General features: G+C 45.5%; 8 protein-coding genes, 4 long non-coding RNA genes, 5 other non-coding genes and 6 pseudogenes across 69 annotated transcripts, besides 25 other annotated features; 14 read left to right on the plus strand and 9 right to left on the minus strand.

The window, feature by feature from the left end:
• On the minus strand, positions 1,307-195,866 carry PARN (poly(A)-specific ribonuclease). 13 transcript variants are annotated; one of them, XR_007064884.1, is made up of 24 exons: positions 195,796-195,866; positions 195,203-195,280; positions 193,778-193,857; positions 192,875-192,942; positions 192,712-192,793; positions 183,196-183,256; positions 176,250-176,415; positions 174,664-174,729; positions 173,887-173,925; positions 172,090-172,132; positions 169,752-169,832; positions 165,510-165,566; positions 158,907-158,984; positions 151,924-151,967; positions 150,355-150,397; positions 149,953-150,028; positions 147,787-147,897; positions 146,480-146,549; positions 121,260-121,315; positions 119,671-119,757; positions 117,627-117,701; positions 48,244-48,433; positions 12,494-27,440; positions 1,307-2,378 (listed from the first exon to the last, which is right to left on the minus strand). XR_007064884.1 is itself a non-coding variant. In NM_001134477.3 (24 exons), exons 4-24 carry the CDS (start codon positions 192,934-192,936, stop codon positions 2,323-2,325), a joined length of 1,737 nt encoding a protein of 578 aa, NP_001127949.1. In that variant the 5' UTR covers positions 192,937-192,942; positions 193,778-193,857; positions 195,203-195,280; positions 195,796-195,866; the 3' UTR covers positions 1,307-2,322. The 13 variants fall into 13 exon arrangements, 9 of the variants coding, with proteins under 9 accessions (NP_001127949.1, NP_002573.1, NP_001229921.1 ...); XR_007064882.1 differs by having other exon boundaries at positions 12,494-26,876; positions 195,713-195,866; XR_007064881.1 differs by having other exon boundaries at positions 195,713-195,866.
• Positions 11,239-11,739: an enhancer, noted in NCBI's record as "H3K4me1 hESC enhancer chr16:14539490-14539990 (GRCh37/hg19 assembly coordinates)". NCBI's record gives its function as "activates a minimal SCP1, AML or CMV promoter by ChIP-STARR-seq in primed H9 embryonic stem cells {active_cell/tissue: H9 hESC(primed)}" and the evidence as "EXISTENCE:reporter gene assay evidence [ECO:0000049][PMID:30033119]".
• Positions 24,258-24,552: a silencer, noted in NCBI's record as "tiled region #750; K562 Repressive non-DNase unmatched - State 15:Elon". NCBI's record gives its function as "represses a minimal TATA promoter and a strong SV40 promoter by Sharpr-MPRA in K562 cells {active_cell/tissue: K562}" and the evidence as "EXISTENCE:reporter gene assay evidence [ECO:0000049][PMID:27701403]".
• Positions 51,274-52,209: an enhancer, noted in NCBI's record as "H3K27ac-H3K4me1 hESC enhancer chr16:14579525-14580460 (GRCh37/hg19 assembly coordinates)". NCBI's record gives its function as "activates a minimal SCP1, AML or CMV promoter by ChIP-STARR-seq in primed H9 embryonic stem cells {active_cell/tissue: H9 hESC(primed)}" and the evidence as "EXISTENCE:reporter gene assay evidence [ECO:0000049][PMID:30033119]".
• On the plus strand, positions 52,608-54,648 carry LOC105371094 (uncharacterized). Its single transcript, XR_933105.3, has 2 exons — positions 52,608-52,844; positions 53,749-54,648. It is a non-coding gene; the product is annotated as an uncharacterized LOC105371094 (long non-coding RNA).
• Positions 61,249-61,771: an enhancer, noted in NCBI's record as "H3K27ac-H3K4me1 hESC enhancer chr16:14589500-14590022 (GRCh37/hg19 assembly coordinates)". NCBI's record gives its function as "activates a minimal SCP1, AML or CMV promoter by ChIP-STARR-seq in primed H9 embryonic stem cells {active_cell/tissue: H9 hESC(primed)}" and the evidence as "EXISTENCE:reporter gene assay evidence [ECO:0000049][PMID:30033119]".
• Positions 61,772-62,294: an enhancer, noted in NCBI's record as "H3K27ac-H3K4me1 hESC enhancer chr16:14590023-14590545 (GRCh37/hg19 assembly coordinates)". NCBI's record gives its function as "activates a minimal SCP1, AML or CMV promoter by ChIP-STARR-seq in primed H9 embryonic stem cells {active_cell/tissue: H9 hESC(primed)}" and the evidence as "EXISTENCE:reporter gene assay evidence [ECO:0000049][PMID:30033119]".
• Positions 63,700-63,844: an enhancer, noted in NCBI's record as "145 bp enhancer 233 fragment used in the MPRA reporter construct; PK_construct_3132". NCBI's record gives its function as "activates an SV40 promoter by MPRA in HepG2 cells {active_cell/tissue: HepG2}" and the evidence as "EXISTENCE:reporter gene assay evidence [ECO:0000049][PMID:23512712]".
• Positions 63,767-63,777: a transcriptional cis regulatory region, noted in NCBI's record as "NFE2L2 motif; enhancer activity is reduced when this motif is scrambled". NCBI's record gives its function as "necessary for full MPRA enhancer 233 activity {active_cell/tissue: HepG2}" and the evidence as "EXISTENCE:site-directed mutagenesis evidence [ECO:0005528][PMID:23512712]".
• Positions 67,158-67,452: an enhancer, noted in NCBI's record as "tiled region #14533; HepG2 Activating DNase unmatched - State 5:Enh, and K562 Activating DNase unmatched - State 5:Enh". NCBI's record gives its function as "activates a minimal TATA promoter and a strong SV40 promoter by Sharpr-MPRA in HepG2 and K562 cells {active_cell/tissue: HepG2 | K562}" and the evidence as "EXISTENCE:reporter gene assay evidence [ECO:0000049][PMID:27701403]".
• Positions 67,158-67,472: a biological region, named in NCBI's record as "Sharpr-MPRA regulatory regions 10217 and 14533".
• Positions 67,178-67,472: an enhancer, noted in NCBI's record as "tiled region #10217; HepG2 Activating DNase matched - State 5:Enh, and K562 Activating DNase unmatched - State 5:Enh". NCBI's record gives its function as "activates a minimal TATA promoter and a strong SV40 promoter by Sharpr-MPRA in HepG2 and K562 cells {active_cell/tissue: HepG2 | K562}" and the evidence as "EXISTENCE:reporter gene assay evidence [ECO:0000049][PMID:27701403]".
• Positions 88,259-88,996: an enhancer, noted in NCBI's record as "OCT4-NANOG-H3K27ac hESC enhancer chr16:14616510-14617247 (GRCh37/hg19 assembly coordinates)". NCBI's record gives its function as "activates a minimal SCP1, AML or CMV promoter by ChIP-STARR-seq in naive H9 embryonic stem cells {active_cell/tissue: H9 hESC(naive)}" and the evidence as "EXISTENCE:reporter gene assay evidence [ECO:0000049][PMID:30033119]".
• On the minus strand, positions 96,183-116,634 carry LOC107984865 (uncharacterized). Its single transcript, XR_001752089.3, has 2 exons — positions 96,660-116,634; positions 96,183-96,523 (listed from the first exon to the last, which is right to left on the minus strand). It is a non-coding gene; the product is annotated as an uncharacterized LOC107984865 (long non-coding RNA).
• Positions 97,783-98,532: an enhancer, noted in NCBI's record as "NANOG-H3K27ac-H3K4me1 hESC enhancer chr16:14626034-14626783 (GRCh37/hg19 assembly coordinates)". NCBI's record gives its function as "activates a minimal SCP1, AML or CMV promoter by ChIP-STARR-seq in naive H9 embryonic stem cells {active_cell/tissue: H9 hESC(naive)}" and the evidence as "EXISTENCE:reporter gene assay evidence [ECO:0000049][PMID:30033119]".
• Positions 167,429-167,700, minus strand: RN7SL274P (RNA, 7SL, cytoplasmic 274, pseudogene; annotated as a pseudogene).
• Positions 194,834-195,357: an enhancer, noted in NCBI's record as "NANOG-H3K27ac-H3K4me1 hESC enhancer chr16:14723085-14723608 (GRCh37/hg19 assembly coordinates)". NCBI's record gives its function as "activates a minimal SCP1, AML or CMV promoter by ChIP-STARR-seq in naive H9 embryonic stem cells {active_cell/tissue: H9 hESC(naive)}" and the evidence as "EXISTENCE:reporter gene assay evidence [ECO:0000049][PMID:30033119]".
• Positions 195,358-195,879: an enhancer, noted in NCBI's record as "NANOG-H3K27ac-H3K4me1 hESC enhancer chr16:14723609-14724130 (GRCh37/hg19 assembly coordinates)". NCBI's record gives its function as "activates a minimal SCP1, AML or CMV promoter by ChIP-STARR-seq in naive H9 embryonic stem cells {active_cell/tissue: H9 hESC(naive)}" and the evidence as "EXISTENCE:reporter gene assay evidence [ECO:0000049][PMID:30033119]".
• Positions 195,880-196,402: an enhancer, noted in NCBI's record as "NANOG-H3K27ac-H3K4me1 hESC enhancer chr16:14724131-14724653 (GRCh37/hg19 assembly coordinates)". NCBI's record gives its function as "activates a minimal SCP1, AML or CMV promoter by ChIP-STARR-seq in primed H9 embryonic stem cells {active_cell/tissue: H9 hESC(primed)}" and the evidence as "EXISTENCE:reporter gene assay evidence [ECO:0000049][PMID:30033119]".
• Positions 198,002-198,569: an enhancer, noted in NCBI's record as "NANOG-H3K27ac-H3K4me1 hESC enhancer chr16:14726253-14726820 (GRCh37/hg19 assembly coordinates)". NCBI's record gives its function as "activates a minimal SCP1, AML or CMV promoter by ChIP-STARR-seq in naive H9 embryonic stem cells {active_cell/tissue: H9 hESC(naive)}" and the evidence as "EXISTENCE:reporter gene assay evidence [ECO:0000049][PMID:30033119]".
• On the plus strand, positions 198,557-234,842 carry BFAR (bifunctional apoptosis regulator). 3 transcript variants are annotated; one of them, NM_016561.3, is made up of 8 exons: positions 198,557-198,624; positions 209,880-210,215; positions 213,994-214,198; positions 215,410-215,579; positions 220,672-220,816; positions 227,498-227,671; positions 230,475-230,677; positions 233,241-234,842. In NM_016561.3, the coding sequence occupies exons 2-8, from the start codon at positions 209,953-209,955 to the stop codon at positions 233,431-233,433; spliced, it is 1,353 nt and encodes a 450-aa protein (NP_057645.1). In that variant the 5' UTR covers positions 198,557-198,624; positions 209,880-209,952; the 3' UTR covers positions 233,434-234,842. The 3 variants fall into 3 exon arrangements, with proteins under 3 accessions (NP_057645.1, XP_005255407.1, NP_001317429.1); XM_005255350.3 differs by lacking the exon at positions 213,994-214,198; NM_001330500.2 differs by lacking the exons at positions 213,994-214,198; positions 215,410-215,579.
• Positions 198,570-199,139: an enhancer, noted in NCBI's record as "NANOG-H3K27ac-H3K4me1 hESC enhancer chr16:14726821-14727390 (GRCh37/hg19 assembly coordinates)". NCBI's record gives its function as "activates a minimal SCP1, AML or CMV promoter by ChIP-STARR-seq in naive and primed H9 embryonic stem cells {active_cell/tissue: H9 hESC(naive and primed)}" and the evidence as "EXISTENCE:reporter gene assay evidence [ECO:0000049][PMID:30033119]".
• Positions 201,795-202,648: an enhancer, noted in NCBI's record as "NANOG-H3K27ac hESC enhancer chr16:14730046-14730899 (GRCh37/hg19 assembly coordinates)". NCBI's record gives its function as "activates a minimal SCP1, AML or CMV promoter by ChIP-STARR-seq in naive H9 embryonic stem cells {active_cell/tissue: H9 hESC(naive)}" and the evidence as "EXISTENCE:reporter gene assay evidence [ECO:0000049][PMID:30033119]".
• RNU7-125P (RNA, U7 small nuclear 125 pseudogene) lies at positions 209,394-209,455 on the plus strand (annotated as a pseudogene).
• Positions 234,843-238,153: 3,311 nt separating the features above from the next.
• Positions 238,154-267,456, minus strand: PLA2G10 (phospholipase A2 group X). Of its 7 annotated transcripts, none has more exons than NR_133651.1 (5): positions 259,739-260,179; positions 256,101-256,251; positions 253,771-253,877; positions 244,251-244,366; positions 238,154-238,355 (listed from the first exon to the last, which is right to left on the minus strand). NR_133651.1 is itself a non-coding variant. In XM_047434757.1 (5 exons), the coding sequence occupies exons 2-5, from the start codon at positions 259,833-259,835 to the stop codon at positions 238,213-238,215; spliced, it is 498 nt and encodes a 165-aa protein (XP_047290713.1). In that variant the 5' UTR covers positions 259,836-261,571; positions 267,376-267,456; the 3' UTR covers positions 238,154-238,212. The 7 variants fall into 7 exon arrangements, 6 of the variants coding, with proteins under 6 accessions (XP_047290713.1, NP_003552.1, XP_011520999.1 ...); XM_047434757.1 differs by lacking the exon at positions 244,251-244,366 and adding an exon at positions 267,376-267,456 and having other exon boundaries at positions 259,739-261,571; XM_011522697.3 differs by lacking the exon at positions 238,154-238,355 and adding an exon at positions 267,376-267,456 and having other exon boundaries at positions 244,305-244,348; positions 259,739-261,571.
• Positions 253,123-253,623: an enhancer, noted in NCBI's record as "H3K27ac hESC enhancer chr16:14781374-14781874 (GRCh37/hg19 assembly coordinates)". NCBI's record gives its function as "activates a minimal SCP1, AML or CMV promoter by ChIP-STARR-seq in primed H9 embryonic stem cells {active_cell/tissue: H9 hESC(primed)}" and the evidence as "EXISTENCE:reporter gene assay evidence [ECO:0000049][PMID:30033119]".
• A 1,560-nt stretch (positions 267,457-269,016) lies between the features above and the next one.
• Positions 269,017-291,948, plus strand: NPIPA3 (nuclear pore complex interacting protein family member A3). Of its 13 annotated transcripts, NM_001277323.2 has the most exons (12): positions 269,017-269,617; positions 271,321-271,414; positions 274,173-274,270; positions 274,512-274,669; positions 277,226-277,357; positions 281,674-281,802; positions 285,433-285,532; positions 285,696-285,840; positions 288,798-288,905; positions 289,924-289,984; positions 290,094-290,129; positions 291,489-291,944. In NM_001277323.2, exons 5-12 carry the CDS (start codon positions 277,295-277,297, stop codon positions 291,897-291,899), a joined length of 1,053 nt encoding a protein of 350 aa, NP_001264252.1. In that variant the 5' UTR covers positions 269,017-269,617; positions 271,321-271,414; positions 274,173-274,270; positions 274,512-274,669; positions 277,226-277,294; the 3' UTR covers positions 291,900-291,944. The 13 variants fall into 13 exon arrangements, with proteins under 13 accessions (NP_001264252.1, NP_001382416.1, XP_011520878.2 ...); NM_001395487.1 differs by lacking the exons at positions 271,321-271,414; positions 274,173-274,270; positions 277,226-277,357 and adding an exon at positions 274,271-274,349 and having other exon boundaries at positions 269,017-269,487; positions 291,489-291,948; XM_011522576.3 differs by lacking the exons at positions 269,017-269,617; positions 271,321-271,414; positions 274,173-274,270; positions 277,226-277,357 and adding exons at positions 274,271-274,349; positions 277,416-277,502 and having other exon boundaries at positions 291,489-291,948.
• LOC100652777 (group 10 secretory phospholipase A2) lies at positions 274,664-308,101 on the minus strand. 2 transcript variants are annotated; one of them, XM_047435004.1, is made up of 5 exons: positions 307,478-308,101; positions 298,857-300,689; positions 295,218-295,368; positions 292,888-292,994; positions 274,664-275,249 (listed from the first exon to the last, which is right to left on the minus strand). In XM_047435004.1, the coding sequence occupies exons 2-5, from the start codon at positions 298,951-298,953 to the stop codon at positions 275,035-275,037; spliced, it is 570 nt and encodes a 189-aa protein (XP_047290960.1). In that variant the 5' UTR covers positions 298,954-300,689; positions 307,478-308,101; the 3' UTR covers positions 274,664-275,034. The 2 variants fall into 2 exon arrangements, with proteins under 2 accessions (XP_047290960.1, XP_011521092.1); XM_011522790.4 differs by lacking the exon at positions 307,478-308,101 and adding an exon at positions 306,494-306,574 and having other exon boundaries at positions 274,668-274,905.
• Positions 308,102-308,138: 37 nt separating this feature from the next.
• On the plus strand, positions 308,139-331,068 carry NPIPA2 (nuclear pore complex interacting protein family member A2). 18 transcript variants are annotated; one of them, NM_001277324.3, is made up of 12 exons: positions 308,139-308,739; positions 310,443-310,536; positions 313,295-313,392; positions 313,634-313,791; positions 316,350-316,481; positions 320,798-320,926; positions 324,553-324,652; positions 324,816-324,960; positions 327,918-328,025; positions 329,044-329,104; positions 329,214-329,249; positions 330,609-331,068. In NM_001277324.3, the coding sequence occupies exons 5-12, from the start codon at positions 316,419-316,421 to the stop codon at positions 331,017-331,019; spliced, it is 1,053 nt and encodes a 350-aa protein (NP_001264253.1). In that variant the 5' UTR covers positions 308,139-308,739; positions 310,443-310,536; positions 313,295-313,392; positions 313,634-313,791; positions 316,350-316,418; the 3' UTR covers positions 331,020-331,068. The 18 variants fall into 18 exon arrangements, with proteins under 18 accessions (NP_001264253.1, NP_001382415.1, NP_001382414.1 ...); XM_006720917.5 differs by lacking the exons at positions 308,139-308,739; positions 310,443-310,536; positions 316,350-316,481 and adding exons at positions 316,540-316,626; positions 329,746-329,815 and having other exon boundaries at positions 313,347-313,481; XM_011522594.4 differs by lacking the exons at positions 308,139-308,739; positions 310,443-310,536; positions 316,350-316,481; positions 330,609-331,068 and adding exons at positions 316,540-316,626; positions 329,746-329,815; positions 330,428-330,446 and having other exon boundaries at positions 313,347-313,481.
• On the minus strand, positions 332,008-335,681 carry PLA2G10EP (phospholipase A2 group XE, pseudogene; annotated as a pseudogene).
• Positions 332,207-332,707: an enhancer, noted in NCBI's record as "H3K27ac hESC enhancer chr16:14860458-14860958 (GRCh37/hg19 assembly coordinates)". NCBI's record gives its function as "activates a minimal SCP1, AML or CMV promoter by ChIP-STARR-seq in primed H9 embryonic stem cells {active_cell/tissue: H9 hESC(primed)}" and the evidence as "EXISTENCE:reporter gene assay evidence [ECO:0000049][PMID:30033119]".
• Positions 388,033-390,308, minus strand: ABCC6P2 (ATP binding cassette subfamily C member 6 pseudogene 2; annotated as a pseudogene). Its single transcript, NR_023387.2, has 2 exons — positions 390,240-390,308; positions 388,033-388,674 (listed from the first exon to the last, which is right to left on the minus strand). The product of NR_023387.2 is annotated as an ATP binding cassette subfamily C member 6 pseudogene 2 (transcript).
• Positions 390,590-391,318: an enhancer, noted in NCBI's record as "H3K4me1 hESC enhancer chr16:14918841-14919569 (GRCh37/hg19 assembly coordinates)". NCBI's record gives its function as "activates a minimal SCP1, AML or CMV promoter by ChIP-STARR-seq in naive H9 embryonic stem cells {active_cell/tissue: H9 hESC(naive)}" and the evidence as "EXISTENCE:reporter gene assay evidence [ECO:0000049][PMID:30033119]".
• On the plus strand, positions 399,327-461,763 carry NOMO1 (NODAL modulator 1). Its single transcript, NM_014287.4, has 31 exons — positions 399,327-399,622; positions 404,013-404,102; positions 406,968-407,013; positions 410,280-410,380; positions 412,183-412,289; positions 414,505-414,577; positions 418,036-418,188; positions 419,073-419,210; positions 419,543-419,632; positions 422,823-422,928; positions 423,111-423,261; positions 428,619-428,793; positions 430,191-430,332; positions 430,630-430,761; positions 432,161-432,297; positions 434,154-434,241; positions 437,227-437,290; positions 437,840-437,935; positions 440,642-440,860; positions 440,946-441,028; positions 441,965-442,124; positions 442,270-442,396; positions 444,327-444,440; positions 445,621-445,748; positions 447,150-447,291; positions 448,200-448,283; positions 449,978-450,088; positions 452,367-452,468; positions 454,702-454,821; positions 460,604-460,696; positions 461,120-461,763. The coding sequence occupies exons 1-31, from the start codon at positions 399,458-399,460 to the stop codon at positions 461,249-461,251; spliced, it is 3,669 nt and encodes a 1,222-aa protein (NP_055102.3). The 5' UTR covers positions 399,327-399,457; the 3' UTR covers positions 461,252-461,763.
• Positions 461,764-462,916: 1,153 nt separating this feature from the next.
• Positions 462,917-483,023, minus strand: LOC101927469 (uncharacterized). The gene is made up of 4 exons (XR_933116.3): positions 478,916-483,023; positions 470,766-470,985; positions 469,924-470,003; positions 462,917-463,211 (listed from the first exon to the last, which is right to left on the minus strand). It is a non-coding gene; the product is annotated as an uncharacterized LOC101927469 (long non-coding RNA).
• MIR3179-1 (microRNA 3179-1) lies at positions 467,114-467,197 on the plus strand. Its single transcript, NR_036140.1, has one exon. It is a non-coding gene; the product is annotated as a microRNA 3179-1 (primary transcript).
• Positions 473,323-473,387, plus strand: MIR3670-1 (microRNA 3670-1). The gene has a single exon (NR_037442.1). It is a non-coding gene; the product is annotated as a microRNA 3670-1 (primary transcript).
• On the plus strand, positions 476,826-476,919 carry MIR3180-1 (microRNA 3180-1). Its single transcript, NR_036141.1, has one exon. It is a non-coding gene; the product is annotated as a microRNA 3180-1 (primary transcript).
• PKD1P3-NPIPA1 (PKD1P3-NPIPA1 readthrough) lies at positions 477,368-517,666 on the plus strand (annotated as a pseudogene). The gene is made up of 39 exons (NR_146231.1): positions 477,368-477,513; positions 483,146-483,217; positions 483,339-483,410; positions 483,679-483,848; positions 484,061-484,732; positions 484,851-485,034; positions 485,469-485,689; positions 485,878-485,993; positions 486,404-486,530; positions 486,886-487,133; positions 487,607-488,362; positions 489,261-489,392; positions 489,583-489,758; positions 490,111-490,244; positions 491,339-491,482; positions 491,610-491,889; positions 491,983-492,196; positions 492,263-492,422; positions 492,813-492,965; positions 493,987-494,131; positions 494,857-495,027; positions 495,126-495,319; positions 495,772-495,928; positions 496,109-496,361; positions 496,486-496,681; positions 498,177-498,347; positions 498,434-498,577; positions 498,672-498,882; positions 498,973-499,099; positions 500,766-501,003; positions 503,171-503,256; positions 507,418-507,546; positions 511,180-511,279; positions 511,443-511,587; positions 514,536-514,643; positions 515,656-515,716; positions 515,826-515,861; positions 516,358-516,427; positions 517,221-517,666. The product of NR_146231.1 is annotated as a PKD1P3-NPIPA1 readthrough (transcript).
• Positions 479,008-479,795: an enhancer, noted in NCBI's record as "H3K27ac-H3K4me1 hESC enhancer chr16:15007259-15008046 (GRCh37/hg19 assembly coordinates)". NCBI's record gives its function as "activates a minimal SCP1, AML or CMV promoter by ChIP-STARR-seq in primed H9 embryonic stem cells {active_cell/tissue: H9 hESC(primed)}" and the evidence as "EXISTENCE:reporter gene assay evidence [ECO:0000049][PMID:30033119]".
• Positions 483,140-501,314, plus strand: PKD1P3 (polycystin 1, transient receptor potential channel interacting pseudogene 3; annotated as a pseudogene).
• Positions 491,356-492,889, minus strand: LOC100288162 (uncharacterized). The gene is made up of 3 exons (NR_103772.1): positions 492,654-492,889; positions 491,627-492,433; positions 491,356-491,388 (listed from the first exon to the last, which is right to left on the minus strand). It is a non-coding gene; the product is annotated as an uncharacterized LOC100288162 (long non-coding RNA).
• On the plus strand, positions 491,543-491,609 carry MIR6511A1 (microRNA 6511a-1). Its single transcript, NR_106766.1, has one exon. It is a non-coding gene; the product is annotated as a microRNA 6511a-1 (primary transcript).
• Positions 495,514-496,327: an enhancer, noted in NCBI's record as "H3K27ac-H3K4me1 hESC enhancer chr16:15023765-15024578 (GRCh37/hg19 assembly coordinates)". NCBI's record gives its function as "activates a minimal SCP1, AML or CMV promoter by ChIP-STARR-seq in naive H9 embryonic stem cells {active_cell/tissue: H9 hESC(naive)}" and the evidence as "EXISTENCE:reporter gene assay evidence [ECO:0000049][PMID:30033119]".
• MIR6770-1 (microRNA 6770-1) lies at positions 496,426-496,485 on the plus strand. The gene has a single exon (NR_106828.1). It is a non-coding gene; the product is annotated as a microRNA 6770-1 (primary transcript).
• On the plus strand, positions 503,049-517,662 carry NPIPA1 (nuclear pore complex interacting protein family member A1). Its single transcript, NM_006985.4, has 8 exons — positions 503,049-503,111; positions 507,418-507,546; positions 511,180-511,279; positions 511,443-511,587; positions 514,536-514,643; positions 515,656-515,716; positions 515,826-515,861; positions 517,221-517,662. The coding sequence occupies exons 1-8, from the start codon at positions 503,049-503,051 to the stop codon at positions 517,629-517,631; spliced, it is 1,053 nt and encodes a 350-aa protein (NP_008916.2). The 3' UTR covers positions 517,632-517,662.
• Positions 512,970-513,471: an enhancer, noted in NCBI's record as "H3K4me1 hESC enhancer chr16:15041221-15041722 (GRCh37/hg19 assembly coordinates)". NCBI's record gives its function as "activates a minimal SCP1, AML or CMV promoter by ChIP-STARR-seq in primed H9 embryonic stem cells {active_cell/tissue: H9 hESC(primed)}" and the evidence as "EXISTENCE:reporter gene assay evidence [ECO:0000049][PMID:30033119]".
• Positions 513,472-513,971: an enhancer, noted in NCBI's record as "H3K4me1 hESC enhancer chr16:15041723-15042222 (GRCh37/hg19 assembly coordinates)". NCBI's record gives its function as "activates a minimal SCP1, AML or CMV promoter by ChIP-STARR-seq in primed H9 embryonic stem cells {active_cell/tissue: H9 hESC(primed)}" and the evidence as "EXISTENCE:reporter gene assay evidence [ECO:0000049][PMID:30033119]".
• Positions 517,667-536,357: the final 18,691 nt, after the last annotated feature.

Here is a 536,357-nt window from a genome sequence, read left to right on the forward strand (position 1 = left end):
TGGCAGGATTGCAGGCATGAGCCACAGCTCACCTGTTTTAAGTCATTTGATGCAGCAGAGAAAATAAAGGTCTGGGCATGTATGAAAGCTCCTCTGGGTGTTTAATTCTAAGTCAAATTCCAGTGACTATGTCTGCTCCCACTGATAGAAGCGAATGCAGTAAGCATTTCAGATCAAAAGCATAATCTTTAAATATAACTACAGTTTACTGTGTACTTGCGCGTGCTGGGCATTGTACGTAATTTCATTTAATCCTCACAACTACCCTGTGAAGTTGTTTATTTTCCTTTTGTTTTTGAGACAGATTCTTGCTCTGTTGCCCAGGCTGGAGTACAGCAGCACAATCTCAGCTCACTGCAACCTCCACCTCCTGGGTTCAAGCGATTCTCCTGCGGTCCCGGGTAGCTGGGACCACAGGCATGCGCCACCACGCCTGGCTAATTTTTGTATTTTTTGTAGAGATGGGGTCTCCCTGTGTTGCCCAGGCTGGTCTCGAACTCCTGGGTTCATGTGATCCTCCTGTCTTGGCCTCCCGATGTGTTGGGATTATAGACGTGAGACACTGCGCTGGGCCCCCTCTTTTTCTTTCAAAATCAAGGGTCAGACTCTCCTCATTTCTCCGTGAGTGCTGCTGACTCGGCAGTCCGGCAGCCCTCTCTACACATTCCTGCATACACCCTCCTTTACTGTCTGTCTCCATCCTACCTTCACACTTTCCACTGAGCCGTGTGTGCTGACTACTCTAGGAGGGGTGGGCAGTCCTTCCTGCCAAGCCTGGGTTTCTAACTTTGTGGCTACAAAACTCCAGGGAGTTTTGTAGGAAGGGAGAGGAGCAGGAAGGGGGAAGAGAAGTTAACATGCTTTAAAAAAAAAAAAAAAAAAAATTTTTTTTTTTTTTTTTTTAAAGACAGGGTCTCACTGCGTTGTCCATGCTGGTCTTGAACTCCTGGGCTCAAGTGATCCTCCCGTCTCAGCTTACAGGTGTGACAGAGGCTCTTGATTAGGGAAACTGTCTTACAAATCGGAATCTGCATAACACCCTGGGATTCCAGTGTGAGTGCTAAGGGTCCTCATTCCTCCCACCCTCCTACAAGGCCACTTACCACCAGGGCTCAGCTCGGTACTGAGGAGCCGATCCATCGTGGCAGGTATAGCAGTTAGGGGTAAAAAGAAGAAGAAAAAAATCCATGAACATCAGCCTTAGTGGCTTAGCAGATTTTTTTAGGAGTGTGAAATTTATCTGTGTATTACTAGAGAGCGAAAACATCATTCACTTATTAAAAAAAAAGAGAGGAGAAAACCAGAGTCCTATGAAAATGTTTTTAATTTTCATCTTTTGGAAATACATTTTTCATTTTTATTTCCACCATACAAAAATGTGAAATATCTAACAATGATCTATCTGAAGCGGGTGGAGCAAAGCAGCGCCATGAGCGTTTGTCGTTGCTGTGATCTGTTTCAACGGAGAATGGGCTGGGACATGTTGTAGATTTGCACGATTTCACACACACACACACACACACACACACACACACACACACACACACACAGACACGTACGCACACACGCTGCCGTACCCCGAGACCGCCATCCAAACAAACGAACAGAGACTCTGGAAAGTGAACACAGCGCCACGCATAAGAACAGAAGTTAACCTTTTTACTCGTACATCCCCCATGAGAAACTCACGTCTTAGGAGAAAGGAACTCTACATAAATATGCCCAAAGGCCAGGGCATACGGCAAGCCCTCTCATGGGTGGGCATGAGTGGACATCTTCCTGAAGGAAGGACAAGCTTGAGAGCGTCATGTTTTCAGGCAGCTATGGTGGGAAGCAGGGAGGCACAACCGATTTTTCCACTGGGAGACTAACCGAGGGCTGCAACTGCCTCAAAATCTCAGTGCGAGAAGATGCACAGGCAGGACAGTACACCCCCAAATTCATGATCACAGCAGCTGGAATGTCAGCTCTTTTTGCAGATTTCACAGCCGACACTCCCCATCAGGCAGGTTCTTAAGCACACTGGGTCATGACAGGAAAGGCCTCACAAGAGCAACACGGAATTCACTGGTTAAGCACGTACACATTCATGACAGCCTACAACCGTGATGAGTGTCAATGTCAACAGGCAGTTAGATTAAAAAGGGGAAAAAACCACAGCCACAAAAATAAAACCTGTTTTCTCCCCCCCAGGAGACAACTTGGTTTCCAACCCCTCCCATACCACATTTGATTAAGTTAAATACAGTGCGGCTTCCAAATGTGCCAGCCGGCTCTTGCTCACAGCGACAGCACCAGCGGTTTGCTGCCCTCAGGTCTTGGTTACCATGTGTCAGGAACTTCAAAGAGTGTGGCAGGGCTGTTCTTCGAGATGCTTCCTGGTGGGAAAGAACAAAACAATATGAACAGCAGGACCAGGACGGCACCTTGAGGAGAGCATGACATGACCAGCAGACAGACAGAGGGCCTGTGACGGCTGCAGACGGGGCCAGCGTCTGGCTAAACAGCTGCGCTGGAAAGAGTCCACAGACAGGTCTTGTCTAGGGAGGGCAGTGCCCAGCATGGGAAAGTGAAACCACAGAAACATCATGGGGGCGCGGAGGAAGCACCTCCCTGCCTCCAGCATCTATCTATTTATTTCACAGGAGTTAAACTGTAGCCATGCACAGTATTCCTCACTGAACACCATGCTGGATTCTTTGTTGGCAATACAGCGGGCATTTAATTCATATAATCTTCATTAAAAGCCCACCAAGGTGGTAACACTACCCCATTTTACAGATGCAAGAACAGATTGAGAGAAGTGGGGTAATATGACCAGATGTACAGAGCTAGCAAGTGGCTGAGATGGGGTCTGAATCCTCCCACAGCACCAACATCCCTGCCAAAGTCCCTGGAAACTGAGTTTCTCTGTGCTGTGCTGTGGCTCTGCCTAGGTGAGAAATCTCAGGTGGGCAGCTGAAGGGCAGAGGGAAGCCAACCAGTGGGGGTTCCAATATCTCAACAGGGGCAAAAGAAGGTTGCAGCTTTTTCCAGCTTCGGTGAAGCTGGCTGGGGTCCTCTTCTTGGATTGAAAAGATCTCTTCAGTGACAAAGTTTCACCCCAATGTCAGAAGCCCTTCTTTTTTATTCATGCCACTTTCTACAATACGAGCAGCTGCGGCCAGCAACTGAGCTGGGACTGGACTTCAACGAATGTGAGGGAAGTCAGGAAAGAGCATGTTCATAATGGAAAGTGTGGCCCGACCAGGCGTCAGCTGCACAAGTGGTGCCATGCATTAAGTCATAAAGTAGGGCTGACGGGGGAAACTGGCAGTCTCTCTTCTAGCTGCTAACACCAAGATTTTAGAAAGGGAGAGAAGTCTTTGATGATACCTCCAATGGGAAATAACTTTTAAATACAGAGGGGGTGCAGTGTCTTACAAACTAGGGAATCATATCACTGAGTTCACAGTGGTTATCATCAGTAACAGGGATGCTTAAAAATAACGAGGTCTGAACACAAGAAAAAACATGAAGAGAATTTCAGCTAACATGAGAATTTCTACTTCTGATCATTTACTGTGATAAGATCCAGGGAGTTAGGGTGAGGAGACCGGGAAAGGGTAACCGGACTCTTTCTGCCCTGGGTCTCATCGCTCTGAACAGGCACGTTCTGGGACACCCAGTAAAGATGGCGAGACCACTCTGGAGAAGTGAAGATGGGCAGGAGATGATCCACTGAAAAGGACTCATGGGGTCCAGTGAAGTACTGCAAGGGGCCTGTGATAACCTGCAGCTAGCCTGGCCTTCCCAGTCCCACAATGATACAATAAACACCTAACTGTATGAAAAGAAACATCCATTAAGGGCACTTTTATAATTCACATATGAAAGAAATATTGCAGTAGCCAATTAGCCATTCTAAAGGTAAAAGCTACAATGCCAAATGTGGGGAACTGAAGTAAATTAAATCCAGCTCAGAGGAAAAAGGAAGATAAATTGCTAAAAGCAACTGCACTGCAATACTTGTAATCTGCACCTGCCAATCTGCACCTGCCATTAGTTGGGGGGGGGGGTGTGTGAGTGCACAGTGAGCCACCAGACACACAGGAAGTGGTTCCATGAAGAGCTAACAGGAAATAATGGAATAAGCAAAAAGTTCTGGAGTAAGGCAAGTCAAGTTGGACCATTTTACTAGCTGGATGACCTTGAACAGGTCTCACTGCTTCGTCTAAGATGGACCCAGTACTATTTTATGCTGTATAGGACTTCTGTGATACAGCAAAGTTGCTGGGTAAGTTTTTAATGAACGCTAGGTCTCTTCCCCTAATCAATAAGCTGATCCAACATGGAACATGGCTGTTCCCCAGAAAGCCAACAGTCTATAATCAAAAAGATGCTAGTTTTCACTGTCTACCTGTACAGCTGCTGAGCGAGAATGATGTGTACAAAGGGGCCAGAACTGTAGGAGCCATCTACAGGAGACCCGGACCAGAGGGGAAATGAAGGCCACTAACAGCGTTCTTTCCAGCACCTTCCAGAAAGGGAGAGCTGTAGATCAACAAACGGCCAGTCTCAAAACTGGCAGATAAGAAGGTATGGTTTTTAAAAAGCAGCAGCTATGGTCAGTTTTCCACAGAACTCATTTTCACAGCCCTGTTTTACTGGAGTGTAAGGAATCATTTAGGAACAACTTTTCTTTTTAAACAGATACTTGGCTGTGTGTGGTGGCTCATGCCTGTAATCCCAGTACTTTAGGAGGCTGATGAGGGAAGGCTTGAGCCCAGGAGTTTGGGACCAGCCTGGGCAACACAGGGAGACCCTGCCTCTACAAAAAATTTACAAATTTGCCAGGTGTGGTGGCACACACCTGTGGTCCCAGCTACCTAGGAGGCTGAGGTGGGAGGATCACTTGAGCCCAGGATATCAAGGCTGCAGTGAGCTGTGATAGTGCTACTGCATTCCAGCCTGGGTGGGTGACAGAGTGAAACTGTCGCACAAAAAAAAAAAAAAAAATAGAGGGAGGGAGGGAAGGAAAGAAGACAGGGAGGGAGGGAGGGAGGAAGGGAGGGAGGGAGATACTTAAAAACACCTGCCTTTTGCTACAGTGGACCTTAATCCATAGCTTGCATTATATACAAAGATTAACTTGAATTGTACATTTTAATTGTAAAACCTAAAACTGTAAAACTTCTGGAAGAAAACATAGAAGAAAATATTTGCAACTTAGAGTTATGCAAAGATTTTTTAGATATGACACCAAAGGCAAAATCCAAGGGGAAAAATCTGATAAACTGGACTTCATCAAAATTTAAAACTACTACTCTTGAAAAGACACTGTTAAAATAATGAAAAGAGGCTGGCTGTGGTGGCTCACGCCTGTAATCCCAGCACTTTGGGAGGCTGAGGCCGGTGGATCACGAGGTCAGGGGTTCGAGACCACCCTGGCCAACATGGTAAAACCCATCTCTACTAAAAAAGTACAAAAATTAGCTGGGCGTGGTGGCAGGCGCCTGTAATCCCAGCTACTCAGGAGGCTGAGGCAGGAGAATAGCCTGAACCCGAGAGGCGGAGGTTGCAGTGAGCCGAAATCGTGCCACTGCACTCCAGTCTGGGCGACAAAGCAAGACTGTCTCGAAAACAACAACAACAACAACAACAACAAACCACCACCACCAACAACAACAAAATGAAAAGAAAAACCAACCTAGAAGAATATATTTGTAAAATGCTTAAAAGGACTTGTATCCAGAATCTATAAAGAACTCTCAAAATGCAGTCAGAAAATAAACAACCCTAGAACAAAGGGAAAAAATGAAAAGATATTTCACCAAATAAGAAATCTGGATGGCAAAAAATCACAGGAAAAGATGCTTATTAGTCATTAGGGAAATAAAAACCAAAGCCACAATGAGATACCACTACATACCCATTAGAACTGCTGAACAAACAAGCAAAAGGGGTGTGTATCAATATCAAGTACTGGTGAGGGCGCAGAGTGAGCTGAAGCCTTGTATACTGCTGGGGGAAATCCAAAATGGTGACGCCACTTTGGAAAAGAGTGTATCAATTTCTTATGAAGTTAAATATACAGTTACCATATGACCCAGCAACCCCACTCCTAGATATTTACCCAAAGAAAATGAAAACTTAATTCATACAAAAAACCTGTACACAAATATTTATAGCAGCTTGATTCTTGATTGACAAAAACTGGCAACAACCTAAATGTCCTTCCCCTGGGTGATGGATAAATAGTGATACCTGTATACAGTGGAATACCACTTAGCAGTAAAACGGAGTGTACTGAGGATACACGCACCACCACAAATCACAAATGCATCATGCTAAATGAAAGAAGTTAAATGAAAGGCTCAAAAGGCTAACTATCGCATGATTCCAGGTATATGACATTCTGGAAAAGACAAAATCGCAGGGACAGAAAGAAGACCAATGGCTGCTGGGATCTGTGTGGGGGTTGGGGGAAGGATCAACTCCAAACGGGCATGAGGGAAATTTCTGGAGTGATGGAGTTGTATATCGTGATCATAGTGGTGGTTATATGACTGTACACAGATGTCAAAGCTCATCAAATTGTATACCTGAAAGTGATGACTTTCATTGGGTACAATTATATCTTATTGAAGCTGACCTGGCGCAAGATATTAAAAACAATGTTTTAAAAGAAAACCAACAAAATTTTAATATGAAATACTATGCTTATAGTTAAGATTATTTGGCCAAGAGTTTCTAAAAGGGGAAAAGGCAGGATACAAGCTGCATACAGGGTATGAGGTTGGCCGCAGAGCAACAATGCTTGTTACCACAGCATCAAGTTGGGGGCTGGGGGCTTAATTGTCTTCTATTTTTCTGCATTTTCCAAATTCTCATGCTGAGTACATTATTTTTATTAACCAAAAAAACAAAAAATTAAAAGACGGGGAACACAAAAGGTGAATATTTCTGCTTTTCTCCCCTTTACCTAACTGGAGTTGAAATGGAGAAACTTGAAGGGGTAAGGCATTGCTTTTTCCAGGTGAATCCCAAACGGATTCTAAGAAGCTGCACAGGACACTGGAAGCTTCCCATTGTATCCTCTTCCACAGAGTGGACATCCGTACACAGGAAGGTCCTTTGGGAAGCTGCACTCAAGTTTCTAACTAGGAAACGCTGAAGGGGGTACGCCCTGGGGCCGGTTTCCCACACTAAGAAGGTGAGCCCCCTCCCTGCAAGGCTGATGACATCTTGGAGTTGCCAGGAGGAACAGGGAGGGCACAAATGCGCACTGAGTGCCCTGCCTCTGCCTCACTGCACAGCAGCCCACACCTCCTTCGCCACGTTCACTGCAAACCACACTTGAACATAGTAATTAAAAGGCTCCTTGGGAGGCCGCTCGGCTGCCTCAGCCTGGTCTCTCAGGTGACCGACAGCAGCAGCTGTAGATCTTGTTTCTGACTTTAAGGAGACCAGTAACAGCATGAGGAGACTGCTGCTCTAATTAGGTTCTAAATTTTTATACTGTAACCCTTAGGGTTTCAGCTTGAAAAGTTCAGCAGGTTAGTCAAGACTCCAATAAAACTCCAGGTTCTTTGGCAAACACTTAAAAGGCCTAACATGTTGTTTTAAATGTTAGGGGAAAAAAGACTTTGAACAATGTCTCTATTTACAGGACAAAAAATAACCGGGAATAGTCAATGTATCTCCTTTGGGCATGCCTCTGTAAACACCATCTAACTAAGGTGCTGATGGAACCTGCTGCTAGGGACCAGCCAGCAGTATTTTCACAATGGTCAGCCCAGGCAGCATCAGACCATCCATGCGGCCCTGAGATTCTCCAGAGAAGTGAGGGGGTGGGCAATTTCTCCAGGTCCCAGGAACACATCAACAAGAACAAGTATGTGACAGAAATCCTTCAATTAAACATGACCTGGGAAAACAGCCACACTTCCTGAAGACATTTTATTCCAGCATTAATGGCATGCAGAGTAGTTTTCCTTTGCGTACCGAGTATGTACCTAGAACTGCTTGGATGGAAAGTGGCTGGCACTACCAATCAACAGTCATATCAACAAAAAAGGAGGGGACTTATGCTGTACATTCACCTCCTGAAAATAGGATTGAAACAACCATACTTACAAGAAAAATATTTGCTGAGTACATAGTATACACATAAACTAGAAGCCCTGAAGGAGACTGGTTACTTGGCTTTCCCTCCCTCCCTCCCTCCTCTCTCTTTCTTTGTTTCTTTCTTGAGACGGAGTCTTGGAGTCTTGCTCTGTCACCCAAGCTGGAGTGCAGTGGCACCATCTGGGCTCACTGCAACCTCAGCCTCCTGGGCTTAAGCGAGTCTCCTGCCTCAGCCTCCCAAGTAGCTGGGAGCACCACCATTCCCAGCTAATTTTTGTATTTTTAGTAGAGACAGGGTTTCGCCATGTTGGCCAGGCTGGTCTCGAACTCCTGACCCAAGGTGGTGGACTAACAGGCGTGAGCCACCATGCCCAGCCCGCTTGGATTTCTATCCAGTGACTTTATCACATGAAAGTCTAGATTGGTAATTGTTTCTGATCTAGAACAGCTGCAAGAAACATTCACCTTTGTAATGAATCCTTCATTTCCTCTAAAGTCTGGATGAGTTTCCCCAGCCTCCCACATGTCAGTTAGATACTTTTAAGTCTGCAACTCTAAGCCTCAGTTTCCTCTGTACAACTGGGAAAGAGTATCTGCACCTTACTGCATGTTTAAAAGGTCTAGACAAGACAATAAAGGATGTTCCTAGCACTCTGTCTAATAGTATAAACCCAATAAATAGTCCTTTCTTCCACTATTTTTGTCATTTTGTTATCTGGGATTGGGTCTAGTACTTAATTCTTAGTGTATCTTCGATATCAAAATGTATACTATGAGTTCATGTGCTTGGGTAAAGAGAAAAAATTAAAAGAAAAAGAACAGATATAAAGAGATTACTTTTTTTTTTTTTTTTTGAGACAGAGTTTCGCTCTTGTAACTCAGGCTGGAGTGCAATGGCATGATCTCAGCTCACTGCAACCTCTGCCTCCCTGGTTCAAGCGATTCTCCTGCCTCAGCCTCCCAAGTAGCTGGGATTACAGGTGTGCACCACCATGCCAGGCTAATTTTTGTATTTTTAGTAGACGGGGTTTCGCCATGTTGGCCAGGCTGGTCTTGAACTCTTGACCTCAGGTGATCTGCCCACCTCGCCCTCCAGAAGTGCTGGGATTATAGGCATGAGCCACTGTACCCGGTAAGATTAAATTTTAAAAAATTTGTTTTGTGTGGTATTTGTTGAGCATCAGTTGTTCTGGGATTGCTACAACATAGGATATTCCAGCGTCCTAATTTTTGCTACTTCCTCCTTGGAGAACAGAAAATACCCACAGGTAGTGCCCTTTTATGTCTTTCATGCCCTCACTGCCAGTGCTGGGCCCCCAAGCCCCTGAGGATCTGTTGAGTACCTGCTGAGATGCTTTTCTGAGTACTGGAGCTCACACCCAACGCCTCAGCACCGTTTTGGGTTGGACAGACTTTGTCGCGCCGTGCCTAGCACTCTAATACAGTTCCCGCCACCACCCGAACCAGACCTTCGCGGCTCCTGGCACACTCTAAATACTTCTGAGAGTTTAATGCAGACCCTCAACAGGGCTTGAACTTTGTACTCTCACTCATTATGGGACCTTATTAAAGTAAATGAGCAAGCCAAATTGGCTGATTCCACAGGTTCTGCACCTGATATCCTGACCTATATCCTGCTGATACTAATAGGATTAAACACTGAAAACAAACCAGGTGGAAAGGATCCATTAAGTTTCCACCTGGCACCGTCAGGGGTCTTGCTCGATGAATGGTGCTCCAGAAGAAAGCTCGATTCACTCAAGTTCTCTGATTCAATTAAAAGTTGTCAAGATGTCTCTTTCTCTTTTTTTTTTGGCAGCACTGACAAAGAAGTACAAAATCTACAATTTTTTTTTTAGCTCAAATCTTGTGGCAGTGACAGCTTTACTGTCAATGGGAGGAAAAAAACCCTTATTTTAATTACAGTATTATAAATTCAAAACCCTAAATAACTTATAGAAAGTTTTCACTTAAAATGATGAAAGCTATAAAAGGAACTAATCTATTAATGCAGTCTATTATTAGTTATTTTAATTTTAATATTTTTCAGATTATGCTGATATAGAGGGGAAAAACGAAAAGCTTGTCCCTGAGGAGTAATAAACTAAAAAAATCCAGAAGAGACAGCTATGAAGGACAGGAATACAAGTGGGGAAACCCCCCTGCCCCTCTAAATCCTGCTCAGTACGATCTCTAGAAATCATGCTGACATTCATTATTTTAACATTTGTTGAGCACACGAAACATGACAGTGGTAATAAAGGTATGAAATTTGAAGACTAAGGATGCTACAGATTTAAAACTTCTCCAATACTTTTTCTTCTTTCTTTTCTTGAGACAAGGTCTCACTGTGTCCCCCAGGTTGGAGTGCACTGATGCGATCATAGCTCACTGCAGTCAAAACTCCTGGGCTCAAGCGATCCTCCCGATTCAGCCTCCTGAGTACCTGGGACTACATGCCCGTGCAGCTAATATTTAAATTTTTTTTTTTTTTTTTTTTTTTTTGTAGAGAAAAGGTGTCACTATATTGCCCAGGCTGGTCTCAAACTCCCGGGCTCAGGTCATCCTCCTGCTTCAGCTTCCCAGAGTGGTGGGATTATAGTTGTGAGCTACCATGCCTGGCCCCCTCCAATAGTTAAGTCAGGGAAAGGACAGGAGGTAAGTAAAGAGAGACACCCAGAGTCAAGAGACAGCTAAAACATCCAATCCAGGCTTCAAACACAAGTTTAAGTTTTCTGTTGAAATTCAGCTTCAGCATAATGTACAAAAAGCATATGTGACATTTTTGCTACTTGTCTGATTTCATTAATATCCATGAGATTCAGAAAACTCCCCACAGTCAGATCGGGCCACATGCAAAAGGGGATTAATTAAAACAGTGCATTCATAGCTTGGGTATGAATCAAGTTCCACCACTTGACTACTACTTTCCTTTGATTTGATTGTTAGTTCTGCTAACCGTGACAACTGTCACGATGTGAGACAAAGGAGAATGATTATAATTGTGTCTGGGTCAGTGTCTCTCAACACATAACCTTGGTTAAAAGCACTCACTTTCTTTTGTGTGTGTGTATGTAAGACAGGGTGTCACTCTGTTGCCCAGGATGGAGTGCAGTGGCGCAATCTTGGCTCACTGTAGCCTTGACCTCCCTGGGCTGAGGCAGTCCCCCTACTTCAGTCTCCTTAGTAGCTGGGACTACCGGCATGCGCCACCACACCTGGCTAATTTTTTGTATTTTTAGTAGAGACGTGGTTTTGCCATGTTGGCCATGCTGGTCTTGAACTCCTGACCTCAAGTGATCCACCCGTCTTGGCCTCCCAAAGTGCTCGGATTACAGGCGTGAGCCACCGAGCCTGGCCTCACCAGCTTTCTTGTAGGACAGACTTAATGGCTCTGGGACTTTGGGCAACTCACATAACCCTTTGGGCCTCCGTTTTCTTAACTGTAAAATGGATAATGATGACTGTCTCAAGGATTTAAATGAAAGAATTTCAGTTACACATTAAGCACTGTCCTGGCTCCAGTAATAAGCACTCAATAAGCAGTGGCTATGATTACTGTCACTGTGACTGCTGCCTTGCTGGACCGCCCCCTGCAGCAGGGAATGGCCTTTTCCATGTGCTGACTGACAAGATGCCCTTCTGGCCTCTTGCTGTGGCCCTGTGTGGCATGTGTGCATGAAGGGCTGAGTGAGGCACATCTGCGGGGTGGAGAGGACATGGGATTCAGCTCAGGCAGACCTGGGTCTGCCTTTCGGCTGTGCTTCTTAAGCGCAGCATGGCCCCGCACACTTAGCCTCGCTGAGCCCAGGCATCTGCTTCATCAAATAAGGATGATGATTCCCACCTCAGGGCTACGGTGAAAATTAAATGAAATAAGGAGAGAAATGGCTCCTACTACAGCGTCTAGCATGTAGTAGGCTCTCAACAGGTGCTAATTTCCTGTTTCCTTTGCTTCTTATATAATTCTGCTTCGGAGAGAAATCCAGGTTGCCTGGGGGTTTTGCTGGAAACAGTGAAAACGCTGCTACTGAAAATAACATGTAGGAGGGGCCTCTGCGCACATTTAAATGCACATTTTAAATATTGAGGCTGCTTTAAACACATCAGCAAAACCTCTACACCATGGAGGAGAGAGAGATTACCAAAATAGACTAGCCATCTTTAACAAGGAGACCCCCCAGGCCTTATGCTACCCGAGCCAGAGCTTTTTAGGATTCCTCAAATTAAATTAAATTGATCCTAAAAATATCTGCTTTGGTGGAAGACTACATGGGCTTTGCCACCAAGTGAAGCCTTGCTATAATTTCTCCCCCAAAATAGGAGTTTCTAGAGCATTTAAATAGTCCACGGCCCCAGAACTTCGGCAAGATCCAATACAAACCTGCTGGAGAAAGCTCCTTCTTCATTCTTTTTAATTTCTTGGCCTTTTTCCTTCCCTCTGAGAGGGGCTCTGCACAGGAATCGGTCTGCTCAAGCTCAGTGTCGGAAATCTCCCCTGACACTCCGTCCTCCAGGCCAGCTTCCTCTTGACTAGGACTCAAATTTCTCTTTCCTACTGTGCTGGGAGCTGTAAAACTGAAATGCAAAAAGTGGAACAACATAAAAGGTGCTGAGAGTTACAGGAAGACTAGTCTATAAAAATATTTTAATACTCTTAATTCTATTAACACTCAGCCAGCCATCAACAACATGGGCAGCTGCTGCCTGTGTGTAAAAATTAAAGACCTTATTATGAACTGAAGTCTGAAAGTTTACCTATAACAAGCTTATTCAGAAAAAAGTCCTAAATTATGCTTGTAAATAGATATACACAAATTTAAGCTGATCCGAGTGCTCAAGAACAAATCCGTAAAGTAGCCTCTATTTTGATAAAACTATTGTAACAGAATAGTAGAATAGAATAGTAGAGATAATATAATGAAATAATAGTTTTGGTTACATTAAATCAGAAGATAGCATTATTCTCTTCATGACTGCCTAATGCATAAAGAGCAGAACTGAAGAATTCTTCAATCAGTCTGCTATCCCACTGCTTAAAACTTGGACATAGCTACAGAGCATACCCCACCTTCATGTAATCTTCTTCCTTTCCAAAAAGATGACTTGTTAAATGTATAATTAAATGTTTCATTTTGAAAGCTTTATAGGCTTTGACATATTGAATTAAATCAGATTATGTGTCCTGATTTTTCCTTACGAAAATGTTCCCTTAAATATAACTAGATAAAAACAGCGTCCACATAGCCAGTGAGTCCTTTCTCCTCTAAATGGGTCTTAGAGATTTTTTTATTATAGCCCCCAAGTTATGAAAGCCTCAAATAAATTCAAGGCATTCTATTTAGGAGAGGCCATTCAAGCACATGGGGAGGGTGGGAAGTGAGAGATAAAATGATCTTACCAGCTTTTCCTAGGAGGTGGGTACTTTTAAATTTTATCTATCTATCTATCTATCTATCTATCTATCTATCTATCTATCTATCTAATCTAATTATTTTTGAGACACAGTCTTGCTCTGTCACCTAGGCTGGAGTGCAGTGGAGTGATCTCGGCTCACTGTAGCCTCCGCCTCCCGGATTCAAGTGACTCTCCTGCTTCAGCCTCCCAACTAGCTGGGATTACAGGCACCCGCCACCATGTCTGGCTAATTTTTTTTTTTCCCTGAGACAGAGTCTCGCTCTGTCCCCCAGGCTGGAGTGCAGTGGCACAATCTCAGCTCACTGCAACCTCCGCCTCCCGGGTTCAAGCGATTCTCCTGCCTCAGCCTCCTGAGTAGCTAGGATTACAGGCATGCACCACGAAGTCTGGCTGATTTTTGTATTTTTAGTAGAGATGGGGTTTCACCATGTTGGCCAGGCTGGTCTCGAACTCCTGACCTCGTGATCCGCCCAACTTGGCCTCCCAAAGTGCTGGGATTACAGGCTTGAGTTACCACGCCCGGCCTCTGCTAATTTTTGTATTTTTAGTAGAGGTGAGGTTTCACCATGTTGGCCAAGCTGGTCTGGAACAATGGACCTCAAGTGATCTGCCCACCTCGGCCTCCCAAAGTGCTGGGATTACAGGCGTGAGCCACCATGCCCAGCCAGGAAGTGAATAGTTTAAAATGTTCCACATAAAAAACTCTGGCTACCTAAATATTCAAGTTCCTCCACATTACTCCTGCACTCAACATCTTCCCTGAATCTGCCAAGTGCACTTGATAGGACACTCAGGGGACAGAGGAGAAGAACACACTGCCTTCCTGGTGGTTCTCTAAGGCATGGGAAGCAGAAGAGGCTGGAGCACTCTTCCTCCTATGACTGGCTGGCTAGCCTTTCATTTGTCCTCTTTTTCATTTCTATTATAGACAGCTTTCTGAAACATCTAATTGAGGGACTATAAGGGAGGATATTAATGGTAATGTTTCGGCAGTGGGGGGTGGCTGTTAAAAATGTATGCTGAAGTTTCCTGTTTAAAAACTGGTAATACCTTTAAGAAGATTTTTTAAAGACTAGAAAAAGTTCGGCTGATTTCAGAAAATTTAGAAAATTCAGGAAGTACAAGAAGATAATAAGGGTTCTTCTATCACGAAAGGGGAAGAGGCCTAAAAATTCCTTCGCATTGTAAATTCAGGAACCTGGTAGCCTCTGAGACATACATAAATGTTTAATGAAAACTCAGCTAGAACCACGGGCATTAAAAATACTCTGTGAAATACAAAGTCTAGAAATAGCCCCAACTGTACCTAGAAATCTACTGTATGATAACAGTGGTATCTCTAAATACTGAGGCATATATGGACTTTAAAATAATGGTGTTGGGACAAGCAGAAAAGGATAAAATTAGAACCATTCCTCACACCATATAAAAGAATAAATGCCTAATGGATTAGATATCTAAATGCAAAAAAGGCAACTTTACAGGTACTAAAACAAAACGCGGGTGAATGCCTCCAAAATCCAGGTGTAGAAAAAGGTTTTCTTGCCATGTCTCACAATCCAGACATAATAAAGGATTTATGAATGTGACCTCATAGATGTAAACATCTTTTGCAGGGCAATAAATAACGTGAGCCAAGACAAATGACAAACCACGAGGAAATATCTGCAACATGTATCACAGATAAAGGGTTAATGTCTCTAATAAATTATAACTCAAACTTGAAGAGAAAAAGAAAGACCAAAAGTCCTATAGAAAACTAAAAAAGGTATGAATAAACAGCTCATTACACACACTCCTTAAACACATGAAAAAATGTTCAACTCCATTCATAATGCAAAATAAAACAACACTGAAATATCACTTCTCACCCACTAGGTTTTTAGACTGGCAAAAACCTTCAAAAGCTTGATAATATACTCCATTAGTAGACTGGGGAAATGGGTCCTTTCTCACATTACTGGTATGAATGCAAAATCGCATGACTTATTCTTATGGAGGGAATGTGGCAATATCTAACAAAACTGCATACACTTCCAGGAATTTAGAAGATATACCTCCTACAATGCAAAAATATGCATGTACAAGTTATTCATTACAGCATTATTTGGAATTGCAAAATACTGCAAAGTACCTAAATGTCTAAGCATAAAAAACTGGTTGAATACGCAACAGTACATACAATCAATGAACTACTAAGCAGTTACCAAAAAGAATGAAGATCTCAAAGAACCGAAAATGATTATGGAAAGATTTCCAGTAAAATATGTGCAAAAAGCAAAGTGCAAAAGAACAACTTATGAAGCTGGTATGCCCAATCTTGAGTAGGGTGTGGGAGAGAATTGCAAACAAATCCTGAACCCCTTAGTAGGCTTGCTTCTGTAGTAGAATGAGTGAAGCAATTCTGAAAACACTTAGCTGCATGATAGCACTGGGTAAATCAGTAAATGTGCTGATGTTTCTGGCAGACAGACATAAAAATATTAGAATAAGGGAAGATAAGGAAGAACCCTCTGAGGATAGACTGAAATTGGAGATACGGGTTTAGGCTTGTGATTTCTAAAATAAGTATGAGTATATGTGTTCATATTTATGTATACACACACACACACACATATATATATACGTATATTTATGCAGGGATAGATAATTGTATCTATCCAGGCACAAAATTCCCAGCTCTGTCTACAGAAAGGACGTAGAAGCAGAGACACCAGAGTAGCAATGAGCATATCTATTGTCCAGATCTTAGTTTCTAATACCCTACTAAAAGGAACCAGGGTTCCTCAAATAAGTGGATGATTCCAGGCTCAAGGGAGATAAATTATAAAATGAGTCTAAAATATTTTGCAATACCAAGAAGTAAAAAACTTTTAGGCATGTCACAGGGAAATAGGAACTAGCTTGAAAGGACTCCCACTGGGAAAATCTGGGACAATGTGTGCCCTCTAATTTATTAGGGGGCAGTAATAAATTCTGAATCATTGAAAAAAAAAATAGCAATCCATGAGTCTACATCAATACGTAAGACAAGGAAAGGAAAGGAAAGAAAAACTCCGACTCTCCACTATAAACCTAAATTTAAACTGCTTGGCACAGCATCCAGGATCCTCTATCATCTGGGTCCCAATCTGCTTTCCTGGCCTATCTTTCACTAGGCAGCCAAGCTGCAGAGACTATATAGGTTTACCTAATGAAGTTCATCGTCCGTACTCTCCCACATGCCCGTCATCCCACCAGAAGTTTACTGGCCCAAATACATCCCACACTGCCCATTTCAATGTTACCGTTCATGCTAAGACCCTACTGCCCATCTCCTCCTGCTCAACATCACTCTCCTCCGGGAATGTTCCCAATCCCTGTTTACTGTTCTTTCCTTTCCATGCTTCCCATAAACTCTGCTTTTCTGTCTCATGAGGACTTTAACTCGTTCATCTTATTTTTTATAATAAACTGAAACTAGGAGCAGTGCATCAACAGGAGAATGGATAAACTGGGCTATATTCATACAACGAAATATAATTCAGCAATTAAAAAATGAATTACTGTTACCTCCAACAACACGGATGAATCTCAAACATTCTAAGTGAATGAAGCCTTCACAGGAAAGGGTGGGTATTTTATAAACCCATTTACATGAAATTCCAGAAAAGGCTAAACTAATCTTCAGAGAAAAAAATTCAGAAGAATGGTGGGTATGGGAGGGTAGGTAGGGATTGACTGGTAGAAAATGAGGGAATTTTCTGGGGTAACGTTAATTCCCTGTGTCTTTATAGGAGTATAGTTTTGTCAAAACTTCTATCTTGGCCAGGTGTGGTGGTTCACACTTGTAATCTCAACACTTAGGGAGGCCAAGGCAGGAGGATTGCTTGAGCCCAGGAGTTCAAGAACAGCCTGGGCAATGTGGAGAAACCCCGTCTCTAAAAAAAAAAAAAAAAAAAAAAATACAAAAAAAAAAAAAAAAAAAAAAATACAAAAAATTAGCCAGGCACAGTGGTGGCATGCCTGTAGTCCCAGCTATTTGGGAGGCTGAGGTGGGAGGATTGCTTGAGTCTGGGAGTTTGAGGTTTCAGTGAGCCATGACCAGCCCACTGCACTCCAGCCTGGGTGACAGAGTGAGACCCTGTCTCAAACAACAACAACAATAACAACAACCACTTCATATCTCAACATCATGTGGCTATTCTACGGACATGGAGATTGACTAATTTTAGCATTAACTTCAAGCAATGATTTTGAAGGCACTTACTAGAATACATTGGTTGTATCCTAACCACAGATTATGGTATTTTTGGCCAACAAGACCCATGCATTTGTAATGCTCCTCTCCATAAACAACTGACTGCTATGCAACAGGGACTCTGCCAGATGTGCTTCTGCAGGGTTCTTGTTTCTATGGAACATTTAAGTTTACAAAGCATTTTCCTGAACAGTTTCTCAATTAATTTACAACTTTATTTATTTATTTAGAGACGGAGTCTTGCTCCGTTGCTCAGGCTGGAGTGTAGTGATGTGATCTTGGTACACTGTAACCTCCATCTCCATGGTTCAAGTGATTCTCATGCCTCAGCCTCCCAGCTAATTTTTGTATCTTTAGTAGAAACAGGGTTTCACCATGTTGGCCAGGCTGGTCTTGAAATCCTGACCTCAGGAGATCTGCCTGCCTCGGCCTCCCAAAGTGCTGGGATTACAGGCGTGAGCCACCGCACCCACCCTACAGCATATTTCTTAATTGCTAATCTGTATTTCTGCTCTCAAGTAAGTCTTTTGCTTCCTAGGAGAGGCTAATGGTTATTGGGCATCCTGCCTGAGAAAGCTCTCAGATATATGTGGAATTAGTTTATTTCATATAATGTTTCTGTATCTATATGTATGTAAGACCTGCCATCCTCTAATAAAAATAAAAGCTGTGATTATATCCCATATAACTTAACTACGGCAGTTTTAAATAAAAGTTTTAATTATACATTAAAAACCAGATATATGTAACACTGCCTTTACAAATGTGATTCTTTATATATTTGGAAGGTACTGCTGTGCATGTGTGTGTATGTGCATGCGTGTGTGTAGCACTCTCAATACCTGCATGTTGATGAGGCATTCTTTTATTAACTGATTTTAAAAGTCAAAAGGTAAAATGAGAGGCAAAACAATCTCCCATTTGTATGACCTCATTTTGCATACAGATTTATAATGTACAAAGTGAGCTAGTTTATAATGAATAAGAAGTGGACATTTAAATCCACTGTAAGAAGTGGTGATTAATTAAAAAATAAAATGTCACAGACACAACTTGGTATGTTAAAATTGAACATTAAACTTTGATTAGTGTTTTGTTAAAAGCTAAGTCGCTGTCAACTATCCATCAAATTCCACAAGGGTGAACATCTCCAGTACTTTTTCCTTTTAGTAGAAAGAAATGTTTGCTTATAGAAAGGCCGTATTTTCAAACCCCTACAAATACCTTTTTCCATGAAGCAATAACAAAAATCTAGCTGCTACATGAACATATTCCCCATTTTAAATTAGGGTATTATTTACATGCAATGGAATTCACTTATTTTAAATGTACAGTTTGGTTAACTTTGGGAATTGCTTATAACCATGTAACTATTACTACAATTGAGATATAGAACAATACCCTCTCCCTAAAAAGATTCCTCGTGTCACTCTGCACTCAATCCACATTGTCACAGCAACTATTAATCTGCTTATAGTCCTATTTATATAGTTTTGCCTTTTCCAGAAGTTCATGTGAATGAAATCATACAATATTTAGTCTTTTGTTTGACTCTTTTCACTTAGCATAATACTTTGAGAGTCAGTCACATGGCTGTTAGTATTAGTACTTTATTTCATAGTATGGCTGGATCACAATTTATTCATTTACCAGTTGATGGACATTTGGGCTGCTTCCAACTATTTGTCATTACAAATAATGCTGGTATAAACATCTGGGTAAAAGCTAGCTTTTATTATTAAAAACATAAGTTTTTATTTTTCAAATATAAATACCTAGAAGGATTTCTGGGTGATATATAAAAATACATTTGCAATTTATGTTTAACTTTACAGGAAACTGCCAAACTATTTATTGGCCATTTGTATATCTTTTTTGAAGAATCTGTTGAAATGTTTTGACCTCATCCCCCTTTTCAAAAAACTGGGTTGTTTTCTGAATTGCCGAGTATATATTATAAGAGTACATATGATCATGATACAACTATTTTGTATGTAGATACAACTACATTATTAGATACGCAGTTTGAAAATTTTTGGCCCGGCATGATGGCTCATGCCTGTAATCCTAGCACTTTGGGAGGCCAAGGTGGGCGGATCGCTTGAGCTCAGGAGTTCAAGACCAGCCTGGGCAACATGGTGAATCCCCACCTCTAAAAGAAAAAAAGGAAAAGAAATTTTTTTCCACAGTGTGTGCCTTCTCTTCACAGTTTCTTAATAGTATCTTTTGAAGAAAAGAATATTTAATTTTGACTAAGTCCAATTTATCAACATTTTTCTTTTATGGCTCATGCTTTTGTTGTCATATCTAAGAAATCTCTGCCTAATGCAAGATACTAAGATCTCCTTTCATTTTTTTCTTCTACCAGTGGTTATCATTTTAGTTCTTCCATTTAGTTCTATGAGTCGCTTCAAGTTCATTTTAAATGTGGTGTAACATAAGAACAGAAATGTGGTTTCTGGCATAGTTACCCAGTTGTTTCAGTACTGTATGTAGACAAAGCCTTCCTTCGCCTACTGGATTACCAGCACCTGTGTCAGGAATTTTTGTTTTTTCCAAATTCTCAACAGTCATTAGCTTCAAGATTCAGAAATGAGAAATTCAGAATTCCCAAATCATAAAATATTCTGCATTTTTCATAGCATTGTGTTACATGTTGTTGAATAATGAGTTATAAATAGCAAATCACTTTTATGTGATACACTTATACTGAAAGCTTCAGGGGTCAGTTCTATAAAGTAAGATATAATAATATATGCACAGGTTATTATTATGAATGAATACACTGTGAGAAAAGCACGTATTTCAATAACACATAAAAATAACCTCTACCTGATATAGACGTTTGTTAACAGAAAACATTAAAAACACAGTAGCACCAAATGAATGCCAAATATCATTTAAAAATTGAAAGATGCCACAAATATTTAAAAGTTATTCTTAAATGATACTTTAAAACACACAAGTATTAACTAATATTTGTTTTGTGAAAAATATTCCAAATGTAGAAAAGCTTCTTTCATTTTATGCTGAACATTGGTCAAGAGTTGGTCAAACTCTTCAGAGTGGTGTCCAAAGCCAACTGCAGTTAGGATTTAGACTATATACGGCTTCATATAAGCCCAATTCCTTTCCTAGTGTTGAAAATATTTTGTCTGCTTGCCTTGATTTTGCTCTTAAAATTGATACTGCTTTTCCTAATTCAAATTTTATATCAGCTGATTTCACATTAAGAGTATTCCACAATCATATTCACACATCTTCTCTTTACATTTCTCCTGTAAAAGTATTTACAAAGAACCGTAGCCTACATTAAATATTCAAACACTGGAAAACACCAGTGAACATTATTGGATTCTATGAAGATAATGTAACATTTGGCTATCCTAGCAAGGTTAACAGCACTACACAGGAATCACGCTTCAAAGCTACCAACTTAAGGGCTGCTGCCAAAACTTACATCTTCCAACAAGACTTGGAGGATTTTGTAAAGTATACTCATGTGCAAAACTCAATAGATTTTTATTGAGAAGAATGACTCACTATTAATAGCAGGCAGGGCCATAAACATACACTTGCAATATGGTGACAGTGACAAGCAAGAATGACGTGATTGGAATGTGACCCCTTCTCTCCTACATGTTGCTGTCCTGGTTCTGAAATGACGACCTTAATCTCTGACTCCATGTGTCGCTGACTGTGCTCTTGCCTTTGACCTGATGCTGGATAATTCCTTTAAACTAGTAATGCCCATGTTGGCTGTTAAAATTTTAGTTCTCGCAGAATATTTCCTTTTCCTGATTTCTTGACTCATTTTTCTCACAATTTGGAATAAGAGACAAATGTCTCTAAATGCCAAGAAGGAATTCCTGCATGGAAAAACTATGGGAAATCAACTGATCACACATATGTGGTTGTATTCTTGGACTCTCTATTCTATTTTGTTTCACTATCTGTCTTTCCTTACCCAGCCCCACACTGTACTACTACAGTTTTACAGTAAGTTTTCTTTTTTTTTTTTTTAAACTGATGGGGTCTGGCTCTCTCACCTGGGCTAGAGAGCAGTGGTGCAATCACAGCTCACCGCAGCCTCAACCTCCCAGGTTCAAGCGATCCTCCTACCTCTACCTCCTGAGTAGCTGGGACTACAGGCATGCACTACCACACCTGACTAATTTTTAATTTTTTTGTAAGGATGGGGGTGTCTTGCTATGTTGCCTCAGGCTGGTTTTGAACTTCTGGGCTCAACTGATCCTCCCTCCTTGGTCCCCCAAAGTGCCGGTATTATAGGCGTGAACCATCATGCCTGGCCTACAGTAAGTCTTAAAGACAGGTAGAGCAAGTCCTTTAGTTGGCTGGAACGTTCATGCGCTGTATAAAATAACAGTACCCTTTCATTTTAAAGAGCTGCTGTTTGCAACATTCTCATATTTGGTAACTGTATATGACCCTTTTAAGCTGGACACATGTACACTCCCATTTTGCAGACAAGAAACCTCATCTTCAGGGTAAATGACCTCCCCCAGGTACTGCAGCTGGGCAGGTGGCTCTGAGATTGCACTCCAAGTTCAATGTTCTTGGCACTGCTTTATAAACTCCCATCTTCCTAGGGCCAGCTCTCCTCACTGTGCCGGTCTCAACAGAAAAGAGACCCCCGCACCATCCCCACGGAGGAGCCGAAACAGCCACTTACCTTGTCACATTCATTCCTCTGCCCTGTTTTATTTTCCTCCTCCTACTCGCCTCTGCCTTGCCTCTTATTTATGTCCTTACTTATCTATTCTCTCTCTCTGTCACTAGAATGTACGTTCCATGAGAGCAGGCTCTTACACTGCTTGTGCTCTCCGTACCTGGCACAGGGCCTGGCATAGAGTAAGTCCTTGGCCAAGGTTTGCTGAATGGATAAAATAAATGAAATAAGTGAAAGCTACCTCCCTAAAAGCAATAATGCAAGTGACAAACAACAAATTGCTTATTTTATCCTGAATTAGAAATAATATGAACATAGTTTACATTCCAGTGTATGGGCAGCTTCTCCTGCTAGGCTGAATGAAAGCACATTCCCTACTAGATGTAGCTAAGGGATTGAGGGAAGGTCCCACTGTGCAAACTACCTCACACAGCAAAATGAACTGGAGAGATCCGGTAAGTGGGAGCTAGAAATGCCTTTTTATTGTGTTCACAAACTTTCATGGTGAATTCGAATTCCATGAGCATGACTGTTTCTGTGTTTGGGGCTCAATTTAGGTGGGAGAGGGGAGGATGTTGGACAACCTATGCTCAGTTCAGAAGCCAAACCCTCGGAGATCACTGATAAACCAGGATTCTTATTTCTAATAAAGAATTTGAGTCTTGGGGCCAGGCGCAGTGGCTCACACCTGTAATCCCTGCACTTTGGGAGGCCGAGGTGGGCAGATCACTTGAGGTGGAGTTCGAGACCAGCCTGGCCAACATGGTGAAACCTCGTCTCTACTAAACATACAAAAAACAGCCGGGCATCATGGTGTATGCCTGTAATCCCAGCTACTCGGAAGGCTGAGGCAGGAGAACTGCTCGAACCTGGGAGGCGGAGGTTGCAGTGAGCCAATATCGCACCATTGTACTCCAGCCTGGGGGACACAGTGAGACTCTGTCTCAAAAAAAAAAAAAAAAAAAAAAAAAAAAGAGTCTGTAAACAAACTTAACATTAAATAAGGTCTGAATGGTAGCTGTCTGGTAATAAGGACATCTCTTGTGGAATAGGGGTGTGTGTGTGGGGGTGTGTGTGTGGGTGTGTGTGTGTGTGTGAGAGAGAGAGACAGAGAAAACATGAATGCATTGTGTATCTGCTCCATCCTAGACATAAAGCTTACTTGTGAATACGAGGCTTAAGAAAAAAATTAGTTCAACATTACAAAGAATCAATAGCATTCAATAAGAAATACTTTTCACAAGAAACTATTTTGAATATTTCAAACAATCCCCTATTGTCAACTCACTTTAACACAGAAAAGATTGATGCAAACATGAAAGATACTACATTAATAATAATTTCTAAATGTAAAATATATTATCAATATACAATTAGTTGGACCTGAATTTAGAACATCTGAAATTTTCAGAGGCTAGGATCAAATTTACTTTTGTACTAAAATTTACCTTTTGACTTCAATCAAAGGACTTACTAATCAAATTAGTAACATAATCAAGGCTATAAGAAAAACAAAACATCATCCCTGCAAACCAAAAGGCCAACTATTTCAGAAAATAAACTACTTTTTAAAAATTTCCAGGAAGTTAAACATGAGCGATTGAACACACTATTTATCTGCAGAGAGAAGATAACACCTATGGAGGAAAAGAGAACAGGAGAGGCAGCATCAGAGAATGGGGTATCAGCTCACCTTGCAGGCACTCTCTTTGTAGAGGAAAAGCAGGGAGAAGAGTGGCAAAGAGCTCTGCATAGAGGCAGAAACAGAAATCTGAGTGCTCTACAAAAGGCAGATTCACCCAATTAAGCCATGCAAAATCTCAGCACAACCAGGCCCTAGATTCCTAAAACGAGCAGGTGATGAGGACTGGAGCCATGTCAGGAGGGAGCAAGGCTGTAATAGGATCCCCTACCCCAGGGAAGCCAGGGCACTGGTATCACCCCAGGCCAGTAGGAGCTAGATAGGAGGTTTATACTCTGGAGAAAGCGATCTCCGCAGGCTCAGCGGCACCAGGTACAATGGTGAAGAGTGACAGTGAGGCGAAATGAGCTGACGAAATGGGGTAGCCATCCCCCACATACCGAGGAGTGAGGCTGTCCAGCTCCCTTCTGCCAATCTGTACCCAGAGCACAGCAGTTAGGTTTGTATCCCCCAAGCTGAAAATCAGAGCATCAATCTCTAAAAAAAACTGAAACCTTACAGCTAATTCATATTTAACGTTGAAAGATTGAAAGCTTTCCTCCTAAGATCAGGAATAAGATAAAGATGTCAGCTCTCACAACTTCTATTCAACAATGTACTAGAGGTCCTAGCCAGAGAAATAAAGGCAAGAGAAAGAAAATGTGTATGGGAAAATTTGTACTGGGGAGATAAATGCAAATGTCTTTATTTGTAGATAGAATTTCTCAAACGAAAAATATCCAATACTCTACAATAAATTATTAGAACTGATAAGTGAGTAAGTAAGGTTGGTTTAAGAATACAAGGTCAAAATTAAAAAGCTATTATATTTCTTTATATTAGCAATAAATGACTGGAAGTGGAACTTTAAAAATATATGACTTACAATAGATCAAAAGGTAAAATACTAAGGGACAACTCCAGTATAGCATATGCAAAATTTGCATGCTGAAAACTATAATACACTGATGAGAGAAATCAAAGAAAGCCCAAGTAAGTGAAAAGATACACTACATTCATGGGTTGGAAGACTCAATGTAGTTAAGATGTTAATTCTCCTCAAAATGGTTTACAGGTTCAACACAATTCCAATCAAAGAGCTAGCAGACTTTTTGTAGAAACTGACAAACTGACTAAAACTTTTGTGGAAAAGTGAATAGAATAAACTTTTATATAGAAAAGACAAGATTAAAGGTACAATATTTGATTTCAAGGCTCACTACAAAGCTACAGTAATCAAGACAGTATGGTATTGGTGAAAGAACAGACATATAGATCAATGGAATAGAATAGTGTCCAGAAATAGACCCATACGTATATGACCAAATGATTTTTGACTAAGGAGTTGTAATTCAGTAATTTACTTTTCATAAAATAGTGCTGGAATAATTGCATATCTATATGCAAAAAATAAACTCATACCCATGCCTCATAACCGTATATAAAAATTAACTTGAAATAGATCATATATCTAATATAAAACTGAGAATAATTAAAAACTGCTAAAAAACATGAGAAAATCTCTGTGACCTTATCTAGGCAGAGTTCTCATGTAGATATAAGAAGCGTAAGCCATAAAGGAACTGAATCAGCCTCAGAGAAAAGACATATTAATTATAAAGCCAATTTTTCACCTCAACATCCTACACAGAAAGACCATCAATAAGATTTGCCTCCACACCCAGAGCTTCTTATCAATTTTTAGTTCATTCTTAAAAAATAATGGATGGCCAAGAACAGCCAAATATTTAAAGAAAGCTTCCAACATGACAGACAAAAACCAAAACAGACCAATATACAGACAGAAATAAAGGAACTCTGAGGAAACAAGCACAGAGTAGGGAGCTGAAGGAAACTTTACAAACTACAGCCAGTCCTTGCTTTGCACGTAGTACAGGATCATAAAAACATCTGGACAACGGAAGGGTGAGTATTCTACACTCGTACTCCTTTGTAAGTTTGAATCATCTTCCAAAGGGTTGTCCTTTGCACTCTAAAGGTGTTCTACACTCACCTTGAAATCAAAGAAAAATGGATTTTTCTGTGACCTTTAGAAACTTTCGTCAAAACATTATTAAGTCTCTGACTCTGGGTTAAAAATAGAGAAACAAACAAACATACAAAAGGTAAAGCCACAACATTTAGTACACTGCAATTTAAAGCATCAGAAACCACTGAGAATTAAAGTGTTTTATTTCTTTGTATAAAACTTATGTCTATATAATGATATAGATCAATGACTAAATAACAAATAAGAGACAAATCTCTTGTTCAGAATAATTACAGACACTCCTCCCCCAAGGAGGTGGAACATAACTCCCCACCACTTAGACTTGGGCTGTGTACAGTGACTTCCTTTCAAACAGCAGAGTGTGGAAAGAGAGAGAACAGTAACTTCATGTGGAGAGATCTGGCAAACACCACCTCAACCCAGGTGATGAAGGTTAACATCCCAAGTGAGAAATCACATTGACAGCATGTTCCCTTGATATGAAGTGATGAGGATGGCACTTCATCACGGGTCTTCCATCCAAAACCCATAACCTTAGTCTAACCACTAGAAAAATATCAGACAAACTCAAGTTGGAGGACATTCCATAGATTAGCTGGCCAATTTCATCCTGAAACTGTCAAGGTAATCAAAAACAAGGAGAGTCAGAGAAACCATCGTGGTCTAAAGAAGCCTATGGAGATATGATGGCCAAATATAATATGGTATCCTAGATGAGATCCTGAAACTGAAACAGAAAAAGGACATTAGGTAAAAACCGAGGAAATGTGAATAAAGTATGAGCTTTTGTTAAAAACAAAAAAACTTATTCAGGGTAGTTTAAACAGTGTGTGCCTTCTTCTTGCCATGTAACTTATGATATGCAGTGAGTGTTTCTTCTATGCCTGGGTGAACTGTTGTACTCCTTTGTAAGTGTGAATCAGCTTCCAGTGGGTTATCCTTTGCGCTTTCAATGTAGTGAAATATCTCTGAGAGCTCCTTTAATGTGAAAGTTTGTGCTGGCGTTACTTCTTCTGGGACATCTTCATCCTTTTTGTCACAACCACTTTCCTCATTTATGCTGATAAGTTGCCTTCGTTAAGTTCCTCTGGCTGCAGATTTACAGTAACTCAAATGGCAGCAGTGTCAACATTCCCGTGGTCAGCTAATTCTTCTTTATAATTCTACTTGTTTTGATTTGAATTTCACTTCCAACATTATCACTTATTGGTTCCTTATGACACTTTCATCTTGGTTGATCAATTCTCTCTTTTGATTATCCATTTGAAAAGAATGTTGCCTGGGTTTATCACTGAGAAACAAGGAGACAACATAATGACATGTTTTGCTGTCTGAGTGAATAGAATAATGAATGTGCAGACACACAGACTCTGAAAGAAGTGACCTGATTGGTGACAGATTAGGATGTGCATCTGTTTTCTACACAGGGATGAGTGGACTGAAGAGCTAGTAGTGAAGTTTATACTTTATTCAATTACTCACAGTTAACACATCGTAGTCACTGAAATTGGAATCATATTATTGGGGGACTGGTGTTATTTAACTAACCTGGTGACTGAAATCCATGCATATCAGAACCATGCACAGAGAATTACTTGAAAAATTAATGTCCTTATAGACATAAAAGATAATTCTACATCCAACAAGGAAGAGCTGTATGCATTCTTTCAAAGGAATATTGTGAAGACAAGAATTCTTAGAAATTAAAATAGGAGTTGAAAGAAAAAAAAATCCAATGAAAGTATTGAAGGGGGAAAGTCAGAGAAATGTCCAAGAAATGAACAAATAGATGAAAGACAATAGAAGGGAACAAACAAAGACAAAAACATTAGAGGATAAATCCAGGAAACCGACATTTAACCACGGGAGTTCCAGAAAGAAAGAAGAGAGAAATGAAAGAAAAAAACTGTCAAGGAAATAAAACAATATATTTCCCACAAAATAAAAGACACAAGTCACAAATCACAAGTCTTCAGTCTGTAACAGCCCACAGGGAGTACCCAGCATAACACTTCCAAGGCCCATTACTGTGGAATTTCAAAACACTGGGAGAGAAAAAAGAATATTCTCGAAAATTCCAGAAAGGCCCAGATTGAGAGACAGAGAGAGAAGAAGAAGAAGAAGAAGAAAAGAAAAAAGAGGCTCTATAAAAAGGATCTTGAATAAAACTGACATTAGATTTCTGGATAGCATGTTTGAATGCAAAGACACAAAAGACACTGGAGCAACTTCCATTCCAGCCAAGATGGAATAACATAGACTGATTTACCTACCCAGCCAAAACAACCAAAAGAATCAGACAAAATACATGAAACAATGGTTCTGAAGGCACTGGACATTGGGCAAGGAAGCACAGTGATCCCTGAGAGACAGGAAACTAACGAGGTGAACCCAGTGACTGCCCCAGTTTACTGGTTAGAGAACCCTGGGTATCTGCACAGGAATTCCTCGATGATTCAGCAGAGGACTGATCAGCACATAATGGGTGAGCAATTCCCCAGGGCTGGGGAAAGAACCATCCAAAAGGATTCAAGGGAACAATATATGGTGCTCACACAGGGCTGAGAACAACGCCTGTTCCCACCAGCTAACTTGGGAAAACACATACATCACAGCACTGGGGAGACTAGTTTGGAAGGTCTTAGGCAATGAACACTGCTCCAGACCCAGCAAACTACAAAAGTAAGACCTGAAAAAATCAAACTGATTCCAAATATCTCAACGACATACTGGAAACAAAGCTCAAGAACATTTATAGGAATACAAAAATATCTAGTACACCACAAGGTAAAATTTATAATATATGGTAAAATTTATAATATAAAGACTACCAGGTTTCCTTCCTGTAGGAGATAGCTTAAAAAAGAAAAAAGTAAAATAACAAAGACTATCAGGTATGCAAAAAGGCAGAAAAACACAACCCACAATAACAGTAATCAATGAACTGAAAGTGATGTGGAACTGATACACATGTTAGAATTAACAGAGTAGGACACTGAAGGGTATTTATAACTGCACTCCATATGTTGAAAATGATAAGCTACAAACCAAACAGAACTTCTAGAAATGAAAATTACAATGTCTGAGATAAAGACCCAGCAATAGTAACTATCCAAAATAAAACACAGAGAAAAAGAATTTTAAAAATTAAAGAGAGCATCTGTGACCTAGAGGACAACTTCAAGCACCTCAATATACATGAGTAATTGGAGTCCCTAAAAGACAAAATGAGAGCGGGAAAAAGAAAAAAAATCTTTCAAAATAATGGTTGAAAAAAGTCCAAACTTTTTTTTTTGGGGGGGGGGGGACGACAAGGTCTCACTCTGTCACCCAGGCTGGAGTGCTGTGACACAATCACAGCTCACTGCAGCCTTGACCTCCCTAGGCTCAAGTGATCCTCCCACTTCAGCCACCCTAGTAACTGGGACTACTGGCATGTGCCACCACGTCCAGCTAATTTTTTTGTGTGTGTATTTTTTTGAAGAGACAGGGTTTTGCCATATTGCCCAGGCAGGTCGTGAACTCTTAGGTTCAAGAGATCCACCTGCCCCGGCCTCCCAAAGTGCTAGGATTACAGGCATGAGCCACTGCACCCAGCCCAACATGTCCAAACTTGATGAAAGCTATAAATCCAGAAATCCAAGAAGCTCAGTAAATCCCAAGCTGATTAGAAACTTGAAGAAAACATTACCAGGGCACATCATAACCAAATTACTCAAAACTCATGATAAAGAAGAACTTGTAAAAAGTAGCCACAGAGAAAGTTGTATTACATACAGAGAAAAAATATGGGGATGACAACAGATTTCTGTCGAGAAATAATGCAAGTGAGAAGAAAGTGGAGCAGTATCTTAAAATGAATGAAAGAAAAAAACTCTGTCCATTTAGAATTCTATACCCAGCAAAAATATCTTTCAAAAATGAAGGTGAGGCCAGGTGTGGTGGCTCACGCCTGTAATCCCAGCATTTTGGGAGGCTGAAGCAGGCAGATCACCTGAGGTAAGGAGTTCAAGACCAGACTGGCCAACATGGCAAAACCCCATCTCTACTAAAATATACAAAAATTAGCCAGGCGTGGTGGCGCACACCTGTAATCCCAGCTACTGAGAGGCTGAGGCAAGGGAATTGCTTGAACCCAGGAGGCAGAGGTTGCAGTGAGCTGAGGTTGCGCCACTGCACTCCAGCCTGGGCAACAGAGGAAGATTCTGTTTGGAAAAATAAAAGTAAAAAAAAAAAGGTGAAATAAAGACATTTTTATACATACAAAAGAACTTGGGAGGCTGAGGCAGGACCACTTGAGCCCAGGAATTGGAGACCAGTCTGGGCAACATAGTGATACCTCATCTCTAAAGAAATGAAACAAACAAAAAAGCTGAAAGAGTTCATCACCAGCAGGTCTTTGCCATAAGACATGGTTGACTCCTTCAGGCAAAAGGGAAATGATAACAGATGGAAATATGTATAGAACTACACAAAGGAATGAGGAAATACTTACATGGGTAAATAGATAAGATTTCTTTTCCTTTTCTTTTTTTTAAATGAGATAGGATCTTGCTCTCTGTTACGTAGGCTGGAGTGCAGTGGTGTGAACACAGCTCACTGCAGCTTCAACCTCCTGGGCTCAAGGGATCCTCCTGCCTCAGCTTCCCGAGTAGCTGGGACTACAGGCATGTGACACTAAGCTCGGGTGCCACCAAGCTCGGCTAATTTTTTGGCTTTTTGTAGAGACAGAGTCTTTCCACATTGCCCAGGCTGGTCTCGAACTCTGGGCTCAAGTGATCCTCCCAATGTGGTCTCCCAAAGTGCTGGGATTACAGGCGTGAGCCAATGCACCCAGCGTAAGATTTCTTATTACTTAATTCTTTTAGAAAATCACCGACTAAATAAGAAATATAACAATGTTGCATGCTGTTAATAACATATAAATGTTATTAACACTAATAGCACAAAGGTTGGGAGCTGGGAAATTTAAGTATATTACTGTAAGATTCTTATGCTATATGTGAATTGGTATAACTTGAAGGAAGACTATGATAGGTTAAAAGAAAATATTATATATCCTAATTCAATCCCAACCAAAATTTTACCAGATGCTTTTATGTAAATTTATAAGCTGATACTGAAGTTCATAGGGAAATACAAAGGATCTAGAATAGCCAAAACAATTATGAAAAAGAAGACCAAAGAGAACAAAGTTGGAGGAAGGCTGAGGGTGGGGAAAGGAAGCAACCTGGAGTGGGTGAGAGCAACAGAGCTGAATCCTTACCTATCCTATTTGTAAGTCAAAAGATAAACAGAAAAATCAAGAAGTATGGATGGAGCTAAAGGCCATTATCCTTAGCAAACTCACACAGAAACAGAAAATCAAATACTGCATGTTCTCACTTATAAGTAGGCACTTTGTTCCTCCAAAATGGACACAAAGCGGAGAATGACAGGCACTAGGGCCTACTTAAGGGTGGAGGGTGGGAGGAGGATCAGAAAAAAGTAACTATTGCGTACCAGGCTTAGTACCTGGGTGACGAAATAATCTGTACAACAAACTTCTGTGATACAAATTTACCTATATAACAAATCTGCACATGTACTCCAGAACCTAAAATAAAAGTTAAAAAAAATGAAGAAGTAGCAGTAAGTACATTATTTGAGAAAATAAATATCAAAAGAAAGAATTGAAAGTGGTTGTCTCTGAGGGACAGGATGAGGGTAGCAGAGGACTGCCATTTTTTATTATAAACTTTTTTTGTACTATTTGGCTTTTAAAGACAATGTTCATAGCTTTCATTGAAAATATTTTTTTTTAAATGTCAAGGGCTTCACAAAGATTCACTCAATATGTGAAAAATCACTACTGCGATGTTAAGTCATGACTTGTCTTTAAAGGGTATACAGAACTCAGCTCTGTTACGATTTGGCTTTATGACCTTGAATATGACAGCTTCTCTGAGCCTCCAGTCCTCTTTTGTAAATTTGTAACGTGACAGAGGATGGACCAGATCACTTCCAAGTTCCTTCTGGCTCCACAAGTCCATGTTTATCAGGTAACATTTTTGCTTACACAGTTACAGATACCACCCACCCATTCCTTAAAAGAATACATTACATTTCTTCAAAAATGTCCTCCCATCTATCCTCACCTCCATCCATCTGAGTTACTGTGGTATTACTACATTCCACAATCATTAACATTTGCAGATAGAAATGACACAAAAGAAAACATTCAAAGCCAGTTACCTAAACAACAAACTTTATATCTTAACCCTGTATGTTTCTGAAGATGTTCCATCTCTTTGGAAACTGTCATTTTTGGTTCCTTCCGGCTTTCCTATAAACCCACTAACACTAATTTGAGAAGAAAAGAAAATCCCCTAATGGCATCTGGGCAGGGTCAAATTTGGAAGTATACTACTCCTTCACAAACAGTGACCAAAAAAAAGAGGTAGGTGCCTGGAAGGATCCACCTACTCCTCTCTCCTCTCCGCTTGTGCACCCCGCTTTTCCTGATGCCCCTGCAGGCAAATGACCAGAAATAAGAGGAAGCCATCAACCATGTGGAGAAGTCTATTCTAAATTCTCACAGTTTCATTATGTCATTAACTTAGCAATCCTAAATGGACATTCATGTCAGATTTTTAGGCAAATTCCAAATGAAGGCATCATTAGCACTAACAATTTAATGTGATGAAGGAACAGGGTATGATGGCATTACCAGAAGGAGAAGAAATGGGGGGCCCACCTGATAGGCTGCTCATCACATGGAGAATGTCATTTCAGCCCCCCTCAGAACAAGGAATCACCTACCAAAAGCTGTAACATCAAGAAACACAATGCTTCTTGCCCCTTGATTTAGTTTGTGAAGACTCTTCCGGGGTTAATTTGCAATTATAGCAAACTAGAAACTAATCTGCCAAGAATTCGGAGTCATTAATTTACGAAGATGAACCAATGTACCACATGGTCATTCACAAGAATTCCCCAATTCTCTTTATCAAATAGATGACACCTAATGTAATACTCAGAAAACAGTGGTGTGAATACTGATTTCTGCAGCATTGCATGATATTGATTACCTTTTAAATTATTTTCCCTTAAAAAATGGCATGAAAAGTCTTCAGACCTAATATTCCAAGGCATGTACATACTCCTACCTTCAGGTGGCTCTTTCAGTCTGAACAAAAGGTAAGGCAATACAAATAAGGTAGATTATGGTGCAATTATCAAAAGAATGTCATTCCTCTCTGCCTTACTGTAAGCAAAGCAATTGAAAACATTCCTAACACGACTTTATACTGTTAAAAGAAAGAAAACAGTCTGCATGGCCTTCTGAGCAGGACAGTGAGTGGGAAGACATGTTCCAAGTGTGGTACAGGATCTCCTGCTCATTCATTTATTTAAACGTTTTTCCAAGTGGCCACAAGGTATTACTTGCTAGGTGCGGGAACACTAAGAAGAATACGTGACAATCCCTGACTTTTTCTTTTCACTTCTTACAAGAGTCCCAAAGGCAAAGAATTCCCAAGGACTCTGGGTGGCACAGAAGGCATCTCACAAGGCACTTCTAGTCGAAGGGAAGGATCATAAATGGATATCTTAGGAGGGAGCAGGCATTTTGTAAAGAGCATGAATGGGATTTGGGAAGAGAGAGAGGAGGGCTTGAATTTATTGATTGGTTTTGTGACTCTGAGCAAGTTCCTCAATTAAAAAATGGGTTACTGTGAAGATTAAGAAACAAAACAAAATAGAAAAGTGTGTGTTATGGTGCCTGGCACATGAGAGACTCTGTAAATGCCAGTGCCTTCTCTGTCACCTCCCTTTCCTATGGTGGGAAAGGTGGACAGTCGGTCCATGTTTTTAGAGAAGACACTGATGTGGGTCTTCAGAGAGAAGACCAATGAAAAACATCAGAAAAAGAGGAGGGAAAGAGAAGGAAGAGCAGTAAGGAGGCACAAGGAGCAAGAATAGCTTGTATAGGATGGTCCCCAGTGTTGGGCAGCAAGGAGGAAAGTGTTCCAGCAGCCTTGCTGATGGGCAGGTAAGCCATCAGCCACATGGGCATTAGCTAATTATTCTGTTCGGAACCTGTGGATCACTGAGAACCACCTCAACTGCCCTACTCTATTGGAAATGTACACAAGTTTCTAGTTTCACAGTTCTACTCCTCCCCAACATTTTATTATGAAAACTTCAAATATATAGAAAGTTTAAAGAACTATACAGTACAGGCACAGTGATGTGTGACTGCAATCCTAGCTGCTTGGGAGGCTGAGGTGGGAGGATCGCTTGAGCCCAGGAATAGGAGACCAGCTGGGGCAACACAGCAAGATCCCATTACTAAATAGATAGATAGATAGATAGATAGATAGATAGATAGATAGATAGATAAAATAAAATAAAGATAAAACATTTGAAACACTAAAACAAACAAACAAAGAAATAAAAAAAACACACATAAAAAAACGACCTAAAAAAACGGGTCTGGTACAGTGGCTCACACCTGTAATCCCAGCACTTTGGGAGGTCGAGGTGGGTGGGTCATCTGAGGTTAGGAATTCAAGACCAGCCTGGCCAACATGGTGAAACTCGGTCTCTACTAAAAATACAAAATTAGCCAGGTGTGGTGGCACATGCCTATAATCCTAGCTACTTGGGAGGCTGAGGCAGGAGAATCGCTTGAACCCGGGAGGCGGAGGTTGCCATGAGCCAAGATCGCACCAGGAGGCAGAGGTTGCAGCGAGCCAAGATCGCACCACTGCACTCCAGCCTGGGCAACAAAAGCAAAACTCCATCAAAACAAACAAAACTATAGTAAACACCCATATACCCATCACAGATTTGAGTCCTTTTGCATTTGGGAAAAAGAGGCACAAAAGGGAGATTCTAGAAAATTCTCATTTTGCAAACCTTTGGCTTCTGCACTATCAGCAAGCTGAATGAAATGAAAAATCTTTGCTTCAGAGATTCTTGAATGGCCAAAAAGGAGGCCCCTCAGATCTGGAGATCGTATTTAAACATGGAACCACCTATCAGTACAAGGACAAACTTGGCTTTGGGCCACAGCAGTCATTTTTCATTCATCCACCAACCTCCCCTAAATAAACACAAACATGCTGCAGTTTCTGCTGGCTTATGATGTACTAGCAGAATTTTTAAAAAGCATAAAGTGTCAAAAAAAAAAAAAAGAACTACGAGGAAAATGTTAAGGATTTCTACATCTGGCAATTAAAATACAGGATTTATACATTTTATGCTTTATTTCCGCTAACACCACTATAAATTATACAGGACTAATCCTAAATGCACATGATATGGGCAACTCAAACAGAAAATCTGTTTTGCATTTAGGTAACAGACATGGAAAAAATAGTATTTCACTTTCCTAACATCTAAGTATGCTGAGGGCAATTTGTTTCAATTATTAGCACCTTATACTATCACAAAAAATTATACTATTACATGAAGATAAGTACTCAATAATATAACACATTGTTAGAAACATAGATGATAATGAGACTTTTAATTATGGTTATAACATGAAGGTATAGAAAGAAAACAATTTTCAAATATTACTGCTATTATGAAACATGAAAGCGTTCTAACACAACAAAGGTCATATAAGTATAAGGTGATGTTAAACTTAGCTTCATGTTATTTAAAATAAAATCCTGAGATGACACAGTGCTTTAATGTGTGAGGTGAAAGCAGGCTTTCAGTGCTGAGTTCCAAATTTCTGCATACAGGAGCCTTTAAATGGAAATACTGAATTTTATTGGAGACACTGAGAAACCTTTCTATGTTTTCAAATTTAAAGAAAGCTAAGTCATTGCTAAAATCTCCTAAACTTTAATGAAATAATTACAAATTTAAAAAAACTATAGAAATCTTAGAGTTTGGATGATTATTATTATTATTATTATTATTATTATTATTATTTGAGACAGGGTCTCACTCAGTCACCCTCGGCCAGAGTGCAGTGGTACAATCTCAGCTCACTGCAGCCTCGACTTCCTCAGCTCAAGTAATCCTCCCACCTCAGCCTCCCGCCACAGCTGGGACTACAGGGGCACACCAACACACCCGGCTAACTTTTGTAATTTTTGTAGAGACAGGGTTTCGCCATGTTGTCCAGGCTGCTCTTGAACTCCTGAGCCCAAGTGATCTGCCCATCTCAGCATTCCAAAGGGCTGGGATTATAGGCATGAGGCATCTGGCCTGGCTGAGTTTGAATTATTTTTAAAAAATACATATAGATATTTTCTTTGCTCTGTTGCCCAGGGTCTTGCTCTGTTGCCATGGCATAATCACGGCTCATCACTGCCTCAAACTCCTTAGCACAAGCAATCCTCCCACCTCAGCCTCCTGAGTAGCTAGGTTTACAGGCATGAGCCACCATGCCTAATTTTTTGATTTTTGTTGTTGTTGTTGTTAGAGATGGGATCTTGCTATGTTGCCCAGGCTGGTCTTTAAGCTGTCCTTAAGCAATCCTCCCATCTCATCCTCCCAAAGGGCTAGGATTACAGGTATGAGCTACCATGCCCAGCTGATACAGGTAATTTTTAATAAACACAATTGTTCTGCTTCCCCAGCTGTGCTTTTGTCAAAGTCTGTAGAGTTGACACTTCACACTCTCACTCGATTAAAGCAGACCTTCATCTAAAAATCAATCCATCCATTTGCCAGATGTGTTACAGCCCATACAACAGGTGAGACGAGAAAGGCCAGATCTAAAAGGCATTTTAATAAATAAAGCATAAAATAGAAAAGCAGTAACTGAAAATTATGAACTCAAATGTGATAACTCATATTATATGATAATTCACTCATGAATTATCAATAATTCATAATTCTCTATTTACATTTTTTAAGTATTCTAGGTTTCACATCAGCATTCTCTCCATTCTCAACCATCAAAAGAAAGGTTTCATGTAAAATTCTACTATTAAAATAGTATTCCAAGTTGTCTGAATCCCTTTAAAATTTTTTTAAATTGCGGTAAAGTACACATAAAATTTAGTGTCTTAACCATTTTAAACGTACAGTTCTGCAGCATTAAGTCCACTCACACTGCTGGGCAACCAATCTCCTGTAGTACTGAATCACATTAAACAACTCCCCATTCCCACCTCTCCTCAGGTGGGGGCAATCACCGCTCTACTTTCTGTCTCTATGAATCTGACTTACTCTAAGAACCTCATATAAGTGAAATCATCTGGTGTTTTGTCTTTTTGTGATGGGCTTATTTCATTTTGCATAATGTCCTCAAGGTGCTTTTATAGCTAAGGAGCAGAATTTACACCTATATCTTTATCTTAACCAAATTACATTTTTACAATTTGCTTGAAGCAAATTGAAGCATGTATTAGAATCTCCTTCCTTTTTAAGGCTGATTAATATTCCACTGTAAGCATATGCCACATTTTGCTTATCCAAATTGTCCACATCTCTTTATGTGATGCTACTCTCAGGAATCTTGTTGAACTATCCCCTCTCAAAGAAAGCAACCGTGTCCTGACCTACTGGTCCAAGAGATGTCAAAGGAAGGAGACAAACTACATTCATTCGTCTTTCCTGGATACCCAACCAGACAGATATGCCAGAGGGGACATCTGTTAGAGGTGTACCACATCTTTATTAAAAACCAAGTTTTATGTCTTTGTGTACATTACATGGTAAAATCAATTTTCCTGGTTAATCATTCTATTTTATTAGTAACTGCACACTTTAAAATTCTGCATTTTACATTAACGAGACTCTAGTTTTATGCTGAATATTTACTTGAATATTTTAAAATACTCTTTTGAGAACAGGCTGATCCTTTCTTACAAGTGTGCAGCTGGTAAGGTGCAAAGTAGCTGAATTCAGAGGGAGGAATGAGTGGGGGTGGTGGAAATTCTTCCTTACTTATTAAAGTAAATAATTTAGAACAGGTGTTAAAGGTCTCTACCACTTTTCCAGTCTGAAATTAGCATAGCCCTTTAAAAGCCAACTAGACCTAGCCAAAACTGGCAAAGAGGAGGGAAAGGTGGTGGCGGGTTAGCAGGAAAAGCTCTCGATTTGCTGCTAGAACATGAAGGCACAAAAAACATGGCACCTGCCAAAAGCAAATCAATGATTCTAGTAATAAGAGCAATGTATTTAAAGTTCTGAGAGAAAACAGTTTTGGGATCTAGAATTCTACATCCAGCAACATTATACATGCAAAACAATATAACATTTAAGAAAATTACTTCCCTCAAAAAAGTCCACACAAAAACCGCTGGGATGGCTGAAAGTTTCTTCTGGGCAGCAAAGTTTTAATGACATAGGAATACACTTTCTTCTCAATGTCCCATTTATGCAACTTTTTTTCTCTACAGAGGATAACATTTATACAACCATAATATTATACACGCTGCATCCTGATTGTCATCTCTTGGGATCAACTTATAAAGAGGGCACAAAAGTATAGATACAAAAAGTAGTAAATATTATAAATAATAACTAATCAAAGTGAGAAGAGGGCAGAAAGAGACGGAAGGCAGAATATACATACTAAATTCCAAATCTTTTATAGTAGTAATCAGGATACATTGTTCAAAGTTGGTAAGTCAAGAAATGGAGGTATTTAAAGGAATAACAGAAACCACCAAAAGAATATAACAGGAGCTGCCACTGGGAAGAGAAGCTGCGAGTGAGGAATGAAGATTTTCCTCCTTCATTTTACACTCTAGTGTACTACACGAATTTTTAAAAATTATGTGCATTTATCATTTCAGTGGTTTCAAAGGTGTCATGGGAAACATTTTCTCTGCTAAAATATACTTAACTTATAAGATCTACATTGAATTTGCCAACATTTACTCTGCCCAAATATAAGAGAGATTTTGCTGTGGCGGCTAGACTAGGTAAATCTACAGTCCTTTCCAAAAGCTAAGGCTCTATCCCAAGGGATAAGCAAATTGTAAAAATATAATTTGGTTAAGATAAAGATAGAGATGTAAATTCTGCTCCTTAGCTATAGAACCTAGAGCAAACAAGAGCTAAACAACAGGAAATTTCCCCAGAAAAAGCAAGACTAGGGACAGAAGAGGCAGTTAGAGCAGAACGGAGGTGTCCCAAGAGGCCCAGGGCAAGAGAGAAGCACCAAGGAAGAGTCAACACAGAGCTTCCTGGACTGCGTGAGACAGCCAGCTGCCATAAGGGTCAAAGGGGCCACTGCTTGCGCTGTAGACACACATTTTGAAATAGCAGTGGACAGTTGTGGGTCTCAAGGTGAGAGGCACCCACTCAAAGTGATGAATGTCTAAGCACAGGGCCAAGACAAAGACGGCAAAACGGGCTGAGTACACATTCTTCTGCCACAGTGCTAGTAGTTTCCAACCATTTTGTTGAAACCATGAGAAGGACCTTCTAAAAACTTCTAGTATATAGCTGGTAGGTGGAAATTTAGAGGGCGGCCTCCACTAAAAGGGCCAATGATTCTTTTTTTTCTTTTCTGAGTCTCATTTTGTCACCCAGGCTGGAGTGCAGTGGTGGGATCATGGCTCACTGGAGCCTCGACTTTCTGAGCTCAAGCCATTGTACCACCTCAACCTCCTGAGTATCTGGGACTATAGGCATGGGCCACCATGCCTGGCTAATTTTTGTTTGTTTGTTTGTTTGTTTTTTGGAGATGGGGTCTTGTCATGTTGCCCAGGCTGGTCTCGAGCTTCTGAACTCAAGCAATCCTCCAGCCTTGACCTCCCAAAGTGCTGGGGTTACAGGCATGCGCCACTGTGCTCAGCCAATGATCTTTTTATTTGACATGTCTTTATTATTGTAGCGTCATAAAGAGCTTTCATAGGTTCACCTGTGACACTGATTTACTGTATGTTCCTAAACTAAAAATTCCACTATAAGGATTTTCAAAACTCTAATCTTCAGGTTTAGAAGAGACTGCCATTTGCTATTTGAGAGAATCAAAGGGTCTCACGAGTTTTTATCAATTTCCATGTCATGCCCTACACACTGTGCACAATATAAAAGCATTTGGAATTTAAGAGCCAGAAGGGACGTCAGCATTCTTTCCACCAAAATGCCTCATTTAAGATGAGAAAACAGAGGCACACGCTGGGCTCTTGATGGGTATTTACTGAAGGGAAGAGAGAATGAAGAGTCTTTTCCGAGGTGCTAGGTGGTGGCAGAGCCTAAGCTGGAACCCTTGGCTTCTGGCTGCCTGATAAGTCAGTTCTCTGTCCACTCTGCCCTATGGCTTCTGTTGTCTCTAAGGATTTTTCAGTAGGAAGACAGAAAACACTTGCTCCACAAGCCCATTTATGAATAAATGTGTAAGCACTTTGACAAGGCAATGGGTCCTGGAATATGATCTGGTGAATTAGAATTCTCCTTCCTAAAGGGCTTTTTCCTCACCTTCTAATGTAATACATATATTCAGTTACTTTCAGAAACCACTAGCTGCAGGTGAAAACCATGTGGAATCCAAAAACCACAGCTTTGATATATGCATTAGCATTTCCTACCTAGCAGGAATTCGGAGAGCTACTCAATTTTCAAGGAAGGCTGAAATTTAGTCTCATAGAAAGGAAAGGCTAGAGGGAAGAGACTGGCCAATGGGATTTTCCCATCAGTTGAGATAAACCAAAGAGCAAGTAACCAAAGGGCATGACTGATTAAAATCTCTATCAGCACAAAGTGGCTTTAGAAAATCATTCCCTTTAATTAGAGAACATTACAGTATTAATAAAATGGGAATAGTAATAGCACCTATCTTTCAGGAAAGTTGCGAGTGTTGGTGTTGGCTTATGGGGACTGAGTACCTATTAGTGAGATCTTACATGTTTCAGCATCCACTGTAGAGGAGTATTCTCCAAACACTATGCTACCCTGTATTTCTTCAGATCCCACACCACCAAACCAAATCTTCCTCCCTCTCAAAGCAAACTATGTTCAGTCCAGTTTCTCCAGAACCCAAGCCCTCTCTTTTTTCCGGTTAACTATAAAATGCTTGAATATTCTGGACACTGAATCTATTACAGGAAAGAAAAGAAGCACACTGCTACAATACCAGTGTAAACAGCAAAAGAAATGGATGCTCATCTCTAGCAGCACTGCTAATAGCCACGTGTAGAAGCTCGACTGCTCTGACCAGCTCTGCCAAGGGCTCAGAGTCAATTCTCTAAAGCAAATAGAAGTGAGTCACAGAGCAGTGCCTGTCTTCCTCTCGACCATAGTGCCGCCCTCCAAATCTTAATCGTACCTTTCTAATTATGGATGCCTGAATTTTTACATTTATATCTATGCCATTTCCCCCATACTTTAATCCCTTATTTTATTTAAGAGACTAATAACAGTTTAAAGAAAAAGAAAGAAAATGAATAAAAGCACTAATGTATCCATGGGGTTTACACAATATGTAGAAGTAAAATATAAGACAAAAGATCGCAAAGGATTGGGGAAGGGAGTAATTGGAAATATACTGTTAAGAGTCTCACAATGTTCATGAAGTAGTACATTTTTTACTTGAAGACAGTCAAAAACAAAAAGAAAATAAAAATAAAAGACAGACTGATACTTGAAAGATGCATATTATAATCTTAGAGTAGTGCTTGGCCAATAGAAATATAATGTGAACCAGATATATAATTAAAAATGTTCAAATATCTACCATTTAAAAAGGAAAAAGAAGTCAAATTAATTTAATATTTTTAACCTCATATATCAAAAATATTATCAACATATAATCTGCAGGTAAACAATGACTAATGTAGTTTACATTCTTCAAAATCTGGTGTGTAGTTATATTCACAACCCATCTCATTTTGGACTAGCAACATTTCAAGCACTCAATAGCCATGTGGTTAATGGCTACCATCTTGGACAGTATAATTCCAGAGCAAGGGTCAACTTTTCTCTAAAGGGCCACAGAGTAAACATTTTGAGTTCTGGGGGCCATAAGGTCTCTGTCATAACTACCCACCTTTGCCATGGTAACTCAAAAGTAGCCACAGGCAATATGTAAATGAATGGGGGGCTGGGCACAGTGGCTCGTGCCTGTAAGCCCAGCACTTTGAGAGGCGGAGGTGGGAGGATCACTTGAAGCAAAGAGTTCAAGACCAGCCTGGGTAACATAGCGAGACCCCATCTCTATTAAAAAATTATTTAAATAAAACAAAATTAAAAAATAAATGAATGGGCAAGGCTGTGTTCCAACAGAACTTCATAAAAACATGTGAGCCACGTGGGCCGGATTTGGTTTGAGAGCTGTAGTTTACCAACCACCAATCTGGAACAACGACTTTAAAAAACAACACAAAGAGGTATAAGCAAAAAGTCAATAGAGAAGATAAAACAGGATGATAAAATATCAGCAAATACTAAATAATACATAATTCAACCAAAAGGCAGTAGAATAAGAGGAACAGAGGGACACAGAACAAACAGGACAAACAGGAAACAAACCACAAGATGGGAGGCAGACCTGTCCTCAACATTAATTCAATATAAATGGCAGAGATTGCCAGAAGCAAGAGCCAGCTATATGCTATTTATAAGAAACATACTTTCATTGTAAAGACAAACCAGTTACCAGTAAAAGACTGAACAAAAATATACGATGCAAACGCTAAGTATAAGAAAATAGGCAAGGTGTGGTGGCTCATACCTGTAATCCCAGCACTTTGGGAGGTCAAGGCAGGTGGATCATTTGAGGTCAGGAGTTCGAGACCAGCCTGGCCAACAGAGCGAAACCTGGTCTCTACTAAAAATGCAAAAATTTAGCTGAGTGTGATGGCACATGCCTATAATCCCAGCTACTCGGGAGCCTGAGGCAGGAGAATCTCCTGAACCAGGGAGTTGGAGGTTACAGTGAGCCAAGATTGCACCACTGCACTCCAGCCTGGCAACAGAGCGAGAGTTCGTCTCAAAAAAAAAAAAAACATAACCCTGATACCAAAACTCGACAAAGACTGAAAATTACAGGCTGGGCGCGATGGCTCACAGCTGTAATCCCAGCACTTTGGGAGGCCAAGGCGGGTGGATCACGAGGTCAGGAGTTCGAGACCATCCTGGCCAACATGGTGAAACCTCATCTCTACTAAAAATCGAAAAAAAATTAGCTGGGTATGGTGGTGCATGCCTGTAATCCCAGCTACTCGGGAGGCTGAGGCAGGAAAATTGCTTGAACCAGGGAGTTGGAGGTTGCAGTGAGCCGAGATTGCGCCACTGCACTCCAGCCTGGCAACACAGCGAGACTCCGTCGGAAAGGGAAAAGGGAAAAGGGAAAAGGGGGAAGGGAAGGGAAGAGAAGGGAAAGGAAGGGAAGGGAAGGGAAGAAAATTACAGTCTAATATTCCTCATGAACAGAGATGCAAAAAATATTTAACACAATATCAGCAACCAAATCCAACAACATATTAAAAGGATAATACTTCATAGCCAAGTGGGATTTCTTTTAGGCATACAAATCTGATTAAACATTCAAGTATCAATTAGTATAAATCAAAATATTAACAAAATAAAGGATGGCCAGGTGCACAGCTCCCACGTGTAATCCCAGCACTTTGGGAGGTGGGAGGATCTCTTGAGGTCAAAGGTTCAAGACCAGCCTGAGTAACATAGTGAGACTCTTGTCTCTACAAAAATAAAAAAATTAGCCAAGTGTGGTGGTGCACACCTATAGTCCCAGCTACTCAGGAGGCTGAGGTGGGATGATCCCTTGAGCCCAGGAGTTCAAGGCTGCCGTGAGCTATGATTATGCCACAGCACTCTAGCCTGGGCAACAGACCCTGTCTCAGAAATATTAAAAATAAATAAATAAAAGACAAAACCCATAAGACAAGTTTTAAAGACACAGAAAGAGCACCTGAAAAGACTTAATATCCATTTGTGATGTTGAATGATTTCTTAACGTACTAGAAATGGAAAGGAACTTCCTAAACCTGAAAAATAATGTATATGAACAACCTAAAATCTTACTTAATGGGGAAACATTGAACTTCTCCTCCCTAATACTGGAAACAAGGCAGGGATATCCACTCTCTCTATTTCTACTTAACCACTGACTAGCTAAAGGTGCTAGTCAGTGCAATAAGGCAAGAAAAATAAATAAAAGACATAAAGACTGGAAAAGATGTAAAACTTGTTAACAGCATACAACATAATTGTGCACATAGAAAACCTTATGGAATATTTTAAAAAATCCTATCAGAACAAATAAGTGAATTTAAAAAGGTTGCAAAATATGAAGTCAATATATAACAATGAATTATATTTCTTTTTTTTGAGATGAAGTCTCGCTCTTGTCCCCCAGGCTGAAGTGCAATGGCGTGATCTCGGCTCACTGCAACCTCCGCCTCCCGGGTTCAAGTGATTCTCCTGCCCTCAGCCTCCTGAGTAGGCTTATAGGCACCTGCCACCACGGCCAGCTAATTCTCATATTTTAAGTAGAGACAGTGTTTGGCCAGGCTGGTCTTGAACTCCTGACCTCAGGTCATCTGCCCGCCTTGGCCTCCTAAAGTGCTGGGATTATAGGCGGGAGCCACTATGCCCGGCAACAATGAATTGTATTTCTATACAAAAGGAGCAAACGGTTTGAAAATGACATTTAAGAAACAATTCCAGGCCAGGCCTGGTGGCTCATACCTATAATACTAACACTTTAGGAGGCCAAGGTAGGAGGTTGACTTGAACCCAGGAGTTCGAGACCAGCTTGGGCAACACAGTAAAACCTTGTCTCTACAAAAAAATTTTTAAAAATTAGCCGGGAGTGATTGCAAGTGGCTGTAGTCCCAGCTATTTGGGTGGCTGAGGCAGGAGACTCCTAGGGCCCAAGAGGTCAAGGCTGCAGTGAGCTGTGATCATGCTACTGTACTCTACCCTGGATGACAGAGTGAGACCCCCATCTCTATTAAAAAAAAAAAACTTAGGAAGAAAACTAACATAAAATATACAAGATCGCCACAGTAAAAACTAAAAAATAGGCTTACTGAAGAAACTGGCAAGATTATTCTAAAATTTATATAGAATGCAAAAGATCTAGAATGGCCAAAGAAATCTGAAAAAGAACAATGTTAGAGGGTATATGCTTTCTGGTTTTAAGACACTATAAACCAACAGTAATAAGATAGTGTGGTACTGGCATAAGGAAAAACATAACTGACTGGAAGTGAAGAGAGCAGAAACAGACCTAGACATACACGATCAGTTGATTCTTGACAAAGGTAGTGAGTCAAACCAATGAAGGAAGAAAACTCTTTTAAACAAATTGTTAAAATGTTGTTGGAAGAATCAGATAGTCATATGGAAAAAAATAAACCCTGATTTCCATATCTTACTCCACATACACAATTAATTTGAAATGGGTCATGACCTAAATGTAAAAGTTAAAATTACAAACCTTCTACCAAAAAAAAAAAAAAAAGAGACAATCACTGCAACCTTAGGGTAGACAAAGATTTTGGGGGAGGAGGGGATTCACTAACAATAAACGGGAAAAAACTTAATAAACAAGACTTTATGAAAATTAAAAGTATTTGGCTGGGTCTGGTGGCTCACATCTGTAATCCAAGCACTTTGGGAGGCCGAGGCTGCCGGATCACTTGAGGCCAGGAGTTCGAGGCCAGCCTGGGCAACATGGCGAAACCCTGTCTCTACTAAAAAAACAAAAATTACGCGGGCGTGGTGGCGCACATCTGTAATCTACTCAGGAAGTTGAGGCACGAGAATCACTTGAACCTGAGAGGCAGAGGTTGCAGTGAGCTGAGATTGCACCACTGTACTCCAGCCTAGACAACAAAGCAAGACTCTGTCTCAAAAGAAAAGAAGAACAAATCAAAAATATATGCTCATTTACAAACATCACAAAGAAATGAATAGGTAAACCACAGAATTGAAAAAATACACGTGCAGCAAAAATATCTGACAAAGGCTATGTATCCAGACTACATACAAGAACTATAAGTGAATAGCGAAAAGACAAACAACCCAATTTTAAAAGGGGCAAGAGACTTAAAAAGCCACCTCATTGGTCAACAAGAACATTAAATGGTCGTCAATATCATTAGTCATGAGAGAAATGCAAATTAAAACCACAATGCAATACTGTCTCATTCCATCTAAGATGACTAAAGTTAAAAGATTGACAGTCAGGTGCAGTGGCTCACGCCTGTAATCCCAACACTTTGGGAGGCCGAGGCAGGCGGATCACTTGAGGTCAGGAGTTCAAGACCAGCCTGGCCAAAGTGGCAAAACATCGTCTCTACTAAAAATACAAAAATTAACCGGGTGTGGTGGTGCACATCTGTAGTCGCAGCTTCTCGGGAAGCGGAGGCCCGTGAATCACTTAATCCCAGGAGAGAGGCTGCAGTGAGCCAAGATCGCACCACTGCACTCCAGCCTGGGAAAAAGAGCAAGACCTGCCTCAAAAAATAAATAAATAAATAAATAAATAAATAAATAACATAAAAGATTGACGGCATGAAATGCTGACAAGGATGTGGAGCAACTGAAACTCACACAATAAAATGGCATATCAAACTTGTACTATAAAATGCTATATCCACTTTGAAGAGCTGTTGCTTTGTTCTTATAAAGTTTAACACAAACTTATCCTAAAAATCAATAATTCTACTCCTACATATGCAGACAAAAAAATTATCTTACTGAAACATTCACAGCAGCCTTACTGATAATAGCTCCAAACTAGAAACAATTCAAATGTCCAACATCAAGAGAATGGGGGTAAAATAAATGCTGCATATTTACATAATTAAATACTCAACGATTAAAAAACTGCTGAGATGCAATAGCAAGGATGAATTTTAAAAATATATTAAGCAAAAAAGTTAAACACAATGCCAAACAACTCTATTTTTTATAAATTCCAAGAATAGGTGAAACTAATCTTAGAGTGGTAAAAATTTAAAAATGGTTGCTTAGGGTCATGGGAATTGTAGTGGGAATTTGGGATTGTTTGAAAACAGACACAAGGAAATTCAAGGGAAATAGAAATGTTCTATATCTTGCTTTGGTTGGAGATTATATGAGTGTATCCAACTGTTAAAACTCTTTGAACTAAACATTTATGATCTCTGCATTTTATTTTATTTTAATCATACCTCAATTTTTTTAATCTCTAAAAAACCATTTTTAAAGTACAGAGGGCAATCTGAAATATTAACAGTGATTGCTTCTGGGTGTTGGGATTATGGCTAATTTTTTTCTCTTGTTAATTCACATTGTTCTAAACTTCACAATTTTCTATAATGAACATATGTATGTACACATTTTTCCCATTTTCTATACCTGTGTTTTGTAGTTTCACAAAGATACCAAATGTTGCCAGCATTTATCTTCTGCAGGGAGGATTATGGGTGATAAAAGGAAGTGTGAGTCAAGCATTCTTTCTACAGTAGGCACCTGGTTCAGTATCTACAGGACCTGAAAGCTCAGGAGATCAGGCAGAGGCAGCAGTACTGAGAAGAGCAAGGGATCAGACACACACAAGTTCACTTCTAATCCTGGTTCTTGCACAGAACTGGTGAACAAGACACAAAGCCTCCATCTCCTCAACCCTAAAATGGGAGTAAGACATATCCTGGGCCAGGCACAGTGGTTCACACCTGTAATTCCAGCACTTTGGGAGGCCAAGGCAAGAGCATCACTTGCATCCAGGAATTTGAGACCAGCATGGGCAATAGAGCGAGACCTCATCTCTACAAAAAATCAAAATTAGCCAGGTGTGGTGGTGCGTACCTGTAGTGCCAGCTACTCAGGTTGAGGTTGGAGGATCACTTGAGCCCAGGAGGTCGAAGCTGCAGCAAGCTGTGATTGTGCCACTGCACTCCAGCCTGGGCAACAGAATGAGACCCTGTCTCAAAAAAAAAAAAAATTCCTGTCTACCTCAAAGAGGTTTTGTGAGGGTTAACCAAAATGGCTATGGTCTATAAAGCAGTCTCTAAAATACAGGAAATTCAGGTCATAGTCACTTCTGATATGATGTGAAAAGTTGAAAGGCCATCTTTCCCAAAAGTCAGATTTAGTACTTACAAACCTATGAGAAGCAACAAGAAAAGCCATTGCTAGAACTCTGGCCTTTTAAATTAACAGCTGAGAGCTCTTACCTATTGTTGCGGTAATAGTGATTCTGCAGGGTGTAGGGTATGCACTGGGGGTTTAACCGTTTGCTGTCAGCCTCCTTCCAGCTATCTTCAGTCCACTTTCTTTTGATCTGCTTCTCTTCCTGTTTTCTCCCCATATATTCAGCATAGGTTTGGATCCGATAGCTTTCTGCATATTTGCTGGTATTGACAGCTACAAGGAAAAGAAAAAAAAATAAAATGCTTACAAAAGTCTGGCCTAGCCCCAAAGATGACACTTTTGAAATGTGGCCTAAGGTGGTCAAAGGAGCCCCATCAGGCCTGAGGTCTGACCCTTGGCTCTGCCACCTGGAAGACAAATGACCTTGGGTACACCTGCAAACTCTCCAAGTCTGAGTTTTCTCACCTGGAAAAAAAAGCCATTGCTCCCCAATCTCATTTTCAGTGTGAAAGTACTTTGTAAACTGTAAAGAACCGGTAATGATATAAGTAAAATATTAATTTTCAAAATATTTGCAGCCAACATTACTATTTGGATATTATTCATTTTCAGAGTAACAAAATGAAAATAAACAAAACCACTAAGGGAAAACTATAAACCCTCACTATTTTCCTAAAATAAAATGACAACAAAAAGCAATATTGCCAGTGGTGGCGATTACTGTGTCACACACTGAAGATCTCCGGTATGTCTGTGTGCAGTGTTTTACATGCATTATATCTAATCTTCATAGTACGCTTGCAAGAGAGGAAATGTTTTTACTGGTGAGAAAGCAGGATCACAGAGGTCAGGGTTTTGCTGCAGACCATCCCTGGGTGAATGGCAGGGATAAGATGCAAAACCAGGTTCCTCAAACCCTAATACCAGGGTCCTTCTTATTACTCTGCATCTATTGGAGGTGCTTTATTATTTTCATTTTATTAATTTTTTTAAATGATCAGGCTTTATTACCTGTTCTGTTACAATGAGTTTTAAACAAATTTGTACACCCACATGTCATCCATCACGCAAATTAAGATAAAGAACATCCCCCTCACCCTCATGCCTGTTTTTAGACAGACTCCCACCCCTCCTTCACTGGACGAAGGCGCCTCAGATGTGTAGTACAATTATGGCATTATCTTCCTCAACTTGAAAACTTTGCTGTCACCACTGCTATCATCAGGGCTTAATTTTGCCTTCTCTTGAGCTACCTATAACTGGAATTACACTACATATGCATTTTTTTGTATTTATCTTATTTCAATAGTTTTGGGGGAACAGGTGGTGTTTGGTTGCATGGAAAAGTTCTTCAGTGACGATTTCTGAGTTTTGGTGCATCCATCAGCTGAGCAGTGTACACTGCACCCAGTGTGCAGTCTTTTATCCCTCACCCCCTCCTGTCCTTCCCCTGGAGTCCCAAAGTCCATTACATCATTCTTATGCCTTTGCTTCCTCATAACTTAGCTCCTATGCACTCTGCAAATTTAAGACAGCTGCACAATACTTAGGACATGCCTCTGCTCCTTCTGCCTTAAAGACTGCTAATTCTCCGTAATGCGCCTCTGGCTGGCAGCAGTACTTGAACACTGGGGCTTAATCCCCCCTTGGTGTTAATGCTTCAGACTAAGGCCAGGTCAGTTGTGTTCTGATCCCATGCTGCCCCCTCTTCTGAGGCTGCTGTGGATGGATCACGATGGCGGCATGGGAGTGAGGATCAATGGTGGCCTCTTGGTGCCCATTTGCTACTTCTGGCTTCCAGTTTAGGCATATGCGTTCCTAGCCCACTATCACTGCCAACAACTATTACCCACACTGGCAGTGAGACCATCAGAGCCTGGCCACGCTGTTCAGGGCAGTCTTTGTACCTGGTAGCTGCAAAGCGCCATGATGTCAGAAACAGAATCTGTCTACTTGCACCTAGAAAACCCCTGGATATGGAATAGTTCTCAATAAAAATGATGTGACTGAATGCAGAGCAGAATGCAGTGCTGGTGACGAGCATGCAGGCTGTGGGCACGTCGGCACTGGACAAGGGACTCCAGTTTACCAGGGACCTTAAAACAGAGGGAAAGACAACTGTATGAGAGGCAGATGTCCCACATCCGGCACCTGACACATTTTAATCTTCAACTAGGCCAGACTTCACTAAAACTTAGTGCAACAAAGGTTTCCGGAATGTCATGCCCTAAATATTTAGTCATCTAAAAAACAGAACAAAACAGGAAAAAACTCTACTTCTTCAGAAAACACAAATTTTTACTAAGAAGTTTGTGTACTTTTAAAATATTCACTCAAGAGTTAAAGAGAAAAAGAAAAAAAAAACCCTCAAAGTATTAGGGAGGCAGGGCACAGTGGCTCACACTTGTAATCCCAGCACTTTGGGAGGCCAAGGCGGGAGGATAACTTGAGCCTATGTAGTTGAAGACCAACCTGGGCAACACTGTGAGACCCCCGTCTCTAAAAAGAAAGTGCTAGAGAATGTTCATATTATACAATGTCTCCCAAAGAAGTGGAGTGGGTTACTGAAATGTGAGCTGAAAACAGCACACTCTGCCTCACTCAGGAGATAAGCGGTGAAAGCAGGCAGTTCTGGAGATGTGCTATTGAGTAAAGTTACTCATATCAGAGAGCCACAGAAATAGGATCCTTTCCTGAAAATCTTATTCCTTGGAACAGTTATTTTTCTTACTTTGAATGTGTCATATTTCTGTTATTTTTCACTCATTTACCCAGCCTCCCAACAATTCATATCCAATAACCATTGTCCACCCATTCTTCCATGTGGTAACTGCTTACTGAGTGTTTTTGTCCCAGGAACTATGTCAGGTATTTGGTAAATCAAGACACAATCTCCACCCTCTCTTAAAGGTCACCCTGTCACATACCAGATTTATGTAGTGGTGATTTCGCTGTAAGCTTGTCACTCCCTAAGCTTGTGACAGATTAAAATATGTTCATCTATCAATGTGGACATATGAGAACCCATTGGTTCTACCATCATTATTCTGTACCAATTGTTAACCAATGAGCATTCTCCTGGATTTTCTTCTATTTCAATTCTTTTTTTTTTTTAAGAAAGTTCTTTATTTTTATTAATATATTTATTTATTTGAGACAGTCTTGCTCTGCCGCCTACGCTGGAGTATAGTGGCGCCATCTAGGCTCATTGCAACCTCCGCCTCCCGGGTTCAAGTGATTCTCGTGCCTCAGCCTCCTGAATAGCTTAAACTATAGGCGTGCGCCACGACGCCTGGCTAATTTTTGTAATTTTCACAGAGACAGGGTTTCACCGTGTTGGCCAGGCTGGTCTCGAACTCCTGAGCTCAAGTGATTCGCCTGCCTCGGCCTCTCAAAGTGCTGGGATTATGGGCGTGAGCCACCGTGCCTGGCCTGGCTATTGCGTTCTTTAATCTAAAAGGTTTATTTTGATTTGCAAGCACACCCAAAAGGGATGACATCTGCAATAATCCCTCTGTTGCCAGGTGTGGTCGCTCATGCCTACAGTCCCAGCACTCTGGGAGGCCAAGGCAGGAGGACTGCTTGAGCCCAGGGGTTCGAGACCAGCCTGGACAATGGGGCAAAACCCCATTCTCCACACACACACAAAAAAAACCACAAAAATTAGCCAGATGTGGTGGCTTCAGACTATAGTCTCAGTTATTAGGGAGGCTGAGGTGAGAGGATTGACTGAGCCCAGGAAGTCAAGTCTGCAGTGAGCCACGATTGCACCATTGTACTCACTCCAGCTTGGGCAACACAGCAAGACCCTATCTCGAAAAAAATCCTTCTCTCAAGTTTAATTTGGATTACCAAGTAGGAGAGGAGGCTTGGGTCAATATTCCCCATGAAAGCAAAGGTGATGACAGGGTCACAGGCGAGCTGAGTTAATCTATTTAATGATATCTGATAGTTTTCAATAATTCAGCTCCCAGCTGATAGACAAATGTTACAAACAACTCCCTAACCATGGCGAGGGGATTTATCTGAGCACATTTGGAATTTAGGATCACTTAAAAGGGGAAATAAATAACAGTCCGCTTTTCACTGCTGGCCTCCACGTGGCAATAATTTACCAGCATTCCTTGAGTCCCAGCAGCTTTGCAGCTCTCGGCCTTTAATCTAGAAGCCAAGCTCTGGCTCAAAGCCACGCCTCTAATGGATGAATCAGCAAAATGAATTGGCTGTCAACTGTGTCCTCCAGCTATTCCAGCTCGCCTGTCAGAAGCAGCATGTAGCAGGCTGCTGGGTAAAACTAACCTTTTCCAAATTTGTCAGGGAAATGATTCAAGGCAATCTATCGGTCTTGCCACTTTGTGAAAGCCACTGGGGAACCAAATGTGCTAAGAGTCCTCCCTGTTTCCCTGGAGGTGAGTGGGAGCAGTTCCCTCACATAAGAGTCTCAAACACTCCGGCTTCACTGTGCCCAAGAACAGCACGGTCCGGGGTGGTCCAGTCTGATCCCAACCGGCCCACCCGGGGCATCCGGTGGAAGTCTTCGCCGGAGGATCCGAAGGCAGCATCAACGCGGTTGTCTCTTGACACTGCACACAGCATAGCATTTAATCTTCGGATGTTCTAGTCACCACACAAATAAAGAGACTGAGCATCGGAGAAACTAAACAGCTTGCCTGAGGTCTTGTAGGTAAGCAACAAAGCTGGCTTGAAACCAGGATGTGGCATTTATATATACATTTTAACAATGTTAATACTGCCACATGCCTGCTGTGTATTTATATGCATTTTGTTTATGTAGGTTGACAATTAGCTTATAAAATGCTTCCTGTATTAAGGAATTACTTAAAATGTTTAGACTTTATTGTTTTTTAAAGAACTTTCCACTACTGTCAAGCAAAGACTTTCCAACTAAGTTGATGCATTATGTTTATGAAGAGGAAGACAACATAAGATGTAGATTCCTTCCTAAATTGACTTATAGATTTACTGCAACTCCAGCAAAAATATTCCAACATTTTATTTTATTTTTTAAACAACTTCTGTGGAACAGGGCTAACTCATAGGCAGTGTGCCCAGAGTTGGCCTCCAACATTTTAATTAAATATTGAAAAAAATTAAAAGTAAGAAAAAAAAATCTCGGTAGAAAACAACAGTGGTTGTGAGAGCCTGGGGCTGGTGCTGGGGCTGGAACGGGAGAGGAAGTTGACTACAAAGAAGGGGAGGGCATTTTGAAGGTGACAGAACTATTTTATATCCTGATTGCAGTGCTGATTACATTACTGCATGCATTTGCTGAGGCACAGAACTGTACACCAAAGACGGTCACTTTATTATACATCAATTAAACCTCAGTTATTCTGGGAAACCTGAAAGATGAATTCTAAAATTAGAATAAAAGGGCCAACAATAGCTGGGACATTTCTAAAAAAGAATGGGAAGGGGGACTTGCTTTACTAGGTAAAAAAGCTTATTGTAAAGCTATAGGAATTGAGACAGTGGAGTAATGGTGCTGAGATAAACTGACCAATGGTACAGAATTCTAAGAGCCTAGAAAAACACGTATATATCTGTGAAACTTTGATTTTTGACAGAACTGCCTGGAAAAGGAAAAGCTGGAAAAATTGTTTATCCATGGGGGGGAAAAAAAAAGAAATTGGATTCTTAGTCACACCATGCCGAAAAATTCACTCCAGATGGATGAAGAGCTGAAATGTCAAAAGCAAACTCTGAGAATTTGAAAAGGAAATATAAGTGAGTATCTTTCTGAGCTTGAAGTAGGGAAGAATTTACAAAGATAGAAAAAAGGACAGGCATAAAAGAAAAGATCAATAAGTTTGGCTACATTAATATTAAAGCCTTTGTCCATCAGAAGACACTTTAAAGAGAAGAAAGACAATCTATAAACTGGAAGAAGATATCTGTAAGACATTCAACTGACAGGATTAGCACTAGAATATATAAAAATAGCCACAAACTAGTGAGGAAACAACTGCAGAAAAGTGGGCACAAGGCATGAGAAGCACGGTCACCGCACAGAAGGGAGGTGTGTGAGGCCAGTGGACATATGCAGAGATGCTCGGCCACAGACAAAGGCAAATCATGACTATGATGAGACATGATTCTATACCTACTGCGTTGGCAAAAATTATAAAAAACATTGATAATACAACTATTGGGAAGGTGTGGAGCAACAGGATCCCCAGTGGTTGTACGACCATTTTGGAAAACAAGTTAGTGTTCTCACTTAAAGATGATCATTCTCACTTCCTATGACCCTGCAATTTCACTCACGAATAATAAGAGATCAATACAATAGTTTCCAAAAAAAAAAAACTGTTCATAATAGCTAAAAAGAAAGAGAAAGAGGGCTCCAAATCCTTATCCTTGGGTAAATGGACAAATCTGCAGTATATTCACAAAATGGAATATTGTCTAAGAGAAAATATGAGTGAACTACAGCTACGCAGAATAAAATGGATGAATCTCAGTGATGTAACGGTGAATGATAAATGCAATCCCCCTCACGCCCCGCAACACACATACATACACACATGGCGGGGGTGTGTATGAGAGGGAGAACAAAAAATAGCAAGAAGATGATCAGCACAAACTTCAGTAGAATAGCTGGTACTGGAAGGGAATCAGGAGAACTAGAGAGGAGAAGAGCAATAGGTAGATGTAATTTATTAGTAATGTTTTAATTCTTTGGTTGAGTGGTGGTTTCACAGATGTGCATTACATTTTAAACAAACAAAATTTCTAGCACGCCTGTAATCCCAGCTACTCGGGAGGCTGAGGCAGGAGAATCGCTTGAACATGTGAGGCAGAGGTTGCAGTGAGCCGAGATCGTGCCACTGCACTCCAGCCTGGCGACAGAGAGAGACTCAAAAAAAAAAAAAAAAAAAAAAAAATTCTAGCTTTTCCATTGTTTTACCCTGTCCAACTACTAAAGGCCATTTCCAATACAATCTGCTTAAGTGAGAAGGTCTCTTTAAGATTAGCTCAAACTTACTCCTGTTTCAATGTCTTCGGTCACATGGAAGTGGAGCCCCTGAGTGGGACACATGTGGTGTAAATGCGTACTGCAACTCAGATGCCAGACTTCAGCCTTGCTCGGTGGCTAAGGGCATTTTTGCAGTCTGCTTCTTAGAGGGTTGAAACCAGTTTATTGTAGCAACTGTTTGTGGGTGGGGAGAGTGTACTAGGAAACTGCTGAAGCAGTTACACACCATTAGTCCTGCATTTTTTGCCATGGCCACTCTCAGCAAACATCAAGTTCTCAATGTCTAAGGGAATTGCCTATATTCGTATTAACCCAATGGTTACAACAAAGAGGGCTGGACATGGTGGCTCATGCCTATAATCCCAGCACTTTGGGAGGCCAAGGCTGGCGGATCACTTGAGTCCAGCAGTTCAAGACCAGCCTGGGTAACATGGTGAAACCCTGTCTCTACTTAAATACGAAGATTAGCCAGGCATGCCTGTAGTCCCAGATACTTGGAGGGGTGAGGCTGGAGGATTGTTTGAGCCCGGGATGTGGAGGTTGCAGTGAACTGAGATCGTGCCATTGCACTCCAGCCAAGTTGACAAAGTGAGACCCTGTCTCAAATAAATAAATAAATAAATAAAAATAAAACAAAGAAAGAGAACTATTTATTGGCTATTTCCTCTGTTAGCACAGAAAATCCTGTCAGCATTATCCTGGCTTTATAGATAAGGACACTGAGACTCATAAAAAGGGACTGGCCCAAGGTCCCAAAGATTACATGTGTAGGCTGGGACCCCAACCAAAGCCTACATTCTTTCCACGACACCACATGCACTGGAAGGCACCCGGTTTGTGTCATGCAGAGTTAACACAGGCATACATCTGTCTGCAAGGAAGCAGTGTGTCCATCTCTCCACCCAACAGCCTTGTGCAAACGCTGGAAGGAGTCCCTGTGTGATAACCTGGTGTGTTACTCCACAATCAGAAGTGATGTGTGCCAAGAGTGGCCTCTGCCTACTTCACAGGCCCAAATCCTACTCCTCTAATGCCAGTGTGTGCCTTAATGTCAAAGACGCCCTCTCTGACACCCTTTAAGATGGCCTCTCCTTATTCCCCTCAGAGCACCCACCAGCGTGAGGCCCTAAATCACCACATTGTCATTCAGGATTGTCACCCCAAGCCTGGATGACACTAAAGGTTGCTTTGTGTTTGTTTGCTTATTTAAATATGAATATATTAAATACAAAAGTTTTTTCATATTCCATAAAGTTTGATCAAGTTTAAATTTACAACAGATGGACAGCCTCTCCAATTTACCAGATAAGAGAATGGAGGGTTTTATCAGATTTTGCAAAAGGGCAAGCTTTAAAAATCTTTAAAGAAAGATATTAAAAATCAAGGAAAACAGAAACACCCAACCCTAATGGTCATTATGAACATTTTCCTGTGTTCAGAAAAATGATCTCAGATGTATTTCCCCTTAACCCATCTAAGGAACTAGGCAGATACTAAGTTGGAAACAGGAATCAGTGATCTAACAGAAACATGGTAAAATGAAGGTATTTCCAACATGCCCAAAGAAGTAAAAATGGGGAGGCAAGCCCAGAAAATGACAGCCTTCCTTTCCACCCTCTCTAGTCCATCCTTACCCTGCTGACATGATCCATTCTATTCTGTTAAACCCTTCGGCATCCAAGATAAAGTGCAAACTTGCTGGTACACCCAACTGGTGTACCAGCAAGTTTGCCTCAATAATAACCCAGCTCTGTCCAGCCCTCTCATCTCAATTCTGTTTTCCCACATTTAGCTGTTGTCTTCTGAACAGGACCAGGTGCTCTCTGAGGGAAGGGATTATACATTATTCATTTCTGTAGCACCTAGGGTTTATCATAGTAGTTTTCCAGGAATTCAACATATGATCATAGGAAGAAACAAAACTTCAGGCCAGGCATAGTGGCTCATGCCTGTAAGCCCTGCACCTTGAGAGGCCCAGGTGGGAGGATCGCTTAAGCCCAGGAATTTGAGACCAGCCTGGACAACATAGTGTGACCCCCATCTCTACAACATAAAACATAAAAATAAATTAGCTGGGTGTGGTGGTGCACACCTATAGTCCCAGCTACTCAGAAGGCTGAAGTGGGAGGATCACTTGAGCCAGCAAGGTTGAGGCTGCAGTAAGCCAAGACTGCACCACTATATTCCAGCCTGCGCAAGAGAGTAAGACCCTATCTCAAAAAAAAAGGAAAATAAATAAGTAAACAAATAAATGAATGAATGAATAAAAAACAGCTTTTATGTCTGCTGGCAGCCTGTCTCCACTCAAGAGAAAAAACAAGCCAGAATGAGGATACAAACTTATACATTTTTCAGTTAAAAATCCCATGTTGAAGCCTGGTATGTGAAAAAAGTGCCTGGACTGGAAACTGGAGGCCCTGGCTCTGGCTCGAACGGGTAGTTTTGCCTGGGCAGGAAACAGGCCACCGTCACTGATAGCAGAGGCTAACCCACCTGCCTGCTCACACCCTTGGGAGCCAGAGCTTGGGATTCCTTGTCCTTCATGCTTCCTTTCATATCGTGGGTGTTTCTCCAACAAAGGCTAATTATGTTTTTTAAAAAGTCCTGAGGCTGAAAGAGTAGAAACTAGGGCAGTGAAAGAGATCTGAGCCCCGTAAAGGGGACAGACAAAACTAGGGAAGATAGTGGAGGACGGCATTCCTTCCTCTCTGCTTTCTCAGGGCCTCCATGGCAGCGCCTGACCCATGAGATGCACTCAGGAAAGGAAAGGAAATGAATCAAGGAAAGGAAGCAGGCTCAGAGGGCTATGCTTACAGAGACACAGAGTGCAGAGGAACCTGGGAGAGCCGTGAGGTGTTTACAGACAGCTTCCACAGATCCCACCGCCTGGACCCTCACCATGGTGAGGGCAGGTGCTGTTATCAGTGCTTCACTGACGAGGCAGAGAGAAAGTTCCATCGGCACCCAACTAGGATGTAGCAGAACAGGGCAGAGTGTGATCTTGGTTCTGTTACCTAGAGCAAGTCAGGCCCTCTACTCTGCTACCTCCCCATCCTTCCCCTCAATTAAATATGGACAGGCATGCACACTGGCCACTGTTCCCATGTGTCACTTCACTTTACAGTTCTCCAATTGAGGCCACGGAAGCAGCAAAGAAAACAGTCTTTACAAACTAGACATGAAAATAATGGTGATGTTTAATTATTTAAAACCTACCCAAACGGAAGCCACAAAGTCAAATGGGAAAACCACAGGCTCTGAGGCCACACAGGCCTGGGTTAGAATCCTGCCCAAACCTTAAGTTGTGTGGGGTGAGTTACCTGCCTCCCTGGACTTCTCTTTCCTTATCCATAAAACAGACATCTCCACCTACCTTACAAAGCTTTTATCACAGGGCCTGAGACACAGTGGGTGCTTAATTAACAAGGTTACTGCTGTTAAATCACAAATATATAATTCAGACAAAAAGAACTTTGCCAAAGCCAATATAAGACATTCCATTGCTCTGCATATTCTCAAACAACAATAAAAAAAAAGAAACCATTATTTAAAAGTCTGAACTATAAATTTCAAAATTTTCCGAGACCAAAATTAGTTAATTGATTTTCTCCCAACTCTCCTGAAACCACCTGTTAAAACATTCATCTCATTCATTCATTTATTATTTATTTATTTTTGAGACAGGGTCTCTCGCTCTGTTCCCCAGGCTGGAGTGCAGTGGTGCAATCACGGCTCACTGTAGCCTCGAGTTTCTGGGCTCAAGCAATCCTCCCACCTCAGCCTCCTGAGTAGCTGGGACTACAGGTGCATGCTACAACACCTGGCTGATTTTTGTATTTTCTGTAAAGACAAGGTTTTGCCATGTTGTCCAGGCTGTTCTCAAACTCCTGGGCACAAGCGATCCACCCATGTTGGCCTCTCAAAGGGCTGAAATTACAGGCATGAACCACTGTGCCCAGCCATCTCATTCAATAAACACTGGCACTGGGTACTGGGATGCAGCAGTGGGAAGCAGAGATTCCCTGATCCTAAGAAGCCTGCAATCTGAAGGAAGAGTAAAGGAGGCGAAAAGACTGGTAGAGCAACACCAAGTAGGCAGGTATCTAGGTGGGAAATGATAATCTCAACATGAGCAGGGGCAGCAGCAAAGGCGACAATAAATACAAGCTATTAACAGGCTGACTGAGAGGTGGAAGAGCTACTGCTTAGGCTGTAAGTTCCTATGGCCCAAGCCAATTGCCTCAGCATTGAATGAATGATGTCACTAAGGAACCCTGCTTTGATTAGCCAGCCTGGTGTTTTTCTTTTTCTTCTTCATGGTTTCAGGCTGAAAAGTCAGTCAAAAATTATTAAAGCCACCATTTACTAAGTACTTACTATAATGCTTGTAAAGAACTATGCTAACTACTTTCCAAACAAATACAGTTGACCCTCGAACAATCTGTGTTTGAACTGCATGGGTCCGCCTATATGCAGATTATTTTTCAACCCAACACATCTTGAAAACACAGTCTCTGAGGGATTTGAAACCTGCCTACACGGAGGGCCTCTCATACCCACACGTTCTGCAGGACTGACTGGGGGACCTGAGTACGTGAGAATTTTGGTATACTCAGGGGTCCTGGAACCAGTCTCTCATGGACATTAATGAACGCCTGTATATTTCAATCTCACTTGTTCATTTATTCATCTATCCATTCATTCATGAACAAACTATCTTCTAAAACTAGGCAACTGAGGCTGAGAGTGAAATCAGAGAGACAAAGCCCAGTACTCAAGGAGAGAAAGAGAGCACAGACCATCACCCACGGGCTGAGGGTTAGAAAAGGAGCTTGCTCTGGAGTTTCCCATGGGGAAATGACCACACCTGGGGCTCAGAAAAATTTCCCTAAGGAAAAGACACTCAGGTCTTTCTTGAGACTTGAGGGTTGGGAGAGCAGGTAGTGTAGAAATTCTGGAGGTGGGGAACTGTGATCCAGGCAGAAGGAATATGATGAGGTGACTCATCTGAGAGAGGAACACAGTCTAGACTAAGGATGAATGACCGTAATAGTGAATCCTAAGGAGGAAGCAGGAGAAGGGCCGGCGGTGCAGCCGGAACGATGCGCAGAGGAGCGCCACACTGAGGAGTTCAGTCAGGAGGGCCTTGTGGTCAGATCTCCTCCTCCTGACAAAGATTCCGGGAGATCAGCAGGACGCCAGGGTAATAAATATGGAGAGAAAGGGCGGTGGCTTGTTAGGATGGAAGAGGTGGGGACACAGAGAAACTACACAGTTCTCCGAGTCCTAGCCTGGGCAGTGCAGGGTTGTGCCATCTGGGACCAGGGAACAAGATAGTGGGAACACAGGAATGGGGTAGATGGTGGCTTTGAAGTACCTGGGAAACATCGGTGGAAATGTGGGATGGGCAGAGAGAATACATTTGGGAATCACTGGCATGAAGGTGGTGTGAGCCCTGAGAAAGAATGGAATTGCTGAGGAGAAGGTGCAGAGTAAACACAGAAGCCTCCAGACTGAACTTAGGAGCACCGGCCTTTAATCCTCGTATGGATGGGGAGGGCAGTCATGAAAGCCTGGGAAGCTGTGGCCTGAAAAGGAGAAGGGCAAACCTAGGGATTTAAGAAAACATTGCTTCAAGGAGGAAGAAGAGGCCAGGCATGGTGGCTCATGCCCGTAGTCGCCAGCACTTTGGGAGGACAAGGCGAGAGGATCACTCGAGTTCACGGGTTTGAGGCCAGCCTAGGCAACACATACCCCTCAATGTCCACTAAAAAAAAAAATTAGCTAGGCATGGTGGTGCGCACCTGTAGTCCCAGCTACTCAGGAGGATCGTGAGCCCAGGAGTTTGAGGCTGTAGTGAGCTATGACCACACCACTGCATTCCACATTCCAGCCTGGACCACAGAACAAGACTCTGTCTCCAAAAAACAGAGGTCAGAGTACTGAGCACTCAGGCAAGGTGAGAAGACTGCCTGGTGGGTGTGGCAAAGGGGTCAGAGGGTCTTCAGTAAGAACAGGCTCTGTGGTGTGGGGACCACAGCGAGAGGAGAGTGAGCGAGGAACCACGGTAAGGGTGGTGACTGCAGACGCCTCGAATTCCGAAAAGGAAGGAAAGATTTGGGAGAAGAGGCGAGCTGGGGTTGTGGGAGTTCTTTTGAACAGGTGGAAGGAATTCTGCCCATGGGTGGGCATGGATAAAATGTAGCACAAGGCCCCTGAGAAGGGACTTGGAGCACATGGTGGGGACACATGTCTGACAGAGGCACAGAAGGAGGGAGGTGTGTGCGCGGACAGCTTTGTGAATCTGGGGGCAGGAAGTCGCACCTGGAAGTTCACTGTTTCCTCTGAAGAGGGGTCGAGGTCAGGGGAGGGGAGGGATCTTCCCAAAAGCACCAGGGCTGGAACCTGGGAAGACAGGAAGAGCAGAAGAGGCCATGGAGCTGGTACCTGATAAGGTCCCTGCCAGAGATGTGACCTTCCAACTAGTGCTAACAATCTGCCCAATGCTCTTTTCCTCCTCAAAACCACCCCACAAAGTGGGTAACAATTCTCCTTCCATGGCCAGGCAAACAGGGGCCGAGAGAGGTTGAGTGGCCTGCTGAAGATGGCGATTCTGACAGCAGGGCTGGGGTGTGAAGCCCGAGCTCCCTGACCCTGACGCATGCTTCTGATGACAACTTTAACCTGCCCCTCAAAGCAGTCAACAAAGCCTCTGCGCTCACACCCAGCCCAACACAAAAAAGGGCTTTCCCAAGTGCTGACACAGCAGCTTAAAAAGTGGGTAGTGAAGTGCAGAAGGTAAGAAGGAATTTATGATGGCATCAAGTAGAAGCAGATGGGAGTTTGGCAAAAAGTTTAGAACTATTACTTAAAGAAAAAAAAAGAAGAAACCCTTCTTTTTTTAAAAGATGAAACACAACTTAAAATAGACTTGGGAAGCAATTCCATACTTAACAGTCTTGAGGAAGTTGACAGACAGCTGAAAGACCTAAGCAATTTACAACATTCTTCACACTTCATGGCAGAAAATTAAGATTGATGTCTCAACTACACAAGAATAATTTAAGGTAAAATCAAAGATCTGCTAGATCATGTGAAATGGCAGATCCTAAACGTCAAGAACTCTGAATAAATTCCACTCCAGGGAAGACTAAATAGTACACGGCTTAGTTAATACTATATCTTTAAGGTCTGCTTATTACATATTACAAAGAAGTACAAACAGATACCAATCATGGTTTATAGGGAGGTTACTAAGCACCAGGTTCTCTACTATCTCTAATCCTAATACATTATTCTATATCCTAAAACATTAATCTATTTTCTTCCATCTTTAATCCTACCCCTGTAAAGCAGTCTTATTTTGAATACGACAGAACAGTGCCTGAGACATGTTAAAATAACTTGCCTGATGTCACCGTGCTGGACTGCCGTGCACAGCCAGTATTTAACCCGTTGTTGACGCCCCTTCCCCTGCCTGAGGGATTCCCAATTTAATGCCAGCATACAGCCTGCAATAGGTTTTAAATTGCAACAGTATCACTAAACAATACCTACTTTTACTACATGAAACCCACTCTCATACGTCCTTTTCTTCGACTTTCTCCCCTCTTTTTTTTAAATGCTGGTATCTACCAGCATTGATTTCCTGACCCACTAAACAAGCCCTGCCTGACCTGAACTCTATAACACAACACAGCTCATTGACACCCACCATTCAAAACAGCATTTCTATGTGACAATGTGCTTTGTGTTCTAAAAGGTTAATCAACAAAAGAACGTTTAGGACACAATCTCTTCACAGCCTGCGTGTAACTGAAGCACTGGCTGGAGGTAGTGGCTGCATCTACAGATTCAAGTTGGGTCCTTTCACCTGGACTAGTTCTCAGGAACTTCAGATGCCAGGTACAAATATATACCTAATAGGCACACACACCACCTGCATCAAGACAACACTTTTGGACCTAGCTAACTTTGGCAACTTGTTGGGCTGTTTATGAAGTATTAAATCTGCCACAACATTAGTGATACGGTGATAAAGCACAGTGCTCCATGTTTCTTCTACTTCCCATAGCCACATACGCAAACAGCCTGACAGAGCAGCACATATTTTAAGGCTTACAGGTTTCAGTGGTTGAAAAGCTTAGTCTGTTTGTGTATAAGCTAATATAGGAGCTGCTGGGCTGCACTATTTACACTTTCATTAAGGGCTGCACTATTTACACTTTCATTAACTGTGTCTCTGTGGATGTTTTGAAGTGGTTTTCATCTGATAAAAGAATTTACTGGCCGGGTGCGGTGGCTCACACCTGTAACCCCAGTACTTTGGGAGGCCAAGGCAGGTGGATCACAAGGACATGAGAGCAAGAGACCATCCTGGCCAACATGATGAAACCCTGTTTCTACTAAAAATACAGAAATGAGCTGGGTGTGGTGGCATGTGCCTGTAATCCCAGCTACTCAGAAGGCTGAGGCAGGAGAATGGCTTGAACCAGGGAGTCGGAGGTTGCAGTGAGCCAAGATGGTGCCACTGCACTCCAGCCTGGCAATAGAGAGAGACTCCATCTCAAAAAAAAAAAAAAAAAAAAAGAATTTACTTATACCTCATGACTCAGCTTATTCATTAACCCAGTGAAACCCCGGAGGAGAGGAGGGGAACTGGAGAGAGAAAGAGAATGATGGGCAGCCAGGCAGAGCTGAGCTAGCTCACCTGCGAGGTGAGTCATGGCCCCTGGGAGGGAGGGTGTCTGTCACCAAAAGCAGCCTCTCCCAACCTATTAGAGAGTCACAGAAATTCCGTATCAATAGTAAATGGGACAATTTTGTCTCTGGTTCCCTTTAACCGTCCCTTGCCATGCTCCTAGCATTGGAAGCACTCAGCACTTTCCTGATGGTGCCAGGATGCTGCGCTATGAACATGAGTCCTCTTCCTAGGCCTGCCTCTCACCTCTTCCCACCTGCTAGCCCTGCAATCCACCTACAGATGCAGAGCAGCTCCAGGACACATCATACACGATCTGTCACCACCAAGAAGGTTTGAAAAAATGCCAACACCACCTCCTTGAACACCAGGCCAGCTCCTCCGTGCCTTCATGGAGCCCTGTGCCTGTGCTTCCCATCCTCTGTGGAGAGAGAACAGTTTATTTTAAAGGAAGGGAATGAAATCCTCTCTCCAGACTATGGGTTGCCTTGGGACGATGAAATTTACTTGTTGTAACTGGCAATATTTGACTTCGAAAAAGAGTTACACTTCTCCAAAAGGGAAATGGATAAAGAATGAGGATGTTATTTTTATTTTCCACATCAATTTTACGCTTTGCCTTGATGAGATGATGTGCTCAATGACTAATTTATTTCATTGGTGAGTTCTGTCTAGACCCTACACGCTGAAACCCTGAAGGTCACCAAATGTCCCCAAATGGTGGCGCAAATCTGAGTAAGAATTGTTTTGATTTTGAAGTCCCATCCTGCCTGGGCATTTAACACAATGATTCTACACTTGTATTGTTGTTTCTGCTTTTAAATGACCACATCACTTCCTTGTGGATTTGGGATCTTAGGAGGACTATTCCAGCTCTTTATTTTCTTTTTCCTTAAGTAAGCTGCTTCCCTGTTACGGGGGCTGTTGCTGCTGACACCAGACCTAAAGACAGCATTCAGGTCTGAACTGGAGCAGGTTAGGCTGCTAGGAGAGGAAGCATGCTGAGTGACATTACTCTTGAGTCTAACACAGGTAATACAGGGGGATGGGAGAAGGAGAAAGTAGGGAGAGGGAGAGAGCGGGACAGAGAGAGGAAGTGGAAGGAGACAGTGAGCCTGCAGGGGAATCAGGGAGAGCGAACTTTTCCCATTTGCTGAGGAACTGCTTTTATTAATAGAAGGTGGCAACTCCCAAAATTCAAAGAAGTAACAAGTTCTTCACCACTCCTGGACATTAAAAGGATCTGTGAAATTCTTTGCCAGCAGGAGAATACGATTTTTAAAAAAGTGATATTGACATTGTTCAGCTTTCCAGACTCAAGTCATTAAATCTCTAAATTGTTCTAAATATTCATTTTGCTTTCTACATTCTAAAAGTGTAGAGCTTTTTTGTCTATTTAAACATTCATTGTAAAAACCAACTGGTTAGATAAAAAAGTCAAGCCAAAAGAGAGAAATGTAAAAAACTAAAACAAGCCAGGTGCAGTGGCACGTGCCTGTAATCCCAGCTACTCAGGAGGAGGAGGCAGGAGGATCACTTGAGCCCAGGAGTTCAAGTCCAGCCTGGGAAACAAAGGGAACCCTGTCTCCAAAAAATGTTTTAAATAAAAACAATATTAATACAATGGCAAGTGTGATATTATCACATGCCAAAGTATTTTTGAATATTTTATAACATTGTATTTTAAAATTCTCAATGACCTGAGAGTTTCCTACAATGTCAAAATACTCAACACAAATTAGGAAACTGAAAAACAACTTCTGAAAGTCAGGTATACAGAGAGAAGAACACAGAATGCTTTTTTTCATTCTTTGTTTTTTGAGACAGTCTCACTCTGTCACTCAGGCTGGAGTGTAGTAGCACAACCACGGTTCACTGCAGCCTCAACTTCCCAGGCTCAAGCAATCCTCCCACCTCAGCCTCTCAAGGAACTGGGACTACAGGAGCTTGCCACCATGTCCGGGTAATTTAAAAATTTTTTTTGTAGAGGTGGGATCTTGCTACATTGCCAGGGCTGGTCTTGAACTCCTGGGCTTAAGGAATTCTCCTGCCTCAGCCTCCCAAAGTGCTGGGATTACAGGCATGAGCTGCTGTGCCCAGGCTAGAATGGTTTCTGTAAACTTTATCTTTTACTTTTTTTGTTTTGTTTTGTTTTTTTAAGACAGGGTCTCACTATGTTACCCAGGCTGGAGTGCAGTGGCTATTCACAGGTGTGACCATAGCTCACTGGAGCCTCAAACTCCTGGACTCAAGCAACCCTCCCGAGCAGCCAGGGCTATAGGCACGTGCCACCAAGCCTGCCTACACTTGTGGATTTTATAAAGTACTCTCTACATTTCTTTCCCTAGAAAAAAATATTACCACCCTTTAGATTCTAATTCTAAAGTGCTACATCTAATACCTCTAACATAAGTAAAGTCTCATTTTAAAGCATGTCCAATGAATAAATTTGCTTCTACTGCCTTTGCATATGCTAAGATTTTGATGGAGGAAAAAAAAAGTACCTGAAAGCAGCTTTCATGGAACCCAGCTATAAAGCTCCACAAACCCCATTTTTCCAGTGAGCTCACAGATAGTACCCTGTGCCCTATGTCAGCTTAGGGCAGCAGTTAGAGGCCTTTACCAACAGAAAAGAAAAAGCCTAGCTTGCTTCTAAGGCTACATACATCCAGATCTGTTCCACCAAAATCAAATCTGTGGCAAGGAGGTCCATGGCTACAGATTCTTCTGCTATGAGGCACCCAGGGAAATAGTCCAGAGGTCTGAATTGCAAACAAAATAATTTTAACTAATATAAAAAAGACCATCTGTTCAGTAACTAATTCCCTTGAGGACATGATATGGAAGTCAACTATCCAGCTTCCACCTTTACATAGTATATAAATGAGAAGAGAAAAGCGAGCAGGTTGGGTGCAGTGGCTCACGTCTGTATCTTAACACTTTTGGATTATTTGAGCCTGCCCAGGAGTTAGAGACCAGCCTGGGCAAAACAGTAAAACCCCATCTTTACAAAAAAAAACAAAAAACAAACAAAAAAACAATAATAATAATAATAATAATAATAATAATTAGTCTGGAGTGGTGGTGTGCGCCTATAGTCCCAGCTACTTGGGACGCTGAGGTGGGAGGATCACTTGATTGCGCCACTGCACTCCAGCCTGGGACAAAGCAAGACTGTCCAAAAAAAAAAAAAAAAAAAAAAAAACAGAAAGAAAAAGAGAATGAATGTTAAAATGTAGGCAGAGGCATGAAAAATAGAAAAGAAAGTCAGCTTGCAGAGCCAAGTTTATATCTTACCCCACCCTGATGTGGTTGGCCAACAGCTGATAGAGGGCTTTTCGGTAAAGTAGGTAGAAACAAACCCCACCAACCCTCAGGTTACCAGGCAATGTGCCACCATGTTATTAAAGCCATCATGGTGAGAGTTCCTGGGCAGGCAGCCCGCTGGAATGCTGAGTCATCTGTTCCCCCGCTCACAGCTGGCCCTCCTCCCCAGCACATGCTCTGCCCACAAGCACACTCTTTGGGGAATGCATTAGGAAGCAGCTACCTGAATGTATCCTGAAAATCACAGACAAGGCACTAAACACACACCCATTGGAGCCTGTTCTGTCACAACTCAAGCCAGAGTGCAGGCATAAATCACTGCCGTTTCTGGAAAGAGCACAGGCACACCTTGCACTCAGCTCTCTAGAGGCCTTAGCTAAATGCTGTTTAGATTATTTTTAAAAAATGTGGTTTTGACTGGTTCAGGATTTAAAAGAGTTAACAAACATCATATGAGCAGAAGGCACAATGGAATGAGTGTGTACACTCTGGGGTAGACAGCTCTACTACTGGAAGGCCACATGCCTCTCTGGGCAACTGTTTTCTTATCTTTGAACTGAGATGCTTTCCACAGTTGGCTTCAGGGAAAGCATCTAAGACTGGAGTCACAACAGAGTATTCACGCATGGGGCAAGGGGTGGGGACGCTAAAGCTGAACTTTGCCTTTAGTTAAAATTACCCTTGAAACTTCTTTCTTCACACTGGAGAACATGCGTCTCTCAGTGAAGCCAACACAGCTGGTTTTTCCTCCAGGGTCAGAACACACTACTGTTTCTCCTCTAGGACATCAGAGGAAGACGATGGCTTGCATGTGAGCACCATGTTATTAAACACACATGTACACACATGTGTGAACACACATGGTTTATAACCAGCAGGAAGCTTGCTACAAGAAGAGTGTGAAAGTTGATATTCACAAGGAAGGGGCAGAATCTACATCTCCCATTTCATCTCCAACTCACTGGGATAAGGATAAATACTTTTGCTGAGTGAAGTGACAAGCAAAACCAGTCTCACACCCTAAAAAATAATTAGCCACATCAAGTACATTTGAATTCACACAAGTTTCAAAATGTTATGATGTAACTCTACTTGGTACCTAGCAAATATACGATCTAAGCCTCTGTGCCTGTCCTCTGGTCACATGTACCCAAGCTAGTTCTCTGAAGACAAGGAAGGTGTTTTAGCTATTCTATACCTCCAGTGATATTTCTTCAGGAGAGAACAGCTAATACAGCTACTTCTCTCTGCTTCCGAACAGCCCTGGGCTTGCAATTACTACAAGCCACTGAAGAACCACGGCTTAACTTCTTAGGGCATGGATTTTACCAGAGATCAGGGAGGAAAAATTAAATAATTAATCTGGCAATTTAAAACAAATTAATATTAAAGTAAAATGGACATATTGCAGAATAGCATTTTTTTAAATTGTGAGAATGGTTTAAATAAAACATAAGACGGTAGAGATATTTCACCTTCTGCCCCCCTCACCCCGCTGCGCCCCTGAGTGCTCCTATCCACGCTGCTTTGGTGTTGTTTGAGAAGAACCTCCCCCCACAGAGGCACTGATACTAGCTGAATGGATTCTCCTTTCTGGGGAATGAGAACACCAGAAAGGAAAAGAGACTTCCACCTTCTCTTCTTGGCAGCAAGGAGGTGAATGTAATGTCCACATGAGGGTAGTTTATACATGTCAATTTGTATTCTAGGTGCACAAACAACACTCAGAGAGCTGTAAGGAGTTCTCTGTGGTTAGAAGCAATTCTGAAAAGAGCTGACTCATATGAGAAAAGCGTAATGCAGTATCTATTTCTTTTAGCAAAGGTGATAGAAACGCACGTATCATGAATATGTCATGCAAGGAAAGATGAGGGCAGCCTAAGCTGAGAAGGTGTTCAAATAAATTTCCTGTTTGAAAGGGATTATGATACTGCTCTTTTCCCTACCTACCTGTGGACACAACAGAAAGGTGGGAATCCTGTCCTATAAATTCAGGTTCTGGCCCTCATTTGCCCTACAAGTATTTCTTAGCCAAGGTGAAGTGGTCACCCGTGCATCTACCAAAATGGTCTGGACCACTGACTGGGCAGGTTTTGAGAAGCACGGTCACCTGCCTCAGGGTGGTAGCTATCATTTCCTGAGATTATATCACAGGTAGTACACGCTGCCAATGCTGTAGGCTCTGTTACCCTCACTTTATACAGAAAACTGAAGACCCTGTTGAATGGCTTGTCCATAGTCTTGCAGCTGGTATAAGGAGAACTGGAATACAAATTCAAGATGTTTCAATCATACAATGCTGCAAGGAGCTGATGTCAAGGAAGATACAAAGTAATGACCACCTACTCTGCTAGCAGATGGTGGTAAATTGTTCTTAGAAGCAGTGAACCAAGGGCATGATATCAACAGTCCTTGTGTGTGCCTTCTTCAGCAGAGAGGTCTACTGACTGTCAGTGAGTGTTCTGTCTAAACGAGAAGGGGCTTAGAGAGGATCATATCCTTTGACCTAGTAATTCCTCTTTTAGGAAATCATCCTATGAAAACAATCTGAAATGAGGACTAATTTTTAATGCACAAGGATACGTAAATTTTTAAATTAAAAATGTCTTCAAAACACAAACAAATGTTTAATAGTAGGAGAATAGTTAAATAATTATGCTATTCATATTCATTAAAAATTATGTGAGGTTGAGGGAGGCCGGCACGGTGGCTCACACCTGTAATCCCAGCACTTTTGGCGACCGAGGTGGGTGAATCACGAGGTCAGGAGTTGGAGATCAGCCTGGCCAACATGGTGAAACCCTGTCTCTAATAAAAATACAAAAAATTATCCGGGCATGGTGGCATGAGCCTGTAATCCCAGCTACTCGGGAGGCTGAGGCAGGAAAATAGCTTGAACCCAGGAGGCGGAGGTTGCAGTGAGCAGAGATTGCGCCATTGCACTCCAGCCTGGGTGACAGAGCAAGACTCCGTCTCAAAAAATAAATAAATAAAATAAATAAAAATTACGTGAGGGAGAAAGTAGGGAGAGGGGAGAAAAAATACGCTTTCAAAGCAATAATAACCAAACAAAATATAATCAATAAATTCTCTGGCTAGCTATTTGGGAAAAAGTAACATGAATGCCTCTCTCATAGGTTATACCATTGACTCAATCAACAAATATTTGCTGATCACCTATTTTAAGCATTGAGAAAAACTTAGAATAAAAAAATCTTTGCCCTCCTAAGACAATTCGTTAAGCAGTACAGTTTCATATGGGTATTTTCCTATATGTATGTTAAGCCTCCATTTAAAAGTTAAAATAAAAAGCCTGACTTCATGGATCTTACATTCTAGTGGTGAGATATAGACACTAAACAAAAAAGTAAAATATACAGTGTACGTGCAGTGCTATGGAGAAAACAAAAAGCAGGCAGTACTGAGATGTGGGTTGTGATTTTAAATTAAGTGGTCAGGGAAAGTCTTACTGATAAAGTTACCACATAACAATGCAAGATGCCAAATTTCAGATAAATTACATATCACTGTTTAGTATATCATACAATATTTGGCACACAGCTATTTTAAGTGAAATCTGGCAATCTTACTTACTGAAAGGCAAGTGAACAAACCTCATTCCTAATAAATTAAATGTTAATGCTTCTGAATAGGACACTAAAGCCAGAAACTATAAAAGAATAAACTGACAGATATACTATGGAAAATGTAAAGCTTTGGTTCGGCAACATAGGCTAGATTAAGAATAGCTGGGCACAGTGGCGCACGCCTGTAGTCCCAGCTCCTCCAGAGGCTGAGGTGGGAGGACCTCGAGCCCAGGAGTTAAAGGCTGAAGCTGGAGGGTGCTATAATCACACCTGTGAATACTGGGTAACAAAGCAAGATCTCGTCTCTTAAAACACACACACACACACACACACATACACACACAAAACTGTACAACAAATTGGGACAAGTATTTGCAAAATACAAAACTCAGGATTAATCTAAGCATCATTTTCTCCTATAAAATGAGGGGAGGGGGAAGATACCTGTGGTTCATACAATTATAAGGATTTCAGAACCATGTCTTGTACCTAATAACCAATGGTTCATTAAATGTAATAAATAATAATCATGATGTAGGTGTACTTATAAATCAGCAAGAAAAGCACACAATTCACAAAATAATATCAACCAATTAAACTTCTGAAAATAATTCTAGTGTCAGCTTTGGCAACATGTGAACTAAAATTTGAATGACATCCTTGCACAAAGAGGTCACAAAATTTTAAAAGCAATCCATTTTTTAAAAAAATCATCAATGGACATTAATGCTGCTGGATGAAAGATTACTGAGGAACAGGGTTTCACAGTCTCAAAGTATTACTCACAGAGTACTTATTTATTACAAAGCAGGAAGGCTACAATGGAAAAATCTGTGACCACTATTTACCTAAATGATGTCAAACCAGACATCAGCAATAAGGGAACAAACTGATACCATGTGCCTCTCAGTGTGATGCACTGAAAAGAGCACATCAACTACGTGGTACTCCCGCCAGAAACATTTAATCTGAATCTTATCATGAGACAATCAGAAACATACACATTGAAGGACACTGTAAAACAACTGATCTGAACTCCTCAGAAAAATGTCAATCTTGTGAAAATAAGAAACAGGCTGGGGAACTATTCCAGATTAAAGGAGACTAAAGACTAAAGAGCCATGATGACTAAAAGTAACACAAGACTTTGACTGGAGCTTGGATCCAAAAATAAAAATAGAAAAACTGTAAGGGACATTATTAGGACATTTGGGGAAATTTGATTACAGCATGGACATTAGATCATATCAAAATCATATCAGTGTTAAATTTCCTGAGTGTGATAAATATATTAGGGCAATATTTTTAAAAAGCCTGTGTTCTTAAGAGAAATACACTAAAATACTTCTAAGCAAACTGTTATGTCTCTGACTCTCAAGTAGTTTAGCAATAAAAAACAAATACATGTATACATGTTCACATATGTACATATTATGCTTGTGTATATATGTGTGTGTCTGCAGAGAGGGAGACAGAGCAAATATGATAGAATGTTGCCAACTTGTCTATAGGTTTGAAATTTTTCAGAATCAAAAGTGAAGCTGAATGCAGTGGCACGAGCCTTTAGTTCCAGCTACTTGAGAGGCTGAGGCAGGAGGACTGCCTGAGCCCAGGAGTTCAAGTCCAGCTTGGCCAATATAGTGAGATCTCACTGCCTTTAAAAAAAGAAAAAGAGTGGGAGAAAATATTAATAAAAAATAAAATGCATGAGGTCTAACTCCAAAAACAAACAAAAAAGGAAAGAAAATGCATTCTCTCTCAGTAGTAATCAAAGAAATGCCAGTAAGAATGGTTTTGAAAAAGACTTAATGTTGGAGAAGCGTAACTAATATAACCTTTTTTAGAGGGTGATCTGACAATCTATAAGAAATTCTGGGCCAGGCGTGGTGGCTCATGCCTATAATCCCAGCACTTTGGGAGGCCGAGGCAGGCGGATCACCTAAGGTCAGGAGTTCGAGACCAGCCTGACCAACATGGAGAAACCCCATCTCTACTAAAAATACAAAATTAGCTGGGCGTGGTGGTGCATGCCTGTAATCCCAGCTACTCGGGAGGCTGAGGCAGGAGAATCACTTGAACCTGGGAGGTGGAGGTTGCGGTGAGCTGAGATGGTGCCACTGCACTCCAGCATGGGCAACAAGAGGGAAATTCGGTCTCAAAAAAAAAAAAGAAGAAATTCTGATTCTGAAACTTTGTTGAAACCAGCTCTCTGACTCTATCATGTAATCAACAGAGGCCAAGTGAAGGCCAGGCGTGGTGGCTCACACCTGTAATCCCAGCATTTTGGGAGGCCAAGGTGGGTGCATAGCTTGGGCCCAGGAGTATGAGACCGACCTGGCCAACATGGCAAAACCGTCTCTATTAAAAATACAAAAAAGGCATGGTGGTGTGTGTCTGTAGTCCCAGCTACTCGGGAGGCTGAGGCGCAAGAATCACTTGAACCTGGGAGGCAGAGATTGCAGTGAGCCAAGATTGCACCACTGCACTCCAGCCTGGGTGACAGGGGGAAAAAAAAAAGAGGCCAAGTGAAATTCTAGAGACTTTTAATTTCCCATTTGCAGCTCTTTCTTTCATACGAAATTCCTACGCCCAAAGAGGTTTGAGAGTAATAAAAATTGTAGTAAAAATACAAAATAAATGAAAGATCCTATAATAAGAATACTATTGAGTAAATAAATTATGGCATATCAACTTGATGGCTTATCTAATGCAGTCAGTTAAAATTTAAAATGATTTCACAGAGTTTAAACAACCTGAGAACATTTCTCAACTGTTAATGAGAAAAGCAAATCTTCAAGTCCATCTATAGTATGATTACACCTACATAAAATAATGAAAATGATACTGTAAGAAAATATGCCAGAATGTTATCATAATTATTTCTGGGTGATTATGTTTCATTATTGTGTGTTTTCCAAATTTTCTGTCATAAATATGTACCTGTTTTATTTTTATAAATACTTTTTATCCTAAAGTGGCAGGTCAATAGACAAATAACATAGGCAGGCAGGCAGGCAGGCAGATAGATAGATAGATAGATACATGGATAGATACATAGATAAGACAGACAAATAGGCAGGCTGGGCATGGTGCCTCACATCTGTAATCCCAGCACTTTGAGATGCCAAGGTAGGGGGATTGCTTGAGGCCAGGAATTGAAGACCAGCCTGGGCAGTAGAGTGAGACCCCCTCATCTCTACACCATAAAAAATAATAGTAGCAAAATAAATTTTTTAAAAAATAAATAAAAATAAAAGATAAAACGTGTAGCATTCCTGGACTCAGAACATAATATAAGATTTTTGTTATTATAGTGACCTGATTTAGAGGATCTAAAAAGTGAGTGTGGGGAAATGCAGGCTCACATTCCCATAGTGAGACACTCTGTAATAACCAGAGAGAATTTATAAAAACGAAACTTTAAAATAACTATAGGCTTAAGGCTAACAGATATATCAAAAATATAGAAATCCCTATAATTTCTGAATGTATGCAAATCAACATTGTAGGCTGACAATTTCCAACATTTGATAGAATTTTAAAATTATTCAATGTTGTATGTGGAAACTTGAAAAAAAAAAAAGATAATTTAAAAATTATTCTCAGGGGGCGGGGCATGGTGGCTAACGCCTATAATCCCAGCACTTTGAGAGGCTGATGTGGGAGGATCACTTGAGGCCAGGAGTTCAAGACTAGCCTGGGCAACACAGCAAGACCCAGTCTCTTAATTTAAAATATATATATATATATAATTCAAAGTAAGTGGTTCTGAGAATAATAAAATTATCCTGAGAATCCAGAAGGTAAAAAAATTTTTTAAAAGGTAAAATTTCCAAAGAAGCAATTAAATTATAAATAAATAAAATTATTCTGAAATAATTAAAATAACTCAGGTGACGTCACCCACTGAGACTGACTCTTAAGAAAGACGCCCCTTTGCAATGAGAAAGGTATCTCTCTCCTACAAGGTTACAGTAGGTAAGATGTTTTTGGCTTATGGTAAACAGCTTGTTTGAGAAGTTGCCTAAGAAAAGTATAAACCCCGTGTCAGCTGTTTGTTAGACTTACTCATCAGCCCCTGATGTGGCATCCAGACACCACCTACCCACCCATAGATAATCTCTTGGCAACATCACCACTAAGCTGGCCCTGCTGGCTCACAGAAAGAACAAACAGCGCACTTAGGAGCTACTGAGCTGGAGGTGAAGAGAAGGGAAAGAAATGGGGCTTTATTTAACAAGTGTGACTTACTGCATGATTATTTAGTGATTTTTTCTTTGGCTAACAGTTTATTTTAAATTTTTATTGAAATGGTAAAGCAGTTTAATAACTAATCCTTTTTCATGTGAAAGGACCTTTGGAAGATGCAAATTTTAAGCCCTAAACCCCATCCATCACATAAGATAGATAACAAATTATGAAGATCAATTCTCATCAACATTCAAAGTCTACCCACCAATATTAAACTCTAACAGTTGGTCAAATCCACCAATTTCTAAGAGCACTTGAAAGATACTTTTATTTACATATTAACTGCACTAAACAAGTACTGGGGCAAAGTGTAAAACTTGCTTCATATAATCAGTACATCCTCAACCCCTGGAAAGCTTTCCATGTTTTTCTATTCTTCAAGGAATACATCTTTGGCACTGAATTTCTTTTAGTAGAAAAGGAAGATAATGGGTAAGTGTCCTTGTTATTGCTTTGGATCCCTCAGAAATGGGTTTCGCAACTCACCAGAGTTGGAAAACAAAAATGTGAGGGCCTGGTTGATTCTAACATACTCCTAACAATTATCTTTCGGTGGAGAGGACTAAATCCTCACCCAGAGCAAACAAACAAAAACACCCCAACAGAACAATGGCAAAAACAACTGGTAGGATGTTCCCGTTGAGAAGGATTCCCGGATCACCTAAAGATTCCTCCTGTCCTCTACTGGGTGTTGCTGCCAGGGCATTTCAGGCATCTTTGCAGCCCGAGACTCTCCTCAAAGGAAAGAACAGCAAAGGCTGGGGGAATATGTTCATTTGTGAAGAAAAGGAAAATGTCAGGGTCGTTTTCAAAGCATGGGGTGATTAGTTTTGCCAAAAAATAAGTCAACAAAAACTGCAGAAAAACTGAGTAAAGCTACATATTCTCCTAACTGTAAACTGCCATCAAGGTGGCTCTTTTAATCATTACATATAAAATATCCAATGTACCCAGTACTGTTATTTTTCTATCATTTTGGCGAATTCTAGTGGGAAAAAAATGAAGAATGGGGAAGCTATAAACTTAGGAATAATTAAGTGCCTACACTGAACCACAAATTATATAGGACTTTGTAAAAATTTGTTTAATCCACAAGTATGGAAGAAAAATTAATCTTTATGATTTAAAAAAGAAAAAAACTCAGAGACTCAAAGAGAAAGAAAATAATTACTTAGTTAAAACAACAAATAAGGAAACCCAAACTTTTAGCTGGACTTAGTTTCTTAATCTACCCTTCTGCTTTTTTGAAGTCCATGCCAGAGAAGTGTGTTTTGAGCCTAGATCTCCATGCTCCAGTCCTCGGCTGCCAACAGCATGAGGCCCAGGACAGAAGTCCTGCCACCCCCATCTATGTGACATGGTGTTTTGACTTTGCCATGCAGGCAATGCTTATCACCTAGCCAAACTTACTCTTCTGTTACGCTAAACCAGGAGGGGGAAAGACAAGGCAAAGGAAGAAAAGACATCTATAAAAACAGCAGAAAATGTTTCTGAGGCAATTTTTCTTTTCAGAAAAAAACTGAGCCACAGAGGAAAAAATATTCACCAATGTCAAAAGTTCTGAATGCCACCCAACTATAGGATTGCTCAATCAAGGTAGTTTCTGGATCATTTCTCCTTTTAAAGAGCCCCATGAATACACAAAATCAGATCAAAAGTTCTTATTCTTCCACTATCACATCTATGAAATTATTTCCTTTAAATTATACATTAGTCTTCCCTTGTTAAAAAAATGTAAGAAATAAAAATTAAAAACTCACTGCTAGCTTAAAGCCTTAAGCACTAGCTTGTTTACCTCCATGAGTTGACACAGGGTGATGAGTCCAAGGTCTCATTATCTTTTAAAGGTCAAGGATGAGATAGCTTGGCTTGTTCGATGAACACAAGGCTATACCCTCAACACCCTGCTCAGAAATGAATGCCACTGTTTGTTCACAAAGGACAGGGAAAGAGCGTCTAGACAGATTAACACAAATCCATTCCCACTGCTGAGAAACCCCAAACCACATCCTATTTGATGGCTCATTAAAAAAAAAAAATTACTTGGGAAGTGTTCAGGCAGCAGATAAATTCCTACACTAGTCAGAAAGAACAGCTAATCAACAATACATCACACATAATATAAGCTTGACTCAATGAGCTCAAATCATGACAAAAATATGAGACTGAGACATACGGTTCTTCTCTGCCTCCTAAATTATTGGGTGTAGCAGTTTCAAGCAGAGATCCATGTATACCCGAAAGGTTAAATGCATCCACTATGTTATGGTATGTTATGTTATGTTATGTTATATTTTAGACACAGGGTCTCACCATCTCACCCAGTCTGGAGTAGAGTGGCACGATCTTCACTTACTGCAGCCTCGAACTCCTGGCCTCAAGCAATCCTCCTGCCTCAGCCTCCCAAGTAGCTGGGACTATGGGTGTGTGCCACCATGCTCAGCTAATTTTTAAAATTTCTTTGTAGAGATGAAGGTCTTTCTGTGTTACCTACGCTGGTCTTGAACTGTCCTCAGTCTCAGCCTCCCAAAGCACTGGGATTATAGGTGTGAGTCACCAGGCCTGGACATTAAATACATCTATAACCTACTTCACAAGTAATTCTGAAAAGTCTCTAGGGTCTAAAAATAAAGTGATTTTTTTCCTTCCTTCTGGAAGACATAAGTTAAAAAGGCATTGTGTACAAAAGTCAGTATGACAAAGAATTTAATCTTCCACTGTGTAGCTAAGAATTACCATTTAGTTGAGAACTCCTTGACTTGTCATGACTGTGCTAAGTGTTGTATTAATAATCGTCCTGGCCGGGCGTGGTAGTTCACGCCTGTAATCCCAACATTTTGGGAGGCTGAGGCAGGCAGATTGCTTGAGGTCAGGAGTTTGAGACCAGCCTAGTGAACATGCTGAAACCCTGTCTCTACTAAAAATACAAAAAATTAGCTGGGTGTGGTGGTGCACGCCTGTAGTCCCGAGGCTGAGGCACGAGAATTGTTTGAGCCTGGGACGTGGAGGTTGCAGTGAGCCAAGATCACACCACTGCACTTCAGCCTGGGCAACAGAGTGAGACTCTCTCAAAAAAAGAAAAAAATCATCTCACCCAACCTGATCCATCCTGTGAGGTCTGCTCTAAAGACACCTGGGGGAATGGTGTGTCTATGAGGAGGAGGCTCACTGTCTTGCTCCAGATGTGCATGCAAAGTATTACTTCAGCTTCGTTTTACTCAGGAGGACACCTGGGCTCAGAAACCTTTGATAAGAAATCAAGGGTGGGACCCCAGAAATCCAAGTGGGACCTTATGGGACTCCAAAAATGGAGTTCTTTCCACTCTGCCTTATTGCCTCTGATATGTTTATCCATACGTTTCTACAGAATTTGACCGTTCAGGTAAAATCAGCAATAAAAGCAAGCACTCTTCTTGCACATTTTTAAGCGGTTTTTGTTGTGGTTTTTATTTTTTAATCTTACAGCTCAAATAAATGTTTCTCTACCAGAAGCACTTAAGAAATATTATCATTATTTTTGAGATGGAGTCTCGCTCTGTCACCCAAACTGGAGTGCAGTGGCGTGATCTTGGCTCACTGTTGCAACCTTTACCTCCAGGATTCAAGCGATTCTCGTACCTCAGCCTCCTGAGTAGCTGGGATTACAGGTGCGTGCCACCACACCTGACTAGTTTTTGTATTTTTAGTAGAGACGGGGTTTCACCATGTTGGCCAGGCTGGTCTCCAACTCCTGACCTCAAGTGATCTGCCCGCCTCGGCCTCCCAAAGTGCTGGGATTACAGGCATGAGCCACTGCGCCTGGCCAAAAATATTTTCAAAACTTCAGCAAATAAAGTATAATTATCAAAAACAAAATCATTAACGTAATATAAACTGCTCATATATAATACAAACATGAACTATTTACTATATATATTCATTTTACCTGAGCTATGCTTTGTTCTCTCAAACCATTTTGAAGCCATGGCCCATGGATTCTACCAGTAATGATTAGCGTTTCGTGCTGGGAGTCCTATAAAATCCTGTCTTCATTACACATAATGTACCATACTTTATGAGTTCTGGCCCAACAGGTTACCTTATGGCTAAGAACTGGAGCTACTTTTTAGATAGTTCACTAAGAGCAAAATCTGTAACTGGGCCAGAAGGCTCTGCACATGGCCTACCTGTCTTCCAGCTTCCTGCTCCCTCCCCTGCCCGCACAATACTGCTTGGCACTGGCCTTCTGCCACTCCTGGAACCTGTCGGCCCTTCTCCCTGTTGTGGCTGAGCCTTTAGAAAAGGCGCTTCATCATCGTGGAGCATTCCTGCCACTGTCACAAAGCTCTCACTGACCATTCTTTCACTTCTTGGAGCAAAACTCTCTTTCTTAGAGAAGCCTCCCTGACTGCCGCAGACGAGGTCCGTTTACCCTGTTCTGCCCTCTCAAAGCACTTTCTACCCTTTACTGGACTAATTTCTGTCTCTCCCACTAGACTGCAAACTCCATGAGGGCAGGGCATCTGTTTTGTTCACCACAGTATCCTCAGTACCAGGTCAGTGCCCGGCACACATGCATTAATTCAACAAACATTTGAGCACTAGTGCACATAAGGGATTGTTGTAGGCACAGGGGACATATCATGAACCTCAGATTCTAGTCAAGGAAACAAGACAATGGTGGGGGTATGGACAAAAGGAAACAATCAGTGCTTCAGAAAACCAGATAGCAAGGAAGGGGGGATATAAGAGTCACTTTATTTATTTAATTTAATGTAATGTCATTAATTAATTTATTTTTTTGAGATGGAGTTTTGCTCTGTCACCCAGGCTGGAGTGCAGAGGCACAATCTCGGCTCACTGCAACCTCTGCCTCCCAGGTTCACACCATTCTCCTGCCTCAGCCTCCTGAGTAGCTGGGACTACAGGTGCCCACCACCATGCCTGGCTAGTTTTTTTTGTATTTTTAGTAGAGACAGGGTTTCACCGTGTTAGCCAGGATGATCTCGATCTCCTGACCTCATGATCCACCCGCCTCAGCCTCCCAAAGTGCTGGGATTACAGGCATGAGCCACCACGCCTGGCCAAGAGTCACTTTAAATGCAGTTGAAGGCACAACATCATTAAGAAATTCTGAACAATCATTTGATGGAGGTGAGGTGAGGGAGACTGAATCACTAAATATCTGAGGAAAGATATTTCCTCAGAAATATGCCATACTTGTAATATAAAATACCATACTTAAAATATGCCATATTTTATGAGTTCTGGCCCAAAAGGTTACCTTATGGCTATGAACTGGAGTAACTTTTTAGATAGTTCACTAAGAGCAAAATCTGTAATTCGGCCAGAAGGCCCTGTAGCACGTGGCCAGCTTGTCTTCCAGCTTCCCAAGGGAGAAGGGAGGAAGCAGTGAGTGAAAAGGCCACCTGAGGACCTGTGGAGTATGGTCTGGAATAAGCAAGCATATAGCAGACACTCCATGGCATAAATAAGGCTGCACGGGGAAGCTACGTTAAATCAAGCTGTTAATTATCACAGATGCCAAGGTGAAGCTAAGTTTCCATCATGTAACTTCTCTGTGGGGAGTAACACAGTATGTGGCCCAAAGAACAAACATCTTTACGAATCAACACTTGCCTGTTCCTTATTGTTCCCTCAACCAAACTTGCCGTTGTCACTGTGTCACTGTGCTGGTTACTCATTTCTTCACCAAATTCCAGAACATATACTTGTTTTTGTCTCTTACTGATCAGCCTTTGAGATGGGATCTTGCTATATTGCCCAGGCTGGACTTGAACTCCTGGGCTCCACAATCCTCCTGCCTCAATCTCCTGAGTAGCTGGGACTATAAGCTTGTGCCACCACTCCTGGCTGCTAACTTTTTTTAAACAGATGTCCCGAATATAAACATGAATTCCACCTCAGGTAGCAAATTCTACAGTATATTTTGTTGCAGTTTTACTGGTTTCACTGGCCTAACAACTGACCTTAAACATATGTAGATGGAAATATTTTATTGTCAATTTAATGTTTCCTCAGAGATTTTAGCAGTAAAAAGAAAGGAAAACAGCCACTAGAGGTAAGTGAAGAGGACTGCATTTAAATCCCATAAAGCAGTGGCAGAAAAAATTCTCCCTACGGCCAATGAATGCATGACAGAAGGACACGCCTAAAAAAGAGATGAAAAGCTGTACCTAATATTTTGAAATCAACTAAAAGATTTAAGATAATAATATATGAAAGAACATTAAGGCTAGGCATGGTGGCTTGTACCCATAATCCTAGCTACTCGAGAGGCTGAGGCAGGGGGATTATTTGAGCCCAGGGATTCAAGGCCAGCCTGGGCAATACAGCAAGACCCTGTGTCTTAATTTTTTTTTTTTTTAAATTAGCCAGGCATACTGGCGCACATCTGTAGTCCTAGCTACTCAGGAGGCTGAAGCAGGAGGATTGCTTGAGGCCAGGAGATTGAGGCTGCAGTGAGCTATGATAGCACCAATGCACTCCAGCCTAGGTTAACAGATAGATACTCGACTAAAAATAAATAAGTAAATTGATAGATAGACAGACAAACAGAATGAACATTAAATCAGAATTAGGAAATCTCAGAAATGAGGTCACAGTACTCAAGAAAACATTAACACTCAAAAAAAATTAGATATAAAAAGGAAAATTGTTTTATGAGGGCCAAATTAGAAAAAATACAAGAATAAAAAAACACAACTTGCCTTAAGAGAAACAGATAATTAAAAGATAAAAAATTTTAAAACCAAAAAAGAATTAAATTAGATAATTAGAAATTAAATAAATTAAAAATGACTTGAAAGAAAGTGACACAGATGATGGGCAAAGATCCAAATAGCTATAATAGAAGTTTTCATAGACAAAAACAAAAGCAAGGGAACAGAACAACGCTGAAAATTACAACTCAAGAAAACTTTGCTCAGATAACCAAAAAAGGCTCAATATTGCATGCTGAAAGGCTATACCGCATACATCTGCGAAAACGGATCCAAAACAACTAGTCAAAATATACATTTCAGTAAAACTAGGAGACTTAAAAAAAAATTCAGCGCATCTGGTCAAAAAGAGTAAGTCAAGAAAAAAAAGTCAGATTGCCATCACACTTTGAGAGAAGCATTTCAAGCCAAAATAAAATGGAACATATTTAAGATTCTCAAAGAAAGAACATTTGAATCAAGGGTTCTTTCATATATAATTTTACACCTAGCTGAGCCTACTTTCAAGTACAAAGGCTTCTGACAAACTAACATTCAAGAACTCAGGGAGCACTTTTCCCATGACTCTTCCAAAAAAATGTAGTAGATGACCAAACTCATGGAACAAACATCATCGTAGGAACTGAGAGTGAGAATTAAATGTACACTTACCTGTAAAACAGAGACTAAATGATGGTTATAAGCGTTAGCATAGAGTATACAATGGCTATTTGCTCTGACAATGTAAATATGGTATAATTATTTTAAAAAGAAAAGGACAGAATGAAGAGGGCACACAAGAAGGTAGAATAAGAGTGCTGACTTCCTTACAGCTAATAAAGGGTATTTTTCTAAATCAGACACAGAAGAGGGAAGGCAGGGAAAATAAGAGATTATAGCTAATTTCAATATTGGTCATAGTAGGGTACCAATAGACAATGACTAAAAAGAGACAAGACTGAAGTACTGTATAACGTTATTTGTGGCAGACTGTAAAATGGCAAAAAAAATCCTTCCTTTTTATGCATGCCCCTTGCAATGTGACTTTTCTGCTCCTGCCATCAAGAGGTGCGGTGTATTTACTGCTCCCCTTGAATTTAAGATTGGCATGAGACCTGCTTTGGCTGAAGGTATATTAACAAGCATAATGCAAACTGAGGCTTGCAGGGTAGCTTGTGCTGTCTTGCTGCTGGGAACCCTTTGGTCACCATGTGGACAAGCTGGACTAGCCATCTACAGGATGAGGGGCCACATGGGGAGAGGCTCCCACTGTCCCAGTAATCCCAGCTGAGACACCAGAAGTGTGACTGACGTCATCCAATCCCAGCCAGTCTGGCCTAGACCAGAACTGCCTAGGCAACCTATGGAATTATGGGAAACAGGTAAGTATTGTTTTAAACCATTATGTGTTCAAAAAATGAGGTTTAGAACGAGGAGGACATCTGAAAAATAGAATATGCTTGACGACTGCCTTATAAGTGAAGAGCCCATATGCTTATATGCTAAAAAACAGAATATGCCTGAAGATTGCCTTATAAGTCAACAGAAAATAAAAGGTTATTTTTTCTTTTTTTGAGACAGAGTTTTGCTCTTGTTGCCCAGGCTAGAGTGCAGTGGCAAAATCTTGGCTCATTGCAACCTCTACCTCCCAGGTTCAAGTGACTCTCGTACCTTGGCTTCCTGAGTAGCTGGGATTACAGGTGTGCGCCACCACACCCAGCTAATTTTTTTGTATTTTTCATAGTGATGGGGTTGGCCAGGCTGGTCTCAAACTCCTGGCCTCAAGTGATCCACTTCGGCCTCCCAAAGTGCTGAGATTACAGGCATGAGCCACCATGCCTGGCCAAAAGGATATATTTTCAAACCAGATGTTGAGGGGGTGTTATCTAATTTCAATATTCCTATTAGAAAAATAATCGATAATGAAAAACATGGGGAGTGGCTATGGTATTACATAATGGCATATGTAGCCCTTAGAACAAAAATTTAATTTGCTCTTTTTTAAAAAACCCTCAAAAATAATAAAAATAATACAAATTAAAAGAGATAGAGAATAAATAAAACAGACCACAGAGAAAGACTACTTCATATACCCAGGAGGTCGAGGCTGCAGTGAGCTGAGATCACACCACTACACTCCAGCCTAGGCAACAGAGTAAGACCCTGTCTCAAAAAAAAAAAAAAAAAAAAAAAAAGACTACTCATATTAAAGAATTGCATACATACATATGTAATATGAAACAATGACAGAGCCAAGGCCAAACATATTGGCTATACCAATACATTTAAATGGGCTTAATTTATGTGTTAAAATTTAAAAAAAAAAATTCAGATTGGCTAGCAAAGCAAAATCCCACACTATGCCATATTACTACTGTCGTACTACTATGCAGTAATCTCCTGAATGGCTTGTAAAATAAAAAAAGCAAAGTAGAAAAAAGTAAATATAGCAGATTACAATTTACCTAAGAAACAGAAGAATATAAATATGTATACTTATGTTTTTATGTTAAGAAAAACAATGGAAGGATGAAGCAAAACAAAAATTACTTTTAAATAGTTACTCATTAAGGTGGGGAGAGAACAGGATGGAGGAGACAGGAATTAAAATCTAGACTTTTTTCAATATAGTACACCTTGTCTTTTAAATTTGACTTTGGAACTACGACAATATTTTAAATAATTACAGAACAGTTATATTTTTAAAAGTGATCTCTAAGAAATGAAAATAAAAGAAAACAAATGAACCCAATGTCTCCAACTGGGGGCATAAGCTCACAGACAGGGAATGTTCCAGAAGCTATCAGACTGTGCACCCCTAGAGATACACTAAGGTGGAAAGAACTGCAAAAGACAAATCTTAAGCCATCCTCGATTATTAAATCGGTGGCGAATGCACTGGTTTTGTTATTCTGAGGCTGTGGGGTGTGTACCATGGGATAAAGCAACTGAATGATTATATGATATTCTATTTCTACCATCTCCAGTGTCATTGAGAACCAGGATTCTTGCTATGAGAGAAAGAACGTATATATTTAGGACAAAAAAGATTAAGTAGAAAACCTATAGTCCTGATGTTGTATCAGAAATATCAGTTTGAACTCATGATGTATTTTCATCTGAAAGAAAAGAGAGGGGCATGGAGGGGAGGGGAGAGGAGAGAGGAAGGGAGGGGAGGGGAGGGAAGGGAAGGGGAGGGGAGGGGACGTGAGTGGAGGGTGGAGGGGAGGGGAGGGGAGGGGAGGAAGAACATTTTCTGAGCTCTGTCTGTTGTAAAGCTCAGAAACAATAACCAACCCAGTACAATGAGCACTCTAGCACCCAGAATGAGGTCTCGAAATGCCATTTTCCTTGAAAGGAACCAGAGCTCTTTGTAGAAGTGCTGATTCCAGGTCTGGGGAAGTGAATGTACAAGATGAGCCTGGAACATCTTGTCATCTCAGAGGGCCAGTCAAAAGAATTCATCGGCCAACCTCAAGAGGTTCTGATTTGCAACACTGGGAGAACTGGAGCATTAGTAAGGGTCAAAACTGTGACTGACTAAATCATATTATAGATTTCTCTATGTCATTATGTCCATAAGTCCATGATGATACTAAAACAAACTAACTGGCCACTACTGTCCATTTTTAGGCAAGAATCAAACATAAATTCTGCTTTTCCTATACCAATTGCCAACCACATAGCAGACAAGTAAAAGTTTCTCTTTATAGATATATTCCAACTAATAAAAGAAAAAGGCATGCTAGAATTACAGTATCACCATATTGCAGTCTCTAATGAAATAATGGATCTAGGTTAAGCATTAACACAGCCAATAAATCACACACAAAAAGAGAGATACTAGATACTAGATGTGCTTCCTGATGGAAGAACACATCACCACCTGTGAAGCAGTCTTGCAGCCTCAAAACATCAGTTCTTATTCTGATCAAGCTTCTAGCTTTAACAACAAGCTTATATGAAAAAGGAGGACAAAAGAATATATAAAACAACATGAGAGGTGGGGAGTGGATACAATCAGTAAAGTTCAGACTGTAAGAAATGCTACAGGACGAATAACCTTGCTTCTTCAACAAACGAGGGGGTGAGGGCAGAAGAGAGACACACTGATAGATTAAGAGACACCACAGACATTTCAACAACCACCATGTGTGGCCCTTATATGAATCTTGACTTCAGTGGAAAAAGATAAACTCATGACATTTGTGAGATAACTTGAAATTTTAACAGTCTATCAATAGTTTATCATTTTAAGATATTAATGATTTATTTTTTAGGAGCAATACTAATATTGTACCTATGTTTAAAAAAATAATCTGTGGGCCAGGCATGGTGGCTCATGCCTGTAATCTCAGCACTTTGGGAGGCCAAGGTGGACTGTTTGAGCTTAGGAGTAACATATCGAAACCCCGTCTCTACCAAAAATTAGCCAGGTACAGGGACATGCACCTGTAGTCCCAACTACTAGGGAGGCTGAGGCAGGAGAACAGCTTGAGCCTGGGAGGTGGAGGTTGCAGCGAGTGGAGATCGCACCACTGCACTCCAGACTGGGTGATGGGAGTGAAACCCTGTCTCAAAAAAAAAAAAATCTGTTTTTAAGAGACACACTGGAATATTTCCCAGTGAATACAATATGGATCTAAAATATGCTTCAAAATAAAAAGTGAGAGAGCAGGTGTTCGTAGAGATGAAACAGGACTGGCCACGATTAAGTGGCTGAAGGGGTTGGGGGTGAGTACAGACTTGTCACTATATTCTTCTTTATAGTGTGTGTGTCTTGGACATTTTTTTCCACAATAAAAAGTTCAACCAAACAAACAACATGAGTGCAACAGGTTCTCCCTCAGAGCATGGAGGAGACTGGCCACTGCCACAATCATGGTGTTGGCCTCTCTGGTTACACAATGCTTTATCCTTTAATTCTCTAGTCTAGTTTCTCCAAATAGCTTCAGTAAGGTAAAAGATTTTTATCAGAACATCATTTTCACTTTCACTGCTTTTCAGCTCTATCAAGGGCTTCTGTAATGTACACTTTGGCAAACCTAAACATTCCCTTTTCTTTTTCATAAGAAAAACAAAGCAAAATAGAGTACTTGACAGACAACAGAGAATTTCCCCTTCTTTTCCCTTTAGAATAATGAAGATGAGGCTCCAAACTCAACCTCTTGCAGCCGTTCTCTGAAAGTAAACCAGGGTTGCCAAAAAGTTCTATGGCCTGCAGGTCCCTGCGTCACCCCATCCTCCAGCCCGGCAAATCTCTGACATGTGGTAAAGCCTGTGCAAAGTCACATGTCAGGAAATAAACACACAGAGCCACTCCACTGAACATCAGTTCACAGCCACAGGAACGCTTTTGCTTTCCATTTGGAATATTTGTTAAATATATGTAACGGGCCGGGCACGGTGGCTCACGCCTGTAATCCCAGCACTTTGGGAGGCTGCGGCGGGCGGATCACCTGAGGTTGGGAGTTTGAGACCAGCCTGACCAACATGAAGAAATCCCATCTCTACTAAAAATACAGAATTAGCAGGGTGTAGTGGTACATGCCTGTAATCCCAGCTACACGGGAGGGAGGCTGAGGCAGGAGAATTGCTTGAACCCGAGAAGTGGTGGTTGTGGTAAACCAAGATTGCGCCATTGCACTCCAGCCTGGGCAACAAGAGCCAAACTCCATCTCAAAAAAAAAAAAATACACGTAACCACCACCTATTGACGTTTCAGTCAACAGTGGACCCCCTTATACATGGTGGTCCCATAAGATTATGATACTGTATCTTTTCTATGTTTAGATATACAAATACCATTGTATTACAACTGCCTACTGTATTCAGTACAGTAACATGCTGTACAGGTGTGCAGCCTAGAAGCAACAGGCTACTCCTTGTAGTCTAGGACTGCAGTAGGCTGTACCATATAGGTTTAAGTACACAACGATGTTCACACAACGAAAATGCCTAACAACACATTTCTCAGAAGGTGGCCCCTGTTACTAAGCTTATGACTGTATTACTAAGGAGCTAAGTCAAAGGTAAAAATAGTCCAGCAGGTAAAAACAAGAAAAGCTCAAACACCAATACTACAGAGAGATCTTTAGCCACAAACATCATTTGCACATCAAGAACCAAACAGAATTGGGGTGCAGGTGAGGAGGTGGGCTGAGCTAAGGTAGAGCCTCTTCCCACTAGGAATGTAAAGGAGTATTAAAGGATAATTAGAACTTTTTTTCCTAAATGCACAAATCTCAGGTGTCAGAAATAAGAGAGAAAAGAGCTGGGCATGGTGGTATACACCTGAAATCTAGCTACCTGGGAGGTTGACGCAGGAGAATGGCTTGAGTCCTGGAGTTTAAGGTCAGCATGGGCAGCACAGTGAGACTTGGTCTCTTAATAAGAGGGAAGCAGGAAGGGGAGAAATAAGAGAAAATGTAAAGCCAGGGCTTAAGAGAAAGAGTGGGCTGGGGCAGCCCTGGTGGAAAAAAGGGGAAAACAAGACCAGGTACAGGGGACAATATCCAGAAGTCACAAAGACCCAGACATGGCCTCAGACCTGTGTGGCACAGGAAGCTGGAACAAGGTCCCTGCATCAAGATGGGCACACAGAAAGGCTGCCCCCTCCAAGTGAAGAAGGCAAGAACAACAACCAGCCCAGAGAAATGGCAACCAAAGCTCCCTGTCCATGGCCTGGGGTGGGGAGAGAAAGGTCTGTAAAGAGAAATCTCATCTCAAGCCTGCTCCACAAGTGGGTGCTAAGAAAAAGGAACAAAGAAAACACCTGGTAATACTAAAGATAAGTGGACCCAATTCACCATTTAAAAGACAGATTCTCAGACTAAAGAAAAGCAAATTTACATATAGATGCTCTTCACAAAAGACACATAAAAACCTACTCACAAAGCAACTCAGAAAGAAATTCAGAAGTAAAAGGATGAAAAAGATGTATCAGGCAAATACTTAACAAAAAAGGAAAACCTTGACATAAAGTTATCGGACAAAAATGAGTTCAGGACAAAAAAACCCCAAACAACAAACCACTAATTAGAAAAACAGCATTAAACTATGCAAAGAAAAACTGACAGAATTATAAAGAAAAACTAACAAGTACACACACACACACACACACACACACACACACAAACTATACATATACATATATATATCCCCCAATTATAAACTCGTGTCAAGCAAACAAAAATAATTAGTAAATATACAGAAGATTGGGACGTTTCTGACAAACCCTACACTTAACAGTTAGAAAATGTACTTTCAAACAAACGTGGCACATTTACAAAACCTGACTAGGCCATAAAGCAAGACTCAACAGATAGCACACACTGTCTTAACCACATTCTCTAACACAATGCAATACAATCAGAAAATACAGTCAGGACAGGATGCAAATTAGAGCAATCTCTGCTTTCTGCCCCATTTCTCCGAACACAGTCAGAGAAGTCTATCCTCCTGCTGACCTAAAATTAATACTGTACATACGTAGAGATCAGATACAGAAAAGTCTAAAGACTTATACAGAATATGAAATGATTATTACATTTAATGTCAAAGACAGAACAGCTAACCAAAGGAAAACAAAACCTGCCTGCCTCTTTGAGCCTCCCAGAAATGACAGAAGGATTAGGGACATAAAGGGCTCAGTCATTCAGAGGACAGGGAGGTCCTTAAACAACCTAAGTATAGTCACTTGTTGCCTAATGAAGGGGTATGTTCTGAGGAATGCATTGCTGTGTGAACACCATAGGGAGCACTTATACTAGATGGTGTAGCCTACTACACGCCTGGGCTATACAGTATAGCCTATTGATCCTAGGCTACAAACCTGCACAGCATGGTACTGAATACGGTAGGCAACTGTAACACAATGGTTAAGTATTTGTTTACCTAAACACAGAAAAGGTATAGTAAAAATATGGTATTACAATCTTATGGGGCCACTGTAGTATACGCAGTCCATAGTTGACTGAAATGTCATTATGTAGCATATGACTGTAGTTGATTCTAACCTGTGATGTATTAAAATTCTCACTTTTCTTACCCTAAGACACTTAAAATATTTCATGGAGTGTTGTTTCCCCAAGACAGCTACCTGGTTATGACTTCTTTATTTTGTTTGTTTTTTCTTATTAGTAAGCTCTCGAAGAACAGCCAAAGTGTGAAGGCAAACCAGTATGCCATCATACCCTTGGTCCATCACGGCGGTTTAGATCATCAAGATTCATTACCAGGTACACCTTCCTGTCCAAACATGAATTATGAAAAAGATCTTTACTCCTAGGGGCAGCTGTTCACTGCTGCTGCTAAACTGCAGCATTAAGAGTGTTCGATTTATCAAGATAAGAAGACAAAGATCAAGCTTGAACATAATCACTTTTCAAACTGCTTGCAAGCATTCGAAGTGGGGAAAGACAAGGAGGGGAAAAGCTCCTTTAACTAAAATTAGAAACCTACTGATAATTTAAAGGAAACTCTTTACATTTACTTAAAATATGTTACTGAAGATATTTTATCTCCACTAGAATATAATTTCCCAAACATTATTCAATTAAAATATCTCAGAAACAATATGAAAACTGAGTAATCAACTGCCTGTAAAAATTTCTCCAAGTAGTTAACATCAGCAAAATACAGCCATCAGTGCCACTCGGATCCTGCTTCATGGTTTCTATGTGTCTTTCCTTGTTCAGATCCACTAAATCTTTCTATTACCAGGCAACACAGAATATCATACATATAAAATGAAACTCTTATTTCCTTTGTATATCAAGATGAATCTCTCTTTTAAATATTATAGTCCAACCCAGCATATCTAATAGGGAGGAATGGGGATATAATTTCATGAGAAAAGAGAAGGATTTAAACAATGACAGATTTTAAAACAGTCTATAACAGAAACAACTACTACTACTACGAAATATGAGGAGTGTTAAATTTCCTTGTTTCAGTTTGTCTGAAGTTATCCAGAATACTTACAGATAATCTTGCAATGGAATTTCAGTATGAAGATCTCTAAGAAAAAGATCCGGATTAAGTTCTTAAGCTAGTAAATGCGCCTCTCTACAGATGAGGAAGTAAATGCATCAAAGGATAAAGGCTGTTCCCCAAGAAATGAAACAGATGACTCCCTCCCACCTGAAAGATAAGGATGTCTCTGGAAAACTCAGGATGCCTAGTTTGAAGTTGTCCAAGACTCATCAGTTTCCAGCACTTAATACTGATGTGGTATTTTGTAACCCTCAATGCAGCGGTCACAGAAGGGACAACCCTTCTATGATGGCAAGGCAGGGAACCCAATTATTCCCAGACCAAGGTGGGGTGCACAAACATTCCATTCAAATGAAGGTCAGCACAGCAAGCAAACAGGGACCATGAATCAAGCTTCCAGGAGATGAGGGAAGGCAATGGCATGGAGGCTGTGTGCTCTGCTGGGACACAGGACCCTTCCCTCAGCCTGTCCCTCCTGTTCATGGCACCCTCTCTTCATTATCACCTACCTGCAAAGGGGCCCTGCAAGCCTATGACAGAGCCGCTCAGTGAATCCAGAGATTCAGTTCACTCAACAGACCTAAAAAGCAACACTCTCCTTAATTGTAGGCTCCACCAGGAAAAGACTATACTGTTATTTGCACAGAGGTGAAAAGAAAGATTGCCTAATAGGAAGGACACTGAGTGTTCTCACCATGATTTCAACCAAATTTTCTTTTTCTTTTCTTTGAGATGGAGCCCAAACTGTAGTGTACAGTGGTGCGATCCTGGCTCACTGCAACCTCCACCTCCCGGGTTCAAGCAATCCTCCAACCTCAGCCTCCCGAGTAGCTAGGATTACAGGTGTGCACCACCAGGCCCGGCTAATTTTTTTTGTATTTTAGAGGCGGGGTTTCACCATGTTGGCCAGGCTGGTCTCAAACTCCTGACCTTAAGTGATTCGCCCACCTCAGCCTCCCAAAGTGCTGGGATTACAGGCATGAGCCACCACCTATAACCAAATTTTCTACATGTTACTTTTCCCAAGAACTTGCCAAAAGAATTAAATAAATCATCCACTGTTTTTTTTTTTTTTTGAGACGGAGTCTTGCTCTGTCACCCAGGCTGTAGGGCAGTGGTGCGATCTCGGCTCACTGCAAGCTCCGCCTCCCGGGTTCACGCCATTCTCCTGCCTCAGCTTCCCAAGTAGCTGGGACTACAGGTGCCTGCCACCACGCCTGGCTAATTTTTTTGTATTTTTAGTACAGATGGGGTTTCACCATGTTAGCCAGGATGGTCTCAACCTCCTGACCTCGTGATCCACCCACCTCAGCCTCCCAAAGTGCTGGGATTACAGGCATGAGCCACCGTGCCCGGCCTCATCCACTGTTTTTACTCAGCTCCCATCTCAGGCCGCTTCCTTCTAAAGGGGCCAAGATGCAAGTTAATAAGCAGCTGAAATGAACAGGCTGGCAAAGTAAACCATACATCCCTGGTTTTCCCAAACCTCATCACACAAAGGAAAAGTCAAGGGTGTAATCCACAATAAGGAGATTCATCTGCAGAAAATAAACTATCAAGAAAAGAAAAAAGCAACATCATCTTCAATTAAAGTCAAATTCAACAGTTGTAGCCATCCTATGTCTCCATTTGCCTAACTATCCAGTACTTGGAGCCGTCCACGGTCACTGTGCCAGGGTTAAAGTTGGGCCAGGAGTGGCCGGGCCTCCCTGCAGCCAGCCCATTTTTGTGGCATTTCTCTTGTCAGGCAAGAACCAGAATGACTCTCCTGAAGCTCTGAGGTGAGTACCTCTCCTTTAAAAGCAAATAAAAAGTAGACAGCCCAGAAATCCTCTTCCTAATGGCTTTGGGTCAAACACCCTGGTGAAGAAAGGAAGGCAGAGAACAACAAACACTCCAGTCTTGCAGCTATATTCTATAAAGTCTCCATTGTTAAATAAAATGTATAGAGGTCAATGGTTTGGACTGAGCTCCTGCACTAGGCCCAACAGACCTAACTGAAATGGAGTCACTCTTAAAGTTCCATGTCACCAAGCTGAAACTAATTTCTCTATATGACCTTGTGGGGAATCCAAATGAGAGTAAACAGCTGAATCTCCAAACAAGCCAGTTTTACCTGACGACATGATAAATTGAGTTCCCTCTGCTTTAACCTTTACAAGGAAAGCAACTATGAAATGACCAATCTGCTTTTTGTTTTCTGTTTCTGCTTTCTTCAACCCTTCTCTATCTATAAAACCAACCTCCTCTGCCCAGCTCATTGGAACGCTCATTCTATTTTATGGAATGAGTTGTTGTCCCATTCCAGAACTGCAAATAAAGCCAATCAAGATTTTTAAACAAAATCTGTCATAATTTTTTTCTTTTTGACGTCATGAAAGCTGAATTAGCAAATGCTGAGTCATTGTTTCTAGGGAAATACAAGATTAGGGTCCTACAAACCTCTGATCACATGTTCATCAACCGATCAATATATTATCTTGTTTTATGTGTGTTTCTGTTTAAAGACATCTTAGTTAATATACTGTTGATTCATTAACACTGAACTCATGGCCAAGAGCACTTTAACTCATGTGTGAACAAAGCTCATCTAACACGTGTTTTCTCTGTAAGGCACCTCACATCCTTCTTGCATTCAGGAACACTGGGTATCCCTCTAACACTATGCTTTGGGGTCATTTTCAACAGCAAAATCACTAATAAAAAGGACAAAAATTCAAAACAAAAAACTGGCACTAAAAGCCTGTGAAAAGGAGCCGTGTTTACAGCCCAAGAGCAGAAACTGGAAGGCAGAGTGCAGTCTCCTTCAGCTTTGGCTGGAAGCACATGTTGGGCAATACAAAATTTTCCCAACCTGCATATCCCTGGGGATGACCACAAAAGCACGTGAAAACTGAATTGTGGGTTACAAAAAATTGAATATCTGAATTCACAAATACAGAATCTGTGAATAATGAGGACTGACTGTATTTTTAAAACCATGCCCAAACCAGCTGCTCAAACTGAGTGTCAGAATAAATCCATAGCCCTAATGAGTACAACTTCACCTTACAGCAAACTTCTCCTGTGCCTGTGGAATTCTCACATTCCTTATGAACCTACTCAAAAGTTAACCTCTGTAACAGAAAGCTGCTCTAGTAACTACTGAAGTGGGACCCCCACAAGAGGCTCCAAAGGAGACCCCTGACTGCACTGATAAGAGATTAATTAGAACGGCAACCCAACTGTAGGAAGCCATGGGAAAGAAAAGGAAAGACAACTAAAAATCATTCTGGCAGCAGGTTTTGTCTCTTGTTTAAAAGGTACAGACAGGTGAAGACCTGCAAGTCACTTAGGGCAACAAACATGGCCCTACCTGAGGGACATGCTGTCATTTTGCAAGCCGATCATACAAACACCAAGAGCTTCACACTCACACAGTCTCCATGATGCAGCAATACATCTTTTTTACAAACTTGACTCTGTGATATTTTATTGTCTGGATTTCTGAATAGACTGATGTGGGGGGGAAAGTGGACATTTACCGAGCAGCTAATGCCAGGCACTATGTCGAGAACTTTACCTTCATAACCTCACTGAATTCTCCCCAGCCTGGTAAAATGAATTTTCTCTTCTCCACTTTAACCTCTGGAGCTAAGGACTCAGGTTACATCAAACACCACCGATTTTATTTCCTTCAAGCGGCTAAAATAACTCGAGAGATTGTTTGGATATTTCAACTAGTTGAGTATTCAATTAATCACTTTAATTACTAATGATTACTTTATAAGTATTTCTTATAAACTGGATTCATGAGTTTTCCTCTAGGTAGAGATCTTTCCCTGCAAGAAACGAGAGAAAAAACATTTTCTCTTTACAGAAACTTCTCTCATCTCTAGTCATAATTCTTTAACTGTTTCATGGAAGACTGGACACAGATCAAGCAGCACTCAGCAGACATCTTCGCCCTGACTCCTATAAAAGTGTCACTTCACCGTGAGTGCAAAGGTGGCCCTGAGCGAGTGCCTAACCAAGGCCCCTCTGCCAGGCTTCTCCAGCTCCGGACTCTAAAGGCTTCCCCACAACTACAGGAGAGGTACGCTGTCGAATCCGAATGCTAAGTCTGTCCACATTACTTAGCATGAATAAGCATTTCAATGTTTTACTTGGCGTTGGAAAGGTAGATTGGTTGCCAGCACGACAGCACCACCTTCTGGTTGGTGAAAAGGAATTAAGATACAAAGTCACATCTGGAGCATTTCAAGTTTTGTAAGCCAGATGGATGGCAAAGTTGAAAATCTAGTTTCCATAAAATCCGAACAATGTCAGTAGCAATTAAACACCCTCACAGATCAGTAATGGAATAGTAACTGTAGGTCACTACTGGCTACTGCTCCACTTCTGGGCACACTGCAGCCACTTCCAGCCTCTCAGCCCTGACATTGAAGCCCACTGCGCCCTATGAAAGAAATTCCTTATCATGTCATCAGAGTCACATCCATCCCCCTGGCTGTGCAAAAAGGTTCTCTGCTGTTCACAAAGTCCAAATTTGATGGCCAGCAATAAAGTATCAGACACTGGCCCAACAACCACTCCCACTGGTACTCGTTGGCAGGTAGGGAGTATCGTCCTCTGATGGTTCTAACGAGGACTATCATCCTCTTATGGAGCCCATGAGGACTCGGCATCCCCTTCCTGTTCCCCTCAAGCATGGGACTCCTTGGTAGACTGTGCTGGAGAAGGATCTTGAGTGTGAGGTCCAAATGGGGCTTCCTCCTATAGGTGATACCATCCCTACAGAAATCCAGAAATCCAGACCACGAGACCCCATCATGACAGCTGCAAGAGGCCTCTGAACTCTAAACGATTCCTTAATCTCAGCTTCCAAGAGACCCCAGCAGCTGGTTTCCAGGCCTGCCTTCTTCAATGCAGTGGCCCCATCCACTTGTCAAATGGCCCTTGGGTGTCAGACTCTTCCTGATTCTGCTCATCAGGTAAGCTATTCATCCTGCTCCCTCAAGGAGAGCCAAGCAAGGTGGACAGAGAGAGGACTGTGCTTTAATCACGACATCCTTCTCTTGGTGAGCAGCACAGAAGTCTCCTCCAGACCTGTGGAGACCACAGGGTGAAGGAATGAGCATTTCTTCCTGAAGCTGTCCACAGGAATCCCAAGCCCCAGGCTACTCTAGAGAGAGGCAGCACCTGAGGAGGGAGAGCTCTGCCAGTTACCTCTGCTTCCCCCCAGCCCACCAACACCCGCCACAGTGCTTTGCACACCTGGAAAAGAGTAATTCTTCTTTAAATGAGGACTTTAATCTGTGTTTCTCCTGAAGTGCCTGAGTTCAAACTCTGTTTACCATAACCCTCAACAAGAAATCCATGTGCATTATAACCCAGTACACACACATACATCTGTACGTACAGAACCCTGAAAAAAAGGTTACATTAAAAAAAAAAAACTATATTATATAAGACACACTGACATTTTCTAACTTCTTCCATTTTATTAAAAATGCTGGTCACCATTCATTCAAATGACTTCACAACCCAGTGAGGGAGTGCAACCCTCACTGGGTGAACACTGTCGTAAACTTCCGCCTTCGTTCATCACTCTGTTGGGTGCCATGCTCCTCTCTCTTCTCGGCTATCCCAGAATTGGCCCCTTCCCAAGGACTGTACCAGGGCATCTCCTCAAAGCCCTCTCCAGCTCTGTGCCAGCACCATTCCAAATGCCAAGGATGTAGAATAATGACTAAGATGTAGCCCCCATGCAGAGAAGCCAAGTCTACTGGGTGGGACAGACTGACATTGCCTCTTCCTCTGAAGACAAAAACACTTGTTATCTGTATTCATTCATTCATGCATGCATTCATTCATTCATCCATCCATCCATCCATCCATCCATCCATCCCCCACCTTGACTCACTCCCACATCATTGTGGAAACAACAGCTTACATTTGTCAAAAGGCAGGCCAGGCGTGGTGTCTCATGCCTGTAATCCCAGCACTTTGGGAGGCTGAAGCAGGCAGATCACTTGGAGTTTGAGAACAGCCTGTCCAACAGAGTGAAACCCCATCTATATCAAAAAATACAAAAATTAGCCAGGCGTTGTGGTTAGTGCCTGTAGTCCTAGCTACTCAGCAGGCTGAGGCAGGAGAATTGCTAGAACCCAGAACGCAGAGGTTGCAGGGAGGCAGAGGTTGCAGTGAGGTGAGATCACACCACCGCACTCCAGCCTGAGTGACAGCACAAGACTCCATCTCAAAAAAAAAAAACAGATGAATCCATCTAATAGGGTTTCCTTTTTCACAATCTGTTTGTCAAGGGATAATTTTCATGAACTCTAAATTAGGAACTAAAGTGCACTGTCACTGATTCTTGGAAGCCAATGGCCCATTTATTACCCTATGTAGCATTTATAGATGTGGCAGGTTCCCAGATAAATTCAATTTGGCCTCAGCCTCTTAGAAAAGGCTGTGAACTAGAGTACATGCAAAGACTAACCTTCTACCATGCTTAAAAATACATAGAAACTGTTTGGGTACGTCCGTCAATTTCATCTACTTTTGACTTTGTGCTACCATGCCATCCTACACACATGGGAAAGAGTGCCATGAGGGTGCCCCCCCAGACAACAACCATGCTTTCCAAGGGCAGCTCTATTTGGTTGACCAACTTCGTACTCAATACTTGGAAATTCTTTCAAAAGCCCCAGACTTCTCAATGAAAACTGGTTAGATGTAATATTTTATTTTAAAACTTGTATTCAACCTGGCCAAGATAGCAAGATCCCATTTCTTTAAAAAAAAAAAAAAAAAGGCAGGCATGGTTGCATGCACCTATAGTCCCAGCTACTTGGAAGGCTAAGGCAGGAGGATCGCTTCAGCCCAGGAGTTCGAGGCTGCAGTGAGCTATGATCGCACTGCTGTACTCCAGCTTGACCCTGTCAGAGTGAGATCCTGTCTTAAAAAATTAAATTAAATTAAAATATAAAACTTGCTTTAACCAAGAATAAATAAATCCCCCCAACCAACATGACAGCAAAGTTTATACAAGGCACAAGATTCAAACTCTGATTTTTTTTTTTTTTTTTTTTAATTGTTCATTCTTGGGTGTTTCTCGCAGAGGGGGATTTGGCAGGGTCATAGGACAATAGTGAAGGGAAGGTCAGCAGATAAACAAGTGAACGAAGTTCTCTGGTTTTCCTAGGCAGAGGACCCTGCGGCCTTCCGCAGTGTTTGTGTCCCTGGGTACTTGAGATTAGGGAGTGGTGATGACTCTTAAGGAGCATGCTGCCTTCAAGCATCTGTTTAACAAAGCACATCTTGCACCGCCCTTAATCCATTTAACCCTGAGTGGACACAGCACATGTTTCAGAGAGCACAGGGTTGGGGGCAAGGTCACAGATAAACAGGATAAGAATTTTTCTTAGTACAGAGCAAAACGAAAAGTCTCCCATGTCTACCTCTCTCCACACAGACACGGCAACCATCCGATTTCTCAATCCTTTCCCCACCTTTCCCCCCTTTCTACTCCACAAAACCGCCATTGTCATCATGGCCCGTTCTCAATGAGCTGCTGGGCACACCTCCCAGACGGGGGGGCGACCGGGCAGAGGCGCCCCTCACCTCCCGGGAGGGGCGGCTGGCCGGGTGGGGGGCTGACCCCCCCACCTCCCTCCTGGACGGGGCGGCTGGCCGGGCGGGGGGCTGACCCCCCCACCTCCCTCCCGGACGGGGTGGCTGGCCGGGCGGGGGGCTGACCCCCCCACCTCCCTCCCGGACAGGGCAGCTGGCCGGGAGAGGGGCTCCTCACTTTCCAGACTGGGCAGCCAGGCAGAGGGGCTCCTCACGTCCCAGACGATGGGCGGCCAGGCAGAGACGTTCCTCACTTCCCAGAAGGGGTGGCGGCTGGGCAGAGGCTGCAATCTCAGCACTTTGGGAGGCCAAGGCAGGCGGCTGGGAGGTGGAGGTTGTAGCGAGCCGAGATCACGCCACTGCACTCCAGCCTGGGCACCATTGAGCACTGAGTGAACCAGACTCCGTCTGCAACCCCGGCACCTCAGGAGGCCGAGGCTGGCGGATCACTCGCGGTTAGGAGCTGGAGACCAGCCCGGCCAACACAGCGAAACCCCGTCTCCACCAAAAAAATATGAAAACCAGTCAGGCGTGGCGGCGCGCGCCTGCAATCGCAAGTACTCGGCAGGCCGAGGCAGGAGAATCAGGCAGGGAGGTTGCAGTGAGCCGAGATGGCAGCAGTACAGTCCAGCTTCGGCTTGGCATCAGAGGGAGACCGTGGAAAGAGAGGGAGACCGTGGGGAGACGGAGAGGGAGAGGGAGAGGGAGAGGGAGAGGGAGAGGGAGAGGGAGAGGGAGAGGGAGAGGGAGAGGGAGAGGTTCCAAACTCTGATTTTTAACAAATCAAGTAAAATCCATGTTTCCACGTTCTAGCTCCCCGCTGCCCCACAGCTGCTCCACTCCACGTGCCCTCTGTTTCAGTCATGCCAAAGGATGTGCTGGTCCCACAATCCACCACAGGTTTCTCAGCCTTCCTCTACTAGGCAACTCCAACTTATGACCGGAGGGTGAGCACAGGCATCACCATCGCCTCCTCGGAAGCCTTCCCTGGTGACCCTCTTCTGCATCTTCCTGCCAGTTTGAGCCAGTTCACTCTCCCCAGGATCTTCCCTTTATCACAACACTCAGTAGCCACTGATGCACTGGTTGTCTACACACCTGCCTGCACCACAAGACACTGATTCCTTGAATGGAAAGCCAATTATTTCATCTTCCACATCTAAATTCAGTCCCTCAGTCCTTCAACAGTACAAAGGCAAATATTGGCCAAGCGTGGTGGCTCACGCCTGTAATCCCAGCACTTTGGGAGGCTGAGGCAGGCAAACTGCTTGTGTCCAGGTGTTTGAGACCAGCCTGGACAACATGGTGAAACCCCATCTCTCCTAAAAATACAAAAAATTAGGCATGGTGGCATGCTCCTGTAGTCCCAGCTACTCAGAAGGCTGAGGTGGGAGGGTAATCTGAGCCCGGGAGGTCAAGGCTGCTGTGAACCAAGATCGCGCCACTGCACTCCAGCCTGGGCAACTGGAGTAAGACCCTGTCTCAGAAAAAAAAAAAAAAAAAAGGCAATACTTAAAGAATAATACTGCAGGTTTCAAATGAAAGCCATTGTTTCAAAAATCTTGCAAAATACCTTCCTAATTATTCTGTTGTTACTATAAAGAACACAGGGCATATAAACATATGGTATCTAGACTATACAAAGATAAATCAGTAAGAAATAAGAGGCTTACCCTCCATCTTAAAATATAATCACAGAAGTGCATACCTAAATGTGAACTTCAATATGCACTAAAAGCGATTCAAACTTATTTGGGGCATTAATAGACAATTATTTAAATTAGTGATATTCTATAATGAGTTCATTTCCCCCCCTACATAATATGCTACGATCATTTGTTTCTCTTCCCTCTAAATTATTACATAATATTAAAAAAAGACTGATGGGAAAAATCTCATTTTCAGTTTATTTTATATGACAGTGTCTTTCTGTGTTCCTTTACATAGGAGGAGTAGCAGCTGCTCCTTGGCCTCTGATGCAATTTGAAAACAAGTTTCTGTGAAGTTCCCCACATCGCTCCACTTCACAAGCGGAAAGGATGAAAGGCATTCCTACTATTAATAGCTGGACTGCATAATGTAAAGTTTCATTTCTAAATTTTTTTTTTTTTTTTTGGAGACAGAATTTCACTCTTGTTGCCCAGGCTGGAGTGCAATGGCGCCATCTCGGCTCACCACAACCTCCACCTCCCGGGTCCAAGCGATTCTCCTGCCTCAGCCTCCCAAGTAGCTGGAATTACAGGCATGTGCCACCATGCCCGGCTAATTTTGTATTTTTAGTAGAGACAGGGTTTCTCCATGTTGGTCAGGCTGGTCTCGAACTCCCGACCTCAGGTGATCCGCTCGCCTCGGCCTCCCAAAGTGCTGGGATTCCAGGCGTGAGCCATCGCACCCTGGCTAAATAACTATTTTAAGTCATGTTTACTTTTTATAATCTTATCACCTGAAAGTACTCACTAACCTAGATGTTAGTGAGTACTAGATGAGATGTGGGTAAACCCCTGGTCTGAGGTGCTCAGGTCACCACTGCCATCAATTTTAAGTTACCTAACACTCCAGTGGTCTAGCATTTGCTAGTGTTTTTGCTAAACAAAATGAAGTAACATTCACTCTGGTATTAAAGTGATGTTTGGGCTTCTTTCCAGGATATATAAATTACATCTTTTCTAAGAAAAGACAAGTTGTACAAATACTCAACAGTGGAAATATTATCAATAAACATCACAAATCAAAAATGTTTAATAGATTCTTTTTCAGAATAGCAGATTTAAACCAAAAAGTTGATGGAAAATTCAGAGAAACTAATGCTATACATTTCATGATTAGAAAAAACAATGCCATAAAATAATTACAGTCAGCAACAAAAACAGGGCTACAGTTAGTTCCCCCTTATCTATGATTTTGCTTTCCAAAGTTTGTTTCCTACAGTAGAGTATGATAAGATATTTTGAGAAAAACAGAGCACATACACATAGCTTTTATTAAGAATATTGTTATAAATGTTCTGTTTCATTGTCGGTTATTATTGTTAATCTCTTCCTGTGCCTAATTTATAAATTTAACTTTATCATAGGTATGTATGTATAGGAAAAACAGAGTACATACAGGCTTTCATACCATCTCCAGCTTCAGGCATCTACTTGGAGTCTCGGAATGTATCCTCCATGGATAAGGAGGGACTACTGTACTCTGCTAGCCATATTAAGAGTTTTAAAAGCAAGATGTTTCCCTTTGCTGTGTTCCTTTACTTATTTAAAAAATAAAAAAGCATATAATGCTTTTTTAGTCTTAAATTTAAAAATTGTATTACACATTATTCACTATGGAAAAATCAGAAAATAGAAGAAAACATAAGAACATAAAATCCATCTATAGTTCCATCACCCTGAAAGATTTATTGGTAACATTTTTAGTTACAAAATAATATTATATTCTGGATTAGCCATTTATATAACAAAGTCCTCCAAATACATTTCACTTATATTTTAAATTTGCTAAAATCAGATTTCATTTTTTAAAACTGTGAGGTTGTAGGGAACAGGAATCATGTACGAGAAAACAATGTCAACATGTAAAGACTAGCACAGCTAATATTAATCAACTATTTCATTATATCTACTGACAAAAACAACGACAAAACATTAAAAGCCTCAGAAATAAGGATCCTTATATTTAGTTTCTCAGTGGCCGAAGAGCAAACTGGCAGATTAATTTCACTGCTTTGCGTTTCCTATTATCACCAGAGTCCTAAAGTATTTCCAGAGAGTGAATTATGACTATGGCACTAAATAAGGCACAGTGGTACCTGCTTTCTAAAGTGTGCTGTGCGATCTTGATCCTGCAGATGTATCGTACACTTAAATACTATATACACAATTGAAAGGTAAATCTCAAATATTAATCTGCAATTATCTTTGTTAATAAAGAGAGGGGTATTAAACAACTTTTTCCTTTTCTATGTAGTTTTAAATTTTTCTAATAAAAATAAGTGGTATGTGAAACGCTTGTGACATGATTAATTAAAAAAGCAGATCCAAAAATGCATTTCAAGTCTCAGCCCAATTAGTATTAAAAATGTTAAACATAAGACTCAAAACTATAAAACTACTAGAAGAAAACATTAGACAAATGCTAAAAGACATTGGTCCAGACAAAGATTTTACAGCTAAGACTTCGAAGCACAGGCAACAATAAAATAACAGAAAAATGAGACTATATTAAACTGAAATGCTTCTGCACAGCAAAAGAAACAATCAACAGAATGAAAAACAACCCGATGAATGGGAGAAAATATTTGCAAACTATCCAAAAAGGGACTAATATTCAGAATATACAAGAACTCAGACAATTCAATGGCAAAGAACCCACATGATCCAATTAAAAAGTAGGCAAAGAAACAGAAAAGGCATTTCTCAAAAGAAGACATACAAATGGCAACAAACATAAGAAAATGTTCAACATCACTAAATCAACAGGGAAATGTGAATCAAAACAACAGTAAGATACCATCTCAACCCAGTCAGAATGACTACTATAAAAAAGACAAAAAAATAACACAGACTGGCGATGATGTAGAGAAATGGGAACTCTTACACACTGTTGGTGGGATGGAAAATTAGGATGGCTACTATGAAAGACAGCGTGGAAGTTCCTCAAAAAATTAGAAACAGAACTACCATACAATTCAGCAATCCCACTAGTGGAAATTTATCTGAAGGAAACAAAGTCAAAGGCATACGCTGCACCCCCATGTTTACTGCAGCACTATTCACAATAGCTAAGATAAGGAATCAACCTAAATGTTCATCAAAAGATGAGTGGATAAAGAAAATGTGGTATATATCACAATGTAATACCATTTAGCCAAAAAAAAGAATGAAATTCTGTCATTTATGGCAACACAGATGAGCCTAGAAGACATTAGCTTAAGCAAAATACGGCAGGCATAGAAAGGCAAATGCATGTTCTGATTCGTATGTGGGAGCCGAAAAGCTTTGAGCTCAAGTAGAGAGTATAATTGGGAGTATTAAAGGCGCGGAAGGGTAGAGGGAAGAGGAGGATAGAGAGACGCTGGTTAATGCCTACAAAATTACAGTGAGATAAGAGGAATGTGTTCTGATGTTCTGGCAGCACTGGAAGGTGAATGTGGTAAATGTGGTTAAATAATAATTTATTATATATTTTCAAAAAGCTAGAAGAGAGAAGTTTGAATGTTCACAACACAAAACTATAATACATCTTTGACATGATGGATATGCTAATGATTTGATCATTACATACTGTATACATATATTGAAATGTGACTCTGAATCCCATAAATATGTACGTACAATGATCATGTGTCAACTAAAATTAAAGGGGAAATAATATGAAAATACTTATCTAGGCAGAGTAAAGAAACAGGAAATACCAAAATTTTACTTCATTACTAGGTTGTAAGATCATGGCTGAATTGTTTTCCTTGTATTTTCAAATATTTTTCACTTTTTTTTTTTTTTTTTTTGAGACAGTTTCATTCTGTCGTCCAGGCTGGAGTGCAGGGGCATGATCTTGGCTCACTACAACCTTTGCCCCACGGGTTCAAGCAACTCTCCTGCCTCAGCCTCCCAAGTAACTGGGACTACAGGTGCAACGCCACCATGCCCAGCTAATTTTTGTACTGTTAGTAGAGACAGGGTTTTGCCATGTTGACCAGGCTGGTCTCAAACTCCTGGCATCAAGTGATAACGCCTGCCTCAGCCTCCCAAAGTGCTGGGATTACAGGTGTCAGCCACCACGCCTGGCCTTTTTTTCACATTTTCAATGAGATTGATGTACTTCAAATTTTTGAAGGGGGTGAGAGAGCACAATGAAAGCAATTTTTCACAAATGACATTGCAATTAAATTAGAGAGATTTATTCAATACTCTGAAACCGCATCATAAAGCAAACATTCTTAGGTCCAGCTAACATAGGCCCTAAAACCGAAGTCGCCAATCTGTACTGATCTATGTTCCCTGGCATGTTAGGAACCAGGCTGCACAGCAGGAGATGAGCAGCAGGTGAGCTAGCAAAGCTTCATCTGTTTTTACAGCCACTCCCCATCGCTCGCATTACCACCTAAGCTCCACGTCCTGTCAGATCAGTGGCAGCATTAGATTCCCGTAAGAACATGAGCCCTATTGTAAATTGCACATATGAGGAATCTAGGTTGTGCACTCCCAGAATCTAATGTCTGATGATCTGTCACTGTCTCCCATCACCCCCAGATGGGACTGTCTAGTTGCAGGAAAACAAGGTCAGGGCTCCCAATGATTCTACATTATGGTGAGTTGTATAATTATTTCATTATTACAATGTAATAATAACCGAAATAAAACACACAATAAATGTAATGTGCTTGAATCATCCCAAAACCATTCCCTACCCCTGCTCCCACCTAGCTCTGTGGAAAAACTGTCTTTCACAAAACCAGTCCCTGGTGCCAAAGACTGCTGCCCTAAAACATAAAAATCAAGTGCCAGTAATATGGATAAGAAACAATGTAACAGAATATGAAACTTCGGTCTCCAGAGCACAAGTGCTCCCCTTCTCCTGGCTGCATTCTAACTGCCACAGGACACAACAGCCGCTTTAATGCTGTATCAAGGACTTGGGAATCCTTCTCTGGCACTCAGAAAGCTTTTTGCTCTATTCTCATACCAGTTAATGCCCTAAAGAATGCTAATTAGGGAGAGTCCAAGTTATTGTCACGCTCTTAAATCTGTCTGATGAACATTTCGTAGCAGAGATACATAAGACGGCTAATTCTCCAAATTGAACACATTAGGGATATCAGAAAACAATAAGATTCTCAGTCAGTATTATTAAACATTTCCATGGTGCTTTTGATGACTTAAGTGATTTAGAGAAAAACAAGTCAGTTGCTTTTACAAGTTTTCTAATCAGAAGGTATCCATCCATACAAAACATACATTCACATGTCTTACTAATAATGATTCTCCTATAGCAGACTGAGGTATTTTATAAGCCACTGTTGTAAAAATCTTGCCTGTTAAAAAGAAATACTGTCAGCCCTCCATATCTGTGGGTTTCCCATCTGTGGATTTAACCGACTCAGATGGAAAATATTTGGGGGAAAAAATTGCGTCTGTACTGAACACACAGACTTTTTTCTTGTCATTTTTCCTAAACAATATACAATATAACAACTACTTACATAGCATTTGCATTGTTAGGCATGTAAGTAATCTAGTGATGTTTTTAAGTATACAGGAGGATATGTACAGGTTATATGCAAAAATTATAGCATTTTATATCAAGGCCTTGAACATGCCTGGATTTTGAAGTCTGCATGGAGTCCTGGAACCAATCCCCCATGGATACCAAGGGACAACTGAACATGCTTTCCAGGATCCTGTACTTACAGCATAAAAATCATATATCCTCCTCCAAAATAAGCTTAACAGAAATCTTATTTTTAAAAGTCATGCCATAGTTTGACTCATTTATCTATTGCCACATTTAGAATTCAAGATCACTACTGTAAACGAATTCTACATACAGTTTAAGATTAGGAAAATTAACATTCATGTGAAAAATATTCATTTTTTGGTTTTTATTGAATATTTTGTGCATTTCCTCTGTGACAAGAATAAATAAACAGTAACACACTGGCCAACTACAAAAGGCACCAAAGGTAGAAGCAAAGACACTACTATGTCTGGACAGCGTATCAAATATATATCAATATATTGTATTTCAGATATAATACATATATATATCTGAAAGGAAATGAACTTGAGTCACTTTTAATCAGTTAAAGGCATGCTTTTTGATGCATTTACATTAGATTTTCTGAAAATGTTATTAAAGTAGTTTAAGCATGGTATGTGATATGGAAGGAAGGTCTGGATCACAAAATAGGTGCCAGCCAGGCACGGTGGCTCACAGCTGTAATACCAAGATTTTAGGAGGCTGAGGCAGGCAGATTGCTGGAGGCTGAGGCAGGCAGGTGGCTTGAGCCCAGGAATTGAAGACCAGCCTGGGCAACATGGCAAATCCTTATCTCTAAATGAAATAAAAAATTAGCTGGGCATGGTGGTGTACATCTGTAGTCCCAGCTACTCAGGAGGCTGAGGCAGGAGGACTGCTTGAGCCCAGGAGGTAGAGGCTGCAGTGAGCTGTGAACGCGCCACTGCACTCCAGCCCGGGCCACAGGACAAGACTCCGTCTTGAAAAAACAAACAAAAAAATAGATGCCATAAGGGTTACAACTAAAAAGCACAGATTTCGGCCAAACACAGTGGCTCATGCCTGTAATCCTAGCACTTTGGGAGGCTGCGGCAAGTGGATCGCTTGATCTCAGGGGTTTGAGACCAGCCTGGACATCATGGCGAAACATCTTTTTTTTTTTTTTTTTTTAAAGCACAGGTTTTGAATGCTACATGCAGGGTATGTCATGAAACTAAATAACTTTTTAAAAAATCAAAGGTAAGGAAGTCCTTATGGAAGAAGCTTAGGGGCAAACAGGGGCAATAGAGAGTGAGGAAGGAATTCTGGAAAACAGGAAGTTAGAGAAGAAGAAGAAACTCATATTGGTATATAGACCCAGCCCAAGTCTCTGGTTGACCCTAAACCATGCATGTGGCAAACTGGGAGCAATCTAAGCTAAGTTCTGAGCCACAACCCACCACAGCCATGAAAAAGTTTGTAGTTTGAGTCTAACAAAGTTAATTATCTGCTGAAATTATTTTTCATTTTTATTTATTTATTTTTTGAGATGGAGTCTCGCTCTGTCACCCAGGCTGGAGTGCAGTGGTGTGATCTCGGCTCACTGCAACCTCTGCCTCCTGGGTTCAAGTGATTCTCCTGCCTTAGCCACCTGAGTAGCTGGGATTACAGGTACATGCTACCATGTCCAGATAATTTTTCTATTTTTTAGTAGAGACGGGATTCTACCATGCTGGCCAGGCTGGTCTCAAACTCCTGACCTCAAGTGATCCACCCACCTCAGCCTCCCAAAGTGCTGGAATTACAGGCGTGAGCCACTGCACCAGGCCAATTACCTGCTGAAATTAAAATACAAATATCAACATTCTTCTAAGGAATGTAACTAAATCCAGAGTCTCCACAAGAGAACATTCACAATGTCCAGGAAACCAATGAAATTACTCAATCCCAAATTACTCAATATACAAAGAACCAGGAAAACATGACCCATTCTCAAGGGAAACCATCCCAACAACAGGTATCAACAACCCTCAGATGATGCAGATGTTGGAATTATTAGAGAATGATTTTTTTTTGAGACAGGGTCTTGCACTGTCACCCAGGCTGGAGTGCAGTGGCGTGATATTGGTTCAATGCAACCTTGACCTCCTGAGCTCAGGGGATCCTCTCACCTCAGCCTCCTAAGTAGCTGGGACTACAGGTACATGCCACCATGCCTGACTAATTTTGTTTATTTTTAGTAGAGACAGGGTCTCACTATGTTGCCCAGGCTGGTCTCAAACTCCTACGCTCCAGTAATCTTCCCTCCTTTGCCTCTACAAGTACTATGATTACAGTCATGAGCCAACACACCTGGGCTTTTTTTTTTTTCTTCTTTTTTTAACTTTTTTAAGAGACAGGGTCTCGCTGTATCTCTCAGGCTGGAGTGGAGTGGTACAGTTACAGCTCATTACAGCCTCAAACTGGGCTCAAGCAATCCTTCCACCATAGCCTCCCTAGTAGCTGGGAATAAAAATGTGCACCACCACAGCCAGTAGACAAGGACTTTAAACAACCTATTATAACTATGTTCAATGAGGTAAAGAAATAAAGACTAAGTGGCCAGGAACTCAAAAAAATTAAAAAAAAAAAGAAAAGAAAACAGAAACATAGGCTCCAAATGAAATAAAAGAAACTCTCTACAGAGAAACAGAAAAAATAAACTGAATGAAAATACATAACTAAAGTATACAATATATGCAATAAAAATTCACTGGATGGGCTTAATAGCAGAAAAATGATGTCAGAGGAAAGAGTCAGTGATCCTGTGGATAGACAGAAAATATATAACCTGAAGAAGACAAAGAAACGAACACAGAAAAAAGGAACAGAGCATTAGGAAATACCAAAACATCAAAAGATCTCCTACATGTGGGTACCTGGAGTCTCAGAGGAGAAGAAAGAGAATATGGAACACAAAGATTATTTGAATAATGTCTAAAAACTTCCCAAATCCTGTGAAAACTATGAATTTATAGACTCAATAAGTTCAGCCAACCCCAACAGGACAATTGCAAAGAAAGCTACGCCTACGTGCATTATATTCAAACTGCTAAAACCAATCGTAAATAGAAAATGTTGAAAATAACCAGAGAAAATTAACACATTATATACAGGAAAATGACAATTCAAATGACACAAACATCTCATCTTAAACCATGGAGGCCAGAAGACAGTGGAACTACAGCTTTAAAACACTGAAAGAAAAACCCAGAATTCTATATCCAGTGAAAATATCCTGTGTGAATAAAGGCAAAATAAAGACATTTTCAGATAAAGAAAAAATTAGAGAATCAGCTGCCAACCAAACCATCAATACAAGAAATACTAAAGTAAATTCACAAAGCTGAAGGAAAAGGATACCAAAAAAGAAACCTGGATCTTCAGGCATGAATGAGGAACACTGAAAATGGTAAATATCTGACTAAATATTTTCTTCTCCTTATTTCTTAAAATACATAGAGAGTTTAAAGTAAAATTGTAACACCACTTTCTGGGATTTATAATGAATGCAGATGTAATACATATGCCCAATTAAAGCCTAAAAGACTACAAGGAATGGTTGTAAATGAACCTATATGATTGTAAGGTCTCTACATTCTATGTGAAATGGTATAATATGAACTCTGAGAAGACTGTTAAAAGTTATGGATAGATATTTAAATTTGTAAAGCAACCACTAAAAATAATGCAAAAAGATAAAACAAAAAAGCCAGCAGAGAAATTAAAACAGAATTCTTTTTAAAAATTCAAATAATCCAAAAGAAGGCAGAAAAGGGGGTATACAAAAGAACAAAACACAGAGAAAGCAAACAAAAAGCAAATTTTAAAATGACAGACCTAACCATATCAATAAGGACATTAAATTGGACTAAATACTCCAATTAAATTTCAGAGTCAACAGAAGAAATAAAAAAGCAAAACCCGGCTGGGCACGGTGGCTCACGCCTGTAATCCCAGCACTTTGGGAGGCCAACGCGGGAAGATCACCTGAGGTCGGGAGTTCAAGACCAGCCTGACCAAGATGGAGAAACCGTCTCTACTAAAAATACAAAATTAGCCAGGCATGGGGGTGCATGCCTGTAATCCCAGCTACTTGGGAGGCAGAGGCAGGAGAATCGCTTGAACCCGGGAGGTGGAGGTTGCGGTGAGCCAAGATCATGCCATTGCACTCTAGCCTGGGTGACAGAGCAAGACTCCATCTCAAAAAAAAGAAAACCAAAACCAAGCTATACACTGTCTACAAGAGACTCACTTTGTGTATACACAGATAGGTCTAGAATAAATAGAAGGAAAAGACCAGTTTGGCTGGGTGTGGCGGCTCACATCTGTAATCTCAGCACTTTCGGAGGTCAATGCAGGTGGGTCACTTGAGGCAAGGAGATCGAGATCAGCCTGGGCAACATGGCAAAACCCTGTCTCTACTAAAAATACAAAAATTAGTTGGGCATGGTGGCACACACCTGTAATCTCAGCTACTCAGGAGGCTGAGGCAGGAGAATCACTTAAAGCCAGGAGGTGGAGGTTGCAGTAAGCTGAGACCGCACCACTGCACTCCTGCCTGGGCAACAGAATGAGACTCTGTATCAAAAAGAAAAATAATAATAAAAGAATATACCAGGCAAATATAAAAAACATAAGGAGGATGAAGTGATTATAATATCAGATAAGGTAGACTTAAAAATAATAGTATTACAAAAGATAAAGGAGAACATTTTATAAAGAGGCCAGTTTATCAGAAAGACAAAACAATCATAAATACGTATGCCCCTAATAATACAGCCACAAAATACATGACATGAAAATTGACAAGATTAAAAGGGTAAACAGACAATTCTACAATCACAGGCGATTTTAACCCTTCTCAAAAACTGATATAACAACTAAATCTAAAAAAGTCAGTGAAGATATAGAATAAGACTGGGCACAGTGGCTCATGCCTGTAATCCCGGCACTTTGGGAGGCTGAGGTGGGAGGATTGCTTGAGCTCAACAGTTCAAGGTCAGCCTGCGTAACATGGTGAAACTCCATCTCTACCAAAAAATACAAAAATTAGCCAGGCATCCTAGCGTGTGTCTGCAGTCCCAGCTACTCAGGAAGCTGAAGTGGGAGGATGGCTTGAGCCCAGGAGGTGGAGGTTACAGTGAGCCGAGATCATACTCTGGCCTGGGTGACAGAGCCAGACTCTGTCTCAAAGAAAAACATCAAAAAAAGGATGCAGGATATATGAATAAGACTAACCAATATTGATGTTCTTTTTAAGTGCACACAGTATGTTCAAAAACATAGACCTTATGCTTGACTATAAAGGAAATTCTGGTAAATTTAAGAGGACTGAAATCCTATTGAAATCTTTAGTCACAACAGAATGAAATTATAAATTAGTAACAAGAAATCTAACGAAATCCTAAGCATTTGGAAATGAAACAACACATTTCTAAATAATCCAGGATCAAAGAAGAAATCACAAAACTTTTCCAACTTAATGATATTTAAAACATACGTATAAATAAACAGTTAACATACAACTAACGCAGTACTTAGAGGATAATTTATAGCTTTAAATGCTTCTGTTAGAAAAGGAAAATGGTTCAAGTCAATGACTTGCAGAGTCTTAGCTATGTACACATAGCTAGCTGACCATAAGGCCTGTGCGCCCACAGAGGACAGAGGTCCAGACAAAAGTAAACATTGGGGCAGACTTGTAAGCTGCCGGAATGTTGAGTCTGTTCCCTAACTTAGCTGGCAAAGGGTTAAAGCTTTACCAGCTCAAGGTGTTTCAGCACCACCTCTTACCAATCACTGGCTAATCAGTAAGATATTAATATGTTGACCTACCAACAACCTCGAGGACGCCAGGCTTAAATTTTTTAAAAAGAATTTAGAAAAAAGAAGAAAAGAAGAACCAATCACATACGGTTCTAGCTCAAGAAACTGAGAAAAGAAGAGCAAAGTAAACCCAAGCAAGTAAAAGGAGAAAAAAAACAGAAACCAACAAAATAGACAATATCAAACAATACAGAGAAACGAACACAGCCAAAAGCGTTCTTGAGAGAGATCAACAAAATGGTAACAGCTGACTGGAATGAACAAGGAAAAATGAGACACAAATGAGTAATATCACGAATAAAAACCAGTTATCACTACAGATTCTGCAAACATCAAAAGGATAATAAAAAGCACAGGTAAAGTTCAAAGTTATAAGCAGCCTTTTAGCAAATTCAGGGCTGAACAATCATCCTGAAAGAGTTGTCTCTACAATTCTAATATTTATCTGTTCAGCATAATCAAAAGCTGTGCTTTTTAAAAACACAATTTAACATAAGCACACTCAATAATTTAGACTGAGGCAAAGCCAAGTGTCTTCCCTCATCCCAAAAATCATCCTGAAAAAGCTTCTAAGGCAGGGTATCAGGAATTCATACAACTATCTGAATTTGGGCTTTTATTTTATTTATAATTACTGGGTAACTTTTTATGACCCAAAATAACTGTTGAGTTCCTGCCTCTTCTAAAGTGTCTTTATCAATTTCTGCTTTTAAAAAGTTTCTTACAGTATCTACTGTGTGTGTTCCAATCTCCAGCTTTCAAAATATGTGAAAAAGCTCTTTTTCTAAAGCCATTTCTATAAAAATTATATTCAGAGACACAATGTCCTACGATGCATTTAAAGACACTCAAAACAATGTCTAAATATTGAGAGTATGGCTAGAAAGTTCTACTACATTTGAAATATTGTTGAGCTCTTCCCCATTTAATAAAACTACATTAGAAATATAAAAATCCAAAATATAAACAAGCTATTCAGATTTGCCCATTAAAGATGAATTCCTGGCCAGGGACAGTGGCTTACGCTGTAATGCCAGCACTTTGGGAGGTGAGCAGATCACGAGGTCAGGAGTTCGAGACCAGCCTGACCAACATGGTGAACCCTCGTCTCTACTAAAAATACAAAAATTAGCCAGGTGTGGTGGCGTGCACCTGTAATCCCAGCTACTCAGGAGGCTGAGGCAGGAGAATTGCTTGAACCTAGGAGGCAGAAGTTGCAGTGAGCCAAGATCGCACAACGGCACTTCAGCCTGGGCAACAGAGAGAGACCCTGTCTCAAAAAAAAAAAAAAGAAAAAAAAAGATTTCCTGCTTGACTACTTTGAGAAAAATTCTCAAATGGTGAAGGTAAGTGGTCTTTCCATGGCACCAAGTCCCACACTGGCCATGTACTGCTTCATCTGAAGAGCCAGAGGGGGAATAATGCTAAATGCACAGCTTGTATGGGTTACCACGTATCCAAACACCCCAAAGCCAGCAGGGAACCGCTTCCCAGCAGCAGCAAATGAAAAGCAACAGAAACCGAATGGCACTCAGTAGACGGGTTTTAGTAGTTAGTATAAAAAGGGTTCCTATAAAAGAGAACTTTCATATTCAAAATGTCGAAAATAGCCAGGCACAGTGGCTCACACTTGTAATCCCAGCACTTTGGGAACCCAAGGAGAGAGGACGGCTTGAGGCCAAGAGTTCAAGACCAGCCGAGCAACATGGCAAGGCCCCATCTCTACAAGAAAATTTTGAAAAAATTAGCAGGGTGTGGTGAGTGCACACCTATAGTCCTGGCTACTCAAGAGGCTGAGGCAAGAGGACTGCTTGAGCCCAGGAGTTCGAGGCTGCAGTGAGTTATAATCATGCCACCACACTCCAGCTTGGGCAACAGAGTGAAACCCAGTCTCCCAAAAAAAGTCAAAAATGGCTTTAAAAATCTTGATTAAAATTAGTAATACTCAAAGAAAAAAAAAAGTGTCAGTTAAAAAGCAACTCCTTAAATGTAAATCAGAAATAGTTTGTAACAGAGCCAAAGAAGCCATTATAAGCTGCTATATAAATAGGCATTTAATGATTTTCTCAATGTTACATTATTGACCTAAGAGGCGCTCTGTTTCCACTGAAATGAATAAGTAATTTGTTTAAGATAACATTAATAGGGGCCGGGCGCGGTGGCTCATGCTTGTAATCCCAGCACTTTGGAAGGCCGAAGAGTGCAGATCACAAGGTCAGGCATTCGAGACCATCCTGTCTAACACGGTGAAACCCTGTCCCTACTAAAAATACAAAACAAAAATTAGCCGGGAGTGGAGGCACGCACCTGTAGTCCCAGCTACTCGGGAGGCTGAGGCAGGAGACTCGCTTGAACCTGGGAGGTGGAGGTTGCAGTGAGCCGAGATCGCACCACTGCACTCCAGCCTGGGTGACAGAGCAAGACTCCGTCTCAAAAAAAAAAAAAAATTAATAGGATTTGCAGCACATCAGATACCCTGGGTCCTTCTTATCATTAGAATCACCATTATAAAGAACAAATTTCACACCGTCTTTCAGTGAAACATCTGCATAATTTTAGAAATCACAGCTAAAGAGCAGAGACATTAGTTACATCCATCACATGCAAAAAGGCATTTCCAAGTCACAATACTATGAATATCATTTATGCAATTCAATAAATATTCAACATTTACTTACTAATGTCAGACACTACCACTTTACGCACTAAAAACGCAATGGTGACTGAGACATGGTCCCTACTCTCAAAGAGTTTACAGTCTATCTGTGAAAACAATATAATAAGGTATACAAGATGCTATGAAAGCACAGAGAATGAGGTTCAATACCCTACAAAGAGAGCCAGAGAAAACATCAGAGGCCGGGTGCAGTGGCTCATGCCTATAATCCCAGAACTTTGGGAGGCTGAGATAGGCGGATCACTTGAGGCCAGGGGTTCGAAATCGGCCTGGCCAACATAGCAAAACCCTGTCTCTACAAAAAATACAAAAATTAGCCAGTGTGGTGGTGCATGCTTGTAATCTCAGCTATTTGGGAGGCTGAGTCACAAGAATTGCCTGAACCCAGGAGGTGGAGGCTGCAGTGAGTCGAGTTTGTGCCACCCCACTCTCGCCTGGGCAAAAGAAATGACCCTGTCTCAGAAAAGGAAGAGGGGAGGGAAGAAGAGGGGAAGGGAGAGGGGGGAAGGTGGGGAGGGGAGGGGAAGGAAACATTGGAGAAACTGATGTTGAAGCTGAGATAAGGCAGGAAGGAGGGCATAGTCAGGTTCTGGTGGGAGGTGATGACTGCATAAAAGATGGCTTCTTCTGGCAAAGGAAATGTTGTCAGAGGCACAGCATGCTCAAATTGCCAAGTATTTTGTTAAGAGTTGTCTTTTGCATAAGAAAAGAGACTATACCGGAAAATTAAACTTTACTAGCAAAGCTGCATATATCAAGAGAACAGTGATCTACTTAACCTAGGAGGAAAAAAGGTAAAATATCACAATTTCATCTTGGCCTATTCCCCATATTCCCTATTCAAACACACATTTATTTCCTCATGCTGCAGTGTGTGTCAGGTATGAGAGAGGACTCAGGGCCAAACAAGAGGGACCCAACACTGCCCTCAGGAAACCAATGCAATGAGCAATCAGACAATAGAGTGCTTCTATGGCTACACATGATTCTGAAATGTAGCTCCCTGATTAGAGTTACCACGGAATAAAATACTTAGCTTAAAAGCTACTGTTTTAAGAATTGTCCAGTAGTAAAGAAGAGAGCAACTGTTATTTGACATCAGATATGGTGGTATAACAGGAATTTTAAAAGAAACTTTGACATCCCATACACACAAGCAAGGAATCATGCTTGTATTTTCAAATAAATGCTACTAACTCATGTTTTACAGATTTCAAAGCACTCTTACACACTGTTCACAGCAAGGGAGGCCAAGCAGCTATTTTAATAATTACCTACCACGGGTCAAGCACTGATTGTGTAGTATGGGGCTCTTTGCTGGCAACTTAATATCCATGATCTCATTTCATCCTCACAACAATCATGCCAAGTAACTATTATCTCCCTCTTAAACAAACACGGAACCTGTGGCTCGGAAGGTTTACATAACCTGCCCAAAGACACATGGCTGACAAGTGGTGGAGCCAAAGTTAGTCCCCGTGTCAGTCTGTGAAAACTCCTTTTATCGGGCTGCACAGCTTCAATGTCACCGAGTGTGGCTAGCAAAGGAGCTGAAGAGTGTACAGTGAGCAGAGGAAGCTGAATTAGACTGCAGGTCAGGACTTTGAACTCAGTCTTCTTGCAGCCACACTGAAGCCTCACTGTAACTGTAACCTCAAGGTCCCCACCCCCACCTAAAGTTATCTTGAGCTTTCTAATAATTCAATCCCTCTGGATTCTCTCTAAACCATCTTTCTAAGGATAGTGGGGAAATGGATCACAGAAAAAATCTCTATGCAAAAATTAAAATATTTAACAAGCAACATCAATCACACCCTGCATCCACCACTATCCCTGGTGTCTGATGCTCCTGAGTACATTCCACCCTGAAATCTGCTATTAAAGAACCACAGTAAAAGCTCAAAGCCATGCCAAGGTTCATTTACTTAATCTCATGGAATCCTTACAATAACACTAAAGTCCATACTATTATGCGCAGTTTACAGAGATAAGCAGAAGTTCATCAAGGTTAAATAAGGCACCCAAAGTCACACAACTGTTAAGTGATGCTGCAGTATGATTCCAAAAGCCTAAGCTTTTCCCCTCTACAGCATGGCCTGGATTCCTGCAACAGTCAGATAATGAAAGAAAAATGCCAAAATACTGTGATCTGAATTTGTATATTTGCAGAAATTTTCATATATAATTACTCACCAGTTCTACTATCAGAATTATAGTTTTACTGTGCGGCATTTTGTTAAAGTAAAAAACAAACACATCACTTAAAAATTTCACATCTTTTACATTATCAAAGCAACATGGTGCTTGAAATTTACTTGAATATACAGCTTAACAATACATATTTTCACCAATATTTTATTCAAAAACTTCCCATCTTAAGAAAACAAAACGTTTAATTGATGGTTAATATCAAAATATCAAAATTATTTAGGATCCTACAAGAGACGGGGTGCTCCATCTTTTTAGAATCCCCTCCTTTTTTTTTCAAGACAGGGTCTCACTCTGTCGCCCAGGCCAGAGTGCAGTGGGTGCGGATGTTGGCTCACTGCAACCTCTGCCTCCCGGGTTCAAGCAATTCTCCTGCCTCAGCCATCACGCCCAGCTAAATTTTGCATATTTAGTAGAGATAGGGTTTCACCTTATTGGCCAGGCTCGTCTCGAACTCCTGACCTCAGATGATCCGCCTGCCTCGGCCTCCCTAAGTGCTGGGATTACAAGCGTGAGCCACCATGCCCAGCCTAGAACCATATTTTAAAAGCAAATAAAATATTCAGTTTATTTGTTTGTAAAACAAGGCTGGGCATTGTGGCTCATGCCTGTAATCCCAGCACTCTGAAAGGCCGAGGCAGGCAGATCACCTGAGGTCAGGAGTTTGAGACCAAACCGGCCAACATCGTGAAACCCCATCTCTACTAAAAATACAAAAATTAGCCGGGTATCATGTTGCGCGCCTGTAATCCCAGCTACTCAGGAGGCTGAGACAGGAGAAGTGCTTGAACCCGAGAACCAGAGGTTGCAGTGAGCCGACATTGCGCCACTGCACTCCAGCCTAGGCGACAGAGCGAGACTATGTCTCAAAACAACAACAACAATGACAACAACAAAAACAACAAGTATTTGATACAAGTTTAATGGAGTGAATAAATCTCAAATATGTATCAACAAATGGGGGGAAAGTACAGAGATGAACAGGTCAATGTAAGTATTAATTTATTACAGGTACTTCTCATTCTCAAAGTAAATCTGCAACTCACTTCAGAAAAAGTGCAATGAGAAAGGAACAGAATGGAGGTAAATGAAAAAATATACTATGTAGCATACCTAATGAATCAAAAGAGATTTGTCTTATTTTCTCATCTATACATGATACTTACTAATTATTTCATTTATTTCAGAGACAATCTCAAAAACAAACGAGGCAGCAATGAGTGTAAGCTGACTGAGCCCATAGCTTTTAAATTAAGGGGGCAGTGGGAGGGCAACCTCTCACTGTATTTAATACACAAAACAGAAATCCAAAACACTTACCAATCTTTACTTGCTCGGGCTGGCTAAGGGAAACAAATGCTGATGTGTCATCAATCCAGGATATCTGAATGTTACCTGCAATCGCAAATTAAAAGTAAAGTGAACATTTGACCATGTGGAGAGCTATTAGATTTAATGCGCGTATCTTACATATTTCAGTATAGTCTATCTTTAAAGAGAGAGAAGGTGCTTATTTAAAATGTGATCAAAATCTCAGCCCTACAGAGAGTTAGCCTGTTCAAAGGCTACCACAGCAGTTATTTACGTTAAAACTTCAAGAGAAGAGACAAACCAGGGGGAAAAGACGCTATTAGAAATTTAACACAATAGAAAGATCCTTCCAGATTAAACCCTGGGGCTTGTCATCATTCAGTGCAATACTAGGATTAGGGACTTATTTTCCTATCAAGACCACTAACAAAAATCAGAGACCACATAGGTTCAAAAACACAACTATTTCTTTTTTTTATTTTTGAGACAGAGTCTCACTCTGTTGCCCAAGCTGGAGTGCAGTGGCACAATCTCAGCTCACTGCAACCTCTGCCTCCTGGGTCAAGCAATCCTCCCACCTCAGTGTCCCAAGTAGCTGGGACTACAGGCACACACCACCATGCTTACACATAATCTTATTGAAAATAGTGTTAGAGGCCGGGCGCGGTGGCTCACGCCTATAATCCCAGCACTTTGGGAGGCCGAGGTGGGAGGATCACCTGAGGTCAGGAGTTTGAGACCAGCCTGACCAACATGGAGAAACCCCAACTCTGCTAAAAATACAAAATTAGCTGGGCATGGTGGCGCATGCCTGTAATCCCAGCTACTCGCGAGGCTGAGGCAGGAGAATGGCTTGAACCTGGGAGGCGGAGGTTGAGGTGAGCCGAGATCGCGCCATTGCACTCCAGCCTGGGCAACAAGAACGAAACTCTGTCTCAAAAAAATAATAATAATAATAATAGTGTTAGTACTTAAAGTAACTTTATATGCCTTAACGTTCGTTCTGACTTATTTTAAATATTTACATGCAGAAATGGTGTACTGTATTATCAGTGCAGGAGGCACTGCTGTGAAAGTCTACTATTCTAAAATATCAATTTAAAAAAAAAGATAAGAAAAAAATAGATCAGGCTCAGTGGCTCATGCCTGTAATCCCAGCACTTTGAGAGTCCGAGGCGGGAGGATCACTTGAGCCCAGGAGTTCGAGGCCAGCCTGGGCTACACAGGAAGACCCTATTTCTATTTAAAAAAAAAAAAAAAAAAAAAAGAAAGAAAATGAAAAATGGTGTTAAGTTACATGGAAAGCCTACTTCGTATCTGCTTTTTACTCTAAACGTTAAAATACAAGCACTTTAACTTCTTTTAATAAACTCCTCAAATATTTTTTAAATGGCTACATACTAGAAGATACATAAACATTTACTAAACTTTCTTACTACTGGACATTTAGGTTTTGTGGCCTTCACTTTATCCAAGAATTTCCAAAGAGAATAGCTTAAATGCTTCGTTTGTTAAAATAAGAGGCATTGCTGTGGGTTTACAATCAGAATGGTCTTCATAAACACTTATCAGGAGACTGCTCAAACGAACCTAATCACATGACCTGGTAAAAAAGGAAAGAGAAGGACTGCCCTACCTCATACACGTATCACAAATCCTGATCTACCCAAACATCTGTCACTTTGATTAATCTAAAGCAGAGAAGACCTCCCCTGCCATTATGAAACACACAAACCCTGTGAGTTTAATCTTAAAAATTATTTATGCTTAGCCACAGCTTATTTTCCCTGGTCAGTAGTAAGGACAGTCCTCATCACGGTGTTTTGCTTTCCATGAATTAATAGCTCTGTATTGTGAGGTGCTATTAAAAGTTTCTCAGATGATATTAGCACAAAGATAACAGTATCCTAAACCAGAAAATTCAAAGAGTGAAATTAAAACCTTGAATATTAACATTCTTTTATACGCAGGCCAAAACTATCTTTCTACTTCTGACCACCTATACCAAATGAATAGCAAAACCCTAAAAAGTACATCTGAACTTGCGACTTACCAAAGGCACTGAAAAGCTGGTAAAGGTCGCTGGTTTTCCATTCTTTGGGGAATGTCACATGGAGAACATGATCACGTTTAGGCTGCACTACAAGACAAATTTATGATGAAATATTGATGGGTGAAAAGTGATCAAGTAAACCAGTGACTCTTTGATGAAACTAAGTCTGAGCTAATTTGGAGAACTGTTATGAATTCCTCATGATTACCAAACAACTCCTAAAAGTATGCCTAGGATTGGTGGGATTCTGCCATGGTAATCTAGACCTCAGGTTCTGATACTTTACAGAACCCACAACAACTTGAACCCAATGCAAAGGCATCTTCTCTTCTCATGAAGTTCCTGTGCAAATTATTTGTTTATTTTTTAATTTTTTTTTTTTTTGAGACAGGGTTTTGCCTTGTCATCCAGGCTAGAGTACAGTGGCACAATAATAGCTCACTGCAGCCTCAAACTCCTGGGTTCAAGCGATCCTCCCACCTCAACCTCCTGAGCAGCTGAGGCTACAGGTGCATGCCACCGTGCCTGGCTAATTTTTTTATTTTTTAATTTTATTTTTGTAGAGATGGGGGTCTCGCTATGCTGCCCACGCTGGTCTTGAATTCCTGGCCTCAAGTGATCCTCCCACCTCGGTCTCCAAAAGTGCTGGAATTACAAGCATGAACCACCACACCCAACTGTGCAAATTATTTAGAAGAAAAAAAAAACGCTGCTCTGTTCATGAAGTTTCACTTCACTAAACATTTAACTTTCCCATTTTAATATACTTAGTTAAAAAAAAAAGCACTGTCCAAATTAAATGGACTAATTGTTAAGTAAGGCAATCCCGAGTCATAATCTTGCTTTCTAATCCCAAACCTAGAACTTATTTGTGCAGCTCTAAGCAAGAGATCTAACCACTCTAACCACTCTGGACTATAAACTGGGAATGGCAATATTTAGCATACAGAATTCTTGTGAGAATGACAGACCAAAATATCAGTCTAATGTGGAGGGCAACACAACAGTATGTCCTCAAACTATCATTGCAACAATTATTGTCACCAAGTATAGTTCACCCACTTCCACCTGCCAGTGACATGCATTAAGGTAAAAAAGAGCAGTGAAATAGCAGAAAAAAAGCAGAGGAGAAGAAAAAGCAACCACCTCCCATAGACCTTCCACGTTTTTTAAATAAAACAAAACAAAACAAAACAGAAATCAACCTACTAAATTCAAATATACACATACTCAAGTAACTGGAAAACAGAAATTTTACCAAGATAACTGACAGCTAGCATATCTTAAAAATCTATTATAAATACTTATAGAAAATGATGAAATCAGAATTCTGAGTGAAAATGAAATATATAGAGAAGATACATGCTTCTAAAATTCATTTCATGCATAAACTGGAAAACATAAATGAAGAAATGACTAATGAATGCCCAAGAGTCCCATTAACTTAAGCATACTATTCATATCAACCACAAAATCACAGCCCAATTTTGAGTGAAAAAAGCTTTTTCTTTAGTAATATTTTCCTGTTATCCCTTCCAGACCACACACTTAAATGCACAGATGCAATAAGAAAATAAAAATTTACTTACAGTCTGGTCCTTCCAAGTTTAGATAGGGGATATCCATGACCCTCATAAGAAATAACCTACAAGAAGAAAAGACAAACAAGTAATGGGCAATTTCCTTTAAAAGACAGGCATTTTGCATTTTTAAGGTTGAATTAGAAAAAAAAAATTTTAATAGGCATTTATTATATCTTTTGTAGAAGATCCTTGATATCACTCTATTTGTAAAATTATTTCTATTATTTATTTTTTTTTAGATGGAGTTTCACTCTGCCGCCCAGGCTGGCATGCAGTGGTGTGATCTTGGCTCACTGCAACCTCTACCTCCCCAGTTAAGTGGTTCTTCTGCCTCAGCCTCCTGAGTAGCTCTAATTTTTGTATTTTTAGTACAAACGGGGTTTCACCATGTTGGCCAGGCTGGTCTTGAACTCCTGGCCTCAAGTGATCTACCTGCCTCTGCCTCCCAAAGTGCTGGCATTACAGGCGTGAGCCACCACATCTGGCTTTATAATTATTATTATTACTATTATTATTATTATTATCATTTTGAGACGGAGTCTTATTCTGTCGCCAGGCTGGAGTGCAGCGGCACAATCTCGGCTCACTGCAACCTCTGCCTCCCAGGTTCCAGCGATTCACCCGCCTCAGCCTCCCGAGTTGCTGGGACTACAGGCGTATGCCACCAAGCCCAGCTAATTTTTTGTATTTTTAGTACAGATGGGGTTTCCCGATGTTGACCAGGCTAGTCTCTAACTCCTGACCTCAAGTGATCCACCTGCCTCAGCCTCCCAAAGTGTTGCAATTACAGGCGTGAGCCACTGCACCAGCCATGTAAAATCATTTCTAAAGCTCTGAAATTCATTTCAGAGATTTTTCTCCTGGGCCAAATATTTATCACAAATAGAAAAAACAAACAAGCAACAAACTGGCATCCTCAACAGTTCCTGGCACTCAGTAGCTGCTCAATAAATATTAGCTAAATGAACAAAATTAATCATCAAAGAGTCAAGGGAAAGTCCTCCACAGAGCTGTCGTGTTAGTCCAAGTAAACAGAAAGAAAATAAATATTACCCATCTTACCAATCTATGAACAAGTGTTCCTAAAAATTCTAAGTGTAACCCTTACAATGGGCATTTGTGAGCTGAGAATGACAACACAGGTTTCTTTTTTTTTAATGAAATGCAAAGTCACTGGATAAATGCTAATCTCTCTGGGAGTCTGAAATAAGTGACTGTCTCAAAAGCCCACATCATTATTATCATTTAAAACACACTAAAAGCACCAAACAAAACAATCCTTGGTAAAGAAAACTATCACACTAATATAAATCATAGCAGTCATTTTATGTTTATCTTCCAAAATGGGTACAAAGGCACTTATAAAAGAGTGCTTGTAAATTACAACTCTCTGTCATGCCATTCAATTTTCTTTTATTTGCAAGATTATGGACAAAATATCATGCATTCTGTTGTGTGTAAGATTATTTTAATGAGTTTTACTTAGATAACAATATATTATGCATTTCTGGTAGAGACAACATTATACAGCAAATTAAAAAGGCAATCTATCTGCCCAAGAAGCAATTAGTTTGGCTTCACGGACCCACAGTTAAGGAACATTATTACCAGGCATTCAAAAGCCAAGCAGGGCCAGGCGCGGTGGCTCACACCTGTAATCCCAGCACTTTGGGAGGCTGAGGGTGGATCACCTGAGGTCAGAAGTTCAAGACCAGCCTGGCCAACATGGTGAAATCCCGTCTCTACTAAAAATACAAAAATTCGCTGGGCATGGTAGCAGGCACCTGTAATCCCAGCTACTCGGGAGGCTAAGGCAGGAGAATCGCTTGAACCATGGAGGCGGAGGTTGCAGTGAACCGAGATAGCAACACTGCACTCTAGCCTGGGCGACAAGAGCAAAACTCTGCCTCAAAAAAAAAAAAAAAAAAAAGCCAAGCAGGGCAAAAGCTAGTTTACAAATGGAACCATCAGCATGAACAATACTGTTCTGTTAATGTCAGAAAAAACGAAGTCATAGTACTCTGTGGTTTGAGAATTTGTTGTCTGGCCTACAATTTAATAAACCAAATTCTATGGCTAAGAAACCAAATTTATTTTTAGTTCACTAATTTAGGCTCAAGTGTACTATTCTGGTTTTGTAAGCTGTTTTAACCAATTTAATCAATACTCCCTGCAATGCCAGAAGACAAGAAGATACATAAAGCACCTAGCATGGTGGGTTCTCAGTGAGGGCAGCTATCATGTTTTCTTAAATATTATTTTCCAGCATAAACGATACACACTGGAACTATCATTATTTTCGCCTACCAGAACCTAATAATAACAAAAGTTATTCCTAGGTTAGTGAGCTAGTTAGTTAGATAAGTTAACTAACCTAGGAATAACTCTTGTTATTGTTAGTCATGCTTCATATAATTTTCAGTTCTCCGTTTAGTAAATTTAGAAATAGTCTCCAATTCTAAACACCAAATTTTTTAAAAAATTAATTTTAAAAGTTAATGAAGGCTGGGCACACTGGCTCACGCCTGTAATCCCAGCACTTTACGAGACCAAGGCAGGCAGATCACCTGAGGTCAGGAGTTTGAGACCAGCCTGGCCAACACGGTGAAACCCTGTCTCTACTAAAAATACAAAAAATTAGTGAGTTTGAGACCAGCCTGGCCAACACGGTGAAACCCTGTCTCTACTAAAAATACAAAAAATTAGTGGGTATGGTGGCGAGCACCTGTAATCCCAGCTACTTGGGAGGCCGAGACAGGAGAATCACTTGAACCCAGGAGGCAGAAGTTGCAGTGAGTCGAGATTGCGCCATTGGACTCCAGCCTGGCAACAGAGCGAGACTCTGTCTCAAAAAAAAAAAAGTTAATGAAACGTATCAAGCACCATAAAAATAACTGAGAAGAACAAAAGTTGAATCAACAAAATGTTCACTGCTATACCATCAAATATGCCAATAATCAAAATCAACCTCAAGATTTGATAATACATGGAGGTCAGTAAATTATAGTTCAAAATTTCAATATAATATTAAGCAACCAAAATAACTACGAAAATGTCAAAACATGGATAACTTATAATTCTAAGTTTTAAAAAGGCACAAAATTTTATACTATGATTTTACCTTTATAAAATATTTATATCATTAAGCCAAGAATAAAAAATACCCTCCCCTCTCCCACCAACAGCTTTGGGAAACTTTGAGCTTTGTTTCTCAAAATTCCTTTTACGATCATTTTTTAAACTTTAAAGGCTACCAGAACTGAGAAGCCCAGGGAAAATAACTAGAGACTTTCTTAGAAAAAGCCAACCGAAAATGCCATCTGAATTAATCTTTCGTATACTGTGCACTACCTCACCTGGCTGGGAGGGAGAAAAATATAAATATAAAAATATAAATATAAAACCACAAACTCGAATTTGCAATTCTTGTATTTCTGTTTACAATTCTGTTATATTGCTAAAGTCATGGGACCTCAACAACAAATTTAGGAAACTCAGTGTTGTAAAAATACCAGGAAGGATTATACTAACAAAGAAAAAGAAGGCTCTCCCAATTTCTCTTACCATTTAGATGTTGTTGTTTTTTTTTTATTTCTTTATTTTATTTTTTTCCATTTAGATGTTTTGAAAAAATTTTTTTGAAAAATATTTTTTGTCAATATATAAGCTATGTGTTCTCTAATATTTCACCTGAATTTTCAATATTATCTCTGATTAAAGTAAGCAAAAATTTATTCTCAGCTAAAACACTCAAAAGATTTGTTTTTTTTTTTTAATTTTTATGAGTATACAGTAGATGTATATATTTGTAGGGTACGTGAGATGTTTGGATAGAGGCATGCAATGTGAAATAAGCACATCATGGAGAATGCAGTGTCCATCCCCTCAAGCATTTATCCTTTCAGTTACAAACAATCCAACGACACTCTATTTAAAAATGTGCAATTAAGTTATTACCAAATATAGTCACCCTGTTGTGCTATCAAATAGGTCTTATTCATTCTATTTTTTGTACCCATAAAAGCTATTTTTTAATGTAGTCAATCCTACACTATCTTGTTTGTTTACTCCACATTACCTTACACAGAAACCCCTTTCAAATGAATTATTAATAGCACTTCTCACTCTTTCCCTATACCTTCACCTTCACATCTGGGGTTTAGAGGGAACTGAATAGCTCCAAAACCCGGAAGAACACGAAAACCAACTCTGTGTGACTTGGCAGACTGCGGCTCTGGAGAGCGCCACGCAATTGTGAAACTGACTCTAAAACTGTGGCTGAGTGTCTGCGGAACTGAACCAAAGTAAACTCTCCCAACGGCCTCCCACCGTCCTTATGCCATGCTGTTTGGAAGCCACTGCTCTGGTAACATCTCTGCCCTTCTGAAGTAAAATTAAAACATTTCAATATAGGCATGCCTCATCCCAGCTGGCTGTCAAATGGCCTGCACTGACTCCCTGGAATGATTTGATAAAATACTTCACATATGCCTCATCCAACTTGACAGTTTTCATCCTAGCATATGAGGAAATGCACTAGGCAAGCAGAAATGCTGATAAAGACATGAAAGGATGTTCCATCACTGTGAACTGTATTGAAGAACAATCTCTCCCAGAAGGACTTTCATCTGCAGATATCAAAAAGACACTCAGACTAACACTTGCACGAAACGTTCTTTCTATTTTAGCAAAGATCCGAGAGGGTGTAACACGGTAAAGACCCTCAAGACTGCGTGCGGGTATCTTGCCACATTTCTGAAAGCTTTCTGATGAAATATTATTTCCCCACTTATTCTCTAAAGGACTGACATTAACTTTATCAAACACTAAAATTAAAATTCCCATTAAATACAATGGCTAATTTTACAAAAGAATTCTATCCTAAGAAACAGTGTAACTCAAGTTCACATTCTAGATGTCATAGAGCAAGTTTTAACCTTTGTGGAATCTGTCATTTTTTAAATGTTGTATGAGTATATCACTGGCAGTGCTTGTTATCCTGGCTTTCAAACAAGTCTGGAAAGACTCCAGGGTAAAGCACAGCATACCAGGATCTTTTGCTCAATACACTGGGTCACTTCCACTCAGTCTCTTCACAGGCTACACAGCATACGCTACACAATACCTTTAGCTCCAAAGAGCCACCACCTCATCTCCATTACCCATGTGCTGGGTGGCACTCACAAAAAGCCACCCTCCAAACTTTTTTGTGAAACAGGCGGTATAGGCCGGGCGCGGTGGCTCACGCCTATAATCCCAGCAATCTGGGAGGCCGAGGCAGGTAGATCACCTGAGGTCAAGAGTTCCAGACCAGCCTAGCCAATGTGGTGAAACCTCGTCTCTATTTAAAAATACAAAAATTAGCTGGGTATGGTGGCGGGTGCCTGTAATCCCAGCTACTTAGGAGGCTGAGGCAGGAGAATCGCTTGAACCCAGGAGGCGAAGGCTGCAGTGAGCCGAGATTGCACTGCTGCACTCCAGCCTAAGTGATAAGAGCAAAACTCCGTCTCAAAAAAAAAAAAAAAAAAGAAAAGGGCGGGATGACACTGTGTCCCAGGCTGCCTAAGAAGGCTCATTAGTTACTGAAGAATTTCATTTCAGATATATAACTCTAGAATATAGAACCTTGAACCGTTAGCAAAATGTGCTTCCCCGCCAACTGGATCAGCATCACCTGGGAACTTGTTAGAGATGCAAATTCCCAAGCGCCATCCAAGACTCCTGACTCAGAAACTCTGGACTGAGAATCACCGAGTTAACAGGAAAACAGTATATTCAATGTGGTGTTGTTAATTACCACTAAAGATGATGCAGCAATCAGCTGGATAATGACTTGTGCCAACTTCTCCAAAAGATATTAGTCTTAATGATTTGTTTATATTAAATCATTCTGTGGCTCATCCCTGTTAATCCCACTGCTTCGGGAGGCAGAAGTGGGAGAATTACTTGAGGCCTGGAGTTTGAGATCAGTCTGAGCAACATGGTGAGACTCCTGTCTTTACAAAAAGTAAATTAGCCGGGCAAGGTGGCTCGTGCCTGTAGTCCCAGCTACTCAGGAGGCTAAGGCAGCAGGATTGTTTGACTCCATGAATTTGAGGCTGCAATGAGCTATAACATGCCACTGCACTCCAGTCTGGGCAACAGAGAAAGACCCTGTCTACACAATAAATAAACAATTAAATGAACAAACCATAAATAAAATACGTAGAAAAACACAAAACTGGCCAGCCACAGTGGCTTACGCCTGTAATCCCAGCACTCTGGGAGGCTGAGGCAGGTGGATCACTGGAGGTCAAGAGTTCCAGACTGGCCTTGCCAATATGGCAAAACCCCATCTCTACTAAAAATACAAAAATTAGCCAGGGGTGGTGGCGCACGCCTGTAATCCCAGCTACTCGGGAGGCTGAGGCAGGAGAATCGCTTAAACCTGGGAGGCAGAGGTTGCACCATTACACTCCAGCCTGGGGAACAGAGTGAGACTCCATCGCAAAAAAAGAAAAGAAAAGTACAAAACTTTGACACATAAAATTTTAAAAAAGAAAAAAACTGCCAAGCATAGTGGCTCATGCCCGTAATCCCAGCACCTGGGGAGGCCAAGGCAGGCAGATCAGAGTTTGAAACCAGCCTGGGCAACATGACTGCTACAAAGAAATACAGAAAATTAGCCAGGTGTGGTGGCACATGCCTGTAGTCCGAGCTACTTGGGAGGCTAAGGCAGGAGGAGCCCCTGAGCCTGAGAGGTGGAGGTTGCAGTGAGCCTGGGGGTCAGAGCGGGACTCTGTCTCGAAAAAAAAAAAAAAAAAAACTATGAATAAAAAAAAGAAAAACATAAAACTATTAAATACCAAGGACTACCTCAAAATCCAGAAGGCAGTAACATAAGCCTTCTACCACTCCTTGAAACCAGGAGGCCAAACTGTAGCATGCAACTAGGTTCTCTGCAAGAGATAAATTGGGTGAAATTACTGCTGACAGCTACCACTCTTGTTTTTAAGTAGATTTAAAAAAAAAAAAAAAATTACTCAAACTACTCTCTTGGCAACTCATTAGCAAAAGTCTAACCTGTTTCTGTGAATTGGCCACAAATTAAGCTTTAGCCACTAATGCAGCACTAAAGATTAGCAAACACTTGAGGGAGTAACACACACAATACAAAAGAATCAGACACCTCTAACATTAGCAAAATCCTCCACCCTTACCACAAAGCTTCAGACACAGATTATGTTAAGTACAAGCACAGATCAAAGGTTATTCTATGATGACACAATGGCTTGCCTTGGACTGTGGCTTATCTAAGCCATTCCCTAGTAGTCCGGTGAATATTAAGTGGGTTGCAAAACAATGCTGCTATTAACCCATTTCACGCAGCTATGCTCAAGAAAACGAAGTATGATATTCAAAAATGCATGCAAGCAGTCCTAAAGGTGATTCAGGAATACTTTGGATGGAGACTCAAACCTCTGAGAACTGAAAAGATCATTATAGTTCTTTCAAATTCTACATTACCAAATCTATCTACAAAATCACAGATTTGATTCACAAAGGAAAGGAAATACTTAGTTTTGCTCCTGAGGCAGCAGGCTTTCCAGTCCTAAAACTGATGGCAGAGGAGGAGCGTGAATCAGACAGGCGGCCACTTTAAGAAGCAGTTAGCAAAAAATGGTCACGCCTAGTGTTGGAGCCAGTGCAGTGCAAGGCAAGCATGTACTGACAAGAGCTCCAGCCACGAAGGAAGGTTGTGAGTGTACCATGACAGATCTGGCTGGCAGGCCACTGAAGGCTGTCTACATGATGCTGACCACGAGTTTTAATGTGTTTGAAAATTCCTTTGTGTGTGTGTGTGTGTGTGTGTGTGTGTGTGTGTGTGTGTGTGTGTATATAATTCTTTTAAGTTCTGGGATACATGTGCAGGACACGCAGGTTAAATATGTATCTTTTAAATTGAGACAGGGTCTATGTTGCCCAAGCAAGACTCAAACTCAGTCTCAAGTGATCCTCCCACCTCAGCCTCATAAATGGCTGGAATGACAGGTGCACACCACCGCACCTGGCTTTTTTTTTTTTTTTAGTTATACAATTATATAACTAGTATAATCTCAATCAGCAAATGAGGAACACTGATCTCAATTAGTAAATGAAATAGACACAGAACACAAACTAGCAGGAAATTCTCTAAGAGGACAGCTTTTTTTCTTCTGGGCTGAGGAATTATGAGTGGGATTTTTGTGTTTTAAAAAGAAAAAAAAATTAAGGACAAAAATTCCTAACTAAAGTAACATTTATCATGGCCTGTTCAGCCTCAGTTGATCCTCTCCTGTCTGGAAGTTATCGGTCCCCCTGTACTGAGAATGGGAGGCAGATTCTTCCAAGTTTAGCCACTTGCCCTTGGCCACCATGGAGGCCGACCCTAAGCTTCCCACTACCCGCCCTACACACGCAGGCCCTGTTCTCTCTCTCCCACGTGGCTTTTAACCTGAGCTGTCTCCATAGCCTCCCTGTGAAATGGTAAGCCTAGAGTACCAGCGGGAGCAGCTAGGGACAAGGGTTTTCATCCTAAACCACTAGTCAAAGCCCTTGTGTATATAAGAGAAGCAAGTGTAAGCAAGTGCTCAGGATACAACATCCCAGAAACATTTTTTTATAATACTCAAAGGGCTGATTAACTTATAGCTTCACGTGATGGCGTGGAGCCCTGATACAAAAAATGAGGTTGCTGTCTGAGGAAGAGCTTTGGGTAGAGCGAATTTTCAAGGCAACAGGAACAACACGCAGTGAAGAGAGCCATGTGGCCGGAGATCAAAAGGACAACCTTCCCACGACTGTAGTGCAAAGCAAGCTGCTACCTGGGCATGGGGCTTGCCAGGCACACCTGCTCCCACACACCGTGATCACCATCAGGAAAACGAGTGAATCAGCATCTCAGGGTGAGGCGAGGCCTCAGAGGTGTAGGGACACAGAGGTTTAGTTTGCATAATGACACACACACAGGCCTGGATGATCTAGACAGACTTCTAATGTCATGACATGTGTTAATAAAGAAGAACAGAGTTTATTCTGGTCTCTCTTCCTAGCAAAAGGAAAAACCTCAAGCCCCCAAACTCTTTATCCTTCCTCCTAAGAACTCAGTATTTTCACTCCCCGAGTGAAAAATTTGCATTCGTGTCCATCTGCTTTCTGCTTCTCTCAAGACTACACTTCCGATTTCTCAAAAAAGAGATTTCCAAGTAAAATTGTACCCCTCTCCTACCACTACAGACTGGGATACAGAAATGTTGAATACAATCTCATCTCAACCCAATTTGAGCACAGAATTAATCTGCGGCTCACCCCAAGTCCCAAGCCTTCTAAAGAGAAATTGAAACCTTAACCGACCAGCAGCTCTACTGTACTTGCAAACGGTCTTGGTATTTCCTTCAGGGCAGAGCAGTAAAAGCACTTCATAAGAACCCTGTATGCAAGGCTCATCATTATACATATTTATGTGCTATAAAAAACTAATTTTATCATCCAGGGTAGGAAGCATGCAGACATCTCTCACAAAATAAGCTCATTTATTTTGCTCACTAAGGCTCCTGTGTAAAATAAGGGTAACCACTGGCTAGATGGGAGTGACTGTGGCATCAGTTATTTTAATTTCACTCAGGTGGGGGGAATACAGTTTTCAATCTAGCCACTTGCTGTTTTGACAAATAGAGCGTTACTCAACATTTGTCCTGAAGCCAACTCATATCCTTTCTTAAATACATACACTAGAAACAAAGGCAAAAAAAAAAAAACAAAGGAAGAAAAAAACAAAACCAGCAGCTCATTTCAACAGTCTCCAAATGAAGCATATCAAATTACATCAACTAAAAACATTAAATTAAACATTATACAAAGGCAATGCCTGCAGGGCCTGTAAAACAACATACTGTAAAGTGTCAGAGGAAACAAGCCCCACACAATCCAACAGTCTAAGTCAACATCTTTTACAGTCTGTGCTCAGGCCAAACATTGAGAGAAACGGAAATCTTCTTTCAAAGACACTAACACTGTCTCTTAAAAAGATATGCCACCAACTACAGCATTGTCCCTTATAGACACTGTGTGCTATGGAAGAAGAATCCCTTCTTAGTGGAGCACAGGCTTGATTATCCCTGACTCTGCCACTCCTGGGGCCCTAGGCAGATGTCTCGGCTTTAAAATGGGCACATTTTCCCCTATCTATGAGGGCTGCCTTTAGAAAAAACAGTCAATGCAGGTGACATACTGTGCATAGTGGAAGGTGTTCAATCGATAAGCTATTTGATAGGTAGCCCAAATTTCTTAGAGTATACTGCTAATCCTTGAACACTGCAAATTAAATGCTAAATAGTCTTGGAAATAACTATTACCCACTTGCTCCAAGCCAGGACCAATGCAAGGCTGGAAATAGCTAAGAATGCTGACTTTACTACTAACCTGCCTACAGTGGGCTGAATGGTGGCCTCCAAAAAGATATGTCCACTTTCTACTCCCTGGAACCTCTGAGTGCTACCTTAGTTGGAAAAGGAATCTTAGTAGATGTTATTATATTAACATCTACTAAAATGATAATATCTGGGATTGATGATATTATCTGGGATTATACAAGTGGGGCCTCACTGCCATCATATGTGTCCTCATAAGAGAGAGGCAGAGACAGAGAGGACACACACACAGAGGAGGAGGAGGCAATGTGACCATGGGGACAGAGACTGGAGTGATGTGGCCCTAAGCAGAGGGATGCCAAGGAACGCCTGCAGCCACTGGAAGCCAGAGGAGACAAGGACAGATTCTTCCCCAGAGCCTCTGGAGGGAGCTCAGCAATGCTGATGACTTGATTTGAAACTTCTGGCCTCCAGAACCATGAGAGATGTATTCACCTAAAACACTTGGTATTTTAAGCCACCAAGCTTGCAGTAACTTGTCACAGCAGCCACAGAACACTAATCCAATACCCTACAGAACACTAATCCAATACCCTACTACAGAGGAGGCAAGTTGCTTAAATATACATCCAAGGGTTGACTGATTTCCTTTTACCTCAACAAGTTATTTTAAATTATAATAATAAACAAGCTATTAAGCCAGAGAGAAATGTACTTTAAAGTAACTAGAGCAAACACAAGACTAGAACAGCTCAGCACGTGGACTGCCCCTGCAGTGCTGCAGGGCTAGCATACCAAGTACAGGTTGCTGGGTGGGTGGCCTGTAAGGTTTCTTTAAAAAGCAGTTTTTTGATGCTGCCACAGAAGTGGCAATCAAGATCACAAGGCAGAAATTAAATAAGGCAGTATCAACTTGAGGCAAGCAGTCCCTTCCCTGAAGTAGCACTTGTTTCCAGTCTTAAAAAACCAGACTCAAGGCTTCACAGTAATTTAATGTGCCCTGTCTTTTGACTTTGTGAAAATCAGTGAGTGCATTAAACTTTGAGGGTAATCAAACCAAGCCAATTCATGGAGATTCTTTTTATCATGGTAACTTGGGGAGCCAAAAACGAAATAAACAAGACTTTGAGGAAAAATAAATGGCTTTGGTTAAAGTATGTGAGGAAGAAAAAATGCATCTTGTATATTAGGGGAAAATATATTTTGTGAACTAGGGAAAAACTGGCTTCAAGCCTTCTGGAATCTGGGAGGCTGGCTTGAAGCATCTGCAGTGCTAAAATTTCACTCCTCCATGGCACCTGACTCCAAAATTTACACAATCCAGAAGAGGTTGAAAATGGAGACTATTTTTTAAAGACGTATTTCCTGGGCTCTTTATGATTAAAGGGTAATATCAACAATCATACCACTGTCCACATGCAGCCAGTTTATGATAAGCTGTGCTGCCTAGTCCAGGTTCATACCCATTTTTGGTAAAAGCTGCAGGGCACAGGATATCATCTTTTAAAAGATTTGTTACTCCCTCATGCAAGCACATTAATATAAAATTAAAGGATAACTACTACCAAGTTCTTGGGAAAGCCAGCCAATAAGAAAGAAGGGGCCCATGATCACCACTGCTATAAGTGGCCTCCTTCCTGCCTTCCCTGACCTCGGTTCTGGCATCACCAGGTGCTTCTGGGAAAGGGATGAGAAGGGATGTGCCCGGCACAGGCAGACAATGGAGGAGGCTGTGTTCTCGACCCTAATGCCTCACAAATCACACAGCCTCACCAGCGTCAGAAGGCTCAACACAAATTAGTGCAAATAACACACAGGGTAGGTATTTTCTTTTCACTTACAACCCAACTTTGCAGCAAGACCTTTAAAATTAAGATGCAAAGACAGTTATAAAGTGTTTTCTTAAGAAGATATCTAAATTGCCATTCTCAATTAAAAAGTTTTTGTTGGCATCACGTATGTGGGCCACTTTGCTTCTATCAACACAGAGAGACTGTCACCCAAGGGTCCTCAGCACAGAACACACCGCCTGCTGTGTTTCTTTCATAAAATGAAGACCTACCCAGCACTGTGGGAGGCCGAGACGGGAGAATCTTTTGGGTCCAGAAGTTCAAGACCAGTCTGGGTGACAGGGCGCGACCTCATCTCTATGAAAAACTTTATTTTTTTTATTTTTACCTTTTTTTTTTTTTTTTGAGACGGAGTCTCGCCCTGTTGCCCAGGCTGCGGTGCAGTGGCACGATCTCGGCTCACCGCAGCCTCTGCCTCCCGGGTTCAAGCGATTCTTCCGCTTCAGCCTCCCGAGTAGCTGGGACTACAGGTACCCGCCACCATGCCCAGCTAATTTTTTTGTATTTTTAGTAGAGACAGGGTTTCACCACATTGGCCAGGCTGGTATGAAAAACTTAAAAAAAAAAAAAAATAGCTGGGTGTGGTAGCATGCATCTGTACTCCCTGCTACTTGGAGGGTGGAGCAGGAGGATCCCTTGGGCCCAGAATGCAATGAGCCATGTCTGCTCCACTGCACTCCAGCCTGAGTGACAGAGCCAGACCCTGTCTCAAAAAAAATAATTTAAAAAAATGCCGGGCGCTGGCAGGGCACGGTGGCCCACGTCTGTAATCCCAGCACTTTGGGAGGCTGAGGCGGGCGGAGATCAAGACTATCCTGTCCAACATGGTGAAACCCTGTCTCTACTAAAAATACAAAAAGTTAGCAGGGCATGGTGGCACGCGCCTGTAGTCCCAGCTACTCAGGAGGCTGAGAAAGGGGAATCGCTTGAACCTGGGAGGCAGAGGTTGCAGTGAGCCGAGATCACGCCATTGCACTCTAGCCTGGCAACAGAGCAAGACTCCATCTCAAAAAAAATTAAATTAAATTAAATTTTTTAAAAAAAGTGCGGGGACAGTGGCTCATGTCTGAAAACCCAACACTTTGAGAGGCTGAGGTGGGCGGATCACTTGAGGCCAAGAGTTCGAGACCAGCCTGGCCAACATGGTTAAACCCCGTCTCTACTAAAAATACAAAAATTTGCCGGGTATGGTGGCTTGAGCCTGTAATCCCAGCTACTCAGGAGGCTGAGGCATGAGAATTGCTAGAGCCTCGGAGGTGAAGGTTGCAGTGAGACGAGATCACGCCACTGCACTCCAGCCTGGGCGATGGAGGAGACTTCTCAAAAAATATATACAAATTTAAAAAAAAAAAAGAATTTAAAAAAACGAAATGAAATGAGAAACAAGATTTCCATTATTTTCTTCAAGTTCACTACAGTGTAAGTCACAGTAACAACCACCCTTTCTGCACACCTTCTACATGCCACACCCAACACCAAACAGCCTTATCAGCGCTGCTGCCCAACCAGGTGGAGATTATGATCTACAGTTGAAAGACTAGAAACCTAGCTTTGGCAAGACAAATCTCCCGTCTGGTGGCATCAATCCAACCGACCCACCCTGAAGCCTCAGCTATTTCCCTTATGCTCCTGCTGCCTTATGCATAAGCCACCCTAGCTGAGATGTTGCACAGATACACATCTATGTATCTTAAAGTTTATGTGCCCAAGGTGTGATCTAAACATAAGGCAGTAATACAATTACAAAAGAAAAATGCTCCAGGTGATGCAAAATATCATTGTTTTAATAAATTAAAATGTCAGTGAAGCAATGAGTTGCTCAAAAAGAACAGTTCACAAAAGGATACATTCATAGACAGATTAGAGGTAACCAGGAGCTGAGGGGAGGCAGAAGATAGGGAGTTACTGGCTTGCTGGTTACAGAGTTTCTGTTTGGGGTGACGAAAAAGTTCTGGAAACAGTGGCTATGGTTGTATAATATTGTGAATGTAATTAATGCCATCAAACTGTACATTTTAAATGGTTAAATAGCAAAAGTTGTATATTTTACCAAATTAAAAAAAATTAATAACGTAATATGCCAAAAACCACTGAACTATACACTTTAAATGAGTGAACTATATGGTATGTGAATTTATATCTCAATAAAGTGGTTTTGAAATAGGAAAGAGGAGGCCGGGTGCGGTGGCTCACGCCTGTAATCCCAGCACTTTGACAGGCCAAGGCGAGCAGATCACGAGGTCAGGAGTTCAAGACCAGCCTGGCCAACATGGTGAAACCCTGACTCTACTAAAAATACAAAAATTAGCAGGGTGCAGTGGCACGTGCCTGTAATCCCAACTACTCAGGAGGCTGGGGCAGGAGAATTGCTTGAATCTGGGAGGTGGTATCACACCACTGCGCTCCAGCCTAGGTGGCAGAGCGAGACTCTGTCTCAAAAAAAAAAAAAAAAAAAAAAAAAAAGAAAAGAAAAAGGAAAGAGGGCCGGGCCCTGTGGCTCATGCCTGCTGTAATCCCACCACTTTGGGAGACCGAGGCGGCGGATCATGAGGTCAAGAGTTCGAGACCAGCCTGCCCAACACAGTGAAACCCTGTCTCTACTAAAAGTACAAAAATTAGCCAGACACGGTGGCGCATGCTTGTAGTCTCAGCTACTCAAGAGGCTGAGGTAGGAGGATCCCTTGAACCTGGGAGGCGGAGGTTGCAGTGAACAAAGATCATGCCACTGCACTCCAGCCTGGGCGACAGAGTGAGACTCCATCTCAAAAAAAAAAAAAGAGAAAAGAAAAAGAAAAAAGAAAAAGGAAAGAGGCTGGGCACCGTGGCTCATGCCTGTAATCCCAGAACTTTGGGAGGCTGAGGTTGGAGGATCGCTTGAGCCCAGGAGGTCAAGACCAGCGAGGGCAACGTAATGAGGCCCCCACCTCTACAAAAAAAAAAAAAAAAAAAAAAATTAGCCAGGCATGGTGGCATGCGCCTTTGGTAGCTACTTGGGAGGCTGAGGCAGAAGGATCATTTATGCCCAGAAGGTTGAGGGTGCAGTGAGCCATGATCGTGCCTCTGCACTCCAGCCTGGATGACAGAGCAAGACCCTGTCTCAAGGGAAAGAAAAAGAAAAGAATTAAAGTTAAAATTTAAAAAAGGAAAGAAACAGCTTCTAATAGTTCACTTAGAAGATATATTTCTTTACTTCCTTTTCCCAATAAAAGTCTAAAACTCCAGGCGCGGTGGCTCATGCCTGTAATTCCAACACTTTGGGAGGCTAGGGTGGGTGGTTCACTTGAGGTCAGGAGTTCAAGACCAGCCTAGCCAACTTGGTGAAAGCCCATCTCTACCAAAAATACAAAAATTAGCTAGGAGTGGTGGCGGGCACCTGTAATCCCAGCTATCAGGAGGCGGAGGCAGAGATTGCAGTGAGCCAAGATTGCACCACTGCACTCCAGCCTGGGCTAACAGAGCAAGATTCCAACTCAAAAAAAAAAAAAAAGTCTAAAACTGAAAACACAATACAGAACTAAGAGTAAGAACTAACCATATGATTCAAAGGGGAGAAACAAAAAACAGTAACATATTCAATCTTCTCCCTGCATATTATTTAGTTACATGTAGGTTTTTTGCGGGAGGTCTCCTCTGCTTTCTGGTCAAGGCTCAATAATTCAAAACAAAGTCCTGTTTACTGGATGTACACAGTGCATCATACAACATCTTCTATGCAAACCAACAGCCCTCCTTCTGTCCCCCACATCTAGTCAGAGAAGTGTCTCAAACTATGTCACCACAGCAGTGACAGCAGTGAGAAGTTAACTGAGGCCTATGATGTACCAGCCACTATGCATTTTACACACACTCTCTCATTTCATCCTCACAACAACCCTATCAAACAGGTTCTAATATTCTCAATTTAAAAACGAGGAAGCTGAGGTACAGGGAGGGTGAGTAACTTGCCCAAGATCACACAGGTAATAAGGAGCAGAGCCGGGATTCAACTGTACTATACTACGCTCCACAAGATCCTGAAGTAAAGCAATCCTACTGGAGAAATCAATCAAACGGCTTTTTAAATATTTAAATTCAAATGGAAATGAATCCTATGGAGTGTTGTGACACTGACAGCTATATGCTTACCAACAATAAAGCTATGTTAAAACTCATGTTTATGTTGGGAAGCTGGAAGTCCCATGGAGGAGGGAGGTGGAATTACTGTAAGACTCAATTTAATACACTGCTCCTCTGTATGAGGGAGGGACAGGCTGGACAGCAGAAGGTTAAGCGAGGGCTTCCCTGCAGGTGATCAGGCAGCACCCTCCAGGGAGACAAGCTTGACACACGGGGTCCCTTAACAACCCACTGCGACCCTGCACGCCATGCTGCTGGGCACGAACGGCAGTTGTGCTAGTAAGCAGCAAATAAAGCCTTGTTCTGTCCGTTACTGGCGAGAGGGCTGGGAAGAAATCTTTTCTTTTTTTTTTTGGTCACCCAAAATAAGTTGACACTGGGAAGAAATCTTTAATTCTTCAGTTTAAAATCTCTCTGATGTTAAATGTCAAGCACATGCATATTACAAGAAAAACCCAATTTGCTAACAGCATGCAATTGCTTTCTATGGAGAAAAAGGGAAAACACTGGTGTGCTTTTATTTCAGGCACCACAGGTTCCTTCCTCTCCCATCTGTACATACAGCTGTTATGTATACCTATTCAACCCTCCATACACTGCTGCGTTATATTCATTTCAAAAACAAAACTTTAAAAAATGCTCCAAACCAAAGCCATCATGCTTCTATTACGTACCAATGTGACACAATCATCATCTGATTTTTCATAAGCAAACACTAATGGGTAGGTACTAGCAGAAGTAGACACTTCACATTTGTTGCTACTGCACTCCAATTTTATGTCCACAAGCTAACATAGTTTCTTTTTCATTAAACTAAAACATAAAACACATTCTGCTACCACCTCTACCTTTACTGAATCTCCTAGCATGTTAGATCTTTTTGTATTTTTTCTTTTTTTTTTTTTGAGACAGGGTCTTACTCTGTCACCAAAGCTGGAGTGCAGTGCTGCAACCATGGCTCACTGCAGCCTCAACCTCCTGGGCTCAAGCAATCCTCCTGCCTCAGCCTCCTGAGTAGCTGGGACTACAGGCATGTGCCACCATTCCCAGCTAATTTTTTTTTAAGAGATGGAGTCTCGCTATGTTCCCCTGCCTGGTTTCAACTCCTGGCCTCAAGCAATCCACCTCCCTGGCCTCCCAAAGTGCTAGGATTATAGGCATGAGCCACCATGCCCAACCTTATTTATTTATTTTTAATTAACAACTAAAAATTGTATATATTGATATGTACAACATGTTTTGAAATATGTATACACTGTAAGATGGCTAAATTAGACTAACATATCCATTACCTAACATACTCACTTTTTGCAGTGAAAACACTTAAAACCTACTCTTCTGGTAATCTTCAAGTTTACAATACACTGTTAGTAACTACAGTCACCATGCTGTATAACATATCTCTTGAATTTATTCCTACTAACTGAAATTTTGTGTCCTTTGACCAATATCTCCCCAATCCTCCCCGCACCCCTTATATTTCAAGAAACGGAAAAGAATATATGCTGGGCACTTATTAAGTTCTAGGAACTATCAAAGTCCTTTCAAATCTCATACAATCCTTATAACCTCGACGGAAGATGATACGCTTTGGCTATGTCCCCATCCAAATCTTATCTTGAATTGTAACTCTCACAATTCCTACATGTTGTGGGAGGAACGTGATGGAAGGTGATTGAATTATGGGGGCGGATCTTTCCTGTACTGTTATTTTGATAGTGAGTGAGTCTCACGAGATCTGGTGTTTTAAAAACGGGAGGTTCCCTGCACAAGCTCTCTTGTCTGCTGCCATGTGAGATGTGCCTTTTACCTTCTATCATGATTGTGAGGCCTCCCCAGCCACATGGAACTGTAAGTCCAATAAACCTCTTTCTTTTGTAAATTGCCCAGTCTCAGGTATGTCTTTATCAGCAGCATGAAAATAGACTAATACAGTAAATTGGTACTGGGGCGGGAGAGGGGGCTGCTGAAAAGCTATCAAAAAATGTGAAAGTGACTTTGAAACTGGGTAACAGGCAGAGGCCGGAACAGTTTGGAGGGCTCAGAAGAAGACAGAAAAATGTGGGAAAGTTTGGAACTCCCTAGAGACTTGTTGAATGGTTTTGACCAAAATGCTGGTAATGATATGGATAATGAAATCAAGGCTGAGATGGTCTCAGATGGAGATGAGAAACTTTTTGGGAACTGGAGCAAAGGTGACCCTTGTTATGTTTTAGCAGACACTGGCAGCATTTTGCCCTTGCCATAGAGATTTGTAGAACTTTGAGCTTGAGAGAAATAATTTAGGGTATCTGGCAGAAGAAATTTCTAAGCAGCAAAGCATTCAAGAGGTGACCTGAGTGCTGTTAAAGGCATTCAGTTTTATGAGGGAAGTAGAGCACAAAAGTTTGGAAAATTTGAAACCTGACAATGTGATAGACAAGAAAATCCTGGCCGGGCATGGTGGCTCATGCCTGTAATCCCAGCACTTTGGGAAGCCAAGGTGGGCAGATCATGAGGTCAGGAGTTCGAGACAAGCCTGACCAACATGGTGAAATCCCACCTCTACTAAAAATACAAAAATTAGCTGGGCGTGGTGGCGCACACCTGTAATCCCAGCTACTCAGGAGGCTGAGGCAGGAGAATCACTTGAACCCATGAGGCAGAGGTTGCAGTGAGCCGAGATTGTGCCACTGCACTCCAGCCTGGGCAAGAGAGTGAGACCCCATCTCAAAAAAAAAGAAAAGAAAATCCCATTTTCTGAGGAGAAATTAAGCTGGCTGCAGAAATTTGCGTAAGTAATGAGGAGCCAAAGACAATGGGGAAAATGTCTCCAGGGCGTGTCAGAGGTCTTCAAGGCAGGCCCTCCCATCACAGGCCCAGAAGTTTAGGAGGAAAAAATGGTTTCACAGGCCAGGCCCAGGAGCCCTGCATCCCAGCTGCTCCAGCCATGACTAAAAGTGGCCAAGGTACAGATCAGGCTGTTGCTTCAGAGGGTGGAAGCCCTAGGCCTTGGCAACTTCCATGCAGCATTGAGCCTGTGGGCACACAGAAGTCAAGAATTGAGGTTTGGGGACCTCTACCTAGATTTCAGAAGATGTATGGACATGCCTGGATGCCCAGGAAGAAGTCTGCTGCAGGGGTGGGGCCCTCATGGAGAACTTCTGCTAGGGCAGTGCAGAAGGGAAATGTGGGGTCAGAACCCCCACACAGAGTCCCTACTGGGGCACCACCTAGTGGAGCTGTGAGAAGAGGGCCACTGTCCTTCAGACAGCAGAATGGCAGATCCACCAACAGCTTGCACCATGCATCTGGAAAAGCCACAGACACTCAATGCCAGCACATGAAAGGAGCCAGGAGGGAGGTTGTAACCCTGCAAAGCCACAGGAGCAGAGCTGCCCAAGACCATGGGAACTCGCCTCCTGCATCAGCGTAATCTGAACGTGAGACATGGAGTCAAAGGAGATCATTTTGGAGCTTTAAGATTTGACTGCCCTGCTGGATTTCAGACTTGCATAACTTGCCCAAAATCACACAGGTAATAAGAGCCTGTAGCCAATTACTCCCATTTGGAATGGCTGTATTTATCCATAGCCTGTACCCCCATTGTATCTAGGAAGTAACTAACTTGCTTGTGATTTTACAGGCTCATAGGCGGAAGGGAGACTTGCCTTGATTCAAATGAGAGTTTGGACTGTGGACTTTTAAGTTAATGCTGAAATAAGACTTTGGGGGACTGTTGGGAAGGCATGACTGGTTTTGAATTCTGAGGACATGAGATGTGGGAGGGGCCAAGGGTGGAATTATATGGTTTGGCTGTGTCCCCACCCAAATCTCATCTTGAATTTTAACTCCCACAATTCCCACATATCGTAGGAGGAACCCGGTGGGAGGTGATACAATTATGGGGCAGGTCTTTCCTGCACTGTTCTCGTGATAGTGAATGAATCTCACAAGATCTGATGGTTTTAAAAATGGGAGTGTCCCTGCACAAGCTCTCTTCTCATCTGCTGCCATGTGAGATGTGGCTTTCACCTTCTGCCATGACTGTGAGGCCTCCCCAGCCACGTGAAACTACAAGTCCAATAAACCTCTTTATTTTGTAAATTGCCCTGTCTTAGTTGTGTCTTTATTAGCAGCATGAAAATGGACCAATACAGAAGGTGAATCATTTTATCCCCATTTTACAGAGGAGAAAACATTTGTCCAAGAGCATATCATTCCTTGTCTCATCGGTAGCTCAGAAAGACCATAAAGCAGTGTCATTCCAGGAAGGCCTAGATTTCCAGCGGAACCCTGTTCAGATTCAAAACAAGGAAGCAGTCCTGTAGAGTAAACTGCAGGCATCTAGCTCATCTTTTCACATTCCAGTGCTTACTGAAGATAGCCAAAAAAGAGACCTGCTTATTCTTCCTCTTTCTAAGAACTGAGGTAAACAGAAAACAACCTTCCCGAAAACCTTCATAAAAGGGTCAAGGTGTCTTGACAATACCGAAGACAGTTAACAAAACATAAGGCAAACGTCTGATTTTGTGCTTTCTGTTGTACAATAAAAAGCAAAAGCAGAGAGCATTTTTAGCTCTTAGATTTTAGATCTGGATTTGACCAAAGGATCTTAACATTAAGTTTGGTTTTCAATGCATTGATTAAAACTGACCAAAGCTATAAAAGCAGGTAAATCATTTGCTGAGGAGACAGCCTCCAATATAAACAGAGTGCATTCCACACAGGCTGTCATTAGCAGTGGCGTGATCCTGATTTCCATGGCTCAATTCTCTCATGACTTTCCTCCTGATTCCAAAAAAGCAAGGAGGACTATGGGAGGTGCCCAGGCCATGAAAAAGACAAAATGGCACCATGCAAAACCCTTATGGGACATTCTTCTAGACCAGTATGGCTTAAAAAAACACCTCATATCACATTCAGTCTTTGCATACTGCTTAAACAACAGTGGTCTCAGGATTTCCTCAATAGTTGACTTGATAAAGCTTCCCAAAATGGCATAACTGATGCTACTAAATGCTAATTTAGAATAATGCAGACGTAAGTGAAGTTTATTTCCCTTCGAGGTTTACTTTTTAAATGTTAAGTCTGGTGAGAGCAAAATAAAATATTGTTTGCATATGTGGGCAGTTTAATGTCCACCCAAATTTATGTTAGGAGTATGCATGTTTGGTAAAGGTTACATTTAGAAAAGACTGGTGTCAAAATAAATTAATCTTCAGAAAATCTTGCATATTTTTCTAAAATCATCAGCTTGAGATAATGTTGGGGGCAACTACCAAATGTTTTTCTACAAGGGTAACCATGAAAAATGACAAAAATCAAGGTTTAATATCCTAAATCACCTGCAAGTAAGTAAAAACAAGGTCAGTATTAACATAGAAAGAGATGTCAAAAGAAGCAATTGTTTTTCCTTCTTTTTTCTTTTTGGTCTCCTCTTCCCAGACTCAAGTGATCCTCCTGCCTCAGCCTCCCGAGTAGCTGGGACTACAGGTGTCTGCCCCTACACCCACCTAATTTTTGTATTTTTTGTATAGACTGGGTTTTGCCACATTGTCCAGGCTGCTCTCAAACTCCTGGGCTCAAGCAACCCTCCTTCCTCACCTTCACAAAGTGGTGGGATTACAGGCATGAGCCACGGCACCTGGTCCAGAAAACCCACTTTACTTACTTACTTACTTACATTTATTTATTTATTTTTGAGATAGAGTCTCACTCTTGTTGCCCAGGCTGGAATGCAGTGGCGCAATCTCGGCTCACTGCAACCTCTGCCTCCTGGGTTCAAGCAATTCTCCTGCCTCAGCCCCCCCAGTAGCTGGGATTACAGGCACCCATCAACACGCTCAGCTACTTTTTGTATTTGTAGTAGAGACAGGGTTTCGCCATGTTGGCCAGGCTGGTCTTGAACTCCTGACCTCAGGTGATCCGCCCGCCTCAGCCTCCCAAAGTGCTGGGATTACAGACATAGGCCAACGCATCTGGCCATAAAACCCACTTTCTAAGGGGGTTAAGAATGAATGCCTATACTTAACCAAGTTATTCCAATAAATAATAATAAAAACAGGCCATGCATGGTGGCTCACGCCTGTAATCCCAACACTTTGGGAGGCCAAGGCAGGTGGATCACCTGAGGTCAGGAGTTTGAGACCAGCCTGGCCAACATGGTGAAACCCTGTCTCTACTAAAAATACAAAAATTAGCAGGGCGTGGTGGTACGAGCCTGTAGTCCCAGCTACTCAGGAGGCTGAGGCAGGAGAATCACTTGAACCTAGGAGGTGGAGGTTGCAGTGAGCTGAGATCACGCCACTGCACTCCAGCCTAAGTGACAGAGTGAGACTCTGTCTCACCAAAAAAAAAAAAAAAAAAAAAGAGGAATAAAAACAGTTCTTGGCTAGGCGCGGTGACTAACGTCTGTAACTCCAGCACTCTGGGAGGCCGAGGCGGGTGGATCACCTGAGGTCAGGAGTTCGAGACCAGCCTGACCAACATGGAGAAACCCCATCTCTACTAAAAATACAAAAAAATGGCCGGGCATGGTGGCACTTGCCTGTAATCCCAGCTACTTGGGAGGCTGAGACAGGAGAATCACTTGAACCCGAGAGGCAGAGGTTGCGGTGAGCCGAGATCACGCCATTGCACTCCAGCCTGGGCAACAAGAGTGAAACAACATCTCAAAAAAAAAAGAAAGAAAAAAAACACAGTTCTTATTTTGTATTTCAAATCTTGCAGGAATATTTTTCCTTTAATGATGAAGAAAATATTCTTCCTTTACAGATTGGAAAAAAATAGACCAAAAAAATAATCACAGAAGGATTCCCAAATCCCACCTCCTATTCAACTACTCTTGGTATGCATCTAGGTTTTACAAAAAAATTCTGAATGGACAGATGTCCCAATTCAAAATAAGCCTACACATTTACTGTCTAGTTCTTTTCAATAATAGTCCTGCACAGTATTAGCAATATTAGATTGATCTAGAAATACAGAAAGTCTCAGCTAGCTTTTTTTTCTTTTTTTTTTTGAGAGGGAGTCTCACTCTGTTGCCCAGGCTGGAGTGCAGTGGTGTGATCTTGGCTCACTGCAGCTTCCGCCTCCTGGTTTCAAGCGATTCTCCTGCCTTAGCCTCCCGAGTAGCTGGGAATACAGGCTAATTTTTGTACTTTTAGTACAGACCGGTTTTCACCATGCTGGCCAGGCTGGTCTCGAACTCCTGACCTCGAGTGATCTGCCCGCCTTGTTCTCCCAAAGTGCTGGGATTACAGGCGTAAGCCACTATACCCAGCCCAGCTAAGCTTTTTAATCAAAGTTTATTTTGATTGCTCTGCATGTTGGTCACATACATGACTGATAAACTAGATGCAGCCCACATCTAACCCAGTTTGCATCCAACATCTGATTTTATAAGGAGCTGACTTTAGTGGAGAAGCAGGATTACTGTTTTAATATTTACAGCGTGTAAATATTTACAAATGACTACTCAAGAGACTGAGGTGGAAGGGTCACTTGAGCTCAGGAGGTGGAGGCTGCAGTGAGCCAAGATCATGCCACTGCACTCCAGCATGGAAAAAAGAGCAAGACCGTGACTCAAAAAAATAATAATAATAATACAAATGAGTCAACATCTCTCAGTTGAAAAATACTGCAGAACAATGAATTTAACATCAAGTACATAAAAATGTAAGGGAACAATCATAATTGGACCTATATTTAGCTGGCCACGGTGGTTCACACCTGTAATCCCAGCACTTTGGGAGGCTGAGGTGGGCAGATAACCTGAGGTCAGGGAGTTCGAGAGAAGCCTATTCAGCATGGTGAAACACCATCTCTACTAAAAATATAAAGATTAGCCAGGTGTGGTGGTACATGCCTGTAGTTCCAGCTACTCCATAGGCTGCAGCAGGAGGACTGCTTGAACCCAGGAGGCAGACATTGCCGTGAGCTGAGATTGTGCCACTGCACTCCACATTGCAGCCTGGGTGACAGAGTGAGACACCATCTCAAAAAAAAAAAAAAAGAACTATATTTAACATCAATCACCTGTGGGTTCCATGGTCTACAGCAAAGGCTACATTTCCAAAGACAAACACTGCCCCAAAAAATAAAAGAGCTAAGAAAATCATGTTTTCTACAGGCGCCCGCCACCGTGCCGGCTAATTTTTTGTATTTTTAGTAGAGATGGGGTTTCACCGTGTTAGCCAGGATGGTCTCAATCTCCTGACTTCATGATCCGCCTGCCTCAGTCTCCCAAAGTTGGGGGATTACAGGCGTGAGCCACCGCGCCTGGCCAGGAAATTTTCTTTTGTTTTTTTTGTTTTTTTTTTTCAGACAGAGTTTTGCTGTGTTGCCCAGGCTGCAGTGCAGTGGTGCAATCTCAGCTCACTGCAACCTCTGCCACCTGGGTTGAAGCAATTCTCCCACTACAGCCTCCCGAGTAGCTGGGATTACAGGCACATGCCACCACGCCTGGCTAATTTTTGTATTTTTAATAGAGACGAGTTTCATCATGTTGGCCAGGCTGGCCTCGAACTCCTGACCTCAAGCACTCTGCCCACCTCAGCCTCCCAAAGTGCTGGGATTACAGGTGTGAGCCACCACACCCGGCCCCTCATAGGAAATTTAAATGCCAGAACTACCAGTTCTTTTTCTTGGAAGAGATCTACTATACTACGTCTAGCAATGTTTTCTTTTTTTTTTTTAAGCCTATATTTTTAATACATTTGTTCCCCAAAAGGTCACTTTCTACTTTCAAAAAACATGTGAGTCACTCGAGATGAAAAACAGCTTATCTAAAAATGTGTTATAGCTCCCAATAACTCCAAACTGACATCCCAAGATATGAGGCTGTTCCACAGTGAGAGAACTTGGAAACTGGAACTCTCTGATTACTTACTTGTTAAAAAAAGGTTCAATGAGTTTTGATCTGGCAGACACATGAATTTTTGGAGGGCTGAGAAAAGAACCTAATGAAGAAAAGAAGAGAGGTATTATTATTCATAGTCACATAGACCAAGCCTGAAAGTTCAGACCAAAACAGATTTAAATTAACAGCATGGTTCAACAAGTGTGAAAGGTATTCTTTTTTTTTTGAGTCAGAGTTTCACTCTTGTTGCCCAGGCTGGAGTGCAATGGCGCAATCTCGGTTCACTGAAACTTCCACCTCCCAGATTCAAGTGATTGTCCTGCCTCAGCCTCCCGAGGACCAGGGATTACAGACATGTGCCACCATGCCCAGCTAATTTTGTATTTTTAGTGGAGACAGGGTTTTTCCATGTTGGTCAGGCTGGTCTCAAACTCCTAACCTCAGGTGATCCACCCACCTCAGCCTCCTAAAGTGCTGGGATTACAGGAGTAAGCCACTGCGCCCGGCCTGTGAAAGGTATTCTTACGCACCAAGTACCATACCACAGCAAGTGTCAGTGGTTTTTCTTGCAGATTTCCTCCTCCCCTCATCTCCTCCCACTCCTACCTCAAAACCCTCCCACTTTTAATTGGGTGAGTGGATCCCAAGGAAATGGTAGTGCTATAGGTTCAATGTTTGTGTCCCCCTAAAATTCATATGTTGAAGCCTCCCCAGTACGATGGTATTTGGAAGTGAGACCTTTGGGAGGTAATTAAGTCACGAGGGAATTAGTGCCCTTATAAGAAGGGTCAGGAGGCTGGGTGCGGTGGCTCAAGCCTGTAATTCCAGCACTTTGGGAGGCTGAGGTAGGAGGATCACTTGAGCCCAGAAATTCTAGATCAGCCTGGTTAACACAGCAAGACCCTGTCTCTATAAAAAAATTAAAAAGTTAGCCAGGCACAGTGATGCACACCAGTAGTCCCAGCTACTTGGGAGGCTGAGCCCAGGAGTTCAGCGTTGCAGTAAGCTATGATTGAACCACTGTACTTCCAGCCTGGGTGACAGAGTGAGACCCTGACTCTTAAAAAAGAGGCGGCACAGCTTCTGCTCTCTCTGCTCTCCACCACGTAAGGACAGGAGAAGGCAGCCATCTGCAAACCAGGAAGTGGGCTCTCACCAGATACTAGGTCTGCTGGCAACTGGGTCTTGGACTTTCCAGCCTCCTGAACATGAGAAATAAATGTCTGTTGTTTAAGCCCCACACTCGACAGTAATTTATTACAGCAGCCTAAGCCAGGAGACAGGTAAGATCCACCCTAGATCACTGCGTGTTTGACTGAAAGACATGTAATGCGTACCTAGGTAATTGGCCATGGAGATGAAGCACAGCCCTGTGATGTAGGCATCGTAGCCTGCCTCGTGGAGTTGTTCAGAGGCTGTGTCATAACTTGGAAAACCTTCGGCACTTTCTAAGAAAAAAAAGGAAAAAGTTTTCCTCAAAACAAAGACTAGTAAGCACATTGCCCTACCAATCAAAATTGCATTAGCATATGCTAGAGAAATACCCTAAATAGGCAGAAAAAAGCTATCTATTCCTTAATTCTCTCTATATAAGACCTTAAAATACAAGATAACAGAGTCACTGAAAAGGAGGGCTTTGGTCTAGGATACAGAAATGCCTCAGTTAGATTACAAAGGACTCAGCCGTGGGCTTTCTCGTCCCACACTGGTGGGTGCTATTTATGATCATCCATAACTCACTCTAGGACAATGATTCCTCTTCTGCTTGCTTTCTAAGGCCATGAAAAGGATATTCTTCCCTTATACAAGATGGTCACATCAGGCCACAATAGATGATCCAGAGTAAAGATTAAGAGCATGGGCTCTGGAGTCACACTGAGTTCGAATCTCTGCTCCACCACTTATTTGCGGTATGACCTTGGGCAAGTCACTTCATCCCTAAGGTTCCAGTTTTGTAAAACAGAGATGATAATCAAACCTTCTTCAAAAGGTTATTGTTAGGATCAGATAAGATAATATAAGTTAAACTCTTACCTAGTGCTTGGTACATAGTAAGTGCTCAAAAACTGTTATCTATCAATACCTGAGGCAACCCTCCCCCAAAAAAAGAGAAGACTGCAATTCACTATCAACAGCTCCAACTCACTACTGTCCTCTACTATGTTCCCAAGCTTAGAGATCGAAAGGTGACAGCACAACCAACTCCAAAAATAAATCGAACTTGCTATAATGCTGGCCTTGGATCATGGAACCACTTTACAGCAAAGACCGCTTTATATACAATATGGTTCTTTTGTGACATTGATAAATACAGATGTGACCAGATAAACTATAAGAGGAATGACCTGCTTTAGACTGAATTCTCTACCAGATACCACTATTTTATATGGAAATAATAACATAAAACTATAACTCATAAATAATTATATCCTAGAACCATTCTGGAAATGAATGTCAGGAAGGTTACTATAACACAGAATCAAAAGCATAAATGGAAATTAACAATGAAAAGGCTGTAACTGTTTTTATGTCAATACAATGCTCTTTAAGCAAGAATTCTTTAACTCCATATTAAATATTAGACTTGATGCCTTTAAAAAAAAGCCTTTTAACATGGTAGCCACCTAAGTAATATCTTCCACTCCATCATCAACTGAGACACATTCTTTCCAAAATCAATTATTTCCATTATATTGTTATAGAAAAGGTCCACGTTTTCTCCCCCAATGGCCCCACCACCACTTTTCTTAATTCCTTTCTTGGACTATTACCCAGAAAGGGGCAAATAACTGTAATCTTGGCTGCTTTAATACTTTGCATTATCAATTTCTAAACCATTAGTCCTATTATCCATGTCTTTAGAAGTTTTCAGGCTACAACTAATGGCTCGCTAATCACCGTATCAGCAGCACAATCAGGTTAACAGGGACCAAGGAAGTAGCACCTGGTAGGCTCTCCACATACCTTGGTGGTGGCCCGAGGTGGCAAAACACCTCCATCTCATCTCCCTACTTCTGGTTTTCCTCAGTGCTGCTGTTTCTACTCTCTAAACCAGCTGAAAAGGAGGCAGGGTGGGGACTTGCCTTAATCTCACCTGTAAATCCAGTTCTCGGGCTTTTCTGAGATGGAAAATATATTTTTTACTCTACCCCTGGTGATTAATCACTAGCTCTTTGTCTCTGCTTCAATAATGTATGAAAGAATAAAAGGGCACATCAAGTTTTAGGAGAATTCCATATTATTAGAAAATAGAAGCCTTGAAGCTTTAATTGCTAAAATTCTCAATGAATGGCTACCCAACTCCATTAACATAAAATATATGTAGAATTAAAAGACCATCTTTATTCAAAAAACAATAATTCAACACACGGTACGTGCAAGTGAATTCAGCCAAAATCTATAAATGAACAATACGGTCTCCAGAGCCATTCTGCTTTTCTTCTACAATATACATCAATAATTATTACAAAGAGTTTGGAGGGTTTCCGGTTTAATATTCTTACCAACTTTAGGAGGGTTGAAAGGTGTCTCTTTTAACCGCTTTTCCAATTCCGCAAGGGATGTGTTGTTAATGATATCCTGCAAACCACGAAGCAAAGAATTATGAGATTTCATCATCTCAGAACAATATATTAAAGAGATTCACTGACCCCCCCAAAAAAAAGACAGCATCTAGTACTGTCTCCTTGTGTTCTTTAAAGAAACACAGAAGTCTTCGTTTTTTTCAATGTGAAAGAGAAGCAGCTAGTTTAATTTTTATAATATACAAAGTATAACCAAATGAATAAAGATCTTTACAGATGCATTAAATACCTCCAAACCTTTTGCCAGAAGGCTATATTGTTCTGGCATTCATTTCACTCAGTAATATGCAGTCGCTTTATAAAGTAGCAAATGAATAATACCTTAAAAGGTTGTGTGCTGGCCATCAATTTAGTATCCAAGAGTCTAAAAAGAATTTTTAACAAGGTAAACAAAATGTATATCAATGTTTAAAATGTCTTTTACTCAAATATGTAAGCTACTTAAAATACTTCATACATAAAAAACATAATTAAAACATAAAATGTTTAATACAGAAAATACTTAAACACAGACAAAGTAATTAAACACATTGGCCATTTTGAACCCAGCACCAGCATCCCTGCTACGTTGGAGTAGGTACTCAGTCCCATCATCAGCGACTTCATTGAGCAACTGCAGGAGAGTCCACACTTGGAGTACAAGTTCTAGATTCACCTGGATCCTCAGAGAGCCTGGGCTCCATCAATCTCAAGGGTGAGTCAAATACTCTCACATGGTTTTACGTGGTTCAAATACTGCTGCCGGTCTACCATTCCCAAACTGCTACCATCTACTCCTACTCCTCAGGTTTGTAAACTATAAATTCTTCTGCAGGGCCAAAATCTACAATCAGTACTTTCACGCTGTTGTTTTTATTTCTTATTATTCTATTTCAGAGATCAGAAACACCAAAAGGGGAGGGTGGGGAGAAACCCACATGAAAACTCTATTTCTCTGTTTTTTTTTTTTTTTTTTTTCATATAAATGTGAACAGAGTGGGTAACAGGACAGAAATAAGCCCAGCTGAAAGAGAAACTGCTCGAACACCACGCCTATCCCTCTTCAACAGGTCCTAAGACACAAACACTTGTTCGGTAGGCTCCACATGGCTGACCTATGATGTCTCAGAGATATGTGACATATGACCTATCAGAACAAGGGGGCAATAATAACTATGGAAAACACCAACAGGAAAAGGCACTGACTTGAAGTGGATGAAAAACAAAATCTCTAGCCAGATGGACAGTTCTTGACTGACTCTTGAACACTCTCAATTGGACACTTCAATAGTTACAAGGTACATCCTACATGCAAGACAGACAAGAGCCATCTCAAGGAGGCTTCAACAGTTCTTCAGACAGCAAGATGAGAGATAAGAAAAAAGGAGTCGTTGGTCTACTTTCACTCTCAGTTCAAACTGTGATTTTTTGATAACAAAACCAATCATAAATTATAAAAGCAAGCCATCACAACATTGGAGACATTAAATAAGTTCCAAGCTTATATGAACATGATCTAATGGTTTTAACAAATTACTATATACCTATTTGTATTGTGTATGTCACAATGACTCTTTTTTTTTTTTTTTTTTTTGAGACAGGATCTCACTCTGTCACCCAGGCTGGATAGTAGCACTATTATGGCTCACTGCAACCTGGACCTCCTGGGTTCAAGCAATTCGCCCACTTCAGCCTCCTGAGTAGCTGGACCACACGTATCCCACCACACCCAGCTAATTTTTTATTTTTTATAGATATGTGGTTTCACTATGTTGCCCAGGCTGGTTCTGAACTCCCTAGGCTCAAGTGATCCTCCCACCTCAGTCTCCCAAAGTGGTGGGATTATAGGTGTGAGCCACCGTGCCCAGCCAACTTTTTTAAAAGAAAGACAAATCCTCAAAGAAAGCTTACCTGGGGAAAACACATGTTGTCATCTCTTTAAACTCACTTAAGTCCTAAAGAACAAGAGAAGGACTTGTTACAATTTTCCTAATACACTCGCAGTATTAAAAAACATGTAAACAGCTCAAGTTCCATAGCTGTCTTCTCAAACAAGCTGTTGGGGCCCTTAAGCTAAACTACAAAACCCATTTCTAGTTAACAAGTACAAAAAAAACACAAAACCTTCCCAATTTCCTCACTCATTGGGAACCATATAACCTGATAACTAACTTCTGCATAACCAAAACAACAAATTTAAGGATTTAATAGTTGAAATTGGGAAGGGGCAGGGGGTCCAATAAAATGTTAAAACCTACCTATTTGAGAGGCCTGTAATAAAAGCAGAAAACTTCCAGTAATAGCTAACAGGCTGCGATCTACCACACAAATTTATCATAACAGTGAGACAAGCAGAGTCATTTAAATTAAATGGTTTACACAGGAAATGGGCATACTGTAAACTAGCTTAGACCTTTCCTGAGATCACCTTTGAAATGTTAGTAAAAATGGCCTTGGAAACACAGGCTTTTCAATACACATATGATTCCTGTTTCAACTCCAGAAAATTGCTCAAGTGGCACTAATAGCAAGTGCCTAGATTAGACAATTCATTTCTCAAGTTTATTTTGATCAGGAAGTCTAGAGCTGAAATGAGAGTCCTCTAATTTTGAATTAACTCATTTACATACATAATTGCCATGCTAGACTGAGTAGTCATACTCCTGACTCTTTGTAAACTACACTTCTCTTCAATGTTATTCATGCTTCATAGGAAACTGCTGTTTCCAATTAGCTTTTCAAGCCTGTAAATACAGACTGTATTTAGCTAGCCTGATATATTTACCAGCTTTTCACTGGCTATAAATTAATGGGCAAAGCATGAACAGGCGATTTCAATGCAACGTCAAAAAATGCAATAATGATGTTTGTAATCTCTCAATACCACTAGAAAGCTTTACAAGCAAGGAACAAGGAGAATTACGGCCACCTCCAGGGCCAACATATAGCACAGTTCTAGACCAATGTCTTCTAAAAGGTCATGCTCAAGTATCAAGATAGTTCATAAGAAAACACTCTCCTCTAAAAGGCAACTCCAAAATGTGGATTATTTAGTATCCTTTTAAATGCAAATTTTGATACCAGTGCATGTAAAAGCTCTACCTTTTTATCAAGTCAGGGTCTCACTATGTTGCCCAGACTAGCCTTGAACTCCTGCACTCAAGCAATTCTCCTGTAACAGCCTCTCAAGTAGCAGGCACTGCAGGTATGCACCACCACACCCAGCCTTCTAATTTATTAGGCTTTCTAATTTCTTCTCATCACTTCTTCTAAAGGTAGATGGAAAAAAACAAAACAAAACATTTTCTTTCTCTGACAATGCCAGAACATAAAGAAGTTAAGTTACTTACCAGGTAGCCTTAGTAATAAAGTGAAGGATAAAACTGCTTATCCTAACCCACTTACTACTCTACAACAAATCACTTGCTCTTTCTACCAGAATTTAATTCAAGACCACTTTCATTCCACTTAACGTTCATTAACTGCTTACATACAATGTGTTAAGTCAGGCCATTCATTAACTGCTTACACGCAATGTGTTATGTTACGCACTTACACAACAAAATGGCTACACCCCTTGTCCAAGGAGCTAACCACCTAGAAGGGGGTTATGCTGTATAATACAAGACAAAATTTATGTAACATAGAGATGTACAATGTTCTGTGGGAGTTGAGAGAAAGGAAAGATCACCTCTTGGGCAAGGTAGCAGGCAATAAAAACTTCATGGAGAAGGCAAAAGCTGCACCGCGGAAAGTTAAGGGAAAGCTGTGAACAACAAACATTGAGAACAACAAGAGAAAATTCAAGTTGGAAGAAATTAAACAAAGCACCTCTTAGGGAACAAATAAGTCAGTCTTGGAAAAAGGAGAGCAACAAGGGATTAGACTACACAGAAAGGTTGGGCTGGATCACAGAAAGCCTGTTATGCATGGGTAAAAATAGTCAACTGCCTAGAAAACAAAGAGTGTGGGATTAATTTAGAATTTTCAGCAGGGTCAGTGACAGGAACGGAGCCATACATCAGAAGATTACAAAACTGGCAGTCGGGAGATACTTCATTTGTTAAATCGATATTTAATGCCTTCTAGTGCCAAGCTCTATTCAGTATTCGAAACACCTAGAAGCACAGAATTAAATACATTTTCCTCTTGCCTTGCTGATAACTTCATTGCTTTAAAGATCAAAAAAGGCTGGGAGCGGGTGGCTCATTCCTGTAATCCCAGCACTTTGGAAAGCCGAGCGGGTGGATCACTTGAGGCCGGAAGTTCGAGACCAGCCTGGCAAGCATGGTGAAATCCCATCTCCACTAAAAAAAATTACAAAAATTAGCCAGATGTGGTGGCGTACACCTGTAATCCCAGCTACTTGAGAGACTGAGACATGAGAATCACTTGAACTTGGGAGAGGGAGGTTGCAGTGAGCCAAAATCACACCACTGCACTCCAGCCTGGCGACAGAGTGAGACTCTGTCTCAAAAAAACAAATGAACAGGCTGGGCGTGGTGGCTCACACCTGTAATCCCAGAGCATTGGGAGGCCAAAGCAGGTGGATTACCTGAAGTCAGGGGTTCAAGACCAGCCTGGCCAACATGGTGAAACTCCGTCTCTACTGAAAATATAAAAATTAGCTGGGCATGGTGGCAGGTGCCTGTAAACCCAGCTACTCGGGAGGCTAAGGCAGGAGAATCGCTTGGATCCGGTAGGCAGAGGTTGCAGTGAGTCAAGATCGCACCACTGCACTCCACCCTGGGCCACAGAGCAAGACTCTGTCTCAAAAATAAATAAATAAATAAATAAATAAATAATAAAGGTCAAAAAGTCAAGAGAGGAGCTGCTACTTTGATCTACTTGGCCAGTAAGAAGTGGGTGATCTGGCCAGGTGTGGTGGCTCACATCTATAATCTTAGCACTTTGGGAGACTGAGGTGGGCAGACTTCTCTTGAACGCAGGAGTTCGAGAGCAGCCTGGGCAAATGGTGAGATCCTGTCTCTACAAAACTTTCAAAACAATTAGTGAGGCATGGTGGCATGTGCCTGTGGTCCCAGCTACTCGAGAGGCTGAGGTAGGAGTATCACTTGAGCCCAGGGAGTTGAGGCTGCAGTGAGCCAAGATGGCGCCACTGCACTCCAGCCTGGGTGACAGAGTGAGACACTCTCTCAAAAAAGAAAAAAAAAAATGGCCGGGCATAATGGCTCATGCCTGTAATCGCAACACTTTGGGAGGCCCAGGCAGGCGGATCACCTAAGGTCAGGAATTCGAGACCGGCCTGGCCAACATGGCGAAATCCCGTCTCTACTAAAAATACAAAAATTAGCCAGGCATGGTGGCAAGCGCCTGTTAATTCTAGCTACTCAGGAGGCTGAGGCAGAAGAATCGCTTGAACCCAGGAGACAGAGGTTGCAGTGGGCCAAGACTGCACCACTGCACTCCAGCCTAGGTGACAGAGTAAGACTCCATCTCAAAAAAAAAGGTGCGAAAGTGAAGAAAAAAGAAAAGAAAAAAACAGAAGTGGGATGACATAAAATAAACATTAGCTCATTAGACTTAAGAAACGCAAATCCAGGCCAAGCCCGGTGGCTCACACCTGTAATCCCAGTACTTTGGGAGGCAGAGGCCGGTGGATCCCCTGAGGTCAGGAGTTCAAGACCAGCCTTGCCAACATGGTGAAACCCCATCTCTACTAAAAATACAAAAATTAGCTGGGCATGGTGGCGGGCGCCTGTAATCCCAGCTACTCGGGGGGCTGAGTCAAGAGAATCACTTGAACACAGGAGGCCGAGATCGCACCACTGCACTCCAGCCTAGGTGACAGAGTGAGACTCCATCTCAAAAAAAAAAAAAAAAAAAAAAAGGTAGGAAAGAGAAGAGAAAAAAAAAAAAAAACAGAAGTGTGGTGAGTGACATAAAATAAACATTAGCTCATTAGACTTAAGAAATGCCAATCCAGGCCAGACGTGGTGGCTCACGCCTGTAATCCCAGAACTTTGGGAGGCGGAGGCGGGTGGATCACCTGAGATGAGGCGTTCGAGACCAGCCAGGCCAACATGGTGAAATCCCGTCTCTACTAAACATACAAAAATTACCCGGGCATGGTAGCAGGCATCTGTAATCCCAGCTCCTCAGCAGTCTGAGGAAGGAGAGTCGCTTGAACCCAGGAAGCGGAGGGTGCACTGAGCAGAGATCACACCACTGCACTCCAGCCTGGGCCACAGAACAAGATTCAGTCTCAAAAAAAAAAAAAAAAAAAGAAATGCAATTCCATACCTTTTACACTTGTTTTGAGACCCACAACTATGAAGTCTTTGAGTCCTAAAAGGTGTTAAAAGGTGATAGAGCTGTCTTAAACAGTGATGACAACCTAAATTTTAAGAAATACAAGGGGAGCAACTGACCCACTCATGACGTCTGTATTGTACTTTTTTAAAGGAGGGTAATCAAAATGCTGACGGAACAATGGGACCTAAGAAATGTGAAGTAACTGAAGGTTTACAGATGTATAAGTGAGACTGAACTCTCAAGCAGGTGTCTTCCAATCTAGAAGTAACAAAATATTAATCTTTTAGCTGGGCGTGGTAGTGCACACCTGTGGTTTTACCTATTTGGGAGGCTGAGGCAGGAGGACCGCTTGAGCCCAGCACCCTGAGATCAGCTTGGACAAAAGAGTGAGACCTAGTCTCTATTTTATTAAAAAGATATGGGGAAGGCCGGGCACAGTGGCTCACACCTGTAATCCCAGCACTCTGGGAGGCCAAGGCAGGCAGATCATGAGGCCAGGAGATCGAGACCATCCTGGCCAACATGGTGAAACCCCATCTCCACTAAAAATACAAAAAAATTAGCAGGGCGTGGTGGTGCACGCCTGTAGTCCCAGCTACTCGGGAGGCTGAGGCCGGGGAAACACTTGAACCTCGGAGGCGGAGGTTGCAGTGAGCCGAGATTGCACCACTGCACTCCAGCCTGGCAACAGAGTAAGACTCCATCTCTAAAAAAAAAAAAAAAAATTATTTAAAATAAGAAAAAGATTAGTCCAGTGGCATACTATGGTCCATAGGCCAAATACAGCCAACCAATTATTTTGTAAATGAAGTTTTATTGCAACACGGCTATGCCAATTGGTTTACGTATTCTATGGCATTTCGGGGCTACAGTGGCAGAGCTAAGAGTTGTGACAGAAACTATGCAGCATGGAAAGCTGAAAATATTTTACTATCTGGCCCTTTATAGAAAACGTGCCAACGTTCATTTTAAAGGATGGGCTGAAGGTTGAAGGGGGACAGGAAATGCTGCCTGGAATTTGCTAAACTCAAAGATGAGAAATAAGGCCGCTTGCAACAAAAATAAAAACAATCAGCTGGGCATAGTGGCTCACACCTGTAATCCCAGCACTTTAGGAGGCTGAGGCGGGCAGATCAGGAGGTCAGGAGATTGAGACCATCATGGCCAACACAGTGAAACCCTGTCTCTACTAAAAATACAAAAAAACTAGCTGGGCATGGTGGCACGCACCTGTAGTCCCAGCTACTCGGGAGGCTGAGGCAGGAGAATCACTTGAACCCAGGAGGCGGATGTTGCAGGGAGCCGAGATCATGCCACTGCACTCCAGCCTGGTGAAAGAGTGAGACTCCATCTCAAAAAAAAAAAAAGAATCCAGATGTGAGAGAGGGCATGGAGATAAAATCGTCAGAATTTTGGAAATGACCAGATCTGGAGACAGAGCAAGAGTCAAAACTGATGCTAAAAACAGGGTTGGTAACTGGGAATCACTTATAGTAATGGGATGAGGAGAAAGAAGTGGTTTGGAGACAGTAAGAAAGAAAAGAAGTACAAGTTAAATATCTCATTTGAGCCACGTCAATTCAAAACAACACTTAGTCTGGGGGCTATCCAGGTAGGGATGTCTGGAGTCCAGCATGAAATGTATACCTGGATCTGAACAGAGACCACAGCTGGGGATAAAGATGTTGGTGTCTACAGCTGAAGCTGTAAAGTGAGTGAGATCACTAAAAGACAAAAAAGATGAAGAGGAAATAAAAGAGTGGAGCGCAGAGTGGCGAGGGACAAGTAACGTGAGGCCACGCAAACCGTATGGAGCAGAAGAGGGAGAGCCAGTAGAGGAACCAAAGCAGCTTGTGCTTTGGTCAACCAAGGCAACTTGGCTCAAGGACTGAAAAATGCACTACTGAGGTCAGCAGAGAATCTAAGGGAAGCAGCCTAGCAAGGGCGATCAAGAATTCTGTAGGACTGGACCCACTTCAGCTGCCACCACTTACCTTCAATGGCCCTGCTATGTCTAATTGTAGCAGGACCAAACTAGCAGCCCACACCTGTGGCCTGGGAATCCCTGCCCAGCACTAAATGAGCAAACCACTGGCATTAAGACAATGAAACAAATGTTTAATCTTCCTCTGGCAATGGCAGTGACTGAAGATCCCTTAATAAAAAAGTTTGTGGCCAGGCGTGGTAGCTCAGGCCTGTAATCCCAGCACTATGGGAGGCTAAGGCAGGCGGATCACGAGGTCAGGAGTTCGAGAACAACCTGGCCAATATGGTGAAACCCCATCTCTACTAAAAATACAAAAAGTAGCTGGGCGTGGTGACGGGTGCCTGTAATCCCAGCTACTCAGGAGGCTGAGGCAGGAGACTCGCTTGAACCCAAGAGGTGGAGGCTGCAGCAAGCCAAGATTGCACCACTGCACTCCTGGGCAACAGAGTGAGAATACATCTCAAGGAAAAAAAAATGTGCAACTGAGTGCATAAGATTCTCTCTGGGAACATGCTGCATACAAGGAAATGGCACCCAAGTAGAGGACAGTTCAGTTAAAAGCATCATAATAATATTTTTTCAGATAAAAAGAATCCTGCTAATATTAAACACAGACCAACAGGTCACTTACCGCAGGCAGAGGGCAGTAGAACTGATGAACTGTGTGCATGACGTCCAAGAGCATATTGTGTCCAATAACAAGTTTTCCCTAAAGAAAGTCAAGGTTAGAAAAAAGACTTCTACATTCGAAATTATACTGGGGTTTCAGAATGTATAGTTCAGATTCCAAGAGGACTTTGTACTAAACTCGCTTTCCAGACTTAAAAAAAAAAAAAAAAAAAAAAAAAAAAAAAGTACAAATAAGCTAATTTGGGCTGGCTTCATTCCTCCTCCATTTTGGAATGTTAAATCCAGAAAGCAAAGTGAAAGCACAAATGACTTTGATGTCACTGATCTTTTTCTTGAATTTTTATTAATTATGCCACCCTCATGAATCAGAAGTAGTAAAATTTTGATTGAAAAGTTTTTTTAAAAGTAAAATCTGGGCCAGGCACGGTGGCTCACAAATGTTATCCTACCACTTTGGGAGGTCAAGGCGGGTGGATCACCTGAGGTCAGTAGTTCGAGACCAGCCTGGCCAACATGGCGAAATCCCATCTCTACTAAAAATAGAAAAATTAGCCAGGTGCGGTGGTGCATGCCTATAACTCCAGCTACCCAGCAGGCTGAGGCAGGAGAATCGCTGGAACCCGGGAGGCAGAGGCTGCAGTGAGCCAAGATTGCACCACTGCACTCCAGCCTGGGCAACAGAGTGAGACCCCGTCTCAAAAAAAAAAAAGTAAAATCTGAAAGCGTTGACTCCCTTAAACTGTCAAATAATTTGGGAAAAAACTAAACACAAATTTTAGGGCTGCATCCTTTAAAACAACCCACTTATTTTAAAAGATACATTCATACCAATGCTAAAAGGTAAAAATAACTAATTTCTAACTATATTAAACAGAATTGCATTTCCTATATCATTATGTCAAAATTCATGGGGCATGTTCTTAAACACACATCCATTAAAAGTCACTGCCTTTCAGCCAACCGAAATACAATATATGTGCTGGCAGCCCTCTTCGTGCAATGGGCGGTGTGTCTGTCTCACACTATATGTGCAACAAATTAGTCCATTTTGATAAAAATTAAATTTCCAAAATGGAACATAAATTTAGATTTAGCCAGCCAGGTGACACCATTTTTAACATAAAACATCAGGGGCCGGGCGTGGTGGCTCACACCTGTTAATCCCAGCACTTTGAGAGGCCAAGGCAGGCGGATCACCTGAGGTCGGGAGTTTGAGAACAGCCTGCCCAGCATGGCAAAATCCTGTATCTACTAAAAACACAAAAAATTAGCTGGGTGTGGTGGCAGATGCCTGTAATCTCAGCAACTCGGGAGGCTGAGGCAAAAGAATGGCTTGAACCCAGGAGGCGGAGGTTGCAGTGAGCTGAGATCGCACCACTGCACTCCAGCCTGGGCGACAGTCAGACTCTGTCTTGGAAAAAAAAATCAGGTTACCACGATGGAGCTTTTACTATAACCCAAAGGACCTTCAGTGTAACACTGCTTGATTCATGGGACTACACATTAATTATCTGAAATAATCCTACACAAAATCTCCCAAATCTAACAGAGAAGCTGTCCTTTTGGCTCATTATTGGTGTACATTCTGAATACCTATGCTACGCTAAAATAATGAGCATTGATTGAAACCACAGAAAAGATGTGTAGGTAACCCCAAATGGAATGCAAACACTAAGAAATGAACCAAACTGTATTATAAATGACTACCATAACCACACTGAAGGTTAAGAAGAAACAAACTAACTTGGAAAAGAGCATCTTGACTAGATACTGTAAGGCTAAAAACAAAACGAATTGCACATAAATCATAAATGTTATCATTTCATCAATAAATGTACTTCTCGCGAGGTATGGGTTAGTAGCTCTGAAGCTACTTTATGTGTATACCGGGTTTAAACAAATAAACATAATGGAAGTAATAGAAACTGGATTTCTCACTGTTGAGAAAGAAGGCACAAATAAGAAAAGAGAGGAAGCTAAAAATAAGTCACGTGGTATTGTACTGGAATCTGAGGTATCAGTATAAAGGCATGCATACACCCATGCGCACACACACACAAACACACACACACTTATTTATTTAGAGACAGGGTCTCGCTCTGTTGCCCAGGCTGTAGTGCAATGGCACCATCATGGCTCAATGCAGCCTCAAACTCCCATGCTCAAGCAATCCTCCCACCTCAGCCTCCCCTACAGCTGGGACCACAGGCATGTGCCACCACTCCTGGCTAATTTTTTAATTTTTTTTTTTGAAATGCAGTCTTGCTCTGTTGCCCAGGCTGGAGTGCGGTGGCATAATCTCAGCTCACTGCAACCTCTGCCTTCCAGGTTCAAGAGATTCTCCTGCCTCAGCCTCCTGAGTAGCTGGGATTACAGGTGGCACCACCACACCAGCTAATTTTTGGATTTTCAGTAGAGACGGGGTTTTACCATGTTGGCTAGGCTGGTCTCAAACTCCTGACCTCACGTGATCTGCCCGCCTTGGCCTCTCAAAGTGCTGGGATTACAGGAGCGAGCCACCACACCCAGCCAATTTTTACATTTTTTGTAGAGAGGGGGTCTCCCATGTTGCCCAGGCTGGTCTTGAACTACTAGCCTGAAGCAGTCCTCCTGCCTTGACCTCCCTAAGTGTGGGATTACAGGGTTGAGCCACCATGCCCAGCTACATACACATTTATATAGATCCACACACACATACATATACAGAGAGACACAGAAATATAGCTGTGTGTGTACATGCCTAGGTCTACATACATATGGTTCTTAGTTCTGTCCAGTGAGAGGGCTTAGAAGCAATAATATCACCTAGGGCCAGAAGCAGTAACCTAGGGCCAGATCTTGGTTTCTAAACATCATTCCCCATTAAGAGGAACCAGAGCTCCGTGGAGAAGTCATTCATTCCATAGCTGAGCCAGAGAAACTACAAGAATACCAGAAAGCAAAGAAGTGCTCAGAAAAGGATGGGGGGCTTGTTCAGAGGGCACAGGAGCCAAGTCAAAGAAGCTCCAATGGCCAAAGGTGGTACAATTTAAGCAACAAAGTAAACAGTAAAAATCCTAGATAATAATCTAGTATTATTATTAATACTAATAATTAAAAAAAATCCCTGAGTCCATACATATACATAAAAACCATTAAATAAACAAGGGAAAGGGCTGGGTGTGGTGGCTCGTGCCTATAATCCAAATACTTTGGGAGGCTGAGGCGCGGGAGACTGCTTGAGCCTAAGAGTTCAAGACCAGCCTGGACAACATAGGAAGACCCCTTCTCCACAAAAAAAATATATATATAAAATTATCCACGTGTGGTACTGCATGCCTGTAGTCCCAGCTGCTCAGGAGGCTAAGGAGGAGGGAGGATCGCTTGAGCCCGGGAGGTAGAGGCTGCAGTGAGCCAGTGTACTCCCAGCTTGGGGAACAGACAGAGACTGTGTCTCAAAATTAAATAAATACATAAATAAACAGGGGAAAAGGACATTTTTTTCTTTCCTTTTTTTTTTTTTTTCGAGACAGGGTCTCAACTTTGTCACCAGGCTACAGTGCAATGGTGCAATCTCAGGTTACTGCAACCCCCGCCTCCTAGGTTCAAGCGATTCTCCTGCCTCAGCCTCCCAAGTAGCTGGGATTACAGGTGTGTGCCACCACGCTCAGCTAATTTTTGTATTTTCATTAGAGATGGTATTTCACCATGTTGGTTAGGCTGGTGTCGAACTCCCGACCTCCAGTGATCCGCCCCCCTTGGCCTCCCAAAGTACTGGGATTACAGGTGTGAGCCACCATGCCCAGCCCATTTTTTTCTTTATAGAAGAATTCCAAGAATAAATGTAGAAAGGACGAAGGAAATATAAACTTGCCATTAGAATACCACAGTAATAACTGCTACAGGCAAGATATGCTGATAGACGATAATATTAGTAGGCAAAGTTTGAGGGAAAACAGGATTTTCATGGTCTCAAAGTATCTCCCCCAAGATATTCATAAACTATAAAGTTAAACTATATAGTTAATTTAACTATAATTTAATGACATAGTTAACTTATTAACTATAAAATTAATTTCACAGAACACAAATCCAGCCAACACCACCTTAACCAAGCGATCAAGATCAACATCACGGGCAGAGAATGGTGGCTCACGCCTGTAATCCCAGCATTTTGGGAGGCCAAGGCAGGCGGATCACGAGGTCAGGAGACCGAGACCATCCTGGCTAACATGGTGAAACCCCGTCTCTACTAAAAATACAAAAAAATTAGCCTGGTGTGGTGGCAGGCGCCTGTAGTCCCAGCTACTCAGGAGGCTGAGGCAGGAGAATGGCGTGAACCCAGGAGGCAGAGCTTGCAGTACGCCAAGATCGCGCCACCGCGCTCCAGCGTGGGCGACAAAGCAAGACTCCATCTCAAAAAAAAAAAAAAAATTGATCGACATCATGAACCATCATTTCTGTGGTATTCTTGCCAAACCATATATCCTCAAATCAGTCATGAGAAAATGTGAGACAAATTCCAACTGGCGGACTTCTGACAAAACAGCAATCAATACCATTCAAAAGTATCCAAGTTATACAGCCGGGCATGGTGGCTCACACCTGTAAACCCAGTATCTTGGGAGGCTGAAGAAGGCAGATTACTTGAGGTCAGGAGTTCGAGGCCAGCCTGGCCAACATGGTGAAAGCCCGTCTCAACTAAAAATACAGAAATTAGCCAGGCGTGGTAGCAGGCACCTGTAATCCCAGCTACTTGGGAGGCTGAGGCAGGAGACTTGCTTGAACCCGAGAGGCGGAGGTTGTGGTGAGCCAGGATTGCGCCACTGCACTCCAGCAGGACAACAGAGCGAGACTCCGGCTCAAAAAATATATATATATATATATTTAAGGTATGGGATTTACGCATCTTATTTTACTTTAGTCAACTTTCATTCAAGACTCAAAAATTTTAAATGTCCGGATCGCTAATAAACAGGGCTTTTTGGTAGTATGCTTTGGGATGTTGACTACCAACGGTCAGCAACATGTTATGAATATTCTGTAGAAGAAAGATGTCAGAGAAAAGAAAACAGGTACAGCAAGCTAAGGTATCCGAATGTGTATAAGACAAACAAATGTCCAATCTTGGAAAAGCTGACTGAACTATCATGACGGCTACAAAAGAGCTCAAAACCAACTTATGTTCCGTATCTCTGAATTTTAGGGCCCGCCTCAATCAAAACCACCACTTATCTGAAGTCTGCTGGCTAGGTGTGCACAACATGAGCAAATGGAACCAGAAACTCAACTCTGCTTTTCTGGATACCTGTAATCTCAGCCACTGCTGAAGAGGCTCACAGCATTGTTTCTCTCCGGATCTTTCCAACTTTCTATTCGACTTTAATCGCCCCACTTACTTGAGCAAGAGAAGTCCTCGTGAGCCAACCCTCTTCTTTTACAAGGCTCTGTAAACCTCTGTTTATCCCGGAATGAGGACAGCAGGGGCCTTCCCTACAGCGCCCCTGTGTTTACAAGCCTGCAGCTGGCAGTGAGACAGCATGAAACCTTGAGAGGGTTTCTATGGCCTTAAAGCTTCCCTGATGCAAAGTTCAGCATCTAAGGTATAAGATGATTCCTTCTCCCAGGCCAACTGCTCAAATAAGAGAATGTCCTAGACTACAGGCAATTCAGCATCCAAGCAAGCTGTCTAGAACAACCAGCAGCATGACCTAGTTTACCTATGTAAAATGCGGATGCCTGTTTTCTTTCTCCTCTTCTTTTTTTTTTTTTTTTTTTTTTTTGGAGACAGGGTCTGTCTGTCACCCAGGCTGGGGTGCAATGGCGTGATCACAGCTCACTGCAGCCTTGACTTCCCGAGCTCCAGCGATCCTCCCACCTCAGCCTCCCAAGTAGCTGGAACCACAGGCATATACCACCACACCTGGCTAATTTTTGTATTTTTGGTAGAGATGGGGTTTCCCCATATTTCCCAGGCTGGTCTCGAACTCCTGAGCTCAAGCAATCCATCCTTATCGGCCTCCCGAAGTGCTGGGATTACAGACATGAGCCACTATGCCCGGCCGCCTGTTTTCAGAAAGGCCTCACAAAGCAAGGAAAAACACCCATCATATCTATCATAGAGTCCCCTAGCACATTTACACAAATGGCCAATATCTTTTTAAAACATATCAAATATTATTAAGAATAAGATTCAATTACACTTATGTAGCACTAAACAAAGACATCATTATTTTTACCCTCTAGATTCTTCTACTTAGGGAACAAAACACCTTCAGTCAAATATCTGATTGTTTCTCCCCTTATTCCTTACTTTCTTTTTCGACTTCTTACTGGTTTTGAAAATAACTCTTGGTTTCCATGTAGCCATATAAGGACAACATAGTGTAACCCTCCTATGCATTTTTCAAGCAAGGCTCCCTGAAAATTGATTTGAATATAATTTAGCAATTATGCCTCACCAAGTGCATTATAACAACAGTCTATCTTGATGAAGTTCTAACTTCTTAGAATGTTCTAGGTAAACATTCTAAAGGAGATGAAATGATTAATCTGCAATGATAATTAGATACTTCACCTGAAATAGTATGTTCTGCAATCTTGCTAAAAAGTCTGGCTCACTTACCGAATTAGCAATGGCGTGAATGACTCTAGAAAATCCCACAGCATCATTCAGCTCCTCCTAATTAAAAAAATATATACATATGTATTATTGATGTATAAATATTCCTTATGTGAATTAAAAAACTACCCCAAAAAAAAGACACTGAAATTTTGTATCAAGTTAGATAGCTTTAGTTTCCTGTGCTTTGCGCCTATCTTCCCAAACATTTGCATCTAAAATGATCTACGTACATACTTTTCTTCTATTTTAGAAAGTAGAATGAACAAATGGAAAATTATTCATTAGTTACTAAAAGAACAATGCTTAGGGTTTATCCATCACTTCACCGACTTCTTTAAAATTTCCAAGTCTTTCAAGGTGTCTTAAAAACAGTAACTTAAAAAGTTGCCACCTGCAGGCTAAACTCAGTAACACATTCAATTCTGAGGAAACCCATCTGGCAGTTAACTGATCAAATCAAGTATTTTCATAATTCCTGATTTTTTTTCCTCGAAAAATACATTTTTACAAAATTCTCCCACCCACCTTCTTCTCTCCTATATTCTTTCCAGCAGTGTTGAAAGAGGCTCAGTGTCTCTCTTATCTTGAAAACCCTCCCCTCCTCTAAGATCTCTCAGACTACTGCCCCTTCTACTTGTCTCATCAAAGCTAACTTGCTTTCTCCAGTTTAACTCCCAGGTGTTCCCAGCCCTCTGGCTTCATGCTCACTGAAATTGCTCACCTCCTTAAAACTAACCCCAACACTGGCTGGGTGAAGTGGCTCACGCCTGTAATCCGAGCACTTTGGGAGGCAGAGGCAGATGGATCACTTGAGGTCGGGAGTTCGAGACCAGCCTGACCAACATGGTGAAACCCTGTCTCTACTAAAAATAAAAAATTATCCGGACGTGGTGGTGCATGCCTGTAATCCCAGCTATTCCAGAGGCTGAGGCAGGAGAATCGCTTGAACCCGGGAGACGGAGGTTGCATGCTGTAAGCCAAGATCGCACCATTGCACTCCAGCCTGGGCAACAAGAGCGAAACTCCATCTCAAAAAACAAACAAACAAACAAAAAACTAACCCCAAGACTAACAAGTATTTGCAAGGATGTAGAGAAACTGGAACCTGTGTGCCGTTGATGAAAATGTTAAACAGTGCAGCAGCTAAGGAAAACAGTATGGAGGCTCATCCCAAAAAGAATTCCCATATTACCCAGCAATTCCATTTCTGGGTATATACCCCAAAGAATTGAAAGCAGGGACTCAAATAGGTATATGCATACCTAAATTCACAAGAGCATTATTCACAATAGTCAAAAGCAACCCAGGTGTCCACAAACAAATGGATAAACAAAATGTGGTCTAGCCACACAATGGAATATTATTCAGCCTTTAAAAAGGAAGGAAATTCTGACACATGCTATAACATGGGGAACCTTGAGGCTGCTATGCTAAGAGAAATAAGCCAGTCACAGGAGGACAAATACTGTACTTATATGAGGTACTCAGAGTGACCAAATTCATATGACAGTAAGTAGAATAGTGGTTGCCAGGGGCTGGGTGTCAGGGGTGGGAGATGGAGAGCTGCTTGATTAGTACAGTTTCGGTTTTGCAAGATGAAGAGAATTCTGGAGATGGATGGTGGTGATGATTGCACAGCAATGTTAAACTACTTGATGTCACTGAACTATACATTTAATAGTTAAGATGATAAATTTTGTTATGTGTATTTTACCACAATTAAAATTTTTTTGGGGGGGTCAGGCATGGTAGCTCACGCTGGTAATCCCAGCACTTTGGCAGGCTGAGGCAGGCAGATCACCTGAGGTCAAGAGTTCAAGACCTGCCTGGCCAACATGGCGAAACCCCGTCTCTACTAAAAATACAAAAATTAGCCGGACGCAGTGGCATGCACCTGTAATCCCAGCTACTCGGGAGGCTGAGGCAGGAGAATCGCTTGAACCCGGGAGGCGGAGGTTGCAGTGAGCCGAGATCATGTCACTGCAAGCAAGGCTCCATTTCAAACAAAAACAAAAATTGCTTTTTTGGTTTTGTTTTTTGTTTTTGAGACAGAGTCTCACTCTGTTGTCCAGGCTGGAGTGCAGTGGCGTGATCTCGGCTCACTGCAACCTCCGCCTCCCGGGTTCAAGCGATTCTCCTGCCTCAGCCTCCCGAGTAGCTGGGAATGCAGGCACATGCCACTGCGCCCGGCTAATTTTTTTGCACTTTTAGTAGAGATAGGGAAAAATTGCTTTAATTATAGTTTAAAAAACTACTGCCAGGGCTGAATCCAACAGCCATGTCTCAATACTAACCCCTACATGGGAGCTGACATTGCTGACTGCCCCTTTTTCTCTCCTCCCTTGGCTGTGTACCACAATAATCTCCCGGTACATTTTGTCGACTTCTGCCTATCATTTAAATGCTGTTGATCCTCAGGATTCAGCCCCAGGTCCTCTTCTCATTCCTCACGTACTCTGCAGTTGCTCTGATCCAGTCCCAGTCTCTCTGCCAATGACAATCATGCCTAGCCCTCACCCCTCTCCTGTGCTCAACACTGACAAACCTGCTAAGAGGACATCCACCCTTGCATGTCCTAAAAACACTCGAAACCTCATCAGGTCAAAACCAGAATGGAACATCTTTTTCCACTCTGGGGGAACATCTTTTTCCACTCTAGGGGATGCCATGGTGCCCTGGTGGCCTTGCATGTATCAAAACGGGCCATGCAGGTAAAGGCTAATCTGCGTCTTGGCCACAGACTCATCTGCGTCTTGGCACAACACATCAGGAGGGAAGGGTGGGAGGCAGAGGCTTCTAAGGAGCTGCTATGAGGCCAGCTCCCACCCCCTTCCCTGTCACTCCTGGGAGGCTGTCATGAAACAGTTCCTCATTGCCTCCTGGGTTCTGAGGAGGTGTGGGGCTCTCTGCCTCGCCCTCTCAGAAGAGAGCTGCAGAGTATCAAAGCCCTGAGCTGCAGCCTAGAACTCATCCTCAGTGAAGCCACATCACAAAACACATGCTGCAATCATCTCGTATCTTTTTTTTTTAAGACAAGGTCTCACTCTGTCACCCAAGCTAGAGTACAGTGGCATAATCTCAACTCACTGCAACTGCAACCTCCACCTCCCGGGGTCAAGCAATTCTCCAGCATCAGCCTCCCAAGTAGCTAGGACTACAGGCGCACGTCACCACACCTGGATAATTTTTTTTGTATTTTTTGTAGAGATGGGGTTTCGCTATGTTGCTCAGACTGGTCTCAAACTACTGAGCTCAAAGTGATCCTCCCACCTCAGCCTCCTAAAGTAGTGCTGCGATTACAGTCATGAGCCATCACACCTGGCCTCTAACTGGCACCTTTTGTTTCTGCGTTGTCCTTTTTAGTATGTGGGACAGGGACCACAGGCAGCACCTCTTGCTAATCTTTCCCTGTGTAGGTAATATGCTGTCTCCCAAAGTGGGTCATTGTGGTTAAGTCAATTAGGAGTGACCCTGCCTAATGTACATATGAGCATGACATTCATCCACATGCAAACCCACTCCTCTCTCCTCCACCTTTTCCCCCAACCGATGTCACTCCAGCCAACCCCTCCAAGTGAATGGAGTGCAGTCTACCCCGTTGTGCAAATGTCTGGCATGAGCATCTTCCTCCTTCCCCCTTCCTCCTCCACCACCCACATTCAGTCATAAATTCCATGGATTCTACCTTCCAAGTATCTCCAGATTCCATCTACACTGCTACTCACTATCCTACGCCAGGTCACCAACATCTCCTAGCTAGGTTACTCCACAGCTTAACTAGTCTCCTGCCTCCAGTCTTACTCACTCGAAACCATTCTTCACACAGCAAGCAGGGTGATGTTCCAACAGTACAACCTAAGCATGTCATCCTCATCTGTCAGATCATGTGCTCTGAACTTGGTTTAAGGAAAACTAGTAACTATACATGAAGTTAGACGTTGCAGTATTAAAGGATAGTGACACTCAGTGACACAAGCTAAATGAGAATCAAGAGTACTTTCTTCAGGACTGGTTTAAGTAGACACTGGTCATCAGTGACGTCAGACTCACTTTGCTAGCTACGTCTCATGCTTAAATCTAACTTCCCCTTATTCTAGTCCAGGTTTTTCTGCCAATTCCATTGTTCTATGAAAGAAAACTATTCATTAAATTGAATCCAACATATGATCTGAAATAGACAGGAATAAATCAATATTTATGTTGCCATTTCTCACCCCCCAAGAATTAACATAGCCCAATTACCTGTTCTTTGGCATGTTTCTGCTGCTCTCTTCTTTTGCGTTCTTCTTCATCTACTTTGCTGATAACTATATATCGCTCCTTCTAAAAGACATAAAGCAGATATACAATTTTCTTTTCTTTTTCTTTTTTTTTGAGACAGAGTTTCGCTCTTGTTGCTCAGGCTGGAGTGCAATTGCATGATCTCAGCTCACTGCAAACTCCGCCTCCTGGGTTCAAGCGATTATCTTACCTTAGCCTCCCGAGTAGCTGGGATTACAGGCTTGTGCCACCACACCCGGCTAATTTTTGTATTTTTAGTAGAGACGGAGTTTCTCCATGTTGGTCAGGCTGGTCTCAAACTCCCCACCTCAGGTGATCCACCCGCCTCAGTCTCCCAAAGTGCTGGGATTACAGGTGTGAGCCACGGTCCTGGCCACAGATATATACAATTTTCTAGAGACAACTTAATCCAAAAAATTCAGATTTCTGCTGCCATTAGAATTTTTTTTTTGAGACAGTCTCACTCTGTCACCCAAGCTGGAGTGCAGTGGCACAACCTCAGCTCACTGCAAACTCTGCCTCCCAGATTCAAGTGATTCTCCTGCCTCAGCCTCCAGAGTAGCCAAGATTACAGGTGCGCACCAATACGCCCAGCTAATTTTTGTATTTGTAGTAGAGACAGGGTTTCACCATGTTGCCCAGGCTGGTCTCAAACTCCTGACCTCAAGTGATCTGCCCACCTTGGCATCCCAAAGTGCTGGGATTACAGGCATGAGCCACCACACCCAGCCAGAAGTTGTAATTTTTGTAACCGCACACTTTTTTTGTATGTGTGACAGGTTATCACTCCCATTGCTCAGGCTGGAGTGCAGTGGCATGATCACAGCTCACTGCAGCCTCAAATTTCTGGGTTCAGATGATCCTCTCACCTCAGCCTCCTGAGTAGCTGGGACTACAGGCATGTACCACTATGCCTGGCTAATTTCTTTTTATATTTTTAGTAGAGACGGAGTTTCACCATGTTGTCCAGGCTGGTCTCAAACTCCTGGGCTCAAATGACCTGCTCATCTCAGCCTCCCAAAGTGCTGGGATTACAGGCCTGAGCCACCATGCCCAGCCACTGTAGTCTTTCATGAGCCAAATACAACAGAAAATACTTTGAAATGCCAACATAAGTTGAGCTAATGCATTACAAACCAAATTTTGTCTCTGTGTTTCCATGACATTTTCCTACGGTTTACTAATTCAACCCAACAGACATCAGTTAAAAATATCAACAGACTGTGAGAATAAGACATTTCCTATGACAAATACTAAAAAAGTTATATTGCATTTGAACATTGACTTCTGAAGAGTTTTAAAGTAAAATGTATATGTTGTATTAACATTAACAAAACTTACATATATATGTTGTATTACCATAAGAAAAAACTCTGGATTTTCTGCCAAAGTGTCAGATAACTAGTACTTTCTTTCTCATATATTTTGTGTCCACTAAAGATAAATTATCTACCAAGATTATTTTTCTACTTTATTTAATCTCTAATTTTATACCTGACTTAACAGCAACAACAAATTATAAAATTGAAAAACTGCAGAAGGAACCCACCACTAGCCACCCACTTCCCATCACAATTCTATCAGTGTACCCTGTGTACTCAGGACAATAGCTGTGCTTACGACCCAAATTCTAAAATTTAATTTTGTCTGCCCACGCAACATGAAGCCATTTCTTCACATGTACCATTATAGCTTTCTGCCATAGTAAGAATACAAACTAATATTTGTATACTTTCAAGTTTACAAGGCATCACTTCCACTTACCCACGGTATCACCATAAAAAGGCTATGAGAAAGTATAGATCACCGTTATCATGCTCAGTCCCAATGTACAGAAGAAAATTAGGCTTAAAGAGATCAAATGACTTACCCTAGGTTACCTAGCTCATAACAAGCACAGACAAGATACAAATTCTGACTTTCAGCACACTAAGGATTGAGCATGGTAGCTCAGGCCTGTAATCCAGCACTCTGCGAGGCCGAGGCGGGCAAATTGTTTGAGCCCAGGAGTTCAAGACTAGCCTGGGCAACAGGGCGAAACCCTGTCTCTACTAAAAATATAAAAAATTAGCCAAGCATGGTGGCACGAGCCTGTAGTCCCAGCTTGGGAGGCTGATGTAGGAGGATCACCTGAGCCCAGGAAGTCAAGGCTGCAGTGAGCCGTGACTAACCACTGCACTCCAGCCTGGGTAATCAGAGAAAGACCCTGAGGGAAAAAAAAAAAGAAAAAAAAAAGAAACCCCTAACAGTGTAACAATGGATGTGTTTAATGTTAGCCCTAGATAATTCTTGGGGTTACCTTTTCAGTTTCTAAAGTCTCAACATGAATGCCTTTCGGATACCTAAAGAAAAGAAAAACATAGTATCAGTAGATGAGTCAATGACAGCTAAATCCCAAAGTATTTTATAAGCAACTATCCAGCTACTAATTAAGTAAGTTTTATTAACTACAAAATAATTATCACTACAATGGAGACTTTACAGCACATTTATTTTATAACGTTTCAGCTGCTAAATGTTTCCTTACCCTTGCTCTTAAACACATAAACGTGGATTTGACTTCAAATTAATTTTTTTTAGGACTTAGGTATTTTCTATTTTTTTTTTTTTTTTTGAGACAAGAGTCTCTCTCTGTCGCCCAGGCTGGAGGGCAGTGGCGCGATCTCGGCTCACTGCAAGCTCCACCTCCCTGGTTCACGCCATTCTCCTGCCTCAGCTTCCCAAGTAGCTGGGACTATAGGCACCTGCCACCACACCCAGCTAATTTTTTGTATTTTTAGTAGAAACGGGGTTTCACCGTGTTAGCCAGGATGGTCTCGATGTCCTGACCTCGTGATCCTCCCGCCTGGGCCTCCCAAAGTATTGGGATTACAGGTGTGAGCCACTGCGCCTGACCAGGACTTAGGCACTTTCTAAAATGTCCTACATCTCAAAATACAGTCAACTCATTACCACAGAGTCAAATCTTGCTTCCAAATATAAAAATGTTTCCTAACTGAAATTGTGAAAGTCTTTTTATTTTATTTATTTATTTATTTTTTTGAGATGGAGTCTCACTCTGCCACTCAGGCTGGAGTGCCAAGCCGCAATCTTGGCTCACTGCACCTCTGCCTCCAGGGTTCAAGAGATGCTCCTGCCTTTGCCTCCCAAGTAGCTGGGATTACAGGCATGTGCCACCATGTCCGGCTAAATTTTGTATTTGTAGTAGAGACGGGGTTTCACCATGTTGGCCAGGCTGGTCTTGAACTCCTGACCTCAGGTGATCTGCCCACCTCGGCCTCCCAAAGTACCAGGATTACAGGAGTGAGCCACCGCGCCCGGCCTGAGTCTTTTTAGATTGCACAGGGCATATAAAGAGGAGGTTTTAGATGGCCAGCTCTGCTGTAGTTTTGCATGGTATTAACAGCTTGCATCAGCCAAGGAGGAGAGGGATCTGGAATGCAGGTGGAGTAGGCTGCAAGGACGACATGACAGGAAAGGAGTGTGGGCAAACTAAACAGCCCTTTCCTGTTGTGTTCAAAGTATATTCCCAGTATACATGTCACTGGTAGATTCCAACAGAAGAACAAGGTCCCCAAAGTCAAATGGAAATGTCCACCTGTCTATGTCAATGTTCAATTTCTGAGTTGAAGACCCACCTGCAAACACAAGGAAACCAAGGGAAACATCCTTGGAAAAATACACACACAAAAGTCTGGATGTTATTTCAGGGGATTCACAGACCTCCTGAAACCCATCCATAGTCTCACCCTAAGTTAAGAACTCTTGCTTTACCAAAAGCATTCATCTGAGTATTTCCTAGGTCTGAAAACCAAATATTTATTGTATACCCCAAAGGACAAAAACACTACCAATCCATAGCTTAACAGATGCACCAAAGTGATAATTATTTTAAGAAGCCTTAAAGCATCTGTTAAAAAACAATAACAAAAGAAAATTAAGTGAGTATTCAACTTAAGAAAGTAGGGGGAACTTCATGTAGTCAAATCACTGAGAACCGCAGAATTTCAAAAAGGAAATGAGAACTAAGAGATTATATTTAGTCTTTAAATCCTGGGTCCCCCACAGAGCTGCTGCATACAATATAAATACTTACTTCCAGCTCAAAGTCTGATAAATTAGTTTTCTTTGGAACCTATAAAAACAAAAGAAAAGGTATTGATTTTGGCTCATTAGAAGTAAATCCAAACTGATCAAGCATTTGTTGAGAAGGATTTCGCTTTAAAAAGAGACTTCATTAGAACTGATAGGTAATTTGCAAACAAAAATACGCAGGTTTTTTGAGGTGGGGGGATTTCCTCATCACTTGTCTTCTAAAATTTTCTTTAATATTATGCTGCTTTTACTGAAGAGGTAGAAGTTCTCGTCTAATCAAAATATTGCTTCCTGCAGCTGCATAAAGAGAGCTTAAAGTAGACAGATGCATTGAAATACTTTTGTGAAACTCCTCACAAAGTAAAAGGAAAAAAAGACAATCACGTTACTGACTCTTTGAAATGCTAATGTTCTCTGAATACAGAGAGAAATTAAAAGGGTGGAAGTAGCCTGAAAGTGAATTCTTTCTTCTGAAGCCTTCACGTATTAAGCGCGCCTCAAGGCCAAATTAATTATGCCACTCTTGGGCATAACTGAAAGTCAAGGTTGCACAACAGTTTTCTCCGCTCCAAGTACAGGACAAAGCATTCATTCAGTGTCTCAGTATACACAGTCATCCCCACTGTGTAACGCTAAAGTTAGTGTTTAATTCTTGAGAACATAGCAATAATAAAAAGACCCTTTATAAAGCTGTTTTTAAAAGACTAGATGCATCAAATGCCACAAACCATCTACCTTTCCAAAAAAAGGACATGCAGAAATGTTCAGGACAACTAACCCGGTACATGGCTCTAAATCCAAGTTCTTGTTTTCTTCACTTTGTAATAAATCCTCTATTTTCTCTCTGAGGAATAAGAATAGACCATAACCATCAGTACCTTTAAGGAATGAAGTCATCAACCAAGAAAATAATCACAACCAAAAACAGTCTAACTATAAGAACATGTGACAATGTAATTCTACCAAATTACCCTAGAAATTTTAGTTCAAAGACTTTTTTAAAAATGCTTTATTTTGACCTAGGCATAGAATCCCAGCACTTTGGGAGGTCGACGTTGGGTGGATCACTTGAGCCCAGGAGTTCGCGACCAGCCTGGGCAATATACTGAGAGCCCCTCACTACAAAAAATAAATCTTAAAAATTAGCTGGGAGTGGTGCAGTGTAACTGTGGTCCCAGCTACTCCAGAAGCGGAGGTGGGAGGATCACCTGAGCCCAGGAAGTTGAGGCTGCAGTGAGCTGTGATCGCATCACTGCACTCCAGCCTTGGCAACAGAACGAGACCCTGTCTCAAAAAATAAATAACATAAAATAAAAAAGCTTTATTTGGCGTATTTTGGGGGGAAGAGGGTTACTGCTGCTATTTATTAGTGACAACTTCTCAAGGACTCGTCAATACAAGTGATTTAATTTTTGACTTTCCCAGTAAAATGGTTACACCAACAACTAAGCTGAGCAAGACCAGACACTTGTCCAAAATCACATCTGCTTGTCGGCACCTTTACTGCAAGCAAAGAGAACATGGACATGCTACAGGCTGGATAAGCCTGATCCACTCCTCTGCCTTCAAGGACATTGGACAGTGGCTGTCAGGTATTCAGTCCATGCAAGTTTTAGAAGTCAGCTGATTAGCATTTAAAAAACAAGAAAAGGGGCTGGACAATGGCTCACGCCTGTAATCCCAGCGCTCTGGGAGGCTGAGGCAGGAAGATCCCTTGAGCTCAGGAGTTTGACACCAGCCTGGGAAACATAGTGAGATCCGTCTCTATTAAAAAAAATAAAATAAAATAAAAAATCCACGCAGGTCTGACCACGTACTGAAATCTCTTGCCTAGTGACATGTAGCAAGTCCAAGTACAATACATGGAACTCTATTTACAATTTGTTGCTGTTACACTAATTTGAATATGCCGGCTAGGCATGCTGGCTCATGCCTGTAATCTCAACACTTTGAGAGGCTGAGGCGGGCAGATCACTTGAGGCCAGGAGTTCGAGACCAGCGTGGCCAACATGGCAAAACCTCGTCTCTACTAAAAATATAAAAATTAGGCGGGTGTGGTGGTGCACGCCTATAATCCCAGCTACTCTGGAGGCTGAGGCACAAGAATTGCTTGAACCTAGGAGGCAGAGGTTGCAGTAAGCCAGGATTGCACCAATGCACTCCAGCCTGGGCAAAAGAGCAAGACTGTCTCAAAAAAAAAAAAAAAAAAATTTTTTTTTTAATATGCCACAATTATATCCTGCCATTCACAACATCACACCCGTGTGTGTACTATGTTTGTAAAGCACAGGTTTGAGATATAGATGCCTGTCATCCCCAATATATAGCACACAATGCACGCTTAGTTTTAATTTAGGAACTTACACCACTTGGTCAATAAACTTCTTTTGATCCTCAGGAATCGTGACAGGACATTTTGAAGTGTTAGGAGATACATAGGACAGAGCTCCTGCACCATTCGCCTGTGAACGTTTTTCATCATACTGCTCTCTTAACTGTCTTTCTTCTTCCTGATTTAAATATGGAATTCCTAAACACGATTTTAAAAAGAATGCATTAGCAGAAGTAACTGTCTAACATAAAATTTGTTTAACAAACCAAAGAGTCTAAATTACTCAGGAAAGATTTACCATATTTAACTACATCTCAAAAAATGAACAGAAAGGCAAATGATTTTGAAATGTGTTTATCATTCATCCATTCATTCAGTCTTCTTTCAAGAAATATTTATCTGGCACTTATGCTGTGCCAAAGCATTATATTAGGCACTGGGGAATGAACAGTGACAAGCTGATGCATCCTGCTCTGTAGTGAAGGGAACTACTTCTGACAAGAAAATCAGGAAAGTCAGGGAAAACCCAAAGGATGAGAATAAGTCGGATACGAAAGGAGCTAGGGGAAGAGTCCTTCGGGTAGGGGAAACAAGTATTAATACCCAGAACATGGAAATGGCTTGGACGGTTCCAGGAGCAGCAAGGAGCTGGTGTGGCCAGATGTCATGAGCAAAAATGGAATGGTACAGCATCACATTGGAGAGAGTATGGAGCAAGATTCTGCAGGCCCTCACAGGCCAGTGTAAGAAATGTACATTATTCTAACAGTGGCTGGACAACATTAGAAGATTTTAAGCAAGATAATTACCTTACCTGCATAATGTTTCAAAGGCCATGATGACTACTCTGAGAGTGAAGTTAGGAAACAAGTCAGGAGCAATTGTCCAGGCAAGAGACAAGAGCTCAGATCAGAGGTCAGCAAACTTTTTCTTTGTTTTGTTTTGTTGTGAGACAGTCTTACTCTGTCACCCAGGCTGGCATGCAATGGCACAATATGAGCTCACTGCAACCTCTGCCTCCCAGGTTCAAGCAATTCTTCTGTCTCAGCCTCCCGAGTAGCTGGAATTACAAGCGTGCACCATCACACCAGGCTAATTTTTGTATTTTCGGTAGAGACAGGGTTTCGCTATGTTGGCCAGGCTGGTTTCGAACTCCAGACCTCACCGCCTGCCTCAGCCTTCCAAAGTGCTGGGATTACAGGCGGGAGCCACGGCCACCGCGCACGGCCAGCAAACTCTTTCTTAAAGGGCTCGATGGCAAATGTTTTAGGCTTGTGGGCAATGGGGGTCTCTGTCGCAATACTCAACCCTGCTGTTGTGGCACAAAAGCAGCCATACACAAAATGTACATGTACGGGCATAGCTGTAGTCCAACAAATCTTATTTACAAAACAAGGAGCCAGCAGTGGGCTCTTGTTTGTAACCCTGGTGTAGAGATGGCAGGGTAGAAGGAGACAGTGATTTTCTAGACATAAGACGTAACACTTACTGATATCCTGGAGATGAAGGATAAAGGGAAAGGCAAAATCAAGAGTAACACCTTGCGGCCGGGCATGGTGGCTCACGCCTATAATCCAACCACTTTGAGAGGCCGAGGCGGGCGGATCACAAGTTCAAAAGATGGAGACCAGCCTGGCCAACATGGTGAAACCCCGTCTCTACTAAAAATACAAAAATTAGCTGGGCATGGTGGTGTGTGCCTGTAGTCCCAGCTACTTGGGAGGCTAAGGCAGGAGAATCACTTGAACACAGGAGGCAGAGGTTACAGTGAGCCGAGATCGTGCCACCGCACTTCAGCCTGGCGACGGTGTGACACTGTCTCAAAAAAAAATAAAAATAAAAATAAAAAAAACACCTTGCTATTTGGTTCAAGCGATTGGGAAGATGGTAGGGCCACTAACTGATGTGAAGACAATGAGGGGAAAAATAGGTATCGGGGTCCAAGGAGTGAAAATCAAAAGCTACCTTTTGGACATACTATTTTTTTTTCTTTTTTTTCTTTTTAGAACGAAGTCTTGCTCTGTCACCCAGGCTGGAGTGCAATGGCACGATCTCGGCTCACTGCAACCGCCACCTCTCGGGTTCAGGCAATTCTCCCGCCTCAGCCTCCCAAGTTGCTGGGATTACAGGCGCCCGCCACCATACCCAGCTAATTTTTGTATTTTAGTAGAGACAAGGTTTCAACATGTTGGCCAGGCTGATCTTGAACTCCTGACCTCAGGTCATCTGCCCATCTCAGCCTCTAAAAGTGCTGAGATTACAGGCGTGAGCCACCGCGCCCTACCACGGACATGTTAAATCATCTAAGGGAATACACAAATTAAAAGCTGCAGTTACAAGCCTATAGCTCAAGAGAAAGGTGTTGAGATATACATTTAGTTATCATTGGGACACGGGTGGTATTAAAATCCATGGGGACGGGGCGCGGTGGCTCACGCCTGTAATCCCAGAACTTTGGGAGGCCAAGGCGGGCAGATCACCTGAGGTCGTGAGTTCAAGACCAGCCTGACCAACATGGAGAAACCCTGTCTCTACTAAAAATACAAAATTAGCCGGGCGTGGTGGCACATGCCTGTAATCCCAGCTACTCTGGAGGCTGAGGCAGGAGAATCGCTTGAACCTGGGAGGCAGAGGTTGCGGTGAGTCAAGATTGCACCATTCCACTCCAGCCTGGGCAACAAGGGTGAAACTCCATCTCAAAAAAAAAAAAAAAACAAAACACCATGGGAGGCCGGGCGCCTGGCTCATGCCTATAATCCCAGCACTTTGGGAGGCTGAGGAGGGCGCATCACTTAAGATCAAGAGTTTAAGACCAGCCTGTCCAATATGGTAAAACCCTCTCTCTACCAAAAAGTACAAAAATTTGCCACGCGTGGTGCCACGCGCCTATAGTCCCAGGTACTCAGGAGGCTGAGGTGGGATAATCACGTGAATCTGGGAGGTAGAGGTTGCAGTGAGCCAAGATCACGCCACTGCACTCCAGCCTGGACGACAGGGTGAGACAGTCTCAAAACAACAATAACAACAAAGCCATGGGACACTAAGGAATTTGTAGAAAGAACAATGAACGTAGAAAACCACCATCAGTCAACGATAATTGCTTAAAGCAAGAACTATCAATAGATGCTAAAACTAACTGGCAAAAAAAGTGGTCCACGTTAACATCACCAGTATTGGGACAAATGACATCACGTGCCTCCTGGTATGATACACGGAGAAGAATACACATAGAGGAGAAGCGGGAAGGCAACAGATAGTGAAAAAGCAATGGAAGTCAACAGATTGCTGAAATAGGTACCAGAGCAAGTGAATCAGAAGCATGAGTAGTACTCTCAAAAAAAGAAACATTAAAAACACTAAAAACAATAAATGAGACCATGCGTAACAGGTCACTCCTATAATCCCAGAGCTTTAGGGGGTGGCGGCAGGAATACCAGGAGTTTGAGACCAGCCTGGACAATATAGTGAGACCCTGCCTCTATAAAAAACATAAAAATTAGCTGGACATGATGGTGTGCACCTATGGTTCCAGCTACACGGAAGGCTGAGGTGGGAGAATCACTTGGGCCCAGGAGGTCAAGGCTGCAGTGAGTCATGAATGTGCCAGTGCACTCCAGCCTGGTGACAAAGCAACATCTTGTCTCAAAAATGGGAAAAAAAAAAAAGAGTAAATGAGAGGTGCAGTTTTTGACCCTAAGACCCATGACGCTGCCATTGGTATAGAGGACTAAAGAGAGATAGAAAGATGCTGACCACCTGGTCAAGAAACAGACCAGAGCATTTGCTGGTTATCCTTGAGGATACTAAAGTCACCCAGAGAGGGGCAGGAGTGGAGAGAATTATAACACACCAAAGCCAAGGCTAAGATGCACGCTGTGCCTACAGGAGTCAGCACAGAGGGGCAGCAGAGCTGGTGACAGCCTGAAAATGGTGGCTCCCGTACAAAAGAAAATTCAGGGGCCAGGCACGGTGATCACACCTGTAATCCCAGCTCTTTGGGAGGCCAAGGCAGGTGGACCATCTGAGGTCGGGAGTTGGAGACCAGCCTGGCCGACATGGAGAAACTGTCTCTACTAAAAATACAAAATTAGCTGGGTGTGGTGGCACATGCCTGTAATCCCAGCTACTTGGGAGGGTGAGGCAGGAGAATCACTTGAACCCAGGAGGCAGAGGTGGTGGTGAGCTGAGATCGCACCATTGCACTCCAGCATGGGAAAGAAGAGCGAAACTGTCTCAAAAAAAAAAAAAAAAAAAAAAAAAAAAAAAAGAAAAGAAAAGAAAATTCAGGTGTCTGAAGGTGGTGTGGGGAAACAAGGAGGACACCTAGCACAGCCTGGCCAGAGGAAGACAAGAGTGAGAGGGAAAACCACCGGGGATGGAGAAGGCTACAGGGGGAAACTAACAAGGAGTCACCTGGTTTCCCTCCAGACAAGGAAATCAAAAGGAACTTGAGAGAAGACTGCCGTAAAGAAAGGGCCTGACATTTACAGAGCCTGAATGGAAAGCCTTGAAAATGGAGAGAGATGAGGGTCTAAGTCAGATTTAGAGCATATCAACAACGGCATGGGATGAGGCTTGGTAGTATGGATGACCTGGGAGTCCTGACTATCGTGACTAAAATATTCCAGGGCATGACTATAAAACAGAAGAAGGAGGCACATTCCAATCTGGCTGTTTCTCTTCTTTTATGGGAAAAAAAAAAAAAAACAAGTTAGAACTATGCATCCATATGAGTACCAGATAAAGTGGTTCCTTCAAGAGATGCTGCCACTAGTCCAATATAGTGCTCTAAATGCATTTGGAACTTATATTTTATAATGGCTTTCAGAGTCAAGTATGAGACGAATAAAAAAAATTCTTTATAATACCCAAACTGTATTGCTCTGCTGGTTCAGTCACTATGTGAAGCAGTTTTGGCTCAAAACAAGTTTGTTTTTATTACCTCCGAAGATCAAAATCAGTAAAAATTAAGATGCAGCATCACTGAAACAATTAAAAAACAATATGGGCCAGGCCCGGTGGCTCATGCCTGTAATCCCAGCACTTTAAGAGGCAAAGGTAAGTGAATCACTTGAGGTCAGGAGTTCAAGACCAGCCCAGCCAACATAGTGAAACCCCATCGCTACTAAAAATACAAAAATTAGGTGTGCGTGGTGGCATGTGCCTGTGGTCTCAGCTACTCGGGAGGCTGAGGCACGAGTATCACTTGAACCTGTTAGGTGGAGGCTGCGGTGAGTCGAGATCATACCATTGCACTCCAGCCTGGGCGACACAGTGAGATTCTGTCTCAAAAAAAAAAAAAAAACACCACCAATATGGCATGGGTACTAAACACCTTGCAAAGAGGTTCTGCTGAGAATAGGAGAATTCATTTGAAGTCCATGTACTTTTTTTTGAGAAAAGTTCAGTTATTTTTGTTGGGATAAACCTCCTTCCCTCTTTCATTCATTAATTCTACATTCACCATGGGGGAAAAAAAACAAAATTTATGTAAATAATTAAATTAAAATATTGACCTTGTACATACTTAATACCACTGCAAAAAGCACAGTCTTTCCAAACACTTTTAGAGAAACAAATGGAGAGGAAGGAAAACCAATCTGAAATGTTCTAATGTCCAGTAGTCATGCACCCATTTATGCATCAAATATTTGGTGGTCACCTCCCTGATGTAGAAGAGAAATCATGCTATGCAAGGGGATGTGAAAAGAACAAGACACAATCCCTTCCTCAGGTGCTCCCCAGGCCATCACTCTAGCAAGTTAGCCATTATCAATCGTGCAGTCTCTGCACTTTTCTTCTCCCATAAGAAACTAAGAAACTGTCTCCAACTACTAAAAAAGCAACAGGTAGGCAGGGTGTGGTGTCTCATGCCTGTAATCCCAGCAGGCTGGGAGGCCAAGGCAGGTGGATTGTTCGAGGACAGGAGTTTGGGACCAGCCTGGGCAATGGCGAAATCCCATTTCTACAAAAAATTCGAAAATCAGCCAGGCATGCTGGTGCACAGCTGTAGTTCCAGCTACTTGGGAGGGTGAGGTGGGAGGATCATTTGAGCCCAGGAGGTCAAGGCTCCGGTGAGCTATGATTGCACCACTGCACTCACCCTGGGTGACAGAGTGGGACCCTGTCTCAAAAAAAAAATTAAAAATAATTCCTGCCAGCAGAGGGGTTATAAAAAATAAACATAAAAAATAAAATAAACATAAACATGCACTAGCTGGAAAAGAGGGTTTTCATTACAGCATCAGTGGAATACAGGACATTTCTAAACTACATACCTCTTGTTACACTGGAAGAAAACAAGGAAGCACTCCCCACAGGTGGTGAGTTAGGCCACTATATCACGCCAGTGGTAGAATAAACTGCACTCGATAAAAACAGGAGTTTGAAAGGCCTTATCAGAGTTAAATGAAGTAGTATCTATTCTGTTTAGCTCATGGCTGATTATGTTTTTTGTTTTTTTTTAAAAAAAAAAAAAAAAGATCACAGTAGGCCAGGCGTGGTGGCTCACACTTGTAATCCCAGCATTTTTGGAGGCCAAGGTGGGCAGATCACGAGGTCAGGAGATCGAGACCATCCTGGCTAACACGGTGAAACCCTGTCTCTACTAAAAATACAAAAAATTAGCCAGGCGTGGTGGCGGGCACCTGTAGTCCCAGCTACTCGGGAGGCTGAGGTAGGAGAATGGTGTGAAACTGGGAGGCAGAGCTTGCAGTGAGCCGAGATCACACCACTGCACTCCAGCCTGGGCAACAGAGCGAGACTCTTCTCAAAAAAAAAAAAAAAAAAAAAATCACAGTAAGCAAGTTTTTAAAAATTCTAAGGCTGCATATGTGTACTGGCTGCACATGTATGCTGGAACTCTAAGACTGTGTCTCAGCAGGCACAAAATAATAATTCTCAACCAAGTTCAGACTTACTTCCCAAGGATATTTTGAAGGTTTATAAGCTCTAAAGATAGGTTACCCATAATCTTACCATTTCGAAAAACTTTATTAAAATCAAATCCCTGGCTTGCTAGAAAGTCAATGCTGGAGCTCTGAAACAGAGTAAACAGAACACATGTTTTGGGGATGTTAGCGGCAGGAATATAAAGAGATGCAGAGAAGTAACTCAAACAAGAAAACAAAGACAATATGGGAAGGAAGCGATGTGCCAGAGGTCACAATACAAGGAATTTCTACTCCACAAACAATCCATTAACTTGCTTAAAACATTTGGGCTCTTCTCCTTTATAGCTTACAAAACAAACATCCTTTGTTTCACAATTTTTTTTTTATAGACAGGGTCTCACTATGTTGCCCAGGCTGGTCTCAAACTTCCGGACTCAAGCAATCCTCCTGCCTCGGCCTCCCAAAGTGCTGGGATTACAGATGTGAGTCACCACATCCAGCCTACTTCATAATATTTTTTAAAAATCTACTGGGTAGACCGGCACAGTGGCTCATGCCTGTAATCCCAGCACTTTGGGAGGCAGAGGTGGGCACATCACTTGAGGTCAGAAGTTCGAGACCGGCAGGTCAGAACTTTGAGAACAGCCTGGTCAACATGGTGAAACCCTGTCTCTACTAAAAATACAAAAATTAGCCGGGTGTGCCAGGCGCGGTGGCTGACACCTGTAATCCCAGCACTTTGGGAGGCCAAGGCGGGTAGATCACGAGGTCGGGAGATCAAGACCATCCTGGCTAACATGGTCAAACTCCGTCTCTACTAAAAATAAAAATAAATTAGCCAGGCGAGGCAGCATGTGCCTCTAGTCCCAGCTGCTGGGGAGGCTGAGGCAGGAGAATGGCGTGAACCCGAGAGGTGGAGCTTGCAGTGAGCCGAGATCATGCCACTGCCACTGCACTCCAGCCTGGGTGACAGAGCAAGACTCTGTCTCAAAAAAAAAAAAAAAAAATTAGCCAGGTGTGGTGGTGTGTACCTGCAATCCCAGTTACTCAGGAGGCTGAGGCAGGAAAATTTCTTGAGTTTGGGAGGTGGAGGTTGCAGTGAGCCGAGAGAGCCACTGCACTCCAGCCCAGGCGAGAGAGCAAGACTGTCTCAAAAAAAAAAAAAAAAAATATTCCACTGGGCGAACGGATTATTCTCCCAATAGGCAGAAAGCTCCTGATCGCTTGACTGTTGCAGTACTGACTAGGAAACTATAAATAGAACTAGTATGTATTTTATTACCCTGTCCCAGGTTCAAGTTTAACACAGGCACATGCACAGGTTATAAGACACTGACATCCACCTCAAATTAGATAATGAAAGCCCAAAATCTTAATTAAATGTTCTCAATGTTGAAGATCAAAAGAGAAACCAGGCACGGTGGCTCGCACCTGTAATCCTAGCACTTAGGGAGGCCAAATGAGGAAGATCGCTTGAGCCCAGGAGTTAAAGACCAGCTTGGGCAAAACAGTGAGATCCTATCTCCACAAAAAATTTAAAAATTAGCCAGGCATGGTAGCACATGCCTGCAGTCCCAGCTACCCAGGGGCTGAGGTAGGAGGATCACTTAAGTATGGAAGGTGAGGAGGTTGAGGCTGTAGTGGGCTACCATCATGCCACTGCACTCCAGCCTGAGTGACAAAGTGAGACCTTGCCTCAAAACAAAAAAGATCAAAAGGAAAGTTCCCAATAATAAGCCTTACGAAACAAATATATCTCGAACCTAGCATGAGCCAAAATATGTTCCCAGATTTAAATAAAAACATTAGACTGGGCTGGACATGGTGGCTCACACCTGTAATCCCAGCACTTCCGGAGGCTGAGGTGGTTGCATCGCTGGAGCCCAGGAGTTTGTGTGACCAGCCTGGGCAACATGGCAAGACCCCATTTCAATTAAAAATAATAATAATAAAATTATTTTAAAATAAGTATATATTAGGCTGGGTGCAGTGGCTCACACCTGTAATCCCAGCACTTTAGGAGATGGTGGGAGGATCGCTTGAGCCCAAGACTTCGAGACCAGCCTGAGTAACATAGGGAGACCCATCTCTACAAAAAATTTAAAAATTAGCCAGGTGTGGTGGTTCCCATCTGTAGTCCCAACTATCCCACAGGCTGAGGTGGGAGAATCAGAAAATCATTTCAGCCCAGGAGTTCAAGTCTGCAGTGAGCTGTGATCACACCGCTGGACTCCAGCGTGGGTGACAGAACAAGTCTCTGCCTCTTAAAAAAAAAACAAAAAACAGGTTGAGTGTGATGGCTCATGCCTGTAATCCCAGCACTTTCGGAGGCTGAGGCAGGCGGATCAAGAGGTCAGGAGTTCGAGACCCGCCTGACCAACATGGTGAAACCCCGTCTCTACTAAAAATACAAAAATTAGCCAGGCGTGGTGGTGCACGCCTGTAATCCCAGCTACTCAGCAGGCTGAGGCAGGAGAATGGTGTGAACCCAGGAGGCAGAGGTTGCCATGAGCCGAGATCATGCCACTGCACTCCAGCCTGGGTGACAGAGCAAGACTCTGTCTCAAAAAAAAAAAAAAAAAAAAAACACTGGCCGGGCACAGTGGCTCATGCCTGTAATCCCAGCACTTTGGGAGGCCCAGGCGGGCAGATTACAAGGTCAGGAGATCGAGACCACCCTGGCTAACATGGTGAAACCCCGTCTCTACTAAAAATACAAAAAATTAGCCAGGCGCGGTAGTGGGCACCTGTAGTCCCAGCTACTCGGGAGGCTGAGGCAGGAGAATGGTGTGAACCAGGGAGGCGGAGCTTGCAGTGAGCTGAGTTTGTGCCACTGCACTCCAGCCTGGGCGACAGAGCGAGACTCCATCTCAAAAACAAAAAACAAAAAACACTGTATTAAGTGAACAATACTATAGATGAAACACAAGCACGGCAAAATTATGGAGTTCATACTCAAATGAACTTAAGAAATAAGCATTACTGTAGCTACTCTAATTTTATTCTTGGCCAAGTCAGAACATCAGCAGGCTACACATCTGAATCATTTTCATCTGGTCCCTTTCCTGCACTGTACTTTGACATTATGCCATCAGTCTAGATTGAAGGACATGGTAACAAACAGTTCCATTAAACTTATCACAGTACTGACTTCAGAGATGTGATTGAAGATCAGGTTTTCTACAGTAATCATTTACTTATAATTCAAGGGTAAATGTTCTGAGGTCTCTATTCTGGGGAAAGCTATACTAATCCTGAGTTCTGGATTGTCCTAATCCTATGGACCACGGAATGACTGTGTTTCCCTCTTTTCTTTGCTACTAGGAAGCTCAGGGACAAACAAATTACACTTTCTTTGGCACAAATTCTGTGTTCTATTCATACCATAGTGATTGTATCATTTTTCTTTTCTTTCAAATTTTCATTTACTAATTTTTTAATCTTATGTTAAAAGGTAAATACCGTATATATCTTTAATAACCAAAACAAATCGTTTTGAAATGGTGAGATATAAAAAGACAATCTGAACACAGAAAAACACACAAACAAATAGAAGCACATGCAAATCACTTCCATCGTGTCCAGGCTTTTATACTTTACAACAAGCAATCTTTCCCTACCCCCACTTCTTTTTTAATCCTGTCCTGAACCAAGAACCAAGACTCAATGTATTTTGATTGGTCTGTGGGCTTCTGTCTACCATGGCTGGAGTGTTCTTATAACTCTGCCCACCTAAACATTCCATCTCTGACAAAGGCACTGAAACACAAACTGTGGAAGGCATTTTTGTCCTTCTAGTACTAGACACCAAAACATCCTACTTTCCTTTATCCCACTGAATTCAAAGTCAGAGTCATCTATGCCTTTCCTGAAGCTGCTTATTTTCTAATCAAAACAACACTCTTTGGGTTGTACAATAGTGTCAATGTACTTAATGCCACTGAGCTATACATTTAAATACGGTTAGAATAGTAAAATTTATGTTACATATATTTTACCACAATTTTTAAGAAAACCTCTGAACTTGGCCAGACACGGTGGCTCACGCCTGTAATCCGAGCACTTTGGGAGGCGAGGCAGGCAGATCACGAGGTCAAGAGATCAAGACTATCCTGGCTAATACGGTGAAAACCCTGTCTCTACTAAAAATACAAAAAATTAGCTGGGCATGGTGGCAGCGCCTGTAGTCCCAGCTACTTGGGAGGCTGAGGCAGGAGAATGGCGTGAACACGGGAGGCAGAGCTTGCAGTGAGCCAAGATCGTGCCACTGCACTCCAGCCTGGGCGACAGGGGCTTCGTCTCAAAAAAAAAAAAAAAAACCTTTGAACTAACAAAACCTTTTGGAGTTTACTAGCCACTACCTTTGATTTGTCATAAATGTAACATGTTCAAGATTGAAGAGATGAGGCTGGGAGCAGTGTCTCACGCCTGTAATTCCAGCACTTTGGGAGGCCAAGGCGGGTGGATCACTTGAGGTCAGGAATTCGTGACCAGACTGGCCAACATGGTGAAACTCTGTCCCTACTAAAAATACAAAAATTAGCCAGGCATGGTGGCACGCATCTGTAGACCCAACTACTTGGGAGGCTGAGGCAGAAGAATCACTTGAACTCGGGAGGTGGAGGTTACAGTGAGCCAAGATAGTGCCACTGCACTCCAGCCTGGGTGACAGAGTGAGACTCCGTCTCAAAAAAAATAAAAAGATTCAAGACATGAGAACAGATATTTGGGAGGACAATTTGAGACATCCATCAAAACTTTAAATGCATATATCCTATGTCTCAACAACTCTCCTTCTAGGAAATCTACAATACAAAAAAATTCTTACACATACAAAAAGATATACTGAACACAGATGTTGACTATAGAATTGCTGATAACCACTGGAAAGCCTCCAAATTTCAATTAACTGATCAAACAAATTATACGTATCCATACTACGAAATAAAAGACATTCTGCTGAGTGGCAAGTGCGAGTTGCATAAAATGTGAAATTAGGATTCCATATATATATATTTGAGACGGAGTCTCGCTCTGTCACCCAGGCTGGAGCGCAGTGGCGCGATCTTGGCTCAGTGCAAGCTCTGCCTCTCGGGTTCACACCATTCTCCTGCCTCAGCCTCCCGAGTAGCTGGGACTACAGGCGCCCGCCCCCACGCCTGGCTAATTTTTTTTGTATTTTTAGTAGAGACGGGGTTTCACCGTGTTAGCCAGGATGGTCTTAATCTCCTGACCTCGTGATCCGCCCGACTTGGCCTCCCAAAGTGCTGGGATTACAGGAGTGAGTCACCACACCCGGCCCATTTTTTACAATGTAAGCCTGGCGCAGTGGTACGTGCTTGTAATCCCAGCACTTTGGGAAGCCAAAGTGGGCAGATCGCTTGAGCCCAGGAGTTCAAGACGAGCCAAGGCAACATGGTAAAACCTTGGCTCTACAAAAAATACAAAAATTAGCTGGGCATGGTGGCATGTGCCTGTAGTTCCAGCTACTGAGGAGGCTAAGGCAGGAGGATCACTTGAGCTGGTGAGGTCAAGGCTGCAGTGAGCCATGACAACATCACTGCACTCTAGCCTTGGTGACAGAGACTCTGTCTCCAAAAAAAAAAAAAAGCTAATATGTATGTGTGTCTAGGCATATGTCTATATGTATACATGTACATAAAAGCTAGGAAAAAAGGAGTAAAATGGGAAGGAAGTGGCATGGGAAAAGGATATAAGAAGGGAAACACAGCCAGGCACCATGGCTAATACCTGTAATCCCAGCACTTTGGGAGGCCGAGGTGGGCAGATCACGAGGTCAAGAGATCGAGACCATCCTGGCCAACATGGTGAAACCCCGTCTCTACTAAAAATACAAAAATTAGCTGGGCGTGTTAGCACATGTTTGTAGTCCCAGCCACTCCAGAGGCTCAGGCAGGAGGATCGCTTGAACCCAGGAGGTGGAGGTCGTGGTGAGCCAAGATCGCACCACTGCACTCCAGCCTGGAAACAGAGCAAAACCCCATCTCAAAAACAAAAAAAAAGAAAAGAAAAAAAAAAGAAACACATCTGGCCAGGCGCGATGGCTCACGTCTATAATCCCAGCACACTGGAAGGCCAAGGCGGGTGGATCACCTGAGGTCAGGAGTTTGAGACCAGCCTGACCAATATGGTGAAACGCTGTCCCCATTAAAAATACAAAAATTAGCAGGGCGTGGTGGCAGGTGCCTGTAGTCCCAGATACTCAGGAGGCTGAGACAAGAGAATTGCTTGAACCCAGGAGGCAGAGGTTGCAGTGAGCCGAAATCACACCACTGCACTCCAGCCTGGGCGACAGTGTAAGGCTCCATCTCAAAAAAAAAAAAAAGAAAAGAAACACATCTGTTACTCTACATACAGCAGTTATGCTTCAATTTTTCACAACCATATATATAAAATACCTTCTATGAATTCAACTACAGATCTTCAGCCTGAAAAAGGAAGAGGAAGAAAAGAAAAAGGAGAAGACAAAAATGATGTAAATGTCATGCTATGCTGACTGCCCTACTATTCTACAAACACACTCTTCTGGGTGTGAGTGTGGTTCTGTCAGCCCATTCCTCCACATCTTGACAAGCATATGGGAGCATCTCACTGCGCACACAGGGTCTTATTTTTTAAAGAACATATTAAATTGTTGTATCCTCAAATCCTATATGCTTTAAGGGTGATAAGAGCTTTCTGAGAGAGATTTTGACCCAATTTTCACCCTACTTAATAACTCCAGAAACTAATGCCCTTGTATGCAACTCTGCTACAACTATAGAATTTTAAATAAAACAAAAACCTTAAATGAGAGACCAAAGAAAATCCAAAAATACATTAACCTTTTCATACAATTCCCAAATTTAGAGTCTAAACCTTTTCTCTGCCTTTGCTTTTCCACACTAGAGAATCCCGGCATTTTTATTCATCTGTTTTAGACATTACTCTCTGGGCTATCTTCAAGTCTATGATAGCTTTTTTTAAAGGAGTGGCTGGCAACTACAACTGTATTAAGTATTCCAGGTGTACAATCATGGTTTGTACAATGGGTGAAGTTCCTCTGATCTGTTTCCAATACATTTCTCAAAATAACCAGTTTTGTCTTGGTTGTTTAGAACAGAGTGCCATCGGCCAGATGTGGTGGCTTACGCCTGTAACCCTAGCACTTTGGGAGGCCAAAGTGGGAGGATCACCTGAGGTCAGGAGTTTGAGACCAGCCCGACCGACATGGAGAAACCCCATCTCTACTAAAAATATAAAATTAGCCGGTGTGGTGGTGCATGCCTGTAATCCCAGCACTTTGGGAGGCCAAGATGGGAGGATCACCTGAGGTCGGGATTTCAAGACCAGCCTGACCAACATGGAAAAACCCTATCTCTACTAAAAATATAAAATAAGCCGGCGTGATGGTGCATGCCTGTAATAACAGCTACTCAGGAGGCTGACGCAGGAGAATCACTTAAACCCGGGGCTTTAGCCTGGGCAACAAGAGCGAAACTCCATCTCAAAAAAAAAAGAACAAAGTGCCATCCCCAAGGTGTCTCATTGCCACCCTCTGCTTTTGTTTGATTAACCCCTGGCCAAAGCCATGGAACCCACTTTAAATAATTCTGTGTTGCTGGTACTGCTAGAAAACTATATCCACACAAATTTCCCAACTGAGCCTACTTTTCCCTCAATGAAAATTTACCAAAAAAAAAACAAAACAAAACAAAACTGTAAGGCCGGGTGCGGTGGCTCAGCACTTTGGGAGGCCAAGCCGGGCAGATCACCTGGGGTCGAGAGTTCGAGACCAGCCTGATCAACATGGAGAAGCCTCACCTCTACCAAAAATACAAAATTAGCTGAGCATCTTGGTGCATGCCTGTAATCCCAGCTACTCGGGAGGCTGAGGCAGGAGAATCGCTTCCACCCAGGAGGCAGAGGTTACAGTGAGCCTAGATCATGCCATCACACTCTAGCCTGGACAAGAAGAGCGAAACTTCATCTCAAGAAAAAAAAGAAAAGAAAATTTATAAATACTCTTTAAGTATCCCATACCACGGTGATTGACAAATAGCTATTAACTGATTGCAGGGTAAAGGTAAAATGTCAACTGGTTTACTTGCTAATTTAGGAAACTGTCTATAAGACCAGAATTTAACCTTCACCTTTTCTCTTTTGCCCATAAGCATATGATTAACTCTCGATTTCATTTGTTTATATACTGCCAGTTTTGAGAAAGAATTTGACATAACTCAATCACTTGAAGCCTACCCTCGAGGCTTTCATAACTGCATTACCATTAATCTGCAAGAGAAGGGAAAGATGGCAAGACTCAAATGAATTCATGTTTTTAGTGGGAGAGAAGATAGGATGCAAGATTTTAAGGGAGAAAAGATTAAGACTTATCTTTAATCACATAGCCACACAACCATACCCCTTACTCACATTCTCCTTATCCATTACAACAGATAATCAAAAGAGCAGAAAGGAAACAGTGATATTTACTGAGTGTCTACCAGGTCAGCTACAACACCTCTAGAGGGAATATCCTGAAGGAGAACCTCCCTAATATTGACCCATCAATTAAGCTCTCTTCTCCTCAAGAGAAACAGTAGTTTTTTTTTCTACCCCCCTTTCCTAATTAGTGAGCTTGAGAAAAGGAAGTCAGCATAAATACTTGAACCCCTTCTGCGCTTTCTCTTTTTGCATAGGATACACACATACTCTGCTTTTCCAGAAAATAAAGGTCTACACCCTCAGAGTGGATGCGAGGAGAATGAGTGAGGATAGGGAGAAGCCTCCAAGTCTTTTGTTTATTTTAATTTTTATTTTAAAATAGAGATGAGGTTTCACTATTTTATGCCCAGGCTGGTCTCAGACTCCTGAGCTCAAGTGATTCTCCCGTCTTGGCCTCCAAAACTGCTAGGATTACAGGTGTAAACCACCACATCCAGCCAAGAAGCCTGCAAGTCTTGATGTGTAGGTGGTTCAACTTGGGGGTAAAATAATAAAAATCCCAAATGGAGTTACGAAACTATGTTCTCAAATTCAGCTTTAGAATTACTAAACCTCATGTTCTCATATCTGTCTGTCTGTCTCTGCATCTTATTCCTTAATTCATTCTTTTTTTTTTTTTTGAGCCAGAGTCTCGCTCTGTTGCCCAAGCTGGAGTGCAGGGGCGTGATCTCGGCTCACTGCAACCTCCACCTCCCAGGTTCACGCCATTCTCCTGCCTCAGCCTCCCTAAGTAGCTGGGATTACAGGCACCCATGACCACACTCGGCAAATTTTTTTTTTTGTATTTTTAGTAGAGACAGGGTTTCACCATGTTAGCCAGGATGGTCTCGATCTCCTGACCTCATGATCCGCCCTCCCCGGCCTCCCAAAGTGCTGGGATTATAGGCATGAGCCGCCGTACCTGGCCCTCCTTAATTCATTCTACAGCAAAGGAGGAGATAACAGGGTCATGAATTTATTACCCTAAAACTGAAGGTCAAAGGTGAAATGATTTGCCCCAAAGCCCAAAGTTAATAGAGAACCAAATTCTGATTTCACATTTCCATGCTGCCTCATCAGCAATTCAGAAAAGAAAAATCTCAATTATGCTACTTACCTGACAAACAAATTTGACATCTGGTGAGGATCTATTGAAGGGTTTCGGGAAAACATAGAAGTTAAATGACTTCGTTATATACCTGGGATAAGATAAAAGGAGACTTAGGAGGTGACATTGTGCCACAAAAACGGAATTCCCAACGTTTGTTAACACAACCTACTTTGAATCTGTGTAGTCATACTTAAAAGTGCAAAGGCCAAACTGAAATAGCAAAAAGTCCATGGAATGCTGGAAAAGGGAAATAAAACATCTGTCACAAAAGTGCTGCATATTCCATGTGAGCATAGCATTCTCAAACAGGTGGGCTTTCTGAATTACTCAATGAGACTTCAGCAGAATACTTCCAATTAGAACAGATTACACATATGAATCAGAAGCATTATTAATTTGTATACATTTCATAATACTTTTCCCATTTAAGGACCTATTTATCCATCATCCAAAGAATCATATTAGGTCTATTTCCAAATGATTAAAATAACTGCCTCATATTTCCTATGAATCAAATTAACACTGAAAATGCTAAACTTTCCCCAAAATATTTTCCAGCAAACAATTATTTTTGCTGTTTTAAATATCATTAAAATAACACTTTAAGGCCAGGTGTGGTGGCTCACACCTGTAATCCCAGCACTTTGGGAGGCTAAAGCAGGAGGATCATTTGACGCCAGAAGTTCGAGACCAGCCTGGTCAACAAAGTGAGACCGATCTCTACAAAAGAATATGTAAAAATTAAAAAAAATAATAATAATTGGCTGGGCACAGTGGCTTGCGCCTGTAGTCCCAACTACTTGGGAGGCTGTGGCAGGAGAATCAGTTGAGCCAGGAGTTCAAGGCTCCACAGAGCAGTGATCACGCCACTGCACCCCAGCCTGGGTGACAGAGCGAGACCTTGTCTCTAAAACAAGACAAAACAAAAAAAAAAATCACTTCATGGCTAGGTTTGAGGAGAAAATACTGCACTTACAAAACCTTAATGCACAAGTTTAGTAACAATATTTATCATTTAACATAAGGAAGACTAACATGAGAAAGAAAAAGATTTCCTAGCACATCCACTTGCCTTTTTAAGCTTCTGATACCTCTCTTCTGGAGTGTCAAAACCATTTGTTAATGCAGAGACTGAAGGTCCATCACTGATTCCTAGATTTTAAGAAATAAAAATTTTTAGCTTACTAATAAATACTAACGTAAAAATGCCAGTCAATCATTCAGTGCCTCTATAATGTCGTATCACGAATTAAGGTTACTTGGAAGCACTCCCTAACTTACTTTTTTAAAATAAGCATTAATTTCAGTGGCCACCAGGTTAAACCCTCTAATAATGAACTTAGAGATGCGAATGTTTCAACATGAGAATAGGCAGTTCCAGCGTCTAAAACATGACTTAAAACACAGTAATCATGTAAGAAAACAATCTCTATGCTTGAATAAGTTTTGCTGCTTTAAAAGATTCCTGTATAAACAGACATCAATAAATCCCTAAGTATATTATTGCCAGAGTTCCAGTCTTGGTCAAGAGTTTGGAGTGGTTAATATCTATGCAAAGAATGTATCTTCAAGATTAAGAGAAAATTATTTCTCTAAGTGAAAACTCTTAGCTTCCTAGGGAAGTGATTCCAACTAGACACTACCTAAAGCCAAGGATACTATTTACCCCTGCATGGATTCCTTCATGATTCAAACATGGAAAATCAGACAGCAAAAATGGATATCCATATCAAAGGGAGTGAACCGTTCATATTGACATCAGCAATTTAAAAACTAGTCTTTGCTCCCCCTAAAAAAGGGGAAAAAAAATTTGCAACTTTAAGTGTCAGTGAAGTATTTCCTGTATACACACCTGTTGAGGCAGGCAATGAACACGTCCACTAATGCATAAAGAAATATCTCATTTATCTGCAAAAACCTGACCCTAGCCGGTCACAAAAGGGCAAATATTGTAAGATTCCACTTATATGAGATGTTAAGGGCAGTCAAATTCAGAGACAAATGGCGGTTGCTAAAGGCTGGGCGAAAGGAGAAATGGGGAGTTTAATGTGTAAAGAGTTTCAGACTGTGAAGATGAAGAAGTCCTAGAGATGGATGGTGATGTTTGCACAGCAATGTGAATGTACTTAATGCCACTTAACTGTAAAGCCACTTAAAATGGCAAATTTCATGTTATACCTATTTTACAATCAAGAAAAAAAACAGTCTGACCCTAATCCTCAAGCTCTCTGCAATGTACACGCCGCACTGTTTTAAGCAGCATCAAAACCATCATCTCTATCTGAGATCCTGAGTCCAATCACAAACCTACGGCGTATCTTCATTTCTTTCGTGCTTTTGAAACGTTTAAAGGGTAACACTGAGACCTGTGAAACCCGCCCAAGGCTACTAACAGCAAGAGGCCACCACCAAGCATAAGAAGTTGGGGGCTGGGGGATTGAAGGAGCCTTGGCTATGCACTGCAAAGTGCTAGCCTGAGCTTGCAAGGGAGGGATACCTGAAAACTCCCCATCGATGGCGAAGAAGTCGGCCTCCTCTATGGCCTGGTACACTTTGTGAAGATTACTCTTAAAATCTGCGGAGAAACCGAAAAGAGGCTCAGAACCAGTGGCCTGAATTCCTGCTAAGGGGAGAGGGAAGGAGGGCCGAGGAGCTCCCGAGGCTGAGAGCCGGAAGGGGAAAAGTCCCGGAGGTGTGCACCGGGGCGAGGGGAATCAAGTCCTCGAGGGGTGCATGGGTCAGGGGGGACAAGCCCCGGGGGGTGCCCGGCCCGGAGAAGGACAAGGCCCCGGATGGTGCCGGGGTTGGAGGAGTAAGTACAAGGCTCCTAGGGTGCACGGTCCGCAGCCGGAAAAGACCCCAAGAGGCGCACCGGCTTAAGGAGGGAAAAGCCCTGAGGGGCTGCCTCAGCCCCAGGCCCAGCCAAACACGCCGGCCATGGTCTCGGCCTAGCAGGCCAGGGGCAGCCGGGTGTGGGGAGGCGGGGAGGTGTACGGCGGACACGCACTGCTCCTGATTATCTCCATTCTGCAGAGTGGCCGGAACCTTGGCCCCACCCGGGCCCGCGCCCGCCTCAGCGGTTCTACTCGCCGAATTCCGCGGCGACTGCGGCAGTAGCTGAGGCAGCCGCAGCGGTGACGCCGGCCGCGACTTCCGGAAACAGCGCGCGCCTGCTGCGCTTGCGTCAGCGCCTGCGCGGCGGCGGGGGCGGGGCCAAGGCTGGGCTCCTTTCCCTCCTTATAGGGACAGGGGAGGGGCGTGGCTATCGAAGTCCCCAAGGCGTGGCCTAATTTGTGCGGGCTTTCACTTCAGTAGAAAAAATGTGCATGTCTCGACATCCAGTCGACCAGGAAATACTGACTGGGTTTCTGTGATATGCTAGCCACTCTTACAGGGGTGGAGATACAGTGATGAACAGGAAGACGTGCTCCCTGCCCCATTGTAGCTTAAACTTGGGGTAAGGGGAAATTCAGGCAGGAGTGAAACTTGCCATTTGGTAACACATGAAAATCGCTATTAAGAAAAAGAGCGGGGCGATGTAATAGAGAATAATGGGATCCGGGTGCGGTGGCTCACGCCTGTAAGCCTAACACTTTGGGAACCCGAGGCGGGAGGATCCGTTGAACTGAAGAGTTCGAGACCAGCCTGGACAGCATAGTGAGACCTGTCTCTTAAAAAAATAAAATTAGGCCGGACCCGGTGGCTTATGCCTGTAATCCCAGCACTTTGGAAGGCCGAGGCGGGCGGATCACGAGATCAGGAGTTCGAGACCAGCCTGGCCAACATAGTGAAACCCTGTCTCTACTAAAAATATAAAAATTGGCTGGGCTTGGTGACTCATGCCTGTAATCCTAGCGATTTGGGAGGCAGAAGCGGGCGGATTACCTGAGGTCAGAAGTTCAAGAGCAGCCTGGCCAACATGGTGAAACCCTGTCTCTATTAAAAATACAAAAAATTAGCCGGGTGCAGTGGTGCGCGCCTGTAATCCCAGCTATTCGGGAAGCTGAGGCAGGAGAATCTCTTGAACCTGGGAGGCGGAGGTTGCTGTGAACCGAGATCACGCCACTGCACTCCAGCCTGGGTGACAGAACGAGACTTGTTTTCAAAAAAAAAATTAAATTAAATTAAAAGAATAATAGGGGTTGTTACTTAGGTGATCACGGAAAGCAAAGCTGAGACCCTTAGCTACTGCATTAGCCTCTGGGAATACTATGTCGAGTGCAACATATGAGGCCCGGCCCTAATGGAATTGTATGTTGGTTTGGGGTTGCTGTTCTCCAATGCCTAGCACTGGGCTGACACGTAGTAGACACTCAATAAGCATGGGTTGAATGAATACATTCAGGTTGGTCTTTCACAAAAGCCAACTATGAAAAGTTGGTTAGTGCCGGATGCGATGGCTCACGCCTGTGATCCTGGCACTTTGGGAGGCCGAGGCAGGCGGATTGCTTGAGGCCAGGAGCTCGAGACCAGCCTGGGCAACACGGTGAAACCCCATCTCTACTAAAATACAAAGAATTAGCCTGGCGTGGTGGCGCACCCCTGTAGTCCCAGCTACTCGGGAGGCTGAGGCAGGAGAACTGCTTGAACCCGGGAGGCGGAGGTTGCAGTGAGCCAAGATTGTGCCACTGCACTCCAACCTGGGCGACAGAGCGAGACTCCGTCTCCAAAACAAACAAACGAACAAAAGGAAAGTTGATTAGAAGACCTATTTTCAAAATCTATCTCAGCCACTTATTAGTTCTGGAATGCATTAAACCTTCCTAAACCTCAATTTCCTGGGATTGTATTGAGGCTCAGTGGTGCTAATGAATGTGAACTGGGAAGCAGCGTATTAATAAATCTGTATAAATAACTGTTTAATGGGGGCCTGGCGCCATGACTCACACCTGTAATCCCAGCGTTTTCGGGGGCTGAGGCAGGAGAATCGCCTGAACCCAGGAGTTCCAGACCAGCCTGGGGAAAAGAGCGAGACCCTGTCTCCATAAAAATAAAATGAAATTTTAAAATGAGCCAGGCGTGGTTGTGCACGCCCGTAGTCCCAACTATTCACGAGGCTGAGGTGGGATAATCGCTTGAACCCGGGAGGCGGAGGTTGCAGTGAGCCAAGATCGTGCCACTGTACGCCAGCCTGGCGGGTGAGAGTGAGACTCTGTCTCAAAAACAAACAACAACAACAAAACAAAACCAAATAATCAGCATAAGTTCTAGACGCTGTGACCTAGACGCTGGGAAGGGGCGAAACGTGGTGATAAGAAAACCATTTCAAGCTGTACGAGGTGGCTCACGCCTGTAATCGCAGCACTTTGTAAGGCTGAGGCAGGAGGATCCCTTGACGCCATATGTTCAAGATCAGCCTGGAAAACGCAGCGAGACCCCATCTCTACGAAAAAAAAAATATTTTAATAGAAATAAAAGTCATTTAATTCCGATTCTTAACACCGTAAATTGAACGTATAGTCCTGTGATTTTCTACATAAAATGTGAAGGCAAAAAATAACTGTAGAGAGTACGGTGCGGCCTTGTAATATTTTAATTTCTAGGCAAAGCTTGTATCCTCCGGATACAAGAACAGCCGCCCAGGAGGAGCGGAAACTGACACACACCCGTCACCCCTTGGGCTGTGACTGCCGAGCCCGGGTACTCGGTCTCTGGGTGAAGAGGAAGGGGCGGGACCGGCGGTATTACGCATGCGCCCACTTCCTCCGGCTGGGAGTGGCCGCTCTAGGCAGCGGGGAGGTCGCGGGGTTGAGGGGGGTTGTGAAAGGAGAGCGGCCTCTCCTCTATGGTCACGGGGCCGGGGCACGCTTCCCCCACTCTGTCTTGTTACTTCCGGTAGCGAAGCCTCTCCCTCTTCCTCTGCTCCCGCGGGGTCTGTGCTGAGAATAATGGCCCGGTTGGCCCGGGACGAGTGGAATGGTAAGCCGCGACACGGCTGGGGGGTGCTGAGGGGGCGACTCGGGCTTGATATCGGGGAGTGATGTGGAAGACGGAGCGGGAATCCCTTCTGCGGAGCCTCCCCAGCCGGGTCGTAGGAGGCGCGCGGGGCCTCTCCTCACGCAGGCCCGAGTCCTGAGCATCCCCACTCCTGGCCGCGGGGTTCGGACCCCAGCTTGGCCAACTGCGCTATCCCTTCCCGAGAGCCCCACGTCCGCACAGCCGGTCGCTGGGCCTCGCCTGCGTCCTTTCGGGGGTCAGGGTCAGAGCCACTCCCTCCTGGGGCTCCCTAGGGCGGGAAGGAGGAGGGGTCGCTTCCAAACACCTTGGAGGGGAACCACGGGGCGCCTGCCCGCCAGGAGCGCTTGCCACACCCTGCAACAGCCGGACCAGAATTGATGAGGCTTCTGATAGTCGCCACGCTGAGTTTACGGTCTAATTGTCGAGGCACGTTCCTGGCCTAAGGCGGAGCGATTGTGCCCATTCTTTAAAGTAGGGTGACCGAAGCGCAGAAGGGAGAAAGTGAAATCCCAAAGTCACACTGGGGCCAGGCAAGAACTCGGCTCTTCTGATTCTGCGACTTGCGGCTCGGAAATAACTTAGGCAAAAGAGAATTTTCTTTTTTTTCTTTTTAGAGACGGAGTCTTGCCCTGCCGCCCAGGCTGGAGTGCGGTGGAGCAATCTCGGCTCACTGCAACCTCCGCCTCCCAGGTTCAAGCGATTCTCTTGCCTCAGCCTTCTGAGTAGCTGGGATTACGGGCCCGCGTAACCACGCCCGGCTGATTTTTGTATTTTTAGTAGAGACGGGGTTTCACCATGTTGGTCAGACTGTTCTCGAACTCCTGGCCTCAAGTGACCCACTCGCCTCGGCCTCCCAAAGTGGGGAGATTACAGGCGTGAGCCACCGCGCCCGGCCGAGAATTGTCTTTTATTAAAAAAGCCGGCGGGAGGGGGCGACAGATGAGAGTCAGGTTGTGTCTAAACGGGGACCTTTGGAGGGGCAGGAGGCAGCATCCCAGCTTCCGCGGAAAACAGAGTGAGAGCCTAGACGCTGTTAAGCCCTCAACTGTCGCCATTGGGTCCTCCCCGCCGAAGCCCATTGGTCGGTCCTTTGCAAGGGGGGTGGTCTTGATGTCATGCTCCAAATCGCCAATAGGAAAGAGCTTTACTCTCTTCCCAGGACACACCCCCGAGCCGGCAGGGACTGCACGTGCTGATGGGGTTGTTTTGTTTGTTCTTGTCGCTGCTGTTTTCTCAACATCCAGCCTGGGTGTATCCTGACAGGTGTGCTCTGCATTTCCCTATATCCATAAACTTGATGGAGACATTGTATTTCTCCAGGGCAGTTCTTTTTGTTTGCTTTTTGGTTCCAGCGTTTGGCAGTGCCACTAAGTAGGTAGCCATCACTCAATAAATGCTGCTATTGATAATTCTGTTAATAATGCCGATCAGCCCCACACAGCAAACTTTGAGTACCTGTAGATAGTTTGTCATCTAAACCTCACAGCAGGGCGGGGCTCCGCAGCTCACGCCTGTAATCCCAGCAGTTTGGGAGGCAGAAGTGGGAGTATCCCTTGAGCCCAGGAGACCAGACCAACCTAGGCAACATAGGGAGACGCTGTCTCTTAAAAAAATTTTTTTAAAGTAAACCTCCCAACAGCCCTTCGAAGTTGACATGATTATCCTAGACGGATCAGTGGGAAATAGGAAGTTTAGGAAGAATAAATCGTGACGCGATTTGGAACCCAGATCAGTGTCACTCCTAAGACCATACTGTTTCAACTCTACCAGCCTAAGGAAATTATAATCCAGGAGATGAGAAAACGTACACAAATAAAAGTTATGCTAATGCACAGAGACAAGAAAGATTAATTTGGGTGTTGAGGAGTTAGTCATTAAAGACTTTCAAGTGACAGTTGATTTGGGTCTTTCCAGTTGGATACTTTTGACCCAGCGATGTTGTGAAGTTGTGTTACAGGTGAAGGGAACAATGTGAGGATAAGGAAAAATGTCCAAGGCCAGGCACGGTGGCTCACTCCTGTAATCCCTGCACTTTGGGATGCCAAGGCGGGCAGATTGCTTGAGCTCAGGTGTTCAAGATCAGCTTGGGATACATGGTGAAACCCTGTCTCTACTAAAAATACAAAAATTAGCTGGGCATGGTGGTGGACGCCTGTAGTTCCAGCTACTTGTGAGGCTGAGAAACAAGAATCGCAGGAACCCAGGAGGCAGATGTTGCAGTGAGCCGAGATTGTGCCACTGCACTCCAGCCTGGGCGACAGAGTGAGACTCAGTCTCAAAGACATAAAAGATTGAAAACAAACAAAAACCAATAGTTAAAGTGCGTGTAACTTGGTAACTACCCATAGTTTTTTATAGCTATCTGAGTTACTGACTTGGTAACTAACCATAGTTTTTGATAGCTGAGTTACTGAACATCTACAGAGTATAGTACAGGATAGGTCCTTGCATATATGCCACGAGAAATGAAAGAGGGCAGGCTCCAGCGAGAGCCAGGATAGCCTTCTCAGCCCGCCTTCGTCTTACCCTACACCACCTAGGGCAATAAATCACAGGGCTTTAAGGTCTAGGCAGCAAGTCAGCATCTAGAGGAGCTAGTCACCTTTGCTCCACTGGTTTCTGACCCTGTCCAGAAAAAAAATCTAGTTGGAGTTTGAAAACTCAATGTTTTATACAGTAAGTGACTGGAAATGCTTCTCTCTCTTTTTTTTTTTTTAAGATGGAGTCCCACACCCAGCTAATTTTAATATTTTTAGTAGATACGGGGTTTCACCATATTGGCCAGGCTGGTCTCGAACTCCTGACCTCTTGATCCACCCGCCTCGGCCTCCCAAAGTGGTGGGATTACAGGCATGAGCCACTGCCCCGGCCTAATGCTTCTCTTATGTTAATGGGAGAGCCGGCTTTTGTCTGTTCTGTTTGCGGTTCCTGAACCTTGCCTTGCTTACATTTGAGCACGTTTTAATTTTGTAGTCACTATAAATGGGTGTGCACTCTAGATATTTAATAATTTCTGTAGTATTCTGCTGGTAGTTATAGTGATGTCTCCAGGAATGGACCTGGAGTGTCAGAAATAGGGGTTTCCCCCATGAAGGGGTGGGTTGCCCCTCCACACCTGTGGGTGTTTCTCGTTAGGTGGAACGAGAGACTTGGAAAAGAAAAAGACACAAAGTATAGAGAAAGAAATAAGGAGGCCCAGGAGACCAGCGTTCAGCATATGGAGGATCCCGCCAGCCTCTGAGTTTCCTTAGTATTTATTGATCATTCTTGGGTGTTTCTCAGAGAGGGGGATGTGGCAGGGTCAGGATAATAGTGGAGAGAAGGTCAGCAGATAAACATGTGAACAAAGGTCTCTGCATCATAGACAAGGTAAAGAATTAAATGCTGTGCTTTAGATATGCATACACATAAACATCTCAATGCCTTACAGAGCGGTATTGTTGCCTGCATGTCCCACCTCCAGCCCTAAGGCGGTTTTCCCCTATCTCAGTAGATGGAACATACAATCGGGTTTTATACCAAGACATTCCATTGCCCAGGGACGGGCAGGAGACAGATGCCTTCCTCTTGGCTCAACTGCAAAGAGGCATGCCTTCCTCTTATGCTAATCCTCCTCAGCACAGACCCTTTACGGGTGTCGGGCTGGGGGACGGTCAGGTCTTTCCCTTCCCAAGAGGCCATATTTCAGACTATCACATGGGGAGAAACCTTAGACAATACCTGGCTTTCCTAGGCAGAGGTCCCTGCGGGCTTCCGCAGTGTTTGCGTCCCTGGGTACTTGAGATTAGGGAGTGGTGATGACTCTTAAGGAGTATGCTGCCTTCAAGCATCTGTTTAACAAAGCACATCTTGTACCGCCCGTAATCCATTTAACCCTGAGTTGACACAGCACGTGTTTCAGAGAGCACGGGGTTGGGGGTAAGGTTATAGATTAACAGCATCTCAAGGCAGAAGAATTTTTCTTAGTACAGAACAAAATGGAGTCTCCTATGTCTATCTCTTTCTATACAGACACAGTAACAATCTGATCTCTCTTTCTTTTCCCCCCACCCCCACCCATTCCTACCCCTATTTCTATTGTAAATGTCTCTGCATAGTCACCCTAACAGCTACCAGCTAGAGTTCATGTTCCAAAATGCTGTGTGGTCAAATGCTAGTTTGTTTTTCTCAGCTGTGCAGTAGCATCTCTATGATGTGGCCTAGATGATAAAGGAGTAAATCAGTCCTTTGAACTAATAACCGTTATTGATTACTTTATCAGGATAATGGCGTATTAGGAAGACAGGCTTTAAGTCAGACCATGATTTTTTTTTTTCTTTTGGTGTTTCCGCCTGGTTTCCAACCAGGGACCAGACCATGATTTAAAACATGGCTCTGCCCTTTACTAGTTAGAACTCCATTTTCTCATCTGTAAAATGAACATGGTAGTAATGCTTATTCCATATGATTGTTATGTCCTTAATATTATAAGGCCTCCGTAAATATTAATAATTGTCGCGGGGTGCAATGGCTCACGCCTGTAAATCCCAGCACTTTGAGAGGCCACGGCAGGCAGATCACCTGAGGTCAGGAGTTTGAGACCAGCCTGGCCAACATGGTGAAACCCCATCTCTACGAAAAATTTAGCCAGGCATGGTGGCGCCTGCTTGTAATCCCAGCTACTCGGGAGGCTGAGGCAGGAGAATCGCTTGAACACAGGAGGCAGAGGTTGAGGTGAGCCAAAATTGTGCCACTGCACTCCAGCCTGGGTGACAGAGCAAGACTCCATCTCAGAAAAAAAAAAAAAGTCATTTTTTTTTCCTGCAATGTATTTTATTTCCAATGCTGTATTTTCCCTGCTGCTAGAGAAGTTTAATTTCTCTCTTTGATTTTTTTTTTCAGTTTGTACCCTGGAAAAATAAGGTGATAAATACAGGCAATCATTGCGAAGTAAAGAAGTCATCTATTGTCAGTTAATATATAACGAGAGAATTTAGCCTAACCAGAGGCCCATGGAAGCCAAAATCTTTCTATTCTTACACTGAACCTTCTTGCTGAGAAACAATTGAGGTCAGCTGGGCTCATGCCATAATCCCAGCCCTTTGGGAAGCTGAGACCAGATGATTGCTTGAGCCCAGGAACTCGAGACCATCATGGACAACTTAACAAGACCCTGTCTATACAAAAAAAATTTTAATTAGCTGGGTGTGGTGGCACATGCCTATGGTCCCAGCTACTTGGGAGGCTGAGGTGGGAGGATCACTGGAGCCCGAAAGTTCAAGCCCACAGTGATCCATGATTGCACCACTGCCCTCCAGGCCTGGGCAACAGAGTGAGACCCTGTCTCTAAAAAAGAAGAAATGATTGAAATCATATTTTTCAGGCTGGACTTCCAATAAAGTAGCCCTTAAAAGGATCATTCTTAAAATATTAGCCATATACAATGGTCATAATAAATGTATGTTGAGTGAAGGGGTGCAACCATGATCATATACTGCTGAACCAAGTGGTTTAAAAATTACGATTTCTTTATTTTCCCTGTGATTCTGGATAAAGATTACAATTTCTAAAGAGTTAACAATCATTACATCACAAGATCTTTATAAGTAAGGGTATAAAAATTCTTAGCCTGGGTGCAGTGGCTCACGCCTGTAATCCCAACACTTTGGGAGGCCAAGATGGGTGGATCACGTGAGGTCAGGAGTTTGAAACCAGTCTGGCCAACGTGGCAAACCCCATCTCTATTAAAAATACAAAAATTAGCCAGGCATGGTGCTGGGCGCCTGTAATCCCAGCTACTCAGGAGGCTGAGGCATGAGAATTGCTTGAATCCAGGAGGCGGAGGTTGCAGTGAGCCGAGATTGCACCACTGCACTGTAGCTTGGGCAACAGAGTAAGACTTGTCTCAAAAAGAAAAAAAAAAAAAGAAAAATTCTTAAACTCAGAATTAATGATTTCTCTTTAATAAACGCAGTAAGAATGATTGTATTAATTGACTTTCCTAAGTGTTAATTGGACAGCTAAAGAAGCAAACAGGGTGCCACTGCCTCCTGGAGAATAGCCCTCTGGATAGATCCATAGATGATCATTCAAATTCACCAACTCAGAAAAACAAGTTCCTTTGTAGAGACCGGGTTTCACCATGTTGCCCAGGCTGGCAGGCTGGTAGGCTGGTCTCCAACTCCTGGAATCAAGCAGTCCACCCGCCTCAGCCTCCCAAAGTCCAGGGAAGAATAGCCACGTTCATCCCAGCACCCCAGAACTAAGAAATAAGTTCTTTTTTTTTTTTCAGACAGAGTCTCGCTGTGTCACCCAGGCTGGAGTGCAGTGGTGCAATCTTGTATCACTGCATCCTCCACGTCCTGGGTGCAAATGATTATCCTGCCTCAACCTCCTGAGTAGCTGGGATTACAGTCGTGCACCACCATGCCCGGCTAATTTTTGTATTTTTGGTAGAGATGGAGTTTCACCACGTTGACCAGGCTTGTCTCGAATTCCTAACCTCAGGTGATCCGCCCACCTCCATTTTGGTAGACAGAGCCTCCTAAAGTGCTAGGATTACAGGCGTGAGCCACCACGCCAGGCCAGAAACAAGTTCTTTAGTTACATGCATCATTGGGAGATTGTGTGTGTTCCCAGTCTTTCCTTTTCTTTTAGGGATTTAAAGATAATTATACTTTGTCAGTTAGGCATGTCTTCAGGAAAACATAGAGAAGGTCATGTTGATTATATATCTTGGAATTGTCCAGATCCTCAGAGATTATGATATTGGTTTCCTGTCAGTTGTGCCAACAATGATAAGTAACGACCTGACGTGAAATCAAGAGAGAGGAAAGCTCTGGTCAGGCACAGTGACTCAAACCTGTAACCCCAGCATTTTGGGAGGTCGCGGTAGGCAGATTGCTTGAGTTTAGGAGTTCGAGATCAGCCTGGGCAACATGGCAAAATCCCATCTCTGCAGAAAATTAGCCAGGTGTGGTGGCGCACACCTGTAGTCCAGGCTACATAGGAGGCTGAGGCAGGAGGATCACCTGAGCCTGGGGAGGTCGAGGCTACAGTGAGCCATGATCTCACCACTGCATTCCAGCCTGGGCAACAGAGTGAGACCTAGCTCCAAAAAAAAAAAAAAGAAGAAGAGAGAGAGAGAGGAAAGCTCGAAGCTGACAGAACTCCAAAAGCTAACTAGCCTAAAGCCAAGCTGCCTAGAAACAACCATATATACCCATTAGTACACTTGGAAGAAGGCATCACATTATGGGACAGGGGATGAAAGCTCGGGGGTCAGGCAGGTAACAGAACTGAAATGGACAGGTGGGAGAGGAGTGTAGCAAGCTGACGCTGGCACGGCTGCTGAGTTCCTCTGCTCGAGCTGATCTTGTCATGCGTGATGCGATTCCAGTATTGCCAGATCTCTGGGTTTTTGTTTTTGTTTTTTTTCAAGAGAAGCCAGGAATCTAGATTTTTATGTCATATCAGATTTTTTTTTGTAAATGCTGGCACCTCATTTAACTTAGAAAAGGGAGAAAAAACACCAGGTGAAGGAAAGCCTCCCTACAGGCCAGGTGTTGCCCTGGTAGGGCGGTGGCTACTGGTGGTGAGACTGTTCCAGGACACGGAAGATGGATGATGATGTTAATAATGATGCGTCACCGTGGTGAGGCTCACCTGCTTCCTTATAACCACTGCAAGAGGCAGAAGTGTGTCGCACATTAACACCCTCTTATCCCAGTAGATCAGCAGTAGCTCTTAACCGCCTCTGGGAGTTGGCCCCTTCTGAGAGCCTAATAAACCCTATAGACTGCCTTCTAGAAACATGGACGTACCATACACAAACGCAAGCGTGGCACAGAATTCAGACTTCCCGAGGCATCTCTCCAGATACCAGTTGTAGACCCAACTTTTTATTCAGAAACCTTAGCTCTTCAGAGTGACTCAGTGCCTATGGGAACTCCTGAGGTTTTGCTGTCCTCTTCAGTTCTAAGGTGTTCAGTCTATGGTTTTAAACTTGTTTGTTTGCTGTTTTGTAGATTTTTCCAAACCCAGTCATTCTTCCCATTCGTTTTTGAACTAAGTAATTATTGCTTCTCGCCCTTTTGGCTAAGATCAACTAAACTTGGTAAATAACAGTTATGATTTCCTAAACACAAGTGTATCCATATGAATGGAGCACCAGGGGTAGGAATAGAATGATTCTCCTCCCCGCAATCCTGCCCCTACCCCCTTGTCTTTGGAGCCTTCAAGATGGAGAAAACAGTGAAGAGAAGAGTAGCTGAGAGCTGCTTCTAACGCCTGCAGCCTGCTGCTGACAGCTAGCCATATGTGCAGAGAACAACTGTAAACATCCTTAGGAGGTGGAGGCCTTCTCAAAGAGGCCTTTAATTATTAATTAGTTAATAATTAATAACCAGCATTATTGCTGGTGCAGGAGGGTGTGAACCCAGGAGGCGGAGCTTGCAGTGAGTGGAGATCGCGCCCCTGCACTCCAGCCTGGGCGACAGAGTGAGACTCCATCTCAAAAAAAAAAAAAAAAAGTATACTATAGAGGCCGGACATGGTGGCTCACGCCTGTAATCCCAGCACTTTGGGAGGCTGACGCAGGCAGATTGCCCGAGGTCAGGAGTTCAAGACCAACCTGACCAACATGGTGAAACCCCCATCTCGACTAAAAATACAAAATTAGCAGATGTGGTGGTGCCTGCCTGTAATCCCAGCTACTTAGGAGGCTGAGGCAGGAGAATCGCTTGAACCCCAGGAGGTGGAGATTGCAGTGAGCTCAGGTTGTGCTATTGCACTCCAGCCTGGGCAAAAAGAGCAAAACTCTATCACTAAAATAAAATAAAAATCAAGTGAATTGTTACCATTTATGGTAGACTTACCATGTGCCAGGCTCTGTACTAGGCACTTGACTCGAATTCTCTTCTTTAATGCTGCAAAACTCCCACTATGGTTAAGTGCTGTCATTGTCCCTCATCTATATGGTGAGCAAGCTGAGCCTCACCGCTGGTAAATGGCAGAGGTGGGGTGAGAACCCAGGCAGCCCAGCCATGGGACCTGTGTTCCTAACCACTGTGCCTCCAGAGCATGAAGCGTGAGCCCTTCCCTGCATGGCCAGTGTGGGCGGCGGAGAGCAATTTTCAGTCTTTTCCTTCACAATAGCAAGATTGAGAAACTCACCAGAAATAGTATGAATAATCATTTCTATAGCGCGTATTTACACCATACAAATTTTGAGCCACTTTCCTTCACTGTCTCTAATCCTCACAAGAAATCTTGATGGTTTGTGTACTGTGACCACCATTTCACAGTTGAGGAAACTTGATCAGAGAGCTTGAGTAACTTCTGCAGAGTCACAGAGCTAGTGACTTGGGGGAGTTAAGAGTCCAACTCCAAGATCTGTGTCATACTACTTCTCAATTTAAAAAAATTTTTAAAAATGTCTCCTAAAACCCAGATGAAAACAAGAAGAGAATGGTCCTTTGTCATTTGCTTACCTTTTGTCATTTGCTTATTAGTAATATTAGCATTTCTGTGGCACCAAGCTGGCTGGATCCAGAGGGCATGAGATGCATTTTTTGGGTTGATTTGGAGGGAAAGGGTATATTGAGCCATGGCAGATTTGGCCTGGCACAGCTAGAAAATGAGGCTTCACTCACTTCTTGGAATTGCTCGCATTAGAGCCTCTGAAGTCAAATGTTTATAAAATAATGATTGCCTAATGAGAAGGCAGATTTGTGTGCACAACAAGTGTTATTTACAGGAAGCATATCTGTTGTTACCAACCCCAGACATTTTACTAGGCCAAGAAGCTGGTTTATTTAAAGTCATAGACCTGGAAAGGTCTTTGGGAATTTAATTGAGGCCAGGCATAGTAGCTCACACCTGTAATCCCAGCACTTTGATAGGCCAAGACTGGCAGATCACTCGAGTTCAGGAGTTCGAGACCAGCCTGGCCAACATGGTGAAAACCCACCTCTACTAAAAATACAAAAATTAAAGCCAGATGTGGTGGCTCATACCTGTAATCCCAGCACTTTGGGAGGCTGAAGAGGGTGGATCACCTGAGGTCAGGAGTTCAAGACCAGCCTGGCCAACATGGCGAAAACCCGTCTCTACTAAAAATACAAAAATTAGCTGGGCCCAATGGCACGCACCTGTAATCCCAGCTACTTGGGAGGCCAAGGCAGAATTGCTTGAACCTGGCAGGCAGAGGTTGACGTGAGCCAAGATCACACCACCGCACTCCAGCCTGGCTGATAGAGTGAGACTTCGTCTCAAAAAAAAAAAAAGGAAATTTAATTGAGAACACTGAGATCAGGGAAATTTCATTTTCTAAGGAAGTTAGTGAAGGAGAATGATCCAGAAATCTCTGCCCACATCCTTCGAGTCTATGGAACCTTCCACTACACATATTATTTTGCTTTACTACATTTGAAAAGTATAACAAATAGGCCAGAAAGAAATTGAATGCTGATTATGTGGTTTATGGTATGTGGATTTTAATAAATCAAATTTGTCACTTTAAAAAATTAGAGCTCCAGCCTGGGCAATGTGGCGAAACTGCATCTCTACTAAAAATACAAAAAATTACCCGGGCATAGTAGTGCACACCTGTAGTCCCAGCTACTCAGGAGGGTGAGGTGGAGGATCACCTACCTGAGCCTGGGAAGTTGAGGCGGCAGTGAGCTGTGATTGCGCCACTGGACTCCAGCCTTGTTGAGAATGAATTAATTAATTAATTAAAATTAGAGCTTTAGTATTACAACTCCTTTACAATTTGTCTAGAAGGTTTTCTGGTCTTTATCAGAAAGCCTCCCCCACCCCCACCAAAAAAAAAAAAAAATCAGGCTGGGCACAGTGGCTCATGCCTGTAATCTCAGCACTTTGGGAGGCCAAGGCAGGCAGATCACGAGGTCAGGAGATCGAGACCATCTTGGCTAACACGGTGAAACCCCGTCTCTGCTAAAAAAATATGAAAAATTAGCTGGGTATGGTGGGTTGCACCTGTAGTCCCAGCTACTGGGGAGGCTGAGGCAGGAGAATTGCTTGAACCTGGGAGGTGGAGGTTGCAGTGAGCTGAGATCACGCCACTGCACTCCATCCTGGGCCAGAGAGCAAGACTGTGTCTCAAAAAAAAAAAAAAAAAATTAGCGCTTCAATAGAATGTCAATACTTTTATATTAACTGCTCTTCAAACAACTACTATTTGCCTTATTTTTGTCTCTGTTTTTTTTTTCTAGATTAATGATGTTTTGCAGCAGTTTTCTACGTCTGAAATTTTTTATGTCTCTGGAACCCAGAATTTGCTAAGAGATGGAGGAACCTCAGAAAAGCTATGTGAACACAATGGACCTTGAGAGAGATGAACCTCTCAAAAGCACCGGCCCTCAGATTTCTGTTAGTGAATTTTCTTGCCACTGCTGCTACGACATCCTGGTTAACCCCACCACCTTGAACTGTGGGCACAGCTTCTGCCGTCACTGCCTTGCTTTATGGTGGGCATCTTCAAAGAAAACAGAATGTCCAGAATGCAGAGAAAAATGGGAAGGTTTCCCCAAAGTCAGTATTCTCCTCAGGTAATGTTCAGCCTATATTGGTAGCACAAACAGCCCATAAAATGTGGTTTCTCTCTTGCTTTTTTTTTTTTTTTTTTAACAGAGATGGCGTCTCGCTATGTTGCCCAGGCTGGTCTCAAACTCCTGACCTCAAGTGATCCTCCCACTTCAGCCTCCCAAAGTGCTGGGATTATAGGTGTGAGCCACCATGTCCAGCCAGTGGGCTTTCTCTTAACAGGAACAGCAGTGTTTGAAAGGTCGCACACTTGGAGCCCACCTCCTTGGGGGTGGATCTTCTGGAATATGAGTCAGGGAGCTCAAGGAACTGGAAATCCAGATTCTCTTCCTCATAGGTGACCATGACTTTTTAAATTATTTATTATGAATGAAGGAAAGAAAGAAAGTCTGGTTAGCAGACCGTTGCTGGTAATCCTGTCATATAAAGGCCAGACCAGTGGCTCACGCCTGTAATCCCAACACTTTCAGAGGCTGAGGTAGGAACATTGCTTGACACCAGGAATTTAGAAGCATCCTGGGCAACACGGTGAGTCCTTATCTCTATAGAAAGTTTTAAAAATTAGCCAGGTGTGGTGGTACATGCCTATAGTCCCAGCTATGCCAGTGGCTGAGGTGGGAGGATTGCTTGAGCCTGGGAGGTCGAGGCTGCAATGAGCTCACACCACTACACTCCAGCCTGGGCAACAGAGCAAGACCCTGTCTCAAAAAAAAAGAAAGAAAGAAAGAAAGAAAGCAAATGGTATAACTGTATAATTGTGAATAACTGGTTTGTTGCTGATTTTAATAATCTTTAGATAACCCCAGTTCCAGTTATCACATTAATAGAGTTTCTCATGTGTAGCATCACAGTGCCAAAGCCACCTTTCAGATAGCTTGTTATTTTCTGCTTCTTTGGCTCATAATGTACCTGTGAAGGCTCTGAGGCTTAAATCCTCTTCCCCTCTTCTATTGTCTAACAATGTGTGTGCCCTTCTTGATTTCAACAGAGTACTAGAAAGTTCCATGAACCCAACCTTTTCTTTTTCACAAAAGATGTGTTTACACTTTGCTCTTACCTGTCAGTCTTGATTTAGCTGAAGGTTAAATTTAATCTTAAATTAAAGGAGGGTTCTTTGTGTATAACTGAACATTTAAAAAGAGCCCTACAATTTAAGCTGACAGTTGGTCTTATTACTGAATTTTGCTTTTTTCCCTTCTTATAAACTGATTTTAATAACATAAGATACATATATATACACACACATACACACACATACATACATTCATTGTTTATATTCTTTGAGACAAAGTCTCACTCTGTCGCTCAGGCTGGAGTGCAGTGGTACGACCTTGGCTCACTGCAACCTCCACCTCCTAGGTTCAAGTGATTCTCCTGCCTCAGCCTCTGGAGTAGCTGGGATTACAGGAGCCTGCTACCACGCCCAGCTAATTTTTGGGTTTTTTTGTTTGTTTTTTGTTTTTTGAGACGGAGTTTCACTCTTGTTTCCTAGGCTGGAGTGCAATGGCGTGATCTCGACTTACCACAACCTCTCCCTCTCAGGTTCAAGCAGTTTTCTCCTGCCTCAGCTTCCCTAATAGCTGGGATTACAGGCAACTGCCACCACGCCCGGCTAATTTTGTATTTTTAGTAGAGACGGGGTTTCCCCATGTTGATGAGGCTAGTCTCAAACTCCTTACCTCAGATGATCCGCCCACCTTGGCCTCCCAAAGTGCTGGGATTATAGGCGTGAGCCACCGTGCCTGGTGAATGTTTGTATTTTCAGTAGAGACGGGGTTTCACAGTTTTGGCCAGGCTGGTCTCGAACTCCTGACCTTTAGTGATCCGCCCGTCTTGGCCTCCCAAAGTGCTGGGATTACAGGCGTGAGCCACTGTGCCTGGCCAAATGCCCAGCTAAAATTTTTTTTTTTTAAGATGGAGCTTCACCCTTGTTGCCCGGGCTGGAGTGCATTGGCAAAATCTCGGCTCACTGCAACCTCCGCCTCCCAGGTTCAAGTGATTCTCCTGCCTCAGCCTCCCAAGTAGCTGGGATTACAGGCATGTGCCACCATGCCTGGCTAATTTTGTATTTTTCGTAGAGACAGAGTTTCTCCATGTTGGTCAGGCTGGTCTCATACTCCCGACCTCAGGTGATCCGCCCGCCTCAGCCTCCCAAAGTGCTGGGATTACAGGCATGAGCCCCCGCGCCCAGCCTCTTTTTAAAATATTGGAAAATTACTGATAAAACTAAAGATCCTTTTGACCCCTTATTTTCCCATCTTAGAATCCTTTCCTTTTTCCTTAGAATAATTTCAGTTATGACTTAGTTGTGCTTTTGTTCAGATTTTTTTAAATACTTTTTTTTAACTTTTTAGTAGCGATCAGGTCTCACTATGTTGCCCAGGCTGGTCTCCAACTGCTGAGCTCAAGTGAACCTCCTGCCTCAGCATCCCACAGTGCTGAGATTACAGGCGTGAGCCACTACACCCAGCCTCAGATTTTTCAAAATACTCTTTTTTGAGACAGAGTCTCGCTCTGTTGCCCAGGCTGGAGTGCAATGGTGCGATCTCAGCTCACTGCAACCTCCTCCTCCCAGGTTCAAGCGATTCTCCTGCCTCAGCCTCCCAAGTAGCTGGGATTACAGGCGCCCACCACCACACCCGGTTGATTTTTGTATTTTTAGTAGAAACAGGGTTTTACCATGTTGGCCAGGCTGGTCTGGAACTCCTGACCTTAAGTGATCTGCCCACCTCGGCCTCCCAAAGTGCTGGGATTACAGGCGTGAGCCACCACGCCCGGCTTAAAAATACTTCTAAACATACATGTGCCAGGCTGGGTGCGGTGGCTCATGCCTGTAATCCCAGTACCTTGGGAGGACCGAGGCAGGCGGATCTCATGAGGCCAGGAATTCAAGACCAGCCTAGCCAACATGACCAAAAATACAAAAATTAGCCTGGTGTAATGGCGCATGCCCATAATCCCAGCTACTCAGGAGGCTGAGACATGAGAATCACTTGAAGGACACGGAGGTTGCGGTAAGCTGAGATCATGACATTACACTCCAGCCTGGGTGACAGAGCAAGACTCTTGTCTCAAAAAAAAAAAAAAACAAGTGCCAATAGAAAATGCAAGTATTTTCTCACATCATTGATGTGCTCTCTGCATGGTTCTGCAGTTTACTATTTTAAATCAATTATGTACGTCTTAAATTTCTCCACCTTGACACATTTAGTGATCCAGCAAATGCATTTAAAATTGTGATACTTCATTGTATGAATATACCATATTTCATTTAGCCTTTTACCTAGTAGTAAATGTATATCATCAGGTTGGTGCACAAGTAATTGCAGTTTTTACCATTGAAAGTAATGGTAGGCTGGGTGCAGTGGCTCATGCCTCTAATCTTAGCACTTTGGGAGGCCCCGGTGGGCAGATTGCCTGAGCTCAGGAGTTCAATACCAGCCTGGGCAACATAGTGAAACCCTATCTCTACTAAAAATACAAAAAAAAAGTTATCCGGGTATGGTGGTGTGCACCGGTGAGCCAAGATCACGCCATTGCACTCCAGCCTGGGCGACAGAGTAAGACTCCGTCTCAAAAAAACAAAAGGAGAAAGTAATGGTAAACAACCTAATAGATTATTTCAGATTTTTTGCTTTTACCCACAGGACTATAATACATTTCTTGTCAGTTCTCCTAGGGTAGCTATATATTATTAGATGTTGACTATCAGGGCTTTTTTGGCCTCTAAACATGATATTTAGTCAAACAACTGTCTTAATTTTTTTTTTCTATTCTCCATAGGGATGCCATTGAAAAGTTATTTCCTGATGCCATTAGACTGAGATTTGAAGACATTCAGCAGAATAATGACATAGTCCAAAGTCTTGCAGCCTTTCAGAAATATGGGAATGATCAGATTCCTTTAGCTCCTAACACAGGCCGAGCGAATCAGCAGATGGGAGGGGGATTCTTTTCCGGTGTGCTCACAGCTTTAACTGGAGTGGCAGTAAGTTGATCACTGTGTTCCTCTGTGCCCCCCCACACCTCACCCCCCGACCCCTGATTTCCACTGAAGTCAGTTCTGTTGAAATCACTGAAATAATTGATGATGTGACTCCATGTAATTTACTACGTACATTGAAATCTGCTGGGTTCTATGATTTCCTCAGGAATGTTGCTTACTCAGGTAGATCAGATCATAGTACCTAGTAAATGGAGAAAGGTGGTAGAACTGGAATTCAAGACCATGTCTGCCTTGGTAATACAATCTTTTTTTGTTTTGTTTTGTTTTTGAGACGGACTCTTGCTCTGTCGCCCAGGCTGGAGTGCAGTGGTGCGATCTAGGTAAAAACTTTCTTTTAGGGTGGTGAAAATGAACTAAAACCAGCTGTGGTGATGATGACACATATTTGTGAACACATTAAAAACCGTGGATTGTGTGCACTTCAAATGTGTGAATTTTATGTGGATTACATCTCTTGCTCTTTTTTTTTTTTTTTTTTTTTTTGAGATGAAGTCTTGCCCTGTTGCCTAGGCTAGAGTGCGGTGGCATGATCTCGGCTCACTGCCACCTCCACCTCCCGAGTTCAAGTGATTCTTCTGCCTCAGCTTCCCAAGTAGCTGGGATTACAGGCATGCGCCACTACAAGAGGCTAATTTTTGTGTGATTAGTAGAGATGGGGTTTCACCATGTTGGCCAGGCTGGTCTGGAACTCCTGACCTCAAGTGATCCACCCGCCTCAGACTCCTCAAGTGCTGGGATTATAGGCGTGAGCCACCACGCCTGGACCTCCTTGGTAATACAGTCTTAAGAACCCACCAGTTTACTAACTTCCAATGTGGAGACTATTTTCTTTTAAAGTTCTGTGCATAAAAAATCTAAATGTTTTTCCAGTAGAAAAGGCACAAGTCAGTTATGTTGAGCAAGTTGATGGAGTCAAGGCACCACCTGCTCCCAGGTGCCTGAGATAAGTCCTTTTCTCGCCTCTGTGCCCTCACTGCCACGCAATCAGCAGAGAGAGGCACCCGAGGAGAGCTGTGGTCCCCAGTTCTCTGTGGCCGTGGCGTTGCCCTGCTTTTGTTGCCCTGCTTCTGTGTACGGGCTCCGCATCATTCCCTGTGAGCTCAGCCTCTTCCTTTCCCCACCTCCCACCCGCATATTTAGAAACTGGCATCTCTGCCTCTCCATGGTTTAAAGTCCCTGTCACTTTTCCCCAGGTGGTCCTGCTCGTCTATCACTGGAGCAGCAGGGAATCTGAACACGACCTCCTGGTCCACAAGGCTGTGGCCAAATGGACGGCGGAAGAAGTTGTCCTCTGGCTGGAGCAGCTGGGCCCTTGGGCATCTCTTTACAGGGAAAGGTTTTTATCTGAACGAGTAAATGGAAGGTGAGGAGCAAAGTCTTCTGACACACCGTGGACATTTTAGAAAACAGCTTTCTTGAGATATAATCCAGGCCAGGCGCGGTGGCTCACACCTGGATCCCAGCACTTTGGGAGGCCGAGGCGGATCGATCATTTGAGGTCAGGAGTTCCAGACCAGCCTGACCAATATGATGAAACCCCATCTCTACTAAAAATACAAAAAAAAAAAATTGGCCAGGCTTGGTAGTGCACACCTTGTAATCCCATCTATTCGGGAGGCTGAGACAGGAGAATCACTTGAACCCAAGAGGTGGAGGTTACAATGAGCCAAGATCATGCCACTGCACTCCAGCCTAGGCAACAAGGCAAGACTCCATCTCAAAAAGAGAGAGAGAGAGATGTAATCTACATAAAATTCACACGTTTGAAGTGCACAATCCATGGTTTTTAATGTGTTCACAAATAGTGTGATTATCACCACAGCTGGTTTTAGAACATTTTCATCACCCTAAAAGAAAGCTTTTACCCTTCAGTCAATCCTCATTTCTCCCCAACCCCCAGCCCCTGGCAAACACCATTCTACTTTCTGTCTTTATGGATTTGTCTATTCTGGACGTTTGATATAAATGGATTCATACAATGCGTGGTATTTTGTGTCTGGCTTTTTCACTTAGCATAATCTTTTTCAAGGTTTACCCGTGACATAACATGTATCAGTACTTCATTCCGTTTTATGGCTGAGTAATAATTCTACTGTAAGAGTATACCGTATTTTGTTTATCCATTCATTGGTTGATGGACATTTGGGCTGATTCCATTTTTTGGCTATTATGAATAATGATGCTATGATCGTTCATGTGCAGATTCTTGCATGAACATGTATTTTCAATACTGTCTTGGAGTGGAATGACTGAGTCATATGGTAACTCTATTCAGACTCTATGTTTAACTGTCAAACTATTTTCCACAGCAGCTACACCGTTTAATGTCCATGACATTTAAATTTCTTTGTTGCTTCCGGATTATCAAATTGTGTAAGGAAAAATTCTCTCTAATCACAAGAATCAACACAGAAGACTTTTGTGACCAAATATGTGGGGTTCTCCTGCACACACCCAGCAGGAGACACCAGCTGGATGTCCTCTAATTCAGTTCCCACACTGTCTACCCAGAGATAGTGTGAGATCCCACAGGGTGAGGGCTCTGTCCCCAAGACTGCCCCTGACTAATTCTAGTCAGAAATCCAGGCTTCCAGAATTTCTGACCCACCAGCTTCAAGTTGGGGTTCCCATGATTCCCTCTTTGGGTTCAATTAATTTGCTGGAGCAGCTCACAGAACTCAAGGAAACACGTACTTTCACTGGTTTATTATAAAGGATATTGCAAAAGATACAGATAAAGAGACACTTAGGGCAAGGTATGGGGGAAGGGGCACAGAGCTTCCATGCTCTCCACGGGTGCACTCCCCTCCAGGAACCTCACATGCTCAGCTATCCAGAAGCTCACTGAATCCTGTCCCCCGGAGTATTGTGTTTTTGTTTTTGTTTTTTCAGACAGGGTCTCACTCTGTAGCCCAGGCTGGAGTGCAGTGGCACAACCTCAACTCAACTGCAATCTCTGTGTTTAGGGCTCAAGGAGTCCTACCTCAGCCTCCCAAGTAGCTGGGACTGCAGGCACATGCCATCAGGCCCAGCTAATTTTTGTATTTTTAATAGAGACAGGGTTTTGCCATGTCGCCCAGTCTGATCTTGAACTCCTAGACTCAAACAATCCACCCGCCTGAGCTTCCCAAAATGTTGTGATTATAGGCATGAGCCCCCGCACCCTCCTCATGGAAGATTCTTAAGACCCACAATCAGAAAGGTAGGAAAAGATTAGAGTGAAAGGAGAGCAGGAGGTCAGATGCCTGTACTGAGGCCTGACATGCCCAATTTTTTTTTTTTTTTTTTTTTTTTTAGATGGAGTCTCGCTCTGTCCTTCAGGCTGGAGTGTAGTGGTGTGATCCTGGCTCACTGCAACCTCCGCCTCCTGGGTTCAAGCGATTCTCCTGCCTCAGCCTCCCGAGTAGCTGGCACTGCAAGTGCCTGCCACCACGCCCGGCTAATTTTTGTATTTTTAGTAGAGATGGGGTTTTACCATGTTGACCAGGCTGGTGTTGAACTACTGACCTCAGGTGATCCACCGCCTTGGCCTCCCAAAGTGCTGGAATTATAGGCGTGAGCCACCGTGCTAGGCCTCCAACATTCTAACACAGATTGGAATAAGGGATACAGCAGCTATGAGCCGGGAACTATGGACGAAAGCCAATATGTAACACCACATTAATATATATTTTTATTTTTTTTTTTGAGATGGAGTCTTACTCTGTCTCCCAGGCTGGAGTGCAGTGGCAGCGATCTCAGCTCACTGCAACCTCCACCTCCCAGTTTTGGGTGATCCTCCTGCCTCAGCTTCCCGAGTAGCTAGGATTATAGGCGCCTGCCATCATGCGTGGCTAATTTTTGTATTTTTAGTAGAGATGGGGTTTCGCCATGTTGACCAGGCTGGTCTGAAACTCCTGACCTCTGGTGATCCACCCACCTCGGCCTCCCAAAGTGCTAGGATTACACGTGTGAGCCACCACACCTGGCAAATATATATTTTTATTTTTAAAAAAATAATAACTATGTGATATTGAAAGTGACATACTCTTGTAATCCTACTCTTCAGAAAACAATTTATCTTGCTAGACACCTTTCCAGATGTTTCAGTACTTACACAGATATAAATGTGTTTTTTTTAATTTAAACTGAAAATATGATTGTACTAAACAGACATGTGTTTGTATGTATACATGTATATATATATTTACATCTATATCCACCCCCTAAGGGTGTTACGTATAACATCACACAGTGATAAGAGCAGCCTCTCTCCCTGATTCATTTGTTTCAGACACCCACTTCACCCACTGCCTGGCTGCCTGACTGCCACCCCTCCTACTCCAGTGACTTTTTCTCTCCTCTCCACTCAGTTTTCAGCACTTGACTGACTCTGTTTTGAGGAAATGGCATGCTCCTACTTTAATTAGCTTTATATAGAAATTCACCTCCCGCAAAATTATGGTATAAAAATTTCTCTACCTAGTTAGTACAATGTATTTTTACATAGCTTTCTAGAGGACAAATTCCTGGAACTGGAATTGCTGGGCCAAAGATAGTAAATCTGTACAAATTTAATAAGCATCACCAAATTACCCATAAAAGGACGATCAATTTACACCACTCAACCAGTAGTTGCATATGCCTGTTAATAGCTCTCCGGCCAGCTTACAGTGATGTTTTTAAGGATGAATCACTGTGGAGGGGAATTTGTGTTTTCTTGTGTGTGTTTTTTTTAATTTAATTTTTATTTTTTTGAGACAGTTTCACTCTTGTTGCCCAGGCTGGAGTGCAGTGGCGTGATCTTGGCTCACTGCAACCTTCACCTCCTGGGTTCAAGCGATTCTCCTGCTTCAGCCTCCTGAGTAGCTGGGATTACAGGCACACGCCACCATGCCCGCCTAATTTGTATTTTTAGTAGAGACGAGGTTTCACCACGTTGGCCAGGCTGGTCTCAAACTCCTGACCTCAGATGATCTACCTGTGCCTCAGCCTCCCAAAGTGCTGGATTACAGGCATGAGCCACCGCCCCCAGCCAGAATTTGTGTTTTCTGATGAGGAAAGCAGATACGGGATCTCCAATTATTTTTATTAAATTAAATCCCTACCTTAAAACAACTACTCTTTTTTCTTCAAGAGACAGAGTCTCTTTCTGTCACCAAGGCTAGAGTGCAGTAGCAGTATCATAGCTCACTACAGCCTCAAAGTCCTGGGCTCAAGCAATCCTCTTGTCTCAGCCTCCCAAGTAATTAAAACGACAGGTGCATGCCACCATGCCTGGCTAATTTTTCTGGAGAGACAGGGTCTCACTGTGTTGCCCAGGCTGGTCTCAAACTCCTGGGCTCAAGTGATTCTTCTGCCTCAGCCTACCAAAGTACTGGGATTATAGGTGTGAGCCACTGTGCCCATCTAAGAACTTTTTTTTTTTTTTTTTTTTTTTGAGGCGGAGTCTTGCTCTGTCACCCAGGCTGGAGTGCAACAGTGTGATCTCGGCTCACTGCAAGCTCCGCCTTCCGGGTTCACGCCATTCTTCTGCCTCAGCCTCCCGAGTAGCTGGGACTATAGGCGCCTGCCACGACACCTGGCTAATTTTTTGTATTTTCAGTAGAGACGGGGTTTCACCGTGTTAGCCAGGATGGTCTTGATCTCCTGACCTCGTGATCTGCCCGCCTCGGCCTCCCAAAGTGCGAACTATTCTTAATGTTGTAATGTTTTATTGGATTTCCTTCTAATTTTTCCTATACATACACACAGTTTTAAAAATAGAGTAATATAAAAAAATAAATAAAAATAGAGTAATATGTGAGAGGTCAGAGCGTATAACTGAAAGATCAAAGGCTTAGGAACAAAACAGACCTAGGAGTGCCTTGGGAAAGTCACCTTATTTCTCTAAGTGAGTTTTCCTTTTTTTTTTTTTTTTTTTTTTTTTGAGATGGAGTCTCACTCTGTTGCCTGGGCTGAAGGCTGGAGGGCAGTGACGAGATCTTAGCTCACTGCAACCTCCGCCTCCCAGGTTCAGGCAATTCTCATGCCTCAGCCTCCCAAGTAGCTGGGATTACAGGTGCACGCTAATTTTTGTACTTTTAGTAGAGACGTGGTTTCACCATGTTGGCTGGGCTGGTGTTAAACACCTGATTTCAAGTGATCTGCCTGCCTCAGCCTCCCAAAGAGCTGGGATTATAGGCATGAGCCACTGCACCCAGCCAAAGCGAGTTTTCTGATCTACAAAAGCAGCATAATGCCACTACCCTGAATAATTGTTATATGGATCAGTGATGACTTATGAAAGTATTTATAGATTGTCACTGGTAAATAGTAAGCATTCAATTATTTGCTGCTCTTGATGTTGTTAAATGTGAAATGTCTCACCATACCTCAAGCCTACAATATTTATATTAGTAAGATGGAACTCTGAGTGTAGAGAGTTTGCTTCCAGTATATAATCGCAAAATAAATCTCCTCCTGCCCCTCTACAGGTTGCTTTTAACTTTGACAGAGGAAGAATTTTCCAAGACGCCCTATACCATAGAAAACAGCAGCCACAGGAGAGCCATCCTCATGGAGCTAGAACGTGTCAAAGCATTAGGCGTGAAGCCCCCCCAGAATCTCTGGGAATATAAGGTGAACACTTTAATTTTTTTTTTTTTTTTTTACTTTTTATTTTTATTTTTTGTTAATTTTTTTTAATTTCAGGGTTTTCTTTTTTATTTTTGACAGTTTATGTACTTATTTATTTATTTATTTTATTTTGAGACAGAGTCCTTCTCTGTCGCCCAGGCTGGAGTGCAATGGCGCAATCTCAGCTCAGTGCAACCTCTGCCTCCCAGGTTCAAGTGATTATCCTACCTCAGCCTCCAGAGTAGCTGGGATTACCCTACCCAGCTAATTTTTTCTTTCTTTTTTTTTTTTTTCTGGCTCACTGCAACCTCCACCTCCCAGGTTCAAGCGATTCTCCTACCCCAGCCTCACCAGCAGCTGGGATTACAGGCACACGCCACCACACCAGGCTAATGTTTATGTTTCTAGTAGAGATGGTTTCAGGATGTTGGCCAGGCTGATCTCAAACTCCTGACCTCAGGTGATCCACCTGCCTCCTGACCTCAGCCTCCCAAAGTGCTGGGATTACAGGCGTCAGCCACCGCGCCTGGCCTGTTTTACAAATAAATAAGGAAAGAGACACTTACATGTTTTGGGGACCTTGAATTGTTGGAATATCACTGGAGGACAATTTGTCAATAACATTTCAGTTTAAACCGCATCTGCTCTTTAAGCCAGCATTTCACTCCTTTGCACTTGGAATGGAGGCAGCACAGCACGGTGGTCAAGAGTGAGGCTCTGGGCTGGTCACCGTGGCTCACAACTGTAATCCCAGCACTTTGGGAGGCCGAGGCGGGGGGATGACCTGAGGTCAGCAGTTTGAGACCAGCCTGGCCAACGTGGTGAAACCCCGTCTCTACTAAAATCACAAAAATTAGCTGGGAGTGGTGGCACACTCCTGTAGGTCCATTTACTTGGAGGCAGGAGAAATGCTTGAACCTGGGAGGTTGAGGCTGCGGTAGCCGAGATCACACCGCTGCATGGCAGCCTAGGGGACAGAGCAAGACTCCGTCCCAAAAAAAAAAGCAAAGAACAGAAACAAAAAGAGTAACGCTGTGGGCTGGGCATGGTGGTTCACAACTATAATGCTAGTACTTTGGAAGGCTGAGGTGGGAGGATTGCTTAGCTCAGGAGTTCAAGACTAGCCTGGGTAACATGGCAAGACCCCATCTCTACAAAAAGTACAGACACAAAAAAAATTAGTTGAGTGTGGTGATGCCAGCCATTTGCGAGGCTGAGGCTGCGCTAAACCATGATCGAACCACTGCACTCCAGCCTGGGCAAGAGAGTTGAGACCCTGTTTCAGAAAAAAAAAAAAAGGCCCTGGCACTAGCCTGCCTGGGCCAGCTCCTCCAAGACACACCACCTGTTGGAACACCAGCAAGTACCTGCACCTCTCCTTGCCTGTTTCCTCCTGGGTAAATAACCTTAGAGGGTCATTGTGAGACTCCAATGTTTGATTAACGGAAAGTTGTTAAACAAGTTATTCACGGCAGCATTGTTGGTAATTGCAGGGAGTAGAAAACAACCTAAGTGCCCCTCATTAGGAACAAGTTGAATAAACAAGGCACACCCATGTAGGCAGCCACCGGAAAAGGAGACAAAGACTTTGTGTTAATAAGGAACAAAGTCCTGTAATCCATAAGGAACAAAGTCCTGTAATCCCAGCACTTTGGGAGGCCGAGGCAGGCTGATCACTTGAGGCCAGGAGTTCCAGACCAGCCTGACCAACATGGTGAAACCCCATCTCTACTAAAAACACAAAAATTAGCCAGGTGTGGTGGTGCATGCCTATAATCCCAGCTACTCAGGAGGCTACGGCAGGAGAATTGCTTGAACTAAGGAGGTGGAGGTTGCAGTGAGCTGAGATGGTGCCACTGCACTCCAGCCTGGGTGACAGAGTGAGACACTGTCTCAAATGAAGAAAGAAATAAAAAATGCTTCTGTAATATGTGCGTGTATTACTTTAATAACTAGTTTCAAATATTGTAAAGAATGTGCGTGGAGCTCCTGAAATAGAATGTTTGTTATTTTTTGTGTTATTTGGTTTTTGTTTTTGTTTTGTTTTGTTTTGTTTTTTGAGAGGGTGTCTCGCTCTGTCGCCCAGGCTGGAGTGCAGTGGCGCGATCTCAGCTCACTGCAAGCTCTGCCTACTGGGTTCACGCCATTCTCCTGCCTCAGCCTCCCAAGTAGCTGGGACTACAGGCGCCCACCACCGTGCCCGGCTAATTTTTTTATTTTTTGGTAGAGACGAGCTTTCACCATGTTAACCAGGGTAGTCTGGATCTCCTGACCTTGTGATCCGCCTGCCTCGGCCTCCCAAAGTGCTGGGATTACAGGTGTGAGCCACCGCGCCTGACCTGTTTTTGTTTTTTTGAGACAGAGTCTCACTGTTTCCCAGACTGGAGTGCAGTGGTGCGACCTTAGCTCACTACAACCTCTGCCTTCCAGGTTCAAGCAATTCTCATATCTCACCCTCCAGAGTAGCTAGGAATACATGCAGGTGCCACCATGCCCAGCTAATTTTGTATTTTTAGTAGAGGCGGAGTTTTGCCATATTGGCCAGGCTAGTCTTGAACTCCTGACCTCAGGTGATCTGCCCGCCTCAGCCTCCCCAAAGTGCTGGGATTACAGGCGTGAGCCACTGCGCCCAGCCAAGCTGCCATATTTTTCATAGGTAAATATTTCAGCATTAATCTCTTAAAAAAAAATTTTTTTTTGAAATGGAGTCTCACCATGTTGCCCAGGCTGGTCTCAAATTCCTGGTCAAGTAATCCTCCCACCTCAACCTCCCAAGTAGCTGGGGCTACAGGCACAGGCTACTGAAGCAGCTACATTGCCTGGGGAACTGGGGTTTGTCATCTTGCACCAGGAAAATTTAGGACACAGACACACAAGAGTTGAGCAGAGGTTTAATAGGCAAAAGTAAGAGAAAGGAAAACAGCTCTGTCTCTAGCAAGAGAGAGGGGACTTCCAAGAGGAAAAGACTGGCAGGCAGCAGATGTGCTGGATTTTTTAGTCAGTTTTGAGGAGGCGGTGTCTGATTTACATAGGGCTCACAGATTGGTTCGATCAGGTATGATGTTTCCACAGTGCACAGGAAGGGTGGTCACCCCACCCTAATCTTATTATGCAAAGGAACTTTCTGTCCCCTTGGCTGGTGCTATCTTGTCTGCTCCTTACTGTACTGTACATGTGGCTGACAAAGAGAAGGGAAGATGGAGCTTCTGTCTTGAACATGATTGACATAACTGCCAGCATCTGTGTCTGCAGTTCCATTTTACAGGCTGCTGTTTGTTAGAAAGGAAAATGATTTGAGGCTGCTTTTCATTAAAAGGAAAACCTCCATCCTGGCTAACACAGTGAAACCCCATCTCTACTAAAATACAAAAAAAAATTAGCTGGGCGTGGTGGTGGGCGCCTGTAGTCCCAGCTACTGGGGAGGCTGAGGCAGGAGAGTGGCGTGAACCCGGGAGACGGAGCTTGCAGTGAGCCAAGATTGTGCCACTGCACTCCAGCCTGGGTGGCAGACCGAGACTCCATCTGAAAAAAAAAAAAGGAAAACCTTAATGAGGGCTCCCTTACCCTCACTATCTGCCTAAGTAACTTCTTCTTCACTCCTGTATCACTACCATGTCCTGCTTGAAAAGTAAGGACTTTTCAAAAGACAAAATTACAATATCACCATTGTACACCCCTCCACCAATTAATAGTAATTATGATTTTTTTTTTTTTTCTGAGATGGAGTTTTGCTCTTGTCATCCAGGCTGGAGTGCAATGGCGCGATCTCAGCTCACTGCAAACTCCACCTCCCAGGTTCGAGCGATTCCCCTGCCTCAGCCTCCTGAGTAGCTGGGACTACAGGTGTGCGCCTCCATGCCAAGCTAATTTTTTGTATTTTTAGTAGGGACGGGGTTTCACCGTGTTGGCCAGGCTGATCTCAAACTGCTGACCTCAGGTGATCCACCCGCCTCAGCCTCCCAAAGTGCTGGGATTATAGGCGTGAGCCACCATGCCCAGCCTGTAGTATGCAATTTGGTTTTTTTTGTTTTTTTTTGTTTTTTGTTTTTTTTTGAAACAGAGTCTCGCTCTGCCTCCAGGATGGAGTGCAGTGGCATGATCTTGGCTCACTGCAACCTCCACCTCCCAGGTTCAAGCGATTCTCCTGCCTCAGCCTCCCAAGTAGCTGGGACTACAGGTGCCCACCACCACACCGGCTAATTTTTTTTGTATTTTTAGTCGAGACAGGGTTTCACCATGTTGGTCAGGCTGGTCTCGAACTCCTGACCTCAGGCAATCTGCCTGCATCAGCCTCCCAAAGTGCTGGGATTACAGGCGTGAGCCACCATGTCCGGCCTCTATAGTATACTTCTTTTTTTTTTGAGATGGAGTCTCACTCTGTCGCCCAGGCTGGAGTGCAGTGGCGCAATCTCCACTCACTGCAAGCTCCGCCTCCTGGGTTCACACCATTCTCCTGCCTCAGCCTCCCCAGTAGCTGGGACTACAGGCACCCGCCACCATGCCCGGCTAATTTTTTGTATTTTTAGTAGAGACGGGATTTCACCGTTTTAGCCAGGCTGGTCTCAATCTCCTGACCTCAGGTGATCTGCCTGCCTCAGCTTCCCAAAGTGCTGGGATTACAGGCTGAGCCACCACGCCCGGTCTCTATAGTATACATTTCTAAAGAGAAAGAATCTTTTTAAAAATGCAATCATCATCACACTTTTTAAAAATCTAACAGTAAGTTATTCATAGCATCAGCTAAATTGAATGTTTTAACAGTTTTTATTGAGGTAAAATTGATATACACCTACTTAAAGTGTACGATGTGATAAGTTTTCACATATGCACACCCATGAAAGCATCACACGATGAAGATGGGGAACATCTCCGTCACTCCCAGAAGTTTCCTCCTGCCCCTGTTAAGCCTTCCCTCCCAGCCCTCCCAATTCCAACAAGGATGCAGTGATCTCCACTGGACACTGGGGATTTAATTTGCATTTCTCATTTAATTCACATTCACATGCTTATTTGCCATCCTTATATCTTCTGTGGTAAACTGCTCATTTTATTTTGATGCTACTAAGAATCAAATAAATTGAATCTTTTTTCTTTTTGAGATGGAGTTTTGCCCTTGTTGCCCACGCTGGATTTCAATGGCAAGATCTTGGCTCACTGCAACCTCTGCCTCCCGGGTTCAAGTGATTGTCCTGTCTCAGCCTCCCGAGTAGCTGGGATTACAGGCACATGCCACCAAGCCTAGCTAATTTTTGTATTTTTAGTAGACAGGGTTTCATCATATTGGTCAGGCTGGTCTCGAACTCCTGACCTCAGGTGATCCTCCTGCCTTGGCCTCCCAAAGTGCTGGGATTACAGGTGTGAGCCACCGCACTCGGCCTTTTTTTTTTTTTTTTTAAAGAAACGAGGTCTTACGCCAGGCGTGGTGGCTCACACCTGTAATCCCAGCACTTTGGGAGACCGAGGCAGGTGGATCACCTGAGGTCAGGAGTTCGAGACCAGCCTGGCCAACATAGTGAAACCCAGTGTCTACTGAAAATACAAAAATTAGCCAGGCGTGGCATTACTCACTTGTAATCCCAGCTACTTGGGAGGCTGAGGCAGGAGAATTGCTTGAACCTGGGAGGTAGACGTTGCAGTGAGCCAAAAATGCACCATTGCACTCCAGCCTGGGCGACAGAGCAAGACTCTGTCTCAAAAAAATAAAAAAATTAAGAGACTGGGTCTTGCTTTGTTGCTCAGGCTGGTCTTGAACTCCTGGCCTCAAGCAATCCTCTTGCCTCCCAAAGTGTTAGGATTACAGGCGTGAGCCACCACGCTTACCCTGAATAATCTATTCAGTTACTTTTATAATAAGGAAGTAAACATTCACTGTAGTAAAACTTGATTTAAAAAACTGAAGAAAATGAAAATGGCTATGTGAATTCCATGTTAAGTATCTGCTGTAACTGTAGATTTCACTGGTTTCACTATTACACTCAGTGTAGTACTAAACATCTTGTATATAAAATCTGTATTTCAGATTATTTGCATTAAGTGGTGCCCACTTACAGACTGATTGAATTAAACAATTTTAAGACTCTTTGATACCTTTTTCAAAATAGCTTTTTAAAAAGGCTATATTCTGCAAGCAGGGTGCAAGAGTATGCTTTTCACCCCTCCCCCCAGCTAGAGCTAGAGATTGGATCTTTTTTTTTTTTTTTTTTTTTTTTTTTGAGCTGGAATCTCACTGTATTGCATAGGCTGGAGTGCAGTGGTATGATCTCGGCACACTGCAACCTCCACCTCCCAGGTTCAAGCGATTCTCCAGCCTCAGCCTCCTGAGTAGCTGGGACTACAGGGCATGAGCCACCATGCCCAGCTAATTTTTTTATTTGTAGTACAGACAGCATTTCACCATGTTGGCCAGGCTGGTCTCAAACTCCTAACCTCAAGTGATCCGTCCACCTCGGCCTTCCCAAGTGTTGGGATTTACAGGCGTGAGCCACCATGCTCCGCCAAGATCGAATCTTTATACAATGTAACCCCAAATGTGGATCACTTGGCCTCTTCTTGCCGTTCATTCATTCATGCATTGTGTGTACCATGCAAAAAGGCTGATGGCAACAAGCGAGAGATGGGAAGGAGCGTGGGTGGGTAGCTGGCCGCCATGGTTGTAATGTGGCCCTGTACTCTTCTCCTCTGCAGGCTGTGAACCCAGGCAGGTCCCTGTTCCTGCTATACGCCCTCAAGAGCTCCCCCAGGCTGAGTCTGCTCTACCTGTACCTGTTTGACTACACCGACACCTTCCTACCTTTCATCCACACCATCTGCCCTCTGCAAGAAGACAGCTCTGGGGAGGACATCGTCACCAAGCTTCTGGTAGGTCTGCACAGTGCCTGGAATAAAGTTATTCCACTGTCAAGTTATTTGCAGAGATTGCTACCCACCATGGGTGCCATGTTTCTTCAGTTTGACCCATGAACTCCTTCAGAATGTCTGGTAGGTCATTTGAGAGTAATATCCTTTGCTTTGCTTCTCTTGGGGCCAGTACTTCTGACCTGTTCATATCAAGTCACATGCATAGAGGAATCATCAAGTATCATCCACACCCATAAATAATAACACAGAATTTTGAAATCTCCAGAGATCCTTTTTTTCCCCCAAAGACCCTTGTAAACACTACAATCAAGTGCTGGCTAACTGGTTTCAGCCTTGAATATAGTCTGAAGCCTGCTAATCGGCTCCCTTGCACATTCCTCCCCTAATTACCCAGTCTCCACTTGCTGTTTACCTCACCAGACTGGCTGTGCAGAGACCCTGACCTTTAATTTTATTTATTGATTGATTGTTTGAGATTGGGTCTCATTCTTTCTCCCAGGCTGGAGTACAGTGGCACAATCACAGCTCACTGCAGCCTCGACCTCCTGGGCTCAAGCGATCTTCACACCTCAGCCTCCCAAGTAGCTGGGACTACAGGCGAGCACCACCACCCAGCTAATTGTTGCATTTTTTGCAGAGACAGGGTTTCACCATGTTGCCCAGCCTGGTCTTGAACTCCTGAATTCAAACCATCCTCCTGTAGCAGGAAGAGCTGCAGACAAAACCCCTCAGACACCGAGTTAAAGAAGGAAGGGATTTATTTGTCCGGGAGCGTCGGCAAGACTCCTGTCTCAAGAGCCGAGCTCCCCGAGTGAGCAATTCCTGTCCCTTTTAAGGGCTCACAACTCTAAGGGAGTCCACATGAGAGGGTCGTGATCAATGGAGCAAGCAGTGGGATACGTGACTGGGGGCTGCATGCGCCGGTAATCAGAACAGAAGAGAATACGACAGGGATTTTTACAGTGCTTTTCCATACAATGTCTGGAATCTATAGATAACATAACTGGTTAGGTCAGGGGTCGATCTTTAACTACCAGGCCCAGAGCGCAGCGCCGGGCTGTCTGCCTGTGGATTTCATTTCTGCCTTTTAGTTTTTACTTCTTTCTTTGGAGGCAGAAATTGGGCATAAGACAACATGAGGGGTGGTCTCCTCCCTTACTCCCACCTTGCCCTCCCAAAGTGTTGGGATTAGAGGCGTGAGCCACTGCACCTGGCACCCAGCCCTTCAATTTTAACGAGCTCCAACAGCCTCTGCCTGTTCATCAGGCTAATTTTTTTTTTTTTGAGACAGAGTCTCGCCCTGTCGCCCAGGCTGGAGTGCAGTGGCGCAATCTTGGCTCACTGCAACCTCCATCTCCCGGGTTCATGCCATTCTCCTGCCTCAGCCTCCTGAGTAGCTGGGACTACAGGCGCCCGCCACCACACCCGGCTAATTTTTTGTGTTTTTAGTAGAGATGGGGTTTCACTGTGTCAGCCAGGATGGTCTTGATCTCCTGACCTCGTAATCCGCCCTCCTCAGCCTCCCAAAGTGCTGGGATTACAGGCGTGAGCCACTGTACCTGGCCATCATCAGGCTAATTTTTTATCTGCTAATATGTGTAATTGAAAAGCTTCTCCTCCTGCCATCACAAAAAAAATTACCTTTTTTTGGAGGGAGGAGGGAGTGTTTGTAATTTTCCCAGAAACTACCATTATTCTACCATAGCCAATGTTGAATTTAGGAAATGGTTCAAGCTACCATTTGGGTAGCTTGATGGGAGAATAACTGGTTAATTTAAATTTATTTCAATGTATTCATAATTCATGCTTTTTTTTTTCTGAGCTTCCACAATTATATGACAAGCATTTCATTTCAACCTTTTTGCTAACATTTACTTAATTTGAGATTAATTACGGCCGGGTGCGGTGGTTCACTCCTATAATCCAAGCACTTTGGGAGGCAGAGGCGGGCAAATCACCTGAGGTCAGGAGTTTCAAGACCAGCCTGGCCAACATGGCAAAACCTCGTCTCTACTAAAAATACAAAAATTAGCCGGGCGTGGTGGTATACACCTTTAATCCCAGAAGCACTGTCTGTGTCTTGGATGGTAGCGAGACAAGATGGTGGATCCCCAGACTCAGGGCTTGTATACATAGGGAAGGGGCATACATGCTTCAGAAGGGATGTGCAGAACAATTGCTTAGGGTCGGGATTTATGGTAAGTACGAGAACATACTCAGGAGGCTGAGACAGGAGAATCACTTGAACCCAGGAGGTGGAGGCTGCAGTGAGCCGAGATGGCACCACTGCATTCCAGCCTGGGTAACAGATCAAGACTCCGTCTCAAAAAAAAAAAAAAAAAAAACAATTACAAGATGAGTTGATGGATGGAAATTTCATTTTAGATTGTTGGATGTGTGTGTGTGTGTGGTAATCAATGTAGAACTCACTGTGATCATCACAATTTTTTTTGAGACACAGTCTCCCTCTATCACCCAGGGTGAAGTGCAGTGGTGCGATCTCAACTCACTGCAACCTGCACATCCCGGGTTCAAGTGATTCTCTTGCCTCAGCCTCTAGAGTAGTTGGGATTACAGGCACACACCACCACGTCTGGCCAATTTTTGAATTTTTAGTAGAGATGGGGTTTCACCATGTTGGCCAGCCTGGTCTTGAACTCCTTACCTCAGGTGATCCGCCCACCTAGGCCTCCCAAAGTGGTGGGATTACAGGTGTGAGCCACCGTGCCTAGCCTGATCATCACAATATTTTGTGTAAAAGTCAGTCCTCATGACTTTTTGCGTCTGTGTGTTATTTTTTAAGGATCTTAAGGAGCCTACGTGGAAGCAGTGGAGAGAGTTCCTGGTCAAATACTCCTTCCTTCCATACCAGCTGATTGCTGAGTTTGCTTGGGACTGGTTGGAGGTCCATTACTGGACATCACGGTTTCTCATCATCAATGCTATGTTACTCTCAGTTCTGGAATTATTCTCCTTTTGGAGAATCTGGTCGAGAAGTGAACTGAAGTAAGTATGTTTTAATGGTTGTCACAACAGGGGATGGGAAAGAAATACCAAGTGAGAGAAAGATCCTCTTTTATTTCTCACACTTGAAATAAATCCTCCATCCACCCAGACCCTTCAGACTCTGCTTTGAGAAACCTAGCTTAAGCAGTGAATAGGACAATTACCTGTGTTTTGGGGGTGGGGGTTGTGGTGCTCATTGTTAAAAGTATTTTCCTATATGTCTTATCTCTATGCAATAATATACCATTTAATTTCAGGGGGAGGGGGGCAAAGGATTGTAATAATCAAGGAATAAGCAACTGAATAGAAAAGGGTCTGTTTTAAGGTAGGCAGGCCTGTGCAAACCTATCCCCTAAATCAGAGGAAGCTGAGGGGCTGAAGGAAGAAGCTGGCAAATTCAGTTTCTCAGAAAGAAACACTTAATAAGGCCTTGCCAACAGAAGCCCTGTCTGTGTCTTGGATGGTAGCGAGACAAGATGGTGGATCCCCAGACTCAGGGCTTGTATACATAGGGAAGGGGCATACATGCTTCAGAAGGGATGTGCAGAACAATTGCTTAGGGTCGGGATCTATGGTAAGTAAGAGAACATCAAGGCTGTTTCACCAAAGGGCAGGATTTACGTGATGTACGTGCTCTTACACAAGAAACATTAGATAAAACCAGAGATCTTAGAGGCTTCCCCCAAACCGGAGTTAGTGAGAAGTCAATATGGCAGATTAGCATCCAATATAGAGTTGCTTTGGCCTCCACAGGGTGCTTTATAGAAAATGCAGTAAGGTAGAGCATAAAGAGATCTCATGGGAAATTCTGTAGGCATGAGTTCTAATCCTGATCTGTAACCAACTAGGATAATAATAACTTAGGCTTCAAGCATGACTGGACCCTGAGACCCAAACGCTGTCACCAGTACTGACTCTTTCTCTGTCCCTCACAGCACTGTTCTTTCTTGTGTTTTCTGCCTCAGGCATCTCTCTTCATGTGGGGGCCCTTGTCTTCTCCACTCCAGACTTTGATCTGTGCAGCTTAACAAACCTCCAGAAAGAAAGCACTTCCTTCCCTGTGGCACTGGAAAAGGTCTCAGGGCTCACATGCCTTTGTTCTGATGGACCCAGGCTTGAGGCATGAGTTCACCCCACAACCAGAGGCTGGTTTCAGCCCTACCCAGACCACATGGAAAAGAACAAAGGAGAGAGAATCCCCAAAACTTAGAGGCTGTTGCCAGGTGCAGTGGTTCATGCCTGTAATCCTAGAACTTTGGGAGGCCAAGGCAGGTGGATCACCTGAGGTCAGGAGTTCGAGACCAGCCTGGCCAACATAGTGAAACCTCATCTCTACCAAAAATACAAAAATTAGCCAGGCGTGGCGGTGGGTGCCTGTAATCCCAGCTACTCGGGAGGCTGAGGCAGGAGGATCGCTTGAACTCAGAGAGGTGGAGGTTGCAGTGAGCTAAGATTGCACCATTGCACTCCACCCTGGGCGACAAAACGAGAGTCCATCTCAAAAAACCCCCAAAAACTTAGAAGCTATTTCCAGAAGAAAGGGACAGGCAGAAGTAACACTGCCACCCTTGCAGCCTTTTACCTTGACATTCTGACTCGCAGCCTTATGAATGGTTCTGAGAACCTAACAATCTCCCTCACCTTTCCAATGGTGACTCACTAGGTAAAAATAAAAAAAGAATCTCCCTCATTTCTTTCCATTTAGCAAACTCACTTATTTATATACAATATGCATATTTATGCCCCTACTGTACTCCTGGTTCTCTCCTGGGCATGGCAGATCTTTTGGTAAAGAAGACAGTCTATAGTGTGAGGCCCTACAGCCTAGCAAAGAAAATATGTACGTTAAAAAATAGATGGTCAGGCACCTTGGCTCATGCCTGTAATCCCAGCACTTTGGGAGGTGAGAGGATTGCTTGAGACCAGGAGTTCAAGTGCAGCCTGGGCAACGTGGCAAAACCTGTCTCTAAAAATACAAAAAATTAACTGGGCGTGGTGGTGCACACCTGTAGTCCCAGCTACTCGGGAGGTTGAGGTGGAGGATCACCTGAGCCGAGGAGTTTGAGACCAGCCTGGGTAACATAGCGAGACCTTGTCCCTACTTAAAATAATAATAATAATAATAATAATAATTAGCCAGATGTGGTGATGTGTGCCTGTGGTCCCAGCTACTCAGGAGGATCACTTGAGACCTGGAGGTCAAGGCTGCAGTTGAGCCACATTTGCACCACTGCACTCCCAGGCTGGACAAAGGAATGAGACCCTGTCTCAAAAGGAAAAAAAAATATGTAAATGTAACAAAGTGATGAAGCAGGTGAAGTTGAGGCTGTCACAGGGAGGCCTTGCCCAGTGTGGGGGCAAAGAAGCTCCCTGTAGGTCATGTCCTTGAGAGTTAAAAGATGGGTTGAGTAGGCAGAGGTCTCAGGCACCGGGGACAGAAGACAAGGACATTCAGCACGGGCAGCCATGCTCTTCCCAGCACCCAGAAAAGGCCCAGGGCCCGGACTCCTGGGTGTGGTCATGAGAAGCGCCTCCGATTCAGCCTCTTCTCTTCTTGTTTCAGGACCGTGCCTCAGAGGATGTGGAGCCATTTCTGGAAAGTATCAACGCAGGGGCTTTTTGTGGCCATGTTCTGGCCCCTCATCCCTCAGTTTGTTTGCAACTGTTTGTTTTACTGGGCCCTGTACTTTAACCCAATTATTAACATTGATCTTGTGGTCAAGGAACTCCGGCGGCTGGAAACCCAGGTGTTGTGACTGGCACTGCCCAGGCTGAGACTCTTCAAGTCCCGCTGACGTCTGAGCTTTGATGCTTAAGAGGGGTGAGGCAGGGAGCGGACTTCCTATTTTCTACCCTCAGTAAAACAAGGTGCTGCTTTGTATATCAAAAGCTCCAACCATGTCCTCTCCCCCTCAGCCTGTGGGTGGCACGAGCAAGGACTGACATCCGCACAGGGAGGATTGTCTGTTTGGCTGACACAGCAGCAGCCCTTCCCACCCAGCCACCTTCCTCACAGGGACTAGGAGGCTCAGTCCCCAACGGCTGGCAAGACTCAGGGTCCTCAGTGGACATGGTGTGGGTGACATCAGAAGGGTGCCACATCAGTCCCCTCCCCAACCTCAGTGACTGACAGAGGATCCGGATCTCAGAGCCTGAGACCAGGTTTATTGGGGCCTGGCCTGTCCTCTAAGTCAAGTTTAGGAAAACAAGGATAAGATTCTGTCATAGGCATAGAGAGTTGCACATAAAAAATACCGAAGAAAACCCAAAATTCAATCAACAATTCTGTCTTATTGAAGAGTTGCTAGGATTCAGAGTAAAACTCAAAGGATTCAGTTTGAGCCTAGAATGATGGTTAGACTTGTAGTCACTGGGCTTTTGTTTTGCTTTATGGAAATCATTGAAGGTCTGGATCCCTTTCTCTGAATGGAGAGATTGAGAGGGATGTCGGGCAGTTCCCATTAGATTTAGTGGCCTTCATGTTATTCAGAATTGTTTTGGTGATACCTCACCCCTGTAATCCCAGCACTTTGGGTGGGTGAGGCAGGCGGATCACTTGAAGCCAGGACTTCAAGACCAGCTTGGCCAACATGGTGAAACCTCATCTCTACTAAAAATACAAAAATTAGCCAAGTGTGATGGCACATACCTGTAATCCCAGCTACTTGGAATTGGAAATCGCCTGAACCCAGGAGGCGGAGGTTGCAGGGAGGGAGACTGCACCACTGCACTTCAGCCTGGGTGACAGAGGGAGACTCTGTCTTAAAAAAAAAAAAAAAATCATCTGTAAAATAAATTCCGGGATAGTCGTTTTGTTCAAGGAAATGTTTTGTAAATTGAGCTCACACTATATAATCTTTATTGTCCTATCCTGATGTATAATACAGCAGGTATAATTACACCAAGCGCTATAGTTATAAATATGGCATGAAGTGAACTATGGCCTTTTATTTCCTTCCAGTGTGAACACAGCAGGTGTGAGATGTCATCTTGGAAGACAGGCCTTGCAGAAATAGGCCTACATCCAAAATATTATCTTGTGACTCCATGAACCATTCATTAACCCTTTGTATCTTTGAGTGAAAATTTTACTCAAAAGTTGCATCTGGAAGTTCGAAGAAATTACTTGAAATAAAAATAAAGATTTCTATATAGATAAAACCTATATGTAGAGAAAAAGCAATTGTCTAGAAAACACAAAACTTCTGCATTGCCGGATAGAATCTTCTAGCCATGGGCCGAGCGTGGTGGTTCGCGCCTGTAATCCCGGCACTTTGGGAGGCCAAGGTGGATGGATCACTTGAGGTCAGGAGTTCAAGACCAGCCTGACGAACATGGTGAAACCCCGTCTCTACTGAAAATACAAAAATTAGCCAGGCACGGTGGTGCGCACCTGTAGTCCCAGCTACTTGGGAGGCTGAGGCAGGAGAATCACTTGAACCCAGGAGGCAGAAGTTGCATTGAGCCAAGATCATGCCACTGCACTCCATCTGGGTGACTGAGCAAGATTCCGTCTCAAAAAAAAAAAAGTCATCTAGTCAGTCTAGTCATGCTTAAATCCCCCAGCCTGACGCAGATACTGAGCCGAGGAGCCACCCTAAGGGAAAATGGGTTTTTTCCTGCTCGTGTTTGCACATCAAGCCCCAGGGTTGCTTGACTTTACCTATTTAATGCTTGTGACCTCCCATGGACACTCACATGGCAGTGTTTGCATATCCCTGGTCTCATGCCACCCAGGGGTTGCCAGTATCCTTTACAGGTGAATAGATGGAGGATGGCTGGCAAAACACCAAGTTGGCGCTGGCTGGCTTTGGCAGAGCTGGGCCTGGGCCATCCACCTCCACCCCATGGCCTCTCACATTGTCGCCACCTGCTCCCACACCCTGCTTCAAAGATGAGTAATACCCAGATTTGCTCAGGGACTGGGGCAAAGCCATGGCGTAGAGCAAACAGGCTGGGCAGGACCTTACTCCTTATCACCAGCAGGAGGGACGGGCACACTCAGATCAGGGGCCACAGGCTGCCTCTACCTCTTCTTACCAATCATAGCAGGATGGGTACATCTAAAGGGGGTGTCTTAAAATAGTCCAGGCTGGATGCAGTGGCTCATGCCTGTAATCCTAGCACTTTGGGAGGCCGAGGTGGGTGGATTATCTGAGGTCAGGAGTTCAAGACCACCCTGACCAACATGGTGAAACCCCATCTCTACTAAAAGTACAAAAAATTGGCAGGGCACAGTGGCTCACACCTGTAATCCCAGCATTTTGGGAGGCCAAGGCAGGGTGGATCACAAGGTCAGGAGTTCGAGACCAGCCTGGCCAACATGGTGAAACCCCATCTCTAATAAAAATACAAAAATTAGCCAGGTGTGGTGGCGTGTGCCTGTAATCCCAGCTACTTGGGAGGCTGAGGAAGGAGAATTGCTTGAACCCAGGAGGTGGAGGTTGCAGTGAGCCGATATCACACCATTGCACTCCAGCTCTGGGCGACAGGGCAGGACTCCATCTCAGGGGGAAAAAATACAAAAAATTAGCTGGGTGTGGTGGCAGTACCTGTAATCCCAACTACTCGGAAGGCTGAGGCAGGAGAATCGCTTGAACGCGGGAGGCAAAGGTTGCAGTGAGCCGAGATTGCCCCACTGCACTCCAGCCTGGGCGACACAGTGAGACTCTGTCTCCGAAAAATGCAAAATAAAAATAAAATACTCAGACCCGGCTGGGTGTGGTGGCTCGCACCTGTAATCCTAACACTTTGGGAGGCTGAAGTGGGCAGATCACTTGAGCCCAGGAGTTCGAGACCAACCTAGACAACATGTGGAAACCTCATCTCTACTAAAAATAAAAAAACTAGCCAGATGTGAGTGTACGCACCTGTAGTCCTAGCTACCTGGGAGGCTGAAGTGAGATTTGCCTGAGCCCAGGAGGTCGAGGCTGCAATGAGCTGAGGTTGCACCACTGCACTCCAGCCTAGGTGATAGCGGGAGACCCTGTCTCAAAAAATATTCAGATCCTTTGATCCAAAAATGCCATTTCTGCAAATCTGGGCTAAGGAATAGGTTATGGGGAAGGGAGTGGTGAAGATTTATTTACAAGCATCCTCATCAAGCAACTAATGGAAACAGAAAATAGCTCCAATATCCAAAAACTGTCAATCTATAAAATGGTATCTAATACAGATATTTATTTATTTATTTATTTGCGTCAAGGTCCTGTTCTGTTGCCCAGACTGGAGTACAGTGATGTAATCATAGCTCACTGCAACTTTGAACTCCTAGGCACAAGTTATCTTCCCTCTTCGGCCTCCCGAGTAGCTGGGACAACAGGTGCATGCCACCATGCCTTACTAATTTTTTTTGTTTTATACAGATAGAGTCTTGCTCTGTTGCCCAGGCTGGTCTTGAACTCATGTCCTCATGTAGTCCTCCCTCCTTAGCCTCCCAAAGTATTGAGATTATAGGCATGAGCCACCTCATCCAACCCTAACACAGACATTTTAAATGAAGTTTCCAAAGATTTTTTATGACATGGAGAAAAGTTTATAAACATCATACAGTATAATCTGAACTACCCTTTTTTTTTTTTTTTTTTTTTTTTTTTTGAGATAGAGTCTTGTTCTGTCGCCCAGGCTGGAGTGCAGTGGCACAATCTCTGCTCACTGCAACCTCCACCTCCTGGGTTCAAGTGATTGTCCTGCCTCAGCCTCCTGAGTAGCTGGGATTACAGGCGCGTGCCACCACGCCTGGCTAATTTTTGTATTTTTAGTAGAGACGGGGTTTCACCATGTTGGTCAGGCTGGTCTCGAACTCCTGACCTTGTGATTCACGTGCCTTGGCCTCGCAAAGTGCTAGGATTACAAGCGTGAGCCACAGCACCCGGCCTTGAACTACATTTTTAAAACTATAGATCCTAACAGATTATTCTGAATTGTGGGAATTGGAGTGATTTTTCTTTCTGCTCTATATTTCTCTGCACTTTCATTTTTTTAAGAAGCAACAAGTATGTACCACTTTTGTAATCATTGTGCTGGGCTTACAGAAATGAGCCAACGCTGCAGGACAGCAAATACATTTTAAGGTGTAGTGGGATAAGGGAATACTCTTTCTTAAGCTAACAGCTACTGGACTTGAACTTCACCGGGTGGGTGTTGTATGGCCATCTTGTTGATTGCTGCAGCCTAGAACATAGAACATGGCCAGGCACACGGTAGGTGTTCGTTCACATTTGACTACCAGCCATCCAAGCAGGTTAGAAGACAGGTTATCTTTTCATAAAGATGGAACCTCAAAAATGGAACCGACCCCAACACAGTGATAAACACAGTCATAGTTTTATAAAATAGGTGCAGGACTTTTGGCCTTTAACTGCAAACCACATGGGCTCCAGTCCTGAGTTCTGGGATTGGGAGGGAAAGCAAACACAAGGTTGTGGCTTTATCACTTGGCTTCGGTTCCCTTCTGCAAATAACTGAATGCTGTTGTTCATTACTGAGAGGACGCTTTATTTCCTTGTGCAAAAGAGCATTTCAAGTCAAGGTAGTCAGTCACACTTGGGCGAGTCCGGCTCACATAGGAACTGGGGGTAGAAGAGGTACTTTAAGTTGTACTCAGTTTGGGCTAAGCAGTTAGCAATCTCCTGGTCACACTTGCACAACAGTTCTTGGCATTTGTTCTCTGCCGGTCCTGGAAGAAGTGGGGAAACTGAGATTAGAGCAGGGACCTGGAGAGACTCAAGGGAAACCAGTAAAGCAAGAGGCAGGACGGGTCATAAATTACATTTCTGAGACACTTGACAGCCCACCACGTGATCTCCATCTGCAGGGCTCCCCAGGAAGCAGGTGATGTCAGCCCCATTTTACAGAAAAGGAAATTGAAAGTTTCAAATGGAGAGTCCAAAGTCTGCCATACTGCTCTTCTGCATCAATATTACACGATTTCTTTTTTCTTTTCTTTTTTTTTTTTTTTTTTTCTGAGATGGGGGCTTGCTCTGTCGCCCAGGCTGGAGTGCAGTGGTATGATCTCAGCTCACTGCAGCCTCCGCCTCCCGGGTTCAAGTGATTCTCCTGCCTCAGCATCCCAAGTAGCTGGGACTAAAGGCACAGGCCACCACACCGAGCTAATTTTTTTTGTATTTTTAGTGGAGACAGGGTTTCGTCGTGTTGGCCAGGATGGTCTCGAACTCCTGACCTCAGGTGATCCACCTACCTCGGCCTCCGAAAGTGCTGGGATTACAGGCGTGAGCCACCATGCCTGGCCTGATATTACACGACTTCATTTGGGGATTCCTTTATTTAAAAATAATAATAGTAATTATTTATTTTTTGAGATAAGGTCTGTCTCTGTCACCCAGGCTGGAGTGTAGTGGCAAGGTTGTGGCTCACTGCAGCCTCCGCCTCCTGGACTCAAGCCATTCTCCCACCTCAGCCTCCCATGTGGCTGGGACTACAGGCCCACCACCATGCCCAGCTAATTTTTGTATTTTTAGTAGAGATGGGGTTTTGCCATATTGCCAGGCTGGTCTTGAACTCCTGAGCTCAAGTGATCCACCTGCCTCAGCCTCCCAAAGTACTGGGATTACAGGCACGAGCCACCACTCTCAGCCCATAATAATATTTTTTTTAAAGAAACATACTTCTCCTCAATATACTAGGCATAGAAGGAACATACCTCAAAATAATAAAAGTGATAGATGACAAACCCATAGCCCACATCATACTGAATGGGGATGAGTTGAAAGCATTCATTCCCCCAAGAGCTGGAACAAGACAAGGATGCCCACTCTCACCACTTCTATTCAGCAAAGTATTGGAAGTCCTAGCCAGAGCAGTCAGGAAAGAGAAAGAAATAAAGGGCATCCAAATGGGAAAAGAGGAAATCAAACTACCTCTGCCAATGATACAATCATATACCTAGAAAATCCTAGAGACTCCTCCAAAAGACTCCTAGATTTGACCAATGAATTCAATAAAGTCTCAGGTTACAAACCAGTAGCACTGCTATACATCAATAAGGACTAAGCTGAGAATGAAATCAAGAACTCAGTCCCTTTTATAATAGCTGGAAAAAAAAAAAGGAAAATAGCTACCCCAAACCTAGTAATATACTTGAGCAGGAAGGTGAAAGATCTCTACAAACAGAACTACAAAACACTGCCGAAAGAAATCATAGATGACACAAACAAATGGAAATACATCCCATGCTCATGGATTGGAAGAATCAATGTAATGAAAATGACCATACTACCCAAAGCAATCTACAGATTCAATGCAATTCCTATCAAAATACCAACATCATTTTTCACATAATTAGAAGAAACAATCCTAAAATTTACATGGAACTAAAAAAGAGCCAAATAGGCTGGGCACAGTGGCTCACGCCTGTAATCCTAGCACTTTGCAAGGCCGAGGTGGGTGGAACACCTGAGGTCAGTTCGAGACCAGCCTGGCCAACATGGTAAAACCCCATTTCTACTAAAAATACAAAAATTAGCCAGGCATGATGGTGTGTGCCTATAAGCCCAGCTGATCGGGAGGCTAAGGCAGGAGAATCACTTAAACCTGGGGGGCAGAGGTTGCAGTGAGCTGAGATCATGCCCCCTGCACTCCAGCCTGGGTGACAGAGAGACTCCATCTAAAAAAAAAAAGAAAAGAAGAAAAAATCTGTAGGCATCACTACCCAGCTTCAAATTATGCTACAAGGCTATAGTAACCAAAACAGCATGGTACTAATATAAAAGTAGATACATAGACCAACAGAACAGAATAGAAAACCCAGAAATAAAGCTAAACACGTACAACTAACTGATCTTCAACAAAGCACTCAAGGCCAGGCGTAGTGGCTCATGCCTGTAATCCCAGCACTTTGGGAGGCCAAGGCAAGCGGATCACCTGAGGTTCAGTGTTTGAGACCAGCCTGACCAACATGGAGAAACCTCGTCTCTACTAAAAATACAAAATTAGCTGGGCGTAGTGGTACATGCCTGTAATCCCAGCTACTTGGTAAGCTGAGGCAGAAGGATCGCTTGAACCCGGGAGGAGGAGGTTGCAGTGAGCTGAGATTGCACCATTGCACTCCAGCCTGGGCAACAAGAGTGAAACTCCATCTCAAAAAAAAAAAAAAAACACTCAAAAACATAAATTGGGGAAATGACACCCTATTCAATAAATAGTACTGGGAAAACTGAAGAGCTGCATGTAGAAGAATGAAACTGGATCCCTATCTCTCACCATCTACAAAACTCACCATATACATCAACTCAAGATGGATTAAAGACTTAAATCTAAGACCTGAAACCATAAGAATTCTAGAAGAAAACCTTGGAAAAACTCCCCTGGACATTGACCTAGGCAAGGAATTTATGACTAAGACCCCAAAAGCAAATGCAACAAAACAAAAATAAATAAATAGGACTTAATTAAACTAAAAAGCTTCTGCATAGCAAAAGAAGTAATCATCAGAGTAAACAGACAACCCACAGAATGGGAGAAAATATTTGCAAACTACATATCTGACAAAGGACTAATATCCTGAATCTACAAAAAACTCAAATCAGCAAGAAGAAAAGAAAAAACCTCATCAAAAAGTGGGCACATGGCCAGGCACGATGGCTCACATCTGTAATCCCAGCACTTTGGGAGGCCAAGGTGGGCAGATCATGAGGTCAGGAGTTCGAGACCAGCCTAGCCAACATGGTGAAACCCCGTCTCTACTAAAAATACAAAAATTAGCCTAGTGTGGTGGCTCATGCCTGTAATCCCAGCTACTTGGGAGGCTGAGGCAGGAGAATCATTTGAACCCGGGAGGCAGAGGTTGCAGGGAGCTGAGGTTATGTCACTGCGCTCCAGCCTAGGTGACAGAGCAAGACTCAAAAAAAAAAAAAAAAAAAAGTGGGCACATGACATGAATAGACATTTCTCAAAATATATATAAATGACCAGCAAATGAAAAAATGTTTAACATAACTCGTCATCGGGGAACTGCAAATTAAAACCACAATGAGATACTACCTTACCCCAGCCAGAATGGCCATTATTGAAAAGTCAAAATAGACATTGACCTGAATGTGATGAAAAAAGAATGCTTTTAGACTGCTGGTGCTAAGATCAGTTAGCACAACCTCCATGGAAAACAGTATGGAGATTTCTCAAAGAACGAAAAGTAAATCTACTATTCTTTCTAGCCATCCCACTACTAGGTATCTACCCAAAGGAAAATAAATCATTATATCAAAAAGACGTGCGCGCATTTGTTTATCACAGCACAGTCACAATTGCAAAGATATAGAACCAACCTAAGTGCCCATCAACCAATGAGCAGATAAAGAAAATGTGGTGGCTGGGTGCAGTGGCTCACGCCTATAATGCCAGCACTTTGGTAGGCCGAGGTGGGCGGATCACGAGGTCAGGAGTTCAAGACCAGCCTCACCAATATGGTGAAACCCCATCTCTACTAAAAATACAAAAATTAGCCAGGCGTGGTGGCGCATGCCTGTAGTCCCAGCTACTTGGGAGGCTACGGCAGGAGAATCGCTTGAACCCAGGAGGTGGAGGTTGCAGGGGGCCAAGATCACGCCACTGCACTCCAACCTGGGTGACAGAACAAGACTCCTTCTCAAAAAAGAAGGAAAAGAAAATGTGGTTACATATACACCATGGAATACTACTTAGCCATAAAAAAGAACAAAATGTTTTCTGCAGCAACTTGGATGAAGCTGGATGAAGCAACTTGGATGAATTGATGTTGGTATTTTGATAGGGATTGCAAGGAAGTTACGTCACTTATTCTAACTGATGAAACTTAAGAATGGAAAACCAAATACTGTATGTTCTCACTTATAAGTGAGAGCTAAGCTATGGGGGGTACACAAAGGCATACAGAGTGGTATAACGGACACATTGGAGACTGAGGTGGGGAGGGATAAAAAGCTATGTATTGGGTACAATGTAGACTACTTGGGTGATGGGTGCACTAAAAGCTCAGATTTCACCACTATACAATTCATCCATGTAACCAAAAACCACTTGTACCCCTAAGGCTACTGAAATAAATAATAAGTAAAAATTTTCAAAAGAATATTTCTGGAATGTTTTAATTTTTCATAACAAACATGTATTGGGTTTGAATCAGAAAAAGTATGCAAATGAATGGTTGAATGAATGGTGGGATAGATGGATCCCTCATCATGCACTCCTGCTTCTTGTTACCAGGGCAAAATTCTCACAACACAAAATGTACCATTTCAAAGTGTACAAGTCAGTGACATTTAGTACATTCACAATGCTGGGCATCTATCTAGTTCTAAAACTTTTCATTTTTTTTTGAGACGGAGTTTCACTCTGTTGCCAGGCTGGAGTGCAGTGGCACGATCTCAGCTCACTGCAACCTCCGCCTCCTGGGTTCAAGCGATTCTCCTGCCTCAGCCTCCCGAGTAGCTGGGACTACAGGCGCACACCACCACGCCTAGTTAATTTTTGTGTTTTTAGTAGAGACCGGGTTTTACCATGTTGGCCAGGATGCTCTCAATCTCTTGACCTCGTGATCTGCCCGCCTTAGCCTCCTAAATTACAGGCGTGAGCCATTGCGCCCGGAGTTCTAAAACATTTTTATCACCCCAGAAGAAACCCCATTCCCCTCAAGCAGGCACTCCCCATGGATGGATGGATGGATGGATGGATGATGGATGATGGACAATGGATGGCTGGATAGATGGATGGTGGGTGGATGGATGGAAGATGGGTGGATGGATGATGGATGGATGGAAATTGGATGGATGGGTGATGGATGGATAGATGGATGGATGGATGGATGGATGGATGGATGGATGGATGGATAGATGGAAGAATGAATGGATGGATGATGGATGGATGGATAGATGGATGATAGGTGAATGGATAATGGATGAATAGATGGCGAGACAGATGAATGGATAAACATAATATGTGCGAAAATTAGTCATAGAACCAGCCAGTGCAGGAACAAGCCTTCCTGCCTGTAAGCTTTCCATGGGCTGCTGCACAACAGAAACCCTCAGAGAAATATGATGTAGTGGGGAGGGGACTCTTGAGGAAGGAGCCACTGTAGCTTCCTGGCTATAGCCCCAGGGTGGCATACAGGGCTGGCTGAAGGCCGGCTGTCCAAGGACAGAAGAGTGGTCAGCTACAGGGCGACGGGGACAAATACCCCAGCCAGCTCCTCTTCCCCTCACACCCTCACCCATCCACTGGCAACTCCTGCAGTTCCATCCAGCCAGATTTGTCCAGAAGCCAGCCCCTTCCACCATCTTCACTGCCACCCCCTGCCCAAGCCACCTCTCTCCAAGACCACTGCAACAGCCTGATAGCCACATCCAGCTTCCACCCTTTCCCTCTCCTGGGTTTGTACCATATGGCAACCAGAGTAGTTTGGTTAAAATACATATCAAGGCCGAGTGTGGTGGCTCACGCCTGTAATCCCAACATTTTGGGAGGCCGAGGTAGGTGGGTCACCCGAGGTCAGAAATTTTGAGACCAGCCTGGCCAACATGGTGAAACTCCATCTCTACTAAAAGTACATAAATTAGCAGGGCATGGTGGCACATACCTGTGATTCCAGCTACTCAGGAGGCTGAGGTGCGAGGATCGCTTGAGCCCAAAAGGCAGAGGTTGAAGTGAGCCGAGATCACACCACTGCACTCCAGCCTGGGTGACAGAGCAAGACTGTCTCAAAAAAAAAAAATGCAAATCAGGTCATGTCCCTCCCCTGCTCAAAACCCTCCTTGGCTCCCCATCTCTCTCAGAGAAGAGCCTCCAATGCCCTAGGAATCTAGCCCCTATCACTCTCCGACATCATCCCCTACTTCTGTCACTCTGGGGGACTCTGCTCCAGCCTCACCGAACTCCTTGTGATCCTCAGACCACCCAGACACTTGTGCGTACCCCAGGGCCCTTGCACTGGCTGTTGCATCACCTCCACGTGGCTGTCTCCTCTGTTCCTCAGGTCTCTGCTTCATTGGTGTCTCCGGGAGACTTTCTCTCACCCCAACCACTCTCAGTAACAGAGAAATCCTCACCATGCACTCCTGCTTTTTGTTATTGGGGCAAAATTCTCACAACCTAAAATTTACCATATTAAAATGTACAGTCAGTAGCATTTAGTACCTTCACAATGCTGGGCACCTATCTAGTACTAAAACACTGTTATCACCCCAGGCTGAGCATGGTGGCTTAGGGCTGTAATCTCAACACTTTGGGAGGCTGAGTCAGAAGGATTGCTTGAGGTCAGGAGTTCAAGACCAACCTAGGCAGCATAGCAAGACACCATCTCTACAAAAAATACAGGCCGGGCGTGGTGCTCGTGCCTGTAATCTCGGCACTTTGGGAGGCCGAGGCGGGCAGTTCACAAGGTCAGGAGTTCAAGAACAGCCTGGCCAACATAGAGAAAACCCATCTCTACTAAAAATACAAAAATTAGCCAGGTGTGGTGGCACATGCCTGTAATCCCAGCTACTAGGGAGGCTGAGGCAGGAGAATCACTTGAACTCGGGAGACGGAGGTTGCAGTGAGCCGAGATCATGCCATTGCACTCCAGCCTGGGCAACAAGAGCAAGACTCCACCTCAAAAAAAAAAAAAAATAATAATAATAATAATAATACAAAAATTAGCTCAGCATGGTGGCACGTGCCTGTAGTCCCAGCTACTTGAGAGGCTGAGGCAGGAGAATCCCTTAATCTCAGGATTTTGAGGCTGCAGTGAGTTGTGATCATGCCACTGCACCCAGCCTGGGTGACAGATCGAGATGGTCACCACAGAAGAAACCCAACTCTCTTTAAGCATTCGCTCCCCGTTCCCACTCTTCTGCATTCCCAGCAACCACTAGTCTACTTTCTATTTCTGTGGATTTGCCTATTCTGGACAATTCATATAAATGAAGTCATATGATATACGTGACCTCTTTTTTGTATTCCTAACATAGCAACAGAAAGCCTATATACATGACCTCTTATGTCTGGCTCTGTTCACTCGATGCTGTATTTCTTCTTCCTTTCTTTTTGCTTTTCTTTTTTTTTTTTTTTGAAACAGAGTCTCACTCAGTCGCCCAGGCTGGAGGGCAGTGGCATGATCTCCACTCATTGCAACCTCTCTGTCTTCCAGGTTCAAGCAATTCTCCTGCCTCAACCTCCCGAATAGCTGGGATTACAGGCACCTGCCACCACGACCGGCTAATTTCATATTTCTAGTAGAGACGGGGTTTCACCATGTTGGCGAGACTGATCTCGAACTCCTGACCTCAAGTGATTCACCAGCCTAAGCCTCTCAAAGTGCTGGGATTACAGGCGTGAGACACTGTGCCCGGCCTTTTTTGTTGAGGCAGGGTCTCACTCTGTCACCCAGGCTGGAATGCAGTGGCATGATCACGGCTCACTGCAGCCTGGACCTCCTGAGCTCAAGTGATCCTCCCACCTCAGCCTCCCGAGTAGCTGGAACTACAGGCATGCGCTACTATGCCAGGGTCTCGCTATGTTGCCCAGGCTGGTCTCAAATTTCTGGGCTCAAGTGATACTTCTGTCTTGGCCTCCCAAAGTGTTGGGATTACAGGTGGGAGCCATCGTACTCAGCCCATCATATTTTCAAAGTTCATCCATGTTGTAGCAGGTATAGTAATTCACCTGCTTTATCTCTCAACACAATAGTTACAAAGCACTTGGCGCACACACTACTTCCCTGTCTCCTCCTTTTTAACAATACCTCGTGGCTCTGCCTTGCCCAAAACCTAGCATGGAGCCCGGCAGAGTAGACTCACAGTAATATTTGTTGACAGACCAGAGAAAAGCCTTAGAAAAGCCATTCATCCTCATGCCTGTAATCCCAGCACTTTGGGAGGCTGAGGTGGGCAGATCCCTTGAGGTCAGGAGTTCAAGACCAGCCTGGCCAACATGATGAAACCCCGTCTCTACTAAAAATACAAAAAAAAATTAGCTGGGTATGGTGGTGCGCCTGTAGTCCCAGCTACTTGGGAGGCTGAGGCAGGAGAATGGCTTGAACCGGGGAGGTGGAGGTTGCAGTGAGCTGAGATAGCACCACTGCACTCCAGCCTGGGCAACAGAGTGAGACTCTATCTCAAAGAAAAGAAAAGAGAAAAGAAAAGAAAAGGGGGAGGGGGGAGAGAGAGAGAGGAGGGGAGAGGAGGGAAAAGAAAAGCAAAGCCATATACAATCTCCAATGCTCACACAACCCCAGCAACTCTGGTCTGTTATTCCCATTTTACAGATGAGGAAAGTGAGGCTTACAGGAATTCGGTAACTCATCCAAGGTCACAGAACTGGGAAGGTGTGGACCAGGATTCCAGCCCAGGGTCTCCTGACCCAACAACGCCTCTGCTTGTCCTCTTACTTTTCTCCTTGAGCAACAAAGATTCCGCCAACAGCAAGACCTGGCCCCACTGCTCCATGATCTCAGGAACCCGATGGCATCACATTTTGAAGAAGAATAAAAATTTGAAAGGAAGAATAGCTCCCGAGGCTTAAGTTTAAAATTAAGGCCTGCTAGTAAATATTATTATAGGTTTAAATTTTTTTTAATATATTTAAGTCAGGCCCATAAATGGAAAATGGGCCAAACCTGTAATTAAATAAACAACTATGTTCAGAATATCTCCAAACAGAATAAGATAATATTTTTAGTCCAAAATGCATAATAGATATTTTAGTTCCTTTCATTTGGTTCAGAGAAGACAGTTCTGTAAACAGGCACAGACTCTACCAACAGACACACCAATATTTTATAAATATCATTTTCACCTGGGTAGGAGCAAGCAGAATAGGCAAGTTGAAGGGAGAAAGGAAAGATTTTCAACAGATTTCCCACTGAAGCCTCATTTCACCTCCTCATCACCCACACCAGAAGGGGGCAGTTTTGGGAATAAGTCACTTACTCTCCCTGAGCCTCAGTTTCCCCTTTATTTTTGTCTTTTGTAGAGATGGGGTCTCTCTATGCTGCCAGGGTGGTCTTGAACTCCTGGGCTCAAGCTATCCTCCTGCCTTGGCCTCTCAAAGTGCTGGGATTATAGGTATGAGCTACCATGCCCAGCCAGTTTCCCCAACTCTAAATGAGAGGGTTGGATGAGATGATAGATACCTGGGGCATGTTCAGGCCTAAAAATTGATTATATCATCATATTAATTCAGCTTTGCTCTTATGCCAAGTTCTAATCCGTAGTAAGAATATATAGCTGAAGATCTAAAAACATACTTCAAGTAGGCCGGGCGCGGTGGCTCGTGCCTGTAATCCCAAAACTTTGGGAGGCCGAGGCGGATGGATCAGGAGTTCAAGACGAGCCTAGCCAACATGGTGAAACACTGTCTCTACTAAAAATACAAAAAAATTAGCTGGGCATGGTGGTGTGCACCTCTAGTCCCAGCTACTCAGAAGACTGAGGCATGAGAATCACTTGAACCTGGGAGGCAGTGAGTTGCAGTGAGTTGAGATCACTCCACTGTACTCCTGCCTGGGCTACAGAGTAAGACTCTGTCTCAAAAAATAAATAAAAATAAAAACATACTTCTAATAACGCTTACAATAGCCTCTTTGCCACCAGAGCAGACCAAGTCAGCAGAACCTGGAGTTTTAATCAAGAGTTGGAACAGATCTTTGATTCTCTCCAGGAGTTAGCAGGGGTCAGAGAGAAGTTCAGATAAAGATAGGAGGAGGAGATAGAAGAAAAATTCCCATCCAATCTGTTTCTCAGCTGGGCATGGTGGCTCATACCTGTAATCCCAGCACTTTGGGAGGCCGAGGTGGGCAGATCACCTGAGGTTAGGAGTTTGAGACCAGCCAGGCCAACATGGTGAAACCCCATCTCTACTAAAAATACAAAAATCAACTGGGTGTGGTGGCAGGGGCCTGTAATCCCAGCTACCTGGGAGGCTGAGGCAAGATAATCACTTCAACCCAGGAGGCAGAGTTTGCAGTGGGCAGAGATCGTGCCACTGCACTTCAGCCTGGGCGACAGAGCAAGACTCCATCTCAAAACAAAAACAAAATCTGTTTCTCATCTTACAAATCTTTTCTCATCTTCACAACACCTATCTTACAGGTAAGGAAGCTGGGGTTAAGAGAAGTCAAATTATTAGCTCAAAGTGATGAAATCCTCCTCCATCTAGAGCCAAGTGATTTTCTTTTTCTTTCTTTTTTTGTTTTTTTTTTTTTTGAGATGGAGTCTTGCTCTGTTGCCCAGGCTGAAGTGCAGTGGTGCAATCTCTGCTCACTGCAATCTCCACCTCCCAGGTTCAAGCAATTCTCCTGCCTCAGCCTCCTGAGTAGCTGGGACTACAGGAGCATGCTGCCACACCCGCCTAATTTTTTTTTGTATCTTAGTAGAGATGGGGTTTCACCGTGCTGCCCTGGCTGGTCTCGAACTCCTGAGTTCAGGCAATCCATCCGCCTCAGCCTCCCAAAGTGCTAGGATTACAGGTGTGAGCCACCACTCCTGGCGGTGATTTTCAGCAAAGGTAGCAGGATGATTCAATGGGGAAGAGTCTCTTCAACCAAGAGGGCTGAGATAACTGGATAACAACATGCAAAAGAATAAAGTTCAACCCCTTACCTCACTCCGTAGACAAAAATTAACTCAAAATGGATCAATGACCTAAATATTAGAGTTAAATATGATAAACCTATTAGAAGAAAACTTAACGGTAAATATTTATAACTTTGGATTTGGCAGTGGATTCTAAGGACACCAAAAACACGAGCAACAAAAGACAACAGATTAATTGAACTTCATCAAACTTAAACAGTTTTGTGCAAAGACACTATCAAGGAAGTGAAAAGACAACTTACATAATGGGAGAAAATATTTGCAAATCACATATCGGGTAAGAGTCAGTATCCACAGTATATAAAGAACTCTTAACTGGGCATGGTGATTCATGCCTGCAATCCCAGCACTTTCAGAGGCAGACAGGCAGAAGGATTGCTTGAAGCCAAGATTTTGAGACCAGCCTGGGCAACTTATCTCTACAAAAAGTTTAAAAATGGCGGGGCGTGGTGGCTCGCGCCTGTAATCCCAGCACTTTGGGAGGCCAAGGCAGATGGATCATGAGGTCAGGAGTTCGAGACAGCCTGGCCAACATGGTGAAACCCCGTCTCTACTAAAAAATATATAAAAATTAGCCGGGCGTGGTGGTGCATGCCTGAGACAGGAGAATAGCTTGAGTTCAGGAGGCGGAGGCTGAAGTGAGCCGAGATCACGCCATTGCACTCCAGCCTGGACAAAAAGAGTGAGACTCCATCTCAAAAAAAAAAAAAAAAAAAAAAAAGGCTAAAAATTAGCTGGGCACTTGGCCAGGCACAGTGGCTCATGCCTGTAATCCCAGCACTTTGGAGGCCAATGTGGGTGGATTGCTTGAGGTCAGGAATTTGAGACCAGCCTGACCAACAGGGTGAAACCCAGTCTCTACTAAAAATACAAAAATTAGCTGGGCGTGGTGGCGGGCACCTGAAATCCCAGCTACTCAGGAGGCTGAGGCAGGAGAATCGCTAAAACCTGGGAGGCAGAGGTTGTAGTGAGCCACGATCGTGCCACTGCACTCCAGCCTGGGCGACAAAGTGAGACTTTGTCTCAAAAAAATTAGCCCAGCATCGTGCCACACACCTATAGTCTCAGCTACTCAGGAGGCTGAGCCAAGAGGATAGTTTGAGCCCAGGAGTTTGAGGCTGCAGTGAGCCATGATCATGCCACTGTACTCCAAGCTGGGTGACAGAGCAAGACCCTGTCTCAACAAAAGAAGTAAAACAGGATTACCGTATGACCCAGCAATTCCACTCCTAGGTATATACTCCAAAATATTGAAACCAGGTACTCAAATAAGTATTTGTTCATGAATGTTCATAGCAGCACTATTCACATAAGCCAAAAGGTGGAAACAACCCAAATGCCCATCATTGAATGAATGGATAAACGAAATGTGATCTATCCATGCAGTGGATATTATTCAGCCATAAAATGAATGACGTACTGACACATGCTATTAATACAACATGAACAGGATGGGTGTGGTGGCTCACGCCTGTAATCACAGCACTTTGGGAGGCTGAGGCAGGCAGATCACTTGAGGTCAGGAGTTCAAGACCAGCCTGGCCAACATGGTAAAACTCCATCTCTGCTAAAAATACCAAAATTACCCAGGCATGGTGGTGCACGTTTGTAATCCCAGCTACTCAGGAAGCTGAGGCAGGAGAATCGCTTGAACCCGGGAGGCGGAGGTTGCAGTAAGCCGAGATGGCACCACTGCACTCCAGCCTGGGTGACAGGTGAGATTTCGTGTCAAAAAAAAAAAAAAAAGAAAGAAAATGAGCAAATCTCAAAAACATTATACTAAGTGAAGAAGCCAGGAACATAGTGTATGATTCTATTTATATGAAATATCTAGACAGGGTAAATCCAGAGATAGAAAACTGGTAACCTGGTAAGTTTACCAGGTGTTGGTGGTAGGGAGGAATGGGAACGGATTGCTTAAGGGGAAAGGGATTTTTCGAGGCAGAGTGATGAAAAAGTTTAGGTGGTGGTTGGATGACATTGTGAATATACTAAGTATCACTGAATTATACACTTTAACATAGTTAATTTTGTGTTATGTCTATTTTCTTTTTGTTGTTGTTGTTGTTTTTGAGACAGAGTCCCACGCTGTCGCCCAGGCTGGAGTGCAATGGTGCAGTCTCGGCTCACTGCAACCTCCACCTCCTGGATTCAAGCAATTCTCCTGCCTCAGCCTTCTTAGTAGCTGGAATTAAAAGCACCCACCTGTATTTTAGTAGAGACGTGGTTTCACCATGTTGGCCAGGCTGGTCTGGAACTCCTGACCTCGTGATCCGCCCACCTCAGCCTCCCAAAGTGTTGGGATTACTGGTGTGAGCCACCACGCCCAGCCTCTTTTTTTCTTTACTCTTTTTTTTTTTTTTTTTTTTTGAGACAGGCTCTCACTCTGTTGCCCAGGCTGAAGTGCAGTGGTGCAATCTTGGCTCACTACAGCCTCAGCCTCCCTGGGCTTAGGTGATCCTCCTTCCTCAGCCTCCCAAGTAGCTGAGACTGCAGGTGCACACCACCACACCGTGCTAGTTTTCATATTATTTGTAGAGATAGGGTTTCACCATGTTGCCCAGGCTGGTCTTGAATTCCTAGGCTCAAGCCATCTGCCCGTCTTGAGATTACAGGAGTGAGCCACAGCGCCGAGCCTGTTATGTCTATTTTCAAGTAACAGAAAATAGAAAAAAAGGGATGGAACTAGTGGTCTGGATCATGACTAGCTCTTCAGATAACTTTGAGTCTCGCTGCCGAAACTCAAGCCTTATCTGCATTCTCCCTGTACCATTACTCACTTCCTAGTTGTTTTCATTGTTTTAGCTTTCTTATTTATTTGAAGGGAAACTATAAATGGAAAATGCCATACATCAGAATGGAATCTATTTCTTTTTGTTTTTGTTTGAGATAGAGTTTCACTCTGTTGCCCAGGCTGGAGTACGATCTCGGCTCACTGCAACCTGTGCCTCCTGGATTCAAGTGATTCTCCTGCGTCAGACTCTCGAGTAGCTGGGATTACAAGCATGCACCAACATACCAGGGTAATTTTGTATTTTTAGTAGAGACAGGGTTTCACCATTGAGGCTGCTCTCAAACTCCTGGCCTCAAGTGATCCACCTGCCTTGGCCTCCCAAAGTGCTGGAACTATAGGCGTGAGCCACAGCACCCGGCCCAAAATGGAATCTTAAAAATAAATACCACGGCCAGATGCAGTGGCTCACACCTGTAATTCCAGCACTTTGAGAGGCTGAGGCGGGTGGATCACTTGAGGTCAGGAGTACAAGACCAGCCTGACCAACATGGCAAAACCTCATCTCTACTAAAAATACAAAAATATTAGCCAGGTGTAGTGGCAGGCACCTGTAATCTCAGCTACTCAGGAGGCTGAGGCAGGAGAATCACTTGAACCCAAGAGGTGGAGGTTGCAGTAAGCCAAGAACATGCCATTGCACTCCAGCCTGGGCAACAGGAGTAAAACTCTGTCTCAAAAAAAAACAAAAAAAAATCAAAAAACAAACAAACAAAAAAACCCACACTCCAAAAACAAACAAACAAACAATAAATAAATAATATAAAAATAAAATAAATACTACAGTCCTTATGTTATTGCTTTGTTTCAAAATCTTGTAGGATTGCCTGAGGGACCTGAGATTTTTAATTGCAGGGTTTTTTTTATATATCTTTAGAAGTGGTTGGTTAGGTAAAATTTTTTTTTTTTTTTTTTGAGACTGGGTTTTGCCCTGTTACACAGGCTGGAGTGCTGTGACTCGATCACAGCTCACTGCAGCCTCAACCTCCTGGGCTTCAAGCGATCCTCCCACCTCAGCCTCCCAAGTAGCTGGGATCACAGATGTGTGCCACCACGCCTGGCCAATGTTAAAAAAATCCTTTAACTTTTTTGTAGAGATGCACTCCTGGCCTCAAGCGATCCTCCTTCTGGTCCCCACCCCCAGCCTCTTTCTGATAAACATTTACACTGTTTATTATCTGATGCCATTTCTATCTTCTTCCTTGTCGTCCAGACATCAAATAATTAGGTTTCTTCATGGTTTTCTTTTTCAAGTCCTCATTGTTAAAGATCACTCACATTAGGGCCAGACACCATGCCTCACGCCTGTAATCTCAGCACTTTGGGAGGCCGAGGCGGGCAGAGCACTTGAGGTGGGGAGTTTGAGACCAGCCTGGCCAACTTGGTGAAACCCCACCTCTACTGAAAAAATACAAAAATTAGCTGGGCGTGATGGTGCATGCCTGTAGTCCCAGCCACTTGGGAGGCTGAGGCACGAGAATCGCTTGAACCCAGGAGGCAGAGGTTGTAGTGAGCCAAGATCACATCAGCACACTCTAGCCTGGGTGACAGAGCGAGACTCTGACTCAAAAAATAAATAAAATAAATATCACTTACATTAGATATACCCAAGGGGTGGTCTATAGAGACTTGGAAGCAGTGGTTATTGCAACAGGGGCACGGAAGTCATCTGGCTATGCCAGGATGCCCAGGGGATACTCGGGGTGGGTGGCATGGTGCTGCTGGGGACTCACCGCACAGGACGCTCTGATTGACGCACTGCCAGGAGTAGCGCTCTGTCTTGGGGCTGCAGCCGGCCTCCTCAGCTCGAGTGTAACAACAGTCGTGGCCATGGCAGCACCTGCGGATGTCACATGGGCAGGACAGCAGGTGGGTGAAGCTCTCTCCTGGCCCTCCTCTCTTGCCAGGACTATGGGTGACTGAAGACCCCCAGGGAGGCACAGCATCCTCTTATCTAAGATTTTTTTTTTTTTAAGAGACAGGGTCTTTCTCTGTCGCCCAGGCTGGACTGCAGTGGCACAATCATAGCTCACTGCAGCCTTGAACTCCTGGGCTCAAGCGATCCTCCCACTTCAGTGTCCCAAGTAGCTGAGACTACAGGCACACGCCAGCATGCCCGGCTGGTTTTTTAATTTGTATTTCCTTTGAGACAGCGTATCTCTCTGTTGCTCAGGCTGGAGTGCAATGGCTCAATCAGCTCACTTTAGCCTTGAACTCCCAGGCTCAAGTGATACTGCCACCTCAACCTCTCAAGTCTGCTACTACAGGAAGACAAACTCCTTTTTTAAATTTTTTGTGGATATGGGGTCTCACTATGTTGCCTAGGCTGGTCTCGAGCTCCCAGGCTCAAGCAGTCCTCCTACCTCAGCCTCCACAAATGCTGGGATTACAGGTGGGAGCTACTGTACACCTGGCCTTATCTAAGCTGTTTCCCTGAAAATCCCCGTCTTGGGTAATGATTCCATTGGCCCCACCATGCCCTGTCCTGCCTTCCTGGCTGTGCCCAAGCTTGGTCCCTGCCTGCCTGCCTGCCTCCCTCTCTGGGTCTCGAGCTCCTGTGACACATGACTCCTCTCTCTTCCTGGAGTGATCCAAGCCCTGCCACTTCCTGACTTTGCCCACACTGTACCCTCTGCCTGGGGCAACTTCATGTCTGCCCATTGACCCTTAGGCCTCAGCCCAGGCACAAGCCCCTGCCTCTGGAGGTCATCCAGGCCTCACCAGGCTACACCCTCTCATAAAATCGGATTCCCTCCCTTCAGGGTAGGTTTATAATGAAACCCTCCTTAGAGGCCAGGTGCGGTGACACCCATCTGTAATCCCAGCACTTTGGGAGGCTAAGGTGGGAGGATCACTTGAGATCAGGGGGTCGAGACCAGCCTGGGCAACATAAGAAAACTCTTGTCTCTCTTGTCTCTATAACAAATTTAAAAATTAGCTCACCAGGCCAGGCTCAGTGGCTCATGCCTGTAATCCCACTCAGGCTGGAGTGCAATGGCACGATCTTGGCTCACTGCAACCTCCACCTCCTGGGTTCAGGTGATTCTCCTGCCTCAGCCTCCCGAGTAGCTGGGATTACAGGCATGCGCCACCATGCCTGGCTAATTTTGTAGTTTTAGTAGAGACAGGGTTTCGCCGTGTTGGCCAGGCTGGTCTGGAACTCCTGACCTCGTGATCCACCTGCCTTGGCCTCCCAAAATACTGGGATTACAGGCGTGAGCCACCGCACCTGGACACGTTACTGAATATTTCTGTGCCTTGGTTTCTTCATCTGTGAAATGGGATTGTTGTGAGAACGCAAAGGGATTCCCAGGGCAGTTCCTAGTGCATAGTCTGGCTTCCTTTGTGTGTGTGTGTGTGTGTGTGTGTGTGTGTGTGTGTGTGTGTGTGTGTGTGTGTTTAATATAGAGACAGGGTCTCACTATGTTGCCTAGGCTGGTTTCAAACTCCTGGTCTCCAGTGATATTACTGCTTCGACCCAAAGTGGTGGGATTACAGGTGTGAATCACCACACCTGGTCACTTTATATTTTTATTATTTTTTTCTTTTGAGACAGGGTCTCGCACTGTCACCCAGGTTGGAATGCAGTGGTGCAATCTCAACTCACTGCAAACTCCACCTCCTGGGTTGAAGCAATTCTCCTGCCTCGGTCTCCTGAGTAGCTGGGATTACAGACGCCTGCCACCACACACAGCTAATTTTTGCATTTTTAGTACAGATGGGGTTTCACCATATTGGCCAGGCTGGTCTTGAACTCCTGACCTCAAGTGATCTGCCCACCTCGGCCTTCCAAAGTGCTGGGATTACAGGAGTGAGCCACAGCTCCTAGCCAAGTTTTTAAGGCAACGTCATCAGCTCAAGGCCAGGGTAAGGGGCAGCTGGTACCAAGATCTGGCTTCACTGGCCATGTTATCCAAGAGGCCTCTGCCTGCCTGCAAAGTAGTACTGCACACTGGGATCTCCCTGGACCAAACCCCAGCTTCAGTTTTGGGTACTTCCTCATAAGCCTTGACTACCCCAGAGTGTGAGGGATTTTGTGGCCTGGTCCCAGGCATGCACTCACCAGTCAATGGCATCGCGGGGCTGGCCATGGCCTCCCAAGCCACAAAAGCAACCATATTTCATATAGGCGATGGGGGTTCGGGGACCAACACAACCCACAGTTCCTGCCAGTTCCAGGATCCCACGCCGGTGCACACGTAATATCCTGGAGGCTGGGGGGTAAACAAAGGTGACAGGCTGCAGGTCAGGGCTTCCCAGACCCCTGGGAAGGGCATGAGCCTGAGAAGAGCCCAGGTGTTACAGCCTGGCTGTCTGGGTTTGAATCCTACTTCCTGGCTGTGTGACCTTGGACAAATTCTTAACCTCTCTGGGCCTTGGTTTCCTCATCTGTGAAATGGGGGATAAACTGACTTCAACTCATATGAATGAAATGAGATAATGAGTATAAAGCCCCTGGTGCATGAAAAGGCTATTATAATCCGGCTGGGCTCAGTGGCTCACACCTGTAATCCCAACATTTTGGGAGGCCCAGGCGGGCAGATCACCTGAGGTCAGCAGTTCAAGATCAGCCTGGCCAACATGGTGAAACCCCATCTGTAGTAAAAATACAAAAATTAGCCGAGCATAGTGGTTCATGCCTGTAATCCCAGCTACTAGGGAGGCTGAGGAAGGAGAGTCACTTGAACCTGAGAGATGAAGGTTGCAGTGAGCCAAGATTTTGCCACTGCATTCCAACCTGGGTGACAGAGCAAGAGTCTCAAAAAAAGAAAAAAAAAAGGCTAACTATTATAATCAAGGTCCTCAAGGTAGCCAAGAAGGGAAAAAAGAGTCGTGCATGAAACGTTTGTCCAGTTCCCTGTGTTGGGAACTGGGCATCACGGACGCGCCTACAGGTGTCTGTCACCAAGGTGGGCTCCTCTGTGGCAGCTCCCGGGCCCTGGCACTGCCCTGTGCTCATGACTTCCCCTCCAGACTCAGACTCAGGGCCCTTGGTATCTCCTCTTATTTTCACTGCCAGACAGGAAGGCCCCTTGGCCTGAGCCCAGCCATTTTTCTAGATCCTGGCACAGCTTGGACATGTAATGGTGCCCAATGCATGTGACTGGAACCCCTGCATTGGACATGTAGGAAACGAGGCCAGCCGGGAAAGGTAACCCCACATTCCCACAGCCAGCAGGAACCCGAGCAGAGGCTTCAACCCAGGCTTCTGACTTGCAAACCAGTGCTCCTTCCTCCTTACACAGTGACAACAGGGGAAGGTGGCCTTCGGGGTTGCCAGAGCCGAGTAGTACCAGCAATAGAGTGGAAACTCACACACAGGCTTGCCTGCTTCCTGGGTTAGGGTTAGGGTTTATACAGCTCTGGGAGGTTGACGCATTGTGTTTGATCATCTTTTTTTTTTTTTTTTGAGACACAGTCTCATTCTTGTTGCCCAGGCTGGAGCACAGTGGTTTAATCTTGCTCACAGCAACCTCTGCCTCCCAGGTTCAAGCAATTCTCCTGCCTTAGCCTCCCGAGTAGCTGGGATCACAGGCGTGCGACACCACACCCAGCTAATTTTTGTATTTTTAGTAGAAAGGGGTTTCACCATCTTGGCCAGGCTGGTCTCGAACTCCTGACCTCATATGATCCACCTGGTTTGGCCTCCCAAAGTGCTGGGATTATAGGCATGAGCCACTGCGCTCATCCTGATCATCTTGTCTCTCTTTTTTTTTTTTTTAGAGACAGTGTCTCACTTTGTCACCCACACTGGAGTGCAGTGGCACAATCAGTTCACTGCAGCCTCCAAATCCTGGGCTCAAGCAATCCTCCTGCCTCAGTCTCCAGACATACGGGCATGCACCACCATGCCCAGCTAATTTTTAAATTTTTAGTAGATATGGGGTCTCACTATGTTGCCCAGGCTGTTCACAAACTCCTGGCCTCAAGTGATTCTCCTGCCTTGGCCTCCGAAGGCGCTGGGATTCCAGGCATGAGCCACCATGCCCAGTCTCATTTCTGTTTTATCTAGAACAGTTTTCATCACACTGACTTTTTTGAGAAGTCCAGGCCAGATTGAAATTCCATTTTGTCTTTTTATCAGTGGAAAAAGTAGCATATTTATGTTGGAGGACAAAGATGAATCAAAGAGGAAGAAAATGTAAAACGCATTTGGGGCCGGGCGCGGTGGCTCACGCCTGTAATCCCAGCACTTTGGGAGTCCGAGGCGGGCAGATCACCTGAAGTGAGCAGTTCCAGACCAGCCTGACCAACATGGAGAAAGCTGTTTCTACGAAAAATACATAATTAGCTGGGCATGGTGGTGCACGCCTGTAATCCCAGCTACTTGGGAGGCTGAGGCAGGAGAATCGCTTGAACCCGGGAGGTGGAGGTTGCAGTGAGCCGAGCTCGTACCACTGCACTCCAGCCTGGGCAACAGTGAGACTCTGTCTCAAAAAAAAAAAAAAAAAAGAGCTGAGCTCTGATATAAGCTGCCCTGGCACACAGTGAGCTTCCAGAAATGGTCCCTTGACCTCTAAATGCACCAAGACCCAGGGAACACGCCCTGTCTGAGCACCCTGACAATGTCCCAGTCCCAACACCGTACCCTGAAGCTGTCCCCAAAGGTTCCCCTGCCACCGTCCCTGACCACTCTCTGGTATCTCAGAGCCCTAGCAACAGCCTTATAGAGGGAGGGTTCTAGGCGTGGGGCAGGCATGAGCACTGTGCTTATAACCAAGCAAAACACTCCCTCTGTGCCAACATAGGTGTGGCAGGTCACGCTGGGGTCTGTTTGCCCTGTCTGCCCGCTGCAGCCTCCTCGGGGGAGGGCCAGGGCTGTCTGTCCATCCTGTGACCCCAGGGTCTATGCGCACATATGTGTGTCTGTGCTGCTCTGTGTGTGTGTGTGTGTGTGTGTGTGTGTGTGTGTGTGTGTACACGGTGCATCTGAATTGTCCTGAGTGCTGTCTCGGGTATCCTTGAGCTGTGTGTGCGTGTGTCCCCCTAGCGGTATGTCAGTATTTTTCCCTGTGGGAGCCGCACACCTGAGGGCCAGGTGAGTCTGGGGCTGGTCCTGTGCCTGCGCATCTGTGTGCTGGCGGTGTCTGCATAGTACTCTGCGGGTACATGTATCTGTGCACCCCAGAAATGGGCAGTCACCCACGGGACCTCTCTACAGTGACCCCAAAGGATGGATAGTGAGATAGGGACAGTATGTTCTATTTTTTGTTTTTTTGTTTGTTTGTTTTGTTTTGTTTTGTTTTGTTTTTGGTCACCGGGGTTTGTTGTACAGGGGCACAATATATTCTTCTCCCACCCCCAAGCCGGCCCTTTCTGCCCCTGCTCCTCCCACCCTCTGGTGTCTCACATCTCAGGGACAGGTGGAATGAAGGGTAAGTTCGCGGACCCCAGATCAGGACAACCGGGAGGCTTCCGGGCTGCCGGAGAGGGTCACAGCCGGTTAGGGGAGGGAGCCAGGAGAGGACTCTGCGCCCCTGGGGAAGGACTGGGCTAGTTCTGGGTCCCTGGGAGGAGTGAGTGGGGGGCCCTGCAGAAGGCTGGGGCGCATCGTGTGGGTGAGCATTAGAAGAGCGAGCTGGGGGCTCTAGGGCAACTAGGAACTTGGAGAGGGATGGGAGGCAGGGCTGCTGGGTCCCTAGGAAGGGCTGGAGGAATACCGGAACGCCTGAGTTCCGGGAAAGCCCCTTCCTCACTCACCCTCGCCGGACCCGGGGCCAGGTAGAAGCAGCAGCAGCAGCAGCGACGGCAGTAGCAGGAGCAGCATGATTGGCAGGCACACAGGTAGCGGCCCCATCGGAGGGTGGCAGAGGTGGGACGGTGCTGCAGGGCCACCGGAGGCACCAAGCCCGGCGGACACACACCCCGGCTGTCACGCCCCGGCTCCGCCCCCGACCTCACCTTCCCTCGCGGCCCAAGCAGAGCCAGCTAGGGGCGGGCACCTGGGGCGGCGCAAAGGCGTCCTGATCTCTGTATCTTGGTCACTGAAGGGGCTCCAGAGGCCGCGGGGCGCTGGGGACAGGACCGGGAGTCAGGCCCAGGGAAGTCTCCTCGGAATAAGGGAGGAAAAGGCGCTCTTTTGATGTTATTACTCCCCCAGCCCCTCCCCCGCTCACCTGGGCGCCCAAAGGGAACAGAAGACTTGGAGGAGGGGTAGTCCTGAATTTGCTTTAACATTTTATTTTATTTGGCCGGGCGCGGTGACTCACGCCTGTAATCCCAGCACTTTGGAAGGCCGAGGCTGGCGGATCACCTGAGGTCAGGAGTTCAAAACCAGCCTGGCCAACATGGTGAGGCTGTCTCTACTAAAAACACAAAAATTAGCCGGGCGTGGTGGTGTGGACCTATAATCCCAGCTACTTGGGAGGCTGAGGCACAGGAATCGCTTGAACACGGAAGGCAGAGGTTGCAGTGAGCCAAGATCACACCACTGCACTCCAGCCTGGGTGAGAGCCAGACTCTGTCTCTTTCTCGCTCTCTCTGTCTCTCTCTCTGTCAGTCTGGAGAGAGTTGATTGTCCCTGGTCAGTCTCTCTAGTCGAGAGAGAGAGAGACACTGAGGCTGGGCACAGGGCTCACGCCTGTAATCCCAGCACTTTGGGACACCGAGGCGGGTGGATCACCTGAGGTCAGGAGTTGGAGACCAACCTGGCCAACATGATGAAACCCCGTCTCTACTAAAAATACAAAAAATTCCCCGGGTATGGTGTTGAGCGCCTATAATCCCAACTACTCAGGAGCCCGAGGCAGGAGAATCGCTTGAACCCGGGAGGCAGACGTTGCAGTGAGCGAAGATCGCACCACTGCACTCCAGCCTGGGCAACAAGAGCAAAACTCCATCACACACAAACATACACACACACACACACACAAAATTAACCAGGCATGGTGGCACGTGCCTGTAGTCTCAGCGGCTCGGGAGGCTGATGTACAAGAATCGCTTGAATCTGGGAGGCGAAGGTTGCAGTGAACCAAGATTGCACCACTGCACTCCAGCCTGGGTGCCAGAGTAAGACACTATCACAAGGCCGGGCACGGTGACTGATGCCTGTAATCCCAGCGCTTTGGGAGGCCGAGGTAGGCGGATCACCTGAGGTCAGGAGTTCGAGACCAGCCTGGCCAACATGGTGAAACCCTGTCTCCACTAAAAATACAAAAAAATTAGCCGGGCATGGTGGTGGGCGCCTGTAATCCCAGCTACTCTGGAGGCTGAGTCAGGAGAATTACTTGAACCCAGGAGGCGGAGGTTGCAGTGAGCCAAGATCGCGCTATTCCACTCCAACCTGAGCAACAAGACCGAGACTATGTCTCAAAAAAAAAAAAAAAAATGACTCTGTCTCAAAAAAAAAAACTAGAAGTCTTGATCTGTGATCTTGGGAAAAGCTGTTCACATCAAGGATGCCATCTTTTTCTGGCGAAAAACTTCCCTCTTGTGAGATTATGAACCCAAAGTTCAAGGTCCTGAAGTTTTGCTGTATTGTGGATGGCAAGGACATTCTTTCTCTGATGTTCTCAGAAGATCCAATCTTTGGTTCTAGATTGTGAAGGAATTGATTGTCCCCAGTCAGTGAGCCATAAAAAGCTTTCAGTACCTGGTGAAAATACACTGTACCATAATGATCTACTGTTGTAATATCAGCCCTCTTGCATGGGAAAGCAACCAGAAAACATGCATTGAAAATGATAATTGACAACTGAAATGTTCAAATGGCCCATGAGGTAGCCAAATGCACCTGAAGCTTTGATTGTCTTCCCAGGAACATGAATTTGACAAACGAAACATTGGTTATGAACTATTTTAGCAATTTATAATTCAGCACACCAATACATATTTAATTTAGATCATTTTATCTTTTCCATGATGAGTCATGGAATGCAGAGTCTTTTATTTTTCATTTTTAGACAGAGTTTCATTCTTGTTGCCCAGGTTGGAGTGCAATGGCGCTATCTCGGCTCACCGCAACCTCCGCCTCCTGGGTTCAAGCGACTCTTCTGCCTCAGCCTCCTGAGTAGCTGGGATTACAGGCATGAGCCACCACGCCCGGATAATTTTTTGTATTTTTAGTAGAGATGGGGTTTCTCCATGTTGGTGAGGCTGATATTGAACTCCCGACCTCAGGTGATTTGCCCACCTCGGCCTCCCAAAGTGCTGGGATTACAGGTGTGAGCTACCACGCCCAACTGCAGAACCTTTAATAACAAACACTTTAAGGAGTCAGGAAGGACAAGGTGACCATCTTGATTCTCCATGAGTCCATGGTTAACATCGGACTTGCGTGCTCTGAATATCAGTTGTTTCTCCAGTTTACGTGCATAGCACTGATACCTAATGGGTTATCATAGGTAATTTGACTTAGACCTTGGAGTTCATTCAAATTGTATACCTAGGCTGGGCGAGCCCACAAAAAATTAGCTGGGCATGGTGGCAGAAGCCTGTAATCCCAGCTACTTGGGAGGAGATGGGAGAATCCCTTGAACCCAGGAGAAGGAGGTTTCAGTGAGGGGAGATTGCTCCACTGCACTCCAGCCTGGGCGACAGAGTGAGACCCTGTTTCAAAAACAACAAAAAAGGGGTGGTGGCTCATGCCTGTAATCCCAGCACTTTGGGATGCCAAGGCGGGTGGATCACCTGAGGTTGGGAGTTCAAGACCAGCCTGACCAACATGGTGAAACCCCGTCTCTACTAAAAATTCAAAAAAATTAGCCAGGCATAGTGGTGGGCACCTGTAATCCCAGCTACTCAGAAGGCTGAGGTACGAGAATCACTTGAACCTGGGAGGCAGAGGTTGCAGTGAGCCAAAATCACGCCATTGCACTCCAGCCTGGGTGACAGATTGAGACTCCGTCTCAAAAAAGCAAAAAGCAAAAAACAAAAACAAACAACAACAACAAAAACCAAACTGTTTATCTAAACAATTTTGGTATCGGCTGTTTTAACATGAAAATTTAGCAAAGTGTTTTTTTGGTATTCAATTAATTTTTTGTTCTGCTTGGGTTAGCAGCTTTCTTTCTTTCTCTCTCTCTTTCTTCCCTTCCTTCCTCCCTTCCTCCCTTCCTTCTTTCTTTCTTTCTTTCTTTCTGTCACCCAGGCTGAAGTGCAATGGCACGATCATGGCTCACTGCAATCTCCGCCTCCCGAGTTCAACCGGTTCTCCTGCCTCAGGCTCCCAAGTAGCTGGGATTAGAGATGCCCACCACCATTCCCAGCTAATTTTGTATTTTTTTAGTAGAGACAGGATTATACCATGTTGGTCAATTACAATTCCCCTGTCTTCATGAATCGGCTCTGTCTAGGCAGTGGGCAAGGTGAACCCCTTGAGCAGTTACAGTAGTGCCAACATGTCAAGTTTCTAGGCTCTCTCTCCCTGATCGGCCCTGGTGACCCTGTTGGACTGTATGCCAACAAACACATTGTCATGAATTAAGAATATTCACAAATAGTTTACAAATTTTGGAGAAATTAGGCAGAGACAGAAATATGACTCAAATTCTATTTATGAAAGTATACTCGCTGGACGGTGTGGCTCAAGCCTGTACTCCCAGCACTTTGGGAGGCCGAGGCAGATGGATCACCTGAGGTCAGGAGTTTGAGACCAGCTTGGCCAACATGATGAAACCCCATCTCCACTAAAAATACAAAAAGTTAGCCAGGTGTGGTAGTGGGTGCCTGTAGTCACAGCTATTCCAGAGGCTGAGGCAGGAGAATCACTTGAACCTCTGAGGTGGAGGTTGCAGTGAGCTGATATCGTACCATTGCACTCCAGCCTGGGCGACAGTGTGAGACTCTGTCTCAAAAAATAAATATAAAAAATAAAAAGCTGCTATGCTCCATTAATTCCTGCAGGCCCAACGAAGGCAGCCTAGGAATTCTAGATCAATGGAATGAATACAACTTGCTAGAAATACATAGGAAACAAAATGACTATTCACAGAACCAAATAAAAGCCTTCCACTAGAAACTAAAAATAATAATAATAATAATGGTTATATATATATGCATACACAAGCAAAGCCAGAAGAGAATAAATAGCAAATGAATGAAAATTAGAAGCAAAAACAAGTAACTAGGAAACCATCTCTACATTTTTTTTACTCAATCTACCCTGAATGCTACAGCATTATCCAGGACCCCAGAAAACACACATAATACTTTATTCCTGATAAACAATTCAATGTCCTTAAGTCCACCAATATCACCATACATTCTGTGCAATCAAGAAATTTACTCAGCTGGGTGCAGTGGCTCACACCTGTAATTCCAGCACTTCGGGAGGCCAAGGCGGGTGGATCACCTGAGGTCAGGAGTTTGAAAACAGCCTGGCCAACATGACAAAACCCCATCTGTACTAAAAATACAAAAATTAGCCCAGTGCGGAGGCACACGCCCATAATCCCAGCTACTCGGGTGGCTGAGGCAAGAGAATTGCTTGAGCCTGAGAGGCAGAGGTTGCAGTGAGCCCAGACTGCACAAGTACACTCCAGCCTCGGTGACAGAGGGAGACTCCATCTCAAAGAAAAAAAAAAGATTGTAGACCTAAAGTTAACATTGGCATGTACTTGATTATAGGAGGCCAGCAAATAATTTATTTATGAATGATCTACGGGGCGCAGCCCTTCCCAGATGCCTGAGGCCTTTTCTTGCTGAATGGACATCTATCTGGCTGTTACATGATCTTAGGAACAGCTATTCATTTGGAAAAGGGTGTCACAATGACTTTCTCTTTTGCATAAGAAGATGGGGGGCTGGGATCCTGAGATTTTAAAATTTCCTTTACAGCATACCCATATGTGCTCAAAAGTGAAAAGAGATGACAATTGGCCAGGCGTGATGGCTCACACCTGTAATCCCAGCACTTTGGGAGGACGAAGTGGACAGATCAGAAGGTCAAGAGATCAAAACAATCCTAATCAAAATGGTGAAACCCTGTCTCTACTAAAAATAAAAAAATTAGCTGGGCATGGTGGCATGTGCCTGTAGTCTCAGCTATTCGGGAGGCTGAGGCAGGAGAATTGCTTGAACCCGGGAGGCGGAGGTTGCAGTGAGCCGAGTTCGCACCACTGTATTCCAGCCTGGCAACAGAGGGAGACTCCATCTCAAAAAAAAAAGAAAAGAAACGAGATGACAATTGTAGTGCAAAATATCTGTTCCCTTTTGGTCCCCAGTGCCACTGCTACCCCATTCATCACCAATTTTTGTTGATGTCTCTTCCTGACTACTTTTTTTTTTTTTTTTTTTGGAGATAGAGTCTCACTCTGATGTCCAGCCTGGAGTGCAGTGGTGTGATCTCAGCTCATTGCAACCTCTGCCTCCAGGTTCCAGTGATTCTCCTGCCTCAGCCTCCCAAGTAGCTAGGACTATAGGCATGTGCTACCACGCCCAGCTAGTTTTTGTATTTTTAGTAGAGATAGGATTTTAACATGTTGGCCAGGCTCGTCTTGAACTCCTGACCTCAGGTGATCCACCTGCCTTGGCCTCCCAAAGTGCTGAGATTACAGGTGTGAGCCACCATGCCTGGCCTTTTTTTTTTTTTTTTTTTTTTTTTGAGATGGGGTTGAGCCTGTTGCCCAGGCTAAGCTTGAATTTATTTTTATTTTTATTTTATTTATTTATTCATTTATTTTATTTATTATTATTTTTTTATTTTTTGAGATGGAGTTTTGCTCTTGTCGCCCAGGCTGCAGTGCAGTGGCACGATCTTGGCTCACTGCAACCTCTGCCTCCCAGGTTGGGAGTAGCTGGGACTACAGCTGCCCGCCACTATGCCCAGCTACTTTTTGTATGTTTAGTAGAGCTGCGATTTCACCACGTTGGCCAGGCTGGTCTCAAACTCCTGACCTTAGGTGATCTGCCCACCTCGGCCTCCCAAAGTGCTAGGATTACAGTTGTGTGCCACTACACCCGGCCTGGGCTTGAATTTCTGACCTCAAGCAATCCTCCCTCCTCAGGCTCCTGAGTTGCTGATATTACAGGTGCATATCACCTTGCCCAGCACTAGAAACATGATTTTGTCACAACCCCAGACCCCTCTCATTCCCTTTCATAGGAAGGCACTGGGCACCAGAGAAGCTTGAGCCAAGAACCAGGGGAACCAAGATTTAAACTCATTTCTGTTGGGTGCCAAACCTCTCTCTGCCTCCTTCTATTGGAGACGGCTGGGCACGGTGGCTCACACCTGAGATCCCAGCACTTTAGGAGGCCTAGGTAGGTGGATCACCTGAGGTCAGGAATTTGAGACCAGCCTGGCCAGTATGGTGAAACCCTGTCTCTAGTAAAAATGCAAAAAATTAGCTGGGTGTGGTGGTGGGTGCCTGTAATCCCAGCTACACAGGAGGCTGAGGCAGGAGAATCGCTTGAACCCAGGAGGCAGAGGTTTCAGTGAGCCGAGATCATGCCATTGCACTCCAGCCTGGGAAACAAGAGTGAAACTCCATCTCAAAAAAATTAAAAAAAAAAAAAAGAAAAGAAAATCCGAGGCTTTGGTCCCTTTGCCTGCGACACTCTGGAGTAATTCTGTCCCTGCCTGAACGTGATCTCCTCAAGGCAAAGTCTGCGTCTCCTTCCTCTTGTGTGCTCAGCCCTGGCCTATCTGTCCCACACTAGGTGCTCAGTGAAGGTGTGCTCATGTGGAGTATGGGTTTCAGGCATACCAAGACTTGGAGTTGCAGAGGCTGTGAGTGACAAGCCTTGGAGTGCTATGCCCACTGGGAAATGGGTCTATCTCGGGGTTGGGCCAATAAGCTGGGCTCCCTCCGACGCCAGTGCTCATAGCTCCCCTACCCTGGGTGGACCCCTGCAGATGGTCAAGTATGTTGGCTCCATATGTGCCTTGAGTAGCTGGGTGCAGTAGCAGGGCATGGTGGCTCAGGCCTGTAATCTCAGCACTTTGGGAGGCTGAGGCAGGTGCATCCCTTGAGGTCAGGAGTTTGAGACCAGCCTGGCCAACATGGCAAAACCCCGTCTCTACTAAAAACAGAAAAATTAGCTGGGCATGATGGTGCACGCCTGTAATCCCAGCTACCCTGGAAGCTGAGGCAGGAGAATCACTTGAACCCGGGAGTCAAATGTTGCGGTGAACCCAAGATTGCGCCACTGCACACCAGTGTGGGGCATAGGGGGAGACTCTGTCTCAAAAATAAATAAATAAATAAATAAATAAAACAGATGGAGAGGCTGGGTGTGTGTGGTGGCTCATACCTGTAATCTCTGCACTTTGGGAGGCTTAGGTGGGAGGATCAGTGGGGCCCAGGAGTTTGAGACCAGCCTGGGCAACATCTCTACCATCTCTACCAAACACACACACACAAATTAAAAAACTAGTTGGGTGTGGCGATGCATACCTACTTGGGAGGCTGAGACGGGAGGATTTCTTGAGCCCAGGAATTTGAGGCTGCAGTCAACAGTGACCACGCCACTGCACTCCAGCCTGGAAGGTAAAGTCAGACACTTTCTCAAACAATAAAAATAAATAAATAAATAAATAAATAAATAAATAAAGCCGGAGGATAATGGTGAGACATGGAGAGAAGGCATGCTAGGCAGAGAGACCTCCGTAGGCAAAGTCGAAGAGACATGAAAGAGCCAGTGTGCAAGAGTAAATTCCTAGAACTCTGGGAGATGGGAGCAGAGGGAGCTGGTACAGGTCTCCACCTGGTGTACAATCTTGGCATAAATCTCCTACCATGAAAATAAATGACATTTTCTTCTTCCGGCTTTTGTAAGTTGGAAGAAAGCAGTTTTTCTGAGGAGTCTCACTCTGTCTCCCAGGCTGAAGTGCAGTAGCGCAGTCTCGGCTCACTGCAACCTCCTTCCCCCTGGTTCAAGCGATTCTCTTGCCTCAGCCTCGCGAGTAGCTGGGACTGCAGGCATGTGCCACCATGCCCGGCTAATTTTTGTTTTTGTTTTTTCGGAGATGGAGTCTCGCTCTGTCACCCAGGCTGGAGCGCAGTGGTGTGATCTCAGCTCACTGCAAGCTCCACCTCCCGGGTTCACGCCATTCTCCTGCCTCAGCCTCCCAAGTAGCTGGGACTACAGGCACCTGCCACCGCGCCTGGCTAATTTTTTGTATTTTTAGTACAGACGGGGTTTCACTGTGTTAGCCAGGATGATCTCCATCTCCTGACCTCGTGATCTGCCCGCCTCAGCCTCCCAAAGTGCTGGGATTACAGGCGTGAGCCACAGTACCCAGCCGCAGCATGCACCTTTTTAAGGACAGTTCCTTTCTGGATCCTTCCTAAGGTTCTGATTTCTAATCCTTCCTAACCCAGTTCACTGCCCCCCCCGCCCCAACACCACCCTCGGTCCACCCATTCTGACTCACTTTCTCCTTTCCTGATGCCCACAATTTCCAACAATCAGTCTTGGCCTCAGATTCCCGCCCTTCAGGTTCCAGTGTTCCTTGGGTCCTCTCTCTCCCCTGATCCTCTCTGATTAGGGGTGGGGTGTGTGAGTTGCAATTAAACCCAGCCTTTATTGGAGTCCTAGGGCTGGATTCTGCATTGTGCTCTGTTGTGTCATTGCACCTTCTCGTTTCCGCTCTTTCTGCCCAGCTTCTTCCTCTTCATACTCTAAGCCCCGCCAGCGCATGCTGACCCCACCGGTGGAGCGCCGCTCCTTCCCACCTGCCGCTTCTCCATCTCCATCTCTCCATCTTCTGCTCCTAGCCTTTCCTGGCACGGGGGCCCTAGCTCTGAGCTCTTGCATTTTTCTGGGGCACCGTCCTGCTCCTTCTCGTAACCCCGGGCAGTGGCCCTGGGCTCCTCGTCCGGCTGCTGCGGGCCTGGGCTGCCCGGGTCAGCGTAGCCAGGCCGACAGACAGCGCAGTTCACACCCCGGGGCGGCGGAGGCAGGTGCAGTGCGAGCGGCGACCCCTGTAGGCTGGTGTGGGCGCTGCCTGGAGGCTGCTGCGGTGCCGCCTGTAGGCTGGTGAGGGCGCCGCATGGAGGTTGCCGTGACGCTCGTTGGCGCCCAGCGCCCCGCCCAGGGCTTCCTGGCTGCAGTGGCTGCTGCCCCATCCCAGGGCCGCGGGGCCCGGGTTCCACTTGGCGGCGTCTTCTCTCGAGTCGCCTTCGCTGCTCCGAGAAGTCGGCGGCGCAGCAGTTGACGCTCAGCTCGCCGCAGGTCGCCATATTCCCCGCGGAGGCCGGCTGGGCTCTCGCCTCAGGCCGCCCACCCTGCTCCGGCCGCCGCGGCCTCTCCGTTCCCGCAGCCAGAGGTGGGGAGAGAGCGACCTCCAGGCACTGGGCACCCGCCGCTTCCCCAGCAGCCGGCGGGGCGATGGAGAAAGACGCCAGGAAGCGGAAGGTCCCCGCCGGCCCGAGGGTCGCCCGGGGCTGCGCCCCATGGTTCCTGCCCACGGAGCAGCTGCCGGGACCCTCCCTGCCAAGTTGCTCCCGGAAAAGCTCTCAGGTTCTCAGGCCTGCAGGGAGTGACAGTTTCCCCCTGACTGGAACGTAAGGCTGCAAACTCGAAGCCAGGCATTTTCTGCGTATTCTTAAATAGGATGTTTCAGTCAAAGCCTTGATAATATAACCAATCATTCTGATTACAGCCTGCTTATAAGGAGAACATGTGTACATCAAAGTAAGAATATTTATGAATAGTTTCCAAACTTTGGAAGGATCAAGTAGGAAGGAAAAACAAACGCTTCCACCCACCTTTGTTCACAAAAGTGTGCTTTACCAAATCGGTGTAAATTCTAGATAACTTCTGAGAAAAAATTTTCTTCAATCTAGAAAACAAAACAAGGGCCCGGCGCGGCGGCTCACGCCTGCAATCCCAGCACTTTGGGAGGCCCAGGCGGGGGGGTGATCACCTGAAATCAGCAGTTGGAGACCAGCCTGGCCAACATGGTGAAACCCGGTCTCCACTACAAATACAAAAACTAGCTGGGCGTGGTGGCGGGCGCCGGTAATCCCAGCTACTCGGGGGGCTGAGGCAGGAGAATGGCTTGAACTCAGGAGGCGGAGGTTGCACTGAGCAGAAATCCCGCCACTGCACTCCAGCCTGGGTGACAGAGTGAGACTCCGTCTCAAAAAAAAAAAAAAAGAATGAATCAAGAATCAACAAACAACAATGTTTTAAATACGAATTATAAAAACATTATCTTAATAGATTTTTTTGTTTTGCTTGATCTTGCTTAGCAGTTTTTTGAACCATTGTTTCCTTATTAGAAGCCACTAGAAATTGGTTTTTAGTTCATTGGTTTTTATTTTTTTTATTTCTGAGACAGAGTCTCAGTCTGTCGCCCAGGCTGGAGTGCAGTGGCACAATTTTGGTTCACTGCAACCTCTGCCTCCCAGGTTCAAGCGATTCTCATGCCTCAGCCTCCCGAGTAGCTGGGATTACAGACATGCACCACCATGCCTGGCTAATTTTTGTATTTTTAGTAAGATGGGCTGGCCAGGCTGGTCTGGAACTCCTAACCGCAAGTGATCCGCCTGCCTTGGCCTCCCAAAGTGCTGAGATTACAGGCGTGAGCCACTGCGCCTGGCCCATTGATTTTTAAAAAAATATTTAGTTTTAATGTATTGAGGGGGTATAAGTGCGAGTTTCTCACATGCCTATAGTGGTGAAGCCTGGGTAGTTCATTGATCTGGGTTATCAGAAAACCATGTTCAAGAGGATTTGTTAGAGTTTTCTCCATGCAAAGCAAATTTGGGGGCCGGGCGCGGTGGCTCCACGGCTGTAATCCCAGCGCTTTGGGAGGCTGAGGCGGGCGGATCACGAGGTCAGGAGTTGAAGACCAGCCGGGCCAATATGGTAAAACCCCGTCTGTACCACCACCAGTTAGCTGGGCGTGGTGGCGGGCGACTGTAGTCCCAGCTACTTGGGAGGCTGAGGCAGGAGAATCGCTTGAACCCAGGAGGCAGAGGTTGCAGAGAGCCAAGATGGCACCACTGTACTCCAGCTTAGGCGACAGAGCCAGACTGTGTCTCAAAAACAGGAAAGAAAACAAAAGAAAATTTGGACTACTGCCAATTACAAATATTTTTAGAGAAGAATTCAAAACTAACTGTGGATGATGAAAACAATAGTTATGATAAAAGTCTGATGAAACTTCCCAGTTCACAAGGAAATTTAATTACTTTTTTTTTTTTTTTTTTTGAGACGGAGTCTCACTGTGTCACCCAGGCTGGAGTGCAGTGACGTGATCTCCGCTCACTGCATGCTCCACCTCCTAGGGTCATGCCATTCTCCTGCCTCAGCCTCTCAGCCTCCCAAGTAGCTGGGACTACAGGTACCCGCCACCATGCCCGGCTAATTTTTTTTTTGTGTGTTTTTAGTAGAGACGAGGTTTCACCGTGTTAGCCAGGATGGTCTCGATTTCCTGACCTCGTGATCCACCCGCCTCGGCCTCCCAGAGTGCTGGGATTACAGGTGTGAGCCACTGTGCCCAGCCAATTACTTATCTTATGTGCAGCATTTTAAGACAGTGATCAGAATCATGACTGACAGCATTACATCAGGACCACCAGTGTTTTATAAATTTCATATCATCTTCAGAAATAATTAATAACTTTTTTTTTTTTTTTTAGATAGATTCCAGCTCTGTCGCCCAGGCTGGAGTGCAGTGGTGCAATCTCGGCTCACTGCAACCTCCGCCTCCTGGGTTCAAGCAATTCTCCTATCTCAGCCTCCCGAGTTGCTGAGATGACAGGCCTGTGCTACCAAGCCTGGCTAATTTTTGTATTTTTCATGGAGACAGTATTTTCGTGTAATTTTCACCCTATTGGTCAGGCTGGTCTTGAACTCCTGACCTCAGGTGATCCACCTGCCTTGGTCTCCCAAAGTGCTGGGATTATAGGCATGAGTGATGGTGCCCAGCCATTCATAACATGTTTATGCAAATATAACTTTAGCAAATATTTAGCATATATTTAGCATAATATTGCTAAAGCTAAACTTTAGCAAATATTTAGCATAACAATCAAAATTACAAATCATAACATATTAAATTTGTATAAATGTATGTAATTTTTGGAACACGTATATCAACAACATACCCATAAATATAACTGAGATGAGATCTAATGTCACCTCACTTGACAGTGCCCTCCCATGCAGTATCACCACATTTGACAATGCCCGCCCATATAATCTACCAAATAAATCGAATCACTTAATACCTCTACAAGATGAGAGATGCATTCTTTAGACTCCCGAAGGGATGCAGCTGAAAAATCCCAAAGTTAATTTTAAGCCAAAAAGACCTGATTTAGGATTTTGACACTGGAGAAACCCATCAAAGATGTCAAGTTTGTAAACACTTGATCAAAACAGAATCACAGGTCACTATTAAAAAGGGTATTCATTTAACCAGAGACTTCCAAAGCAATACAGAAACTTACATGGATATAAAAACCTTAACCCTTTTAAAGGTCAGATTTGCTAAGTGATCAAAAGGGGTACTTGAATTGAATCGACACAGGAAGAGTGTGTACAGGGTTACGAGTGTAGGCAAATGGTTACTTTGGTCATATCTCCATTTGCCACCTGATTACACATGAGAATGGCATCTTTACTCACCAGAAAGCCAGTATTATGGGAGGTGTAGGAGGCATTCTTGGACTTGAGACAAGAACATTGTTGTGTAGAAATTTCATTGACTGTGTTAAAATTATTCTCCATGGGCTGGAGAACACATAATGTGGTGTTTAGAATGAGACGGGCATTGATTGGATGCAAGGTCTCCACACTTACTAGCTGTGTGACATTGGACAAAGTGCTTCATCATTCTGAGACTCAGTTTTTAAAGGAAAAACAACTAACTACCTTGCAAGCTTGCTAGCAGGTTTAAGTGTAATAATGTGTGGGAATGACTGCACCGTGACTAACACGTAGTGACAGCTTAATTAATGTTAACCCTTATCATTATCATATAAGAATGTGAATTACATAAGGGAGGAATCCTGTCAGTTCGTTCTCTGCTGTGTCCCCAAGACCATGAATCATGGCTGGCACGTAGTAGGCATTTAATAATATTTGTTCAACAAGTATTTGGCAGTCTTGGAGGGCAGAAAAGGAGGTGGGGAAGATGTTTAAATAACATTTTTTAAAAAGTCACATTGTCCTACAATACCAATTTTTCTTGCATATTTAGGAAATTGAGGGTTTTTTCCTAAAACACGCGGACATATGGGAAATAGGATGCAACATTTGCACTAATGTTTCCGACACAGTTAGAGGTTTCCAAGAGATTTTGCGCTGGGGAGGCTGCTTGCTACAAGCTCCCAAAGCTCTGGGAGGACATAGTATTCATTCCTCCCTCAGCAGAAGCGGTGAGGCAAGAAGCTCTGGGGAGCATCCAGCCTTGGACTTTTAGCATAGTGTGTCAGGTCTTCATAGTTTGGGCCCAGGGCACAGAGAAGTCACAGCTCTCCGGCATCCTGTGACCTTTACCCTCTTTGCCAAGGGAAAATGTGGCCCTCCAAAGCAAGAAACTTGAGGTCATGGGTCACCCCAGCCCTGGCATCTGCCCAGAGCCCGAGAAGGAAGGAACAATGATCCTCCAGCTACCTCACAGGGCTGGCACAGGTGGCCACTGCCCTGGCATCACCCAGCTGTGTTCGGCAGCCTGAACCCCATCTGTGGGGATGTGAGGAGGAAAATACAAAAGTCATTAGGTGAACACTGAGAAGGCAGATGCAGCAGAAGCCTCCAGGCCAGAACTACCCAGTCTTGGACCTATGGTGGAGATAGAGCATAGCTGGCGATCATGTGTACTTACACTCTAAGGTCACCTGGTTGCCCTATGGCCTCATCTGTGGCTCTGAAAATGAAGATTTGGAAGGAGATCATCACAGCTAATGTTAACAAGCCCCTCCTGTGTGCCAAATCATTCACCCCTCACCACAACCAAATGAGCTAAGGATTCTCGTTATATATAGTTTATGGAGAGGGAAGTGCAGACATAAAGAGGTGAATTATCTTACCCAGATCACACAGCTGATAAGTGGTGGAGGCAGAATAGAATCTAAACAGTGTGGCTCCGGAGCCCACATGCATTGATTCGACAAGTGTTTATTGAGCACCTGCCGCGGACAAGGCCTTGTGTGATTAAATAGGGTTATAATTAGTAATATAAAAATGAGAAATCACTAATGCTTTTTAGACTTAACATTTTCTTTCTTTGTAGGTTTCAGGCACAGAACTGTATATCCAATAATAGTGAAATGGATCCCACTAATTATGACCGAAATGATGATACATTTAAATGACTTGGATGTTTTATAGGTATGATCTCGTGAAACCTTGAGAGAAACTGAATGACGAATGAAACTATTGTTCCTGTTTCACACAGAAGAAAACTGAGGTTAAAAGGGGTAAAGTAATTTTGCATGGCATGAAGTAGAAATTCAAAGTACAGGAATTTGAACTTGGTTCTGTCCTTTTCTGAAGCCCTTGACCACTATAGACTCAAACATCACCTTGTTTTTCCACTCATTCAACACTTTTTTTTTTAATTGTCTAATAGGTTGGCACTCATCATGAGCCCCTGTTCTCATTCTGCAAATGGTGAAGCTCTCTATTGTCCTGACCCCACGGTTCCTGTCCCATGACCAGGGCCAGCTCACCAAGGAGCTGCAGCAGCACGTAAAGTCAGTGACATGCCCATGCGAGTACCTGAGGAAGGTGAGTGAGTGCAGACAGATGGGGCCTGGTGCCCTTGAGCAGTTCCCGGGTCTCAGCTGCCACACATCTCATAGCGGGTGATGCTGGGGGAAGCTTACGCAGTCTCAGTACTGGCTTCTTCCTCTTTTTCTTTCCATACAAGTGGCTTAGGGATGGGGTAGAGTAGTTGACTTATTTGGATGAAAACCACTATCTTCTGTCAGAAACTCAAAAGGAATCATTGCTGGCATGGTAACCTAAAGAAAAACAACCAGACAAGTGCCCAACGACACTTTAAAAGGTTATTTATTATCTTGCCAAGTTTAGGCTGGGCATGGTGACTCATGCCTGTAATCCCAGCATTTTGGGAGGCTGAGGCTGGTGGATCACCAGAGGCCAGGACTTCGAGACCAGCCTGACCAATATGGCAAAACCTCGTCCCTATTAAAAATACAAAAATTAGCCGGGCATGGTGGTGTCAGCCTGTAGTCCCAGCTACTCAGGAGGCTGAGACAGGAGAATTGCTGAGATTCAGGAGGTGGAGGTTTTAGTGGGCCGAGATCACGCCATTGCACTCCAGACTGGGCGACAGAGCGAGACTCTGTCAAAAAAAAAAAAAAATTATCCTGCAAAATTTGAAAAGGAAATTCAAATCAACAGCTTCTAAACTACTTTTTAACATGACTCATAATAAGAAATACATTCTACAGTACATATATATGTTCTATAATTTTGAATAAAAGAATTAACCACATCATATTTATTTTACAACATGTAATACATATTTTTTATTCTCCTTCATTTGTTTTGAATGCTCTGTGCAGTCTACAAAAAGTCCAGTAGTAATAATTAAATTATTCATTAAGTTGAACATTATCTTGTCTTTTAAAATGATAATCTCAAAAATGATCTTTTATTTTTGAGATTTATATAGATACACACACACACACAGACAGACACACACACACACACATATATATATATATATATATTTTTTTTTTTTTTTTGAGACAGAGTTTCACTCTGTCCCCCAGGCTGGAGTGCAATGGCACAATCTTGGCTCACTGCAACCTCCGTCTCCCGGGTTCAAGCAATTCCTCTGCCTCAGCCTCTGAGTAGCTGGGACTACAGGTGTGCACCACCATGCCCAGCTAATTTTTGTATTCTTAGCAGAGATGGGGTTTCACCATATTGGCCAGGCTCGTGTCAACCCCTAACCTCGTGATCCGCCTGCCTCAGCCTCCCAAAGTGCTGGGATTACAGGCGTGAGCCACCATGCCCAGCCAAATCTAGGGCTGGAACATGGCTGCAGCATATAAAAAGAATTGAATTCCATACTTTTGTTAACCCTGTTTTTTGTTTGTTTGTAGTTGTTGCTGTTTTTGAGACAGAGTCTCGCTCTGTCACCTAGGCTGGAGTGCAGTGGTGCAATCTCGGCTCACTGCAGACTCTGCCTCCCGGGTTCAAACTATTCTCCTGCCTCAGCCTTCCAAGTAGGTGGGACTACAGGCGCCCACCACCACACCCAGCTAATTTTTGTATTTTATTAGAGACAGGGTTTCACCATATTGGCCAGGCTGGTCTGGAACTCCTGACCTTGTGATCCGCCCGCCTCAGCCTCCCAAAGTGCTGGGATTACAGGCGTGAGCCACCACCCCCAGCCCCTGTTTTGCTTGTTTCTTAGGGTTGTTTTTCTATTTATGGTAAAGGCATTGGCTTTCCATTTGTAGCATCAATAGAATATTTCCTGTTTACAATAACCTTATGTCATAGTAAATGGTAAAGGGATTTAAAGCAGTGGTTTTCAGCTGCCAGAGGCCTGAGTGAGTTTGGGCACACTCTGTGTGATCGGGCAGAAGGCCTGTGGGAAGTTTAGCTGAGGACAGGGCCAGGAAAGGTGATGGACAGTGGGGGTCTGTCCTGGTCACCAGGCCCCTGGGTCCTGCCCACCTGCTTGGAGCTCCCCACCCATCACACATGATGCGGCCAAGCCCTCTGGCTATTGTGGGCAAATACCTTAGGAGAGAAGCTGATGAACTTTGTTTCTTGAAATGCACAGATTCCTTGGACGTCCCTGAGAGCTCAGTCATGAAAGTCAGCTTGGTTTTCTCCCCCTCATTTGGGTTCAGAATTTAAAGTCCACACACACGGGCAGTAAGATGATATAGATAAGGACATCATCACTCGGTTTTGGATGTTAAAATGTCTAGGTGGGTTAGGGGTGATTTGAGATCACACAACGTTGTGCCACAAAGAGGAATTCCCCGGCCAGAGGGAGACATTTTATTGCCATGTTATGATCTCATCATTGAGTTGAAAGGCAATCTTGTTTCATTTTGGATTCTTTCTTATGTTTATGTCTTATAAGGGCACTTTGAATTTCCAAGCAAATAATAATTTTGAATTAGCTTTTAATCATTGACTTCTAGCACAGTTTTATGATCAGAAACATGCTGTGTGATTTGATTGCTCTCAAATATATTGAGATTTGCTGGAACAAAATAAGTCAGGTTAATTTTTGTAAATGTACCATGCATGCTTAAAATGAATGTATGTACATTTGTTCCTGAGATACAGGTTGATGGACGGATGGCTACATGGATGTGATGGAGATGGTTTACTATCGGGACCTTCCGCATCCTGCTGATGTTTTGTTGCTTAGGATATGAATGGCTGAGCGGAGGCTGTAAAACCTGGCACTCTGCTTGGGTATGAGGTTCTTCCTGCCATCCTGCCATCATTTGTTTTTTATGTTTTGTCGCCAAAAGTGACCTTGAGGAACCCTGGGAGCTCAGGAAGGAAGGAGCGCCCAGAAGCAGGGACAGGGAGCTGGTTGGGGAGGACCAGAAGTCAGGTTTGTGAAGGTTCCAGAGAGGACCTGGCCTTGGGAGGAGCGTGGGGGACTGAGATGGGGGAGGGGTCATTGGGATGATGCGGGCGCTACTTGGAATGTCCATTGTGAGGCACCACCGGGGTCATCAGGGATTGGTGGAGAGAGAGTCTAAAGCCCCAGGGTTGCTAAGGGAGGGCCCAGACCGAAGAAGGTTTGGTGGAAAGCAGAACCTTTGTCTCCCTCTAATTGCTCCTAAGCCTCACGCTCCCTTGCCCTGCCTGTCCTGTTGCTTCCCTGATCTTCTCCGTGACCTGTAGCTAAACCTTCCACCAGCGCTTGAGAACTTAATTTGAACCGGATCCTTTCCCAGACCCCTTTCTTCTTCTCCTCCTCCTCCTCCCCAACAGCCCCCTTCTCCTCCTTTCCCTTCCCTTACTTCCCCCCTTCCCCTCCCCTTCCCCTCCCCCTCCCCTCCCCCTCCCCAACTCAGATCCGGCCCCGGTCCCCGTCCCCTTCCCTCCCCCCTGCCCTAAGCCACCTCCACCTCTGTCCTGGCCGCCTCAGGGAGCCCTGAAAGGACCAGGACATGCGGGTGCGGTGGCTACTCTTTTGGCTCCTCTTTTGGCTCCTGCTGGGATTTATCAGCCATCAGTCCACCTGTGTGAGTAGATGGGTGCTGTGGCTGCTCTTTTGGCTCCTGCTGGGATTTATCAGCCATCAGTCCACCTGTGTGAGTAGACGCTGGACCCGCGGGGTTTCTTCCTTTTTACTGGGCTGTGTCACGCGGCATGAAATTACACAGCTCAGGCCTGTAATCCCAGCACTTTAGGGGGCCGAGGTGGGCAGATCACTTGAGTCCAGGAGTTGAAGACTAGCCAGGGCATCATAGCGAAACCCCATCTCTACAAAAAATTCCAAAAAAGATTAGTCGGGCCTGGTGGTGCGTACCTGTTATCCCAGTTACTGGAGAGGCTGAGGTGGGAGGATCGCTTGGGCCCAGGAGCTGGACGTTGCAGTGAGCCGAGATGGCCCCGCTGCACTCTTGTCTCCAACAGACAAAACGGACCAAAACAAAGTGAAATGTCATTTGATTTGTGTCATCTGGTTTGATGACTTTTTTTTGTTTGTTTGTTTTTTAGACAGAGTCTCACTCTGTCGCCCAGGCTGGAGTGCAGTGGCAAGATCTCGGCTCACTGCAACCTCCGCTTCCGGGGTTCAAGCAATTGTCCTGCCTCAGCCTCCTGAGTAGCTCAGATTACAACGCCTGGCTAATTTTTGTATTTTTAGTAGACACTGGGTTTCACCATGTTCGCCAGGATAGTCTCCATCTCTTGACCTCGTGATCCGCCTGCCTCGGCCTCCCAGTGCTGGGATTACAGGCGTGAGCCACCGCGCCTGGCCAAAATATATAACCTCAAGTGTAAGTTTACTAACTTTGGAAAGTACATACACCAGCATAAACCAACCCCCGTTCAAGATCTACATTATTTTATTTATTTATTTATTTATTTATTTGAGACAGTTTCTCCCTTGTTGCTGAGGCTGGAGTGCAATGGGGCAATATCAGCTCACCGCAACCTCTGCTTCCCAGGTTCGAGCGATTCTCCTGCCTCAGCCTCCCGAGTGGCTGGGATTACAGACATGTGCCACCACTCCCAGCTAATTTTGTATTTTTAGTAGAGATAGGGTTTCTCCATGTTGGTCAGGCTGGTTTTGAACTCCCGACCTCAGGTGATCCGCCCGCCTCGGCCTCCCAAAGTGTTGGGATTACAGGCGTGAACCACCGTGCCCAGCCAAGATCTACACTATTATGTCACCCCAGAAAGTGAACTCTCACTCTTCCCAGCCAGTCTCTTTCTTATCATAGGTTAGCTTGCTTATTCTGGAATTTCGCGTATACAGATGCATGCCATGCCATAGGTACTCTTTTGTGTCTGCTTTGTTCTGCTCAACACCATGTTTCTGAAATCATTACCATTGTTGTATGGTTCTCTAACTCCATCATTTCCATTTCAGACTCAGCATATGCTGAGTTCAACCTGTTGAAGGGCTATCTCTGTTTAATTCACCATCTTGAAAGAAACACTTAAAATTGAGATGTTTTCAAGAATATATAGTTAAATCCTGAGGAATTGATGTAGAAATGTTATCACAAGCTGTCTGAACTTACTCAGGGGAAGTCTTCGTCTTCACTCACATAAGAGTCTAATGGAATTAATATCAACAATCTTAGAGAAATCCCACACTATTCATGCCATTTTCATGATCTCCACCTTGGTAATTTTTTTTTTTTTTTTCAGACAGAGTCTCACTCTGTCACCCAGGCTGAAGTGCAGTGGTGCGATCTCGGCTCACTGCAACCTCTGCCTCACGGGTTCAAGTGATTCTTCTGCCTCAGCCTCCCAAGTAGCTGGAACTATAGGCGCGTGCCACCATGCCCTGCTAATTTTTTGTATTTTTAGTAGAGATGGGTTTCACCGTGTTAGCTAGGATGGTCTCAATCTCCTGATCTCACGGTCCACCCACCTTGGCTTCCCAAAGTGCTGGGATTGCAGGCGTAAGCCACCACGCCCGGCCCACCTTGTTAATTTTTAAGCACTAAAATTCGATACTTATTTGTGAATGAAGTAATCTCTTCATTGTATTTTTTTTTTTTTACTTATACTGAGCTTTAAATGACAAAGATTCATGTAATCCAAGAGAGAAGTATTATTTAGAGGGATTCTTTTACCATGTGATATGTAATAAATGCATCCAATGTTATACATCAATTTAAAAAACAAATAATTAAAGAAAAGATAACTACTGGCCAAGTGCAGTGGCTCACACCTGTATTCCCAGCACTTTGGGAGGCCGAGGCAGGTGGATCATGAGGTCAGGAGTTGGAGACCAGCCTGGCCAAGATGGTGAAACCCTGTTTCTACTAAAAAGACAAAAATTAGCCGAGCGTGGTGGCAGGCGCCTGTAATCCCAGTTACTCAGTAGCTGAGGCAGGAGAATCGCTTGAACCCGGGAGGCGGAGGTTGCAGTGAGCTGAGATCATGCCACTGCAATCTAGCCTGGGCGACAGAGCAAGACTTTGTCTCAAAACAAAAAGAAAAGAAAAGATAATTACTTTATACTTAGCTTGTCTTACCCATGAGTGACGGGCTGCATGTGGCCCAGGACAGTTTTGAATGCAGTTCAACACAAATTTGTAAACTTTCTTAAAACATTAGGAGATTTTGGCCAGGTACAGTGGCTCATGCCTGTAATCCCAGCACTTTGGGAGGCTGAGGCGGGCAGATTACCTGAGGTCAGGAGTTCGAGACCACCCTGGCCAACATGGCAAAACCCCATCTCCACAAAAAATACAAAAATTTGCTGAGTGCACTGTCAGGCACCTGTACTCCCAGCTACTCAGGAGGCTGAGGCAGGAGAATCACTTGAACCTGAGAGGCAGAGGTTGCAGTGAGCCGAGAGCACACCACTGCACTCCAGCCTGGGTGACAGAGTGAGACCCCATCTCAAAAACAAACAACAAACAAAAACAAAAAAAATGGCCGGGCACGGTGGCTCACACCTGTAATCCCAGCACTTTGGGAGGCCGAGGCAGGCAGATCTCCTGTCAGGAGTTCAAGGCCAGACTGGCCAACATGGTGAAACCTCATCTCTACTAAAAATACAAAAATTAGTCGGGCATGGTGGCAGAGACCGGTAATCTCAGCTGCTCGGGAGGCTGAGGCAGGAGAATGGCTTGAGCCCAGGAGCTGGAGGTTGCAGTGAGCCAAGATTGCACCACTGCACTCCAGCCTGGGCGACTGAGTGGAGCGGAACTCTGTCTCAAAAAAAAAAAAGAAAAAAAGTTTTTTTTTTTAGATCATCAGCTATTGTTAGTGTATGTTATGTGTGGCTCAAGACAACTTTGCTTCTTTTAATATAGGCAGGGAAGTCAAAAGATTGGATATCCCTGCTTTATACCAAGAATGACAACACCCCACATTTGCAATGCCTAAAAACACTACCAGCCATCTGAAAAACATGAGACTTCTCTAACTTCTGTTCTTTTTTGTAGCAGTGGAATCCCATGGTGATATCTGAGGGATGTGGTTACCTTTTGGAGGAGGTTGACGGTTTCTAAGGATGATTCTTTCTGAGTGAAATATTGTCAGTGTCATTGACCTTTTCATTATTTCAACTATTATTATTCCAGGTTATCAATACTCTGGCTGACCATCGTCATCGTGGGACTGACTTTGGTGGAAGTCCTTGGTTACTTATCATTACTGTGTTTCTGAGAAGTTATAAATTTGCCATCTCCCTCTGCACAAGTTACCTTTGTGTGAGTATACTAACTTTCTGTAGAGGTATACTTGTAATCACAAATAAGAGTAAATTATATGAAACAATTCACGTTTCTGGACTTCATTGTGAATATGTGGTTTTACCCAAAAAATCAGGGAAATGATTTATTAGCATAAGAATTATGAAAATATCTGCCATTTACATTATGAAAATTAAATAGGTCGGTGTTTAATAGAATGTCAACAGAGCTTTTGGTCAAAAATAAGTTTTTTTAACCTTTGTGCTATTTGTCACAAATGGAGTATGAGGTTTCGTCACTTAAATGGGAAAGTCTTTCTAAACTCTTCTGCTTTATAGTTCTATCGTATGGGTGGAAGGAAAGCTTCCAATCTCCTCTCTGAAGATTCACTGCAGAAATGAGCTGACAACAGACAGCTTAACAGGAAAAGAAAAACATAGAACAGACATAAACATGGGAACCAGCTGAAAAATGAGACTGCTAGAAGGGCTGGATGGTTGATGCTTAAAGAGCACCCTCTTCTGAGGGGAGAGGGAGATAGATGGAGATGTAGGCCATTTAGAGGGGCAGCAAATGATTTTTAGGGGAAATGAAAGAGCCCAAGGAACAAACAGTTGGCCTGAGACAAAGTTCCTCGGAGGTCATAGGGACGAGGTGACAAACTGCCGGAAGGTGAAGGGCAGAACTGCACTGCGTCTCATGATGCAGAGAAAGCCCCAGAGAATCTCTTAGAACTGCCCTCCAAGAGAATCAATGAAAAGTGTGTCTGGGCAGGGTAATTTTGAATGACATCATTCAAAGTGCATGTTCCCACTTGCAACTGGAGAGAGATCAGTATGTCAAAAGTCTGTACTTGGTAAGAATTTGGCTGCTAAGTTGTGCCATAATTTGTCTTTTGAGCCTTTTATCCTTTGGGTAAGTTGAGCTCTACATTTTGTCTTGCCATTCATGACAGTAAAAATGTGGTTGTCTGGGGGCTGAACCTCCTTCTGAACAATGATCCAAGATAAAAGTACTAATACCACAATGCTTTTTGATATTCAAGGGAAGAGGAAGTATGTTTCAGTTTTACCGCCTAGATAATTACACGTCATTTGGCACTGCCTTTCAAGATATGTAGAAAACAGAAAATATATGAGTTATGAAGATATCTAGGCACATTTAACATTCTCTATGCCACTTAGTCCTGAACAGAGAATTTTCGGTATAAATTGGAGGAAGCTTTTTTTTTTTCTTTTCTCACCCCCAAGACGAGTCTCCCTCTGTTGCCCAGGCTGGAGTATAATGGTGTGATCTCGGCTCACTGCAACCTCCACCTCCTGGCTTCAAGTGATTCCCCTGCCTCAGCCTCTCAAGTAGCTGGGATTACAGGTGCCCACCACCATGCCCAGCTAATTTGTGTATTTTTAGTAGAGTCGGGGTTTTACCATGTTGGCCAGGCTAGTCTCAAAACCCGACCTCAAATGATCCACCCGCCTCAGCCTCCCAAAGTGCTGGGATTACAAGCGTGAGCCACCACGTGAGCCAGGGGAAGTTTTTAAATTTACCACTTTTTAACAATTCCATTAGGAAAGTTCAGTTGAGCTATTGGACTTGGACAACTTTGCACCTCTCATCTTTGTCCTTGTCATCTAGTCATCTATACCATTACCTCCTAAGCAGGGACATCATGGGTGCCATGAAGCATTCATGTGTGATGGCATTTCTTTGCTTCTCATTTCTTCATGTGTTTGACATTTCTCCTAGCTCCAAACTGGGCCAGCTACCTTTCCTATGAAATCTAGCAGTAGCTGTGGGATAGACGTGGTTTCTCTTTTCATCTTTTTAGATTACCCATTGCTTCTCTCGAAATCCTAGTACATGATTTTTTTTTCATCCTATGTGCAGAAATCAGGAAAAAACAAATTCTACAAAGAATTTGAAAGATATTATTTCAGGCCAGGTGTGGTGGCTCATGCCTGTAATCCCAGCACTTTGGGAGGCTGAGGCAGGTGGATCACTTGAGGTCAGGAGTTCAAGACCAGATGGGCCAACATAGTGAAACCCCATCTCTACTAAAAAGACAAAAATTAGCCAGGCATGGTAGCAGGCACCTGTAATCCCAGCTACTTGGGAGGCCGAGGCACAAGAATCGCTTGAATCTGGGAGGTGGAGGTTGCCGTGAGCCAAGGTAGCGCCACTGCACTTCAGCATGGTTGAGTGACACTCCGTCTCAAGAAAAAAGTCATTTCAATGACTACCTCAGGAGATTCATAGGTATCTGACCCACATCTGAGATGGGATTTGCATTGCATTTTAGCTATGATGAGAACAAATATTTAATATCTTAGAAGATTAAAAGCATACTGTGATAATATGGAAATCTTGGCGGGAATTCAGTCATTAGTGAGAATGTTTTGCGTTAAGTTCAAACCAGCCTCAACGAAGCTGATGTGAGGGAAGGGAAAGTGAACTCTGAGTAGAGCAGGGACAGAAGAAAGATGCTCCAGTGCAGATCAGGAAGGAGCAGGGGGTGAAATGTTACAAATTCTAGAACTCAGAGAGCTGAAGGTAATTAATTACTTCCTTTTCAAGTTGTGAAACATGTTAACCTGTGGTAAAATACTTACAAGATGATAATTACCATCTAACCGTGTTGAAGTGTACAGTTCAGTTGTGTGAAGTATATTCATGTCATTTTTTTTTTTTTTTTTTTTTTTGAGACGGAGTCTCACTCTGTCACCAGGCTGGAGTGCAGTGGTGGGATCTTGGCTCACTGCACCCTCTGCCTCCTGGGTTCAAGCAGTTCTCCTGCCTCAGCCTCCCGAGTAGCTGGGACTACAGGCGTGCGCCACCATGCTCAGCTAATTTTTGTATTTTTAGTAGAGACGGGGTTTCACCATGTTGCCCAGGATGGTCTCCATCTCTTGACCTTGTGATTCACCCGCCTCGGCCTCCCAAAGTGCTGGGATTACAGGCGTGAGCTACCGCACCTGGCCTATTTTTTTTTTTTTTTTTTTGAGACAGAGTTTCAATTTTGTTGCCCAGGTTGGAGTGCAATGGCACAATCTCAGCTCACCACAATCTTTTCCTGCTGGGTTCAAGTGATTCTCCTGCCCCAGCCTCCTGACTAGCTGGGATTACAGGCATGCACCACCATGCCTGGCTAATTTTGTATTTTTAGCAGAGACAGCGTTTCTCCATGTTGGTGAGGCTGGTCTCAAACTCCCGACCTCAGGTGATCCGCCTGCCTCGGCCTCCCAAAGTGCTGGGATTACAGGAGTGAGCCACCGTGCCAGCCTCATGTCATTCTTTGTGTGTGTGTGTGTGTGTGTGTGTGTGTGTGTGTGTGTGTGTGTGTGTGTGACAGAGTCTCATTCTGTCGCTCAGGCTGGAGTGCAGTGGTGTGATCTCGGCTCACTGCAAACTCTGCCTCCCAGCTTCAAATGGTTCTCTGCCTCAGCCTCCCGAGTAGCTCGGATTACAGGCGCCCACTGCCATGCCCGGCTAATTTTTGTATTTTTAGTAGAGACGGGGTTTCACCATCTTGGCCAGGCTGGTCTTGAACTCCTGACCCCGTGATCCACCCTGCCTCGGCCTCCCAAAGTACTGGGATTATACGCATGAGCCACCGTGCCCAGCCGTCATTCTTATATTATTATTTCCTAGGTGTCTTTCCTGAAGACTATCTTCCCGTCTCAAAATGGACATGATGGATCCACGGATGTACAGCAGAGAGCCAGGAGGTCCAACCGCCGTAGACAGGAAGGTATGGCTCTGTTGGAGTCCCCATAGTGTGGAAATGAGTTTGCCCTGGAAAGGGAAAGAACAGCTTCTTGCCCTCAGGTTTCTCACCTTCTCCTCTCCTCACTCTCACCAAGGGCTGAGGTCCGTTTGTATGCACACAAAGAAAAGAGTTTCTTCCTTTCCAGGAATTAAAATTGTCCTGGAAGACATCTTTACTTTATGGAGACAGGTGGAAACCAAAGTTCGAGCTAAAATCTGTAAGATGAAGGTGACAACAAAAGTCAACCGTCATGACAAAATCAATGGAAAGAGGAAGACCGCCAAAGAACAGTAAGATGTGCCTTGACACAAATACTGTTGTATGAACCATGTGCCAATCAAAGTAGACAACTGTAAAGTCCTTGAGAATATTTTCTACAATATTTGTGGCAAATTCAGTGGGTTCAAAATTGAGTTTGTCCTTTCTGCTTCATTAGTTTAAGCTGTATAATTCCTTTCCCTTCCTACATTCTTGTTTGTCATTTTTTCAGGGGAAGAGGAGTTGCTAGTACTGGCATTGGTTTTCCTTTCTCTCTCTTTTTTTTTTTTTTTTTTTTCCTGAGATGGGGCTTTGCTCTTGTTGCCCAGGCTGTAGTGCAATGGCACAATCTCAGCTCACTGCCTTTTGGGTTCAAGCAATTCTCCTGCCTCAGCCTCCCAAGTAGCTGGGATTACAGGTGCCCACCACCACGCCCAGCTAATTTTTGTATTTTTACTAGAGATGGGGTTTCACCATGTTGTCCAGGCTGGTCTCGAACTTCTGACCTCAGGTAATCCACCCGCCTCAGCCTCCCAAAGTGCTGGGATTAGAGGCGTGAGCCACCACACCCAGCCTTTTTTTTTTTTTTTTAAATTTTGAGATAGAGTCTCGCTCTGTCGCCCAGGCTGGAGTGCTGTGGTGCAATCTTGGCTCACTGCAACCTCTGCCTCCCAGTTTGAAGCAATTCTGCCTCAGCTTCCCGAGTAGCTTGGATTACAGGAGTGTGCCACCACATTTGGCCAATTTTTTTTTTTTTTTTTTTTTTTTTTTGAGACAGAGTCTCACTCTGTCACCCAGGCTAGAGTGCAGTGGCAAGATCTTGGCTCACTGCAACTTCCGCCTCCCAGGTTCAAACGATTCTTATCCCTCAGCCTCTTGAGTAGCTGGGACTACAGGCATATGCCACCATGCCCGGATAATTTTTGTGTTTTTAGTAGAGGCGGGGTTTCACCATATTGGCCAAGCTGGTCTAGAACTCCTGACATCATGATCCGCACACCTCGGCCTCCCAATGTGCTGGGATTACAGGCGTGAGCCACCGTGCCCAGCCCAATTTTTGTATTTTTAGTAGAGACGGGTTCACCATGTTGGCCAGGCTAGTCTTGAACTCCTGACCTCAGGTGATCTGCCTACCTCAGCCTCCCGGTGTGAGCCACCGCACCCAGCCTGGATTGTTGAATTCAATGCTCGGGTCACCTCCAGATTCATTTTCACAGTCTTTCATGTTTTGGTCATATTACATTGTATTTTGCTGCCATATGACTGATCTTTTTTTGTTAAATGTGAGATACTTGTTAAAAAATATTTAGCAATGAATTGAGGCCTAGTAGCATGTTATCTTGCTGCAGAAGAGATGGGAGTCTACTTCTGGGGGATGGTCAGGGGTCCTCCATACAGGCTGCAATTGAGGTCGTCAGTGCAGGCTCAGTCCCTACAAAGGCCAGGGTATTTCCTGTCCACCTCTATTCTGATGCATGACTCTTCTGGGTCTCAACCAGAGCCAGTGGACTTCAGTATGGGTCGCTTTCATTGGCAGACCCTCAATCCACTTGTTTTCCATCTAACCCCACACATGTGTGCAAAAGCTGCTGTGCTTCTTTGCATCTCAGTAGTTCCTTCTGGAATTCAGCAATGAAACTCAGGGAAATGGGTTCCAAATGCGAGGCTGACTTTCGTCCTGGGTTTCCTTCTTCTCCATCTTCACCTCATGTCTGTTTACTGCCATGTGAGCAATTTGATGTATTCAGTCATGGGTTTTATATTCTGTTTGGTGTCCCCCATTGTTCTCATCGGAGATCAGAAGCTTCAGATGCACTTATGTCAACTCAAGAGTAGAATGCTTCCTTAGCTTCCCTCCAGAGTCAGGTTTTGTGTTTCTAGTTCCCAAGTGCACAGCAGGAGTAGTGCTGTCCTCACTGGCTTCTCATTTGCATTAAACTGTGAGCTTCTTTAGCGTGGGGACAGGACCCTGCTCCCATTGCATTGTCAGCACCTCACCACACACACCTTGTTTGAGGCCACTCCAGACAGCATGTGCTGAAGGATGCCCTGTGGTCAGAAACAAGTTCATTAACTTTCTCTTTGAAGTGTTTTCGTCTCTGTTTCCTAGCATTCTGGGAATTTTACACATCCTTCCTATAAAACCAAGTATCAGGTGAGATCCTTAGGATCAGGACCATGAATCAAGTGGTGTGAGGGCAACACAGCAAACTTACCCTTTTGAGGCCGTTTCCTTTTTCTGCCCTCAATCTCTGTGAACTGAACCTTGTTAAAGTCAGTCAACACCAGGGTGGATGGTTTGCAGTTGTCACCTATTTTCAGGACATAACACCCTGACTTAGGAGCCATTCCGATCATTTCTAATTCAATAGATGCGCCCAGCATTCAGATTGCCTTTTCAGGATCTTTAAAGTCGATGACAAGAGTTCCAGTCCTGAATCATGGCAAAGTGCAGTAGTGAACTGCGGGGTTAATGACACCATATTCTGGAAGGATCTCTCTATGGCTGATGGTCTCAGTTCCGGCATCAGCCTCTGACTGAGAATCAGGTCTCACACAGGAGGAGTCAGATGAGGAGCAATCCTCTGCCTCCGATGGAGTTAGTTGTGATGAATTGGTGAGGTCTGGTTTTTCACACTGAACTAAAATGAGCTTTCGCTGTGTCAAGCACAAGACTGACCCCAGAGACACACATAGTGCACCTCATAGAAGCTTTTAATAGTCTTTATATTTACTAAAGAATAGGACTAACTATGGAACTATGAAGATGAGCTGGAAATGACAGGTGACTTGCCAGCAGGCCAGAGTGTGATTTTTTTTTTGTCCCTCAATGGGAGGTGTCCATTCTCCCTTTGCTTGTGAGAATCAGTTGGTTCATTTGTGGGAAGGTTGCAGGGGGGATCTTTGAATCAGCCTTCAGATGCCAGAAGGGCAGAGGGAATCCCACACGGGCTGGTGGATCATGTGTGTGCATTTCTCTCCCTTCTAGTCTGAGGAAACTAAGCATGAAAGAACGTGAGCACGGAGAAAAGGAGAGGCAGGTGTCAGAGGCAGAGGAAAACGGGAAATTGGATATGAAAGAAATACACACCTACATGTGAGTTCAGAAACTGAACCCCACCCTCTTGGGAAACGCCCATTGGAGTGTTGTTTTTAACCTTTGTACAATGTTTAGACCCAGTAAATGCAGAAATAGAAACAAATGGTCAGAAGACATATCGTGAGAGAGAGAGAGAGTTCACAAAACAGAAAACAAAGTACCTTAATATTTACCAGTGACCAAAAGATGTGAAGTAGCAAAACGGCTCCTGACCCCATTGCCAGCTAGACTGTGTGGAAACTCGGTTCATACCAGCCATTCTAGGGGTGGGGTGAGTTGTTGTCATCCTTAGGAAAGTGTGTTGTTGTAGGATCAACCACATCCTTCAAAAGGACTATGCCTGTTTATAAGCCCAGCTGTTTCTGCCCTGTGAAACACGGTAAAGATATTAATACAAAGAGAATACAGCTTTATGATAAAAGATGCTCAATGAAGGATGAATTAGGGATATACTGAGAATGGGGAAGGAAGCTATCATCTCAGAAGTCAGCAGGCAGTAAGCAAGAGGAGGAATCAATACAGCAACAGTTTGGATCAGACTGTACAGTTTTTTTTGTTTTTGTTTTTGTTTTTGTTTTTCTGAGATGGAGTCTCGCTGTGTCACCCAGGCTGGAGTGCAATGACGTGATCTTGGCTCATTGCAACCTCTGCCTCCCAGGTTCAAGTGATTCCCCTGCCTCAGCCTCCTGAGTAGCTGGGATTACAGGTGCCTGCCACCACCCCCGCCTAATTTTTTGTATTTTTAGTAGAGATGGGGTTTCACCGTATTAGCCAGGATGGTCTCAATCTCCTGACCTCGTGATCCATCCGCCTCGCCCTCCCAGAGTGCTGGGATTACAGGCGTCAGCCACCGTGACCGGCTCAGACTGTACTCTTACAGCCATCTGAAATACGTTTTCTAGGTAGAGATAGATTGTGTAAGGGTACAGTTGTGAGGATAACAGAAACATGGCAGATTATTTAAAATCATCCTGAAAGTGGTGCTTTATCTGATGAAAGTGATTGTAATCCATAGGGAAATGTTTCAACGTGCGCAAGCGTTGCGGCGGCGGGCAGAGGACTACTACAGATGCAAAGTAAGGAGCTTCCTCCCCGCAGTTGCAGGATAGTTCAGTGCTGATGCAGATGATGCCACGGCCCTTAGACTCTCTCAACATTCAATTTCTCATGTGTTGGCTTTTTCAGATCACCCCTTCTGCAAGAAAGCCTCTTTGCAACCGGGTAAGTTTGCTTGTTTTCCTTGCTTTTGGACATAGTCTGCCAGGTCAGGACATGGATACATTTTTCTCCCTACGGCTCTGTGCTCAAGCCCTGCAGAGGGAGATGGCAGAGAGGAAGGCTGCCTACAAGCATCACAGTCCCATCCCTGTTGGTAACCGTGTTGCGCAAAAACACCTTCATCCCCACCCAGTGGGGCCCCCATCTAATATTCTAAGTGTCAGAGGTTCCGTATTTGTAATAGCAAATGGGCCCTGACTGTAAATTAGTGAAGAGTGAATGTAACTTATTACCCACAGGGACAATTCCAAATGAAGGCCTTAAATGATGCTCAGCTAAGCTGGTTCTTGTGTGGCCTCTGTACCTTCAAAAGCTGCCGAGTCCTATGATTACACGCGATGGGACTTGTACACTTGAAGTGAAACACAGTTTTAAAACTTGCTTTGTTTAGAATTCCCACCTCATTTTTCCATGGACAAAAGTATTCTTTAGGTCCTAGTGCACTTACAATTTGGTATTACCTGGGAGTGAAAAGAAATATTACAGCCATGCCTAACTGACTTCTTGAGGTAAGATTGTTCTGTCAGAAAACCCTCTCCCAGTTCCCCTGCAGCTCTTCAGGAATCCACATCTCTCCAGAGCTCTTTGTTCTCATGGGTGGCACCTCCAGAGTGAAGAAGATCCTTTGTCAAGAAGGGAAACAGAGGGGAAATGAGAGGGTCCTGCAGGCAGAGCTGGAATCAACTTCCACTCTGCCTCTTGCAAGCTGTGTGACCCTGGGCACAATTTCTCCTTCCTCTGGAAACCTCTGTTTTCTTAGATTTGGAGCAGGGTGGTCACACTGACCTTGCAGAGTTCTGAGAATCAGAGACAGAACATAAAAGGCCTGGAAAACATTCTCCAAAAAGAAGCTGCAACATGTGTGGACAATGGGCTTTTCATGCCTCTCTTACTGTCTCTTACTGTCTATTGACCTGGTGCAAGAAACATGCTCTGGTGATGGCTGTGAGGGAGGAATGAGGATAGACATAGACACTCCTGTGTCTCAAACATGCTTCTTTATTACTCTGTTATGACTCTGTCTTCCCTGGGGCAGGACCCCAGCCTGCCTACATTTGCAGACAGACACAGTGGCATGTGGAGACAACAGTGTGTCCCAATGACTTTTCTTTACCCCCCAGCTGTCGGCAGTACTCAGTGGAAGGGTGATATTATGACACTGACACTGCTATTTTGAAACCTGGAGAATGGAAAGGTGCAAAAATCTATCACCAGCAACAGAAGGTGCAGACTGTGTTGGTGGCGGTAATTTTGTCCATCAAATGAATATGTGTGAAAACATTCCCTCCTTTGGCCCTACAGGTCAGAATGGCGGCAGCGGAGCATCGTCATTCTTCAGGATTGCCCTACTGGCCCTACCTCACAGCTGAAACTTTAAAAAACAGGATGGGCCACCAGCCACCTCCTCCAACTCAACAACATTCTATAATTGATAACTCCCTGAGCCTCAAGACACCTCCCGAGTGTCTGCTCACTCCCCTTCCACCCTCAGCTCTACCCTCAGCGGATGATAATCTCAAGACACCTGCGGAGTGTCTGCTCTATCCCCTTCCACCCTCAGCGGATGATAATCTCAAGACACCTCCCGAGTGTCTGCTCACTCCCCTTCCACCCTCAGCTCCACCCTCAGTGGATGATAATCTCAAGACACCTCCCAAGTGTGTCTGCTCACTCCCCTTCCACCCTCAGCGGATGATAATCTCAAGAAACTAAGGAAGAATAAATAAATAATATAAAAATAAAATGAATACTGCAGTCCTTATGTTATTGCTTTGTTTCAATATCTGGTATGATTGCCTGAGGGACCTGAGGTTTTTAATCATAGGGGTTTTTTTAATCTTTAGAAGTGGTTGGTTATGTAAAATATTATTATTTGTTTTTTTTTTGAGACTGGAGTTTGCTCTGTCACCCAGGCTGGAGTGCAGTGGCTCGATCACAGCTCACTGCAGCCTCAACCTCCTGGGCTTCAAGCAATCCTCCTGCCCCAGCCTCCCAAGTAGCTGGGATCACAGATGTGTGCCACCACGCCTGGCCAATGTTAAAAAATCCTTTAACTTTTTTGTAGAGATGCACTCCTGGACTCAAGCAATCCTCCTACTTGTCCCGACCACCAGCCTCTTTCTGATAAACATTTACACTGTTTATTATCTGATGCCATTTCTATCTTCTTCCTTGTCATCCAGACATCAAAGAATTAGGTTTCTTCAGGGTTTTCTTTTTCAAGTGCTCAGTGTTAAAGATCACTCACATTAGGGCCAGACACCACGGCTCATGCCTGTAATCCCAGCACTTTGGGAGGCCGAGGCGGGCAGAGCACTTGAGGTGGGGAGTTTGAGACCAGCCCGGCCAACTTGGTGAAACCCCACCTCTACTGAAAAAATACAAAAATTAGCTGGGCGTGATGGTGCATGCCTGTAGTCCCAGCCACTTGGGAGGCTGAGGCATGAGAATCGCTTGAACCCAGGAGGCAGAGGTTGTAGTGAGCTGAGATCACATCAGCACACTCTAGCCTGGGTGACAGAGCGAGACTGACTCAAAAAATAAATAAAATAAATATCACTTACATTAGATACACCCAAGGGGTGGTCTATAGAGACTTGGAAGCAGTGGTTATTGCAACAGGGGCACGGAAGTCATCTGGCTATGCCAGGATGCCCAGGGGATACTCGGGGTGGGTGGCATGGTGCTGCTGGGGACTCACCGCACAGGACGCTCTGATTGACGCACTGCCAGGAGTAGCGCTCTGTCTTGGGGCTGCAGCCGGCCTCCTCAGCTCGAGTGTAACAACAGTCGTGGCCATGGCAGCACCTGCGGATGTCACATGGGCAGGACAGCAGGTGGGTGAAGCTCTCTCCTGGCCCTCCTCTCTTGCCAGGACTATGGGTGACTGAAGACCCCCAGGGAGGCACAGCATCCTCTTATCTAAGATTTTTTTTTTTTTAAGAGACAGGGTCTTTCTCTGTCGCCCAGGCTGGACTGCAGTGGCACAATCATAGCTCACGGCAGCCTTGAACTCCTGGGCTCAAGTGATCCTCCCACTTCAGTGTCCCAAGTAGCTGAGACTACAGGCACACGCCAGCATGCCCGGCTGGTTTTTTAATTTGTATTTCCTTTGAGACAGCGTATCTCTCTGTTGCTCAGGCTGGAGTGCAATGGCTCAATCAGCTCACTTTAGCCTTGAACTCCCAGGCTCAAGTGATACTGCCACCTCAACCTCTCAAGTCTGCTACTACAGGAAGACAAACTCCTTTTTTAAATTTTTTGTGGATATGGGGTCTCACTATGTTGCCTAGGCTGGTCTCGAGCTCCCAGGCTCAAGCAGTCCTCCTACCTCAGCCTCCACAAATGCTGGGATTACAGGTGGGAGCTACTGTACACCTGGCCTTATCTAAGCTGTTTCCCTGAAAATCCCCGTCTTGGGTAATGATTCCATTGGCCCCACCATGCCCTGTCCTGCCTTCCTGGCTGTGCCCAAGCTTGGTCCCTGCCTGCCTGCCTGCCTCCCTCTCTGGGTCTCGAGCTCCTGTGACACATGACTCCTCTCTCTTCCTGGAGTGATCCAAGCCCTGCCACTTCCTGACTTTGCCCACACTGTACCCTCTGCCTGGGGCAACTTCATGTCTGCCCATTGACCCTTAGGCCTCAGCCCAGGCACAAGCCCCTGCCTCTGGAGGTCATCCAGGCCTCACCAGGCTACACCCTCTCATAAAATCGGATTCCCTCCCTTCAGGGTAGGTTTATAATGAAACCCTCCTTAGAGGCCAGGTGCGGTGACACCCATCTGTAATCCCAGCACTTTGGGAGGCTAAGGTGGGAGGATCACTTGAGATCAGGGGGTCGAGACCAGCCTGGGCAACATAAGAAAACTCTTGTCTCTCTTGTCTCTATAACAAATTTAAAAATTAGCTCACCAGGCCAGGCTCAGTGGCTCATGCCTGTAATCCCACTCAGGCTGGAGTGCAATGGCACGATCTTGGCTCACTGCAACCTCCACCTCCTGGGTTCAGGTGATTCTCCTGCCTCAGCCTCCCGAGTAGCTGGGATTACAGGCATGCGCCACCATGCCTGGCTAATTTTGTAGTTTTAGTAGAGACAGGGTTTCGCCGTGTTGGCCAGGCTGGTCTGGAACTCCTGACCTCGTGATCCACCTGCCTTGGCCTCCCAAAATACTGGGATTACAGGCGTGAGCCACCGCACCTGGACACGTTACTGAATATTTCTGTGCCTTGGTTTCTTCATCTGTGAAATGGGATTGTTGTGAGAACGCAAAGGGATTCCCAGGGCAGTTCCTAGTGCATAGTCTGGCTTCCTTTGTGTGTGTGTGTGTGTGTGTGTGTGTGTGTGTGTGTGTGTGTGTGTGTGTGTGTTTAATATAGAGACAGGGTCTCACTATGTTGCCTAGGCTGGTTTCAAACTCCTGGTCTCCAGTGATATTACTGCTTCGACCCAAAGTGGTGGGATTACAGGTGTGAATCACCACACCTGGTCACTTTATATTTTTATTATTTTTTTCTTTTGAGACAGGGTCTCGCACTGTCACCCAGGTTGGAATGCAGTGGTGCAATCTCAACTCACTGCAAACTCCACCTCCTGGGTTGAAGCAATTCTCCTGCCTCGGTCTCCTGAGTAGCTGGGATTACAGACGCCTGCCACCACACACAGCTAATTTTTGCATTTTTAGTACAGATGGGGTTTCACCATATTGGCCAGGCTGGTCTTGAACTCCTGACCTCAAGTGATCTGCCCACCTCGGCCTTCCAAAGTGCTGGGATTACAGGAGTGAGCCACAGCTCCTAGCCAAGTTTTTAAGGCAACGTCATCAGCTCAAGGCCAGGGTAAGGGGCAGCTGGTACCAAGATCTGGCTTCACTGGCCATGTTATCCAAGAGGCCTCTGCCTGCCTGCAAAGTAGTACTGCACACTGGGATCTCCCTGGACCAAACCCCAGCTTCAGTTTTGGGTACTTCCTCATAAGCCTTGACTACCCCAGAGTGTGAGGGATTTTGTGGCCTGGTCCCAGGCATGCACTCACCAGTCAATGGCATCGCGGGGCTGGCCATGGCCTCCCAAGCCACAAAAGCAACCATATTTCATATAGGCGATGGGGGTTCGGGGACCAACACAACCCACAGTTCCTGCCAGTTCCAGGATCCCACGCCGGTGCACACGTAATATCCTGGAGGCTGGGGGGTAAACAAAGGTGACAGGCTGCAGGTCAGGGCTTCCCAGACCCCTGGGAAGGGCATGAGCCTGAGAAGAGCCCAGGTGTTACAGCCTGGCTGTCTGGGTTTGAATCCTACTTCCTGGCTGTGTGACCTTGGACAAATTCTTAACCTCTCTGGGCCTTGGTTTCCTCATCTGTGAAATGGGGGATAAACTGACTTCAACTCATATGAATGAAATGAGATAATGAGTATAAAGCCCCTGGTGCATGAAAAGGCTATTATAATCCGGCTGGGCTCAGTGGCTCACACCTGTAATCCCAACATTTTGGGAGGCCCAGGCGGGCAGATCACCTGAGGTCAGCAGTTCAAGATCAGCCTGGCCAACATGGTGAAACCCCATCTGTAGTAAAAATACAAAAATTAGCCGAGCATAGTGGTTCATGCCTGTAATCCCAGCTACTAGGGAGGCTGAGGAAGGAGAGTCACTTGAACCTGAGAGATGAAGGTTGCAGTGAGCCAAGATTTTGCCACTGCATTCCAACCTGGGTGACAGAGCAAGAGTCTCAAAAAAAGAAAAAAAAAAGGCTAACTATTATAATCAAGGTCCTCAAGGTAGCCAAGAAGGGAAAAAAGAGTCGTGCATGAAACGTTTGTCCAGTTCCCTGTGTTGGGAACTGGGCATCACGGACGCGCCTACAGGTGTCTGTCACCAAGGTGGGCTCCTCTGTGGCAGCTCCCGGGCCCTGGCACTGCCCTGTGCTCATGACTTCCCCTCCAGACTCAGACTCAGGGCCCTTGGTATCTCCTCTTATTTTCACTGCCAGACAGGAAGGCCCCTTGGCCTGAGCCCAGCCATTTTTCTAGATCCTGGCACAGCTTGGACATGTAATGGTGCCCAATGCATGTGACTGGAACCCCTGCATTGGACATGTAGGAAACGAGGCCAGCCGGGAAAGGTAACCCCACATTCCCACAGCCAGCAGGAACCCGAGCAGAGGCTTCAACCCAGGCTTCTGACTTGCAAACCAGTGCTCCTTCCTCCTTACACAGTGACAACAGGGGAAGGTGGCCTTCGGGGTTGCCAGAGCCGAGTAGTACCAGCAATAGAGTGGAAACTCACACACAGGCTTGCCTGCTTCCTGGGTTAGGGTTAGGGTTTATACAGCTCTGGGAGGTTGACGCATTGTGTTTGATCATCTTTTTTTTTTTTTTTTGAGACACAGTCTCATTCTTGTTGCCCAGGCTGGAGCACAGTGGTTTAATCTTGCTCACAGCAACCTCTGCCTCCCAGGTTCAAGCAATTCTCCTGCCTTAGCCTCCCGAGTAGCTGGGATCACAGGCGTGCGACACCACACCCAGCTAATTTTTGTATTTTTAGTAGAAAGGGGTTTCACCATCTTGGCCAGGCTGGTCTCGAACTCCTGACCTCATATGATCCACCTGGTTTGGCCTCCCAAAGTGCTGGGATTATAGGCATGAGCCACTGCGCTCATCCTGATCATCTTGTCTCTCTTTTTTTTTTTTTTAGAGACAGTGTCTCACTTTGTCACCCACACTGGAGTGCAGTGGCACAATCAGTTCACTGCAGCCTCCAAATCCTGGGCTCAAGCAATCCTCCTGCCTCAGTCTCCAGACATACGGGCATGCACCACCATGCCCAGCTAATTTTTAAATTTTTAGTAGATATGGGGTCTCACTATGTTGCCCAGGCTGTTCACAAACTCCTGGCCTCAAGTGATTCTCCTGCCTTGGCCTCCGAAGGCGCTGGGATTCCAGGCATGAGCCACCATGCCCAGTCTCATTTCTGTTTTATCTAGAACAGTTTTCATCACACTGACTTTTTTGAGAAGTCCAGGCCAGATTGAAATTCCATTTTGTCTTTTTATCAGTGGAAAAAGTAGCATATTTATGTTGGAGGACAAAGATGAATCAAAGAGGAAGAAAATGTAAAACGCATTTGGGGCCGGGCGCGGTGGCTCACGCCTGTAATCCCAGCACTTTGGGAGTCCGAGGCGGGCAGATCACCTGAAGTGAGCAGTTCCAGACCAGCCTGACCAACATGGAGAAAGCTGTTTCTACGAAAAATACATAATTAGCTGGGCATGGTGGTGCACGCCTGTAATCCCAGCTACTTGGGAGGCTGAGGCAGGAGAATCGCTTGAACCCGGGAGGTGGAGGTTGCAGTGAGCCGAGCTCGTACCACTGCACTCCAGCCTGGGCAACAGTGAGACTCTGTCTCAAAAAAAAAAAAAAAAAAGAGCTGAGCTCTGATATAAGCTGCCCTGGCACACAGTGAGCTTCCAGAAATGGTCCCTTGACCTCTAAATGCACCAAGACCCAGGGAACACGCCCTGTCTGAGCACCCTGACAATGTCCCAGTCCCAACACCGTACCCTGAAGCTGTCCCCAAAGGTTCCCCTGCCACCGTCCCTGACCACTCTCTGGTATCTCAGAGCCCTAGCAACAGCCTTATAGAGGGAGGGTTCTAGGCGTGGGGCAGGCATGAGCACTGTGCTTATAACCAAGCAAAACACTCCCTCTGTGCCAACATAGGTGTGGCAGGTCACGCTGGGGTCTGTTTGCCCTGTCTGCCCGCTGCAGCCTCCTCGGGGGAGGGCCAGGGCTGTCTGTCCATCCTGTGACCCCAGGGTCTATGCGCACATATGTGTGTCTGTGCTGCTCTGTGTGTGTGTGTGTGTGTGTGTGTGTGTGTGTGTGTGTGTGTGTGTACACGGTGCATCTGAATTGTCCTGAGTGCTGTCTCGGGTATCCTTGAGCTGTGTGTGCGTGTGTCCCCCTAGCGGTATGTCAGTATTTTTCCCTGTGGGAGCCGCACACCTGAGGGCCAGGTGAGTCTGGGGCTGGTCCTGTGCCTGCGCATCTGTGTGCTGGCGGTGTCTGCATAGTACTCTGCGGGTACATGTATCTGTGCACCCCAGAAATGGGCAGTCACCCACGGGACCTCTCTACAGTGACCCCAAAGGATGGATAGTGAGATAGGGACAGTATGTTCTATTTTTTGTTTTTTTGTTTGTTTGTTTTGTTTTGTTTTGTTTTTGGTCACCGGGGTTTGTTGTACAGGGGCACAATATATTCTTCTCCCACCCCCAAGCCGGCCCTTTCTGCCCCTGCTCCTCCCACCCTCTGGTGTCTCACATCTCAGGGACAGGTGGAATGAAGGGTAAGTTCGCGGACCCCAGATCAGGACAACCGGGAGGCTTCCGGGCTGCCGGAGAGGGTCACAGCCGGTTAGGGGAGGGAGCCAGGAGAGGACTCTGCGCCCCTGGGGAAGGACTGGGCTAGTTCTGGGTCCCTGGGAGGAGTGAGTGGGGGGCCCTGCAGAAGGCTGGGGCGCATCGTGTGGGTGAGCATTAGAAGAGCGAGCTGGGGGCTCTAGGGCAACTAGGAACTTGGAGAGGGATGGGAGGCAGGGCTGCTGGGTCCCTAGGAAGGGCTGGAGGAATACCGGAACGCCTGAGTTCCGGGAAAGCCCCTTCCTCACTCACCCTCGCCGGACCCGGGGCCAGGTAGAAGCAGCAGCAGCAGCAGCGACGGCAGTAGCAGGAGCAGCATGATTGGCAGGCACACAGGTAGCGGCCCCATCGGAGGGTGGCAGAGGTGGGACGGTGCTGCAGGGCCACCGGAGGCACCAAGCCCGGCGGACACACACCCCGGCTGTCACGCCCCGGCTCCGCCCCCGACCTCACCTTCCCTCGCGGCCCAAGCAGAGCCAGCTAGGGGCGGGCACCTGGGGCGGCGCAAAGGCGTCCTGATCTCTGTATCTTGGTCACTGAAGGGGCTCCAGAGGCCGCGGGGCGCTGGGGACAGGACCGGGAGTCAGGCCCAGGGAAGTCTCCTCGGAATAAGGGAGGAAAAGGCGCTCTTTTGATGTTATTACTCCCCCAGCCCCTCCCCCGCTCACCTGGGCGCCCAAAGGGAACAGAAGACTTGGAGGAGGGGTAGTCCTGAATTTGCTTTAACATTTTATTTTATTTGGCCGGGCGCGGTGACTCACGCCTGTAATCCCAGCACTTTGGAAGGCCGAGGCTGGCGGATCACCTGAGGTCAGGAGTTCAAAACCAGCCTGGCCAACATGGTGAGGCTGTCTCTACTAAAAACACAAAAATTAGCCGGGCGTGGTGGTGTGGACCTATAATCCCAGCTACTTGGGAGGCTGAGGCACAGGAATCGCTTGAACACGGAAGGCAGAGGTTGCAGTGAGCCAAGATCACACCACTGCACTCCAGCCTGGGTGAGAGCCAGACTCTGTCTCTTTCTCGCTCTCTCTGTCTCTCTCTCTGTCAGTCTGGAGAGAGTTGATTGTCCCTGGTCAGTCTCTCTAGTCGAGAGAGAGAGAGACACTGAGGCTGGGCACAGGGCTCACGCCTGTAATCCCAGCACTTTGGGACACCGAGGCGGGTGGATCACCTGAGGTCAGGAGTTGGAGACCAACCTGGCCAACATGATGAAACCCCGTCTCTACTAAAAATACAAAAAATTCCCCGGGTATGGTGTTGAGCGCCTATAATCCCAACTACTCAGGAGCCCGAGGCAGGAGAATCGCTTGAACCCGGGAGGCAGACGTTGCAGTGAGCGAAGATCGCACCACTGCACTCCAGCCTGGGCAACAAGAGCAAAACTCCATCACACACAAACATACACACACACACACACACAAAATTAACCAGGCATGGTGGCACGTGCCTGTAGTCTCAGCGGCTCGGGAGGCTGATGTACAAGAATCGCTTGAATCTGGGAGGCGAAGGTTGCAGTGAACCAAGATTGCACCACTGCACTCCAGCCTGGGTGCCAGAGTAAGACACTATCACAAGGCCGGGCACGGTGACTGATGCCTGTAATCCCAGCGCTTTGGGAGGCCGAGGTAGGCGGATCACCTGAGGTCAGGAGTTCGAGACCAGCCTGGCCAACATGGTGAAACCCTGTCTCCACTAAAAATACAAAAAAATTAGCCGGGCATGGTGGTGGGCGCCTGTAATCCCAGCTACTCTGGAGGCTGAGTCAGGAGAATTACTTGAACCCAGGAGGCGGAGGTTGCAGTGAGCCAAGATCGCGCTATTCCACTCCAACCTGAGCAACAAGACCGAGACTATGTCTCAAAAAAAAAAAAAAAAATGACTCTGTCTCAAAAAAAAAAACTAGAAGTCTTGATCTGTGATCTTGGGAAAAGCTGTTCACATCAAGGATGCCATCTTTTTCTGGCGAAAAACTTCCCTCTTGTGAGATTATGAACCCAAAGTTCAAGGTCCTGAAGTTTTGCTGTATTGTGGATGGCAAGGACATTCTTTCTCTGATGTTCTCAGAAGATCCAATCTTTGGTTCTAGATTGTGAAGGAATTGATTGTCCCCAGTCAGTGAGCCATAAAAAGCTTTCAGTACCTGGTGAAAATACACTGTACCATAATGATCTACTGTTGTAATATCAGCCCTCTTGCATGGGAAAGCAACCAGAAAACATGCATTGAAAATGATAATTGACAACTGAAATGTTCAAATGGCCCATGAGGTAGCCAAATGCACCTGAAGCTTTGATTGTCTTCCCAGGAACATGAATTTGACAAACGAAACATTGGTTATGAACTATTTTAGCAATTTATAATTCAGCACACCAATACATATTTAATTTAGATCATTTTATCTTTTCCATGATGAGTCATGGAATGCAGAGTCTTTTATTTTTCATTTTTAGACAGAGTTTCATTCTTGTTGCCCAGGTTGGAGTGCAATGGCGCTATCTCGGCTCACCGCAACCTCCGCCTCCTGGGTTCAAGCGACTCTTCTGCCTCAGCCTCCTGAGTAGCTGGGATTACAGGCATGAGCCACCACGCCCGGATAATTTTTTGTATTTTTAGTAGAGATGGGGTTTCTCCATGTTGGTGAGGCTGATATTGAACTCCCGACCTCAGGTGATTTGCCCACCTCGGCCTCCCAAAGTGCTGGGATTACAGGTGTGAGCTACCACGCCCAACTGCAGAACCTTTAATAACAAACACTTTAAGGAGTCAGGAAGGACAAGGTGACCATCTTGATTCTCCATGAGTCCATGGTTAACATCGGACTTGCGTGCTCTGAATATCAGTTGTTTCTCCAGTTTACGTGCATAGCACTGATACCTAATGGGTTATCATAGGTAATTTGACTTAGACCTTGGAGTTCATTCAAATTGTATACCTAGGCTGGGCGAGCCCACAAAAAATTAGCTGGGCATGGTGGCAGAAGCCTGTAATCCCAGCTACTTGGGAGGAGATGGGAGAATCCCTTGAACCCAGGAGAAGGAGGTTTCAGTGAGGGGAGATTGCTCCACTGCACTCCAGCCTGGGCGACAGAGTGAGACCCTGTTTCAAAAACAACAAAAAAGGGGTGGTGGCTCATGCCTGTAATCCCAGCACTTTGGGATGCCAAGGCGGGTGGATCACCTGAGGTTGGGAGTTCAAGACCAGCCTGACCAACATGGTGAAACCCCGTCTCTACTAAAAATTCAAAAAAATTAGCCAGGCATAGTGGTGGGCACCTGTAATCCCAGCTACTCAGAAGGCTGAGGTACGAGAATCACTTGAACCTGGGAGGCAGAGGTTGCAGTGAGCCAAAATCACGCCATTGCACTCCAGCCTGGGTGACAGATTGAGACTCCGTCTCAAAAAAGCAAAAAGCAAAAAACAAAAACAAACAACAACAACAAAAACCAAACTGTTTATCTAAACAATTTTGGTATCGGCTGTTTTAACATGAAAATTTAGCAAAGTGTTTTTTTGGTATTCAATTAATTTTTTGTTCTGCTTGGGTTAGCAGCTTTCTTTCTTTCTCTCTCTCTTTCTTCCCTTCCTTCCTCCCTTCCTCCCTTCCTTCTTTCTTTCTTTCTTTCTTTCTGTCACCCAGGCTGAAGTGCAATGGCACGATCATGGCTCACTGCAATCTCCGCCTCCCGAGTTCAACCGGTTCTCCTGCCTCAGGCTCCCAAGTAGCTGGGATTAGAGATGCCCACCACCATTCCCAGCTAATTTTGTATTTTTTTAGTAGAGACAGGATTATACCATGTTGGTCAATTACAATTCCCCTGTCTTCATGAATCGGCTCTGTCTAGGCAGTGGGCAAGGTGAACCCCTTGAGCAGTTACAGTAGTGCCAACATGTCAAGTTTCTAGGCTCTCTCTCCCTGATCGGCCCTGGTGACCCTGTTGGACTGTATGCCAACAAACACATTGTCATGAATTAAGAATATTCACAAATAGTTTACAAATTTTGGAGAAATTAGGCAGAGACAGAAATATGACTCAAATTCTATTTATGAAAGTATACTCGCTGGACGGTGTGGCTCAAGCCTGTACTCCCAGCACTTTGGGAGGCCGAGGCAGATGGATCACCTGAGGTCAGGAGTTTGAGACCAGCTTGGCCAACATGATGAAACCCCATCTCCACTAAAAATACAAAAAGTTAGCCAGGTGTGGTAGTGGGTGCCTGTAGTCACAGCTATTCCAGAGGCTGAGGCAGGAGAATCACTTGAACCTCTGAGGTGGAGGTTGCAGTGAGCTGATATCGTACCATTGCACTCCAGCCTGGGCGACAGTGTGAGACTCTGTCTCAAAAAATAAATATAAAAAATAAAAAGCTGCTATGCTCCATTAATTCCTGCAGGCCCAACGAAGGCAGCCTAGGAATTCTAGATCAATGGAATGAATACAACTTGCTAGAAATACATAGGAAACAAAATGACTATTCACAGAACCAAATAAAAGCCTTCCACTAGAAACTAAAAATAATAATAATAATAATGGTTATATATATATGCATACACAAGCAAAGCCAGAAGAGAATAAATAGCAAATGAATGAAAATTAGAAGCAAAAACAAGTAACTAGGAAACCATCTCTACATTTTTTTTACTCAATCTACCCTGAATGCTACAGCATTATCCAGGACCCCAGAAAACACACATAATACTTTATTCCTGATAAACAATTCAATGTCCTTAAGTCCACCAATATCACCATACATTCTGTGCAATCAAGAAATTTACTCAGCTGGGTGCAGTGGCTCACACCTGTAATTCCAGCACTTCGGGAGGCCAAGGCGGGTGGATCACCTGAGGTCAGGAGTTTGAAAACAGCCTGGCCAACATGACAAAACCCCATCTGTACTAAAAATACAAAAATTAGCCCAGTGCGGAGGCACACGCCCATAATCCCAGCTACTCGGGTGGCTGAGGCAAGAGAATTGCTTGAGCCTGAGAGGCAGAGGTTGCAGTGAGCCCAGACTGCACAAGTACACTCCAGCCTCGGTGACAGAGGGAGACTCCATCTCAAAGAAAAAAAAAAGATTGTAGACCTAAAGTTAACATTGGCATGTACTTGATTATAGGAGGCCAGCAAATAATTTATTTATGAATGATCTACGGGGCGCAGCCCTTCCCAGATGCCTGAGGCCTTTTCTTGCTGAATGGACATCTATCTGGCTGTTACATGATCTTAGGAACAGCTATTCATTTGGAAAAGGGTGTCACAATGACTTTCTCTTTTGCATAAGAAGATGGGGGGCTGGGATCCTGAGATTTTAAAATTTCCTTTACAGCATACCCATATGTGCTCAAAAGTGAAAAGAGATGACAATTGGCCAGGCGTGATGGCTCACACCTGTAATCCCAGCACTTTGGGAGGACGAAGTGGACAGATCAGAAGGTCAAGAGATCAAAACAATCCTAATCAAAATGGTGAAACCCTGTCTCTACTAAAAATAAAAAAATTAGCTGGGCATGGTGGCATGTGCCTGTAGTCTCAGCTATTCGGGAGGCTGAGGCAGGAGAATTGCTTGAACCCGGGAGGCGGAGGTTGCAGTGAGCCGAGTTCGCACCACTGTATTCCAGCCTGGCAACAGAGGGAGACTCCATCTCAAAAAAAAAAGAAAAGAAACGAGATGACAATTGTAGTGCAAAATATCTGTTCCCTTTTGGTCCCCAGTGCCACTGCTACCCCATTCATCACCAATTTTTGTTGATGTCTCTTCCTGACTACTTTTTTTTTTTTTTTTTTTGGAGATAGAGTCTCACTCTGATGTCCAGCCTGGAGTGCAGTGGTGTGATCTCAGCTCATTGCAACCTCTGCCTCCAGGTTCCAGTGATTCTCCTGCCTCAGCCTCCCAAGTAGCTAGGACTATAGGCATGTGCTACCACGCCCAGCTAGTTTTTGTATTTTTAGTAGAGATAGGATTTTAACATGTTGGCCAGGCTCGTCTTGAACTCCTGACCTCAGGTGATCCACCTGCCTTGGCCTCCCAAAGTGCTGAGATTACAGGTGTGAGCCACCATGCCTGGCCTTTTTTTTTTTTTTTTTTTTTTTTTGAGATGGGGTTGAGCCTGTTGCCCAGGCTAAGCTTGAATTTATTTTTATTTTTATTTTATTTATTTATTCATTTATTTTATTTATTATTATTTTTTTATTTTTTGAGATGGAGTTTTGCTCTTGTCGCCCAGGCTGCAGTGCAGTGGCACGATCTTGGCTCACTGCAACCTCTGCCTCCCAGGTTGGGAGTAGCTGGGACTACAGCTGCCCGCCACTATGCCCAGCTACTTTTTGTATGTTTAGTAGAGCTGCGATTTCACCACGTTGGCCAGGCTGGTCTCAAACTCCTGACCTTAGGTGATCTGCCCACCTCGGCCTCCCAAAGTGCTAGGATTACAGTTGTGTGCCACTACACCCGGCCTGGGCTTGAATTTCTGACCTCAAGCAATCCTCCCTCCTCAGGCTCCTGAGTTGCTGATATTACAGGTGCATATCACCTTGCCCAGCACTAGAAACATGATTTTGTCACAACCCCAGACCCCTCTCATTCCCTTTCATAGGAAGGCACTGGGCACCAGAGAAGCTTGAGCCAAGAACCAGGGGAACCAAGATTTAAACTCATTTCTGTTGGGTGCCAAACCTCTCTCTGCCTCCTTCTATTGGAGACGGCTGGGCACGGTGGCTCACACCTGAGATCCCAGCACTTTAGGAGGCCTAGGTAGGTGGATCACCTGAGGTCAGGAATTTGAGACCAGCCTGGCCAGTATGGTGAAACCCTGTCTCTAGTAAAAATGCAAAAAATTAGCTGGGTGTGGTGGTGGGTGCCTGTAATCCCAGCTACACAGGAGGCTGAGGCAGGAGAATCGCTTGAACCCAGGAGGCAGAGGTTTCAGTGAGCCGAGATCATGCCATTGCACTCCAGCCTGGGAAACAAGAGTGAAACTCCATCTCAAAAAAATTAAAAAAAAAAAAAAGAAAAGAAAATCCGAGGCTTTGGTCCCTTTGCCTGCGACACTCTGGAGTAATTCTGTCCCTGCCTGAACGTGATCTCCTCAAGGCAAAGTCTGCGTCTCCTTCCTCTTGTGTGCTCAGCCCTGGCCTATCTGTCCCACACTAGGTGCTCAGTGAAGGTGTGCTCATGTGGAGTATGGGTTTCAGGCATACCAAGACTTGGAGTTGCAGAGGCTGTGAGTGACAAGCCTTGGAGTGCTATGCCCACTGGGAAATGGGTCTATCTCGGGGTTGGGCCAATAAGCTGGGCTCCCTCCGACGCCAGTGCTCATAGCTCCCCTACCCTGGGTGGACCCCTGCAGATGGTCAAGTATGTTGGCTCCATATGTGCCTTGAGTAGCTGGGTGCAGTAGCAGGGCATGGTGGCTCAGGCCTGTAATCTCAGCACTTTGGGAGGCTGAGGCAGGTGCATCCCTTGAGGTCAGGAGTTTGAGACCAGCCTGGCCAACATGGCAAAACCCCGTCTCTACTAAAAACAGAAAAATTAGCTGGGCATGATGGTGCACGCCTGTAATCCCAGCTACCCTGGAAGCTGAGGCAGGAGAATCACTTGAACCCGGGAGTCAAATGTTGCGGTGAACCCAAGATTGCGCCACTGCACACCAGTGTGGGGCATAGGGGGAGACTCTGTCTCAAAAATAAATAAATAAATAAATAAATAAAACAGATGGAGAGGCTGGGTGTGTGTGGTGGCTCATACCTGTAATCTCTGCACTTTGGGAGGCTTAGGTGGGAGGATCAGTGGGGCCCAGGAGTTTGAGACCAGCCTGGGCAACATCTCTACCATCTCTACCAAACACACACACACAAATTAAAAAACTAGTTGGGTGTGGCGATGCATACCTACTTGGGAGGCTGAGACGGGAGGATTTCTTGAGCCCAGGAATTTGAGGCTGCAGTCAACAGTGACCACGCCACTGCACTCCAGCCTGGAAGGTAAAGTCAGACACTTTCTCAAACAATAAAAATAAATAAATAAATAAATAAATAAATAAATAAATAAAGCCGGAGGATAATGGTGAGACATGGAGAGAAGGCATGCTAGGCAGAGAGACCTCCGTAGGCAAAGTCGAAGAGACATGAAAGAGCCAGTGTGCAAGAGTAAATTCCTAGAACTCTGGGAGATGGGAGCAGAGGGAGCTGGTACAGGTCTCCACCTGGTGTACAATCTTGGCATAAATCTCCTACCATGAAAATAAATGACATTTTCTTCTTCCGGCTTTTGTAAGTTGGAAGAAAGCAGTTTTTCTGAGGAGTCTCACTCTGTCTCCCAGGCTGAAGTGCAGTAGCGCAGTCTCGGCTCACTGCAACCTCCTTCCCCCTGGTTCAAGCGATTCTCTTGCCTCAGCCTCGCGAGTAGCTGGGACTGCAGGCATGTGCCACCATGCCCGGCTAATTTTTGTTTTTGTTTTTTCGGAGATGGAGTCTCGCTCTGTCACCCAGGCTGGAGCGCAGTGGTGTGATCTCAGCTCACTGCAAGCTCCACCTCCCGGGTTCACGCCATTCTCCTGCCTCAGCCTCCCAAGTAGCTGGGACTACAGGCACCTGCCACCGCGCCTGGCTAATTTTTTGTATTTTTAGTACAGACGGGGTTTCACTGTGTTAGCCAGGATGATCTCCATCTCCTGACCTCGTGATCTGCCCGCCTCAGCCTCCCAAAGTGCTGGGATTACAGGCGTGAGCCACAGTACCCAGCCGCAGCATGCACCTTTTTAAGGACAGTTCCTTTCTGGATCCTTCCTAAGGTTCTGATTTCTAATCCTTCCTAACCCAGTTCACTGCCCCCCCCGCCCCAACACCACCCTCGGTCCACCCATTCTGACTCACTTTCTCCTTTCCTGATGCCCACAATTTCCAACAATCAGTCTTGGCCTCAGATTCCCGCCCTTCAGGTTCCAGTGTTCCTTGGGTCCTCTCTCTCCCCTGATCCTCTCTGATTAGGGGTGGGGTGTGTGAGTTGCAATTAAACCCAGCCTTTATTGGAGTCCTAGGGCTGGATTCTGCATTGTGCTCTGTTGTGTCATTGCACCTTCTCGTTTCCGCTCTTTCTGCCCAGCTTCTTCCTCTTCATACTCTAAGCCCCGCCAGCGCATGCTGACCCCACCGGTGGAGCGCCGCTCCTTCCCACCTGCCGCTTCTCCATCTCCATCTCTCCATCTTCTGCTCCTAGCCTTTCCTGGCACGGGGGCCCTAGCTCTGAGCTCTTGCATTTTTCTGGGGCACCGTCCTGCTCCTTCTCGTAACCCCGGGCAGTGGCCCTGGGCTCCTCGTCCGGCTGCTGCGGGCCTGGGCTGCCCGGGTCAGCGTAGCCAGGCCGACAGACAGCGCAGTTCACACCCCGGGGCGGCGGAGGCAGGTGCAGTGCGAGCGGCGACCCCTGTAGGCTGGTGTGGGCGCTGCCTGGAGGCTGCTGCGGTGCCGCCTGTAGGCTGGTGAGGGCGCCGCATGGAGGTTGCCGTGACGCTCGTTGGCGCCCAGCGCCCCGCCCAGGGCTTCCTGGCTGCAGTGGCTGCTGCCCCATCCCAGGGCCGCGGGGCCCGGGTTCCACTTGGCGGCGTCTTCTCTCGAGTCGCCTTCGCTGCTCCGAGAAGTCGGCGGCGCAGCAGTTGACGCTCAGCTCGCCGCAGGTCGCCATATTCCCCGCGGAGGCCGGCTGGGCTCTCGCCTCAGGCCGCCCACCCTGCTCCGGCCGCCGCGGCCTCTCCGTTCCCGCAGCCAGAGGTGGGGAGAGAGCGACCTCCAGGCACTGGGCACCCGCCGCTTCCCCAGCAGCCGGCGGGGCGATGGAGAAAGACGCCAGGAAGCGGAAGGTCCCCGCCGGCCCGAGGGTCGCCCGGGGCTGCGCCCCATGGTTCCTGCCCACGGAGCAGCTGCCGGGACCCTCCCTGCCAAGTTGCTCCCGGAAAAGCTCTCAGGTTCTCAGGCCTGCAGGGAGTGACAGTTTCCCCCTGACTGGAACGTAAGGCTGCAAACTCGAAGCCAGGCATTTTCTGCGTATTCTTAAATAGGATGTTTCAGTCAAAGCCTTGATAATATAACCAATCATTCTGATTACAGCCTGCTTATAAGGAGAACATGTGTACATCAAAGTAAGAATATTTATGAATAGTTTCCAAACTTTGGAAGGATCAAGTAGGAAGGAAAAACAAACGCTTCCACCCACCTTTGTTCACAAAAGTGTGCTTTACCAAATCGGTGTAAATTCTAGATAACTTCTGAGAAAAAATTTTCTTCAATCTAGAAAACAAAACAAGGGCCCGGCGCGGCGGCTCACGCCTGCAATCCCAGCACTTTGGGAGGCCCAGGCGGGGGGGTGATCACCTGAAATCAGCAGTTGGAGACCAGCCTGGCCAACATGGTGAAACCCGGTCTCCACTACAAATACAAAAACTAGCTGGGCGTGGTGGCGGGCGCCGGTAATCCCAGCTACTCGGGGGGCTGAGGCAGGAGAATGGCTTGAACTCAGGAGGCGGAGGTTGCACTGAGCAGAAATCCCGCCACTGCACTCCAGCCTGGGTGACAGAGTGAGACTCCGTCTCAAAAAAAAAAAAAAAGAATGAATCAAGAATCAACAAACAACAATGTTTTAAATACGAATTATAAAAACATTATCTTAATAGATTTTTTTGTTTTGCTTGATCTTGCTTAGCAGTTTTTTGAACCATTGTTTCCTTATTAGAAGCCACTAGAAATTGGTTTTTAGTTCATTGGTTTTTATTTTTTTTATTTCTGAGACAGAGTCTCAGTCTGTCGCCCAGGCTGGAGTGCAGTGGCACAATTTTGGTTCACTGCAACCTCTGCCTCCCAGGTTCAAGCGATTCTCATGCCTCAGCCTCCCGAGTAGCTGGGATTACAGACATGCACCACCATGCCTGGCTAATTTTTGTATTTTTAGTAAGATGGGCTGGCCAGGCTGGTCTGGAACTCCTAACCGCAAGTGATCCGCCTGCCTTGGCCTCCCAAAGTGCTGAGATTACAGGCGTGAGCCACTGCGCCTGGCCCATTGATTTTTAAAAAAATATTTAGTTTTAATGTATTGAGGGGGTATAAGTGCGAGTTTCTCACATGCCTATAGTGGTGAAGCCTGGGTAGTTCATTGATCTGGGTTATCAGAAAACCATGTTCAAGAGGATTTGTTAGAGTTTTCTCCATGCAAAGCAAATTTGGGGGCCGGGCGCGGTGGCTCCACGGCTGTAATCCCAGCGCTTTGGGAGGCTGAGGCGGGCGGATCACGAGGTCAGGAGTTGAAGACCAGCCGGGCCAATATGGTAAAACCCCGTCTGTACCACCACCAGTTAGCTGGGCGTGGTGGCGGGCGACTGTAGTCCCAGCTACTTGGGAGGCTGAGGCAGGAGAATCGCTTGAACCCAGGAGGCAGAGGTTGCAGAGAGCCAAGATGGCACCACTGTACTCCAGCTTAGGCGACAGAGCCAGACTGTGTCTCAAAAACAGGAAAGAAAACAAAAGAAAATTTGGACTACTGCCAATTACAAATATTTTTAGAGAAGAATTCAAAACTAACTGTGGATGATGAAAACAATAGTTATGATAAAAGTCTGATGAAACTTCCCAGTTCACAAGGAAATTTAATTACTTTTTTTTTTTTTTTTTTTGAGACGGAGTCTCACTGTGTCACCCAGGCTGGAGTGCAGTGACGTGATCTCCGCTCACTGCATGCTCCACCTCCTAGGGTCATGCCATTCTCCTGCCTCAGCCTCTCAGCCTCCCAAGTAGCTGGGACTACAGGTACCCGCCACCATGCCCGGCTAATTTTTTTTTTGTGTGTTTTTAGTAGAGACGAGGTTTCACCGTGTTAGCCAGGATGGTCTCGATTTCCTGACCTCGTGATCCACCCGCCTCGGCCTCCCAGAGTGCTGGGATTACAGGTGTGAGCCACTGTGCCCAGCCAATTACTTATCTTATGTGCAGCATTTTAAGACAGTGATCAGAATCATGACTGACAGCATTACATCAGGACCACCAGTGTTTTATAAATTTCATATCATCTTCAGAAATAATTAATAACTTTTTTTTTTTTTTTTAGATAGATTCCAGCTCTGTCGCCCAGGCTGGAGTGCAGTGGTGCAATCTCGGCTCACTGCAACCTCCGCCTCCTGGGTTCAAGCAATTCTCCTATCTCAGCCTCCCGAGTTGCTGAGATGACAGGCCTGTGCTACCAAGCCTGGCTAATTTTTGTATTTTTCATGGAGACAGTATTTTCGTGTAATTTTCACCCTATTGGTCAGGCTGGTCTTGAACTCCTGACCTCAGGTGATCCACCTGCCTTGGTCTCCCAAAGTGCTGGGATTATAGGCATGAGTGATGGTGCCCAGCCATTCATAACATGTTTATGCAAATATAACTTTAGCAAATATTTAGCATATATTTAGCATAATATTGCTAAAGCTAAACTTTAGCAAATATTTAGCATAACAATCAAAATTACAAATCATAACATATTAAATTTGTATAAATGTATGTAATTTTTGGAACACGTATATCAACAACATACCCATAAATATAACTGAGATGAGATCTAATGTCACCTCACTTGACAGTGCCCTCCCATGCAGTATCACCACATTTGACAATGCCCGCCCATATAATCTACCAAATAAATCGAATCACTTAATACCTCTACAAGATGAGAGATGCATTCTTTAGACTCCCGAAGGGATGCAGCTGAAAAATCCCAAAGTTAATTTTAAGCCAAAAAGACCTGATTTAGGATTTTGACACTGGAGAAACCCATCAAAGATGTCAAGTTTGTAAACACTTGATCAAAACAGAATCACAGGTCACTATTAAAAAGGGTATTCATTTAACCAGAGACTTCCAAAGCAATACAGAAACTTACATGGATATAAAAACCTTAACCCTTTTAAAGGTCAGATTTGCTAAGTGATCAAAAGGGGTACTTGAATTGAATCGACACAGGAAGAGTGTGTACAGGGTTACGAGTGTAGGCAAATGGTTACTTTGGTCATATCTCCATTTGCCACCTGATTACACATGAGAATGGCATCTTTACTCACCAGAAAGCCAGTATTATGGGAGGTGTAGGAGGCATTCTTGGACTTGAGACAAGAACATTGTTGTGTAGAAATTTCATTGACTGTGTTAAAATTATTCTCCATGGGCTGGAGAACACATAATGTGGTGTTTAGAATGAGACGGGCATTGATTGGATGCAAGGTCTCCACACTTACTAGCTGTGTGACATTGGACAAAGTGCTTCATCATTCTGAGACTCAGTTTTTAAAGGAAAAACAACTAACTACCTTGCAAGCTTGCTAGCAGGTTTAAGTGTAATAATGTGTGGGAATGACTGCACCGTGACTAACACGTAGTGACAGCTTAATTAATGTTAACCCTTATCATTATCATATAAGAATGTGAATTACATAAGGGAGGAATCCTGTCAGTTCGTTCTCTGCTGTGTCCCCAAGACCATGAATCATGGCTGGCACGTAGTAGGCATTTAATAATATTTGTTCAACAAGTATTTGGCAGTCTTGGAGGGCAGAAAAGGAGGTGGGGAAGATGTTTAAATAACATTTTTTAAAAAGTCACATTGTCCTACAATACCAATTTTTCTTGCATATTTAGGAAATTGAGGGTTTTTTCCTAAAACACGCGGACATATGGGAAATAGGATGCAACATTTGCACTAATGTTTCCGACACAGTTAGAGGTTTCCAAGAGATTTTGCGCTGGGGAGGCTGCTTGCTACAAGCTCCCAAAGCTCTGGGAGGACATAGTATTCATTCCTCCCTCAGCAGAAGCGGTGAGGCAAGAAGCTCTGGGGAGCATCCAGCCTTGGACTTTTAGCATAGTGTGTCAGGTCTTCATAGTTTGGGCCCAGGGCACAGAGAAGTCACAGCTCTCCGGCATCCTGTGACCTTTACCCTCTTTGCCAAGGGAAAATGTGGCCCTCCAAAGCAAGAAACTTGAGGTCATGGGTCACCCCAGCCCTGGCATCTGCCCAGAGCCCGAGAAGGAAGGAACAATGATCCTCCAGCTACCTCACAGGGCTGGCACAGGTGGCCACTGCCCTGGCATCACCCAGCTGTGTTCGGCAGCCTGAACCCCATCTGTGGGGATGTGAGGAGGAAAATACAAAAGTCATTAGGTGAACACTGAGAAGGCAGATGCAGCAGAAGCCTCCAGGCCAGAACTACCCAGTCTTGGACCTATGGTGGAGATAGAGCATAGCTGGCGATCATGTGTACTTACACTCTAAGGTCACCTGGTTGCCCTATGGCCTCATCTGTGGCTCTGAAAATGAAGATTTGGAAGGAGATCATCACAGCTAATGTTAACAAGCCCCTCCTGTGTGCCAAATCATTCACCCCTCACCACAACCAAATGAGCTAAGGATTCTCGTTATATATAGTTTATGGAGAGGGAAGTGCAGACATAAAGAGGTGAATTATCTTACCCAGATCACACAGCTGATAAGTGGTGGAGGCAGAATAGAATCTAAACAGTGTGGCTCCGGAGCCCACATGCATTGATTCGACAAGTGTTTATTGAGCACCTGCCGCGGACAAGGCCTTGTGTGATTAAATAGGGTTATAATTAGTAATATAAAAATGAGAAATCACTAATGCTTTTTAGACTTAACATTTTCTTTCTTTGTAGGTTTCAGGCACAGAACTGTATATCCAATAATAGTGAAATGGATCCCACTAATTATGACCGAAATGATGATACATTTAAATGACTTGGATGTTTTATAGGTATGATCTCGTGAAACCTTGAGAGAAACTGAATGACGAATGAAACTATTGTTCCTGTTTCACACAGAAGAAAACTGAGGTTAAAAGGGGTAAAGTAATTTTGCATGGCATGAAGTAGAAATTCAAAGTACAGGAATTTGAACTTGGTTCTGTCCTTTTCTGAAGCCCTTGACCACTATAGACTCAAACATCACCTTGTTTTTCCACTCATTCAACACTTTTTTTTTTAATTGTCTAATAGGTTGGCACTCATCATGAGCCCCTGTTCTCATTCTGCAAATGGTGAAGCTCTCTATTGTCCTGACCCCACGGTTCCTGTCCCATGACCAGGGCCAGCTCACCAAGGAGCTGCAGCAGCACGTAAAGTCAGTGACATGCCCATGCGAGTACCTGAGGAAGGTGAGTGAGTGCAGACAGATGGGGCCTGGTGCCCTTGAGCAGTTCCCGGGTCTCAGCTGCCACACATCTCATAGCGGGTGATGCTGGGGGAAGCTTACGCAGTCTCAGTACTGGCTTCTTCCTCTTTTTCTTTCCATACAAGTGGCTTAGGGATGGGGTAGAGTAGTTGACTTATTTGGATGAAAACCACTATCTTCTGTCAGAAACTCAAAAGGAATCATTGCTGGCATGGTAACCTAAAGAAAAACAACCAGACAAGTGCCCAACGACACTTTAAAAGGTTATTTATTATCTTGCCAAGTTTAGGCTGGGCATGGTGACTCATGCCTGTAATCCCAGCATTTTGGGAGGCTGAGGCTGGTGGATCACCAGAGGCCAGGACTTCGAGACCAGCCTGACCAATATGGCAAAACCTCGTCCCTATTAAAAATACAAAAATTAGCCGGGCATGGTGGTGTCAGCCTGTAGTCCCAGCTACTCAGGAGGCTGAGACAGGAGAATTGCTGAGATTCAGGAGGTGGAGGTTTTAGTGGGCCGAGATCACGCCATTGCACTCCAGACTGGGCGACAGAGCGAGACTCTGTCAAAAAAAAAAAAAAATTATCCTGCAAAATTTGAAAAGGAAATTCAAATCAACAGCTTCTAAACTACTTTTTAACATGACTCATAATAAGAAATACATTCTACAGTACATATATATGTTCTATAATTTTGAATAAAAGAATTAACCACATCATATTTATTTTACAACATGTAATACATATTTTTTATTCTCCTTCATTTGTTTTGAATGCTCTGTGCAGTCTACAAAAAGTCCAGTAGTAATAATTAAATTATTCATTAAGTTGAACATTATCTTGTCTTTTAAAATGATAATCTCAAAAATGATCTTTTATTTTTGAGATTTATATAGATACACACACACACACAGACAGACACACACACACACACATATATATATATATATATATTTTTTTTTTTTTTTTTTGAGACAGAGTTTCACTCTGTCCCCCAGGCTGGAGTGCAATGGCACAATCTTGGCTCACTGCAACCTCCGTCTCCCGGGTTCAAGCAATTCCTCTGCCTCAGCCTCTGAGTAGCTGGGACTACAGGTGTGCACCACCATGCCCAGCTAATTTTTGTATTCTTAGCAGAGATGGGGTTTCACCATATTGGCCAGGCTCGTGTCAACCCCTAACCTCGTGATCCGCCTGCCTCAGCCTCCCAAAGTGCTGGGATTACAGGCGTGAGCCACCATGCCCAGCCAAATCTAGGGCTGGAACATGGCTGCAGCATATAAAAAGAATTGAATTCCATACTTTTGTTAACCCTGTTTTTTGTTTGTTTGTAGTTGTTGCTGTTTTTGAGACAGAGTCTCGCTCTGTCACCTAGGCTGGAGTGCAGTGGTGCAATCTCGGCTCACTGCAGACTCTGCCTCCCGGGTTCAAACTATTCTCCTGCCTCAGCCTTCCAAGTAGGTGGGACTACAGGCGCCCACCACCACACCCAGCTAATTTTTGTATTTTATTAGAGACAGGGTTTCACCATATTGGCCAGGCTGGTCTGGAACTCCTGACCTTGTGATCCGCCCGCCTCAGCCTCCCAAAGTGCTGGGATTACAGGCGTGAGCCACCACCCCCAGCCCCTGTTTTGCTTGTTTCTTAGGGTTGTTTTTCTATTTATGGTAAAGGCATTGGCTTTCCATTTGTAGCATCAATAGAATATTTCCTGTTTACAATAACCTTATGTCATAGTAAATGGTAAAGGGATTTAAAGCAGTGGTTTTCAGCTGCCAGAGGCCTGAGTGAGTTTGGGCACACTCTGTGTGATCGGGCAGAAGGCCTGTGGGAAGTTTAGCTGAGGACAGGGCCAGGAAAGGTGATGGACAGTGGGGGTCTGTCCTGGTCACCAGGCCCCTGGGTCCTGCCCACCTGCTTGGAGCTCCCCACCCATCACACATGATGCGGCCAAGCCCTCTGGCTATTGTGGGCAAATACCTTAGGAGAGAAGCTGATGAACTTTGTTTCTTGAAATGCACAGATTCCTTGGACGTCCCTGAGAGCTCAGTCATGAAAGTCAGCTTGGTTTTCTCCCCCTCATTTGGGTTCAGAATTTAAAGTCCACACACACGGGCAGTAAGATGATATAGATAAGGACATCATCACTCGGTTTTGGATGTTAAAATGTCTAGGTGGGTTAGGGGTGATTTGAGATCACACAACGTTGTGCCACAAAGAGGAATTCCCCGGCCAGAGGGAGACATTTTATTGCCATGTTATGATCTCATCATTGAGTTGAAAGGCAATCTTGTTTCATTTTGGATTCTTTCTTATGTTTATGTCTTATAAGGGCACTTTGAATTTCCAAGCAAATAATAATTTTGAATTAGCTTTTAATCATTGACTTCTAGCACAGTTTTATGATCAGAAACATGCTGTGTGATTTGATTGCTCTCAAATATATTGAGATTTGCTGGAACAAAATAAGTCAGGTTAATTTTTGTAAATGTACCATGCATGCTTAAAATGAATGTATGTACATTTGTTCCTGAGATACAGGTTGATGGACGGATGGCTACATGGATGTGATGGAGATGGTTTACTATCGGGACCTTCCGCATCCTGCTGATGTTTTGTTGCTTAGGATATGAATGGCTGAGCGGAGGCTGTAAAACCTGGCACTCTGCTTGGGTATGAGGTTCTTCCTGCCATCCTGCCATCATTTGTTTTTTATGTTTTGTCGCCAAAAGTGACCTTGAGGAACCCTGGGAGCTCAGGAAGGAAGGAGCGCCCAGAAGCAGGGACAGGGAGCTGGTTGGGGAGGACCAGAAGTCAGGTTTGTGAAGGTTCCAGAGAGGACCTGGCCTTGGGAGGAGCGTGGGGGACTGAGATGGGGGAGGGGTCATTGGGATGATGCGGGCGCTACTTGGAATGTCCATTGTGAGGCACCACCGGGGTCATCAGGGATTGGTGGAGAGAGAGTCTAAAGCCCCAGGGTTGCTAAGGGAGGGCCCAGACCGAAGAAGGTTTGGTGGAAAGCAGAACCTTTGTCTCCCTCTAATTGCTCCTAAGCCTCACGCTCCCTTGCCCTGCCTGTCCTGTTGCTTCCCTGATCTTCTCCGTGACCTGTAGCTAAACCTTCCACCAGCGCTTGAGAACTTAATTTGAACCGGATCCTTTCCCAGACCCCTTTCTTCTTCTCCTCCTCCTCCTCCCCAACAGCCCCCTTCTCCTCCTTTCCCTTCCCTTACTTCCCCCCTTCCCCTCCCCTTCCCCTCCCCCTCCCCTCCCCCTCCCCAACTCAGATCCGGCCCCGGTCCCCGTCCCCTTCCCTCCCCCCTGCCCTAAGCCACCTCCACCTCTGTCCTGGCCGCCTCAGGGAGCCCTGAAAGGACCAGGACATGCGGGTGCGGTGGCTACTCTTTTGGCTCCTCTTTTGGCTCCTGCTGGGATTTATCAGCCATCAGTCCACCTGTGTGAGTAGATGGGTGCTGTGGCTGCTCTTTTGGCTCCTGCTGGGATTTATCAGCCATCAGTCCACCTGTGTGAGTAGACGCTGGACCCGCGGGGTTTGTTCCTTTTTACTGGGCTGTGTCACGCGGCATGAAATTACACAGCTCAGGCCTGTAATCCCAGCACTTTAGGGGGCCGAGGTGGGCAGATCACTTGAGTCCAGGAGTTGAAGACTAGCCAGGGCATCATAGCGAAACCCCATCTCTACAAAAAATTCCAAAAAAGATTAGTCGGGCCTGGTGGTGCGTACCTGTTATCCCAGTTACTGGAGAGGCTGAGGTGGGAGGATCGCTTGGGCCCAGGAGCTGGACGTTGCAGTGAGCCGAGATGGCCCCGCTGCACTCTTGTCTCCAACAGACAAAACGGACCAAAACAAAGTGAAATGTCATTTGATTTGTGTCATCTGGTTTGATGACTTTTTTTTGTTTGTTTGTTTTTTAGACAGAGTCTCACTCTGTCGCCCAGGCTGGAGTGCAGTGGCAAGATCTCGGCTCACTGCAACCTCCGCTTCCGGGGTTCAAGCAATTGTCCTGCCTCAGCCTCCTGAGTAGCTCAGATTACAACGCCTGGCTAATTTTTGTATTTTTAGTAGACACTGGGTTTCACCATGTTCGCCAGGATAGTCTCCATCTCTTGACCTCGTGATCCGCCTGCCTCGGCCTCCCAGTGCTGGAATTACAGGCGTGAGCCACCGCGCCTGGCCAAAATATATAACCTCAAGTGTAAGTTTACTAACTTTGGAAAGTACATACACCAGCATAAACCAACCCCCGTTCAAGATCTACATTATTTTATTTATTTATTTATTTATTTATTTGAGACAGTTTCTCCCTTGTTGCTGAGGCTGGAGTGCAATGGGGCAATATCAGCTCACCGCAACCTCTGCTTCCCAGGTTCGAGCGATTCTCCTGCCTCAGCCTCCCGAGTGGCTGGGATTACAGACATGTGCCACCACTCCCAGCTAATTTTGTATTTTTAGTAGAGATAGGGTTTCTCCATGTTGGTCAGGCTGGTTTTGAACTCCCGACCTCAGGTGATCCGCCCGCCTCGGCCTCCCAAAGTGTTGGGATTACAGGCGTGAACCACCGTGCCCAGCCAAGATCTACACTATTATGTCACCCCAGAAAGTGAACTCTCACTCTTCCCAGCCAGTCTCTTTCTTATCATAGGTTAGCTTGCTTATTCTGGAATTTCGCGTATACAGATGCATGCCATGCCATAGGTACTCTTTTGTGTCTGCTTTGTTCTGCTCAACACCATGTTTCTGAAATCATTACCATTGTTGTATGGTTCTCTAACTCCATCATTTCCATTTCAGACTCAGCATATGCTGAGTTCAACCTGTTGAAGGGCTATCTCTGTTTAATTCACCATCTTGAAAGAAACACTTAAAATTGAGATGTTTTCAAGAATATATAGTTAAATCCTGAGGAATTGATGTAGAAATGTTATCACAAGCTGTCTGAACTTACTCAGGGGAAGTCTTCGTCTTCACTCACATAAGAGTCTAATGGAATTAATATCAACAATCTTAGAGAAATCCCACACTATTCATGCCATTTTCATGATCTCCACCTTGGTAATTTTTTTTTTTTTTTTCAGACAGAGTCTCACTCTGTCACCCAGGCTGAAGTGCAGTGGTGCGATCTCGGCTCACTGCAACCTCTGCCTCACGGGTTCAAGTGATTCTTCTGCCTCAGCCTCCCAAGTAGCTGGAACTATAGGCGCGTGCCACCATGCCCTGCTAATTTTTTGTATTTTTAGTAGAGATGGGTTTCACCGTGTTAGCTAGGATGGTCTCAATCTCCTGATCTCACGGTCCACCCACCTTGGCTTCCCAAAGTGCTGGGATTGCAGGCGTAAGCCACCACGCCCGGCCCACCTTGTTAATTTTTAAGCACTAAAATTCGATACTTATTTGTGAATGAAGTAATCTCTTCATTGTATTTTTTTTTTTTTACTTATACTGAGCTTTAAATGACAAAGATTCATGTAATCCAAGAGAGAAGTATTATTTAGAGGGATTCTTTTACCATGTGATATGTAATAAATGCATCCAATGTTATACATCAATTTAAAAAACAAATAATTAAAGAAAAGATAACTACTGGCCAAGTGCAGTGGCTCACACCTGTATTCCCAGCACTTTGGGAGGCCGAGGCAGGTGGATCATGAGGTCAGGAGTTGGAGACCAGCCTGGCCAAGATGGTGAAACCCTGTTTCTACTAAAAAGACAAAAATTAGCCGAGCGTGGTGGCAGGCGCCTGTAATCCCAGTTACTCAGTAGCTGAGGCAGGAGAATCGCTTGAACCCGGGAGGCGGAGGTTGCAGTGAGCTGAGATCATGCCACTGCAATCTAGCCTGGGCGACAGAGCAAGACTTTGTCTCAAAACAAAAAGAAAAGAAAAGATAATTACTTTATACTTAGCTTGTCTTACCCATGAGTGACGGGCTGCATGTGGCCCAGGACAGTTTTGAATGCAGTTCAACACAAATTTGTAAACTTTCTTAAAACATTAGGAGATTTTGGCCAGGTACAGTGGCTCATGCCTGTAATCCCAGCACTTTGGGAGGCTGAGGCGGGCAGATTACCTGAGGTCAGGAGTTCGAGACCACCCTGGCCAACATGGCAAAACCCCATCTCCACAAAAAATACAAAAATTTGCTGAGTGCACTGTCAGGCACCTGTACTCCCAGCTACTCAGGAGGCTGAGGCAGGAGAATCACTTGAACCTGAGAGGCAGAGGTTGCAGTGAGCCGAGAGCACACCACTGCACTCCAGCCTGGGTGACAGAGTGAGACCCCATCTCAAAAACAAACAACAAACAAAAACAAAAAAAATGGCCGGGCACGGTGGCTCACACCTGTAATCCCAGCACTTTGGGAGGCCGAGGCAGGCAGATCTCCTGTCAGGAGTTCAAGGCCAGACTGGCCAACATGGTGAAACCTCATCTCTACTAAAAATACAAAAATTAGTCGGGCATGGTGGCAGAGACCGGTAATCTCAGCTGCTCGGGAGGCTGAGGCAGGAGAATGGCTTGAGCCCAGGAGCTGGAGGTTGCAGTGAGCCAAGATTGCACCACTGCACTCCAGCCTGGGCGACTGAGTGGAGCGGAACTCTGTCTCAAAAAAAAAAAAGAAAAAAAGTTTTTTTTTTTAGATCATCAGCTATTGTTAGTGTATGTTATGTGTGGCTCAAGACAACTTTGCTTCTTTTAATATAGGCAGGGAAGTCAAAAGATTGGATATCCCTGCTTTATACCAAGAATGACAACACCCCACATTTGCAATGCCTAAAAACACTACCAGCCATCTGAAAAACATGAGACTTCTCTAACTTCTGTTCTTTTTTGTAGCAGTGGAATCCCATGGTGATATCTGAGGGATGTGGTTACCTTTTGGAGGAGGTTGACGGTTTCTAAGGATGATTCTTTCTGAGTGAAATATTGTCAGTGTCATTGACCTTTTCATTATTTCAACTATTATTATTCCAGGTTATCAATACTCTGGCTGACCATCGTCATCGTGGGACTGACTTTGGTGGAAGTCCTTGGTTACTTATCATTACTGTGTTTCTGAGAAGTTATAAATTTGCCATCTCCCTCTGCACAAGTTACCTTTGTGTGAGTATACTAACTTTCTGTAGAGGTATACTTGTAATCACAAATAAGAGTAAATTATATGAAACAATTCACGTTTCTGGACTTCATTGTGAATATGTGGTTTTACCCAAAAAATCAGGGAAATGATTTATTAGCATAAGAATTATGAAAATATCTGCCATTTACATTATGAAAATTAAATAGGTCGGTGTTTAATAGAATGTCAACAGAGCTTTTGGTCAAAAATAAGTTTTTTTAACCTTTGTGCTATTTGTCACAAATGGAGTATGAGGTTTCGTCACTTAAATGGGAAAGTCTTTCTAAACTCTTCTGCTTTATAGTTCTATCGTATGGGTGGAAGGAAAGCTTCCAATCTCCTCTCTGAAGATTCACTGCAGAAATGAGCTGACAACAGACAGCTTAACAGGAAAAGAAAAACATAGAACAGACATAAACATGGGAACCAGCTGAAAAATGAGACTGCTAGAAGGGCTGGATGGTTGATGCTTAAAGAGCACCCTCTTCTGAGGGGAGAGGGAGATAGATGGAGATGTAGGCCATTTAGAGGGGCAGCAAATGATTTTTAGGGGAAATGAAAGAGCCCAAGGAACAAACAGTTGGCCTGAGACAAAGTTCCTCGGAGGTCATAGGGACGAGGTGACAAACTGCCGGAAGGTGAAGGGCAGAACTGCACTGCGTCTCATGATGCAGAGAAAGCCCCAGAGAATCTCTTAGAACTGCCCTCCAAGAGAATCAATGAAAAGTGTGTCTGGGCAGGGTAATTTTGAATGACATCATTCAAAGTGCATGTTCCCACTTGCAACTGGAGAGAGATCAGTATGTCAAAAGTCTGTACTTGGTAAGAATTTGGCTGCTAAGTTGTGCCATAATTTGTCTTTTGAGCCTTTTATCCTTTGGGTAAGTTGAGCTCTACATTTTGTCTTGCCATTCATGACAGTAAAAATGTGGTTGTCTGGGGGCTGAACCTCCTTCTGAACAATGATCCAAGATAAAAGTACTAATACCACAATGCTTTTTGATATTCAAGGGAAGAGGAAGTATGTTTCAGTTTTACCGCCTAGATAATTACACGTCATTTGGCACTGCCTTTCAAGATATGTAGAAAACAGAAAATATATGAGTTATGAAGATATCTAGGCACATTTAACATTCTCTATGCCACTTAGTCCTGAACAGAGAATTTTCGGTATAAATTGGAGGAAGCTTTTTTTTTTTCTTTTCTCACCCCCAAGACGAGTCTCCCTCTGTTGCCCAGGCTGGAGTATAATGGTGTGATCTCGGCTCACTGCAACCTCCACCTCCTGGCTTCAAGTGATTCCCCTGCCTCAGCCTCTCAAGTAGCTGGGATTACAGGTGCCCACCACCATGCCCAGCTAATTTGTGTATTTTTAGTAGAGTCGGGGTTTTACCATGTTGGCCAGGCTAGTCTCAAAACCCGACCTCAAATGATCCACCCGCCTCAGCCTCCCAAAGTGCTGGGATTACAAGCGTGAGCCACCACGTGAGCCAGGGGAAGTTTTTAAATTTACCACTTTTTAACAATTCCATTAGGAAAGTTCAGTTGAGCTATTGGACTTGGACAACTTTGCACCTCTCATCTTTGTCCTTGTCATCTAGTCATCTATACCATTACCTCCTAAGCAGGGACATCATGGGTGCCATGAAGCATTCATGTGTGATGGCATTTCTTTGCTTCTCATTTCTTCATGTGTTTGACATTTCTCCTAGCTCCAAACTGGGCCAGCTACCTTTCCTATGAAATCTAGCAGTAGCTGTGGGATAGACGTGGTTTCTCTTTTCATCTTTTTAGATTACCCATTGCTTCTCTCGAAATCCTAGTACATGATTTTTTTTTCATCCTATGTGCAGAAATCAGGAAAAAACAAATTCTACAAAGAATTTGAAAGATATTATTTCAGGCCAGGTGTGGTGGCTCATGCCTGTAATCCCAGCACTTTGGGAGGCTGAGGCAGGTGGATCACTTGAGGTCAGGAGTTCAAGACCAGATGGGCCAACATAGTGAAACCCCATCTCTACTAAAAAGACAAAAATTAGCCAGGCATGGTAGCAGGCACCTGTAATCCCAGCTACTTGGGAGGCCGAGGCACAAGAATCGCTTGAATCTGGGAGGTGGAGGTTGCCGTGAGCCAAGGTAGCGCCACTGCACTTCAGCATGGTTGAGTGACACTCCGTCTCAAGAAAAAAGTCATTTCAATGACTACCTCAGGAGATTCATAGGTATCTGACCCACATCTGAGATGGGATTTGCATTGCATTTTAGCTATGATGAGAACAAATATTTAATATCTTAGAAGATTAAAAGCATACTGTGATAATATGGAAATCTTGGCGGGAATTCAGTCATTAGTGAGAATGTTTTGCGTTAAGTTCAAACCAGCCTCAACGAAGCTGATGTGAGGGAAGGGAAAGTGAACTCTGAGTAGAGCAGGGACAGAAGAAAGATGCTCCAGTGCAGATCAGGAAGGAGCAGGGGGTGAAATGTTACAAATTCTAGAACTCAGAGAGCTGAAGGTAATTAATTACTTCCTTTTCAAGTTGTGAAACATGTTAACCTGTGGTAAAATACTTACAAGATGATAATTACCATCTAACCGTGTTGAAGTGTACAGTTCAGTTGTGTGAAGTATATTCATGTCATTTTTTTTTTTTTTTTTTTTTGAGACGGAGTCTCACTCTGTCACCAGGCTGGAGTGCAGTGGTGGGATCTTGGCTCACTGCACCCTCTGCCTCCTGGGTTCAAGCAGTTCTCCTGCCTCAGCCTCCCGAGTAGCTGGGACTACAGGCGTGCGCCACCATGCTCAGCTAATTTTTGTATTTTTAGTAGAGACGGGGTTTCACCATGTTGCCCAGGATGGTCTCCATCTCTTGACCTTGTGATTCACCCGCCTCGGCCTCCCAAAGTGCTGGGATTACAGGCGTGAGCTACCGCACCTGGCCTATTTTTTTTTTTTTTTTTTTGAGACAGAGTTTCAATTTTGTTGCCCAGGTTGGAGTGCAATGGCACAATCTCAGCTCACCACAATCTTTTCCTGCTGGGTTCAAGTGATTCTCCTGCCCCAGCCTCCCGACTAGCTGGGATTACAGGCATGCACCACCATGCCTGGCTAATTTTGTATTTTTAGCAGAGACAGCGTTTCTCCATGTTGGTGAGGCTGGTCTCAAACTCCCGACCTCAGGTGATCCGCCTGCCTCGGCCTCCCAAAGTGCTGGGATTACAGGAGTGAGCCACCGTGCCAGCCTCATGTCATTCTTTGTGTGTGTGTGTGTGTGTGTGTGTGTGTGTGTGTGTGTGTGTGTGTGTGACAGAGTCTCATTCTGTCGCTCAGGCTGGAGTGCAGTGGTGTGATCTCGGCTCACTGCAAACTCTGCCTCCCAGCTTCAAATGGTTCTCTGCCTCAGCCTCCCGAGTAGCTCGGATTACAGGCGCCCACTGCCATGCCCGGCTAATTTTTGTATTTTTAGTAGAGACGGGGTTTCACCATCTTGGCCAGGCTGGTCTTGAACTCCTGACCCCGTGATCCACCCTGCCTCGGCCTCCCAAAGTACTGGGATTATACGCATGAGCCACCGTGCCCAGCCGTCATTCTTATATTATTATTTCCTAGGTGTCTTTCCTGAAGACTATCTTCCCGTCTCAAAATGGACATGATGGATCCACGGATGTACAGCAGAGAGCCAGGAGGTCCAACCGCCGTAGACAGGAAGGTATGGCTCTGTTGGAGTCCCCATAGTGTGGAAATGAGTTTGCCCTGGAAAGGGAAAGAACAGCTTCTTGCCCTCAGGTTTCTCACCTTCTCCTCTCCTCACTCTCACCAAGGGCTGAGGTCCGTTTGTATGCACACAAAGAAAAGAGTTTCTTCCTTTCCAGGAATTAAAATTGTCCTGGAAGACATCTTTACTTTATGGAGACAGGTGGAAACCAAAGTTCGAGCTAAAATCTGTAAGATGAAGGTGACAACAAAAGTCAACCGTCATGACAAAATCAATGGAAAGAGGAAGACCGCCAAAGAACAGTAAGATGTGCCTTGACACAAATACTGTTGTATGAACCATGTGCCAATCAAAGTAGACAACTGTAAAGTCCTTGAGAATATTTTCTACAATATTTGTGGCAAATTCAGTGGGTTCAAAATTGAGTTTGTCCTTTCTGCTTCATTAGTTTAAGCTGTATAATTCCTTTCCCTTCCTACATTCTTGTTTGTCATTTTTTCAGGGGAAGAGGAGTTGCTAGTACTGGCATTGGTTTTCCTTTCTCTCTCTTTTTTTTTTTTTTTTTTTTCCTGAGATGGGGCTTTGCTCTTGTTGCCCAGGCTGTAGTGCAATGGCACAATCTCAGCTCACTGCCTTTTGGGTTCAAGCAATTCTCCTGCCTCAGCCTCCCAAGTAGCTGGGATTACAGGTGCCCACCACCACGCCCAGCTAATTTTTGTATTTTTACTAGAGATGGGGTTTCACCATGTTGTCCAGGCTGGTCTCGAACTTCTGACCTCAGGTAATCCACCCGCCTCAGCCTCCCAAAGTGCTGGGATTAGAGGCGTGAGCCACCACACCCAGCCTTTTTTTTTTTTTTTTAAATTTTGAGATAGAGTCTCGCTCTGTCGCCCAGGCTGGAGTGCTGTGGTGCAATCTTGGCTCACTGCAACCTCTGCCTCCCAGTTTGAAGCAATTCTGCCTCAGCTTCCCGAGTAGCTTGGATTACAGGAGTGTGCCACCACATTTGGCCAATTTTTTTTTTTTTTTTTTTTTTTTTTTGAGACAGAGTCTCACTCTGTCACCCAGGCTAGAGTGCAGTGGCAAGATCTTGGCTCACTGCAACTTCCGCCTCCCAGGTTCAAACGATTCTTATCCCTCAGCCTCTTGAGTAGCTGGGACTACAGGCATATGCCACCATGCCCGGATAATTTTTGTGTTTTTAGTAGAGGCGGGGTTTCACCATATTGGCCAAGCTGGTCTAGAACTCCTGACATCATGATCCGCACACCTCGGCCTCCCAATGTGCTGGGATTACAGGCGTGAGCCACCGTGCCCAGCCCAATTTTTGTATTTTTAGTAGAGACGGGTTCACCATGTTGGCCAGGCTAGTCTTGAACTCCTGACCTCAGGTGATCTGCCTACCTCAGCCTCCCGGTGTGAGCCACCGCACCCAGCCTGGATTGTTGAATTCAATGCTCGGGTCACCTCCAGATTCATTTTCACAGTCTTTCATGTTTTGGTCATATTACATTGTATTTTGCTGCCATATGACTGATCTTTTTTTGTTAAATGTGAGATACTTGTTAAAAAATATTTAGCAATGAATTGAGGCCTAGTAGCATGTTATCTTGCTGCAGAAGAGATGGGAGTCTACTTCTGGGGGATGGTCAGGGGTCCTCCATACAGGCTGCAATTGAGGTCGTCAGTGCAGGCTCAGTCCCTACAAAGGCCAGGGTATTTCCTGTCCACCTCTATTCTGATGCATGACTCTTCTGGGTCTCAACCAGAGCCAGTGGACTTCAGTATGGGTCGCTTTCATTGGCAGACCCTCAATCCACTTGTTTTCCATCTAACCCCACACATGTGTGCAAAAGCTGCTGTGCTTCTTTGCATCTCAGTAGTTCCTTCTGGAATTCAGCAATGAAACTCAGGGAAATGGGTTCCAAATGCGAGGCTGACTTTCGTCCTGGGTTTCCTTCTTCTCCATCTTCACCTCATGTCTGTTTACTGCCATGTGAGCAATTTGATGTATTCAGTCATGGGTTTTATATTCTGTTTGGTGTCCCCCATTGTTCTCATCGGAGATCAGAAGCTTCAGATGCACTTATGTCAACTCAAGAGTAGAATGCTTCCTTAGCTTCCCTCCAGAGTCAGGTTTTGTGTTTCTAGTTCCCAAGTGCACAGCAGGAGTAGTGCTGTCCTCACTGGCTTCTCATTTGCATTAAACTGTGAGCTTCTTTAGCGTGGGGACAGGACCCTGCTCCCATTGCATTGTCAGCACCTCACCACACACACCTTGTTTGAGGCCACTCCAGACAGCATGTGCTGAAGGATGCCCTGTGGTCAGAAACAAGTTCATTAACTTTCTCTTTGAAGTGTTTTCATCCCTGTTTCCTAGCATTCTGGGAATTTTACACATCCTTCCTATAAAACCAAGTATCAGGTGAGATCCTTAGGATCAGGACCATGAATCAAGTGGTGTGAGGGCAACACAGCAAACTTACCCTTTTGAGGCCGTTTCCTTTTTCTGCCCTCAATCTCTGTGAACTGAACCTTGTTAAAGTCAGTCAACACCAGGGTGGATGGTTTGCAGTTGTCACCTATTTTCAGGACATAACACCCTGACTTAGGAGCCATTCCGATCATTTCTAATTCAATAGATGCGCCCAGCATTCAGATTGCCTTTTCAGGATCTTTAAAGTCGATGACAAGAGTTCCAGTCCTGAATCATGGCAAAGTGCAGTAGTGAACTGCGGGGTTAATGACACCATATTCTGGAAGGATCTCTCTATGGCTGATGGTCTCAGTTCCGGCATCAGCCTCTGACTGAGAATCAGGTCTCACACAGGAGGAGTCAGATGAGGAGCAATCCTCTGCCTCCGATGGAGTTAGTTGTGATGAATTGGTGAGGTCTGGTTTTTCACACTGAACTAAAATGAGCTTTCGCTGTGTCAAGCACAAGACTGACCCCAGAGACACACATAGTGCACCTCATAGAAGCTTTTAATAGTCTTTATATTTACTAAAGAATAGGACTAACTATGGAACTATGAAGATGAGCTGGAAATGACAGGTGACTTGCCAGCAGGCCAGAGTGTGATTTTTTTTTTGTCCCTCAATGGGAGGTGTCCATTCTCCCTTTGCTTGTGAGAATCAGTTGGTTCATTTGTGGGAAGGTTGCAGGGGGGATCTTTGAATCAGCCTTCAGATGCCAGAAGGGCAGAGGGAATCCCACACGGGCTGGTGGATCATGTGTGTGCATTTCTCTCCCTTCTAGTCTGAGGAAACTAAGCATGAAAGAACGTGAGCACGGAGAAAAGGAGAGGCAGGTGTCAGAGGCAGAGGAAAACGGGAAATTGGATATGAAAGAAATACACACCTACATGTGAGTTCAGAAACTGAACCCCACCCTCTTGGGAAACGCCCATTGGAGTGTTGTTTTTAACCTTTGTACAATGTTTAGACCCAGTAAATGCAGAAATAGAAACAAATGGTCAGAAGACATATCGTGAGAGAGAGAGAGAGTTCACAAAACAGAAAACAAAGTACCTTAATATTTACCAGTGACCAAAAGATGTGAAGTAGCAAAACGGCTCCTGACCCCATTGCCAGCTAGACTGTGTGGAAACTCGGTTCATACCAGCCATTCTAGGGGTGGGGTGAGTTGTTGTCATCCTTAGGAAAGTGTGTTGTTGTAGGATCAACCACATCCTTCAAAAGGACTATGCCTGTTTATAAGCCCAGCTGTTTCTGCCCTGTGAAACACGGTAAAGATATTAATACAAAGAGAATACAGCTTTATGATAAAAGATGCTCAATGAAGGATGAATTAGGGATATACTGAGAATGGGGAAGGAAGCTATCATCTCAGAAGTCAGCAGGCAGTAAGCAAGAGGAGGAATCAATACAGCAACAGTTTGGATCAGACTGTACAGTTTTTTTTGTTTTTGTTTTTGTTTTTGTTTTTCTGAGATGGAGTCTCGCTGTGTCACCCAGGCTGGAGTGCAATGACGTGATCTTGGCTCATTGCAACCTCTGCCTCCCAGGTTCAAGTGATTCCCCTGCCTCAGCCTCCTGAGTAGCTGGGATTACAGGTGCCTGCCACCACCCCCGCCTAATTTTTTGTATTTTTAGTAGAGACGGGGTTTCACCGTATTAGCCAGGATGGTCTCAATCTCCTGACCTCGTGATCCATCCGCCTCGCCCTCCCAGAGTGCTGGGATTACAGGCGTCAGCCACCGTGACCGGCTCAGACTGTACTCTTACAGCCATCTGAAATACGTTTTCTAGGTAGAGATAGATTGTGTAAGGGTACAGTTGTGAGGATAACAGAAACATGGCAGATTATTTAAAATCATCCTGAAAGTGGTGCTTTATCTGATGAAAGTGATTGTAATCCATAGGGAAATGTTTCAACGTGCGCAAGCGTTGCGGCGGCGGGCAGAGGACTACTACAGATGCAAAGTAAGGAGCTTCCTCCCCGCAGTTGCAGGATAGTTCAGTGCTGATGCAGATGATGCCACGGCCCTTAGACTCTCTCAACATTCAATTTCTCATGTGTTGGCTTTTTCAGATCACCCCTTCTGCAAGAAAGCCTCTTTGCAACCGGGTAAGTTTGCTTGTTTTCCTTGCTTTTGGACATAGTCTGCCAGGTCAGGACATGGATACATTTTTCTCCCTACGGCTCTGTGCTCAAGCCCTGCAGAGGGAGATGGCAGAGAGGAAGGCTGCCTACAAGCATCACAGTCCCATCCCTGTTGGTAACCGTGTTGCGCAAAAACACCTTCATCCCCACCCAGTGGGGCCCCCATCTAATATTCTAAGTGTCAGAGGTTCCGTATTTGTAATAGCAAATGGGCCCTGACTGTAAATTAGTGAAGAGTGAATGTAACTTATTACCCACAGGGACAATTCCAAATGAAGGCCTTAAATGATGCTCAGCTAAGCTGGTTCTTGTGTGGCCTCTGTACCTTCAAAAGCTGCCGAGTCCTATGATTACACGCGATGGGACTTGTACACTTGAAGTGAAACACAGTTTTAAAACTTGCTTTGTTTAGAATTCCCACCTCATTTTTCCATGGACAAAAGTATTCTTTAGGTCCTAGTGCACTTACAATTTGGTATTACCTGGGAGTGAAAAGAAATATTACAGCCATGCCTAACTGACTTCTTGAGGTAAGATTGTTCTGTCAGAAAACCCTCTCCCAGTTCCCCTGCAGCTCTTCAGGAATCCACATCTCTCCAGAGCTCTTTGTTCTCATGGGTGGCACCTCCAGAGTGAAGAAGATCCTTTGTCAAGAAGGGAAACAGAGGGGAAATGAGAGGGTCCTGCAGGCAGAGCTGGAATCAACTTCCACTCTGCCTCTTGCAAGCTGTGTGACCCTGGGCACAATTTCTCCTTCCTCTGGAAACCTCTGTTTTCTTAGATTTGGAGCAGGGTGGTCACACTGACCTTGCAGAGTTCTGAGAATCAGAGACAGAACATAAAAGGCCTGGAAAACATTCTCCAAAAAGAAGCTGCAACATGTGTGGACAATGGGCTTTTCATGCCTCTCTTACTGTCTCTTACTGTCTATTGACCTGGTGCAAGAAACATGCTCTGGTGATGGCTGTGAGGGAGGAATGAGGATAGACATAGACACTCCTGTGTCTCAAACATGCTTCTTTATTACTCTGTTATGACTCTGTCTTCCCTGGGGCAGGACCCCAGCCTGCCTACATTTGCAGACAGACACAGTGGCATGTGGAGACAACAGTGTGTCCCAATGACTTTTCTTTACCCCCCAGCTGTCGGCAGTACTCAGTGGAAGGGTGATATTATGACACTGACACTGCTATTTTGAAACCTGGAGGATGGAAAGGTGCAAAAATCTATCACCAGCAACAGAAGGTGCAGACTGTGTTGGTGGCGGTAATTTTGTCCATCAAATGAATATGTGTGAAAACATTCCCTCCTTTGGCCCTACAGGTCAGAATGGCGGCAGCGGAGCATCGTCATTCTTCAGGATTGCCCTACTGGCCCTACCTCACAGCTGAAACTTTAAAAAACAGGATGGGCCACCAGCCACCTCCTCCAACTCAACAACATTCTATAATTGATAACTCCCTGAGCCTCAAGACACCTCCCGAGTGTCTGCTCACTCCCCTTCCACCCTCAGCTCTACCCTCAGCGGATGATAATCTCAAGACACCTGCGGAGTGTCTGCTCTATCCCCTTCCACCCTCAGCGGATGATAATCTCAAGACACCTCCCGAGTGTCTGCTCACTCCCCTTCCACCCTCAGCTCCACCCTCAGCGGATGATAATCTCAAGACACCTCCCAAGTGTGTCTGCTCACTCCCCTTCCACCCTCAGCGGATGATAATCTCAAGAAACTAAGGAAGAATAAATAAATAATATAAAAATAAAATGAATACTGCAGTCCTTATGTTATTGCTTTGTTTCAATATCTGGTATGATTGCCTGAGGGACCTGAGGTTTTTAATCATAGGGGTTTTTTTAATCTTTAGAAGTGGTTGGTTATGTAAAATATTATTATTTGTTTTTTTTTTGAGACTGGAGTTTGCTCTGTCACCCAGGCTGGAGTGCAGTGGCTCGATCACAGCTCACTGCAGCCTCAACCTCCTGGGCTTCAAGCAATCCTCCTGCCCCAGCCTCCCAAGTAGCTGGGATCACAGATGTGTGCCACCACGCCTGGCCAATGTTAAAAAATCCTTTAACTTTTTTGTAGAGATGCACTCCTGGACTCAAGCAATCCTCCTACTTGTCCCGACCACCAGCCTCTTTCTGATAAACATTTACACTGTTTATTATCTGATGCCATTTCTATCTTCTTCCTTGTCATCCAGACATCAAAGAATTAGGTTTCTTCAGGGTTTTCTTTTTCAAGTGCTCAGTGTTAAAGATCACTCACATTAGGGCCAGACACCACGGCTCATGCCTGTAATCCCAGCACTTTGGGAGGCCGAGGCGGGCAGAGCACTTGAGGTGGGGAGTTTGAGACCAGCCCGGCCAACTTGGTGAAACCCCACCTCTACTGAAAAAATACAAAAATTAGCTGGGCGTGATGGTGCATGCCTGTAGTCCCAGCCACTTGGGAGGCTGAGGCATGAGAATCGCTTGAACCCAGGAGGCAGAGGTTGTAGTGAGCCGAGATCACATCAGCACACTCTAGCCTGGGTGACAGAGCGAGACTGACTCAAAAAATAAATAAAATAAATATCACTTACATTAGATATACCCAAGGGGTGGTCTATAGAGACTTGGAAGCAGTGGTTATTGCAACAGGGGCACGGAAGTCATCTGGCTATGCCAGGGTGCCCAGGGGATACTCGGGGTGGGTGGCATGGTGCTGCTGGGGACTCACCGCACAGGACGCTCTGATTGACGCACTGCCAGGAGTAGCGCTCTGTCTTGGGGCTGCAGCCGGCCTCCTCAGCTCGAGTGTAACAACAGTCGTGGCCATGGCAGCACCTGCGGATGTCACATGGGCAGGACAGCAGGTGGGTGAAGCTCTCTCCTGGCCCTCCTCTCTTGCCAGGACTATGGGTGACTGAAGACCCCCAGGGAGGCACAGCATCCTCTTATCTAAGATTTTTTTTTTTTTTTTTTTAAGAGACAGGGTCTTTCTCTGTCGCCCAGGCTGGACTGCAGAGGCACAATCATAGCTCACGGCAGCCTTGAACTCCTGGGCTCAAGCGATCCTCCCACTTCAGTGTCCCAAGTAGCTGAGACTACAGGCACACGCCAGCATGCCCGGCTGGTTTTTTAATTTGTATTTCCTTTGAGACAGCGTATCTCTCTGTTGCTCAGGCTGGAGTGCAATGGCTCAATCAGCTCACTTTAGCCTTGAACTCCCGGGCTCAAGTGATACTGCCACCTCAACCTCCCAAGTCTGCTACTACAGGAACACAGACTCCTTTTTTAAATTTTTTATGGATATGGGGTCTCACTATGTTGCCTAGGCTGGTCTCGAACTCCCAGGCTCAAGCAGTCCTCCTACCTCAGCCTCCACAAATGCTGGGATTACAGGTGGGAGCTACTGTACGCCTGGCCTTATCTAAGCTGTTTCCCTGAAAATCCCCGTCTTGGGTAATGATTCCATTGGCCCCACCATGCCCTCTGCCTTCCTGGCTGTGCCCAAGCTTGGTCCCTGCCTGCCTGCCTGCCTCCCTCTCTGGGTCTTGAGCTCCTGTGACACATGACTCCTCTCTCTTCCTGGAGTGATCCAAGCCCTGCCACTTCCTGACTTTGCCCACACTGTACCCTCTGCCTGGGGCAACTTCATGTCTGCCCATTGTCCCTTAGGCCTCAGCCCAGGCACAAGCCCCTGCCTCCGGAGGTCATCCAGGCCTCACCAGGCTACACCCTCTCGTAAAATTGGATTCCCTCCCTTCAGGGCAGGTTTATAATGAAATCCTCCTCAGAGGCCAGGTGCGGTGACACCCATCTGTAATCCCAGCACTTTGGGAGGCTGAGGTGGGAGGATCACTTGAGGCCAGGGGGTCGAGACCAGCCTGGGCAACATAAGAGAGACTCTTGTCTCTATAACAAATTTAAAAATTAGCTCACCAGGCCAGGCTCAGTGGCTCATGCCTGTAATCCCAACACTTTGAGAGGCCGAGGCAGGTGGATCACGAGGTCAGGAGTTCGAGAGCAGCCTGACCAACATGGCGAAACCCTGTCTCTACTAAAAATACAAGATTAGCCAGGCATGGTGGCACGCACCTGTAATCCCAGCTACTCGGGAGGCTGAGGTAGGAGAATTGCTTGAACCCAGGAGGTGGAGGTTGCGGTGAGCCAGGATCACGCCATTGCAGTCCAGCCTGAGCAACAGAGCAAGACTCTGTCTCGAGACAATAAAAACACACAAAAAATTAACTCGCCATGATGGCACATGCCTATAGTCCTAGCTACTTGGGAGGCTGAGGTGGGAGGATTCCCTTCAGCCCAGGAGTTTGAGGCTGCAGTGAGCCACTATGATTGTGCCACTGCACTCTAACCTGGGCAAAAGCGAGACCCCAGGCTAGAGTGCATGATTTTGGGTCACTGCAACCTCCACCTCCCAGGTTCAAGTGATTCCCCTGCCTCAGCCTCTTGAGTACCTGGGACTACAGGCATGTGCCACCACGCCTGGGTAATTTTTGTATTTTTAGTAGAGACAGGGTTTAGTAGAGACCATGGTGAAACCCCGTCTCTATTAAACAAATCTCTACTAACCCCATCTCTACAAAAAACAGCTGGGCGTGGTAGTGCACACCTGTAATTCTAGCTACTTGGGAGGCTGAGGCACGAGAATCATTTGCATCTTGGAGGCAGAATTTGCAGTGAGCTGACATCGCACCACTGCGCTCCAGCCGGGATGACAGAGCAAGACCCTGTCTCAAAAAAAAGAAAAAGGAACAAACAACAGCAACGACAACAAAAAAACCTCTGTGTCAATCACAGCCTACAAGCTAGGGGAGAGGCGGCCGAATTCTGCCCTCTGCTAACTAACTATAGCTTTGTGGAAATGGGTGAGTGGCGTGCCCTTGTGAGCCTCAGGGCCCCATCTGTAAAATGGGCATAACTGTCATGCCCGTCTTTAAGAACAGCCTTGGGGGTAAATGAGTGGAAGTCATGGAAAGATCTCAGCCCACAACCTTCCACAGAACAGACGCTTCTCACACAGTAAGTAGCAGGAGTGCAGAGGCTGCAGGCATGAATCCAGCCAGACTGCCTGGGTTCAAGTCCCAGCTCCCACGTCTTGGTAACTATGTGGCCTCAGACAAGTTACTTAATATTTCTTTTTTTTTTTTTTCAGACGGAGTTTTGCTCTGTCACCCAGGTTGGAGTGCAGTGGTGTGATCTCGGCTCATTGCAACCTCTGCCTCCCGGGTTCAAGCAATTCTCCTGCCTCAGCTTCCTGAGTAGCTGGAATTACAGGCACCTGCCACCACACACAGCTAATTTTTGTATTTTTAGTAGAGACGGGGTTTCACCATGTTGGCCAGGATGGTCTCGAACTCCTGACCTCGTGATCTGCCTGCCTCAGCCTCCCAAAGTACTGGGATTACAGGCGTGAGCCACCGCACCTGGACACGTTACTGAATATTTCTGTGCCTAGGTTTCTTCATGTGAAATGGGATTGTTGTGAGAACACAAAGGGATTCCCAGGGCAGTTCCTAGTGCATAGTCTGGCTGCCTTTGTATGTGTGTGTGTGTGTGTGTGTGCGTGTGTGTGTGTGTTTAATATAGAGACAGGGTCTCACTCTGTTGCCTAGGCTCGTTTCAAACTCCTGGGCTCCAGTGATCCTCCTGCCTCGACCCAAAGTGGTGGGATTACAGGCATGAGTCAACACACCTGGTCACTTTATATTATTTTTTTTTTTCTTTTGAGACAGGGTTTGGCACTGTTGTCCAGGTTGGAATACAGCGGTGCAATCTCAACTCACTGCAAACTCTGCCTCCCGGGTTCAAGCAATTCTCCTGCCTCAGTCTCCCGAGTAGCTGAGATTACAGATGCCTGCCACCACACACAGCTAATTTTTGCATTTTTAGTAGAGATGGGGTTTCACCATATTGGCCAGGCTGGTCTTGAACTCCTGACCTCAAGTGATCTGCCCGCCTCGGCCTCCCAAAGTGCTGGGATTACAGGAGTGAGCCAGCGCTCCTGGCCAATTTTTTAAGGCAACGTTTTCAGCCCATGGCCAGGGTAAGGCACAGCTAGTACCAAGATCTGGCTTCACTGGCCATGTTATCCAAGAGGCCTCTGCCTGCCTGCAAAGTAGTACTGCACACTGGGATCTCCCTGGACCAAACCCCAGCTTCAGTTTTGGGTACTTCCTCATAAGCCTTGACTACCCCAGAGTGTGAGGGATTTTGTGGCCTGGTCCCAGGCATGCACTCACCAGTCAATGGCATCGCGGGGCTGGCCATGGCCTCCCAAGCCACAAAAGCAACCATATTTCACATAGGCGATGGGAGTTCAGGGACCAACACAACCCACAATTCCTGCCAGTTCCAGGATCCCACGCCGGTGCACACGTAATATCCTGGAGGCTGGGGGGTAAACAAAGGTGACAGGCTGCAGGTCAGGGCTTCCCAGACCCCTGGGAAGGGCATGAGCCTGAGAAGAGCCTAGGTGTTACAGCCTGGCTGTCTGGGTTTGAATCCTACTTCCTGGCTGTGTGACCTTGGACAAATTCCTAACCTCTCTGGGCCTTGGTTTCCTCATCTGTGAAATGGGGGATAAGCTGACTTCAACTCATATGAATGAAATGAGATAATGAGTATAAAGCCCCTGGTGCATGAAAAGGCTATTATAATCCGGCTGGGCTCAGTGGCTTACACCTGTAATCCCAAGATTTTGGGAGGCCCAGGCGGGCAGATCACCTGAGGTCAGCAGTTCAAGATCAGCCTGGCCAACATGGTGAAACCCCATCTATAGTAAAAATACAAAAATTAGCCGAGCATAGTGGTGCACGCCTGTAATCCCAGCTACTAGGGAGGCTGAGGAAGGAGAGTCACTTGAACCTGAGAGGCGAAGATTGCAGTGAGCCAAGATTTTGCCACTGCATTCCAACCTGGGCGACAGAGCAAGAGTCTCAAAAAAAGAAAAAAAAAAAAGGCTAACTATTATAATCAAGGTCCTCAAGGTAGCCAAGGAGGGAAAAGAGTCGTGCATGAAACCTTTGTCCAGTTCCCTGTGTTGGGCACTCGGCATCATATGAGCCTACAGGTGTCTGTCACCAAGGTGGGCTCCTCTGTGGCAGCTCCCAGGCCCTGGCACTGCCCTGTGCTCATGACTTTTCCTCCAGACTCAGGCTCAGGGCCCTTGGTATCTCCTCTTATTTTCACTGCCAGACAGGAAGGCCCCTTGGCCTGAGCCCAGCCATTTTTCTAGATCCTGGCACAGCTTGGACATGTAATGGTGCCCAATGCATGTGACTGGAACCCCTGCATTGGACATGTAGGAAACGAGGCCAGCCGGGAAAGGTAACCCCACATTCCCACAGCCAGCAGGAACTCAAGCAGAGGCTTCAACCCAGGCTTCTGACTTGCAAACCAGTGCTCCTTCCTCCTTACACAGTAACAACAGGGGAAGGTGGCCTTCCGGGTTGCCAGAGCCGAGTGGTACCAGCAATAGAGTGGAAACTCACACACAGGCTTGCCTGCTTCCTGGTTTAGGTTTAGGGTTTATACGGCTCCGGGAGGTTGATGCATTGTGTTTGATCATCCCTTTTTTTTTTTTTTTTTTTTTTGAGACAGTGTCTCATTCCTGTTGCCCAGGCTGGAGCACAGTGGTGTCATCTTGCTCACAGCAACTTCTGCCTCCCAGGTTCAAGCAATTGTCCAGCCTCAGTCTCCCGAGTAGCTGGGATCACAGGCGTGCCCCACCACACCCAGCTGATTTTTGTATTTCTAGTAGAAACGGGGTTTCACCATCTAGGCTGGGCCGGTCTCAAACTCCTGACCTCATGTGATCCACCTGCTTTGGCCTCCCAAAGTGCTGGGATTATAGGCGTGAGCCACTGCGCTCATCCTGATCATCTTGTCTCTCTTTTTTTAAATAGAGACAGGGTCTCACTCTGTCACCCACACTGGAGTGCAGTGGCACAATCATAGCTCACTGCAGCCTCCAAATCCTGGGCTCAAGTGATCCTCCTGCCTCAGCCTCCAGACATACGGGCACGCACCACCATGCCCAGCTAATTTTTAAATTTTTAGTAGATCTGCGGTCTCACTATGTTGCCCAGGCTGGTCACAAACTCCTGGCCTCAAGTGATTCTCCTTCCTTGGCCTCCCAAGGCACTGGGATTCCAGGCATGAGCCACCATGCGCAGTCTCATTTCTGTTTTATCTAGAACATGTTTTCATCACACTGACTTTTTTGAGAAGTCCAGGCCAATTTTAAATTTCATTTTGTCTTTTTATCAGTGGAAAAGTAGCATATTTATGTTGCACGACAAAGATGAATCAAATAGGAAGAAAATGTAAAACACATTTGGGGCCGGGCACAGTGGCTCATGCCTGTAATCCCAGCACTTTGGGAGGCCAAGGCGGGCGGATCACCTGAAGTCAGGAGTTCCAGACCAGCCTGACCAACACGGAGAAACCCTGTTTCTACTAAAAATATAAAATTAGCCACGCATGGTGGCGCATGCCTGTAATCCCAGCTACTTGGGAGGGTGAGGCAGGAGAATCGCTTGAACCCGGGAGGCAGAGGTTGCAGTGAGCCGAGCTCGTGCTATCACACTCCAGCCTGGGCAATAAGAGTGAAACTCTGTCTCAAAAAAAAAAAAAAAAAAAACACACGAAAATAAAACGGCATTTAGAGTTGAAAGCTTCACCTTCCTCTCTGGATGGTGAGTCCTCACTCTCCCAGCAGCCCACGCCTCTGCCTCAAACCTCCATGGCTCCCATGAGTCTGGATAAAGCTAAGGAGTCTCACTGCACCCCAAGTCCTGGGGGTAGTCAGCCCCTCTCACCCCTCCCTCATCCTCTCACACAAGAGTCATTTACTGTCCCTCCAGTTATGCCCGGTCACGCAGACACTCTGCTGCTCAAATGCCCTCACCCCATCCTCAGCCTGCTCCCAGGCCACCTCCCTCCAGAATCCACCTCGCCTGCTAGGTGGCCATAGGGACCCTCGCCATACTGTCTGCTTGTGGCAGTGCCCTCCGGCCTGGGGGGTCTTCCAGAGCAGATCTCTGGCCAAGCGCAGTGGCTCATGCCTGTAATCTCAGCACTTTCAGAGGCCAAGGCAGGTGGATCACCTGAGGTCAGGAGTTCGAGACCAGCCTTGCTAACATGGTGAAACCCCGTCTCTACTAAAAATACAAAAATTAGCCGGGTGTGGTGGTGGTGCATGCCTGTAGTCCCAGCTACTCAGGAGGCTGAGGCAGGAGAATCTCTTGGACCCGGGAGGTGGAGGTTGCAGTGAGCCGAAATGGTGCCACTGCACTCCAGCCTGGGCAACAGTGAGACTCTGTCTTAAAAAAAAAAAAAGAAAGAAAAAGAGCGGAGCTCTGATATAAGCTGCCCTGGCACACAGTGAGCTTCCAGAAATGGTCCCTTGACCTCTAAATCCACCAAGACCCAGGGAACATGCCCTCTCTGAGCACTCTGACAATGATTTGCATTTCTCTAATGACCAGTGATGATGAGCTTTTCTTCACATGTTTGTTGGCCACATAAATGTCTTCTTTTGAGAAGTGTCTGTTCATATCCTCCGGCCACTTTTGGATGGGGTTGTTTTTTTCTTGTAAATATGTTTAAGTTCCTTGTGGATTCTGGATATTAGCCCGATGGATAGATTGCAAAACTTTTCTCCCATTCTGTAAGTTGCCTGTTCACTCTGATGATAGTTTGTTTTGCTGTGCAGAAGCTCTTTAGTTTAATTAGATCCCATTTGTCAATTTTGGCTTTTGTTGCCATTGCTTTTGGTGTTTCAGTCATGAAGCCTTTGCCCATGCCTATGTCCTGAATGGTATTGCCTAGGTTTTCTTCTTGGGTTTTTATGGTTTTAGGTCTAACATTTAAGACTTTAATCAATCTTGAGTTAATTTTTGTATCAGGTGTAAGGAAGGGGCCCAGTTTCAGTTTTCTGCATATGGCTAGCCAGTTTTCCCAACACCATTTTAAATAGGGAATCCTTTCCCATTCTTGTTTTTTATTACAACTTTTTACCTAAACATTCAATAGTTTTCACTAACTTTTTGGCAATGAGGCAGCTGAGTCTAAGTAGGTTAAATCACTTATCTGAGGTCACACGGCAGGACAGTGCTTGTTCTGCAAAGTTAAGTGTGTTTCTTTTTGTGGACCATGAGAACATCTCCAACTGCCCTTTTTGACTTGGCCACCAGGGAACTCAGCGCCATGTTCTCAAATCCAGTTTAGTAACTGGCCTTCTGGCCTGTATATCTTTATTCTACCTTCCATCCTGCTCTGTTCTGCTTTTACCTCTTATTCTAGATTATCTTTCTTTAGTCCTAATTTTAAATTTATATCTATAATCTTGTTATATATATTTCTTGGCATCTACTGTAAGTGGGTAGTGAACGAATAAACAAAATGTGATGAATTTTAGAGGACTAAGAAGGGCCTAAGTCACACCAAGATTCATGCTGGATAATTTGTCATCGACCCAGACTGTGATTCTGCACTCGCCAGTAACCAGTTTTTTGTTTTTTTTTTTTTTTTTTGCTTTTTGCCAACCATACATTTTGCTTTCATGGTATGGAAGTGGTTTAAGCTTATGGCTTCCAGCCTGCAGTGGCTATGAGGGGTCAGTCTCTCATCAGGAGGGGTTGGCAGACTCTGTTCTCAGATAGGCAGCAAGGATGGAGGTGGGGCAGGAGCAATTTCACTACCTGCGTGGCGTCTGGGTCTTGCTTAGAGAAATAATTCCAGGCTCTGCTGCTTTCGACTCTGTCTCTCATGGTTCCACTGATTCCTGCAGAGATCTAGAGAGAAAATTTCCAGCGAGGAGTTTCTGGCTCGTTTGATTTTGAACACGTTTTGAGTATTCCACCCCTTACCCCCCTGCCCCCACTCACTACTCTGTAGTTTTTTTTTTTTTTAAGAAAACAGTTTGAAAGCAAAAATAAATAAATAATTCAAAACAGAGGGGCCATTTTTATTTACTTTGGTTGTTTCAGGATAGGGAAGGGAGCTTACACTTTTTTTGAACTCTTATTCTATGCTAGCCGATGTGCTGCATTCTTAGCTTAAAAGCCTGCTTCTCTTTGATTTCAGAATAACTTGGAAATAAATGATCAGACCCTGCATGCTCTGATCCTGGCTGTCTGCTCTAACTAAATCTCCTCTTCCTTGCTTCCTCCAGCGAGTTGTTCTCCCTTCACCTCCCAGCACAAGCTTTGCACGTGTTGCCGTCTGTCCTACAAAGGTCTGTCCCTTCCCAGTCTCCGTGTGACTCCCTCCTTCACACCCATGGTTCTCCACTGAAATGTCCTTTGAGCGCGTCTCAGATGCCTCAGTCTAAAGTAGATGATTCCGGGCTGGGTGCAGTGGCTCACGCCTGTAATCCCAGCACTTTGGGAGGCTGAGGCAGGCAGATCACCTGACATCAGGAGTTCAAGTCCAGCCTGGCCAACATAGTAAAACCCCGTGTCTACTAAAAATACAAAAATAAGCCAGGCATGTTGGCGGGTGCCTGTAATCCCAGCTACTTGGGAGGCTGAGGCAGGAGAATCGCTTGAACCTGGGAGGCGGAGGTTGCAGTGAGCTGAGATCACGCCACTGCACTCCAGCCTGGGTGACAGAGCAAAACTCTGTCTCAAAATAAATAAATAAATAAATAAATAAATAAATAAATAAATAAAGTAGATGATTCACAGAAACCTCTGTTCTTTTAGAGCACTCTTCAACACTTTTTATGCTTTTTATGTTTGATTTCTAATAAATATGTTTCTTTCACTATACCATAAGTATATTCCTTCTTCTAAGTTTCATTAAGGTAGAATCACGTATGTCTTATTTCCTGTTATATCCCTAAGTACCTAGCATGTAGTAGGCATTCAATAAAAATTGATTGAATGATTGAACACTCAATCCCATGATTTGAGTGTTTTTTTTGTTTTTGTTTGTTTGTTTGTTTTGAGACAAAGTCTTGCTCTATCACCCAGGCTGGAGTGCAGTGGTACTATCTTGGCTCACTGCAATCTCTGCATCCTGGGTTCAAGTGATTTTCTTGCCTCAGCCTCTCAAGAAGCTGAGACTAACTACAGGCATGTGCCACCATGCCCAGTAATTTGTTTTGCGTGTGTGTGTATTTTTAGCAGAGATGGGGTTTCACTGTGTTGGCCATGCTGGTCTTAAACTCCTGACCTCAGGCCATCCACCCTCCTTGGCCTCTGAAAGTGTTGGGATTACAGGTGTGAGCCACCACGCCTGGCCTTTTGTAATTATTCTAACAGCTACTACTTATTAGGTGCTGACTATATGCCAGGCACTGTGCCAATTGATTTATTTATTTTCAGGGATTGGGTCTTGTTCTGTCACCATGGCTGGAGTTCAGTGGCACAATCATAGCTCGCTGAAGCTTCAAACTCCTGGGGTCAAGCAGTCCCCCTGCTTCAGCTTCCCAAGTAGCTGGGATTACAGAGATATACCATTACACTCAGCTAATTTTAAAAAATGGCTGATTTTTTTTTCAGAGATGGAAAAAAAAACAAAAAACAAAAAACAGCTACTACTTATTAGGTGCTGACTGTATGCCAGGCACTGTGCTGATTTTTTTTTAATGTTTTTTATTTTTTTAGAGTTGGGGTCTAGTTCTGTCACCATGGCTGGAGTTCAGTGGCATGATCATAGCTCACTACAGCTTTGAACTCCTGGGCTTAAGCAATCTTCCTGTCTCAGCTTCCCAAGTAGCTGGGATTACAGGCATGGGCTATCACACCCAGCTAATTAAAAAGACATTTTATTGTATAGATAGGGGTCTGGCTATGTTGCCCAGGTTAGTCTCAAACTCCTGGCTTCAAGCGATTCTCCTGCCTCCACCTCCCAATGTGCTGGTGTTACAGGTGTGAGCCATGGCACCTGGCCCTGTGTTGATGTTTTACATACAGCATCTCATTTAATCCCCACCAGGATCCTGTGGGGATGGATTGGATTATCCCCCACTCCTTGGAAGAGCTTAAGGATACCCAACCAGTTGGTGATTGAGCTGGGATTTGAACTCAGGCATTCTAATGGCAAAGCTGTGCCCCTTCCACTCTACCATCGTGTTCCTCTCCAGGGGAGGTGTCCCTGCAGTGCTGTGACTTTGTCGTCGAACATGTGCTGAGGTACGTGAATCCTCTGGAGAAGAAGGGCAAAGGAACAGGCTTTCCAGGCAGGAAGCCCCTGCAGGCGAGGGAGGAAGGCTGCAAGGGACATGGTAGGAGGTATCTTGCTCCCCATAGCTGGGCTGGGAGGATGAGATGGCTGAGAGCCAGGAGCCGGGCTGGGGTTAGGCTCATATCAGCCTGCAGAGGGCTTTGGGGAACCCAGGCTTTGGGGCCAGACAAACATAGCTTCTCACCCACCTGATCATTTCCTCTCTGTTGTATCCTATGTTTCTGGGTCTCAGTTTCCTTATCTATGAAATGGGGATACCATGACCTGTTCTGCCTGCTTCATAGAGTGCTAAGGAGCAGATGACATAACGTGTGCAAAAGCAGCTGTTCTTATTTCTATCACTTATTTTCATTATCGCTATTCTCAAGCAGGCAGACTGTAATTTTTTACCTCTTTCTTTTTTTTCACCCTTGAGTTGTTTGGAAGTTATTTTTAAAAGTCTTTGAAGTGTCCTTTTCCGTATTTGGCAAAAGCAAAATGGAAATTGATAGCATTGTCACCGTCGGCATCCCCTCACTCTGGCCGCCTGGCTGGGGGACAGCTCTGGGAAAATGTGGAGATGTCTGTTGTGGGCGGCTGGTTTGTTATTGCGTGAATTTTTCTGGTGAGACCTGACCAGCTCCCTTTTAAGGCAATTTCTCGTGTTCTTGTTCCTCCTCTTTTCTTTTCCTGCCAATGTCAGGTCCTTTGTGCCATCTCCAGGCTCAGAAATCCGTACAGCCAGAGTCGGTCCCCAGTTTGGCCACTTCCAGCTGAAAAGCTTTCCCATGCCTTCCCTTTAACTTAGAATAGCATCCAAATCCTTCATTGTGACCAAGGCCCTGTGCAGTCTGCTCCTGTCACTCTCCTCTCCATTACTCAGCTCCAAAAGTGTCACCTCCCTTGACTCCTCCAATGCCCCGCATGGTTTCCAGCCCCAGGGTCTTTGTGGGGTCTTTGCCAGGAATCCTGTTCCCCATTTTTTTGTTATGGGTAGCTCTTTCTCATCTTTGACATCTCTGCTCCAGAGTCAACTTCACACATGGCTCTTCCCTAACCCACACTAAAAAATAAGCCTCCTTAAAGAAAAAAAGAGGCTGGACGTGGTGGCTCATGCCTGTAATTCCAGTGCTTTGGGAGACTGAGGTAGGAGGATCACTTGAGACCGGGAGTTTGAGATCAGCCTGGGCAACACATTGAGACCCCATCTCTACAAAAAAAAAAAAAAAAAAAAAAAAAATAGCGAGGCGTGGTGCTGTATACCCATAGTTCTAGCTACTCTGGTGGCTGAGGCAAGAGGATTGCTTGAGCCCAGGAGTTCGAGGCTGCAGTGAGCCGTGATTGCACCACTGAACACCAGACGCAGTGTCATGTACTTGTAGTCCCGGCTGCTTGGGAGGCTGAGGTGGGACCATCTCTTAAGCCTGGGAGTTTGAGGCTGCAGTGAGCCCTGATCATCCCTGTGAATAGCCATTGCACTGCAGCCTGAGTTACACAGATACGTCTCTTAAAAAATAAATGAAAAGAAAAGCCTTTTAAATTCAGTGTCTTCGCATAGTTAGTCCAACCTTAAGGAGTGTTACCAGATACAAACAGGATGCCCAGTTACATTTTTTTTTTTTTTTTTTTTTTGAGACAGAGTCTCACTCTATCCCCCAGGCTGGAGTGCAGTGGCATGATCTTGGCTCACTGCAACCTCTGCCTCCCAGGTTCAAGTGATTCTGATGCCTCAGCCTCCCGAGTAGCTGGAATTACAGACGTGCACCACCAGGCCTGGCTAATGTTTGTATTTTTAGTAGAGATGGGTTTTTGCCCTGTTGGCCAGGTTGGTCTCGAACTCCTGATCTCAGGTGATCTGCCCACCTTGGCCTCCCAAAGTCCTGGGGTGACAGGCGTGAGCCACCATGCCTGGCAAAACTTTGTAGCCCAGTTTGTTCTATTTTTTTTTTTTTTTTTTTTGAGACAGAGTCTCACTCTGTCGCCCAGGCTGGAGTGCAGTGGCATGATCTTGGCTCACTGCAACTTCTGCCTCCCGGGTTCAAGTGATTTCCCTGCCTCAGCCTTCCAAGTAGCTGGGAATATAAGTGCGTGCCACTGCACCCAAATTTGAAGCTTAGATAAACATTGAATAATTTTCCAGTATTACATCAGATACATAACTTGTATTTAAAAAATCATTCCTTATTTCACTGGATTTAAAATGGAATTGGGTGTCGTATATTTTTACTTGTTAAGTCTGGCAACCCTACCCTCTAGAGAGAGGTGTTGAATGAATGAGTGTGAAGTCCTTAGCTTAGGGCCTGGCACTCAGTAGGTGCTAAGTAAATGTCACCTGTCAGCATCTTCCTCCTCCTCTTCCTCCTCCTCTAGTTGCTTCTCAGAGCTAAGGTCTCCCTGCTCCTTTTTTCCTCTATGGAAATGGATGAGAAAAGGTTTTCTAACAAGGGGCCATCACCTGGATTTTTAGAATAGCATAAAATATTCTCTGCTGCAGCTTCGGAATCCGACTGTGCTGGTGTTTGGCAGGAAAATGCAGTGAGTTATCACAGAGCGTTCCCTCCAGCACTGGGTCATGCAAATATTTATTGTGAGCGTTAAATAATAAATGGAGCAGCCTGCCCAATGGTAAATCTGTCATGTTTGGTTTCAGCCAGGAGTTGTGATGGCCCTGGAATCGCTGCCCGTTTCACCGCATCCACCTGCCCTCTAGAGGAGCAAGGCAAACAGCCGAGTTCTCTGGGGTGGCATCAGTGGGCTGGTGTGGAAGCCAGAGGGGCAGTGAGGGGAGTCAGCCAGGCATGGAAACTGGCAGGTAAGGCAGCCCTGTGGCCCAGGAACCCAAGCCGCAGCCACGCCGAGCAGGCCTGGACCTTTGAGTCCCTCTGCCACCACAGTTCTCAGGGGACACGGTCTCATTGTCCACATCTGGATTTATCTTTCCGTATTTCCCTCATTGCTCTTGTCAGCTTCACTCTGGCTGACTGGCTGGAGCTGGCAAGCTTCTGAAAGTGGAGTCAACCTTCCGACCCTTTTTCTAGGCTGAGTGGTGGGTGGAGGAATGAGACCGTGTGTTGGACTCAAACTCGATGCAATAACGTTTCCCAGCCCCTGTGGTGTGCTGGGGCTCCTAGCACACATCCTCTTGTTTAACCTCAGCATTGCAACCTGAAACACAGACACGTGGGTTCTTGAGCCAGATGCCTCTGAGTTGGAATCCTATCTCTGCACTTAACAAGCGGTATGACCTTGAGTGAGCCACAGTTTTTCAGAGCCCCTGTTTCCTGATCTGTAAGGTGGGGGAGATGGTGGCACTCACCTTATGGGGCTGTTATGTATTAGTCCATTGAGGTGTCTTAGCCTGTTTTGCGTTGCCATAAAGGAATACTTGAGGGTGGGTAATTTATAAGAAAAGAGGTTTGTTTAGCTCACGGTTCTGCAGACTGTACAAGAAGCATGATGCCAGCATCTGCTTCTGGTGAGACCTCAGGAAGCTTTTCTTCACTGTGGAGGGTGAAAGGGGAGCAGGTGTGTCACATGGTGAGAAGAGGGGTGAGAGAGAGACAGGAAGGGTGCCAAACACTTTTTTAACAATCAGACCTCGCCGTGAACTAAAAGAGTGAGAACTCACTCATTACTCAGGGAGGGCACCAAGCTATTCATGAGGGATCTGCTCCCACCACCCAAATACCTCTCGCCAAGCCCCGCCTCCAACATTGGGGATCACATTTCAACATGAGGTTTGGAGGGGACACACATCCAAACTATCTTATGAGGTAGTAGGATAATGTAGGTGAAGACTTGCACAGTGCCCGGGACCTGGGGACAAATGCTAGCTCTAATGGTTAATAATGGTCCAGAGAAGAAAATAACTGCTCAGATGCACAGACATGACTGCACTAGTCAACCATGCAGGTATGAGTCCCCATCCTAGAGTATGGGGTGCATAGAGCTCTAGCCCACCATTATTGAGTTGTAGAACTAAGGCTCCAATCTGGGGCTTTATGGATCCCTAAATCATGCCCTTTCACCTTCCCCATATCTGCTTTATTCCTCATAGGGTGGCAGGGAGGGTGGAGCTCATGCCTGGCCTTAATCATCATGGCCTAAGTTTGGTAGTGTCCAAACAGTGGTGAGGGGTGAAGTTGTAGGGTTGCCAGGTAGGTTGTGTTTGGCTTCAAATCACTGAGAACCCAACTGGAAGTGGTGTAGATGCTAATGGAAGTTATTGTTTCTCTGCAGGGGGCCATGTGGTTAATTGATTCAGTGGCTCCATTGTGGAATGGTGGGCCTTGTTTCCTTCCACTTTTCCACTATTCCATTCTTAGCAGCTGGCTCTTGCCCTCAGCCACACCCCATCATGGTCTCAAGATAATATGGACAAGAGAGAAGAGAGCCTTCTTCCACTTGTTCCCCGCTTGTTTTTGAGACAGGGTCTCGCTCTGTCACCCAGACTGGAGTGTAGTGGTGCAATCATAGCTCGCTGCAGCCTTGAACTTCTAGGCTCAAGTGATCCTCCTTCAGTTTCCTGAGTAGCTGGGACTATAGGTGCATGCTACCATACCCAGCTAACTTTAGAGTTTTTTCTAGAGATGAGGTCTCCCTCTGTTGCCCAGGCTGGTCTCGAACTCTGGGCCTCAAGTGATCCTCTTGCCTCAACCTCCCAAAGCACTAGGGTTACAGATGTGAGCCACCACGCCCAGCCCATCTGTCCCTTTTTATGATCATTTTCTCATTTTCTCAGAAGCTGCCAGCTGACTTCTCCTTCATCTCATTGGTCAGAAATGTATCACGTGCCCTTTTCTAAGCCAGTTGCTGGCAAGGGAATGGAATTCCCAAGGTTGCCTTAGACCAGTGCTTCTTAAAGTGAGATCCCCAGGCCAGCAGCATCTGCCATGTCTAGGCAATTTTAAGAACTGCAAATTCTCAGACCCCAGTTCAGACCTACTAAATCAGAAACTCTGGGGTGGGATCTATGTTTTTATTTATTTATTTACTAGAATCGGGGTCTCTGTTGCCCAGGCAGGAGTACAGTGACACTATCATAGCGCATTGCAGCCTCCAACTCCTGGGCTTGAGCGATCCTCCTGCCTCAGCCTCCCATGTAGCCAGGACTACAGGTGTGCACCCCCACACCCAGCTATTTTTTTTATTTTTTGTAGAGACAGGGTCTTGCTATGTTGTCCAGTCTGGTCTCAAACTCTTGGCTTAAACAATGCTCTGGTCTCAAACTCTCGGCCTCCCAAAGTGTTAGAATTACAGGCGTGAGCCACTGCGCCCGGCCCATAGTCTATGTTTAAACGTGCCCTCCGGGGGTTTCTGATGGACACTGAGTTTGAGAACCTCTGGCTTCCTAAGATCTTTTCCTCTGAAGAGCCAGAGAATAAATATTTCAGGCTTGTGGCCACACAGTTTCTGTAGCAACCACTCTGTTCTGCTGTTGCAGTGTGAAAGCAGCTATAGATGATAATAAATAAGTGAATGGGTTTATTTATGGAGACTGAGATTTGAATTTCATCTAATTTTTATGTGTTAGGAGATATTATTACACTTTTGATCTTTTCTAACTACTTAAAAATGTAAAAGCCATTTCCAGCTCCTGAGCCGTACAAAAGCAGGTGGTGGGCCGGGTTTAGGCAATGGCTTGCCAGCCCTCCATCAGACTGCTCAAGATTCATCCCCTGAAACTGGGGAGAGCCTAATAGTCTTAAAACACAGAGAGCCCCAGATTCTTTAGAAAATTGGAATTTGGGCTGGGTGTGGTGGCTCACATCTGTAATCCCAGCACTTTGGGAGGCTGAGGTGGGAGGATGGCTTGAGCCCAGGAATTTGAGGCCAGCCTGGGCAACATAATGAGACCCCATCTTTACAAAAAATAAAAATAATAGTCGGACGTGGTGGCATGTACCTGTAGTCCCAGCTACTCAGGAGGCTGAGGCAGGAGGATCTCTTGAGCCCAGGAGTTTGAGGCTGCAGTGAGCTATGATCACGCCACTGATTGCAGCCTGGGTGACAGAGCAAGACACTGTCTCTGTCTAAAAAAAAAAAAAATGAAATTGGGCCAGGCGCGGTGGCTCATGTCTCTAATCCCAGCACTTTGGGAGGCCAAAGTGGGTGGATCACCTGAAGTCAGGAGTTCAAGACCAGCCTGGCCAACATGGCAAAACCCCATCTCTACTAAAAATACAAAAATTAGCCGGACGTGCTGGTGGGTGCCTATAATCCCAGCTGCTCGGGAGGCTGAGGCAGGAGAATGGCTTGAACCTGGGAGGCAGAGGTTGCAGTGAGCCGAGATCGTGCCACTGCACTCCAGCCTGGGCAACAGAGCGAGACTCTGTCTCAAAAATAATTTTTTAAAAAAAGGAATTTGATGTATAAGGAAGAAGGGTCAAATTGCTGCTGTTTGTTCACCTGCAGCACTTACCATGATAGGCCTGTGTCCAGGTCAGCTAAGAGTCAACTTCCTTAATGTCTCGCTTTTAAAGTCTCGATTTAGTTTTATTCCTTGGGTAGATTTTTTTCCCATAAGTTATTGGGGTACAAGTGGTATTTGGTTACATGAGTAAGTTCTTTAGTGGTGATTTGTGAGATATTGGTGCACCCATCATCTGAACACTATACGCTGCCCCATATTTGTAGCCTTTTGTCCCTCGACCCCCTTCCACTCTTTCCCCCAAGTCCCCAAAGTCCATTGTATCATTCTTATGACTTAGGCAGATTGTTCATCTTCCCACTGAAAGGCAGTCTTCATTGTCCTGAAAAGCCTGGTTATAAGCTGTTCTCTTACCCGAAACACCAGCTCAAATTCCCAGGTGGCATCAGAGCATAGGAAGGTAACAGGACTGGTTTCAAGCTTCCTGCACGTGATTTGTGACTCTTTAAGAACAAAAATTCTAAATGCCATTTGTAGATGGAGCAACAGAATATCAAAAAGGTTAGAGGTGTGATGTCTAGAGCTACCTCTTAGCTTCCCAATTCTGTAATTTTATGCTACTTCCCTGGGTAACACACTCCCTGGAAGGCCAGCAATCCTACGGCCTGGCCAAGGGCCTCCCTCTTTCCTTAGTAAAAGTTAATAATAATAATACTGATAAAGGGCCGTGCGTGGTGGCTTACACCTGTAATTCCAGCACTTTGGGAGGCCGAGGCGGGAAGATCACCTGAGGTCAGGAGTTCGAGACCAGCCTGGCCAACATGGAGAAACCCCATCTCTACTAAAAATGCAAAAATTAGCTGGGCGTGGTGGCACATGCCTGTACTCCCAGCTACTCAAGAGGCTGAGGCAGGAGAATTGCTTGAACCTGGGAGGTGGAGGTTGCAGTGAGCCAAGATTGCACCACTGCACTCCAGCCTGGGTGACAGAGCAAGACCCTGTTTCAAAAAAAAAAAAAGCAAAAAGGGCTGGGCGTGGTGGCTCATGCCTGTAATCCCAGCACTTTGGGAGGCCGAGGCGGGCGGATCACAAGGTCAGGAGTTTGAGACCAGCCTGGCCAATATGGTGAAACCCTGTCTCTACTAAAAATACAAAAATTAGCCGGGCGTGGTGGCAGGCGCCTGTACTCCCAGCTACTTGGGAGGCTGAGGCAGGAGAATTGCTTGAACCTGGGAGGTGGAGGTTGCAGTGAGCCGAGAGTGCACCACTGTACTCCAGCCTGGGTGACAGAGCGAGACTCCGTCAAAAAAAAAAAAAAAAAATACTGATAATGACAGTGCTAACAGCAATAATAGATAGCTAACAAGTGTGGAGTGCTTATCCATCTTCTAGTCCCCACCTTCCTTTAGCCCAGGAGTTCGAGGCTGCAGTGAGCTATGATTGTGGCACTGTACTCTAGCCTGGGCAACAGAGCAAGGTCCTGTCTCTAAAAAAATAAAAGCATAAAAATAAAATAACCAAACTTTTTATTAACCTTCTACCCCCAGAGGGCCCCCTCCCTCAAATAGCTCATTAACTAGACCTGGTTTGCATGCCCACCCCCTCTAGGGACTGAGCCCAACTTCTGAGATAGGGACCCTTGAAAGAACTGGGGTTCTGTTAGCAAGAAGAATTAAGACAAGAGGATGACTTTTGGTGTTGACAGTGTCTGCCCCTGTTTTTTGTTTGTTTGTTTGTTTGTTTGTTTTTTTGAGATGGTGTCTCGCTCTGTCACCCAGGCTGGAGTGCAGTGGCGTGATCTCAGCTCACTGCAACCTCTGCCTCCTGAGTTCAAGCGATTCTCCTGCCTCAGCCTCCCGGGTAGCTGGGATTACAGGCGTGTGGCACCACACCTGGCTGATTTTTGTATTTTTAGTAGAGACGGGATTTCACCATGTTGGCCAGGCTGGTCTCGAACTCCTGACCTCAGGTGATCCACCCGCCTTGGCCTCCTAAAGTGCTGGGATTACACGTGTGAGCCACCGTGCCCAGCCTGCCACAGTTCTTTACACATTTGATCTTTAGCTCACCCAACAACCTTGTAAAAATATGATTGCTACCCATAATTTTCAAATAATCTACGTATGCGTAAGAGAGAGAAGTGATTCCCCAAAGATCACGCAGCTAATAAAGTGGAAGGGAGAACCCAGGCCCACCTGGCTCCGAAGCTCACACTCTTTCCACTAAGCTGCCTGCTTCTTTCATTGGAATGGAGGTTCTCAATCGTGAATGGTAGGAGTGGGGTGGGGTGAATTTTGACCCTCGGGTGAAATTTGAAAATGCTTGGAGACATTTTTGGTTGTCATAATTGGGAGAAAGGGTGTGATATTGGAATCTAGTGGATAGAGGCCATGGATGCTGCTAAAGTTTTTATAGTGGGCCGGGCGTGGTGGCTCATGCCCATAATCCCAATATTTTGGGAGGCCGAGGTGGGTGGATCACCTGAGGTCAGGAGTTCGAGACCACCCTGGCCAACACGGTGAAACCGCGTTTCTACTAAAAATACAAAAATTAGCCAGGCGTGGTGGTTGGTGCCTGTAATCTCAGCTACTCGGGAGGCTGAGGCAGGAAAATCACTTGAACCCGGGAGACAGAGGTTGCAGTGAGCTGAGATAGCGCCACCGCACTCCAGCCTGGGCGACAGAGCGAGACTCTGTCTCAAAAAAAAAAAAAATTATAGTACATAGGACAGCCCCACAACAAAGAATTATTCAGCCCACAATGGTGCCAAAGTTGAGAAACCCTATATACTAAAACAAGCTCTTTGAGGGCAGGGATCATACTACCTTGACTACCTTGTTCAATTCTCAATCCTTTATACCCTGCCTGTCCTGGCACATTGTAAGTGCTCAGTAAGTAATGACTGAGCAACTGAGCAGATGTGCTACACCAGATTCCAGAGTCAAATAATCATAGACTTGGAGAAGTGCAGGGTTATGGGGGCTGCAGTATAACACTCTACCTCACAGTGGGTGCATCCAAGCCACCAGCTTCCCCTGGTTCCAGAAGGCCTGTTAGAGACATGTCTTGCATTTGCACTTGGTCCAGCACAGCCCATGCCTCCCACTTGTGAAAAGAGGCTGACTGATGGGTGGTGATCAGGGTTGGCTGCCTTTTCATTTTTGAGATCATGGGAACAGAGGGACCGGATGAAGAAACACTTCTCTGAATCTACCCATTTCTAAATGGATGAATCACCAAGGAGGAAACTCAAAGATTAATTTCTCACTGCCCTTCTTCCCTTGCTCTGCTCTTTGTAGACAGTTACTGGTGCTCCAGGGCAAAAGATAATGAAAGTTCTTCCTTGCATCAAACTATTTTCTTCAGGAGATAGAGCCAGCATTAGCCAAAGAGACGGTCTGGGCTCTGGGAGCTTGGCTTGGAGGCCCAGGACATTCAAACAGTCCTTCCCGGAGAACAGGCTGGACCTGCAGTGATGAATAATTATTTTGCAATTGACAGTTCAATACCCACCAGATTCTTCATTGTATGTTTCTGTATCGTGTCAAGTTATGAGAAAACGCAATATTCTTTAACAGCTAGGCAAGAACAATGGTTTTTGCTCATTTGTTTGTTTGTTTCCACCCCCCAGAGGTCAGTTTTTGCAGTAAGAAGAGTCTCATTCTTTTTTTATTTTATTTTATTTGTATTTTGAGACAGTCTCTCTCTGTCATCCAGGCTGGCTGGACTGCAGCGGCTGCAACCTCCATCTCTCAGGTTCAAGGGATTGTCCTGCCTCAAACTTCTGAGTAGCTGGGACTACAGGCATGCCTACGCCCTGCTAATTTATTGTATTTTTAGTAGAGACAAGGTTTCAACATGTTGTCCAGGCTGGTCTTGAGCTCCTGACCTCAAGTGATCCACCCGCCTCACCCTCCCAAAGTGCTGGGATTACTGCCATGGGCCACTGTGCTCGTGACTCTTCAAGAAGAGTCTTGAATTTACTCTGAATGTGTCCTTGGTTGGCACAACCACGAGCAGAATATGCATCCTATCTATCCTCACAAACACTGGGTTTATTATCCCCAATTTGCCTTTGAGGAAATGGAGGCTCAGAGAGGTTAAATAACTTGCTCAAGTTCACGTGGGCAATGAGTGGTGGAGTGGAGATTTGAACTCAGGACTGTCTGTGACCCTCCCAGCCCTGCAGTCTCCAAGTCTCCAGTACTATCTGGCTCTAAAATCCGTACTATTCCCTCTGCTATGTTTTTGTGGCGACTTGAACTCTTCCTTCAAAGTCTTGGCTGCTGCTATGAACTGAACGTGTACCTTGTGAAGTTGTATTTTTTCCATATTGTAATTCCATCCTTCAAAAGTAAGTCTTGTTACTGCAAGACTGTGTTTCACCCGTCCTGGGGTAGGAGTGGCTAACAGGTTGGCTTGGGTCCCACAGTGAAATCTGTTCTGAGCCAGACCCTCCCGAGGGGACAGGGGACGAGCAGGAGGGATTGTAGCTGAAGTAGACATCTCCTGGTTCCCAGAAATGTGGAAGAACCTTGTGCAAAAACAGCTTCCTGCAGAGCCGCAAGATGGGATCCAGGTTATTGGTATTTGAGCACTGTGTTTAGGGGCTATGAGAGAAAACTAACATGAACCGGCTGAAGGAAAAAAGTGGAGGATTACATGAAAATGAATTCAGGGAGCTTGCAGGTGTACTGAAGGGAAGTGTGAGCTCTAAAAGCTGGAAAAGGTCTAAACGTGTAGATTACAAAAATATCTGCAGCTTAGCATGGCAATGACGGATAAAGCGTCAGATATGTGTTTGTCATCCAGTTGTCTATGGCTGTGCAACAAACCACCCAACATGTAGTAGCTTAAAACATGACAGTCATTTATTTTGCTCACACATCCACAATTTGGGCAGGATGTTGAGGGGACAGTTCGTTCCTGCTCCACATGGCATCAGCTGGAGCTCACCAGGGGGCTGCAGAATTCATTTCTGAGATGGCTCCTCTAGCGGTTGCTAAGTTGGCGCTTTCTGGTTGGCTGGGAGCTCAGCTAGGCTGTGGTCCAGGGGACTTGGTTCCTTTGTTTGGGCCTCTCCTCTCTTCAGCTACTTGGGCTTCCTCATCGTATGGTGGCTGGGCTCTAAGACAAGGAGAACCCAGTGGAAGCTCTGTCACATTTTATGATGTAGCCTTGGATGTCGCATAACGTTTCTTCTATATTCTATTGGTCAAGCAATCGCACAGTCTGGATTCAACGGTAGATGACATAGGTTCTACCTTTTGATGAATCAAAAAATTCTGGGATCATGGTTTGAAACTACCAAAAAGTAGCGGCTGTATTGTTTGTTATTATTACAAAGTAGGCCGTGTGCAGTGGCTCACACCTGTAATTCTAGCACTTTGGGAGGCCAGCCTGGGCAACATAATGAGACCCGGTCTCTAAAAAAAAAAAAAAAAAAAAAAAAAAAGGAGAGAGATTAGCCAAGTGTGGTGGTGTGTGCCTGTAGTCCCAGCTACTTGGGAGGCTGAGGTGGGAGGATCACTTAAGCCCGGGAGATCGAGGTGGCAGTGAACTATGATCACACTAGGCTGGGAGACAGAGTGAGACCTTATCTCAAAAAAAAGTTAATGATAATTACTACAAAGCAAGGCCAATAGTACAAAAACAGTGATCTTTCACAGTCTATGATATAGCAGGACAGTGCTAGATGTTCCCCATCTGCTATGCCATTTATTCCTCCCCAAAACCTGGGAAGCTCAGGGAGGCATCTAAACTGCCTAAACAGGGCCGTGAAGCTAGGAAGTGCTAAAGCCAGGATTTAAACCCAGAAGTCAAATGCTAAAGACTCTGCTAGACTGACTACCTGATTCTAGAGGCTGGGGTGTGTGCTAGGTATCTGAACGATTGGAGAGAAGCAGACAGAAATGTGTGAATGTGAGTGTGCAAATTTGCACAAGGCCAGTAGCACCTAAGGGGGCCCATGTGGGAGATGGGAGGGTCCCTGCCATCTGCTTCCTTCTCCTCATCCATTTCACCCTGGTCTTCTCAGCCCTCCCCTCTCCTCCATGCCCCTCCTTGGTCTCTTCCCATGGACCCTGTGAGAGCCCCTCTCCAGCTGTTTATGGGAGATGTTGAAGGAGAAGCAAGGGCTCCTCACGACCCTGTCTCTGCCTCTTTCCTGTGCTCTGGGACATCTGAACTGTCACATAGTCAGCTGGCAGGGAAGCCCAATTTTCCTTTGGCTCTCCAAAGGGCCTGATTCATGGGTTAGGCTGAGATCAGATAGAGCCCTTGGGTCAGGTGGGTGGGATTCTGGCTCCCAGGGCTGCTGGCAGGTGCCATCTGGTTGTTCTGGAGGGAGTTGAGGGGAATGATTCCCACCTGGACAGTGTCTGAGGGGTGAGCTGGTGAAGCACTGGGCGGGTGGGGAGCTGGCAGGGACGGGGCAGATACAGAGAGTGCCAGGAGGTGTGGACAGCTGCTCGCAGGGCTCTTGGTGACTTTGCCAGGAAACTGTGTCTAGACAGCCTCTGTCTGATCTCTCTTCTCATCCCACATCATCTCCCCGGTTCCTCCCTGGCCTGAGGCCGTCCTGCCAGGTTGGTGCAGGGATATGTTGAACAAAGTTCAGATGTGCTGTGTGCACAGTACCAGGCTCAGCATAGTCTGAGAATGAAAAGCAGCTTCTGAAACTCAGCCCTGCCTCAGGGGCAGGGAGCTGCTGGTCTTGCCAGGAGGCTTAATGCCTGGATCAAATATGAGGGGGCTGGCTGGGCATGATGGCTCACACTCGTGATCCCAGCACTTTGGGAGGCTGAGGTGGTGGGAGGATTGCTTGGGGTCAGGAGTTCGAGATCAGCCTGGGCAACATGGTGAGACTCTGTCTCTACAAAAAAACTAAAATAAAAAAATAGTCGGATGTGGTAGTGCACATCTGTGGTCCTAGCTACTGGGGAGGCTGAGATAGGAGGATCACTTGAGCCCAGGAGTTCAAAGCTGCAGTGAGCTGTGATTGTACCATTGCACTCCAGCCTGAATGACAGAGGCAGACCTTGCCTCCAAAAAAAAAAAAAAAAAAAAAAGACAAATATTTGGGGGCTTCCCCAGATAGACGTCTGGTGCTATGGTCTGAATGTCATTGTTCCCCTTGAATTCATATGTTGGAACTTAATACCCAATGTGATAGTAGTAAGAGGGGCCCCTTAGGAAGTGACTAATTCATGAGGAATCCACCTTCATGAATGGGATTAGTGCCCCCTTTTATAAAAGGGGCTTGAGCAAGCGCCTTTGCCTCTTTTGCCATATAAGGACACGGCAACAAGGTACCACCTATGATGCAGAGTGAGCCCTCCTCACCAGGCACTGAATCTGCAGGTGCCTTGATCTGGGACATCCCAGCCTCCAGAACTGTGAGCAACGCACTTCTGTCATTTATAAATTACCCAGTCTAAGGTATTTTGTGATAATAGCCCCAAAATATGACACCCAGAGAGTGTGGGCCCTCTAGAGGTCATTTCTTCCAGGCCCCTGCCAGATGCTGAGCTCAGCCTGCAACCCCAGGCTGTTGAAAATCCGAGGAGGCTGAGGTCAGGGAGGGAGGCAGGAGGCCAGCAGGCCATCAGGGAAGGGACGCCAGTGGGCTCTTGAGGAATGAGGAAGGGGCATTAAAGGGCCCAGGTAGAGGCCTGGAGTGGTGGTGGTGGCCGTGGGGGTGTGAGAAGCTGGTTTGGGTGAAGATGCAGGGAGACAAACAGAGACCCATTGGGCACGGACAGGTGCTCACATGTTTCCTTGCACCTGGCATGCTTCCCCTGGTGAACACTGCCAATGTCCACCCACCTGTTCTTCACCCAGGTGGGCCTCGGGTCTGCAGGGACACAGCAAAGGAATGAAAGCCAGGGGCAGGGGTTTAAATCCTGGCTCTGTCTCTTTTCCTCCGTGTGACCTGGGGCAAGGAAATGGTCTTTATAGCTCATGCGGTCTTTATGCAGTTGTCTTAGGTGATGGGGGATGAGAAAGTGCCTTGTAATCAATAAAGACAGATTTATTACGATAATACAAATTTATTGATTTGTAATCAGTAAAGGCAGATTAACCATACCATTTTTTTTTTTAAATAGGGTCTTGCTGTGTCTCCCAGGCTGGAGTGTAGTGTCATGATCGTAGCTCACTGCAGCCTCGAACTCCTGGCTCAAACTATCCTTCCACCTCAGTCTCCCGAGTAGCTGGAACTACAGGCGCACACCATCATGCTCAGCTAATTTTTATTTTTATAGAGATGGGGATCTCACTATGTTGCCCAGGCTGGTCTTGAACTCCTGGCCTCCAGCAATCCTCCCATCCCAGCCTCGCAAAGTGCTGGGTTTACAGGCGTGAGCCACTGCACCCAGACAGGATCAACCATATCTTTTGAGCATCTGTTCTGTGCCTGGCACCAGGACCAATTGCTGTGGGTCAACAGAACAGTTTCAGGTGGGTGGTGGATGGAATGGCTGGTGGGCTCAGAGCTAGAGCTTAGGCCCCTCAGCTACTCCTCTGGGCAGGAGTGAGCAGTGCTCACCCTACCCCAGGCTTAGGCCACTTGCGATGTGGGGTTCCTCTTCGGGCACATCTACTGACCCTGGAACTATTGAAGCTATTTTGTGAGTGCTGTGCCCTCTCTGCTGAGACACAATCCCTGTCTGCCACACCCCCAACACATCATTTGCCCCTGGAGTTTAACTGTACTTTGGTGAAGAGTGGCAGAGGCCAGAGGGACCCCAGGGGTGGACATGTGATTAGCTTGATGGGCAACCCCAGGACAGAGAACAGGGATGGGGAAGGAGATGCTTCCCACTGAAGACCCCATGCACTCTGCAGCTTACAATGCTCCTAAAACCCCAATGCTGGTTTATAAACTCTCTTGTCCAATTGCTGGGGGTCAACTGGGAGCCTTGGTGTGTCCCACCCCTCCCCCAGGCTGTCCCGTTGTTAGGCGAGAATGAGGCTTATTTCTGCTCATCCACCAAGTTTGTCTGTTTCCAACTGTCCATTTTTTTTCCATCCATCTATCTGCCCGTCCATCCATCTTTCCATCACCTCCTGTCCTTAGGCTTAGGGGATTTCCTCTTGGGAGGGGAACTCTTTTTGCAGAAAAGGACGCTGAGCCCCAAAAGCTGAGTATTTCCCAGCATAAATGTCTGAGCCCTGTTCCCTGGGCAGGTCCTGTATTGGGGATTCAGAGTTGAATTGGAGTTGTCTCAGCCTGTGAAGGAAAGAGACCTATCAACAGGGGGTGACAAGGAGAGTTTGTAGCCAGGTGTGGTGGTGCACACCTGTAGTTCTAGCTAATTGGGAAGCTGAGCAGGGAGGATTGCTTGAGCCCAGGAGTTTGAGACCAGCCTGGGCAACATAGTGAGATGGCCCCATTTCTACAAACATTGTGAAAACTAGCCACGCATGGTGACACATGCCTGTAGTTCGAGCTAATCGGTAGTCTGAGGCAGGAGGATCTTTGGAGCCTAGGGTTTCGAGGCTGCAGTGAGCTAGGATTGTGCCACTGCCTTACAGCCTGGGAGACAGAGTTGCAAGACTCCCAGTTGCGATCATTTAAAAACTGGGAGACTGACATAGCATCTGGCTTTTAGCTTCTCTTAATTTATTAGAAGCTCTGACAGCATTGGGCCCATGTTCCCACGTGGAGACAGTTGGTGGATACAAGATAGGCAGCTACCCCCGTCTTTCAATGAGGCATGCACTCCAATTCACCACAGACCCCACCATTCCCTACTGCTTCTCATTCCTCCCTTTCTTCACTTATGTTATCTGCCTGGACTCTCTGCAAGGATTTTCATTTGTGGTTCCTGTTTCAGGAACAGGCCATGGTGTGGCCTTTCCTGACCTTGTCAAGCCTCAGGTTCCCAGAGGGGACCAAAATAGATACTGCACATTGTAGAGGGATCAGCTGAGGTAATATAGGTGAAAGCTCTCAGGAAGCCTAAAGCTCTCTGCAATCACAAAGCTACACAAATAGAAATTATTATCATCATTATTTATAACCATTGAAAGGACAGGAGACAAAGAAGTCAGTCCCCACCGTACCCCTCCCAACCCCAAGCCCACAAGGGTATTTGTGCCATTATGATGGCATTGATCATTGACATTGACAGTTATTATTAAACGATGTCAACTTCCAAATGCAAAATGTTTACCAGATGAACTCAAATGGGCTGGCAGAAATAATGTCCAGGTGCCGTCTACCTTCAACTCCTCTTCTCATGAATTTCTGTGGCATTTCTCCAGGGCCCAGAGTCAATAAGGGAGAGAGAAATGACTCCTCTGGTTTACTGAAGGTGTGACTTGTGATTCCAGCCAATGTCCTGTTGGTTCCCATTGTCTCCCCTGCCACTACCCATGTGGAGTCTTAGATCTTGGAGACTGTACTATGTGGGCCAACTCTCTCCTCAAGACACATTTATTAAAAGGTGGGTGAAGTATCTTCTCCTTTGCCTGTGTCTTTTGCCCAAAGGGAAGTTGATTGACGACAATGCTCCTTTTTCAAGCTCTGATTGCCGGCGGAGGTTGGATAAAGCATCTTGCTGTGATCTCTAAGTGGGCTGTGCCTTGAAAACATGATTTTTGTGTCTAATCATGTGTGTCTGTGGCTCCCTTGCCACTCCTGATTGCCGTGTCACTGTGACTTTATTTAACATACTTTCAGGACCCACTGTATCTGTCCCGCCTCTCTCTGGATCTTCCCAACTCTGTGGTTGCCTCCCTGCTATATTCATGGCCCCTAGGGGATGCCACGTGTGTTCGGTTCTTCATGCTGTTCCTCTGTCTAAAATGTTCTCTTCTGTGGCAGCTTCCTGCAAACATCTTCTTCTCTTTCCAGACTTTCTTTGATGATTAAGAAGCTTGCACGACCTAAGTCTTATAATTCTGAAAATCATCTCCTAGTTTCCAGGACCCCAGATGCACCAGCATGGCTTAGGGAAAGGAAAATGACCTTTGGAGAGAGAATCTTTGGAGGGATTTGAGCCTCGGCATTGCCACTTACTAGCTACACCATTTGGGACATGTTACAAGCCCCCCTGAACCTCAGTTTCCTCATCTGTGAAATGGGCATAATGATAGGCCCTAAATCTTGTGGTGAGGCTTACATGTGCCAATGGATATAAAGTATACATCATCACAATGCCTGGCACATAATGAAAGATTAATAGGGGCAATTAATATAGTGTTTGTGATAGACCCAAAGATAGACTGACCCGAGGCCGACCCTGGACACCTTTTCAACTGAAATCCCACCACCTTATGTTTTGACTTCTAGGTTTCCTTTCCCTAAAAGAGAAGTTTGGAGAAGGATCTAGAATTGTTGGTTAATCAAGGGCTTGCTACCTTCTAATCACTTCATGTCGATATTAGGATAAAGAGCAAACATCCTTCATGGGGTTTACAAGGCCCTCCATGGCCAGGACCGTGTTTATGTCCCCAGCCTCATAGTCCACTTCTCCTCTCTCCCTGGGTGGTGACACATTGCACAGCACCCTTGCACATGCTCTTTTGCCCACTTAATGCCTGCTCATTCTTCAAAGCCCAGGCACTTCCTCTGGAAGCCTTCCGCAACCCCCTGTGTTCCTTCTCGACAGAGTGTGACCGCCCATTGGGTCCACCTTGCCCGCTGCCTAGACAGAGCTGATTTATCAAGACAGGGGGATTGGAATACAGAGAGAGTAATTCATGCAGAGGGGCACTGTGGGAGACTGGAGTTTGATTATCACTCAAATCAGTCTCCACAAGCATTTGGGGAGCAGAGTTTTTAAGAACAGCTTGGTAGGGGTGGTTAGTTGAAGCCAGTGAGCCAGGAGTGCAGATTGGTCAGGGAAGAAATCATAGGGAGTCGAAGCTGTCCTCTTGCGCTGAGTCAGTTCCTGGGTTGGGGCCACAAGATCAGATGAGCCAGTTGATCGATCTGGGTGGTGCCACCTGACCCGTCACGTGCAGGGTCTGCAAATTATCTCAAGCACTGATCTTAGGAACAGTTTAGGGAGGGTCAGAATCTTGTAACCTCCAGCCGCCTGACTCCTAAACCATAGTTTCTAATCTTGTGGCTCATTTTAGTCCTAACAAAGGCAATCTAGTCCCCAGGCAAGAAGGAGGTCTGCTTTGGGAAAGGGCTGTTATCATCTTTGCTTTAAACTACAAACTATGAACCATGAACTCAGTTTCTCCCAAAGTTAGGTCAGCCTACACCCAAGAATGAATAAGGACAGCTTGGAGGTTAGAAGCAAGATGGAATTGATCAAGTTAAATCTCTTTCACTGTCTCAGTCATAATTTTGCTAAGGCAGTTTCAAGAGCACTTACTCTAGTTTCTGGTTTTACATTCATGACTGTGTTTTATTTGGTTCATGTCTAATTCCTCCACTGGACCGAGAGCTCCATGATGGCAGGAACCAAGTCCGTGGGTGGCCCCCTGTGGTGTCCCCAGCATTGAACACAGCAGCACGTCCCTCATGGGTGTTCACTACATAATAATTTGTTGGATGCACAGGTGGATACATGACTTACTACTTTAAGAATGTGTGCATTTGAGATGTTTACTTGGAACAACGAAGGCTTATTCTTGAAGAAACAACAAGTGATAAGTCACCAGAAGACAGAAAACAGCATGTTGGAGCTGGGTGGCTCCTGGTGCCTGGGAAATGAACCCTTGGGGTGGTTCTTGGAAGGAAGTGAGCAGGTTTAGTCCCATCTGATGAACTCTTTCCTCTCCATGGTTAAGTTGGCTTCTAACTCAGGGACTAAGTTTTATTTGAGACTGAGGCCACTGCTGGTGGGTTGGTTGGTCTCCTCCACCTTTCCCTTCACCCGTAAATGGGATATTAGTGAATGGGTGGCATAACCCACCTGAGGGTTCTTATAGGGTTTTAGGAGAACAGCCCTCATCTCCCAAGTTCCTGAACTGCCATCAAGATAACTGTGTGTGTGTGTGTGTGTTTGTGTGTTTAATCGAGACAGAGTCTCGCTCTGTTGCTCAGGCTGGAGTGCAGTGGCATGATCTTGGCTCACTGCAACCTCCGCCACTCAGGTTCAAGCAATTCTCATCTCTCAGCCTCCTGAGTAGCTGGGATTACAGGCACGTGCCACCACACCTAGCTAATTTTTTTTTTAAGATAGACTGATTTTTGTATTTTTAATAGAGATGGGGTTTCACCATGTTGGCCAGGCTGGTCTCGAACTCCTGACCTCAGGTGATCTGCTCACCTTGGCATCCCAAAGTTCTGGGATTACAAGTGTGAGCCACCACACCTGGCTATCATCAAGATAACTCTTTAAATAAGCCAAACATTTATTGGCCAAAAGCAATGCACATGTTCTGTCAACAAGCAAATTTGGGGAAACACAAAGAGAATAGAAACAGAAAATAAATATTAACCACCCGGATGTAATCATATTAGCATTTTGGGGCATATGTTTCTGATTCTTTTTAAAAAATATTTATGTCTTTCTGTGTTTTCTATTTATATATGTATTGCAACCTGATTTTTTTCATTGAGCAAATGTAAAATGAACAGAAAATGTCCAGGAAAGCAAATGTCTCCCTTCTGCTGGCCTGGTGTATTACACAGGGTTCTGTGGAGGGACAGAACTAATAGGATAGATGTATATACGAAGGGGAGTTTATTCAGGGGTACTGACTCACACGGTCACAAGGTGAAGTCCCACAATAGGCCATCTGCAAGCTGAGGAGCAAGGAAACCAGTCTGAGTCCCAAAACCTCAAAAGTAGGGAAGCCAGCAGTGCAGCGTTCATTCTGTGGCCAAAGGCTTGAGAGCCCCTGGCAAACCACTGGTGTAAGTCCAAGAGTCCAAAAGCTGAAGAACTTGGAGTCCAATGTTCCAGGGCAGGAAGCATCCAGCACAGGAGAAAGATGAAGGCCAGAAGACTCAGTAAGTCTGTTCTTTCCAACTTCTGCCTGCTTTATTCTAGCCATGCTGGCAGCTGATTAGATGGTACCCACCCAGATTGAGGGTGGGTCTGCCTCTCCCAGTCCACTGACTCAAGTGTAAATCTCCTTTAGCAACATCCTCACAGACGCACCCAGGATCAATACTTTGCCCCCTTCGATCCAATCAAGTTGACACTCAATATTAACCATCACACCTGGTATGACAGTACTAGCCTTGTCCCAAGAGGCAGGAGCCCCAGAACTGCAGAGCATCTGATAGAGATGTGAATAGTGGCTTTGGAAGGAATGACTGTGGCCAGGTAAGGTGACAGGTAATGGCGAAAACAGAGGCATGAAATCGTGGGGCAGTTCAGGTGAGCCATTCCCCAATATTCACCAAGAGATAATAGGGAAGGGAGAGAGAGTAGGGGTCTCAAAAGCAGGGTCACGGTGCTGATAATCTGAAAGGTAGGGTCTCAGAGCCATTGAATGTTTCATTTATTCACTCAACGAGAATTTCTTGAGTGGCTAATATGTGCCAGGTGCTGCAGCAGCCAGTGGGGATTGTAGGTCACAAAAACATGACTTCATTCAAAGCATGCACCATTATTTACATATGTAAAGTGCCTTGGCATGAAATAGAAGCCCAATAATCTCTTGCAACCATAGAGATGAGCATTAATGACTTTTCCAGAATTGCATCTATGGTTGGTGATTATTCCTATGTGGCCAAATGACCAGAAGGAGCAGAAAGCTACATTTTTGTGGCATCTTGTATACATAGAAATGATTGCTGTAAATATGTGTTGACTCCCTTTAATACATATGCAACTAATTGAAAGCGGGCAGTTTACGGTGTAGTATCAGTGAAACGTGCTCTGTTGCCATTAAGTATAGCTTTGTTACATTATTGAGACAACTTGCCTTGGGGGCACTGGGGTAAGTTATTGCTTCTTCAACCATATTTTGGTCCTTAGAGGACCAACCGCTAGTCCAGCTTTTATTACCTGCTGTTTCTTTAATCACAACAGGGAAATGTTGGCTAGGCATCGGACGGGAGACTTTTCTTATAAGATGAAATGAGCCAAGATTGGAAGACGACATTTTTATTTGCCTTACAAATGGACTGGATACAGTGTGAATGGCTTGGTGAATGAGATGAAGGGCTCTGCTGAGCAGCAATCCCAAACCATTCACCCTTATGCAGAGGCAGAGAGCCTCCTAAATGAATTGGGTTCTGTTGGAGTTAGCTGCTCTTATTTTCCTGTGCTGAGGAGTCTGGAGTGGGAGGGTATCCATTTCCCAACCAATAATAATTAGCTTTGATTCCAGGCATCATGTGCATTTTTAATCCGTTAGGCATAGGGTCTTCCCGGGACCTATACGTTTTTCAAGATCTACAGAAATGTTTGAGACCAAAAACAAACAAACAAACAAACAAACAAACAAACAAAAAACACCACACAAACACACATACACACACACACATTGGCTTAAAAATGCAAAAGAGAAAATGACAAAATTGAAATTAATGAATATCTTAAAAATTACCTACGCTGGGCATGGTGGCTCACGACTGTAATCCCAGCACTTTGGGAGGCTGAGGCAGGCAGATCACCTGAGGTCAGGAGTTCGAGACCAGGCTGACCAACATGGTGAAACCCTGTCTCTACTAAAAATATGAAAATGAGCTTGGTATGGTGGTGCATGCCTGTAAACCTGTAATCCCAGGTACTCAGGAGGCTGAGACAGGAGAATTGCTTGAACCTGGGAGGTGGAGGTGGCAGTGAGCCGAGATCATGCCATTGCACTCCAGCCTGGGCAACAAGAGTGAAACTCCTTCTAAAAAAAAAAAAAAAAATTACCTACAAATTGTGCTGCTTTGTCAATATCACTAATTGTTAAATTTAACATTCCTAGGGATTTCATTACATCTGAAAAATGTGGATAGTTAGAATTTCCCACTTTCTAGACCTCCTGAATATGCACAATTACCAAGAAATCACATCCAATCTAAATTTAAATAAATCACCTATTGCCAGATAATTTCAGGAGCAGAATTTTAAAATTTTCTCAAAAAATGTTTAGAGCCAAAAATCCATTTAATGTAGGATACAGGCAAATTTGTAGCATGTTTCAAATGCTTTCTGGTGAGACCTCCAAAAGTGAATGTGTCTAGGGTATATAAAATTCTTAAAGGGGCTTTGTCATCCTTCTTCCCCACTCACCCATAAAATAGATGAGATAAAAGCTATTTCTAAGGGTGGCTCTTTTGTGAAGTATTTGAGCTTTACGGTAGATGAGACTATTGTTTAGTAAATATTTGTTCCCTCTCCTATTACATCATTGATGTTCAGCTAGGCTATGTGACTTCCTTTTCCCTGAGAGATGGCATAGTGTACTTCCCTACCCTTCAACTGTTGAGTTGAGCTTAACTTTCTTTGGCTAATGGGATGTGAGAGGACATAACCCTTATGAAAGGCTTGAAATGCTCTCGTGTGATGAGTTTGCCTTCTTGTGCTTTTGCCTTCTCTATGAGAAAAACATGACTTAGTTGGTCACTGGTCCTAGAAAAATGAGATGCATCTAGAGCAGAGCCGCCCCAGCATGTCTTCAGACCTGCAACCTCCAGCAGAGCTGCTCCAGCCAAGCTATATGGGCATGGCAGAGAAATAAGCTCTTTCTGGGATTTGGGGTTGTTTGTCTTACAGCATCTAGCTGACTGCTGCAAGTTCCTGCACACAGTGGTGCTTACTCATGTTTCTGAAGGAATAGCAGTTTGTTTATTTCAACCACATTGCTAGTTATTTGTTATTTTCCACCATATTGCTAGGGTTATAACTCTGAAAACAAGTTCAGCTACTTCTCACATGTTCCTTCTGCCTGAAAACTTTGTCTCCTTGCTCTTCACGTGGATGGCTTTCTCTCTTTGGCTCTGGATTTAAATATTACTCCCTTGGGATGACCTCTTCTGATACATTATTTAAATACCATCTGTGGTGGAGCCTACTATTTACATATTGAAACATCTACATTCCCTTTTCTTCTCTGAAATAACACCTTATTTTCGGGGGAAAAATTTCAAACTGAGACAATAGTTGGAAGAACAGTACAATTAAGTTTTCCCTCTCCTCGAATCATTTCCCAATACTTTACTGTGTGTTTCTTGCAATAAGGACCTTCTCCTATATGCCCATAATACAACCATTAAAGTCAGGAAATTATTATAACATTGATACATTACCACCATCTAATCCAAAGGCCCCATTCAGGTTTCACTGACCATCCCAATAATGTCCTTTATAATCTTGCAGGGCAAGATTATCATAGCATTTAATTGTCACGTCTTATTCCGGCAGATTCATCAGTCTCTTTGTTACTTTCTCGACCTTGATACTTTTGAAGATACAGGCCATTTATGTTGTATAAGAGCTCTCAATTGGGGATTGTCTGATGCTTTTTCGTGACTAGAACTAGGTCGTGCACCAATTCTAGGCTTCAACACCCCATGCCAGATCTCTGTCCTATCCCCTCTCATTGATGCTTACTTTGGTTGGTGCCCTTTAGTGACTTTAACACTGAATATTTGAGGAAGAATAAAAGATGAAACACTGATTTTAATTAGGGTGACATAGACTCTGCTTTAAACAACAACAACAAAACCAAAACCCTCTAATTTCCCAGTCTCTCATGAGGCTACCCAAGCCATGTGATTTAGCTTTGGCCAAGGAATGCAAAGAGAAGAGTAATATGGACATTTTCTCAGAATGAGGACCACATATTTCTTTGCCCATTTTTCCTGTTGTTGGTCTTGAATTAGGATGCAATGGCTAGATCTCTGGATGCCATATTTGACCATGAAGTCAAGTCCAAATGAGAAACGATCATTCCCAAATTAAGGCCGTGACTTAAGGAGGTATATAAAAGAGAAGGTGGCAATTGGTTGAATGTAGGGTGTGATGGAGAAGGACTCAAAGATGTTGTTCAGGCTCTTGGTTTGGGTAACTGGGTGAATGGCGATGATATTCATGGAGAAAGTGAGCTAAAAATTAGGAGTAAAATTATTTGGAAGGCAAGTTAAATTCGTTTTTGGAAAGAAATGAATCTGAGATATACAATGGACATCTGATGGTGTTCTCTAAGGTAACGGGAATTGGAAACAGATTTCAATATTGAGGTGGTAGAAGAAGGGGTCAAATCATCAAATCATGATTCTGTTACTTGGAAGGAAGGCTGAAGGGGAGACCTTGAGCATCTTGTTTCTTCTTAGTTCCAGTTATGCTTTATGCTTTTGAGCACTAATCACAACAGATACTGTGGAGGCTGAGCTCCAGCCATTGTCAAGCCTGTGCTCCAGCACTGGTATAAATTACTGGAGTCCTCATTCTAGAGGAAAGCACGGGGACGAATCTTTTCTAGGGCTCTTTACCTTGTCTACTCTTCCTGCAGGGAGTAGTTCAGACTTTCTTCTTCTACCTCCTCTTCTTCTTTTTTTCTTTATAGAGACAAGATCTCAGTCTGTCACCCATACTGGAGTGTAGTGGCACAATTATAACTCACTGCAGCCTCAAGTTCCTGAGCTCAGGTGATCCTCCTGCCTTAGCCTTCTGAGTAGCTTGGACTGCAGGGTTCATGCCACCATGCCTGGCTTATTTATTTATTTATTTAGTAGAAACAGGGTCTCACTATGTTGCCTAGTCTGGTCTAGAACTTCTGTCCTCAATTCATCCTCCTGCCTCAGCCTCCCAAAGTGCTGGGATTACAGGTGTGAGCCACTACACCCAGCCTAGGTTTTTCTTTCTTTTCAATGAATCATAACCCTTCTCTCTTCATTTCTAGTGAACATGCATCACCTTATCCTATCACAAACCAACTCTGTGACAAATGTACTATTACTATGCCCATTTTACAAATGGAAAAACTGAGACTTAAAGAATTTAAATTGGCTGGGCACAGTGACTCACACCTATAATCCCAGCTCTTTTGGAGGCCAAGATGGGAGGATTGCTTGAGGTCAGGAGTTCGAGACAAGCCGAGGCAAGAAAGCAAGACCCTGTCTCCACAAAAATTAAATAAATTAGCCAGGTGTGGTGGTGCACACCTGTAGTCCCAGCTACTCCACAGGCTGAGGCAGGAGGATAGCTTAAGCCCAGGAGTTCAAGGCTGCAGTGAACTATGATCATGCCCACTGTACTCTAGCCTGGGCAACAGAGCAAGACCCTGTTTCTAAAAATTAAACAAAATACCAAGCAACAACACCAACAAAACAACACCACCACAAAACAAAGTTAAGTATCCTGGGGTTATACTGGAATCCAAGTAATCTGGTTTAAGAGCTTAACCTCCTAACCACCATGCTATACTGCCTTGTGGCAACTCATGCCTTGTGAATCTTTACTCCTGGTAGTGTTTCACAGTTGACAGAGAGCTTTTGCATTCTTGATCTCATTTGGTCCTCCCAACAGCCCTGTGGGGCAGGTAGGAAAGACCTTGTTATTAGACATGAGGGTCCTAAGAACCAGAAAGCTAATGGACATGCCGAAGGTGGCCCAGCCAATGAATAGCAGAGTTAGATAAGAATTGTGATCTTCAGGCCGGGCACGGTGGCTCACACCTATAATCCCAGCACTTTGGGAGGCCAAGGAGGGTGGATCACTTGATGTCAGGAGTTCAAGACCTGACCTCAAGTCTGGCCAACATGGTGAAATTCTGTTTCTACTAAAAAATACAAAAATTAGCCAGGTGTGGTGGCGCACACCTGTTATCCCAGCTTCTTGGGAGGCTGAGGTAGGAGAATCGTTTGAACCTGGGAGGCGGAGGTTGCAGTAAGCCGAGATTGCGCCACTGCACTCCAGCCTGGGACACAGAGCAAGACTGTCTCAAAAAAAAAAAAAAATTGTGATCTTCAGCAGCCTTATAGAGCACTTCTTCTACTGTATAATCCTCGCTTTCCTCATTTACATCTGTGAAAAAGATATTCCTTTTGTTCAGATGCTCTTAGGTGCTCTGAAGCAAGCAATAGCCCAAGCTGGCATTTTGAGAGTCATTTCATGGATGGAAAGCGGAGGCTCAATGGCTAAGGGAATTAGCCTTGGTTCTCCAGTGTGTCTGCAGTCTTCATGGCATTGGTGCTGCTGATCCACAGTCATGCCAGAGGTTGGGTCCGCAGTGAACCGCTTCACAGCTGGCTGGTTGGGGGAAAAGAGAGGTCTAATGATAGAAACCTTTCCCAAAGCAAAGGATGTAAGCCCACACCGAGAATTATTAGAAAGAATAATATTCTCCCACACTGAGAATTATTAGAAAGAAAGAAAGAAAAACTAGAAAGAAGGACAAAGGCATTCCAGCATGCTTCCTGTGACAGATTGAGCCAGTCTTTGTAACCTCAGATTCACAAGGACATTGCAAAGAATTTCCTGTTGCGCTCACCAAAATTGGCTGGCCCTTGTGCCAGAGTCCCACTGACATCCAGAAAACTATTGCCCATCTTCTCTGGGCTGTGCAAGGATTAGTGTCATAATAGATCATCACAGCCAAATGTTATTATACAAAGCAGAAAGCTGCAAGAAATGGATCTTCATTCATTGAATTTGCATGTTTGGTGGGGACTGCTTCAGACTTCCTTTATCTCGTGATCAGTCGTGTGTGTTGATCCTCTTTGCAAGTTGTTGTGAGAACTGGGTGCAGCAAAAGCTGCCACTTCAAGAGACCAAAGGGATGAAAAAGTGCATCAATTTGCATAAAGAACTCAGATAATTTCTAGGTAGAAAGCAGGTCAGAGAGGCTCTAGACCTAGGACTCTCATGTTGGATTGCTTAGTTTCAAATCGTGCTTATGTCACTTACATGCATGCAATCTGGATAAGACATTTAATATCTCCCCAAGCCTCAGTGTTCTCATCTGTAAAATTAGATGATGTGGTGATGATGAAAGAACATATATAGGCTGGATGCAGTGGCTCATGCCTGTAATCCCGGCATTTTAGGAGGATGGGGTGGGCGGGGCACTTGGGGTCAGGAGTTGAGAACCAGTCCGGCCAACATGGTGAAACCTTGCCTCTAAAGAAAATACAAAAATGAGCCAGGCCTGGTTGTGGGCACCTGTAGTCCCAGCTACTTGGGAGGCTGAGACAGGAGAATTGCTTGAACCCGGGAGACGGAGGTTGCAGTGAGCCAAGATCATACCACTGCACTGCAGCCTGGACAATAGAGCAAGACTCTGTCTCAAGAAAACCCCCAAAAAACAAAAAAAACAAAAATAATATAAATAAAACATATATATTATATAATATATAAAAAACATATATAATATAATATATAAAACATATATTATTTAATATATTCTGTAATATCTATTTTAATAACATATATTGTATATTATATAACTTGTTATATAACACGTTATATAATATATAATTTGTTATATAACACGTTATATAATATATAATTTGTTATATAACACGTTATATAATATATAATTTGTTATATATGTTATATAACATATAAACCATGTATTATATATAATATATGTTTTATATAATATATAATAATTATAATTTATATACTATATGACATTATATATTATATATAACTTATACATTTATGTATGATAAAATATATGGTATATGAAATATACATAATTATATATTATATGATATAATTATATAATATATCATATATGTATTATGTATATTTCATATACATTATATTTTATTATATAAACATAAGTATATATTATACTATGTAATAGCATAATATATAATTATACAATGTATAATTATATATTATATGTAACAGTATAATATACAATATACAATGTATAATTATATATTATAATATGTATGACATACATATCTAACATATATTATAACATGTATGTTATATATAACACATATAGCATCTAGATACCATGTATAGCATGTGTACATGCATATATATTTATGTTATTCAACATGGGTCCAGGAATGGAGTAAGAGATCAACAAATACAGTCATTAAAATCAGTGATTCCTCATTCTTCTCCCAGCTCCTTCTTTATGAGATTTTGAAATCCATATGGATGGATAAAAATATCCCCAAATGGTGTCTAATGTTGCAGGGAAGGAAAATGAAACTCTGGAAATAAAATTAGTTCAAGGAGAAGGAGCATCTCCGCTGTTGACCCGGCTTAACACTAGACTAAGAATAGATTGCAATGGCCCCAACCTCAGGTATGCCAGATAAGTCCCTGAAGGCCCTAGAGGGGAACCTGAGAAGGGTTTGAATGTTTGCATGTGTGTTCGACAAGCTGGTACCTGGTAGCTGAGATGTAGAGGAGAATCATTGTGCCCTATGTAGAGACTGGACTATGTGGACTTTTTCATAGCTGTAGACAAAGACACGCTGACAGTACCAGACTGGTTTTCAACCTAATGGCAGCCTCGGGGACAAGGGAAGGTGAAAATGGGGCTGCCTATGAATGGATCCGACTCCTCAGGTTTCCACCAGCCTGAAGTTTGGAAGTGATCTTTGGATTAACTGAGTCGGCAGAGTGTTGGACCACGAGAAGGCAGATGTGGAGTGAGATACTGGACTTCTTGGCTCCTGTGAGCAAAGAGGATGGGCATGAGATTAAATGGAAAAGTAAGAGACGTGACAGTTTCCCAGGTTAATAACATGAGTAATGCCAGTTACATGCATGGGAGCTCATTTAACAACTCTTCAGGGTTGTGTTACTACCCAAACCCTTTATGATGCTGAGCACGCACTGCAGACACTGATTCCTGCCTGCCCCTCCACTCTGTTTCCTGGTTACCTTCTGCCTGATTCATTTTGATCTAGACACACTGGCTTCCATTCTTTTCCATGAACAAGCCAAGCTCCTTCCCACCTCTGGGCCTTTGCACATGCAGTTTCCTCCACCTGGAATGCTGCTCCCAGATCTTTTTACAACACATTTCCTCTCATCTCTTGAACCTCACCTTACACGTTACCCTTTCAGAAAGATTTTCCCGTTCATGTCCTCTCCGCTACATTATTCTCCCTCCCATCACCCTCTCTAACATCATAGTCCTCACCATTCCTGAAATGATCTTTGTTACTTACTGGGTGGCATGTTTAGAGGCTGCTTTCCCCACTGGCTCTGTGACAGTGACTTTGTCATGGTAACTCAACATTCTGTTTCCTGTGGCCTGAAGATTGCCGGGTATATACTAAGTGCTCCATGAATATTTGTTGGAAGATTCAATGAATCATATCTTACCAATGCAATATTGGAAGCCTAGAGAAATGAAATAACGTTTTCACAATTGCACAGAGTAACAGATGCTTTCAGTGCTTCCCTTGTATCTTCTAACCCTTTACCTCTTAAGCATCCACTGACCCATCCAAATGTAGTTGCATTCTCTTTCTGAGGACTTTTTCTTCTTCTTTTCTTTTTTTTTTTTTTGAGATGGAGTCTCACTCTGTCGCCCAGGCTGAAGTGCAGTGGCGTGATCTCAGCTCACAGCAATCTCCGCCTCCCAGGTTCAAGCAATTCTCCTGCCTCAGCCTCCTGAGTAGCTGGAATTACAGGCATGCACCACCATGCCCAGCTATTTTTTTTTTTTTTAGTAGATGTGGGGCTTTGCCATGTTGGCCAGGCTGTCTCGAACTCCTGACCTCAGGTGATCCACCTGTCTTGGCCTCCCAAAGTGCTGGGATTACAGGCGTGAGCCACCATGCCTGGCCCTCTTTCTGAGGTCTTTTTCTGGTTGTACTGTCTTTGCCCACCCATATGATGGCTTGGAAGTCTTGGAGGAATCAACACCTGCCCTGGGAGCATCCCTCCACCAGGAACTGATGAGAGTTGGTGTATGTGGATAAGTACCCCATCTCCCTCACCCCTTAGGTCAGATAACTATGAAGCAAGAGCTGGTATGTGCATCTTTCCCCAAGTCCTTGTTCAGGGACAAGGTAGTGTGAAATCAGCCATGGTGGGAGGATTTACACCATGGATATGGGCAGACACTACAAATCTGGGCTTTTAATATTTTTCTGCAGTGTTGGTTGTTAAACATCTACCAGCACATTGCTAGAGATGTTCTACAGTGTATCCTAGAGTTTTCCAGCAAGTTTAAGCTCCAGTTATTGTCCCAAGTGGTAACTTGTTTTATAATATGCCCTTTACTGGCTGCCTCCCTGACCTATTTCATTTCCTGTGTCATGTTTCATTTACCTCCCACATAGATGACTTACTCTTGGAGTCTTGTCTCAGGGTCTGATTCTTGGGAAACCCCAATGAAGGCATACAACTAGTATGCGATAAAACCAGCATTTAAACCTAGGTAGGTCTGACTCCAAATCCACGTGTATTTTACTAATACTCCACTGCCTCTTGTGTCTGACCAGTTCATTGCCAATCCACTGTGACAGGAGTCCTTTAAGGAGTGAGACAAATGCATTATATTGATGAAAGTAGCTTGCAATTAAGAAGTTAGCTTTCTAGGCCAGGCACAGGGGCTCAAGCCTATAATCCCACCATGATTGGGAGGCCGGGGCAGGAGGATCACTTGAGGTCAGGAGTTCAAGACCAGCCTGGTCAACATGGTGAAACCCCATCTCTACTAAAATTATAAAAATTAGCTGGGCATGGTGATGCACACCTGTAATCTCAGCTACTTGAGAGGCTGAGGCAGGAGCATCACTTGAATTCAGGAGGCAGAGGTTGCAGTGAGCCGGGATCACACCACTGCACTCCAGCCTGGGTGATAGAGTGAGACTCCATCGCAAAAAAAAAAAAAAAAAAAAAAAAAGAAGTTACGTTTCTTATGATAAGGGATGGGTTAACTAGATAAAACATGTGGAAATCTAATTTAGTTAGTAAATTATTTTTTATTTCAAAAACACTTTTAAAACATAGACATGTTTTCCATAAAACATGTAGGCACCAAGACAGATTTGATTGCTCTCTTGTGAATGATCAGCATCAGGCTTCCATTTCATGCTTGTTATAATTTACTGTTTATAGTTCCTAACTCTCTGCTTACACGCTGGTTTGAATATTCAAGGGTCTCACCAAGTGGTGAGGCACTGGACGCAATGATGATGTTGGGTGCAAATGAATAGGGCTTCAGCTGGAAAGGGGCAAGGGGCAGACTGGAAAGAGCTTAGGCTTTAGACCTCTGTACTGGTCAGGACACTTTGGTTCACAAGGGAGAGAAACTCAGTGCAAGCTAGCCTAGGCAGAAAAGAAAAAAGAACTTAATGCCTGGGGAAATTGGAAGGTTGAAGGATGTGGCATTAGCTTCAGGTATGGCTCGATCAAGGATTACTCGCTAATAAAGCCTCTCTCCTTCACTAGAATAGAAGCTCTGTAAAGACAGGCACCTTGTCTGCCCTATTCATAGCTGCATCCTCCATCATATAGAATAATGCCTGGCACACAGTGATAATAAAAATTATAGAGCATGTCATATGGGCATGCCACTGTTCTTAGTTTATCCACTTAACCCAATGAGGTAGGCAATTATTAATTATAATCCCCATTTTTCTGGATGGAGAAACCAAGGCACTGAGAAGTCATTTAGCTGATAAGCAGGGTAACTGGGATTTGAACCTAGGACCTCTTGCTCCAGAGTCTGTGCTCATAACCATGCTGCCATATTAACTCAGTAAGTAGTTGTTGATTGAGTGAATGAATAACTGACTAATGATGAAACTTGCCAGACACAGAGTATTCAGTAACTAGGAGTGCTGACATTTATTTGAGTGGCCTCTGTTTTCTGTGTCCCATTAGCTTTGGGTGCTGGTGTCTTCATCTGCAGGATTCCATATATTTAGCCCAGATCAATGGAGTGCTGGAGGGTCAGGATGAGTCGTGTTCAAGAAAATAAGGTTGGAGTTATTTCTAGATTTTTTTTTTTTTTTTGAGACAGAGTCTCGCTCTGTCACCCAGGCTGGAGTGCAATGGTGTGATCTCGGCTCACTGCAACCTCTGCCTCCCAGGTTCAAGTGATTCTCATGCCTCAGCCTCCCAAGTAGCTGGGATTACAGGTACCCACCACCATGCTTGGCTAATTTTTGTATTTTTAGTAGAGATGGGGTTTCTCCATGTTGACCAGGCTGGTGTCGAACTCCTGACCTCAAGTGATCCACTGGCCTTGGCCTCCCAATGTGCTGGGATTACAGGTGTGAGACACCACACCCAGCCTGAAATTTTGTTTTAAGTTCCTGAGATCCAGGGGTTGTTTGTTACTGCAGCATAGTCTAACCCATCCTGTGTAGAAGCCCTTACTTACTTAGGATGTGTCATTGAGTTCAGAGAGAGGCAGTAGAGGAAAGGGCCCAGACTTTAAAATCAGAGAGATGAAATTCCAACTCTCCACTCACTAGCTGTGTGACCTTGGGTAAGTTCCTTAACCTCTCTGAGCCTCACTCTGCATTCTCACTAGTGAAATTACAACTGTAATTGCTACTCCATGAAATTGCTTTGACTACTAAAATAGGAAACCCTGTCAAGGGTATAACATAGTAGGTGTTGATGAATGTTGGATATTACTTTTGCTATTATGTAGCAAAGCATAGATTACTTTGGCTATTTTGAAAAAACCTGTTGCTATCAATTAAGGATAGAGTGGCTAAATTAAGTAAATTCTGTAAGCAAACAAGGATGGGTCTTTAATTCTCCTCCACTTTCGATTTATGGCTGAAGATTTGACAGTTATCTGAAGTCTGACTAGCTTGAAAACCAAGACATCTGTGATTAGACTTACCTTTTGTTCTTCCCATTAGTGTAATTCATTGCTTTAGGACATCTCTGCTAACCCACTCGCCCAATATCCATCTAGCTTGGAGCCTTTATGGCCCTCATAAGGACCCGGCTTCCCCCTTGGTCTTTAAAATTAGACAACAGATGTTCATAATCGAACCTGTCTTGGTTCCAGAAAGTCTGAGATGTTCAGAAATAATCAGAACGTCTCTATAAATATCATAAAGGATATATCATTTTGGCAGAACCAGATCCAGTTTTTGTGGGGACTGAAGCTTATATAATATGGGGATCTCTGTTTAAGAAAAAGAATACAAAATTATGAATTTAAAATTAGGCACAAAAGAGAATGTTATTTTGGAATGAGAAATTAAGTATAATATTCCTGTAGCTGCCTGGACATGGTAGCTCATGCCTGTAATCCCAGCTTTTTGAGACGCCAAGGTAGGAGGATTTCTTGAGCCCAGGAGTTCAAGACCAGCCTAAGCAACATGGCAAGACCCCCATCTCTACAAAAAAAAAAATTCAAAAAATTAGCCAGGTGTGGTGGTGTGTGCCTGTAGTCCCAGCTACTCAGGAGGCCGAGGTGGGAGGATCGCTTGAGCCAGGGAGTTAGAGGCTGCAGTGAGCGATGATCTTGCCACCACACTCCAGCCTCCAGCCTGGGGGTAACAGAGTGAGATGTTGTCTCAAAAAAATAAAAAGAGAAAATTCTGGAGCCTTTAGCTATTTCCATTCCATTCTTCTGGGATCTGTGTAGGCAATTAATCAGAAATGTGAACATAGAGGTGCTTCATTATTGAAACCCAGCTTTCCCTTCTCACCTAAAGCCTTCCCCAAGTCCAGCATTTAAAGAGACAGGTACAAGGAAAAGACCCTGAAGCCCAAGCCTCATTAGCTTCAGGTAAATTCACCTCCGCTCTCTGGAGAAGCAGACAACAGAGGCCTCTTGTGAATATTGAGGAGAAGGTTGTATGTGTGTTCATGTGCGTGAGATCCAAGTGGAGAGCATGGGAACCTAGCTCAATTTTCCCCTGAGGTGAGCTTGAAGCTTTGGGTATCTTCCTCTCAGAGAACGTAAACCCATTTTTCCAACATTGTTGTAAAATATTCTGTTCCCACCTTTCCCACAATCAGCTTGCCTGACCCCACCACAGGGTGTGTCATCTTGTGCTTCTGGCACACACACACACACACACACACACACACACACACACACACACTCTCAGAGCCCTGCCATCTGAAGGCAGCCAGCTCCAGAAAGGCCAACCCTTAGCTGTAACTCAGCATAGCACTGTTCATGATCTTTGGTTTCCATTTCTAGGCTGGTTTCCTTTTTTGTTTTGTTTTTTCCTTTGCCAAGACTGTAGTTGAAATAGGATAAAGGATTTATTTTTCCATAACAAGGTAGGAGAAAGGGTGCTAGGTTACAAGCACCCTGTCAATATCAGAGTTGGAAGCTTCTTCCTACCATCAGGTGTGTGTTGTGAAAGGAACGAGGGGTTCAGGCAAGTATTTCCCAGCGGGTGGGAAGGGGTCTTGATGGGATGGAAACTAGGAAAACAAACCAGATTCCCTGAGGGAAAATCAACTGTTCCTGAACTGTTATCAGTGTGGGAGTAGGGTTCACGGATTTCATATTCTAAACATGTTTGTGTGTGGTGTGTGCACACACACCTACTATGTGGCAGAGCCTGTCATAAGTGGTGATGGATTACTGTAGATATAGTTTGCTGGAGCTGCCATAACAAAGTACTACAGACTGGGTGGCTTAAATGACAGAGATTAATTTTCTCACAATTCTGGAGGCTGGAAGTCTGAGATCAGGGTGTCAGCAGGGTTGGTTCCTCCAAAGACCTCCTCTTGGCTTGCAGATGGTCGATTCTGGTGTGTCCTCAGATGGTCTTTCCTCTGTGCCTGTCCATCCCTGGTGTCTCTCTGTGTGTCCTAATCTCCTCTTCCTATAACAACATGAGTCTGATTGGATTAGAGCTCACCCTAAATGAGCTAAATAGGTTTAAACTTAATCACCTATTTAAAGCCCCTATCTCCAAATACAGTGATATTCTGAGGTGCTAGGGGGTTAGGGCTTCAACATATGATCCATATGGTTGAAGGGCTTCAAATTCATATATATATATATATATGTATATATATATATATATATGTATGTATATATATATATGTATATATATATATATATGTATATATATATACATATATATATATATATAGAGAGAGAGAGAGAGAGAGAGAGAGAGAGAGAGAGAGGGAGAGAGAGACAGTCTCGTTCTGTCGCCTAGGCTGGAGTGCAGTGGTGCGATCTTGGCTCACTGCCACTTCCACCTCCCAGGTTCAAGTGATTCTCCTATCCTGGCCTCCCAAGTAGCTGGGATGATAGGCATGCGTCACCACACCTGGCTAATTTTTGTATTTTTAGTAGAGATGGGGTTTCGCCATGTTGGCCAGGCTGGTCTCAAACTGCTGACCTAAGATGATCTGCCCACCTCGGCCTCCCAGAGTACTGGGATACAGGCATGAGCCACTGTGCCTGGCCTCAAATTCATATTTGAACATTTATTCAAATTTGAATTTTAGGGGGACATAATTCAGCCTGTAGCACTGTCAACCTAAAAGGAAGAAGCTGAGGCAAAATTAATATAAGTAAAGACTCTGTTTGGGCCAAGCTTGAGGACTGTAGCCAGGGAGCGTAGATTCAAGTTTCCCTGAATATACACTCCAATTAGCAGCAGTTACAAGTGGATTTATAAAGGCAAAAAAGGGGGACATGGAGTGGGCTGGTACACAGTTGGTTGTCAGGAATTCTCACTGGTTTTCAGAAATAACATTGATGAGTGATTGGCTATACATTGTTAAGCTATAAGGTGTGGGTTATAGCATCCAGTGGGGGCATTATTAGATTAATTTATAGCTACTTGTGGCAATGGCAAGCAGTTTTAAGAAATGAATACCGAGCTCAAAGGGGGTATGTAGGACATGATTGCTATCTCGTTCTATTGCCTCTCTGGGCCTAATAATTTAAAAGGCTTGTATTCCTCAGATGAAAGTTCTGTTCTTTTCTCAGCACCTTGAATGGCTGGAGAGAGCACCACCCCATCCTTGACCACGCTGAGTGCTGGCTGGACTTCAACTGGGCCAGTACTCCCTTTTCCCTTGTGGAAGGTCCCCTGATTAATGCTTACCTGAACGCCTGCTCTTCCTTCAGTCCCCAGTTCTCTGCATTCCCCAGCACTGGGAACAGAGACAGCATGTCTGTGTTATACAATAGGGAAGAGTATGGGCTCTGGCTTTAAACTTTGACTCTGCCCCCTTGTTAGCCCAGCGACTGTGAGCAAGTCATTTCACTTCACCCAACTTGTTTTCCTTTTTGTACATTGGAGGTTACTAAAAGCACCTTACCTGTCCAATTGTAGAGAGGATTAGGTGTATTAATGGGCATGGCACAGTAAACACTCACAAAATGCTAGCTACTATTAATTGTCAAGATTATGTTGGTTGCAAGGAGCAGAAACTCATATGGAAGTCATTTAGGCAATAAAAGGGGATAATTTATTGACTCTCATAACCAAATCCAGGAAGGTAGGAGAGCAGTTGAGTGGCAGGGGCAACTGGAAAGAGACCATTCCCCATGTCTGTCTGTCTGTCATATCTTTTTCATTTTTATATATATATATTTTTACCATGGTGGGTTTTTTTTGTTTCTTTTCTTTTTTTGGTTGTTTTTTCCATCCTTGGCTAGAACCATGGCTGCCAACAAGCTTCTCTGTTTCATAATGGGAGACCTTCTCATGTGGTTATGATGTGAAAAAGATCCCAGGGAAGGACTCTGATTGGTTCAGCTCGGGTCACATAGCCACCCACGTGGCCAGGTCAGGGGCTGGGGTGCTTAGGTGGGGCAGGGGGTTCTGGGTAGATAAAAATAATTAATGCCTTCTGCCTTATCTAAATGTTCTTTGTACTATGCCTGGCACTTGGTAGAAATTAAACAAATTCCCCTTTTTCCCTTTCTGTTTGACCCTCATGTCTACTTTTTATTACATAAAAGAGTAATCCAGAAAAGAAAGTCAGCTCATTGGAGACACTGGGTAGGGAGAAAAAGCTTTTTATAGAATATTAGGTAGGAGTAGTGGCTTAGGATGGTAAGAGCTCTGCACGAAAGGAAGACATTACGGTCTAAGGCCACCTGGGAGATCTGAGTCAAGCAGCTCTATCCCTTCCTGAGGACAAAAGAGATTTCAGGCAATGACTCATATTTGTTTGGAGAGCTAATTGACAAGACATATTAAGAGTTTTAGCAATTGTTCATGCTTTTTGATCCAACAAATTCACTTCTAGAGTGTCAAGAACTGTGCTGGTCTAAGATATTATCCTACATGGAGGCTAGCGAGTTTTATGGATGTGGGCAGAAGACATGAGACTCTGGATTGAGAGATAAAGGACTTTATTTTTCATGGTACAACAGGAAGCTTGAGCTTCATGTCTGCACCAGTTCCCTTTGACCCCCAAGTCCCTCAAGGGTGACACAGGTTGACATGGTTTGGCTGTGTCCCCACCCAAATCTCATCTTGAATTGTAGTTCCCACAATCCCCATGTGTCATGGAAGGGACCCAGTGGGAGGTAATTTAATCATGGGGGCAGTTATCTTCATGCTGTTCTTATGATAGTGAATGAGTTCTCACAAAATCTGATGGTTTTATAAGGGGCTTTTTCTTCTTTTGCTCATTCTTCCCCTTGCTGCCGCCATGTGAAGAAGGACATGTTTGCTTTCCCTTCTGCCATGATTGTAAGTTTCCCGAGGCCTCCCTGAGTCAATTAAATCTCTTTCCTTTATAAATTACTCAGTCTAGGGTATGTTTTTTGTTTGTTTGTTTTTTTGGTTTTTTTGAGACAGAGTTTCACTCTTGTCACCCAGGCTGGAGTGCAATGGCAGGATCTCAGCTCACCCCAACCTCTGCCTCACAGGTTCAAGCAATTGTCCTGCCTCAGCCTCCTGAGTAGCTGGGATTACAGCCATGTACCAACACACCCAGCTAATTTTGTATATTTAGTAGAGATGGGGTTTCTCCATGTTGGTCAGGCTGGTCTTGAACTCCTGACCTCAGGTGATCTGCCCACCTCAGCATCCCAAAGTGCTGAGATTACAGCCATGCCTAGCCTTTTTTTTTTCTTTTTTTGAGACAGAATCTCACTCTGTCGCCCAGGCTGGAGTGCAGTGGCTCATTCTTGGCTCACTGCAACCTCCACCTCCCGGGTTCAAGCGATTCTCCCACCTCAGCCTCCTGAGTAGCTAGGATTATAGGTGTGCACCACAATACCTGGCTAATTTTTTGTATTTTAGTAGAGATGAGGTTTCACCATGTTGCCCAGGCTGGTCTCAAACTCCTGAGCTCAGGCAATCTGCCCACCTCGGCCTCCCAAGGTGTTAGGATTACAGGTGTGAGACACCACACCCAGCCTTGGGTATGTTTTTATTAGCAGTGTGAGAAATGAGTAATACACGGATGGATCCAGGTAGAATCTGTGCCTGCAGTGGATTTGCATCACACCTGAGGAACCCCAAGTTTAGGAATCTTGGTCTTTTCAACCTTTACCCTGGATGGAGGGAGACATTGTCATTATAATCCTTTCTTTTTCTTTTTCTTTTTCTTCTTCTTTTTTTGTTTTTTGTTTTTTTGAGGTAGAGTCTTGCTCTGTCACACCAATGTTGGAGTGCAGTGGAATGATCTTAGCTCATTGCAACCCCTGCCTCTTGGGTTCAAGCAATTCTCCCACCTGTCTCCCAAGTAGCTGGGATTACAGGCACCCACCACCACACCCAGCTAATTTTTTAAGTGTTTGTAGTAGAGACGGCGGTTTCACCATATTGGCCAGGCTGGTCTCAAACTCCCAACCTCAGGTCATCTGCCTGCCTCAGCCTCACAAATTGGTGGGATTACAGGCATGAGCCACTGTGCCTGGTCTGGAGATATTATCGTTATAATCCTAATCAGCAAATAAATCTGTCTTCTACTATATTAGCCCTATCTTCCAATGCTATTAGCTATACAAACATCCTTATGAAGACGGTCTAGAACAAACGCTGACACAAGATGTGCAGAAATGTAAGAGACACATGGGGAATTGTTGCACAGCATAGAGAATCTTTCCTAAGGAAACTACATCTGAAACACACACAGAAAATGTATGCTTAAAGCAACAATAGTTCAGCATTAGGGGAAGAGGTTAAACAGACTGTTGTTGGGATATTCTTCTCTTTCTAAACATGTTTCTGAAGATCTTGGAATGGGAAGTGTAAACGTTCAACTTAAAGTGTAAAGTGGAGCAAAAAGCTGCAAAACTTGAATGTATGTTTTTATTAACTACGTAGAGACATCTATTCTAGGAAAACCTCGGGGGAGACTTGCTAAGATGTTCATAGTCCTCCTCTGGGCAATGAGTCTAGGAGCCACTGTTTTTCTTCATTTGGAATGTTCATAGTCCCCCTTGGCCAGGGTTCTCTGGTTTGCAGAGATGAGAGCTGGTTTTATTGAGCACTGACCCTGCCCTGAGCACATGCGACATTCTTGCCATACACAGTCTCATCAGCTGGAGTTTACTTGCTTCCTTTGACTCATGGGGAAACCAAGGCTCAGAGAAGTGACAGCACCTTGTTCAAGGACACGCAGATGATCTGGTCCAAATTGTGATGCTCCTGCTGCCACACCACAATGATTTTTGCATCTGCTGCCCTGTCATCTGGTCAGAAACACCCTAATTTTCTTTCTTTTTTTAATTTAAAGCATTTTTTATTTTTTAATTTTAGGTATATGTGTGTGTGTGTGTATACTTTTTTTTTTTTTGAGACGGAGTCGTGCTTTGTCACCCAGGCTGATGTGCAGTGGCATGATCTTGGCTCACTGCACCCTCCGCCTCCTGGGTTCAAGCGATTCTCCTGCCTCAGCCTCCTGAGTAGCTGGGATTACAGGCATGTGCCATGACCCCTGGCTAATTTTTGTATTTTTAGTAGAGATGGAGTTTTACCATGTAGGCCAGGCTGGTCTTGAACTCCTGACCTCAGGTGATCCGCCTGCCTTGGCCTCCCAAAGTGCTGGGATTACAGGCATGAGCCACCGCGCCCGGCCTGATATATATATTTCTGGATGACGTGAGATATTTTGATACAGGCATGCAATGCATAATAATCACATCAAGGTAAATGAGGTCTCCATCCCCGCAATCATTTATCCTTTCTGTTACAAATGATCCAGTCTACTCTTGTAGTTATTTTATTTTTTAGTTTATTATTGAGTTGGAGTCTCACTCTGTTGCCCAGGCTGGAGTGCAGTGGCTTGATTTTGGCTCACTGCAACCGCCGTCTCCTGGATTCAAGTGATTCTCCTGCCTTAGCCTCCTGAGTATCTGAGATTACAGATGTGTGCCAGCACGCCTGGCTACTTTTTTTGTATTTTTAGTAGAGACAGGGTTTCACCATGTTGCCCACGCTGGTCTTGAACTCCTGACCTCAGATGATCCTCCTGCCTTGGCCTCCCAAAGTGCTGGAATTACAGGTGTGAGCCACTGTGTCCAGCATCTTTTAGTTATTTTAAAATGTACAATTAAATTATTATTGACTATAGTCACCCTGTTGTGCTATCAAATAGATATTATTCTTTCTGTTTTTTTGTACCCATTAACCATCCCCATTTCCCCCACCCACTGTCCTTCCTAGCCTCTAGTAACCTTCCATCTACTCTATATGTTCATGAGTTACATTGTTTTAATTTTTAGCTTTCACAAATAAGTGAGAATATGTAAAGTTTGTCTTTCTGTGCCTGGCTTATTTCACTTAACATCCATGTTGTTGAAAATGACAGTACCTCATTCTTTTTTATGGCTGCATAGTACTTCATTGTGTATATATACCACATTTTCTTTATCAATTCATCTGTTGATGGACACTTAGGTTGCTTCCAAATCTTGTTTATTGTGAACAGTGCTGTAATAATCATGGGAGTGCAGAGATCTCTTCCATGTACTGATTTTCTTTCTTCCTAAGTTTTTTGCTTGTGTTCGGGCGTGTGATTTGTGCAGAACTGACTCTACTCCGAGGCTGGGTGGGTGAATGAGGCCTGGCCAACGAATACGTTCTGGTCTTTTGGCTACCATGGCAGGGTTAGGAATGCACATAGCACCCCATGCTGGGTACTTGAGAGCTGGAACCATCGGGAGATTCTGCTGGCTTTGCTACATGCTAGAATGTAAGTGTGAAGGTATTGGTGGCTCTTCTTGCCACTCCATTGGAGAATCAAGCTAACATGGCAGAGCCAAGAGGCAGAAGTGGAGATCTGGTGATGGTACCTGGTCCCAGGCCTGGATCAGTCATGCCTGGGAGATCCCATGGGTATGAGCTAATGAATGCATGAGCTAATGAACCCCCTTGACTTACCCTTTTCATTAAGCTAGTGTGAACTGAGGTTTTATGGCTTTAAACCAGAGCCCTAGTTTTAAATCATGATTCCTCTACTGGATTTTATACTCTTCTAGTTTTGGGTTTTTTTTGTTTGTTTGTTTTTTGGCAGATAGCAGACAATTGGATATTCCAATGACAATATGGCCCATCTTCCCTAAACTCCCACTGTTTCCCCACTGTTTCTCTCAGAAAGTTTGTTCTGAATTTGCCTGAGATGAACTCGGGCTCTGCACTCCCAAGCTTTGTGGCCCTGAGGCCGTCATTCCCTTCTCCTAGCCTTAGTCTCCCTCATCTTTAAAATGGGACGGCTAGAATTCATCATTGGCTGGGGTACATTGGCTCAAGCCTGTAATCCCAGCACTTTGGGAGGCTTAGGTGGAAAGATCGCTTGAGCCCAGGAGTTTGAGACCAGCCTTGGGAACATAATGAGACTTTGTTTCTATTTCTATTTAAAAAAATAAAGAAGAACCCATCACTGTGAACTCTTGTGAGAATCCAGTGAGGAGACGTGTGTAAGTGCCTGCCACAGTGCCTGGCACATGGTTGGAACCCCAGAGTGTATATGGTCCCAGTATTATTGTTTCTATGCTGTGTCCCAAAAGGCTGACTTATGTCAACTGTGGGAGCCCACCATTTCAGAAATTACTGAATAACCTGTGGAATTTCCCCTTAGTTACAAAGGTTACTCTTTTAAAAACTCTGTCCTCGGTCAGGCGCTGTGGCTCACGCCTGTAATCCCAGCACTTTGGGAGGTCGAGGCGGGTGAGTCACTTGAGGTCAGGCATTTGAGATGAGCCTGGCCAACATATTGAAACCTTGTCTCTACTAAAAATACAAAAATTAGCCGGGCATGGTGGCACATGCCTGTAATCCCAGCTACTTGGGAGGCTGAGGTATGGGAATCAATTGAACCCGGGAGGTGGAGGTTGTAGTGAGCCAAGATCGTGCCACTGCACTCCAGCCTGGGCAATAGAGAAAGACTCTGTCTCAGAATGAACAAACAAAAAATAAAAACTCTGTCCTTAAGGACAGGGTGATGCTTCTCTACCTTCTCCTTTAGGGGCAGGATGGAGTAACCACTGGACTGAAGAAATGATCTGTGAGTCCAGACGTGGTGGCTCATGCCTCTAATCCCAGCATTTTAGGAGGCTGAGGTCAGAGAATTGCTCGAGCCGAGGAGTTCAAGATCAGCCTGGGCAACAAAGCATGATGTTGTCTCCACAAAAATAAAATAATGAAGTAAAATATCTGAAACCTGCTGCAGCCTGTTCATTGGTGTTAAGATAACTCCCTCTCCCAGAAGCCTTGGCTAAGCACACTGTCGAGGCCAGTGCTTCTCAATAGGTGGGTGACTTTGTCCTCCTCACCCCCAGGGACACTTGGTAATATCTGGAGACATTTTGGGTTACTGCAATTGGATGGTATGCTACTGGCACCTATGGGCAGAAGCCAGGGATGCTGTTTCACACCCTGCAGCAAACAAGACAGCCCTGTCCACCCAACAAAGAATTGTCTGGCCACAACATTACTAAAGCTGAGGCTGAGGGAAGTTGGTCTAGGCTACATGTTTTTCTCTTTACAGAGAAAATGACCCATCATGTCTCCTAATAGAGAAACGCTGCTTCCGGCCGAATGACAAGAGCTCACGCCTGTAATCCCGACACTTTGGGAGGCCAAGGCAGGTGGATCACTTGAGGTCAGGAGCTCGAGACCAGCCTGGCCAACATGGTGAAACCTCGTCTCTACTAAAAATACAAAAATTTTTAGTAGAAATTTAGTAGAAATTTTTAGTAGAAATTTAGTAGAAATTTAGAATAAGCCAGGTGTAGTGGCACACACCTGTAATCCCAGCTACACAGGAAGCAGAGGCAGGAGAAGTGCTTGAACCCGAGAGGCAGAAATTGCAGTGAGCTGAGATCATGCCACTTCATTCCAGTCTGGGCCACAGAGCAAGCCTCTCAAAAAAAAAAAAAAAAAAAAAAAGCTGCTTCCCAGATTGGGCAACAGAAATACGAGTGGTGTGCAGAATGAGTGTGTAAATATAGGTGCATAGGAACATGGGGAGGGTGAATCCATGACATGAGGGGAGGTGTGCACGGAGGGGTATGTGTGCACACAGGTGTGTCTGTGCCCAGGTTGTGTGTGTGTGCGTGCATGCATGTACTTGTGCGATGTATGAATCAGTGCCTATAAGTGTGTGCATCGTGTGCAAGTGGCACGTGTGATGTGGGCGTGTAAGACAGGAAATTGTGTGGATAAGCAATGTATGGGATGATGGGTACTGACAGGTGCGGGAGTGGATTTTGTGTCTCTAGAGTGTAAGTGACTGGCTTGTGTGTGTCACTGTATAGAGAATAAGTTGTATGTGGAAACAGGAGGAGAAAGGAAGGGACCCAAGGCATGAGCCACCATTTTGGTTTCCCAGGGTGGCCCACGCCCCGACTTACCACTCCGGAGGCCTGCTGGGCAGCGTTGGTAGCTGGCAAGACAAAGCAGAGAAGCCAGTAACCAAACAGCACTCCAGATGACTGGACTCCCTTTTTCCTCTCGGTGTGAATCAGGAACACTGCGAAGCTCTGGACGGGAAAGTCAGGGAGGCCCCTTAGGGGAGGGTGGGAGGCTGAGGGGAGCCTCTTCTCTTCCCCTTGTTCTCCACTGTGGCAGGCAAAGCAGCAGCTGGGAGGAAGCCGGGCTCCAGACTGAAGGCATCATTACCATCGTGGTGAGCCACACAGTAGGATGAATGAGGAATTCTGGGGCCTCAGGCGTTCCCTGTTGGATTTTCCAAAGAGCGACAGCCACGCTGGAGGTACACAGGACTATGAGGGTGAATCCAAGCACCTGAGGATACAGGCTTAGATAAGCTTGGGGGGCAATAAGAGAGGTCACAGCAAACTGGTAAGCAGCCCCATGTCCAACTGGGAGCTGGTTCTGCAACATCCTGGCTGATACTGAGTATACCAGGGTCACCAGCTAGCAACGTGCCAATGTGAACAATGTGTAAAGGGCATTGCAGATCACTCCTGACCTGTAACTGTCATATAAATAATGCACAGGAAGGGCTTGAGCCAACCGAGTGTTTTCCAAAATGCAGGAAGTGCTCCAATCGTGCACATATGAGATGACTCTGGGTATGGAGAAACAGCAGGAAATGAAATGTACTCACCAGGTAAAAAACTATCCTTTCTCCAAGTCATTTTTCAATCCCTGCTATGAAATCAAGGAGCAACTCTCTGTTGGGCCAGTAAGTCTCTAGGGTCTCTCTAATATATTTTGGTTTCTCTATTGAATAAAAGAAAGGAAGAAAATGAGAGAACGTGGGCACACCAGAGGGAAGGCCAGAGCTAGGTTACGTTGGAGTAACTGCTCAAAGAACCTCAGTTTAAAGCAGAAGTTGGCAAACTATCAATCATCAAAGAAAAACAAAAAGCATATGTCATGACAGGTGAAAATTACATGAAATCCAAATTTCAGTGACTACAAATAAAGTTTTATTGAAACGCAGTCGGCCGGGGGTGGTGGCTCACACCTGTAATCCCAGCACTTTGGCAGGCCGAGGCAGGCAGATCACCTGAGGTCAGGAGTTGGAGACCAGCCTGGCCAACATGGCGAAACCCTGTTTCTACTAAAGATACAAAAAAATAGCGAGGTGTGGGGGTGGGCACCTGTAATCCCAGCTACTCGGGAAGCTGAGGCAGGAGAATCACTTGAACCCAGGAGGCGGAGGTTGCAGTGAGCCGAGATCGCACCATTGCACTCCAGCCTGGGTAACAAGAGCAAAACTGCATCTCAAAAACAAAACAAAACAAAAAAGTAACACAGTCATGACTATTGTCTATGGTTATGACTATTGCGTTCATTCTGGAATGGCAGAGTTCAGTGTTCGGAAGGAAGATTACCTGGCTCACAAAGTCTCAAATACTGTGTGCCACTTGGCTCTTTAAGTTTGCCAACCCCTGGGTTGGTGGTGGGTGATAATGTAAAAATTAATACAATGGCAGAAGAATGAATGAACTCTGAAGAACATTCTTTGGAAGTCTACAAGAATGGAGTAGAAGAGGATGGATGAGCAGAAAGGCTCACACTTGGAATGCCAGTGTTTATTTAACACACTAAGGTAAATACATATCACATATAAAAATTGTCCTATAATACAGCTAGTGGGGAAACATAAAAATAAATGCATAACTTTTTAAAAGGTTCATCCTAATGTGGCCCTAAAATTACCTTGTGTATCCAAGAGTCTACATGGTATGTTTTGGAAAATGCCAGGTTATGGTAGCTATAAACTGTCCAGGAACATGGGAGTGTATGCGTATGTTTGCGCATGCGTGGATTTTCGGAATTACAAAATCTGTTTGGGAGAACCGTGTTCCACTGAGTTGACCTCTGTAGCCTTTCTAATATTGCTCTGTTTGATTAACAGATTCCCTTCTACACCCCGATAGGAGGAGTCTACTTTAAGACTTCACCAGGTTCCAGCCTGTCCCCTGCCTCCCCCCACCATTGCCTGGTTCCAGGCTCCCAGGGATGGCAGCTACCATCTTGGCTTTGAAGAGTGGGGACATCTGGAGGTAGCCCCGGCCATGGTGGTGGATGAAGAGGAGGTAGATGGGACCAAGGACCCAGAGGTACATGGGGGGCACCCAGACCCCTGCTGTTCTCAGGAAGCACAGGCTCAGCAGGCTGGTGGCGGCAGGTTCAGGCTCTGTCTGGTTCCAGACCTGAGGGAACACAAAGAGGACCCTTAGGATGGTACAAGGCAGGGGTCCCCAGCTCACCTGCCTGGGGGGCCAGGCAACTTTTTGGATCTTTAACATTTACACAAAAATGTGCCAAGTACTCTTTGGAATACCTACTAATTCTCAATTCCTTTCATCCTGACATTAACCCTAGGTAGTTGCAATTATATTGATATGCAGATGAAGAAGCTGAGGACCAGAGAGGTTGAGTAACTTTGCTGACTTTACCCAGCTGAGGAGTGGAAGGGCTGGGATTTGAACCCAGGGAACTGGGCCATGTGGTCTAGGAGACCTGGGCTCCATAATCATTGCTAGGCATGGACTGTCAGTTAATCCTTATAACAACTCCAGGATGCAGACAGTACTGTCTCCATTTCAGAAACCAGCAGACTGAGGCACCAATCAGGGAACTGCCTCCCCCAGGGACACACAAATGGGAAGTGGCAAAGCTGACTCTGACCCAGGCTTATCTGACCCCAAACCTCGTTCAACTGGTGGTCTTGATGTATGATTTATTTTTATTTTTTATTATTAATTAATTTATGTTTTAGAGACAGGGTCTCACTCTGTTGCCCAGGCTGAAGTGGCACAATCAAAGCTCAACAAAGCTTCGAATTTCCTGGGCTCAAGCAATCCTCCCACCTCGGCCTCCCAGAGTGCTGGGATTACAGGCATAAGCCGCCTCACCAGGCCTGGCTAATTTTTTTTTTATGTTTTGTAGAGATGGGGGTCTCTCTATGCTGGTCTCGATCTCCTGGCCTCAAGCAATCCTCCTGCCTCAGCCTCCTAGGTACTGGGATTACAGGCAAGAGCCACCGGCCCAGCTTGATCTGTTATTTTCATCTCAGCAGGTCTGCTGGTCCTATCTAACCCTAGAAGAAATTTGAAGTTTAGTGGACGTGGCCTCTTCAATTCTCTCTCCGCTGTCTTTTTACTCCTCCTGGTTTCACAACTCACCGGCTGTGCAAACTTTAACCTCTCTGTATCTCAGTTTCCTTCCCTGCAAAAGGGGGATAACGAGACTCTACCTCTATGAGTTGTATTAAATGGATGAATAGCAGCAAAGTTCATAGCAGCATGGCACAAGGTTGGGCACAAGGCTAGGCACAGAGAAAGCCCTCAGTTCATTGCCAGTTTATTGCTTCAACTCCCTGGCCCTCGAAATGCTGGCAGTTTGCAACCCCCACCCCCACTCCATGAACTCCACTCCCTGGAGTCCTTTGCTAAGAGCAATGGAAAAAGAAACCAGAGAGGTAAGGGCTCTCCGGGGGTAGGAGGGCTTGGGGGACCCACTAGCTTTATGCAAAGAAGGGTCAAAGCCCCTAGTAGCTGGGAGGTCTGGTGGCCCCTTAAATAGAGCTGGGCTCTCGGCTGCTGGCTTGGTGAAAGAAATCCAACCCGCTGCAGTGAGGGGGCCGGAGTAAGTCTCCTCGCTTCCCGGGTCCAGGAATTTGGGGGTCTCTCCTCTCCCCAGTATCGCAGCCCGAGAGATCTGCAGCCAAACCAAGCCTGGAAAAGGAGAGTGGGGCGCGATGGGGGGCACTCACCCCCTGCCCCGCGCAGGGCTCAGCAGGCGCGGCCATCGGCGCCTTCTGTCGTCGTGGGTCCCAGCGTCTGTCTGTCGCTAAGTCTCTGGGCAGACTGCTCGGCCGCGATCCTGCCGGAGAAGAGGCGGGGCTGGGCTGGTCGGGCTGGGCTGGTCCGGCTGGGATTCGAGCTCCAGGATCGGGAGGCCCCGGGCAAGGTCCAGCTGCGCGGCGGGAGTGAGGCCACGGGAGGTGAAAACAGGCGAGGTGGGGGATGGGGGAAGAGAGGCGCTCGGGGAGCTGGGACGGGCACCGGGTTGGGGGGTCCCGGAACCCCTGAAAGTTCAGTGACACCTCCAGAGTTCCCTCTTCCCCCTGCAACAAGAATCACTCCAAACTTCCCAAACACTTTGGACCCAGCAATTTCCAGGAGTTCATCCTGATGAGAGAACTGAAAGGTGTGCACACGTTAGTAACAAGGAGGCCTGGTGACCGCCTAAGCGTCCAATCCCGGGGACCACCGGGTCGAGGCCGAGAGGATGGAGACCGCGTCACAGGCACCTCGCTGCTGGAATGGAGGGTGGTGGGGAGAACTTAGAAGATTATGCAATGGGCTGGCAGGGCTATACCCAGCCGCCCTGGTAAGCAGAAACTCAAGAAACCTCTAGGGTCCTGTTTTCTGGTCGTATGATCCCAGGAGTGCACATGGGCCCCTCGGGTGTCTGAACAGAAGGGCATAGGAGGGAGGGCCGCAGCCCTGCAGTCTTACTCTGCTGGTGTAGCGGTCACCTGGCAACTCCCACCCCACCCTGCACCGCGGGCTCCTGAGTCGGCAGATTAAGCATTTTATAAATTCTATTTTAAATACGTGTTTTAAACTTGTCAGATATTTGTCGTCATTTCAGTCCCTGCGCCTCTACCTCTTGCTGTGGTCGCTTATTTAACACTGGGGGGCTACGTTCTGCTAAGTCCCAGGGAGAGACTGTTCCTAATATCCGAGGGAGATATTATTCCTAATATCACGCTGGGTGAACACCACGTGTGTACAGCCTCTGATACGATTGGTAATATCCAAGGGAGATATTATCCTAACATCCCAGTGGGTGAACACCATGTGTGTAAACGCTGTGGTATTATTAGAAATATCCAAGGGAGATATTACTTCTAATATCACAGTGGGTGTACATCCTGTGATATTATTCGTAATATCCGAAGGAGATTTTACTCCTAATATCACAGTGGGAGTACACACTGTGATATTATTTGTAATATCCGAGGGAGATTTTACTCCTAATATCACAGTAGGTGTACAACCTGTGATATTATTCATAATATGCTAGAGATATATTACTCCAAATCTCATGGTGGGTGTACACTCTGTCATAGAATTCGTGATATCCTAGGGAGTTATTACCGCTAATATCACAGTGAGAGTACACCCTGTGATATTATTCATACTATCCTAGAAAGATATTACTTTTAATATCACAGAGGGTGTACACCCTGTGATATTATTCGTAATATTCTATGAAGATATAACTCCTGATATAACCGTAGGTGTATACCCTGTGATATTATTTGTTATATCCTAGGGAGATACTACACCTAATACCACAGTGGGTGTACACCCTGTGATATGATTTGTAATATCCTAGGGAGATATAACTCCTAATATCACAGAGGGAGTACACCCTGTAATATTATTCATAATATCCTAGAAAGATAATACTTTTAATATCACAGTGGGTGTACACTCTGTGATAATATTCGTAATTTCCTAGGGAGATACTACTCCTAATATCACCTAGAGTGTACACTGCGTGATATTATTCGTAATATCGTAGGGAGCTATTGCTTTTAATTTCACAGTGGGTGTATACCCTATGATATTATTCATAATATCTTAAGAAGGTAGTACTCCTAAAATCACAGTGCCTGTACACACTGTGATATTATTCATAATATTCTAGGGAGATGTTACTCCTAATCTCATAGTGGGTGTACACCTTGTGATACTATTTGTAATGTTCTAGAAAGATATTCCTTTTAATATCACAGTGGGTGTACACCCTGTGATATGATTCGAAATATTCTAGGGCGATATTACTCCTAATATCCCAGTGAATTTACACCATGCGTGTACACGCTGTGACCTCCCAGAAAGATATGACTCCTAATATCACAGTGGGGGTACACCCTGTGCTATTATTTGTAATACCCTATGGATATCATAATATCACAATGAACGTACACCATTGTGTACATGCTGTGATATTATTTGTAATATTTTTGGGTGATATTACCCCTAATGTCACAGTGCGTGTACATCTTTTGATATTATTTGTAATATTCTGTGGAGATATTGCCCCTAATATCACAGTGGGTGTATACTCTTTGATACTATTCGTAACATCCTGGAAGATATTATCCATATTGTCACGGTGGGTGTACACCCTGTGATATTATTCGTTATATTCTGGGGATATACTATTACCCCTAATATACTGTGGGTGTACCCCCTGTGATATTATTCACTATATCTTGGAGATATAATATTACCCCTAATATCACAGTGGGTGTATACTTTGTGATATTATTCATTATATCCTGAAGAGATATTATTTCCTTTAATATCACAGTGCATGTACACCTTGTGATATTATTTGTTATATCCTGGGGAGATACTACTATATTACTCCTAGTATCACAGTGGCTGTACGCCTTGTGATACTATTCATTATATCCTGGGGAGATATTATTACTCCTAATATCACAGTAAGTGTATACCCTGTGCTATTATTCATAATATCCTGGGAGATATTACCCGTATTGTCACAGTGGGTGTACATCCTGTAATATTATTTGTAATATCCTGGGGAGATATTATTACTCCTAATAGCACAGTGGGTGTACACCCTGTGATATTATTGGTTATATCCTGGGGAGGTATTATTATTCCTAATATCACAGTGGGTGAACATTCTGTAATATTATTCATTATATTTTGGGGAGATATTAATTCCTCTAATATCACAGTGGGTGTACACCCTGTGATATTATTCATTATATCCTGGGAAGATATTAATTCCTCTAATATCACAGTGGGTGTACACCCTGTAATATTATTCATTATATCCTGGGAAGATATTATTTCCTCTAATATCACAGTGGGTGTACACCCTGTGATATTATTTGTTGTATCCTGGGGAGATATTATTATGTCTCATATCACAATGGGTGAACACCCTGTGATAGTATTCGTTATATTTGGGGAAGATGTTATTACCCCTAATATCACAGTGGTGTACACCCTGTGATATTATTCATTACATCCTAGGGAGATATTGTTACCCATAATATCACAGTGGATGTACACCCTGTCATATTATTCGTTATATCCTTGAGAGATGTTACTACCCCTAATATCACAGTGGGTGTATACCCTGTGATATTATTCGTCAAATTTTCTGGAGATATTATTACCCATAATATCACAGTGTGTGTACCCACTGTGACAGTATTGATTATATCTTGGGGTGATATTACTCCTAATTTCACAGTGGCTGTATCCCTGTGTTTACACCCTGTGATGTTATTCATAATATTTTAGGGAGATATTACTCCTAATATCACAGTCAGTGTACACCATGTTTGTACACCCTATGATATTATTTGTAATATTTTAGGGAGATATTACCCCTAATATCGTTGTGGGTGTACAGCATGTTTGTAAACACTGTGATATTATTCATAATATCTGAGAGAGATATTACTGCCAATATCACAGTGGGTGTACACCCTGTACACCGTGTGATACGATTCATAATATCTGAGGGAGATATTACTCCCAGTATCACAGTGGGTTTACACCCTGTGGTATTATTCATAATATTCGAGGGAGATATTACTCTCAATATCACAGTGGATGTACACCCTGTGATATTATTTGCAATATCCGAGGGAAACATTACTGCTAATATCACAGTGGGAGTACACCCTGTGATATTATTTGTTTTATCCTGGAGACATATTATTCCTATTATCACAGTGGTTGTACACCCTGTGATATTCTTCGCTATATTCATGGAAGATGTTATTACCCCTAATATCACAGTTGGTGTACACCCTGTGATATTATTCGTTATATCCTGGGGAGATATTATTACCCCTAGTATCACAGTGGGTGTACGCCCTGTCATATTATTCATTACATCATGGGAAGATATTATTACATCTAATATCACTGTGGGTGTACACCCTGTGATATTATTTATTATATCCTGGTGAGATGTTATTACTGCTAATATCACAGGGTGTGTCAAATTTTCTGGAGATATTATTACCCTTAATATCACAGTGGGTGTGCACCCTGTGTGTACACTCTGTAATATTATTCATAATATTTTAGGGAGATATTACTACTAATATCACAGTGGGTGTACACCCTGAGGAGATATTACTTCCTCTGATATCACAGTGGGTGTACACCCTCTCATATTATTCGTTATGTGCTAAGTAGATATTATTACCCCTAATATCACAGTGGGTGTACACCCTGTGATGTTATTCCTTATATCCCAAGAAGATATTATTATAACTAATATCACAGTGGGTGTACACCCTATGATATTATCTGTTATATACTGGGGGGATATTATTTGTAATATTTTAGGGAGATACTACTCCTAATATCATAGTGGGTGTACTCATATTTTACAGATATATTACTTTTAATATCACAGTGGGTGTACACCCTGTGTGTACACCCTGTAATATTATTAGTAATATTTTAGGGAGATATTACTCCTAATATCATAGTGGGTATACACCATGTTTGTAAACCCCAGGATATTATTCATAATATCCGAGGGAGATATTACTCCCAATATCACAGTGGGTTTACACCCTATGATATTATTTGTAATATCTGAGGCAGGTATTACTCTCCATATCACAGTGAGTGTACACCCTTCTATATTATTCATAACATCCGAGGGAGATATTACTTCCAATATCAAAGTGGGTGTGATAATATCTGAGGGAGATATTATTCCTAATATCCGTGGGAGATATTATTCCTAATATCTCAGTGGGTGTACCGCGTCACAGTGGGTGTGCACTGTGTGATATTATTCATAGTATCCAAGGGAGATCTTACTCCTAATATCACAGTGAGTGTACACCCTGTGATATTATTCATTATATTTGAGGGTGATTTTACTCCTGATATCACAGTGAGTGTATACCCTGTGATATTATTCTAATACCCAAGGGAGAGCTTTCTCCTAATATCACAGTGGGTGTACACTCTGTGATATGTTTCATAATATCCGAGGGAGATAGGATGGAGACCACGTCACAGTCCCCTCACTGCTGGAATGGACACTGTCTACCCGTGGAGTGGTGGGGAGAACTTAGTGAGATTATGCAAGCGTTTAGCACACTGCCAGATATACATTAAATGCTCAGAAGACTTAGCTTTTATTACTACCGTTATAATTGAGGCCATGGGTTACTAACCAGTGGTTTAAAATGCCATTGCAGCTGGGCACGGTGGCTCATGCCTGTAATCCCAGCACTTTGGGAGGCTGATGAGGGCGGATCACTTGAGGTCAGGAGTTTGTGACCAGCCTGGCAAACATAGTGAAACCCCGTTTCTACTAAAAATACAAAAATTAGCTGGGTGTTTTGGTGCGTGCCTGTAGTTTCAGCTTCTCAGGAGGTTGAGGCAGGAGAATCGCTTGAACCTGGGAGGCGAAGGTTGCGGTGAGCCAAGATTGTGCCACTGCACTCCAGCCTGGGTGACAGAGCGAGACTCTGTCTCAGAACAAACAAACAAAATGCCATTGAAGACATATATGAATATGAAAAGGTGGTTGCTAAGTGATGATTGAATAAAAGAGATTATAATATAAAATAGGCTTTGGTTTTTTTAAAGCAAAAAAGAAAAGGATATGCCTAAATTAGGGAACATGGAGAAGAAGGCCAAGGCATTTACCTTCCTCTCTTGAGTCTTTTTCTCTCTCCGTCTCTTTTTTTTTTTTTTTTTTTTTTGAGTCAGGGTCTTGCTCTGTCACCCAGGCTGGAGTGCAGTAGTGCCATCATGGCTCACTGCAGCCTTGACCTCCTGAGCTCAAGCAACCTTCCACCTCAGCCTCTCCGGAGTATCTGGGACTACAGGCACACACCACCAAGCCTGGCTGATTTTTAAATTTTTTTGTGGAGACTTGTCTCACTTTGTTGCCCAAGCTGCTTTGGAACTCCTGGCCTCAAGCCATCCTCTTGCCTAGGCCTCCCAAAGTGCTGCGATTACAGGCGTGAGCCACCATGCCCAGCTCTCTCTTGGGTCTTAAAGCAAAGTGTCAAAGACCCAGCCACCACTTCTTAGAAATGACTCGATGTCATACTAGCATAAATGCATCGATAAAAAGATGGAAATGTGGTAACACAGTGATCTTGGGGAATCCTAGTTTTCTTTTCCAATTTCTTTGTTGTTGCAGTGAGCAAGTACTTGTTTCAAGATAGGAATGAAATATTCGGCTCTTTTAGACAGACAAGCACAGGTGCTCAGTTTGGGAGAAGAATTAAAATCCTCTGCACTCTCCATGCTGCCTTGCTAATTCTCGGGGTCCTGTCCTCATCTTCTACTCTTGCCTTCTGCAGGGACCCCACAGCGTGTTTTCCCCGATCTTTTTGTATCACTCTAAATCCAGTATTGGGCCCAGGGAGCACCCCCTCCCCTGCCCCCTTCAGCTGTCCTCCTGCCTGAGTCTTCTGGAAGCTTCGGGACAGAAAGAACCCAAGGATTTGTCATGAAGCTCAGTGTGGCAGGTCTACTGTTTCCATGTAAATCATGTCTGCTTATCTGAGCTGGTTTTGGTGGAAACTGATGGAAATTATGGGGAAGCTAAATCCCTGTCTCTCTGCAAGCCACTCCCCAATCCCACCCCCATGAATTGGCATTGTCACAGTCCTGGTGCTTCATTTCTTTCTATATTTGAAGATGAATTTGAGGGAAATAGTCAGAAAGTCAAGAAGAACACAGCAGAAATCAATTGGGGTGAGTCCAGAACAAAACTTGGGGATCCCACTTCCTGCTTTTTTTTTTTTTTTGAGATGGAGTCTCACTCTGTCGCCCAGGCTGGAGTGCAGTGGCAAGACCTCAGCTCACTGCAACCTGTGGCTCCCTGGTTCAAGTGATTCTCCTGCCTCAGCCTCCTGAGTAGCTGGGATTAGAGGCATGCGCCACCACACCTAGCTAATTTTTGTATTTTTAGTAGAGACAGGGTTTTGCCATGTTGGCCAATTTGGTCTCGAACTCCTGACCTCAAATGATCTGCCCACCTCGGACTCCCAACATGTTCATATTACAGTAGTAAGCCACGGCTTCTGGCCCCAATTCCTGCTCTCTAGCTCCGGGAAAACCTATGGCTGCATGCAGAGTCTTAGACAACTTCCTTTTCCTCTCTGGGCCTCAGTTTCCCATTCTGTAAGATGAGAGGTTTCCATAGGCCTACACTTTCTAATTGGTGGCTTTCAATCCTCTGGTGATTTGCATAAAAGGCATCTATTTCAATTGTGGTTATAAATAACAAACCCCAATAAGTAGACGAATTATTTAAATGGTTTCTCATTATCACTGAATAGTTGAGAGTCTACTGTATTTGAGTGAAAATGCAGCACGAGAAACTGAAATCAGATGCACTCATGATTATGACCCTGAGGTCAATGTGTCATTCCCTTCATTCCCTCCTTGCCCCCATGAAAGTTTGACTACTGTATGGTTTGAACCTGTGCTTCTTAGTTGTTTATTGCTTAAGTTTTAGCCACAATGGCAAATTGCAGCGGGAAATTCAGTCTTACTTTGTCATTTGGAAACAAAATACAAAACCTATCAAAATAAAGCACTAGCTTTTTTTTTTTGAGACAAAATGGAAGAAATCCTAATATTAGGTAAGAAAAGCAATTTTTTGGTGTTTTTTTAATTTTATTTATTTATTTTTTTGAGACAGAGTCTTGCTCTGTCGCCCAGGCTGGAGTGCAGTGGTGCGATCTCGGCTAACCGCAAGCTCCGCCTCCCAGGTTCACGCCATTCTCCTGCCTCAGCCTCCCGAGTAGCTGGTACTACAGGCGCCCGCCACCACGCCCGGCTAAGTGTTTATATTTTTAGTAGAGACGGGGTTTCACTGTGTTAGCCAGGATGGTCTCGATCTCGTGGCCTCATGATCTGCCAGCCTTGGCCTCCCAAAGTGCTGGGATTACAGGCGTGAGCCACTGTGCCCGGCCTCTTTGGTGTGTATTTTGATGTGGTGACTGGTAGTTAAATTCAGTGTACATATGAATTCACTCTTGGGACAAAATATGCTGGATTTGAGCTTGTTTTTAGGCAAATCATGTTTCATCTTGCAGAGCTAATTCAAAGTATACTGACTGCATGCACTTCTTGCTTAGGGGAAGAAAACTCATCAAAATTTGTTTCTAGGCATATGTTATTAGAGCTAGGATTAAAATAAATCTTACATACTTTCTTTAATATGCTAACATTAACACGTTTTGCTTAAAAAAGTATCGATCATTTATCATGGAAAAATACACCAGCTTACACAAATTCTTAAAGCGTTTTTCGTGTGTGTTTTTCGTGTGTGTGTGTGTGTGCGTGTGTGTGCGTGTGCGCGTGTGTGTGTAGAGATGGGGTTTCGCCATATTGCCCAGGCTGGTCTCGAACTCCTGGGCTCAAGCGATCCACCCACCTCAGCCTCCCAAAGTGCTGGGATTACAGGCGTGAGCCACACACCCGGCCCTAAAGCTTTTTGTGAGATTATATATTTTACCTGCGAAATATATGGGTCAGAAAGATTTGAGAAAGTTGTTAGATAATTCCACCAACAAAATCTCCCGTCCTTTCCAGCTGTGATGGTGAATTCTAAAGTAGAATTCATCTTTGGAGCTTCTCCCTGTAGGCATGCACCTTGCGTTGCGCCTGCCAGATGTCGCGCGGAGTCCTCCAGGCCTCTAGAAGGCAGAGATGGTCTCGTTTCCTTGCCGAGCATGCGCCTTAGTTCTCTCTTCTGGGGCTGTGAACGTGGGGTCGAAGCGCGCGTGCGCGGCGGCTCTGGCGGCGGCGGTGGGGCGGGGCCTGGGCTGTCAGCCGGCCTAGGAGGAGGAAGGAGCCTGCGGCGTGCAGTGTGAGGGGCGGGACCCGGCTGCCGGCGGTGGGTCTAGCTGGGGGAGGTCGGGCCATGCTGGTGGGCCAGGGCGCGGGGCCGCTGGGGCCCGCGGTGGTCACCGCCGCGGTGGTGCTGCTGCTGAGCGGCGTGGGGCCGGCGCACGGCTCGGAGGACATCGTGGTGGGCTGCGGTGGCTTCGTCAAGTCGGACGTGGAGATCAACTACTCTCTCATCGAGGTGAGCGCCCGCCCCGCCGCCCGGCGCCGAGTCGCCGGGCCGGTGGTTCAGCCTCTCTGGGCCGCGCTGGCCTCGTCTCTGACACCGGGCGGTGTGGAGTCCTTGGAGCCCTTACCTCTTCCGAGGCTATGCTGTCCGCGGGCTCCCTGCAGCCCCTCCCCAGTCGCGCTGGAGGGGAGGTTCTTATCATGGGGTCGTCTAAGGACTGAGGGGTGCCAGACCTCAGGTTCTTCAAAACCCCGACTCCAGATCCCCGGAACACAGACCCCAGATCCTCAAAACCCAGACCCTAAATTCCCTGGAGCCCAGACTCCATTTCTTTAAAACTTAGACCTGAGATCTCCTCGAATCAGACCCCCTGAAACTCAGATTTCCCCAAACCCACATTCCAGAACCTAGAGACCACATGTCTTATCCCCCAAACTCCACAGCCCAGAACCCCCCGAAGTTCTAATCCACTGCTCCTCCAAACCCCGCGGCATGATTTTAAAGAGCATCAATTCCCATCCCATAGATTCTGACCTAGTAGATCAGTATTGGCAACCCTGGGGCCGGAAAGCTATTTTTTATTTCTCCGGCTCCCCTCCACTTCTGAAAATGGAGAGTTGCCAGCTGCCCTGATTGCCTTAATGAGTAGTTAATGGAATTACCCTAGAGATTTGTGCTGAAGGTTTTTTTTTTTTTTTTTTAAATTAAGTTGTAAAGTCCTGTTAAATGTTTATCAGCCCGGTGGGATTATGACCCAGAAAGGTTCCCGTAAAGAGGAAAGGGATGGATGGAGGTAGGGGCAGAATGTCATTTGTCCCGGTAGATGGGAGGGGACCAGAGCAAGGCCTGGGCCTCATTTTTGGGAGGGGATTTATGGTGGGGTAGGACAAGGAAGAGGAAAAGAGCGGGTGCCTCGGAGGTAATTTAGGAGAAAACGAAGGAAGAGGCTGGGAAATGCCAAAGAGAGGGATTGGGGAATAAGACCCCAAAGATCGTCTGAAAGCACCTTTGAGCTGTTCCAGGGCTGGCAGTGAAGGGTGAAGCTCTGTGTTCTGCAAAGCGGGCTGCTGAGGATTGGGGGAGGGGTAGGGAGTCAGTTCCACACCCCACCAGCTCTGCGACCTGCCCTTGCTCTAGGTTTCAGTTTTTGTACCTATAGGATGGTGTTGGGAGAGAAACAGTGGAACCCAGCAGATACATTTCTTTAACAAGCGGATCCGTGATCTTCTTCAAGGCCCCCTTGTTTACTGCTTTTTCAGACTGAAGAGGTCAGAGGTCAGGCATTGAATGAATCTACCCACTGGCAGCGGCAGGGCTCCTAGGATTTCCTGGGTACATGTTTCTGGGTGCCCATGCCACCGCCTAGGTCTGCACTGGGGACAGGACGCGTTCAGGGTGGTATGGCTGTAGACGGCACAGGGCATTTCAGAAGCTGAAATGCAAGAGGCCGCTAAGGCCTCTTGCAACTTGTAGTTTCCAGGGGTTCTGGAAGGAAGGAAAAGACAGGCACCCCCCTCCACCCTCACCCTCATACTAATAGTGACCTTGAGAGCAGAGAACAGGTTTTGTGACCCATTTCAAAGTGTGTTCCTTAAGCCCAAGGGCTGCCTGTCCAGATGGTGTGGGACACTCATTCTTTCATAAGTAATTCAGATTCTGAAATCAGACATTTCATACTGGCCATCTTGATGTAGATTACATTGCCATCCTGTGTCCTGATTGTACTTTATGAAAGATGTAGAAATAATCATGATATTTCACGGTTATTTCTTGATTGTGTTTTTTGTGTTCCTATGCAACTGCCGCCATTCTTCTCTAGCTTTCTCCCATCCTGAGTGTTTTTACATCGTGTTCATTGAGTCAACAACTATTTACTGAGCCCTGGCACATACTGAAGCCTTGTCCCCAGTGTGGATATAGCAGTACAGTGAACAGAACAGACAAAACTCCATACTCTCATGAGACTGACATTTTGTTCTCTAACAGGGACCTTACTGTTAAAAAAAAAAAATTATACTGGTTGCTAATACTTTAACAATCCGCAGGTTTCACATTAAAAACCGGGTTCTTTATTTCTCTGGAAAGCCAGCCGATCTTTAGGCTGCCACACTTGGCTTGGGTTTTGTAGTGATCTGAATCCTTTTGGATGAATGTCCCTTGATGTTGCCTCCCTAACCGGTCTAGGCTGGTGAATTTCCAGTCCCTGCCTTAAATGCATGTATCTGAATCTCTTTGTCACCTGTAGCAAATTCACTGAGTACCTAGAGTAAGCTAGACACTGTCTCAGGCACTGGGGAATGAAGTTGTCACTGACCTCAGAGAACTTTACATACAGGCTTAACCTTATTTCACACGAGTCCTTTCCCAAATGTTCAAATGTTCGTTTTATGAGTTAGTCACTTTGTACATCTTCTTAGCTGGTGAGATTCGACTGTTTCATTGCAGCTCGTGTCATGGTTTGTTTCATGGTCATAGAGCATTAACATTTTGGAGGTGAGGCTTTTAGGTGCATCAGACCCAACTGCTTCCTTTTACAGACATGGAAACTGAGCCTCAGAGTGGTTGAGCTGTGCAGGTACATTTAGGAAATTTTCCTTGAGCCCAGTATGTTCCCTACGTATTACACTGTGTTGCCTTTTTCTTCAGAGAGAGATATTAAATAGTAATACAAACTGCTTTTTCCATTTTACTTTTTTTTTTTTTTTTTTTTTTGAGACGGAGTCTCGCTCTGTCGCCCAGGCCGGACTGCAGACTGCAGTGGCACAATCTCGGCTCACTGCAAGCTCCGCTTCCCGGGTTCACGCCATTCTCCTGCCTCAGCCTCCCGAGTAGCTGGGACTACAGGCGCCCGCCACCGCGCCCGGCTAATTTTTTGTATTTTTAGTAGAGACGGGGTTTCACCTTGTTAGCCAGGATGGTCTCGATCTCCTGACCTCATGATCCACCCGCCTCGGCCTCCCAAAGTGCTGGGATTACAGGCGTGAGCCACCGCGCCCGGCCCCATTTTACTTATTTTATTTTGTTTTATTTTGAGGCAGGGTCTCACACTGTTGCTCAGGCTGGAGTATAGTGGCACCATCATAGCTCACCAAAGCCTCTGACTCCTGGCCTCAAGCAGTCCTCCTGCCTCGGCCTCCTGAGTAGCTGAGGCTACAGGCACGTGCCATCATGCCTAGCTAATTTTTTTTCTAGTAGGGATGAGGTGTGGCTATGTTGTCCAGGCTGGTCTCCTGGGCTCAAGTGATCCTCCTTCTTTGGCCTCCCAAAATGCTGGGATTACAGGCATGAGCCACCATGCCTGGCCGCAAACTGATTTTTCTTTGAATCCATATTCTGTAGCAGGTGCTTAATATGCATTGATGTGAATCTGTACAACCACATGAAAAGGAGTGGCTCTGTGTCTACATCTGAAGAAACCGAACACGAGCTTGCCCAAGGCCACGCAACACGTGGAAGACTCAGATGGCATTTGGGCATCTTACTGGGTTAACACTTCGTGTCTGGTAATGCTCAGAATGTAAGAGTTTTAGAGAGTCCTTGAAGAGAGGACAGATATTAAATGTCTTTTTAGTCTCTTTTTCTTCGGAGAATGAAAGTAATGAGAAAATTAAGTTTCTAGATGAATGTTGCTCCAAGTATTTGAAATTATTCAGAGTTAGTAAGGAAGATTTCTGGCCCTCATTCCAGACCTTTAGTTGAGAAATAGAGGTGGGCCCCAGGAATTTGCAATTTATTTTACTTTATTTTTTTTTATTATTATTTTTGAGACGGAGTCTTGCTCTGTCTCCCAGGCTGGAGTGCTGTGGCATGATCTTGGCTCACTGCAACCTCCGCCTCCTGAGTTCAAACAATTTTCCTGCCTCAGCCTCCCAAGTACCTGGGACTACCGGTGCCTGCCACCATGCCTGGGTAACTTTTTTTGTATTTTTAGTAGGGACAGGGTTTCACCTTGTTGGCCAGGCTGGTCTCAAATTCCTGACCTTAAGTGATCTGCCCACCTCAGCCTCCTGAAGTGCTGGGAGTACTGGCATGAGCCACCGTGCCCAGCCAGGAATTTGCATGTTAATAAGCACCTTACTAATGGCAAAGTTTGCAAATTTGTTTTAGACCCGGAAACTTACACGAGCAACCTAGAGACAGCCACTAAAATAAACAGAAAAGCATTGAAAAATAAGGCATTGTAATAGGCTGTAGATGGTTTCTAATCTGAAAAACATTGAGTCACATGATTTGGGAGAGAGTTTGTTGATTTCCCTCTGTCCCCAGTAATGCCCCGTGTTAAAAGCTGGCATATAATAGGTCCTCAGTGAATGTATACTGACTGAGTGCATTCAGGTGTAACATGTGTAGTTAATTCCCAAAGGCAATGTTATGATTTCTGTTTTCCTTCCTTCCTTTCCAGATAAAGCTGTACACCAAGCATGGGACTTTGAAATACCAGACAGACTGTGCCCCTAATAATGGTTACTTTATGATCCCTTTGTATGATAAGGTAAGAGGGGACTGCTTGTCACTTATGATGGGAAATCACTAGTGTGCCTCACCAGGCTGCATTAACCATGCCCTTTCCTACACTAGCAAATGCTCATCTGTTTTGTAAATTATTAGTGGAATATGATAATCCTAGCCACATTTGGAGGGAGACAACTTACAAACTGCCTTGACGAATACAGTGGCTCTCTCTGTGTTTAGGGCCATTTGGCAATGTCTAGAGACGTTTTTGTTGTGACATCTGTGGCTGTGCGCTACAGTCACCCAGTGAGTAGTGGCCAGGCGTGGAGCTAAATGCGCTACAGTGCTGCCTACGACAGCCCAGATGTCAGTAGTGCCAGGGCTGAGAAACCCTGATTTCATGGAACCCGTTACTTGCAAGCAGCTTAAAGTATTGTTAAAACAATTGTACAAGTAATACATGAATTCATGAACTTTGTGAAAAAGAAAGTCAAGGTCTTTAGAAGTATGTGAAATAAATTTGTACCCTTTTCCCTCCAATTTTACCTCCCTCTGTAGTGATAACCTTTGATAATCTGATAAAGGGTTTTTTTGTTGTTTTTTTTTTTCTTCTTTTGAGATGGAGTCTCGCTCTGTCGCCCAGGCTGGAGTGCAGTGGTGTGATCTTGCCTCACTCCAACCTCCACCCCCCAGGTTCAAGCCATTTTCCTTCCTCAGCCTCCCAAATAGCTGGGATTACAGGCACCTGCCACTACACCCAGCTAATGTTTTGTATTTTTAATAGTGACGGGGTTTTGCCATGTTGGCCAGGCTGGTCTCGAACTCCTGACCTCAAGTGAACCACCTGCCTCAGCCTCCCAAAGTGCTGGGATTACAGGTGTGAGCCGATGTTTCCGGCCCTCTTATAAAATTTTGATGTGCATCCTAACAGATTGCTTTCTATTTATAGTTATTCAGATAGCCACGGGTACACATGCATATGTATACATGGAAATACACACAAGCACACATGCACATCGATATGTATCCACAAACACCTCTATACAATCCCATCCTCCCACATATAAACCTTTTATTTGGAAATACAGATTCATAGGAAGTTGCAAAAATAGTCAATACACATAGTTTTGATTTTGATATATTTTTTAATACAAATGAAATCAAACAATAGGATTTATTCTGCAGTTTCATTTTTTCCCCTGTGTTAATGCTTTCAATACCAGAGGGACATTTGGTTTTTTCCTCTTGCATGCTTTCAACATTAGCATAGATAGATCTACTGACTTTTTTTTCTTTTTTTTTTGAGACAGAGTGTCACTCTGTCAGCCAGGCTGGAGTGCAGTGGCGCGATCTCGGCTCACTGCAACCTCTGCCTCCTGGGTTCCAGTGATTCTTCTGCCTCAGCCTCCCAAGTAGCTGGGATTACAGGCACCCACCACCATGCCCAGCTAATTTTTTTTGTATTTTTAGTAGAGATGGTGTTTCACCATGTTGGCCAGGCTGGTTTTGAACTCCTGACCTCAGGTGATCCGCCCACCTCAGCCTCCCAGAGTGCTGGGATTACAGGCATGAGCCACCATGCTCAGCCTACTGACTTCTTTTTAATCGCTGCATAGTGTGTCAGAGTCAAACCCAAACTGTAATTTATTTAACTACTTGGACATATAGACTTTCCCCAATTTTAAAATAATAGTAATTTTAACATAACACACCAGGAAATATTCTTGAACTTAACTCTTCATCCAGAATGCATAGGACTGATTTCTAGAGATGGACTAGCTGGGTCTGTCCTGAAATCTATTTAATTAATTTTTAAATAGTATCAGTATCAGTCTCAAGAAACCAGGAGGCTGGACGTGGTAGCTCATGCCTGTAATCCTAGCACTTTGGGAGGTTGAGGCAGGTGGATCGCCTGAGCTCAGGAGTGTGAGACCAGCCTGGGCAACATGGTGCAACCCCGTCTCTACTAAAATACAAAAAAATTAGCCGGGTGTCACGTGGATGCCTGTAGTCCCAGCTACTTGGGAGGCTGAGGCAGGAGAATCGCTTGAACCCAGGAGACGGAGGTTGCAGTGAGCCAAGATCGCACCACTTCACTCCAGCCTGGGCAACAGAGCGAGGCTCCATCTCAAAAAAAAAAAACTAAAACAAAAACAAAGAAACCAGGGTTGATAAGTAAAATCTAGTTTTATTTATTGAATTAATGAGTTAATGTATTGTTTAGAGACAGGATCTCCCTCCGCTGCCCATGCTGGAGTGCAGGGGCACAATTATGGTTCACTGCAGCACTGACCTCCTGGGCTCAAGTGATCTTCCTGCCTCTTCCTCCTAAGTAGCTAAGACTGTAGGCGCCTGCCACCACACCCAGCTGATTTTTTAAGAACATTTTTTGTACAGATGGGGTCTTGCTATGTTGCTTAGGCTGGTCTTGAACTCCTGGCCTCAAGTGACCCTCCTGCCTTGGCCTCCCACAGTGTTGGGATTATAGGTGTGAGGTGCTGTGCCTGGCCAAATCTAGTTTTAGGGGGTGCCTTTAGTTCCTGAAGATACATGCTAACTTGTGCAACTGTAGGCATGTGAGGGCTTAATGGGAGACTCAATTAATAGAATTATAGTATGTTTAGTATTAAAAGACAGTGAGTGGCTGAACCTAGTGTCTTTAGAACTCATGAATGGGCTTCAGCACTGTCTTCTGATTGTTTAGATGAAAACTTCTGGTGTTCAGCTTCAGCTTGTAGCTTCTGAAGAGAATCAGTGCTCAGTACCATGTAGAAGAACAAGGCTCACTCTTAGAATTTCATTTCCGGTGTAAAAAAATTTTAGATTAAATGATAACACTAAACTAAATTTAGCCAGAGTCACAATTCTCATTTCTTGAAATTACATTTTCTTTTTTTCCTTTTAGGGGGATTTCATTCTGAAGATTGAGCCTCCCCTAGGGTGGAGTTTTGGTAAGTTAACTGAATCACTAGACATTCTTTGTAAAAGATTAGATGATATGCCGAATATTAATTTAGGCTAGCAGAGTGCATAAACTATTAAAATATTAAGGATCATTTCCAGTATGGAAGAGGGTTTGTATTCCTCCCCTCCTTGCCCCCATCACTCTGGTTTAGTTCGGATTTACCTTAATCTACCTTAAGACTTTCTGTCACCTTTGAAAAATAGACATCTTTTCTTCTACCTTTCTGGAAACTCTTCCCTTGCAGTTTCACTCATTACGTGGCCGTGGAACAGTATAGAAATCAAGAGTGGGGACTTGGTTCCCGTCCCAGGATGGCTTCTTTTTTAGCCCCCTCAGTTTTTTAAGTTTTTATGGAATTAATTGAAACATTTAAAGATTGTGAGATTTGTCATAAAAATCCAGATTTATGTCCCATGAGATGAGAAGACTGTCAGCCTTATACCTTACCAGTTAAATAACTTTGGGCAAGTTACTTCCCCCGTGTCAGCCTGGCTCCTCACTGTCGAGCAAGGGTAGTTATAGTCCCTGCCCCACTGGGTACTTGGACGATTAATAAACCAATACTGAGTGTTCAGAGGGGCTGGCACGTAATTAGCAAGTACTCAGTATTCAGAAACAGCCCTTCTGCACACATCCCAAACAAAAGCTCCAAACTTTCCTCATATAACTGCCTTCAAGCATAGCTGGGGAGTCGGGGATGGGGTTGAGATCAGAAGAGAGGGTCTGTTTTGATGTAGTTTACATTTTTGAAGAGGAGAGACTCTTGATGTTTCAGTAGAGCAGGTGTGGGTGACCCCAGTCCATGGCTTGGGGAGAGGAGTAGGGATCACCGTTGTTGATATCAGGCTTGCTCGTGCATTAGACAAGGAAGAATTTAGCACCTGCCATCGCCAAGGCTAAAATGAGGCTCAGGCAGCTGACAGCTAATTTGGCTCTGTGAGAGCAGCTCTTTTATCAGTTTATAGTCAGGGGTAGGGTGGGGGGTGCCTGGCTGGTACGTTCCAGAAAGCTGGAGAGGAATGCAGCCCTGCTCATGGCCAAAGCAGAAGTCCAGATTGGTGGCCTGGAGGAGTGTTGTGTTTGCCACCCCCCACCCTACCCCCAACTGGTGCTGTTGATAAGCTTTTTAATTGAATTATACTTTCAGAAAAGTGCCTTGGATGAATTTTCACTAAGTGAACACACCCATGTATCCACCATCCAGATGATAAGATAGCACTTCACCAGCACCCCAGAAGTCCCCATCCTGGGTGCTCCTTAGCCATCCCGCCCCACCCTCCAGGTGACCACCACCCTCACCTTCTACAAATTAGAGATCCATTTGGTCTGTTTTGAACTTTATACAAATGCTATCATGCAGGGAACTTTTTAATATCCGGTTTCTTTCACTCAACATTATGAACTTTATCTGTATCATTTGTAGCTTTAGTTCATTCTCTTTGCTGTTGAGAATTCTGATGCATAAATATAAAATTATTTATATTTTATAAAATATTTATATTTTATTTTATTTTTTCTTTTTTTTGAGACTGAGTCTCGCTCTGTTGCCCAGGCTGGAGTGTGATCTCAGTTCACTGCAACTTCTGCCCGGGTTCAAGCAATTCTTGTGCCTCAGCCTCCTCAGTAGATGAGATTACAGGTGTGCACCACCACACCCAGCTAATTTTTGTATTTTTAGTAGAGATGGGGTTTCATCATGTTGACCCAGGCTGGTCTCGAACTCCTGACCTCAAGTGATCTGCCCGCTTTGGCCTCCCAAAGTGTTGGGATTATAGGCAAGAGCCACCACGCCTGGCCTATATTTATATTTTATATTCATATTTTGTATCAGTGATCTCTTCTACTGTTGATGGCCATTTGAGTTGCTTACCGATTTTGGCCACTAAGAGCAGTGCTCCTGTGAACATTCTTGTATGTATATTTTGATACATGTGTCTGCATTTTTGCTGAGTATATCACAGGAGTAAAGTCGCTGAGCCATAGAGCTGATACATGCTCAGCTTTAGGTGTTTGCAAACATCCAAAGTGGATGCACCAGTTGGTGTTCTCCCAGCAGTGTACAAGGGTTTCCATTGCTCCACATCCTAACCTACACTTGGTATCGTCAGTTTTTTTTAATTTTAGCCCTTCTGGTGGGGGTGTGGTATTATCTCACTGTGGCCTTGATTTACATTCCACTGATGGAATGTAAATGAAAATTCCACTTTTTTGTATGTTTATGTTTGTTTGCCATGGGCTAGCTATTTTTGTAAGATTCCTGTTCAAGTCTTTTGCCCATTTTTTATTGGAGTCTTTGTGTGTGTGTGTGTGTGTGTGTGTGTGCATGTACGCGTGCAAGCACGTGTGTAATTCATCTTAACTGAAAATCTCATCTCATGGTTTTCCATTTTTTTCTCTACTCATTACTCCATATTCTTCCTAACCTTTCAAAAACTCAACCTTAACCCCTATTATGATGAACTCTTCAGTTAAAAAATGGAGTTAATTGCTGATATTGAAAAATCAAGAGATGGTATATAAAATCCAGATTTCCAGTTTTTCGGAGAAGTTGGAAGCTCTGGCAAAGCATGGTAGTGGTTGGCAGACTTGAGTGGCGGTTGTCTCCTTTCAATTTGCCACAGTCCCCCTGAGGATGCTCCGCTCACTTCGAACCCATGAGGCCCCTGTGGCCCTGGAGTTTGTGTTCCTGGTTTAACATGGCTGAGCTCATGTCCTTGGTCAGAGAACAGATCCAGAGCCAGACTTTTAGGGTTGAATTGGGGCTCTGTCACTCAGAAGCTCTGTGATCTTGGGAGCTCCTTTAACCTTTCTGTGCCTTAATTTACCCCTCAGTAAATTGCAGCTATTACTGCCTGTCTCTTAAGATAATTGTGAGGATTAAAGGCACTCAGCTCAGTGCCTGGTCGTTGATGAGCATTCAGGAAATAAAATTATTTGGTGCTCACTGAATTTTCACTGGAACTCTGAGATATAACTTAGCTGAAAGGCGTTGTAAAATTATTTTATACTCTAAACACGAATTCCCTCTGGGGCAGGAAACCAGGAGGCTAGGGGGATAGGGGTGAGAGGGAGACTTTTCCCAGAATACTTTTTTGTACCTTTGGATTTGGAAACACACGAGTGTATTAAGTGTTCAAAAGTAAAATGAAACCTGAATAATAAAAATACGTTCTACTTAGGTTCACTGTACCCCAAAACTAAGCTTGCCTTTGTGTCTTGTGCCCCGGTTTCCTCCCCTGCTTCGTTCCTCAGAGCCGACGACCGTGGAGCTCCATGTGGATGGAGTCAGTGACATCTGCACAAAGGGTGGGGACATCAACTTTGTCTTCACTGGGTTCTCTGTGAATGGCAAGGTTTGTCTTTGGAACTTGATTATTTTTCCTGTTCACTCTATAATGTATACTAAATCCTTTTTTAAAAAAATGCAGGATATTTTAACCTGGGGACTTTGATCCCACAAGGGACCCATGGATAAGTGGCAAGTGAGCCTGTGAACTCTGTACTTCATCCGTGTAGAACGCAGCAGGTGTATTTAGGAATGAGATTGAGGTTGCTGGTCATCCCCTCTGCTCCCAGAGCATAGGCTGTTGGTGTTTTTATTTTTTTATTTTTTATTTTGAGACAGGGTCTTGCTCTGTTGCCCAGGCTGGAGTGCAGTGGTGCAATCTTGACTCACTGCAGCCTCCACCTCCCAGGTTCAAGTGATTCTCCTGCCTCACCCTCCCGCTCCTTCACCCTCCCGAGTAGCTAGGATTACAAGTGTGTGCCACCATGCCTGGCTAATTTTTGTATTTTCAGCAGAGATGGGCTTCTGCTGTGTTGGCCAGGCTGGTCTCAAACTCCTGACCTCAGGTGATCCGCCTGCCTCCACTTCCCATAGTGCTGGGATTACAGGTGTACGCTGTGCACCCAGCCGCTGTTAGCGTTTATGTCAGGGATGGCCTTTTACAGGGATGCCGAATTGGAAGGACGCACTCTCTAAGCCTTGTGGCATCTTGCTGTCCCTGTGGGTGAATTGAAGTCAGCTTCTCCCAGAGAGAGCATGCATCTGCTTCTGACACTTACCTAGGAGGATTCCTATTATTTAAGTTCTGAGATTTTTTTGGACCGCCACGGTGGTGTGAATTTAGAGTCCTAATGGGTGTGTGCCCAGCTCCCGCGATTCAGATTCTCAGGGGAGAGTCATTTCTCCTCCACCTGCCCTGTGCCTGCGGTTGAGATGTGCTTCCTTCCTTCCTGTCCTTCTCTTCATGATGGACTTCTTTCTCCTCTACCTTTGCGGTGACGGGGAGGCCCTTCCATCCCAGCTGTATGTGTGGGCTTCTTGTTAGAGATGGGGATCTTGGGTAGTTTTTTCTTTATCGATGGTTTGCAAAATAATGGTGAATCTTTTTTTATTTTTATTTTTATTTATTTATTTTTTTGAGACAGAGTCTCGCTCTGTGGCCTAAGCTGGAGTGCAGTAGCGCAGTCTCTCTCACCACAACCTCCGCCTCCTGGGTTCGAGCAATTCTCCTGCCTCAGCCTCCCCAGTAGCTGGGATTACAGGCGTGTGCCACCTGACCCAGCTAATTTTTATATTTTTATTTTTATGTACATTTACTTTTTTTTTTTTTTTTTTTTAAGATGGAGTCTCCCTCTGTCGCCCAGGCTGGAGTGCAGTGGCGCGATTGCAGCTTACTGCAACCTCCGCCTCCTGGGTTCAAGTGATTCTCCTGCCTCAGCCTCAGGAGTAGCTGGGATTACAAGCATGTGCCATGACGCCCAGCTAATTTTTGTATTTTTAGTAGAGACAGGGTTTCACCATGTTGGCCAGGCTGGTCTCAAACTCCTGACCTCAAGTGGTCTGCCTGCCTCAGCCTCCCAAAGTGCTAGGATTACAGGCGTGAACCACCACACCCGCCCAGACCAATAATGGTGAATCTATAACTGATGATGTCTTAGATTCATTGAAATAGAGTCTTATTTTACTGTTACTGTTCCCTCTCCTACCTCATCCCCAGGAAACATATCCATGATTTATAGCATCTTTTCAATGGGATTCTTGACCCAAAGAGGGTTCCTGGGCTCCACCTGGGAGTTGTAAGCAGGACTGCCAGTGCTTTGAGAGGAGGGTGCTTTGCTGGGTGGGCCCTAACTTTCTTCTCCATGGCAGGTCCTCAGCAAAGGGCAGCCCCTGGGTCCTGCGGGAGTTCAGGTGTCTCTGAGAAACACTGGGACCGAAGCAAAGATCCAGTCCACAGTTACACAGCCTGGCGGAAAGTGAGTAGCGTCCTGTCTCTTAGTGTTGCCTTAGAGCCGGGCTCTGACAGGGGTCATGGAGCTGGGTTTGGGAGTTTGGATTCAGGGAGTTCTGGGTTCAGATCCTGATTCAGCCTCTTTGGGTGAGTTCATGCCCGTCAGAGTGCTGAGTTCCCCACATGTGAAATGGAATCCATTTGACCCATCTTGCCTAGCATTGATGAGATGATTAAATATGAGTTCATACTGGCCAGGCATATTGGCTTGCGCCTATAATGCCAGCACTTTGGGAGGCCAGGATGGGAGGATCACTTGAGTTCAGGAGTTCGAGACCAGCCTGGACAACTTAGGGAGACTCAATCTCCACAAATAATTTAAAAAATTATATCAAGTAGAGTCCCACGGGGGAAGAAAATTAGCTGGGTGTGGTGGCATGCTTCTGTGGTCGCAGCTACTCGGGAGGCTGAGGCGGGAGGATTGCTTGAGCCTGGAAGGTTGAGGCTGCGGTGAGCCGTGATCATGTGCCACTGTGCTCCAGCCTCGGCAGCAGAGCAAGACCCTGTCTGAAACAAACAAAAAAAGAGTTAATACCCATAAAGCACCTGCTTCAAGGCCTGGGGCTTAGTGGGTCTTCATTTAGCAGCTCAGCCTGGCTCTGGAGCCTGCCAGCCCGGGCTTGAATCCCAGCTCCCCCATTTGCTGGCTGGTTGACCTAGGGCAAGTTCCTTAACCCCTCTGTGCCTCAGTTTCCTCTTTTGTAAATGAAGATAATTGTGGAACCTATCTCCTAAGGTACTGGAAAGATGAAATTAATATTATTACTTCAAGCTGCCTGGCATATTAGCTCAAATAGGTTAGCTCAGTTATGATTAGAAAAAATCATTATCATTATTATATCAAAACTGCTTTGTAGTTGGAACAGATGCCTAGCTGACCTTGCTGAGTCAGATTTAAAGCATTTATTTAATGGATGTATATAGTTGAGTTGTAAATGTTAACAGATATGCCAAGATTAATACCAGAATAGTTCAAACTGATAATTCCGAAAGCGTTCAAATCATTACTAACTCCGTTAATATACAAACTAAGTAAATTGCAAAATAGAAGTTTATAATGAGTCTGTCAGTAAGTTATTCAATTTTAAAGTTATTATTGTTGAAACTAGTTTTCATTTTTGAAATAACATTTACTTCTGCTTGACTGGTGCCTCTCCAGGCCTGGTGTGTAGCAGGAATATGAAGCTGTAATTTTTTTTCTGGGCTAGTAATTTGGTGTTGACCTTACTAGAAAAAAATAGTGTCTTGAGCCTTCTGAATACCTTTCATCTGCACTAACTGAAACAATGAAACATGTAGCACTGGGCTATTATGAAAATGAAATAGAAGCTCAATCTTACCAATACTTGTAGTAATGTGATTTCCAAGCCCTATCCAGTTATTGCAGGCAAGATTTGACACAATAAAATACCACAGAAGAAGAAATCAAATGCGTTTTCTAGTTCATTTCACCGGACTTAGCCTTCTCATTTGTCAGTTGCCTTACAAATTTGAAGGGATAAACATGTTAGTATACTGGCAGCAGCATTTCCAGCTTTAGCTCGGCTCACTCTGGTGTTAGTCTGTCTATGGCTAGTAGAGTAATTTTCATCAGCTGCTGGTTTCTTATCTCAGTTGCTTTGTGCAAAAACCCAGAATGACTTATCTGTGTTTCTCTAAAGCCTTTTTTCTGGGATTCAAAGCTTATCATAGTTTACCCTGCCCTGTGTCATTTGCATCATCTTGGGTCAGCGTCCCCCTCAGCCTGTGCATCTGTTCTGTTCTTTTTCACCCCACTTCTCCCTTCCCATGTGTTTCCTTGGACACTTCTGTCCCCTTCTCCTTGTCAGTTCATGCCTGTCACCTCTGTCAAACCCAGTCGAATGTTCTGTGACTGGTCCCTGCTGTGCTGCAAGGATTGGTTTTATGCCAGAAATCCTTGAGATTAAGGGAGACGTAAGCACTCCTCTTTCCGATCAGCACATGGAGCACCCCTCTTGGCACACAGTAAGTGCTCAATAAGCGCTCTTTTATGCAGATTTGTACAGTGAAGGATTGAATTTCATTCATGCTCATTTAACAAGCTAATGGAAGTTTGCGATAATTCCAACATTGTTTTCTTGTGCTGCCAACATTAGTCATAGAATTAGAAATACTTGGGTTGTTTGGAGAAAGTTAAATGGTTATTTTTTATGTCTTAGGTTTGCATTTTTTAAAGTTCTGCCTGGAGATTATGAAATCCTCGCAACTCATCCAACCTGGGCGTTGAAAGAGGTGAGTGACAGCTACGTCTATAGCCATGCCAATAATATGCTGGTCTTGGGACAAATGTAGGGCTTTTCAATTTAGGATATGAAAAGAATTTATGGTTCCTCCAGGACTAGATGAAGAACCAATGGTGCTGTTGTTTAGTTTGGTAGTTATTTATAAGGTGTAACTCCTCACTGTAGCAGATGTTGCTTGTGTTAGTTTCAGTTTTAGGTGACAGTGTTGTCTTCCTGCTGTGAAATAGATCTGTTTTATTAACTATAGCTATTTTAAACTAAATCAACAACAGAAGGCCCTGACGAGATTTATTTGTTGTTCTTTTTTCAGCCTGAAACAGAAATCTGTAAATATACTAAACATTCTAGAAACTGTGGTACGCGTGACCAAGGAGAATGTATGAGAATGTTTATTGCAGCTTTGTTTGTAATAGCAAAATATTGTAAACAACCTAAATGCCTTTTAAGAGAAGAATGGATTGGGGTTCCATCATACAATAGGCTGCTGTATGTCAGCAGTAATGAATGAACCAGAGCTACATATATCAATGTAACTACATTTAAAAACAGAGTTGAAGGAAATATGATTTTAAATACTTGTGATAATCATTTATGGATACAGTCTTTTTTTTTTTTTTTTTTTAAAGACGGAGTCTCGCTCTGTTGCCAAGACTGGAGTGCAGTGGCATGATCTTGGCTTATTGCAACCTCGGCCTTCTGTGTCCAAGCGAGTCTCCGGCTTCAGTCTCCTGAGCAGCTGAATTACAGGGATGTGCCACCACGCCCAGCTAATTTTTGTATTTTTAGTATATATGGGATTTTGCCATGTTGGCCAGGCTGGTCTCGAACTCCTAGCCTCAAATGATCCACCAGCCTCGGGCTCTCAAAGTGGTGGGATTACAGGTATAAACCAGTGCACTCGGCCAGATACAGTCTTTTTTTTTTTTTTTTTTTTTGCAACAGGGTCTTGCTCTGTTGCCCAGGCTAGAGTACAGTGACATATTCATGGCTCATTGCAGCCTCTGGTTCCTGGCCTTAAGCGATCCTTCACCTTGGCTTCCCAAGGATCTGGAACTGCAGGCATGTGCCACTGCCCCTAGCTAAGGATACAGTCTTTTTTTTTTTTGAGATGAAGTCTTGCTCTTGTTGCCCAGGCTGGAGTGCAATGGGGCGATCTCGGCTCATTGCAACCTCCGCCTCTTGGGTTCAAGCGATTCTCCTGCCTCAGCCTCCTGAGTAGCTGGGGTTACAGGTGCCTGCCACCATGCCCAGTTAATTTTTGTATTTTTAGTAGGGACAGGGAGGATACAGTCTTATGTAGAAAAATTATGAAGACATGTATGGGAATAGCAGACGCTGTTCAAAATGATACTGACTTCTAGAGAAAGAGGGAGGAGGGGGACTTCGGGGTATGCCAGCATCTTGAATTGTATTTTTTTAAATTTCTTTAGCTGGTTAGAAGGTATGTAAGTGTTCTTTAGCATATCTTTTTTTGTTTGACTGAAATAGTTTATAGTCAAAGATCAAAAAAGGAACTCCACCTAGTAGGTGAGGTTCTGTAATAGCCGTGAAAGACCAAATTGAAATAAGACTTAAGGGACATCTTGACATGTTAGCTTCTGTGTTAGTATTGAAGCTGTATCTCATTTTTGCTAAAGAAGCATTGGAATCAGTATTTCAGCTTCTACTCTATCTGTTTTATTATTATTTTTACTCTGTAGGTTTTACGCACTTATAATTGATGATAGTTTCACACCTAGATTCTCTTCTTACTGTTTATGACTTTTGGTTTTGGGGGTTTTTCTCTTCTGCAGCAACATTTAAAAATATTTTATTCAAGGCTGGGCGCAGTTGCTCATGCTGTAATTCCAGCATTTTGGGAGGCTGAGGTGGGTGGATCACTTGAGGTCAGGAGTTTGAGACCAACCTGGCCAACATGGTGAAACCGCATCTCTACTAAAAATAGAAAAAAATTAGCCAGGAATGGTGGCATACACCTGTAATCCCAGCTACTCGGGAGGCTGAGGCAGGAGAATCGCTTGAACCTGGGAGGTGGAGGTAGCAGTGAGCCAAGATTGCACCACTGCACTTCAGCTTGGGTGACAGAGTGAGACTCCATCTCAAAAAAAAAAAAAAAAAATTTATTCGAAATGAAAGAGCTTACACATTTATAAATAGAAGAGATTTTAAGGTTTACATTGTATGTTAATTGTCTGCATAGAAGAATCTGAGTTTATTAATATGAGATTGGGATTTTCAAGTAAAGCATGTTGTTAGAAGTCAGGATAATGTTTATCCTCCTGGGGTGTTAGTGACCGGAAGCAAGTGTGAGGGCACTTCTGGCTTGCTGGTGCTATTCTGTTGGGTAACCAGTACCCAATTTGTGACAAGCCCTGTGCTGTGTGCTTAGAATCTGTACACTTTTCTCTGTGTTTATTGTACCTTAACAAAAATGTTTAAAAATATACACATATTGTGAAAAGAACAACTTAAGGCAAATTAAACAGAGTTTAATTGAGCATAGAACAATTTGTCAATTGGGCAGCTCCCTGAGCCAGAATAGGTTTACAGCGACTGTGGCACTGTTGCGTGATTGGAAAGGGTTTATGGACAGAAAAAGAAAGTGACGGACAGAAAGTGGAAGTGAGGTACAGAAACAGTTGGATTGGTTACAGCTGGACGTTTGTCTTATTTGCACATGGTTTGAACAGTTGGCTGCCTGTGAGTAGTTGAAGGGTGGCTGCTTGAATTGGGTGAGACTTGGCAACACGTACAGATAAACCTTTAGGCCAAACTTAAAATATGTAAGGAGGCAGCTTTAGGCTAATCTTCAGTTAACACTATATATCATTAAAAATAGAAAAAAAGGCAAAATATGCTCATTAAAAAAATTGGAACATATAGAGGAATATAAAGCAGTGGAAACAAATTTTGGAAGCTGGAAAAGTATACAAGTAAAATAGCACCATATAGACAAAATCATTATTGTTTACATTTTGCCACATTTCCTTTCACTTCATTTTGGGCATTAAAAAATAATGATAAGCCAGGCACGGTGGCTCACACCTGTAATCCCAGCACTTTGGGAGGCTGAGGCGGGCGGATCACCTGAGGTCAGGAGTTCGAGACCAGCCTGGCCAACACGGTGAAACCCTGTCTCTACTAAAAATACAAAAATTAGCCGGGCGTGGTGGCGAGCACTTGTAATCCCCGCTACTTGGGAGGCTGAGGCAGGAGAATCTCTTGAACCCAGGAGGCAGAGGTTGCAGTGAGCCGAGGTTGCACCATTGCACTCAAGCCTGTGTGACATACTGAGACTCCGTCTCAAGAAAAGAAGTGATCATACTGAATAAGCAATTTTATAGATTACGTTTCCCAGTTAATATTTTAGCTTCAGCATGTCCTCATGTTGTTAGGCACTTTGCAAGTGTTTATTTTTTTACAGGTTAAAATCTTTTTCTGTTACAGGCAAGCACCACAGTGCGTGTAACCAACTCCAATGCCAATGCGGCCAGTCCCCTCATAGTTGCTGGCTACAATGTGTCTGGCTCTGTCCGAAGTGATGGGGAGCCCATGAAAGGCGTGAAGTTTCTTCTCTTTTCTTCTTTAGTAACTAAAGAGGTAAGCAAAGAAAAGAACAAAAGAGATGGTGTGAAGGGTAGGAGGGTGGGGGATTATAGACCAGAACGTACTGTTTTAAAAAATGCAGGTCTGAGTTGATTTATCATTTTAACACTTAAGAATATCGTCTGTCTCAGGCCGGGTGTGGTAGCACATGCCTGTAATCCCAGCACTTTGGGAGGCCAAGGTGGGTGGATCACTTGAGGTCAGGAGTTTTAGACCAGCCTGGCCAACATTATGAAACCCCATCTCTACTAAAAATACAAAAACATTAGCCGGGCATGTTGGCACGTGCCTGTAGTCCCAGCTGCGTGGGAGGCTGAGGCAGTAGAATCGCTTGAACCCAGGAGGTGGAGGTTGCAGTGAGCCAAGATCACACCACTGCACTCCAGCCTGGGTGACAGAGTGAGACTCTCAAAAAAAAAAAAAAAAAATTCAAGAATATCATGTGTCTCTGTTGACTCACAAGACATTGCACATCTACACTGGGAGGCAGTGGTATGTGATGGAAAGTACACAGGCTTTGAAATCAGACCTGGGTTTAAACAAATCTCAGGTTTAAACAAATTCCTCTTCCTAGCTATGCGACCCTGGGCCGGTCACATTACCTTCCTGAGCTTCCGTTTCCTTATTTGGAGAATGGTGACCCATGATAAGGAAGGACAGTCATGTCATCTTTCCCGGGAAGACTGTGCCAGTTTTTAACTTTGCAACTTGAATGTCAAGATTTTTGTTCCTTTTATCTGTATTAATGTGTCTTAGATTTCAGAAATACATATATTGACATGAAACTTAAAAAAATTTTCCTATAATGTGGCTAATTGATGGTATTCAGAACATGTAAATGGAAAAGGAAGTCTTGTCTTTTTTACCCCCTGGCATAGGATGTCCTGGGCTGCAATGTCTCACCAGTGCCTGGGTTCCAGCCCCAAGACGAGAGTCTGGTGTATTTGTGCTACACGGTCTCCAGAGAAGATGGCTCGTTCTCTTTCTATTCCTTGCCAAGTGGGGGCTACACTGTGGTGAGTAAAGCAGATTTCCGTTCTGTTTATGTCTGAGACTCTCATGACACAGTAAAAGCCAATGCTGTTTGGGTGTTAAAGGAAAAGATGGTTGGCCTGCAGTTCTCTGAACACGCTGTTAAGCAGTAACTTACTTAAGATGAGACACTCACCCCTTCGTAATAGCTACAAAAAGGGCAAGGCTTCCTCTTTTCGAATCTGCAACAGTTATGATGAATGTTTCTCTTGGTCTGTCTGAACCCCTTGTCATTTGTGGGCTGCTAGATCGATTATTAATATTGCTGATTGATCATGTTAGTGGTTCTTAGTGATTAACAGACTCTTCCTTCCAGATTCCGTTCTATCGAGGGGAGAGGATTACCTTTGATGTGGCGCCTTCCAGACTTGACTTCACAGTGGAGCATGACAGCTTGAAAATCGAGGTAAGGCTTTTCTGTCTTCTGGAGGGACAGGTGTTTGAGTTCCCATCCCTAGGCACAGGTATTGCAAACATGTTTTAAAAAAAAATCAATTATTTTATCTGGAAGGGCTGTTGGAAAAAATGCCATCTGGTATTATATTCTTACCCATGATGTCCTTATCGTAGAGAGCTGGATTCCTAGTTAAATCTACTCATTCAATGAAATATATTTATTGATTGCCAGTGACATGCATTTCAGGCACCATTCCAGGACTGGGGATATAGCAGTGACCAAAAGAGGCAAAAATTCTTGTCCCTGTGGACCTCATTTTTTTTTTTTTTTTTTTTAAGATAGGGTCTCACTGTGTGGCTCAAGCTGGAGTGCAGTGGTACGATCTCATCTCACTGCAGCCATTGCCTCCAGGGCTCAAGTGATCCTCCCACCTCAGCCTGTTGAGTAGCTGGGACCACAGGCACGTGCCACCATGCCCAGCTAATTTTTGTATTTTTGTTAGAGATGGGGTTTCACCATGTTGCCCAGGCTGTTCTCTAACTCCTGGGTTCAAGTGATCTGCCTGCCTCGGCTTCCCAAAGTGTTGGGATTACAGGTGTGAGCCATCGCACCTGGCTAGACCTCATTTTCTAATGACAGGAAGGGTCAATACATGTATAGATGTATAAGTTAGAAAGTACAGTAGAAGGTGATAAGTGTTCTCTAGAAAAATAAAGGAAGAAAGGAGGTCGTACAGTATCAGGGTGGAGACAGGGGTTGCAGTTGTACATAGGGTGTTTTTGGGAAGTCCTCCCTGTGAAGGTGACATTTGAGCAACAACCTGAAGGGAAAGAACAAGAGAACCATACTTCACTCCTGCAGGAAGAGTGTGTAAGACTGAGGGAACGGCACGTGCAAAGGTCCTGAGGCAGGAGTGTGCTGAAGGGTTTGGGGCATCCCAAGGAGGCCAGGGTGGCTGGAGTGGAGGGAATGAGCAAGGAAGGAGGAGGCGGAAAGAGGGTCAGGGAGGTGACAGGGCAGATTGTGCAGGGCTTGGTGGGCCACTTTGCCTATAACTCTGGGTGAGAATTGGTGCCACTGGAAGGTTCCTAGCAGAGGAGTGGCGTGATCCTTCTGGCAGCTGCATTGAGGAGAGTTTGCAGGGTGTCAGGGTGGAAGTGGGAGACCAGTTGGGATGCCATGGCCGTAAACCAGGTGAGAACTGGCAGAGCTTGGACCGTGGTGGTAGGAATGGGCAGTGTGATACATGGCTTGATAAACTGCCTAGACCCTCACATAAATGGTAAATGTATTTTTCATCTCACTTACGTCTCCTTTAATTACAGAAGTAGAAAATGGTTACTGTAGAAAATTGGCTAGCTAGAACAAATCCCAAAAGAAAATAACAGCCTCTCCTAAGTGGACCACCCAATGTTAGAGTTATCGAAGCAATTATATTTTAATCACTTTCTTTTAATATTACATTTGAAAGTACTGTGTTAAAATCGCTTAAACTGGCAGAAGCGGACTTTTAGGTCATATGCACAGTGGGGTGCAGACTCTGCATTTTAAGATTCAGTGGAGTGTTTGACCGTTCTGCTGTACACTGGAGGGGAAAGAGAAGGGTAAGAAGATGAAGCCTTTACTTTGCTTCTCATAGCTTGCAGAGAAGGATGGGGGCAGGTGAGCAGAGACAGCTATTCCCAGATTACAGCCAAATACATATTTTGAAAATGATGAATGGAATTTCAGGGAATGGGGCCCTGTAAGTTCCCTGAGGTCAGGTACCGTGTCTTATTCTTTACTGTTTTCCTAACGTGTGATTTAGTGCCTGGCACATAGTAGGTGCCCAGCAAAAATATTTGTTGAGTACATATGTGAATTAATAAGTAGGTAATGCATGGAATGAAACATGTCTTTTTGGAAAGATCAAGAAGGACTACCTGTCATGTGAGACCATCACTAAGAAACCATTTGCTGAAAAAAAAATAAAAAAATAAAAAAGAAGGGCTCCCTGCATAAAAAGGAAGTCATTTAATTATTTAAAGCTTCATCTCAAATGCTGTTGCACACGTGCGTGCACACATTCATTCATTCAGGAGTCAGTTATTGAGTGCCTGCTGTGTACCAGGTGACTAAGACAGAAAAAATCCCTGTCTCCATGAGGTAACATGCTAGTGGGAGGGAGACAACTAAGAAATCGAACGAGGACATTTCAGATACTGGTAAGTTTGATGAAGATACTAAAATGGGTTAGCAGTGGTGACCTTGGGGATACACAGATCAGGGCTGGAACTCAGTAACTGCAGAGAAAGCACCGGTGTGCTGCTCACAGGCGAGTGGGGCACAGACACAGACACAGACACATGGAGCATGGGACCACGTGTGAGCCAGTGATGGTGGTGGAGGAGGGTGGTCTAGGTGGATTTCTTTTTTTTTCTTTGAGACAGAGTCTTGCTGCGTCACACAGGCTGGCACTGTCTTGGCTCACTGCAACCTCCGCATCCCGAGTTGAAGCGATTCTCCTGCCTCAGCCTCCCGAGTAGCTGGGATTACAGGCGCCTGCCACCACACCTGGCTAATTTTTGTATTTTTAGTGGAGACAGGGCTTCACCATGTTGGCTAGGCTGGTCTTGGACTCCTGACCTCAAGTGATCTGCCTGCCTCGGCCTCCCAAAGTGCTGGGATTACAGGCGTGAACCACTGCGCCTGGCCTAGGTGGATTTCATAAGGACCTGTGTTCAGGTCGTGGTGGAAAGACAGGAGGGGGCACGTGAGACCTTGCAGAGGTGGAATCCACAGGACTGATCGATGCTGGAGGAGCGGGGCGGGGCATCCAAAGTGATGCCGGGGTGTGCATGGGAGACTGGAGGAAGACGTGGTTCACCAAAATGGGGGCATCTGGAGGGGAGGAGATGGCACCGGGGTAAGGGTGGGGGGCTTCTAGAAGCTTGAGTCAGTGACCTTTTAACGAGGGAAGTAAGTCTCTAGACTTTTCTGTTGTTTGACACTCAGCAGTGTGTTGGGAACACAACAGAGAAGACAGATGTGGGTAAAGTGAGAGGGAGCCTGGCTGGCACACAGGACCGGGGCACTGAGTGTTGGGAGGTGGGCGGCAGGAGCAGACATGGTAGGTGGTGGCCGGCGCAGCAGAAGGAGTCTTTGTGGCTCTGGCACAGGAGCACCTTCGAGCACCTTCTTCTTGTTCTTTGTTTTCTAGCCCGTGTTCCACGTCATGGGATTCTCCGTCACCGGGAGGGTCTTGAACGGACCCGAAGGAGATGGTGTTCCAGAAGCAGTAGTCACCCTGAATAACCAAATCAAAGGTGGGCTGACACAGCAGCCCCAGGCTGATGGCCAGCGCTCTTTTTGGATCACAGAGAGAAATGGAGAGGAACTGATGACTATATGAGAACATGGCAGCTTTTGGTCCAAGTATTCTGGTGTACATGTAAGGATACACTGTTGTTTTTGGCTTATCTTCTGTTTGTGTGTTTTTGTTTTACAGTTAAAACAAAAGCTGATGGCTCATTCCGCCTTGAGAACATAACCACAGGGACATACACCATCCATGCTCAGAAAGAGCACCTCTACTTTGAAACGGTCACCATCAAAATTGCACCGAACACACCTCAGCTGGCTGACATTATTGCAACAGGGTAAGCTTATCGTGTGGATTTGGAAGCGCCAGTAAATATGCTGGCAGCCAGTGTAGAACCGAATGACCTGTGATCTGTGTGTCTTTGCCGAGCTTAAGAACTTAAGAAAGATTAGTACTTTTTTTTTTTTTTTTTTGAGAGACAGAGTCTTGCCCTGTTGCCCAGGCTGTAGTGCAGTGGTGCCATCTCGACTCACTGCAACCTCTGCCTCCCAGGTTCAAGTGATTCTCCTGCCTCAGCTTCCCAAGTAGCTGGGACTACAGGCGTGCCCCACCACACCCAGCTAATTTTTGTATTTTTTAGTAGAGACAGGGTTTCACTATATGTTGTCCAGGCTAGTCTCAAAACTCCTAACCTCAGGCTGTCTGCCTGCTTTGGCCTCCCAAAGTGCTGGGATTATAGGTGTGAGACACTGCACCCGGCCAAGAAAGATTAGTTCTAAATCTTACAAACTGAAGGTACTGACATGTCGGATGCTTAATGAAAAGTCCCTTGCTTCAAATTAAAATGGGCTTGTGAAATTAAAAAATCTTTCATGTCTGACTTTCACGATCTTTCACAGGACCCCTCTTTGCTTAATCTTTGAGGATTTTTGGAAGATGGTATTGTTGGTTGAGAAAGCTTATTGGAAGATGCTTCAGGTCATTGGTGTAGTTCTTCCTGCTTGTAGTTACTCATTATACTATAAGTACAGGCAGGGACATCTTGTGGTTGAATTCATGTGGTTTTACCATCATCTGAAGCAAGATTGTGTAGTGCCAAGAACTTGGGCTTTGGAGTCAGATACCAGATCCACCTGTATGTAACCTGCAGAACAGCTTTAGACATAACAGGTGCTCACAAAACAGTAGCTTAGAAGGAGACTGCAGGGTCTGCTTGGGAGAAGCGCGGCATGAGCAAAGTCAGGCAGTCTCACAGCAGCATGAGGTGGCTGCGGGTGTAAAGCTGGGTGCTACTGAAGCAGAATATACTGGCAGGTGAAGGTGATGATGAGGCCAACCCCATAGCACCTCCTCACACCCCACCGGGGCGTAGGGGCTTTCTCCCACTGGGGCCAACGGGCCATGAGTGGTTTTGAGCATTAATATAACAAGCTTTGATCATTGTTTTCAATAGGGCATTCTGAAAACAATGGCATGGAGTAGAGTGGCTTTGAAGGGGACAGGACTTGGGCACAGGAGCTCTGAAAGCAGAGACGACAAGGGCTTGCCTTGTAGGGAAGTCAGGGACAGACTGGTGAGATATTTAGGGTGCCCAGCTTGAGAGGTGTGATGGCTGGGGACAGAAAGAGAAGCCAGTTAGGTGATGAGGGTTCAGATTTGGCCACATTGGTCTGTAGGACCACTGGGTGGAGCTCTTCAATAGGTACTTGGATGGATGGTAAATCCTGAAGATTTGGCCGCAGGTGGCAGCCAGGACCTCAAATATGTATGTGCAAGTAGAATTAGAAGAACAGTAGGCCAAAAACAGAGTGCCAGGTGGCCCAGGGGGGACCTAGGGAGCATGAGGTCACAGGAGCTAAGAAAGTAAGTTTGGGGTAGGAGGTAGTGCCCAACAGGGAGGTGCAGGGAGCTGGGCCCTGGTGAACACAGTCCCCTGGCTTGATCACTGAGGAGGCCACAGTGACTCTTTTCTGTAGACAGATGGAGGTCGAGGTCAAGGAGTCCAGTGGTGAATGGAAGACAGGGAAGCAAATTACCCTCAGAAAGTAATTCTTGGATTTAAGTCTTTCCCACCTTCCATAAACACTTTGTGCAATTACTCTAGATGAGGCACTGAAAAATGCTTCATACCTAATAATTAATCAAACTAGTGTTCCAGAGATGGGGCTTTCACCCTACCAGGGAGACAGACTGAAGACAAATACATCTGTGGCCAGGCTTAATGCCTCACACCTGTAATCCATCCCAGCACTTTGGGAGGCAGAGGTGGGCGGATCGATTGAGCCCAGGAGTTTGAGACCAGCCTGGGCAACTTGGCAAAACACCATCTCTACCAAAAATGCAAAAATTAGCTAGTTTCATAACCTGGTCTAAAAATAAATAAATAAAGAGATAAAAATTAAAAAATAAAATAACAAGATTTTAAAAAAAGACAAGACAAATACATTTATGCTGCTAAATTATGGCAAGTGTTGTGCAGAGAAGAGATCAGGGTGCTGCAAGAAGAGCTAATTTAGAGTGGGAGCTCTGCAAGGCTCTCTGGGTTGCAGAGACCTTAGTAAAGACTAAAAGTTAGCTAAAGAAAGATCTTCCCTAGTAGAGAAGCAACATGCTCAGAGGCCTGCATAGGATAGGAAGGACCTGAAAGGCAGTCTGCGCAGCTGGAGGAGGTGGGTGAGGTCAGGGAGCTCTGGGGCCTTGTAGCCTTGCTTTGGGATTGGGCTTTGCTCCCTAATGCAGTGGAAACCCGTTAGGAGTTGTCTGTTGGTTGGCCGGGCACGGTGGCTCACGCCTATGATCTCAGCACTTTGGGAGGCTGAGGTGGGCGGATCATGAGGTCAGGAGTTCAAGCCCAGCCTGGCCGCATGGTGAAACCCGGTCTGTACTAAAGATACAAAAGGTTGGCGGGGCATGGTGATGCGCGCCTATAATCCCAGCAACTCAGGAGGCTGAGGCAGGAGAATCGCTTGAACCCGGGAGGCAGGGGTTGCAGTGAGCTGAGATTGCACCATTGCACTCCAGCCTGGGCGACAGGGTGAGATTCCGTCTCAAAAAAAAAAAAAAAAGAGTTATCAGTTGGCAAGGGAGTGATAGGGATCATGGTACTTTAAAAAGTTTGTTTTTCTTCCTGGCTGCTGTGTGGAGAATGGATTGGAGGAAAGCCATGGTGTGAATGGAGGGGCCAGATATGAGGCAGTGGTGGTTGTCTGGAGGAGATATGGTAGTGGCCGGGCCCAGGCGGCTGGCAGGCGAGGGAGCGAGGAGTAGATGGATTTGGTAGGTCACATGGAGAACACACCCACAGGCCTGTGCTGTTGAGGTTACAGGTTTCTTATTTGAGCCACTGGGTAGATGGAGGCGGCGCTGTTCACGGAGATGGAGGAAATATATTTATTTTCTCCTTTAAAGTAGAGTATTTGGGTCAAAGAAAGAAAAATAGCATTTGTTGAACATTTTTGGAAAAATCTCTGTTTTTTAATTGGCCGACGTAGTACATTTGCCTTTTTAGCACACTGATACTTCTTACTATTTCTTTTCCTTTTTATTTTTTTTTTGAGACAGGGTCTTACTCCGTTGCCCAGGCTGGAGTACAGTGGCGCCATCTCGGCTCACTGCAGCCTCCGCCTCTCGGGTTCAAGTGATTCTCCTGCCCCAGCCTCCTGAGTAGCTGGGATTACAGGCTAATTTTTATATTTTTTAGTAGAGATGTGGTTTTGCCGTGTTGGCTAGGCTGGTCTCGAACTCCTGACCTCAAGTGACCCACCCGCCTCGGCTTCCCAAAGTGCTGGGATTACAGGCTGAGCCATGGTGCCTAGTCTTCCTTTAAAGTAAAATAAAAAAATTACTCAATTTATTGTAAAAACAAACTCTTTGGCTTCTGTCCAAATGACTGTGAAAATAGATTTCTCTCAATATCCACCAATATTACCTGTTTCTGTCCATATATGTATTTAAACCCTGTTGAAAGAATTTATTGATACAAATCAATTTTTAAGGGCTTCAGTATAACGGAACCTTTTTCTACCACCCTTTTGGTTTATTTTTCCAGACTAAGCCAGTATAGATTTGAGGTTTAGGGAAAATAGGCACTTCTTTTTAATAAGAATGTGGGCTAAAACAGATCTTATGGTTCAAATATTTACAACTTAAGGAGGCAAAGAGATTTGATAGGAAATAGACAAGGTGATGTGTCCTCTGACAGGTACACAAATCAAGAGAATATGACAGGTCCTTGGGAATGATTGTGTCAGTGTTCGCTTCCCATCCTTTTATTCTGAAAGTTCACAGTAGGGGAATGTGAGAACCAAAATGCATATGCTAGGTCAGGGACTGGGACACTTTCTCTGTGGAGAGCCAGAGAATAACTATTTTAGGCTGCGTGAGCCATACGGTCTCTAGGACAACAGCTGAGATAGACAATTTGTAAATGAATGGGCAGAGCGCAACACAACTACATTTTTGGACACCACAGTTTGCATTTCATGTAATTTTTACATGTGAAATATTATCTTTCTTTTGATTTTTTTTTTTTTAACTTTAACCACTTAAGAGTGTAAAATTCTTTTTCTCGGCTTGCAGTTCATACACAAACGGGAGGGGGGTCCTTGGGTGGTAGTTTGCTGACCCATGCTGGAGATAGTGAGCTCATATGGCTGGGCAGTCCCTTCACTCTGAAGAAATGGCTGTGTTTTTCATGATTCCTAGATTTCACATACACAATCTTCCACCATTTCCTTGTGTTTTCCACTGTTTTTTTTATTTGAGGCGGAGTGGTGGTTCCAACATTTAATGTACCCCTAATTGTCAGAATCCAACATTCTTGATTATCTTTATGTCAGAAGTAACTAATTTTTATCTAAAATGATTCTTGAAGATTCTTTAAAATGAACAGTTGAAAAGACAACTGTGACCCCCAGCTAGGATGTACTATTACACTTTAACACACCAGCTGCTTCAGAAATGAAGACCAGCACTCCAAGGATGATGGTCGTTGTAGGGGGGCCTCTCGTGTGTTATTCGAGGGATGCCTTGCAACACCTTACTCCTTATTTAGAATCTCAAATCTGAAGCATTACCTTAATAGGGCTTTTCAGTTATAAGTTACATTTGTGGCTCCTACCTCCCAAGGAGTTCAATTTTAGCTTTGCATTTTTTAACTTAATTACCTTTTCTGTTCCAATCTCCCTGTTTGCTTTCATCCATGTATTATATATAATCACAAGCAAGGAAGACGTCTTTGATAATCCTGACTTATTTGATGGCCTGGTAATGCCACAGTTTCTTAGGCAGCTTAGAGCTCTTGCTTTTAAGGGCTAGCCCACATTCTCAGTCCAAGGCCGCTCCGCTGTCAACGATCCAATTACCTGAAACGTTTTTATTATCTGCAGATTTTCTTAAAATTGCCTCTGCAGTGGGGGATTGCCAGATGTCACCCGGAACACACAAACAGCCCCACTACGGGCCCCTGTTCTGTAGAAAGATGCCCAGTCTTGCTTCTGAAGGTTGCTTTTTAAAACCAGAATGAAGGTTGCTTTTTAAAACCAGAATCATCTGGACTGCATTCTGTCTCTTCATTAAGATTAGACTATTCTCAGGAACAAGGGCTGGGAGAGGGCTGCATCTTTTTTGGTCTATAAGAGCCTTTCCTGTTATAATTGAGTCCTCGTGCTGGAATGAATGGTCTTCTCTTTGCAGGTTCAGTGTCTGTGGTCAGATATCAATCATTCGCTTCCCCGACACCGTCAAGCAGATGAATAAATACAAAGTTGTCCTGTCATCTCAAGACAAGGACAAGTCTTTGGTCACCGTGGAGACAGATGCTCATGGATCATTTTGTTTTAAAGCAAAACCAGGGACTTACAAAGTGCAGGTGCGATGCATTGTTTTAAATTTAAAATGTTTTGAGAAAAAGCAGTGATTTTTAGAAGGGTTATTAGGTCGAATGGGGTTAGAGAAGGAGCATTCCAGTTTCCAACTTCTTGTTTCTAAGTCTTTACAATCCTGCACCAGTAGAGGAGAGTCAGATAGGCATCCAGCTAAAAAATAATGCCATCTGCCTCTCTTTTTTCCAGTCTTGATGTTTATTAGTATCAGGCTGCCAGTCACTCCTCTACCTTCAGGCTTCTGGCTGCTGTAGAATGTCGATGAGTCCAAGAGGACACCAAAAATGAACTCTACTAATGGCCGCTCAAAAATGGCCATAGTGCGTGGCTTCTGGGACCCCAGGCCAAAATGGAGCTTCCCATTTCCTGCTTTGCCTTGACTTCAAGATGGCTAGGCAGGGACCACGCGACTTATCCATTCAAGCAGGCCGAGAACGGGGAGACGGTCTGGCCTGTGGTCTCATCACCATGGTGAAGGCCCAAGCCACAGCTGGCCCAAGCAAGCAAGAGACAGGACAGAGCAGAGGTCAGCCCACCATGCCTTTCAGTGCAGTGGCCCTGCCCTTGGGGAGAGACTGTTTCCGTGGGCTGTCACCCATCAAATCAGCAGCTGCCCTTCCTCCCTGTGGAAGAGCAAATAACACAAAGGGAGAGGGCCGAGAAGGTTCCCTGTTAGACTCTGCTGTCCTCTAGGGCAAAGTGGGGTCCCTCCCTCTGTGGGAAACAGGGTAGGAGATTGCGTTCTCCCTGCTTCCACAGAACAGCGTGGTGTGTGGGTTGACAGCTGCCTTTATTAGATGGTAGCTGGCTTCTTGCGAAGATGTCCACATTGACAAGTCTTTGGAAGCCCTTTCGGAAGCATGATGGACTTCTCCAAGGAAGGGCAGTGTCGTCTTTACTAGGGATGAAAGAGTTGACCGCTGCTACCTTCACCTGTTCCTCTTCTTAGCCCATGAAAGGCACGCAGAACAATAGGAGGAAGAAAATGACTTAATTCCACCAAAGTGTCATCCACATAGTGTTAACAGGTTCAGAGCTTATGCTACAAGTGATCCGAAGCCGGGAAAAGTGACTGGGATGTAGTATGGTTTCTAGTATGTAAGTGAGGCGTGTCCGCATTGCGGGCCTGTGGGGAATTAGGCCAGATAGACTTTTGTTCATACACATCGGTCTGTTGAGGCTAATTTTTCATCTGGGTAGAACTGTGCTTACTTCACACAAGTTATTCGTGGATTTGTTGTGATTGTAAAATCGGCCTGGAAACGAACCTTTGGCCTTCAAAATCTCTTTAGCCTTGGTCCCAGATGAATGTTCTAGCGCCCTGTAGGTCAGGGGGAAGATCTCCCCGAATGCAGCCTCTAACGTTCCATCCACGTTTCCACAGGTGATGGTTCCTGAGGCAGAAACCAGAGCAGGGCTGACGTTGAAACCCCAGACATTTCCTCTTACTGTGACCAACAGGCCCATGATGGATGTGGCCTTTGTACAGTTCTTGGCATCAGTTTCTGGGAAAGTCTCTTGTTTGGGTAAGATATCACTGGAAAGTAAGAACACATAGTTTCAAAGAAGTCAGCCGGTAGGAGTGGGATTTGGGAAACTTTTCCTTTTGCCTTTGTTGTTTGCTACTGATCACCTGCGTGCGAGGGAGGCTTCTTGGAGTCAAGTGGGTGCATGTTAGCTTGAAAGAAGCACTCCGTCTGCCTCCGGCCACTGCCTCTTAGGAGCTCAGCAGTAGCAAGAAGCTATTACATAGGGTTAGGATTCAAACCTGTGCTGAAGCCTTATAAGGGGTCACATGGAGCCCTCCCTTCTTTTCCCTGCAGACACCTGTGGTGACTTGCTGGTGACTCTACAGTCCCTGAGCCGCCAGGGTGAGAAGCGGAGCCTCCAGCTCTCCGGCAAGGTCAACGCCATGACTTTCACCTTTGACAACGTGCTCCCTGGAAAATACAAAAGTAAGAATTGGAATGCAACATCCTGTGGCCCTCACACACTTCTTGTCTTTGTAAACTTTCTAAAACTCAGGTCTCAAATTGTATCACGACCATGTACCTTTCCTTGTTTTAAGTCGTCTTTGCCTCGTGACCTTGACTGCATTATTTAGCGTTGGACAAGCATGGAGGAGTCCAGGCCCTGAGCTGACCGCCAGCTTGTCTGCACAGCCCACTGGCGGCTTCTGTTAAGGGAGGGTGCCCCGACGTATGGCATTTTATTTCTAAAGCCCAGAGAAAGGAGTGTGAAATAGTTCCACTGATGTGTTCTACTAACTTAGCAGTACTGGTGCTGAGTACTGGCCATGGCAAGGTACTTGACCTCCCTGAAACTCAGTTTTCCCATCTGTAAAATAGACGTAATAGAACCTTTCTGCAGAATATAAGACTAAAAGAAGTAAAGTTTATAAAGCCCGTTGTGCAGAGAGCCAGCTAAGTAGCTGGTGCCCACAAATGTTACTTCCCTTTTCCTTGCCCTTCTTAAGAAGCCACTTCTTGCCTGTATTTCTGCTTTTTCAGAAATCAGCTTGGGGCTGCTGGCAGTGGATAGCTCATAAAACAGACTGCTTTTTCTGGAATTATATTAATATTTTCTGTTATGGCAGGGCTTGGCAGACTACAAAAACTGCCTTTTATAAGCGTAGTTTCCTTAGAATACAGCCTTGCCCATTTGTTTATGGATTCTCTATGGCTGCTCGTGTGTAACAGTGGCCAAGTCGAGTGGTTGAGGCTGACAAAGCATGTGGCCTGCAAAACTGAAAAGAGTTACAGAAAAAGTTTGTGGATCCCTGAATACCTTACTTGCAGCCTGATCTTACAGGCCCCATTAGATTTCTTTCTTGATGTAATGGAAATTGGTTCCAGTTTTTCTTTCTTTTTTTTTTGAAATTTAGCCTCGCTCTGTCACCCAGGCCGGAGTGTGGTGGCGCGACCTTGGCTCACTGCAACCTCTCCGCCTTCTGGGTGCAGGAGATTCTCTTGCCTCAGCTTCCCGAGTAGCTGGGATTACAGGCATGCACCACCATGCCTGGATAACTTTTGTATTTTTAGTAGAGATGGGGTTTTGCTATGTTGGTCAGACTGGTCTTGAACTCCTGGCTTCAAGCCATCCAAGTGCGTCGGCCTCCCAGAGTGCTGGGATTATAGGCATGAGCCACCACGCTCGACTCCAGGTTTTCTTTAGCAGTAATTTATTCCAAATACTGCTAGTTATAAATATATGTATGTGTATATTTCTATCTTTATGTCTACATACACACCTGCTTTTTAAAATTGATTAATTCATGATCATTGTTTCTGGTGGCGTGGAGGGAGGTGGTGTGCTCCACGCCCATGTATCCGTTTTTGGTGTTTGCTTTTGCAGTAAGCATCATGCATGAGGATTGGTGCTGGAAGAACAAGAGCCTGGAGGTGGAAGTGCTGGAGGATGACATGTCTGCAGTTGAGTTCAGGCAGACGGGCTACATGCTGAGATGTTCCCTGTCTCACGCCATCACTCTGGTATGTACGGCTTATTGAGTCTCTTATTTGGAAAAGCGCTCGCCTTGTGGATGTCAAGAAAGACTAACATCCCAGGAATATTGTAAACGTAGGCAAGTTAGATTTCCTTTTCTGCCTCTCCACTCGCCCACCTGTTACGCAACGCATAATCAGGAAGCATTTATACTCTCTCAGTGGAAGGACCCCTGTATTTAGGAGGTTTCCTTGTCCTGGCCCTACACTAAATCTGACTGGTGATTCGGGGTGACCTTTGGTACAGTGCAGAGCACACTGGCTTTATATTATTAGTAATAATAGCTTTGGGTAAATTCGTTTACTGCTTCTCAGCCTCAGTTTTCACCGAAAATTGAGATCTTAATACCTACTTCTCAGGGTTATGGCAGGGCTTAAGTGAACCCTCTTAGGTATCAAAGTGTCCTTGGTGTACACCGCTCTGTACTGCCAAGTGAGTTTCTCTGATATATATATATATATATATATATATATTTTTTTTTTTTTTTTTTTTTTTTTTTTTGAGATGGAGTCTTGCTCTGTTGCCCAGGCTGGAGTGCAGTGGTGCAATCTCGGCTCACTGAAACCTCCGCCTCCCGAGTTCAAGCGATTCTCCTGCTTCAGCCCCCCGAGTAGCTGGGACTAGAGGTGCGTGCCGCCATGCCCAGCTAATTTTTTTCTTTTTTTTTTGTATTTTTGTTAGAGACAGAGTTCCACCATGTTGGCCAGACTGGTCTTAAAACTCCTGACCTCAGGGGATCCACCCGCGTTGGCCTCGCAGAGTGCTAGGATTACAGGTGTGAGCCATTGTGCCCCACCTTCTCTGGTGTATTTGTTCCAGTGCAGGGGAAGAAGCTGTAAACAGGATCTTAGCTTCTTGTTGACTGTGGTCTCTGTGGCCTGAAAGGCAGTGTGAAATGGGTTTCAGGAGCACCTCCGTAGATCCCTTCGTGAATTTTCTATAATGTTTTGATGTCGAGCGGCGGCAGATGTCATCGTCAGGTCTTAGTTTCTCTGTAGAGAAACTAGAAGAATTGGAACTGGTGTTTCATGTGCCAACTTACTCCCCTAACTGCTTAATTACAAAAACTCGACAGGTCGATTTGTTATAGGAGATCGATTAATATCCGGTTCATAATAAGTGATAGATATTTAGGAAACCTTTCCCTTCCAGCAGTGGAGTGGATTTCCAGCTCTCTTGTAATAAGATCCTTTTTTTTTTTTTTTTGACACTTCCTTAACCCCTTCTTTATCTCCTCCCACTGTCCCCTCACTCGCCGGGCCCCAGCCACAGTGGTCCTCTGCAGTCCCACACCAAGCTCACTCCCTCCTCGGGGCCTTTGCACATACTCTCCCCTCTGCCTGGAGTGCTGTGTCTTCTCCAGAAACACGTGTTGTTGGTTTTTCCTCCTCATTCAGGTGCAGCCCTATTGTTCAGGAGAGATGTGCCCTGGGACCAGCGAGCTAAAGACCCCTCGGTGGGGATTGTTCTTCTCTTGCTTTCCTGTTTATTTTCACAGCTTCGTTACTGACCAGTTGAGATCACTAATTTATTTGTTGATGCGTTGATTTTGTCTTCCTGTATTAGAACATAAGCCCTGTGAGAGCAGGAGCCATGGTCATGACTCCCAAGGCCCAGCCTTGTGTCTGTCACATAGCAGGTGCTCAATAAATATTAGTTGATTGAATGAAAAATAGCACACTTTTGTTGGAAGTTTTGGGAGGTTTTTAATTTTCCTGTGGCACCCAACTGCTCCAATGATTAATGGGCAAAACAGATGACTGGTTTGGAAAGAGAAATATTATTAATCATCTTGGTGTCTCCATCTCTCTTAGTAGTCATTGTATTGGCTTTGCTTCCTTAGGAATTTTATCAGGATGGAAATGGGCGTGAGAATGTGGGGATTTATAACCTCTCCAAAGGAGTCAACCGATTCTGCCTGTCCAAGCCTGGTAAGTTTGGAAGGATTGATGTGCCATGAATTAGAAAAATGGAAAGGCACCAGAGGATGGTTTTGAAGGCATTTTTTTCTACCTTAGTTCTGTTTGCATCAAGCTTTCAATTTCTGTGTGTTCAACCTGCTCTTGTTTTTCTGTCTGTCTTGGGTTTGAGTTGGGTAGACACCACTGGGCCCTTTCACCTCCAAAAATATACCATTGGCCAATGGCCTCTCTTTATAGAGCTGTTTTAAAATTTGAATCATTTCCCACTTTGCTTAAAATCTTTCAGTGGCTTCTCGCTCTTTCTCATTTTTTTTTCTCTTTTTTTTTTTTGAGATGGAGTCTTGCTCTGTCACCCAGGCTGGAGTGTAGTGGCTTGATCTTGGCTCACTGCAGCCTCCGCCTCCTGGGTTCAAGCGATTCCCCTGCCTCAGCCTCTCGAGTAGCTGGGATTACAGGTGCCCACCACCACATCCGGCTAATTTTTGTATTTTTAGTAGGGATGGGTTTCACCACATTGTCCAGGCTGGTCTCAAACTCCTGACCTAAAGTGATCCGCCCGCCTCAGCCTCCCAAAGTGCTGGGATTACAGGTGTGAGCTGCTGCACCCAACCTTCTCTCTCTTTTATAATGGCTTTTTTTGGAGGCAGAATTTGCATATCATAAAACTCACCTATTTAAGATGTACAATAAAATGATTTGTAGTAAATTTATCAAGTTGCACAACCATGGCCAGAATCCAGTTTTAGATTTGTTCATCACCCACAATGTAAGATCCTCTGTGCCCGTTGACAGTTAATCCCTGTTTCTAGCCATGGCCAGCCACTGATCTATTTTCTGTCCCCATGGATTGGCTTTTTTTGGACGTTTATCATACGATGCTGGTATTTTGTTTGGCTTCTTTTATTTAACATGTTTTTGAAGTTTATCTGTGTCATGGCACATATCAGTAGTTTGTTCTGTTACATTGCTGTGTAGTATTCTGGTGTGTGGTTATATCATATTTTGTGTATCCATTTATCAGTTGGTGGATATTTGAGTGGTTTCCAGTTTGACGCTGTTATGACTAATGTTACGGACATTCTTGTACAAGTCTTTGTGTCCGTATGTTTTCATTTTTCTTGTTTCGATACCTGGGAATGGAATTGCTGCATTGTGTGATAAGTTTATGTTTAACCTTTTAAGAAACTGTCAAATTGTTTTCCACAGAGGCTGTGTCGTTTGATATTCCCACCAGCAATGCACGAGGGTTCCGGTTTCTTCACCTCCTTCGCCAACATTTGTTATTGTCTGTTTTATTATAGTCATCTTGGTAGATGTGAAGTCGTGTCTCATGGTGGTTTTGTTTTGCATTTTCCTAATGAATAATTCAGTGGCTCCTCTGTTTGGTTCCCAAGATAAAATACAAACTCCTTAACCTGATCTTAGCTCCTGTGTAACCCAGCCCTGTCTGCCACTGTCTCTACTCCAGCCACTCTGTCCTTCTGGGTGTCAGTTCAGCTGCCTTTGGCTACATGTAACAAAATCCATACAGCAGTGCCATTGGCAAGTGGTAGTTTATTTGGCTCAATAAAGAAGTGTGGCAGTGCGTGGCTGCCAGCATGGGTTCAGCAGCTGGTAGATGTTAGGGGTGGTGTCTTTGTGATTCTTTAGGCCTTTCCCTTCTATTTTTTGCCTTGTATTTTCAAGATGGCTGTTGTTAGAAAACTTATGTTTAAAGGAGAAAGTCAAGGAGAGGGCAGGCAAACATTTCCTTGCGCCCTCTCCTCCAGTAAGCTACTTGTCTGTATTATTGGCCAGAACCGTGCCACATGGTTACTTCTAGCTGCAAGGGAGGCTGGGACAGTTGGATGTGCTACCCGAGGCTGAGCACGTTGCCACCCTCAACATAACCAGGGTTTGTTCTCAAGGCAGGAAGGATGCCTGTTGAGGAAACAATGAGCCAGCCTGTGAGGCAGATGCTGTTCTCTGTGGACATGTCCTCCTGCCCCTCCTAGCTGGGGCCTTCTTACCCATCAGTTCAGTATTGCTTCCCTGGGGAAGGATGGCCTCCAGGGCCACTTAGGCCTGCCTCCTACACTCTTGCTATCAGCACTCACTTCTATCCCCTTCTTGCATGTGCCACAATTGATATGTTTGTGGCTGTCAAATGCTCCCCCTCTCTGTGGATGGTAAACTCCATGAAGACAGGGACCACTGCTCTGTCATTCCCCACTGTGTACCAGTACCTAGCATAATACCTGGCCAGGAAGAGGTGCTCTGTCGATATTTGTTGAATGAAAGACCAAACAAAACAAACAGAGAAACCTGATTTTTTTTTTTTTTTTGATGGTAACTACTCTGGGGCTTGTTGAGTGCAATGAAAACAGCAGGGTGGTTTTAGCTAATTTCAGGTTTTTGTAGGAAGTGTGGCCAAAATATTGGTTAATGATGATTTGGGGGAAATACATTGTTATTCCTTGTATCTTCCTGAAATTGACTGTGTTCCTCTGGCAAGTGATGAAATGTACCCCTAGCCGGAGTGTCCTCCCACACAGACTCACACTTTTCTGGGGCTTCCCTTACTCCTTACCTCCTTTTTAGGAATATTTATAGGAAGAAATTGAGGCTGTGGTTATCTCTTGGATCCTTAATAGAATCTTTTAAGTAGGAAATTATCCTCAGTCCAATTTGCAGTAGAAACGTACTTTCTGTTCCTTCTCGTGCATGGGTCCGTTCACCTGGTCTGTGCAGATTTAACTACTGTGAGTTGTTACCTTATGGAAAATGAAAATCATGCGCCTGTGATCGCGCCATTGCATGGATCGGGTTATTGGTAAGACGCCTTCATAGGCAGTGAAAACGATGCCTGCCCAGTATTTCTGATCCCATTATTGCAGATCTGCGATACGTTTGAGTTTTCACATGCAAAGAGCTGCCACTCGATTTCAGATGTCGGAATTGCTCGGTGTAATAGATGCCATTCTCTGAAAATTACTTTTGATTTCCTGTCTGTAGGTGTGTACAAAGTGACCCCTCGCTCCTGCCACCGGTTTGAGCAAGCGTTCTACACCTATGACACGTAAGCCTGGGAATTGAATGCTTTGTGGTGTTTGTATACATTCCGTGGAGGATTCTTCATTTACTTCAGAGAACAAAAGGAGTTTTTCTGTTTTTTTTTCTGAAAGAGGCAAGGTTAGGCCTTCAACAGCATTTCTAGATAAGGATTTTAAGACACTTGGATTAGTTACTGAGGAACCGGAGACAGGATCCCTTTCCCAAGAATTCTGTAACCCCAGGATAGAGGGCTGTGTTTTTGAAGTGCCTTAAATAGAAGCTTTGTCAAATCTCCCAGCCCTCACCGATGGGCGTCTGTCAAGTTCAAGTCTGCCATTTTTGTATTTTTACAGAAGTGTGTGGGTTTCACTGGGAATTGGAAGCATAAAGTTGTGGAGTGGAGAATTAGTTTACTCTTTAAAATACTTCTCTGGATCTCCAGAGTTATTTTACCCCAGACTAAGAGCAATTTTCTGTAGTATATTTAGGGTGAAGAAGGATGCCCAAAAAGGGTATTGCTGATGATCTTCTGAGAATGAGTAGGTTCTAGCGTTTCCTCTGCTTTGATTTGTAGGTCTTCACCTAGTATCTTGACATTGACAGCCATTCGCCACCATGTCCTTGGAACTATCACCACCGACAAAATGATGGATGTCACTGTGACTATCAAGTAAGATGAGCGTTCTGCAGTGGGCCGAGAGTGGCGGGAGAGGGTGTGGATGAGGCCTGGGGAGTCTCTAATAGGCTCTCTGGAAATTAGTTTTGATTTCTTATCTCTAGATGTATATACAAATGGCCTTCCCTCTCTTATAGGACATTGCCGTCAATTCCCAGCAGCCTTGATCCTTTCCTTTTCTGATTCAGAAATTACCTGTGGGTGAGGAAGAGCGTTGCGACAGCTTGTTTCAGTGTCTTCAATTTCTGTTTGAACTCTTTGTACTTCTCATCTTTGCTAAGGAAAAAAAAAATCTCTGGGGTTTGTGCATTGTATTTCAAGTGTTTTAGCAAATTCAAATTGCCTATTTTTCTTTAGACTTTTGCTTGAAGGCTTGGGAAATAGAGATGGCACCTGGTATAAGAGAAGGGTCGTGAGAGAGGAAGTATTTGAAAGGCAAGTCCCTCACCGAAGGTCACGTTCATGTGAATGTCACCTTTCAGGGAATTTTTGCAGTGTGGTGAGGTACCTGTGACGCCCCAATTTTCTTGAGAAATGAACGAGTTTTGGCAACATGACCGTCTCTGTCAAGTAGAATGGGCATTGCAGTCCCTGTCTCCCTCCTGCCCCTGGTTGAAGTCACCTTTCCAGCTATGTTTCCATCTTTCTGTCCACCATCTGTTTATCCATCCGTCATCCCTGCAGAGTACATGATGACTGAAAAACTGAGAGTCTTCAGTGTTTAGGCACTGGGCTTATGAGGCCACAGCCCCTACACTTATGGGATTGACAGTCTCATGGGGGGAACAGTGGTCAGATACTCACATGCAGAACCGTAAATGACAACTGTTCTGAGTGCTTTGAGCTTGACCTTGGGGGCATGCAGGACAGGTAGGCTGCGGGGGGCCAGGCCATGTTAAGGTCCATAGTCTTTGTCCCATGATGCAATTGACATGTTTTACATAGAGGAATGACATTTTTCTTCCTGAAAGGTCCCCCTATTGGCCGAGTGGAGAACAGACAGAAGAGGCCTGAGAGTGGGAGGTGGTGGAGGCAGGGGGAGGCAATGGGGGCCCCAGACTAGTGGCTGCGGAGATGGAGAGCGACGGACTGGTCGGAGAGTCGTTGAGGGACTGAGTTGATGAGACATGGCACTAAAGTGACCACTGGGTTAGGGCGGGAGAAATGTCAGGGCTGGCCCTGGTTTCTGGTGATGGGGAGCCAGGTTTTTAGCTGGGGGTGGATTTGCCGAAGGTCTGTTGCTGTCTTTTACTATCATTTACTGTCTCCCTGCTTGGAAAGTATGAATTACTGATAGGACTAGCAATCTACCTTCTTACCAGTAGTAACTGCATATTACCTCCTTTCAGCTTGATTACATTCATTTTTGTAACTTCACAAGGGTGTTTGTGTTGCTTGCTTGTGCCGGAGGTTGTATGGAATGCATCTTCCAGCTAGACAGAGCCACTCGGATTCCCCCTGGGGATCTTGTACTCAGCAGACCCAAAACCCGACTGCTGACAGTTGCCCTCCATGAGCCCCTCTGTGGTCTTTTCTGATTCAGATATGGCAGCTCCCGCTTTCTCCTTGTTTCTTGATTCTTATTTCCCTTGAACCCTAGGCCCAGCCAATTCCCCAACAAAGCCTTGGCTTTACAATCAAAATACACCCGTCATCTAGTCCCTTTTTACCACTTGGCCCTCAGCCTTGGTCTGACCCCCCTCTGGGGTCACTGTAGCAGCTTCCCAGCTGGGCTTCGCTTCTTACCACGTGGCCCTCAGCCCTGGTCTGACCCCCCTCTGGGGTCACTGCAGCAGCTTCCCAGCTGGCCTTCCTGTTTCCGCCATTGCTTTGTGTATTTTCCATGAAGGAGCGAACGATTTCTTTTATCATACCATTCCTCGACTGAAAACTCCAGTGGCTCCAGGTCGGCACCAAGCCTGTGAAGCCTCAGTCTGACATCTGCTGCCCCTTGGACCTCTCTGTTGGATATGACTCTTCCGTGGGCCCCTGTGCCCCAGGCTGGACTGGTGTTGCCATTGCTTGAACATCTGAGTGAGCTTTCTCTCCAAGGACTTTGCACTTGGCATCGCTTTTCCCAAGCTACTGTTTACCCAGAGAGCTGCGTGGCGCATTCTCTCCCTTCCTTCAGACCTTTGCTCAACGTCACCTTATCAGAAAGGCCTTGACTGTCCCTTTAATGTAAAACAGTGCTCCGGGCTCTCCGTCTTCCCACACTGCTTTATTTTTCTTTATTGCACTTTTCCTCTGGTATTATTTTTCTCTTTATTTTCAGCCCCTTCCCATTGAAACGTGGATTCCACAGGGGTAGGAAGTGTGGTCTGTTTTGTTGATGCTGTATCCTTGGTGCCTAGTTCTCTATCAGAGCAGTTCTCAGCGAAGGTAGAATGGAGAACAGAGGATGGTGGTGTGGAGAAAACTCCATGTCCTACATGGAAGCTACAAGCTTATATCCAGTCGCCATAAAATCAACCGTATTTCATTCCAGCCCAGATCTACCAGATACTGCCACCATCACTGCGAAGCTCAGTTGTTATTTTTTGTGAAACTACTAGTTTATTTAAAACAGAAGACTCCGCCACTGTGGTGTCATGATAAGATGTCCAGTTTGTAACTCGCAAGTCCATACTCGTAGAAAGGTCAAATTCCCACTGACCACAAGGATACGCAACTATGTCCTAGGGGCCGTCTTTCTTCTAGGTCTTCCATCGACAGTGAACCCGCCTTGGTCTTAGGCCCTCTGAAGTCTGTGCAGGAGCTGCGGAGGGAGCAGCAGCTGGCTGAGATCGAGGCCCGCAGGCAGGAGAGGGAGAAAAACGGCAATGAGGAAGGCGAAGAAAGAATGACCAAGCCTCCCGTGCAGGAGATGGTAGATGAGTTACAAGGCCCCTTCTCGTATGATTTCTCTTACTGGGCGCGGTAAGCTCTCTTGTGCGTTTCCCTACAGTGTCCTCTGTTTTGTGGGGACAGGACCCGCCAAACTGAAGTATATTAATTATTTTAGGTCTGGAGAGAAAATCACTGTTACACCGTCATCTAAAGAGCTGCTCTTTTATCCCCCTTCAATGGAAGCCGTTGTCAGTGGAGGTAAATGTCAACTCAGCGAGCGAATGTCACACACACCTTTGCAGTTGTTCCCTTGCCTGCATTTACAAGTAGATTTGTGATGTTATAGTGAAGCCATCTTTGTAAGCCACCTTACATCCTCTCTGGCACACAGATGTTACTGTTGGTTGGATGGATGGATGGATGGATGGATGGTTGGGTTGGATGGATGGATGGATGGATGGATGGATGGATGGATGGATGAATGAATGAATGATTTAGATAAATAAAAGTAACTTTTGCTGTTAGAATTGAGTTGATCTTTTTGGAAAAGGACTTGGTTTTCTTTGACATTATCAGGTCGACACCAGAAGGTAGATGAAGCACAAAGCTGCCAGTGATGATCTTTAATGATCTTTCTGTTGTTCGGCAGAGCATGATGGGAGGGTCTTTTTTTGGGGAATGGATGACTGAAGTGATCACTTGTGGAGTATTTGTCTTTTGCCACTTATTATTTTTTTCCCAGCACTCTGGCTTCGTTAAGTTGTGGGTGTTATGTGGTTCGTGTTTGGAAGCAGAGGGTGTTGAAGAGCGTGACTTCTAGCAGGCAGGCTGTTTGGGGCGGTCTTTCTCAGTGGGTCCTCCAGAGGCTGAGCAGCACGGCCTCCTGTCTGCTGTAAAGTGTTCCCTCCTGATCTGTGGCCTCCTGAGAACCTAGGAAGACTAGTAGTAAAAACCCAGCCTTCAGCGTTTTTTGATTCTCTTGCTAAAGTCCTTCACACTGAGAAAGGCCTTTCAGGGATGGAAAGAGGCTTGGGCTGTATCCGATTATTGAGCTCCCCGGGGTGTTAAATAACCGCATTTGGAACTAGCTTCTAAGATCTGTTTTAGCCACTTTTGTCATGGGAAACCCCCAACCAAGAAGCTCCTGTCTCTGCTACCAAGCCCCATCCTTGTGTTTATTTCTTCCCCTCTTAGAAAGCTGCCCAGGGAAGCTGATCGAGATCCATGGGAAGGCAGGCCTGTTTTTAGAAGGCCAGATCCACCCCGAGTTGGAAGGAGTCGAGATTGTCATCAGTGAAAAGGGGGCAAGTTCACCGCTGATCACAGTCTTTACTGATGACAAAGGTGCCTACAGGTGAGCCCGGGATAGAGACACATGTGCCTGGGATCAGCGTGGGAGTCCTCTGAAGAAACTGGGGCCCACATTTCCTTGGGCTTGGTAAGGCTTCCTGCAGGGTGTGAACAAAGCCGTTGCTAGCATTCTGCTCTCTCCTCTTCAGTGTTGGCCCCCTGCACAGTGACCTGGAGTACACGGTGACCTCACAGAAGGAGGGCTATGTTCTGACTGCGGTGGAAGGAACCATCGGAGACTTCAAGGCCTATGCCCTGGCAGGCGTAAGCTTTGAGGTAACTAACACTGTATTTTCAAAAGGCAGTTATACTGAGGTATAATTAACATATAATAAACTGCACAAAAAGGGTACAGTGTGGTAGTCTTGACCTAGGAATACACCCATGAAAACACCTCCACAATTAAAATAGCACATCTGTGGCCCTCAAGGTTTCCTCTTGCCCCTTGGTAATCCCTCCCTGCCACCCTTCCGCTGAGCTGATGATCTGCTTTTCATCACCATTGGTTAGTTTGCATTTTCGAGTTTTTATAGGTTGGTGCAAAAGTGATTGTGGTTTTTGCCATTGAGAATAATGGCAGAAACCGCAATCACTTTTGCACCAACCTGTATATAAATGGAATCAAACGGGATATACTGTTGTTTTTTTTTTTTTTTTGGTCTGACTTCTTTCACGTAGCATAATTTGGAGAGCTGTTGACTTTAGCATGTTTGTGTACCTTCTGGGAAGTAGTTAAAGCTGTCATCCATAACTGTTCCATTTTGAAGGACACAGAATGTTCTTACTGAGGCGTTTGCTGCCTAGCTCCCTTCCACCGGTCCTTTCTGGGAAGAAGCGTGCTGCGATTGTACAGAGTGGGTCTGGAGATCGTTGAGAATGAATATTTATAAACTATAGGCCAAAGGAAAAGAGTGACAGATTACATCGCATAAAAATTTAAAATTCTATATTGCTGAATACATTTGGAACCAAACTGAAAGATATTCAAACTCGGAAGAAATGTTTGTATCATAAATAATATCCCCATTTTACAAGGAGCTCCTAAGATTGGTAAGAAAAAGACAACCCGCTAGAAAAAAAATGAACAAAGATTATGAAAAGGAAATTCATGCAAGTAACGCAGGTGACTAATAAACACAGAAACACAAAGCCTCTGTAGTTACTGAGGAAATGTGCTAAGGAAGTTACAGTCGAAACACTGTTTTGCAGGGATTAGATTTGCTGTAATTAAGACAATCTCTATTTTTTGGTAAGTGTGGGTTTTCCCAAGCATAAATAATTTATGGGACTGTAAGTGGTTACAGCCACTTTGGAATGCAATTAGATAGTATCTTTCTGAATTTAAAGTGCATGTATCCAACAATTCTACTTCTAGGAATGGATTGTTCAGGAAATAAAAATTAAGTGCCTAGAGATACATATTTGGGGATATTCCAATTGTCTCTTGTGTACCACAAGAGTAGGTGCTGTGGTTTGTCAAACCCTGCCTTAGAATGCTATGCAGTAGTTAAGAAACAGGCAGATTTCTATTGGCTGGCAGAAGAGAACCAGGATAAATTGTTGAGGAAGAGAGCAAGAACTGTACATATAACATGCCATTTTTATTTCACCTCCTCCACCCACTCAATGAACTTGCCAGTCTGTGAACAATAATATGTAATGTTTATAAAATTTGTGTGGGCATAGAAAGAGTTCTGGGCGGGGCACGGTGGCTCATGCCTCTAATCCCAGCACTTTGGGAGGCCCAGGCATGTGGATTGCTTGAGCCCAGTAGTTTGAGATCAGCCTGGGCAACGTGGCAAGACCCGTCTCTATAAAAAATACAGAAATGTAGTTGGGCATGGTGGTGTGCGCCTATAGTCCCATCTCCTCAGGAGGTTAAAGCTGAAGGATTGCTTGAGCTTGGGAGGCGAAGGTTGTAGTGAGCCCAGGTTGTGCCACTGCACTCCAGCCTGGGTGACAGAGCAAGACCCTGTCTCAAAAAAAAAAAAAAAAAAAAAAAAAAAAGTTCTAGAAGGCTACACACCAAACTTACAAAACTTACAACAGTAGTTACCTGTGGGGAGGAAGATTAGGTCCCCTGTCCTCCTTTGAGTAACAATAAAAGAAAAAAACCTTGAAAAAATGACCTCTTGACTTGTGGAACTGTTATTTTCATAGTTAGTAGGAGTTTAACCTTGCTCTGGTCTCACCTTCTCATCCCCAGATAAAAGCTGAGGATGACCAGCCCCTCCCGGGAGTCCTCTTATCCCTGAGCGGTGGCCTGTTTCGTTCCAACCTCTTGACCCAGGACAACGGCATTCTGACATTCTCAAACCTGGTAACGTGTTCTGCAATTTACCACCTGCCTGTCTTCCCTGAGAGAGAGCCAGGATGCAGCATGCGAGACTTACGTGTTGCTTGACAACGTGAGAAGAGAAAGCCAATGTGGAGTGGTTTCAGTTTCTTGGGGGCCCACGGTCATTAGAGTATTGCTCTTACTCGAACTTAATGCTGCTGATTCATGTTCCCTTCCACACGCGCTTCTTGTTTTCTGATCACCCACTTGTCACTAAGACAGTGTAATTAATTTCCCTGGCCACAACGGCTGCTCTCTTAGGCATCTTCTCGTTTTGCCACGGAATCATGCTTATGATGCTGAGTCTTGTTTGGTGGTTAGCTTGCGTTTCTTCTGAAAAGACATTCCACTTGGTGGGAAGAGAGCAGCAGTTTTTCTTTCAAGATGCAGTCGGAGGCCCTGACTGGTGGGGATTCAGGAAGTGTGTGTTAGTTGGTCATCTTGTCAGTCATGGTGACAAAGTGGCTGTGGTGGGGCTACTGGAGACCGGGCAGCGGGGGCATCTGAAGACACCACTTTGCAGTGATGCAGACTGCTCCTTACTTGCTGTGTCCTATCAGGCAAGTTACTTTGCCTCTCTGAGCCTCAGTTTCTTTATTCATTAAATTCAAATATGAGCCAGGTATGGTGGCCCACGCCTGTAATCCCACCGCTTTGGGAGGGTGAGGCAGTAGGATCGCTTGAGCTTGGGAGTTTGAGACCAGCAACATAGGAAGACCCCATCTCTACAAAAAATAAAAAAATTAGCTGGGCATGGTGGTGCATGCCTGTGGTCCCAGGTACTCAGGAGGCCGAGGTGGGAGATTTGCTTGAGCCCAGAAGGTTGAGACTACGGTGTGCTGTGATCGTGCACTCCATCCTGGGGGACAGAGTCAGGCCCTGTCTCAGAAAAAAAAAAAAAAAAAAGAAAAGAAAAATTAAATATGACTTCTACCTCTCTGAGTCATTGCAGGCAGGTGATACCATCAGCTGCCGTTGTTAGAGTTGTGATTGCCACTACCTGACTGTGAGTGGTGATTATAGAGAGAGGGTTACTATTTCTGGCTGCCAGGGAAGCCATGGCGCTCCCCTGGTGTAATTCTGGTCCATCGTGACATTCGCCCCTCACTTTTAAGCCATGCCTAGATGTGGCTGCTGAGGCTCAGTGTGATTATCTTGGTAGAGCCCTGGCCAGTATTACTTCAAACCCATGATGAAGGAGTTCCGGTTTGAGCCATCCTCACAGATGATCGAGGTGCAGGAAGGCCAGAACCTGAAGATCACCATCACGGGGTACCGAACCGCTTACAGGTAAGTGCCCTGGCCACCCCACTCTCTTCCAGGGCTGGGCTGGTGAATCACATTCAGGCCTCTGTTGCCTGGAAACGCATCCCAGGCTTCACACTGATTTTACTTGGGAGGGAAGGGAGATGAGATATGAGGGCAAAGGAGTTTTGACTGCTGCCCTTCTCTCCTAGGAGCTCAACCTGGTGGTTCAGTCTCAAATTTCCTATTTTGGAATTGGCTTGAGAGAGCCTATTGAGTTGCTAAAAGCTTTTATTTATTTTTTATTTTTTGAGACGGGGTTTCATTCTTCTTGCCCAGGCTGGAGTACAATGGCGCAGCCTTGGCTCACTGCAACCTCTGCCTCCTGGGTTCCAGCAATTCTCTTGTCCTGGCCTCCCAAGTAGCTGGGACTGCCACCATGCATGGCTAATTTTTCTATTTTTAGTAGAGACAAGATTTCACTTTGTTGGCCAGGTTGGTCTCGGACTCCTGATCTCAGATGATCTGCCTGCCTCGGTCTCCCAAAGTGTTGGGATTACAGGCGTGAGCCACCGCGCCTGGCCACTTTTATTTTTTAAAAGAGTTTCAAACCTGAATTAAATTATTAAAAGGAGAAAATGTGCTCAGTTGAATAAAACTTCAAAATGCTGAAAAGAGTATAGTGTAAAATTTCCCCTCTGTCTCGTCTCCTAGCCACCCAAGTTCCTCTTCTGGGAGACAACCAGTACTTCCAGTTTTTCTGAATGCTCCCAGCTGTAGATAGATAGATACACATGAGTGTCTGGCAAGGCACAGTGGCTCACACCTATAATCCCAGCACTTTTGGAGGCTGAAGTGGGAAGTTCTCTTGAGTCTGGAAGTTCAAGACCAGCCTAGGCAACATAGCAAGACCCCGTCTCTACAAAAAAATAAAAATACAAAATAAAAAAGATACACATCTATAGATAGAGAGATGCATACATATATACATGTATACACACAGATACACACATATATGTGTATTTTTTGTAGACTTATACAGAATCACTTTAGAGGAAGAGTAATTGGAAAGATTGGGTTTAGAAAAATGGACCATTTTCTACTGAATATATGGAGTGAAAGAGGAAGTGAGTTATTTCCATGTTATTGAAAGCTCCATTATTTCAAATAAAGCCTAGAAAGAATAAAATAAAGCTTTAGCCTTCTTAAATTACAATTTTCCAGAGCATCCCTCAAAATGTATGAGAAAAGAAATTGATGGCAGCTTATCCCTCCGGCAGGAAGGTGTGGTTTGGAAGTGGGCCGGCCACACTGAGTTGCCTGGGTCATTGAGGCACAGTTATCCCCTGAACTATTTTGCCCCATAATTGTTGGTAAACGGGAAACACTTGGGTCCTTCAGATAACCATGAGAATATCTCATTCGTGCCTGTTCTTGCCATACTAGTTGCTATGGCACAGTGTCTTCCTTAAACGGAGAGCCCGAACAAGGGGTTGCCATGGAAGCGGTGGGCCAGAACGACTGCAGCATTTACGGAGAAGACACCGTGACAGACGAAGAGGGCAAGTTCAGATTACGTGGATTGCTGGTGAGACTTGGAATGGGTTTTCTTTGGGGACTTTTTTTTCATCCTGTGTCCAGAAGTATCTTGTGGTGGCCCCAAGACTGCTAGGAGTGGGTTGGGCGAGAGGGCTGGGGGTGGGGCTCTGGAGCCCTCCCAGTTCTTACCTTTAATTGGTAGAGTTTGCCTTTTTTCTAGCCAACAGGTCAGATCAAGGATCTGTGGCACAATGGAGTTGGAAAACCATGGGTTTGGTAGGGCTTTTCCCTAGCAGTGTGTGGCCATGGCTTACGCCAGGGCTCAAGCCAAACGCCTATGGAGCCAGAAGAGCAGTATGAACGGGGGAGAGGAGGCTGTGCGAAATGATAGGGAGTGGTGAGGGCTGTGGAGTGGGCACGGCCTGTGGAAAGGGACAGCCTGTCACTTGGTTCCAGCTTATTGTAGCCATGGGGGAAGACAGAGTCAGGGTTGCCAGATCCTTGAAATTTTAAAAAGAGAAGTCAGAAATTCCCACTTCCCAGAAATAATACCCAACACAAGCATTTGGGAATGCTTATGGTGGACATTCCAGATATCCATCAATGTGTATATACGGGTAGAGGGGAGGGGTGGATGGAGAGGAAAAACATCTTAGAAGAGTAAGAGCACATAGTATGCTTGGAATTTTGAAATAAGAAACCAAATTTGATTTATTTTGGGGTAGGAGAAAATGAAACTGAGTTGGGATGGAAGGAGTCGCAAAATTTCAGATGTTTCAACACTAGGGGTGTTCTTAAAGGAACTCTGGACTCTTAAGGTTAACAGGCCACAGATTAGGAAATGAGGGGAGAGAAATGCTCCTGTCTTAATGATCTCGTGCAGCCAAACCAGGCTTGGACCAGGCACGATACGACAAGCCCCCTTTCTAGAGAGCTGACTCCTGAGTTTTTTTGCAGCCGGGATGTGTGTACCACGTTCAGCTCAAGGCAGAAGGCAACGACCACATTGAGCGGGCGCTCCCCCACCATAGGGTGATTGAGGTAAGGCATTCAGTGCTGCCGCTGCACCTGGGTGTGGGTGCCTCCCTGATCAGAAGTCCTCCCGTCTCCTCTGGCTGTCTGCCTTTCATCTGTGGCGGGGGGAACTTTCATCCTAATTAAGGGTCCTCTTAGAATAGTGTCATCTTCACAAGCAGCATCTTATGTGGGTTTTTAATGAACAGCGTTGCTGTCATGCATCCAGAAAGGAAATTGGAACTGTTGTATCCTCCCCGCGACTTGCCCTGTAAGCTCTGATCATTATTCTGCAAGTTAAGGAACTTAAGGCCTAAGCAGCATTTCAAATCAAGGGACAATAATAGAACATGGGCTTAATGGGTGGCAGGGCCACGCAGTTATCTTAGGTTCAGATGACCTTTTTCCTGCTCCCATTTTGTGGGCAGAGTCTTTTGATACTCAAGATCATGACCTAGCTAAATTAATCCCTAAAGAGGACATCCTTCGAGTCACAGAATGTGGCCTGGGAATCATTTGAAGTAAGGCTTTTCTCTTACTGAGTAACTCTCATTGGGAAGACTAGAGGGCTTAGGTAGGGTAAGAGGGGCTGCCTCTTAGTGGCTTTATTTAGGTGGCTTCATTATGCATGAAGATTGTGAGGGAGGATAGAACTTTTGACCTAGGAAGTGGATTTTCTTTTCTTTTTCTTTTTTTTTTTTTTTGAGACGGAGTCTCACCCTGTCACGCAGGATGGAGTGCAGTGCCGTGATCTCGGCTCACTGCAACCTCCTCCTTGTGGGTTCAAGTGATTTTCCCACCTCAGCCTGTAGCTGGGACTACAGGCACACACCATCACACCCGGCTAATTTTTGTATTTTTAGTAGAGACGGGGTTTCACCATGTTGGCCAGATTGGTCTTGAACTCCTGACCTCAGGTGATCTGCTCGCTTCGGCCTCCCAAAGTGCTGGGATTACAGGCATGAGCCACCGCACTGGGCCGGAAGTGGATTTCCTTGACGTCTTTACGGTGTTGGCATTTTAAATGGCTGGGATGACTGCATCTCACACCAAAATGCTTTGCATGTTCTCGGTGTAGTAACTTAGGCCAGGATCACTAGCATAATGTGGACTGTGGCCGGGCAGGTATGAAAGGGAAGGGGGCCGGCCCTCTGGGATCTCGCAAACTCCATGTACAGACCTCACGCAGAGGGGGTGCTGTGACTCTGCCCCTGCTCTAACAGGCAAGAGCATCCTTCTCCTTTTTTTTTTAAGAGAAGCTGGAAAATCTGGCTTCATATATGAAATTTCTTAATTTTTAACATGTTGGCAAGTAATTCAAACGTAGAAAAAAAATACTGTGCTTTCGAAATGAAATGTGTCTATGGGCCAGGGACATGCCCCTGCTCTAACAGGCAAGAGCATCCTTCTCCTTTTTTTTTTAAGAGAAGCTGGAAAATCTGGCTTCATATATGAAATTTCCTAATTTTTAACATGTTGGCAAGTAATTCAAACGTAGAAAAAAAATACTGTGCTTTCGAAATGAAATGTGTCTATGGGCCAGGGATAGCCATCTTCTGTCAGTTTGTGACCTTGGACGTAGGGTACTCAATGACAAACTTCGCTTCCTTAATGTAAGAAGCAAAGTTTGCCATGAAGCAGCTCTCAGGCCATCGGACAGCTGGCATAGAAGTTCCTCCACCAGCTTTCTCATTACTGGTATTCCCTCTTTCTCTCTCTAGGTTGGGAATAATGACATCGATGATGTAAACATCATAGTTTTCCGGCAGATTAATCAATTTGATTTAAGTGGAAATGTGATCACTTCCTCTGAATACCTTCCTACATTATGGGTAAGTCCAGACTTTTAAGCTCCAAGTATTGTGTTCCCTTTGGCTTTGAGACAAGTACGAATGGGATGTTTTTGGGTTTGTGCCTGTCTCGTGCCTTAGGTGTGACAGGTGGAGGTGCTCCAGAGCGCCGCCTGCTGAGGGTTGAGGTTGAGATTTAAGAACCTTGGACCACAACACGTATTTGGGAGAGTGATTGCCAGTTGTGGGAGAGAATGTGGTCCAGTTTCAGATAACTGTCTGCCATCAGTTAATCTTCCAAAGAATTATAGTAGAAGCCTGATCAATGATCAATACAATATGGAATCTAACGTGGAAAGCCAATTTTAAAGAAAGCGCCTTGTAACTTAAAATTTTCTCTGGAGTGGAGGTCGTATTAAATGTTCTTGCATTGGTTTAAAGAAATGCCTGAGGCTAGATAATTTATAACAAAAGAGGTTTCATTGGCTCCTCGTTCTGTAGGTTGTACAGGAAGCATAGTGGTGTCTGCTTCTGGGGAGGCCTCAGGAGGCTTCCAATCATGGCAGAAGGTGAAGTGGGAGCAGGCATGTCATGTGGGAGAAGCTGGAGCAAAAGAGAGAGTTGGGGCATGGTGCCACACACTTTTAAATGATCAGATCTCACAGGACTCATAACGAAGACAGCACCAAGCCACGAGGGATCCACCCCAAAGATCCGATCATCTCCCACCAGGCCCTACCTCCGGCACGGGGGATTACAATTCAACATGAGATTTGGGCAGGGACAAATATCCAAACAGTATCAGAGGTGGTGGACGGTGGGCTGGAGAGCAGGTGGTCTGGGCTTTCTCTTGTCTCCAGTAGTGACTCACCTTGCTGCCTGGGCCAGTCACTTCATTTCCACATGCCTCGACTTCGTCCTCTGCAAAACCTAGATTTTGGACTCAGAGACCTCTTATAATCTTGTTCAGCTCTAACAAAATCTCCATGTTACCATTAATGAAGAAATGTTTATAAAATACCCTGCAGACCCTCTACGGATGTTAGTGATTTGCTCTGGGGGTACATTGTTAAGATGCACTTGTAATTTTATAAGCAGTTAAGTATTTGGCATGGGTGAGAAAGTGTGTGTGCGCTTTAGTCCACTCTGTTCAGGGCTTGCAGGCGTGTGCTTGTAGGGACCAGGCAGGTAATGTCAGAGAGTGCAGAGGGTTGGGTAGGGTGGGGGGCAAACTGGGGAACTCCTGCCCCATCCATGAGTGGCACAGGGGAGGGGAAGAGGCAGAGAGGAGGGGAGGGCGCCACTCTCTTGCTCCTGAGTGTTGCTGTGCTAGAATTGAGGCTCAGGGTTGGTGTCACTTCCCAGTTTTCCGGAGAAGCTGGAAATTAGAATTATTTGAAATCACCTGATTTTTAAATATAGTCGGTGAATTCAGATTTACTTAAGATGTTATAGAAGAAAAAAGAACACATAAGGGATCTTCAATGCGACCCATAACCTTCAGTCTGTGACTTTCATTTTAGGAAAATTCCCCTTGTGTGTTATGTAGAAAGGTGCCAGTGTGGGCCCAGGGAGGTGGTCCTGGCATTCTCTTGCGGCAGGTGCACTGTGGCATCCTCACAGCCTTTGCCATCAGCCAGGGCTGCACCTTAACCCTGCTCATGCCCCATGCCGTGTGGGAGTGAGAACAGGCAAGAACCCCAGAAATAAAGCCAGAAACAAAGTACTCCAGTGCCTCCTGAAGCAGCGTGGAGAGCCACGTACATGATGGAATGCGTTTTGAGTTTAACAGATTGGTGGAGTTAAGGTGACATCATATGATGAGGCAGTGCAAGGCGGGAAGGACCCTCAGGAGTCGTCAGGGGGTTGAGTCCCAGGCTCTACCATGTGTAAGTTGTGTGACCTTAGGTGACTTTGGCTCTCTGGGTCTCCATAGGGATAATAACAATACCTGTTTTGTAGTCAGGATTGGCGATAATGTAGATAAAATATCTGGCGCCTGCCTGGCATATTACAGATGTTCAACACGTGTTAGAAGCTATTTTTAATATTACTATTATATTAACTTATATTACTATTTTGAGCAAGAACATGGGTAGTCAGAATCTGATTTGAATCTTAATTTCTGTGCATGATACATAACTGGATGGAGTCTCAGATGACAGAGGGATGTGTGATGTCTATGGAGGGAGCTTTCTTTTTCAAATATCCATGTTTCCAAAGACACCCACCCAGAAAGCGGCTGTCCTGAGGATGTCTGCTATGAAATATTGATTGTGTTTCAGTTTCAAAGCATGTCTGACTTTGTTTCTCCCTCCAGGTCAAGCTTTACAAAAGCGAAAACCTCGACAATCCAATCCAGACAGTTTCCCTTGGCCAGTCCCTGTTCTTCCATTTCCCCCCACTGCTCAGAGACGGCGAGGTAATGCCTGTGGCCGGATTCTACCTTCTGCCTTTGTTTTAATAATTCTGCTGTTTAGTTTAAGGAAGCACAGTTCTCTCCTTTTCTCCCTAAATACCACTCTGCAGAAATACGCTCTCTGAATCAAAAGAGGTTGGGTTCTGTAGGGATTATTTTTTCTTCATTGTTTTTCTGTTTACAAAAAGAATACATATTCATGGCAGGAGATTTTGGGAAAAAGAAGACATAAGCCCATCATCCAGAAATAGCCACTGCTAACACGGTGATTGGTATCCTTTGGGTCTTTTTTCAGGCACGTGTGCGCATGCATGTATAAATATAAATAGACATTTATTTTAATAATTCAAAACTGACACTGTTTTGTACATTGTTTTGTAATCCGTGCTTTTCAATGAAGAATTTATCACAAATCTGTTCCTCATCATCAAATCTTTCTTTTTTTTTTTTTTGAGACGGAGTCTCGCCTTGTCGCCCAGGCTGGAGTGCAGTGGCGCAATCTGGGCTCACTGCAAGCTCCGCCTCCTGGGTTCACACCATTCTCCTGCCTCAGCCTCCGAAGTAGCTGGGACTACAGGCGTGTGCCACCACACCCGGCTAATTCTTTTTTTTTTTTATTTTTAGTAGAGACGGGGTTTCACCATGTTAGCCAGGATGGTCTTGATCTCCTGACCTCGTGATCCACCTGCCTCGGCCTCCCAAAGTGCTGAGATTACAGGCGTGAGCCCCCGTGCCTGGCCAAATCTTTCATACTATGATTTTTATGGACAGTAGTCCATAAACTAGGAAACGCCATGATTTATTTAACCAAGGCCTACTGTTGGGCATGATCGACTCTTGCACTTTGAACATATCACCCCATGCTTTCCTGCTAAGAAGTCCACTTTTAAAAATGCCTTGTAATTTTTAAAAATTCCTCTATTTAACATTCTGCTATTGAGTTTAAGGAAATACAGTTTCCTCATGATGGGGGATCCCTTGAATGAGATGAGTTGCTTTTCTCTTGCTGCTTTGAACGTTCTCTCTGTCTTTGATAATCTGATTATAACGTGTGTCGTGTAGAACACTTGCAGCTCCACCTTTTCAGTGTCCTTTGGGTTCCATGAATCTGGATGTCTCCCTCCTTGGAACTGGGAAGTTTTCAGCCATTATTCTGGCCGTCATTTACTGATTATAAAGTGCTTATTATCAATTCTATTTGGACAGAGCTAACTTGTAGTTGGTGTGGGGAGTGCAAACTTTGCAAAGAATTTGGTTCTTTTCTGGTGGTCTTAGCCTGAGGATGTCAAGTGTGAGCCTAGAGGGTGACGTTTCCTCTCCTGGCTCCTTACCACCTGCCGTGAAGATGATCTACTCTGGCCTTTCTCTGTGGAAAATGGCTGCAAAATAATGAAACAGGCTGTCACGGAATTTTCTCCTCCTCTTTCTCCAGGGGTGTTGAAATAGTCACTTCCTACAGCGATGCGGAAACATCTTGGGCTTTGGGGTCACACTTCCCCTGAGTTCAGAGCCTTCATAGATGTGTGGCAGCCTTCTTAGCTGAGTGACCTTGGGCAAGTTACTCTTAGTCTCTTCGTGCTTGACTTTCCTCGTCTATAAGACGGGGTGATGATCCCGACCTTGCCAGTGGTAGAAAGCAAAGCAGCCGCGGGCCTCATGCAATGTGCATGGTGCCTGGCAGCTGGTCGGTGCTCAGCACACAGAGCTGTGATGGGTCTCATGCAATGTGCATGGTGCCTGGCAGCTGGTCGGTGCTCAGCACACAGAGCTGTGGCTGCCCCTGGTGCCGTTCCAGGGATGCTGTATTTTTAGGATTTGCCAGCTTACGAGCCTCTCAAGCATCGTCCCTTTGAAGTCAGCCCCGTTGTGGATCCTCAGTTGTATCACGTACCTCCCTCATCAGAATTGGCTCATAATAATTTTTTGTGTTTCATAAAGTCAGATCCTCAGAGGACCGTAATTGTCAAGGTTGGGTACTCATAAAAAGGCTGCAGGCTCTGACAGCCTTATCAGAAGCCACAGTCTCAGAGACACTGGGGACACATGCCCGCCACTGATGGAATAGCCCGCTGAGGTTGATACTTTGAAGGCAGCAACCTTGGTTTGGATGTGTAGTCTTGGGGATTTCTTTAAAAACATAAAGTTCTTTACATCACAGCCATACGTTAGGTTTTAGTTTTCATTTGCTTTGCCAGAGCTGTCCTTGTAAAAATAACTTCTTCCCATGTGTGCACAGAACTATGTTGTGCTTCTGGACTCCACACTCCCCAGATCCCAGTATGACTACATCTTGCCTCAAGTTTCTTTCACCGCAGTGGGCTACCATAAACACATCACCTTGATTTTTAATCCCACGGTAAGTAAAAGAGGGAGTTAAAAAAAAACCCATGGGCTGGGTTTGGTGGCTCACGCCTGTAATCCCAGCACTTTGGGAGGCCAAGGCTGGTGGATCTCTTGAGCCCAGGAGTTTCAGACCAGCCTAGGCAATACGGTAAAACCCCAACTCTACAAAAAATACAAAAATTAACCGGGCGTGGTGGAACGCACCTATAGTCCCGGCTACTCGGGAGGCTGAGGTGGGAGGATCACTTGAGCCTGGGAGGTTGAGGCCTCGATGAGCCATGATCATGCCCCTGCACTCCAGCTTGGGTAACAGAGTGAGACCCTTTCTCCAGAAGAAAAAAAACAAAACAAAACAAAACCAAACAATCCATGGGGTGGCGAAAGAAGGCATGTCCATACAACCTGTGCTCCAGATCGCAGGTTGCAGGGCAGATATTTAAAGGGCTCCTGGCATTGGGTCACTTTCTCATTCTGCCTTCTGGATTCTGGGCTTCCCCAGATTGTTTTTAGCTTTTCTGAGCACTGATGCCTGCGATTCCCTTTGAGGAGGAAACTGGTAATAAGAGCAGTGTAATTGTTTAGATCGGTGGCTCAGGAATGATTTTGGGGGAGGAGGGACACCACTATCGCTGGTGTGGCGTGTGCTTCTCCATGAGGGAGCACATGGTACATGGCCACGCAAACCTCTAGAACCAACTGCTACTTTACAGGAAATAGGGAGGACCCAGGAGCACGCAAATGACTCCACAGGGATGCAGGACAACCACCTGGAGCCTGATTTGTTTGACAAATAAATTGCAAGGAAAAAAAAACCAACAACAGATGGACAGAATACCTGTGGGTTAAAAGAAACTTAACTTATCGCTTAATTCATTGCAATATGTGGCCCTTACTATTTGCAATATGTGTATCTGTTGCATACGGTCTGTCCTGTATCCGATAGGCTGGAACAGTGGAACAAACAAAACATACACGTATCTTTTACCTTCTTGATAAAATTGTTTAGTGATTCCTAAAGCTCAGATGCAGTATTGTCACCTGATGATTAAACAGACACATCAGCAATAGCAAAAACAGAGTCCAGGGCTCAGCCTCAGGACTGCTGATTCTGAACTTGACGGGGTGAAAGTGTAGCACAGGAGTCTGCATTAAAAACAAAAATCTGGCCTCATAGCTACTGTGTTGGTTGTTGCTTCTAGGCCTTTTCAGTGGGCAGAATAAGAACTTTATTGTTTTCAAAAAATGTAACTGTAAGTGGAACAATATCCTCCGATCCTCCTTTTTCCTTTTTTGATAACGACACAGCATTCCTCTGTGTGGATATACCGTGTGTCTTAGGCCATTTGGGCTGCTATTTTGTATCTTAGACTGGGTAACTTATAAACAACAAACATTTATTTCTTACAGTACTAGAGGCTGGGAAGTCCAAGATCAAGGCATTGGCAGATTTGGGGTCTGGCGAGGGCTTGCTGTCTGCTTCATAGATGGTGCCACCTAGCTGTGTCCCCACAAGGCGGAAAGGGGCAAACAAGTTCCCTCAGGCCACTCTTACGGGGCATTAATCCCTGACTTAATCACCTCCTAAAAAGGGTGTCCTCTTGACACTATCACATTATGGATTAGGGTTCAACCTATGAATTACGTAGGCACAGACACATTCAGATCCTGGCACTACATGTAGGATATTCAGTTAGCCCCTGGTTGAGGGGCGTTTGTGTTGTTACTGGTTTTCTGCTATTACACATAACCCTTTAATGAATTGCCTTACGCATGCATGTTTTTGAGTGTTCGTCAGTCTCTCTTTGGAATAGACTCCCAGAAGTGGAATTGCTGAGTCAAAGGGTAAATGCATACGGAATTTTGATTGATACGGCCACTTCCCATCCATGGGGGTTTTACTGTTTTATATTCCCGCCAGCAGTGAATGAGTACCCTTTTTTCCCCAACAGAGTATTTTGTCAAATTTTTCAATTTTTGCAGGCTTATAGATGAGAAGTGATATTATCTCAGTGTACTTCTAATTGCATTTCTCTCTTTTCATGTGGTTAAGAGCCATTTGTATTTTCTGTGAACTATTTAACCTATTTTTCTATAGAATTTTTGGTCTTTTTCAACCATTTTCAGCTCTTTGTATACTAGGAATATTAACCCTTTGTAATGTTTGTTGTACATATTTTTCCCAATTTGTCATTTATCTTTTCACTTGGTTTCTGCAAAGATTTACTTTATTTCTATGTTAAATGTGTTGATTTTTTTCTTATTGCTTCTGGATTTTAGAGTCATAGGAAGGTTTTCTTCATTCCCAGCTTTTACAGGAATTTATTGTGTTTTTTTCAGGCAGACTTTTATAGTTTCTGTTTTTACATTTAAATCTCTCTATCCATTTGGAGTTTTTCCTGGTATAGATGTGAAGTATGGCTCCAGATTGTCTTTTTCCACATGCTATCCAGTTACCATTTCATGCTTTTCAAACGCCATCCTGCATGGAAGGTGGACAGGAATTACCTTTCATTTAGAGATGAGAAGATGGGAACCTAGAAGGAGATGTGAGCAGCCCAAGGTCACCAGCTCACGTGGAGCAGTGCTAGGGCTTGAGCAGAGCTCTGCTGCTGATTCCGGGCTTCTGTGAAGAGTGATTCATGCTCAGTGAGCCTGTAAATATGATCTTACCTGAACAAGAGAGTTTTTCTCATGACCCACGAGGAAACACTTCCTTGTTACTCACAGTAGAGACCTGGTTAGAAAGTGCCGGAGAGGGCTAGGTGTGGTGGCTCACGCCTGTAATCCCAGCATTTTAGGAGGCTGAGGTGGGCAGATCATTTGAGGTCAGGAGTTCGAGACCAGCCTGGGCAATGTGGTGAAAGTGAAACCCCATCTCTGCTAACAATACAAACATTAGCCAGGCGTGGTAGCACGCACCTGTAATCCCAGCTACTCGAGAGGCTGTGGCAGGAGAATTGTGAACCTGGGATGCAGAGTTTGTAGTGAGCTAAGATAGCCCCAGTGCACTCCAGCCTGGGCGACAGAGCAAGACTGTTTCAAAAAAAAAAAAGAAAGTGCCAGAAAGATAAGCATATACAAGAACCACTTACCTTTGCTTGGGGCTGCACTGTGGCCCCAGTTGCTGGGAGAGGCTTCTGTGAAGGCCGTTGATAGCTGCAGGCAGTGACATTCTCAGGGGCCCCTAGCAGACAACTCATCCGGGCTCAGGGACACACCTGGGAGCCAGTGGCAGGAATGTGGAGACACTGCTTGGTGGTGGCCAAGCAGCCCAGCCTCGTAGCTGCTGCCTGTCACTTCTGAGAATGTAAGAAACTGTGCCCTGGTGTGTGATGTTCCCCTTCCTGTATACCTATGTAACTAACCTGCACATTGTGCACATATATCCTAAAACTTAAAGTATAATTAAAAAAAAAAAAAAAAAAAGCTATGCCTGCTGGGGCTTGGATTCCCGAGCAGGGCCAAGTGTTGAATGAAGAGAGCGCCCACTCTGTGCCACCCCGTACAGGGCCCTCACAGGTTGATCCTCACAACAAGCCTTCGAGCAGGTGTGCCATTCCTCCCATTTTCACAGAAGCCCAGAAAGATTGAGTCACTTACTGAGTGTTAGCAGAACCAGGACTCAAGTGAGGCGGTTTGTCTCAAGCCACATGGTTTCCACCTCGTTCTGCCCTCCGCGTGATGAGTGGCTCAGCTTTGCACGTTCACGGGGGCTTTGTAAGCACATTGGTTTCCTTCTTTGTTGATGTGACTGCCCACAGCCTCGCGACTGGATTTTACTCAGTATTCCATGCCCTGCTGAGCATTTCACATACTCCTTTCATCAAGTTTCACAGCATCCACCCCCAGTGGGTGTTGTTCATATGATCTCCATGTCATAGTTGAGTAAACTGAGTCTCAACGTGGTTGCCTGAGTTTACCCAGTGAGGCCTGGGACCTGAGCCTAGACTGAATCACTCTAATTCCTGCTGAATTAAACTTTTATTTATTTATTCATTATTATTTTTTTCTGAGACAGAGTCTTGCTTTGTTGCCCCTGCTGGAGTGCAGTGGCACGATCTTGGCCCACTGCAACCTCTGCTTCCCGGGTTCAAGTGATTCTCACCTCCTGAGTAGCTGGAATTACAGGCATGCACCACCACTTCTGGCTAATTTTGTATTTTTATAGAGACGGGGTTTCACCATGCTGGCCAGGCTGTTCTCAAACTCCTGACCTCAGGTGATCTGCCCACCTCAGCCTCCCAAAGTGCTGGGATTACAGGCGTGAGCCACTGCACCTGGCCTGAATTAAACTTTTAAGTAAGTGTTTACTTCAGTGGAAAAATGGGTTGGGTTCTAAGAGATGTCCAAAGATACAGGAGTAGGCAGTTGTTGATGGAAATCTGTTCCTGCCCTTATTCTTTCATTTATGAAAGGGCATCCCAGGTACAGCGGCGCCCACAGTCACTCTCTAGCCCAGCAGTTCTCGGATGGGTTGGTTGCAGGACCCCTTTATACTGTTAAAAATTATTGAGGATTTTAAAGAGTTTGAGTTTGCATGGATTATCTCTGTGTATATTTATCATATTAGTAATTAAAACCGAGATGTTGAAAACGCAAGAACTCACAAGCTACACATTCCGTTAGCTGTGGGCGTGATGACATCAGGGTGCGTAGTCTCTGGAAAAGTCCACTGTGCGCTTGCGAATGAAAGAGGGCGGAAAAGGCACATCACATCTTACTATTGGCTGAAAATAGCTGTGGCCTCGGGAACCTCTGCGAGAGGAGTCCCGGTATCCTACACTGAGAACACTGCTCTGGCTCATTAACTTGTTTTTATCATTATTGGGAAGTTCTCCTTCCATTTATTTGCTTCCTTTATGAGAGTAGAGTGGGCCAATGGGATATAGGTTCACTTGATGCTTTAGAACCCAGCATTTCAGGGGCTTTAGCAAGATGGAAATGTCTGTCTCATGTCAAGTGTCCAGGAGTGACCAGTGCAGAGATAGTCTGGTAGCTCCAAGGCGTCAGGGGACCCAGGCCCCTTCTGTCTCATTGCGCTGTTCCAGTGCATTGCTTTTCTCCAAAATGGGGCAATTGGCCAAATGCTGTCTGCCCAGCAAAAGGGAGGGCACACCACTTCCCTAGGGTCCAGCCAGGGTGTGGCACTTACCGCTTCTGTTCCTGTACCATTGGCCAAAATTTAGTTCCAGGGCTGCGCCTGCTGCAGGGGAGGCTGGAAAAGGTGATCTATATTGTCGGTGGCCCAGATAAAAGTTGGGGGTTCTATTGGGAGAAAGGGAGAATGGCCACAGGGATGCTAGTAGCAGTGCCTGCTTTGCTTCCTCACTAGACCGTACTGGCTGGGAATAGCTGCCCATCACTGTGTGCCCTGGGTCTAGAACTGTAGGTTCTTGATACATCCTTGTAGGACTAAGTCCCTGCATGTTGCTGGGACTCAACAAACTGAGACCCAGTTGCTTTTCAACCACCAAGACTCTCTGATAGCTGCATCTCTTCATTTCCTCAGTTGGGAGGAGGGTCCAGAGGCTGAGGAATGCCTTGTCATTGGAATCTCTTTGTCCCTGAGTTTCAGAAGCAAATAGTGAAGCTTTGGGCAGAAGAGGATTCATGGGAAAATATATCCAAATCACTTTGGTTCCTTCCTTTGGATAGAAGGAATTTGGATCATGAGGGCCCCTGGGTGTCCTCAAGTGGCCACTTTGGAAGGCTGGGTGGGTGGTGGCTGTGGCATTGTGGATGATGGACAATCGTGTGGCCTTGGTGAGGAGTGATGGGGCTCTCGGTGTTTGCAGAGGAAGCTGCCTGAACAGGACATCGCACAAGGATCCTACATTGCCCTGCCATTGACGCTGCTGGTTCTGCTGGCCGGTTACAACCATGACAAGGTAGGAAATCCAGAGGCCTCAGGAGATGGCGGGCATGTCAGGGAGAGCGAGTCCTCACAGCTGCAGGAGTGATAGCAGAGGGATGTCCAGGGTCACAGAAATCACATTTCCGGGTCGGGAGGGCCCGTGAAGGCCTCAAGTCCAGACTTAGGTCTCCTTTCAAGGCTGTAAACTTCTGTAACATCTCCTAATCCTTAAACCTGGAACACCTCTAGGGACATATTAGGCCCGGAGAGAGGCCAGCCCATCCCTGGGGACTCATTAGTAAGAGGCCTGCCTCGTTTGAACTGAAACCCACCCATTAGCACGTGGCAGCTGCTGATCATGTCTGAAGAAGGTGTGTTGAGAAGTGAGGCTCCGCTGTTCATCTGGCAAAAGCCTCCTCTTTGTACCCCTCTCTCTCACACTTTCTCTCTTTTCTAGCTCATTCCTTTGCTGCTGCAGTTGACAAGCCGGCTACAGGGAGTCCGCGCGCTCGGCCAGGCAGCCTCTGACAATAGCGGCCCAGAAGATGCAAAGAGACAAGCCAAGAAACAGAAGACAAGGCGGACTTGAGGAGGAAGGGGACAGTTGCAGTCTCACTTGGGACAGGCCACAGCCAGGGGTCCGGCCACTACCCGCCCGTGGGATAAAAGCCAAAAGCATGCGTCAGCTAACTTCAGCCTGTGCTGCTGGGCCCGCACCCCATGTCCCTTGTCACTGTGGCATCCTGCACCCATCCTCACCCCTCCGTAGAGCCCCTCGTGCAATGCAATGAATGGACCCTCCTGTCACTCTGCTGAACAGAATTTATTTTCTGAGTCAAATATAATTTATTATTATTTTTGTCAAAGAAGTATTTAAGCTGTGCTGTGGTGTGAGAATGTCATTCTTGATCTTCAGCCTTCGTTTGCAAGGAGAGTTCCAGTTGACGTGGTGTTTGGTTCCATGGCGGGGTACCCTAGGGATTCATCTGTTTTCTTCACTTCCCTTTGCATCTGAGATCCTGCTGGAAACCACAGCAACCTGTATCCACTATTAGGAGGTAAAAATCAATAAAATGGCCCATTCATTTGTGTTGTAGCTCATCATAGATGTATTTCTTGGATGACATGCGCGTAACCCCCGGGGGTCTTCAGTTGAGCCAAATGTAGAGCAAGTCAGAGTCCTGAGTGAAGCTGGCTGGGGCAGGAAAAACACGAGCTCAGCCGACATGGTCCCCAGCAGCTTTTGGCGTCAGTGATAGAGAAATCGGAGATAGTGGAGGTTGTGGCAAGTTGAAGTGTGCCCACCACGTCTAAGGGAAGCTTAGGGACTCAGCTCTGGCTCACCCCTGCTGTGCAGAAATGTGCGTTCATTTTTCTAGAGAAGCCAGAAAAACAAAGATTTACGTGAAATTTTCCCAATTTTAAATGTTAGCCACAAATGCAGTGTTTTTTTAAGAAAACCACACACTTTGGCCAAACAAAATGCCTACGTCGGCCGGGTGAGGCTTAAAGGTTGCCGGCTTGCATCAGAGATCCAGAGGAAGTCACAGCATTTTAACAGCTAAACTTAATCCTCACAGGAAGTCATCAAGTGAATTAAGTGATATTGAAGGAGGGGACACATCCATCCATCCGACATTTATTGAGTGCCACATAGGACAGGCATGGGTATGTGAGGATGAGTAGGGTAGACAACACTCTACAGCGAGCTGGAAGAGGCCAGGGAGGCCCCGTCTGCCTTGTTCTTCGTACCCCAATGCTTGGCACTTGGTGGGCATTCAGTAAGGAATGAATGAACGCACGCACAGAGGAATGAATAGATGGGCACACAGTGTGTGCCCTCACAGCACATGGCCCATCACTGGGTAGAAGGCAAGTCAGTAAGTAGACAGGGGTAATGCAGGGAGCCGAGGGCCTCCAGGTGGAGGAACATGGAGGACCACAGGAGCACAGAGCAGAGTTCTCATCCCACTGGAGAGCTTAGGGAACTTTCTGGATGTGATGCGTGAGCAGAGTCCAAAAGGACAAAACGGAGAGAGGGAAAACAAGGTGGAAGTTCTTGTTAGGTGCCACTGCCACCCCAGGGGGTCAGCTTGGGGGACTCCCTGGCTCTTGGGGGCCAACCGCAGAGCTGCCCTGTTCCCACCTATCAGCTAGCTTGGTGTTGGCACCGTGGAAGGAAAGTGAACAGTGTTGGAGATCTGGGACAGATGTGATATTAATACAGAATCCATTTCTTGGAGTGTTTTCCAACTCTTATTCCAAGTGGACACCCAGAAACATCCCTTTTAAATGTTAATGGGGTTTTTATTGACGGTATAAAGGTTAAGAGCTTGCGAAAGATACAATTGTCAGTACACTCCTTCCAGTTCCGGAGGCCGCCAGTAAGTGGCAGTCTTTCCCTGTCGCTGGCTGCAGGTCACCCTTGGCCTCGGTGGAACTTGTGTGGGTCATTCTCAGTCCATTTGAAAGTTGGGCCTGTTCGGTTGTGTATAATTTTCTGTTCATCATTTTTCTGGCAATCTCAGGACAGAAGTCCTCTGATCCTCCTGTGAGAAGTAAACATTAATGTTATTAGATTCTTTTTTTTTTTTTTGAGTTTCGCTCTTGTGGCCCAGGCTGGAGTGCAGTGGCGTGATCTCGGCTCACTGCAACCTCTGCCTCCCGGTTTCAAGCGATTTCCTGCCTCAGCCTCCCGAGTAGCTGGGATTACAGGTGCCCACCACCACGCTCGCCTAATTTTTTGTATTTTTAGTAGATACGGGGTTTCACCATGTTGTCCAGGCTGGTCTTGAACTCCCTACCTCAGGTGATTCATCAACCTTGGCCTCCCAAAGTGCTGGGATTACAGGCGTGAGCCACCGCACCCGGGCTGTTATTAGACTTGGAATGGGACAAAAGTCATATGAGACAGACTTGTTTGCTGAGGTATTTAAAAAACAAAATGGTCTAAGATGGCAGATTCTTGGGGAACTCTGCTCTGTGCACATTTCTGCCTATTAAAGTGGCCGTAAAAACAACCATAAATCCTTGATGAGGACACCTCAGGAGCTTTAGGACAGTGCCATTCTTTTTTAATTAAAAGCTTTTTATTTGATTTGATTTTTCTGTAGAGACAGGGTCTCGGCTATGTTGACCAGGCTGGTCTTGAACTCTTGGCCTTAAGTGATCCTTCTGCCTCAACCTCCCAAAGTGCTGAGATTATAGGCATGAGTCACCACACCTGGCCAGGGCAGTGCCATTCTAAGGCAACGGCTTCACCTCGGTCTTCTTTTCTGGGGTTACAGGAGATGGGAAGGGCCGAAGGTAGCATGAGAATGTGTGTGTGTGTGTGTTTGTGTGTGTGTGTGTGTGTGTGTATGTGCATGTGTATGTGGAAGGACTGGTGAGATGGCTGGAGGAAGAGGCAGTCCTTCTGCTTAACTCTAATGGCCTAAATGTGAGAAACAAAGATTCAGGAAATAAGGAAAAAGCAAATGAGTGATTGCCTCTCTGGATCAAGCACACCAGCAGGCACAACCAGCCTTTCTTGAGCTACTGTGTGCCGGGCGCTGTGCCGTGCCCTTGCATGCATGTGGATGCTTCATGAGTTCATGAAGTAGGTATGCTTCCAGCCCCATTTTTCAGAGAAAGAAACTGAGGCTGAACAATCTTGCAGCTGTCAAGTGGCAGAGCAGGGGTTTGAACCCAGGTCCAAGAGTTCTTAACCACCATGTTTTCCTGCCCTTGATGTATGAAATGAGATGATGTAGTCACATGCCAGCTTGTCTAGGGATGACTCAGAGGTTTAGAGATGGATGTCACGTGGATGTTGTACAGGAGAGGCAGGTATAAGCTGTAGTAAAGTTAGGAAAGGCACAGTGACGTGGAGCACTGTGTGCAGTGGACGGGGTCATGGCTGGGGGTGAGAATGGTGGAGGACCTTCGATTATTTCATCAGCGTTGTTTCTGTAACCAAAGAGCTGCATGACCAAACCCTGAGATCTAGTTCCTTAATAGGAACAATTATTCGGCACGATTCCCTTTACTTAAAAGCAGGGGCCGTCCTAAGGGAGGAGTTGGAAAGAGTTTGGGGGATAAGGTTTGCTTGGTTGCCTTCTGTTTAGGCTGATGTTCAGTGGGGGTCAAAGGCTGTGTGTCCAGTCCCTGGCATGTGGCGGGTGTTTGTGGTACACAGCCAGCCTCAGGATGGCCCCCAGGGATGCACACTGCCTTTGTGTGTGGTCCCCTCCCACACTGAATCAGGCTGGCTCTGTGCGACCAGTGGGAAGTGGTGGAAGTGAGTGATGATGTGTGACTTCTCGGGCTAGGTCGTAACAGGCATTGCACTTTGGCTCTCGGGAAGCCAACTGCCTTGCGTGAGGGTGCTCAGGCAGCCTCGTGGGGAGGGGTGAGGCCCCTGGCCCCCAGCATGTACAGCTTGCCACCACGTGAGTGAGCCAGCTTGGAAGCGAATTTCCCCGCCCCGGTCAAGCCTTCTGGTGAGTGCAGCTGCAGATGACATCTGACTTCCACCACTCAAGAGACCCCAGGTCAGTGCTGCCCAGCTGAGCTCTTCCCAGGTTCTTTATGTCCCCCGAAAATGAGCTGTTTTAAGTTTAGAAAACTTAAAAACACAGTGACAATGAAGCACAGATATGCATTACATACAGTCCCAAATCAGTAATGACTTCAAGCTGTGTCCTCTCTTTCCAAGAAAGACAAAGCAGAGAACAAAGTTCAACCTACAGTGTCTTCCCAAATTCTTGACCCACGGGATCTGTGAATATCTTATACGACTGAATTAAGCCTCTAAGTTTTGGGGTAACTCATGCAACATTAGGTAACTGGAATAGTGCTCAATAAATGTCTGTCACATGAATGGGCAGTGACCATGGATGCATTTCTAGTTATGTATTAGTTAAGGCTCTCTTGGTTTCAAGTAACAGAAATCCAACTCCAACTAGCTTGAGCAAAATGGGGCATTCCTCTGGTCAAGTAACGGAGAAATCCAAGAGTCTCTGGCTTCATGCATAGCGGGACCCAGTCTCAATTTCCACCTCCTGGCTCTGCTTCCCTTGATGCCAACTTTCAGGAATCAGCTTTCTGAAAGACCACTCTGCTAGAAACAGACAGGCCCATCCTTTCAACCAGGTCCAGGACTGTTTGCTCAGTCACTGCTCTCAGAGGCAGGGGCAGAGGCAGATGCCGGGCACACATCCACAGAAGTGGAGATGGCAGGAAACTGAGAGTGGAGTGCTGGAAAGCTGGCTTTTGCCTATGGGTTCTGCTTCTGACATCATCCGGCAATGTCAGGCTTTACATTGCCCCCATCTGCAGACCCAGCAGAAGGACAGCTTCCATCCCACCACATCAATATGCCAGTCCTGGGGCGGGGGAAGGACTTATGGGCAACCTTTGCAGAATCACTGGGGCCTGGCCGCACATGAGCCATGCCCACGCTTATGTGACAGGCGGCCCCTGTGCCTGGGGTGCTGTATTACCCAGAGGAATAAGTGATCCTGGGTGGGCAAAAGCAACAGAAGAGAAGTGAGCTCCACTTCCTTCCAAAACTTGAGAAGGCCTGGTCAAAATCACCCTCCAGGCCCGGTGTGGTGGCTCATGCCTGTAATCCCAGCACTTTGGGAGGTTGAGATGGGCAGATCATGAGGTCAAGAGATCGAGACCATCCTGGCCAATATGGTGAAACCCCGTCTCTACTAAAAATACAAAAATTAGCTAGGCGTGGTGGTGGGCGCCTGTAGTCCCAGCCACTCGATAGGCTGACAGGAGAATCACTTGATCCAGGGAGTCGGAGGTTGCAGTGAGCCGAGATCACACCATTGCACTCTAGCCTGGCGACAGAGTGAGACTAAAAAAAAAAAAAAAGAAAAAAGAAAAAAATCAGCCTCCATTTTTGGCTTTCTCTTTCATTAGAAAAATGAACCTGACTTTATGACCATGACAATGAAATGCCTAGAGAAGGGAGCACTCATTTTCCAGTGGGCCTACTGTGTGCTGGGGTGGCGAGACTCTTCCTGCCCTGGAACTTGGTGAGGTCAGGAGGGAAGATATGATATGACTGCCTTCCTCTGTACTTTTTCAGTGGGGGCAGGTGTTTATGCTTGATGATGCAATGGTGAGATCTTGGTTGGAATATGAACTTTTCTTTCTTTTTTTTTTTTTAGATGGGTTCTTGTTCTGTTCCCCAGGCTGGAGTACAATGGCACCATCACAGCTCACTGCAGCCTTGATCTCCCAGGGTCAAGGGATCATCGTGCCTCAGCCTGCTGAGTAGCTGGGACTACAGGAGTGCACCACCACACCTGGCTAATTTTTTTAAAAAAAATCTTTGTAGAGATGAGCTCTCACTAGGTTGCCCAGGCTGGTCTTGAACTCCTGAGCTCAAGCAATCCTCCCACCTTGGGCTCCCTAAGTGTTGGGATTACAGGCAAGAGTCACCACGCCCAGCCAGGATCACAGACGTTTAAATTACACTCCTTCTGCTGTGCCTTACAGCAGTAGAAGGGGTGAAATTTAAACGTCTGTGATCCTGGGGTTGTTGAAGATGCCACCCATCTACATATTCTTTCAGATGCACAATATTTCACTGTGTGAATGAAACAGCAGCCCTTCTTACGTGTGCTTTTGGAATTTGAAGATTTTGTAAGATAAGATGAATGCATTGGAACAAGTGATCCTCAATTCTGTGCAGTCTGTGCCTCCGGAGACTGGCGGCTGCCCCTCCCTGTCTAGTCTTGCAAGAGAGGCAGCTGGCAAGAGGACAGAAGCCGGCAGCTGCTGCGTTTTCATCCTGTTTCTGCTCTTGGAGCTGAGGGGGAGAGGTGGCTAGCAGCCACCCAGTGATCAAACTTGCAGCCTGCCTCTCTTGCTTCCTTTTCACAGACTGGAGTGTGCCTGGGTATGGAGAAAGAACATTTTGCTTCTTGCCTCTCAGAGTTTCAAGAACGCCTCACCTGAGTGGCATGCATTCACGGAATGAGTAATTATTACAGTGGAGAACTCCTCACTGTGAATTAATTACACAGATGATATTCAAGACTTAGACTGGGCTAGTGCAGGGGTTAGCAAACTATGGCCCACTGTTCTTGTTTTATAAATAAAGTGTTATGAGCACACAGCCATGCCCATTCATTTGCAGATTATGGCTGCTTTTGCCTGACAGTGCCAGATATAAGTAGTTGTGGCAAAGACCAGGTAGCCTAAAAAGCCTAAAATACTTGCTATCTGGGTCTTTACAGAAGACATTTTGTTGTTGTTGTTGTTTTTGAGATGGGGTCTTTCTCTGTCACCCAGGCTGGAGTGCAGTGGTGTGATCTCAGCTCACTGCAACCTCCGCCTCTTGGGTTCAAATGATTATCGTGCCTCAGCCTCCCTAGTAGCTGAGATTATAGGCGCCTGCCACCAAGCCTGGCTAATTTTTGCATTTTTAGTAGAAACAGGGCTTTACCATGTTGGCCAGGCTGGTCTCAAACCCCGACCTCAGATGATCTGCCTGCCTCAGCCTCCCAAAGTGCTGGGATTACAGGTGTGAGCCACCGCGCCTGGCCTATAAAATGTTTTCTAATCTGTTGTCTAGTGGGTGCTTTGTAAAGTTTAGTTTTAGGGGGAGCATCATTAATTCATTCAACAAGTATTAACTGAGCATCTCCCCTGTGCTGGGTGCTGCTTGGCATACTGGGGGTTTAGTGGTGTGAGAGAGACCGAGCCTCAGCTCTTAGGAGCACAGTGCTGATGGAGGACGAAAGGTAAACACACACATTAGAAGTTATTGGATAATGCCAGGCGTTACGAAGAAAAGAAGCAGAACAAGGCAATGTGACAGAGGATGATTGGTATCATGGAAGGTCTCTCTGAGGAGGCAGCATCTGAGCTGAGACCTGAGGAGGGGAAGGGCCAGTTTATGCAAAGATCTGGGGGAAGAGCTGCCCAGGCAGAGGGGACCATAATTGCAAAGGCCCCCAGGAGGAAATGAGCTCCCTGAGTTTCAGGAATAGCAAAGAGGCCAGGGTGGCCAGAGTCAAGTGATTGAGAGGAAGAGATGAGAACGATGGCAGGGACCGGGTCATGTGGGTGCCCTGGAAAGGAGTTTAGATTTTATTCTAATGGCAACAGAAGGCATTGGAGGGTTTAAGTAGGGAAAGGGGAGTGATCTGATGTATGTTTTTAAACAATTGCTTCTTTAAATTTTGAGGAGATTGGATTATTGGGAAGCAAGAATGAATTTAGGGAGAGAAGCAAAGAGGACGTTGTGTTGGTTTAGGCAAAAGACAGCAATGGCTTGGATTGGGGTGATGGAAGTAACAGTGGCAGGAAGTGGTGAGCTTGGGGCTATGCTTCAGAGATAGAGCAGAAAGGTCTTGCTGATGTATTTAATACAGGAGGTGAGGGAAGGGAGGAATCAACGATAAGTGAATCGTTTGTTTCTAGCTGAACCACTGAAATGTGTAGGTAAATTGAGACTTCTGTTTTGGCCATCATGAGTTTGAGATGCTTATCAGACACCCGAGTCTGCAGCCTGGGTGAGAAATCACGGCTGGAGATGAGACGTGGTGAGCTGGGAGTGTTTTTGGATGACAGATGAGGCCACGGGATTGAATAATAGGTATCCTTATGAAGACTGAGAAAAGGAGAGGGCTGGGGGCCAAGCCCTGGGACAGTGCAACCTTCAGAGGATGGGGGAGGAGGGCCCTGCCCAAGAGACAGAGAGGAAGTGGCCAGTGAGGTAGGGGGAAGTCCAGGAGAGGACAGTGTGGTGAATACCTAATGCTTTACTCATTCACTGGTGAATGAATGGATGGATGGATGGATGGATGGATGGATGAATGCATGAATATTCCTTAATAATATGGTTGGCCATGGTCCATCCATATGACTCCTACGGACACCATGTTACCATTTCACACTCGTCTTCTATTTAGGAGAAATCAGACGAAACTGCCATCTTATATATAGGTCAAAAATGGTTTCCATAACCACCCACCTCACATGCTTACTGAAATTCATTAAGTAATAGATGGGGTGGGGGGCGGGAGGTTTACAGGTCGGCAAAGGAGGCAAGGCTAGAGTGATCCATGTGGCAGTGGATTAGAGTGGCAGGCATCAGTATGAACACATGTTTAGCTCAATATAGATACAGATGGCTACATAGAGAAATATTTATGGATATGTGCATATACACAAATTAGTAAGACACACGTTACTAATCCTGGCTGTCAGCGAAGAGAGCCTAGAAGCAAGGATACCCCAGTAGCAACAAACCTCTGGTGCCCAGGTCTCTGTTCTCCAATAAACACCATTCTCCAGTAAAAGGAACCAGGCTTCTTGAACAAATGTCGATCCTAGGACCGAGGGAGGAAATAGATAAGAAGAACCTGAAGCATCTTGTAGGGTCACAGGGTGAGGAGGCGCGAAATGAAACAAAATGAAACTGCTGCAGTGATGGGGCATCTCAGAGGGACACAGGAGCCAATGGAAAAGCTCCCAGGGGTCAAAGCCAGAACAATTTGAGCCCCAAAAAAGTACTATTGGATTAGAATTCAAAGAATAAATACCCATGATTCCATACTGCTATAAATGATCAGATAAGAGAGAAGAGACAAATCTCCCAGGCAGAAGAATTCCAGATTATTTATTTATTTATTTTTATTTAATTTTTTTTTTTACACAGGGTCTTGCTCTGTTGCCCAGGTTGGAGTGCAGTGATGTAATCTTGGCTTACTGCAACCTCCACCTCCCAGGTTCAAGCGATTCTTGTGCCTCAGCCTCCCGAGTAGCTGGGATCACAGGCATGCGCTGCCACACTCGGCTAATTTTTTGTATTTTTAGTAGAGGCGGGGTTTCACCATGTTGACCAGGTTGGTCTCAAACTCCTGACCTCAAGTGATCACCCTCCTCGGCCTCCCATTCAAGTGCTGGGATGACAGGTGTGAGCCACCGTGCCCGGCCCCAGGTAAATTATATAGCTATTCCATCGTCAAGGAGGTGGAGCGGACTTCCCACATCCTAAGTGTGGGCTGTGCATAGTGACTCTCTTCCAAAGAGTACAGTGTGAAAAGAGAGGAGAGAGTAACTTTACAGTGGAGAACACGGACAGACACTACCTCAGCCAGGTGATCAAAGTCAACTTCAATAGCGGCAAGTCATCTTGAGAGAATGCGTGCCTGATACAGAGTGCTGAGAATGATTCTTAAGCTCTGTGGTCCTCCTCCTCAAAACACACACAAGCCAAGACTAAGGATGAGAAGCATCTGCCAAATCCCAGTTGAGGAACATTCTACAAAATACCTGGCCAGCACTCCTCAAAATGCTCCATGTGGTATCCTGGAACAGAAAAAGGACATTAAGCAAAAACTAAGGCAATCAGAATCAACTATGGACTTTAGGTGGCCAGGCACGGTGGCTCGCGCCTGTAACCCTAGCACTTTGTGAGGCCGAGGCCGGCGGATGGGTTGAGCCCAGGAGTTCAAGACCAGCCTGGGCGACATGGCGAAACCCCATCTCTACAAAAAATACAAAAAATTAGCCAGGCTTGTGGTGTGCACCTGTAGTCCTAGCTACTCGGGAGGCTGAGATGGGAGGATCACTTGAGTCCGGGAAGTCAAGGCTGCAAGTGACCCGTGATTGTGCCACTGTATACCAGCATGGGCAATGAGAGTGAGACCCTGTCTCAACAAACAAACAACAAACAAACAAACAAAAACAAATTCTCTGGGGATGGTAGCAGGCACCTGTATTTCCAGCTACTTGGGAGGCTGAGATGGAGGATCGCTTGAGCCAGGGGAGGTGGAGGGTTGAGGCTGCCATGAACTATGATCACACCACCACACTCCAGCCTAGGTGACGAGCAAGACCCTGTCCCCACCCCCCTAAAAAAAGTATGGACTTTAGTTCATAATGCATCAAGCTATGGGGTACATGGAAACTCTCTGTACTGCTTTCACCATTTTTCTAAAACTGTTCTAAAATAAAAAATTTACTTAAACATTTATTTAAAAAAAAAAACAAACCATTTGAGTACCAACAGTGTCATATGCTCAACTTAGCACATCTTTTTCCTGGTTTGGTTTGTGGGCGTGAATGTGTACTGAGCCATCTAAACCTTGGTTGCCCGACCTTCACCGTAGCCACTGACCCAGGTTAACAGACAAAAGGCCCAGGTTAAGGTTATGCCCAGTGGCCATAAAATAGCCCAGCATCCAGACTGCACTCCTTGATGTACCCAAAAAAGCCAAGGAATAGGACGGATGGGCGGGGAGTGGGGGGCAAACTACTGCCCATTGCCCAACTCTGGCCAGCTGTCTGTTTTATAAATAAAGTTTTATTGGAACACAGTCACACCCATTCATTTATTATCATCTATGGCTACATTTGCATGACAATGGCAGTGTTGAGTAGTTGCACCAGAGATCGTGTGGCCCACAAAATATTTATTATCTAGCACTTTACAGAAAAAGCTTGTCAACCTCCAGGACAGTGGCCACAAGTTCTGCCATCATCTCATCCCTTAGCAAGAAGGGAAAGGAATGCCCATTAAGGCACAAATTGTTTTCTGTTGTTGTTTGTTTGTTTGTTTGTTTTTGAGACGGAGTTTCAGTCTTGTCGCCCAGGCTGGAGTGCAATGGCGTGATCTTGGCTCACTGCAACCTCCGCCTCCCAGGTTCAAGCGATTCTCCTGCCTCAACCTCCCGAGTAGCTAGGATTACAGGCGCCAGCCACCACATCCAGCAAATTTTTGTATTTTTAGTAGCGACGGGGTTTCACTATGTTGACCAGGCTGGTCTCGAACTCCTGACCGCAGGTGATCCACCTGCTTTGGCCTCCCAAAGCGCTGGGATTACAGGTGTGAGCCACCGTGCCTGGCCACAAGGTGGTCTTTTAACAACAGAGCACACAGCTGGACAAAGCCCAACGCTCTCTTCTTTGGGGCCGAGGTGGGTCATTAATATTGAACATTTACAATGTACTTGCTCCAGGTGATTCAGTTTAATTTCTGCCGTCTCTTGTAACAGGGCTCCCACGTGCACGGGTTGGGGCCGTGTGTCTGCCTCTGCTTTCTGAGGCCCCACAGCGTATTGATTCTGCGAAACGTACGTTTCTTTGAAAACAGCGTCTCTTGACATGACAGGAGATCACACATCGCTTGTTTTCTGTCCCTTTCATTGCCCTCTGAACATGATAAAATCATGACCTAGTGTCACCGAGGGACCTCAGCATCTCTTGGAAAGAAGGACTTGCCTTCTTTTTTATCTTTGTCAAGCCAGTGAGGCCAAGTAGAAAATTTTTAGCAGCTTTGGAGCCAGACAGATCGGAGTGCGAGTTCTGCCCGTTATTGACTGGACCGTGTGACCCTGGGAGAGCCGCCTAGTGTCTATGAGACGGAGGCTGTTGGGCAAGAAAATGGGGATGGTCCCAGCATTATGGGGCGGTTGTGAGAATTCAGTGCAATGATGCAGTGCTCCCAGAACAGCTGGTCTAGGGCTTGGCTCATGGGACTGTCCCTTCGCAGAGGCAGCGTGGACATTCCGCTGGTATCCACTGGTGTGGCTGTGCCTGTTTGGTCACCGTGTCTGTTCTGATTGGTCGGTGCTCCTGCATGTCAAGAGTTCAATGTTATGAAAATCATCCCTGCCTAGAGATGAATTCCCCCTTCCCCTGAGGTCTAGACTGGTATAGCTGCTTTTGGAGCCTCACCTGCTGAGAGCTCACAGCTGTCCTTCTCTAGAGAATCACCCTCAGATGGGAGCCACATTGCCTGGGATGGGATGCCATGCCCAGTAATGGCCCAGTGACTAACTGATACAGCAACGTGAATGGCTGGTCCCTGCCCCACGGTGGGGACGATCCTGTGGCGTGCTCTCTGCTGCTCGTGGGATAGGTCAAGGCGGGACTTTAAGGGACCACATTCTCACTCTGCTCTGTCCCCTTCTGCATCCTGTAGTCCTCACCTCCCTTCTCCTGAAAGCCCCTTTCAAAACAAAAACAAAAACCACATCCACCCAAGTCCCTGTCTCCAGCTCTGCCTCCAGGAAAGCCGGCGGAAGGCCGCCAGTCTCAGCTGTGACAGATACAGATATTTCTGCATTTCCAGGACTGAGGTCAATCCCTGGGGACCCAGTGAGGCGGTATCTGAAGGGCCATGGAGCTGGCTTGATGGGGTCTACAGGTAGGCAGGGACCTGGTGGGGATGTGACTCAAGGATTTTTATCAAATATCTTTATCCCCTGACAGATGCAAAAAAAAAAAAATGAGATCAGACTCCAGGGTTTCCTCCATGCCACACTGTGGCCCCATTGTTTGTTGTGCTATCAGCAGAAGTTGATTTTGCAAGGAATGTACACGTGTATGTGATGTTTGAATGCACCTATCTGTGTGTGCGTGCATTTGTGTGTGTGTGTGTGCATTCGCTTGTGTGTGTGTGTGTGTGTGTGTGTGTGTGTGTGTGTGTGTGTGTGCTGAGGATGTGAGCCCCACTTCCGGCCCAGTGCCCCTGCCCAGGCTGGCTCTGCCCTCCTGCTGCTCTGGGCCCCTCAGGCAGTGACTACCTGGTACATAGGGAAGGCATCAGCATCCCTTATTCATGGGGACTGTATACTGTCTCCACCATATTGGGCCTTTTGGCCTCTTGGACATGACTTGGCCTCTGCTGGCTTTAAGGGACTGCCAGAGATGCCATCTTCTCTGGGAAATGTTCTCAGCCTGGGCACAGCCCACTAACCACTGCCTGCTTGTCTGAGACTTCTCTGTCCAGGAAAACAGCCCAGCCTGACCAGAGATGGGCATAGAGCCATATTTTGGGAAAGACTGGTTGGGGGTCAACTTGGTTTCTGGAACCAGTTCTGATTTCAGTTGCAGGGGACAGTGAGCCAGTTACTGCCCACTGGCTGCATCCTAAGCCTTCCTAGAGGAGAGCTAGCCTCCTCCTAGGGTTGCCCAGGCTGGACCACTTCTGCCTGGGTGATGGGTTGGGAGAAAGACGTTAATATTTGGAGCAGTGTTATATTAGTCAGCCCTCCCATTTGCAAACATTAGAAAACCAGCTCAAATTAGTGATAAAAGAAAATCTCAGCTGAATTAAATTTAAAGTAGTTTAATTGAGCAATGAATGATTCGCGAATTGGGCAGACCCCAGAATCACAGCAGATTCATAGAGACTCCAGCGCAGCCACGTGGTGGAAGAAGATTTATGGACAAAAGAAGGGAAATGATGTACAGAAATCAGAAGTGAAGTACAGAATGGCTGGATTGTTACAAGTTGGCGTTTGCCTTATTTGAGTACAGTTTGAACACTCAGCAGCGTATGAGCGGTTGAACTACGGCCTCTGGGATTGGCCAAGACTCAGCTATTGTTACAGGCGCATACTCCTAAGTTAGGTTTTCAATCTTGTCTACCTATTAAGCTAGGTTGCAATTTGTCCACAAGGACTCAACTATAGAAGTACGAAGTCCCACTCAGGCCATATTTAGTTCACTTTAACACTAGCTTCGGCAACTGTCTCTCAGAGCCCAGGGCAGGGCAGGGATGCAACTGGGCTTCAGGAAACTTGAATTCATTGACTGTCTCTTCCCCATCTTAGATGCAGTGCTAAGGGCTTTTTAGTAATTTTCTCATTTGACTCTCAAAACAAACTGATGAGGAAACGGTCTGAGAGTAGTTAGGCAGCTTTTCAAGGTCACACAGATAGTAAATGTCATCACTGGGACTTGAACTCAGGTCTTTCTGACTCTCATGTCTGTGCAACATGTCATCTCAGCCACTGTTGACACTGTATATGTGGATTAGGGTTGGCTAAACTGCTGTAACAAATAGACCCAACTCGAATGGTGCATGTATGTACAATAGGGGTTTATTTCTTATGATATAGTTCACGGTGGTCCCAGGTGAATAAGGATGGGTAGGTCTGCATTTTTCATAATCATCTGGGTTTCTGCTCAGGCTCCTAGAGTCTCTGCCACCTTCCCCATGTGGCTTCCAAGGCCACCTTGGAGACAGAGCTTGGTGGAGCACATGTGGTAGGATTTTTTTTGTTTTTTTGAGACGGAGTCTCACTGTATTGCCCAGTCTGGAGTGCAGTGGTGCAATCTCGGCTCACTGCAACCTCTGCCTCCCAGGTTCAAGCTATTCTCCTGTCTCAGCCTCCCTAGTAGCTGGGACTACAGGCACCTGCCACCACGCCTGGCTAATTTTTGTATTTTTAGTAGAAATGGGATTTCACCTTGTTGGTCAGGTTGGTCTCAAACTCCTGACCTCAGGTGATCCACCCACCTCGGCCTCCCAAAGTGCTGGGATTACAGGCATGAGCCACCACTCCCAGCCAGTTCTTTTTTTCTTTTTTCCATTTTTTTTTTTTCGAGACAGGGTCTTACTCTGTTGCCCAGGCTGGAGTGCAGTGGCACAATCACGGCTCAGCGCAGCCACTGCCTCCTGGGCTCACACGCTCCTCCGGCCTCAGCCTCTCGAGTACCTGGGACTACAAGTGTGAGCCAGTTTGGCTAATTTTGGCTAATTTTTGTAGAAACGGGGTCTCGCCATGTTGGCCAGGCTGGTCTCCAACTCCTGGGCTCAAGGGATCCACCTTCCTCCCCCTCTCAAAGTTCTGGGATTACCGGAGTGACCCACTGTGCCCTGCTGGCAAATTTCTTAAACTGTGCCTCAGTGACCTCATTTAATAAAGGGAATAATTGTAGCACACTTTTTCTAGAGCTGTGAAGATTCAATGGAATAAATAAGGCAATAAATGAATGGATGGGGAATGAAGGATGTGGGTTTCCTCCCTCTTGTCTTTCAATAAGCTCTCACCATCAACCTCCCATTGCCTGTTCTCTCTCTTCCCCCTCTCTCCCTCTGTCTCTCTCTTAGCCAGGAAACCTGGGGTAGGGAGGCTTGGAGCCAGCGGGTGCGTCGGGAGGCTGCGGGTACTGACTGGGGACGCGCACGGAGATTGCGGGAGAAGGATCCACGCCGCGGGAGAAGGATCCATGCCGCGGGAGAAGGATCAGAGTGGAGCCTGTGGCTGCTGCAGGAGGAGGAAGCCGCCGCCTGGCCCACACCACAGGAGAAGGGCGGAGCCAGATGGCACCCTGCCCACCGCTTCCCGCCCACGCACTTTAGCCTGCAGAGGGGCGGAGCGTGAAAAATACCTCGTGCGCCTCGGCCGACTCTACAGTGCGACGGGCGGAGCTTCCAGACGCTCCGCCCCACGTCGCATGCGCCCCGGGAAAGCGTGGGGCGGAGCTTCCGGAGGCCCCGCCCTGCTGCCGACCCTGTGGAGCGGAGGGTGAAGCCTCCGGATGCCAGTCCCTCATCGCTGGCCCGGTCGCGCTGTGGCGAAGGGGGCGGAGCCTGCACCCGCCCCGCCCCCCCTCGCCCCGTCCGCCCTGCGCCGCGCGGGGAGGAGGAGGAGGAGCCGCGGCGGGGCCCGCACTGCAGCGCCAACGTCCGAGCGGGCGGCCGAGCTCCCGGAGCGGCCTGGCCCCGAGCCCCGAGCGGGCGTCGCTCAGCAGCAGGTCGCGGCCGCAGCCCCATCCAGCCCCGCGCCCGCCATGCCGTCCGCCGGCCCCGCCTGAGCCGCGGCCTCCGCGCGCGGGCGGGCCTGGGGACGGCGGGGCCATGCGCGCGCTGCCCTAACGATGCCGCCCGCCGCGCCCGCCCGCCTGGCGCTGGCCCTGGGCCTGGGCCTGTGGCTCGGGGCGCTGGCGGGGGGCCCCGGGCGCGGCTGCGGGCCTTGCGAGCCCCCCTGCCTCTGCGGCCTAGCGCCCGGCGCCGCCTGCCGCGTCAACTGCTCGGGCCGCGGGCCGCGGGCTGCGGACGCTCGGTCCCGCGCTGCGCATCCCCGCGGACGCCACAGCGCTGTGAGTAGCGGGCCCAGCGGCACCCGGGAGAGGCCGCGGGACGGGCGGGCGTGGGCGCGTTCCCTGGCCCGGGACGGGAAGCAGGACGCGGGCCAGGACGCTCCCAGGGCGAGGCTCCGGCGCAGCACAGCGGCCCTGCTAAATAAGGAACGCCTGGAGCCGCGGTTGGCACGGCCCCGGGGAGCCGAAAAACCCCGGGTCTGGAGACAGACGTCCCACCCGGGGGCTGTGCAGACGCCAGCGGGGGCGGGGCGCGGAGGCCGCGCTCAGCTGGGAGGACAAACAGTCGCTAATTGGAGAGGAATTGGGATGCGGCCTGGGGCTGCGGGGTACCCGGAGAGGTGGGGATGGCTGTAGGGGGCTGCAGGGAAGAGTTCCAGGAGGTGTCTGGACAAGGATTTGATGGATGTGCAAGAATTGGGCTGATGCTTAGGAAGGGGCGATGAGGTGGGTCCAGAAGAAGGGGGGTGAACGGTGTGAGCAAAGACCGTGAGGCTGGAGGCTGGCCACGGGAGGTGTGAGGGGTAGGGGCAGGGTGGGAGGTGGGCTCGCGGGTGGGCTGGGGTCATGAAGGGCCTCAGGCGCTCTGCTATTGGGTTCCAAGGCTATCCTGAGAACAGGGGTGAGGGCGGATTGCCGTGGGGGGTTAAAGCCTTGTCATGTTCGCTTTCGGGAGATAAAAACAACAGGTGGCCTTTATGGAGACGCTGCCCAGAGCCAGGTCTGTGCCAGGCTCCTGTTGGGGGTCGTCATGCGGAATCCTGACTCTGACCATCCGAGGCATAGGGACCGTGGAGATTTGCATTTCACAGATGAGGAAACAGGTTTGGAGAGGTGACACGACCTGTCCCAGGCATCACAGCCAGGACAGGACCTGTCCCAGGCATCACAGCCGGGATGTGCATAGCAGGGGTTTGGAACTATGAGGTGCCCAGGACCCAGGGTTGGATTGAAAAGGGCGCAGGGGACTAAGATAAGCAGACAGTTGTCCCCAGCGCTGGGGAGAGTCTTGGGACCAGTCTGATGCCTTGTATTTCCCAGGCTCCAGGCTCCTCGCCGGGACAGTGTCTCTTTGGGTGCGTGCTGGATCCCTGGGGGACGTGGCACATCCCCAGGCTTGCTAAACATTGGGTGGGTTCTGGCATTTGGTTTTGTAACGTTTCTGGGTCACTCCCGCCTGTGGCCACCCTTCCTTAGGGGAGCCGTGTGTCCTTGGGGCTTTGCTGGGTGGTCTCGAGGGTGGGAGAAGAATGGGTTCTCCTGGACCAATGGAGCCCGTGCCCCTCGGGGCCACATTGCTCCTGCGCTCCCTGACTGCGGACGCGTGTGTCTCGCGGCTGTCTCTGTGGAGATGGCCTCCTCCTGCCTGGCAACAGCACCCACAGAATTGCATCAGACCTACCCCACCCGTTGTTTGTGATGCTGTAGCTGAGGGCTCCTCTGTCTGCCAGGCCGGTCACTGGGGACTCTGTCCAGGTCCTGGTGGTTCCTGCTTCCCAGCACCTGATGGTGTCCATGAGAGCAGCCCCTCGGGAGCTGTCCGGGAGAGAAGGGCGCTGGTGGCTGCTGAGCGGAGAGCAAGGCCCGTGTTCTCCAGGCCCTTGGCACAGCAGTGGAGCCCCCGCCCCTGCCTTGTGTTGTCCTCTTAGGCTCTGGTCCTGGGGTTTGGAGGAGGGGGACCCTGGGGGTTGGTGGCCTGTCCCAGCCTGAGCTGGCAAGATTCCGAATGCCAGGCCCCTCAAGTGTGCAACAGGGCACAGGGTGACCTCATGTGGGCAGGTGGGTGCTGTTCTGTACACACCTGGGGCCGCCGCTGGGAGAGTTCTGGAAGGTGGGGTGAGGGGACCCATGGGAAACTAGGGCCCTAGGAAGGATGTGAAGGCCCTGGCTGGCCCCCCAGGCCACCCTCTGTGCTGTGGGGCAGCCCAGCCATTTTGCTGTCTACCCTGCAAACTCCTCCTCGGGGAGACGGCTGGGTTTTCCCCAGGGAAGAGGGGTCAAGCTGGGAGAGGTGAAGGACACAGATCACAGCTGCTGGCAGGTGTTCAAGGGTCCAGGAGCGTTGCTGTCTGGGTGTCACCAGTAGCCTTCCTGGGGGGCTCACGCAGGTGCCTCTCCACTTGTGGCTCCCTGGCTGCTGAAGCTCAGCAGGGACAGCTGTGTCCAGTTCCAGGTGGAGGACAGCCGGGGCTTCTGAGGCCACAGCCTGCCTTGGGTTAATGATGCTGCCGAGAGGTGGTGGCTTTTGGAAAAGATGGCGTACTGCAAAACGTGCTGCTCTGCGTGGCTCGAAGCTTCGTGGGGAGACGTGGGCAGAGCCGTGGCTGACTCACAGACCCCCCACCCCAGAGCCTGCCCTGCCCTCCCTGCCCCGACCCTTCCCCTCCTGACCCATGTGTTTTTTTTTTTTTTTTTTGAGACAGAGTTCACTCTTGTTGCCAAGGCTGGAGTGCAATGGCACGATCTCGGCTCATGGCAACCTCCGCCTCCTGGGTTCAAGCGCTTTTCCTGCCTCAGCCTCCCGAGTAGCTGGGATTACAGGCGTGCACCACCATGCCTGGCTAATTTTGTATTTTTAGTAGAGACAGGGTTTCTCCATATTGGTCAGGCTGGTCTTGAACTCCTGACCTCAGATGATCCGCCCGCCTCGGCCTCCCAAAGTGCTGGGATTACAGGCATGAGCCACCACGCCCAGCCCTGACCCATGTTTTGAACCAAATTCCAGCCACCCTTTTATCTGCAAGCATTTTGGAGGGCATCGCAATACTGCAGACCCACCTAACACAACAGACAATTCCTTCATGCCACCGAAGGCCTGGTGTGTTCACATTTTTGGTTTAATAGTTTGAATTAAGAGCCAAATAAGGTCCACACACTGCAATTAGTTGATGTCTTTTTTTTTTTTTTTTTTTTTTTTTTTTGAGACGGAGTCTTGCTCTTGTCTCCAGGCCGCAGTGCAGTGGCATGATCTCAGCTCGCCGCAACCTCCGACTCCCTGGTTCAAGCGATTCTCCTGCCTCAGCCTCCCGAGTACCTGGTAGCTGGGTTTACAGGCATGCACCACCGTGCCCAGCTAATTTTTGTATTTTTAGTAGAGACGGGGTTTTACCGTGTTGGCCAGGATGGTCTCGATCTCCTGACCTCGTGATCTGCCCACCTCGGCCTCCCAAAGTGCTGGGATTACAGGCGTGAGCCACCGCACCCGGCCAATGTCTTTTAAAAATATATACTTTTTTTTTTTTTTTTTGAGACAGAGTTTCGCTCTTGTTGCCCAGGCTGGAGTGCAGTGGCGCGATCTCAGCTCACGGCAACCTCCGCCTCCCGGGTTCAAGCGATTCTCCTGCCTCAGCCTCTCCAGTAGCTGGGATTACAGGCGTGTGCCACCATGCCTGGCTAATTTTGTATTTTTAGGAGAGACGGGGTTTCTCCACGTTGGTCAGGCTGGTCTCAAACTCCTGACCTCAAGTGATCCGCCTGCCTTGGCCTCCCAAAGTGTTGGGATTACAGGTGTGAGCCAGCGCGCCCAGACAAAAATGTGTATGTGTGTCTTTAAGGCTGGTCAAGCAAAGCAGTGGAACTGGAGAAAGAATGAAGAATTCTACCTGGCTGTGATCAATTCGTTGTGAACACCACTGTGCTTGGACCAGCTAGCTGATGTCTTTTGTTTTGTTTTGTTTGAGACGGAGTCTGGCTCTGTCACCCAGGCTGGAGGACAATGGTGTGATCTCGGCTCACTGCAGCCTCCACCTCCCGGGTTCAAGCGATTCTCCTGCCTCAGCCTCCTGAGTAGCTGGGATTACAGGCGCGCGCCACCACGCCCAGCTAATTTTTAAAAATATTTTTAGTAGAGATGGGGTTTCACCATGTTGGTCAGGCTGGTCTTGAACTCTTGGCCTTAGGTGATCTGCTTGCCTCGGCCTCCCGAAGTGCTGGGATTACAGGTGTGAGTGATGTCTTTTATTTATTTATTTATTTATTTATTTTTTATTATTATTTGAGATGGAGTCTCACTCTGTTGCCCAGGCTGGAGTGCAGCAGTGCCATCTCGGCTCACTGCAAGCTCCGCCTCCTGGGTTCACACCATTCTCCTGCCTCAGCCTCCCGAGTAGCCTGGACTGGTGCCCGCCACCACGCCCAGCTAATTTTTGCATTTTTAGTAGAGACGGGGTTTCACCCTGTTGGCCAGGATGGTCTCGATCTCTTGATCTCATGATCCACCCACCTTGGCCTCCCAAAGTTCTGGGATTACAGGAGTGAGCCACCGTGCCCAGCCATCTTTCTTTTCTTGCTTTCTCTTTCTTTTCTTTCGAGACCGGGTCTTGCTCTGTCGCCCAGGCTGGACTGCAGTGGCACAATCATAGCTCACTGCAGCCTCGACCTCCCTGGCTCAAGCGATCCTTCCTCCTCAGCCCCCCGAGTAGTTGGAACTACAGCTCCACACCACCATGCCTGGCTGATTCTTTTTTTCCTTGTAGAGATGGGGTCTTGCTATGCTGTCCATCCTGGTCTCAAACTCCTGGCCTTCCCAAAGCACTGGGATTACAGGCATAAGCCACCACAGCCAGTTTCCTTTTCTTCTTTTTAACTGGAATAGTTGACTTTTTCTTTATTAGCTGTGTGTCAGGAGGGTATTTTTGGCCTTTAGTATGTCGTCTAAGTTGCTAGTGCTTTTCTGAGATTGTAGTTTGTTTTCTAATTTTATTTATATTTTGCGTAGAAGTTGTGTATTTTAGATGGAGTTAGGTCGGCTGGTCTTTGATGTTTTATTTATTAATTATGTATGTATTTATTTATTTTTGAGGTAGAGTCTCGCCGTTTCACCCCAGCTGGAGTACAGTGATGCGATCTCAGCTCCCTGTAGCCTTGACCTCTCTGGGCTCAAGTGATTTTTCTCTCCTCTACCTCCCGAGTACTTGGGACCCCAGGCGCATGCCGCCATGCCTGGCTAATGTGTATTTTTTTGTAGATACGGGGTCTCACTGTGTTGCCCAGGGTGGTTTCAAAATCCTGGGCTCAGGCGATCCTTCCGTCTCAGCTCCCACGGTGCTGTGTTACCGGCGTGTGCCCCAGTGCCTGGCCGTCTTGGAGGTCTTGTTTCTCTGGGTTTATGCCTCAAGGTGGCGCCTGCTCCCCTGTGCTCCCTGGTAGCCTGGTAGTGAGCCTGCTTCTCACACAGTCATACCTGGTTGTGGTCCCACAGTGGGACCACCCTGTTGGGTTCAGAACAGGAGATGGGGGCCCCTCGAGTCTGTGTGGGGGCTGTGGACAGGGTTGGGAGACCTTGGCTCTGTGGGGGACTGTGGACAGGGGATGGGGGGCCTTGTCCCTGCGTGGGATGGGTTGGGGGTCCGTGCCCTTCCTGGCCCTGGGTGGACAGGTCCAGGTGGCACTCGGCATAGGGCTGAGATGGGTGCAGAGGGCTGAGGCCCCCAGGCCTCTCCCGGCTTGGTTTCCCCAGATGAGTGTTCATTTGGGTCTTCCATCAGAAAGGCCCCTCCTGACCTCTGGGAGTGGGGAGCTCAAGGGTGGGAGGCCATAGCTTGGGGATGCTGGCAATGTGTGGGATGGGCCCAGGGATGGCCTCTGGCCTACTAAGGGCTCTGGCCCTGACCCACGGCCACTCACTCCTCAGAGACGTCTCCCACAACCTGCTCCGGGCGCTGGACGTTGGGCTCCTGGCGAACCTCTCGGCGCTGGCAGAGCTGTGAGTGTCCCCCAGTCGTGCCAGCATGCGGGGCTCACTCCGGGTGGGCTGGCGGCACCGCCTCTTGCTGCTCAGCTGTGGGGGCTTCCGTCAGCTTTGCCGAATCCCCCCTCTCTTCCAGGGATATAAGCAACAACAAGATTTCTACGTTAGAAGAAGGAATATTTGCTAATTTATTTAATTTAAGTGAAATGTAAGTTGTGGTTCTTTGGGTGGGGTCCTGGCTGGACCCCAGGCCCCCAGTATCCCTTCTGCCCTCCCAGTTGGTCCGTGTCCCCTTCCAGGCTTGAGACCAGATCCTGGGGGCAGTTCACTACCTGCTTGGAGCCCCCCAGTGCCGGCTTGGTTGGGGCAGGGGAGGCGGTGCTGTCAGGGTGGCTCCAGGGCCTGGTTGCCAGTGGGGGGCTGGCATAGACCCTTCCCACCAGACCTGGTCCCCAACACCTGCCCCTGCCCCGCAGAAACCTGAGTGGGAACCCGTTTGAGTGTGACTGTGGCCTGGCGTGGCTGCCGCGATGGGCGGAGGAGCAGCAGGTGCGGGTGGTGCAGCCCGAGGCAGCCACGTGTGCTGGGCCTGGCTCCCTGGCTGGCCAGCCTCTGCTTGGCATCCCCTTGCTGGACAGTGGCTGTGGTGAGTGCCGGTGGGTGGGGCAGCTCTGTCCTTCCCAGCCAGGTGGGACCTGGGCCCTGCAGACACTGGGCAGGGCTCAGGAAGGCCTCTCTGGGGGGGGCCTCCGGGCCAAGGGAACAGCATGGGAGCCTGTGAGTGCGGCGGGCGGATGGGGGGGTGTGGGGTGGAGCCAGGAGGAGCAGAACCCGGGGTCCAGTGGCTGCCTCTTCTAGGTGAGGAGTATGTCGCCTGCCTCCCTGACAACAGCTCAGGCACCGTGGCAGCAGTGTCCTTTTCAGCTGCCCACGAAGGCCTGCTTCAGCCAGAGGCCTGCAGCGCCTTCTGCTTCTCCACCGGCCAGGGCCTCGCAGCCCTCTCGGAGCAGGGCTGGTGCCTGTGTGGGGCGGCCCAGCCCTCCAGTGCCTCCTTCGCCTGCCTGTCCCTCTGCTCCGGCCCCCTGCCGCCTCCTGCCCCCACCTGTAGGAGCCCCACCCTCCTCCAGCACGTCTTCCCTGCCTCCCCAGGGGCCGCCCTGGTGGGGCCCCACGGACCCCTGGCCTCCGGCCAGCTAGCAGCCTTCCACATCGCTGCCCCGCTCCCTGTCACTGCCACATGCTGGGACTTTGGAGACGGCTCCCCCGAGGTGGATGCCGCTGGGCCGGCTGCCTCGCATCGCTATGTGCTGCCTGGGCGCTATCACGTGACGGCCGTGCTGGCCCTGGGGACCGGCTCAGCCCTGCTGGGGACAGACGTGCAGGTGGAAGCGGCACCTGCCGCCCTGAAGCTCGTGTGCCCGTCCTCGGTGCAGAGTGACGAGAGCCTCGACCTCAGCATCCAGAACCGCGGTGGTTCAGGCCTGGAGGCCGCCTACAGCATCGTGGCCCTGGGCGAGGAGCCGGCCCGAGGTGAGTGTCTGCTGCCCACTCCCCTTCCTCCCCAGGGCCATCCAGATGGGGCAGAGCCTGGTACCCCCGTCTTGGGCCCACACTGACCGTTGACACCCTCGTTCCCACCGGTCTCCAGCGGTGCACCCGCTCTGCCCCTCGGACACGGAGATCTTCTCTGGCAATGGGCACTGCTACCGCCTGGTGGTGGAGAAGGCGGCCTGGCTGCAGGCGCAGGAGCAGTGTCGGGCCTGGGCCGGGGCCACCCTGGCAATGGTGGACAGTCCCGCCGTGCAGCGCTTCCTGGTCTCCCGGGTCACCAGGTGCCTGCCCCACCCCCCGAGGGGCCATAGGTTGGGAGATCTCTGAAGCAGTGGGGCAGAGCCTGCGGCTGGGGAGTCTCAGGAGGAGGGAGGTGGGAGCTGGGCCGGCCCTGGTGAGCAGGTGGCGCCGGCCGGTGGGGCCGTTCCTGTCAGCTCTGCAGATGCAGAGGTGGACGCGAGCTGGGGGCAGCCTCCGGACACTCCTGGGCACGCCATACGGGAGGTGGCCTGCACGGGGATCCCTGCCGGTGCCCACAGGCCCCGTGGGTGGGTGCTGCTGTGAGCCTGGGCTGGTGGGCCCTGCTCTCCGGGCTCTGAGCCTCAGTTTCCCCATCTGGAAAGGGGGACAGTGACGGGGCTCCCAGCGGGCTGCTGTGAGGGTGGGAGGATGGAGGAGTGCCCTGAGCCCCCTGCCATCCCACACCCGCCCCCAGGAGCCTAGACATGTGGATCGGCTTCTCGACTGTGCAGGGGGTGGAGGTGGGCCCAGCGCCGCAGGGCGAGGCCTTCAGCCTGGAGAGCTGCCAGAACTGGCTGCCCGGGGAGCCACACCCAGCCACAGCTGAGCACTGCGTCCGGCTCGGGCCCACCGGGTGGTGTAACACCGACCTGTGCTCAGCGCCGCACAGCTACGTCTGCGAGCTGCGGCCTGGAGGTGTGCGGGGGGCCAGGCAGGGGCCTGAGACGCTGGCTGTGGTTAGGGGCCTGCCGAGCGCCCGCGGTGGAGCCTGGGCTGAGGAGGAGGGGCTGGTGGGGGGGTTCTCGGGCGGCTCGGTCCCCAGTCTGTTCGTCCTGGTGTCCTGGGCCCTGGCCCGGCGCCTCACTGTGCACTTGCCACCCCAGGCCCAGTGCAGGATGCCGAGAACCTCCTCGTGGGAGCGCCCAGTGGGGACCTGTAGGGACCCCTGATGCCTCTGGCACGGCAGTACGGCCTCTCAGCCCCGCACGAGCCCCTGGAGGTAGTCGGCCCCCCACGTTCTATAACCTGCCCTCCTGCCTGCCCCTGGAGGCCTCGCCTGCCCTGCCCACTGTGGGTCTCGCCAAAAAACTTGGGGGCCTTAATGTTGCTTGTGCCCAGTGAAGATGGTTGGGAAAATCCAGAGGGCAGAGAGGAAAGCGTTTACTCACATTACCCCCAGGCCTTTTCTCTGAGTGTGGGTGAGTTATTCCTGAAAGGCAGGTCAGGGGTCCTGCCCCCCATGGACAGTTTCCATCGGAGTCTTCCTCTCGAGCGACAGGAGCCAGGCCTGTGGGGGTCCGATGGCTCGCTCTCCTTCCCTCCCCTCTTCCTGGGAAGTTCGGGTGGGGGGAGTCTGGGCTTCAGGCTGGGATGGGGTCTGTGGAGCTGAGGCGGCCCCCTGCCCACCAGGTCATGGTATTCCCGGGCCTGCGTCTGAGCCGTGAAGCCTTCCTCACCACGGCCGAATTTGGGACCCAGGAGCTCCGGCGGCCCGCCCAGCTGCGGCTGCAGGTGTACCGGCTCCTCAGCACAGCAGGTGGGACTCTGGGGTGGTGGGCGCCGCAGGACTCGGGGTGGCCTCTCTGAGCTCTCACGTCTGCTGGTCCTGTGGCCATCAGAGTGGTTCCCAGTCTTAGGTGGACAGAGCAGGGGTTCCAGAGACACCAGCTCATTCCAGGTGTCCTGGGGGTGGATCGGGTGGGGCCTGCCTGGGGACCGGCCTGGGTCAGTCAGCTGGCCGGAGACAGGGACGCAGCACTGGGCTGGGAGTGCTGCCCGGGCGGGGAGACCTGTCCTCACAGCAAGGCCAGGCTCGCTGGTGCAGGCAGTTGGGCATCTCTGACGGTGGCCCATGGGCGAATCAGGGCCCCAACACCCTCCCCTCCTCGCAGGGACCCCGGAGAACGGCAGCGAGCCTGAGAGCAGGTCCCCGGACAACAGGACCCAGCTGGTCCCCGCGTGCATGCCAGGGGGACGCTGGTGCCCTGGAGCCAACATCTGCTTGCCGCTGGACGCCTCCTGCCACCCCCAGGCCTGCGCCAATGGCTGCACGTCAGGGCCAGGGCTACTCGGGTCCCCCTATGCGCTATGGAGAGAGTTCCTCTTCTCCGTTCCCGCGGGGCCCCCCGCGCAGTACTCGGTGTGTGGCCCTGACCTGGGTCTGTTCCCTGCATCTCCTCAGGCCACCTTCCTGTCTGCTGCCCAGGGTCTGGGTCTGCGCAGCAGACACACCCAGCCTGCAGGCCCCTCCCACGTCCTTGCCACCTCTGACCTCCGACCTCCGACCTCCAACCTCCGACCTCTGCAGTGCCCTTGCCCCTCTCCCAGTGGGAGAAGCTCTCGCCTGGGCCCTTGGCACGAGCTGTGCCTCCTCTTCCTCTCTCCCAGCACAGCCGCTCCTTCCTGTCTGTCAGGTCTTGGCCTGTGTCCTCTCCCCGTGTGTCCCCCTGTCTGCAACTGTCCTGCCTGTCCTTGTCACGAGCACTGTGGGGAGGCTCCCTGAGGTGTGGCTGACGAAGCGGGGAGCCCTGCGTGTCCACCCTCATCCGTCGTGCAGGGGTCCACGGGCCATGACCGTGAGGACGTGATGCAGCCCTGCCTCCCTCTCCACAGGTCACCCTCCACGGCCAGGATGTCCTCATGCTCCCTGGTGACCTCGTTGGCTTGCAGCACGACGCTGGCCCTGGCGCCCTCCCGCACTGCTCGCCGGCTCCCGGCCACCCTGGTCCCCAGGCCCCGTACCTCTCCGCCAACGCCTCGTCATGGCTGCCCCACTTGCCAGCCCAGCTGGAGGGCACTTGGGCCTGCCCTGCCTGTGCCCTGCGGCTGCTTGCAGCCACGGAACAGCTCACCGTGCTGCTGGGCCTGAGGCCCAACCCTGGGCTGCGGCTGCCTGGGCGCTATGAGGTCCGGGCAGAGGTGGGCAATGGCGTGTCCAGGCACAACCTGTCCTGCAGCTTTGACGTGGTCTCCCCAGTGGCTGGGCTGCGGGTCATCTACCCTGCCCCCCGCGACGGCCGCCTCTACGTGCCCACCAACGGCTCAGCCTCGGTGCTCCAGGTGGACTCTGGTGCCAGCGCCACGGCCACGGCTTGCTGGCCTGGGGGCAGTGTCAGCGCCCGCTTTGAGAATGCCTGCCCTGCCCTGGTGGCCACCTTCGTGCCCGGCTGCCCCTGGGAGACCAATGATACCCTGTTCTCAGTGGTAGCACTGCCGTGGCTCGGTGAGGGGGAGCACGTGATGGACGTTGTGGTGGAAAACAGCGCCAGCCGGGCCAACCTCAGCCTGCGGGTGACGGCGGAGGAGCCCATCTGTGGCCTCCGCGCCACGCCCAGCCCCGAGGCCCGTGTACTGCAGGGAGTCCCAGTGGTGAGTATGGCCGAGGCTCCACCACCAGCCCCCAGGCAGGTGCCTGCAGACAGGGTGCTCACACAGGGCGTGAGGCCTGGCTTCCCAGTGAGGGCAGCAGCCCAGTTACTGGGGACGTCGGCCCCGGGCAGGTCCTGCTGGCTGGCTCCTCAGGCTACCTGGTGGGCTTTAAATTCCTGGAAAGTCACGGCTCTGACAGCGGCTCCGCTAACTCATTCCACCGTCTCATTTCACGAAATGAATTTAAAACTCCGCTCCCTGACCTCACACGAGTCCCCGTGAGTCTCTCACGCCCTCTGCTGTGTTCTCGCCTGGCTAAAGCAAGTGGCTTTTGAGGTGGAGTCCGAACCCCTGATGGGAAACTGCGGGCTGCCCGCGGTGCCACCATGCTGGGTACATGGGGGACAGGGCTGTTCCATCTTGCGGGTACCTGCCCCTTCACCAGGGGCCTTGGGAGGGGCCATGAGAAATGGCGTGACCTGTGCAGCCTGTCCTGGGTTCTGTAAGCCAGTGTAGGTGCTGTCCCTGTGAGGCCCGTGTGCCTCCCCTCACTGCTCCGAGCTCTCTGGCTGAGGAGCTGGGGCAGGAGCCCCGGGAGGGTCTGAGAAGACTCAGAGAGAGGTGGACTCTTTGTAGCTGGTACTAGGTTTGCTTTACAGATGGGGAAACTGAGGCACAGAGAGGTTGAGGCATTAGTAGTACTACATGGCTGGCTGGAGAGCCGGACAGTCAGTGTCCCAGCCCGGGCTTGGCTCTCATGGCATGCAGAGCCCCGGGCACCTCCTCTCCTCTGTGCCCCACGTGGGACTCTCCAGCCCGACGGGAGGTGTGTCCAGGAGGCGACAGGCTAAGGGCAGAGTCCTCCACAGAGCCCAGGCTGACACCAGTCCCCCCGCAGAGGTACAGCCCCGTGGTGGAGGCCGGCTCGGACATGGTCTTCTGGTGGACCATCAACGACAAGCAGTCCCTGACCTTCCAGAACGTGGTCTTCAATGTCATTTATCAGAGCGCGGCGGTCTTCAAGCTCTCAGTAGGTGGGCGGGAGTGGGGAGGGGAGGGGATGGGGCGGGGCGGGGGCGGGCTCCACCTTCACCTCTGCCTTCTGCTCTGCTTCATGCTGCCCGAGGACGCTGCCATGGCTGTGGTGAGTGGAGGGAGGGACGCCAAGCAGGGCAGGCCTCTCACCTGCCACCTGGGCCCACTGATGCCTGTCCCTGCAGCTGACGGCCTCCAACCACGTGAGCAACGTCACCGTGAACTACAACATCACCGTGGAGCGGATGAACAGGATGCAGGGCCTGCGGGTCTCTACAGTGCCAGCCGTGCTGTCCCCCAATGCCACGCTGGCACTGACGGCGGGCGTGCTGGTGGACTCGGCCGTGGAGGTGGCCTTCCTGTGAGTGACTCAGGGGCCGGTTTGGGGTGGGCACCAGGCTCTTGTCCGGGCACCAGGCTCTTGTCCCGGCTCCAGCCTCAGCCGAGGGACCCCACATCAGGGGGTTGCTTTTCTGAGCCTCGGTTTCCCTGTCTGTTGGGAGGTACTGGGTGCACAGGAGCCCTGAGGCTGCACGGGAGCCGGGAGAGGCCTCAGCACAGCCGGGTGGGCCCTGAATGGAGGCCCGGGGCGTGACTGCAGAGTGGAGCCTCGGCTGGGTCCCAAGCACCCCCTGCCCCGCCACCGCGCACCTGTGCCCCGCCACTGCGCACCCCTGTCCCGGTTCACTCACTGCCTCCCACCGCCCCGGCAGGTGGACCTTTGGGGATGGGGAGCAGGCCCTCCACCAGTTCCAGCCTCCATACAACGAGTCCTTCCCGGTTCCAGACCCCTCGGTGGCCCAGGTGCTGGTGGAGCACAATGTCACCCACACCTACGCTGCCCCAGGTGAGGGATGAGGGGGTGAGGGGGCCACTGCCTTTCAGGCTCTGAGCACGGGGCCCCCCCAGTCCCCCAGTCAAGCTGCCCCGCTTCCTCCCCAACAGCCCTCACTGTGACCTCACCTGGGCTGATGGCTTAGGCCCCTACTGGGGTGAGGGAGGGGCCAGGCGTGGGAGGAGTGGACAGGGAAGCTGGGCCCCCTGAACTGCCCCCCACCGCGGCCTGGCTCTTGCTGCTCTGCTGCCCCGAGTGCAGCTGCACTTGGAGGCGGTGCCGTCCTCACCAGGCAGCCCTCAGTGCTGCTGCACCTGTGCTCCGTCCCGCACGTGGCTTGGGAGCCTGGGACCCTTAAGGCTGGGCCGCAGGCGCAGCCGTTCACCCCGGGCTCCTCAGGCGGGGGGCTTCTGCCGAGCGGGTGGGGAGCAGGTGGGGGTGCCGCGGCTGCCCCACTTGGGCCTGTCCCCACAGGTGAGTACGTCCTGACCTTGCTGGCATCTAATGCCTTCGAGAACCGGACGCAGCAGGTGCCTGTGAGCGTGTGCGCCTCCCTGCCCTCTGTGAGTGTGTGCGCCTCCCTGACTGGGGCCTGCTGGTACCCCAGAGTGGGTGTCTGTTCCCCAGTCCCTGCTTTCCTCAGCTGGCCTGATTGGGGGTCTGCCCAGAGGGGTCGTCTGAGGGGAGGGTGTGGGAGCAGGTTCCATCCCGGCTCAGCCTCCTGACCCAGGCCCTGGCTAAGGGCTGCAGGAGTCTGTGAGTCAGGCCTACGTGGCAACTGCGGTCCTCACACCCCCACATACGTCTGTTCCCACACGCATCCCCCCAGGGGCCCTCAGTGAGCATTGCCTGCCTCCTGTCAGGGTCCAGCTGGCTCCAGTACACCAGAACACACACCCCAGTGTCCTCTGCCCTGTGTATGCCCTTCCGCCGCCCAGGTTGGAAGGTGGCAAACCGGATGAGTATCCTGGGAGGGGGTGAGCTCACCGGCAGTGGCCAGGCCCCTGGGAAACCTGGAGTTTGGGAGCAGCATCCTCCACGGGTCCCCCAGACCTTCCAGCAGGCCAAATAGACCTGTGTTGGAGGTAACCCCACTCCCACGCCAGGTGCTGATCCGCAGTGGCCGGGTGCCCATTGTGTCCTTGGAGTGTGTGTCCTGCAAGGCACAGGCCGTGTACGAAGTGAGCCGCAGCTCCTACGTGTACCTGGAGGGCCGCTGCCTCAATTGCAGCAGCGGCTCCAAGCGAGGGGTGAGTGTTGAGCGGGGTGTGGGCGGGTTGGGGATGGGTCCCATGGCCGAGGGGACGGGGCCTGCAGGCAGAAGTGGGGCTGACAGGGCAGAGGGTTGCGCCCCCTCACCATCCCTTCTGCCTGCAGCGGTGGGCTGCACGTACGTTCAGCAACAAGACGCTGGTGCTGGATGAGACCACCACATCCACGGGCAGCGCAGGCATGTGACTGGTGCTGCGGCGGGGCGTGCTGCGGGACGGCGAGGGATACACCTTCACGCTGACGGTGCTGGGCCGCTCTGGCGAGGAGGAGGGCTGCGCCTCCATCCCCCTGTCCCCCAACCGCCCGCCGCTGGGGGGCTCTTGCCGCCTCTTCCCACTGGGCGCTGTGCACGCTCTCACCACCAAGGTGCACTTCGAATGCATGGGTGAGTGCAGGCCTGCGTAGGGGGAGCAGCGGGATCCCCCGACTCTGTGAGGTCACGGAGCCCTCCCGTGATGCCGTGGGGACCGTCCCTCAGGCTGGCATGACGCGGAGGATGCTGGCGCCCCGCTGGTGTACGCCCTGCTGCTGCAGCGCTGTCGCCAGGGCCACTGCGAGGAGTTCTGTGTCTACAAGGGCAGCCTCTCCGGCTACGGAGCCGTGCTGCCCCCGGGTTTCAGGCCACACTTCGAGGTGGGCCTGGCCGTGGTGGTGCAGGACCAGCTGGGAGCCGCTGTGGTCGCCCTCAACAGGTGAGCCAGGCCGTGGGAGGGCGCCCCCGAGACTGCCACCTGCTCACCACCCCCCTCTGCTCGTAGGTCTCTGGCCATCACCCTCCCAGAGCCCAACGGCAGCGCAATGGGGCTCACAGTCTGGCTGCACGGGCTCACCGCTAGTGTGCTCCCGGGGCTGCTGCGGCAGGCCGATCCCCAGCACGTCATCGAGTACTCGCTGGCCCTGGTCACTGTGCTGAACGAGGTGAGTGCAGCCTGGGAGGGGACCTCACATCTGCTGCATGCGTGCTGGGGACCAAGACCTGTTCCCCTGCCTGGAGCTTTGCGGAGGGCTCATCCCGGGCCCCAGAGATAAATCCCAGTGACCCTGAAGCAGCACCCCGACGTTCCGCTCCCAGCAGCCACACCCACCGGGCCCTCTCCGGCGTCTGCTTTCCACAATGCAGCCCCCGCCCAGGAGGGCCCATGTGCTTACCCTGTTTTGCCCATGAAGAAACAGCTCAGTGTTGCGGGTCAGTGCCCACATCACACAGCATCTAGCACGTAACTGCACCCCGGGAGTCGTGGGCATCTGCTGGCCTCCTGCCGGCCTCCTGCCCTGCTGACAGCTTGCTGTGCCCCCTGCCTGCCCCAGTACGAGCGGGCCCTGGACGTGGCGGCAGAGCCCAAGCACGAGCGGCAGCGCCGAGCCCAGATACGCAAGAACATCACGGAGACTCTGGTGTCCCTGAGGGTCCACACTGTGGATGACATCCAGCAGATCGCTGCTGCGCTGGCCCAGTGCATGGTAGGATGGCCCCACATGCTCTCCCCGCCCCGCATGCCTGCCAGGGTACTGGGTTCAGCCCCCCAGGGCAGACGGGCAGCTTGGCCGAGGAGCTGAGCCTCCAGCCTGGGCTCCTTCCTGCCATGGCGTTCCTCGGTCTCTGACCTGCTTCAGTAGCCTCAGCCATTCTGCTGTCCTGTGTGAACGCAGGGTGCCTCTCGGGGGACCCAGGGTGTAAAGAGGGGCCCAGATGTGGGGAGGGACTAAGAAGATGCTGCTCTGTGCCCTCCACTCTCCCCTCCCCTCCCCCTTCCCTCCCCTAGCCCCTCCCCTCCCCTTCCCTCCCCTAACCCCTCCCCTCCCCCTTCCCTCCCCTAGTCCCTCCCCCCTCCCCTAGCCCCTGCCTCCTCCCCCAGCCCCTCCCCTCCCCTAGCCCTTCCCCTCCTCCCCTCCCCTAGACCTTCCCCTCACCTCTCCCCCTCCCCTCTCCCCTCCCCCTTCTCTCCCCTCTCCCCTCTCCCCTCCCCCTTCTCTCCCCTCCCCCCTTCTCTCCCCTCCCCTCTCCTCTCCCCCTTCTCTCCCCTCCCCTCTCCTCTCCCCCTTCTCTCCTCTCCCCTCTCCTCTCCCCCCTTCTCTCCCCTCCCCTCTCCTCTCCCCCTTCCCTCTCCTCTCCCCCTTCCCTCTCCTCTCCCCCTTCCCTCTCCTCTCCCCCTTCTCTCCCCTTCCCTCTCCTCTCCCCTTCCCTCTCCTCTCCCCCCTTTTCTCCACTCCCCTCTCCTCTCTCCCCTCTCCCCTCCTCCTCCTCTCATGTGAAGAGGTGCCTTGTGTGGTCGGTGGGCTGCATCACGTGGTCCCCAAGTGGAGGCCGTGGGTCATGCAGAGCCACAGAAAATGCTTAGTGAGGAGACTGGGGGGGTCCAGTCAAGTGGGCTCTCCAGCTGCAGGGCTGGAGGTGGGAGCCAGGTGAGGACCCGTGTAGAGAGGAGGGCGTGTGCAAGGAGTGGGGCCAGGAGCGGGGCTGGACACTGCTGGCTCCACACAGGGGCCCAGCAGGGAGCTCGTATGCCGCTCGTGCCTGAAGCAGACGCTGCACAAGCTGGAGGCCATGATGCGCATCCTGCAGGCAGAGACCACCGCGGGCACCGTGACGCCCACCGCCATCGGAGACAGCATCCTCAACATCACAGGTGCCGCGGCCCGTGCCCCACGCCACCCGCCCGCCCCACGTGGCCCGTCCGCCCCATGCCGCCCTTTCCTCTGCCTCCCTCCTCCCCACAACCGCCTCGCCTTTGCCCCATCCCATCTTCGTCCCCCTCCCCTCCCCCCAATTCCCATCCTCATCCCCCTCCCCCAATTCCCATCCTCATCCCGCTCCCCCAATTCCCATCCTTATCCCCCTCCCCCAATTCCCATCCTTATCCCCCTCCCCCAATTCCCATTCTCCTCCCCCTCCCCCTTCCCTATTACCATCCCTTTTCTCCATCTCTCTCCCCTTTTCTCCATTTCCCCCCCGATCCTCCCCGTCCTTTTGTCCATTCCCCTCATCTTTCTTATCCCCCTTATCCTCCTTCCCCTCCCTTATCCCCCTTCCCCTCCCTTATCCGCCTTATCCCCTTCCCCTCCCTTCCCCCTGCTCCTCTTCTTCTCCCCTTTCTCTTTTCTCTACCCTTTTCCTTCCTTTTTCCTCCCTCTCCCCATCATCCCCCTCATCTTCGTCCTCATCCCCATCCCCTTCCCCCTCCCCCTCCACCACTCTCTCTCCAGCTTCCCCCTTCCTTCTGCCTGCACCTCGCTCTCTGCCCCCTCAGGTTCCCCCTTTCTCCCAGTCCCCACCCTCCGGCTCCCCCTTTTTGCCTGCCCCCACCCTCCCTCTGCCTCCCTGTCTCTGCACTGACCTCACGCCTGTCTGCAGGAGACCTCATCCACCTGGCCAGCTCAGACGTGCGGGCACCACAGCGCTCAGAGCTGGGAGCCGAGTCACCATCGCGGATGGTGGCGTCCCAGGCCTACAACCTGACCTCTGCCCTCACGCCCATCCTCACGCGCTCCCGCGTGCTCAACGAGGAGCCCCTGACGCTGGCGGGTGAGGAGATCGTGGCCCAGGGCAAGCGCTCGGACCCGCGGAGCCTGCTGTGCTATGGCGGCGCCCCAGGGCCTGGCTGCCACTTCTCCATCCCCTAGGCTTTCAGCAGGGCCCCGGCCAACCTCAGTGACGTGGTGCAGCTCATCTTTCTGGTGGACTCCAATCCCTTTCCCTTTGGCTATATCAGCAACTACACCGTCTCCACCAAGGTGGCCTCGATGGCGTTCCAGACACAGGCCGGCGCCCAGATCCCCATCGAGCGGCTGGCCTCAGAGCGCGCCTCACCGTGAAGGTGCCCAACAACTCGGACTGGGCTGCCCGGGGCCACCGCAGCTCCGCCAACTCCGTTGTGGTCCAGCCCCAGGCCTCCGTCGGTGCTGTGGTCACCCTGGACAGCAGCAACCCTGCGGCCGTGCTGCATCTGCAGCTCAACTATACGCTGCTGGACGGTGCATGCAGCGGTTGGGGCACACGCGGCCCCCTGGCCTTGTTCTTGGGGGGAAGGCGTTTCTCGTAGGGCTTCCATGGGTGTCTCTGGTGAAATTTGCTTTCTGTTTCATGGGCTGCTGGGGGCCTGGCCGGAGAGGAGCTGGGGGCCACGGAGAAGCAGGTGCCAGCTCTGGTGCAGAGGCTCCTATGGCCTTTCAGGCCCATGGCAGAGGGTGGGCTCAGGAGGGCCATCGTGGGTGTCCCCCGGGTGGTTGAGCTTCCCGGCAGGCGTGTGACCTGCGCGTTCTGCCCCAGGCCGCTACCTGTCTGAGGAACCCGAGCCCTACCTGGCAGTCTACCTGCACTCGGAGCCCCGGCCCAATGAGCGCAACTGCTCGGCTAGCAGGAGGATCCGCCCAGAGTCCCTCCAGGGTGCCGACCACCGGCCCTACACCTTCTTCATTTCCCCGGGGTGAGCTCTGCGGGCCGGCCTGGCAGGGCAGGGCAGGGCATCATGGGTCAGCATTGCCCGGGTTACGGGCCCCGTGGGGACGGCAGGCAGCGAGGGGACTGGACCGGGTATGGGCTCTGGGACTTCGACATCCAACCTGGCGGAGCCTGGGCTCACGTCCACTGCCCCTTCCCTTCCCAGGACCAGAGACCCAGTGGGGAGTTACCGTCTGAACCTCTCCAGTCACTTCCGCTGGTCGGCGCTGGAGGTGTCCGTGGGCTTGTACACGTCCCTGTGCCAGTACTTCAGCGAGGAGGACGTGGTGTGGCGGACAGAGGGGCTGCTGCCCCTGGAGGAGACCTCGCCCCGCCAGGCCGTCTGCCTCACCCGCCACCTCACCGCCTTCGGCACCAGCCTCTTCGTGCCCCCAAGCCATATCCGCTTTGTGTTTCCTGTGAGTGACCCTGTGCTCCTGGGAGCCTCTGCAGAGTCGAGGAGGGCCTGGGTGGGCTCGGCTCTATCCTGAGAAGGCACAGCTTGCACGTGACCTCCTGGGCCTGGCGGCTGTGTCTTCACAGGAGCCAACAGCGGATGTAAACTACATCGTCATGCTGACATGTGCTGTGTGCCTGGTGACCTACATGGTCATGGCCGCCATCCTGCACAAGCTGGACCAGTTGGATGCCAGCCGGGGCCGCGCCATCCCCTTCTGTGGGCAGCGGGGCCGCTTCAAGTACGAGATCCTCGTCAAGACAGGCTGGGGCCGGGGCTCAGGTGAGGGGCGCGGCGGGGTGGCAGGGCCTCCCCTGCTCTCACTGGCTGTGCTGGTTGCACCCTCTGGGAATGAGTCTCGTCGCAGGCGTCAGAACAAGGCAGTTTTTGCAGTACTGTGTGAAGGGCTCGTGTGTTCATCCTGGGAATGACCTCGTGAGCACTCACTGTCCCTGAGGACTAGGACAGCTCCTAGCTGGAAGTAGGTGCCAGTCAGTCAGGGTGGGCAGCCCACGTTCTGCACAGTAGCGTGGCCCCACAAGTGACATGAGCATCGCTACCACTGTGGGAGACCATGCATCCACCCGCGATCCTGACTGCATAGCTCGTCTCTCAGGCGGAGGTGCCAGCACCCTCCCCGTGGCTGTTTCTTCAATACCTCCATTTTCCTTTATTGGAATTGCCCTTCTGGCATTCCCTTTTTGTTTTCGTTTTTCTTTTTTTGGAGACGGAGTCTCGCTCTGTTGCCCAGGCTGGAGTGCAATGGCGTGATCTTGGCTCACAGCAACTTCCAGCTCCTGGGTTTAAGCGATTCCCCTTAAGCGATTCTCCTGAGTAGCTGGGAGTACAGGTGCACACCACCACACCCAGTTAATTTTTCACCATGTCAGCCAGGCGAACTCCTGACCTCAGGTGATCCGCCTGCCTCGGCCTGCCAGAGTGCTGGGATGACAGGTGTGAGCCACCACACCTGGCCGTGTTCCCATTTTTTATTTCCATGCTGCTTTCATCTTCATTTCCCAGTTCTTTCTTTTGATTACCTACTTTTAAAAACTGTCGGCCGGGCGCGGTGGCTCACACCTGTAATCCGAGCACTTTGGGAGGCTGAGGCAGGCTAATCACGGGGTCAGGAGATCGAGACCATCCTGGCTAACGGTGAAACCCTGTCTCTACTAAAAAATACAAAAAAATTAGGCCGGCGTGGTGGCAGGCGCCTGTAGTCCCAGCTCCTCGGGAGACTGAGGCAGGAGAATGGCGTGAACCCGGGAGGCGGAGCTTGCAGTGAGCTGAGATTGCGCCACTGCACTCCAGCCTGGGTGACACAGCAAGACTCCATCTCAAAAAAAAAAAAAAAAAAAATACTGTCACCTGGGTCTGTCACTGGGAGAGGAGGTGACACAGCTTCACGCTTCGCAGTCTGTGCATGAACTGAGGGACGGGTGTGTGGTGCAGGTCACCGGTTGTGGCGTGACTGAGGCGTGGACAGGTGTGCAGTGCGGGTCACTGGTTGTGGTGTGGACTGAGGCGTGTGCAGCCATGTTTGCATGTCACAAGTTACAGTTCTTTCCATGTAACTTAATCATGTCCTTGAGGTCCTGCTGTTTATTGGACAAATTGCAGTAACCGCAGCTCCTCGTGTATAGCAGAGCTGTGCAAAGCCGGGACTGCCTGTGTGGCTCCTTGAGTGCGCGGAGGCCAAAGCTGAGATGACTTGCCTGGGATGCCACACGTGTTGGGCAGCAGACCGAGCCTCCCACCCCTCCCTCTTGCCCTCCAGGTACCACGGCCCACGTGGGCATCATGCTGTATGGGGTGGACAGCCGGAGCGGCCACCGGCACCTGGACGGCGACAGAGCCTTCCACCGCAACAGTCTGGACATCTTCCAGATCGCCACCCCGCACAGCCTGGGTAGCGTGTGGAAGATCCGAGTGTGGCACGACAACAAAGGTCTGTATGGACCCTGCCAAGCTCTGCCCCTCTGCCCCTGCATTGGGGCGCCCTGCGAACCTGACCTCCCTCCCGCGCCTCTGCAGGGCTCAGCCCTGCCCGGTTCCTGCAGCACATCATCGTCAGGGACCTGCAGACGGCACGCAGCACCTTCTTCCTGGTCAATGACTGGCTTTCGGTGGAGACGGAGGCCAACGGGGGCCTGGTGGAGAAGGAGGTGCTGGCCGCGAGTAAGGCCTCGTTCCGTGTTCCCACTCCGTGGGAGGTTGGGCAGGGTGGTCCTGCCCCGTGGCCTCCTGCAGTGCGGCCCTCCCTGCCTTCTAGGTCACGCAGCCCTGTTGCGCTTCCGGCGCCTGCTGGTGGCTGAGCTGCAGCGTGGCTTCTTTGACAAGCACATCTGGCTCTCCATATGGGACCGGCCGCCTCGTAGCTATTTCACTCACATCCAGAGGGCCACCTGCTGCGTTCTCCTCATCTGTCTCTTCCTGGGCGCCAACGCCGTGTGGTACGGGGCTGTTGGAGACTCTGCCTACAGGTGGGTGCCGTAGGGGTCGGGACAGCCTCTTCCTGCCCAGCCCTTCCTGCCCCTCAGCCTCACCTGTGTGGCCTCCTCTCCTCCACACAGCACGGGGCGTGTGTCCAGGCTGAACCCGCTGAGCGTCGACACAGTCGCTGTTGGCCTGGTGTCCAGCGTGGTTGTCTATCCCGTCTACCTGGCCATCCTCTTTCTCTTCCGGATGTCCCGGAGCAAGGTGGGCTGGGGCTGGGGACCCGGGAGTACTGGGAATGGAGCCTGGGCCTCGGCACCATGCCCAGGGCCGCCACTTTCCAGTGCTGCAGCCAGAGGGAAAGGCGTCCACCAAAGGCTGCTCGGGAAGGGTCAACACACTTGAGCAGCCTTAGCTAGACTGACCAGGGAGAAAGAGAGAAGACTCAGAAGCCAGAATCGTGAAAGAACGAGGGCACTTCGCTAAGCAGACGCCACGGACAACTGCACAGCAGCACGCCAGATAACTCAGAAGAAGCAAGCACGCGGCTGTGCACGCTTCCGAAATGCACTCCAGAAGAAAATCTCAGTACATCTATAGCAAGTGAAGAGGCCGAGTTAGTCCCTTAGAAACCTCCCAGTGGCCGGGCCGGGTGTGGTGGCTCACGCCTGTAATCCCAACACTTCAGGAGGCCGAGGTGGGCGGATCTGAGTCCAGGAGTTTGAGACCAGCCTGGGCAACATAGCAAGACCCCATCTATATAAAACATTAAAAAGGGCCAGGCACGGTGGCTCACGCCTGTAATCCCAACACTTTGGGAGGCCGAGGCGGGCAGATCAGTTGAGGTCAGGAGTTCGAGACCAGCCTGGCCAACACAATGAAACCCCATCTCTACTACAAATACAAAAACAGCTGGGCATGGTGGCGGGCGCCTGTAGTCCCAGCTACTCGAGAGGCTGAGGCAGGAGAATGGCATGAACCCAGGAGGCGGAGCTTGCAGTGAGCCGAGATTGCGCCACTGCACTCCATCCTGGGCAACGGAGCAAGACTCCGTCTCCAAAAAAAAAAAAAAAAAAAATCCCACAAAGAAAAGCCCAGGCTCAGAGCCTTCACGATAGAATTTTTCTAAGCAGTTAAGGAAGAATTAACACCAATCCTTCACAGACTCTTTCCAAGAATACAGCAGGTGGGAACTCTTCCCATTCATACGGAAACGGGAGGCCGCACCCCTTAGGAATGCACACGTGGGGTCCTCAAGAGGTTACATGCAAACTAACCCCAGCAGCACACAGAGAAGGCGCATAAGCCGCGACCAGGAGGGGTTGCTCCCGAGTCCGTGGCAGGAACCAGAGGCCACATGTGGCTGCTCGTATTTAAGTTAATTAAAATGGAACGATGGCCGGGTGTGGTGGCTCACACCTGTACTCCCAGCACTTTGGGAGGCGGAGGCGGGCAGATCACTTGAGGTCAGGAGTTCCAAGACCAGCCTGGCCAACACAGTGAAACCCCGTCTCTACTAAAAATACAAAAAATTAGCTGGGCATCGTGGCAGGCACCTGTAATCCCAGCTACTAAAGAGGCTGAGCCAGGACGGACAATCGCCTGAACGCGGGAGGTGGAGGTTGCAGTGAGCTGAGATTGCGCCAGTGCACTCCTGCCTGGGTGACAGAGCGAGACTCCATCTAAAAAAAAAAAAAATGAAATTTAAAACTCTGTTCCTTAGCTGCACCAGTCTGCTGTCAAGTGTTCAGTGGCACATGTCGCGAGGGGCTGCCATCACGGACGGTGCAGATGTCCCATATATCTAGCATTCTAGAACATTCTGTCAGATGGCACCGGGCTCTGTCCTGTCTGCTGAGGAGGTGGCTTCTCATCCCTGTCCTGAGCAGGTCTGAGCTGCTGCCCGCTGACCACTGCCCTTGTCCTGCAGGTGGCTGGGAGCCCGAGCCCCACACCTGCCGGGCAGCAGGTGCTGGACGTCGACAGCTGCCTGGACTCATCCGTGCTGGACAGCTCCTTCCTCACGTTCTGAGGCCTCCACGCTGAGGTGAGGGCTCTACTGGGGGTCCTGCCGCCTTGGCGCAGCTTGGACTCAAGACCCTGTGCACCTCTCAGCAGGCCTTTGCTGGACAGATGAAGAGTGACTTGTTTCTGGATGATTCTAAGAGGTGGGTTCCCTAGAGAAACCTCGAGCCCTGGTGCAGGTCACTGTGTCTGGAGTGCCGGGGGTGTGCGGGCTGCGTGTCCTTGCTGGGTGTCTGTGGCTCCATGTGGTCACACCACCTGGGAGCAGGTTTGCTCGGAAGCCCAGGGTGTCCGTGCGTGACTGGACGGGGGTGGGCTGTGTGTGTGACACATCCCCTGGTACCTTGCTGACCCGCGCCACCTGCAGTCTGGTGTGCTGGCCCTCCAGCGAGGGAACGCCCAGTTAGCCGGACCTGCTCAGTGACCCGTCCATTGTGGGTAGCAATCTGCGGCACGACCCCCACTTACTGGGTCTCTCCTTTTACAACCAACACAACCGAAATCTAGGGCTTCTTCTTTTTTTTTTTTTTTTTTTGAGACAGAGTCTCATTCCATTCTGTCACCCAGGCTGGAGTGCAATGGTACGATCTCGGCTCACTGCAACCTCCGCCTCCCAGGTTCAAGGGATTGTCCTGCCTCAGCCTCCTGAGTAGCTGGGATTACAGGCGTGTGCCACCATGCCTGGCTAATTTTTGTATTTTTGGTAGAGACGGGGTTTCAGCATGTTGGTGAGGCTGGTCTCGAACTCCTAACCTCGTGATCCGCCTGCCTCAGCCTCCCAAAGTGCTGGGATTACAGACGTGAGCCACCATGCCCAGCCAAATCTAGGGCTGGAACATGGCTGCAGCATATAAATAGAATTGAATTCCATAGTTTTGTTAACCCTGTTTTTTGTTTGTTTGTAGTTGTTGCTGTTTTTGAGACAGAGTCTCGCTCTGTCGCCTAGGCTGGAGTGCAGTGGTGCAATCTCGGCTCACTGCAGACTCTGCCTCCCGGGTTCAAACTGTTCTCCTGCCTCAGCCTCCCAAGTAGGTGGGACTACAGGCGCCCACCACCACACCCGGCTAATTTTTGTATTTTATTAGAGACAGGGTTTCACCATATTGGCCAGGCTGGTCTGGAACTCCTGACCTTGTGATCCGCCCACCTCGGCCTCCCAAAGTGCTGGGATTACAGGCGTGAGCCACCACCCCCAGCCCCTGTTTTGTTTTTGTTTTGCTTGTTTCTTAGGGTTGTTTTTCTATTTATGGTAAAGGCATTGGCTTTCCATTTGTAGCATCAATAGAATATTTCCTGTTTACAATAACCTTATGTCATAGTAAATGGTAAAGGGATTTAAAGCAGTGGTTTTCAGCTGCCAGAGGCCTGAGTTTGGGCACACTCTGTGTGATCGGGCAGAAGGCCTGTGGGAAGTTTAGCTGAGGACAGGGCCAGGAAAGGTGATGGACAGTGGGGGTCTGTCCTGGTCACCAGGCCCCTGGGTCCTGCCCACCTGCTTGGAGCTCCCCACCCATCACACATGATGCTGCCAAGCCCTCTGGGTATTGTGGGCAAATACCTTAGGAGAGAAGCTGATGAGCTTTGTTTCTTGAAATGCACAGATTCCTTGGACATCCCTGAGAGGCCAGTCATGAAAGTCAGCTTGGTTTTCTCCCCCTCATTTGGGTTCAGAATTTAAAGTCCACACACACGGGCAGTAAGATAATATAGATAAGGACATCATCACTCGGTTTCGGATGTTAAAATGTCTAGGTGGGTTAGGGGTGATTTGAGATCACGCAACCTTGTGCCACAAAGAGGAATTCCCAGGCCAGAGGGAGACATTTTATTGCCATGTTATGATCTCATCATTGAGTTGAAAGGCAATCTTGTTTCATTTTGGATTCTTTCTTATGTTTATGTCTTATAAGGGCACTTTGAATTTCCAAGCAAATAATAATTTTGAATTAGCTTTTAATCATTGACTTCTAGCACAGTTTTATGATCAGAAACATGCTGTGTGATTTGATTGCTCTCAAATATATTGAGATTTGCTGGAACAAAATAAGTCAGGTTAATTTTTGTAAATGTACCATGCATGCTTAAAATGAATGTATGTACATTTGTTCCTGAGATACAGGTTGATGGACGGATGGCTACATGGATGTGATGGAGATGGTTTACTATCGGGACCTTCCGCATCCTGCTGATGTTTTGTTGCTTAGGATATGAATGGCTGAGCGGAGGCTGTAAAACCTGGCACTCTGCTTGGGTATGAGGTTCTTCCTGCCATCCTGCCATCATTTGTTTTTTATGTTTTGTCGCCAAAAGTGACCTTGAGGAACCCTGGGAGCTCAGGAAGGAAGGAGCGCCCAGAAGCAGGGACAGGGAGCTGGTTGGGGAGGACCAGAAATCAGGTTTGTGAAGGTTCCAGAGAGGACCTGGCCTTGGGAGGAGCGTGGGGGACTGAGATGGGGGAGGGGTCATTGGGATGATGCGGGCGCTACTTGGAATGTCCATTGTGAGGCACCACCGGGGTCATCAGGGATTGGTGGAGAGAGAGTCTAAAGCCCCAGGGTTGCTAAGGGAGGGCCCAGACCGAAGAAGGTTTGGTGGAAAGCAGAACCTTTGTCTCCCTCTAATTGCTCCTAAGCCTCACGCTCCCTTGCCCCGCGTGTCCTGTTGCTTCCCTGATCTTCTCCGTGACCTGTAGCTAAACCTTCCACCAGCGCTTGAGAACTTAATTTGAACCGGATCCTTTCCCAGACCCCTTTCTTCTTCTCCTCCTCCTCCTCCCCAACAGCCCCCTTCTCCTCCTTTCCCTTCCCTTACTTCCCCCCTTCCCCTCCCCTTCCCCTCCCCCTCCCCTCCCCCTCCCCAACTCAGATCCGGCCCGGTCCCCGTCCCCTTCCCTCCCCCCTGCCCTAAGCCACCTCCACCTCTGTCCTGGCCACCTCCGGGTGCCCTGAAAGGACCAGGACATGCGGGTGCGGTGGCTGCTCTTTTGGCTCCTCTTTTGGCTCCTGCTGGGATTTATCAGCCATCAGTCCACCTGTGTGAGTAGATGGGTGCTGTGGCTGCTCTTTTGGCTCCTGCTGGGATTTATCAGCCATCAGTCCACCTGTGTGAGTAGACGCTGGACCCGCGGGGTTTCTTCCTTTTTACTGGGCTGTGTCACGCGGCATGAAATTACACAGCTCAGGCCTGTAATCCCAGCACTTTAGGGGGCCGAGGTGGGCAGATCACTTGAGTCCAGGAGTTGAAGACTAGCCAGGGCATCATAGCGAAACCCCATCTCTACAAAAAATTCCAAAAAAGATTAGTCGGGCCTGGTGGTGCGTACCTGTTATCCCAGTTACTGGAGAGGCTGAGGTGGGAGGATCGCTTGGGCCCAGGAGCTGGACGTTGCAGTGAGCCGAGATGGCCCCGCTGCACTCTTGTCTCTAACAAACAAAACGGACCAAAACAAAGTGAAATGTCATTTGATTTGTGTCATCTGGTTTGATGACTTTTTTTTTTTTTTAAGACAGAGTCTCATTCTGTCGCCCAGGCTGGAGTGCAGTGGCAAGATCTCGGCTCACTGCAACCTCCGCTTCCGGGGTTCAAGCAATTGTCCTGCCTCAGCCTCCTGAGCAGCTCAGATTACAACGCCTGGCTAATTTTTGTATTTTTAGTAGAGACTGGGTTTCACCGTGTTCGCCAGGATAGTCTCCATGTCTTGACCTCGTGATCTGCCTGCCTCGGCCTCCCAGTGCTGGGATTACAGGCGTGAGCCACCGCGCCTGGCCAAAATATATAACCTTAAGTGTAAGTTTACTAACTTTGGAAAGTACATACACCAGCATAAACCAACCCCCTTTCAAGATCTACATTATTTTATTTATTTATTTATTTTTTTGAGACAGTTTCTCCCTTGTTGCTGAGGCTGGAGTGCAATGGGGCAATATCAGCTCACCGCAACCTCTGCTTCCCAGGTTCGAGCGATTCTCCTGCCTCAGCCTCCCGAGTGGCTGGGATTACAGACATGTGCCACCACTCCCAGCTAATTTTGTATTTTTAGTAGAGATAGGGTTTCTCCATGTTGGTCAGGCTGGTTTTGAACTCCCGACCTCAGGTGATCCGCCTGCCTCGGCCTCCCAAAGTGTTGGGATTACAGGCGTGAACCACCGTGCCCAGCCAAGATCTACACTATTATGTCACCCCAGAAAGTGAACTCTCACTCTTCCCAGCCAGTCTCTTTCTTATCATAGGTTAGCTTGCTTATTCTGGAATTTCGCGTATACAGATGCATGCCATGCCATAGGTACTCTTTTGTGTCTGCTTTATTCTGCTCAACACCATGTTTCTGAAATCATTACCATTGTTGTACGGTTCTCTAACTCCATCATTTCCATTTCAGACTCAGCATATGCTGAGTTCAACCTGTTGAAGGGCTATCTCTGTTTAATTCACCATCTTGAAAGAAACATTTAAAATTGAGATGTTTTCAAGAATATATAGTTAAATCCTGAGGAATCGATGTAGAAATGTTATCAGAAGCTGTCTGAACTTACTCAGGGGAAGTCTTCGTCTTCACTCACATAAGAGTCTAATGGAATTAATATCAACAATCTTAGAGAAATCCCACGCTATTCATGCCATTTTCATGATCTCCACCTTGGTAATTTTTTTTTTTTTTTTGAGACAGAGTCTCGCTCTGTCACCCAGGCTGAAGTGCAGTGGTGCGATCTTGGCTCACTGCAACCTCTACCTCCCAGGTTCAAGTGATTCTTCTGCCTCAGCCTCCCAAGTAGCTGGAACTATAGGCGCGTGCCACCATGCCCTGCTAATTTTTTGTATTTTTAGTAGAGATGGGTTTCACCGTGTTAGCTAGGATGGTCTCAATCTCCTGATCTCGCGGTCCACCCACCTCGGCTTCCCAAAGTGCTGGGATTGCAGGCGTGAGCCACCACGCCCAGCCCACCTTGTTACTTTTTAAGAACTAAAATTCGATACTTATTTGTGAATGAAGTAATCTCTTCATTGTATTTTTTTTTTTTTTTTACTTATGCTGAGCTTTAAATGACAAAGATTCATATAATCCAAGAGAGAAGTATTATTTAGAGGGATTCTTTTACCATGTGATATATAATAAATGCATCCAATGTTATACATCAATTTAAAAAACAAATAACTAAAGAAAAGATAACTACTGGCCAGGTGCAGTGGCTCACACCTGTATTGCCAGCACTTTGGGAGGCCGAGGCAGGTGGATCATGAGGTCAGGAGTTGGAGACCAGCCTGGCCAAGATGGTGAAACCCTGTTTCTACTAAAAAGACAAAAATTAGCCGAGCGTGGTGGCAGGCGCCTGTAATCCCAGTTACTCAGTAGCTGAGGCAGGAGAATCGCTTGAACCCGGGAGGCGGAGGTTGCAGTGAGCTGAGATCATGCCACTGCAATCTAGCCTGGGTGACAGAGCAAGACTTTGTCTCAAAACAAAAATAAAAGATAAGATAATTACTTTATACTTAGCTTGTCTTACCCATGAGTGACGGGCTGCATGTGGCCCAGGACAGTTTTGAATGCAGTTCAACACAAATTTGTAAACTTTCTTAAAACATTAGGAGATTTTGGCCAGGTACAGTGGCTCATGCCTGTAATCCCAGCACTTTGGGAGGCTGAGGCGGGCAGATTACCTGAGGTCAGGAGTTCGAGACCACCCTGGCCAACATGGCAAAACCCCATCTCCACAAAAAATACAAAAATTTGCTGAGTGCACTGTCAGGCACCTGTACTCCCAGCTACTCAGGAGGCTGAGGCAGGAGAGTCACTTGAACCTGAGAGGCAGAGGTTGCAGTGAGCCGAGAGCACACCACTGCACTCCAGCCTGGGTGACAGAGTGAGACCCCATCTCAAAAACAACAAACAAAAACAAAAAAAATGGCCGGGCACGGTGGCTCACACCTGTAATCCCAGCACTTTGGGAGGCCGAGGCAGGCAGATCGCCTGTCAGGAGTTCAAGGCCAGACTGGCCAACATGGTGAAACCTCATCTCTACTAAAAATACAAAAATTAGTCGGGCATGGTGGCAGAGACCTGTAATCTCAGCTGCTCGGGAGGCTGAGGCAGGAGAATGGCTTGAGCCCAGGAGCTGGAGGTTGCAGTGAGCCGAGATTGCACCACTGCACTCCAGCCTGGGCGACTGAGTGGAGCGGAACTCTGTCTCAAAAAAAAAAAAAAAAAAATTTTTTTTTTTAGATCATCAGCTATTGTTAGTGTTAGTGTATGTTATGTGTGGCTCAAGACAACTTTGCTTCTTTTAATATAGGCAGGGAAGTCAAAAGATTGGATATCCCTGCTTTATACCAAGAAAGACAACACCCCACATTTGCAATGCCTAAAAACACTACCAGCCATCTGAAAAACATGAGACTTCTCTAACTTCTGTTCTTTTTTGTAGCAGTGGAATCCCACGGTGATATCTGAGGGATGTGGTTACCTTTTGGAGGAGGTTGACGGTTTCTAAGGATGATTCTTTCTGAGTGAAATATTGTCAGTGTCATTGACCTTTTCATTATTTCAACTATTATTATTCCAGGTTATCAATACTCTGGCTGACCATCGTCATCGTGGGACTGACTTTGGTGGAAGTCCTTGGTTACTTATCATTACTGTGTTTCTGAGAAGTTATAAATTTGCCATCTCCCTCTGCACAAGTTACCTTTGTGTGAGTATACTAACTTTCTGTAGAGGTATACTTGTAATCACAAATAAGAATAAATTATATGAAACAATTCACGTTTCTGGACTTCATTATGAATATGTGGTTTTACCCAAAAAATCAGGGAAATGATTTATTAGCATAAGAATTATGAAAATATCTGCCATTTACATTATGAAAATTAAATAGGTCGGTGTTTAATAGAATGTCAACAGAGCTTTTGGTCAAAAATAAGTTTTTTTAACCTTTGTGCTATTTGTCACAAATGGAGTATGAGATTTCGTCACTTAAATGGGAAAGTCTTTCTAAACTCTTCTGCTTTATAGTTCTATCGTATGGGTGGAAGGAAAGCTTCCAATCTCCTCTCTGAAGATTCACTGCAGAAATGAGCTGACAACAGACAGCTTAACAGGAAAAGAAAAACATAGAACAGGCATAAACATGGGAACCAGCTGAAAAATGAGACTGCTAGAAGGGCTGGATGGTTGATGCTTAAAGAGCACCCTCTTCTGAGGGTAGAGGGAGATAGATGGAGATGTAGGCCATTTAGAGGGTCAGCAAATGATTTTTAGGGGAAATGAAAGAGCCCAAGGAACAAACAGTTGGCCTGAGACAAAGTTCCTCTGAGGTCATAGGGACGAGGTGACAAACTGCCGGAAGGTGAAGGGCAGAACTGCACTGCGTCTCATGATGCAGAGAAAGCCCCAGAGAATCTCTTAGAACTGCCCTCCAAGAGAATCAATGAAAAGTGTGTCTGGGCAGGGTAATTTTGAATGACATCATTCAAAGTGCATGTTCCCACTTGCAACTGGAGAGAGATCCGTATGTCAAAAGTCTGTACTTGGTAAGAATTTGGCTGCTAAGTTGTGGCATAATTTGTCTTTTGAGCCTTTTTTCCTTTGGGTAAGTTGAGCTCTACATTTTGTCTTGCCATTCATGACAGTAAAAATGTGGTTGTGTGGGGGCTGAACCTCCTTCTGAACAATGATCCAAGATAAAAGTACTAATACCACAATGCTTTTTGATATTCAAGGGAAGAGGAAGTATGTTTCAGTTTTACCGCCTAGATAATTACACGTCATTTGGCACTGCCTTTCAAGATATGTGGAAAACAGAAAATATATGAGTTATGAAGATATCTAGGCACATTTAACATTCTCTATGCCACTTAGTCCTGAACAGAGAATTTTTGGTATAAATTGGAGGAAGCTTTTTTTTTTTTTTTTTCTTTTCTCACCCCCAAAAGGAGTCTCCCTCTGTTGCCCAGGCTGGAGTATAATGGTGTGATCTCGGCTCACTGCAACCTCCACCTCCTGGCTTCAAGTGATTCCCCTGCCTCAGCCTCTCAAGTAGCTGGGATTACAGGTGCCCACCACCATGCCCAGCTAATTTGTGTATTTTTAGTAGAGTCGGGGTTTTACCATGTTGGCCAGGCTAGTCTCAAAACCCGACCTCAAATGATCCACCCGCCTCAGCCTCCCAAAGTGCTGGGATTACAAGCGTGAGCCACCACGTGAGCCAGGGGAAGTTTTTAAATTTACCACTTTTTAACAATTCCATTTAGGAAAGTTCAGTTGAGCTGTTGGACTTGGACAACTTTGTACCTCTCATCTTTGTCCTTGTCATCTAGTCATCTATACCATTACCTCCTAAGCAGGGACATCATGGGTGCCATGAAGCATTCATGTGTGATGGCATTTCTTTGCTTCTCATTTCTTCATGTGTTTGACATTTCTCCTAGCTCCAAACTGGGCCAGCTACCTTTCCTATGAAATCTAGCAGTAGCTGTGGGATAGACGTGGTTGCTCTTTTCATCTTTTTAGATTACCCATTGCTTCTCTTGAAATCCTAGTACATGATTTTTTTTTTTATCCTATGTGCAGAAATCAGGAAAAAACAAATTCTACAAAGAATTTGAAAGATATTATTTCAGGCCAGGTGTGGTGGCTCATGCCTGTAATCCCAGCACTTTGGGAGGCTGAGGCAGGTGGATCACTTGAGGTCAGGAGTTCAAGACCAGATGGGCCAACATAGTGAAATCCCATCTCTACTAAAAAGACAAAAATTAGCCAGGCATGGTAGCAGGCACCTGTAATCCCAGCTACTTGGGAGGCCGAGGCACAAGAATCGCTTGAATCTGGGAGGTGGAGGTTGCCGTGAGCCAAGGTAGCGCCACTGCACTTCAGCATGGTTGAGTGACACTCCGTCTCAAGAAAAAAGTCATTTCAATGACTACCTCAGGAGATTCATAGGTATCTGACCCACATCTGAGATGGGATTTGCATTGCATTTTAGCTATGATGAGAACAAATATTTAATATCTTCGAAGATTAAAAGCATACTGTGATAATATGGAAATCTTGGTGGGAATTCAGTCATTAGTGAGAATGTTTTGCATTAAGTTCAAACCAGCCTCAACGAAGCTGATGTGAGGGAAGGGAAAGTGAACTCTGAGTAGAGCAGGGACAGAAGAAAGATGCTCCAGTGCAGATCAGGAAGGAGCAGGGGGTGAAATGTTACAAATTCTAGAACTCAGAGAGCTGAAGGTAATTAATTACTTCCTTTTCAAGTTGTGAAACATGTTAACCTGTGGTAAAATACTTACAAGATGATAATTACCATCTAACCGTGTTGAAGTGTACAGTTCAGTTGTGTGAAGTATATTCATGTCATTTTTTTTTTTTTTTTTTGAGACGGAGTCTCACTCTGTCACCAGGCTGGAGTGCAGTGGTGGGATCTTGGCTCACTGCAACCTCTGCCTCTTGGGTTCAAGCAGTTCTCCTGCCTCAGCCTCCGGAGTAGCTGGGACTACAGGCGTGCGCCACCATGCTCAGCTAATTTTTGTATTTTTAGTAGAGACGGGGTTTCACCATGTTGCCCAGGATGGTCTCCATCTCTTGACCTTGTGATTCACCCGCCTCGGCCTCCCAAAGTGCTGGGATTACAGGCGTGAGCTACCGCACCTGGCCTATATTTTTTTTTTTTTTTTTTTTTGAGACAGAGTTTGAATTTTGTTGCCCATGTTGGAGTGCAATGGCACAATCTCAGCTCAACACAACCTTTTCCTGCTGGGTTCAAGTGATTCTCCTGCCTCAGCCTCCCGACTAGCTGGGATTACAGGCATGCACCACCATGCCTGGCTAATTTTGTATTTTTAGCAGAGACAGCGTTTCTCCATGTTGGTGAGGCTGGTCTCAAACTCCCGACCTCAGGTGATCCGCCTGCCTCGGCCTCCCAAAGTGCTGGGATTACAGGAGTGAGCCACCATGCCAGCCTCATGTCATTCTTGTGTGGTGTGTGTGTGTGTGTGTGTGTGTGTGTGTGTGTGTGTGTGAGACAGAGTCTCATTCTGTCACTCAGGCTGGAGTGCAGTGGTGTGATCTCGGCTCACTGCAACCTCCACCTCCCAGCTTCAAACGGTTCTCTGCCTCAGCCTCCCGAGTAGCTCGGATTACAGGCGCCCACTGCCATGCCCGGCTAATTTTTGTATTTTTAGTAGAGATGGGGTTTCACCATCTTGGCCAGGCTGGTCTTGAACTCCTGACCCCGTGATCCACCCTGCCTCGGCCTCCCAAAGTACTGGGATTATACGCATGAGCCACCGTGCCCAGCCGTCATTCTTATATTATTATTTCCTAGGTGTCTTTCCTGAAGACTATCTTCCCGTCTCAAAATGGACATGATGGATCCACGGATGTACAGCAGAGAGCCAGGAGGTCCAACCGCCGTAGACAGGAAGGTATGGCTCTGTTGGAGTCCCCATAGTGTGGAAATGAGTTTGCCCTGGAAAGGGAAAGAACAGCTTCTTGCCCTCAGGTTTCTCACCTTCTCCTCTCCTCACTCTCACCAAGGGCTGAGGTCCGTTTGTATGCACACAAAGAAAAGAGTTTCTTCCTTTCCAGGAATTAAAATTGTCCTGGAAGACATCTTTACTTTATGGAGACAGGTGGAAACCAAAGTTCGAGCTAAAATCCGTAAGATGAAGGTGACAACAAAAGTCAACCGTCATGACAAAATCAATGGAAAGAGGAAGACCGCCAAAGAACAGTAAGATGTGCCTTGACACAAATACTGTTGTATGAACCATGTGCCAATCAAAGTAGACAACTGTAAAGTCCTTGAGAATATTTTCTACAATATTTGTGGCAAATTCAGTGGGTTCAAAATTGAGCTTGTCCTTTCTGCTTCATTAGTTTAAGCTGTATAATTCCTTTCCCTTCCTACATTCTTGTTTGTCATTTTTTCAGGGGAAGAGGAGTTGCTAGTACTGGCATTGGTTTTCCTTTCTCTCTCTCTTTTTTTTTTTTTTTCCTGAAATGGAGCTTTGCTCTTGTTGCCCAGGCCGTAGTGCAATGGCACAATCTCAGCTCACTGCCTTTTGGGTTCAAGCAATTCTCCTGCCTCAGCCTCCCAAGTAGCTGGGATTACAGGTGCCCACCACCACGCCCAGCTAATTTTTGTATTTTTACTAGAGATGGGGTTTCACCATGTTGTCCAGACTGGTCTCGAACTTCTGACCTCAGGTAATCCACCCGCCTCAGCCTCCCAAAGTGCTGGGATTAGAGGCGTGAGCCACCACACCCAGGCTTTTTTTTTTTTTTTAATTTTGAGATAGAGTCTCGCTCTGTCGCCCAGGCTGGAGTGCTATGGTGCAATCTTGGCTCACTGCAACCTCTGCCTCCCAGTTTGAAGCAATTCTGCCTTGGCTTCCCGAGTAGCTTGGATTACAGGTGTGTGCCACCACATTCGGCCAATTTTTTTTTTTTTTTTTTTTTTTTGAGACAGAGTCTCACTCTGTCACCCAGGCTAGAGTGCAGTGGCATGATCTTGGCTCACTGCAACCTCCGCCTCCCAGGTTCAAACGATTCTTATCCCTCAGCCTCTTGAGTAGCTGGGACTACAGGCATATGCCACCATGCCCAGATAATTTTTGTATTTTTAGTAGAGGCGGGGTTTCACCATATTGGCCAAGCTGGTCTAGAACTCCTGACATCATGATCCGCACAACTCGGCCTCCCAATGTGCTGGGATTACAGGCGTGAGCCACCGTGCCCAGCCCAATTTTTGTATTTTTAGTAGAGACGGGTTCACCATGTTGGCCAGGCTAGTCTTGAACTCCTGACCTCAGGTGATCTGCCTACCTCAGCCTCCCAGTGTGAGCCACCGCACCCAGCCTGGATTGTTGAACTCAATGCTTGGGTCACCTCCAGATTCATTTTCACAGTCTTTCATGTTTTGGTCATACTACATTGTATTTTGCTGCCATATGACTGATCTTTTTTTGTTAAATGTGAGATACTTGTTAAAAAATATTTAACAATGAATTGAGGCCTAGTAGCATGTTATCTTGCTGCAGAAGAGATGGGAGTCTACTTCTGGGGGATGGTCAGGGGTCCTCCGTACAGGCTGCAATTGAGGTCGTCTCTGCAGGCTCAGTCCCTACAAAGGCCAGGGTATTTCCTGTCCACCTCTATTCTGATGCATGACTCTTCTGGGTCTCAACCAGAGCCAGTGGACTTCAGTATGGATCGCTTTCATTGGCAGACCCTCAATCCACTTGTTTTCCATCTAACCCCACGCATGTGTGCAAAAGCTGCTGTGCTTCTTTGCATCTCAGTAGTTCCTTCTGGAATTCAGCAATGAAACTCAGGGAAATGGGTTCCAAATGCGAGGCTGACTTTCGTCCTGGGTTTCCTTCTTCTCCATCTTCACCTCATGTCTGTTTACTGCCATGTTAGCAATTTGATGTATTCAATCATGGGTTTTATATTCTGTTTGGTGTCCCCCATTGTTCTCATCTGAGATCAGAAGCTTCAGATGCACTTATGTCAACTCAAGAGTAGAATGCTTCCTTAGCCTCCCTCCAGAGTCAGGTTTTGTGTTTCTAGTTCCCAAGTGCACAGCAGGAGTAGTGATGTCCTCACTGGCTTCTCATTTGCATTAAACTGTGAGCTTCTTTAGCGTGGGGACAGGACCCTGCTCCCATTGCATTGTCAGCACCTCACCACACACACCTTGTTTGAGGCCACTCCAGACAGCATGTGCTGAAGGATGCCCTGTGGTCAGAAACAAGTTCATTAACTTTCTCTTTGAAGTGTTTTCGTCCCTGTTTCCTAGCGTTCTGGGAATTTTACACATCCTTCCTATAAAACCAAGTATCAGGTGAGATCCTTAGGATCAGGACCATGAATCAAGTGGTGTGAGGGCAACACAGCAAACTTACCCTTTTGAGGCCGTTTCCTTTTTCTGCCCTCAATCTCTGTGAACTGAACCTTGTTAAAGTCAGTCAACACCAGGGTGGATGGTTTGCCGTTGTCACCTATTTTCAGGACATAACATCCTGACTTAGGAGCCATTCCGATCATTTCTAATTCAATAGATGCACCCAGCATTCAGATTGCCTTTTCAGGATCTTTAAAGTCGATGACAAGAGTTCCAGTCCTGAATCATGGCAAAGTGCAGTAGTGAACTGCGGGGTTAATGACACCATATTCTGGAAGGATCTCTCTATGGCTGATGGTCTCAGTTCCGGCATCAGCCTCTGACTGAGAATCAGGTCTCACACAGGAGAAGTCAGATGAGGAGCAATCCTCTGCTTCCGATGGAGTTAGTTGTGATGAATTGGTGAGGTCTGGTTTTTCACACTGAACTAAAATGAGCTTTCGCTGTGTCAAGCACAAGACTGACCCCAGAGACGCACATAGTGCACCTCATAGAAGCTTTTAATAGTCTTTATATTTACTAAAGAATAGGACTAACTATGGAACTATGAAGATGAGCTGGAAATGACAGGTGACTTGCCAGCAGGCCAGAGTGTGATTTTTTTTTGTCCCTCAATGGGAGGTGTCCATTCTTCCTTCGGTTGTGAGAATCAGTTGGTTCATTTGTGGGAAGGTTGCAGGGGGGATCTTTGAATCAGCCTTCAGATGCCAGAAGGGCAGAGGGAATCCCACACGTGCTGGTGGATCATGTGTGTGCATTTCTCTCCCTTCTAGTCTGAGGAAACTAAGCATGAAAGAACGTGAGCACGGAGAAAAGGAGAGGCAGGTGTCAGAGGCAGAGGAAAATGGGAAATTGGATATGAAAGAAATACACACCTACATGTGAGTTCAGAAACTGAACCCCACCCTCTTGGGAAACGCCCATTGGAGTGTTGTTTTTAACCTTTGTACAATGTTTAGACCCAGTAAATGCAGAAATAGAAACAAATGGTCAGAAGACATATCGTGAGAGAGAGAGAGTTCACAAAACAGAAAACAAAGTACCTTAATATTTACCAGTGACCAAAAGATGTGAAGTAGCAAAACGGCTCCTGACCCCATTGCCAGCTAGACTGTGTGGAAACTCGGTTCATACCAGCCATTCTAGGGGTGGGGTGAGTTGTTGTCATCCTTAGGAAAGTGTGTTGTTGTAGGATCAACCACATCCTTCAAAAGGACTATGCCTGTTTATAAGCCCAGCTGTTTCTGCCCTGTGAAACACGGTAAAGATATTAATACAAAGAGAATACAGCTTTATGATAAAAGATGCTCAATGAAGGATGAATTAGGGATATACTGAGAATGGGGAAGGAAACTATCATCTCAGAAGTCAGGCAGTAAGCAAGAGGAGGAATCAATATAGCAACAGTTTGGATCAGACTGTACAGTTTTTTTGTTTTTGTTTTTGTTTTTGTTTTTCTGAGATGGAGTCTTGCTGTGTCACCCAGGCTGGAGTGCAATGACGTGATCTTGGCTCACTGCAACCTCTGCCTCCCAGGTTCAAGTGATTCCCCTGCCTCAGCCTCCCGAGTAGCTGGGATTACAGGCGCCTGCCACCACCCCCGCCTAATTTTTTGTATTTTTAGTAGAGACGGGGTTTCACCGTATTAGCCAGGATGGTCTCAATCTCCTGACCTCGTGATCCATCCGCCTCGCCCTCCCAGAGTGCTGGGATTACAGGCGTCAGCCACCGTGACCGGCTCAGACTGTACTCTTCTAGCCATCTGAAATACGTTTTCTAGGTAGAGATAGATTGTGTAAGGGTACAGTTGTGAGGATAACAGAAACATGGCAGATTATTTAAAATCATCCTGAAAGTGGTGCTTTATCTGATGAAAGTGATTGTAATCCATAGGGAAATGTTTCAACGTGCGCAAGCGTTGCGGCGGCGGGCAGAGGACTACTACAGATGCAAAGTAAGGAGCTTCCTCCCCGCAGTTGCAGGATAGTTCAGTGCTGATGCAGATGATGCCACGGCCCTTAGACTCTCTCAACATTCAATTTCTCATGTGTTGGCTTTTTCAGATCACCCCTTCTGCAAGAAAGCCTCTTTGCAACCGGGTAAGTTTGCTTGTTTTCCTTGCTTTTGGACATAGTCTGCCAGGTCAGGACATGGATACATTTTTCTCCCTACGGCTCTGTGCTCAAGCCCTGCAGAGGGAGATGGCAGAGAGGAAGGCTGCCTACAAGCATCACAGTCCCATCCCTGTTGGTAACCGTGTTGCGCAAAAACACCTTCATCCCCACCCAGTGGGGCCCCCATCTAATATTCTAAGTGTCAGAGGTTCCGTATTTGTAATAGCAAATGGGCCCTGACTGTAAATTAGTGAAGAGTGAATGTAACTTATTACCCACAGGGACAATTCCAAATGAGGGCCTTAAATGATGCTCAGCTAAGCTGGTTCTTGTGTGGCCTCTGTACCTTCAAAAGCTGCCGAGTCCTATGATTGCACGCGATGGGACTTGTACACTTGAAATGAAACACAGTTTTAAAACTTGCTTTGTTTAGAATTCCCACCTCATTTTTCCATGGACAAAAGTATTCTTTATGTCCTAGTGCACTTACAATTTGGTATTACCTGGGAGTGAAAAGAAATATTACAGCCATGCCTAACTGACTTCTTGAGGTAAGATTGTTCTGTCAGAAAACCCTCTCCCAGTTCCCCTGCAGCTCTTCAGGAATCCACATCTCTCCAGAGCTCTTTGTTCTCATGGGTGGCACCTCCAGAGTGAAGAAGATCCTTTGTCAAGAAGGGAAACAGAGGGGAAATGAGAGGGTCCTGCAGGCAGAGCTGGAATCAACTTCCACTCTGCCTCTTGCAAGCTGTGTGACCCTGGGCACAATTTCTCCTTCCTCTGGAAACCTCTGTTTTCTTAGATTTGGAGCAGGGTGGTCACACTGACCTTGCAGAGTTCTGAGAATCAGAGACAGAACATAAAAGGCCTGGAAAACATTCTCCAAAAAGAAGCTGCAACATGTGTGGACAATGGGCTTTTCATGCCTCTCTTACTGTCTCTTACTGTCTATTGACCTGGTGCAAGAAACATGCTCTGGTGATGGCTGTGAGGGAGGAATGAGGATAGACATAGACACTCCTGTGTCTCAAACATGCTTCTTTATTACTCTGTTATGACTCTGTCTTCCCTGGGGCAGGACCCCAGCCTGCCTACATTTGCAGACAGACACAGTGGCATGTGGAGACAACAGTGTGTCCCAATGACTTTTCTTTACCCCCTAGCTGTCGGCAGTACTCAGTGGAAGGGTGATATTATGACACTGACACTGCTATTTTGAAACCTGGAGGATGGAAAGGTGCAAAAATCTATCACCAGCAACAGAAGGTGCAGACTGTGTTGGTGGCGGTAATTTTGTCCATCAAATGAATATGTGTGAAAACATTCCCTCCTTTGGCCCTACAGGTCAGAATGGCGGCAGTGGAGCATCGTCATTCTTCAGGATTGCCCTACTGGCCCTACCTCACAGCTGAAACTTTAAAAAACAGGATGGGCCACCAGCCACCTCCTCCAACTCAACAACATTCTATAATTGATAACTCCCTGAGCCTCAAGACACCTTCCGAGTGTCTGCTCACTCCCCTTCCACCCTCAGCTCTACCCTCAGCGGATGATAATCTCAAGACACCTGCGGAGTGTCTGCTCTATCCCCTTCCACCCTCAGCGGATGATAATCTCAAGACACCTCCCGAGTGTCTGCTCACTCCCCTTCCACCCTCAGCTCCACCCTCAGTGGATGATAATCTCAAGACACCTCCCGAGTGTGTCTGCTCACTCCCCTTCCACCCTCAGCGGATGATAATCTCAAGAAACTAAGGAAGAATAAATAAATAATATAAAAATAAAATGAATACTGCAGTCCTTATGTTATTGCTTTGTTTCAATATCTGGTATGATTGCCTGAGGGACCTGAGGTTTTTAATCGTAGGGGTTTTTTTAATCTTTAGAAGTGGTTGGTTATGTAAAATATTATTATTTGTTTTTTTTTTTGAGACTGGAGTTTGCTCTGTCACCCAGGCTGGAGTGCAGTGGCTCGATCACAGCTCACTGCAGCCTCAACCTCCTGGGCTTCAAGCAATCCTCCTGCCCCAGCCTCCCAAGTAGCTGGGATCACAGATGTGTGCCACCACGCCTGGCCAATGTTAAAAAATCCTTTAACTTTTTTGTAGAGATGCACTCCTGGACTCAAGCAATCCTCCTACTTGTCCCGACCACCAGCCTCTTTCTGATAAACATTTACACTGTTTATTATCTGATGCCATTTCTATCTTCTTCCTTGTCATCCAGACATCAAAGAATTAGGTTTCTTCAGGGTTTTCTTTTTCAAGTGCTCAGTGTTAAAGATCACTCACATTAGGGCCAGACACCACGGCTCATGCCTGTAATCCCAGCACTTTGGGAGGCCGAGGCGGGCAGAGCACTTGAGGTGGGGAGTTTGAGACCAGCCCGGCCAACTTGGTGAAACCCCACCTCTACTGAAAAAATACAAAAATTAGCTGGGCGTGATGGTGCATGCCTGTAGTCCCAGCCACTTGGGAGGCTGAGGCATGAGAATCGCTTGAACCCAGGAGGCAGAGGTTGTAGTGAGCCGAGATCACATCAGCACACTCTAGCCTGGGTGACAGAGCGAGACTGACTCAAAAAATAAATAAAATAAATATCACTTACATTAGATATACCCAAGGGGTGGTCTATAGAGACTTGGAAGCAGTGGTTATTGCAACAGGGGCACGGAAGTCATCTGGCTATGCCAGGGTGCCCAGGGGATACTCGGGGTGGGTGGCATGGTGCTGCTGGGGACTCACCGCACAGGACGCTCTGATTGACGCACTGCCAGGAGTAGCGCTCTGTCTTGGGGCTGCAGCCGGCCTCCTCAGCTCGAGTGTAACAACAGTCGTGGCCATGGCAGCACCTGCGGATGTCACATGGGCAGGACAGCAGGTGGGTGAAACTCTCTCCTGGCCCTCCTCTCTTGCCAGCACTATGGGTGACTGAAGACCCCCAGGGAGGCACAGCATCCTCTTATCTAAGATTTTTTTTTTTTTAAGAGACAGGGTCTTTCTCTGTCGCCCAGGCTGGACTGCAGAGGCACAATCATAGCTCACGGCAGCCTTGAACTCCTGGGCTCAAGCGATCCTCCCACTTCAGTGTCCCAAGTAGCTGAGACTACAGGCACACGCCAGCATGCCTGGCTGGTTTTTTAATTTGTATTTCCTTTGAGACAGCGTATCTCTCTGTTGCTCAGGCTGGAGTGCAATGGCTCAATCAGCTCACTTTAGCCTTGAACTCCCGGGCTCAAGTGATACTGCCACCTCAACCTCCCAAGTCTGCTACTACAGGAACACAAACTCCTTTTTTAAATTTTTTGTGGATATGGGGTCTCACTATGTTGCCTAGGCTGGTCTCGAACTCCCAGGCTCAAGCAGTCCTCCTACCTCAGCCTCCACAAATGCTGGGATTACAGGTGGGAGCTACTGTACACCTGGCCTTATCTAAGCTGTTTCCCTGAAAATCCCCGTCTTGGGTAATGATTCCATTGGCCCCACCATGCCCTCTGCCTTCCTGGCTGTGCCCAAGCTTGGTCCCTGCCTGCCTGCCTGCCTCCCTCTCTGGGTCTCGAGCTCCTGTGACACATGACTCCTCTCTCTTCCTAGTGATCCAAGCCCTGCCACTTCCTGACTTTGCCCACACTGTACCCTCTGCCTGGGGCAACTTCATGTCTGCCCATTGACCCTTAGGCCTCAGCCCAGGCACAAGCCCCTGCCTCCGGAGGTCATCCAGGCCTCACCAGGCTACACCCTCTCGTAAAATTGGATTCCCTCCCTTCAGGGCAGCTTTATAATGAAATCCTCCTCAGAGGCCAGGTGCGGTGACACCCATCTGTAATCCCAGCACTTTGGGAGGCTGAGGTGGGAGGATCACTTGAGGCCAGGGGGTCGAGACCAGCCTGGGCAACATAAGAGAGACTCTTGTCTCTATAACAAATTTAAAAATTAGCTCACCAGGCCAGGCCCAGTGGCTCATGCCTGTAATCCCAACACTTTGAGAGGCCGAGGCAGGTGGATCACGAGGTCAGGAGTTCAAGAGCAGCCTGACCAACATGGCGAAACCCTGTCTCTACTAAGGAGAATCGCTTGAACCCAGGAGGTGGAGGTTGCGGTGAGCCAAGATCACGCCATTGCAGTCCAGCCTGAGCAACAGAGCAAGACTCTGTCTCGAGACAATAAAAACACATAAAAAATTAACTCGCCATGATGGCACATGCCTGTAGTCCTAGCTACTTGGGAGGCTGAGGTGGGAGGATTCCCTTCAGCCCAGGAGTTTGAGGCTGCAGTGAGCCACTATGATTGTGCCACTGCACTCTAACCTGGGCAAAAGCGAGACCCCAGGCTAGAGTGCATGATTTTGGGTCACTGCAACCTCCACCTCCCAGGTTCAAGTGATTCCCCTGCCTCAGCCTCTTGAGTACCTGGGACTACAGGCATGTGCCACCACGCCTGGGTAATTTTTGTATTTTTAGTAGAGACAGGGTTTAGTAGAGACCATGGTGAAACCCCATCTCTATTAAACAAATCTCTACTGAAGATTTGCTGTACTGAAGGGATAGCAAAACTCAGTTACCAAAATGGCAATGTGTTTGAACTGTTTACAGGCCAAGAATTCACATTTGCAACCCACGCAATACACTACTGATTGTGTGACTTCCTCTAGAGAGAATGTCAAAAGTTACAATGTGATGGCTTTTATGAATGTGAGATGAGGCCCAGTGTGCCTTCTCCTCTTCGGTTTGTGCCTCAATGATCATCACCTCCCAAAACATATGCTGAGCTCCCAGCTTCCAGGCACTGTCCCAAAAGTGGGGTGTCAGTGGGAACCCAAGCAACAGACAATATAGAGTCTCGCACCTCATAGAACTCATTTTCTCCTTGCTTCTTTTTCTCACCTTTTTTTTTTTTTTTTTTTTTTTTGAGATAGGGTCTTACCCTGTTTCCCAGGCTGGAGTGCAGTGGCACAATCATAGCTCACTGCAACCTCAAATGCCTGGGCTCAACGTAGCTTCCTGCCTCAGCCTCCTGAGTAGCTGGGACTACAGGCACCCGCCACCATGTCCGGCTAATTTTTCTTTCTTTCTTTTTTTTTTTTGTATTTTTAGTAGAGATGGGGTTTCATCATGTTAGCCAAGATGGTCTCGATCTCCTGACCTTGTGATCCACACACCTTGGCCTCCCAAAGTGCTGGGATTACAGGCATGATCCACCGCACCTGGCCCTGATTTTAACTTCTCTTTTTTCTTTTTTTTTTTTTTTTTTTTTGAGACAGACTCCTGTTGCCCAGGCTCTGGAGTACAGTGGTGCGATCTTGGCTCACTGCAACTTCTCCCTCCCAAGTTCAAGCGATTCTCCTGGCTCAGCCTCTCCAGTAGCTGGGAATAAAGGCATGCGCTACCATGCCTGGATCATTTTGGTATTTTTAGTACAGACGGGGTTTCGCCATGTGGGCCAGGCTCGTCTCCAACTCTTGTCCTCAGGTGATCCGCCGGCCTCGGCCTCCCAAAGTGCTGGGATTATAGCCATGAGCCACCGTGCCTGGCCTTGATTTTTAGCTTTTAACTTTGAAATAACTACAGACTTTGAAAGAAGTTGCAAAAATAGTACAAAGAGTTACCACATACTCTTCATCCAAGCTTCCTGAAATATTGATATCTTACATGACCATAGTACAATGATCAAAACAAGGAAATAAGCACGGAAATCATACACGTACCTAATCTACAGATCTTATTCAAATGATCACCGATCGTCACCCTAAGGTTCTTTGTTCCCAGTCTGGCCTCCAATCCCAGATTGCTTCACATTGTGTTGAACTGTCAAATGGCCTTAGTCTCCAAGTGAGATCACTAACCGGCTATTCTGTAGGCTGTCCCTCAGTTTATCAACCCAGTTGTTATGGGCTAAATGATGCCCTCCAAAATTCATATATTGGAGCCCTAATTTCCAGTACCTCAGAAGGCGACTGTGTTTGAAGATAAGGCCTTTAAAATGGCAATTAAGTTAAAGTGAGACCTTTAGGATGGGCTCTAATCCAATCTGTCTGGTGTCCTTATAAGAAGAGGAAATTTGGGGGCATGGTTGGTGGCTCACACCTGTAATCCCAGCACTTTAGGAGGCTAAAGTAGGAGGATCACTTGAGGTACGAAGATCACTTGAGACCAGCCTGGCCAACATGGTGAAACCCCATCTCTACTAAAAATTAGCTGGGTGTGGTGGCACATGTCTGTAATCCCAACTACTTGGGAGGCTGAGGCAGGAGAATCGCTTGAACCTGGGAGAGGGAGGTTGCAGTGAGAGGAGATCGAGCCACTGCACTACAGCCTGGGTGACAGAGCAAGATTCCGTCTTTAAAAATAAAATAAAATAAAAAAAAAATTTGGACACACAAACAGGCACCAGGGGCCGGGCATGGTGGCTCATGCCTGTAATCCCAGCCCTTTAGGAGGCCAAGGCAGGAGGATTGCCTGAGCTCAGGAGTTCAAAACCAGCCTGGGCAACGTAGTGAGACCCTGTCACTCTCTCTCTCTTTTTTTTTATTTAAAAAATAAATAAATAAAACGAGGCACCAGGGATGTTTTCACACCAAGGAAAGACCATGTGAAGACACAGCAAGAAGGCAGCCGTGTGAAACTAACCCAGCAGGCACCCTGGTCTTGGACTTCTTGCCTCCAGAAGGGTGAGCAAATAAGTTTCTATTGTCTAAGCCACGCTGTGTGCGCTATTTTGTTATGGCAGCCCCAGCAAACTAATATATCCATTCTCTTCAGTTCTTGGAAATCTGCCCATTTCTATGTTCTCTGACCCTTTTTATCTGCCCGTTTATTGATTTATAGCCTTCTCCGGCTCCTTATCCTTGTTACTGGTCCGGAGTAAACTTCTGTTAGATTTCTCCCAGCTGGGCAGGCTTCCAGCTCACCAAAACATCTCCTTCTTTGCTTTTTACTTATATCCCCCTTGTATCATTTTTCCATGGCTGAGGTAACAAATTACCACGAATTTAATGGCTTAAAAGAACACAAACTTCTTGTCTTAGAATTTGGGGTGTCAGAGTCTAAAATGGGTCTGCAGGACTGCATTCCTCCTGGAGGTCCTAAAGGAGAGTTCATTTTCTTGCCTCTTCCAAGCTTCTAGATGCTCCCTGCACTCCTTGGCTCCCCATCCAACATCTTCAAAGTCAGCAGCATAAATCTTCCCATCTCCCTTTCTCTCTCTTTTTTTTAGACAAAGTCTTACTCTGTCACCTAGGCTGGAACGCAGTGGTACAGTCATAGCTCACTGCAGCCTCAAACCCCGAGGCTGAAGTGATCCTCCCGCCTCAGCCTCACGAGTAGCTGGGACCACAGGCATGCACCACCATGCCTGGCTGATTTTTAATTTTTTATAGAGACAGGCTCTTGCTATGTCACCAGGGCTGTCTTGAATTTGGGAGCCCGCGATCAGAAGCCAGCATGGTCGGCAGCTCCCTACACCACGTCCGGGCTTCCCGGGCCTCCAGCTGCCCCCTGCGCCGCCGCCGCCTCCCGCACCTGCACGTGGCCACTCCAGATGCTCCGGAGGGATTGAGCACCCCGCGCACACCCAGCTCACACCATCCAATCCGGAGGCCATGGGCCGACATGGGGGCTGAGCGTTTGAAATGAGCCCGGACCACCAGATGCATGGGTCCGTTCACACGAAATACCCAGAACAGGCAAAGCCACAGAGGCAGAAAGTATGGGGTTATTTATTTTAATTAATTAATTAATTGTTTTGAGACGTAGTCTCCTCTGTCGCCCAGGCTAGAGTGCCGATCCCTATGTTAGCTTGATGTGGTGGCTCATATCTGTAATCACAGCACTTTGGTAAGCTGAGGCGGGAGGATCGCTTGTCAGGCCAAGAGTTCAAGACCAGTCTGGGCAAAATAGTGAGACCCCCCTGCTATGGTTTGGATTTGGGTCCCTGCCCAAATCTCATGCCGAATTATAATCCCCAGTGTTAGGGGAGGGACCTGGTGGGAGGTGATTGGATCATGGGGGGAGAGTGCCTCCTTGCTGTTCTCCTGATAGTGAGTGAGTTCTTATGAGATCTGGTTGGTTTAAAAGCATGTAGCGCTTCCCCCTTCTCTCCCTTCCTCCTGCTCCAGCTATGTAAGATGTGCGTGCTTCCCCTTTGCCTTCCGCCATGATTCAAAGTTTCCTGAGGCCTCCCAGCCATGCCTCCTGCACAGCCTGTGGAACTGTGAGTCAATTAAACCTCTTTTCTTTATAAATTACCCAGTCTCAGGGAGTTCTTTATAGCAATGCAAGAACGGACTGATACAACCTCCATATCTACAAAAAAAAAAAAAAATTGTTTTAATTACCTGAGCATGGTGGTGCACACCTGTAGTCCCAGCTACTCTGGAGGCCAAGGCAGGAGGATCACTCCAGCCTGGGCAACAAGAGCGAAATTCCGTCTCAGAAAAAAAAAAAAAAATTAAAAAATTTAAAAAACGTAAAGAAAAAAATTATTTTGCTAAATCTGGCAAAGCCAAAGGGATGAAACTGACATTTACTGGGCACCTTCTGCACAAGTCAGTTCTCCTAGGAACCCAGAGAGGCAAGGGATTGGTAGCAATCTCTAGAGGCAAATATCCTCTAATATCCATGGTGTTCTTTGTGGAGCAGCTCAATGGATTTACTTAATGGGAAATGAAAGAAGGAAAAATGAAGACTTAGAAGGCTTCGATGATTTCCAATGCATTACTGTATACTTATCTCTTCTTAGAAGCAATAGAAAAAAAAATCAGGAATTAAAGACAATCTATTACTCAAGCAAATGCTAAAGGCCTCCCATGGTCTTCAAACAAGAAGAGATGCTCTAAGATAAATTACTTCATTACGTTGATGCTTCATCATCCGTGGAAGCTGTGACTCAGAGCCCTGCAGCAATAATTAGGCAGTGCGTTCATGTCCCGTTAATGTCCCCAAACAGTGGGAGATGAATGGAGAACATAGGGCTGTGTTCGAATGAAAAAAGGGTTTTGTTCGGCGCTCTTTCAGCAGGGAATAAGTACTGATGTGGGAACTGAGCTTCTGTTTACAACTAAGGATCACATTAAAAATATATTAAGATGACTACAGTAAAGCTTATTGTAGCTATTATTATTTCATTTAAATGAATCCCAGTTTCATAAGAACCACCAAGGGGGCTACCATGTCTAAAATGTAACTTCTCTGCGAATCCTGAAATTTCTACTGACAAAAGACTACGATGCACAATTAATTAATTAATTAATTAATTAATTTGAGATGGAGTCCCACTCTGTCACCCAGGCTGGAGTGCAGTGGCACGATCTCAGCTTGCTGCAACCTTTGCCTCCCGGGTTCAAGCGATTCTCTTGCCTCAGCCTCCTGAGTAGCTGGGATTACAGGCATGCGCCACCACGCCTGGCTAAATTTTTTCGTATTTTTAGTAGAGATGGGGTTTCGCCATGTTGGCCAGGCTGGTCTAGAACTCCTAACCTCAGGAGATCTGCCTGCCTCGGCCTCTCAAAGTGCTGGGATTACAGGCGTGAGCCACCATGCCCGGCCAACACGCAACATGTTTAAGACCAAAAGGACTGTTTTGCAATGAAGCAGATGAATCAACCAGTAAGGCCAACCCCTCAAAAAATGTAGCACTGAAGTTTCTTCAACATCTGCCTCTGAGACTTGTTCATATGTGCAGACACAGAGCAGGAAACTAAAGCAACTGCCTTCCTCTTTGTCACCTGAAATGAGAATGGAGAGAGGCTGGCAAGGAAATGATATGTAATCTTCCCTCCTTCCTGATTTTCTTTTCTATCCTTTTTTTTTTGAGTTGGAGTCTCGCTCTGTCACCCAGGCTGGAGTGCAGTGGCACAATCCCAGCACTTTGGGAGGCTGACGGGGGTAGATTACTTGAGGCCAGGAGTTTGATACCAGCCTGGCCAACATGGTGAAACCCCATCTCTACTAAAAATACAAAAAATTAGCCAGGCGTGGTGGCATGTGCCTGTAATCCCAGCTACTTGGGAGGCTGAGCATGAGAACTGCTTGAGCCCGGGAGGTGGAGATTGCGGTGATCTGAGATCGTGTCACTGCATTCCAGCCTGGGCGACAGAGTGAGACTACATCTCAAAAAAAGAGAAAAAAAAGAAAAGAAACATTTACAATCTATTCACTCTGAAATTTACAGTCTATTTACTCTGAAGCCTGCTACCTGAATGCTTCATCTATGAGATAAAACTTTAGTCTCTGCAACCTCTTATTGTAACCCATATATCCCTTTCTATTAATAATAACTCTTTCAACCAATTGCCCATCAGAAATCTTTTTTTCTTTTTTTTCTTTTTTTTTGTTTTTTTTTGTTTTTTGAGACGGAACCTCGCTCTGTCGCCCAGGCTGGAGTGCAGTGGTGCGATCTTGGCTCACTGCATGCTCTGCCTCCTGGGTTCACGCCACTCTCCTGCCTCAGGCTCCTGAGTAGCTGGGACTACAGGCGCCCGCCACCACACACCACTAATATTTTGTATCTTTAGTAGAGATGAGGTTTCACCGTGTTAGCCAGGATGGTCTCGATCTCCTGACCTTGTGATCCGCCTGCCTCGGCCTCCCAAAGTGCTGGGATTACCGGCATGAGCCACCGCGCCCAGCCCAGAAAATTTTTAATCTATCTATAACCCAGACCAAACCAATGTAAATCTTTAAATGTATTTGACTAATGTTTCATGCTTCCCTAAAATGTATAAAATCAAGCTGCGCCCGGACCACCTTGGGGATGTGCTCTCTTGCTGCTACGCTTTCTGCAAATTTTCCATACAATTTTTCTTTTTCTTTTTTTTTTTTCACACAGAGTCTCACTCCATTGCCCAGGCTGGAGTGGAGTGGCACGATCTTGGCTCACTGCGACCTCTGCTTCCCAGGCTCAAGTGATTCTCCCACCTCCGCCTCCAAAGTAGCTGGGACTACACGCCCAGCTAATTTTTGTGTTTTTTGTAGACAGGGTTTCGCCATGTTGCCCAGACTAGTCTTAAACTCCTGGACTCAAGCAATCTGCCCTCCTCAGCCTCCCAAAGTGCTGGGATTACAGGCAGGAGCCACTGCACCCAGCTAGAAGAGGGAAAGTTTAATATAGTTGATTCTCATTATTCAAGATAGTTACATTCAAAAAAGTCACCAAGGACACTGAATTGGTGAATATTGAATCATTTGCTCTAAAGGAAATGCAGGATTGGGTGTCTCCAAGCCTCTGGTCGCAACATTTTTATAAAGCAATCAATACATAATCTTCTTTTATGTGTGTGTGTTAAAGGACGCCTTATCTAATACATATTGTTGATTCATTGACATTGAACTCACGGCCAACAGCATTGTAACTCATGCCTGAACAAAGCTTATCTAACAAATGTACCTTCTCCATTAGGTACTTCACAGCCTTCTTGCACTCAGAGACACTGGATAGCACTTCAGGAGGACACTTAGGGGCCTTCTGTTGTTGTTGATGTTGAGATGAAGTCTCGCTCTATTCCCCAGTCTGGAGTGCAGTGGCGTGATCTCGGCTCACTACAACCTCCACCTCCAAGATTCAATCGATTCTCCTGCCTCAGCCTCTGGAGTAGCTGGGATTCCAGGTATGCGCCACCATGCCCGGCTAATTTTTTTAATTTTTAGTAGAGACAGGGTTTCACTATGTTGGCCAGGCTGGTCTCCAACTCCTGACCTCAGGTGATCCACCAGCCGTGGCTTTCCAAAGTGCTGGGATTACAGGTGAGAGCCACCGCACCTGGCTGGGGGCCATTTTAAGCAGCAAAATCACAAAAAGCACAGAACTGTGAAAGATGTGACACTGAATACACTGCAGAGAGGACACTTGTTTGCAGTCTGAAAGCTGAGACAAGAAGGCAGAGTGTGGCCAGGTGCAGTGGCTCATGCTTGTGACCCTAGCATTTTGGGAGACTGAGGCAGGACGATCACTTGAGGTCAGGAGTTCAAGACCAGCCTGGCCAACATGGTGAAGCCCTGTCTCTACTAAAAATACAGAAATTGGCCGGGCGTGGTGGCTCACGCGTGTAATCCCAGCACTTTGGGAGACCAAGGCGGGTGGATCAAGAGGTCAAGAGATCGAGACCATCCTGGCCGACATGGTGAAACCCCATCTCTACTAAAAATACAAAAATTAGCCAGGCATGGTGGCACCCGCCTGTAGTCCCAGCTACTCAGGAGGCTGAGGCAGGAGAATCGCTTGAACCTGGAAGGCAGAGGTTGCACTGAGCTGAGATTGCGCCACTGCACTCCAGTCTGAAGACAGAGCAAGACTCTGTCTCAATAAATAAATAAATAAAAATAAAAATACAGAAATTAGCCGGGCATGGTGGCACGTGTGTGGCCCCAGCTACTCGTTGAGGCAGGAGAATTGCTTGAACCTCAGAGGTGGAGGCTGCAGTGAACCAAGATCATGCCACTGCACTCCAGTCTGGGCGACAGAGCAAGACTCTGTCTTAAAAAAAAAAAAAAAAAAAAAAAAAAAAAAAGAAGGCAGAGTGTCACCTTGTTGGACCTCAGCTGGGAATGGGTGCATCATGTGACTTAAATATTTTGCTGCTCTCTGCATGTACATGTCTTCAGATAATAGCAAAAGCACCAGAGGTATTGATTTGGGGTCCAAATACATTTTAGAAAGGTAGACACATTTATAAATATGGAACCCATGAATAATGAGGATGGACTGTATGAAGAATTGTTAATAGGAGACTGGAATAATGAGGGTTTGAGTAGTAAGAAGGGAACTCTGAAGAGTATACAGGCAGATGCAGGGGGCTCATGTCTGTAATCCCAGCTCTTTGGGAGGCTGAGGCAGGTGATTAGCTTGAGCTCAGGATTTGGAGACCAGCCTGGGTAATACAGCAAGACTCCATTTCTAAAAAAAAAAAAAATTTTTTTTTTAATTAGCTAGGCATGGGGGCTCATGTCCGTAGTCCCAGCTACTCGGGAGGCTAAGGTGGGAGGATTGCTTGAGCCAGGGAAGCAGAGGTTGCAGTCAGCCGAGATTGTACCACTGCACTCCAGTCTGGGCAACAGAGTGAGACCCTGTCTCAAAAAAAAACCAAAAAGTATACAAGTAGTAGATACAAGGAACAGCTACTACCCCTAGGACTGAGATATGACACTTACGGAAACAATCACCCCTGGAGGGCTGAGATCTTGACCAGGTAGAGAGGGTACAGCCCTGGGTCACTGAATAGCAAAGAAGACAGTTGACGTGATGCCCTGCTGGTTGGTGGAACTTGCTGGAAATCTACCCTCAGGGTAAACTTTTCATGGCAAGGTGTCTCACTGAAGGTACTCTGCTGCAAGACCACCAGAGGGGAGTGCCAGGGGAAGCTGCCTGCCAATGAGTGGTATAGGAGCTGGGCACTGGAGAAGCCATCAGCAGGAACCAATAAGCAAAACCCTTTCCTCCTGCAGTGTCTCTCCAGCACCCTGTACTGACAAAACTTAAAATAACATTGTGCCTCCTGGCAAAGGAAAGCTATTTAAAGGGCCCAGATCCATTTTTACCCAGAAGGCAAAAAGGATGGATTTGGAGCTGGAAGGCAATAGATCAAAAACTGACTGTTTTGATGTTTTTTATTTTCTTTTTTTAGAGATGGGATCTTGCTGTGTTGCCCAGGCTGGCCTCAAACTCTTGGGTTCAAGTGATCCTCCCAACTCGATCTCCTGAGTAGCTGGGACCATGGGCTCCTGGCATTGTGCCTGGCTGTTTAGTGGTTTTAAAAAATAATTCTACAAGTATGAAAAACAAAAAAGTGTAATTAAGAAAATTAACATCTTGGCTGGGCGCGGTGGCTCACACCTGTAATCTCAGCACTTTGAGAGGCCAAGGCGGATCACCTGAGGCCAGGAGTTCGAGACCAGCCTGGCCAACATGGCACAACCCCATCTCTACTAAAAATACAAAATTAGCCAGGAGTGATGGTGGGTGCCTGTAATCCCAGCTATTTGGGAGGCTAAGGCAGGAGAATCCTTTGTGCCTGGGAGGTGTAGGCTGCAATGAGCCGAAATTGTACCACTGCACTCCAGCCTGGGCAACAGAGACAGACTCCATCTCCAAAAAAAAAAAAAACAAAATTAACATCTCTAGTGTTAACCACTCTTTTCATTTTTTATGAATTTTTTATAGTCTTTTCTATGCATGTAGTTTTTCATTTAAAAAAAAATTAGGTTCATATTACACATGCTGTGTTCTTACCAGCCCTTTTGAGTTAACAGTGTCAACTTTCCATATTAACAACTGTGTACCTGCATCACTTTTTTTTTTTTTTTTTTGAGAAGGAGTCTCACTCTGTCTCCCAGGCTAGAGAGCAGTGGCGTGATGTCAGCTCACTGCAACCTGTGCCTCCCAGGTTCCAGTGATTCTCCTGCCTCAGCCTCCCAAGTAGCTGGGATTCCAGGTGTCCACCACCATGTCCGGCTAATTTTTTTGTACTTTTATTAGAGACGGGGTTTCACCATGTCAGCCAGGCTGGTCTCAAACTTCTGACCTTAAGTGATCCTCCCACATCGGCATCCCAAAGTGCTAGGATTACAGGCGAGAGCCACCGCACCTGGCACTTTTTTTTTTTACAGCTTGTGTCTTAACCAGTTTTATGGAAGTACCACTATTTAGCCAATTCCCTGTTATTTTGTTGTATATATAGTTTGTTTTCAATTTTGTTTCATTATAAGCAGCGCTACTGTGGACGGTCTTATAGTTAAACCTCTAACATATTTATGTATTTAGTTTACACTTTGGGAGTAGAATTTTAAGTACAAAACCTAGGTATATTTTAAGTGTTTTTGTTACTGAATGCCCAGTTCCATTCAGTTCAACACAAATGAAATACGTCAAAGGTTTTATAACAATCTGAAATTCTACCAGCAATCCATAAGAATACTTATTTTCTTCTATTTTTTTTTGAGACGGAGTTTCGCTCTTATTGCCCAGGCTGGAGTGCAATGGTACTGTCTCGGCTCACCACAACCTCTGCCTCCTGGGTTCAAGCGATTCTCCTGCCTCAGCCTCCCAAGTAGCTGGGATTACAGGCATGCACCACCACGCCTGGCTAATTTTGTACTTTTACTAGAGACAGGAATTTCTCCACGTTGCTCAGGCTGGTCTCAAACTTCCAACCTCAGGTGATCGACCCGCCTGTGCCTCCCATAGTGCTGGGATTACAGGCGTGAGTCACCGGGCCCGGCCGAGAATACTTATTTCCGTCTACACTAACACGGGATGTTATTTTATTTTATTTTTTGAGACAAAGTCTCGCTCTGTCGCCCAGGCCGGAGTTCATTGGCACGATCTCCACTCACTGCAACCTCCGCCTCCTGGTTTCAAGCAATTCTCCTGCCTCAGCCTCCTGAATAGCTGGGACTACAAGGCATGCGTCACCACACCCGGCCAATTTTTTATTTTTAGTAGAGATGGGGTTTCACTATGTTGGTCAGGCTGGTCTCGAACTCCTGACCTCACGTGATCCGCCTGCCTCGGCTTCCCAATGTGCTGGGAGTACAGGTGTGAGCCACCATGCCCAGCCGGATGTTATTATTTTTTAAAAAAACTTTGCTAATTATAGGCAAAAATGCTATTTGATCCATTTCTGCAATTTTGGTCACTAGTAATGTTGAACTTTTTGTCATGTTGACTATTTGCATGTTTTTCCTTTTTATATTGTCGGTTAATGTCTTTGCCCATTTGCCTTCTGGGCACACAGTTTTAGAGAAGCCTGTTCACTTTCATGAAATGTAAATAAATCTGAAACAAATTAAACATCAATTATAGTTTAAAATGCTAATAAAAATTCTTATTTTCAGCCAGGTGTGGTGGCTTATGCCTGTAATCCCAGCACTTTGGGAGGCCAAGGTGAATGGATGCTTGAGCTCAGGAGTTTGAGACCAGCCTGGACAACATGGTGAAACCCCATCTCTACCAAAAATACAAAAATTAGCCAGCGGTGGTTGTGTCCTAGCCACTGTGGAGGCTGAGGTGGGAGGATGGCTTGAGCCCATGAGGCAGAGGTTGCAGTGAGCTGAAACACCACTGCACTCCAGCGTGAGAGACAGGAGTGAGAGCCTAGCTCAAAAAAACAAAAACAAAAACAAAAACAAAAAGGTCCTTTGAGTACCAGAAAAATTGTCAATGGGAATACTTTCCTCAAGGTCTTGAAAATTAATAATAAATCAACAAATCATTGATGGTAGTGGCTGGTGTTGCTTTCTTCTATATCTAGCTAGTTATCACTGAACAAACATTTTCTAAAACATTTTCGATGTTTCAGAGCAGAGATTTCAAATTGACAGCCAAGGGACGGATTCATGCATAATTTACTCTCTTTTATTTTGCTTTATTTTTCTTATGGTATTTACAAGTAATTAACATACATTATATAGCTACTTATCTCTCTGTTACAATAGGATATAAGATCCACAAAAATAGCCAGACACAATGGCTTATGCCTGTAATCCCAGCACTTTGGGAGGCCAGGGCAGGAGGATCACTTGAACCCAGGTGCTCAAAGACCAGCCAGAGCAACATAGGGAGATCCCACCTCTTCAAAAATTAAAAAATTAGCTGGGCGTGGTGGTGCATGCCTGTAGTCCCAGCAGTTTGGGAGGCTGAGGTAGAAGGATCACTTGAACCCAGGAGGTTGAGGCTGCAGTGAGCCAGGATCATGCCACTGCATTCCAGCCTGAGGGACAAAGTGAGACCTACCTACCTCAAGTTAAAAAAAAAAAATCCGCAAAAGGCAAAGACTTAATCCCTTTTAATGATTATTGTATCTCCAATTTCTAAAATACTGTGTGGTATATAATGCACCTTCAGAAAATATTTGTTGAATTCACGCATTTAGTAATTATTTATTGAACTCCCACTGCATCCTAGGCACTGGATTAGCTAGACTTGGGAGGTAAATGCCTCTGCCTCCATGTAGTGTCTTTAAAATATGATTCTCGGCCGGGCATGGTGGCTCACACCTGTAATCCCAGAGCTTTCAGAGGCTGAGGCGGGCAGATCACCTGAGGTCACAAGATCGAGACCAGCCTGGCCAACATGGTCAAACCCGGTCTCTAATAAAACTCCAAAAATTAGCCAGGCATGGTGGTGGGCACCTGTAATCCCAGCTACTCAGGACGCTGAGGCAGGAGAATTGCTCAAACCCAGGAGGCAGAGGTTGCAGTGAGCTGAAATCAAGCCACTGCACTCCAGCCTGGGTGACAGAACAAGACTCTGTCTCAAAAAATAAATAAATAAAATAAAGTATGATGCTCATTAAAACCAGATTGAAAACAATGGAAATGTTTTGGAAATAAAATATACACACTGTGCCAGTATGTGGATTCATTACTCATTAATTCTATGACTATTTTTTGAGAGCCTATTTGCAGTCACTTGGGGACACAATAATATTAAAGACAGATTCTGTCCCTGCGGATATGGCATTGATAATCTATCAAGGGAGGTAGACATTAAGCAACTAATTAATCGTGATTGTGCCAAGTACATAAAGGAGAAAGACAGGTGCCTATAAGCACTCATGAGATTTCCCTGAGAAAATGATACTTACACTTCTACCAAAGGGATTAGAAGTTACACAAGACAAAAGGGAAGGGAAAAAAAGAACAGTCTCATCGAAGAAAACAGCTTGTCAGGAAAGATCTTGCTGTACAGAAAGACCAAGGGGGGCACTGTGGCTCGCGCCTGTAATCCCAGCACTTTGGGAGGCCGAGGCAGGTGGATCATTTGCGCTCAGGAGTTGGAGACCAGCCTAGGCAACATGGTGAAACCCACAAAAATACAAAAAAATTAGCCAGGCATGATGGTGTACACCTGTGGTCCCAGCTACTCGGGAGGCTGAGGTGGGAGGATCACTTGAGCCTGGGAAGTGGAGGTTGCAGTGAGCTGTGTTCACACCACTGCACTCCAGCCTGGGTAACCAAGTGAGACCCTGTCTCAAAACAAAAACAAAAAGAAACAACAACAACAACAAAAAGACCAAGAGAATAATCAAGGGAATAATGACAGCCAGAGACCAAAGAGGTAGGCAGGGGCCATATTCTATACTCATGGGCCAAGTGAAGGATGCTCGCTTTATTCCATGGACAGCTGAAGGTTTGTAAGCAGATGATCTGATTTCTACATTAAATAGATGACTCTGGTTTCTGTATTGAGAATGGTTTGGCTACACAGACTGCTTAGATATGGCAGTAGTCAAGGCGGTAGCAACGGAAATAGAGATGCAGACAGCTTTGAGAGATATTTAGGAGGTGGAAGTGGCAACACTGATTGGAAGGGGTTAGGGAAGGGAAAGTGTGAGAGAGAGGAAGACACCCTGGTTCCTGGCGTGAACAGCTGGGTGGATGATGGGGAGCTTTTATGGGATGTGGAGTGCGAGAATCCGTGGTTTAGGGTAGAAGACGAGTTCAGTGCAATCAAGGCACAGCTATAAATGTGTACAACTGAGGCAGAAGTTTCAGAAGCAATGAGTACCCTTACTACCATAGAAGATGCTCTGATTTTTTTTCTTTTTTCTTTTTTTTTAAGAAATTTTTGGCTAGGCATGGTGGCTCACACCTGTAATCCCAGCACTCTGGGAGGCTGAGTTGGATCATTTGAGGTCAGGAGCTCGAGACCAGTCTGGCCAACATGGTGAAACCCTGTCTCTACTAAAAATACAAAAATTAGTTGGACATGGTGGCTCACACCTGTAGTCCCAGCTACTTGGGAGGCTGAGGCATAAGAATCGCTTGAACCTGGGAGGCAGACATTGCAGTGAGCTGAGATCACACCACTGCACTCCAGCCTGGGCAACAGAGTGAGACTCGGTCTCAAAAAAAAAAAGAAAAGAATTTTTTTACCCAATAGTAAAATAACCAACCAATGCGCTGATATTTTTTAATCAACTTTGTTGAAGTATGTTTTACATAATAGATTTTCATATGTTTTACATAATATAATAAAATTCACCCATATTACATGTACAGTTCAACAGGTTTTGACAAATGTATATACCTGTGTAACCACCACGATTAAAATACAGAGCTCTTCTGTCATTTCCAAAAACTCCCCAGCACCCCTTGGCAGTCAATTCCCCCTCCATCTCAGCCCCAGGCTTTCTGTCATTATAGTTTGCATTTTCTAGAATTCCATATAAATGAAACCATAGAGCATATATACAGTATACATATGAAATAGGTATTCACTTGTATCTGGCTTTTTTATTTCCTTGGAGACAGGGTCTTGCTGTGTCACCCAGGCTAGAGTGCAGTGGTGCAATCACAGCTCACTGCAGCCTCAACCTCCCAGGCTTGAGAAATCCTCCATTCCCAGCTAATTTTGTTTTTTTTTTTTTGGTAGAGACTGGGTCTCTCTTTGTTGCCTAGGCTGGCCTCAGATTCCTGGGCTCAAGCAAACCTCACACCTCGGCCTCCCAAAGTACTGGGATTACAGGCTCCAGGCCATGTATCTGGCTTCTTTCACTCAGCATAATGTTTTTAAGATTCATCTATGACAGGGACCAGCAAACTAGGGCCTGTGGGCCAAATCTGGCCCAGTACCTGATTATGCAAAGGCCTAAGAGCTCAGCATGACTTTATATTTTTAAGAGATTGAAAAAAAACTCAAAGAAGAATATTTTGTGACACATGTAAATTAAATGAAATCCAAAATTCAATGTCTATAAATAAAGCTTTATTGGAACACAGCAACGCTCACTTGTTTACATACTGTCTGTGGCTGTTTCCATGCTACAGAATCAAATACTTGAGACCGAGATCGCAAGAACCTAAACTACAGCTTGCAAAGCCTGAAATATTTACAACCAGGCCCTTTACAGAAAAAGTCTGCCAACTCCTAATCTGTGGTGTCCCATGGATCAATAATGTACTCCCTTTACTTGCAGTACAGTACTCCATTCCATTGTAGGGATAGGCCACAAGTTGTTTACCTGTTTGTCTGTTGATGGACATTTGGGTTACTGCCCAATTATCCTTAATCCACGTGATATGCTCTGATGTTTTGCATCCTATTTCATTTTTTAAAAAATTGCTACTCATGACCCAATGGTTGATATCACAACCCACTGATGAACTACTCTCAGTTTGATATAGATGTTAATTGAAATAATGGAGGATGAAATTATGTAGAAGAAGAAATCAAAAGGACTTTCCAGGCTGGGCACAGTGGCTCACGCCTGTAATCCCAGCACTTTGGGAGGCTGAGGTGGGTAGATCACCTAAGGTCAGGAGTTTCAGACCAGCCTGACCAATATGATGAAACCCCGTTTCTACTAAAAATAAAAAATTAGCTGGGCATGGTGGCACGTGCCTGTAATCCCAGCTACTCAGGAGTCTGAGGCAGGAAAATCGCTTGAACCTGGGAGGTGGAGGTTGCAGTGAGTCAGCGAGACTCTGTCTCAAAAAAAAAAAAAAAAAAAAAAAGGCTTGCCAGCTGAGTGCTGAGGAAATCCAACAAT

Source organism: Homo sapiens, chromosome 16 (genome assembly GCF_000001405.40).
Source record: "Homo sapiens chromosome 16, GRCh38.p14 Primary Assembly".
NCBI lineage: Eukaryota > Metazoa > Chordata > Mammalia > Primates > Hominidae > Homo > Homo sapiens.

Bases quoted from the DNA above. Each gene is read 5' to 3' on its own strand.
- NPIPA1 (NM_006985.4), top strand. From the start codon at position 503,049: ATGTTTTGTTGCTTAGGATATGAATGGCTGAGCGGAGGCTGTAAAACC. The intron at 507,547-511,179 runs GTGAGTATACTA...ATTATTTCCTAG, and splicing joins TCTGCACAAGTTACCTTTGT to GTGTCTTTCCTGAAGACTAT. The intron at 511,280-511,442 runs GTATGGCTCTGT...CTTCCTTTCCAG, and splicing joins CAACCGCCGTAGACAGGAAG to GAATTAAAATTGTCCTGGAA.
- NPIPA2 (XM_024450383.2), top strand. From the start codon at position 313,672: ATGGTGAAGCTCTCTATTGTCCTGACCCCACGGTTCCTGTCCCATGAC. The intron at 320,927-324,552 runs GTGAGTATACTA...ATTATTTCCTAG, and splicing joins TCTGCACAAGTTACCTTTGT to GTGTCTTTCCTGAAGACTAT. The intron at 329,250-330,608 runs GTAAGTTTGCTT...TTGGCCCTACAG, and splicing joins GAAAGCCTCTTTGCAACCGG to GTCAGAATGGCGGCAGCGGA.
- PLA2G10 (XM_047434757.1), bottom strand. From the start codon at position 259,835: ATGGGGCCGCTACCTGTGTGCCTGCCAATCATGCTGCTCCTGCTACTG. The intron at 256,252-259,738 runs GTGAGTGAGGAA...TTTACCCCCCAG, and splicing joins TGGCCCCGGGTCCGGCGAGG to CCTCCAGGATATTACGTGTG. The intron at 238,356-253,770 runs GTGAGTCCCCAG...CACTTCTTCCAG, and splicing joins CAATCAGAGCGTCCTGTGCG to GACCGGCAGAGAACAAATGC.
- LOC100652777 (XM_047435004.1), bottom strand. From the start codon at position 298,953: ATGGGGCCGCTACCTGTGTGCCTGCCAATCATGCTGCTCCTGCTACTG. The intron at 292,995-295,217 runs GTGAGTGCATGC...TGACATCCGCAG, and splicing joins CCCCGCGATGCCATTGACTG to GTGCTGCCATGGCCACGACT. The intron at 275,250-292,887 runs GTGAGTCCCCAG...TTTTTTTGACAG, and splicing joins CAATCAGAGCGTCCTGTGCG to AGTCTCGCTCTGTCGCCCAG.
- BFAR (NM_016561.3), top strand. From the start codon at position 209,953: ATGGAGGAACCTCAGAAAAGCTATGTGAACACAATGGACCTTGAGAGA. The intron at 210,216-213,993 runs GTAATGTTCAGC...TATTCTCCATAG, and splicing joins AAAGTCAGTATTCTCCTCAG to GGATGCCATTGAAAAGTTAT. The intron at 215,580-220,671 runs GTGAGGAGCAAA...GCCCCTCTACAG, and splicing joins TCTGAACGAGTAAATGGAAG to GTTGCTTTTAACTTTGACAG.
- NPIPA3 (XM_011522576.3), top strand. From the start codon at position 274,550: ATGGTGAAGCTCTCTATTGTCCTGACCCCACGGTTCCTGTCCCATGAC. The intron at 281,803-285,432 runs GTGAGTATACTA...ATTATTTCCTAG, and splicing joins TCTGCACAAGTTACCTTTGT to GTGTCTTTCCTGAAGACTAT. The intron at 285,533-285,695 runs GTATGGCTCTGT...CTTCCTTTCCAG, and splicing joins CAACCGCCGTAGACAGGAAG to GAATTAAAATTGTCCTGGAA.
- PARN (NM_002582.4), bottom strand. The intron at 151,968-158,906 runs GTAAGTGACCTG...CTTGTTCTTTAG, and splicing joins TCTACTGCCCTCTGCCTGCG to GACTTAAGTGAGTTTAAAGA. The intron at 48,434-117,626 runs GTAAGTGTTTTG...TTTTCCTTGTAG, and splicing joins GCCCGAGCAAGTAAAGATTG to CTGTCAATACCAGCAAATAT.
- NOMO1 (NM_014287.4), top strand. From the start codon at position 399,458: ATGCTGGTGGGCCAGGGCGCGGGGCCGCTGGGGCCCGCGGTGGTCACC. The intron at 442,397-444,326 runs GTAACTAACACT...TCTCATCCCCAG, and splicing joins TGGCAGGCGTAAGCTTTGAG to ATAAAAGCTGAGGATGACCA. The intron at 445,749-447,149 runs GTAAGTGCCCTG...TTGCCATACTAG, and splicing joins GGGTACCGAACCGCTTACAG to TTGCTATGGCACAGTGTCTT.